At 48.7% G+C, this 485,700-nt stretch overlaps 7 protein-coding genes and 1 long non-coding RNA gene across 14 annotated transcripts in view; 4 read left to right on the forward strand and 4 right to left on the reverse strand.

Moving 5' to 3' along the window:
• Positions 1-25,538: 25,538 nt before the first annotated feature.
• Positions 25,539-28,259, reverse strand: LOC137445890 (uncharacterized). The gene is made up of 3 exons (XR_010988526.1): positions 28,077-28,259; positions 26,817-26,966; positions 25,539-25,912 (listed from the first exon to the last, which is right to left on the reverse strand). It is a non-coding gene; the product is annotated as an uncharacterized lncRNA (long non-coding RNA).
• Positions 28,260-28,494: 235 nt separating this feature from the next.
• Positions 28,495-104,735, forward strand: UBTD2 (ubiquitin domain containing 2). Its single transcript, XM_068160130.1, has 3 exons — positions 28,495-28,591; positions 68,265-68,501; positions 104,248-104,735. The coding sequence occupies exons 1-3, from the start codon at positions 28,522-28,524 to the stop codon at positions 104,643-104,645; spliced, it is 705 nt and encodes a 234-aa protein (XP_068016231.1). The 5' UTR covers positions 28,495-28,521; the 3' UTR covers positions 104,646-104,735.
• An 11,485-nt stretch (positions 104,736-116,220) lies between these two features.
• Positions 116,221-119,566, reverse strand: EFCAB9 (EF-hand calcium binding domain 9). Its single transcript, XM_068148504.1, is given in 4 exon segments — positions 116,221-116,418; positions 116,511-116,651; positions 117,339-117,520; positions 119,431-119,566. Coding segments are annotated over 4 exon segments (657 nt in total).
• A 4,804-nt stretch (positions 119,567-124,370) lies between these two features.
• On the forward strand, positions 124,371-178,929 carry STK10 (serine/threonine kinase 10). Of its 2 annotated transcripts, XM_068160144.1 has the most exons (19): positions 124,371-124,585; positions 137,392-137,556; positions 155,291-155,339; positions 157,683-157,832; positions 159,172-159,244; positions 159,977-160,171; positions 161,252-161,333; positions 162,412-162,546; positions 163,331-163,873; positions 166,736-166,866; positions 168,793-168,916; positions 171,923-172,102; positions 172,914-173,006; positions 173,160-173,289; positions 173,671-173,795; positions 174,389-174,577; positions 175,465-175,590; positions 175,857-175,970; positions 176,080-178,929. In XM_068160144.1, exons 1-19 carry the CDS (start codon positions 124,430-124,432, stop codon positions 176,215-176,217), a joined length of 2,898 nt encoding a protein of 965 aa, XP_068016245.1. In that variant the 5' UTR covers positions 124,371-124,429; the 3' UTR covers positions 176,218-178,929. The 2 variants fall into 2 exon arrangements, with proteins under 2 accessions (XP_068016245.1, XP_068016247.1); XM_068160146.1 differs by lacking the exons at positions 175,857-175,970; positions 176,080-178,929 and having other exon boundaries at positions 173,671-173,802; positions 175,465-175,552.
• Positions 178,930-185,020: 6,091 nt separating this feature from the next.
• SH3PXD2B (SH3 and PX domains 2B) lies at positions 185,021-266,337 on the forward strand. 2 transcript variants are annotated; one of them, XM_068160155.1, is made up of 14 exons: positions 185,021-185,153; positions 199,308-199,388; positions 222,976-223,051; positions 233,491-233,567; positions 237,672-237,763; positions 247,788-247,813; positions 248,168-248,203; positions 254,275-254,409; positions 255,887-255,991; positions 258,019-258,136; positions 259,372-259,598; positions 260,172-260,221; positions 260,695-260,820; positions 261,710-266,337. In XM_068160155.1, exons 1-14 carry the CDS (start codon positions 185,082-185,084, stop codon positions 263,204-263,206), a joined length of 2,718 nt encoding a protein of 905 aa, XP_068016256.1. In that variant the 5' UTR covers positions 185,021-185,081; the 3' UTR covers positions 263,207-266,337. The 2 variants fall into 2 exon arrangements, with proteins under 2 accessions (XP_068016256.1, XP_068016267.1); XM_068160166.1 differs by lacking the exon at positions 248,168-248,203.
• A 3,324-nt stretch (positions 266,338-269,661) lies between these two features.
• On the reverse strand, positions 269,662-306,510 carry NEURL1B (neuralized E3 ubiquitin protein ligase 1B). 2 transcript variants are annotated; one of them, XM_068160189.1, is made up of 5 exons: positions 306,429-306,510; positions 278,967-279,527; positions 275,967-276,674; positions 274,511-274,636; positions 269,662-273,578 (listed from the first exon to the last, which is right to left on the reverse strand). In XM_068160189.1, exons 1-5 carry the CDS (start codon positions 306,457-306,459, stop codon positions 273,334-273,336), a joined length of 1,671 nt encoding a protein of 556 aa, XP_068016290.1. In that variant the 5' UTR covers positions 306,460-306,510; the 3' UTR covers positions 269,662-273,333. The 2 variants fall into 2 exon arrangements, with proteins under 2 accessions (XP_068016290.1, XP_068016281.1); XM_068160180.1 differs by lacking the exon at positions 306,429-306,510 and adding an exon at positions 303,406-303,523.
• DUSP1 (dual specificity phosphatase 1) lies at positions 295,284-451,984 on the reverse strand. 3 transcript variants are annotated; one of them, XR_010989961.1, is made up of 4 exons: positions 451,213-451,984; positions 450,837-451,056; positions 449,449-450,321; positions 295,284-295,293 (listed from the first exon to the last, which is right to left on the reverse strand). XR_010989961.1 is itself a non-coding variant. In XM_068160217.1 (4 exons), the coding sequence occupies exons 1-4, from the start codon at positions 451,879-451,881 to the stop codon at positions 449,951-449,953; spliced, it is 1,110 nt and encodes a 369-aa protein (XP_068016318.1). In that variant the 5' UTR covers positions 451,882-451,984; the 3' UTR covers positions 449,307-449,950. The 3 variants fall into 3 exon arrangements, 2 of the variants coding, with proteins under 2 accessions (XP_068016318.1, XP_068016305.1); XM_068160217.1 differs by lacking the exon at positions 295,284-295,293 and having other exon boundaries at positions 449,307-450,321; positions 451,213-451,361; positions 451,512-451,984; XM_068160204.1 differs by lacking the exon at positions 295,284-295,293 and having other exon boundaries at positions 449,307-450,321.
• A 30,628-nt stretch (positions 451,985-482,612) lies between these two features.
• The window catches only part of ERGIC1 (endoplasmic reticulum-golgi intermediate compartment 1), a 64,311-nt gene continuing 61,223 nt past the window's right edge, over positions 482,613-485,700 (forward strand). The window contains exon 1 of one of the 2 annotated variants that reach the window (XM_068160231.1): positions 482,613-482,714. In XM_068160231.1, coding sequence (XP_068016332.1) covers positions 482,695-482,714 — 20 coding nt within the window. In that variant the 5' untranslated portion in view covers positions 482,613-482,694. Of the gene's footprint in view, positions 482,715-483,851; positions 483,927-485,700 lie in introns of those variants that run through there. The other variant, XM_068160241.1, reaches the window with a different exon arrangement.

Consider the following 485,700-nt stretch of genomic DNA (forward strand, 5'->3'; position numbering starts at 1 on the left):
TCATGCAGCCCTTTTGGGGGTATTTCATTTTCTGTCTTGCTTTACTTACCTAAATTTTCACAAATCCTCATCTTCCTGGGGTTTATTCTTTTGGCATCTAAGGCAAATACTAGGCCACAGGTCTGAAGTACCAGGGCAGCCTGATGTAGTTGGAGGCGTCCCTAATGGCTGCCAGGGGGGTTGGGTTCCTTCCAACTTGATGCAGTCTGTGGGTCTGAGTAAAGGAAAATTGTGAGGCTGCTGAGGCAAACCAGAACACAGCAAGATAACAGAGCTATTCCCCAGCTGAAAAGGTTTGTCTGTGAGAGAATCACAGAATGGTTTAGATTGGAAAATACCTTTAGGATCATCAAGTCAAACCATAAACCTAGCACTGCCATGTCCTCCGCTAAACCATGCCCTGCAGTACCAGGTCTACATGTCTTTTAAAGAGATGGTGACTCTACCACTTCCCAGGGCAGCCTGTTCCAGGGATGACAACCCTTTCAATGAAGAACTTTTTCCTAATGTCCAACATAAACCTCCCCTGGTGCAACTTGAGGCCATTTCCTCTTGAGGTGAAGAGACTTTGGTGAAGAGACCAACCCTCACCACATTACCACTTCCCTTCAGGTAGTTGTAGAGCGCCATAAGGTCTCCCCTGAAAGCAAGGAGGGAAGGCACTATTCCTCTTCAGATTTAATCTCCTGTGCCTCACCAAAACCTGAGAGAGTGAGCAAATGAGCCTTCTCCCTTCTACCAAGGCACTTGGTCAGCATATACCTGCACATACACACAGGCACTGACATCCACATGTGTACGCTCACAGATGTACTCATGGTGGTCCCAAGGTGTCCTGGGCTCTGGGGTTCCTGGCTGCAGTCCTGTATTTCACTGGACACCATCCCTAGGTGGGGTTTGGCCAACACTACCTCCATGATACTTTGCAGCTTCAACAACAGGACACCAAGCATGTGAGCCAGCACGTACAGAAGATGGCCAATTGCCCTGCAGCCTTCAGGGTGCTGCACACACACAGAGCACTCCTCTGCATCTTTGTCTTGGCTTCCTTGTCTTGAAGGAGCTGCTGAACCTCCGCTTGACTCTAAAGGACTGCCTGGCTGAAGTCATTCTTGCAGCTCTCCAAAGGCTAGGTGGAGAGCTGAGTTATTTCCTTCTCATCTGCAGTGTCCAACACCTGAAAAGCTAACACCCATGTGGTGTGCTCCTCAGTGTCCCCCCCTGCTCCCTCAGAAGAACCTCTGAGCTGCAGTGCATGGGGAAGGTGCAGCAGAAAGCCCACTCTCTGCCCTGTGATACTTGTGCCCATTCATCCTAAGCAACCCAAAACTTTCCCCAGGATGGTACCCAAAGGACAGTGCAGCACTATCAGGAGTGGCAGCTGCATTTATACAGCGCTACCCTGCGTGTCTGTCACAGAGCCTGGTGCTCCAGGACAGCAGTAATGACTCCAGACTGCTTGATTTCAGTGAGAGGTGCAGAGGAGGCTGTGGGATCCCCCTCATCAGAGCCTGGCAGCCAGTGTGTACCAGGAGAGCAGCCACACAGCTGCACGTACCTGCAGTCACCTCCCGGCTTTGGCTGGGAAAGAGGGAACACAGCAGGCCAGAGAGGCAAGGAGGCTGTGGCTGCCAGGCACGCACACCTCATCTTGCTCCACTGGGAGGACTACAGTGTACAAACAGTGCAATGTGGAGCCAGAGAAAGCTATCTCCATCTTGGTCTGTGGGGGGAATGACTATTCTGCAGCTGGTGAGAGAATAAACTTTTCCTGCCAACCCCCTGCCGGGTGACCAGATGCGTGGTGACGCGTGGGGGAGCAAGGGATGCAAGGCTGCAGCCCTCCACTCAGGGATTTTATGTTCTGTTCATTTCAGGCTGCTCCTGCCAGGCCCTAAACACTTGCAAAGACAGACCACTTTGTCCAGGCATCATCTCAGTGAGTCTGGGACCACTGCAGAAACTCCTTGGAGGCTTCTGGGGAAAGTAATAGAATGAGCCAGTTGACTCTCAGATGTTTCTGCATTCAGATAAAAGAAAAGGTGAATTCTTTTCAAATGCTTGATATTACCTTCCTGGGATCATAAGGATGGGGCTGGGCTGTTTCCAGTGGTGGTCAGTGATAGGACAAGGGGTCATGGGCACAAACTAGAACACAGAAGGTTTCACTTGAACTTAAGGAGAAACATTTTCACTTTGAGGGTGAGGGAACACTGGAACAGGGTGCCCAGTGCTCGTGGAGCTTCCTTCTCTGGAGGCTTTCAAAACCTGCCTGGATGTGATCCTGTGCAACCTGATCTAGGTGAACCTGCATTAGAAGGAGGGTTGGACTAGATGATCTCCAGAGGTCACTTCCAACCCCTACTGTTTTATGATTCTTTACTGAGAGAGTTGTTAGCCGTTGGAATGTGCTGCCCAGGGAGGTGGTGGAGTCAACATGCCTGGAGGTGTTCAAGAGGGGATTGGACATGGCACTTGGTGCCATGGTCTAGTCATGAGGTCTGTGGTGATAGACTGGGATTGATGATCTTTGAGGTCTCTTCCAACCATGGTGATTCTGTGATTCTGTGAAATGAGAAGCAGTCCTCTGGTGCAGGACCAGCCTGCCCAGCCGCAGGGGTTAGGAGAGCTTTTATCTTCTTGATGTTTCAGAGCTTACAAAGGAAGCTACAAAGTTTGCAAACATCCCCACTTGGCAGCCTTTTTATGTTTGCTTTCACTGTGATTTAAAAAGCGACTTGCAAACTCCCTTTCCAGGAGGAGCTCTTTGCTGTGTTTGTAAGCAGGTGCCTGGGGATCAGCTGTGGATACAGAGCTCACAGCTTAACACTCCTGTTGGTCTTCTTTGCCACCCTGGGCTGGAGTGGACCCCTGTGAGCAATAAATAGAGCTTGCTCACTGGGGTACACAAGCTGGGCTTCCTGGAGAGATGTGTTCACTATGGCCAGTGTACACAAGTCATGAGGATCACCATCTCCAGTGATGAGGAGCACTCAGAGAGGACTCAGGGTCCCACCCTGGTCAGGGACCTGAATGCACATCTTTCCCTATCCTCCTCACACCCTTTCCCCCCCACCCCCCTTTCCCCAAACCCACTGTATAGGCACCAGGGCAGCAATCTCCTCTTTTTGGGGGCTGGGGAGGTTTTGCAATTGCTTTCACTGGCCAGTAGACAAGATAAGGGAAATGCTCTGCATCCAGGGCTTCCTCATGCAGCAGAGAGACAAAGCCACTCCCTCCTGCTTTTAAACAGAATGTCTCCAGCTAATAATCAGGAAGAAACCTTTTCTGGTCAGCAGAGCCCTTCCCCAGTGAATGTCTCCCCTGGACCTGCTCTGTTAAGCCCTCGAGGGCTTGGAAACACTTCAGGTGTAAAAATAGTGCCTGCAAAGTCAGCAGCCAGGCCCTGCTCCTGGACAGGCTGGGTGGCTGGAGGGTTTCTTATATGCTTTATTTGATTTCCCAAACCAGTTCCAAACTCTGTGGGAGGAAGCTGGGACACTCCCTGCTCATCTCAGTGTATGGAATAGTGAAGAATATTCCACCTGAGCCTGACCTTCTGCTGCAGGGAGGAACCAGCAAAAATGTTTGCCTGGTGAATTGAGTTTTGCCTGGTGAATTGAGTTTTGCCTGGTGAATTGAGCTCTCCTCCACATTGCTAAAATGTCTCAAACAGCAGAGCTGCTGAGGAAGCACCCAGGCCTCAGCAAGGCTCCTGCTCTCAAAGCCAGCCCCAGGGTCTTCCCAGAAGCCCCTTCCCATCCCTACTTTGCCCAGGAGGCTCCTTGGTGACCACATTTTCTGTGCTGTTTTCAGGTGTCTGTTTCCAGAAATAGAGGTGTGAGGAAATTGTTTCCATTAGGGAAAGCTCTTCCAGGCTTCCCAGTGATCATTTTTGGTGTCACAACACTGCAGGAAAGGAGGAAACTGGTGTGCAGCAGGTCACTTGCTGGGGAAAGCTACAATCCATAAATGCCTACCTGGGATTTGCAATCAGCAAATGCCTTAGAGGACTCTCTCACAGCATTCCCAGCACAAAACATGAGGTTTAGCAATGCCTCTAGTATCCCCTTCAGAAACATTCCCACAAAAGATTCCCATCTGAGTAAATTGGCATCTTCTGGCTAATAAAAAGCTGAAGAAGAATTTCAGGACATTCTCTGTTGTCTACGTCACTAATAGCCAGCACAAGTGGAATGCCCTGAGGACATCTTACTCTGTTACGTTCCTGGCATCCCTTGCACATTGTTTGCCCACCAAAGCCTTGAACAGATCAGGGGCAGTTTTGGCTACTGCAGCAGAGGAAAACAATGGCAGAGTGTGTCCTCTCCTGCTGCTTTAGAATTGTTTAATCAGAAAGAATAGAATAGAATAGAATAGAATAGAATAGAATAGAATAGAATAGAATAGAATAGAATAGAGTAGAGTAGAGTAGAATAGAATAGAATAGAGTAGAATAGAATAGAATAGAATAGAATAGAATAGAATAGAATAGAATAGAATAGAATAGAGTAGAATAGAATAGAATAGAGTAGAATAGAATAGAATAGAATAGAATAGAATAGAATAGAATAGAATAGAATAGACCAGACCAGGTTGGAAGAGACCTTCAAGATCATCGTGTCCAACCTATCATCCAACACCACCTAATCAACCTCCCTTAAGGTAGTTGTAGAGAGCAATAATGTCACCTCTGAGTCTCCTCTTCTCCAGGCTAAGGAAAGATGTTGAGTTGCTGGAACGTGTCCAGAGAAGGGCAACGAGGCTGGGGAGAGGTCTCAAGCACAAGCCCTATGAGGAGAGGCTGAGGGAGCTGGGATTGTTTAGCCTGGAGAAGAGGAGGCTCAGGGGTGACCTTATTGCTCTCTACAACTACCTGAAGGGAGGCTGTAGCCAGGTGGAGGTTGGTCTCTTCTCCCAGGCAACCAGAACAAGAGGACACAGTCTCAAGCTGTGCCAGAGGGGGTTTAGGCTGGATGTCAGGAAGAAGTTCTTCATAGAGAGAGTGATTGGCCATTGGAATGGGCTGCCCAGGGAGGTGGGGGAGTCACCATCACTGGAAGTGTTTAAGGAGATACTGGATGGGGCACTTAGTGCCATGGTTTCATTGATTAGATAGTGTTGGGTGATAGGTTGGACTTGATGATCTCAAAGGTCTTTTCCAACCTGGCTAATTGTAGTCTATTCTAAAATAAAGAACAGACAATTGTTTTTCTTTGGCTATGCAGTGTCAGTTATTGGCAACTAAATAAGCCCAAAGGCCAAAGGCTGAAATATTTATTGATTTTTCTTTCCCCCCCCAGTGTTTATTTCTGAGTTAATTTGCAACCCACATAAAGAGAGAAGGAAATCTGAAGAGAAAACACAGGGTTTCTGTTGTATGTATTGTGGGAAAGGTTTCAGGCAAGGATGATTGCATGGGTGGTCAGTGGTGGCATGGGTTGAGTTGAACCTGCTGCTGCTCTTCACATCATGCTGCAGTCATGCCAGCTTCAAAAAAAACAAGAAAGTGCTGACTGGAGCAAAGTATTATGGGGCTTGAAGTCTGGTTCCTGGTTCTGGGCTCTTGGGTGTTAGCTCTTCTCTGCAGGCATGGTGGTGGAAAGGGTGGGAGTCAGGTAGCTGCTGGGTTTGCCTTTTTGTTTTGTGCTGGGCATTTTCCCCCTGTGTTTCTTTTTCGTGTGTGTGTTTGGTTTCTGTTGTTTTGTTGTTGCTGTCTGGGGGTTTGGTTGGTTGGTTGGTTGGTTGGTTGGTTTTTGTGGGGTTTTTGTAGGGTTTGGGGTGGTTTGGGGGGCTTTTTGGGTTTTTTCCCACTGTGCTTCTGCATATAGGCTAAGCTAAAGTAATCATGCATTGCATTATTAGATTAATGATATTATTAGCCAATTTCATAGTAACATAGAATCAGTCAGGGTTTGAAAGGACCACAAGGATCATCTAGTTCCAACCCCCCTGCCATGGGCAGGAACACCCCACACTAGATCAGGCTGGCCATTCTCCTTATGACATCTTATGTTACATTAAACTCTTCCATCCTGAGTTGTGTGTGTTACTCTTTCCCTCACTTCTGTGCTGGGGGAGCAGGCAGGGCAGCCCCTGTGCCTGAACCATTACAAGTGGGTTTGGTTGGTTTCACTTCTGACAATGTCATTTGATCAAACCTTAGCAGTTGTGAGGCAGACCCACATGAAATTATAACTTGATTTAAAGCCCACAGATGGCATTTTGAGAAGCTAAAATTAAGGAGATGGAGAGATGTAATAAATTAATTAACTCAACTCTCTCTGAGACTACCTCAGAGTCCCTTTTATCTGTGTCTGGATGTCTGGATGGGTTTCCTGTAGGTACAGCAAGCTCACAATGCCATCTCCTTCTCAGCTTTTCAGACTTAATACAGGAGACTGCTACGCTCTGACAGCTCCATCCAACTGCACCATCTGCCAGAGGTCCTCAGCTAATTAACTATTGATCTCAGCTTTTGGGTGTTTTATTAGAATCTCGTAGGTGCCACATTATTGTTGATAGGGAAGCAGAGAGAGGACTGGCTGTGGAGATGAAATGGTGAAGATGAAGTGTCAAAGAGGATAATTCCTCAAGGAGCACGACCGTGCTTGCAAGGCAGGCAGTGAGTGTGGATGTGCTACTGCAGTGTGTGTTTGCAGTAAGCAGTGCCTGGTGCTGTGGCTCCACAGGATGCCCAAGATTCCTGGTGCTACAGTTTTTGGACACAGTAGGTTTTAAGACCTTTTATAGCCTCCAAGCTAGCCAGCAGCTCGCTTGATGCATCCCATGAGTATCATAGTATAGTATCATAGTACCAGTCAGGGTTGGAAGGGACCACAAGGATCATCTAGTTCCAACCCCCCTGCCATGGGCAGGGACACCTCACACTAGATCAGGCTGGCCAGAGCCTCGTCCAGCCTGGTCTTAAACACCTCCAGGGACGGCGCCCCAACCACCTCCCTGGACAACCCATTCCAGGGCTTCACCACTCTCATGGTGAAGAACTTCCTCCTCACATCCAGCCTGAATCTCCCCACCTCCAGCTTCATTCCATTCCCCCTAGTCCTACAACCATTGCAAAGCAGCACAGAGGAGTTGGGGGGAGCAACAGGCTGGGCCTTCTGTAGCATACACAGAGGTTCAGCAGAAGAGCTCAGCAAGCATCTACCCTGCTGAAGCTGCTTGTGCCAGCCACTGCTCTTCTCTGGCACATAGCAGGAATACAAAAGGGGAAAAGAGACACCAAGCATCTGATCACCAAGGGGAACAGACTGGCACCAGCACAAGCCATTTTGAGCAGTTCCTTCAGCCCATTTGCCAGCCTGAATAATTAAAGTGCCCTGCTGATTTAAAAGAAGGAACATGCTGTATGCTGAGCTACTGTTCCCATGTCAACAACCCAACAGCATCAGGCAGGATGCTTCCTCTCCTGTCCAGGTCACATTGCTTAACACTTCTTTGCTAAGTGCTGTTGGCAGTGGTGAAGGCATAGAGCTGTGTGCTCCTGCTGAAGAGAAATCAGCCAGCACTTCTGAAGCAGAGTCCAAGTGAGAGATGCTGGAATGTATTAAATAAATACAGAAAGATAGGTTTAAACAAGCACAGATAAGTGGCACTGTCCATCTAGCTTCCTGTCAGGGCCTTATCTGAGTTAGCAGTTCTATTATTGTTTCTTTCTTGGCATGTGTTTTCTTTGTGTTGTACCTTTTGGCAGTGGTTCCTTAGCTCAACCCCAGCTCCCTTTCTAAAGGTGTCACCCAGAGATGACACCCCTCATTGCTGCAGCCTGAGTGGTTCCCAGCAATGAGTCTTCTCTAGAGCCAAGAATAACACACTGTGGGGATGAAATTCACAGCCCTGGGCACTGGGCACTGCCTGCAGAGAGACAGTGGGGAGTTTTGTTGCCTTAGTTCTACTCTGACACAAGGGCTGGAACAGAGAATTAGACATGGTCTGTCCTTACAGGAGCCTTCCAAAGAGCCCTGTGAAGCTTTTCTGCGCTACCATGCTGCTGTTCTGAGTCCGAGGCTGCTGTAAAGCTTCCTGATCTTTCTGCAACAACAGGGGAAAAAAGGACATTATGTGAAGAGCTGTGGGCCAGAATGAAGGGAACTATATTCAGTCTCTGCACTTTTTGTGCTGCTTCTCTCCTGGTGGTGCTCTGTCCTGGCTGCCCACACTCTGTCTGGCAGCAGGGCCAGGTTTACACTGCGTCAGCATAGTGTCCTCCCAGGGGAGTCCTGGCCTCACGAGGGCTTCTTGCCGATGTAGTCACAACAAGAGCGACAGCTGGTTTTGTTACCCTGCTATCTTAGTATACACAGTGTGCTGCAGAAGTTCATAGCCCAGCAATGCCATTAAAACTCAAATCAGTCTGATCGCAGTGTTAATGCTGAGCTGAAGCAGCACGTCCTCTACGTCACACAGAGAAATGCTGCCAGACTCTGGAACTCCTGTGGTGCTCTGGGTATGGAGAGGCCATTTACATCCAGGTAGGCAGGAGGCTGCTTTATGAAATTTTATGCCTTCTTTTCACCCAAGCATGACAGCTAAACCCCAGCATGTATCACTGTCTTGATTGCCACAGTGAGACCAGGGAGAATAGTAAATAGAAGGCGCCAGCAAAGACTTAAAAGTTAAGGTTTTTAATGGTGAGCCTCTTGATCCTGAAGGGTTGGAGGAATGGATTTAGTTCAGAGGTGTAAAACTGTGATATTCCAGGTCTTGGAGATGGTGATAACCAGCAGTTCACTCTGAGATCATTTCATGGTCTGAGCACAGGACAAGTGCACAGTACCCTAAGCTTCAAATCCCATCCCTGCACAGCTCAGTGCAGCCCCACCACACATGCTCTGAGGAGGGGATGCCAGCATTTAATTAGCTGTTTGACATTGGAAAACTTAAATGCATGTGGTGCTCGGGTCCTGTGCGAGGAAGAACATGGAGCACCCCATCAGACAGGAGCCCAGCCTCTTCCTAGCCCAGCAGCTCTGACCTTGAGTACCACTTGTGAGGTACTGCAAAACAGATGAAATCTGCAGGGCCCTCTCCCAGTGGGGAATGAGGCTTGCCAGAGCAGAGCTATTGAGCAGCTTTCTCTGGGAGCTCCATGAAGAGCCACCCAGGAATGCCAACAGTCAGTTTGTGGCTTTCTTGCCTTCTGCCTTTAGGGATCATGCTCTGATCAAAGCCCATCTTCCCATCCTCACAGTAGGACAATGGGTTAGAGAGTTGCTAGCAGCTGTGTTGGTTTTCTCCCTCTCTGTGCTGGCCTTGTTGACTCAGTTGCAGTCATTGTTTGTTTGCTGCATGTGGCTGGAAGGATGCTGTTGGCCTTGGCACACTTGCAGCATGTCTCACTTTGGCAGTGCCTTGTGCTTGTTTCCTGCTCTGCAGCAGGGAAACAGTGGAAACTCGTTGTGGCTTATCGCACATATTGCAGCAAACATAGCAGAATCCTTTGTCCAGACTGTCCCCAGAAAATCCCCTTCCACTTTAGCCCTGTTCTTTAGGCCAAAAAGGAGTGTGTGGATTATGTTAGAAGTGGTAAGTGCTAGAGTTATCTTCATTACCTGCAAGGAGCACCCCCAAAGCCACACTCATGCCCAAGCTGTTCTAGCCAGAGAGGTCCTTCTCCAGCAGCAGACGAGAAGTGGCGAAGGTGGCAGGGGCATGGGAGAAATCACAGTATCACAGTATCACTTAGGTTGGAAAGGACCTCGAGGATCATCGAGTCCAACCTATCAACACAGACCCCATGACTAGACCATGGCACCAAGTGCCACGTCCAATCTCCCCTTGAATGCCTCCAGGGTTGATGACTCAACCACCTCCCTGGGCAACCCGTTCCAATGACGAATGACTCGCTCGGTGAAGAACTTCCTCCTCACCTCGAGTCTAAACCTCCCCTGGCACAGCTTGAGACTGTGTCCTCTTGTTCTGGTGCTGGTTGCCTGGGAGAAGAGGCCAACCCCTTCCTGGCTACAACCACCTTTCAGGTAGTTGTAGAGGGCAATGAGGTCACCCCTGAGCCTCCTCTTCTCCAGGCTAAACAATCCCAGCTCCCTCAGCCTCTCCTCACAGGGCTTGTGCTCAAGGCCTCTCACCAGCCTTGTTGCCCTTCTCTGGACATGTTCAAGTGTTTCGATGTCCTTCTTAAACTGAGGGGCCCAGAACTGGACACAGTACTCAAGGTGTGGCCTAACCAAAGCAGAGTACAGGGGCACTATGACCTCCCTGCTCCTGCTGGTCACACTATTCCTAATGCAGGCCAGAATCACATCACACTTCAGGCCACTCAGCAAACCCTACTGTTGAAGTGGGATGAACACAATTAGTGGGCTAAAGCAGTATTTTTCTGGGGGTGAATCAATGAAGACAACTGCCTGGCTGAAGCCACATTGTGAGCTGCATCACCACCTCTGAGAGCTAGCGTATATACAGACACCAGGAGTGGAGCTCTCCAGTCTGTGTTCATTGTTCCTGTTTCAAACAACGTGGTTTACCATAGCAACTACCAAAGGAGGAACCAACAGTTTTTGAGCAAACAAACACTTAGTAAAACACCCTTCTGAAATATTTATGCTTTGTTCCCTAAAGCCCTCTAAGTGCAGTGGCAGAGCAGTGCAGCACGGTGCTGCATGGCACCAGGAGCGTCAGAAGAGCTTTTACTCTGCTGCCTGGCAAAGTGGAAAAAACATTCTTCATCAGTCTGTTTATCAGCCCAGGAGTGTAACCATCTCTGCACAATGTGACTGAGAGGTTGGGAAATGGAAGGGACTCCATCAGAGATCAGGATAGCCTCAGTACCTCCTTCAGTCTCAGGCCATCCTTGAAGAATGGATCAAAATTCTATAGATATTTATATATTTCATTTCATTTCATTTTCATTTTCATTTTCAGCTCCCCTAAAGAATTCACTCCAAAATCCAATGGACCAGTTTTTGTCAAATTATATCTATGCTGATGTTTATAATGCATTGGAGGAGAGAACAAACACAAGAAGAACTTGTGGGGTAGGAACTGGAAGGTGTTCAAGAAGTGAAGCAGAAACCCACACAGAAAAAGCAGGGAAAAGAGACCTAAGGACATGAAAGATGTCAGGTCATAACCACTCCCTTCAGCAGAGAAGGCAGCTATGAAAGTAGAATAGAATAGAATAGAATAGAATAGAATAGAATAGAATAGAATAGAATAGAGTAGAGTAGAATAGAATAGAATGGAATAGAATAGGATAGGATAAGATAGGATAGGATAGGATAGGATAGGATAGGATAGGATAGGATAGGATAGGATAGGATAGGATAGGATAGGATAGGATAGAGCAGGTTGGAAGAGACCTTCAAGATCATTGTGTCCAACCTATCATCCAACACCACCTAATCAACTAAACCATGCAACCAAGCACCCCATCAAGTCTCCTCCTAAACACCTCCAATGATGGTGACTCCACCATCTCCCTGGGCAGCACATCCCAATGGCAAATCACTCTCCCTAGGAAGAATTTCCTCCTAACATCCAGTCTAAACCTCCCCTGGCACAGCCTGAGACTGTGTCCTCTTGTTCTGGTGCTGGTTGCCTGGGAGAAGAGACCAACCCCCAACTGTCTACAACCTCCCTTCAGGTAGGTGTAGAGAGCAATAAGGTCTCCCCCGAGCCTCCTCTTCTCCAGGCTAAGCAAGCCCAGCTCCCTCAGCCTCTCCTCACAGGGCTTGTGCTCCAAACCCCTCACCAACTTTGTTGCCCTTGTACTTGTCCACCTCTTGCCTTGACCCACTTTGCTGGCATCTCAGTATGGCAGATGGAACACAGAGGCTGTTCTGAGAGCACTGAATGCATCTGGGATGGACAGCACCTTCCTGCAAAGAGGGTCAAGGAAAGGGGATGGGGAGCATGGGAGGATGGAAAGACCTTTCAAATGGATTTTGCTGCTGTGTAATAGCAAGCTGCGAGAAGTGCACTACCAAGGGTCATTTTTGTCTTTCATCATTCATAGTTCATCACCCAGGACCTGCAGAATGGCCCTGTGGTCTCTTGTTGCCCAAGAAAGCTAAACACTGATGGATTTTACAGGCCTCTGCTCTTCTGGCATGTGTTTCCCTCCCTCAGGAAGCAAATCAAAGAGCTGCTTTTGCAAACAGGCTCCCCCCCACAAAGCTCACTGTTGTAGGTGTGTGCCGGTATTTAGCATGTCTTACACCAAGTGGCGTTTCCTTGACAGTGATGGAGCTGTTCAAAGGCAGGGTCATAAACCAGAATGAAAAAGCTCTAGCTGAAGAAAAGTTGTTTATGATCATGTTTTCCTGCAGCTGTCAGCCAGCACTTACAAGTAAATATTATTTTACAAGTGAAAAACTGGCATGGGTCTGCCGCTATTGCTGGGTTGTTTTCGTTCCTGGGGTGAGTTTTGTGCATAAATCAAGCTGGCAAGAAAATTGTGTACCACTAGGCTGACAGGAAGGTTTAAAACACTTGAGGTGTTCAAACTAAACTGTGAGTCTTGCCGGAAACACCAAAGGCTGTGACAAGAGGACACAGTCTCAAGCTGCACCAGGGGAGGTTTAGGCTGGGGGTGAGGAGAAAGTTACTCACTGAGAGAGTTGTTAGCTGTAGGAATGTGCTGCCCAGGGAGGTGGTGGAGTCACCATCCCTGGAGGTGGTCAAGAGGGGATTGGACGTGGCACTTGGTGCCACAGTTTAGTAGTCATGAGGTGTTGGGTGACAGGTTGGACTCGATGATCTTTGAGGTCTCTTACAACCTTGGTGATTCTGTGATTCTGTGAAGAACACTCTGCTGAGTATCTGTTTATCCATTTGCAGCTTCCAGAACCACCACAAGCTGGACGGGGAGAAGGCCATTGCAGGCCACCTCCAGCTTCATTCCATTCCCCCTAGTCCTATCACTACCTGGGGAGGGACTTCTCAGGATCTCAGGTAGTGATAGGACTAGGGGGAATGGAATGAAGCTGGAGGTGGGGAGATTCAGGCTAGATGTGAGGAGGAGGTTCTTCACCATGAGAGTGGTGAAGCCCTGGAATGGGTTGTCCAGGGAGGTGGTCGAGGCCCCGTCCCTGGGGGTGTTTAAGACCAGGCTGGATGAGGCTCTGGCCAGCCTGATCTAATGTGGGGTGTCCCTGCCCATGGCAGGGGGGTTGGAACTAGATGATCCTTGTGGTCCCTTCCAACCCTGAATGAAACTATGAAACTATAAGATTAGTGCACCTTTGTACTTTATCTCATTTGGTAGCTGGTGGATCTGGGTATGGAGGAAAATGTGTTCATTTCCCCAGATATTTTGCTTTGATAAGATGCAACACAAACTGTTAAGAAGGAGAAGGGGCTGCTGAAAGCAGCAGTGGGCATTGTTCACAAATGCAGTGAGGGAATGGGTGCAATGGACCAAGCAAACATCTTGGAGGATGTCAGCCTGGCTGGTGGGATCTGCATCAGTCTAGGCAGTCAGATTGGAAGGATGCAGAGAACATGACTGTACCCCCTGTGCAAAGCTGATGTTCACATAGTCAAGGTATGTCAAATATCCTCTACAGCAGGAAGCAAAGGAACATGAAGTAACATAAGCAAATGAATCAAAATCAGGTCCTGTTTTGATACACATTTAGATTGGCACTGCCATCAGCATTCTTCATCCTGGATTCATTTGCTTGTAGGTACCCTCCACACACTCTGCAGGCAGGGATGTCCATCTACCCATGGAAAGAACTGCAGTGAGCTCTCCCTAAGCAGAGGTTAAGCAGTCAGTCAATCCAGATGGCTGTTTACCTTTCCTTCATGCTGGGTTCCCTGGGCTGATTCACAGACACAGAGCAGAGGTGGTGGCACAGTGGCTGCAGTGAATGGCTGGGTTGAGGGGAGGCAGCCACTGCTGTCCACAGCTGCAGTGCCAGTTTAAACACAAAGCCAACACAAAGAGCTCCTTTTGCTCCCAGGGCACATCTCTCCTCCACAGGCCCTTTGCTGTGTGTAGATACATGAGCAGTTCTGGGCCCCTCACTTTAGGAAGGACATTGAGACACTTGAATATGTCCAGAGAAGGGCAACGAGGCTGGGGAGAGGCCTTGAGCACAGCCCTATGAGGAGAGGCTGAGGGAGCTGGGATTGTTTAGCCTGGAGAAGAGGAGGCTCAGGGGTGACCTCATTGCCCTCTACAACTACCTGAAAGGTGGTTGTAGCCAGGAAGGGGTTGGTCTCTTCTCCCAGGCAACCAGCACCAGAACAAGAGGACACAGTCTCAAGCTGCACCAGGGGAAGTTTAGGCTGGAGGTGAGGAGAAAGTTCTTCATGGAGAGAGTCATTCATCATCGGAATGGGCTGCCCAGGGAGGTGGTGGAGTCGCTGTCCCTGGAGGTGTTCAAGTGGGGATTGGACATGGCACTTAGTGCCATGGTCTAGTCATGAGGTCTGTGGTGACAGGTTGGAGACAATGATCTTTGAGGTCTCTTCCAATCTTGGTGATACTGTGAGCAGGATGTATCTTCTGAGCAGGATTCACAGGATATATGAGTTAACTCTGGCCATAGAAATGCAGCCTTTTGCACAAGCAAATTTCTTCAGAATGAGTTTGCTAATCTCCATCCTACATTTCAGTGTGCTTTGAAGATGCAGGCAGCACAGATGGAAGATGTGGATTCCTTTAAGATTTTCAATGTGATGGAGGGTCTCTGTCCTTTCAATCCCCACTGTCACAAAAGAGCAGAAAAGAGTTTGGAATCTCAACTCCTTTAATGGTTTGAAATCTCTCATTATGCAAACCTAAAGGCTCTACAGTTCAGCTATCAATTGGATGCTTACAGAGCAGGAGATGAGTCAAGCTGAGAGAATGTGCTGCAGCACACAGCCCACCAAGAACCTGCCTAAACCACAGGCTCCCAGTGCCATTTCTCACTGGAACCAGGGCCAGCCCATGCATGGACAGGAGTCTCCAAGCTGCTTGGCTAAGGCAAAGCAGAGATTTTTGAGTCGAGCTTCAGGGGGAAAAAAAGGCAATCACTGCACCAGTTGAGCCACCCAGGGTCTACACAAAACCCACATTAACAAGGACATGCCACTGCCAGGGGTGATCTCCAAGAGGTGAAGTACTGTCCCACAGTGTCCATGGGCTCGACCTGCTCTGAGATAATAGACCACATTTCTTGCAGTTTGTTCAGGGCAGTAAAGCCTCCTAAAGGGCTATTCAGTGACTGACAGCAATGAATGCAGAGGATAAATAATGGCAAACTGCAGCTTTGATTTCTAGTGCTGGAAGAACATGAAGAAAGAGTGAGTGTGAGTGTCTCACCTTAATGATGCCCAGCTGACTGTGTTAGCCTGCAGAGCCCTGTTTGTTTATCCAGTGATGCCAGACACAAGAATTTGGCAGGCTTCTCTCTAACTAAGAAGAAAAGAAGTTTTTCCTTAAATCAGAGAGCCCCACTGTCCTTTTCAGTGTTCCCTGTTGCAAGCAACCATAGATTTTCTCCAGTGAAGGTTGTTACAAATCACCTAGATTTCCTCCCAGCATGAAAAAAACCCAAGAAGGAGGGGGCACTGGTTTACTTCATGTATTTTTATGGCTTTCTATTTGTTGCTGACACTTTTTCTTATGAAATCAGGCAGGCAGGTGTCTAAGGAGGAGTAACTGCCTTGCAACAGCACCAAGGCTCCAACGTTCATCACCACAGTAAGCCACACATGCATGCTGGGTCACATAACAGGGGAGAGCCCAAGGAGCGCACACACACACCACACACAGGTACCACATCACACAATGTAGAGGCCAGGAGGTGTCCAAGGCAAGGAACATCTGTCTCTCCTTTACAGACACATGCAGCCCACAAGGCTCTTTGCGGCAGCTGAAAGGGGCAGGGAGGAATTGTGGCCCTGCAGAGCAGCTGAGATTGTAAAGGCAGCAGTGCCACCATTCATGCTTTCTCTCCACTTGTCCTGCTGATTAAGTTAAATTTACAGCCACTGATCTCAGCCTCTATACAGCATTCTTTGCTCTTCCTCTTTGCCGAGGCGATGGGCATGAGCTCTAATCACACATTCTGACTCGTTTTGAATCTCATGATCTGAGATGTCACCTCCATTCCACGCTACATCACTGCTGGCATTGGCTATAGTCTGGCTCACCCTAGTGGTCTGAAGCTTAATGAGATGTATGTAATGCTCTGTAATTGCTCTGGGGTGATTTAAGTATTAATGAAAAGTCATCCAGTCACTTCTGAGCAGTGAAATTAAAAGCAAACTGGATTTTGCTAACTATGGTATGTCTCCAGGTGATAAATGCTTTTTAACAAATCTCACAAACCCTTCCCTCTCTGCTGCACTGAATGCAGAGGGACCTCGACAGGCTGGAGAGATGGGCAGAGTCCAACGGCAGGAGATTGAACACATCCAAGTGCCGGGTTCTGCACATTGGCCACAGCAACCCCATGCAGTGCTACAGGCTGGGGTCAGAGTGGCTGGAGAGCAGCCAGGTAGAGAGGGACCTGGGGGTACTGGTCGATGGCAGGCTGAACATGAGCCTGCAGTGTGCCCAGGCAGCCAAGAGGGCCAATGGCATCCTGGCCTGCATCAAGAACAGTGTGGCCAGCAGGAGCAGGGAGGTCATTCTGCCCCTGTACACTGCACTGGTTAGGCCACACCTTGAGTCCTGTGTCCAGTTCTGGGCCCCTCAGTTTAGGAAGGATGTTGACTTGCTGGAATGAGTCCAGAGAAGGGCAATGAAGTTGGTGAGGGGTTTGGAACACAAGCCCTATGAGGAGAGGCTGAGGGAGCTGGGGCTGCTTAGCCTGGAGAAGAGGAGACTCAGGGGTGACCTTTTTGCTCTCTACAACTACCTGAAGGGAGGTTGTAGACAGGCAGATGTTGGTCTCTTCTCCCAGGCAGCCAGCACCAGAACAAGAGGACACAGTCTCAGGCTGCACCAGGGGAGGTTTAGGCTGGATGTTAGGAAGAAGTTCTATGCAGAGAGAGTGATTGCCCATTGGAATGGGCTGCCCGGGGAGGTGGTGGAGTCACCATCATTGGAGGTGTTCAGGAGGAGACTTGATGGGGTGCTTGGTGCCATGGTTTAGTTGTTTAGGTGGGTTGGATTGGTTGATAGGTTGGACACGATGATCTTGAAGGTCTCTTCCAACCTGGTCTATTCTATTCTATTCTATTCTATTCTATTCTATTCTATTCTATTCTATTCTATTCTATTCTATTGGGGGTGGGGATGGGGGTGGTTTATGATTCTTTTTCATAGTTCCTCAAATAATTTCATCAGCCTGAAGTCTTCTCCTGGATGGAAATTTAACAAAAAGCTGAATTGCTGTGACAGGTAGGAGCATGAGCTAACCTTTCCCAACTCCTATTCCCAGATCTTGTAAATGTATTCCTAACAGCCTGAGAGTCAATAATTAGCAAATGAAATAAATCACTTGGAGATTTCAAGCTTACACTGTGCTCTCCTCACCTGCCTGGACAATGGTAATTGAACACTTTAGAGTTTAAGCCAGATGTCTCAAAGCCTCTGTGGTCCAGTGTAACCAACTGCACTACCCAGATAAAGACATGGAGTGTCCCACACATTCTTCCCTTCGTGACTGTGCCTGCACCTTGGGCACCAGTGGTGTCTCTCATGTTTGCAAAGCTGCACTAATGAGAGTTTGCTGGGTACAAACCTGGGCAAAAAAAATCACCCAAATAAAGACACAGAAAATGCCTGATCCTTCTTTCAGGTCATGACAAGGCAGAACAACAGCCCAAGGACAGCAGCTATCATCTGGACCACGACTGAATCAAAGATAAGATAAGAGTACCAAAGTCCCCAGTGGCAGTGATCTGTGTGCTGATGCTCCAGTTTCTTTACAAAGCCACAGCTGCAAGTTCAAAACCTGCCAGAACTCCCTGAATGCACCTACATCCTTCTCTGGGTCACAGATGTCCTCACAGACCAGTTTGGGTGTATAACCAACATTTTAGAGAGTTTGATAAGCCACTTTATAATTCAGTAGCCTTACAATAGTGTTCTCCAGCTCAGATGAGCAAGCACACCATCAGGAAATAATCCCTGTTTGGTGGCATGACTTTTAGGGACAACTGCTCCAAAAGCACAGGGTTACTTTTTCTCTGCAGAGCTGCATGAAAGGCAACATTCATTGAAATAAACGGGAGTGGGTAAAGCAGCTCAGAGGTTGATTACAATCAGCCAGACCATGTCTGTGCTGTGGAGACCCAGACTTCCCATCTCCCTGCCTGGACACTTGCCTGTCTGTGCCTGGGCTCCCTGTCAGAGAGAGGCTGCTCTGCTCCATCTCGTTGTCTTCCCTCACACAAGGCATCACCTGGTGCGTGGGCTAGAAGGGAGACGTACGTGCAGGCTAGAACAAGGGAGGAGCAGGTTTGGAAGTGTGTGGATGTCCTTAAGTCAGCAGAGCTAATGGAATTAATCCTGGAGCACTTGAGAACCAGCCAAGAAAATTTCTAAAGCATTAGTAAATATGTCTGAGAAGCGATGGTGGCAAGTCCCAGGGGACAGAAGAAACAAACAGTGTCCTGGCTTTAGAAAGGAGAAAAGGAGGCCCCAGGAGTTATCCACCAGCCTGCCTAACTCTATTTCTTGGAAAGATACTGGAACAAATTATGAAATAATCAATATAAACACCTAGAAGATAATAAAATGACAAGAAAAAGCCAGCATGGATTTCTCAAGAACAAATCACATCGAATCAATCTAATTTCCTCCTCTGACAGAATAACAGGCCTGGTGGACAAGGAAGAAGCAGATGTGATATATCCTGACTGTAAAAAGGCTGTGTACTCAGTACTACATGACGGTCTCATGAGTAAATGAAGGGGATGTGAGCAAAATAGGAACATAAACAAAATCACCGTAACGCGTGTGCATAAACAGGAGGGAAAAAACACTTCCCAGGCAGACCACTTTAAGTGGGAGCAGAGGAGCCTGGTTTGCTCATCGTGTCCATTAATAACTGATCTGTGTGATAGCAAAGATAACACAGTTTTATAAGCTGGGAGGCATTGTAAACAATACAGAGGAGGGGATCTGAATTCAAATTGGCCTAGATAATGGGATGAAATCCGTCAGCTGAAACCCAACGAGAACAAATGCAAAAGCACTCTGCTCAGTATGCAAAAGATGGAATGTGCAGATGTAAAGTGAGAAACAAATAACAAACATCATCAAAAGGATGATGACAGCAATTGCTTTATCACTTCTGCCTGTGTGCAGTATGTCTTTCCTGCTAGAATTGCTGTGTGCCAATCCTTTCGACATTGACGGAGATGGTGAAAGTTTAAGTCTTCTTTATTTGGGGGGGGAAGTATTGGTTTGAATGTTTGCTCAATAAAAATTAACTTCTAGGAGGTGAGCTTAAGTGGAGAAAAGAAAAAAGCTGATGTTCATAGTATCATAGTATCAGTCAGGGTTGGAAGGGACCACAAGGATCATCTAGTTCCAACCCCCCTGCCATGGGCAGGGACACCCCACACTAGATCAGGCTGGCCAGAGCCTCATCCAGCCTGGGCTTAAACACCCCCAGGGACAGCGCCCCAACCACCTCTCTGGACAACCCATTCCAGGGCTTCATCACTCTCATGGTGAAGAACTTCCTCCTCACATCCAGCCTGAATCTCCCCACCTCCAGCTTCATTCCATTCCTCCTAGTCCTATCACTACCTGATATCCTGAGAAGTCCCTCCCCTGCCTTCCTGTAGGCCCCCTTCTAATGTTGCACATTAGAAGTGATCCTCTTCTCATTTAAGGCAAGAGTTTTACAGCAGCAGTGTGTGCAGTGTGCCATCAAGTGTCCATGAGCCTTCTGAGAGTTGGGCTGTCCACCTCATCACGTACCCATGGGCACTCTGAGCCCTGGGATGTCCACCCGTGAAGGATGGAGTTTGCTGTACTCATCCAACAAAGGCCCTGTACCTAGTACTGCACACTGGTCAAGCCCAAAGAAAGAGGGAACCTCAAAAATGGTCACTTATCAGCTACCATTCCCAGAAAGCTTTTTCCTGATAGATCCAGCAGCAAGGGTCGTGAAGCAGAAGTTTATGAGCTCCTTCATGTTTCCACACCCAGTAAGTATGATGTTCTCATTCACTAACAGAAATATTTAAACCATTTTCTCATCTCCTCAGGGTTCTCCTATCACAGTTATCTTTGGTCAGGAGATTGCAGGGGTGACATGAGGTGACACGAATCCAGGCCACAGTGTTGACCATGACAAGGGAGGAGGTTTCCCGTAAGAAATGCTGGAGATCACTCCTTAACACCACTTCTGCTGGACTGGCTTCCTTTGAGGTTTCCAGCCCTGCCAGATTTACTCTAATCCCTTCAGTTTAAATTGCTGGAAATGGTTCACAGAAGATTGAAGAGTGCTGAAGTGGAAATTGAAGCAACACTTATCTGAATGAATGGATTTCTAAACTTGGCTCTCGGTTCCTTGCATGCACTGGAGGCCACGTTCTCCACCAGGACAGGCCAAGGAGGGTCTCTTACACCGTGCTGCATCTCACACAGGCATGTTATTTTCCATGATTCATACAAAGACTATCTAATAAGGCAGGAGGAGAAACTGCTCTTTGTTTATTGGAAATAGAACAATAGGAGCCTATTCTAAATCCCAAAGCAGTATACAGCATGGAGGACAAATAATGGTTGGAATGAGACAAAATCTCTTCTTGTTTGTTTTTGTTGTTTTGGCTTTTTATAATATCATCATCAAAAGTTCAAACCAGATTTTCAGCTGAGTTTGTCATCCCTGATGCAATTCCACACACTCAATAGAGTTACAGTACACATGAAATAAGCTCCTCCTCAGAGACAATAGTGATAAGCAGAGACAAGCTTTTGACATGCATCCAGGCAAAGCCATACAACAATTCAGTGTGAATACATTTGGCCATGCTGAGGATCTTGTTCAGATTTTTTTCTCTTACTCTCACCATGTAAAGCTCAGTCATAGAACAGAGAACAAAAATATTTCACCTTTGGATACTACATGTCACTGTTAGGAACCAGGAGCTGGCAAGAACCTGGGAGTAGACAAGTTGCATCATTCCTCTTCTTGATAGCAGCTGGCCAGCTATAGCTATTGCTATCATTGTCACTGCTGTTAGTTCTGGTTTTCTCCACCTAGAAATTAAGAGGTTTGGGGATTATGCTCATTCACCCCTCACTCTTGTCCCATCCCTCCCCTCTGCTGCCACAGGGATGATGCAGGAGCTCCCATTTCCTGTGGTCCTTTGGATGTCCTGCAAACATGGACAGCTGGCAGTGCAGGGAGCCCTTGCCCCTTTCCCTCTCTCCATTTCCCTTCTGGGTAAGCACCTGTCCAGACACACACACTCTTGTGCCATGCTCCCAGCGCTGAGCGGAGAAAGCAAAGGAACAGCTCAGCCAGATGTTTCCTGCTGCTGAGGAGAGCAGAGGAGGAGCGAGTATCTCACCAGAGCACTACTGTAGCCCAAATGAACGCTTCCCGGGCGTGTGCATCTTCCAGCCCCACAGCCCATGACAATGCTCAAGATGCAAATTTCAAATATTTGGAATATTAACATCCATCAGTTTCTCACATTCCTTACAGTAACATATTTCTTGCATGACTGATCCTGCCATATGGTAACATTAGCCTGTACCGTAACCATCTGCCTCAGTTTTAATTTTATCAGAAGCATTCTGACAGGAGGTAGCATCTTTCCTTTTCCACCCAGCCCTCTCCTCCCGCCAAAACTTGTACAATTTCTCCTCAAATGAACCCAGATTCTGGCCCTGCAGGAGGAGATTGTCTCTATATTCTCTCTAGGAAATAGCTCTTTAAATGTTTTGCCTTTGGAAAGCAGAGCCAAAGCCCAGGAACAAGGGAACTTTCAAACTTCTTTCCGGAAGGAATTTTTGGTATCTTGGCCAAAGCCAAGACAGAAGCAGTGGATCCTTGGTGTCAATTATATGCTCCACTAAAAAATTGTCCCTTGATCAGCCCTGGCTTACCCTGTTACCATTGTCAGTGTGTGCCTTCATTCTTGCACAGCAAAAAGTCTGGAGAAGAGAAGGCTCCGAGGTGACCTAATTGTGGCCTTCCAGTATCTGAAGGAGGCCTACAGGAAGGCTGGGGAAGGACTTCTCAGGATCTCAGGTAGTGATAGGACTAGGGGGAATGGAATGAAGCTGGAGGTGGGGAGATTCAGGCTGGATGTGAGGAGGAAGTTCTTCACCATGAGAGTGGTGAAGCCCTGGAATGGGTTGTCCAGGGAGGTGGTTGAGGCCCCGTCCGTGGAGGTGTTTAAGACCAAGCTGGACAAGGCTCTGAGCAACCTGATCTAGTGTCCCTGCCCATGGCAGGGGGGTTGGAACTAGATGATCCTTGTGGTCCCTTCCAACCCTGACTGATGATACTATGGTACTAAAAACAGATGTAAAAAGGAAATCCAAATCTCTTGCCCTGTTTCTTCTCACTTATTCATGACCTCAGGTGTGTTTATCATGTCCCCTGCTACATTCCTTTTCTAAAGCAAACCACAGCCTACATACCCATGTCTTCCTTTTGAAACTTCAGTGTCCTTTCAGGTAGAGATATGGGATCCTGGGTGAGCTAATACAATATTGATAAGAGCAGCAAATGAAGAAATGGCAATAACATAACCCATTGTGTGGCCCGTCCTTTTGTGCTGGCACAGTGACCCAGCAGCCTCTCAGACAGCTCCTGCAGTTTGCAGGTAGGCTCAGGCTCCTCATCCACACTTGCTCTCTTTGTCCCACTGCTGCTAATCCTCTTCATTATTTAGCACAGCGATACACAACCCTCCTGCACCCACCCAGGCAGAGAATCAATTCAAATGCAGCTGAAAGAGGAGAAGTTGTCCACAAACAGCAGGTCGTAATGAGATAAGGTTCTCACAGCTTCTACCGCAGCCGATTAGCAAAAGCTGGCACTTGGTATGCGCCGGCAGCAGCCTCCGGCTTTGCAAACTCAACTCCAGCGCTGCAGCAATAACAGCGGGACGTGAATGACTGCTGGCCTGCAGCTTAGCAAGAAAGCAACGCTCCTCAAATGGCATCAGAATGGTAATCCTGAAAGAAAATCACTTAAAATGTGCAATTTAGTCTGCCTGTCGGTGTGCAACCAGGAAGGTCACCACAGGAGGGAAGCAGTGTTTCACTTTTGTTTCTTCGGCGGGCAAGGCTCGTTTTGTTTTGGTTTGGCTTCTTTTTTCCTCTTAATTCCATTTTTAATGTGTTTGGACCATTAGAAAAACCTCCCTGGTGTGACAAAACAATAAGGATCTCTTGTTCAGAGAATCTAAGTTGACAGGAGCTGGTTAAAAGCTGGTGGGTTGCAAACGTCTGCTTTCAGAACAGCCTGCAGAAGTCAGACTTTATCAAAAATGAGAAGCATGTTTAAAAGGCAGAAGCAGCAATAAAGCTGTCATGAAACAGAGGATGGAAGAGGACAGCTCACTTGCCATCTGCATTTATGTGTGCCTCGTCATGACAGTACCTGCTGACTGGAGAGGAGGAGACTCAGGGGTGACCTTATTGCTCTCTACAACTACCTGAAGAAAGGTTGTAGACAGGCAGATGTTGGCCTCTTCTCCCAGGCAACCAGTACCAGAACAAGAGGACACAGTCTCAGGCTGCACCAGGGGAGGTTTAGGCTGGAGGTGAGGAAGAAGTTCTATACAGAGAGAGTGATTGCCCTTTGGAATGGGCTGCCTGGGGAGGTGGTGGAGTCACCATCATTGGAGGTGTTCAGGAGGAGACTTGATGGGGTGCTTGGTGCCATGGGTTAGTTGTTTAGGTGGGTTGGATTGGTTGATGGGTTGGACACGATGATCTTGAAGGTCTCTTCCAACCTGGTTTATTCTGTGTATTCTATGTATTCTAACAGTTAATACTGTAAGATACATGGTCCCTCTGCTCGATTAAAACATTGATTCATTAAATTGCTGATTTCCAGTGCTGCCAACAAGAAATGGAACTCGTGGTGGAATTACTTCTACAGCCTGAAGTCAGAACAACTCTTTTCCTGCAGAAAAGACAAACCATGAGCTCCCAAAGTTTTAAAGTCGTGAATGAAGAGAGGAATATCTGATTCAACTCCAGGCTGATTCATTTATCCATCTCTGAGGTTTTCAGGCTAAAAGGCACCATACTCCCGTGGTTCCTGTAGAACAATATTGGTGCCAAAAAAGCTCAATGAAAAACGAGCCTTTCCTCAGCAAACAGGCTGGGAGCAAAGGGTAGTGCCACTGGTGTATTCTGGGCAAAGCAAAACTGCCAGCAAGGAATACCTGCAGGGAATTTTATGGGTTTCTACAGCAGAATCAACCTTACTCCTGGAGCTTCTACAATCATCTCTGATGCTGCACTTTAAATAGCAATTTTTAGCCTTTCCAGTGAACCCTTTCTACAGCAGTTGAGAAGAGAAACCATAAAGCCTTGCAGAAATGTTAAAAAGAAAGCTGAAATGTCACCATTCCTTCTATTATTAAGAGAAGACACAAAGAGCCTGCAAAAGCAGTCCATAGGAGAGACCAAGAGAGAAATGTAACATGGTCTTCACAGTGATATACTCTTCACTTGATGGAAGTTCCCTCAGAAGCTCAAACTTCCCATCCCAGCGTTTCCTGCAGCAGAGGTGTGTGCTGAGACATTGGGAGTAGGGTGGGTGTGCTCCTGGGGATATGCTGGAGGCACAGGCAGGACTAGACAGACATTCACTCTCTCTGTTCAGTCAGCCAGCTCTGAACGTCCTGCTGTCTGATGGGGTTCCTCAACCACACAGACCTCTGTGCAGCAGATTTTTTTTTCTCTTGGTCATTCCAGGAAAACAAACTTTGCCCAGTTTGACATTGCTTTGACACAGCTTTGTGGTCTCTATCTAGGTGGTGGAGACCGATGCCAGTTTCTTTGGTATGGCTTTTTAAGGGATAGATTGTATTAGCTTGGAGGCAGCTTAAAAATCACTGGTGGGAGTTGTGGAAGAGGAGCTGGCATTCCTCAAAACCACATCTAAATGTGAGTGCTGTGCATCATACGGGGGCAGGGAAATCTCCAACATCTCGCTACAGCCTCATTAGCTTTCAGGAAGAGAGCCATGTGGAAGCAAATCTGAAAATGGCAACTTGCTACATTTCATCAGACTCTTTGAGGGGGAAGAAGGGCTCAGCATCACACAGCGGTTGGACTTCACGGTTCTTTCCCGCTTCAGCTTCCTGTGGGACCTTTGGTGAATAATTTCATCTCTCATCTCCATTTCCCATCTATCAAAGGAGAATGAAAGAGATCTGAATAGACTTTCACTGACAGTGACAAGACTTTGATACTACAGTCCTGGGTAGCAATGATAAAAATCAAAATGTTGATGCCTCAGACAATTTGTCAGCATCTCATACTCGTTCCCACGCAAAGATGAATCATCAGAGAATGGGAATTCATCACACTGTACCATCGTGTGATGGCAAAACCCACCACCATTGACTGCAAGGAAACAGTGAGATCCCAGCCAGAGAGCAAAACTCCACCAAATATTTTAATGCAGAGGAATATAGAGCAAATATATAGGAAATATATAGGAAATAACCCCCATGATGCAAATGCAAATCCACTTAGGGCTTCTCTACATGCTGCATTCCTTGGGCCACCAAACTCATTGCTCTGGCCTCCTTGGTACAACACACAGTCCAGTAACACCTTGGGCCACCAAACTCATTGCTCTGGCCTCCTTGGTACAACACACAGTCCAGTAACACCTTGTGCCACCAAACTCATTGCTCTGGCCTCCTTGGTACAACACACAGTCCCGTAGCACCTTGTGCCAGAAGAGAACTCTCTAGCTGTGAGCACTGTAGGGTTTAGGACCCACAGAGAGTCATTTCCAGCCATGCAGGACAGCCGTACCTGTATGGAATAGTCAATTCATTACACCACTTAATTTGTGAAATGACACTTCTCATCTTCAAAGTGTTTTACATCCTACACATTTCAGGCAGTTAACAAGCAATAAAGAGTAAGAATTAATTAATCCTCACCATGCCCCCAAGAGATATGCAGACAAACATTAATCTGCTGATAGAAATAGAGCAACAGAGTCTATGTCCTGGGCCACACGGTGGGCATCCAGGGCAGAGCCAGGACTAAAATGCAGAAACTCTGATTGCAAAACCCAGTCCTTGCCTCTCCTGAAGTTTATTTTTGAGAAGGAACACAATTTTCAAAACAGATAATCCATGCAGAAAAAGTCTTGGTTTGTCTTTTGTAAGTGCATTGCAAGTGCATCCTGATACAGGGCTCAGGCAGCAAATACTGACTTTGGCCCATCCTGGGTGTTTATATACACACAAATACACATACATGGGTTATAGAGAGCGTGTGTGAGAGAGGAACAAAGCATCTAGCTGAAGAGGTTCATACCAAAACTGCAGAATAACAAGCATGGATGTGCTGTCGCAGTGCTCCCCAGGCAGACTGCTGGCTCACTGTGGACATACTTTCCCACGCCAGCTCCCAGCCCTGCAACCACCCCAGCACGGAGCAGTCACACTGTGTGTAAGCCCCTGCAGCCTCGCTGCTGGGCATTGTGGGGATGTCACCGGGCAAAGATGACATCCAGCGGCGGAATTGCCTGTCCCAAGTGCCTCACCACAACCTATGCTTTCTCTGCAGAACTACCACACTGTTGGGGATGAAACATCCACACTGACACCTACTCTCACAATAACTGGCAGATATTCTTAACTTTCTTCTGTGCTGTCATAATTTTGAACAAATTAAGTTCAAGCCAAAATAAAAATACCAGGCATACCTTTGATTCTGAGCAACCTGATCTGGCAGGAGGATGTCCCTGCAGGGGGGCAGAGCTAGATGACCTTTGGAGGTGCCTTCCAACCCAAACCATTCTATGATTCTGCCTGTGTATGTTCAGGCAAACCCCTGTGTGGCTCCCAGACACAACCTGAAAAGAGAACAAGTAACAGCTGACCTCTGTGTTTCCTCTGTCTGGCTTCACCTTCTGCACAGACAAGGAATTTTGCTTGCCTTGTAATTAGTGTGTGGACTCTAATAATTTTTCCTTAAGCTTTTCTTACCAGTCTTGACCTTCCTATTTGGCCCCATAAAGCAGACTGGCTCTGTCTTTCTGCTCTCACATGATAAAGTGCTTGGCATTTTGCACTTAGCTTATCTCATACAGTCGAGATTTTAATTATCGACACAAGTGCCTCCCCAAATGCTGGTTGGTCCTTCACTATGAAGAGTAGTTAGGCAAATTAATGGTAGGAAAATGGATTTGTCCATCTGTTCCTTTCAGTGTGGTGACTATGAGCTCTACAAACAGCTAGGCTATGTTAATTCTGAAAAATACATTTGCCATGTCATCTTTAAGGAGGCAAAATATGCTCAGCTTGAGTTTTGTTTTCTGCGATTTTGTGTATCAGAACATGAAGCTGCCACGTATAGCAGAGCATGTGGGGAACCCAGAGCACAGTCTGTTACCAGGCTTTATTTTCTGCACTGTTTCCATTTTCCTGTGTTCTGACTTACTGCTGATTGTTTCAAAAAGCTACAGTGCATCTGACAGAGTATGAACCATAACTCCCCAAACCCAGGCCGAGACTGCTGCTGAAATGACATCACCCCTCTAGGCATTAAGCACACAACAGCCCAGCTTTTCTTCTCGGGACTGAACTCGGGTGCTGAGTGGCCAGGAAGCGCTGAACTTTAGCTCAGTGTTACTCTAAGGGTCAGTCTGTCCACACCGAGCTGCTTAGACCATGAGCGGGATACGGTCTCACCTCGGAGAGCGTACTTTATGTTCGTGTGCAGGCATCAATAACGCTGGAAAGCCCCAGACTGCGCGGCCAGAAAACATTAAATACATCTGGCCACCTCAGTGCGGCGACCCATCAGGCGCAGCCAGGCTGGCCCCACTCACCCGGCCCCGCACCCTGCGCCTGGGAGCCGCCTGGCAGCCGCTTGGGAGCCGCCCGGGGCCGCCGCAGCGCTACCCGCAACCGGGGGAGGGAGTCAGCCCCGCATTCCCTAGACAAAGCCCGCGGCCATCGACCTCCTCTCAAGGTTCACGCTGCGCCGGAGGCCGATCACGGCGCCTCAGGGCTGTCTGCCAACTTCCACTGGGGCTTCGTCCTGGCCCGTGGGGTCGCTGCCCGCCGTCACAGCCGCCGCCACCCGGGGAGCGAGAGGCGGCCTCGGTCTCGCCAGTGCCGAGCCGCGTCCAGCCCTATCCCGGCCGGCCAGCAGCTGCGGCTCAAGGCCCCGCGGGGCTGCCAGCCCACTCGGCCCGAAGCTGGGTCCGAGGCGAGTGCGGGTCCGGGGCGGGCCGGGGGCGGAGCCGGGCGGCGGGCGGAGGCCGCGCCTCGGGGGCGGTGTTGCAGAGCGAGGAGGCGGCTCCAGTGCCATCGCGCCTGCCCGGCTGGCGGCGGAGCTCGGCTACAGGGGGAGGGGGGTGGGGGGGGCGGCTCGGCGGCGGGTCTGCGGGCCGGGCGGGCCCCATGGGCGGGTGTGTGGGCTCCCACCACGACTCCTCGGGCAGCCTCAACGAGAACTCGGACGGCACTGGAGGTGAGCGTCGGGTCCCGGGGCTGGGTTGGAAGGGGGCGAACGGGCGGGCGGGCCGCCCCCGACGCCTCCGGGGGGACCCCCGGGCGGGCGCTGCGGGCCGGGGCCTGCGGCAGGGCCGGGCGCGGGGCCGGCGCCGGGCGAAGGGAACCGCGCTGCCCTCACCGGCCTCGGGGCGCCGCACCGGGCTTCGCTCCCCCGCGCCCGGCCCCGGCGCCGCCGCCCGGGCCCCAACTTTCCCGGGGCGGCGGAGGTGTGCGGGGGATCGCCTGCGGGACGCCCCCGGCCCCTGTACGGCGCCCGGGGGCTCGGCGGGGTGCCCCGGCGGGCGCAGCCGCTGCGGGCAGAGCCCCCCGAGCCCCGCAGCCGCGGCCCCGGCGTGGCGGAGGGTTCGGCGGCACGGCCCCTTCGCCAGCCCGGGGCCGGCGGCTGATGAAATAAAGACAAGCTGGGGAAAGGGCCTGCCTGGGGCTCCCAAACTTTGTTTTCCTTGGGCTCAGCTCCTTGTGGTGTGCGGAAAAATAATTCTTCAGATAACTTAGATGCTGGCACTGCTGCGGGTTGGGGTTTTATTTTCCATTTTATTCTCTCCAAAAAGATGGATGCTTTCCCCCAGCCTAAATCACCCGTGCTAAATAATCAATTTCCAGCGACTTAAGATGCTGGAGCAGCGTGTTCTGATTCGTGTGCAAGTGTACACCTACTCGGAGAGCCCAGCTTATATGGAAACACTGCTGCAGTGTAAGCGGCCTTTATTTAGCCCTTGGGTTTTTCTACCTAAATATCTGAACGATTGCTTTTTCAGTGTTCTTAGGTTTGTGGACCCCTGATGTTCTCCAGCTGAGCGCTGTATGCTTTATAGTCATTTAAAGTCAGTCTACCAACAGGACGCTTGACTTATAAGTAGTTCTCACACATGCAAGGTCCACAGATTTCAGGTTGAAAATTGCTGACCTAGGGCTGCATTTTCCCCCAGTGCTCTATGGAATATTATTTATCAATCTGGTTTTATTTTGGATGCCCTCGCTGCTGAGTGTTCTTTTGTAGCAGTGACTTTGCTGTCATTCCAGAGTGTAAAAAAAACAAACCGTGCAGCACTTGCAGTTATATCTGAAGCAGTCACCTGCTGATTAATGCCAGATACATACAAATACCAGAAAGTCCAGCTGCTGAGAACTGTGTAGGATCTAATCACATCATTGTCATTAAAAGGAACTTTAAGCTTTATCTAGGGTAAGTTTTCTTTGTTCTTCTCCATTATTACCAAGGGGAAGAATTGAGTTAGCTGAAACACAGCTGTGCTAAGTAGACTTAACCAGTTGGTAAAAAAATGCAAGAATGTCAGTACAGAAAGGACCAGAGCATAGGAGAATTCAAAGAGAAAAGAAGGGTAGGAATCATCACATACACAAAAAAATCTTGGCAAAAAATAGCATTAAAAGCTCTCCTGACAATTTGTTCTCAGACCTGCTTCAGTAAGTAGGTGTTACAAGGTGAGATCATGTCACAGAAATAGCCTCAGTTCAATTGCCGTGCTCTTGCATTACCTGTGATGTCAAATGAGTGAGATAGGGGGAGAAAAAAATTATCAGAGCTTGTCTGATATTGTAAAATAGTCTCATTACATGCCCAGCAGCTGCGTGTGAGATGAGTGGTGTCCATCCACGTTGTCTACAGAGTGCTGTTCTGGATGGAGTTGCTGGCAGCGTGTTTCCTGCTCGATTCATACATGGCGTGAGACAGTGCTGCTTTGGGGCTTAGACAACCTATTGTGCTTGGTGCATCAGAACAGCAGCTGGGCTTTTCGAGATGTAAGGGATGTGAAACGCGTGTCAGCTGGCTTGTGTTGATTCATGCTCTAAGGGTAATGTTCCTTAAGGTTGTTTCACTGGAGAGAGGTGTGATGAAATTCCAGTTGAATTATGGGCTGCTTAGCACTGTCTTAAACAGTCAGCTGCAGTGTGCAGGAGCCTGTTTTGTAATGCTCCCTATCTGTTCATGCCTCCCAACGAGAAAAAAGGGAGCGCAGGTGAAGCTGAAAGAGCCTCAGAATGTATTTCACAAATCTAACTCCCAAGATGCCCAAGTCCAGCCTGCATGAATTCTTAGCTTCACAAATTCTGCAAACATACCCATGCCAAGTATGAAATCTGACTTGATCTCTCGAGGGAGCTGATGTCTTGAGGCATCAGCAAGCAAACCAGCTGAAGCACAAGGAAGCACGATTTGCAGACTAGACCTGTGCAGAAAGACGACTTAGTCCTGTCTCCTGTGTAAGGCTCATTTCCTCCAGCTCCTGGGCTGTGACCTTGTCTGGCGTATTCGCTTTCAGAGTGCTGTCAATGAGCAGGGCCAGATGCTTTTATACATCTCAAGGAGGTTGTTTTGTAAACAGGCATCTCACTTTCAACTGGAGTAGTGTTGATGAGGGACTTACTTTAAGGAAGCTTTGTCTCTGCTTCAGAATGGAAAAGTTTCTTGGAGAATTACAAGTGTCCATGAGATTGATGAGACTAGTAATAGTAACCCTGGATGCTGCATAAAAGTAGGAGCTGGATCTCAACTCCAATACACACCAGCCTCAATCTATAGCAGTGCTGTGTGGAGCTGGTGGAGTCTTGCTCAATTGTATCACCGGACTTTAGATGAAGATTTGTCACATCCCTGTATTCTACTCAGTCCTTTTGTCAGGCTCTGGCACTTCCTGTTGCTTCTCCGCTGCTCAGCAAAGCAGACAGCCTGTCCTGACTGCATTGCACTTCTTTTGTCTTTCACCATTGTTTTTTTCTCCAGGTTGAGATGCTTGTTTGTATCTGGAGAGCTGCTTCATACACTTGGGTGTGTAAGTTTGAATTAATCAAAAATATCAGCTCTCCTATCTGTGTGTACCAGCTTGTGTCATGTTTCTGTTCACACTGACTGAAGCAGGAATAGTTTGTTCCTTAACAAGAATTAAACAGATGCTGCTCTGCCCATCCTACTGGAAATGAAGTGGTCTTTGTAGATTGGTACCAGCTGTTTTGTTATCACTGCTCTTCTGAGCAAGTTTTCATTTCAACAGGACGTTGTTTGTTGTATTTGGGGGAGAAGTTCCTGTCTCAATGCCTAGTCCAGCAGAGCTGCATCATGGTGGGTGGATGACCTGGATGGCAAGATGGATTTCCTGGTGACTCTTTAAAAGAGGTGCAAAGAAGAATAAATGATGGTCATTACGTGATTTACAGACACATCCCTTTAGCTCAGCTGTCTCCTGTCAGATATTCCAAGGTTTCAGGAGCTGAGCACAGCATCCTTTCCATCCTTTCTTGCTGTGCCTTGTCAAATGTGGCAGAGATCCTGCAGGACATTGTGACGGGGGAAGAAATGGCTGTTCCCTGGCCTCATAAAGGTTATGTGACTTAGCTCTGTGTTCGAAGAACATTGGATTTGGATTTAACTGCTGGGAAGCTCTTCCCTTGTGCCTGTACGTAAGGTTTAACGGTTTATCAGGTATGTTTGGTTTAGCACCAGCAGGAGAGCTTGCATTGCCAACTTGCCATCCCCTCAGCAAGTCCTTTCTGCAGGAGCCTTAGGTTGTGGGGTTTCTTTCCTGTTTTTTGGAGGAGGGCAGTGGGAAGGAAAAGGAGAAACAGCAACCCATTCATTTTCTTTTGGCAAACTGCTGCCCGTGCTAGAAGCTGTATATTACTTTGTCTTACTTGGTGAAGTTCAGTAAGAGTTATTTGTGTGGAGTAACGAAAGGGCAGGAAATCCAATGTCTAGGAGTACAGGCATGACAAGTCATTACAGATTAAGCTTTTGGCTGCAGCTGTCTGGTTGCTGCTGCACTCTCCTTGACATGATGTTCGCCGGCCTGCTGGAGTTCTTATCGCCTTTCTTTGTTATAAAAGGCGGCGATTCTGTTTGGAATTTGTCTTCTTTACTGCCGCCCCTATCACCCAGCAGTGATAATGGGGACAAGTGGAAATAGGGCTGCACATTTGACTGACACACAAGAATGAGAGGTTATTCAAATTATAGATTCCTCCTGCAAGTGTTTGAGGCAATGCTAGAGCTTCATGGACTTCGAGAAAGCCAAACCTTGTGTTCAGCTTCTGCTTTTGATAACTGGACAACAGTTTCTTAATCATTTTCTTCAGAGGGCTGCATATCACATATCTAATTGGAAGTTACAATAACTGCTTTCCTGGTACTTCTATGGAAGACTGACCAAGGGAATTTACATAGTAAGCAGTCAGACTTTTGCTCACAATTGGACTAATACAGGAGGTAGCTCTAGGCTTCAGGTTGTTCCTGCTGTTTCGTAACACAACCCTGAAATACGGTGCTGGATGTGCTTTTGCAAAAGCAATACTAGGTCAGAGCTGACCTAGCAGGTCTTTAGGTCTTTCTGTGGCTTCTTTTTTGCCTCTTTTTTGGGTTTTTTTAAATGGAAGAAATAATTTTATAAGCTTAGCATGGCTCTTGCAGCTGGGTCTGAATCTCTCCTGATATCCACAAGAGACAGCGTGATTTTCATCAGGGCTTCGAATAGAAGTAGAATGGAATGACTTGGTTTCCTGATATGAAGGGCCAGTTGGATGAGCCAGGGAATTATAGGCCTGTCAGCCTGACCTCAGTGCCAGGCAAGATCATGGAACAGGTCATCTTGAGTGCATTCACACAGCACTCACAGGATGGCCAAGGCATCAGGCCCAACCAGCATGGATTTAGGAAGGGCAGGTCCTGCCTGACCAACCTGAGCTCCTTCTATGATCAGATGACCCGCCTGGTGGATGTGGGGAGGCCTGTGGATGTGGTCTACCTGGACCTCAGCAAGGCTTTTGACACCATCCCCCACAGCAAACTCCTGGCCAAGCTGTCAGCCCCTGGCTTGGACAGGAGCACACTGCGATGGGTTAGGAACTGGCTGGATGGCCAAGCCCAGAGAGTGGTGGTGAATGGTGCCACAGCCAGCTGGCAGCCAGTCACTAGTGGTGTGCCCAAAGGATCAGTGCTGGGCCCTGTCCTCTTTAACATCTTCATTGATGATCTGGATGAGGGCATTGAGTCCATCATCAGTAAATTTGCTGACGACACCAAGCTGGGGGCAGGAGTTGATCTGCTGGAGGGTAGAGAGGCTCTGCAGAGGGACCTCGACAGGCTGGACAGATGGGCAGAGTCCAATGGCATGAGATTGAACACATCCAAGTGCAGAGCTGCAGGCTAGGGTCAGAGTGGCTGGAGAGCAGCCAGGCAGAGAGGGACCTGGGGGTGCTGGTTGGTGGTAGGCTGAACATGAGCCTGCAGTGTGCCCAGGCAGCCAGGAGGGCCAATGGCATCCTGGCCTGCATCGGGAACAGTGTGGCCAGCAGGAGCAGGGAGGTCATTCTGCCCCTGTACACTGCACTGGTTAGGCCACACCTCAAGTACTGTGTCCAGTTCTGGGCCCCTCAGTTTAGGAAGGAGGTTGACTTGCTGGAACGAGTCCAGAGAAGGGTGATGACGTTGGTGAGGGGTTTGGAACACAAGCCCTATAAGGAGAGGCTGAGGGAGCTGGGGTTGCTTAGCCTGGAGAAGAGGAGACTCAGGGGATGACCTTCTTGCTCTCTACAACTACCTGAAGGGAGGTTGTAGCCAGGCGGATGTTGGTCTCTTCTCCCAGGCAGCCAGTACCAGAACAAGAGGACACAGTCTCAGGTTGCATCAGGGGAGGTTTAGGCTGGATATTAGGAAGAAGTTCTATACAGAGAGAGTGATTGCCCATTGGAATGGGCTGCCCAGGGAGGTGGTGGAGTCACCATCATTGGAGGTGTTCAGGAGGAGACTTGATGGGGTGCTTGGTGCCATGGGTTAGTTGTTTAGGTGGGTTGGATTGGTTGATGGGTTGGACACAATGATCTTGAAGGTCTCTTCCAACCTGGTCTGGTCTATTCAATTCTGTATTTCCTCTCGTGCTGAGAACAGCAGATAATTCAGCCCAAGTATTTTTCTGCTGGAATTTCACTTAGGTGGTGTGGCACTTTCCATTTGTAAACTAATGGATTTTGGTTTGTTTTTTTCAGGTGATAAACAACTAACTCTTAGGAAATGCAAGAGTGTTCTTTTACTGTTAATAAGGGCAGATGAATGCAGCTGTTCAGTTCCCTTTCTGGTGATGTTTTTTTCCATGTGGCTGTTAATTTGGTTTCTAGATGGGAGTGATTTGTTTTAATTTCTCTGTTTGGCATTTCAGTGTTGTAAGCATCAATGCCCTCCTTTGCTGAGCATTAAATATTACCAAATGGAACATTAATTGTGCTTTGGAGGGTTCTGATAAGTGGAAAATATTAGTTGCCTGTTTGAATAAACCCTAAAAAGCAGGGATCCACTCTTGTTGCAGCAGGTAATGTGAGAGCTATTATTGTTCATGTGAATGTTGAATAATATCATTAATGAGTCACAAGTTGTAATGCAGTTGAAGGCAGGAATAAAGTTTTTTTTTCCTGACAGTTAAGTCTTGCCAATTCCTGCAAGTCTTTCTGAAGGTACAAAGGAGGATCAAGTTGGCCACAGGTGGTCAGGCTGCCCAGCTTCCGGGAAAGAAAGAATAAAATCAATATCTGCAAAACTTCTGCCCAGAAGTTGAGACATGAACACATCTCTTCTTTTGCTGGTTTCTAAGAAGAAAAGCTGAAGGGGGCCTACAGGAAGGCTGAGGAAGGACTTCTCAGGATCTCAGGTAGTGATAGGACTAGGGGGAATGGAATGAAGCTGGAGGTGGGGAGATTCAGGCTAGATGTGAGGAGGAGGTTCTTCACCATGAGAGTGGTGAAACCCTGGAATGGGTTGTCCAGGGAGGTGGTTGGGGCCCCGTCCCTGGGGGTGTTTAAGAGCAGGCTGGATGAGGCTCTGGCCAGCCTGATCTAGTGTGGGGTGTCCCTGCCCATGGCAGGGGGGTTGGAACTAGATGATCCTTGTGGTCCCTTCCAACCCTGAATGATACTATGACTGTGGTATTTTTAGGGCTTGATATGAAAAGCACCTTCCCCCTGTCTTGTAGATGAATGCTGTGCATAACTCAGGTGAGATTTTTTTAGGCAGTTGTTTCCAATTTGCTGCTTCTGCTTCACTCCTTTAAAATTCAGACTCCCTTGGTACAAATACTTCAGGGTTTTTTTCCCCCCCCAAGTCCTCCTTTTTCCTTTCAAATTGCTTATACCTCCTGCAGGGAAGTACACTGTGCTGGCCCATAGGTGCTTCATGATCCTCCTAGTTCTTTCTCATCAGATTAAAACTTGCTTTCTCAATGTAACTGGTGCAGTATGTCCATCTCCTCCTGCAGAGAAGCCAGATCCCTGTGTGTCTGCAGCTGTGCACCATGGCTTTCCCATGTGCTGCTCTGAAAGAAAATGCAGGAACAGCTCCGTTTCCCTTTCCGTGGAGTGCTTCCTGAGAAGTGCAGCTGGCAGTGCAGCCAAACATTCCCTTCACAGACTTGGTGGCATCCCTCTCTTGGGAAAGGAAGAGTATTTCTATGTGGAGTTCTGCCACACTGCAGCCAGGATGAAGCAGGGAAGTTCAAATGTGGCATCACTATGTGGGTGCATAGCACCTGGGCAGCAGCTTAAAGGCAGAAGCTTTCATTTCTCCTACATGCAGGTTCTTCAGATGAAGTTTGTAGAGGTTTGTGAGTTTCATTTTTCTTCCATCTGGAAGCTCTCTAGCACTCTTCCTTCTTTTGCAAAAGTCACATTATGAGATTGAGCCTTTCTGAATCTTCCCAATTCTAGTTTTAAAAGTTGCTCCATTTAGACAGCTGTAGTCATCATAACTGTGGTAAAAATAAAGTAAGCAGGCAGATGAGGCGGTCCTCAGGGACATCTGACCAGTTTGGGATGCTCAGTTTCAACATGTGGAAAGGTGCTGACCTCAGATGGTGATGCAGTGTTGCATGTATATGGTGGGGCTTTCAGAGGCACCTGCCTGCTCTGTTTACTGACAGCCTCCAGCCTCTGTTTGCACACAGTGATGCTAAGCCTTGGGCATTTGTAGTGCAACGTAGCAGGGCTGGTGAATCCATGTGTTGGGACTGAGCACATAGAGTACATCAGACTCACTTGCTGGGGAAGTGTCTTGCTTGCTTGTGCCATGGCTGCTGGGCCTGCTGGTGGGAGCCTGGTGCCTGATTTTGCTTGACATGGGAGTGTGACGAGAACGACAAGGCTCAGTTCCCTGAAATCAGGCTATGAAGTGACCCTTTCTTGTGAAGCAGGTGGAGTACAAGGAAGAATAAAACAGCTGAAGTCATCAACCTGCTTTCTGGCTGTTAAATGAAACACTTCACTTGCAGTCTGAGGTTGTCAGGTGCAGCTTAATCATCTGCCTGTACGTTGTGTGGCAGAAATCTAAGATTTGGAATCTTGTCCCACTTGGGAAGCAAAAGAAGTTTAAGTTGGGTTTGTTGGTTTGACTTTTCAAGAAAAATAAAGCCTTTCCTTCACCTGATGATGTTTCAGTGTGAGAAGTGCAGAATCTCAATCACTGTTTTATACCAGAGGAAGAGTGACACAAGCAAAAGCAGCACGAGTGCTCATTGCACTGCTGGTACAGTCGATGAAAACACCTATAGCATGTAGTACGCAGCTGGATGTTTTACTGTCTTGACCTGTGCTCAGTAAAATATGCAGGATGCATGCAGTGTGCCCAGGCAGCCAAGAGGGCCAATGGCATCCTGGCCTGCATCAAGATCAGTGTGGCCAGCAGGAGTAGGGAGGTCATTCTGCCCCTGTACACTGCACTGGTTAGGCCACACCTCGAGTACTGTGTCCAGTTCTGGGCCCCTCAGTTTAGGAAGGAGGTTGACTTGCTGGAGCGTGTCCAGAGAAGGGCAACAAAGTTAGTGAGGGATTTGGAACACAAGCCCTATGAGGAGAGGCTGAGGGAGCTGGGGTTGCTTAGCCTGGAGAAGAGGAGACTCAGGGGTGACCTTATTGCTCTCTACAACTACCTGAAGGGAGGTTGTAGACAGGCGGATGTTGGTCTCTTCTCCCAGTCATCCAGTACAAGAGGACACAGTCTCAGGCTGTGCCAGGGGAGGTTTAGGCTGGATGTTAGGAAGAAGCTCTATACAGAGACAGTGATTGCCCATTGGAATGGGCTGCCTGGGGAGGTGGTGGAGTCACCATCATTGGAGTTGTTCAGGAGGAGACTTGATGGGGTGCTTGGTGCCATGGTTTAGTTGTTGAGGTGGGTTGGATTGGTTGATAGGTTGGACGTGATGATCTTGAAGGTCTCTTCCAACCTGGTTTATTCTATGTATTCTATATGGTCTACTTCAGGTTCAGATGGAACCTGAATTGTGCATTTGCTGCCTTCTGCTGACCCTGGGTTTGTCTCACAGCTATAAGCCATGTAGTAGCTTTCTCTCCTGGCACACTTGCATTAGGTATGTGCAAATGAGAGCTGGACAAAAGATGAGGCAGCACAAAATGCATAAAGGGGTTTTATTCCATTTCTCATTAAAAACCATGTCTTAAATGCTGAATGGAGCTGGAGTTTCTTAGACTACCTGAAATATTTAATGACGTATGTAGCCTGCTATCCCAAGACTGTATGGGGAGATGCAGGGGCACTGCAGGTTCTGCAGGTAGTAAATGCATGAGCAATTAATGCATGCTATCATAGAATCAATAAGGTGGAAGAGACCTCAAAGATCACCAAGTCCAACCTGTCACCCAAGACCTCATGACTACTAAACCGTGGCCCTAAGTGCCACATCGAATGCCTTCTTGATGAACACCTCCAGGGATGGTGACTCCACCACCTCCCTGGGCAGCACATTCCAATGGCTAACAACTCTCGCTGTGAAGAACTTTCTCCTCACCTCCCGCCTAAACTTCTCCTGATGCAGCTTGAGACTGTGTCCTCTTGTTCTGGTGCTGGTTGCCTGGGAGAAGAGACCAACCCCCTCCTGGCTACAACCTCCCTTCAGGTAGTTGTAGAGAGCAATAAGGTCTTCCCTGAGCCTCCTCTTCTCCAGGCTAAACAACCCCAGCTCCCTCAGCCTCTCCTCACAGGGCTGTGCTCAAGGCCTCTCCCCAGCCTCGTTGCCTTTCTCTGGACACATTCAAGAGTCTCAATGTCTTTCTTAAATTGAGGGACCCGGAACTGGACACAGTACTGTGTCCAGTGGCCTCTATCAATTTGCAGGATCTGTTCTACATCCAGTTGACCTATTGGGCCCTACTGCAAAGCATTTGAAAATGGTGCTTTGTGCAGCAGCAGTACTGGTGGGGATGGGAATTCTTGCTGCTGTGCTTGCATCTTACCGCTTCAGCAGCTCCTCCCTTTATCCTTTTCTCCCTGTCCTTTTCTATTCCCATCTCACCCCCTCCTTAGCGAACAGGATTTAAAAGGGAAAACTCAAAGCCCAGCTTGAAAGGCATTTGTGGGAGGAGATGGGCACAGTTCTGAAGAAACGATTCTTCACTTCTATAGAAACTCAGATGTGCTGAAGGATTTTTGTCTGTATGCATACATATCTCTAAAGGCATCCTTGTGCTGTAGATTAGGGCTAAGGGAGGGAGCTGGGGGAGTTTCTGCTCTATCCTGACTCTTTTTTTTTTTTTCCCCTCCCCACATCCTCAAACATGAAAGAAAAGGCACTTTACAAATGGAAGTGAAGAGTGCTTCAGTAGTTTTCAGAGAGAACAGGTGCTGCCTGGGGGGAAAAGATTAGAGACTCGAATGTGAAAACGCTGTAGATTGCATGTTATCTTTGCACGCATTTAATAGGGAAAGGTTACCTTCAAAGAGAGATTCAGCCTGCTGTTGTGGACACTTTACATAACTACTCTGTTTCTCATGAAATGAAATTGCAAACATTTTATGGTTTATAGTGATTTTGTAACAAATGTAACACCTGCAAATTATTCTCTTGGTTCAGACAACAGACTGTGGAGGAAGACGTTTTCACGTTCTCCCGGTGTGAGAGCACTCCTAGGGCCCGAGCTGGCAGTGGGAGCAGAGCACAGTAGCTTGTGGCTGGATGCTTGTTAGCTTTGAGTCTTTAAAATTCAGTTACAGAGCTCGATTTCTGCTCTCACGCTGTGATCAAGGGCACTCTGGATTCATGAGAAGGATCTTTCATGGCATTTACTTTGTCACTTTGCTGTTCTGCCACGGAGCTATCATCTCCTGTGATTTCTTGCCTGTATGGGTAAACACAGTCTTTTTGTAAAAGAGTACCTTCAAAATAGCAGATAGTGTCTGCAGCTGACAAATGCCAGTTTTTCCTGCCAGTTTTTTTCTTGGTGACGTGCTGCTGCTCGAGCACCTGAACCTGCTGTGGAGCACCAGCAGCCACAGGGCAATGGCTGGCTGGTGACAAGGTAAATAGAACAGAATAGAATAGAATTAACCAGGCTGGAAGAGACCTTCGAGATCATCGAGTCCAAGTGATCATCCAACACTGTCTAATCAATGAAACCTGCTAAACCATGGCACCAAGCACCCCATCCAGTCTCTTCCTAAACACCTCCAGTGATGGTGACTCCACCACCTCCCTGGGCAGCACATTCCAATGGCCAATCACTCTTTCTATGAAGAACTTCTTCCTAACATCTAGTCTAAACCTCCCCTGGCACAGCTTGAGAGTGTGTCCTCTTGTTCTGGTGCTGGTTGCCTGGGAGAAGTGACCAACCCCCACCTGTCTACAACCTCCCTTCAGGTAGTTGTAAAGAGCAATAAGGTCTCCCCTGAGCCTCTTCTTCTCCAGGCTAAACAACCCCAGCTCCCTCATCCTCTCCTCACAGGGCTGTGCTCTGGTGAATATTGCTGATTCTCTCCTTTCCTCTCTCCTGCACAGTATAGGGAAATATTGCATTTATCACACATGCTGAACTTCTTGATGCCTGCAGAGTGGTTGCAGATGCACTTGCTGCAGCTCTGGTGCAAGGGAAAGCTGCGTGCATCAGAGTAATCTCTTTAATGCAGAATGCTTAGCTTGCAGTTGGGCTCTCAACCAAGGATCACTTCTGAGCCTCTCTTGTGTGAGTTACTGCAGTGCATGTATGTACCTCATGGAGGTCAGGAAGGATCCCCACATACACACAGGGCCATGGTGGAAGTGGGGATGGAACATTCAATGTCTCTGAACACGGAAACATGTTCAAATGTTCTTTTTTGGTGCAGGTGAAATTCTAGCTCTACTAATGACAGGCATTGTTTGCTCTAAGCTTGTTAACACAGACTGAAGGGAGGGTGAGGAGGCATAGGCATGAAGCAGTTTGGAAATGTTAATGGGAAGCAGAGAGTAGCATATGTGTGAAATAGTTTGGAAACCATAAACGCTATCTGAAGGTTGGGCTAACAATTTCACCAACTCTCGCTGGATGTATTCACAAGGCAGCTATATTTGGTGGCAGCGGTAGTTAAACATACGTTCAGCTGCAGCTCAGCACTCCAGTCCTTCACACCTCTAAGTAGCAGCTTCCGTCGCTGTTCCTGAATTTGCTCTGGTTCCCTGTTGGGGATGTGATGCGGATGCCCTGCTTGCTGAGGGCCAGTGACCCCCTGCCTCTGCCTGAGCATTGCACACACCCAGTGCACATAATGCGCAAACCTGCTGAGTCCAACGGGATGGCATTCAACAAGTCCAAGTGCCGGGTGCTGCACTGTGGCCACAACAACCCCATGCAGAGCTACAGGCTGGGGTCAGAGTGGCTGGAGAGCTCCCAAACAGAAAGGGACCTGGGGGTGCTGATTGACAGCTGCCTAAACATGAGCCAGCAGTGTGCCCAGGTGGCCAAGAGGGCCAATGGCATCCTGGCCTGCATGAGGAATAGTGTGGCCAGCAGGAGCAGGGAAGTTTTTGTGTCCCTGTACTCTCCATTGGTTAGGCTGCACCTTGAGTACTGTGTCCAGTTCTGGGCCCCTCAGTTTAAGAAGGACATGGAGACACTTGAATGTGTCCAGAGAAGGGCAACGAGGCTGGGGAGAGGCCTTGAGCACAGCCCTGTGAGGAGAGGCTGAGGGAGCTGGGATTGTTTAGCCTGGAAAAGAGGAGGCTCAGGGGTGACCTTATTGCTCTCTACAACTACCTGAAAGGTGGTTGTAGCCAGGAAGGGATTGGTCTCTTCTCCCAGGCAACCAGCACCAGAACAAGGGGACACAGTCTCAAACTGCGCCAGGGGAAGTTTAGGCTTGAGGTGAGGAGAAAGTTCTTCACTGAGAGAGTCATTGGAATGTGCTGCCCAGGGAGGTGGTGGAGTTGCCGCCCCTGGAAGTGTTCAAGTGGGGATTGGATGTGGCACTTGGTGCCATGGTCTAGTCATGAGGTCTGTGGCGACAGGTTAGACTTGATGATCTTTGAGGCCTCTTCCAGCCTTACTGGTACTGTGATACGGGTGGCACATCACAGGTCCCAGCGGAGGATGAGCGCTCTGGGAGGTGAAGGAGGGGAAAGCTGTCGAATTCTCTATTGAAATTCTCTGATTTTAAAGAGTTGGAACTGGATGGTGAATTTCATATTGACGACTTGGCTCAGCAAAACACTTAACAGACTGATACTTAGGGTTTTTTTTATTGGTTGGGTTGTTGTCATTGAGATATTTTTGGTGTTTGTTGTTTTAGGGTTGTTTGGGGTTTTTTTTTTGCTATGTGCCTACAGAAGTACATTACAAGCACATGGGTTGCTATAAATACATGCAATTACAGAATATGTTCTGTAAAGAACTTTTCAGTGTCTGATGTGATTCTAAGATAGGTTTAAATGTTCATTGGGGACAAAGTTCTTACTCATTTCTGTTTAAGTCCTCTTACTCATTTGTGTGTAGGTTTTTTCACATCTGTAGATCTCCCATTGTAGCTTTATCCAACTCTAACACTGATTCCGGTGCCAAACCAGCTTGATTTGCAGCAGAAACCCACATGAGTATTGAGATCACGTTGCTGGATGGAGGTCACATGCTTTAAATCAGTCACGTCTTGTATAGCCTCACACTGATGTTACTTAACGCAGTGTCCCATTGCTGCCTTAATGCAACCAGAATGAGCGCATTCGTCACACGTACCCAGGACGCTCCAACTGCTGTGCTGGTATTACAGCACAAAAATAGCTCCTCAAATACTACAGGCTGGGGGTTTGGCTCTAAGTGATACTCCTTTGGAAGGAAACAAGAGGGAATACACAGTTTTAGTCTCTCCTCTGGGAGAATGAAGAAGCGGCAGCAGTGTCAGAACAAGTGAGCACGGATATTGTGATACGGTATGGCAAAGCAATGCTCCATTGAGAGTCTTTTAGGTGTAGATAATCTCCTAGTTCTTGAACTCTGGCTCAAGATAGAGATTTTCTAATCCAGTGTGCTCTTAAAATGAGGGGGGGAAAAAAACCCCAATTCAGCATAGAGAAAGATTCCTGTAAACCTCTACAAACAGTTTGGTTGTATTTGGAGTATCATTTTTCTTCTGAGTGAACCCTTAGAATGCACACCAAGATCTTCTCAACTGTGACTGATCTGCCTTGGAGAGGTCGTGATGTGAATAATGCCATGTGTCCAGATGCAGGCTTCCAAAAGCTTTTTACCTTTTGTTTCTTACAGAGAGAAAGACTACCAAAATATGCTTCATTGTAGAGCTGAAGGAAAGCGCAGCATTTGGTGGCCATATGTATCGCTCATGGACTCTGTCCTGCAGGCCTCTTCTTAAAATCATGTTTCTTTGGGGCAGACAGGCTTACAGCTGGAGATGTGCTGTTCCTGAGTTGTAGTCTGTGTCTCTGTTGAAGTAGCTCCTGAATACTGAATAAATTGCACCAAAGCAACGATAGTGGTCCCGAAGAGTTTGCAGTCTGATGACTGGCCCTTACAGGTTTGGTGAAAGCAACTTCTTCATGTTCATGTTTGTATTCCTGTGGGTTTTTTTGGTTGAGTAAGCTTGAGCAGAAGGGAGTTCTTGACTCCTAGCCATGTCATCTTGCTGCTGTTTTTACCTTGCCTGTTGAGCAGTAATTAATACTCCAAAGTACCCATGGTTTATCTGACTTCTGCATTGTTTGGCTTCGCAGTCGTTCACCCACCAAAGTCCAGCTAGGTGTTAGTAGATGTGAATCTTGAGACTTGTGTGTGCTTTGTCTCCCTGGGGATTTTTCACACCTTTTCTAGCAGAATGACTGCTCTGTTTTGCACTTCATTCCTCTTAGTACTATTCTTCTAGGATCTAGGCTTAAGTTGGGGAGGAAGAGAAGTCATGGCTGATGAGTCTGGACTTTTAGGGAGCTCGAAAAACCAATTATTCCACTGCTTTATGGACAGACAGAGAATCATAGAATCCATAAGGCTGGAAGAGACCTCAAAGATCATCAAGTCCAACCTGTCACCCAAGACCTCATGACTGCTAGACCATGGCTTTAAGTGCCATGTCCAGTCCCCTCTTGATCCCCTCCAGGGATGGTGACTCCACCACCTCCCTGGGCAGCACATTCCAATGGCTAACAACTCTCTCTGTGAAGAACTTTCTCCTCACCTCCAGCCTAAACTTCCCCTGGCGCAGCTTGAGACTGTGTCCTCTTGTTCTGGTGCTGGTTGCCTGGGAGAAGAGACCAACCTCCTCCTGGCTACAACCTCCCTTCAGGTAGTTGTAGAGAGCAATAAGGTCTCCCCTGAGCCTCCTTTTCTCCAGGCTAAACAATGCCAGCTCCCTCAGCCTCTCCTCATAGGGCTTGTGCTCGAGACCTCTCCCCAGCCTCGTTGCCCTTCTCTGGACATATTCAAGTGTCTCAATGTCCTTCTTAAACTGAGGGGCCCAGAACTGGACACAATACTCAAGGTGTGGCCTAACCAGTGCAGATTACAGGGGCAGAATGACTTCCCTGCTTCTGCTGGCCACACTATTCTTGATGCAGGCCAGGATGCCACTGGCCTTCTTGGCCACCTGGGCACACTGCAGGCTCATGTTCAGCCGGCTGTCAATCAGTACCCCCAGGTCCCTTTCTGTTTGGCTGCTCTCCAGCCACTCTGACCCCAGTCACTGCCCAGCAGTGGAGAAAAAGTAACTCAGTTTGAAAAAGGGAATTTGTGTTCTTTATTTATCTTTACCATAGTTGGTGTTATTTAGTGCTGCTGGTGGAGATTTCTAAGTGTTTTTTGGCATAAGTCAACTGCTTAGCAAACCAGCTGGGAGTAGAAATTCAGGGGTGCAGTAGTTGAAACACCCTCTGTATCCATCCCCTTGATGGGGTTTGGCTAACAGCCTTACCTTGGAGTAGTAGTTATGCATGCAGAATGGGTGAACTCTTTAACACCCCTCATTCCCAGCCTTTGTCTGTCTCAGGATGTGATCAGTCATCATCAGGTCCTAGGGAGCAGCTTTTCCCCAGTAATTGCTAAGTAAACATATTCAAAGCAATGCTTACCACAGCTTCCTTGAAATACTGCCTTGAAAAGTAAACAAGTATTTCTTTTGCACTCTATATAATTGTTAACTTGCAGAATTAACTTCTTTTTTTCCCCCCTGGCTCTATCCATCCCCAAGAAGACATGTGGTTTATCTTTTTGTTTTATTCCAACTATGTTCTTTCTGATGATGATATGTCAGGAAAATGATACGCCACAGGACCATGGAAGAAAGGACATTAGCATTTTATCTGTTTTGTGCTGGGAAACTTATTACCAAGAGTTAATAATTTGCACAGAGTTCCACAGTAGTTAGGAAAATATTATAGATACTTGGGGGGGGGGGGGGGGAGGAAGCATTTCAGTTCCTGCCAGTGTCCTACTTTTACATCTCTTGGCAGGCTCCATCCAGAGTTGATGAGAACACTGCTGTCTGATCATCAAGCCTGTTAAAAAAAACCCTGGTTTATTAAGCAGTGACAATCCAGCTTCAAACAAGGTTGTGCAAAGTCCAAGGTGGCAGTGAGAGTAAAGGCTTCTGCATTTCCTAGTTCAGTGCTGTGTCAAACAGAAGATTCTGTCTTAGAAATTCTGCTAGCTGATCTAATCTGCTCTTAAAACTCTTTGCAGGTTTGCCTACTCAAGTATGCTGTCGCTATCTGATTGCTCTGCCTGCCAACTTTCCAAGCTGAATTCATCTCCCATTGATAAAGTGCATTTCTAGCTGCTCAGTGCAATCACCCTGCCTTCTTTCACATGTCTCATTTCATTACTATAAATTAATAGGAGACTCTCTTTTTTTCCCAGCTGAAGGACCTCTTGCCATGCAGTTCAGATTTGGGTATTTGCACCATTTGTTTTCTTGTTCTTACTTTGGAACTTTCTAACTTCCAGGTATTTATGTCAAAGTAACCCTTTTTCTCACAAAACAGATATTCTTCTGTCAAGGTATTGCAGGTTATCATGGAATATAACAATATATGGAAGAGAAGAATCCAGGGGGACTTTATTGCGGCCTTCCAATAACTGAAGGGATAGAATAGAATAGAATAAACCAGGTTGGAAGAGACCTTCAAGATCATCGCGTCCAACCCATCAACCAACACCACCCAACCAACTAAACCATGCAACCAAGCACCCTGTCAAGTCTCCTCCTGAACACCTCCAGTGATGGTGACTCCACCACCTCCCCAGGCAGCCCATTCCAATGGGCAATCACTCTCTCTGTGTAAAACTTCCTCCTGACCTCCAGCCTGAACCTCCCCTGGCGCAGCCTGAGACTGTGTCCACTTGTTCTGGTACTGGCTGCCTGGGAGAAGAGACCAACCTCTGCCTGTCTACAACCTCCCTTCAGGTAGTTGTAGAGAGCAATAAGGTCACCCTGAGTCTCCTCCAGGCTAAGCAACCCCAGCTCCCTCAGTCTTTCCTCACAGGGTTTGTGTTCCAAACCCCTCACCAACTTTGTTGCCCTTCTCTGAACATGCTCCAGCAAGTCAGCCTCCTTCCTAAACTGAGGGACCCAGAACTGGACACAGTACTTGAGGTGTGGCCTAACCAGTGCAGTGTACAGGGGCAGAATGATCTCCCTGCTCCTGCTGGCCACACTGTTCCTGATGCAGGCCAGGATGCCATTGGCCCTCCTGGCTGCCTGGGCACAGTGCAGGCTCATGTTCAGCCTACCATCAACCAGCACCCCCAGGTCCCTCTCTACCTGGCTGCTCTCCAGCCACTCTGACCCCAGCCTGTAGCACTGCATGGGGTTGCTGTGGGCAATGTGCAGAACCCGGCACTTGGATGTGTTCAATCTCCTGCCCTTGGACTCTGCCCATCTGTCCAGCCTGTTGAGGTCTCTTTGCAGAGCCTCTCTACCCTCCAGCAGCTCAACTCCTGCCCCCAGCTTGGTGTCGTCTGCAAATTTACTGATGATGGACTCAATGCCCTCATCCAGATCATCAATGAAGATATTAAAGAGCACAGGGCTCAGCACTTATCCCTGGGGCACTCCACTACTGACTGGCCTGATCCTGCAGGAAGGCTGAAGCAGAATTCTTCATAAGGGTATCTAACAATAGGACAAGAGGGAATAGTTTTAAGTTGAGATAGTGTAGGTTTAGACTGGATTTTAGGAAGCAGCTCTTCAGTATGAGGGTGGTGAGACTCAGGAATAGGCTGCTGAGGATGCGATGGATGCCTCCTCCCTAGGGGTGTTCAAGGCCAGGCTGGATGAAGCCTTGAGCAGCCAAGTCTAGTTGAGAGGCATCCATGCCCATGACAGAGAGGTTGGATGAGATGATCCTGAAGGTCCCTTCAAACCTAAGCCATTCTGTATGTTAAAGTCAATTTTGATGTTAAATAATGAGTCTTTAAATTGAGCTCTTTTCAGCCGGGGGAGTTGGGTTGAGTGCTACTTGGATGTGAACATTTTCTGGTGAGGTTTTTTAACACTCATCCTTAAATTTGAAGCTAGGCTTATTTTCCCTTCAAGCAAGAGAAGACAGGGTGAAAAGAGGATCTGTCTAACACCAAAAGTTCTGTGTGAACTCAGAACAAAAGATGTTTCCCACAGAAATGTTAGCTGTCACATCCAGAAACAACATACACTTGCTTTAATCTGCTATTACAGCACTCATGTCTTAAATTCTGTGGAAAAGTAGGAAAAGGGCATCTGTCCTGACAAATAATACTACTTTTGCTAATGAGTAGATGATGACACTGGAGAAATGAGCCCACTCCAGTGCTGAGTGCCTGTTGAGAAAAGACTTGTGTAGGCCATGGCCAAGACCTGCTTCAGCTGTTCCTGGGTACCTGATGGCTGATGCCATTGGCAGCATAATTCTTGCACTGCCAGTTTTGAGCTTGCTCCCAGCTGCTGAGAGTTAAATGCATTTGCAAGCAAATGATGTTCTGTAGTGATCCCTTCATTTGAAAGGAAGAGAGGTTACTTAAGGGATGTGCTGTTGTGTCTGTTGGAAACCTTGCCCTTTGGTACAGAGCAAGCATCGCTCAATCCATTAATAGAGCTAAAGACTTATGTGCTCAGGGACTTTTCAGAGACATCAAATGAATTTGCTGAAGGTGGAAAGGCTCTGGCTGCTTTAATCTGTTTTCATTTGAGCAATTTAAATAGAGGGCAGTTTTCCTGTGCCTACTCCAAAGTCCTTCCACCTCACAGAGAGCAGCAGGCTCCTGCAGAAGGAGGTTCACAGCGGAAGCTGATGTCCATGTCCGGTGCTGGTCAGAGGAGGCTGTGCCAGGGGAGGTTTAGACTGGATGTTAGGAAGAAATTCTTCATAGAGTGAGTGATTGCCCATTGGAATGTGCTGCCCTGGGAGGTGGTGGAGTCACCATCACTGGAGGTGTTTAGGAGGAGACTTGATGGGGTGCTTGGCTGCAGGGTTTAGTTGTTTAGATGGTGTTGGATGATGGGTTGGACACGATCTTGAAGGTCTCTTCCAACCTGGTTTATTCTATTCTATTCATGTTCCTAATTCCAGCACCTTTGGTTAAATGCTTAAAGTTGGGTTGCACCAGTGATCCTTAGCCACACACTATAATAGCTATGTATTTTTTTCCCCTTAGTACATCCACAGGGGGTTAAAATGGCCTTGAAAGGATGTAGTTTTAAAGCTGCTCTGTTCAAGTGCTTCCATTTAACAGCTGAGTGTTATTTTTGCCTGGATGTATGAGACATACAGGTTGCAACAAGGGCTTGCAGATCTCATTGCATATAGTTCATTGGAGGTTAGAGTGATGGATGGTAGCTTTCTAACTATTTAAGCAATGCACTAGTGTCATTATGTATTATTATTTGATTCTAACTCTGGGATAAATGTGTTTTGTTAACAAAAAGTGTACTTGAAAGGCAGGAGTTATATATGGCTAAGAGGCTGGTGTGTAGAAAACAGCTGGATGTCTTCTTCTAAAGGCAGCTTGGTTTTCTGAAATTGCCTGGCCATTATTAGTAGATAGTCCTTAAAATACTGTGGAAACATAGAATTGTTTAGGTTAAAGTCCTTTAAGATCCTCAAGTCCAACCATTAATTGCCAAGTCCACTACTAAATCATGTCCTGCCTTTAAAAATATCTCCAGGGATGGTGACCCCACTTCCCTGGGCAGCCTGTTCCAGGCCCTGACAGCATTTTCTATGAAGAATTTTTTCCTTATGTCCAACCTAAACCTCTAGCATAACTTGAGGCTATTTCTCTTGTCCTATTGCTTGTTCCTTGGGCACAGAGACTGACTCCCATCTCTCTACAATCTCCCTTCAGGTAGTTGTAGAGAGCAATAAGGTCACCCCTGAGCCTCCTGTTCCCCAGGATAAATAAGCCCAGTTCCCTTAGCCATGTCTTATAAGACATATTCTAGACCCTTTACCAGATTCATTGCCCTTTTCTGGACACACTCCAGCACCACATTGTCCCTCTTGTAGTGAGGGGCCCAAAACTGAATGTAAGATGTGGCCTCAGCAACACCAAGCATAGGGAAACAGTCACTGCCCTAGTCCTGCCAGCCACACTGTTGGTGATAACAAGCCAGGGAGCTGTTGCAAGAGGGGCACACAGGGTTTAGTGGTGGGCTTGGCAGTGCTGGGTTAACAGTTGGACTCAGTGATCACAAAGGTCTTTTCCAACCTAAGTGAGTCTGTTATTCTGTGTCTCTGTGATGTCACCATGTCTCTGGAGAGTAGCAATCAGCAGAAGAGATGTTGCCTCTTGTGTGATGGGAGCAGAGGAGGAGACCTGTAGGTGAGGCTTGGAGTGGGATGCATGGATGGGTGGCAGGGGAGTTATCTAGCTTGCTTTTACTCAGAAGATGGTTTTTATCCTTTTTCTGTGCTGTCAGGTGATCCTAATATGGGAGCTCCTCTCTTTACAGACACCTTTCAGGGCTTAGTTTTTGTTTTCCTCCTGTGCTTTACAATCTTCTACATCTTTAGCTGGAGAGCAGAGCTGTCTATTAATTAGCTAAGCAGAGAACTACTGCTTGAAAATTATCTTCAGTTATTCTTTACCATATGTTCTAACTTTTGTTGGGAATGTGAGGAGCAATAGACTTTCTCAGTATCCCAAAACAACTGCTGGTGGCTCCACATCCCTCTTGTCTGAGAAGCTCAAGTGTTAAACCTTTGAGCCACTGATGCTGCTTGTCTTTACACCCTTTTGTAGACCTTCCAGCTGCTGAGCTTTCTCCAGCCTTAGTTGCTGGAGTTTCTTGGAGAATTATTGCCCAGAAGAAGAGATAGGAGTTTAGTACCAAAATTGCCTATTTGAAAATCTAAATTGCATCATCATTTTTTCCTTAGCTGTTTCCTTCCTTGCTTGTTTTGGGTAACATGGTGTTGACCAGGAGGCTGGAGTTTGCCTAGGCTGTGAGCATATGTGCTTCCATGAACATATTTTCTAGTTTATTAACTGGATTGTGGATCCAGAAAGTGTTGACTGTAGAAGTAAATGAATGGTTTGGGTTTTCACTGGAGCATTAAGCCACTGGTCTCTCAGACATCTGCCCTGCAGAAGTCAGTGTGCACAGTCAAACGTGGAAACATTCCAAGGAACCTAGTTCTTTGGTAAGCTCACTGCTAGGGAGCACCTGGAGGCTCAGTGATGTGATCATTTAGCTTCTGTGGTCTTAGTGATTTGTTAATGTAATGACCTGCTTTTTACTGATGGGGAAACAAGGGGCATTAGGGGAGGACAGTCAGTCCTGCTAGTTGAAGTATTGTAGCATGTAGAATCCTCCTCTCTGGATGAAGAGCCTTTTATGCTAAGGGCATCTGGACTGTGGGGGGGATTTTGTTAGACTGAGGCTTAGGGATGATTTTTAATCAACTTCCTGCAGAAATGAAGTTTCACCCTTGCAAGCCCTTGGGTTTTGTAATTTTGGGGTTTTTTGTTTGTTTGTTTTCATCCTGTGTCTGTAAACTTGCCAGAAAGGACAAATGTTCCAAAAAGATGGGCTTAGTGGAAAACCAGGCCCACATTCTGGGGGAGTCTTGTGCCGTGCCGTGGAGCCGTGGCTTGTGCTGTGGTGTCTGGCCAGCCTGATCTAGTGTGGGGTGTCCCTGCCCATGGCAGGGGAGTTGGAACTAGATGATCCTTGTGGACCCTTCCAACCCTGAATGATACTGTGACTTGTGCTGTGTGACCTTAGAGGATAAATAGCAGCAAGTGGGGTACTCGATTTTCTACTCATAAATCATGGGTGTGCTGGTGCTGTGTATGGCAGGACTGACTTGACAGCTATTAAAGAAGACTTCACCACCTACTGTGAAGAGCTGGTTGAGGGATTACTTTGCAGAAGGAAGCTCTGTGCTATCTGAGGAGCATAGAGAATGCATTATCCCACCGTTACACGCCTATCTGCAGGTGCTTGGCATGGCTGCGTGCCCGCAGGTCTGCCTTGTTCAGCTTGTCCTGGCAGCTGCACTCAGAAATTACCAGGGCAGAGTCCCTGGGAAAGCGAGTGGGTGGGCTTCAGTTAGGCAGTAATAAGACAGAACACTTTTTAAATGGGGATCACGTTGGAAGTACATAAAAAAATGATACAAAAGCAATTTGTGATGAGTGTGAAACGGCAATTTCGTCGGGAAAAGCTGCCTCTTAAAATAGAGCTTAGGAGAGCAGCAAGTAGCATTCTAAGAAATACAGTTTCCTGGGTTAAATCTTCAAATGTTTGCTTCTGCATCTTTCACCTGCTCCTTCAACTTGGGAGCTGCCTACCAGTTTTCCCAGTGGCACCTGTGGAATGTAGTGTGGAGCTGTAAAATGGAATCATTAAGAAGTTAATACGTGGTTGGCATGTGTGTCAGGTAAGATTTCTATTTTCAGCTTATGCTGAGCTCTTAATTAACTGATGAGCTTAAGTAGCTGAGATACAGTAATAGTGCATTCAGTTAATTGGCTAATGTGAAACTTTATCCCTGCCAATAACTGTGACACTGGAATAAATTCAAGACGTGGTGTTAGATCTTGTAGCTAAGCTCATTTAATCATTGGTCATTGTAAAAGCAGTTACCCACTCGGAGACTTTTTAGTTCAGCCCCTTCTGGAATTTGAGACTGCTGTGCATGGCAGAAGGGACATGGCAAGCAATGCCATGTTCACCTAAGTGTTCCTTAGGAACGTAATATTGGCCACCAATCCTGTGCATTATACCCCTTATTATACAGAGTGGGTGAAAGCAATGAAGTTGGTGAGGGGTTTGGAACACAAGCCCTATGAGGAGAGGCTGAGGGAGCTGGGGTTGCTTAGCCTGGAGAAGAGGAGACTCAGGGGTGACCTTATTGCTCTCTACAACTACCTGAAGGGAGGTTGTAGACAGGCAGAGGTTGGTCTCTTCTCCCAGGCAACCAGCACCAGAACAAGAGGACACAGTCTCAGGCTGCACCAGGGGAGGTTTAGGCTGGAGGTTAGGAAGAAGTTCTATACAGAGAGAGTGATTGCCCATTGGAATGGGCTGCCTGGGGAGGTGGTGGAGTCCCCATCATTGGAGGTGTTCAGGAGGAGACTTGATGGGGTGCTTGGTGCCATGGTTTAGTTGATTAGGTGGGTTGGATTGGTTGATGGGTTGGATGCGATGATCTTGAAGGTCTATTCCCACTCTGGTCTATTCCCACTCTGGTCTATTCCCACTCTGGTCTATTCCCACTCTGGTCTATTCCCACTCTGGTCTATTCCCACTCTGGTCTATTCCCACTCTGGTCTATTCCCACTCTGGTCTATTCCCACTCTGGTCTATTCCCACTCTGGTCTATTCCCACTCTGGTCTATTCCCACTCTGGTCTATTCCCACTCTGGTCTATTCCCACTCTGGTCTATTCCCACTCTGGTCTATTCCCACTCTGGTCTACCTCAGATTTTGGTGTAAGGGTTTAATGCAACATAGCCTGATGCAGATTAACACTGGTGAGATGGGATCTGAGAATTGGTTGACTTCTGCAGCTCCTAGTAGCAATTTTACATTAGGGGATGCCTGTGGGTTTTCTAAGATCTCTGCTTTCAAATTTTGAGCCATAATGGTGACCTAAAAGGGTTTCAATGATGTTGAAACTAGTTCTGAATCTCTGTAGCGCTGCCTAAGCTTGTTTCCGTTGGGACGCTGAAGTGCCCCAGCTGTCCTTCCTCCTGGTGCAGTGAATGGGCTAAGAGCTGCAGTAGTCTGGGTTACTTAATGTAGTAAGATGAATTCACTGGTGGCATCCTTCAGTCTTCAGTGTGTACACAGACTGCACGTGGGTCTGCTGCGGAGGGTGTGCCGGCTGCTTGCAGCACGGTTGCACCTGAGGTGGAGCCAGCTTCATTCCTTAAAGGACATTACCAGCTTAATGTTTTGTGTCGTTCTGGCAGGATGAAAGATAAGGCTGTCTTTTTTTTTTTTCCCCCTTTTATTTTTTTAATGAAAATTGTGCTGGTGTTGAATGTACTGGTGGTGCATTGAACAGACCAGGTGTACAACAGATGTCCCAGTCTGTCACTTACTGAACGCAGAGCATTTGTGATAACCTTGCGGCGTCAGTCTGGCAGTGGCTGCTGCTGGTCGTGCTGCTCCCATGGATTAGGCCAAAATAAAAGCACAAAAGCTTTGGTTTGACCTCTGCTGAGCCAGACCCTGGTTTGTGCCTTGCTCAAAGCACGAAGAACTTGGCTGTTAGCATGTGGGGAAGCACTTGCAGCATTTCCAGTTCTGTTTTTTTTGGCAGGAGGGATATCAGCCTCCAGTAAACATCTAAACCTCTCCTTAGCATCTCATATGGATGCTGGTAGTGGGCATAGGGAGAACATGATCAAGGGATCTTCTGTGCCAGGACAGTGTCCATATTCAGCAGGGAATGCTAGATCTTTCCTTGTGTGAAATCCACGCTAGCAGATGAGACAGGTCTGTGCTGCTGGTGTGGGGCAGCAGGCAGGTTCCCGCACCACAGCCAGCATGGAGCTGACCATCAGAGGAACTCGGCGCTGTACAGTTCTAGCTGATGTGTCTGAAGTTTCCTTATTAACTGACTCAAGGGGAAGACACAAAAAAGGGTTAGTACTCTAAAAGTGTAGTTGCTGAGTTGCATTCTTCCTCATGGAGCACTGGGCTTTACTTTAGGTAAGCTCTGTGCAGCTTCCCACTGCATTCCCACAACTGCTTCCAGCTCCGCTGTGCTGTGCGCTGCGCTTGTTTTGTTTTGCATGTAAGAGGCTGCGTTGATGCCAGCTAAGACTGGATTTTAACTCAGCTATGCTTTGCAGAAGTCAAAAGAACCACGTGCTTCATGCAGCCTGTCTCAAACACAATTTTGTTCCTTTCCTGGCAGCTCACTTAATGGTTCTTGTCACAGTTTCCAAAAGGTAGCCTACTTGTGTACTGAGGGTGGTACAGGTAAAGGTTTTGGTGCTTGCATGCTGTGATTTGGGAATGGGTAAATCTTTATCCTGTTCTGCATCCAGTTGAAAGCATGCAGCTACCAGAGATAGGAGCAGTATAAATTCTAGAGTAAACAGCACTGACAGGTAATTGCATTGATAATGTCTGTCCCTCGAAGTTGTTCCACTTTAGTGCTGCTAGAACCTTGCTGTGAGGCTGAAGCTAATGCTGAGCAGCCAATATAGCTGCTGCCATTCTTCCTGTTGGTGTGGAAGCAGGCTTGTTTGCTCTAAAGTTTCTTCTGACGTTGTCAGGTAGAGACAGATGAGCATCCTCTGGCCTTTGCCCTGCCAGTCATGTTCTTGCTTCATTTGTCACCACCCCTTGACCAAGGCACTAAGAATTTGAGGTGGTGACTCTAAAGGTGTTTACTCCTTAGGTATTTTATCTGTTGGGAGAAGTGGTGATGCATCATGAGCTTAATCCAGATGATCAAGAAACACTCTGCTTGTGCTTCCAGCTGGACGCTGGGTGGGGAGGCAGGGCTCAGGAGTAACCACCAAGCTTTTGTGAGCTAGTAATAAAGCCACAGAATTAATGCTAGGAAATAGTGCTGAGCTTTTGAGGAGAGACTAGTGCAAACAATTTCCTTTGAAAAATGTCATTGGAAATGTTGAGGCAAATGAGAGCAGAGAACTTCACAGTGGCTTTGTTTGCATTATTGCTCTGACACCGCTTATCCAGGGCATCTGTAACTGCCACGGTTTGCCGTCCTGCTCTCGCATCTCTGGCAGCAGTGGAATTGTCCTCACAAAACCTGCACGAACAGAGAGGAGGCTGAAGTTCACCTCTTGCCAGCTGGCTCTCAGCTGCGAATTTCACCTCACCTGAGACAAAATATGACACATGGGATGCACTGATACAGGCTCAGTGCCCGTGAAAGGCAGCCTAGATTATCGCAGTGTATCCCAGCGTGGTAATCCGAATAGATCCTCTGTGTGTTGGGGTGAGGTGGGATGTTTGGATCTGGCATAGCATCAGGGAGCAAATCTCAATAGTCAGAAGCATTTATTTCTTGATGCAGTACTGCTGGCTGCTTTGAAATGTGATGAGCTGCCCGGAAATACCAAGCTTGCTTGATTTCTTCTGCAGTTCCTGTTGAATTATGGAAGAAATGGAAAATACAGTGGTAATAGCTGGTAATTAGAGTCAATTTTTCTTTGTCCAGCACATTCACATGCCCTCATCCTCTCATCAGTTTTCTATCTCATGCTGTGAAGTCTCTGGATTGACTCTGCAAAGATTTAGTGTCTTGTTCATGCTGGGAGGCAGGGAAACTGTGCACATACGAGTGTCCAACGCTGCCTGTAATTACGGGTGTAACTTGCATCTTATTCACTACAGCCTCTTCTGTGCAATTAGCTCCTTTGGAGGAAGATGTTGTGTTAAGAGATGAGAAGACACCTGCACAGGCAGGGAAGGCACATTCCCTGCTCCCTCTTTGAGCAGTGCTTTGCAGCATCCCTAGTGCCAGCACAGGTGACCAGCTTCTAGGGGACACAGCAGTGTTTGGCTGGCTGGCATTGAGCATCGAGGTGGCACAAGTGATTGATGGCAGCCCTTTCCCCAGAGGGACCCCATACATCATTTAGCACCAGCACATGTTGTGTCTGGCAGGCAGCTCTTGGAGAAGAATGATGGTGATCAGTCTGCTGTTCCCCACTGGTTCTTTCCTATCTCCATCTGATGTTTGTTTGCTTGTTTGTTTTTTTTTTTCCTTCTATCCTTCATAGTTTCATAGTTTCATTCAGGGTTGGAAGGGACCACAAGGATCATCTAGTTCCAACCCCCCTGCCATGGGCAGGGACACCACACACTAGATCAGACTGGCCAGAGCCTCATCCAGCCTGGGCTTCAACACCTCCAGGGACGGGGCCTCGACCACCTCCCTGGACAACCCATTCCAGGGTTTCACCACTCTCATGGTGAAGAACCTCTTCGTCACATCTAGCCTGAATCTCCCCACCTCTAGCTTCATTCCATTCCCCCTAGTCCTATCACTACCTGAGATCCTGAGAAGTCCTTCCCCAGCCTTCCTGTAGGCCCCCTTCAGATACTGGAAGGCCACAATTAGGTCACCTCAGAGCCTTCTCTTCTGCAGACTGAACAGCCCCAACTCCTTCAGTCTGTCCCCATAGGAGAGGTGCTCCAGCCCTCTGATCATCCTTGTTGGCCCTTCATCCTCTTTAGAAGAAAAGGGAAATAACTGGGGCTGGTTGATGGGTTTACTGCTTGTGTGCAGATGCATCTTTGCTGGGTTTGCTGCTGTAAGAAGTTTCAGGCCCCAAGTTCTTGTCTGGCTCAAAATTAGCTGGTTTGCCTACACCTTTATAATGTGGATTTGAGTCTGTAGCCTGGTGTTTTATTGCATATCAGTTTAAAGACACAACTTGGATTTTTTTTCCCAGGAAATACAGTTGTTCTTTTAGTGTTTGTTTCACTCTCCCAAGTTCCCCCTCATGAAAAAAAGCTTAAAACTTAACTTATGTTCAAGCATTGTCTGTGTCCAGTTCTGGGCCCCTCAATTTAAGAAGGACATTGAGATACTTGAACAGAGAAGGGCAATGAGGCTGGTGAGAGGCCTTGAGCACAAGCCCTATGAGGAGAAGCTGAGGGAGCTGGGATTGTTTAGCCTGGAGAAGAGGAGTCTCAGGGGAGACCTCATTGCTCTCTACAACTATGTGAAAGGAGGTTGTAGCCAGGAGGGGGTTGGTCTCTTCTCTCAGGCAACCAGCACCAGAGCAGGACAACACAGTCTCAAGTTATGCCAGGGGAGGTTTAGGCTGGAGGTGAGGAGAAAGTTCTTCACAGAGAGAGTTGTTAGCCATTGAAATGTGCTGCCCAGGGAGGTGGTGGTGTCACCATCCCTGGAGGTGTTCAAGAGGGGATTGGACGTGACACTTGGTGGCATGGTCTAGTAGTCATGAGGTGTTGGGTGACAGGTTGGACTTGCTGATCTTTGAGGTCTTTTCCAACCTTGTTGATTCTGTTTATCTGCACAAAGCATTTGGAAAGCTCATGTCTTTTTCAATGCCACAGGATCCCCAGGAATGTTACACTGCTCTGGACACTCTCAGGACCATATTAATAGGTATTTCCTGTAGTTTTAATTTGGAATCTCAGTGCTCCTTCATTTCCTTGTGAGGAAAGGTTAATTGTTCAGCAAAATGTTTCATTTGTAAGGCTGAAAATTTTTACTACTCTCTGGAAGCCCTTCCTTTCCAAAACACTGTTCTTGCCTTGCAGAAATGTCACCCTCTGAAGCAATAGAAACGCTGAATACCAGGCAATAAGCAGACAAGATTCTGCCATTTTTTTGTTGTTGTGTAAGCCTGGGCTGCTTAATGTAATTTAAATTGTGTAAGTGCATGCTGCTTAATGTTATCCAAATTGTCTACTTTGTGGGTGCAATACACTCCCCTCCTGCCCCCTCCTCAGCTTTGTCTGCTCCTCTCCTTTCTACTGCCTTTTCCTGCAAACACTTCTGAAGGGATTACACTAGAGAACAATGCTAAGGTAATGATTAGGATGAACTGTGTCTAGCTATTGATACCAAATTACAAGATAGCTTATGAGGAAATTGGAGCAAAACAGATTTAAAATGAGCTTCCTTTGATAGAATACTGCTCACTGGTTGTGGGAAGGGGAACCCTTGGGACTATTACTAAAAGAAAATGTATGGGTAATAAACTCTTACTTTGCGTTTCATTTGTCTTGGAAACATACTTTGTTAGCAAGTGATCCTCAACAGGGAAGCAATTTTGGAAGGGAAATATTTTTTTATCATTAATTCAATTTATGTAATATTTATTAGCTTCTCCTGACTGTCTTCAAATAATTACCCATTGCTGTTTCTCAAAGTGCACAGCCCTGGGAGGATATTGCTTCTCCTGTGGAACTTCTGCGTGGCTGCACACTCAGGAAACCAACCAGTACCTGTGTGCTGTGGGCTCAGGGCCTCAGCCTCTGCAAGGCTGGGTCTGTGGTGTTTCTTTGACAGCTTATAATTTCTCTTCTCTTCCTTTGGAGCCTGACAGTCATCAAATTTCCTTTTTTTTTCTATTGAGAATAGCTTCTGAGAACCTGTCTCATCCAGCCCCTTCAGACAGACTGCTCTGGTGATTTTTCTGTCCTTCCTTCAGCACTTCTCTTGGGCACTCCTGCTCCTTTCCTCACAGTTCATCCAAAGTCTTACTGGTCTCTCAACACTTTAAGCAGTTGTCTCCATCTCTTACATGTTTTCCTACCAAAACAAAAGGAGGAAAATACTACCAGAGCTTGCCAGATTCTCCTGTTACCAAGTGTCATCTCAGTGTCATCCTAACACTTGGATTTTGTGGCACTTGCCTTTAGCTGCTCTTACGTCCTGCTTCACCGGCTGAGGCTGTCTTTCCATGACAGCCTTTCTCAGTGTTTGTTCCTTACTGTGTGTTGGTCTTCACACACATCAGCAAACATGTGAAAGCACAGAAAGGTCTCCTGTTTGCACAGCTGTTGGTAGATGCATGCAGATCAACGGCTTTGGGTCTCCACTCCTGAAAGGGAATAAGTCCTGTTCAAGCATCTTCTCTTAGGAACTGCACCGCCAGGTTCTCTTCTCTCCATCCTCTGGGTTGGTTGTGTGTGCACAGCGACTTCTCCAGCATGTTTTGGCCAAACTGGGAGAGTTTCTCCTGCCTCTTACAGCAGCAGCAAAAGACTAATGCTACAAGCAACATATGCTTCTGTTTCGAAAGAAAAGGAAGGAATTTGCTGTGGAGCACTTGCTTGAATTTCAAATGCCAAATTTCATTCCTAACATTATTTTAAGAAATAGGTGAAAGATACTTGAAAGAAAGGAGGTGGGAAGGAAAAGCTCATGTAAGGCTGACTGACAGCTAAGGACACATTTCCCCAAATGCTTAAGTTTTTAGCTTGCTTGCCAGAGGTAACTCTCAGCTGCAGTAGGAGACCATATCCTGTGGCCTCTCTTTACAGGGTTACCTACATGGTCAGTAACTGGAAAGGAAGAAATTCTAATTCACAATTGGAAGCAGAGGTCCGCCTGTCCTTCTCCAGAGCCTGTGAGCTGTCTGATGCCTCATTCAGCTGTTGCATATATGTTATTTGCTTTGACAGTGAGCCCTGTGGGGCAGAAACACTTTCCCATTTGATTATCAAGTGCTGCAGTTCCTGGGTGTATAAACTGGGAGTTATGAGTGCTTTAGCTGGATATTGGCTTTTAGTATGAGGCTTTGCCATTACCAGCTGCTCCTCCTCATCTGGTCTGTTTTGGAGGAGGCAGCAGTGCTGTGATCCACAGTGACAGGGACATAACAAATACAGTAGCTGTTAAAAAAAGTTCTGCAGAGAGGTTTTTTGACATTCTGTTCAGAAACTGCTTTAAATATCTGGATTTATCTGTGTAAGCTGGCTGAAAAGAAACATAGATAACCTTCTGATTCCATTGCTCTGATGGGAAGCTGTGGGAAGGGTTATAAAATAGACTTATTTTCCAAATCCTTGCAGAGTTTCCTTCAGAAAAAGAAGACTTTGTAGTTTGCCAGGAGGTATGAGTAGTGGGTCAGACAGTGGCAGCTACCTCTAGAATCCCAGGGTTAATAATAATAATAATAAACCAGGTTGGAAGAGACCTTCAAGATCATCGCGTCCAACCCATCAACCAATCCAACCCACCTCAACAACTACACCATGGCACCAAGCACCCCATCAAGTCTCCTCCTGAACGCCTCCAATGATGGTGACTCCACCACCTCCCCAGGCAGCCCATTCCAATGGGCAATCACTCTCTCTGTATAGAACTTCTTCCTAACATCCAGCCTAAACCTCCCCTGGCACAGCCTGAGACTGTGTCCTGTTGTTCTGGTACTGGCTGCCTGGGAGAAGAGACCAACCTCTGCCTGTCTACAACCTCCCTTCAGGTAGTTGTAGAGAGCAATAAGGTCACCCCTGAGTCTCCTCCTCTGCCTGTGAAGGGGAAACTGATGGGGCAGAAACAGCCTGCTGCTTGTTTGACACTGGGTTTGGGTCATTTTGAGGTATTAAACACTTTAATAAGGGATGCTTGACTAGGGAGGGGGGCTCAAGCAGTGCTTGGATGTTGCATGTATGGGGACACCTGCATGGCAGACATGCTGGATGGGTGGATACTGAGTTCAGATGAGATCAGCCTCTTCTTCACTGCTTCTCCATGTTGCTGCACACCACTGCAATCCTGTCTCCTGCATCAGTTCCCAGTGTATCCCAGAGTGCCCAGCTAGTTGGATTTGGGTTAGGGTTTCTTCTCCTGTCCATGCTGAACCCTCGGAAATTGATTCTGCAGCTAGTAGTTATTGGGATTTCTTACCTGCTTAGCTATTGCTTCTGCCATTAACTGGAATGGACCTTAGCAGTTCCTAAAAATGCTATTTGATGTTAGTGCTGTGTACCCTGGAACCACCGAGGAGGTGGTGGAGTTGCCATCACTGGAGGTGTTCAGGAGAAGACTTGATGGGGTGCTTGGTTGCATGGTTTAGTTGATTAGGTGGCGTTGGATGATAGGTTGGACACGATCTTGAGGGTCTCTTCCAACCTGGTCTGGTCTAGTCTAGTCTGTTCTATTCTTTCTATTCTATGTAGAGGTGGAATTCAGACTGGCAGGGAACAGTGCAAGAGGCATCTTTAACGCAACTCTCTGGCTAGAACAGGACTGATACCCAGGAGGACAGAGAACATCTGCAGTCACTTTGCAGTAACCCCTCTGGTCCTTTGTAAGGCTGTGTGGCTCTCCTTTCTGAGAGGCTACTCTTAAGTAAGTTCCTGTTGGTCTCTTCTCTCTACCAACCAGCATCAGAACAAGGGGACACAGTCTCAAGCTGTGCCAGGGGAAGTTTAGGCTCGAGGTGAGGAGAAAGTTTTTCACCGGGAGAGTCATTCACCATTGGAATGTGCTGCCCAGGGAGGTGGTGGAGTCACCATCCCTGGAGGTGTTCAAGAGGGGATTGGTCATGGCACTTGGTGCCATGGTCTAGTCATGAGGTCTGTGGTGACAGGTTGGACTCTATGATCCTCGAGGTCTCTTCCAACCTTGGTGATACTGTGATACTGCAGCTCGTCAGCAGTATCTTACCCCTCTTTAGGATGCACAGCACTACCTGAATATCTGTGAGCTATTAGAGCAGGAATAACCAGTCACTAATGTGCTGAATTTTTTTTTCCTTTTTGAAAACTAGGCTGTTAATGGTCTTCAGATTCCCTCCTAAATAAATCTCTTGCCAAAAATGTCAACCCTTGGCATCTCTTGTGATGGGCAACTTGCAGCATCGCTTCAGAGCAAACATGCCTTCCTGGCATTTATGAAACTGTTCATCATTTCAAGGAGGATATTAATAATTCCTTCTTTATGTTGAAGTGATATAAGATGAAAAATTAATGCAGATGTTCCTTTCTCTTCCACGTCTTGCAAACTGCTTGTGCCTCTGATGTGCGTGGTCTTAAACGAAGGCAGCGTTTGCTTTTGAGCTGTGGTTCACTTACTAAGCAAGGAATCAGAAAGTGACACCATAAATACCTGACAACATGTTTCAGATTGCTGCTGTGTTTCATTGCCTATTCTGACTAGTTGTTACACAAAAGGGGAAGCCCTTTGATGTGGTCCCAAACCTTGATTTTTAGAAAGTCACGTATTGCTGTTTCACAGTATCACTAAGGTTGGAAGAGACCTCAAAGATCATTGAGTCCAACCTGTCACCACAGACCTCATGACTAGAGGTCTGGACTAGAGGCACCAAGTGCCACGTCCAATCCCCTCTTGAACACCTCCAGGGATGGTGACTCCACCACCTCCCTGGGCAGCACATTCCAATGGTGAATGACTCTCTCGGTGAAGAACTTTCTCCTCACCTCCAGCCTAAACTTCCCCTGGTGCAGCTTGAGACTGTGTCCCCTTGTTCTGGTGCTGGTTGCCTGGGAGAAGAGACCAAGCCCTTCCTGGCTACAACCACCTTTCAGGTAGTTGTAGAGAGCAATAAGGTCACCCCTGAGCCTCCTCTTCTCCAGGCTAAAACATCCCAGCTCACTCAGCCTCTCCTCACAGGGCTGTGCTCAAGGCCTCTCCCCAGCCTCGTTGCCCTTCTCTGGACTCGTTCAAGTGTCTCAATGTCCTTCTTAAACTGAGGGGCCCAGAACTGGACACAGTACTCAAGGTGCAGCCTAACCAATGCAGAGTACAGGGACACAAAGACTTCCCTGCTCCTGCTGGCCACACTATTCCTCATGCAGGCCAGGATGCCATTGACCCTCTTGGCCACCTGGGCACACTGCTGGCTCATGTTTAGGCAGCTGTCAATCAGCACCCCCAGGTCCCTTTCTGTTTGGGAGCTCTCCAGCCACTCTGACCCCAGCCTGTAGCTCTGCATGGGGTTGTTGTGGCCAAAGTGCAGCACCTGGCACTTGGACTTGTTGAATGCCATCCCTTTGGACTCTGCCCATCTGTCCAGTCGGTCGAGGTCCCTCTGCAGAGCCTTTCTGCCCTCTAACTGACCAACATCTGCTCCTAACTTGATGTCATCTGCAACTGCTGATGACTAACTCAATCCCCTCATCCAGATCATCAATGAAGATGTTAAAGAGCACAGGGCCCAGCACTGATCCCTGGGGGACGCCACTGGTGACTGGCCACCAGCTGGATGTGCCACCATTCACCACCACTCTCTGGGCTCGGCCCTCCAGCCAGTTCCTAACCCAGCACAGAGTGTTGCAGTCCAAGCCACGAGCTGACAACTTAGACAGCAGTTTGCTGTGAGGGACACTGTCAAAGGCCTTGCTGAAGTCCAGGTAGACCACATCCACAGGCTCCCCACGTCCACCAGCCGGGTCACCTGATCATAGAAGGAGATCAGTGACTAAATCATGAGATGGGAAGTGAAAGATTTGGGCTGTTCTACACATGAGGGTTTTCACATGTCTGAAGTTTCTTGCATCTCTGCTGCTCCATCTATCCACACAGCTACAGAGACAGGGGATATTTCTTCAGGGGTGGCATAAAGCTTTTAGGAGGGGATTTTTTTTGCAGCACTTCTAACACTTGGTAATCACTCTAAAGATCTTTTCAAATACTGACTCAGGAAGCCAAGTTGTGTTGAAAAGCTTAGTACTGGGATGGATGGCTTGTTGGGATGGATTTGGCTTTAGAGGCATTTGTAGAGTCACTTTCTTCTGCCATCCTTCTCCCCAGCTTAAAAAAAAAGAAAGAAAAGATGATTTTATCTCCAGGTTTATCATCACTGCTGTCTGAGTGGGAAGGATTGTATCTCCAGGGAGAAGTTATTTGAGACTGCTAGGTTCTCTGTCTCTTTAGTCTCTATTCTTGTCCAGTGAAGAGCAATCTATTTGGATGCTGTCTTGGGCAGAGGAGGAAGCAGGAGAGAGAAATGGCCTGTTGCAGTTTGTGTGGTGGTGCTGGATAAGGGGCAGGCAGAGCTGTCTGCAGGAAATGCTGCCGTGCTTGGGGACTGTGGGAAGTGCCTTTAACCCACTTTCATAATTAATGTTTGGGGAGAAGGAGAGGGCCCTGTGGGGTAAATTAGTATTCATTGAATGTACATGCAAACAGATGTTAGCTGAAGTAGATTGGAAGAAAAGATGCCCAGTGACCCAAATTTTTTACATTGCCCTGTTTGTCTGTCTGAAATGTTCTGACTGATAAGCATTAATAAGGAAACAACTCCTTAAGTGTTTTACTACATAGGTTATTCACAATACACTGTTTAATGCATGCAGTCCATCTTCTCTGGGCTGCCTCCTTCACCGTTGTTCCAGCCTGGACCATCATCAGCTCCCAGCTTGTGTGTGCTCAGCAAAGACTTGGCCTATTAATGGCTGAGCTTTGCCAGGAAACTTGGTGTTTTGTAAACTCTTGGGTCTGCTGTTCTGAAATCTGTTAAATGGTCAGCACTTCTTTGAACAGCAAATGGAAGCAATTCCATGGAGGCAAAAAGCCATAAATGTTTGTGGTCACAGGGAAGGTCTCAGAAGTTTATTATTGTTAGTTTCTGCATGGGATACAAAATAACAGCTGGAGACACTGTTGGTGTGCCAGGCTGTTGTAATTTGCTACTTCTAATTATCATCTGACTTTGTTTCCATGCAAAAATATCCTCTAATATATATATATGTTCTTTCATTTTCTTTTTGAAATCTTAACAGAAGGTTCATGCCTTCAAATAGTTGGCAATGTCACCTTTCCAGCAGGAATTCTTTCAAGCATCCTATTTTTTTTTTCAGTCACTTATGTCTCTGCTTCTTCAACGTGAATGGCATTTGGAATTCCAAACTCAGGTATTCCTTTGGTAATATAAAGTTAGATTGGTAAAAGGTGTGAGGAGTGACCTTGTGTATTTCCTTTGGTCTCCTTCAAGCCTGTGTGAAGTTGAAATGCCTGCTGGAACAGGTCATCTTGAGTGCAATCACACAGCACTTACAGGATGGCCAAGGGATCAGGCCCAACCAGCATGGATTTAGGAAGGGCAGGTCCTGCCTGACCAACCTGATCTCCTTCTGTGATCAAGTGACCTCCTGGTGGATGTGGGGAGGCCTGTGGATGTGGTCTACCTGGACTTCAGCAAGGCCTTTGACACCGTCCCCCACAGCAAACTCCTGGCCAAGCTGTCAGCCCATGGCTTGGATGGGAGCACACTGCAATGGGTTAGGAACTGGCTGGAGGCTGAGCCCAGAGAGTGGTGGTGAATGGTGCCACAGCCAGCTGGCGGCCAGTCACCAGTGGTGTGCCCAAAGGATCAGTGCTGGGCCCCATGCTCTTTAACATCTTCATTGATGATCTGGATGAGGGCATTGAGTCCATCATCAGTAAATTTGCTGACGACACCAAGCTGGGGGCAGGAGTTGATCTGCTGGAGGGTAGAGAGGCTCTGCAGAGGGACCTCGACAGGCTGGACAGATGGGCAGAGTCCAACGGCATGAGATTGAACACATCCAAGTGCTAGGTTCTGCACATTGGCCACAACAACCCCATGAAGTGCTACAGGCTGGGGTCAGAGTGGCTGGAGAGCAGCCAGGCAGAGAGGGACCTGGGGGTGCTGGTTGATGGTAGGCTGAACATGAGCCTGCAGTGTGCCCAGGCAGCCAAGAGGGCCAATGGCATCCTGGCCTGCATCAGGAACAGTGTGGCCAGCAGGAGCAGTGAGGTCATTCTGCCCCTGTGCACTGCACTGGTTAGGCCACACCTTGAGGACTGTGTCCAGTTGTGGGCCCCTCAGTTTTGGAAGGATGTTTAGTTGCTGGAACGAGTCCAGAGAAGGGCAACAAAGGTGGTGAGGCGTTTGGAACACAAGCCCTATGAGGAGAGGCTGAGGGAGCTGGGGTTGCTTAGCCTGGAGAAGAGGAGACTCAGGGGTGACCTTATTGCTCTCTACAACTACCTGAAGGGGGGTTGTAGACAGGCATCCAACAGACAGGCCTGTTGGTCTCTTCTCCCAGGCAACCAGCACCAGAACAAGAGGACACAGTCTCAGGCTGTGCCAGGGGAGGTTTAGGCTGGATGTTAGGAAGTAGTTCTATACAGAGAGAGTGATTGCCCATTGGAATGGGCTGCCCAGGGAGGTGGTGGAGTCACCATCACTGGAGGTGTTCAGGAGGAGACTTGATGGGGTGCTTGGTGCCATGGTTTAGTTGTTTAGGTGGGTTGGGTTGGTTGATGGGTTGGACGCGATGATGCTCCATGTCAAGTGCCCTTCTGAAACCAGCTGAGTGCATCTGTGGCAGGAAAAAAAAAGTAGTCAAGGAAGGAGGTGGAATATTTGAATTAAATCCTGGTTTTGCAAAACATTAGAGTTTACCTGAAGTGAGTATTTCTGATACATTGACACTTATTCTTCTCAGTCATGTTCCTCACCCCCACACACTCTGCCACATGTAGTTAGCTGTGGAGATGCAATCTAACTCTAGAGTGAGAACTAAGAAGAATATTTAGACATTGCTGTATTGTTCCAGTGAAAGCAGAATGCTGGAGTAAGATGGAGGTGAAATGCAAGGGGCTTTTTTGTCTTTTTTGTCAGCTATTGTCAACTTTCTGCCAGAAAAATGAAGAGGATTTAGAGAAAGGGAATCTCTAAGGATGCACAGAGGATACAGAATGCTAAATAGTCCTTGTGCTTGTCCTGGTGCTCTCCCATCCTTGCAGACTAGCCAGGAGCACCTGATAAGCAGCAGCTTTACTTTGCCGGCTTTGATACTGTAGCAGCTGTGGTGTCTCATTCTTTAAAGAGATATTTTATCCTTGGTAATGTGGATGTGGGGTGCCAAACTTCATCCCTTCATGCTTCCCTGGCCTGACAGCAGCTGGAGTTCCTCTGTTCTCTTGGGACAGCAAGGGCCTCCCCAGCATCATATGTGGTGGGATCCTTGGTTGAGTTCAGTGCTGTGTAGCCGACTTGCCTTTCAATAGCCTTCAGTACTCATCACCCAATTTCTATGACCTGTCCTATGGAGGGCCTGCTTATTTTCAGCTGGAAGCACACTTAAATTTCATTTAACTGTTAAAGGTCACTTTATTCCCTGTGGATACATCTGAACTATTCAGAGTTTTGTGGTATTGAGCTGTGGTGAGAAGTGTTTTTGTGGTTTGTGAATGCACTCTTCCTTGACTGTCCTTGTAGGTCATCAACCTTCTCACTGCCAGGAGGGGGTTGAAGGAAATGGGATTTTACCTCTTGCAGGGAGAAATTCAGGGCACACTGAAGAAGTTTACTCCCTTGTTTTTCCTTTTTCTTTCAACAGAGGATGAAAGAACCCCTTACTCCCACAAATGGAAGTGAAGGGTTTACCACAGTCTTAGCCAAGCAGTTGAGCAGGTAGCTTTAATCCACCAACATCATCCATATGTGCTTATCTTAACTGACTATTACACAAAAATAGCTGGAGCTAAAGCAAAACAAATGCTTCTGTGTTTATTGTGAATGAGAGAACCACTTTTGAAAGCTTGATGGCTTCCTGGATTATTCTTTAGGGATTCCTGTCTCTGACAATTCTAGCCTTTGTGTATCCTATTTGCCTTTCTATATATACTTCCACTAAACCAAATCTGTTTAAAAGGAGATGATACAAATAAATTCTTGTATTAATAAAGGACCAGGGTTGTTGAGCAGGGAGTGTGGCTACCAGTGTGCAGATGCAGTAAAGTTTCACCATCTTGGCTGCTTGTATTAATAAAGGACCAGGGTTGTTGAGCAGAGAGAGTGTGTCTAGCAGTGTGCAGATGCAGTGCAGTTTCACCATCTTGGCTTCTTGTATTAATAAAGGACCAGGGTTGTTGAGCAGAGAGAGTGTGTCTAGAAGTGTGCAGATGCAGTGCAGTTTCACCATCTAACTGTTCTGCTGCCACAGCCTTTGGAAGATGTCTGTGCTATGTGTGAGTCTGCCAGTCAGGCATGCACAGCCCAGGCAGAGGGGTGCTCAGTTTTTGGGGAGCCTGGGGAGAAGTTGTAGGGTGCTCAGGGGCGCAGGTGAAATCATAGTATCAGTCAGGGTTGGAAGGGACCACAAGGATCATCTAGTTCCACCCCCGCTGCCATGGGCAGGAACACCCCACACTAGATCAGGCTGGCCAGAGCCTCATCCAGCCTGGGCTTCAACACCTCCAGGGACGGGGCCTCAACCACTGCCCTGGACAACCCATTCCAGGGCTTCACCACTCTCATGGTGAAGAACTTCCTCCTCATGTCTAGAATCATCAGGAAGATAGCCTTGGAGCCCAGGGTAAGGGAGGTGATACCTCAGAAGACATGGAAAAAGGGATCAGGAGTGACCCCAAACAAACTTTAGCTCCGTAGATCCTGAACAGAATAACCAAAGGGCATTTCAATGATATTTTTTGTACTGTGGCCTTGTTTTAATTTCCCTTCCTCTTTCTCCTCCACAGTTGCTCTTGGTCGGAACCAGCCCTTGAAAAAGGAGAAGCCGAAATGGAAAAGCGATTACCCCATGACAGACGGCCAGCTGCGCAGTAAGAGGGATGAGTTCTGGGACACCGCGCCGGCTTTCGAAGGCCGCAAGGAGATTTGGGACGCCCTCAAGGCTGCTGCTCATGCCTTCGAGAGCAACGATCACGAACTGGCACAAGCAATCGTTGATGGTGCAAACATAACACTACCACATGGTAGGTTCACCTGAGGTGGATGTGGCCACCTGAAAGGTGGTTGTAGCCAGGAAGGGGTTGGTCTCTTCTCCCAGGCAACCAGCACCAGAGCAAGGGGACACAGTCTCAAGCTGCGCCAGGGGAAGTTTAGGCTCGAGGTGAGGAGAAAGTTCTTCACCGAGAGAGTCATTCGCCATTGGAATGTGCTGCCCAGGGAGGTGGTGGAATCACCATCCCTGGAGGTGTTCAAGAGGAGATTGGATGTGGCACTTGGTGCCATGGCCTAGTCATGAGGTGACAGGTTGGACTCCATCTTTGAGGTCTCTTCCAACCTTAGTGATACTGTGTGTGGCCTGGGAGAAGTGTTAACAGTTGTTTAAAGCAAATCAATTGAGACATCTCTGCGGTGGCATAAAATACCTCTGTCTCAGTAGGCACATCTTCCTATTTGCTGTTTCAAACCAAAAATCACATTAGTGTGATTTTAGTACCTTTCTCTACTTACCTACATTTGAATCTTTAATGGAATGAAGCTGGAGGTGGGGAGATTCAGGCTGGAGGTGAGGAGGAAGTTCTTCACCATGAGAGTGGTGAAGCCCTGGAATGGGTTGTCCAGGGAGGTGGTTGAGGCCCCGTTCTTGGAGGTGTTTAAGCCCAGGCTGGATGAGGCTCTGGCCAGCGTGATCTAATGTGAGGTGTCCCTGCCCATGGCAGGGGGGTTGGAACTAGATGATCCTTGTGGTCCCTTCCAACCCTGACTGATACTATGATACTATGATCTGGTGCATGGAGTAATGCAGAGTTTCTCTGATCTCTATAGGCAACACCTGTGACTTTCTGTAATCTCTTGCAACACCTGGATGCTTGAAAGCACTTTTTCTTTTTTCCAGCCTCCCTTAGTGAGTAGGTTTGTATGTTTCCCCACCACCACCCTCTTCCCCAGATCTTAAAGGTTTCTTTGGCACACTAATTGTGGTTTTAAAGTATCTTTTCTGAAGAGTATGGAAAAACTTGCCCAAATACCTGATGTTGGCAAACTGCTCTAAGATCTTGTGTGAGATTAACAGTCAGTGTTATTTTGGGTGCTTTCCCCTTTGCACAGTTGTTCTGAATTCTGTTGTGGGTTTTTTTCTTCCCAAGCTCTGTTCTCCCTCATTTCACCCTTCTGCAATTCATCACTTCCCTTTATTCCCAGGAGAAATGCTGCTCAAATTCTGTATTGAAAAATGTTAAATTACAGAACTGAATGGATTTGTAGCCTAGGTAACCCTCAGTTCAGGAAGGATGTTGACTTGCTGGAATGAGTCCAGAGAAGGGCAACGAAGTTGGTGAGGGGTTTGGAACACAAGCCTTATGAGGAGAGGCTGAGGGAGCTGGGGTTGCTTAGCCTGGAGAGGAGGAGATTCAGGGGTGACCTTATTGCTCTCTACAACTACCTGAAGGGAGGTTGTAGACAGGTGGATGTTGGTCTCTTCTCCCAGGCAGCCAGCACCAGAACAAGAGGACACAGTCTCAGGCTGCACCAGGGGAGGTTTAGGTTGGATGTTAGGAAGAAGTTCTATACAGAGAGAGTGATTGCCCATTGAAATGGGCTGCCTGGGGAGGTGGTGGAGTCCCCATCATTGGAGTTGTTCAGGTGGAGACTTGATGGGGTGCTTGGTGCCATGGGTTAGTTGTTTAGGTGGGTTGGATTGGTAGATGGGTTGGACGTGATGATCTTGAAGGTCTCTTCCAACCTGGTCTGGTCTATTCTATTCTATTAACATGAAATAATTAGGATGGAATTAAAATCAAGGGAAAAAAAAATCCCAAAACCCTAACCCACACCAAAAACTAATTAATAAAAAAAAATGACCTGTAACAAAATGCACAGAACTGAGCCAAGCATGTGTTTTGGTTAGGCCCTGCTTGGTGTCCTCTCCTCCAGAAGAGGCATGAAGAGACTTGCTTCAAACAATGAACTTGTTCCTGATGTGTATAAAAGACGTAAGTGTGCTGACTAGGGTCTCCTGGGAAGAGAAAAAGGATGCTTTAAAAGATCATGTACCTGGCTTTCTGGGGTAACTAATCTTCATGAGACCCAACTGCTCATATTGCCTTTTTTCCCCCTTCTTCTTTTCCTGGCACTGTTTAGAGCCTCACTTTGCTGAGGAAGGCACCATTGGTCGTGTATTTAGCTTGGAAGGGGTAGATTTGGGGAGCTCTCTCTTTTCCCATACTAAAGGGTGAAACATTTCTAATACTTGTGGTTTAAGGTGTTGTTTTTCCCCACTTCTGTTGAGCAGTCAGGATCTCTGAAGCATCACTGAGAGGTGGAAACTTCCAGGGCTGCAATACAACCTGGCTTTTCCATAATTCATGGGCAGTCTATTGTGGTCCTCCAGATCATTGTTTGTTTTCAGGGAGGTTTGTGTTTTGCTGGCTTGACTGATAATGAGGGAGGTTTTGTCAAGGGCAGTTGCACATAAGGAAATGGTTTCTGTAGTAGCTGTGGTTTTAAAGAGGATTTTGTCAATTATTTCCAGAATGGAAGTCTCAGGTTTGTCTTTGACGGACCTGTTGGAGGTCTGTGTATGTACTAGGCCCAACCCATGAGAGAGAAATGATTTCCCTGCTCTCAGCTAATGTGGCTTTCAAAAGAGAGAGGAAGGAATCAAGTTATGTAGTGTTGAACTAGCATCAGAAGACCTCTTTCTGTGTTTATCATGTTTCCTTGCTCATAAAGCTGGTCAAAATCTGGAAATCCTAAACAACCTGCTTGATTTTACCTATCTGTGCTGTATTTTAAACAGTGCATTTTATTTAATCTGTGTCCAGAAAGCAACAGAAAATTGTCCTCCTAAATTGATCATCTTGTGGATTTTTGTCCTTCAAGAACCATCTGCCTTGCTGAAAATGTCCCAGAAGAAGCTGGATGCTTAGGCAGCTTGTGAGCTGGAGGGAATTGGAGGGGGGGAGAGGAGTGTCTGGCAAAGTGGATGACTGAGGTTGCTGATAATTTGAAGTCACCATTCAGAAAAGATAATTAATATCTCAGAGGCTGAGTGTTTGCAGACCTAAAGTAGTCACTTTATTGTTTTGCTTAGTTGCTGAAATAAAAATAGTAGAGGTCAGGAAAACTCAGAGTTATATATGGGGAAAGGTTACCAAAATACAAATTGCCTTCTGCTGTGGTCTTTCACTGCTTAAGTGATTTGCTTTCCAGATCAGACTTCATCTTAGCCTGGAGAATTGTCTCTTGGTATGTGAATGTTCCCTCTCCTCAGGGATGGTCTGAGCCTGTACTCTGCGTCGGTTAGGCCGCACCTTGAGTACTGTGACCAGTTCTGGGCCCCTCAGTTTAAGTAGGACATCGAGACACTTGAACGTGTGCAGAGAAGGGCAACAAGGCTGGGGAGAGGCCTTGAACACAAGCCCTATGAGGAGAGGCTGAGGGAGCTGGCATTGTTTAGCCTGAAGAAGAGGATGCTCAGGGGTGACCTCATTGCCCTCTACAACTACCTGAGGGGTGGTTGTGGCCAGGAAGGGGTTGGTCTCTTCTCCCAGGCAACCAGCACCAGAACAAGGGGACACAGTCTCAAGCTGTGCCAGGGGAGGTTTAGACTGGAGGTCAGGAGGAAGTTTTACACAGAGTGATTGATTGCCCATTGGAATGGGCTGCCCGGGGAGGCGGTGGAGTCACCATCACTGGAGGTGTTCAGGAGGAGACTTGATAGGGTGCTTGGTTGCATGGGTTAGTTGATTAGGTGGTGTTGGATGATAGGTTGGACGCGATGGTCTTGAAGGTCTCTTCCAACCTGGTTTATTCTATTCGAACAAAGGGACACAGTCTCAAGCTGCGCCAGGGGAAGTTTAGGCCTGAGGTGAGGCAAAGTTCTTCACCAAGAGAGTCATTTGTCATTGGAATGTGCTGCCCAGGGAGGTGGTGGAGTCCCCATCCCTGGAGGTGTTCAAGAGGAGATTGGACGTGGCACTTGGTGCCATGGTCTAGTCATGAGGTCTGTGGTGACAGGTTGGACTCGATGATCTTTGAGGTCTCTTCCAACTTAGTGATACTGTGAAGGAAAACTGATAGCAATTTAATTCTTCTAGCAAAGGGAGATTTGGAACATGAACACGTTTCTGCAGCGAGGGCAATATTGTTTGTATCATGTGGCTTGTGGAACTTGACGAGACCCCAGTAATGAGCTATTTTGACAGCATTAGATTATGTATTCAGTTTAAATGTTGCACAAGTGTACATGTGAACAGCACTTCCAAGGGAAACATTGAATTTATGGCATCAAAGCATAGAAAGGAAGCATAACAACTTGTAATTGCGGGGGAGGATTTTGTACAAGTGGGAAAGTTTAAGCTGTTTAAGCCTGTCTGGGAGATTAAGTCTGTCTTTGGGTTCTGAGATGAAGTCACTTGTGGGTCCCTGTTCCTTCCTTATGAGAAGACAGGATGTGTGATGTTTAGTTTCAACACTCCCAAATTTGCAAAGAGTGTTTCTTAATTTGTGTGATGTATGACTGCTTGTTAAGCTCAGACTTCATAACCGTGTTTCAGGCTTTTTAAGTCCCTGCAGTTTCTGGTTGCAAGCAAGAAGCTGAAACTGGGCAAATAACTCGGATTCTCTTTGAGCAGCCTGAGGAATGTGTGATGGATGCTGTGCCCTGGAAGTTATTCTTCTAATGTCATTGAATGCAATACTTAAGGGGGAAGAAGTATGTGAACTCTCAAATCTGGCTTTTGAGCAGACAACTTGCTTGGGCTCCTGCCTACTACTGGCAGACCGTGGAGTGCTTTCTGAGGCCCACCTACAGAATATTCTGAATGTTTCATAAGTAAGTCAGAAATCAAACTTGTACCACAGGCTCCCTTGCCCAAGCCAGGCCTGACTTGAAGATAGATTACAAATACAGAGGGTGTGTTGAGTGTTTATCCAGGATCTCAAGTTTAGTGGTGATTTTTTGTACCTGCACAATTGCTTCAATTGCTTTTCATTCAACGTTCCGCAGGTGACACTTCCTTGTGCCTCAGCTGCTTCTGTGGTTCTTTGTGCAGTGTGACCTTTCCACTACAGAGAATGCTGCTTCTGTCAGAAATTCAAGCATTTCTCAGCCCTCAGTATTGTTACTGCAGCATACAAATAGATTATGAATAAAAGCTTTCCATTTATGGGCTCAGTAATGCCTGTTCTCAGGAAACTGAGCTCATCTTCAGGCAGGTAGGACAAACAAACTCTACTTGTTCCAAATGACACCCAAATCCTCCTTGGTTTTGTTTACCAAAAACCCCTCACTTTGCAAAATGTAAAATGAGGGGATAATGGATTTTTAAGAGATCCAGCTGCTGCATATGCATTTACTACACAGTCCTGTGCTTATCTGGCTTACATTTCCACCTAGATCTACCTAGGTAACTGCAGAGCAGTGCAGGATCCTGCACAGGGTGGTCTGTTCTCCCACTCTGCCCTGGGCCTCTGTGTGGGTACCTGGAGCACAGCAGGAGACCTGTGTCACATCTCAAATTAATCTTTTATACCCTTTTTATTGTCTGTAGCTATTCTTCTGGCTGGGCAGCACATACACATCCAATTCAGGCCATGCCTTCTGCAGCAAAGGTAGGAGGGCATTTAAAGTGCGTGCAGAGCTTCCTGGAATAGACCTAAATGTTGACGTGCAATTTTTGGCTCCTGGTCTGCCAGAAACCCTAGAAGAAATTGCTTGGGTGTGGCAGAGTTTCTTCATGGAATTGAGGCTGTATTTCTTCAAATGGGAGGGGAAAAAGGAAAATGTTCTGCTCAGGCTGTAAATGCAAACACTCTGTAGTTCCCCAAGGAAGGCAACTGTTGAGGAAGATGACATGCAGAAGTCAAGATTATTTGGGAGGGCCTTTTGTTGTTTGTTTGGGGGGGGATTTTCTTCTTGAGTATCGTAGTATCAGTCAGGGTTGGAAGGGACCACAAGGATCATCTAGTTCCAACTCCCCTGCCATGGGCAGGGACACCCCACACTAGATCAGGCTGGCCAGAGCCTCGTCCAGCCTGGTCTTAAACACCTCCAGGGATGGCACCCCAACCACCTCCCTGGACAACCCATTCCAGGGCTTCACCACTCTCATGGTGAAGAACTTCCTCCTCACCTCCAGCCTGAATCTCCCTACCTCCAGCTTCATTCCATTCCCCCTAGTCCTATCAATAGTATCATAGCCTGACATTTTTGTGTGTGAAAGCTTGTATTTATGATGGGGCAGGCAAGGATGGGACATTCCCATTCTCACCACAGAAAGCCAGCATCAGCTGAGAGAAATTCCTTTAACTCCATTGGAAAAAAAATGGCAAATTTTAAATTGAATTTCCCCCCCCCCCCCTCTCCCAAAGGAAGAAGTCTTCCCAGAAGTGATGCAATACTAGGAGGCTATTGCATTTCTTCTCATTTATTTTCTGTGAGCACAACAGAGGCTTGGAAAAGGCAAATCAAAGCCATACATCTCCATCTTAACTGCCCTTGCGTGCCAGGCATGTTGTGGACGCTGTCGCCCCGTGCGTTACGTACAGAATTAAACCTTGTGGGAAGAGGGGGGGTGGGGAGCAAGGGCTGACAGAGGCTTGCAGCTCCAGATTCTGGATTAGCTGATGCTGCAAAACTAAAATTGCTTTTTGATTCCAGAGACCTGTAGGAAAAGGGAGGAAGCAACACCTCTCCTCTTAGCGCTGCCTCCAGCCAGCTCCCTCTCTTCTCTGACCCGTGTGAGGAGGACTCTTACCGACGTAATTTTTCTAATGGATGCTTGTTGTTTTTTTTGCTGTCTTCTGCAGTTAAAAATAGCACATAAGAAGTATTAAATAAATAAATAAGCTTGTGGGCTGGGCTTAGCACTTCTCATCTATCTTGGGTGCCTCTGTGGGATGTATTTAAAAATAGAAATAATGTTATCACCGATTTATCCTCTCTTATTTTTTTCCCCCCCCCTCCCCTTCTTTCTTTTCCTGATGTCTCAAAGTAGCACATCCTCAATATTTTATTAATAAGCCCATTTAAATTTAATGGAGATCAGTTTTACATACTTCTCAGCTATCAAAAAGGAAAGGTTGGAGTGTGTAGTATTTTTTTTTTTCACTAGGGTCTGAACCAAATGTTTTAGCGTTGAGCTGATCTGGCCCTGAAATTAGTTTAATGTTAATTAGAACCTGTCTGGGGTTAAGTGGAGTTTTTGAGTTTCAGGATGGACACTTAATTTGCTCTAGCACAATTACTGGTGTATTAGATTTAACTCCTTTTAATGCTGTCTGAATGGTAAGAAGGGGCTTCTCTGTTAAACAGTACCTTTGGGCTTGGGAGCAGTCAACTTCTCTGTGCTTTAAAATACAGCTCCTGTAGCTCTCAGCATGCTCTCACAGTGAGCAGTCTTGCAGCAGTGGCTCTTTGTGCGTGAGAAGACCTGTCACATGTACTGGAGATCATGAAAAGTGGGCATGTGAGTGTTTAACTGAAATGCTGATGAAAAGTAGGTGAAATTACTGAAATGTTCTTGCTGTGAGTATAGCATTTTCTACCCCTTTGGGTGAAATACTCAGCAGAAAGCCAGCAGTAGTGGTGTAAAGGAAAGCGTGCTTCACCTCTGCTGTTTACCCCTCTCCAGTCCAAACACAAATTCCTAGTGCCAGCAAAACTCTTTATCCTACTGAGCTGTAGCTATGCATCCTAATGTGGTATTTGCTGCCTTTGGGCTTGATGTTTCCCTGCACTAAAGAGCAGCTTTTAGTGGCTGTGCCCGCAGTCCTCCATCCCTCTGTGTGCTGCCTCCCCTTTGTGTGCTCTGGGGTTACAGAGGCTGTTGCTGTCTGAAAGGACACATTACATCACATCATGTACCTGCTGTCCTATAATGCTTGGCTGCACCTCACTGCAGCACTGTGGTTCAGTAGACCATTGGGATGCATGTTAGAATAGAATAGAATAAACCAGGTTGGAAGAGACCTTCAAGATCATCGCATCCAACCCATCAACCAATCCAACCCACCTAAACAGCTAAACCATGGCGCCAAGCACCCCATCAAGTCTCCTCCTGAACACCTCCAGTGATGGTGACTCCACCACCCACCACCTCCCTGGGCATCCCATTCCAATGGGCAATCACTCTCTGTGTAGAATTTCCTCCTAACATCCAGTCTGAACCTCCCCTGGTGCAGCTTGAGACTGTGTCCTCTTGTTCTGGTGCTGGTTGCCTGGGAGAAGAGACCAACCCGCACCTGTCTGCAACCTCCCTTCAGGTAGTTGTGGAGAGCAATAAGATCTCCTCAGAGCTTCCTCTTCTCCAGGCTAAGCAACCCCAGCTCCCTCAACCTCTCCTTGCTGATCAGGTTTGAGGGGTTTTTGGTATCTTATTTTTTTAGCACTTAACCCAGCACAATGTGAGCATGCACTGTTGTCAACCTGTACTCCACAGTCACCTCCTCCTGTGCTGAAAACTCTGGGTTTGTATGTAAATGAAAGACTTCACACTGTTCCTTAAGACCTTGGGGGAGTGCAAGGTGAAGGGCAGAGAGGATGATAGCTAAGGCTTAATGGAACAGGGTGATTTGGGGTGAACAGGAGAGCAGCCCATGGCACAAGTGTGGTTGGCAAGATGTCAGCGCTGCTTTTAATGTTGCTCGCGTTCATTGTGTGAGAAGTTCCAAGGAGGTTTTTATGCTGCTCAAGTAAATTCACTGGGAGTGCTGGAAAAGTTCTGCTGCTGCTGGCCTTTCACCTTCTTCTTGAAGGATTTTGCCTTGCTTTAACTTTTCTGTAGTGGTTTTATGAAAAGTGTCTATACCAAGATTCTGCTGGTATGAGAAATACAGGATTTGCCCCAAACAGTTGTCCCCAGTGACTGAGACTGAATGAAGAAACAAAGCATAAGCAAAATACCATTCTCCTCTCCTATGCAGGACAGAGGAACACAGTGGTGATGGGAAATCTGAGCAGTACATGCCATCAATGTATGTTAGTCATCCCAACCAGCCTCATCATTGCTTATAAGGAAAGGGGAAGGTGTGCAGACCCTCCTTTGCAGGATAAAACATCCAAGGTTGTGTGCGGTTTGGAGTGAGGGAAGGGATGGCAATAGCTTGTTTTTGTAGAAGCAGGAACTAAGGAAGAAAGTAGCACTCAATGCTTTTATTGAAAAGAAACCAGACTGTTCTCTGTCCAGGAGAAGGGAAACTTAGCACCCAAGTGCCAGCAGTCCTTTTAAGGCTGTATCAGCCATTAGTGCCTGTGCCACGTGGTATTAATGTAGTGAAAGGTACTATATATCATAGACATGTAATTTCTTTGTGTGAAAGCCAGTTCCTGTATCAGAAGTGAACTCAGACTTAATTCTAAGTCAAGTTGTAGAAAATTCATCTGCTGTGCTAATTTTACCTATTAAATAGGGTCTCTTTAGCTTGGAGAACAGGAGACTTGAGAGGTGTTCTCTTTAATGTTTATAAATATGTGAAGGGCAGTGTCAGGAGGATGGAGCCAGGCTCTTCTCAGAGATGCCCAGTGATAGGACAAGGGGCAGTGGGTGCAAGCTGGAGCATAGAAGGTTCCATGCAAACAGAAGGAAAATCTTTTTCACTGTGAGGGTGACAGAACCCTGGAACAGGCTGCCCAGAGAGGTGGTGGAATATCCTACTCTGGACACATACAAAACCTGCCTGGATATGTTCTTGTGTCACCTTCTCTAGGTGATCCTGTCCTGGCAGGGGTGTTGGACTAGGTGATCTTTTTGAGGTACCTTCCAGCCCCTAATGTTCTGTGATTCTCTGAAGCAGGAGTACCTGCTAAACCCTGCTTCTTTGTGAGTGTTAAGGCTTGATCACATGCATGGCCTTCATTAACAGCCAAGAAGTGCTGTGACTGTAAGTGCCAGAGGTGGGATGCTACTGTAAATAAGCTTTCTGCAGGGACCTAGTGTATCTGTCTCAGATACTGATTTTCCAAGTTCCCAACACAGTGATTGCTAAAAGTGAGTGGCCAGACATAGATGGGAGTGGGAGCAGTGGAAACAAAACTACATCACAGCTCTCTCACACTGACCATTTAATGTACAGCTCCCATAAAACAAGTAACCCCAGAAGTGTGACTCTTAATTTTTGCAGTGCTTTTTGTGGGTGGCTTTATTGGACTTAAGTGTTGTCTTGATGAAGCTGTGGTTGAGAGAATCTGCACAGTCAATATCGCTGTGACATCTTTGGGGTTTAATTCCAATCTGCTGCTGTAAACTGCTGCCCATTAAGCCACAAGATCCTTGCGGTTTTTCCTCCTACCCTTCCCTGCAAGCTGCTGTACCCATCCTTTGCCCTTTGCTAGCAGGTTAAGGCTGTACAAATTGCTTTCTCAGCAGCTCATTTGTCTGAGGAGACTTTTAATTTTCATTGATAAAATATTTTCTCTGTCGCGTATGACATTGCTCTCCACGCACGAACAATGGCTTTGTGTGTGTGGCTACAGAATGCTCAGCCAGGCTTCTCTAATGTCTCTCTGAAAGGGTAGTGAAAGGTATTTTGGTGTCTGTGGCTGTCTAATTTTAGACTTCAGCAGTTATGAAAGCTTTGGGAGGTCTGACTACGAAAGTGTTATCTGTCAGTGTGATCAGCAGCAGTACTGAGATGAGCAGGCAGGCCCTGAAAGTGAAGGAAATTAACATCTTCCTGTAGTGAATATCATAACATTTCCACTTGAGGCTACTAGAGTTTGGCTTTTTGCTTTTGATTGTTTTGGGATATTGGATTTCCCCCCTCAGACTCTGCTCAACAGAAAGCAGGTTTTTATTGTATAGAACAGAATGGAATAAACCAGGTTGGAAGAGACCTTCAAGATCATCATGTCCAACCTATCATCCAACACCATCTAATCAAGTAAACCATGGCACCAAGCACCCCATCAAGTCTCCTCCTAAACACCTCCAATGATGGTGACTCCACCACCTCCCCAGGCAGCCCATTCCAATAGGCTATCACTCTCTGTGTAGAATTTCCTCCTAACATCCAGTCCGAACCTCCCCTGGCACAGCTTGAGACTGTGTCCTCTTGTTCTGGTGCTGGCTGCCTGGGAGAAGAGACCAACCCCCACCTGGCTGCAACCTCCCTTCAGGTAGTTGTAGAGAGCAATAAGATCTCCTCTGAGCTTCCTCTTCTCCAGGCTAAGCAACCCCAGCTCCCTCAGCTCTCCTCACAGGGTTTGTGCTCCAAACCTCTCCCCAGCTTTGTTGCCCTTCTCTGGATATGTTCCAGCAAGTCAACCTCCTTCCTAAACTGAGGGGCCCAGACCTGGACACAGGACTCAAGGTGTGGCCTAACCAGTGCAGTGTACAGGGGCAGAATGACCATTTTGGTTGGTTGGTTTTGATGTGGGTTTTTGGGGTTTTTTTGTTTGGTTGGGTTTTTTGGGGGTTGGGCTATTTTTTGGGGGGTTTGTTTTGGGTTGTGGTGTGATGTTGGGTTTTTTTTTTAAGGGGAGGGACTTTTTTTCCTGTTTTGTTTTTACTTCAGTTTAAAAAAAACAAAAGACCAAAAGGAAGGGATTAAAACCCCAAAATGGTGGTGTCTTGCAAGAAGCCAGAATAGCTGCTGTGAGTGCTGAGCACATGAATGTGCATTAGGAGGATGCTTGTACGTGGGGATTTCTTCTACTCATTAGTGTCTATTTTTGAATGTTGTTGACATCAAGTTCCCTCTTTAGATGTATCTTGGCTGAAATAGTGAGTACATTGAGTCTGGCTTTTAACAAGACTGCATCAAAACTGGGTTTGTGTCCTGCTGCCTGTGTGTGTGCATAGCACCAGTAGATACTCTGGAAAAGGGTTGCTCACCCAGGTGAGAGCTCTGATCCCAGTTTTGGTGGTGCCTCTCTCAAGCCTTGACTGTCGCAGTTGTAGTCTCCTCACTATGTTGCTTCTGAAGTGTGAACATGGCATAAGAACACAAGAAGTGCAGAAAGAAATGCTGCCTTCCATATGCTGGGTGGGCACCTGCTCTGGTGAGAGAGGTGAGGGAGACAAACTCATCTTCAAATCCATTTCATATAAGAACTTTGGGCATGCTCCTTCTGTCTTCTCTGTCCTCAGGATGTACCTCCTGCTGATGAGAAATGTCTGAAATGCTCTGGCTGTTTCACTTCTGCTCAGGCACAATAATTGCTTTTTTGTTAGAAAGCTTCATCTAGGTTAGGGATCTTCAATCAACAGCCTCCAGGCTGTGTGCCCCTTGCTTGGACGCTAAATTCAGCCTGATCCAGCCTACTTCCTGGTGGCTGCTCAGAGGCAGCTGGCAGGGTGGCAGCTCCTCGTCCTCTGCTGTCTCTCACCTCTGTGATGCTCAGCATTTTCTGTGTCCATTGCTGAGCTGGCATGCCTGGGAAGGTGGTTTCATTGCCCTTGAAAAATACCTTGTTCCAGGGAGGTCCATGTGCACACAGTGCTAGGCAAAGGCAGCTGCACTGCTGCCCTGCTGCATGAGCAAAACACTTACAGATGTTACACTCTAGTCAAGAGAGGTCCCTTTGCACTTGAAAACTGGCCCAGGGCTTAGAAGGTGTAGCAAGCTGCCTGATAAAAGGAAGCAAACTCTTTCATTTTTGGTTTTGATGTGAAATTTAGAAAGCCAAAAGTCAATTATTCAAACTTTTACTGTCCCTTGGAAAAGGAACTGCAGACTCAGAATGTAGATGCAAGCTGCCCAAGGTTCAGAGCTTTTGTTAAAGCCTTGTTTCTCATTCTTTTGCCTCTTTCTGTTGTCGTTTGGTTTAGCAGTGCTGTCAAGTCCGAGCAGCCTCATCACACAATGGCACAATTGGCAGCTTTGGCTGCATTTTTCTTACTAAACCAGAACTTCAAGGAGGAGATACTCATTGTATAAATGAGAGTGAGAAAAGAGCTCTTCCTGGCTGGAAATACAGCACGTTACTTCAATTCCTGGATGCTTAAAGCAATCCATTTGTTTACCTTCGCACTGAAAAAAGGGCAAGTTAGCAGCATTAACATACAGACTGTAACGCAGCAGAAACACCTTGTTTTGTACCAGCCACTTCACAGCTGGGAGTTGAAAGCTTTGGAGAAGCTTTTGATTTGATTTTTATGTTTAAGTGGAGTTGTGAATGCTTATGCTGGAGTACTTTCCCCACTTACCCTTTGAAAGCCTTCTAGGGGGGTGAGGCAGAGGCTAATGTGAATAACCCCATCCTGCACTGACCTGGAGCGTCACAGCCCATTGGTTTTGCTCTCCAGCTGTGTTTTGTCTGTCTTTGCTCCAGCTTTTCCTCTTAACAGGATCCATGGAAAGCATAGTGTTGCTGTTGGGGGTGCCTGTAAAGCACAAAATAAACCAAGGAAGAGAAACCCTTGGTTTATGTGAAGCGGTGTAAAAGTTTTCCTAATTATCAAGTGCAGTTGTTGCTGTTGCTTGGATTGTTTTCACTTGAGTCAGAGGAGGGATATGAAGAAGCAGGGGGATGGTGCTGTACAGCAGGGTGGGGCTCTTGCTTTGCCAAGTCCCTTCTTTAGAGCACTTTGGAGGGGAGAGTGTGCATCCTAGCAGCTGATGTCCTGAGAGCTAGCGACTCTGGAGTGTGGGGATGTGCTCAGTGTTTCTTTCAGGTATGAGGCACAGTGTGGAAGAAAGCAGAATGTGTATTGTCAGTTTGGCACAGTGGAGCTGGCTTCCCACAAACAGGGCTGTGGACCCTGAGTGTTTTAAGCAATGGAGCAAGATGAGCAAGCTGCCTGCTTCATTTTACACAGCCTCCAGTTGCTACCTCTCCAAATCTCTTTGCAGGGCCACAGAGCGAAGCAGGGTCAGTGAACATCTCTGAGTTTGAAATGTCCTTTGCCATAATGTTTGATAGCTTTTGACATTCATCATCTTCCCTGTCCAGTTTGTGAGATAGCTGCAAGCACCTGTAGCAGGGTCACTCAGCTGCTGCTACAGCAGCAGGAACAAGCAGATGCTGGGATCAGGCAGCTGTGAGGATGGCCTTGCTGCTGAGAAAATTGCCTCAGAAGTGGTTGAGAGGGACCATTTATGTCAGGCCTCTGCTGTCACAACCAGTGACTTGCATGCATTTCAGAAAGAGAAGGTTCTAAAGCAGCAGTGAGGTTGTGGGGTTTTTAAGATGCAGTGCACTGCAGAGGAAGCCTCATCTGCCATGTGATGAAGTGATTCTTAACAGCACCACCAAATGGGTTTTTCCATTTCCATGAACCCAGCGCATGGCTGAGGACAGAGGAAGCAGCTCGAGGAGCTCAGCACAGGGAGCTTGCTTCCAGTACCTGAAGGGGGCCTGCAGGAAGACTGGGGAGGGACTTCTCAGGATATCAGGTAGTGATAGGACTAGGGGGAATGGAATGAAGCTGGAGGTGGGGAGATTCAGGCTGGACATGAGGGGGAAGTTCTTCACCATGAGAGTGGTGAAGCCCTGGAATGGGCTGTCCAGGGAGGTGGTTGAGGCCCTGTCCCTGAAGGTGTTTAAGAGCAGGCTGGCTGAGACTCTGGCCAGCCTGATCTAGTGTGGGGTGTCCCTGCCCATGGCAGGGGGGTTGGAACTAGCTGATCCTTGTGGTCCCTTCCAACCCTGACTGATACTATGATAGTATGATACTATTTCCATCCCCTGAGCAGGGTGTGACTCCAGGGTGTTTTAAGAGCACTGGGGTGTAGCCCCTGTGTCTTGGGAGGACTGTGCTCCACCGGGATGTGGTTAGATGTGGAGATGCCTGAGGAGATGCTTGGAGTGATTCAGTGACCATCCCTCAGTAGGCTGACAGCATGCACCTCGTGGCTGGATGGAAGCCATGTGGCCTGTACGGTGTTTTTTGTTAGCGAAATGCTTCTTGTAAAAGTGAGCTCTTCAGGAGATCCCCTGACTGAAAATTAGTGGAAAACCAATACAGGCTTTTGTAATTGGTGAATTCCATGTGTGAAGCTGGGTCTGCAGTGCTGCACAGGGCTGGTGTGCCTCTTGCTCCTAAGGGAGCAAATAACAGCCAGGCTAAGGCTTGGCCGCTATTCCTGTTCTCTCTGCGGTGCAACCGCTGTGCACAGCGTCTGGTGGCAAGCTGAGCACAGTGATTTGTGAGCAGAGAGTGAGGGGAAATGACAATAGCTAATCAATGAGGCAATTCAAGATAATTGTTGTAACAGGGTTTATGTGGGGCTGCTGGAGGAGCTTTTATTCTAATGGTGCACCCCTTTCTGTTACTTGAATGCTTGTTTTCCATCCTCCTGAAAATTCCACATCGCTCCGCTGGGATCTCTTACTCTTTCCTCCTGTTCACTTAAACCTAGCATGCTTGGGCCAGTGCTCAGACCCTGAGAGAAGTGCATGTGTTCACAGTGTCAAGTGGACCTGTTGCTTCAAAGCTTGAGTCCTGTGTCCAGTTCTGGGCCCCTCAGTGCAGGAAAGATGTTGAGTTGCTGGAACGTGTCCAGAGAAGGGCAACAAAGCTGGGGAGGGGTTGGGAGCACAGCCCTGTGAGGAGAGGCTGAGGGAGCTGGGGTTGCTTAGCCTGGAGAAGAGGAGGCTCAGGGGAGACCTTACTGCTCTCTGCAACTACCCAAAGGGAGGTTGTAGCCAGGTGGATGGTGGTCTTTTCTCCCAGGCAGCCAGCACCAGAACAAGAGGACACAGTCTCAAGCTGTGCCAGGGGAGGTTTAGGCTGGATGTTGGGTAGAAGTTCTATACAGAGAGAGTGATTGCCCATTGGAATGGGCTGCCTGGGGAGGTGGTGGAGTCACCATCACTGGAGGTGTTTAAGAGGAGACTGGATGGAATGCTTGGTGCCATGGTTTAGTTGATTAGGTGGTGTTGGATGATAGGTTGGACTCGATGATCTCAAAGGTCTTTTCCAACCTGGTTAATTCTATTCTATTCTACCAGGGAAGATGGTGAGGAGACCCACCCATATTTGGGGATTTCCTTACTCCCCATATAGCCTTGGTTAACAGTTGCAGCACTGGGACATGTGATTCTGTGGCTGCTGGCTCAAGTGTTGGGTGTTTTCTGTAGGAGTTGTACAAGCTTTCTGCTGTCCCAGCAGCCCCATGTTGGGACTGGTGAGGGACGTGTCACAGGATATCACAAGGTCACAGGATGTCAGGGGTTGGAAGGGACCCAAAGAGAGTCCCACTCCCCTGCCAGAGCAGGACTGTATAATCTAGTTCAGGTCACAGAGGAATGCATCCAGACAGGCCTTGAAAGTCTTCAGAGAAGGAGACTCCACAACCTCTCTGGGGAGCCTGTTCCAGTGCTCTGTGACCCTTACATGGTTTAGTTGATTAGGTGGTGTTGGATGATAGGTTGGACACGATGATCTTGAAGGTCTCTTCCAACCTGGTCTGGTCTGGTCTATTCTATTCTATTCTATTCGTTCCCCCTTGTGTTGAGGTGGAACCTCCTGTGCTGCAGCTTACATCCATTGCTCCTTGCTCAATACTGTGCTTCACCAGGCTCCTCCTAACCTTGCAGCAGTCCCTTTCTTAAAGGCACAGCCTCAAACGGTCACGGTCTGTTTTCTCTAAAGCCTCTTCATTCCACAGCCACAATTAAGATGATGCTTGCTGTCACTTCTGCTGTGATTAATACTTCTTTTTAAACAATGCCCAGCATCCTTTCTGGGGCCTGCTGGATTTCCATCTTCCCTTCAAATGGAGCTTTGAATCACATCATCAGGATGTCAAGCAGTTGTGGCTGGCTGAAATATTTACATATCTAAGTGCAGGTGGGGAAACAATCAACCCTTCAAATGAAAACCTGCTTATAGCTACATCCTACAGTTGTTTTCCTTGAATGTCTGTAACTTCTGCTCTGCTTTTTTTTCTTGAAAGGTATTTTTAGGAGCTTTGTCAACATAATTGCTTGGACTCTTCTCAAGTCTCTTACCCTGGTAGCATATGCCTGTCTGTTTTCTGTCTTTGGCTCCAATTTGCCTTTTCTGGTGTATTGTGGGCAACTGTACAGTGCTGTCTTCAGATCTGTTTGGTGGGTTTGGGTGCTTTTTGTTTGTTTGTTTTTAAGCCATTAGAGTGGAACCAGGAAACTGAAGCAAGCTCTTAAGGGAAATTAAAATAAACACCACCCAAACAAGACTGAGTCTGTGTGATAGCTGTGAAATGCTCCACATAAAGCCAGGCTCATGACAAAGAACATCTCAAATTCTTCAGATAAGGAACTGCAGACTGGTGGTTAATCTGTGTGTTGAAGATCTTCCAGACAAGGAGTATGTCTATTTAAAGTGAAAAATACTCCTCTAGGGTCTGATGGTGGTCAGGATAGTTGGTCTGACCAACCTGATCTCCTTCTATGATCAGGTGACCTGCCTGGTGGATGTGGGGAGGCCTGTGGATGTAGTCTACCTGGACTTCAGCAAGGTCTTTGACACTGTCCCCCACAGCAAACTCCTGGCCAAGCTGTCAGCCCCTGGCTTGGACAGGAGCACACTGCGATGGGTTAGGAACTGGCTGGATGGCCGAGCCCAGAGAGTGGTGGTGAATGGTGCCACATCCAGCTGGCAGCCAGTCACCAGTGGTGTGCCCCAAGGATCAGTGCTGGGCCCTGTGCTCTTTAACATCTTCATTGATGATCTGGATGAGGGCATTAAGTCCATCATCAGTAAATTTGCTGATGACACCAAGCTGGGGACAGGAGTTGATCTGCTGGAGGGCAGAGAGGCTCTGCAGAGGGACCTCAACAGGCTGGACAGATGGGCAGAGTCCAACGGCATGAGATTTAACACATCCAAGTGCCGGGTTCTGCACATTGGCCACAACAACCCCATGCAGAGCTACAGGCTGGGGTCAGAGTGGCTGGAGAGCAGCCAGGCAGAGAGGGACCTGGGGGTGCTGGTCGATGGTAGGCTGAACATGAGCCTGCAGTGTGCCCAGGCAGCCAGAAGGGCCAATGGCATCCTGGCCTGCATCAGGAACAGTGTGGCCAGCAGGAACAGGGAGGTCATTCTGCCCCTGTACACTGCACTGGTTAGGCCACACCTCGAGTACTGTGTCCAGTTCTGGGCCCCTCAGTTTAGGAAAGATGTTGACTTGCTGGAATGAGTCCAGAGAAGGGCAACAAAGTTGGTGAGGGGTTTGGAACACAAGCCCTATGAGGAGAGGCTGAGGGAGCTGGGATTGTTTAGCCTGGAGAAGAGGAGGCTCGGGGGAGACCTTATTGCTCTCTACAACTCCCTGAAGGGAGGTTGTAGCCAGGTGGATGTTGGTCTCTTCTCCCAGGCAACCAGCACCAGAAAATGTGGACACAGTCTCAAGCTGTGCCAGGGGAGGTTTAGGTTGGATGTTAGGAAGAAGTTCTATACAGAGAGAGCAATTGCCCATTGGAATGGGCTGCCCAGGGAGGTGGTGGAGTCGCCATCACTGGAGGTGTTCAGGAGGAGACTTGATGGGGTGCTTGGTGCCATGGGTTATTTGTTTAGGTGGGTTGGATTGGTTGATGGGTTGGACACGATGATCTTGAAGGTCTCTTCCAACCTGGTTTATTCCATTCTGTTCTCACTGTGAACTGCTTGGATAGGACAATAATATAGGAATCTATTAGAAGACTTCTGCCTAGCACAGTGTTTTGGGAAAGTCCTACCTGGGGTATGTTACAGACAACCTAGGCAGTACTCTCCTGCCTGGTGGTGAGCCAAAAGGAGATACTCAGTGCTTCTAAATCTTCCATCACCTCTTTTAAGAAATACCTTTGGGATAGTAGCTCCTAGTCATGACTGTGCTTCAGTGAGTGCATTACAGAACAAAGAAAACTCCTGAATAGCCTCAGAAATTAGCAGGCCGAGAAGGGTGCATTGAAAGATGTAGTAGACACCTTTATTGGGTGAAATCCAGGTTTGCCAGCAAGGGGAAAACACTGATTTCTAAGAAAGGCAGTTTTTACCTTAGACCTAATGTGTAGCTTGAAAAGACTAAAACAATAGGGGCACTTCTAAATCATAACTGGAAAGAGACCAAGCTTGATCAGTAGTTGCTTTTGCTGACAGTTAGGACTAGGAAGCTGAGTGGGCTTTCCTTTTTTGCTGATGCACATCTGAGCCTTACACACAGCCTAGTGTGGAGTAAGCTGTGTGTGTTTGTAGGGGGCTGTGTGGAGTAAGCTGTGTGTGTTTGTAGGGGGCTGTGGGGAGTAAGCTGTGTGTGTGTTTGTAGGGGGCTGTGTGGGGTAAGCTGTGTGTGTTTGTAGGGGGCTGTGTGGGGTAAGCTGTGTGTGTTTGTAGGGTGCTGTGTGGAGTAAGCTGTGTGTGTTTGTAGGGTGCTGTGTGGAGTAAGCTGTGTGTGTTTGTAGGGGGCTGTGTGGAGTAAGCTGTGTGTGCTTGTAGGGGGCTGTGTGGAGTAAGCTGTGTGTGTTTGTAGGGGGCTGTGTGGAGTAAGCTGTGTGTGCTTGTAGGGGGCTGTGTGGAGTAAGCTGTGTGTGTTTGTAGGGGGCTGTGGGGAACAAGCTGTGTGTGTGTTTGTAGGGGGCTGTGTGGAGTAAGCTGTGTGTGTTTGTAGGGGGCTGTGGGGAACAAGCTGTGTGTGTGTTTGTAGGGGGCTGTGTGGAGTAAGCTGTGTGTGCTTGTAGGGGGCTGTGTGGAGTAAGCTGTGTGTGTTTGTAGGGGGCTGTGTGGAGTAAGCTGTGTGTGTTTGTAGGGGGCTGTGTGGAGTAAGCTGTGTGTGTTTGTAGGGGGCTGTGGGGAACAAGCTGTGTGTGTGTTTGTAGGGGGCTGTGGGGAGGAAGCAGTGTGTGTGTTTGTAGGGGGCTGTGTGGAGTAAGCTGTGTGTGTTTGTAGGGGGCTGTGGGGAACAAGCTGTGTGTGTGTTTGTAGGGGGCTGTGGGGAACAAGCTGTGTGTGTTTGTAGGGGGCTGTGGGGAGTAAGCTGTGTGTGTTTGTAGGGGGCTGTGGGGAGTAAGCTGTGTGTGTTTGTAGGGTGCTGTGTGGAGTAAGCTGTGTGTGTTTGTAGGGGGCTGTGTGGAGTAAGCTGTGTGTGTTTGTAGGGGGCTGTGGGGAGTAAGCTGTGTGTGTTTGTAGGGTGCTGTGTGGAGTAAGCTGTGTGTGTTTGTAGGGGGCTGTGGGGAACAAGCTGTGTGTGTGTTTGTAGGGGGCTGTGGGGAACAAGCTGTGTGTGTTTGTAGGGGGCTGTGGGGAGGAAGCAGTGTGTGTGTTTGTAGGGGGCTGTGGGGAGCAAGCTGTGTGTGTGTTTGTAGGGGGCTGTAAGTTATTGCACAGGAAACTTGCAACAAAATGCAGTGTATGTTTCTGTACATGTTTTGACTCTCAGTCATTGTAGAGAGGGAATGAAATCTTAGACCTGCCTTTTCTCTGTAGGGATCAAGCAGGGTGTTTTTTTGTAGGTCATAGCTGCAGCAAGGCCTTGAGTTTTTAACCTCTTTAGGCTCTCGCTGTCTGTGCAGATCCCCAGATCTCTGCTAGGGGCACAGCCAGGGCATGATGCAGTTCTGTCTAACATGCAGTATTCTACACTTAATCAATAGGGGTTTTTTTGTCTCCTTTTTTTTCTTATAAAATAGGTAGCTCTGAAGGAGCAGCATCTTGGAGGTGAAGAGCAGATTAGATGGGATAAAGCACTGCTGCAGCCTTCTGCTGCTTCAAATCTTTCCTGTAACCTTCCCTAATCCCCTCCGCCTCCACCTTTTTAAACAGCTTTGTGGTGTTTTATTTTAGGATGTAGGTACTAATGTGGGATCATGTCAGTTTGCCTGACCTGCCTGGAGCCTTTGACATTTCTGCTGGATACACTTGGAGACTGAGCATGTGAATTAATGAGTTCCATGCTCATTAACAGGTCTTTGAATGTCAGCACAGGGATATAGGCAAGTTTGGGAGCAGTAAGAGAAAAATGGTACAGGGCGTGCTTCTGTCTAGATCGTTCTGTGCCTTCTTTTTATTCTCTGTTGCATATAGGAAGGTCCTGGGGACAGTTGTTTAGTCCTAGAAAGTATTTTCCACATTCTTTTCTCATTGCAGACTGATGTGGGGCTTCTCTATACTCCATAACAGCCAACCTTAGCTTCTGTGTTCTATCCAAGGCGTGGTTTCTGCTGCTCTGTTAGCTGGAGCAGTAATAAATGTTACCTCAAGTCGAATCACTGCCCTTAGCTGCTTTGGACTCAGATTAAACCAAGTCTCAAATATCATTCTGCTGCCCAGAGTGGGCCTTGTGGTGGGCATGGGATTGTTCAAAGGTTAAGCACACTAGCACTGTGCATGCAACAGAGTTGGTGCAGCTCGAGCTGCTGCAGTCACTGAGTTGGTAACTGAACCTCTATGTAAAATAGAATAGAATAAACCAGGTTGGAAGAGACCTTCAAGATCATCGTGTCCAACTCATCATCCAACACCACCTAATCAACTAAACCATGCAACCAAGCACCCTGTAAAGTCTCCTCCTAAGCACCTCCAATGATGGTGACTCCACCACCTCCCCAGGCAGCCCATTCCAATGAGCAATCACTCTCTCTGTAGAATTTCCTCCTAACATCCAGCCTAAACGTCCCCTGGCACAGCTTGAGACTGTGTCCTCTTGTTCTGGTGCTAGCTGCCTGGGAGAAGAGACCAACCTCCTCCTGGCTACAACCACCCTTCAGGTAGTTGTAGACAGCAATAAGGTCTCCCCTGAGCCTCCTCTTCTCTAGGCTAAGAAACTCCACTCCCTCAGCCTCTCCTCATAGGGCTTGTGTTCCAAGCCCCTCACCAACTTCGTTGCCCTTCTCTGGACTCGTTCCAGCAACTCAACCTCCTTCCTAAACTGAGGGGCCCAGAACTGGACACAGGACTCAAGGTGTGGCCTAACCAGTGCAGTGTACAGGGGCAGAATGACCTCCCTGCTCAGTGTGGTCAGACTATGCCTTCTGCACCTGGGAAGTAAACGGACCTGCTTTTTCTTGAGGTGGCTACAAGAGTCAGTCCAAGGTAGAACAAGCAGTTAAGGACAATTGGATTGCAGCTAATGAGATCAGTCTCTAGCAAGGTGAAGTTTTCCTTTTGTCTTGATCGGAAAGGAGCGCAGCAGCCTGTGGCATATTTGTTGGGTGATGATGCAGTCCACAGCACTAAAAGAAAATCCTCTTAAAGTCAAATGCAGATTGTATAGCAGTTACTTTGTCTTCCAGACTTAACTGGAAACAGCAAAGTAGTCTGTCACGTTAGGAAAGTGAGGCGGAAGAGCTACATTTGGTAAGTGATTATTAAGCAGAACATCCTAATGTGATGGACAAAGGCTTTCTTCTTCTCCAAAAGTAGTGCTCTCAAAACATGTTGCTTTCCATAGGATGGTGGAGCCTTCTAAACATTAGGGTTAACAGAACTTGTGCAGTCCAAATGCCATCTTCTGCTGTTTTGTGTAAGAGTGAAGTCTTTGTACCTCCAGAGCCAGCACGCGACGTTTTCTGGTAGCCTTTCTGCAACATCGTAGTCAAACATCCCTGACTTCAAGCAGACTTCTACAAGTCTGTTTTAGGGGAGCAGAGCAAAAGCTTTGTAGGCCTGCAAAGAAAGGCAAAAAAACCTGCTGAAGTCTTTGTGGTTGGCAAGCAAAAGGAAAATCTGTCTCAGCTGCACAAAACAGTGCTGTTAACCTCCCATTTGAGTCTCTGTTTTACTGTGCTAGTGGTGAGATTTGGTGTGCTGGGTGTTAGGTATTCACTCCTGGTTTATGGAAACAGCAAACTAGTTACAAATTCAGTGGTGACAGGCAGTAACAACTTCTGTGCATCTGAGTTCAGCTTCTGTGCATCTTCACACTGAACAGATAACCTGGTCACTGGAACCACTGCCAAGTCAGCTGTCCATGGAGCAATATGATGTGGGCTCGGATGGTTGTGATACTGTGCTTGCTTTTTACTTCCAAATCCCCTCACCCCTTTTAAGAAGACAGATAAGGGAGAACAGCAAATGTAAATGAAGAGGGTGTGCAGAGAGAGTCTTTTATTTTTTATCTATTTATTTTTTATCTCAGAAGCCTGCCTAGACAGGCATTTACTTTAATGGCATGCAAAGCAGAATGATGCATGAATACTTCATTAGTCAAAAAACAAACTTGTCAGCTTTGAACCCTGATGTAATGTTTCTTGGAAGCTGTTACCTTCTTACAATGTTGGATCCAAGATTTACAGAGTGGCACAAGTGGCAGTACATATGGTGCTGCTAACACAACAACTAGCAAGCATTAATGCACAACTGACTCTGTCAAACCTGATTTGGGTAAAGAATGTCTCACCTATGAATTGGGCTGTTCTGGAGTTCATGTTGTGGCCAAAGCCTGCAAGGAAGGGGATGGGATAGAACGGAATAGAATAGAATAGAATAAGCCAGATTGGAAGAGACCTTCAAGATCATCATGTCCAACTCATCATCCAACACCATCTAATCAACTAAACCATGGCACCAAGCACCCCATCAAGTCTCCTTCTAAACACCTCCAATGATGGTGACTCCACCACCTCCCCGAGCAGCCCATTCCAATGGCAAATTATTCTCTCTATGAAGAATTTCTTCCTAACATCCAGCCTAAACCTCCCCTGGCACAGCCTGAGACTGTGTCCTCTTGTTCTGGTGCTGGTTGCCTGGGAGAAGAGACCAGCCCCCACCTGTCTACAACCTCCCTTCAGGTAGTTGTAGAGAGCAATAAAGTCTCCCCTGAGCCTCCTCTTCTCAAGGCTAAGCAACCCCACTCCCTCAGCCTCTCCTCATAGGGCTTGTGCTCCCAACCCCTCCCCAGCTTTGTTGCCCTTCTCTGGACTCGTTCCAGCAAGTCAACCTCCTTCCTAAACTGAGGGGCCCAGAACTGGACACAGTCCTCAAGGTGTGGCCTAACCAGTGCAGTGTACAGTGGCAGAATGACCTCCCTGCTCCTGCTGGCCACACTGTTCCTGAGCCAGGATGCCATTGGCCCTCCTGGCTGCCTGGGCACACTGCAGGCCCATGTTCAGCCTAATGTCAACTAGTACCCTCAGGTCTCTGCTTGGCTGCTCTCCAGCCACTCTGACCCCAGCCTGTAGCACTGCATGAGGTTGTTGTGACCAATGTGCAGAACCCAGCACTGGATGTGATGAGGAGACTTAAAAGGATGCCATGAGTGGGTGAGTGGTTAAGCAGCCTCTGAACCCATGGCTGTGGTTAAAATTCACCATCTTCTTGCACTGTTTAGTTTATAGTTGTTGTTCATAGTCCTGGTCTAGTAACTGGCAGTCTTTAGCCACATTGTGTATTGCAGGTGAGTTCCAGCCCAGTGAGTGTCCTAGTTGTCTTCCATAACCACAGCAGATGAAAAGCCAAGGAGCTGTGTAGAGTGTAAATATTTGTTCTCCAGTAAAACTGTATTGAGAAAGAATTAGCTCTGTTCTGTGAGTTGCACTTCTGTCAGTTTTTGAGCTTTCTGCTATAGGTTTCCCTCTTGCCTGGCTGCTTCTTTGTCTCTGGCAGATGAGCACAGGGAGGCTGCACATCCCAGATCATCTGACAAGGTTGCTGCTGCTCTCATTGGCATTAGCAAGGATTTTAACGAGGACTTTTGAGGCAGTTTGTTCATGGGCCTGACCTCCTCTTTCCCACAGGCATTCTCCTTCCCAAATTGGTTTCCATCCCTACCCACCTCTCCTCCCATGGCAGCTTCTCTCCTTGCCCTCCAGCACAGCAGAGGATGCACACCTACTAACTGTGTCTAAAATGTGAGGGAAAGTGGCTTGCTTCCCTAGTGCAGGAATTCCTATCTTGCAGAAGACTCTTAATTACCTTTCACCTTCAGCCTAGTTAATTAGTGCTAACGAATAAACTGATGCTGATGCTCTGCTAAGATAAAGGGAGCAGATCAGCATGCCCAGCAGATCTGCACCAGCCCTTTTGCAAAGTAAACACCCACTGCTCTTTCCCTGCCCCCTCACCCCCCCAAAATCCAACACAAAACTAAAGGCTTTAGACAAGCAATGGCATAGAGGCAGCCTGGCTTTCAGTTACAACACACAGACGAGACACACCTCAGGCTGGGTGGTGATAGCACATCCCTCTTAGCCAGCCAGTGCAGAAGGAGCTGCACAAACACCTTGTCTCACTTGGTTGTCCAGATGCACCTCGGTTTCTTTGGCAGGTGAGTGCAGGCAGTGCAGTGCTGCTGCCCTCTGCTTTCATTAGAATCATAGAACCATAGCTTTCTTTTGATTGGAAAAGGTCTCTAAGAACTTCTGTAGGTACTGTAGGTACCCCTGTACTCTGCACCTTGAGGACTGTGTCCAGTTCTGGGCCCCTCAGTTTAAGAAGGACATTGAGAGACTTGAATGTGTCCAGAGAAGGGCAACAAGGCTGGGGAGAGGCCTCAAGCACAAGCCCTATGAGGAGAGGCTGAGGGAGCTGGGATTGTTTAGCCTGGAGAAGAGGAGGCTCAGGGGAGACCTTATTGCTCTCTACAACTACCTGAAGGGGGATTGTAGCCAGGAGAGAGTTGGTCTCTTCTCTCAGGCAACCAGCACCAGAACAAGAGGACACAGTCTCAAGCTGCACCAGGGGAAGTTTAGGCTCAAGGTGAGGAGAAAGTTCTTCACAGACAGAGTTGTTTGCTATTGGAATGTGCTGCCCAGGGAGGTGGTGGAGTCACCATCCCTGGAAGGGTTCAAGGGGGGATTGGACATGGCACTTGGTGCCATGGTCTGCTCATGAGGTCTGTGGTGACAGGTTGGACTCGATGATCTTTGAGGTCTCTTCCAACCTTGGTGATACTGGACACCGCTGATTCAGCAATAGCAGTTTGGGTTTTCCTCCCATGTGCCAACGTGCAGGCATGAGTTGAAAAACTGGTTTGAAGAATGGTTTGCTGATGAGATCTTGGTTCACAAAGCTATCCCACAGCAGGGTGAACTGTGCTGAGGTCGAAGTGTGATGACTTAGATACATGTGGGGGGGGAAATCTTTGGTTAGATACTGAGACTGAGATCTGCTCTTGAAAATTTTATTGTAGCAAAAGCAGCTAGTTAGGATCCCTTCAGGCTGGAAGAAACCTCAAGAGTCTGTGTAGTCCAGCCCTCAGTTGCAAGCATGTCCTGGGTTGCTGCCTCACAGAGCCTTTTCAGACAGCTGAATATACACTGTTTTACCAGTGCTCCTGGAGCTGGGGTGAGCTGGCTTTTGTAAAGAACATCCAAGTGTGGAGAGGAACATGAACTGTGCTGATTCAGTGAACCAGCTGTGAGGTAGTTCTCCTGCCAGAGAACAGGGTGGGAGGATTACAAAGGCAGTAGCAAAGTATCTTAGTTTTCTTCTCTTTTCCCTTGTTGTAATGCACTAAGCACAGTTCCACTCTGTCTTGCACCAGTAACAGTAAGCTCACCAAGGATCTCCTGCTGGCTCTGGGAGTTGTTCTCCTCTGTGGAATCGAGCCAGACCAATAATGACCCCATAATGGAAGAGCTGTTTTTCCACTGCATTTGAAATGACAAATATTAAATGCTTACCAATTCTTATCTACAGAACCCATTCTTTCAGGAGCTGGACTAAGACCTTTATTATAGAAGGAGGCTGAAGAGGAGAGCGGAGCTGGGTTGTGTAAGCAATTGTGCTGTGGCTTGTCAGACAAGCCTGTAGCTTTATGGTAGCTGAAATTTGCATAGCCCATGGAAGTTTAGTGTGGAGGAAGCATGGGAGGGGGGGCTTATATGTGTGGTTTGCTATCAAGTGCTTCATCCACACCATTAACAATTATAGCTGCATTATTGTTCTCTGCACGTGGTACGAGGCACAGGCTGGCACGGGTGTGCCTACACATTGCCCTCCAGAAACCGGGAGAGCTCCAGTTGCTAGCTGCAGCATTCAACCATTTCAGTCACTATTAAGCTATGCAGGGATTCATGTGAAAGAGTAAGGGGTTTCTTTTCTATTAACTCCTCCCAGTTTGTCATGGTTGTAGGTGTGCTGGCACAAACCACTGCGTGCATTCACTTGATTTGTCTCAATGCAGTTCACACGCTGAGCAGTTGCCCTTCACCACTCTCACAGACTCTTGGAGTCAGCACATTTGTTTTTCCCTTTATAAGATTTTTTACTTCCCAGCTGTTACCTCAAGTCAGCAACCAATAAAGATTCAAGAGATAGTTCAACATTCCTGGCTCAGTCATTGCTCTCTAGGAATCATTGTACTGTAGGACCCAGCAGACGACCCACTTGTTTTCTGCTGCTTATGATGAGTTTCAGGCATTAATGACCTATGTTGGATTCAAACCAATAGCCTACAGGTGAAAACTCTACTATTGCAAATTTATTCAGCAATCCAGGCTCAGCTTGGGTTTGGAATGGAGCTTTCCATTAAGAGAAAAACAAATGAACCAGCTGTTCCTCAGGCAAACATGCTATACACAGGCACTTAAGCTACTTAAAATTAGCCAGTCTCATTGCAGTGCTAGATTCTGGGTTGTCTCATCTTAATTTCTGCTCCTGCAGCAAGTCTGTCTGGAGGAAGAGAAGGAAATCTGCTCAGTTCTGAAGTTTTTGGCATTTCTGAGCAGTTCTTCTCAGAGCTGCTCAAAATCTTGAAGTAATAGAAGTATATCAAACAGAAAACAAATTTCCTGCTTTTTCTGGAGAGAGTGGTGTGCAGCTTTCAAGACATGCCAGAATGTCAGTGAAGTGCACTACAATCTCCTATTGCTCTCAGATGAGTGTGGTCATATTCCCCATTTCAGTAACTCTTGCAAAAGTTTACTTCCATGTCATTTAGGTCTCTTTGAGTTTGCCAGTTCTTACGTATTTTAGGACGAGTCCAAACTCTGAACTGCTTAGGGGTGGACGCAGTATCTCAGCCACTCCTTTTTGTAGTGTTTTCCCCATAGCAATTCAGAGAAATCTCTCCAGCCTAATAATTAAAAAATGTGTTGGATTTTTTGGGGGGGTTGTGGCCTGCAAGGCAATTAATTTCAAAATGTTCCAATTCCACTTGCTTGATGATCACATCTGCTTATTTTCCACCCGAAACTCTCAAGCTGTCTCCTACCTGGCTAACGACCAACAAGAAGCTCTGCCTGGCAGCTCACTCCAGAATTCCTCAGTCTCTGAGCTGATAATACTTTTGAAATATTAAAACAATCCCATCTGCTGTGGTTGTAGCATTGTGTCTTCTGTTCTGTCTGATGTAATCAAGCCTGGAAAGTTTATGTCCTAACTGTGTTGCAGCACTGGTAATGAATGTCTCTGGAGCCAGCTTGATGGAGTAAGTCTTTAACTGGCGACTTTTCAGAGCAATTAATTGGTCTGTGAGAGCCTCAGAGTACTCAGACTGGGTGTTAGGAAGAAATTCTACACAGAGAGAGTGATTGCCTGTTGGAATGGGCTGCCCTGGGAGGTGGTGGATGCACCATCATTGGGGGAGACTTGATAGGGTGCTTGGTCGCGTGGCTTAGTTGATTAGGTGGTGTTGGATGATAGGTTGGACACAATGATCTTGAAGGTCTCTTCCAACCTGGTTTATTTTATTCTATTCTACTCCTTAGATCACATGCCATGGCACCTGAGTTCTGAGTGATAGAGAGTTGGATTAGTCTTTTCCAACCTGGTCTGGTCTATTCTATTCTACTCCTTAGATCACATGCCATGGCAGCTGAGTTCTGAGTGATAGAGAGTTGGATTAGTCTTTTCCAACCTGGTCTATTCTATTCTATTCCTTAGATCACATGCCATGGCAGCTGAGTTCTGAGTGATAGAGAGTTGGATTAGTCTTTTCCAACCTGGTCTATTCTATTCCTTAGATCACATGCCATGGCAGCTGAGTTCTGAGTGATAGAGAGTTGGATTAGTCTTTTCCAACCTGGTTAATTCTATTCTATTAGGTGCCTAGGTTGGTTGGTTTGTAGGTTGGTTGGTTGGTTTGTTGGTTGGTTCGGTCACTGGCTTTCCTCAAAGGCTCTTTGTCATGTTGCTTCCAGGATGTTGGTGTCCAGGTTTATTAAAGTCATGTCAGCATCTAAAGGAATATTCAAATACTTGAAGAATACTCAAGTATATGAAGAGATGAACTTAATTTGTGCTTTCCTCAATATTATTGTAAGATCTTTGTATAACTTCCTGATCTTTCATGTCCAGTACAGAATCCTTCACCTCGAGTGCATGCCTGCCACCCACCCTCTCTGCTGTGCTTGCTTCCTGAAACCTGCCTCTTCTATGTTGTTTCCTTGTATGATCCAGCAGCGAAAATTCAAACTACCAACTCAGTTTCTAGGCTTTGGTGTCAGAACTTGGTTAGGTTGCCTGATGCAGCATCCATCTACAGTACCTGGGGAAAGAAGGAGGGAAGCAGGAAAGGTGAAACCTCTGTAAGTGGCAGAGCACAGTGCTGGCAGGGCTGGGCTGCAGCACAGGGCTGTGGCTGCGCTGCGAGACCTCTGCTTGCGTTGCATTTTCCTTCTCTGCTTTAAGGGAGGCTGCATCTTTTCTATGCTCTAGCTGGCTGGTGAGGGCCCTGGTTGCCTAGGTAACAAGGAAACCTAAAAAAAAAATTAAATACCATTTTTGTTGCTTTTTCTCTGTATTCTCTGATAAAAGCTTGACATTCTCTTAGTGCTCTTTCCTGCTGAATAACTTGTGTGGTCCAAGCTGAGCGGTCTTGCAGGAAGGATCAGAAACACGGTTTTCAATTATACCAGCAAAATTACAAAGGGTTTTGTAGTTTGGCTGTTTGATTTCCTGTGAGCTTTGCACTGGGTAAGGGACGCTGCAGTGAATGCCTCGGTGAAGAGCTGCCATCTGGCTGGTGAGACTGGCCTTGCCGTGGTGGCTGTGGCTAATTTAACCACCTTCTCTCTTCCTCTCCAATAAATTGGGTTTGCCTGCATCACTTAAAATAGCTCCACATTCACCATGCCTTCTGTTTAACACACTCAGCCTTAGCTTTGCTTTGGAACTCCAACCAGCGTGACATCCCGGAACGCTCTGCAGTTGAGTTCGTTGACATTTACATCTTGAAGGCTGTAGCAGAGTCTGACCCTCTCCAAAGATCCCTTAACAGAAAGCCTTATAAAGACCAACAGGAATTATCTGGCTGCATGTACCTAGCTCCCTGTCTCTTTGAAGGTGAGCACCAACACCTCCTCATCTCCTTTAGAGGTCTGGCTTGGCCTTCAGCAGGTGGTGGTGTGCTAGTAAGGAGGTGGTGCCACTGTGAAGTATCTTTGTCTCACGGTGGTTATCTTCAACAAAGCCAGTCTTGAAAGGTAATAAGACTTGAGAATAGTATAGAGCAGTATGAGTGAAGTTGGTGAGGGGTTTGGAACACAAGCCATATGAGGAAAGACTGAGGGAGCTGGGATTGCTTAGCCTGGAGAAGAGGAGACTCAGGGGTGACCTTATCACTCTCTACAACTACCTGAAGGGAGGCTGTAGACAGGCGGATGTTGGTCTCTTCTCCCAGGCAGACAGTGCCAGAACAAGAGGCGACAGTCTCAGACTGTGTCAGGGGAGGTTTAGGCTGGATGTTAGGAAGAAGTTCTATACAGAGAGAGTGATTGCCCATTGGAATGGGCTGCCTGGGGAGGTGGTGGAGTCACCATCATTGGAGGTGTTTAGGAGGAGACTTGATGGGGTGCTTGGTGCCATGGGTTAGTTGTTTAGGTGGGTTGGATTGGTTGATAGGTTGGACACGATGATCTTGAAGGTCTCTTCCAACCTGGTCTGGTTTATTCTAAATAAAGAGTGGAAGAATGGGATTACTGGTGAGATTTATGGTAGCTTGTTGTTGCATTAACAATTTGTTATGAACCATTTCTTAGACAGGGATGGGACTGTGCAGTTTTTATTGGCAACAGGTTTCCTCTACTGTGGCTGTTTTCTTTCTTTTAGTGTTTTTGCTTGTGAAAAGGCAGACCTCCAACTTAGCTGCTGTTTCAGAGGATCTTTTTTTTTTCATATTGCTTATCTGATTATGATTAAGCAATCCAGTGTTTATAGCATATGCTTTGACCTTGATGTTGGTTCAGCTGTGCAAGGATATAAATGATGAAGAAATTCCTTTAGCAAGCTTATCCCATGATATTTAAAGTTAACTCTTTGTGATGCTGTTCTAAAGTGGGATCCATGTGAAAAGCTTCAGGCCCCAAGTTCTTGTCTGGCTCAAAATTAGCTGGTTTGCCTACACCTTTATAATGCAGATTTGAGTCTGGAGCCTGTGTGTTTTATTACATATCAGTTTAAAGACATAACTTGGATTTTTTTTTTCCCAGGGAATGTACTTGTTCTTTTAGTGTTTGTTTCACCCTCCCAAGTTCCCCCTCATGAAAAAAAAGCTTAAAACTTAACATAGACTAGACTAGACTAGGTTAGAACAGACCTTCAAGATCATCGTATCCAACCCACCTAAACAGCTAACCCATGGCACCAAGCACCCCATCAAGTCTCCTCCTGAACACCTCCAATGATGGTGACTCCACCACCTCCCCAGGCAGCCCATTCCAATGGGCAATCACTCTCTCTGTATAGAACTTCTTCCTAACCTCCAGCCTAAACCTCCCCTGGCGCAGCCTGAGACTGTGTCCTCTTGTTCTGGTACTGGCTGCCTGAGAGAAGAGACCAACATCTGCCTGTCTACAACTTCCCTTCAGGTAGTTGTAGAGAGCAATAAGGTCACCCCTGAGTCTCCTCTTCTCCAGGCTAAGCAACCCCAGTTCCCTCAGCCTCTCCTCGTATGGCTTGTGTTCCAAACCCCTCACCAATACTTTCAAGCATTGTCTGTGTCTCTCTCTGGGCCCCTCAATTTAAGAAGGACGTTGAGATACTGTAATAGTATCTGTAATACTACTACTGTAATAGGGCAACGAGGCTGGGGAGAGGCCTTGAGCACAAGCCCTATGAGGAGAGGCTGAGGGAGCTGGGGTTGCTTAGCCTGGAGAAGAGGAGGCTCAGGGGAGACCTTATTGTTCTCTATAATTACCTGAGGGGTGATTGTAGCCAGGAGGGGGTTGGTCTCTTCTCCAAGGCAAACAGCACCAGAACAAGAGGACACAGTCTCAAGCTGTGCCAGGGGAGGTTTAGGCTTGAGGTGAGGAGAAGGTTCTTCACAAAGAGAGTTGTTAGCCATTGGAATGTGCTGCCCAGGGAGGTGGTGGAGTCACTATCCCTGGAGGTGTTCAAGGGGGGATTGGATGTGGCACTTGGTGCCATGGTCTAGTAGTCATGAGGTGTTGGGTGACAGGTTGGACTTGATGATCTTTGAGGTCTTTTCCAACCTTGTTGATTCTATGATTCTATTTTTTTTAAGATACATGGTTGTTAAAGCTGCTGTGGCTACATCTAAAGGCTGTTGAGGTTAGGATTTGCGGTTGGTGGGGTTTTTTTTTAGCAGCAAACAATCTGCTTGTTTCTGTGAACTGTGATCCTGTGACATTTATGAACTAGATCAGGCCTACAGAATGAAATGAATGTGGCCAGACAAAAGTGAAGCATGGGAACTTAGGGCTTTAGTCTCTAATCCACAAAGTCCCATGAAAGGTGTGGAGTCAATGCAGTTCTGATAAAAGGTGCTTTGCTCTGAGGTTCATATGTGATACAGGCCTGAAATGAGTGCTGTCACTTTTCCCTGGGTTTGCTGCTTTGGTTTTGCTTTCACAGTGCACCTCGGGGCACAGCTGCCTTGGTGTGCTACCTGTGCACACAGCAGAGCCTCCAAAAGCAGCTGCACCTAAAACATGGCATCATAGAATTGTTAAGATTGGAAGGGACCTCAAGGATCATCTAGTTCCAACCCCCCTGCCATGAGCAGGGACACTTCCCACTAGATCAGGTTGCTCAGAGCCACATCCAGCCTGGAGCATCGATCTTGCAGCCAAAGACTTTGTCTGTGTGTTTTAGACAACACAAAACAACCTTTAAAAGAGCAGGGCTTCTGTCTGAAAGAAAGCTGCACCAGGAGAGGTTTAGACTGGATGTTAGGAAGAAGTTCTATACAGAGAGAGTGATTGCCCATTGGAATGGGCTGCCTGGGGAGGTGGTGGAGTCGCCATCATTGGAGGTGTTCAGGAGGAGACTTGATGGGGTGCTTGGTGCCATGGGTTAGTTGTTTAGGTGGGTTGGATTGGTTGATGGGTTGGACACAATGATCTTGAAGGTCTCTTCCAACCTGGTCTGGTCTATTCTATTCTATTTCCAGCACAAGAAGCTGCTGTCACAGTGTGCTGAGTGACACAGTGTGTCCCCAACTTACAGTTTTATGTTGGGATAATTTTGCTGATCAAACAGCAAAGTCAAAGGCAGCTCACTGTCAGCACGACAAAACTTCCAACTGAGAAACCACCCTTAGTTTCCAGCAAGGAGCAGTTGGGTGTTGTGTGGTGGGAGCTGTTAAAATACTCTGTAGCTCAAGGACTTCCTCCCCTTCACAGCCTCCTGGCTGCAGGAGGATGGGTCATCTCGCAAGGGAATGTGCCCCCTCTAGGGGCAAGGCTGTGGAAACTTGTGAGGGCATGTAGATTGAAAATGAGAGAAGTGTGTGTTTGGAGTGTTGGCTCTTGCTTGGGGTTTCTTTAAGCACCGTGAGAAGAGATTTCTGCTGTGATTTAGGATGCAGGACTTCCTGAGCAGCTCTGGCTTGCTACAAGAGCTGAGGTGTGCTGTGTGCAGCAGGGCTCTGCTTTCAGCCTGCTCTAACTCCTCAGGCATTTTTTAAGATGTGCTGCTGGTTTTCTCAGGTAGTTCTGTGAAATATCTTCATAAAGTGTGCCTCACAGTGTGGAAAAGTCAACTTGTCTTTGTTCCTTCAGTCAGCATTACAAGTCTTGAGCCATTCTGAGCACGTTGTACCATGCTGGTAGGAAGGAGTGCTGGGTGCAGGGCAGCACACCACTGCCCAGTGCTCCTTAAGACAAACACCCAGATGATCCCAAGGAACCTCTCAGGAGTCTGGGGAAATCACTCCTGAAACTTAAGGTCTTTGAACATGAGAGTTGCAGATGCCATGCAAATAGAGTATTATAGTAGTATTATAGTATCAGTCAGGGTTGGAAGGGACCACAAGGATCATCTAGTTCCAAGCCCCCTGCCATGGGCAGGGACACCCCACACTAGATCAGGCTGGACAGAGCCTCGTCCAGCCTGGGCTTAAACGCCTCCAGGGACAGGGCCCCAGCCACCTCCCTGGACAACCCATTCCAGGGCTTCACCACTCTCATGGGGAAGAACTTCTTCCTCACATCCAGTCTGAATCTCCCCACCTCCAGCTTCATTCCATTCCCCCTAGTCCTAGTCCCCCTAGGCCCCCTTCAGATCCTGGAAGGCCACAATTAGGTCACCTTGGAGCCTTCTCTTCTCCAGACTGAACAGCCCCAACTCCCTCAGTCTGTCCTCATAGGAGAGGTGCTCCAGCCCTCTGATCATCCCCGTGGCCCTTCTCTGGACACCTTCCAGCATGTCCATATCCCTCTTGTCATATCAGAAGCATGGGCTGAGTGTCACTGCTCCGGTGGTGACACCATGCTCTGGCCGGAGCCGCAGAGTTGTCTGGCTTGGGTGGTCACATTTGTTTGTTCTGGCAGTGCTCACTGAGATGTGAGTCCTGTATGAAACCATTTCAGCAGCCTTTGAGTGTTTGAGAAGTTACAAAGTCTTTCTTTCACAGTGACCTTTGGTCTCTGCCACTTTGCAGGTTGAGGATTGTGTCGTTCACCCAAGCAGTATTTTCTTCTTGCACATGTGCCCGGAAGGGAGGATGTGCTGCTGGAGAAATAGTCCTCTTGTACATGGCACATGGGGAGAACAGCATTCTGCCTTGCCTCTTCCTGTGGGCTGCTTTTGAAGTTTATCCTGGTTTCTCTGGGGGCAGGGATGTGTTTGGCTTTTAGGAGGTGCTTTTAAATCACCCACAAGTTTTGATACGAAACCAAGATGAAAACTTGAGATTTTTGTATCCATTTCTAAAGCCTGAATTCAGACCTTGTCATTTGGATGGTTCTGCACATTGGCCACAGCAGCAACCCCATGCAGTGCTACAGGCTGGGGTCAGAGTGGCTGGAGAGCAGCCAGGCAGAGAGGGACCTGGGGGTACTGGTCGATGGTAGGCTGAACATAAGCCTGCAGTGTGCCCAGCCAGCCAAGAGGGCCAATGGCATCCTGGCCTGCATCAAGAACAGTGTGGCCAGCAGGAGCAGGGAGGTCATTCTGCCCCTGTACACTGCACTGGTTAGGCCACACCTCGAGTCCTGTGTCCAGTTCTGGGCCCCTCAGTTTAGGAAGGAGGTTGACTTGCTGGACTGAGTCCAGAGAAGGGCAGTGAAGTTGGTGAGGGGTTTGGAACACAATTCTTATGAGGAGAGGCTGAGGGAGCTGGGGTTGCTTAGCCTGGAGAAGAGGAGGCTCAGGGGAGACCTTATTGCTCTCTACAACTACCTGAAGGGGTTGTAGACAGGCGGATGTTGGTCTCTTCTCCCAGGCAGCCAGCACCAGAACAAGAGGACACAGTCTCAGGCTGTGCCAGGGGAGGTTCAGACTGGATGTTAGGAGGAAATTCTACACAGAGAGAGTGATTGCCCATTTGAATGGGCTGCCTGGGGAGGTGGTGGAGTCACCATCATTGGAGGTGTTTAGGAGGAGACTTGATGGGGTGCTTGGTGCCATGGTTTAGTTGATTAGGTGGTGTTGGATTAGTTGATAGGTTGGCCACGATCTTGAAGGTCTCTTCCAACCTAGTTCATTCTATCCTATCTGTAGGGTAAATGCTTCTGAGTGTGACCACTTCAATGTTGAGTGTCAAAAGCTTTCATACTCATTGATTCTCCTCTCCTCTCTCCTAAAGGTGCTCTTACGGAGTGTTACGATGAACTGGGCAACCGCTACCAGCTTCCAGTCTACTGCCTTGCCCCACCTATCAACATGATAGAGGAGAAGGGCGACCTGGAGACTCTGGATATTCCTGATCCCCCACCCAATTCAGGGCACGAATGCCAGCTTCGCTTGCGCCTGTCCACAGGCAAAGACCTCAAACTGATGGTCCGCAGCATGGACACGGTCTACCACATGAAGAGGAGGCTGCACGCGGTGGAGGGAGTGGAGCCAGGCAGCCAGCGCTGGTTCTTCTCAGGCAGGCCCCTGGCAGACAAAATGAAACTGGAAGAGCTGAAAATCCCAAAGGACTACGTGGTGCAAGTCATCGTGAGCCAGCCCTTAGCCAATCCCACCCCGGTGGAAAACTGATTTCTGCTTGCTCATTGATTCTTTCCTCCGTCTCTGTCATGGGGTTTGTTTCCACTGCCCTCTCTTCTTTTGGTTTGTCCTGCTAACGGATTGGCTCCAAGAAATGACCAGCAAAAATTCCATCTGTGATGGAGATCTGCAAAAACAAAACATAAAAATGTAAACTGGCCTTCAGGGTTTGCCTGATCTTGTATTTAACACAACTGCGAGCAGCACAGGGCAAGGGCAAAGGAAGGAGCGGGGAGAGACGGGAGGTACAAACAGGGAGGGAAGTGTGGTTCGCTCAAACAGTACAAACACATCAAGATTCTTACAGCTGTAGGTGGTGCCCTGGTCCAGGGAGCCAGAGCAACAGAGAGCACTTTTATTTAAAAAGAAAAACAACAAAGAGAACCTAATCAATGTCTGAAAGTCATGTCAGCCCCACAGACAGTTGATGCAGGAATCTCAGCTGCTGTGGGTGGGCCCTGCGCTGCCTGCTTGCAGGGAGCCTCTCTGGTTTGACCCAACTTGAGTGCTTTGCTCAGGCACTGCTGGGGTGCAGCCAGCCCCAGGCAGCTGAGCTGGGCTGGGGGCTTGGTCTCTGTCCCACGTGGATGGCTCCTGGTGATGCTCAGACCAAGCAATTGTACATTCCAAGATGGCAATGCAGTCCTGTGCCATTGCTGGCTCCCAAGCTGGGCATGCAGCCCGCTGGAGCCTTAGGCAATAACTTAGTCAATGTATACTCTCATGTACTGTACTGTAAATTTACTTACTGCAAGACTGACTTGGCCTGAAGTTTACAGGCTGCTGGGCACCTCAGTTGGTGTCTGCTGAATTGCTGTGCATCACTCAGATCATTAAGGCAAGCTTTGATCAGGCTAGCTACCCTGAGTGGTGTGCTGGAGTGTGCTCAAGCCTTGGGTGCATCGCCTCTGTCCCATGGCACCAGTGCAGTTACACCCATGTGCAGTGGGTTACAACTCACTCTGCTCAGTTCCTAGAGGGCACAAAGCATGGAAGATGCAAGGAAGGACATGACAGCACACAGTTTTCAGCTTTTTGTGTGAGTGCCATTTGAAGCAGCAGCCAGCCCTCTAGCTCTGGTGGCTCTCCAGCTGAGACAACTGGAGGTATCCTCACCGACACACTCACAGCCCAAAGCACGATGCTGTTTCCCAGCCAGAGTGTAAGAGCAGCCCTTTCAGCACAAGACAAATCCTTTTATAGTCTTACAAATCTGAATTGAAGCATTTTTTTGGGGGGGGAGATGTGAAACCTAATTGCTTATTCCCTCAGTTGGACCTGCTCTCTGTGTTCCTTTGGCTGCTCTTCATCCCTGTCTGGTAATGCCTCTGGCCGAGATCAAATGCCCTGTTCCTTTTTAAAGGTGATTTCTAGTTTGCTTGGTTTTTTCAGCCATCATTTGAATTGACTTCCCTTCTTCCAAGTCCAATGTGCTATTCAGGTATGAATAGTGAGGGGTTTTTGGGGTTTCTGTCTTCCCTCTCTGATCAATGGTCTAAAGCAGCAGTCGTCCCAGCGCTTCTCGCCTGCTAGTGAAACTGGTGGGTTTCACTGACAATTTTAAACTTGTTGCTTTTGCTCATTCATTAATTCCCTAGAACTCAGTTTCTCAGACTGAAAGGGAGCTCTTGATTCACAAGCATCAGCACAGAGAACAAGCAGAGGTCACTTGTTCATCGTGAGCCTTTCCCAGCAGATGGAAGCAGGCGCAGAATTTACAGCAAGGGTTAGGGAACAGATTCACATTTTCTTTGTATCCCCCACCCTACCCCAAAGAAACACAACTTGCTTTCTGGTCCCCAGGTTGTATTAAGCCTGTGGTTTTCTGACAGCTCCTTTAGCCCTGAGTTGATACAGGCTGTCTGAAGTGCAGTGGCAGAGCTGTGTGAAGAAAAATGAGTTCCCTGTTCTCATGAGCACCAAAGTGACCTGGGTTTACTTTTTGCTTTTCTTTCCTTCCTTTGTTTTTCTTTTTACAGATGAACTTAAAGCTGATAAATACTAATCTATAACAAATGTTTTCTATTGTGGAGCGTTTTCAGAGACAAATATGATTTGCTAGACTGGGGTTTTTGCCAACAGATCTTTTGCATTCCGGGGGGGGGGGGGAAGCATTTGATGTATAAACAGCTCAAAAATCCCTTGGATTTTCACTGGGCAAAGGATGGGTTCGTGCCAGAGGCACTGCTTTTCTCATGAGCTATAGCTTACACCTCTGGAGGAATCTTTTTATGATGCAATTTCCTTTCAGTTCCTTCTGGCAGGGGTGGGAAACATCATGATAATGGAGAAGCCAACCAGGGGGACAATTCTGTAACTGTGAGCACTAAAACACTACTTTTGGGGTTGGTTTGGGGGTTTTGGGTGGGTTTTTTTGTTTCTTTGCCTGCACAAAAAGATTGTCACCACGTACTGGTTTTTGAGATGGCAGCATGTAGGGTCTGGGGGAGCTGCTGCTTTTACTCTTTCCCCACCCTGTTAGGTGGAAAACATTCATGGTGGATGACCATAGTTCATATTACTTTGTTTTTATGTTGGGGAGCAAGGTGGTTATCTGAAGGCCCTATCAGGAGGGGGCTTTGTGCATAACAGAGAGCGGGTCAATGGAAATACTCTGTTCTCTAACAGCCTTCCCTCCTCCCCTGTCCCTTAAGTACATATCTAAAACTGAAGTGGCAGAATGTGAAAGGGAAGACTTTTCAGCCTCTTCTGTGTGAATGACAGATGTACTAAGCACATACTCTGCTGGGGGGTAAAAAAAGAACCACCACCAAAACTTTGCAAGATTTGTGTTAGGAAAGGATTTGAAGTTTCAAACAAATACCTATATTAAAAAGCTATTGATAACAAAGGCATACAGTGTGTTGACTCACATATCCCATGTGTATAACTGGGGGCTGCAATATGTATTCAGAGGAGAGTCACTTCTGTCTCTGAAGTGCCATGCCTGCGTCCCACGAGGTGGGCTTCGGTGCAGACGCCAGTGCAGGGGACGGGGCTGGAGCTGCTGGGGCAGAGCAGGGCTCCCTGCATAGCTGGAGGCAGTAGGGAAGGCAGAGTGGGCATGACTGAAGTGAGACTTACTCAGTACTAAACAACTGTTTAGCTGGCAGCCCTGGTGAGAAGGACTGATGCAGGTCTGCATGATGGACACCAGTGGCTGCCCATGGGGAGGATGAAGCACGCTGGTGTGTGCATCTTGATTCTGCAGTGTGAGTGTGTGCTGAGCTTGCAGCTCAACCCTGCTGGTGGCATGGGCTGGGCTGGGTTGTGACATGCCACTGCACTATGTGGTTCTTGGGTATGATTGAAGCAGTGCAACAGGTTTTTTAACACACCCAGCCATGAACTGCAATGCTAGGTACAGGCAAGTGAGGAGTAATAGGAGTTTTTGTTTGTTAGATCCATCAGCCCCTTGTGTCATTCCTGATTAGCTTTGGCTATGAACTCACCCAGTAGGTCCTGTCTTTGGCTGTTACTGACAGGTCTGTTTGATGTGATGCAGATTTTTATACTCCTTTATTTTGCTTCTGCCTCACCCAGAAGTAATAACCTGGTGAAAATCTGCACTCCTGAACAGCTTGAAGGGCAGAGGAGCATGCACACATGTAGTCTGTTGGGGCAAGGGAGCTGCAGGAAGTGCATTTCTCCGTGTCCTACAGAAGGATGCCCAGGGTCGTCTTCCACACCCGAGTCACCGCTTGCTCCTTCAGAGCGTCCAGCTCCCAAAAGTTTTGCTGACTACCTTGGCTCTTTGCACATCACAGTTTCCTGGTGTCCTCAGCAGAAAACACAGCTTGGAATAGCTGCACTGTGAGAACATTTTAATAGTTTTCTCAAAGCCTTTGCTTCTCGGAAATGGGGAAGTGTTTGGGAAAACCAAAGGATCCAAGTCAGCAGTGTAATAAGCTGGGGGGGCTGGGGTTTTTTAAGACAGCCCAATGCTACAAGCAGTAGTAACAACACAACCTCAGCCGGGGAGCAACCCAGCTCCACTTTGCCTTTCACAGCAAGTCCCTAAGTTGTTTTGGGAGGAGAGGAAAGAGGCTCATTGGGGCAATGAGACAACACACGGCACCCTGCATTACCTTTGGATAAAATACAGTATGAGATGCTTCTGCATAGGTATCCAGTGCTAGGAAATGAGGTGAAAAAAAAAAACCCCAGCTTTTTAAAAACTAGATTAAAAAGTCTTTGTTCCAGGGGTGGGATGCTTTCAGCTGTGGGGCTCTGAAAGCATTCTCACTGTGTTAAGTGTTGGCAAAACGAATGCTGCGCGTTGCTCCGTCCCTGCGCGCTCCTGAAGTGTCGGCAGTAGCTACGCTGCTGACTCTTGAGCTGTATCCTCCCAGCTCGTTTCTGTGTCGCTGTACATATACAAGACCCTGCACCTTATGCAGAGAATGTTTACATTTTTGTAAAGAGAGAGGAGAAAGGAGAAAAAAAAAAAAAAGGGTTGTGTTGGCTTTTTCACTGCGCTGCTCAGACCCTCTGGTGTTGAAATGAAAGTAGTCTCTGTTTGGGGAAAAGGGAGGGTTTGACTTTGCGCTCCGCCACGTCCCCCATAAATCTTAACTCCCTCCTGGATGATGGCTGGCAGCTCTTGGACAGCTTGAACTCTCCTGGAGGAGGATACAGAGGTATTTGAGAAAGGCATGCTTGAAACTCGCTTTGGGGGGGGTGGGGGAAGAGCTTCATGTGCTTTGCTGCTTCCTTGGAGGGGGGCAAAAAAAGAAAGCAAGCTGCTTCAAGGCCGCTAGATGTTGGTGGTCTGCCTTGCAAGGCGACTGATCTTAGGAAGGCTTGGAGTTAAACTTGCCAGCAGCCATGCTTCTGTCTCCTCCCAAAGAAGATGAATGTCCTGCTATTGTATCTGCAGCTCCAAACCCTTCTGTTGGTTAATGACTGTATATACAAGTCTGCCTGCTTCAAGGCTTTCCTTGCCATAAAGTGTTTTTGAGTGCTCTGTTCCGCAAACGGCTCTCCTCTTCCATATCTCATCTGCTTAGATACTCTGTAGCTGCGTGTGTGTTGCTCTTGTTCATAGGAGATGGAGCTATAGCTCCCCTTCCAAGGGAGATACATGCCACTGAGCCTACAAAAGTTAAATAGTGGGAAATGTTTTAACCAGCAGGCTTCTTACCATGGACTTTGAGACTTTCAACCAATGTGTCCACTGGACTCTCCTTGCATAAGTACGTTCCTGCCCTCTCTGCAGGACCACGTACTTGTTGGGTATTTCTCCAGTAGAACTCTGTATTTGTGTATTTTACAGATGAAGACCATTTGATCAGAGCCATGGGGCAAATAGAGAACTTAAAATCCTGACTCCTGCCTTAAAACATTTTAGTTCATCTTGAGCTCCAGACAAAATTCTGCACCTGCTCATTCCCCAGTCCCTCTTGCTGTTGGTTTTCTTTTTCTTGCCTTGGGGAAGTTTAAATCCAGTCAAAAGGCTGGAGACAATTTAAGGAAATTTAAAACAAATTTTAGCTGATGGCTTTATTAAAATAACTAACTGGTCTTGTATGAATAATAAAAAGAAAAATCCTATTTGTGCCTCTCTTTAAGTCCAGGGAATGTTTAAAAAGTAGAGAGGTGGCTTTTGAGCAATGATTGACATGACTGCATTAGCTGGTGATTTGTAAGACACTTGCTTTCATGTGCTCTGAGCAAGAGCCTTCGGTTTGTGTCCTCTCTGCCTCATGGTAATGGCTTTCAAAGATGGCTGGTACCATCAAATTTGTACTTCTTGAATAAATATCTTCATTTTTATGGTAAAAGGTTTTGGATGCAGTTTGTTTGCGTGTGCAGACGGTCACCTTCCCTAGGCCGCGGTGCTGGGGTTGGTACCAACACGGGAAACACACAGCTCCAGCACGCAGGAACGAGAGGGAGGGATCCCAGTGATGTGTGAGACCCTTTTCTCCTCCCTGTAACTTCTATAAAGTCTTCTGGAATCAAATCCAGCAGCTGTGTGAAATGTGCTGTTTAACTCTTGTCCCCTCTCTGGCTCCTGCACCCAATGAAGAACCCCAGGACAAGGTAAAGGTGCTGTGGACAGCAGGTAATCTTTGAAATCATAGAATCATCGAATCAGTAAGGTTGGAAAAGACCTCAGAGATCATCAAGTCCAACCTGTCACCCAACACCTCATGACTAACTAAGCCATGGCTTCCAGTGCCACGTCCACTCCCCTCTTGAACACCTCCAGGGATGGTGACTCCACCACCTCCCTGGGCAGCACATTCCAATGACAAATAACTCTGTGAAGAACTTTCTCCTCCCCTCCAGCCTAAACTTCCCCTGGTGCAGCTTGAGGCTGTGTCCCCTTGTTCTAGTGCTGGTTTCCTGGGAGAAGAGACCAACCCCCACCTAGCTTCAACCTCCCTTCAGGTAGTTGTAGAGAGCAATAAGATCTCCCCTGAGCCTCCTCTTCTCCAGGCATAACAACCCCAGCTCCCTCAGCCTCTCCTCATAGGGCTTGTGCTCCAGACCTCTCAAAAATGCAGTATGCATTTTTGTGGTGACATAGCACATACCTTGACTCAACTGCAGAGCACAAGCAGGTTGTCTTTAGACCTGAATTATGTGATTTGGGGGGTTTAACCTAGGGAAGATCTTTTACCACTGAGAGCAAACCATCATGATGGGCTTCTGTTGGAAACAATGTACAAAATTTCCTGTACTTAAGACCCAGGAGCCAGAGTAACTCTTCTGCCCCTGCACTTCAGAAATAAAATGGATGCTGGAAAGGCCACACCTGGAGAAGGAAACTCAGTGTGGGTTTTCTTTTTTCATTTCATCAGCAGGGCTTTTAGTTCTGAGCTGGAGCCCTGCAACTTCTTCATTACCTGTCTGACACCCCAGAGAGACATTTTGGTACTAGCTGTGGGGTGTGATAACATTTTTATCTTGCAAATAAGGTGTGCAGCCCGTGGAGAATGCAGAGCCTGGAGATGCACTCAGGCATCCAGCCTGCACCTCCTGCGAGCCCAGCTCCTGCTGTCTGCAGCTGTGCTCCAGGCTCCTTGGTGAGCAGTGCAGAATAATGGATCTGTGTAATTGTCCTGTAATTACATTAGCTGGTGTCTTGTCTCAATTCAGGTCACCACTCTCATACTCTTGATTAACTACCTAAGGTATTCAAGGAGGAGGAATCACTTTTCTTTTGTAGGCCACTTCAGTCTAATGCTATCACAGCTAAATGTTTCAATAGCTGTGTTTTGATTGATTTTTTTTATCTTAGGATCATTTCACAGCAGAATTTGCAAACCAGCATGCCATTTTCCTGGAGCTTCCCCCCCACCCCCTTTTATAGCTTTTTATGTGCTTTTTATTCCTTTCATATGTATGGATGTTTGTTAGGAAGAAATTCTTCATAGAGAGAGTGATTGCCCATTGGAATGGGCTGCCCTGGGAGGTGGTGGAGTCACCATCACTGGAGGTGTTTAAGAAGAGACTTGATGGGGTGCTTGGTGCCATGGTTTAGTTGCTTAGATAGTGTTGGATGATAGGTTGGACTTGATGATCTCGAAGGTCTCTTCCAACCTGGTTTATTCTATTCTGTTCTGTTCCATTCATTCTATGTGTGTGTGTGTGCATAAATATAATCTCTTTATACTCCCTTCTTAAATATATATATGTGTGTAAACAAGTTGAATGGCTTGTTTGTAGACATTCCTTCTGACCCATGAGACCATCTTGCTCCCATCTGCCACAGTATGGACAGAGAAGTTCTCAGAGCTGGTGTCCTCAAACACCAGGACTTGGGGCGCCGTCCCTGGAGGTGTTTAAGACCAGGCTGGATGAGGCTCTGGCCAGCCTGATCTAGTGTGGGGTGTCCCTGCCCATGGCAGGGGGGTTGGAACTAGATGATCCTTGTGGTCCCTTCCAACCCTGACTGATACTATGATACTACTATGATACTATGATTAGAAAACTATTGTTTGATCTTCCTTTATCCATCTCCTAGCTGAGCAAAGGGTGGTTGCTTGTCAAGCAGTAAGCGTGATGTCCATCCTCCCTTCACTGAGGGCGGTAGAACACTGGAACAGGCTGCCCAGGAGGGTGATAGTTTCCTTCCCTGGAGATACTCAGAACACTCCTGGATGCATTCCTGTGTGATCTGCTCTAGGTGATCCTGCTCTGGAAGGGGAAGGGGGTTGGACTAGATGATCTTTTGAGGTCCCTTCCAACCCCTAACATTCTGTGATTGTGTGATCTCACGTTGTCACACGTGTACATACCCACACCACACTGTCCTTCACACTTCAGTGTGTGAAGTGGGCTGGGAATGCTGGGCTGGCTGTTGACTGAAGCAAAACACCACAAGGATGTGGGTTCTAGATCTGAAGTGCAGAAGAGCTGACATTTTCTCAGTCACTGCAAGCAGTGAAATCAAGGACAGCTTCACACCCTACAGCATACAAGCTTAGGGGAGAAGGCTCTGTATGATTTACAGAGCTATATTCTGCAGATTGTGGTGTGTTTCTGTTCCTCATTAACATAATTAATGTTTGGTTTGTGCCTGTATTCATATTGGCTTGACCTGTATCTGGCTGTATGACAGCACATAATGTGCTATGAGCAGCGTGGGGTCTCTGCTCCATGGTGAATGTTGCACCTTCACTCCTGGCCCTGGGCCAAACTCTGATTCCTTTCTGCTGGCTGAAGCTGCATCCTCATTTGGCTGATGCACCACCCATCCTGCTTGCACCATGGACCTGATTTTGCTGCTGCTTGTACTGAGGCAACCGCCCTGGTGGTGAGAGCAGAATCCCAAAGTCCATCTGGAGCCCATAAGGAGCAGCTAGCTGCAAGCTTGCAGTGACTGGTCCCTTCCTCCAGTTAGCAAGGTAACTTGTGGGAAAGACACTGAGCTCTCAGCTCTGGAAAGAGTGGCCTACTGTGTTCTCCCTTTCTCTGAAGAATCCCAGAAAGTTGGGATTTCAGCCATGTAGTTTATTTTCTCTGGCCTAGGAGCAGTTGCAAAGGTCTGAGAGGTGGGATGCTGCCTTACAGCCGTGCCAAACCCTCACTTCATGGGAGGTCTTGGAGACTGGAATTTTCTTTTCTAATTAGTGCCTTATGCTGCAGCCATGCTGCTTCATTAGGGACACTCAGCAATGGCAGACAATGGCTGAATGATGTGATGCCCTGTAAGGTGAGAGGGGGGAAATAAATCTGCTGGGCTGCTGTGCCCAAAGGGTAAACAGTCAATGTCTAGCAAGAGAAGTTCTGCTGCCTCTCTTGCTGTCTCTCCATATGGACTTAATTAGGTGGTTTTGTTAAGAAACCAAACAGCGTTTCCTCTCTTGGGCTGTTCCTCACAAGCATGGCAGTGTGGATGGAGGGAGCTGCCCAAGCCTGGAGCACACAGGCACAGGAGGCAGAAAGTGAAGTATGGGAGCAGGAGGCTGTCAGTGTGACTAGCTCCACCTCTGGAGGCCAGTCTGCCCTATTTCAAACCAGCCTTCCTCTGTCTGCATCTGAATGCAGCAAAACAGCAGCACTGGGGCAGAAGGCTCTTGCTAAACCAAGGTGCAACACAGGGGGCAGGAAAAGGTTGTCTTTAAAATACCAAGGTGGCACACCTCTTGCACTGCATGGGGGACAATAAGGCTGACATCAGACTTAGTCCTGGGGAATGGTGAAACATGAAGCTGAAGTTCAAATTGCATCAGCCTTTTATTTCTCCTTGGACCGCCTTGGCAGAGCAGCAGTGCTGTGCAATGGAGAAAACACAACAGACTGCTGCTTTGAGTTGTTCACTTTCTACAAGTTTGATCAATCTATCTGGTAGCTGTAAGCTGAGAGCAGAGGATTGGAGGAGTGAGGCTGGGTCGTTCTCAGCTGGGTAACGAGTTCTTGTTAGCCTGTTAGAAGTGCACTGCTCTTGCTGGGTGGCTGTTCAGGATCATCTTCCTCTTCTTGTTGTTGCTTGTCAATGCAGAAGACTGCAAACACCTTCAATTATCTGCAGATCAGCTGGAGAAGAGAGAGCTCTGTAGTTTAGCAAGGCAGCCCTGCACATTATCAACAGTTATTTCAGAGGAGGGCCTCAAGTCCAGGCTCTTGTCCCCTTCTCCAACTGGCTCTAGTTTCCCAACAGACTCCAGAGTAATTGGTTTCAACTGCTTGCCTCCGGCTCATCCCGAACGTGTTAAAGGCTCATGGGGCACCTCCCTGGCACATGGCTGTTTCACTGCCATTTGTAATGACTTGCAGATGTTGGAGTGATTCATAACAGCTGGGGTTAGGATGTGGAAGGGAGAGCAGAGAGCAAGGTGCCTTTATGGCTGTGTCACAGCCATGCTGCTCCTGCTTGAAGTAGCCTTTTAATCAGGCCCCGTTCAGATGAAAGGACAGAGCAGTGCAGCTTGGGTCTGAAACAGCCTGCTCTGGGGAAATGGGGGCATTTAGAGGGTTGTCTGCAGGCCCCAAGCAGGACAGAGGTTTGATACCTCGCTGTGCTGTTAAACCACACAGGAAGCGGGCTGCAGGGCTTACAGGAGGCATGCAGCAACTGCCTGTAACAAATAATTGAAGAGGATACTGATGGTGGAACACAGAGGAGGAGAATTGCCAATAAAATCAGTAACCCAGGAACACAGCAGTAGAAATAAGGAGAAGAGAAAGGATCTCCCTCAGTTACTCATGGCTGTCTTGCTAAAGGTACTCCTGGAGCATCCTGGATTGCTGAAGTCCTGAGGCCAAAGTGAAGCAGTGACAGAGATAAGAGATGTCTACAGTTTATTAATGACTTAACTCCCTGCCAGTGTAGCTGCAGGTGGTCATTAATCAGAGAGTACTTCAAAGCAGAGAGAAGTCTGAAAGAGCACCAGTGACCACAGAGGGAGAAAGGTGAGCTGGTGGCAAAAGCAAATTGGCAAGGAATGTGTGCACACACCTCTGTAATGAGGACTGTGTCAAGGCAGGGCTGGACAGGAGGTGCTGTTACCAGCTTTGTGCTCTTCTGGTTGCAAGGAGCTGCTCCCCTTCATGAGGTAGGGATGGAAAACATCCCTACAGCTTCTCACTGAAACCTGGAACTGATTTAAGGTCGAAATGACAGATCTACCAGAGAAAACAATGAGCTTCCCCTGGGCTCTTATCTAGCATTGATGTCTCCATGGCACATGTCTGTGCCAAGGTACCACACTTGTAATGTTTCTAGAAGGAGTTTCAAGTCTGAGTGTACTGCACCAAGGCACCCCTGCAGCCATATGCTCTGAGAATGAGCAGCAGAGAGCTTGGGAAATAATGAGAAGCTACAAGTGAACTCAGAAGAAATTGGCTTAAATAAAGGCACTGCTGCCAGTCCTGCCTACCTCCTCTCATTAGTCCTTCCTCAGACAGAGGAATATTCCTGGTTTAACTCCCCCAAAATATTCCTTCCTGTTACTCTCTTGCAGTTAAACCATTTTCCATTCACGCTGTGCATGCAGTAAGTCACCAAAAGCCCACTCCTGAAGTCACCAGGAAGAGAATTCAGGCTTGAGTGAGAAGTGGCTGCACACAGCAGTGCAAAATGAATCCCCAGGATTCAAATTCAGGGGCACGTTCAAGGCTTGTATTTTGACTGTAATTTCTCTGATTTTACCTCATCTCCAGAAATATCAAGGTCCTTGACCACGTTCTTAAGCTCTTTCTGGAGGCTGAAGAGAAACCCTGTGGCTTCAAACTCATTAAAATCAATCATATTAACCCCATCTACGTCCGGCAGTCGAAGGGCAGGTCCCAGGTGCCAGTGGATGAACGCCTTTCAAGATGGCTCTGTTTCAGAGCAGAAGAGCTTAGAAACAGATGATCAGCCCTGATTTCCTGCTTGGAAAGAATACCTGGAATACCAACTGATGCTCCCATCCAGAGAGTGAAGGCGACCTCCTGCTCGCTGTGCTTGCAGGAAATACCAAAATCCTGCTGCTTCCTGCTGCGGAGCCGCACGGGAGCATGCGGCTGCTGCCGGCTGGCGTTGGGCTCTGCTGGGGAGAGCTACTGACAGCCAGCCAAGCTCCAAGGCTGCTTTGTGAGGTCCTTTCCCATCCCTCCCATGTGCTAAATGACTTGCAGGGCTATGGTCCTGCAGTTGGCTCCTCACCTTCCTCCCTGAGTTCCACAGGCAGCAGCCCCAAGCCCCGGCCCTTAGCCAGGTGCCTGGTCCGGAGCAGAGCTGCAGGACATGCCCAACAGTAAGGCTGAGCTCTAGGAGTAACCCTGGCTTTACCACCTGACTCTCACCACAGCCTGCTGGCCTTGCTGCTTCTCCCTGAAAAGGCTCTGGCCTCTCCCCAGCCTGGCAGCAGGCATTGCCAGGGGGCTGAAGAAGGGCAACAGCATGTGCAGCACCAACAAGCCAGCAAGAACTGATGGATGAAAACAGCTGCTGTGCTCTACTCCCCACAGCTAGACACAGCTGGGCTCTGTGGGGTTTTTTTGAGAAGATGGACAGCCTGAGCTGGGAAGAGTGCTTAGGTGGTTCCTACCTAGCACAAGATTCAGCTGTGGATTTATCCTAGAGAAGCAAGGTAGGTATTAACACAAGGACTGGTGATTCTGTGTGTGTGACTGCTCACTTCCCTGAGGATTTAGGGACCCCCTCCATCCCTTGTGTGCCATGAGCAAAGATCAGCTCCAGTGGGCTGATTTCCTTTACAGAGTTGTTGGATGGCGTCAATGTACCTGTATCGACTCCAGGACCCACAGCGTACACAGCTCATGGGACAGGAGGATGTGTACCCCCATGTGGAACTCATTAAAGCAAGCCCTCCCCATGGTGTTCCAGTCCAGCAAGTTGAACAGCAGCATGATCTGGTCCTTATTCAGGTTGCTCACACAGCAGAGAAAGCAATAAAAATGCAGATCTGGAAAACAGGGAGCTCTCAGGCACAGTCTGCACAAAGCTGTGAGCAATAATTAGCAGGATTTATTTGATTTTAAATGCCCACTGATCCCAGACAGCTTCCACAGGCAATTAAGACCCAGTAGCAGGCAAGAGATACTGTCCAGAATTAATAGACAGTATTAATAAGATGGCCTGATATATGAAAGGGGCATGTGTGATTGCTGGATAGGATAGGGTAGGATAGGATAGGATAGGATAGGATAGGATAGGATAGGATAGGATAGGATAGGATAGGATAGGATAGGATAGGATAGGATAGACCAGGTTGGAAGAGACCTTCAAGATCATTGCATCCAACCTATCATCCAACACCACCTAATCAACTAAACCATGGCACCAAGCACCCCATCAAGTCTCCTCCTAAACACCTCCAGTGATGGTGACTCCACCACCTCCCAGAGCAGCACATTCCAATGGCCAATCACTCTCTCTATGAAGAATTTCTTCCTAATCTCCAGCCTCAACCTCCCCTGCCACAGCTTGAGACTGTGTTCTCTTGTTCTGGTGCTGGCTGCTGGGAGAAAAGACCAACCCCCACCTGGTTACAACCTCCCTTCAGGTAGTTGTAGAGAGCAATAAGGTCTTCCCTGAGCCTCCTCTTCTCCAGGCTAAGCAACCCCAGGCACTGTTAAAGTGCTCACAATATTCTGCCTTTTTACTCTTCCACCCCCCACCCCTGAAGGAAAGAAGGAGTTTTCCAGCCAACCAGAAACATTGGCAGAAGAACCCATTTTTCTTTTGGAGATGTCATTTTTAACTCATGATGCACTAACAATTACTTTCACTCCTGTTTAGTCTCTTCCAGTGCAGAGGAAGAGCCAAACCTCCAGATCCAGCCTTTCTCTCAAAACTTCCCTAAGTGCTAACACAGAGGACAAACAGCCTTCTGCTAAAAAAAACCCCAAACCCTCAACTGCAGGCTGATCTGATTCTGCTGCCCTTAAATCTCTGCTAGTGGGGTGAATCCATGGGAAGAGGCACCATTTGAGCTGGAGCACCATGGAGGTTTGCAGACCATGGCAAATAGACTCCATAACTGCAGGTGGGAGGTAGGGAAGCTGTGAGCCAGCAGACAGGGCTTTGCAAACAGCCTCAAGTGGAGGACACTGCTGGCAAGAACCCCACCTGCTTGCTGACCCAGAGCACGATCAGTTTATGGAAAGGATTACATTGGGAGGTTGCTACGGTGCTAAGGAATTAGCTATATTGAGCCAGAAATCCCCTCTTGTCCTCTGCTCCTGGCATCTCACTTGCACAGCTGTGAAGATCTCCTTTAGGGCTGGGGTTTTCCTATGCCAATTATCTGCAGGTTGTGCCAGGACCTGGTTATCACGTTTGCACAGTACTAGCAAGCCTGACCTGTGGGGTGGGATCCAGAGGATAGTAAGAGTAGAAAATCAGACAGTTTTTATAGGCTCTTGGACCTTCTTCTGTCTCACAAATAAGGAGGGAGGCAATGGAAGGGGAAGGGGAAAGGAGCATGTTCAGTAAGAGCTGAAAACGCAGCTCAATGGCTCTGCGCAGTCCCCTGAGCCATACCTACTGCAGAAGCTGATACAGGAGTATCCAGGCCTTGTAACCTTCCAGAGCAGCTAGGGCATGCTAGAACAGAGAGGACACGGCGATACATACTGTATCTGAAAGGTTTTTGGGGTACTGCCAAGCACTTGTATTAACCACACCGGTGGTTCATTAGTCTTACAGAGGGCTGCATTTGTTGGAACATCTGAAGCGCAGTATTTGTGATGTCTGTGATCTCTGGTTTAAATCCTAAGGGATGTAGCATTCTGTTTATCTCTTTTCAGTAACATTGCACAGGACCTGTAATTTCAGAGCACTAAAGCTAATCTCATTTTCTGAAGTACTTACTCTTCAGGTAAATCTTTCAATGAACATCCAGGAGCTGGAAAGACTCTGCCAGGGCCACAGCATTTCTTACTGACAACAGGCAGTAGGCTGCATCTAAATGCAGATGTTGCAGAAAACACCCAGATTTCAGCTGCATCTCAGTTGGCTGTGGCAGATCAGAGGAAGAGAATTAGCACCATGGCAATGACCCTCACAGAAGGAAAAGTCTGCCTTAGTACCAGACACGACCTCAGTCACACAGCTTCAATGTTCTCCTACGGTTTCAAGAGTTCCCCTCAGATGTGGAGGCAAAGGCTCCCCTTCCAGCTGGCATTAAAGGATAATGCACACTAAAATCAAGGGACAGAAATTATTCTTACAATGCTCAAGAGCATAAAATCCAATTAAAATGTGAAAGACAGCACAGTCTTAAGGATTTGGTTTAGACTGTAATGCAAATCTCACCTTCAGACAAGTGGTACCTCAGGATCTGTTGGTCCGTGCAGAGAAGGTCCTTCGTAACAGTCACTGCAGGGCTTTGTTCATCCTCTTGGTCAGGGCCTCGCTGTTTCTGACTTCCAGTACCTGAGAGCTCAGAGATGGAGGCTTTTGAATGCTCCATTTCATGTTGAAATTAGCTGTTAGGAAGCTGAACTGGTCTTGGATTTATAGAAAGTGTTCATCACCCATTTCTCTTCTAACCCAGACCAAGTCCAGTCCAGCACAGCAATAACCATTCAAAGTGCCCTTTATTCCCTAACCTATACCAGGAACAATACTAATAAAATCAAACACCACTGGCTTATTTGGGCTGACAGCCCCTGTGAAACCTGACATTTAAAGCAGGGAGCTCCATGGATCCTTGCAGTGAGGGCAGAACTTTCTTCTCACTGGGTCATGAAGCTGAGGGAGAGCTCAGCTCTGCTAACACGTGCTGCCAAGAAGTGCTGGCTGCTCCCAGTGGTTGTGGTTAATGCACTGGCAGTGCTCTGTCTGTCCATGGGATGAGCTGTGCTCTCATGAGCCTGGGGCAGGTTTGCAAAGCTCTGTGGCTTTTTTTTTGGAGGTTTTATTTTCTCATTTATCACTTGAGAAACAATAAGAACGAGTAATCCACAGACAGATAATTAACCTGTTTCCTGACTTGGCTTGACACCTGTGAGCTCTTTGCAAGAAAGGAGTGGAAAGGATCCAAATGGCTTATTTCCTTTGGCTGTGGAGCCACAAGATAGCAAATCTGCTTATAGGGTATCAAGTGCTGAATGAAACATGCCAGAGCCCTCAAAACACTGTGCTGAATCAGAGCTGCCCAGAAACTTTCTAAGGGGTAACTTGAGTTTGCAGACTGTGTCAGCAGACTAACCATCCCTCTGAGCCTCAATCTGAACTGCCTACCCTCAGATAGTCTACAGGACATCTGCAAGCCCTTGAGCACAGGGTTTATCCTGGAATCATGGATTACATATATTTCCAGCACCTGGTAAGGACAGATATCCCCAGTACCCTTGTAGGGGTAACAGATGACGAAGTCAAACACTTCTCAGGGAGGCAGATGACAGAACAATGGGCAATGACCACAGGTTGCAGAATAGGAGGTCCAGGGGGACATTCCTCCCCCAGGATGGTGATGCACCTTGGAGCAGGTAACCCCAAGAGGCCAGGGCTCCATCCTGTGAGGTTTTTGAAGACACAGCTGGACAGACTGCTGTCTGACCTAGCCTGGTGCTGCTGACAGAGAAGGTGTCCAGAGAAGGGCAACGAGGCTGGGGAGAGGCCTCGAGCACAAGCCCTGCAAGGAGAGGCTGAGGGAGCTGGGGTTGTTTAGCCTGGAGAAGAGGAGGCTCAGGGGAGACCTTATTGCTCTCTACAACTACCTGAAGGGTGGTTGTAGCTGGGGGGGGTGTTGGTCTCTTCTCCCAGGCAACCAGCACCAGAACAGGAGAACACAGTCTCAAGCTGCACTAGGGGAGGTTTAGGCTCGAGGTGAGGAGAAAGTTCTTCACAGAGAGAGTTGTTAGCCATTGGAATGTGCTGCCCAGGGAGGTGGTGGAGTCACCATCCCTGGAGGTGTTCAAGAGGGGATTATATGTGGCACTTGGTGCCATGGTTTAGTCATGAGGTCTGTGGTGACAGGTTGGACTTGATGATCTTTGAGGTCTCTTCCAACCTTGGTGGTTCTGTGATTCTGTGACACTCCTGCTCCAAGGAGTAAGTTAGCCTAGATGGTCTCTGGGGGGGTCCCAGGGTCCCACCCAAGCAATGTTTCTGTGCTTGTGCACAATGCCCAGGTCCCCTAGTATAATAAAGTAAAAACTCTGCTTTTAATAAGAATGATAACTTAAAACTAATATACATATCTATTTTAAATAGCTAAACCACTGGAAAATTCTAGATTAAAAGAGATGAAATGTTGGGATTAGTTGCTCTGTTCATGTCCCATTCTATTCTTATCCCAGTGGTGCCAAATCCACACATTGTATCAGGTAGATCCAAACCCCATGAGTTAGGTTAAAGAAAAAGGAGGAGGGGGAAAAAGGTGCTTCACTATTGTCAGCTTCTTTCTGTTTCAGGGGTTCACTTGGGTTGCATTTTCAGTTCTTTTTTTTTCTGACAGCTCAGTTGGGGGAAGGGCAGAATTAGGGGAACATGAAACCTTCTTCAAAAAAGGGCTTCTGAAATTCTTGTGCAACCACAAATTTCCAGGAACTGGAGATGTAAAAAGTATTTCAAACATCAGAGTGGGGAAATTCCTGAAAGAAATGTTGAGGGTTGATCATCCCCAGGATAACCCCCTTTTTTTTCTTAACAGCAAAGGCAAGGGGAGGAGACAATCGACCCCCATGCTTTGGGGTACAATATATCAGGGAACTGATGAGAAATCACCAAGGCCAGATGTTCTCAAAGCCAGATGATGAGTTTTGCCTGCATTACTCATTGGGATGGAGTCTGCAGAGGCACACAAACACACACACCCCTGCCTCTGCTCTCATCTGGTCAACAGGACACATGTGGAGCAAAACATACACACTGGTGTGAGCAGTGCTGGGACCACTGAGGTTTGCCTGGACACCTTGAGGACTGTGTCCAGTTCTGGGCACCTCAGTGTAGGAAAGATGTTGAGTTGCTGGAACGGGTCCAGAGAGAGACAACAAAGCTGGGGAGGGGTTTGGAGCACAAGCCCTATGAGGAGAGGCTGAGGGAGCTGGGGTTGTTTAGCCTGCAGAAGAGGAGGCTCAGGGGAGACCTTATTACTGTCTACAACTACCTGAAGGGAGGTTGTAGACAGGTGGGGGTTGGCCTCTTCTCCCAGGTGGCCAGCACCAGAACAAGAGGACACAGTCTCAAGCTGCCCCAGGGGAGGTTTAGGCTGGATGTTAGGAAGAAGTTCATCACCGAAAGAGTGATTGCCCATTGGAATGTGCTGCCCAGGGAGGTGGTGGAGTCACCATCACTGGAGGTGTTTAAGAGGAGACTGGATGGAATGCTTGGTGCCATGGTTTAGTTGATTAGGTGGTGTTGGATGATAGGTTGGACTCGATGATCTCAAAGGTCTTTTCCAACCTGGTTTATTCTATTCTATTCTATTCTATTCTATTCTATTCTATTCTATTCTATTCTATTCTATTCTATTCTATTCTATTCTGTTCTGTTCTGTTCTGTTCTGTTCTGTTCTGTTCTGTTCTGTTCTGTCATTCACCACTGAGCCCTCGGTTAAAACCAGAGATGTTAGGAAGCATGGCTGCACCGTCGGGTGTTTCCCCTAGGTGTCCCCATTTAATACTTGATTTCAAGTCAGCTTTTCTTGGGATTTGAAGTTTTGCCAGGGAAAAGACACAAACCTTCACACTTGACACCAGTTGGGTCACATCTCTAAAACAAATTCATGGTGGGTGCCCGCAGTGCTGATGCGCTGGAATTCCCGCTACTGAGAGTTTTAACAAATATTTGTGTTTGGCTGTTTTCACATTAGATGAACCCAGGGAAGAGGGAAATGCCTCCCTGTTGCCAAAGCATCTTAGGATTATGTTTCTGCTCTCAGATGTGTCTCTTTGCTCAGGATCCAGCAGCACAGCCAGCCGAGCGTGAACCAATGTGTGCCCAAGTGATCAAGAAGGCCAACAGCATCCTGGTCTGTGTCAGAAATCCTGTGGCCAACAGGACCAGGGCAGGGATTGTCCCCCTGTACAAAGCACTGGTGAGGCTATACCTTGGATGCTGGGTACAGTTTTGTACACACTCACTGCAAGAAGGACATTGAGGTGCTGGAGGATGTCCAAAGAAGGGCAACAAAGCTGGTGAAGGGTCTAAAGCCCAGGTCTTAAGAAGAACGACTGAGAGAACTGGGGTTGTTTAGCCCGGATAAAAGAGGTTTGGGGGAGACCTTCTGCAAAAGGAGGTTGTAGTCAGATGGGGGTTGGTCTCTTCTCCCAAGGAACAAGTGAGAGGACAAGAGGAAATGGTCTCAAGTAGTATACGAGCAAAAATGTCATCACAGAAAGGGTCGTCAAACCCTGTATCAGGCTCCCCAAGGCAGTGGTGGAGTCCCCTGGAGGAACTGAAAAGCCGTGTGGATGAGGTGCTGAGGGACATGGTTTAGTGGTGACCGGGCAGTGCCAGGTTAACCGTCGTACTCAATCGTCTTAAAGGTCTCCTCCAAACAAAACGGCTCTGTAGCTCCCTGGCTCGTTCAGGGGCACGGCTTGCCGATGGGGCCGAACTGAGCCGGGCTGTGCCACACTGGACGGTGCCCTAGGCTGAGCGGAGCCAAGCCCTACCGCACCGCGCAGTGCCGTGCCGAGCCGAGCCGAGCCGAGCCGGGCAGGGCGGGGCGCGGCGGCGGGACCAGCAGGTGGAGCGGCGGCGGCTGTTCCTGCGTCGTGCGCGGCTGGGGGCGGCTCCGCGCCCGCGCCCGCTCCTGCCTGGCCGCTCCCCCGGGCGCGCAGCGGCTCCGGCCTCCCCGTGGGGCAGGGCGCGGGAGGCGGCTGGCGGCAGCTCCCCGGCAGCCCCGCTCCACTCCGCCATGGCTTTCGCCAATTTCCGCCGCATCCTGCGACTCTCCACCTTCGAGAAACGGCGCTCCAAGGAGTACGAGCACGTCCGCCGTGACCTGGACCCCGGCGAGGTGTGGGAGGTAGTGGGGGAGCTGGGCGACGGAGCCTTCGGCAAGGTCTACAAGGTGGGTCCGCGACGAGGGGGATCCCGGATGCGGGGCTCAGCACCTGCGGCCCCGCTGGGTGCCAGCGCCTGCTCTCGCAACTCGGGCTCGTTTGTAGCTCCCCGTCTGCGGGAGAAACTCCGCGGGGCTCGGAGCCGGCTCCGCGCATCCCGTTAGCTGCTGCCGCGGGAAGGGAGAGGGACGGGGGGCAGTGACAGCGGGTCAGCGGGATGGGGAGTAAGGGGGGTCGAGGAGTGCCTGGGGCAGGGCAAAGGAAGGAGAGAAGAATTCCCCCCGTTTTTCTCGTAAAACGTCTGCTTTCAGAGCGATGCCTTTGTAAAGCGACGAGGTGTTCCTTTGCCAAGGCTGTCGGTGCAATGAATGGAGGGAGATTTCTTGGAAGTCAGCGGGCTTGGGGCCGCCTCCAAGTTTTGCGAGGCTCCGGGGGTGACATTATTTGTATTCCTGTGGTCCTCGCCGGCAAGAAACTCGGAGCGAGAAGAGGAGCTCAGGTCCTTGAGAGTGAGGATGTGCCCAGTACTATGGACGTTTAACCTTTGTGTTGAAGGATGGGGATTTTAAAGGCCAAATACTGTCTGTACTTTGCACTCCAAAGCGACATTGTGCTTGCTGTGACCAGCTCTTGAAATACACTGGTTTCAGTTGAGAGAGGAGGCTGAAGCTGGCTGGAGGAGCAGGTTGGGGATCCATCCCCCCCCCGGAGACCTAGGTTACACACATCGTTTGGAGCTGGGGTTGTGAATTAGCTGTTGGGCAGCTGGTTTCTGATGGTGTTATTAGATCATTTCCCTTTCCATAACTGAGAAATAAGTAGTGGCTGAAGAGAAGCCCAGGAACTTGCTTGTTGTCTCCAGCGTGGTCTGATAGAAGCTCTAAAAGTACCTAAGTGCCAAGTATCCATTGAGTAGAAATCCTTGGTGAAGGCTCCTATCTCCTGAGAAAATATGACTCCTGAAAATGGTATTTAAATCCCCAATACACTGACCCATACCAAACCCCAGCAGCAGTAGTGTTCAGTGCCCCTGTTACCAGTTGACTTCAGCGCTGTGCATTGAAAACTCATTTGTATATTTCATTCAATGATAGGAGCAATGTAAACATTGCAAAATTAGTTAACAGGCTTCTGAGTCACTGAGAATCTAGAAAATAAAATAACTAATTCCAATCCTTTCTCTTTTTAAACATGTCTAACAGAGGCACTTGGTACCATGGTCTGGTTGATTAGATAGGGCTGGGTGATCAGTTGGACTTGATGGTCTTAGAGGTCTCTTCCAACCTGATTGATTCTGTGATTGCTTGCTTGCTGGAAGGAGCATATCCAAATTAGAGCACTTTCAGAATAAGGCAACTTTATAAGTGGCTGGCTTGATTTTTAAGTCCTGTGTCATACCTGAATGTCTCTGCTAGTAACTCCAGCCTCACGCCTCATAGAAAATTATCAGAGTAACCTTATGTACTGTAGGTTAAGAATGTCAGCCTGCCACACCTTGAGTACTGTGTCCGCTTCTGGGCTCCTCAGTTTGGGAGGGATGTTGACTTGCTGGAGCGTGTCCAGAGAAGGGCAATAAAGTTGGTGAGGGGTTTGGAACACAGCCTTATGAGGAGAGACTGAGGGAGCTGGGACTGCTTAGCCTGGAGAAGAGAAGACTCAGGGGAGACCTTATTCCTCTCTACAACTACCTGAAGGGGGGTTGGAGATAGGGAGAGGTTGGTCTCTTCACCCAAGCAACCAGTACCAGAAAAAGAGGACACAGTCTCAAGCTGTGCCAGGGGAGGTTTAGGCTGGAGGTTAGGAGGAAGTTTTATACAGAGAGAGTGATTGGCCATTGCAATGGGCTGCCCGGGGAGGTGGTGGAGTCACCATCACTGGAGGTGTTCAGGAGGAGACTTGATGGGGTGCTTGGTTGCATGGTTTAGTTGGTTGGGTGGTGTTGGATGATGGTTTGGATGCAATGATCTTGAAGGTCTCTTCCAACCTGGTCTGGTCTATTCTATTCTATTCTATCTCCTTTGATCCCCATTTTGACCCAAATGAGAACATGGATTAGAGTAAACAACACAGTGAAGGGCACATGTTAATAACCAGGAGTTCACACTGCCCATAACTAGTGCAGCTGTCTGCTTTTGTGATGCTTTAACATGATTGGTTGGGGGGTGGGGATTAATGTGCCAGAAATGAAAGGGCTCTTTAATTCTTCTTGGTAAAGGTTTAATTTTCCATCTTCTTTGATCTCTGCCTGTTCTCCATCCTGATTGGTGAATGGACATGGGTTTTGAGGCGTTCTCGTGCAAGATCTGGTTTGTTTGTTCAAGGATCCAAGGTTATTTGGGTGCCACGCACTGTACAGGCTCATGTTAGATCATAGCCAGTGGTGTTACTGCAGAGGTGGTGTTTCCTGCCATGCTAAGATTAAACCTGCGTGCTGTCTTCCTTTGTCTTTCTAAATCTGAACTGATGCACACAGGATGGAGGTGTGAAAGAAGAGGCTTGGCCTCTTGTTCTGCTCAGCTGCCAAAGCCACCCAAACCAAACAAATTAATCCTCTGGTGTGCAAGGAGAACGTAGGTGGCCGAGATGCATGAACAGTTTTAATCTTTCTCCTGGAGTCACTCTAAAGTCAGTTTGCTCTTCACACAAAAATGGGCAGTTAGAGCAAGGCTGAGTGTTGAGTTTCAGGATGTTTGAATGAAGTTCCTGCCTGTCTTCCGCCCCTTTTCCACACACGGAAGCGTGGGGAGGTGATATAATCTGCCTGTGCCTGCATCCTGCCTCACATACCATCTGTTGTACTTGCTGGAAGAGCCTGTTGTCCCTGAGCAGTGCAAAAGGGTGGAATTTGTACATGAGGAGTCAGACCTGGGAGAAATTTGGATGTGCTAGAAGAAAACCAAAAAGTGCTCCTTTCAGGAGGTTTTGTTTTCACAGGATCAAAGTTTGAGCAGAGGAAGGATGGTTTAGCTGGCTGGGGGTTTTACTGGGGAGCATTACAGCCCTGCTGAACACCGTCAGGGAGGTGTGTCTTGGACTCCCCATGCACTCAGCTGAGCAAACTTGAGCTGGTTTGACACAGCAGTTACAAAAGTAGGACGGGCTTGCTTTAATTAATTAATTAAAACTAATAATAATATCTAGTGGAGCCTGAAATGTGTACAGCAGACCCTAAGAAGCCTGCAGCCAGTGGAAGCTAGTGCAGTTTCCCTAGTTTCATACATAGACTTGGTTTCACAGTGAAGGAGGACCTGTTTGTATGAAGAAACAGTGTGGTTGCAGAGGGTAATGAAGCTGAAAAATAGGAAGGGGGTAGGGAGAAACTGTTTCTTTCCAGTTCTCATTCTATTAATGTCTCAGGTTTGGTAAATCCAGCAGATATGATAAGGAAGCATCTGGTAGCAGCCCACAGACATCAACACACTGCATGGCAAACACACTTTGTTATCCACTTCATCCAGAGCTCATCACATTGAGGGTCTTAAATCAGGCAGCAGTCAGGAGCGTGGGAGCCTGGGAAGTCCACAGCACCTCAAGGGTTGTGGGCTCATAAAGTTCCTAACTCAAGCCCTTTCTAAACAGTCTTCAAGAAACAGTTATTTTTCTTCAAAAAGACCTAAGATTCAGTTCCTAAGAGAGTGGCTGTGGCTTTTCTGGTTCAAAGCTGACATCTGTTTGCGTGAGCAGGGTGGGAGAAGCAGTAGTGGTATCCCCTGAGCTGCTCTGCTGAAGCAGAGCTGTGCTGATCTCAGGGCTGTGCAGATGCTCAGAGCAAAGCCAGCGCTGCTGGCTGCCGTGAGCTGGGGGCTTGCAGCTGCTGAACCACATTTCAGTCCTGCAAAACCCATTAGCTGGTGCAGAATTTACTGCTGCAGGTAGTTGCATTAATGTCAGCAGGAGCAGATACAGAAGGAGTCTTCTGGGCATTGGGAATGGCAAGCTAGGAGGGGATGGCCTGGAGCTTACAGAAACGAGGGCTCTGCTGGAAGAAGCCCTGGAACTCGTGGCCTTTCTCGTGGGGGCATTGCTTTGCTGTGTTCAAAAGCGCTGTGAAACACTATCTCCCCTTCCCAGCATGAGCTGATGGGGACACTGGCTCCCTGATAAGGCTTTCTTCTCACAGGGTGGGGACAGGCTGTGAGAGTATGGGCTGCCTGCAGCCCCCAGTGTGGCCAAAAAGGGGTTGTTCACTTGAACACTCCTCCAAACAGCTCTCCACGATGGCTTCCAGAGAGATAATGCCCAACCCTGTGCCACAGCAACTCATAAACACGCAATTCATGCTGTTTTCCTGTCTTCATAAGATACAGCTTTAAAAGCTGAGTTTGGATTATCTGGTCTGCTGTGGTGATATTAATGCTGTACGTCCTACGGACTGCAAGTGCTCTGTTTTGAAATTTGGATGATAAAAGACTAATTGTTAGATGCTGTGCAGCTGCCTTACAAGCCTGGCTTTTAGAGCCACGGGCCCATTCAAAGGCATGAGACTGGCCCTGCCACTTGCAGACCTCTCCCTGCTCACCAGCCAAACCTGCACCGCTCTGGTTTTGCACGCGTTGGCTCAAGTGACTTGGGTTCAGCTCTTGTCAGTTTGATTCATGAGGGATTTAATGTGTAATTCCTGGAAAGGGTGTCACAGAGAGATGCTAATCTGCTGGGTTAGTTTGAAAAGGGGAAGGGGGCAAAAAAAAAACGGCAAGAGGGAAGCTTAAGATGATTGTAACTATGGCCACCAAAAAAAAAAGCTAAACAATGGTAAGGCCAAATCATGGCCTTGTCCCTTAGAGTAGCTGAAGGGTTTCCTTAAAATGTTTCAGCTGGGGAGAGCAGAGGAATGGGGAGACATCACTCCTTCACTTACAGAGCAGTGGCCCAACAATATTATACCTGGTTGAACTTTAAACTGGATGTTCACTTTAAACTCGCTGGAATGCGTGATGCTCCATCCCTGCTGAAGTCCAAGTGAAACTTGCCCTGCACTCTGTGGAGCCTCAGCCCTGTCCGTGTGGCAGGGGAGAGGGATAGCCTCTCCATGGCCTAAATATTTTGATAATGACTTCAGTGTCATGGCCCAGAGCTTGGCAATGCTGCTGGCAGTGGGAGCTATGGGCAGCTGCATGGGAGAGAAAGCTTAGATGAAGGCTTTGAGCCTTTCACCTTCACGCACATGGCAATCGTTGCCCCGTAGAAAAGCCCCTGCCCAGAACATACCAGGATTTTTTTTTCCCTTTTTGAATGTGCAGTTTCAGTGGCAGGGAGGAGGTTCTTTTTCTTATCCTACAGTCTGTAAATGTGGGGTTCTCCCAGTGCTTGTGTCTTCTGACATCGTTGCACTGCTGCCTGGCCTGCGTTTCTCTCTCCGAGCAGTGGGCAAGCACGGGTCTGCTGCTGGGGTGTGCTCCCTGGGCAGGCTCATGCTGTAGAGACAGCAAAAGTCTCACGTGTTTTGTATTCTTCTATCAGGGCCTTGCTTATCTGATGCTTTTCTGTCACAGTGTGAGAGGGCTGATAGCATGCTACCACTGCCTCTCTAAGCCCTGTTTCCTGCCTCTCTGTGCTGGGTTAATGCTTGGACTTGAGGATCTTAAAGGTCTTTTCCAACCTAAGTGGTTTGATGACTCTCTCAGGCATAGCAGCCATTCTCACCACTGTTCAGACCCCAGCTCTCTATGCACCAAATTTGTTGCAGAAGTTGCTAGGAAACTCAGAAGTGGTTGTTTGGCTTTATCTCCTCCTCTTGTTAGTGTTTTTCTGGGGGAGGGTGGGGTTGTTTGTTTTTTGTTTTCTTCCAGTGTTGTGGCATTGACTGAATGAAGATGGGGCTGGAATGTTTCCCTTGGAGCATTGCACTCTGCCAGGGGCCCAGCGGTCTTCCAGTGATTTGAAGGATGTTTCAGCCTTCCAGTGTAGGCTGAAAATGCTGGATCCATGTGGATCTTTCCTGTCTTCCAACCTTGCATGGGTATTTGTTCACTTCACACTTGCATTAGGAACTTGAGGTCTGCTCAGTTTCTGTAGGTGGGCTATAGTGAGCTGTACCAGCAAAGAAGCCTCTTCTTCTGGCCTCTGCTGCTGTGCTTGGGTGCAAGGTCTGGAGCATTGCATGGAGCATTTAGAGGACACAGTCTCAGGCTGCACCAGGGGAGGTTTAGGCTGGATGTTAGGGAGAAGTTCTTCATAGAAAGAGTGATTGCCCATTGGAATGGGCTGCCTGGGGCGGTGGTGGAGTCACCATCACTGGAGGTGTTTAGGAAGAGACTGGATGGGGCACTTGGTGCCATGGTTTAGGTGATTAGATGGTGTTGGATGATAGGTTGGACTTGATGATCTCAAAGGTCTTTTCCAACCTGGTTAATTCTATTCTATTCTATTTCTGCCCCTTGACTAAGGTATTGCTGCTGGGGCTTGTTATCTCTGTCCCCCTTCTGCTGGGCTGTTGCTGAGCTTCTAAGGCAAGAAAAGTTACATGTGCCATGCTTTGGTCACACTTACTTTGTTTGTTTGTTTTCCCCCACATCTCTACAAAGAAAACAAGTCTTTAGCTTGAGCTCGCTGGTGGTGTTACTTTCCTTTGCAGGAGACCAGAGGAAGGCGTTTCTGGGCTATTTTCTGTTTGTTTGCTTTTCTCCAAGTAACACTTCTTAGTTTGTTTCACAAGCCACTTCCACTTCCCCCTAGCCCTTGCAGAAGCATTGCCACAACTGCCAGAGCAGCAGCATGGGTTCAGCCCAGTGCAGTTGCAGCCCTGCCCAGCCCAATGCCTATGGCATGGACCTCTGTGAGGGGCTGCTGTGCCAGAGCTGTGCCAGCCTCACTGCTGTGCCTGTGCCCACTTGTCACTACAGGTGGGTGGCACCAAGGGCTTCATTTATGGTGATGCAGTGAAGTGGTTCCAGGAAGCATGTTGGGCATGGAACTTGCTTCAGCCCCCACTGATTATCTGACAATAGTATGAGCACTGACTCAAGCCTTCTGCATCTTTGTTTATTGATGCAGAAAGCTGAGGCAAAGTTCATCAGAAGGCAACAAATCATTACATAATCCCTCAGAAATATGTAAGGGAGCAGTTGCTGGTGTACAAAGACACAGGGCAGGAATAGGTTGTGTGGGTGGCACAGCAGACTCGGAGCTACCAGCCCCCAAGTGCAGCACCCAGAGAGAGCACCAGGCTTTGTACTCTTGGGTCTTTAGCTCAAGCTCTCTGGGCAGAGAGAGAAGGCTTACAAGGATGGGAAGAGTAGGACTGGTGTGTTGTCGGTGCTAGCTGTCTTCGCTTAGGAGAGTTCATGCAGGATTTTCCCCTCCTCACCTAGCAACTGGCCGTCCCTTTGGCAGTCCCACTTGAGGAAGGACTGAACAATCCAATCTTCCTGTAATGTGTACTTTAAAGGCTTAAAATAGTTCCTGGGCTTGGCACAATCTATTTCACAATAGCTTGGAGGGTGAGTCACAGGCAAAGGTCAAACAGCCTCTTCTGTCACCTGAGCAGGCACCTCTCAGCCCTTAAACCCATAAGCTGAGCAGTAGTTTCTTTATGCTTTTGCCTTCCAGGAGTAATCCTACTCATCCCTTCCTCCCTGGTATTTGGCAATGGCATGTCCAGCACCCATCTCTGGCAAGATCCTTTGCTTTGTATCCTGCTTGGCTCCTGGTGTGGCTTTCTGGAAGTGGTTTACTGGATGAGTTTGATTTGATCTGTTTTCTTTCGTGGAACCAGTTGCGTTCCGTTCCTCTGTCTGCACAGACCCGTGTGGTGTCTTTGCACAGAGGCCAGCGGTGGCCATAAGGGCTTTGCAGGTTTTAAATGCCAAGACTGTAATGAATCTGACTGTAGTTCAGCAGCACATCCTGGGCACTATGCTGGCAGATGTCTGCTCTGGTTTTCTTATGGTGCTAATTAGTGCTCCAGGGACAAATTATCAGTGGCATTAAAATGCCTGGGACTGGAGGAGAGAAAGCCTGGAATTGGATGTGTTCTTTTGACTGACCAGCCATAGGTAATACAATGGCATCAAACAGCTTCTGTTCTTGGGATCATACTATCTGGGTGGTTCTTTCACTTCTGTCCATAAATTTCACTAGGGGGAAAAAAGGGAAAAGCTGTGAATCCTCAAAGGCTGCATGTTTGGGGCTGCTTTACCTGGAAGCAGAAGCATTCTCCCCTTCTCTGCATGGGCTTTTGCTGCATTGGGAACCTTGTGATTAGTCTAGGGTTTGTAGATGATTTTTTTGATGTGGAGTTCGCTCCATGTGTTTTGGAGGATTTGGTGTCAAGCGGTGTGGCAGGCTGACAAACTCGGAGCTGGTGAGCCATCCTGAAGGGCTTTCTTCTTGGGTTTCTGCTGTCTTCCATATCATTGTCTCTGACTTGAAATCCCAAAGAAGGGAAAACAAAACACCTTATCGTGAGAGGAGTTTTCATTTCCATTGCTGCAAGATGAGGACATGGCCCCCAGTGAAGCTCAGGATAGAGATGCAGCTGTAGGGAGGCTGGCAGTAACCCTTTTCTGCCATCCCACAGCTCTTGGAGGGCAAGTGGAGAAGAGGAGGCTCAGGGGTGACCTCATTGCCCTCTACAACTACCTGAAAGCTGGTTGTAGGTGGGAAGGGGTTGGTCTCTTCTCCCAGGCAACCAGCACCAGAACAAGGGGACACAGTCTCAAGCTGCGCCAGGGGAGGTTTAGACTCAAGGTGAGGAGAAAGTTCTTCACCGAGCGAGTCATTAGTCATTGGAATGTGCTGCCCAGGGAGGTGGTTGAGTCACCATCCCTGGAGGTGTTCAAGAGGAGATTGGACGTGGCACTTGGTGCCATGGTCTAGTCATGAGGTCTGTGGTGACAGGTTGGACTCCATGATCCTCGAGGTCTCTTCCAACCTTAGTGATACTGTGATACTGTGAAGTGGCAAATGCTGCCTCTTCTCAGCCTGGTGGTGTGTGTCCCCTTACCATGAGGGCTGTTGCTCAGGCCTGCAGGTTACAGGCTTGGAGGTGCTGGCTCCTTCTGCCTAATTGCTAGCTTAGCTTTTTGAGGTCAGAGTAAGCTGTGCTTTGCTCTGTGCTAATGTCTCAGGGCAGATTCTGATCTGTTGCACAGAGATACGCAGATAGCAGGAAAGGGCTTTAAACCCTGAAGCATCATCTCATGCCTGGGATAGCTGAAAACAGCTCCCAGGGCTGGCAGTGGATGGTTTTTGCCTGGTTGGGATCCAAACAAACCTTCCTGGAAGAATATCTCTGTTTTAATACATTGTGTGCAGGAAAATACCAGCAGAACAGCTGAAGGAAATAGCCAGACATGAGTTACAGAAACTACCCAGTGTGCTTGGCCAAAGTCTGAGGCTGCCTGTGTGAATCGGGGTTGTGTGAGCAGCTTTTGGAGCTGGCTGGCTGCAGCAAGGGGCTGGTGCAGCTGGTTGCCTGATGGCAGGCAGCTGCCAATCCCAGGGAGGCTGCCTGGAGCATGGCTGTAGCCTGGTATCAGGACTGGAGGACAAGCAGATGGAGAAAAAGAGAAGGTGGAAAAACGGGCAGAAGATCCTTGGATTTCCAAAGCTCTTGTGATGACAAATGTGAGTTGCTGAGCTCAGTTCAGGAATGCTCACAGCAACTGGTGTGCATCTCCCTCTCTCTGGTGTGGTAGAAACACTAGAAGCTGGGTTTTGGCTCAGTGGAGCCACAGACAACTCCAGAGAGGATCAGCTGTGCAGCCTGTATGAGTGTTGGTGCTCTCAAAGGCAGCTGTGTGGGGCAAGCAGTCCCATCTCCACCCTGCAGTGAGCCATGCTGGAGACAGTTCGTTTTCCAGAATCTCCTGCTGACCTCATGGCCTCAGGTTCCCTTTCCACTTCAGCTGTCTCACAGGCCTGTGGGGCATTTTAATCCCTTCTGGGAAGTGCCATGAGTGCATTCACTTGTAGCGGTGACATTGTCACAGGGCCCTGGAGAGTGCAGGGTTCATGCCCACACCATCCTCCTGGCTTCCCCACCCACAGCAATGTGCTGTTTCAAAAGCTCCAGTTCTTGCATCATGAGTTCATGGTGTCCTAAGCTGACTTCTTCTTGGGGGTAGTGGTCTCACTTCTGCTGGTGTGCCCAAGCACTGTGACCTCCCAGTGCTGGCTGGCCTGGCAGTGCAAGTATGTAGGACAGCAGAGCTAGACCTCTCCCTTTGGGGTGGAAGCCCAGCTTGTGCATGGTATCCCCTCCTTCCCCAAGCTGTGTTCCCTGCTAGAATGGATGAGGAGATGGAGATGGCTGGGCAAGCACTCCTTTGGGACAGTCCAAAGTGGCAGAGAAAGGCAGCAGCTAGTTGTTATGGACATCTCTACAGGCTGGAGGCTAGTTAGGAAGCCATCTCTGGGGGTTGTTTACCCAGTCACAGAAGTAGTGATGAGGGAGGTCAGGCTGCCAGCGTGAACACATGGGCTGTGCTTGTTCCTCTGCCCACAGCTTGCAGCCTGGTTTGTAAAACCACGTCCTCCAGCTTATCACCCAGCACTCCTGCATGCCTTAGCAAGCCCAGGTGGGGTTGAGAGGTGGCATTGTGGCTGCCAGGGTGGCTCCCCCAAGGCTTCAGGGTGAGGGCAGCTTGGTTCAGAGCTCCCAGCGTGAGCTGATGCTGTGGGGGAGCTGGGGCACGCTCTGCTCCTGGGCTTTTTCAGATGCCTGCAGGGCCCCAGCATCCTGGAAGGGCTGAGCTGGCCGGGACCCTGCCGGTGGGAAGTGTGCGGTGGCTGACCTCCAAGGGAAGCCCCACCTCTTCTCACAATATTTACTTCCCCTCCTTGGACCTCTCCCAACACCGTAAGTGCAGAGCAAACACAGTGGGGCACCTCTTGCTCTGATTTGGAAGCACTGTGCTTTTGCCTTGCTGCTCCTGCTCTGCATCTCCCCCTGCCCTGCCCTTCATCTGCTCCTCGGGGCACCTGGTGGCAACTCGGTAAGAAACAAACCAACCCGAGAGAAAAAGCCCCACATCCCCCTGCTTTCTTCTACAACCAGCAGGAGCTGCTGCCCTGCATTTGGGCCAAGAGCCCAGGTGGGGATGGGTTTTCCCCCTGTGGTAGGGGCACAGCTGCCCATGCCAGCCTGTGCAAACGCAGCAAGTCTTCAAAACCAAACAGAGATTCAGGGATCCCATATTGCCCTCCCTCTGCAGCACCATTTTTGCCTTACTCCTTCCCCAGCCTGTCCCTTGGTACAGAGTTTACTGTCACCTAAGCTGTATACAACTGTTCAGCAGGGCTTGTGTGTTTATACTGGAAATTAATCCTCCTGTAAGCTCCCACGAAGGTTTTCCAAACACAAATATGTAAACAATGCAGCGAGAAAGGTCACAACTAGAGCTTGCTCAGCTCCTCTGGTTCTAACGTCCATGGTGACACTTTTTGCCCTGGGGTAGAGACAGCCCAGTGTGGGAGCAATGGAAGGAAAGTGGGTAATGAACTGGAATGGCACCCTGGAGGCTCCCCTGTGTCGGTGGGGAGCAGAAGGGGTGAGCTTTAGGGATTTGTCCTGTCCCTTGGTCTGCTGATTCAGTGCCCTTCTGGGAATGGTGGGGAGCTCCTGAGTCAACAGCTCCCATCTCGCCTCCTCTCCGGGCGTGTGGCACAGCTCACAGTGAAGCCCTGTGTGCACACAGTCTCTCCAATGCCCTTTTGGCATTCTGTTGCAAATTCTTGCAACAGTCTGTGCAAATTGCAGAGTGAGGCCTTGCACTGGCAGTTCTGGAGGAAGCCAATGGATGGTGCTGGGTGGGTGATGCTCCCATGTGGTCCTCTGTGGGAGCAGCTCGGAGGCTCACCCTGCACTGCCTGCTCACAGAAGTTGCTTTTAGCCAGGCCTTTAATCAGCTGCCTTTTTCTCTGTGCAGGATGGGGCACAAGAGGAGGGACATAAGAAACCTGTCTGCAAATGCTTCCAGTCCAGCATTAATAGCGTTTTGCTGGTGTGGGGCACCTGCAAGCAGAGCAGTCCCCCTGCAGCTATTGCCAAACCCTTCCCAGGCAGTGAGAGCTTCTTGGGGAAGAGTGTTTGCAGGGCAGGAGGTCAGTGAGCTGCTAACCCAAGGGTACATTCCTGTGCTGTTGTGAGGAACTGGGTTGGGGGGGGAAGGCAGCAAAAGTTTTCCAACCACTGTGACAAAGAGGCCATGATGGTTTCCTAATTATTTGGTGAATAAGCAGGTTAAAGGGACTGTGTGAAATGGAGAGGGCAGCTGGAAGAGCACATGTGGGGTTTTCCTTGCTGATCTGAAGTGCTTACTAATCTGCAGCACCAGAAATCAAAATGCAGCCTGCTTCTTGGCTTACCTGCCGAGGAGATGATCCTTGTGTTTCCCCTGTGTCTTACAGACAAGCACCTCGATGAGAGCCCTGGTGAGGAAGGGCAATGTAGGGATGTGCAGGGTTCACAGCTGTACTGTGAATTTGGTTGGATTGCCTGGGTACTCAGAACTTCTGTTAAACAGAGCTCTAACCTCTGGTATTAGCAGAGTGCCTGTACACCGAGGTTTGCTTGCTACAAACAGTAGGATGCAACTCCTTTTTCTAAAAGCCTTTCTCTGTGATGGGAACTGGTGTGGGCATTAGGGCCTGGAGGGAGGGAGGAAGGAGGATGCTTTGGTCCTTACACAGCCATTCATCCTTCCTGCAAAGCTATGGACAGGCTTAGGAAGCAGAAATGCACCTGCAAATTTCCATGCCTGTGTTGTGGCTGCTACCAGCCGAGCTGAATATGAATTGGAGGGGCAGGATTTGTGCAGGTTGTGCTTCTGGCTCTCCTGATCTTTGTGCTCATGCTGGTTTTGTCTTGCAGGCAAAGAACAAGGAAACCGGCGCGTTAGCGGCTGCCAAAGTCATTGAGACCAAGAGCGAAGATGAGCTGGAGGATTACATGGTGGAGATTGAAATACTGGCGACCTGCAATCACCCACACATTGTCAAGCTGCTGGGAGCATTTTATTGGGATGGCAAGCTCTGGGTAAGAGGCTCTTGCTCTGTGTGTGACCTGTGCAGCTCTGTGTTGCTCACTCTGCAGTGTAAGGCAAAGCAAAACCTCTGAAGCATCCTGAGGCACCGGTGTGAGTTAGAAATGAGCCACAAGCTGTGCTATGCTCGCTGCAGGAACAGTGCCTGGAGTTTCCCCATTCTCTTTGATGGGCAAACTAAAGCTGCTTGTAAACTGCCCAAAGAAGATCAAGAGACCTTCACTATTAAGTGAAAAGTGGAGGTGGTTGGGGTTTATTTTTTCACCTTTTGGAGTTTGTAAAGTTAGCAAATCCAGCACCAATAAAGACCACATCTTCCCCATTCAGCCCAAATGGAAGGATAACCCTGGTTTTCTGATCTGTGCCTTATTTCTGGCTCAGCATCTGTACAGCAGAGGCAGCTGGTAGCAAGAGCTCCGTTTCAACAAGAGAGAATGGCCTGAGATTGAACACCCAAGTGCCGGGTTCTGCACATTGGCCACAACAACCCCATGCAGAGTTACAGGCTGGGGTCAGAGTGGCTGGAGAGCAGCCAGGCAGAGAGGGACCTAGGGGTACTGGTTGATGGTAGGCTGAACATGAGCCTGCAGTGTGCCCAGGCAGCCAGGAGAGCCAATGGCATCCTGGCCTGCATCAGGAACAGTGTGGCCAGCAGGAGCAGGGAGGTCATTCTGCCCCTGTACACTGCACTGGTTAGGCCACACCTCGAGTACTGTGTCCAGTTCTGGGCCCCTCAGTTTAGGAAGGAGGTTGACTTGCTGGAACAAGTCCAGAGCAGGGTGATGACGTTGGTGAGGGGTTTGGAACACAAGCCCTATGAGGAGAGGCTGAGGGAGCTGGGGTTGCTTAGCCTGGAGAAGAGGAGACTCAGGGGTGACCTTATTGCTCTCTCCAACTACCTTAAGGGGGGTTGTAGACAGGCAGATGTTGGTCTCTTCTCCCAGGCAGACAGCACCAGAACAAGAGGACACAGTCTCAGGCTGTGCCAGGAGGGAGGTTTAGGCTGGAGGTTAGGAAGAAGTTTTACACAGAGAGAGTGATTGCCCATTGGAACAGGCTGCTCGGGGAGGTGGTGGAGTCACCATCATTGGAGGTGTTCAGGAGGAGACTTGATGGGGAGCTTGGTTGCATGGTTTAGTTGCTTAGGTAGTGTTGGATGATAGGTTGGACACGATGATCTTGAAGGTCTCTTCCTACCTGGTTTATTCTATTCTATTCCCATGTCTGTGGAGGCACAGGGACATAAAATGAATGCAATCTGGTGAGTTAGTGCAACAGTTGGTTGTGCTGCAGCTGGAACAGCGCATTCCTGGATCTCTTTCCCCTAGCCAAGCTGGTGGGGGTGTGTATCTCTCTATTACCTTTTTCCCCCCTCCTTGCCTGCTGTTTAGAGTCCCTGGCAGCAGGGGAAGGTGAGTGTGAAAGGCACCTTCCTGCTTGCTGCCACAGGGCAAGCCTAGGGGGGTGGAGAGGGTAAGGGTATGCACCTTTGTGTACTTGCCCCATGCCAGACTCAAATAGTTGTATGCATGTGTCAAAAGAGTGGAAATCAGGTGAATAGGAGGATTTGCAAACTCACCTTCTTGGACAGTTCATCTGCACCTTACAATTACTGGCAAGTCATAAGTGTCAAAGGGGGCATTCAGCTGCTCTTTTTTTGTTGGTTTTTCTTCCTCCTTTTAATGTTTGAGATAGCTTCGTGGCCTCCCAGGGTAATCTTAGTGGAGTTAAAAAGAAACTAAAAATAGAAAAGAGGTCTTGGCTTTTGAGACTTGCACTTGTGTGAGCTGAGCTGTCAGAGCTTTAGGTCCCTGCTTGTTGTGCTGAGGGCTGAGCCCGGGGCCCGTTGCTGGGATAACACAACCCACGTCTAGCTCCTTCCCCGGTTAAGCAATGCAGGAGAAGTAGTTTTATTGGGCAATGTGTGCTTATTCAGCAGCACCCTGTCATGCTGACACAATGGCAGCATGTGTTGGTGCCCTTTCTGAGTTAAAAAAATCCATCGATAAAGCCCCAAACCTCTCTGAGAGCCCCTGCTGACAGGGCTGCGGTACCCAGCCCTGAGCATCTTCTTGCTTCAAGGGGGCTGGGCTGCTGGTTGTCCAGAGACTTGGTGTTTGGATGGCTGCTAATCATGATGCTGAATCCTGGGTACATTAAAGAACAAAGTAAATATGTACCCTGCTAAGGAAGTGAAAGGCAAACGTCTCTCCTAGGAGGGGGACTCGGGATTTGGTCAGATTGCAGCTACAGCAGAACTAATCTCTGCAAAATTAAAAAGGCAAACATACACCGAGCCTGGGTGGGGCTGCTTGCTAGCCCACCTCTGCTGCTTTTTCCTCCCTGCTCGGTGCCTTGTCTCCTTGAATTTTATACGTTGCCCTTGCTCGTTCTCTCTAAAATGTCAGCCCCCTCCCCTTTCCCCTATCACCTCCTCCCTGCAATAGGAAGCTTTGCCTTCCTTCCTGCAGCGAAGTGGATCGCAATGCTCCTCGCCTCTGCTTTTGTCTAAGAAGCGCTTTGTAATGTCGTACTTGCCGACCTCCTGAAATTAAACAGCTCCCGAGGAGCTCCTGGAACAAGAGCCTGCTGTATGCGGCTGTCCCGTGAGGGCAGACATTAGAGCCCCGGCCATTGTTTCGGGAGGAGGATCGTTCTCTTGATTTAATTGCTTAAGTGGCATTTGCATTTCACGGCTCCGGCTCTTCTCGTTAGCGCTCCAGCGTTTGACTGCCTTTGAGGCAAGTCGATAAGCCAGGCTGTTGTTCTTCTGGAAGGTTTCTAGTCACTACCAGCGTTTCCCTAAACTCAAAGGCACTGCTGGGCAAAAAAAATGTGCATCCCAATGTAAACAACAGCTTTCATTGTCTCGACCGTACCCCATCCCCACTGCTGGCTGTGCCACTGTTTTGGCCGGCATTTTACGGGCTGAACCAGCCCTTGCATGAGGGGGGCACGGAGGCTACTGTGGTTTTGCCTTCAAGCAGCCCAGTCCTTGGGTAAAACTGCTGTGGGTGTATGTCTGGTCAGTGGTCTGCTGTGGTTTCCTTGTCCTCACAGCCCAGCGTGGAAAGACCATGTTCAAAGTGAGAAAGGGGCAGCAGTGGAAGCACACAGATGTGCTGGCAAGGGGTCCAGACGTGCCCATCCTCCTGGATGGCATCTCTTTGGCTCTGAATAATTTATGGCTTGGGCTGTGCCACAAGCAGTCACAGCCAAGGGCACTGAGAGGGGCTCAGTGCTGGGAAGGGTTCTTGCTAAATCAGTCTGTTGACTGTTCTCAGTTTCTTGAACTAACAAGGAAAATATGTGAGGGAACCTGGCCTTCAGTGGTGGCTGCTGCTGCTGCAGAAGCTTCCTTGTCCTCCTGAGCTGCATGAAGTCCCCATGACTCCTTTCTGCCAGGGTTTGGCTTTGTACTTCAGTAACCAGAAGGTGACATGCAATATTTATGGAGAAAAACCCCTTTCTGTGCCAAGGGAAGTGGCTTACCCTACAGCAGCCGCTTTGAAATCTACAGCGCTGAAATGGATAAGCATAAACCAGCAACTTCCTCTTGCTTTTGTACCTGACTGGCATCGAGCTGAAGGAGAGCCCCAGTTCTTGTGTGTGACGGAGCAGAACCCCACTGTGAGCCACAGGAAGGGGCCCCCAGTGGATCCCCAGGAATATAATTGGTGAGGTGACAGAATCCAGCTTCCTTGGCCTATGAATACACTGCAGAGATGCCGTGCCCCCAGCAGCAGTTGCTATCTCATTCTGTTGTCCCTCCATCTTCTTTTCTGTGCTCAGGCAGTCTTGTGCTGGTTGAAAGCAGCCCAGGGAGGCTTGCTAAACTGCAGTGGTGGGAGCTTTCATGATTTTATTTTACTTTTATTGTAAGCCCTGTGGCATTTGATGTTCTTTTGCATAAATCCCAGCTGCTGGGACTGGGGGCACCAAATGAAAGCTGAGAATCTCAAGCTATTAAAAAAAACCAGAAGTCTGGTTTGAGTCCTTGTGGCTGGGCCACATTTTAAAGCCTTTTTTTCCAGGACTTGGAAACACAAAGGCAAAACCCTCCTGATGTTAAAGCTGTTTTGTGACTGAGGGATGGGACTAAGGTGCAGGTTTTGAATGCTTGAAGTCAGTGGTGCTGAACTTGTGCTGATAATTGTTAGGATGTGGGAAAGAAAGAACAGACCTTGTGTGTTGCGTCCCTCTTGAGGGCTGTGTGGGTTTGGTTCTTTTTCTCCTTCCAAAACAACACAAAAAGTCTGAAATCTCAAAGGAAGGGAGGGACTTTTGATCTCCTGCTTTTGAATAGCTCTGCTACTTCCGAGTGTCTCCTGGCACAGACAGAGGAGTGATAAGATGACCAGGGAGGAGAGTCTTGTTTGGGGTGATGAGCTCAGGTTTTCCTGTGGGAGATGTCTGCTCCCAGGGGACAGCGGGCATCACCACCAGGCAACCCAACCCACTGTGGCAGCTGATGTGTGGAGTGGGGCAAGAGAGCTGGGATCCCTCCTGCTGAGATGCTCCAGCACTGAGTCTGCAGGGTTTGCTGGAAATGCAGTCAAAATGTCACTTGGCCCCAGGTGTTTAACCACAGGGCTCTGTCAGTGGTGGTACTTTTCTAGTGAAGCACTGGGGAAATTCTCTGCCCCCACGCTTCTTCCTCCTCTTCTATAAACTGTGGTTGCTATAGCAAACAGGCTTTTGAATAAACAGACATTTCCTGGAGATCAAAGCCATAGTCAGTGTACCATGCAGGTAACCCTGCCTTCTCAGAGCAGTTTGGGGATAGTTAATTTAATCAGCTTAGAGTTTCTTCTCTCTGGCCCGCTGTGTGGGTATGGAACTCGTACAGCTCGCAGAGAGGCACCAGCCTTGTAGCTGCTCTTTGTACTTCCCTTTACAAAAATGGTTTGCATTTTCCATGGGCAGGCCCTGACCTGTTTAGCCAGAGCCTTTTTGGATTGCTACCCCTTTGATATGGATGTTGACTGGAGACTTGGGCATTCTTGAAAATCCTGTATCATGAAGAAATGTTCATTATCCCATGCACTCGACTGCTGGGCTATGTAAAGCATCTGCAGCTTTTGATTCCCCTCAGTTCAAAATACCTTTTCTTTAAAACAAACAAAAAAGGAAGCTGATAACAGTATCAGGTTCCCTAAGGCCGCAGGGAGGTTATTGCAGCTTGCAGGGATGTCTCCCAGGGTGAGCAGCCTGAGCTGTGGCTGGATGCCCGTGGAGAATCTTTTAGCACCAAACCAGCCTGGAGAGGCTTCTCAGCCATCTGTCCCCAAGGAATCTGAGGGCTCTTTGTGTCCCTTTAAATTTACACTTGGCAGGAAGAGTTGCAGTCTAAACTGGCCTTTCCTACTTAGCCTCCTGCTCCTGAAGCTTTGTACCAAACTTCCCCCCCAAAGTGCCTGAACAGTTGGCAGCTCCTGAGTGTCGAACTGTGCATAGAGCTTGAGCACAGCAGAGGAAAGACCAAGAAGGACAGAGTGATTCCTAACCCATGAACTTTGTTAAACAGCTAGACAATGTCCTGAAGGAACAACCCTTTCCTTCCTTTTCCTCCTTTGCACAAACTGCAGAAACTCAAATCCATGCCAGATTTGGCTGCACCCAGAGCGCACACAGTGCTGTGCTGCCAGCTGGGCTGTGCTCTGGTACCTGTGAGCTGCTGTGGGATGAACCCTGCTGGGCAAACCAACGTGGGGGTGGTGTTTGTTGGACTGGTTTCTAAATTCCTGCCAGTCCAGAATTTGGACAGAACTGCAAAACAACCTGGGTAACTTCTGCAGAGTGAGTAAATGAGGAGCAGATAGGGGCAGACATCTGCACACATCAGGGTGTTGCTTGCCCCAGGAGGCTGGGAGTATGGCAGGGATATTGCTGTGACCCCTCTCTGTCCTTAGAGTCAGCTGGGTGCACATCATCTTGGCTGAGGCTGGGAACTGGAAAAAAGCAATGTAGCTTTGTGATTCTTCTGACACTTCCCTGGGTTTCCAGGTTTCAAGCAATGTGCTGTTCAGAGCAGCACAACTGACCTGAGTGGGTGATCACTTCTGCTCCAGCCTTGGGACTGTGTCTTCCCCAGCTGTGATGCTGCAAAGCAGGTATCTGGGTGGCATCCTCCCTCTGCTCCCTGCCACCCTCTGCCTGCAAAGCAGTAAAGCTTCTTTCTGCCTCACCCTTATGGAGGTTGTTTACTGCCTTTCCCAAAGGCATGGAGGTCTAAATCTTCTTCTGCCCTCCTCTCTGCTGTAAAGCTGGGCAGCAGGTTGCATGGGACCAGCACGTCTGCTCTCATTTGTGAATGTGAGCCTCAGCATTCAGACTCCTGGCAAGTCACTGGAAATGCTATTCTGGGTAAAACTGGGGCTTTCCCTTAAAGCTGGGATGGAAATGGAGTGATTTTGATCAACCACCAAGAACTACTTATGCAGCAGGTAAAACACCACAGCCCAGCCAAGTTCAGGAGCGCTTCTACAGGTAGCAACATGACAACACAGACTAGAATAGAAGCCTTTGCCATTCTTTATCCAGGACAACACTGCAAGAAAAGGTTGTTGAGGCAATAATAATGCCTTGTGATTTCATACCCTTGTCGTCTATACACCATGGAACGCTGTGTGAAAGAGACCTGGTGTCATTATCCCAGTTATTAGAAGGGGAAGCAGAGGCACAGACAAGAATTTGCCTGAAGTTTACCCAGCAGGGTAAATGGTACTTGAGAGTAAGTCCTATGTGCTGAATCTCAGTCACAGGTTCTAAGCATAAGGCCTTAGTTTCATGAAAAGGAAGGAGCAGACAAGAAGCCTACAGGCAAATCAGCTTTCAAAGCACTTTCAAACTTTGTTTAGAAATGAATTGCAATAAGCCACGTTCCCACTTGGCTGGCTTTCCAAGGGAAATGCTGAGGAACAGTGTTTGCATGTAAATGAATATTGATGTTCTGTATATAGGAAACAATGCCTTGAAACCTAGCATCTGCCTGTGCCCTGCAATGAGTGCTAGATTGCTGGTTTAGACTTCTTCATTTCATTTCAGTTACAGCCCTGAAGTTTCCATTTGGGAGGGAAGGGGAATGGCCTTTTGCAGACCTTATGGCTTGGGGAGGTTTCCATTGACTTCAAAGCCCTCACTCAAACAGTTAAATAGCAATGCTCTCGTCGTGTGTGATGGATCCAGGCACCTTGTGTTGTGAATCTGGGGAGGTTCAGAACAAGTAATTGTTTCTAGGAAGATGCTGGGCAGGAGTGGAAAATGTAAAGGTTTTTCTGCTACCCCTTCAACAAGTTGTCCTCCTGGCTGGGACAGGCTTTGAGGTTGTGCTGGAGCTGCTGGCTCTTAATAAAAGACATCAGGAAACTTGTCCTGGGTCAAACTCCAGCTTTCATGGTGAGCTCTGCCCTTCTGAAATGCATCATCTGTTCTAGGCAACGGTACAAACTTCACACACTTGAGCTTGGTGAATCTTCCCACAGAAGCAGCAACTTGTTCATTTTAGCTATTTATATGTGTAAGAATTTTCTGCATTTTGTTGCCTGTCCAGTAACAAATGCTCTGGTGAACTGAGTGGCCTCTAAATGCTGATTAACTTGGTGAGAGAAGGGGGATCTTACTCACAGCCCTCCAAGCAGCAAAGGCTTTGCCCTGTGCCCGGGCAGAGAGCCATTGCCTGGGTGTTTTTCTGGTTTCTATAGCAAATGAGCCCTGGCCTTCCTCCCACCATCCCTGCTCCACAGAGCGTGACTCTGGGAGCCTGAGCACTTGGAACTGGTCTTGGTCTGGTGCTGCAAGGCAGAGCTCGTGAAGGAGCCTGTATGTGTGGCACTTAACCCTTCCTGCAGCGTTTGGCAACCCAGGTACCGCTGTCTGGCTGTAGCTGTGCCGACCCTCTCTATTCTGCATCTTGTAGCTGTTGGCTTCCACTGGCCAGGGGTGTTCTGGGGTCCTCATCCTGCTGGGATGCTGGTTAACAAGTTGGGAGGGTGAATTCAGACAGGGCTGGATATCAGTCCTTGTCAAAAGAAGCTAAATGCCCCCATGACTCTAAGGAGGGGAAAGGATGCTTTTTGCAACCTTCAACCCATTTTGTTTCATTAAACTAAAAGGAGTTTTGATTGTTTATGCCAAAATATCAGCAGGAATGGGAATTTTTCTTCCAACCTGTGGGGCAGTAGTTGAAGGAAATATTTTGTCATCTCAGAATGATTTATATGTGAAGAACTCGTGCCTAGACACCTATGACAAGCAGGGAGCTCTGTGTTTCAAGAAGAGTATGCAGTATTACATGACTTTGTCCTCAAAGAAGCTTTCCTGCTCTGAAGCTTTCTAAGCCTTGGGTTTCCTCACTTGCTGCCCTGAATCTTCTTTCCCCTGCTTGTTACAGGGACAGACCTTGTTTTATTTCAAACACTTTTCTCTGTAGGTTATTTTGTTCAGAAAAGGCAGGGGGAGAAAGAGTTTATTATATTTAAAGTCTCTGAATAGTGTTCTTGTCTGTAAGGGAAAACTGGCAAGCTTGGAGCACCCTTTTACAGAGAGCTAATTATTTCACTTCCACCTACAGCATACTTGCCATGTCAGACAAGCTGTTGACATTTGTGCTGTGGCAGCAGAGGCTTCTCATGGCTTATGTATTGTTTCATGGCCTCTCCAGCATGCACTGAGGGGCAGTGGCAGCCAGAGGGGAGCTTGGAGCTGGTGACTTTTGCAGATGCCAGTGGTTCTCAGATTTTTGTCCCCTTTTGTGGTGGTACACTGGCCTTGTGGAGTTCTAGAAATGAGGTCAGGGAGGGCAGCCCATGTCCTTGGTGCATAGCATGCTGCTGTAGTGTCTCGCCCTGTCTTCAGTCCCTAGCAAATAGCCAGGGCAGCTCAGCCCATCTGGTTCATGAGCAGTGCTGGGCTGGCATAATTTGTTCCCTGTTTACCTCCAGCTCACTGGCATGTGTTGGGTGAAAAGCATTAGGCAGGAGAGTGATGGGGAAAGTGCCAAGTTACATGGGTGTGGGAATGTGATCCACCTCCTCCCTCCACTCCATAATGTAAACTTAATCCTTGGACTTCAGTCGGAGCAGGACCGGCTGGCTGAGATAACAGGGAGCCTCTGCATGCTTGCAAACAAAACATGGCCCCAGACTTTAAAGGAGAGAGTAGATCTGGCCAAATTCTATTTAAAAACCAAACTGGTGCTCCTCAAATGCAACCCCTGTGGTCCTGCATGCCCCTTTACTGTGGGGGAAAGAGTGGAGTTGCTCCCGGCTGGGCTGGCCCAGCATTGCTTGTCTTGCCTCCTCTTGCAGCCAGCAGGACAGCATAGCTTAACTATTACCCTCCAGAACTTGGGTTCAGATGTCAAGAAGATGGAGTAAAGGACCTGCCCCTTGACCATGACTAAATGCAGTTTCTGTGCCTAAATATATCGCTGCGTTCTTTCCACCAGCGAGGAGCAGCTCTGTCCTCTGGGGCTGTGTTGCTCAGAAGCTGAAGCCCCTTTCTCAGTCCTGGGAGGTAGAAATGTGTCCAAAGTTTTTGCTGGCACCATGAGGATGAGCTCAGCCAGTCAGCCCAGGGGACATGACAGGGTGGGAGGGACAAGGGATGGAGCTCTTCACCCTGTGCTTGAGTGTTTGGAGGCATTGGGTGCAGGTAGAAGCTCTGACTGATAAGCAGGGTGAGGTGCAAATTGTTCATGGGGAGACTGCCTGGCCTCCCCACGTGTCTGGGCCATAGCCAGGCTGCAGAGGCAGTGCTGGCATCTCAAGGTGCATGTGGAGGTTGTCATCTGCTCTGCATGTGGAACTGGGCCTCTGGCACAGAGTGGTTTCAGGATGGAACTTGAGGTCTGGATCCATCATTTATCTGGGTGGCTTTTGGGCAACTGGCCATCGATGTTCCTTGTGCTACACTTTGTGTTTGCTGCAGTGAGTGTTGCTAGACCAGGGTCATCCCCTTCAGGGGTTTTGTGCAGATGCTCTATGACCTTGTCTGAGTCCTCTCAGTGTTACTACAGTAACACACAGAGTTTGAGAACAGTGCTAGCTGTTGCCCCTGTCCTTTGTTTTCCATGGCATGTGTATCACAGGGCTCAAAAGGAGTGTGGGTTGGCCACTGTAAGCTGCTGGGTGACTCTCATTCTGAAGGACTTCAATGGGAAAGACCATGTTCAGTAGCTACTGAGCAACTGTGGTGGGCAAGAGGGCAGGAAATTTTCTGCTCCTCTAGAACCAGGACTGAGGGCTGTAGGAAGATGGTCTCCTGGACTTGGTCTCTCTTCTCTGCCTCTGAGTCATCACCAAATCCTCTAGGAGCGTCTGGGCCCTTTGCTTCCCACGGCTTCTTCAGGGCTTCAGAAAGGAGGCTGTTTTGCCTCTGCCAGGGTGAGAGACCTGCCTGGCCATGACTCCTCCATACCGTGTCACAGGTGAAGTCTAGCCTGTTTCCTCCCACCCTTCCTGCCTTCCTCTTGCAGCCTGTGATGATGCATCCTGAGGTGATGCCTCCTCAGAGTGCTGCCTCAGCTGCCTTCTTTCCTCCCAGCTACCAGTTCTGCCATGGTGGGAGGAGGATCCAGACTTCCCCTTTTGGGCAATCCCCTTGCAGAAAAGCAGGGTCTGCTCTCTTGCTGTATTCTGAAAAGCAGCTTTGAAAACTCACTGTAAGGGGCTTTCTTCCCTCACCACTGCACAAGTGGGGTCTTATCACATTTCTGCACTGGAACTTGTGGGGCTGAGCAACCTGCTGGCTCTGGAAGTACTGTTCATTGCCTGGATGTGCTGGGAGGAAGCATGGGCTTTGGCTTTCAGCATCACTGACCCTGTGGGCAGGGTGACTGCAGTGACAGGCAGTGAGGGGAATGCAGACACAGAGCCTTGGGGCAGCCAGGGAAGTCCCTGCTAACAGTTCTGCACCATCCTCCCTTCACCTCTCACTGCAGCACCGGGAGAGGCCAGAGGCAGCCAGGACTTCTCTTCCCTGTGTTCCAGTCGTGCTGAGTGTGAAGGATTGCCGCCCCCAGGCCCCGTGCTGCCCGGGGGCTGTGCCGGCAGCAGCGGGGGCTGCCTGCGGCGCTGCTTCCGCTGCTCCGCTACGCGGCTGGGCGATGCCCGCAAAGCTCTCCTCTCCCTGCTGCCATACCCACGGGCACCCACATCTGCCCCTGACTCCTTCCTCCGGCCTCTCCCTCCCGGGTTGCCGTCTGGAGGGGCAGCCCAGGAATCCGCCACCCTCCTCCCGCATAGAGAAGGTCCAAAACCTCTGACAGTGAGCATGGCTGAGGCCAGCTGTGGCACACCCTGCCCCTTCCCTGTGCCTTTCTCGAACTTGGAGAGCACTGAGATGGAAGTGACTGCTGCTAATGGCAGCGTTCCCCCAGGAGCTTTGTGCCGACTCAGCATCCTGGAGAGAGGGGAAGTGGGAAAGGTGCAATAGATGGCAACCTGGAGAGCTTTCCCTTCACCAGCTTGGTCTACAAATGGAACACAGTTTACTTTACCACATTTGCTTTTCTTATCTCCCCAGTCTCTCTGTGCCCATACTAGGTGGGAGAGCCAGTGGCTGTGCTGGAGGGTGCCTTCTGCTGTGGGTGATGAGGACTACTCTGTGTTGCCCCACAGACATGGTAGAACCACAAGGCTGTGCATGGGCGAGGGAGGCTGCCGCAGCAGCAGGATGCTGTGGTTTGCCTTTGCCCCAGCAGCAGGCAGCTGCTTAAACATAATGAAACCCTCTGCTGCAGATTAGGAGAGGAAATTGCTGAGGTACTTCAGTTTTGAAGCAGTTTCTGGGCCAGGCAGGGTGGATCTGGGGGTAGATGGATCTTGGGGACGCAGGCAACTTCCAAGCCTGCTGATGCTCAGGTCTCAGTGCAAAGGAGGATGGCTGGGTGGTTACAGTGCTGAGCATGGTGTGAGCCACTGTAATGGCCTGGGTGCCCTAGAGCACCCTTGTGACTCCAAAGCAATTGGTCTATTCAAAGTAGCAGAGCAAAGTCACAGGAAAAGCCTGCAGGCACCCACCACCTCCAGTGACGTGGGAGCAACTGGGCTGCCAGCCAAGGGCTCCTGCATCCTAAGGGGACCTGGTGGCCTCCCTGTGCAGCTTGCTGCACTTGAGGAAAATGCCTGGCTGCCTAGGGCCAGCACCACCGAAAGGAGCTGCCCTCAGCTTTCCCAGCTGATGGGGTGTTTTTTCCTCCCCATCTCCCTTTCTGACTGGAAAAGGCATTGCTCCAGCACTGTTGCAGAGGGAACAGTTCATGGGCCTCTGCCTTCTGACATGCCAATCGAGTGAGTAAGAGCTGGGCTGAGGGTGTGCCTTTGCCTCTTAATTGATTTTCAATTGCAAACCTCAGTTCAGGGACATCAGCTGTTCCACCCTTGGTGACTGTGCAGTGTTTGGCAAAAGTACCTTTTAAGATAAGCTGCTTTTTATTATTATTTATTACACATTTTTTTAGCTGTAGAAAGTTCTAGGAGCTCAGACACAGCCAGGAGGCAGGACCGGTCCTGCCCAGAGTGGGAGGAGCGAGCGGGCTCTCAGCCATACCTGAGAGGACTGCCTGGGCAGAGGATGCTGCTCCTGCTTTGTCAGATACAGACACTTCACTGGGCTCTAATCCATCCCAGATTTGTTTTCTGGCTTAGTGCCTCTCTGAGCCTCTCCTGGTGTTTGGTACCAAAGGGATTCTTCAGGCACAGGCTCCCATCTGCTGTCTTGAGCTGCAAAAGTCATATCATGCTTTTCAATAACATATGGTGCCCTCTGGCTCAGGTACTACTGGAGTCTGTGTCTGCTCCGTGTCTTTCAGAGCACTTAACTTAGGCTATAGCTATTTCATACATATGTATGTATATTCATTCTCCTGGGCACCCCCAGGCTCACTGGACCCTGCTTCCTTTCCTCCCAGGCAGCCACTTATTACTTGAGCCGCCCGGAAAAGGGCCCCAGGCACCTCTGTGTGCCCCGCTCCCACTTGGGCTACAAAATGCTTCCAGGTCCTGCAGTGTCTAAAGGCAGGATTAGGGTGAGGTGTGGGGGAAAAATCAAGTTCATCAGCGAAGCTCTTCAACTTGGAGTGGGATGTGCTGCCCAGGGAGGTGGTGGAGTCACCATCCCTGGAGGTGTTCAAAAAGGGACTGGATGTGGCCCTTGAAGCCATGGTTTAGTAGTCATGAGGTGTTGGGTGACAGGTTGGACTTGATGATCTCTGAGGTCTTTTCCAACCTCACTGATTCTATGATTCTGCCTTCAAATGAATGTTCAGTGTAGTTTTGCCTATGCAGAGGTTTCTTGAAAGCAAAATGTTACATCACTTCTGCGTAGTGACCTCTTCATTCTTGCTGCTCCTCTGAAGGCACAGGAGAAAAGGAACCATTTTTATGTTGTGTTTTGGTTTTCTTTTAAAGAGCAGTGCTCAAAGTGTGGTACAAAGGTTTTGAGAGGTAGTGAGAGCAGGTTCCTTTCTCTCTGTAAACCAGGTGCCCACTTCTGTTCTCTGAGTGCACTTCCTGCATCACTGTCGAGCTGCAAATGAGCCCAGGGTGGTGGCTGGGTTTCTTGACCATGGTGTTGGATCTGAGACTGGGGATCTCTGGCTGTGCTGGAAGGCAGCCAGTAGTCAGTTGTGTAGCTCATGGCTCGTTGAGGGGAGCTATCAGTGAATTCTGCATGTGCCTGTGAGGTGCTAGTGACTGAGCTAACATGCCAATAGTGCACAATCCCTGGGGTTTAGAACAGCTTTTGGGTGGCAGTAGGAGGGAGAGCTCCTGTTGCTGCTGCCTGTCTCCCCCAGCAGCTCAGCACAGCAGAGGGGCTGGGCAGCCTGCAGCGAGGAAGTCCCTGGATTTCTTGTACAGAGGAAGTCATTATAAACAGGATGTTTGCTCTAGCCCCATTCCATTGCTTGCTGGACCCCAAGCAGGAGGAGGAGGAGGTGGTGTGGATGCTTGCCCCAGCTCTAATTAATGTGAAGGAGCTGCTTTCAGGATGTCCCCACTGGGACAGATACCAGCATGGATCTCATCTCTCCAGTTCACAAAACTGCAGGAGGATTTTTGGGACCAGGTGAAACTTCGAGTTTGTGGTGCTGTTGTAGCTCTGTGCTGGGTCCCAAGTCGTGCAGGTCCCAGGGGAATTGCTGGGCAAGGCCAAGAACAGAGCAGGCAGCAGCACAGCACTGAGATTGGCGCTGTCACTGGAGCAGTTGCTGCTCCAGCTGTGGCTTGGGGACACCTCACTAAAGGAGTAGTCAGATGATATATCACAGCACATGGAAACAGTTGTAAGAGCCAGACTGCAGGCCTGGGGTAAATCATCAGCCTCCTGTCTGTACAGATGCACAGCTCTCTTCTGGGATCCTCAACTTGTCCTTCATTGTGGCAGGAATGGCAGACTGCCCATCCCAGAGAGTCAGCAACCACCCCACTGCAGCTAAGAGGAGTGTGCCTGCACGGCTTCCACTCTCCATGAGTATCCTGCATCCCCCAGCTCACACATAGAGACATCTCTGGGCTGCTGCCACTGGGCTGCCTTCCTACCTGCTTCAGAGGTAAAGCCCTTTAGAGGCTGGCCCTGCTCCTGGCAGGCAGTGTGCATTGTGCAAGCCGTGGTACTGCCAGCCACGTTTGCTTAACTCAGGGTTTCTGGGCTGAAAGGAGCCTGTCAGGGTTTTGGATGTTCACTCTGGTTACACCCATGATTATGCTTTGGCACCTCTGTCCTTGTTGAAAATGTGTATTTCTAAGTTTTCCATATTTATTTCCCACATTCCCAGTGCCTGGCTTGCAGCCTGCTGTGCCTGCATGGACAGACACGGTCACGCTGGCTCAGGGGGACCGATTTCCCTGCTTTTCTCACTGCTATGCTGCAAACCTGAATGAAACTTTGTGAGATGAAGCACATCCCACATGGATGCAGAGTAGGGTGTGTTGTGCTTGGCCCTTCCCCATCTAAAAGCTCTGTATGTCTCAGCAGAGCACCCTTGAGCTGTGCTGGCTGAACCCCTGATGGGAAACCTCAGCTCAGCGTCTGCCTGACAGGGGAGACATCATGGGGCTGCTGGGGGCTCTGCTGACTGGGGCAGCTGTGGCTGTGACCCAGCTGGCTTCCCACGGTGTGTCTCACCCCTCAAATTTAGAATTGCATTTCTCAGTCTGGAGGCTCTGCAAAGGGGAGCTGTGTGAGGTGCCAGGGGACTTGGTTTAGTTGGGACACACAAAGAGGCAGAAGCTGTAAAGCTGCTTGCTGAGCATTAGTAGTGAAAGCACCGAGTCAGCTGGATGGCAAAGGCCATGTTAGCAGCTGATTCAGGCTGCATTGTTTGACGTTTTGGGACTGTTTAGATTCAAGAGCTGAGCCTGGTAGCCTAGATAAGCATCTTGTCAGGCTCTCCCTACTGACTGAATGTAAGCAAGGCTGTTGCTTGAACCTGGAGACCACCCTCTTTGAGCAGGGGAGTTCCCAAGGTGCCTGGATCAGCAGGAGCAGGAAAGGATTGCTCATGTGAGATGACCAAAACCTTGGGCTGTGATTCAGTGATGAGGCAGGATCATTTCTAGGGGCAGGTCTGCCAGCCAGAGCAGAGCAAAGCTGTCATACTCAGGTGGGATTTGGTCTGCACTGTCTGTCTGTACCCACTGCATCCCTGCACTGTGGGCTTGGGTCACACAGGTCATTTGCTCTTGGCTGGTCTGGGCTAGTGCAAGGTTGGATGGTCTTGCAAAGGGCATGTTCCATGGGCTGCATCATGGTATCACTGCATGGAGGTACCATCACCAGGCTGGCTGTGCCAGCAGAGCCCCACATTTCCCCTCAGCTTACCAGAGCAAGGGAAAGCCATTGCTCTCCCAGCTGGCAGGTTGGCATTGATATGGGGCTTGTTTGGGATTTGCTTCTGGCACTTTGGATTCTGAGGAGCCTAGGAGGGGCTGGCATCCACTGGTGGTGTTAGTCTGCTCTGATGAATGCGATGAGGAACATTGTAAAACAACTGCTTGAAATGACTCTCCCAGAACTGTTAGGGCAGTGATGGGGCACAGGGTTCCCAGTGGGGAACTCTGTGCCTGGGAAGACCACTGCAGGAGGCAGTTCTTGCCTTTCCATTTGCTGGTGAAGCTGCTGGTGCTCTGGTTCAAGGTATAAACTTCAGCAACAAAGCCACGTTGGCATGGCTCACTTGTGCAAGGGCTCTGCTGGCCTGCCAGGCTCCTGCTCAGTTCAGAGTCAGCACAGATTTGTTCTCCTGGTTTGCAGATGATTGGAATGTCTTCCCAGTTGCTTCTCTCCATCTGTCTGCTTCAAATGCTTCCCCATTCCTGGCCTCTGGTTATTCCTCTCTGCTTCCTCTGACAGTGCCTGTGTCATGCTGCCCAACCTGCCTGGGTTTCTTTTCTCAGCATTGTCTCCCCTCTGACTCTTGGACCTGGGCCAGTTCTCACCAAGCAGTTCAAGGTTTGCTGCCTCCCAGCACCTGATCCTGCTTCTCCAAAACAAAGTAATTGTGTCTTCCACTGCAGTCTGGGTTGATAATAATGTTTCCCTTGTCCACATGTACAAACTGAAGGACAAAAGAGTGGGATGTGACTTGCCTGGAGCTGCAGGATTAGACCATGGGAAAGAGGGAATTTGAACCTTCTCCCCTCAGCTCCTGCTCCAGTGCTTAGAGCCACATTGAATAACATGACCTCCACTTGAAGGTCTTCGAGAGCTGTACTGGTAAACACTGCCTTCAGTCATTGTCCTCAGAATAACCTCTGGCATTTCACCTCTCCGGTATGTTGCCCTGTGTTACCTCGACAAGAAGAGCTTGTTGGGGAGGTGAAGCATCTCTTGTCCTTCATAACCCCTGGCTGTGATCTGTTTTTCTGAGCAGCCTCCTCTGCCCCCATGTGGAGTGGGGATGGGCACCAAATCCCACCCCAGGAGCAACTCTGGCTGAGTTAGTGTGGCGGTGAGGGGAAAGAGGACCTGCATCCCCCAGGTGCTGGGAAAGGGCTCACCAAGAGTGTGCTGCCCCTCCTGTGGTGGGGGACAGCAGGGGCCAGGCTGGCAGGGATGAAGGCACTCTGTACATGTCCCTGGCAGAAAAAGATCTGGTGAATGTATTTGGCCTCTTTATTGACATAGTTTCCCCTCAAGTTGCTCAAAATCGAGAGAGCAATGAACTAGTGAGCAATGGAGGGGGGAGAAATAGCGATCATTTGAACAATAAAAGAGGGAGATGGCAGCCCTCCCCAGCTCTCATTTGGCAAAGAAATCCTGCCTGATTTCTCTGGGCCACGTCAACTCCCAGCTATTGCAGCTATCTCATCTTGTTGGCCAGGCTGCTCTCTGGAGCAGCCCTCCTTCCAAAATGCATTGGGAAGAGATGTAAGCGGAGAGGCAGCTGGAGCCGAGGCTGGCTGCGCGGGTGGGCGTCCAGGTACGGGGCCAGGCGTGACTGCAGGGGGTGTCACAGCGATGGGGACAGTCCTTCTGAGATGGCTGTGGTGGGTGATGTACTGTACTGGCTCTGGCCTCCAGGCTTGGCTGACTATTCCTGCTGGGGCTGCCTGGGGATGTGCCTTGGGGAGCACCAAAGGGTCTTCATCCCTGTGCTGGGGTTAAGAGGCAGCTTTGCCATGCTGGGAAGCAAAAACACAATGCTTTTGTCTCCTCTCCCCTACCTGGTAGACTCAGTGAGACATGGCTTTGACTTTGATTCCTCTCTCTTTGTCTCCCCAGATCATGATTGAATTCTGCCCAGGCGGGGCAGTGGATGCCACCATGCTGGGTGAGTGCAGTGCGTGGTGCCAGGCTCTTCTCTGTGCTCGGGGTAGTGCTTGCAAGGTGTTTGCAGCCTTCTGGCATGCTTTCAGGGGCAACCTTTGGACAGGTGGCAGACATGAATGCCCCAGCTTCTTCAGCTACCACTTCTTCTCCCATGAGTTTGCCTATTTTCATACCTGGAGCAGAAGGTGTGGCAGCTCTGGGGCATTTCTTGAGCTACTTTGATGTCCTTTTGTGATTTAAATGCTGCTGGGATCAGCAGATCACAGGGCAGGGGGAGAAGGGTGAGTCTGGCTGCAGGAAAAAGATGGCTTTAAATATTTATCTGCTGGAGGCACCAAGTGCTTGGGATCTTGTTCTCACAGCTTCCCTGGCAGGGCAGCGAGGCCGAGGTGTTGAATCTGGGTGCCTGTCACCATGAGCCTCCCTGGATCTTCTTGCTGAGCTCTCTGTATGGTTTTGGTCGTCTGGTGAAGCAGCAGAGTGTCTGAATAAACTGCAGTTTGCAGTAATTCCAGGAATCTTCCCATTTTTAACTCCTCCCTTCCACATAATGCCTCTGAGACTGGGAGTGTGTGGGTGTTCCCCAAAACAGCCCTGGCTGGTGCCACAACTACTCCATGCCAGAGCTGTACAGACCCCGAGGAGGGTGACACCAGCTCTGGACATGAATGTGGCTCCCTCAGGTCCTTTTGCCCGGAGCCCCTGGGACACAGATGTGTCTCCCTGGGGATTACTCCTTTTTAGCTCTGGAATTTCCAAAGACCTCACTTTCTTTTTATTTTCAGAAGTGTGGACCCAAATTTGTCATCTTTCAGTCAGCCCCCCCTAAAACTTGTGCCTCCTTTAGGGATCTCCTTTGAAGCAGGTCCAAATCACTGCTTGAAGAAGTACCTTTTCTGAATTGCTGGAGGAAATGATGCCTTCCCCCTGCAAAGCCTCAAAAAGGGGTCTCTGTCTCTTGGGATATGGAAACCCCCTTGAGGATTTGTGGGGCCATGTCCAGGGCAGTCAATCTCTGGAGGACCTGGGAAGGGGGAGCATGGAAAACTGTGAGCAAGTGGCCTGGCTGTTGTGCTGTCACCTCCCAAATGAGGGGCAGGAGGAGCTGTGAGTCTGAGCTCAGCAGTGCTCCCAGCATGAGTAAACTCAGAGCTGCCACATGCTGCCTGTTCTACCTCCCTATTGCCACCAGCAGCTGAGGTTTGACTTGGACACCATCTGTACAAAACTGTGTCCCACTGCACCTTGCTTTTGCCAGATGCTCCAGGAGTGGTGAAAATAATCAGCTTCCCCCAGAGCAAGGGAGATCTTGGTGGGAAAGAGGAGGAGCCAAGTAGCTGACCCAGCATCCCCCAGCCTGTGGTTAAGATGCGCTCTCTGAACAATAAATCTGTCCCAGTTGCTGAGGTCTGTCTGTCAGCCCCCATCCTGGCCATGCAGTTTGGTCAGTTGGAGCTGTTCAAGGCTTGGTCGGCTCCACTGCATGCTCAGCTATGCTGGAGGAGGGCTTTGCACTGCAAGGGCCTGTCAGAGAGAGGAAAGGAGGGAAGCTCAATGATGGTAACCATCTGGAAGCTTGATGGTTTGCAGAGCTTGTCTTGGAAAGTGGTGAAGGTGGCCAAGCAGAGCTCAACAGGGAGGTCACACCAGTGGCTGCATGCCCCACAAGCTTCACAAACAGGGGCAGACAGCAGGGTATGATTTGGTGTGCTGGCATCAGATGCTACTTGAAAAACACAGCTCAGAGCAGTGGGCTGGGATAACTCTGGTGAACAGTTTATTGCTTGTTGTTTTAGGAACTGGTGAGGCCCTGATGATGTTCAGGGGGTTACACTGCATCTCCCTGTCAGGAGTAGCTCCCTGGGGGATGAGAACACAGTTGCAAATGGAGCTGCCATGCGTTCACACCTGTGTTTGACCCTGCTGCCTCTGGCGGCTGAGTTCAGCTCCCTCCTCTCTGCAGCATCATCCTCACCCTGGGTGAGACCTGCCTGCAGGGACCTGTTTCACGAATCAGCAGGGAATTTGCAGTTCAGTCCCCATCTTGGGAGTGCCTGGCCACCCTGCCTCATCCCCCTCATCTGCTGTCCTTGGGCCAGGTGCCTCAGCCCTGCCTTCCTGGAGGGGGCTATGAACCAGCAGCTCCAGACAGGCCAGCACTGCGCTGAGTGCTGGCTTAAGGAATAAATTACCCCAACAGGCTGATATGCATCGGTGTCCCACTGCTTTGACACATGGACAGCAGTTTCCAGGTGGTCTGCTGGGTAGTCTGTGCCTTCCTGCTGGAAGCAGGCATGGCTCAAATCCCTGTCCTGGTTAACAGCTCCCTCTTCCCTCCCTGCAGAGCTGGACCGGGGCCTGACCGAACCTCAGATTCAAGTCATTTGCCGCCAGATGCTGGAGGCTCTCCACTACCTGCACAGCAAAAAGATCATCCACCGTGACCTGAAGGCAGGCAACGTGCTCCTCACTCAGGATGGGGACATCAAGCTCGGTGAGCCAGCCGTGTGTCAGGTGTTTGCTTGGCTGAGCTTGATGGGAGAGCTGCCAAGGGCGATGGTGCTGCTTAGGACCATTTCTCACCGCACTAATGACAGTGGGAGCTGGATTGCAGTGTTAGGCTGTGACTGAGTGTAGGGGATTGAGGGATGCTCTCTGGCTTCTCTCCTGCCTATGGGACATCAGCTGCTTGTCTGCTGGCTGGTGAGCTCAGGCAGGAGAAGGTGGGGGTAAACTTCATATTGTTCCATGGGAGCCCAAATCTATGACCGAGCTGTGTGCTGTGCTTAGCTCCCAGCTAGGCAGCAAGACTCCTCAAGCCACAGCCATGCTCAGGCCCTTGACTGACTTTCATGAATTTGCTTAATCCCCCTTTGAACTTGATTTTTATGCTTTTTGGCCTGTTGAGCATCCTGTGCAGGGTGCCAGGTGGCAGAGCTGGGAGCTGGAAGAATTTGTCTTATCTCCGGAGCAGGTCTGGTGGTGACAGGAAAAGTTCTGCCAAAGAATTGCTTTGCCAACTTGGGTTAAATTGGCATCCAGCTACCTGCTGGGGGGTGAGAAGGTAGCTTTTTCTGTAGGGATGGGTCAGAAAGGTACAGATCTCCTTCTGGACTCTGACAAGGGGTGCCAGCAGCTGTGAGGTGTTCTTGGGATTTGTCTGTGGGTGCTGGTGGAGACCAGCCAGCTTGGGAAGATAGAAACCTTCCTGTGACCATGGGTTGTACTCCAGGGTAAAAACACTCTGCTGCTGAATAACAGCTCCTCCAGTGGTCATCAGGGCCAGCTTGGAGAGCAGACTGACCTGGAGTGGGCTCAGCACTCTCTGCAGGTCTTACCAAATTAACTTGGGTTGGGTGGATTTCAGCAGCGCTTTATAGGAGGGACAAAGCCCAGGGAGAGGTAGAATGCAGTAGCTGCTGTGCATGGGGCTGAAGGGAAGAGGTGGAATGTAACAGCACTTTGGGTTTTCTGGTGTAAAATGTGGCATCCTACTATGAAAGAGCAGTCCCAAAAGTGGTCTGCTCCTGATCTGCTTTTGTTTGCTTGTGGGAAAGGTTTTGGCTTCTCTCTAGATGTGTAGGGTTTGGATTACAGTAGGGGTGGCTTTGTTATTCCCTTGTCTTACAGAACATGAGAGGGGAAGGTCTCTGGTGGTTATATACCCCAAAGTATATTTATTTTCTGGTGCTCAGTTCAGAGTAAACAGCAAATTTCATCTTCTCCTTGCATTAGATGTGTATTTGCTTTTAACCCTGCATTTCAGCCACGTGTGCTAATTCAGGAGGGTCTTTCAGTTTTCCTATGGCATCTAATGTTACTGCTCTTTGCAGCTGACTTTGGAGTGTCTGCCAAAAACATGAAAACCTTGCAGAAACGAGACTCCTTCATTGGGACCCCATACTGGTGTGTAACCTGCTTGCTAAGAAATCTCAGGTTCATGAGGAGCTTCACCCTTCTGAAAATCAGGCTCCCTCAGGAATGGGGAGCTGACAGCCTTTGGGATGTGCTGGACCCACAGTGCCTTACCTAGCATGGGTGGGAGGACTTCAACAAGGAGTCATGGCCAGTGCCCCATGTGCAAGGGTTTCCCTTGCTTGAAGGGAGCTCTGGGGAGGCTCAGTGGTGCAGGAGCATCGCCTTGTGTCAGGGTGCCCTGAGCCCATGGAGGGGTCACCATGCTCCCAGCTTGGAGGAGCGGGGGACACGTGTGCTTGCGTGTGTGCACTCCCCATTCCCCCCACCCTGGGGGGTAGAGTGGGCTTTGAAGCAACTCCAAGCACATGGGAACAACTCCTCACTCCAGAAACACAATCTGTAAATCACTCAACTTGCTGAAGGAACGGGATCGGCAAGGATTAATTTATTGTCTGAGCCACATCCGTGCCAGATGTCAATGGCCTGGGGGTTTCCACAGCCTGCCTGGGCTGTCTTGGCTGGTCTGTGGAAGAGGGAGGGAGGGGGTTGGACCCCTTAGAGAAGATGCTGCTGCTTCTGAAACCCGGAGCTAGGAGGAAAGGATGGGTTTTATTCAATGCTGTGGACTATTTAAAGCATTTGATTGCTGCTGCGTGGGTCACGCTGTGTGGCAGTGGTGTCATCCCTCCCCGTCCCTGCTCCTTGCTCTGCCCCTTGCAGGATGGCCCCGGAGGTGGTGATGTGTGAGACCATGAAGGACACTCCGTATGACTACAAGGCAGACATCTGGTCCCTGGGAATCACTCTGATTGAAATGGCCCAGATCGAGCCCCCCCATCATGAGCTCAACCCCATGAGGGTCCTGCTGAAGATCGCCAAGTCTGACCCCCCCACTCTCAGCTGCCCTTCCAAATGGTGAGCAGTTTGGGGCAGCAAAGGAAGCGTTTCCCAGCTTACACTGTTCAAGAGAGACAAAACCCCCAGTCTTTTCTAGCAGTATTGTTTAGTTGGAGAACCCAGGACAGGATTCCAGCTGTGTTCGAGGTCCAGGTGTGTGCTGGAGGCCCCAAGAGCACTACTGGCTGAGGGCAGGTTGCTCGGCTCTTCTGTGCTGTGACCATGCTGATAGCCTGCAGGCAGCGCAGGGTGGTGGTGGTGGTGGTGGGACCTTGTGCCCACCCACAGCCCTCTTGAAGTCTGGGCAATCCCCTGGCTGTTCTTTAAAACATCCTGATTTGTATAAAAGGCAAATTTTCCTCTAAACCTGGAGCCAAGAGCTCCAGAATTTCTTTCCTGGAGTCTGGAAAGCCTCTTCTGCATTTGAGGAAGTCCAATCAGTTGATTTATTATTTTTTCCAGTTATTATTTTTTCTACATCATGATAAAACCTGCTGCACAATAGCCAGTAGCAAGTTGCTAGCAGAGTCCTGGAGCCACAAGCATTGCTAAAGTTGTTCAGGTAGCAGCCCAGAGTCTGCTGCTCAAACCCAGCAGGCAGGATGGGAGCGCTTTCCCTGGAGCAGCTCAGAAGCCAGAAGTGGATCAGGGACCTGCTCTCTATCTGAGCTGCACTTTGCAGGCTGAGGCTGCCCTCCTATGGGGTTCCTGGTCCTTCACAGCCATCCTTTCACACTGTGACTGTGGGGGTGGGTCCTGGAGAATCCTTGCCCCAAGAGCAGTTCCACCCATGGACTCCATCTGGAGGGTAACTGCTGTTGTCCTCTCCTACCTCTGCACCTTGGCCCTGGGTTCCAATGGCTGGTGTTCAGTCTGTTGCCATCACAGGTAAGGCAAAATCTAGTGTCTCACTTGGTCATGCTGCTGATCCTCCTACACATAAACAGAACTGAGCACTGGGATTCTCCTGCTGGGAGTGGAACAGTGATCACGGCCACTTGCAAGCTGGGATGCAACCTGCCAAGGGATCAATCAGACTTCTGTGGCACCTGAGGCCTTTTCCTCTTCTGGGCCTCTCACCAATGACTGTTTTTTAAGGTCCCTGGAGTTCAGAGATTTCCTGAAAACAGCGCTGGACAAGAACCCAGAGACCCGTCCCAGCGCTGCCCAGCTGCTGGAGGTAGGGATCAGCCCCAGCTCGGGTCTGGGTCTGCAGCTGGTGGCAGTGTCTGCCTGGCTCTGTGTCTGTACCACCGTGTCTGTACAGCCTGATTCTCCTCCAGTGAGGGGTGGAGAGGAAGTATCGATGGCTCCTAGGCTGGTTTTGGATGCGCTTTGTCTTGTTCAGGAAGTTCATAGTACTCTTCAGCCACTAAAGTGCTCCAGAAAGGAACAGCAATGCTCTTCCCCTTGGAGCAAACCACAGAGCCCCTATGGATACCATCTGGAATAGAAATCACTCCTGTTGCCTAAGAATGTCCACGTGGCAGTCAGCTTGGATTATACCTGGTTATCCCAGATTTAAATTCAGCTCCTTTCCTCCTGTCCCCTTCCAAATCAGTAGCAAAAGCCTGGAAGATGCTTTTCCCCAGTGAGTGCAGACACTGGCAGGCTGGCTGTGTGCTGGCTGCATGCTTCCTGTCCTGTGCTGGAGCCAGCAGCAGGAAGCTCTGAAAGTCTCTGCAACCCCAGGGACTTCCTAGCCTTCGGCTGAAGCTCAGCACAAACACTCCTCTGTGTGTACTCAGTGAGAGATTCAAGCCCAATGCCAATTAAACCTTTCCCCAGGGGCTGCTGGCACCCAGGGATCCTGCAGACTGGCTCTTGCCCTGCTCCTGGTGGCATTCAGCTGGCTCAGACCTGCACCCTGGAGCTCAGCCTGCCAGTGGTGAGAAGGGACATCTCTGCAGCAGGAGTGCCTTGTTCAGATGCAGCTGGTGCTTTAGTTTGGGAGATTCTGAGATAGAGCAGCCATGCAGAGCACCATGCTTCAAGCATCTGTGTGCAGAGTTGTCTCTGAGCCTCAGTGTCATGTTCTCTGTTGCTCTCCCTCATACATGCAGCACATGTGTAAATTCATCTGGGGCCTTAAGCCTGGTGACACTGCCAAGAACTGTGTCCTGAGGTCTTTGTGGGTGTTTTAGAGCAAGAAGTCCTTGCCATAGCCATCCTTGTGCACTTGCTCAGCAGCAAGCTCACAAGATCCACTTTTTTTCTGTTGTCCACCTCATGCATGTCCATTGTGCTTGGCTTTTCAGCATCCCTTTGTCAGCAAGGTGACCAGCAACCGGGCCCTGCGTGAGCTGGTGGCCGAGGCCAAGGCTGAGGTGATGGAGGAGATCGAGGACAGTCGGGAGGAAGCAGAAGAAGATGACTCGTCAGAGTCTGCCTCAGTGAGTGCTTCTGGCCCTGTGCTGGCAAGTTTGTGCAGCTAAGGTGGAGAAAGAGCCCAGCAACTTTTCTAAGCTCCAAAAAAGCTGGTCCCCAGCTCTTCTGGGCCCCCTCAGGTGGAGGGGGAAGCAGTTGCTTGACCAGGGAGTAGCCATTTTTCAGTGGCTGCCAACAGCATAGAGAAACAACAGTGCTGGCAGGTGGCCCAGCTGCCCACTTGTGGGAGAAGCTTGCAAAAAAAGTGTTCAAAAAAACAAAGAGGAGGGAAAGTAGGCCCTGATACAGGAGAAGCTGGAGTGGAAACAACACCAGCAGTACGTGCTGAGGCACCATCAGCCCTACAAGGGAGCTTGGCAAATCTGCTGCTGAGCTGGGCTCTTTGAAGGGGAAGTTTCAAGGCTGTGTGGGCAACTTTGCTGGGGAAAGCTGGGGAACGTGCCTTGACCTCCCTCATCTGTAGCAAAGGACAATGATTAATCCATGGTGGAGTTAGCCAAGTGAAAAGGTGTTTGATACACAAGCTCCTAGGCTGCCTTCTAAGAATGTGCAAGTTCTGGAGCTTTCCCACGGGAGCTTTCCCTCCAGTATCTGTAATTCTTGGGACCGCAAACCTGGAAAAAGAAGTATGTGAAGTACCCCAGGGCAGGTGTCCTAAAAGGGAAGATTTCCTTCTAGTGCCTTCCATCTGTGGGTGACTTTGCTCTGAATCATAAGGACTTGCAGCTCTTGCAGTTGTTAAAGCAATGGTGCAACACTCAACACCTACCTTCCTTTCACTCTTTCCAGCCCCCTGGTAAGCACAAGCGGGACCCCTCTGAGGCCAGTCAGCTGAGTTTTGATGGGGAGAAGCCTCTGGATTCTTCCTTGCCCAAGGCAGTGAATGGGTCTGTGGGGACTGGCAAGGAGACTGCGGCTGGACAGAGCAATAAAGTCCCAGATGATGCGGTAAACGGTGACAATGACAAACTGGAGAGCAAGCACTCCACAAAAACCTGTCCCAGCTCAGCCACCTCAGCCACCCAGGGCAAGCCTGACCTCATCTCACAGCCTGGACAGCTGGGTGAGTCAACAGAAGGGGACAAGCAGCCCAGGCCAGGCAGCAAAGAGCGGAAGAGCATTGGGGAGCGACCAGAGAGCAGCCACCTGGAAAACTTCACAGAGGAGAAGCTTGCCAATGGGAGCTTGGAGCCCTCCGCTTCATTCCCTGGCAGCCAGTCCAAAGAGGGCTCAGATTCTGGCAGCACCTCAGCCTCTGAAAGCATGGATCTCACCATCTCCCTGTCTGCTGACTTGTCCCTCAACAGAGAGAGTGGCTCCATCTCCCTGAAGGTGAGAGGGGTGTGCAGAGGGTGTGGAGAGAGAAGGGCAGCAGCTCCCTGTTAACAAGCACTGAGGCTTGTTTCCCTTTTTAGCCAAGTCCCTGAAATTCAGTCCCCTTCCTTGGGAAGCTGTGCATGTGCACACTTCAGCCCTAGGCCCTTACACTTGTTCCTGAGAAAACAGCATGCTAGGCTTTAGATGGACTTGATCCTTATGGGAGGAGAAAAGGAGTTGTTCCTAGTCTGCTGAAGACCACCCAGGTGCCCCCTCCCCCAGTGCTATTTGGTGAGATAACTGAAAAGGCTGAGTGCACCATTTGCAATGTGGGCATCCAGGCTTGGAGACCTACAAATAAACACAGGACCAGCAAGGCAGGAAGAAGGCCATTGGTAGGCAAAGCCTTTGATGGTTTGTTTTCCCCATCTCTGGGACTCCTGCCCTAGAGCTGTGCCATGGGCACATGGCATGTCCTCAAGGGAAGGAGAAGCTCTTGGGGGAGCTGCTGCAGGTACATGTCTCTTCTGTCCCAGCACACTGAAATCTACTGGAGGTGTGATGTTTTGTAGCTCTTTTTGGATTCCTGGGAAGCATGAAGTAACCATGCCACTCCTCTGACTTGTGCAGTCATACACAGTCAGGGCAAGGACCAAGTATGAAACCCAAAATGTGATTTCCTGAACTTTATCCATTGCCCATCACTCTGCTGCTCTTTCCTAGAAAACTAGCCCCAGGAGGAAGCTTATTTGAGTTGGTGCCTCTCTCAGTTTTTTCCAACCTGCCATAGATCTAGCCTGGTTTGTGTCAGCAGTGACACACACAGAGACCTCCCAGGCTCCTTGGCTTTTACTAAAGCCTGCTGGAGGCTGGAAATGCTTGTGAGCCAGAGTTGGCCAGGTCAGCATGGCTCAGAGGAGGAGGCAAAATAACTGGAATAATATTTGCTGAGTTTCAGAAGAAGAAATATGTGTGACTTGAGGGGGCAGAGTAATGTGTTGCACAAGATCTTTATCCAGTTGCCTGCATGAGTGATAGCTTCCCTGCACAGAAACGTGCCCAAAAACCATTCTCAGCAAAAATTTTCCTCCTCTTCTGTCTCCTGCTGTGAGCATGAGCCAACATTCCCCACAGGAGCCCCCAGTCAGAGTGGATCTCTAATGAGAGAGTGTGATGTTCTTGCATTGCAATTCCCCCCTCCTCACTGCCTTTCCCATGGCACCTGGTCTCTCTGAGGCCAGCCAAAGGTGGATACGATGCCACATGTGTAATTGTTCTCTCTAGCTGGTCCCCTGGAAGGAGAAAGGAGTTGTTTGGGTTTTAGAGGACTAGGTCTTAAGGAGATGGTCATGTTAGATCTCAGCTTGAATTTCCCCCACTAGAGAGAATGCTCAGAACAAACCAAATGGTATCTCTCTGAGCAAGGTGTTCAAGCAGAGCTCCAGGAGTGAGGCAGCTGGAGGGCCCTGAGCAAGATGCCTGTGGTTTGCACGATGAGCTGTGTGCATGGGCATAGGGTACCAGGCAGCACTTCTCTCTCCTCACCCAGGCTTCCTGTCCAGCCTTAGCTTCGTGGGATTAAACTCCCCTGTTCTGCCCTTGCTCATGTTCCTGGTGCTGCTGGGTTTTGTGTGCTGCTGGGTTTTGTGTGCTGCCTGCCAGGCAGGTTGCAGCAAGAGGAGGAGCAGCAAAGAGTTAAACCATTTCCGGCTGTAAACATTAATTATTATGTGCTTTTTATCACAGGCTAAACTGCAGAGTTATGGTAACTCTTTCATTACCAGACCATTTCCAGTTGCTTATCTTTTTGGTGTTGATGGGCACTGCTGCTGGCACAGACACCTGAATGGTGGCATTTTCTCATTTGGAAAAGGCAGCAGTTTTAGCCAGCTGTTTTCATTCAGTTTAGGGCAGGAAGAGCCTTTCTGACCTGAGCTCTCCAGGAGCTTGCTTTGGGCCTTGGCAGGTTTGCATGAAGCTCTTCTGGCATTTTCTGTGTCTGTAATGGTCATCACTGTGAGAGCAAGAGGACTTCAGTGGGACCATTTGCTCCTTCCACCACTATGCTTCCCCCTAGGGCTGCATGGCTCAAGTTGTTCATTTACTTATTTTTTCTTCTCTTTGCCAAAGAAGTAGAGTCCCTGAATGCAGTCCTTCAGCCAGGCTTAGGCTGCTGACCCTGCTAGGGGGATGCTGACCTGCTGTGGCACTACTGGAAGAGGACACAGTGCTGCTGGCACTTTGTCCCTACCTGTGCTAATGAAAGTGAGCCTGGTCTGTGCTTTGTGGAGGTCGCTGTAAGGGCCTCAAAGCTGGCTGTGATTAGTGCAGTATCATAATGAGGGCCAGAGGGAAATAAGTGCTGAGCCTTTGAGCCTTTGGGCAGGGCCAGATTGTTTCCCTGTGGCTCCATCTGCAGCCCCAGCCTGATGCAGGGCCCTTGCCTTCCTTGCACCAGCAGGGATGTGTGTGGGGGGATACCTGTTTGGCAGATGGCTCAGGAGCCTTAAATAGGTCCATTCCAAGCTGCTTCTTGTGTGGATTCTTCAGACATTCCAGGGGGTCCTAGCATCCCCCATCAGACTTTGCTTTAGTTGGACATAGTGAGGAAGGGTCTTCAGGTGGTGGGCTGGCTCTTCTCCAAGTCAGGTTTTTGCAGGGGGGCAATGCCACTGTGCTGTGGCCTGGCAGCAAGGCTGCAGGGCTGGAATGGCCCAAATCTGCTGATGATTTTTGCTCGGTCTGGTTACCTTGCTTATGTTCTTCATTGACAACAACAACATCAAAACTGCTCTGAAGCTTCCAGCTGTAGCACCCCATGCAACAAGCCAGGGAGCTGCTTCATGGCCTCCTCCTTTCTTCCCCTGCCAAACTCAGGATTCCCAGATGCACAAGAAGACGCTGAAGCGCACCCGCAAGTTTGTGGTGGATGGAGTAGAGGTCAGCGTCACCACCTCCAAGATCATCAGTGAGGATGAGAAGAAGGATGAAGAGATGAGATTTCTCAGGCAAGTGGCTTGCTGGGATGGACAGAGGGCAGGTTGCCAAGCCAGGGCAGGGCTTTTGTCTCCACAAGCAAATCCAGAGGGGACCTAAAGTCTTCTCATTGTCTGTCTTGGTCCCACTTGGACAGGACAGCTATCCAGTGTGCACACCACTTCCTTCAGCCTTTCCTTGGCTGGCAGAGGGCTTGCTGTATCCATGCAAGCTGAGCTCTGTTTGCATGCAGGGAGTGAGGCACGCATCTTGGGGATAAGATGCAGCAAGGCTGTGATGAGGGGAGCTTGTGCTGGAGCCAGCTCCGTCCTCTGGGATGACTGAATGTGTCTCCAGGGCTGTAGATGTGCTGGCTCAATGAAAATAAGCACAGAAATTTGCCTTTTGTTCTTGTATCTCCTCAGACTTCATTAACAGAAAGGCCAAGGGAACTGTAAAGTCCTTGAGTATCACTTAATATTCATGGGTGTACCCTGCCTGCTTAAGCCTTTATGACTCTTTTGCAGACCTTACAGCTTTCAGATCTCCCTGACCCATTCTCAGGAAGAGAAAATGCTGTTTCTAGCTCCCTTACTATCAGTAGCAGCACTGGAATGAAAAGACCCTTAAAATAATTAAAATACAAATTGTTTTTCTTGATGTCTGGGCTCATTTGTGCTGCTCTGAGGAGCCCACTGAGAATATAATATCCCAAATACTGTGTGTCCCTGCAGCATCCTCCTAAGCCCTAATATCAGATACATGCAGAAGCTCATTAGCTACTCATTTTTTTTTGTGAGAGAAGTGTATATAACCCAAATAAAACCTGGGGTGCTTGATACTAATGTACAGGGAATTTCCAGACACAATTTCTTTTTCCCTGGTCCACCCTCAGCTGTGGTGGCTCCTTTTTAATTTTCAAACAGTGCCTGCTCCATCTGCAAGGTGGGGGAAGAGGAACAGGGGCTTGGGTTGGAGAGCTTCAAGTCCCTGAACGCCTCTTGGGAGAACTGGTTAGTTCTCTGAGGCTATGCTCTCCTGGCATCTGGATTTGCACTTAAGGGGCTTGTTCCTGGCTTTTTTGGAACATGCCCTGGTATTGATCTGAAGGCAAGATCAGAAGAGAGCACATCATATTGCAGCAGCTGATTTAATGGGGCTTGAGTTTGTTGTGGAAGAAGAAATCATTCTGAAGCACTTTTCCCAGGAGAGCCCCCAAAGAGGGCTGTGCTTGATGTGTGAGGCCAGTGCACAGCAGGCAAGGTCATGGTGGGATCCTGCGTGGGGAAGTTTCTGCTGCTCTTCCCCTTGCATGGTATATCAGTGATTGCCAGCTCCATCAGCCATGAAGATGGCAAGCAGGCTCAAATGCAACCATCTGAGCAGTCTGCCTTTTACTGGATGTGCAGCTGGTTGAGGGGAGTGATGCAGTGCCAGGGTAGATAGATCAGAATTTGGGAAAATTGCCCTTTCTGCCACCCAGGCATGGGCAAGAACTCAGGCAGGGCACAGGGGCCAGGCCAGAGCAGCACCAGCTTGGCCTGAGCTGTGTTGTGAAGACCAGTGTGCAGTGACCCAGGTGGCAGAATGGGTATTGTGGGTGCTGGCTTGGGGAGCAGTCCCTACAGAATCCCCATAGGGGCTTTGACAGGGCTTGCCTGAGAAGCTGTGGATGCCAACAGACCTTACCTGTGAAAAATGGTGGGTTTCCAACTGTTATCATAATTAATATCCTGCTTCCTTGCAGCGCTCTGGTGTCAGAGCCCAGGAGCACGTCAGTCAGTTGGCATTTACCTCCTGCCTGTGCTCACAGCAAGTGGCAGGGCTGTGGGGCTCTGCAGCTCTGATTCCCTGCTGAAGTGCTCTGGTTATTGATTCTGCCATCTCTGCTCAGGCACCTGCCTCTGAACTCGTCTCACTCTGTACTTTTCTCCCCCCTCCATTTTAACCCTCTGCAGGCGCCAGGAGCTGCGGGAGCTGCGTCTCCTTCAGAAGGAGGAGCACCGAAACCAGGCCCAGCTCAACAGCAAACACCAGCTGCAGCTGGAGCAGATGCTGCGGCGCTTCGAGCAAGAAATGGCAGTACGTGGGGAGGGCAAGCTCCTGGGCAGCAGCTGGTTTGGCTTCTCCTCTCTGGATGCCCTGCAAACCCTCCTGCGGGCTGATGCTCTCTGGGTTGCAGGAGTGCTGGGGGAACTGGGCTGCCAAGCACCCCCTTTGGGATTGGAAGCATGGGAGGGCTACAAGGATGATTAAGGGAGTCTAACATCTGTCCTGTGAGGAAAGGCTGAGAGAAGACTGTCTCAGAAGGCTGAGACAGGATCTTATTCATGTTTACAATTATCTTCAGTGTGGGTGTCAAGAAGAAGGGGCCGGTCTCTTTCCAGTGGTGCTTTGTGATAGGATGAAGGGCACCCAACACAAACTGGAACACAAGAAGCTGTGTCTTGACGTGAGGGAAGAATTCTTTCCTGTGAGCTTGCTGGAGCCCTGGTGCAGGCTTCCCAGAGAGGTTGTGGAGTCTCCTTCTCTGGAGGCTTTCAAAACCTGCCTAGAAATGTTCTTGTGTGGCCTGCCTTAGGTGATCCTGCTTTGGCAGGGGGGACGGACCCAATGATCTCTGGAGGTCACTTCCAACCTCTACCATTCTATGATGTGTTTGTGGGGGACAGAGGCTTTTGTGGGCGACTAAGCAGGCTGCAGCCTGCAGCTTGGGAAGCACTGGCTGCCACTGCCCAGTAGGCTGTAGCAGAGGAAGGGTTTTTCTGGGCTTTCCCTCTTCAGTCATCTTTTGTTGCATGTTTATTCACAGCTGCTGTGAGAAACAGTTCACAGTGCTGTTGTACTTCACAAAAAATTCCTTCAAATAGGAAAGCAATGTGGCCACTGTGTGACAGCAGGAAATCTGGCAAGTCTTTGAGTGCAAACTGAATATAAAGATAAACTGGGCTTACATGCTTAGTCCCTCCATGGGCAGCTTCTGTTGAAGTAAAGTAATTTTGTAGATAAACCCCTTTAAAGCTTTCATGAGCCATCTTTTAAATACTGCTTTATTAATACACCTAGCATCTGTGCCTGACAGCCCCATCCCCTTCCTTGCAGCAGGCAGGGAGCCATCACTCCTTCCTGGGTTCTGTTGTGTTTCTGCAGTCTTGATGTACCATGCCTGTCAGTTTCTGTCTTCACAAGTCACTTCTCATTTATGAGACCTGTTCATTGTGGAGTGTGATGTGCAGAAGCCTGGAACCTTCTTCCTTTGCCCTTTCCGTATGCTCATGCTACTGAACTCAGTAGGACCATGTTTGCCTGGGGCTCCATGTAAAGTCAATGGCATCAGGAGCACTTCCAGGAAAACTGATATACCACACCCCTGAAATTAGCAAGTGGACATTGTACTTCACAATGTTTAGGAGCTGCTTGGACCCTGCTCTCAAAAGCATAGTTTCTAAAACACTGTATGAGGGCTTTTTTTCAAATACACAAAAGTGTGTGTTCTTACAATCCAAAATAGTATTTTCTTAGGCCACACCTTGAGTACTGTGTCCAGTTCTGGGCCCCTCAATTTAAGAAGGATATTGAGACACCTGAACGTGTCCAGAGAAGGGCAACGAGGCTGGGGAGAGGCCTCAAGCACAAGCCCTATGAGGAGAGGCTGAGGGAACTGGGATTGTTTAGCCTGGAGAAGAGGAGGCTCAGGGGAGACCTTATTGCTGTCTACAACTACCTAAAGGGTGGTTGTAGCCAGGAGGGGGTTGGCCTCTTCTCCCAGGCAACCAGCACCAGAATGAGAGGACACAGTCTCAAGCTGTGCCAGGGGACGTTTAGGCTCGAGGCGAGGAGAAAGTTCTTCACAGAGAGAGTTGTTAGCCATCAGAATGGGCTGCCCAGGGAGGTGGAGTTCACAGTATCACAGTATCACTTAGGTTGGAAAGGACCTTGAAGATCATCGAGTCCAACCTATCAACATAGACCCCATGACTAGACCATGACACCAAGTGCCACGTCCAATCTCCCCTTGAACGCCTCCAGGGTCGATGACTCAACCACCTCCCTGGGCAACCTGTTCCAATGACGAATGACTCGCTCGGTGAAGAACTTCCTCCTCACCTCGAGTCTAAACCTCCCCTGGCGCAGCTTGAGACTGTGTCCCCTTGTTCTGGTGCTGGTTGCCTGGGAGAAGAGGCCAACCCCTTCCTGGCTACAACCACCTTTCCAGTAGTTGTAGAGGGCAATGAGGTCACCCCTGAGCCTTCTCTTCTCCAGGCTAAACAATCCCAGCTCCCTCAGCCTCTCCTCATAGGGCTTGTGTTCAAGGCCTCTCCCCAGCCTTGTTGCCCTTCTGTGGACACGCTCAAGTGTTTTGATGTCCTTCTTAAACTGAGGGGCCCAGAACTGGACACAGTACTCAAGGTGTGGCCTAACCAAAGCAGAGTACAGGGGCACTATGACCTCCCTGCTCCTGCTGGCCACACTATTCCTAATGCAGGCCAGGAGTTGCCATCCCTGGAGGTGTTCAAGAGGGTACTGAACGTGGCACTTGGTGCCATGGTCTAGTAGTCATGAGGTCTTGGGTGACAGGTTGGACTTGATGATCTTTGAGGTCTTTTCCAACCTTACTGATTCTGTGATTCCCCGGAGCAGTCTGCAACCAACTTTGCTTGACACCTGGGTGCTCCATCCCAGCAGCTCACAAGGAGGGGGAGGTTTGCCACAAGGGCTGTGTGTCTGTGGAGCTTTATCCCGTGCTTGAGCTTTACTGCCTGCTAACACTTGCCCTGCACTATGGGTTCCAGGGGGAATATGCAGATCAGATTGTAAGGGGAGAAAAGCTTGAACTGCATTGAAGTTCAAAAAAATGCCTGTTGCTCATGCTAGAGCTGACTCTGTGCTGTGTGCCTTGTCTGTTTCTTGGAAATTTCTCTCCTCTGTGTGTTTCAAAGAGGCTCAATCCGTGCAGGGACAGCCTTATGTGTCATACCTTTTTCTTTTAGTTTTCTTTTTTAATCTTTCTCTCCTCTTTTAAAAACTTTTGGAGGGAAATGAAGCAGAGCAGAGGCTGAGGTTGAACTCTCTTCCCTTTCTGTACAGGCGAAGAAGAAGTTCTATGACACTGAACTGGAAAACCTGGAACGGCAGCAGAAGCAGCAGATTGAGAAGATGGAACAAGACCATGCCCTGCGCCGGCGGGAGGAGGCCAAGCGCATCCGGCTGGAGCAGGAGCGGGACCACGTCAAATTCCTGGAGCAGCTGAAGCAGATGAAGAAGGAGGTGAAAATGGGGACAGGATGGAGGAAAACTGGTTCTCTGCATCTGTTTCTTCCTGGGGAGTTTCAGCATTTCTCCATAGCAGAAATTGAGAGAGAAGAGAAGGGCAGCAAGGCTGGCGGGAGGTCTTAAGCACAAGCCCTACGAGGAGAGGCTGAGGGAGCTGGGGTTGTTTAGCCTGGAGAAGAGGAGGCTCAGGGGAGACCTTATTGCTCTCTACAACTACCTGAAGGGAGGTTGTAGCCAGGAGGGGGTTGGTCTCTTCTCCCAGGCAACCAGTACCAGAACAAGAGGACACAGTCTCAAGCTGCACCAGGGGAATTTTAGGCTGGAGGTGAGGAGAAAGTTCTTCACAGCAAGAGTGATTTGCCATTGCAATGGGCTGCCCAGGGAGGTGATGGAGGTGTTCAAAAAAGGATTGGATGTGGCACTTGGAGCCATGGTTTAGTTGGGTGTTAGGTATTAGGTAATCACAGAATCACCAAGGTTGGAAGAGACCTCAAAGATCATCAAGTCCAACCACAGACCCCATGACTAAACCATGGCACAAAGTGCCACGTCCAATCCTCTCTTGAACACCTCCAGGGATGGGGACTCCGCCACCTCCCTGGGCAGCACATTCCAATAGCAAATGACTCTCTCAGTTGGATTTGAGGTCTTTTCCAACCTGGTTGATTCTATGTTTTATCAGGAAGCTCTTACTTTTGTTTGTTGTATTTGGGTGCTTCCCGGGGTGCAGCTCTGTAGCAGCATTTCATGGGGTTGTTCTCGGCCTGAAGTTGCCTGCTGATCAGTCTCATTTCGCTTCCGAAAGGTCAAGAATGAAGTCGAGAAGCTGCCACGGCAGCAGCGCAAAGGCAACATGAAGGCAAAGATGGATGACTTTGCCCAGAAAAAGCAAACCATGGTAAGGCTGAGAGAAGACTGCCACAGCTCCCAGTGTGTAGTAGGCAAAAGCATCCTTCCTCTTTGAAGGACTGGTAGCTCCTCAAACACCACCAGATGCTTTTCAGGGTGAAGCCGAAGGAGGGCTCATGGTGGTGTCGCTGTTTCCTTCCAGGAACAGGAGTTTTTGGCCAAGCAGAAGGAGGACCTGGAGCTGGCCATGAAGAATATAACTGCCCAGAACAAAAGAGAGATCTGTGACAAGGAACGCGAGTGCCTGAACAAAAAACAGCAGCTCATGAGAGGTGGGTGGCAAAGGCTACAAAGGAGGGAAGCAAATGCTGCGGCAAAGGGTTTATCCAGCGCTGGCTCTTCCCACACAACAGATGCTGTGGCAGAGTTGCAAGCTGGCAGGATAGGATGTAGAAAAAACCAGCCTTGCTAGATCCTGTCTAAATGTTTAGCTATAATAATACTTAGCACTTTCATCTGCAAAGGGCTTGACAAATGCGAACCCATTAGGGTTCGTAAGTGCAAGGCATGATTCTCAAACCTGGTTTGCACCCCATTTCCCTTGGAAAACAGGAGGTGACCGATCACCTCGCACATCTGCTGCACTGCTCCTGCAGTGTGGCCAAGCTAGGGGACCAAGGTGGGTTGTCTCCTGACCCAGCTCTCTTCCTCAGACCGGGAGGCGTGCATCTGGGATCTTGAAGAGCATCAGCAACAGGAGAAACACCAGCTTATCAAGCAGCAGCTGAAGGACCAGTATTTCCTCCAGAGGCATGAGTTGCTCCGGAAGCATGAGAAGGTGAAGGGTTAGCACCTTCCTTAGCTTATCAGCAGGGTGAAGGGATTTTTCCCTTCCAGGCTTTAAGTGGGAAAGAGTGGGTTTGGAGTTAAGGGACTTGGTCATTTGTGGTGAAAAGGGGCCAGAATAATGCTCATGTCAGCCTACTTGCTTGGGGCTTGCATTTGGTGCTGTTTGCATTTGACATACAAGAAGCAGTTGTGAAATTTGGGGACTTTGCTAGAAATCTGTCCCTGTCCGGTACCTGGGATAGTGGATTCCCAGAGCAGTAAGACTGGTCTACCTCACAGTCTTCTCTGCTTCCTTCCAGGATCACAGAATTGTCAGGGTTGGAAGCAACCTCAAAGATCATCTAGTTCCAATCTCCCTGCCATGGGCAGGGATACCTCATGCTAGATCAGGTGGAAAGTGCCCTCTGCTTTCACAGCATGTTCAGTAGCCACTGTCAGCTCTTGTCCCCTCAGAGCTGTCTGTCACCAGCCATCTCCATGCAACTCCTGAATCTGTTCTCCAACTCTTTTGGTCTCCTCAGCATATTCTTGCTGGCCTGAGGTGTCGCTCCTGCTCTGACACCTGTCCCTCTGCCGTTGCAGGAAAGGGAGCAGATGCAGCGGTACAACCAGCGCATGCTGGAGCAGCTGAAGGTGCGGCAGCAGCAGGAGAGAGCTCGGCTGCCCAAGATCCAGCGGAGCGAGGGCAAGACGCGCATGGCCATGTACAAGAAGAGCCTTCACATCCACTCCAGCGGGAGCCCGGCTGAGCAGCGCGAGAAGATAAAGCAGGTCTTGCACCGGGGCTGAGCCTGGGCTTGCTTGAGGGGGAAGTACTTTGCTGGCCTAGACTAGACTAGAATTAACCAGGTTGGAAAAGACCTTTGATCATCAAGTCCAACCTATCACCCAACACCATCTGATCAAATAAACCATGGCACCAAGCACCCCATCCAGCCTCCTCTTAAACATCTCCAGTGATGGTCACTCCACCACCTCCCTGGGCAGCCCATTCCAATGGCAAATCACTCTTGCTGTGAAGAAGTTCTTCCTAACATCCAGCCTAAACCTCCCCTGGGGCAGCTTGAGACTGTGTCCTCTTGTGCTAGGTGCCTGGGAGAAGAGACCCACCCCCACCTGGCTACAACCTCCCTTCACGTAGCTGTAGACAGCAATAAGGTCTCCTCTGAGCCTCTTCTTCTCCAGTCTAAGCAACCCCAGCTCCCTCAGCCTCTCCTCATAGGGCTTGTGCTCCAGACCCCTCCCCAGCTTTGTTGCCCTTCTCTGGACATGTTCCAGCAACTCAATATCTTTCCTAAACTGAGGGGCCCAGAACTGGACACAGTACTCCAGGTATGGCCTAACCACTGCTGGGCACAGGGCAGAATGATTTCCCTGCTCCTGCTGGCCACACTATTCCTGATACAGGCAGGATGCCATTAGCCTGCTGGCAGAAGGGAAGTCAGGAAAAAGCAGCTGTTCCCAAGCTTCTAACCCATCACAGGGAATTGGAGGGTTTTATCTTTTGTGGCATCAGGAGCTGCTTTCGTCAGGACTAGTGTTGGGAAGCATCCTTGGGGCATCTCTTTGTTTCTGTCCTATATAGCAGTGCAAGCTGGTCAGTCTCTTAACCAGCTTCAGAGATGAGAGACACAGGCACCTGCTTTTCTCTTTTCCAGTTTGCACAGCAGGAAGAGAAGAGGCAAAAAGCAGAACGGCTGCACCAGCAGCAGAAGCATGAGACGCAGATGAAGGACATGCAGGCCCAGTGTGAGAGCAACACAAACGAGCTCCAGCAGCTGCAGGTACCCAAGCTTGTGGCTCAGTCTCTCAGAGCTGCCTGTGTGTTGTTTCTGCTCCAGCACAGGGAGCATGTTTGTAAGAAGTGGCTGCAGAGGATTGTCAGTGAACTAGACCTGATGTCCCTTTGCTCTGCCTTGAGAGGTTTCTATGGCCACGTCTAAACATGCCTTGGAGCTTAGGCTCCATCAGCTGATGCAAGTCCTATTTGACCACTGGATTTACAGTTCCAGCTGCTTAATGAGTGTCCTGCTTTGTGATTTGTGTTTAGAATGAAAAGTGTCACCTCTTGATTGAGCATGAGACCCAGAAGCTTAAGTCTTTGGATGAGAATCACAACCAGCACATGAAGGAGTGGCGAGACAAGCTGAGGCCACGGAAGAAGGTAGTGCCTCCTTGGTGTGAGCAGGGTGTCTTGCTTGGCTGGTTGGAGGGCAATCTGGCTTGAGTACAATCTCAAATACAACTCCTGTGTGTCTTTCCTTCTACTTAAGGCCCTGGAAGACGAGCTGCACCAGAAGAAGCGTGAGCAGGAGATGTTCTTCAAGCTGAGTGAGGAGGCAGATGGACCTCCAGCATCCCCCACCAAACACGCCAAGTTTGTCCCGTTCAGCTCTGCAGAGAGTTTGTAACACCCTGCAGCTGGCAGGCCACCAGCTGGTACATGCTGTGTCTTCCTGGGCTGCAAGTGGGTGACATGGACTTGGAAGATCCTCCTGGCAGCCTCTTACAACAGCATCCTTCTGTCCCCTCGCTCTGTCTGGGATAAGCAGGACCTCTGTCCTGCACTGGGGAATGCTGGTCAGAAGTTTTGGTGGCTTTTCCAGGAGCTGGTCTGCTCAGCACAGCTCCAGGCTGGGAAGCCAGGCAGGACCCCTTCTGCCTTAGTACTTGCACTGTTAGCTGACCACATCGCCTCTCATGTGAGCCTGGTGCCCGCTGGGCTTTTCAACTCAGACTGAAGCAATAACCTCTCTGAGCAGGAGAAACAGGTGGTGGCTCCTGCCCTCTGTGTAGGGGTTTTCAGCCTCTCTCTCCACTGTGGCTGCTCCTCCTCCTGGTCCTCTGTAAGGACTAGGCTGGGGAAGAGCAGCTTTGGCATTGTTTTGGGCTAAACTGTGCCCCCCAACACTTACCTTAATTTTATTTCTGTCTACTGTGGCCCTACTTTGCTCAAGGGAGAGACAGTGATCTGGATGTTCCCTGCCTTTGAGGAGGGAGGATTGAGGTTTCCCTTTTCTCTTCCTCCCTGCACAGACTATGCAGAAAGGGGACTGGCTGCATGTCCTTCCAAAGATGCTTCTTCATTTGCCATGATTGCTGTCATCACAGTCCCCCTGGCACCTAACTAAGATTATCTTATCATAGGCAGGACTGTGGCATAATTAAACTGTTCATCTGGCTGCATGCAAGCTTTTGTCTCTTGGAGAAGCAGATGTGCAGAGGGGGAGGTTGAGGTTTGTAATGGTGCACAGTGCTGTGGTGACACAGTGAAGTGTCAGCCACAGTCATGTGCCTTCTGGTAGGGATGAGTGGGGGCTGAAGTTGTTATTGCCAGAGCTCTCATGATCACACATGTGCTTGAGATGTAGGGTTTTTTTAAGTGATATATGTGTGGGCCATGTGGGTCAGCCAGCTTGGCCACTGCAGTCAGGGTTGTGGGCTGCAAAGCATCATTTGGAAGGAATGAAGAAGCCTTGAAACAGCAATGCAAGGAAAGAAGAGATGCAAAGGCATTGCTTTCTTCACTGATGTCTTATCTCCTTGAAATATGCCAAAGTTTCTGGCTTTAAGCTGGGAGTCACACTGCAGAGCAGCAGAGCCACAGCAGGTTCAGCCCCTCTGTCCTTTCTTCTCCATGGTGGTGTCTCAGCTGGGCTGCCCTCCTCCTGCATTAAGGCAGTGGCTGACCTGCTGGGTAGGACCCAGAACACAGACCTGAGTAGGAACACGCCCCCAATGGGCAGCACCTTCTTTACACAACCAAAAGGTGTAAGGTAGCACTTAAGTATTTTTTCCTCTCTTTTAATCTCTGGACAACATTGTTTGGTTTAATCCTGCTTCCCTAGCAAGAAAAAATATTTCTGCTTTAAAAGAAAGAAAAAAAACCCTCAAGGTTGTTATTTTCAAGTCTCATATGTTGATTTAGAGACATGCTGGCGCTTCAGGAAAAGGTGGTATGCCATGTGCTACACTTTCAGGTACCTAGCTGAAGGAGTCAAATCTCCCCTCCGCCCCCCCAGATAACCTCTTTATCTGAGAAGTGCATTTATTTTACCCACTTAGAGTTGATAATGTTTATAAGCTTCCTGCAAACTCCTAAGACTACATCCCTTTGGGCCATTCCATTTTTTTTCCTGAATCCACACCGTTAATGTCTCTATTAATAACATAGCCTAGATGGACATCTGAAGGCTGGGACCCTCTGCAAGCAGACTGCATTGCAGCTTTTCAGTACCTAGCCTGTCCTCTTAGGAAGACTGCCTGTCCCATCTCCCAAAGCACTGACTGTGCCTCTCAGCCTAGGGTAGTGCCAAGTTAGGAGCTGGTGTCGAGTTAATGAATGCAGAGGGTTGCTCCTAGCCCAGGAGTCTGCTGGTTTGAGCCTTTCAGTTGCATAAGCACTGTGTCACAGCAGCCCCTGTGATTTTGTTCTTGATCCCATCGGGGTCAGGCTGGAGCTGTTCTGTGAAGTGGTTGCCACAGAAATCGGTACCCAGTGCCTGTCTTCCATGTGCTACATGCGACGTGCAGAAGGATGTCCTACAGCACACTGCTCACAACATGTGTCCTCCAGCTCAAGGACGTTACTGCCTCCAACTGCCACCTCCATCAGTCCAGGGAGTGTCACTTCTCTCTGGGTATTGTCCAGCCACGAGTAAGGGTAAGGGCTTTTAAAGAGCTGATGTGATGCCCCCATGGTAAGTGGGTTGCCCCACTCTCCAGTAGAGCTTATTTGCAGCCAGGAGCTAGCTAGCAACACAGTTTTGCTTTTGCTAGCAGAGGGTGGGAATGGGTTTGGTGCCTGCCCTTTCTCTGTCATGTTCCCACTCTGGGGCTCTGGAAGAGGGCAGGGGGAGCACATCTTCTGATTGTCATGTTTACAGGATGATTTTATGTGTGTGTATATATATTCTTTACCCTGTCAAAAGAGAATTATTTGGGTCGTTTCCTGTTGAGAAGGAACCAGGAATAAACCCAGCCTGGTTTTGAGGGGCAGTGGGATGCCATTTTTTAAAATGTGGCCTTGAATGCAAATGATTTTTATAGTATTTTGTAAACTGCCTTCAGCGGGGCCATGACTATGATGTAAAGACTCTTCTAATAAAGTAACAGAGTGAGAAGCATGGGCATGTGTCTGACTTCCTGCCTGATCACCGGCCACGCTCTCCAATCAGGTTGGCGTCTAGCCTGAGTTTTGCTGATTTACAGAAACCCTCAGCGCCAGTTCTGGCATGTGAGCCTTGCAAGGCCGAGCTTCCAGTTCTTTAGACGAGCTCTAACTGCTTCAGAAACGCTTCTGCTGCGGTTCGGAGGTAATCACGTCTTCGCTGCGAAGGGGAAGCTGGTAGCGCTGAATTGAAGCAGCCGCTCCCTCGGTGTTCGTTGTGGGTTACGGCAGTGCTCGACTGACCCTGCTTGGCGGAGAGCAGTATTGCAGCCTGCCGGCTGAGGTGTCCGAGCCGCTGTCTGGGGCGTTTTCTTCCCTTTCAATTAGAATCATAGAATCAAACATGTTGGAAAAGACCTCAGAGATCATCAAGGCCAACCTATTACCTAACACCTCATGACTAACTAAACCATGGCTTCAAGTGCCACGTCCAATACTTTCTTGAACATCTCCAGGGACGGTGACTCCCTACTGGCTTTAACAAATCTCAGGCAAATGCCTCAGGTCCCATGCTTTGGTGGACAAGCTGGTCCTAGGAATGCCGTCCCGTCTCCCCTCCTGCTCTTACTGGCTGAGAAGTGCTTAGATCCTAGGGATGCATTAAGGGGGCCATGGTACAAACTGTGTCTTCAAGCCCTATCAGGACCTCTGCTTGCTTCCTCGGGTTGCTCAGAAAAGCTCCCACCAGCCCTCTAACCAACCACACAAAGTGTGTGTGGTCTCTTTTTGTTGTTGGTTTTGGGTTGGGTTGGGATTTTTTTCCTGCTCAAATATTTTTATCTTTTGGTTGCTCTGGAGCCTGCCAATTTCTACCTTGGGTTTCATGCTGGAAATGACCTTGCTTTCACTGTCCACCCTGGTTAGGCAACACTGCAGGCTGTGAGCCGCATGTGGTGCTGAAAGGGAGGGGGAATTGGTACTGTCAATTGCAGGAGGGCAGCACTGTGGACAGAGGACAAGAGCAAAGCATCTCTCCTCCCTCCAGGAGATAGCAAGTATTGAAGTAGTTGAAGCAGACATCTTTGTTGTTTACATGTACCAGGTCTGCACTCTCTCCTGGGACACACAGGTGAAGAATTATTTCACTCAATGCATCCCAGTGAAGCACAGAGTTTCATGGGAGTATTTAACTTCATCTGCATGTCCTTGGCAGTGCCTGAGGGAAGCTCCAACCATGAAGACCCTTACATTTATAATTGTGTGTCAAAAGTATTCCAGAAATAACTATCTGCTCTTCTGCCCTGGTGAAGTGTTGAAAACTGAGCAAAGGTAAAAATCTTCTCTTAATTTTTAAAAACAGAGATGACAGCTCTGAAAAGTTGCTGGTGCTGCAGCAGCTGAAGCAGTCTCAGCTCTCCTCGTTACCTCTCTTCACTTGTATCCTGTCACATCTGGGCTCCAGGCTCCCCTGAGCTGTCCAAAGGATTTTGCAGTGTCCCTGATAGAGATGATGAAACTCTCTGGGGGAAATAAAAGCAGGGCAGGTAGGGAGAGTTATGGAGTTGGGGCTTGTGCCTAACTGCCTTCCTCATATGGCTGCATCTGCTCTCCCTCCCTCGCTGCAGGAGGACAGCTGAAGGTGAGAGCACTGCTGAAAGCACATCCTTCAAAAGTCATCTGCATTCTGTTAAGGCAAATGCTGTTGTGTGTTCTCCAGCTTGCACTGGCCACTGGTTTAGTTTTCCAAGCACTGAACTACCCAGGGCTTGAGAAAGCCAAGCTTCTCCAGAAGCTGGTGACTGTGCCTTGCTTATAGGGCTTGTTGTCGCTTCTCTCCTGGGTGGAATGGGGCTGGGTGGAATGGGGCTGGGTGGCAGGGAGACGTTGCCCTAGCACGCCACCTGCCTTCATAAGCATGCACTGGGACTCCCCTGGGCCTGGTTTCCAGGCTTGCAGAGGATGCAGGGCGATGTTTGCTCTTCGTTCTCTCGTTCACTAGGTGGCATGCAGACTGAGGCAGTGGCCCCGGCCTCCGGAGCCCAGCTGCTGCCTGCAGAAGCGCGGAGCCAGAGCTAAGCTGTCCTGTTCCACTGAAATGTTTGCTCCCTCTTTTTCCTGGATTCATCCTGGGACACCAGATCTCTGCTTCTCGTCAGTGCTTCAGGACTTTGTCTCCTGCTCCAGCAATGTCCTCAGGATTTTCCAGGGTTCCTCTGCTCACTGGCACTTGTGTGCCAGAACAGCCTCCCCCGACCTGAGGGTTGACCATGCCCTCCATGTGATCTGCTCCTCCCTGCTGCTGTACCTCTCTGCTGCCAGGCTGACTGATGGGTGGCATCCACATCATACAGCTAAAACCTGCAACACTGGAGTTAATCAGTGGGAAATTGTTTCCAGTGGCAGCTAAGGATCAGTGCAATCCAGCCCTGGTTATACAGTGGGTAATCAGTGTTCTGCTGGGCTTCAGCTGCCAAGACTTGCCTTCTGTTGTGGTAGTAGCATTGTTTTTGACTAATCTTTGTGAGAGAGCTCCAGGAAGAGGGATGCATTTGTTCTGTGCACAGGGGAGGACCAGGAACATTCAGCCACCTGTCACATATATAATTCTCCAATTAAGAAGCATCAGCAACAGTGGAGTCTCTGTGCCAGAATGACTGCAGATAGTGTTTCCTCTGCAGGTCTGGGCTGATAGTGGATCACTTCCTCATTCCATTCCTGACACCTGACAGATCTCAGGGAGAGCCCAGCTGTGCCCAAACAGCTGAAACCTGTGTACAACCAAACTGAAACCCATTTGTATATCTGAGCTGAGGCTGGCTTTTCAGAAGTTATTTTTGCCTTCTTGCTTTAAATTGTCCAGCTGATCCTGACAGAAAGGAGAGTGCACATGGGTTGAGGAGATCATAACTCTTGAGTAGGTGGTGAGCTCTCCTGTGCAGTTATTTTATTTGGCATATCAATACTTCAGCCTTTGGTTAGGGCAGCAGGAGATGCCGTGTTTATTCCAAAATTCCCCTCAGATGCACCACCTAGCTTCATCATGGGACATGCTACTGCCAGATCTCTGCTGCTCCTGCAGCCACAACACCAGAGGTGTGGGCCAGGCAGGGGACTTTCAAACACAAATCCTTTGTTTGGGCTCCCTTAGCAAATTTTTTGGCAGTTTCCCTGATAAATTACAGAGGTGCAGAAGCACCCAAGCTAGGCTGTATGTCTCCAAAGCCAGCTTCCTGGCACACTTCCCTCAGGAGGTGACCAGGTCAGCATGCAAAACTGCATTCCACTTGTCTCAACAGCTCTCATCAGGCTTGTTAATTAAACACAGGAGCTATTTTGCAGCGTTAGGTGCCATTGTTTCCAACCTCTGCTTGTTCCTGGGCGCTCATAAGCTGTCAACCAGTGGCTGATGGTGTCAGGGCCCAGAGGCAACGGAGTCACTTCAGCAGGTGATGGTGCTGGGGAAGTGATGCTGATGCTTAAGTACTTCAAGTTGATTTTGTGCAGTTGCTTGGCTCTCTGCCAGCTTTCTTAGACCTAGAGTGGGTTTATGCTAGAAGGCATGAATAAAAACCCCCACTGTATGTGATGAGCTGGCTGTCTGGTACACATGATTTACACCAAGTCTGAAGGAATGGCCTGACAGCCCAGCAGCATGTGGCAGTCATGGGGCTACATCCAGAGCACTAGATAGAAAAGAGCTGGAAGGGTGAAGTCAGGAGATCAGGGTCTGGTCCTTGGAGCAGATAGGTCCAGGATGCTTTGAAACTCATTCATGCATTCTCCTTTTTCTTTCCACGTCACACATCTCCATATGGAGACTTTGGCACCAGAAAATGGATTTATCAGCAAGGGAATGCCCAAAGGTTTTGTGCATCTCTGAGAAGGGGCAGCTGGTAGCAGCTGGGACTCCAGCTGTTTATTGGCCACTTGTCCAGCATTCCCACTGTCCTACACCATGCCTCTGTGCTGCAGCTAAACCTAGACCCAACAAATCTGGCGAGAAAACGCAGTTCAGCTTCTTCACAGATGCTGCACTTACAGGTCAAAATGCTTGTGGAACTGTGTTCTTGATTTGCTCTTCCCAGATGGGTTTTTTAATTCATTTTTTCCCCCCTGCAGCCTGCTCCTAGGGTTCATGGGTAATGACTCTAAGGTGTCTTGATGGTGGACATTGTGTTAATGTACTGATGCACCAGGCAGCAGGATAATCAATCTCCTTATGTTGTTTTCAGTGCATGAGGGCTGTAGGGTCAGTCTGTGCACTTCTGTAAAACCAAATTACCAGACTGCATCAGATCAGCTTTGCATACACACAGCCAGTGTACAGAGCACTCAGCCTCTCCTGGGATGCCTGGCAATCCCCCAGCTGCTGCTAACTAGAGCAAACCAGCACCCAAAGCAAGTGGTACAGCTGCAGCCATAGCGTTCATAGTTCAGTTGCATCACTTAATTGCCTTCACCTTGCAATTTATCATCTATTACTGAATTTGATTAGTGTGTTTCTGTGCTGCTTTTTGTGCTTCACATATCCAATTACCTGCTTCTGTTACCCCTGTGATCCCCTTGCCTGGACTTTCCATCCTCAGCTCTTCGGGTTACATCCTTCTCTGCATTGCTCAGTTGCAGTGTCCTCAGCAGCTCTGTACCTTAGTTTCTCCTTTCAGAATGTGAACACCAGAAATAGTTTCATTCCTCCCTTTATCAGCTCTCTCCAGTGTTCCATATCTCCTCAATATACACTTCCTTTCTCACCAACATGATGCACAGCTGCTTTGTCTGTTTTCCTCATCATCCTTTGGAGGATTCATGAATCTTTTTAGGACTTTAAAAATCAGTAAAGCTCAAACCCCACAGTTCTGCTGCTTTCTCAGGCTTCAACTTCGAGGTCCATCCCCAGCATCCCTCATGAATGTCAGGACTTTCCTAACAGGAGAAGGAAGGGCCTCTTCAGGGCCTCTACATGCCTCCTGCCAAGGCAGAGAAGAGAGCAACCTCCACAAGCAAACCAGGACAGCACTGGCATACCAGCAGGTATCAGGGAAGCCACCAGTGGCATGATGTACCCTTCAGCTAGCATCCTTCCTGCAGCCATCTCTGAGGGGGCACCATGGTTTTGGGCTCATCTGAGTAGAAGGATGAAGATAAGCCCTTTGGGAGGGTAAGGGGGGCAGGGGGTGGGGTTGGCAATAAAATCCTGGCAACATGCCTGTGCCTCCATTAATTCTCTGGGGTGATTGCAGCAAAGTCAACAGTCTAAAAAGGAGCCACATTTAAGGAACTGCAAAGGAATGAGAAGAGTTCTTTATGATTAAATTAAATTCATACAATGGCTAATGACCTGCCAGTGTAAGCCTTGAGTAACTGTGTAACGTAATTAAAAGCCCAACGGGGAAGAGGGCTGTGGTTATGCCTTCTTTGTGGTTACGTGTCTGGTCATCACTTTGTCTCTTCCACTGCCCCAAGGGCAGAGCTGGGCACAGAGTGAGCTGCTGGGGAAGGGGTGTGGGGTGTGGTGGCTCAGCTCCTAGCTTCCAAGGGCATGTGGGTTGTCCTGGGTAAGGCAGCTCTGCTGATCTGTCCAAGAAAGTCACCTTTTCCTGCTCAATTCACTTCTAGGAACCTTTCAGGATCCAGTTGTTCATGATCAAGGTAGCACTGCTGTGGACTGGTATGAACAGAGGAACAGTTAGGGAGCCGAGGCACAGACCCACCAGCACCGGGCAAGCCGGGCGAGCCTGGACTCTTTTCAGCCCTCGGAGCCCCCCTCCCCATGAAGCATTAACTGCCAGCTGCACCTTCTCAGAACTCTGCCCTCAGACAGAGCCGAGTCACCCCCCGTGCACCACCTCGGGGTTGGGGGAACCGTGGGACCATGATCCAACCACCCCACGCACCCCCGCCAGCGAACGCGCGTGGGACGGACACGCGTGGGGCTGGCGGCGCCGGTAGCCCCTTTAAGCAGGCGGCGAAGGGGCCGCCCCGCCGACCGGGATAGGCCGGGGCTGGCCGGGGCCGCCTCCCGCCTTCGGCAGCGGGCGGGCGGGCGGCTCGCCTGGGCTCGGCTGCGGCGCTGCAGGCTCGGGTCCCGGCTGCGTGCGCCAGTACCTCCCCCAGCGCCGCCGCCGCTCCCCGCTTCGCCGCCGGCGCCGGGGTAGAGGCAGCGGCATGCCCAGGCGCATCATCGCGGAGGTGAAGGTGCTGGACGTGCAGAAGCGGCGCATCCCCAACAAGCACTATGTGAGTGGCTCGGCTCGGGGCGCCCCGCTCCGCCGCGCCCGGCCCTGGGCAAACAAAGGCCGGGCGCTGCCGGACGGCGGGCGGCCCCGCTGCCCTACGGCCGCCCCACGGCTGGCCGGGCTCCGGGGCAGAAGGGAGCAAGCAGGCAGGGCAGCTGGCTCTACCGTGGGGGCCACTTGGCGCCCTCCCTGCCAGTGGGGGGATGCGCTGCCGTTTCACCCCCCGGACCCCTACTGCCGGTTAGGCGGGCAGGGACATTGCCGCGCTGGGAGAGCAGCTCCGGTGGTGACCCTGTGCGGGACCCCGTGGGGGAAAGCTGCGGGAAGTGCCCGTGAATAGCTGCAGATCTGGGCAGACTTTTTGCGAAGGGTCTCATAGGGCGGTGCGCAGCCGGGCGGAGCAGGCGGTGGCTCCCGGGCAGCACCGGGAAGTAACCCTGCTCCAGGGAGGGAGCCGCGGTTAGCTGGGGTGCTCTGAAACCTGTTGGCTGCACAGTCCCTGGGCAAGGAACCACCCGTATTCCTTCTTCGGCGCCTGGGGCAGTGTCACCATCCCTGTGAGGTGCTCCTCTGGTCCCCTACACCCCTTCACTGTGAGCTGCCCGAGGAGCGCGTTCCTGCACGCTCGAGGGCATCTTCCGAGGTGTTGTGGGTTGGGCTGCTTTTGAAGGGGTTGTTTTCTTTCCGTCTTTCTTTTAAAATTAGTATTATTTAAACTTTGGAGTGCTTCCAGGCATCCGTGTTGAACTTGTGGGTGAATCCAGGCAACAGCCGTAAAACAAAGACCAAAATGTTCTCCCTGCTCTGTTTGCCTCAGAGCGGGGTGACCCAGTGACACACTGTTCGCCGTGTGTTCTCTGTGGCTGGAGTGCGTCGTGTCAGCACAGCCAGGCTCCCTGATACCTTGGGAGATCCAGGGCTTCTCTGGGTCACGCTGGCTGGTTTGTGGCAGCGAGCAGCAGCTGGAGGAAAGCAGAGAGCATGTCAGCTCTAGCCATGATGGAGGGGATTGTAAAGGGGGCTTGCATCCAAGGATGTGGCGTGGCTGCTGCTGCTGAACTCCTTATCACGCCTTGTTCCTCTCCTGTCCTGCTTGCAGCTTTATCAGCCCAGGCTGAGCCTGGCCCCAGCTCCAGACGTGGCCCCCTTCCTGCCATGTCCATCTCAGACTTACTCATCATAGCTATGCAAGGGATCTGGAGGAGCGTGTACGTGAGGTGGTTTGCTGAGCTGCGTACGCTTCTGTTTGTCTTGGCGGGTCTGTTACACCACCCTGTCCCGTAACAGGGCTTGGACAGGGTTGTCTGTTGCTGTGCCTCCACTCTCCCTTTGGGCCTTCTCATTCCCTTTCTGGGGGTTCTGCATACCCCTTGGTCCCTGTTTCCTCACATCTGGAACTTGCACCCCAAGTGCTGGACACCATCTGTTTTGAGCATTGCCCCTGCTCACCCTCCACCTACAGAGGCAAGATGGGTGGAGTTGGGCATACCACATATAATCCCTGTGAGGCTGGAAAACTGGGGCAGAGGTGGTTTCTAGAACAAGACACGGGGCAGCTGGATGGGGGCTCCTGGGGTGGTTGCAGAAGGTGGCTGCTCATAGCTCATGACGGGCAGCTATGCAGCCTGGTCTCTGTGTCCCCTGCTCCCTCCTCAACTAGCAGCTCAAGTCCTCTGCCTCTAACCTTTCCCTGTACTTGTTTTTGGACTGAAACCTGGCAGCGTGAGCCAGCGCAGCTCACGGCAGGGCTGAGCCCAGGGAGGGGCAGTGCGGGAGTGAATGGGAGCGCTCGCCTTGTCTGAGGGAATCAATAGGAGCTGGGCAGATTCTCAAAGACAGTTAATTATAGGGAATCAAAACCTCTTTTTTTTTTGTGTGGTGGTTGTCCTTTCTTCCTCCTCCTGCAAAGAAAGGGAGAGGAGGGGCAACAAATCACATCCTAGTCTTCTGATTTTAGACCATATCTGCTAGCACGCTGCAAATCCAAGTCAGCCACAGAGTTCCTGTTAAACCTCTGCTCTCTGGCTTCTCGCTGCTAAGCAGAAATGTGCTCCCCTCCATCCCCTGGGGCAGCTGCTTGCTGTCCCTGGGAAGGCTGCAGGAGCAGACTGGCTTTTCCTCCCACTGCCTCTGTGCTGGCCTGACCAGCAAGTGACCCCCGTAGTGATCAGGCTCTGCATCGAAGAAGGCTTTTCTTTGCTGGACAAAGGTGCAGTTGTGTTGTCTGCAGTGAGGCCACAGCAGAAAGTCACGAATTCCAGTTCCCCAAAAAAGTGAAATCAAACCAGTGTTTCAGGGTCCTTATTGACACCCATGGTGGGAATGGGCTGTAGGAAAGTCCAGCTCTGTTCAGGCTACTATTGAATACTTTGGTATTCAACACAAAAGAAGCTGTGTTGCCCAAGACAAAAACTTGTACTGCTGTGGATCTCTGTTTTAAAGCAAGAGGCACAAATTTCCCTCAACCTCTGGGGCTTGAGCTGGGGCTGGGTGAGGACCCAGCAAGGTGCTCCAATGGGTTTGGGTACGATCTCAAATGTGTGCTGAGCAGAGTGTTGGGGTTTAGCTGGGGATCCAAATGCAGCCCCATGCCCTCTAGTGCATTTGTGCCTGTGAACAGCACTGGCTCAGATCCTGCTGCTAGCGAGCATCCGTCTGGTGTGCTGCTGCCTCACTGCTTCTCATAGCGTGTCCAATGCCTGTACTGATACACCAGGACAACACTGCACTTGTCTCGCCTCCTGTCTGACTTCCTTGCTTTGGGTACACTTCAGTACACGATCTGAGGATGGGAGGAGCTGGGTGGATTATTCAAAGGAAGCCCAGGTGTGTTTAGGGACATTTGAGGGATGGGGGAAGTGGGAATAGTCTCTTGATTGTTCTCCTCCTTGCTGAAGTGTTAAACCCTTTGGTGGGTACTGCGGTGAGCACCACTGGCATGGCCAGGCTGAGTGCTCTCAACAGGGGTGCTCTCCCCTTGTGTGCTTTTCTCCTCACAGTCAGCCTTGTGCTCCTGGAAGCCTGTTGCTGCTGTGGTGTTGGTATGGTGTGAGGCTAACACATTCTCTCCTATGCTTGTGAGACCAGCTCTGCTCTCAGGTGTGGAAGGGCTGAGAGGGGAAGGATAACTGAGCTGCTTGCTGTGAGTGATAGGAGCCTGGAATTTGCGCTGTGTGAAACCAAATCACACTGTATTGCAGCAGCATCTGTCCTAGGCTGCTGACACCAGCTGCTTCAGCTGCACTTGTGCTGCTTGTGTCCCCAGGCTTTTCTCATGGGCACGACCTGAAAGGGACAGTGAGGCATGACGCTTTTGCGGTGTTTGTTGCAGGATGCACAGCTTTGATCCTATTGAGAGAAGAGCCCAGCTCTGGATCTTATCAGCCCACCATTCAAGCAGAGAAGGGAACTCACTCCCATCCTTCAGGCAGCGGCCAGGGGGTGACCCTGCAGTGACATTTTCCATACAATCCACTGTTAAGTGATGATCGCTCATGCCCCTCTGGGGTGCTGCTGGCGAGGGCTCTGGGGCTGCACAGGAAATGTGAAAAGGCAAAGTCCAAGAGCAAAGTTTAAAAATAATCATTCTGGGCATCAAAGCAGCAGAAGCAGATTGTCATTTCTATAGTCTGGCCAAGCCTCACATTCTGATAAACCAATGTTTATTCAGAAAGGACCCAAAACAAAGCGATAGTTGCAACAGACTCAATTTTCCTTTAAAGGGCTTCACGCAGGATCTTTTTATAGTTTTGTTACTCTGTAGTAGAATCTCCTTAAAAATCTCTTCCCTACTAAATCCAGATTTTGTTTTTTGGCCCTTAGGCAAGCTTTAGGACTTTTTGTTTTACTAGAGCTGCAGTCTGTTCTGTGTGTTAGAATAGAATAGAATAAACCAGGTTGGAAGAGACCTTTGAGATCATCGAGCCCAACCTATCATCCAACACCATCTAATCAACAAAACCATGGCACCAAGCACCCCATCCAGTCTTCTCCTAAACACCCCCAACGATGGTGACACTCCACCACCTCCCTGGGCAGCACATTCCAATGGGCAATCACTCTCTGTAGAATTTCTTCCTAACATCCAGCCTAAACCTCCCCTGGGGCAGCTTGAGACTGTGTCCTCTTGTTCTGGTGCTGGTTGCCTGGGAGAAGAGACCAACCCCTGCTGGTCTACAACCTCCCTTCACATAGCTGTAGAGAGCAATAAGGTCACCCCTGAGTCTCCTCTTCTCCAGGCTAAGCAACCCCAGCTCTCTCAGTCTCTCCTCATAGGGCTTGTGTTCCAAGCCCCTCACCAACTTTGTTGACCTTCTCTGGACTCATTCCAGCAAGTCACCCTCCTTCCTAAACTGAGGGGCCCAGAACTGGACACAGGACTTGAGATGTGGCCTAACTAGTGCAGTGTACAGGGGCAGAATGACCTTCTTGCTCCTGCTGGCCACACTGTTCCTGATGCAGGCCAGGATGCCATTGGCCCTCTTGGCTGCCTGGGCACACTGCAGGCTCATGTTCAGCCTGCCATCAACCAGTACCCCCAGGTCCCTCTCTGCCTGGCTTCTCTCCAGCCACTCTGACCCCAGCCTGCAGCACTGCATGGGGTTGTTGTGGCCAGTGTGTAGAACCCGTCCTTGAATGGCATCGTCATTCCTACAGCCCATCCACCGAGAACATCTCCATAGCTCAGACAGTTTGAAATGGTTGCTTTAGAGCACAATCCAAAATTATATATGTGTTTGTGTCTGACAGGAAAGAGAGAGCAGCAGGCTGGTTGGTTGTGTTAGTTTATTGGGAAACCTGGACTAGGCTTTTGCTGGACTTCCTTTCCCAGCCTCTGTGCACACACATCTCACTTTGAAAAAGGGAAATGTAAACAGAGTGTACAGCATACACTTGTTTTGCAAGCTCAGTTAACAAGACTGCAAACGTTAAACCCATGCATATTGAACCTCCTCATTTGTGGCAGCTGCCTTGTGAAAATAATTAACAGTGGGTGTTGGAATCTGGTGCCTGGTTGATAACATCTATGGATGTTTAGAAACAAGTTGGATGAAAACCACACTCAAAAAGTAAATGTGTGATATTCTTGCTGTGTGACACTCTGGTAGGTGTCTTCTCTGCTCCTGTTCCTTGTAGTGGTGTGGTTGTTCATGGTCTCGTTTGTTGTCCAGCCCAAACCCACGGTCAATCTGTAACTGTGAAGCATTCAGAGATGAGTGCTTGAATGGCAGGAGGGTGAGAGCTGCTCCCAGATTCAGTGATTCTTCATTGCCTTAGATGTATAAAACAAAGGATGTCCCCTGAAGAACATGTGCCCCGTGAACCTGTGTGTCATGGTGCTCTGGTCCTGCCTTGCCCAGCCAGAGCAGAGCTCTGTGGGGACCTGGCACAATGTCACCTCCCACGGCTGCATCATTTCTGCCGTTGTGAATCATACCGGTTGCTTGGCTTAAAAAGGGCCTTAGGGGATGACTCCCCCTGTGCTGCACTCCCTGGGGAGGGTGACCATGCTCCTGGTATGGTGGGAATGTCCTGTGGAGAACCAAAGGAGCTGGGGGACGTTTAGATTGAGGAAGCAGGAGAATAAAATGAATACTATGACATCTCTGCAGGGGCCCTTAGCTGAACTAGAAATGGAAGACTGAAGAAAAAGCAAAATCAGAATGTATCACAGAATCCCCAAGGTTAGAAGAGACCTCAAAGATCATCAAGTCCAACCTGTCACCACAGACCTCATGACTAAACCATGGCACCAAGTGCCACGTCCAATCCCCTCTTGAACACCTCCAGGGATGGGGACTCCACCACCTCCCTGGGCAGCACATTCCAATGACGAATGACTCTCTCAGTGAAGAACTTTCTCCTCACCTCCAGCCTAAACTTCCCCTGCTGCAGCTTCAGACTGTGTTCTCTTGTTCTGGTCCTGGTTGCTTGAGAGAAGAGACCAACTCCCTCCTGGCTAGGCTGAACCCTGGAAGCTGAAGGCTGTGCCACAGCAAGGAGTTTCTGAATACTGGTAGCCTCAAGAGGTTCAAGGGCTTTCTCAGCATCCTCAGTGGTGTTTTGCTGCTGCATCCTGTGGTTTTGCTGTATCTCATCCCATTTCCTGTCAGCTGGCTGACTCTCTCCTGCTGGAGGCAGGCCACAGGCAGGGTGTTTGGAACCTGTAGCCAGTAGAAATGTTGTGCCCATCCTTGTGCCTGACCCTGCTCTGCCACACGGCATTACAGAGCCAACCAATCCTTCCTTCCCCATAACCTCTCAAGAGGGTTGGGGCTTCAGGGAATGCTGTTAGCTGTGTGGATGAAAACCAACGTTGAAATGCAAACTGCTTTGTTTTTCTTCCCCAGTCATGTTAGTCAAAGCTGTTGGGAAAAACCTGAATGTTGCAGTTCAGTGGAAGGGCCAAATCCTGCCTGGCACACAGCCACTGAGGTGGATGCAGCTCTGTGTGGAACCTGGTGTTCATACACAATTCCAGCAGTGAACTGCAGCACTGGGACCATCCATTGCCTCTGCCTGCCCAGAGGTCTGGTGACCTTGGTCCCTCACAGCTTTGCTTTGGAGGGTATCTCTGTCTTCCGGCCGTTTCATCTAGCAGTGGGAAACAGCAAACAAACGAATCCATATGTTTGACCTTGGGTGTGACTCAGAGCAAACAAGCTGGTGTATCTGCTGGGGGGATGAGGGGTCTGTGCAGTGGCTCAGTGGGTTGTCCTTGGAGTCCCTGCACTTAGGGTAACCCCATGTGTGTGCAGCAGCTTCGGCTGTGTGCTCAGGCAGTGCTGTGCCCTGGTGAGCTGTACAGCAGCGGAGGGGGGAAAGCTGTCACTCGCTGGGGTTTCAGGGAGGGTCTGGTTGAAGGGATGAATCAGAGCTAGGGGAGCTGGCTGCTTATTGTAGCCCTGGATGCAAGGGCAGGTTGGCTTGACTTACTTGCTGTGATGAGGATGTGCCTGTCCTCATGCTGGCTGCATCCCTGTTACCCAGCTCCTCCCCGCAGCTCTGACTTGTTGCTTCTGTTTCTCTCCTCATGTAGAGCAGAGGGACCACGGCAGCATCCCCAATGCCCCACAGTTACCACTGGGATTCCTTCTCATGCTGTCCCTTTCCCACTCCAAGCTTTGGTGCCCTGCAGCACAGGAGCCCCCCAGACTTCCCTTCCCAGCCCTCGCATCCCTGGGGTGGCAAAGCCTGATGGAGAGGGGCCAACTGCAGCAGTTCACTGCCGAGAGCTTTCTTTGTTTCCAGCCACATCCCTCCTTTTTTTTTTCTTTTCCTTTTACAATTGCCCACTCCCTTTTCTGTATTAAACATCCTCTGGTTTGGCTCAGTCCCTCAGCTGAATTATTTCTTTACCCCATTGAATTTCTTGGTGCTTCTTTCTTGTGGCAGCAGCTGAAGCTGAGGTGTGAGGCTCTCATGTGGCTTCCCTGTGTGTCAGGGTGGGGTAGGATAAACACTGATGCCTTTTTCCCCTTCCCTGGTGAAAGATGCTTTAAATATGCAGAGTTTTCCACAGAGAGGTTTATTGTACGTAGTCTCTCTGGACCCGAGACCACACAGGCTCAAACCCATTGGAAACAGCTCTGCAGACAGCTCTGCCTCTGCTGGAGGCTGTTATGTCTGGCTTCGCTGTAGGAGCTCTGCTGAGTGGTTGGGGACCTGTGCTGATGCCCTCCAGTGATGGCTGGGCAGAGATGTCTGTCCCTGCGGCCCCATGGAGATGCCTAAGCGATTGTGGCGTCGTGTTCCACCCTGCCGTGGTTCATGCGCCTCTGGTGTGGCTGGCATGGAAACAGGAGGGCCTCAGTGTGTGGCAGCTCTAGGCACAGGGATTGCTGCAGTGTCACCCTGGGAGGGCTGTGCTGTGCCAAGGAGCACTGCTGGCAGATTGTTGGCTTGCAGGGCTGTTGGGATGGGTGTGCTGCTCCTGGGCTTGAGCTGGCAGAGCTGCATGGCGCTGAGCTCGGGCTGGACTTGCTGCCTTGTTCAGCTGTTCTACCAGGCAGAGAGCTCACAGGCTGGCCAGCAGCTGCCTTCTCCTCAAAGCCTTGCTTGTGGGCTTCCTCTCTGTGTGTGTGTCCCCAGTCTGGATGCCTTGCAAGTCTCCTTGTAACAAGAGCTTGGGAAAAAATCTTCCTGTGGGAGGAGAGAGGCTGAACTGTAAGTTCTCCTGTGTCTCATCTACCTTTTCCCTACTCAAATGTGAGCAGTCCAGGCTGCTTCCCAAGCTGTGTTTTGTGCATGTTTCTGGTGTGCTTAGGCAAGGAATCCAGAAGTGATTCTTCTAGGTCACATGGCCTTGTGTTTCAAGAACAGGAAACTGGGTTTGGTTATTCTTTCTTTTTTTGTTTTAGTATCTGTTCTTAATTCCACTGCCTGGAGTCAGCCACTTGAATCATCTGCTCTCTCTAGCCATGTTGTGTTATGGGCAATGTGCCTCTTGGGGAAGAGGCAAGACTTGTGAAGCACTCCAGAGCCCTCTGTCCCTCTGAGCAGTGAAAGTCACCAGGAGTCATTGTTATCTGCAGCATGGAGGTTCTTTATCAGTCCCTGGAAAAGTACTTTTGGGCATCTGACAGCTCCCAGGGCTTTATGCTTGCTATTTTGTTTCTTCAAGAGGAAAAATAGAAGGAAAAAAAAATCTCTGGCTACCCTTTCAGATAGAAAGTTTGCACTGGCTTCTTGTCCCCTCTGTTCTTGTGCCCCAATCCTTGTGACTCTGCTTTGGATGTATCGAGGTATCACAGTATCGCTAAGGTTGGAAGAGACCTCGAGGATCATCGAGTCCAACCTGTCACCACAGACCTCATGGCTAGACCATGGCACCAAGTGCCATGTCCAGTCTCCTCTTTAACAACCTCCAGGGATGGTGACTCCACCACCTCCCTGGGCAGCACATTCCAATGGCGAATGACTCTCTTGGTGAAGAACTTTCTCCTCACCTTGAGCCTAAACTTCCCCTGGCACAGCCTGAGACTGTGTCCCCCTGTGCCTCTGAGCTGCAGCTCCTTCAGCCTCCCTGCTCTTTTGATGATGGCCAGCACTTGAGCTTCCTCCCTACCTGGGGTCCCATCCTGCCCACGAGGAATGTCCTGGATCTCCCTCCAGCATTTCCCTGCTGCAAGTTGCCAACATGTTTCCCCTGGGGCTGCAGAGCCCTCGTTGCCATGTGAGCTGACTGGCAGCTCTTGTTGACAGCTCTGTTATGGTTGGCCAGGTGCCATTTGCATTTCTTTTAGCAACCTGTCATTTTTTTGACAGTTCCCTTATGAAGGTTTTCAGTCCCACTTTCCCCTGGCCCTTTCTCCCTCTGAGCTGCCTCTCCAGAGACGTTGGGGTGGGGAGAGCAGTGGCAGACATGGGGTTAGGCTGGAGGGTTGCCACAGAGACCAAGCTTGTCATGCCCAGCTGTGTGGGCTGCAAGATCTCCTGGGCCTTATTTTCATCTTTATATTTCTGTTTAAGGCACTTGGTTTCTGGTGTGACCAGGGAGGATTTTGGACAGTTGTGCTCCTGATGCTAAACTTATCAGTTGGTAATTTTAAGTGGTTGGTATGTGATGCAGGGAGTTTGAGCAGCCCAGGGTGTTTGAGAGCCCAATCCCTGTGGTTTCTGTTGGAGTTCAGCCTTTCACATCTGCAGGTTTCTATTTTCTGTGAAGGATCTGATCTTCAGCCCTCCAAGGGACAGGAGCATGGAGAGTGCTTGGCTTTAGCATGAACTGCTGCTCTCCTCTGGCATTAAACAAGCTCCACCTGCACCTCCAAAACTGTTCACATGGACTCTGTACTCCCTGGGAGTGGAGGGCAGGTCTTGTTTTCTGGCTTTGTTTTTTGCTGAGCCTCTGGCAAAGCTGTCACACCAGGAACAACTCCTTTCATAACAAGGAACTAGTGCAGCATGGGACTGTGGTCTCATGGCACTGGGGCCAGGAAGCTGTGGTGGCTGGGAGACAAGCAGTGGGGGGCTGAGGTTGCGTTTGCAGAGCTCTGAATCCTGAGAGCAGGATTTTGAGTGAATTTGAGTGACCCTGAAAGCTCTGTACTCTCCTCTTGCCTTGCTCTGGTAGGACCAATGCTTTGAGCTGTGTCTCAAGGATTTTGGAAACATGACTCTGAATTTCAGCTCTGCTCCCCTGTCCCATGGCTGAAGTGAAGCTACAGAGGCTTCAGCCCTGGTGATTCCTGCCTCTTCCAGATCTCAGCTTGGCCCCTTGCCTTCAGCCATCAGCCCTAGCTGCAGGTTTGATGTGACGTGTGTGCAGAAACATAGGCTGGAGCAGAGCAAGGGATGAAGGCTCTCGGGGTTGGGAGCTGGGCAGAGTAAGGCATACTTGCAGAAGGGGAGGGAGCTACCAGTTCCCAGGTTTCACCAAGTCAGCTAGTTCCCCTCTGTGGTGCAGAAACCACTGGCCTGGGAAGGGCTGTAAATATTTAGATAGCTCTGCCTGTTGGTTTTGGCCAGGGGCCCAGCCCACGTGATGGGATTACAGATCTCCCTCCTGGATCTGGCTGCTTGCTGCCTCCCTGCCATCTGCTTGGCTCTTCCCACTCCTCAAGGAAATGATGGAGTGGGGTCTGAGTGACAGCTCCCCTGTTCCCAGCAGAGCTGCCTGTGGGTGCATGTCCCCGAGATAGCACCAGCTGCAGCCTTGGGAGATCCCCTCACTCCTTCCATGGAAGAGATCTGCCGGTGGTTTCTCTGTGTTACTTCTTTGAAGGAGCTGGAGAAGACCCATGAAATAACTATTTCCACATGCCCTCACCCACACAGCCAGGCTGGGAAAAGGCCTATGCATGGAGCAGCCTCTGCAGGACCACGGGTTGTGAGACCAAGTGATGGAAAGGCTCCTACTGGGACAAAATTTGGCTGTTTGGGCTACTACTCGTGATGGCTGCTTCTGTCAGGACCTGTTGCAGTGTGTGATAGTTCAGGCCAGGAGGGGAAACTTCAGACCAAGTGCAGTGTTTTCTAAACTGTTGTGATCATTGACAGTGTCTCCCAAAAAGCACCTGAGAAAAGGATGGGCGAGTGCCTGTGAGGGCTTGGTGCCTCATCATCTTCAGTCCCTGTGAACACCATCATTGGCTGGCTAATTGCACTGTTCATGCCTTGCAAAATCTGCACTTCTGTTAGTTGAGGAGAGCTTGAGTTGAATTGTATTTTGTGGTGTCTCTTTTAACCCTAAGACAGCAGGGGCTGGATTAGATATCAGCAGAGACCGAGATCTGTGATGGCTTTGGCCAATGAAATGCTTCAATAGAATGGGGCTGTCAGAGCGAAGGACAAAGAGATAGTCACAGGGAGAGAAGCAGCCAGCTTCACTGAGAGAGGAGCTCCCATTTCTCTGGGCTTCTCCTCTTTTCTTTCAACAAGTAGGTGAGGAGATACCCCTGGAGATCTTTCTGCTGTTCAAATGGGGTGTGCAAGAACTGTTACCCAGACTCCTGGAAGATGCATGTTTCAGCAAAAGAGGAGGGAGCTCAGTGGCTGGGAGAAATGATCCTTCCCTCAGTTGGAAAGGGTATAATAAAGCGTGGTGTGCCCTCAAATCTCATGGCTTTATTACCCTTAAGAGCTTTGAATTCATTTTGGCTTGAACAAATCCACATCCTGATTAAAATCCCAGTCTAATAAGCTGTTGACTCCAAATAAAGGCAGGATAGGAATAAACAATGAAGAAAAGTTTGGCTTTTCCTCCTGCCCCAGTGGAAGGCTTTCTCTAGGCAGGCAGCCAGTGGTGATATAACCCTGTAAAGTGCTGTGGACTGGTAAGAAAGCTGGGATATCAGCTGAGCTTCCAAGTAAAATGAGCTCATGCTGGCCTGCCAGCAAGTCCTGGGGTGAGGGTAAAGGCAGCTTGGATGCTTACTTAGAGCCAAGTTAACGCTTAGGTTGCTGATGGTATGGTGGTGACTGGGTGGATGCTGTCAGATACTTCAGAGGCTATGTCATGCAACTTTTCTGGTTTTCACTGCAAACTGTGGTCAGCCAAGTTGGCCCTGACCTGTTGAGGTCTAGAAGCATGTTCTTCCATGGGCATTGTGCCTTTTTCAATGCCAGGCTTGGTGATAAGTAAGGGCAGTGTCGGGGCTTCCCTTGCAGCAAATCCATGTCTCCAGAGCTCCTACAGATGCTGTCTTGCAGGAGCCCTCTGTCTTGGTTGTGTTAATATGCAGAAATCACAGGTCCTTCTGCTCCAAAAAAAGAATTTCTGAATGAAAGGAGAGTATTGTGGTTAGCTGAATAAGGCCTGTGAGGCAGTGCTGAGTGATTTGGATTCTGTCTGGAAAGGGTGGCGGTGCCTGTGACACCAGGCCAGCTCACTGCAAGTCAGCAAAGCAGTTGCAGCTGTGTTTGGGCTGATCATCTGGTTTAAGAAAAGTGGTCATTGACCTGCTGCATTGAAAGTACTGAAGGTCTTTATTTCAGCAGTAAGAACTCAACTGCCTCTTTTTTTTTTTTTCCATCTAATTTGGAAATTATTCTGCTGCAAAGAGTTTGTGGTTCCTCAGGAGTCTCCTCACCTTGGTAAGGTCATGCTCCATCAGCCCTCTAAGCAGCAGGGTGACCTTTTGATTAGAGTTTTAGTACAGCACTGGGGTGGGTTTGGTGAGCACAAATGATTCAGCATCGTGATACCCATTTGAGTCTCCTGGTGTTTGAGTTTCAGTGTTGGGCTGGGATGTTGGTCACACTCCAGCATCTGGAAAAATGTCTCTCTCTGCAGGAAACTTTGTGAAACTCTTTAAGAGATTTCTGTTTTAAGTACCGAAACATCAGCTTCCTACCAGCCTTCACGCTTCTTGATGTTAACTGGAGCTCTAGCAGATCCATTCACCTGAACTTTTGCATGCTTTAGCTCCTGCTTCAGTGACCTGATACTTGCATTTGTGGTAGAAGTAAGCAGGACATGAGAGTTAGAAGAAGAAATGAACATGCCCTTGTTCTGCTCAGTCAATCTGTTATCAATTAGCAGAGGCTGAAGTTTGCATTGTTTGAGTGTTAGCTGGCATCTCATCAAGGGTCATTTTTGGTCTCTGTAAGCAAAAAGCAAGAACATTGGATAAGTAATTGCCTAATTATTTTATTTGCTTGCTGTCTTTCACAGAAGGAGGGGGGGAATGGGTTGGGTCTTTTCATTCATCACCAGTAAAAAACCTGGTTCATGTGGTCTGTGAGGAGCCTGCAGTTACTAGGACTGACTGACTAGAGCATTTTAAGGAAGAGGAGGGTAATTTGCACGTTTAAGTAAGCAAAGCCTCAGAGTTGCTTGTGGAAGAACAGGCTGGGTTTTGAACCTTGTGGGTTAGGATTCTTGCAAGCTTCAGCCCCAGGCCCCAGGCTGGTGGTGGTGTCAGGTGAATTACACTCCAGTTTTGAGACCTCAGCATTTGGGACTTAGTGCCATGTGTCAAGGCATAGTTACTAACCTGTAATGTGTCTGTCTGGAAAGACTTCAGCTGTGTTTTACATAGAATTTCTCCTTCTCATTTGATGTATGCCCCCATCTAGAGATAAGGAGTTGCCTTAGTTTCAGCACCAGAACAAGGGGACACATTCTCAAGCTGCGCCAGGGGAGGTTTAGACTCGAGGTGAGGAGAAAGTTCTTCACTGAGAGAGTCATTAGTCATTGGAATGTGCTGCCCAGGGAGGTGGTGGAGTCACCGTCCCTGGAGGTGTTCAAGAGGGGATTGGATGTGGCACTTGGTGCCATGGTTTAGTCATGAGGTCTGTGGTGACAGGTTGGACTCGATGATCCTCGAGGTCTCTTCCAACCTTAGTTATACTGTGATACTGTGACAGTTCACCACTAGCAGTAAGCATTTAATGGACAGTTAAGTTGCAGTAGTGGAGCTTAAATTAATCCTACTTATTTTATAGTATTGCTGAAGTGACTTTAAGTGATCCCATGAACTCCCCTGGTTGGCACTCAGCTGTGGAGGCTGTGCTGGCAGCTTTAGCTTCAACCCTGGGCCCCAGGCTGGTGCTGGTGTCTGGTGAAGCACACTCCGGTTCTGGGACCTTAGCATTTGGGACTTAATGCTGCAGCCATATGTTGAGGCATAGTTGCTAACCCATAATGTGCCTGTCTGGTTGTGGTGCAGGTTGTTGGGCCACTCCTGATTTCTTCCTCTGTTCCTTGCAGGTGTACATTATCAAGGTCACCTGGTCCAATGGATCCACGGAAGTCATATACCGACGGTACAGCAAGTTCTTCGACCTGCAGGTGAGCATTCTGCCAGTGCTTGGGGCTTGGAGTTTGGAAAGTTCAAAGCTGTGGTCAGCTGAGAAGTGTGGTTTCTGCCTTACATTAAGCATGCCTCTTGGAGTCTCCCAGAAACTGTTTTTTATCTGAGCAAACTTAAACATAAACCCTTGGGAAAAAAATCAAGAGCCAGCAACCTCAAAGGTTCGACTCTTCGATCCAGTGCCACTTGTGTGTTGGTGGAGACACCCTGGGGCCTTTGCATGTCCCAGTGTTAAAGTTCTGCTGTCCCTCCCTGCACTAAATGCACACAGGGCTGTGTAGGTCTGTTTGAATTCCTGTGATGGAAATCTGCAAGTGGTAAGGATTTTGGGGGGGTTTATTGATTGCTTTGTGGGGGTGATTTTGTTAAAGCCGAGTCCTAATCCTGCAGAGCTGATACCATGCCTTTCCCAGCTGCTATCACAGCAAAACAGGACTGCTGCTGCAAAGAACAGATTCCCTGTATCCGTGTCCCTCTTCCTGGCATTTTGGGGAGCAGGCACTGGGAAAGTGCTTCATGCCCAGAGGGCAGCAGCCAGCAGCTGCTTTAGCAATCACCTCCTAGTGCAGCAGGGAGCCTGGAAGAAAACGGAGCTGGGAGGGAGCAGGGAGACTGGAAAGGCAATTGGGACAGGCCAGGTTGCAGAAAACCAAAGCTGGTGTTCTGGACACTCAAGCAAAGGGTGTTTTCCACCCCCTCATTGGTGGAGATGAGCCAAGGGGTCTGGCTGAGCTTTATGAGCCAAAACAAAAACTGAGCTGCTGGAACAGGCTCTGTGTGGATGAGAAAGGAAAATGCATGAAGTGATCTATGGACCAGCAGGAGCTGCCAGAAAAGTCACTGGCACATCCCTGCTGGCCTGTGCCTGGGACTAGAGTGGAGCTGGGCACCCTCTGCCTCTAGCAACTCACTCATGTGAGGTTGGTCCTAGCTTTTTTGCTTTGTTTGAAAGGGTGCTGTGATTCCCCAGAATGAAGATTCCTTTACTGAAATTGTTTCATCCAGCCACAACTACAGTGCTACAATTACAGCACATGTAGGCTTGCCCAGTGAAGCAAGCCCATGGGAATCCAGATGGCTTTCCCAGGTTCTGCTGGCTTCAGAACTGCCTTCAAGGCCTGGGATTGTGTGAGACAGTTGCTCATGCTGATGGTGCCCTGTTCCCTGCCCAACAAGGCACCTTCTGCAAATGTGGCCATGAGGGTGACTGTGTCAACTAAGCCCTGGCCAGCCAGCCAGAGCCTGGCCTTGGCAAGACTGTGGATATCCTTAGCCTGCCCTGTGCTGCTGTCCCACAGCATCGTGCCAGGCAAGGTAAGGTAAGGTGAGGTGGCACAGGTGGCTGTGGGTGCAGGCAGGGTTAAGCAGTGTGCAGCTGCTTGTGTAACCAAGGAAATATTAAAGTAAATAGAGAACAGCTGTTGGGCAGCAGCCAGGGCTGGAAGGAAATGGAGCTCAGTGCTTCTTTCTCCACAGCATCTCGTGTTTGCTGGTGCTGCAGGGTGGTAGCCAAGCTCATGCTGCCATTTGCTGCAAACAAGGCACAGTCTTGTGGGGTTTGTATGTGATGAAGTGGTAGCATCAGCTGTGCTGTTTCTCTGGGCTGCCTTGCTCCTTGTGGAGAAGTTCATGCTGGGAAGTAGTGGCTGTCCTTCCTCTGTTCCTCCCCTTTCATCCTGGGCTGAAGCTGTGCCTCGGTGGAAAGAGCATTGCCATTGGAAGCTGCATGGAGCCAGACTCAAACTGTCGCTGCAAAACACCCTGGGGCACCTTTAGAGGCAGAGGTGCTTTATACATAGCATGGTGCAGATGAGAAAATTTAGAGCAAATATCTTCCCCCTTCCTTGCAACTTTTTCTTCAAGGAAAAAAGAGAGAGAGAGAGAAAAGTAGCCACTCCTTGTTGGCTCTGTTGAAAGAATGAATGAAACTGTGGGTTTTTCTTCCCTTCCTTCCCCCTTATCACACATGCTTCCTGCTGTCCTTATTTTAAACTTGTGGTGCAGTACAGTGGAAATTGGATTGAAAGGCGAGGACTGAAAGAGATCCTCTTAGCCCAGTGGAAAAACAAATGCTCTAGGTAGGCTTGGTAGCAGTGACTGTTACCGTTGCTGGAGGCCTTTATTATATGACTGTTGGATGATTCTATGCCAATTTTAGCTCTTTAGGCAGCAAGTTTCCATACTGGAAATTATTCATGCCTCCAGTTGTTATAAAAAGCCCACAAAAAAAAAAAAGCCCCAACAAACTGATGGGCTGAAAATGTTCAGCTGCTTCTGCACACATAGTAGGAGGGGAAAATATTTCTCCCGTGCTGATGGTCTTTTAGATACGTTGGAGGAAGAATTGGAAACTTGAGTCGCAGGTGATCCTTGTGTCAAGAATCTGTCTTTCATGTTAGCCACTGAAAGTCCATCCAAGTTTGTTCACATTTATGGCCTTGAGCAGGCACAGTACATGCATGTTTGGGTAGAGATATTTGTTAATTTAGTATCTATCTTCCTAGTGTTTCCAGCTGTACTTTCCATGCTCCGGCCGGTGGCTGAGCAGGTTTTGTTTTTGCAGTGGCAGTGCCGGCCGCGTTTGGGCGACGGTTGGTGCACCTTCCTTTGCTGCACGTGAGCTCCCTGCTAAGCTCAGGCAGGAGGACAAGGAAGCCATTTGGTCCAAGTAGGAGAGGAGAACTTCTCGGGGCAGGAGTGAGAGGCTGGTGGGGGCTGACCCCTGGACTGACCCTTGAGCAATTCAGAGCAGCCCGGGCAGAGCTGTGAGCGGTGGGGGATTTTCTCCTGCTACTCCCTGTGGGGCCACAGCTGAATCACTTGTCACCTTCCATTGTGGCCAAACAATTATTTTAGGAGTAGGGCCAAGTAAAACACATGCACGCTTACTACTGACAACCTCGCTGGCTAGCCTGCTCCCACAGCAACCAGAGGGCAAAGTGTCCTTCCCTCCCCTCCCAGGCAGGAGTGATGCTCAGAACACAAACTGCCAGCTCAGCCGAAACCGGGGTGAAGTCTGGAGGTGTCCCAGTGCTGGTCTCTGCCTCCATCTGCATGCAGAGACATCAGGCCAGCTGTGTTCCCAGTACTGGAATGGGGAACATGGAAAGCCACCTTACTGGTTGCAGTAATGTCTCGGGCTGTGCTGTTATCAGCTGAGAGCATTCAAGGTTTTGAGTGAATACTGTGACCTTCCAGAGCTCTTCCTATGGCTGTCCTGAGACTGGCCCTCTTCTGGAAAAGTTCTGGTTTAGAGCTGCTTGCTGTAGCTGCCTTTCCAAGCACCACCCTGCTTTTCTCTTCCAAGGGTAACACTCGCTTCCTCTTTCTGCCTAATTACCTGTTTCATCTTGTTGTCCACACCCTGGGTCATCTGCTGTCAGGCAGGAGACTGCCACCTCCTCTTTAAGGGCTAGTGACCGATGCTCGTTCCACTTGTATGTCCCGGCAACAAGGCTGCTTCCTCCTGGTTCCAGTCCAGCATTTTGAGCAGATGAAGTGGTGGCCCCTATCCCCTGGGAAGCATGCAGGACATACTCTTTCCTCCTCTGGGATTGTCACGGGAAGGCTGAGTGTGCCATGTCATGTACCATGTCAGGCAGTGATGTTGGGAATGCTTCCACCTCCTGTACTCCAGTCATGCACTCACCTGGGTAGTGCTCAGGAGCTGTTTTTCACAGAATCACCAAGGTTGGAAGAGACCTCAAAGATTATCAAGTCCAACCTGTCACCACAGACCTCATGACTAAACCATGGCACCAAGTGCCACATCCAATCCCCTCTTGAACACCTCCAGGGATGGTGGCTCCACCACCTCCCTGGGCAGCACATTCCAATGATGAATGACTCTCTCTTTGAAGAACTTTCTCCTCACCTCCAGCCTAAACCTCCCCTGGTGCAGCTTGAGACTGTGTCCTCTTGTTCTGGTGCTGGTTGCCTGGGAGAAGAGACCAACCCCCCCGGCTATAACCTCCCTTCAGGTAGTTGTAGACAGCAAGAAGGTCTCCCCTGAGCCTCCTCTTCTCCAGGCTAAACAATCCCAGCTCCTTCAGCCTCTCCTCACAGGGCTTGTGCTCAAGGCCTCTCCCCAGCCTCGTTGCCCTTCTCTGGACACGTTCAAGAGTCCTTCAAGATATCCTTCTTAAACTGAGGGGCCCAGAACTGGACACAGTACTCAAGGTGTGGCCTAACCAGTGCTGAGTACAGGGGCACAATGACCTCCCTGCTCCTGCTGGCCACACTATTCTTGATTCATGCCAGGATGCCTCTGGCCTTCTTGGCCACCTGGGCACACAGCTGGCTCATGTTTTTGCTGTGTAGACCCTCTGTGCTCTGGTTTCTACCATCTCTTCTCCTCCTTTTCTCCATAAATGTTTTCTGTCACACAGTGATTTACATAAGAGCCAACTTTTTAAGGATTAAAAAGCAAACCCTAGAAGAAATTGTGATTTTAAAGTTTGAAACCTTGGGTAACTGCATAGTTTGTAGTAAATTCATGACTACAAATACTAAATTGAGTTCTCTATTAAATTCATCTCTTGGCTGGAGGAATAATTTCTTCCAAATAGGATTGAGACTCTCAATATGCCAGATGTGAACTATTAGAAGCAGATGGATGCTGTTCCTGAGAAATAGAAGCAGTAAGATTGATGCTTGCAAGGATGCCAGTTGTATTCTGGACACTAATTTGGGCTGGCAGGAGCACTGGAAATGCTGGCTGGCATGGAAGCTGGTAATCAGAGCCCTGTGTCAGGTGGGCAGAGATAGGGGATGGGGGTCTTGTGTACCTGAGGTGCTTCCAGCTCTGCCCCCAGGGCAAGAGTCGTGCAGTGACTGCAGGGCTCCATTGGAGCCCATCTGATTCATCACTTGTGAGAAGGTTACCAAGTCCCTTGGAAGAATTCTCTTGAAACCTTTGGCTGCAAGGAACAATGTTGGTTAAAGAACAGATACTGGTTTGTATTTAGTGGTTGGGTTTTTTTATGGAAACCCCCAAAAAGAAACATTTTTCCCCCTCCCACTCTGTAATGATGAGCTCATCAGTCACAATGGCAGTCATTTCAGGTCTGCATGTGGCCAACAGCCACTGTTGTCTTTTTACCCTCCTAAAATGTCCTTACACCCAAACCTGACACTCTTACACTTCCCTGCTAATACCAGCTCCCTGTGGTTTCCCTGGGCAGGAGCCCCACTCTATGTCCTCATCTTCCTCTGCCTTTCAGCTGCAGCCACCATCTCCTTGACTATGAGCCTGGCTCTTTTCAGTCTTGGTTGGTGCCCTGGACAGCAAGGCTTGTGTCTCTGCAGCTTGGGGTGGATCTGATTGGTCACAAAGTAAGCTGCTTGCAGGCTGTGATGAAGCTGGGTCTCAAACCTCCCCCTTGGAACAAGCTTTGCCATTCATGCTGTCTCCTGCATTCTCACCACTGAAGCAGTAGCTTCTCCTGTGGTGGGCAGCTGCAAACCCTTAAAATCAAATTGCCCTTCAGGAGTGCCCTCTCTGGGGACAGGTTACTCTGTGGCCTTTCTTCTTGCAGTGAGAAACCTTTCCTTCAGCCCTTGTCACAGCTGAGGGTTATGGGAGAGGGTGATGCTGTGTGGCTGCTCCTCTGCACAGAGGTTTAGATTTGGAGCCCAGGGATGGAGATGTGATGTAGGCTAGAATAACTCTGCTTGTTGCACGAGAAAGAGACAGAAAGATTGAGAGTTTTAAGCAAGTTTTAAGATGTCTTTGGCTCTCTCCCATACTCTTTTCTGCATGTTTATTGAGTGTGTTTCCCAGCCCTCCTATTTGTCCATATGTTTAACAAATCCTTCAGGTTCTTAGCTGGAAACTTTTAGTTTTGACCCACCTGGACCGATGTCATCTTGGAGAGAATCCTGCAGCCCTCAGGCCAACAGCTTTGTGTGTAGGACAAGGGAAAAAATAGACTGTTGAAGTGGTGCCTACTTTTATGAGAAAACTGGCAAAAGGCTACAGTCTGTGCATGTTGTCTCGCTGTGGAAGACAGCTTGGCCCTTCTGGAGAGGGTTCTTCAACTGTTACGTGTTTGCAACCACTAGGCAAAGACAGGGAAGGAGGAAAAGCCAGGATCTTACTCATTCAACAACCTTAGGCTGTTTTAAAATAAGCCACTGCATTAAAATGGGCTCATGAGACACTAGCTGGTACACAGAAGAATTGTTCTCATCAGCTTCACTCAGGCAAATGGATTCTTTGAAAATGAAAATGAGTCTTGGGTCTGGAGGTGGTGGAGTCACCGACCCTGGGGAGGTGTTCAAAAAGGGACTGGATGTGGCACTTGAAGCCATGGTTTAGCTGTCAGGAGGTATTAGGTGTTAGGTAATAGGCTGGACTTGATGATCTCTGAGGTCTTTTCCAACCTGGTAGGTTCTATGATTCCAGTACTGTGAGCTCCTTGCTCACCTTCCTCCACCTGCATTCACAGAATCACCAAGGTTGGAAGAGACCTCAAAGATCATCAGGTCCAACCTGTCACCACAGACCTCATGACTAAACCATGACATCAAGTGCCACATCCAATCCCCTCTTGAATACCTCCAGGGATGGTGACTCCACCACCTCTCTGGGCAGCACATTCCAATGGCTAACAACTCTCTCTCTGAAGAACTTTCTCCTCCCCTCCAGCCTAAACTTCCCCTGGCGCAGCTTGAGACTGTGTCCTCTTGTTCTGCTTGCCTGGGAGAAGACACCAACCTCTTCCTGTCTACAACCTCCCTTAAGGTAGTTGTAGACATTAATAAGGTCTCCCCTGAGCCTCCTCTTCTCCAGGCTAAACAATCCCAGCTCCCTCAGCCTCTCCTCACAGGGCTTGTGCTTGAGGCCTCTCCCCAGCCTCGTTGCCCTTCTCTGGACACGTTCAAGAGTCCTTCAAGATATCCTTCTTAAACTGAGGGGCCCAGAACTGGACACAGTACTCAAGGTGTGGCCTAACCAGTGCTGAGTACAGGGGCACAATGACTTCCCTGCTCCTGCTGGCCACACTATTCCTCCTCCTCCACACTTTAAGCTGTGCTCCTGGCAGAAAACAAGGTTCATAAAGGTGAAGTAAGTGTTATCTTAACTCTTCAGATGTGAAAAGCAAGGAGCGGGCATGTTGAGTACTGTGTCCCAAACAGCACAAGGCTCCTTCAGGTGGGAACATGAGCTGGGGCACTGCTTCAATCTCAGCTCTCTTCTGCGTCTCGCCTGGTCCTAGTGGCCCCTTTGATGAAAGGGCCCTGAACCAGTGAGGCTGTGCTGCCGGCAGGGGAGATGGATGTCTTGTTGAGTCCAGGGACTGTAAACAGGGCTCCTTCGATAGCTATTTCATAACAGGAATCCTATTTCAACACTTTGGGGATTTCTTCTTTTGCTTTTTTTCCTCCAGGGTTTATGGAGTTCAGCAAAATCCTGCACTGTTTCGTGTGCAGTGCTCTTCGTGGTTTCACCCCACCACAACAATAAATCACCAGGATCTTGCTCTTAGACAGCTGGATTGTGAAAGACAGGCCCTTGCGTGACTAAGGATAAGAAAAACCCCACAGCTTCCTACCATGAAGTTCCTGCTACAAAGCACCAGCAACTATTTTTGCCTCTGTGCCCAGGCTGCACTGAGAGCTGTGAGCCCAAATGTTATATGCAGAAGAACAGAAACAGTGCCTTGCTGTAAGCAAAGTCTCCATTAAATAAGGACTACCTCTGTCTGTAGAAGGAGCACCTGGTGTTTATCCAGCAGTGCATCAAAGATCTTCATCGTTCTTTCCCTCCACAAGGAACATGTACAGTCCAGTGCACTTCAGCCTAGTTAAAAGTTGGCTCCTTGATTTTCTCTCTCTCCAAATGTCTCCCATTTATAGCTTCCCAGCGTTTGGCAGCCGGGCGCCGGCGCATACCCGTGCGTGCTCGTGCCAAGGCAGGTCAGTGGAGTTATACTTGGCTCTAGCTGGCACCCTGACTAGCTGCTGCATTCTGTGCCTGGCAGCTGAGCAGGGCTGTGAGCTGCTGAGAGCTGTGCCTGCCCCTGGGAAACGGCAGCCTGTCCTCCCTGGCAGTGGGTGTTGGATGGAGGTTCCCGGTGCCAGCATACACCTGGGGCAAGCACGGCGGCACTGGGCAGTGCGTGGCTGCAGTGGAAATAGTTTTCAGTTCTCAGAGTTAAGCTTTTCTTGAGCAGCACGTGATAATTTTTGGTTTATTCCAAGCTGGTGGCAAGCTCTTGCCCTTTCTCTCTGTTCCAGATGTGCAGCTCTGCAGGCTGTGTCTGCACCCTTGCCAGCTTTCTGCAATCCTCCCTATTTCCTCAGGAGCAATTTTGCTTCTTGCTGATTTGCTGTGAGCCCTGAGGGCTCCCTCTCATCTCCTAGCTCTCATCTCCACTTGCCATCCCATCAGATGGTCCCTTGTGTTCCTGGCTCTGATGTGGTGGCCCTATGGCAAAGGAGCACCAGCTCCTGAGAACTGTCCATGCTTTGTTCATTCATCCCTGTTGGCACTCCCATGTCTCCTTCTCTCTGGAAACTTGGCAGAGCAGCCAAAGGAGACAGCATTCACAGCCACTGCTTCCCAGCCCTGGGGGAGCTATGTCCCACATGAAGCATTGCTTGGTGGGTGCAATCTGGAGGGGAGCCTATGCTGAGTGTAACCTCTGGATGGGGAAGGCAGAAAGATGGGCAGGTTAAAAGTTTTACCTCCTTGGGGATGAACTTGAATCTCCTTTGTCAATCTGGTGTGGTTTTATTTGGTGAGGCTTCCAGCAACGTGTTTAACTTTGTTCTGTAACATGAGGCAAGGGATTACATCCCTCTGCCTGTCTCAGGGTGAGTTAATGCCCTTCCACTCCCCAGCTGCTTAATCAAAAAGCCACAGAAATTCAGCTGCCCCATTCCTGGGATGGCTGAGCAGGATCCCCAGGAAAGCAGGAGCTCGCTGTTGGCCCTTCTTCTGTCTGCTGCCTATGGAGTAAGTCCCTGGGGAGGTGCCCAGGGCCCTGCTACACATGCCTGCCTGGAGCTGGTTGTGGCCAGTGGGTTTGATGAGGTCTGTGTGGGTTTGGGCTCATGTGAGCTCCAGTGTCTCCACCATGCCTTAATCGATGTAACACAGCTTGGCTTTCTTGTGGAAGGACCTGCAGTTTATATTGTGTGGCAGCAGCCCTGCATCTGAATTGAGCCAGTTTCAAGCTAAGCTGACTGGTGCTGCCTGCAGAGGAGCTGAGGATGTGTAGCAGCACATCACTGCAAAGGAGGCTGTATCCCAGAGCACTGAACTTCTAGTAGAGGGGCCAGGACCCATTTATATTGCTAACTCCATAGGAAGTAGTGTGGACTGTAGCAGGCACCACGTGCATGTCATGGGCCTCTAAGATGTGGAAGCATCTGTGCAGTGTTACGGTGAGTGGGATAAGGAAATGAGAGCTGAAAGAGAGACAGGGGGAGATGATGGTTCTGTGCTTGTCCTGTCCTTGCTGAGGGAGGTGATAAAGCTGCAGGGACATGTTTTTTTGTGATCTTGATTTCTCACCTCTGTGCCTTTCCCTTGGTTACATCAGGCTCTCACAGGTCTGCCACGATGCTGTAGAGGTCCAGTCCCGTGCTGGCTGTGGAAAGTGCTTTCGGTGAAGGACATCTTGCAGTCCTGAAGTCCCCTTGCAAAGCAAGGTGTGGACCTCTGCAATGATCTCCTTGGAGTCCCAGTGCAACTGGGGACAAGTGAAGAATTTTACTGCCTGCTTTCCCTTCCCAGCGCTCTGTTCCACCCAAGAAGCAATGCTCCTTTCCTCTTACTTTCCTTGCATGGGTTTTTTCCTCTCTCTTATATGCTTTCTGCCCTGGGGCTTGCCTTGCTCCTTGTTCCCATTTGTGGGATCCAGCACAGTCTTTTCCTGGGTATGTGGTGTACATCCTGCAGGAGTGATAGCAAGGCAAGTCTGTACCATTTGCAGCAAGGGAACTCCATCGAGCAGGCTAGGGGAGACTTCATGGGGAGAGAAGGATGGGTGTGCAGGATCTGCCCTTCCCCTCTGATTCATGCCTTCCAGATGACCAGCAGCAGGGAGGGAGACTTTATTAACCAGAGAACAGAGAGGGGAAAACGTGATGTGGTGCCAGTGGGTGGATGCTCTAGGGCTCCAGCAGCTGGCCTGTGCCCTTCATGGTGCCATGGTGACTCTGTCGTTTTCCTGCTCTGCTTCTCTACTGCTGCAGAAATGCTGCAGTGCTGCTGGATGCGTGGCATCCCTTCTGCTCACCTGGCCATCACCTCCTGGCTGCCACACATCCCCAGGCTATGGAGTGCTGCTCTACACCCTGTTTTGTAGTAACTTTTGTATTCTGATGTTATATAGGAATGCAGTATGGAAAATTAGCTCCTTGTGGCATGGCAGCATGAGGAGAGCCATCATGTTCCATGTCTTAATTCCATCTCCCTGAGCCTTTCTGCCTTACTGGTGCCATGTCTTGAGGCCTTTGTAGTATGGGTGAGTCATTGAATGGTAAATTATAAATGATATTTATAGCTCTCTTTACCTGGCAGCTTGGAAATTAGATCTTGGAGATTAAGCTTGGGAGGTAATTAAGGTTGGTGAATTTATTGTTTTAATACTGCCTTAGAATATTTAGAGTTTGGACAAGAGAAAGTTTTCATTTGAATGTCCTTTTTCAGTGCTGAAATCATATTAAATTAGCCAGATCAGGTGGGTTTTAGTACTGGAACGTGTCCAGAGAAGGGCAACAAAGCTGGGGAGGGGTTTGGAGCACAAGCCTTATGAGGAGAGGCTGAGGGAGCTGGGCTTGCTTAGCCTGGAGAAGAGGAGGCTCAGGGGAGACCTTATTGCTGTCTACAATTACCTGAAGGGAGGTTGTAGCCAGGTGGGGGTTGGTCTCTTCTCCCAGGCAACCAGCACCAGAACAAGAGGACACAGTCTCAAGCTGTGCCAGGGGAAGTTTAGACTGGATGTTAGGAAGAAATTCTTCATAGAGAGAGTGATTGCCCACTGGAATGTGCTGCCCAGGGAGGTGGTGGAGTCACTATCACTGGAGGTGTTTAAGAGGAGGCTGGATGTGGCACTTGGTGCCATGGTTTAGTTGATTAGGTAGTGTTGGATGATAGGTTGGACTCGATGATCTCAAAGGTCTTTTCCAACCTGGTCTGGTCTGGTCTATTCTATTCCTATTCTATTCCTATTCTATTCGATTCTATTCTATTCTGCAGCTTACCTGAGAATCCTCATGCTCCCATTTTCCCTTGCACACATTCACCTTGCTGATTATTTACCATCAATTATGGCCTGGTGCTTGAGCTTTCCAGAGAGGGAGAAGATATTTAGTGTTAGCAGGCTTTCATAAATGCCTCCCTCAGCGAGTAGTTTGGGTGCAAAAAGGTTGTGGGACCCCTCTAGGGCTGATTTTTCCCTCCTCAATTTGGCAACAAACCATCCCTAGGAACTTGAAGTTTCTCCAGGAGGGTGGGAAATGAGGAGGAATAGGGTGGAGATGAGTCTTCTCCCTGTCTTGTACTGAAAACAAAAGTTGAATTGCTTCAACTATATTATGCAACTGCACTCTGAGGTGGGTAGACAGCTTGCTTCAGGTATGGCAAAGGCTGACAATGGCTGTCAGTGGGAGCTGACTGAGATCTTCAGCCTTGCAGAGTCCAGCTGCCATTTTTTTTTTCCTTTTTTAATTAAAAATTACTCTTTAGAAATGGAAGAAACATTAGCTTTTATGAAGCTTAACTTTTTGGACCTCCTGTCTGTGGAGCAGCTGGCTGGCAGCCCGCGTTGCTCATCGCCAGCCCAGGGAGCGCTGGGGTGTGGAAACTACCCACAGTTTGAGTAGGGACCCAAATTTCTTGAGTCCTCACCCAGTCTCTGTCAGCAGAAAGCTGCAATCCCATATTTTTTTTAACCAGGTGTGTATAGGCTGAAAATGGCTGATGAAATGGCCACTGAAGGAGGCTTTGTGCTCAGCCCCGCAGAGTGCCGAGCCAGCTGGGAAGCTGCACGGCTCTTGAAAATGGTCAGGATTCCTCCTCTGAAGTTTGGGGGAAAGTTGGAGTTTAAATTCTAGCCAACAAAGAAACAGTTCAGTGTGTGTAAAACATTCTCTTGGGGTGTTTTTTTTTTGCTCTTAATTTCTCTTTTAAAAAGCTTTTCCCTCGATAAGTCACTTACACCAGTACAATATCCTTTGGATTTTAACAGGTTTTGCCATTTGCATTAAGATGTTAATTAAAATGGATACTTGTCTGCTGATCTTTCTTCTTGGCAAATCAGCATTTTCCAGTTCCCCTCCTCTCCCCCTTCCATCCCTCCACCCACCGCCAGGAAATAAAGGAGTCTCAGTGGAAAGTTCCAGTGAGGCTCTGAGGTTTCAGTCTGGGGGGGCAGCTGCTTTCCACCTGCCTACAGGTGCCTGCTCTAAGATCCCAAACCCTGGATTTTTTCATCAGTTAGTGAATTTTGCCACAGGTATTTCAGATTTTCTGCTTGTGTTTTCTCTGTGGTGAGATTACACTTAGAGAAGAGCTCTGAGATTAGAGCAGTGAAGGTTTGTGCTCCTTAGTTTAGTTATGCTGGAAAACTTTGCAGTATTCTCCCCCTGTCCTGGTTGGGTCCTAAAGAAGCAGGTGCAGTTCAAGGGAGGTGATGTGGGCTGGATTTTGTGTGAAATCTGCATTCTTGTGTTTAAATGCATAGAAAGCAGCAGGGTTGCTGCACTTTGCCTGCTGCTGGGGCTTCTCTGTCATGCCTCTGTGTTTGGTGTCTCCAGGCCCTGGCAAGGAGTGAATATCCCGGGTTGGGATGGCATTCCCTCTGGAGCTGCATTGCAGCTTGCAAAAGGATTGCCACAGGGCTCTCCATACCCCAGCTCAGAGCTTGCTCAACCCTTCCCCATGAAGTGCCTAAGTGCACTCCTGTATAACCTGTGGGGCCACTCTCCTCCATCAGACATCACTTAATAGTAACCTTCTGGTTATGCCATCAGTGGAGCTTCTTGGCAAGCTCCAGCCCTCTGCCAAGGACTGCCCAAACTCTGCTCTGAGGCCTTTCCTGCCACTCTGTGGGTCATGGCTGTGCAGGGCTCATCACCTCCCCCACCTCTTCCTGGCAGCGGCTGTGTCTATGAGCTGTGCACAGAGGCCTCCTGCTCAGCTTGAGCTGTTGGACACTGCTGAACCTGGCTTCTTTAAATCCCACCTTTTCTATGAATGGAGGAATACAAGGGCAGTGTGCTGCGTGGTGTAGCAGGAGCTGGGGTAGGGACACTGGTGGGTACATGCAGGAGATGGGTTGGTTCATGCTGTCAGATCGGGGCTCCAGAGTTGCATCGCTTTTTGGCTCTGCTAGACGGAATTTTATTGTTTGATGGCACATGGTCATGCTAAAACTCAGGTGGGGAGACCCTGGTTTGGGCAGTTAAACCTCAGGGATTTGCAGTGTCTCGTTTTCCACCTGGCTGCCATGGAGCTGCTCTTGACAGACACCACTGTGAACCCAAGCAGAATGAAATCCTCCCTCGCGTGGCCACAAAGCTCTCTCCACATCAGCCTTTCTGCTGACTGTGCTGACTTGGAAGATGAGGTTTGTGTTTAGGGAGGGAACAACAGGAAGAACAGGCAGTTAGCAAGAAGTCTGATGCAAGAGGAGGGTCATGAGGTGGGTGTTTCTGACCAGCAGTGTTTTCCCAGGTGATAGGAGTGCAGCTTTTGCAGCCCTGCCTGTAGCTCAGATGCCTCCTGCTTTGTCTCGTCATGTTTGGGCCTGCCACAGATTTAAAGCTTTGCATTAATTTCAGGGAAGGAATGTCCATTGGTCTGCTTCTCCTCATGTGAAGTGGGGAAGATTTTTAGGAAAGGAGGGGCTGAAGAGAAATCAGATCATGAGGTATGTTGGGGTAGAGCTAGGGACAAGCCGTCCCCAGGTGTTGGCAAGCGTGCAGCTCTGCGTGGGGCGGCACAGACACAGAGTCTGTGACCTGTCACTGGCATGCTTGACCCAAGAGTGCCTCTTGTGTGGAGCACCCTGTTAGATGTGAAACTGGATCTGGCTGGAGGGTTTGAGCACATCCCTCCTCTCGCTGTGCCTCTGCTGCTCAACGCACAAAACAGGGCAGAGGTGCTGGTATTTCTCCTCTGTTATTTCCATTTCCACACCAGAAGTGAAATATCAGGACTTTGCAGTCCTCCCAGCATGCCTGCTTCGGGATGCAGGCTTCCCTGTGGCTGTTCCAGCCATGGTTGTGGTGGTGGTTCTCTGGTCTGTCTTTGGCACCAAGCTGCAGTAGGTGACACAGCTCTTCCCTGCTTCCTTGCTGAGGCTCCTTCCAGGGGTACATCCTTGTGTGACACAGTCCCAGCTGTGCTGGAGGGACCTTCCCACGGATGGGATGGGGAAGAGGAAGTGGTGCAGACCAGTGTCACCCCCCAGGTGTTTCTGCTCTGTTTCCAAGCACATCTACCAACAAGAGTCACTTCCCCTGGTTGTGTTGCCGTGGTGAATTACGGATGCCATACTGGGTTTTTGGTGGTGTTAATGCCGTGCTCCTGGTGCCTGCATGGAGTGCTGCAGCTTTCAGTGCTCATCTGTGCCATCTGGGACCTGCCTATCCAGCATAATGCCATCTAGAGACTGCAATTACCAGAAATTAAGGGAAAATGGATTAGTAAAATACTGTAAAGAGAATGATGACTTCCAGGATTCAGCACCAATGAATCAAACACAAAAAGCAATGCATAATAATTACCCAAGAGCAGGCAGAAGGTTCCACAGCTCCTAGAGGAGGCTGTATAAATGGAGATTGCTTGGTGCTCTTCTCCAGAGCTGAAGTGTTCTTTCCCTTTTTTTGAAATACTAAACTCTCTCCTTTAGTCTCTACCAAATATATTCTGGACAGGCTTACAAAGGAGACAAAGCAAAGAGTGCTTTTCAGCAGTTGTTTGGGCCCATCCAAGGATGGGTGGTAGTTTTGGATCCTGGTGTCTCTTACTGGAGTTGGGTTTTGGGAGGGTGCAGTTTTGTCTGTCCTCGCATTCCCTTCTTAGTGCCTACAAGTAGGTCCCCAGAGCTACTTGTTGCTTTGGAAAACATGCAGACTTAGTATCATAGTATCAGTCAGGGTTGGAAGGGACCACAAGGATCATCTAGTTCCAACCCCCCTGCCATGGGCAGGGACACCCCACACTAGATCAGGCTGGCCAGAGCCTCATCCAGCCTGGTCTTAAACACCTCCAGGGACGGCACCCCAACCACCTCCCTGGACAACCCATTCCAGGGCTTCACCACTCTCATGGTGAAGAACCTCCTCCTCACATCTAGCCTGAATCTCCCCACCTCCAGCTTCATTCCATTCCCCCTAGTCCTATCACTACCTGAGATCCTGAGAAGTCCCTCCCCAGCCTTCCTGTAGGTCCCCTTCAGAAATTGGAAGGTCACAATTAGGTCACCTCAGAGCCTTCTCTTCTGCAGACTGAACAGCCCCAACTCCTTCAGTCTGTCCTCATAGGAGAGGTGCTCCAGCCCTCTGATCATCCTTGTGGCTCTTCTCTGGACACCTTCCAGCACCTCCACATCCCTCTTGTAATAGGGGTTCCAGAACTGGACACAGTACTCCAGGTGGGGTCTCACCAGAGCTGAGTAGAGGGGGAGGATCACCTCCCTCGACCTGCTGGCCACACTTCTCCTGATGCAGCCCAGGATCTGATTGGCTTTGCGGGCTGCAAGTGCACACTGAGAGCTCATGTTGAGCTTTTTGTCCACCAGCACCCCCAAGTCTCTCTCCTCAGGGCTGCTTTCCAGCCAGTCACTGCCCAGCCTGTATTTGTGCCTGGGATTGCCTCGACCCAGATGCAGGACCCTGCACTTGGTCTTGTTGAACCTCATGAGGTTGGCTTGTGCCCACCTCTCCAGCCTGTCAAGGTCCCTCTGGATGGCTTCCCTTCCCTCCAGCGTGTCTGCTGCACCACACAGCTTGGTGTCATCAGCAAATTTGCTGAGGGTGCACTCAGTGCCACTGTCCATGTCACCCACATGACTCTTTTGTCTTTTAATGCTCTTGGAAATGTACTTTGTAGATGAGAATAGAAAAGACAAAAATCACTGTGGGAGTAGTGTTTGGCTTTACCAGACAGAGAGAGACCTGTCTGGAGAAAAGGATATATCTGTTTCTCCTTCCATGACTCTCTTTCACCTTTCTGCTGCAAGTAGCACATTGTGTTGGTTGTGATGGTGATAGAAGCAACTAGAATCTTCCATTCTCTCATCACTGATCAACAAATATGACAATCTTTTAGTGATTTCTGGGAGGTGGTTTAAGTTTCAGGGCTGGATGATAAAACAGGAGGCTTCTCATATTGAGGAGCTTGTAGGGGTTAGACACTTAGGGCTGAGTGGCTCCTTCACTGGGAATCCTAGAATTCTAGAAGAGTTTGGGTTGGAAAGGGCCTTTAAAGGTCATCTAGTTCAATGCTCCTGCACTAAGCAGGGACATCTTTAACTAGATCAGGTTGCTCAGAGCCTTGTCCAAGCTGACCTTAAACATTTCCAGGGACAGAACATCCACATCTCTGGGCAACCTGTTCCAGTTCCTTACCACCCTCACCATACAACATTGCTTTCTTATGTCCAATCTGAGCAAGCAATGCCTGTCATGGCCTTCATTGCTTATACTGGAGATGAGCATAGCTGAGGTTTCTGCTCAGAGAATGAGTGGGGGCTTGGGCTGGAAACATCTCCTGGCCCTGCACTGTGGAAGCTTTCTGCCCAGTTGCTTTTGGAGGACCATTGCCCTCAAACCAAACCTGTGGATATGAAGCTGCTTTGTCCCTCTCAGTCCCTGCATGCTGGCAGATCCTGTTGGCTCCCCAGGTTTGGTCTGTGTGGTTTATGAGCAGGCACCCAGGGTAGAACAGACTAGGCTGTGCCTTGCTCCTGGGGCTGGATGTGACAGTGCCAGGCAGAGGGATGTGTCATGCCAGCCCTCTACCCACTGCCCTCTCCATAGGAGTGAGCTATTCACAGGCTCCAGTGTCTCCCTCTCTAATGCTTCCTGTGATTTCATAGGAAATGTCTTTTGCAGTGGCAGCTGCTGCCCATTTTTGTAGCCCTTTTTTTCTCTGATCTCATTTAATTACTTTATTTTCTTTTTTTGTCTATTGCTGAGCAATGCTTCAAGTTTTCCATCAAGTTTGCACAATCCAGCCTCTGTGATGCCATTTCCTAGCCTTGAGGAAGTCAGGATTGCCTCTGCCTCCTGATGTGTAGAATGCACTTGTACCAGAAGGCCAGGCCTGGGGAGAAGCTGGGCTGTCAAGAATCTGCTCAGTTGTGCTGCCCTTCAGCTCCCATTACTGTCTTTGAAGATCCAAGCATTACATGGTGCCATACTAGTGGAGTCCTTCCCCAGGCTTGACCTCCTGAGCTCGGCATCATCACCCTTGGGATCTGATCTTGCTCTGCCTTGGTGCTTCTGTTTTCACCCTGTTTCTTCATGAGCAGTCCAAGGAGATGCAGGGAAGGTGCCTCCTGTAGGACTGCAAAGAGACTAAACATCAATAGCTTGTGAGCTGATGCCAGATGTTGTTCTCTTTCCCAGATTATCTGTGTGGCAGATGTTCCCTGAACCAGCTGACTCCAGGGCACAGGGGTGCTTTGATCTGCAAGAGCACATTTGCAATGTCTCTGGTTTCTCTGGTTCTCAGCGTGCAGCCATGTCCCTCATCACCTCCCCATGAGGCTGAGGTGCTGCCGTGACAGAAGGTGGTTGCTGGACCTGTGTCCCTTCCCCCCTGCATTTGACAATCGTTGGGATGCTGTTGCTCGGTGGATCACGTTTGGGAAAGGATTCTTCTTCCCATACAGGAGGCTTGACTGATGCTCTCTGAGCACACGGGAGTCTGAGTGAGCAGTGCATGTGAATGTCCCCATCTGGAGTTCACTGCTGTGGTGACAGCAGCATGCCTGGCTGCCTGCAGCATTCCCCCTCTCAGGAGGGATGGGGCTGACGGGAGTTTGGGAGTGTGGAATGAGAGCAGGCTTGGCTTGGCTTGGGCCCATCTTTCCCCCATGGCAGGCCGCTGCCTTCTCTCAGCGGGGTGGCTGTTGCTCTCACAAAGAGTCTGCTGTGATTCTGCCTCCGCTCACTCAGCCCAGCTCTGAAGCCTTTTGTTGAACCGTTTTTTTCCCTTCTTTTTGGCTTTTTTTTTTTTTTTTCTTTTTTTCCCTTCCCCTCAAGTAGTGTCAAAAGCTGACTGCTCTGCTCTGGACAATGGACATGTCTGGTGTAGATGTGGATTAGGTCAGCTCTTGATTGCTACACCAGGAAGGAGGAATGTGGTTTCGCACCAAAGCTCCACCACACAAGCAAAGCAAATGCTCTCGATAAGAGAGGGGGAAACGTCCCTTGCCCCATGCCTGCAATTCCAGCTCATGGCCTAGCTCCTGATCTTGTGCAAGAGCAGAAGAGTTTGCTCTCCTTGCCTGGGTGTTTGATCACCCTCTAGCCTGTGTTGATCTATCTTGCTGTTCGGTGACGTGAACCACTCCAGAAGTTGGCAAAGCTTCATTTTGTCTTTGCAGCCATGCAAGCCCTGACACTCAGTAACAGACAGCCTGGGCTTCAGAGCCACTTGGCAAAAGCAAATCCCACAGTCCCCCAGCTGCAGAGGACTTGCTGCAAGAGTAATCCTGTGCCCTTCTGCTTCACTGTTATTGGGGAATGCAGGCATCTTGTGTTTACCATTTCACCCTGATGTTTTTCTTCCCACCAGATCAGATTTAAATGAACAAATAATGGATTTTTGCTTAGGTTGTGTTTGGTTTGTGTTGCTTTCTTGGTTTTGTCCTCATCTTTCCAATTTAGAGGACAAAGCTTTTCCACTTTCTTGAGGAGAGCAGAAGAGAAGCAGCGAAGTGGTGAACACACCTTATTACCCTCTGCCACTTGGCTTGAGGGTTGTTTGGCTCTTTTTTTGCAGAGAGTCACAGACATTTAGGCTTGTGGCCTTGCTGCTCCATCAGAGACATCCTTCTGGAGTTGTGCTATCCGCATGGTGTATCCCTCTGGCATGACACCATCAGCTCTTAGAATAGAATAGAATAGAATAGAATAGACCAGGTTGGAAGAGACCTTCAAGATCATGGTGTCCATCCCATCATCCAACACCACCTAATCAACTAAACCATGCAACCAACCACCATATCAAGTCTCCTCCTAAACACCCCCAATGATGGCACCTCTACCACCTCCCCAGGCAGCCCATTCCAATGGGCAATCACTCTCTCTATGAAGAATTTCTACTATTTGGGCAAAGCCCTTCCTGAATGCTCTGCTTCCCAGGAATACTGCTGAGCACACACGCTCCCCTCCCCCTAGGATCCCCTGCAGCCCCACAGCAGCACTTTTAATTGATTCAATTAGGATATTATCTTACGAGTTTCCTGTTAACGAAGGAGCTGTCTGCCAAGGTGTTAGCTGTTGGTACAAAGCTGCCTTTGAAAGGCTCCCTCACCCTGGGTGGCCCCACTGGCATTATCCCTGGCCTGGTTACTGGACAGCTTGGCCACGGGGACAGTGTCCTCCCATGCTGTGCACAGGCCTCCAGCCGTGGCCAGCTCCAGACTCACTGCCCAAATGTTTCTGGGTTAATAAGAAAAAACACCTAATTGATAAGATAAGATAGGGTAGGGCACATTTATCTCCACCACCTAATGTGCTGTTGTGGGGAGCCTGCTTGGGATTGGATAAAGGTGCTGGGGGAGCCAGAGCATGGCAGTGATGGGATCACCCCCCACTGCTGCCATGGAATCCATGGAAAGTGTGATCCAACAGCTTCCACAGGATAAAAACACATCAAAATGCTCCCAACTGCATCCACTCCAATAGTTTTCTCTTTTTCATTCTGTTGTATTTTAAGATTCTGTCACAGATGCTTTAAAATAATCTTGGAAAGGGAGAAACAATAGAGTTATTGTTCCTCTTTCCTTCATTTTTCTTCCTGACCTGGCTGAGCACATTGCTGAGAGCGAGACTTGGCCTCTCTGCGTTCTCCCGTGCTCCAAAGGGCTGTGTGTCTGTCTGCCCTCTCTCCCCCTCCCCCTGGGATCTTGGATGGCCAGACAATCACCCCTTCTGGGAGTGTGATGTGAGCAGTCCTGCTTGGAGCTTGGATGGAAACCCTCACTGCTGGGATGTATTTGTGGGAGTCTTCCTATGCCAGCTGCCTCCACTCTGCTGTTCCTTGTCTGCTAGGGAGCACATTTCCCTGCCATGGCCGGGGAGAAAGGTCAGGAAACCTGCCCTGCCTTGCCTTGTCACTGGGTGCCTTGGTTTCTGCAGACCATCATCTGATGCCTGTCTGTGTGTGCCTCCCCCAGGGCTTGTGGCCCTGCTGCACTTTTACCCTTTTCCCATCCCTTCTCCACAGTTGTGCCTGCTTTCCTTTGCTTTCCTGGGCAAGAGCAGTGTAACAACCTGTGCAGCAGTCCCCATTCTGCAAAATCCATGGAAGCAAGACGGGCTGCAAGGGGTACAGGGAGCCTCAAAACCTGGAGACCTTCCAGCTGGCTTCCTCCAGGTCTCTAATGGCCTCTCTCATGTCTGCAGCTGACCTTCTCCCATCAGTTTTGTGCTTTTTTTGTGATGTAGTGGTATGGAAGAATCATCAGTCAGTGACCCACAGCCTGGATTTCTGCAGATGTAGGCTCTACAATCTTGCTAAGGGAAACTGCCTGCCACAGTTACAGCCAGCACTGGGGTTGTTTTCTTTGGAGTGGGTTTTCCAGCTGTTCTTCAACCACAGGCTTATGCCTAGTAAAACTGATGAACTGGTATTTGCTGCTGCTTTCTCTGGAGCTGCATGATGTGGCAGCCAGACTGGATGGGATCTGTGGAATTGACCCCCTCTGCCTTGCTCCTTCTCCCCCTTCTCCCCTTCCTGTGCGTGCCTGAGGGTGCTTCAGGCACCTCACAACCTTTTTTTCTTCCTCCAGCAAGAGAAGAGAGAGCAGCTTGTGTGAGTGCACAGGCATAACGATACCAGCCCACAGCAGCTTATGGGCTGGCTGAGGTGGTACTGGTGACTCTGGGCTGGAGCAGAGCAGGATGGCTGCAGAAAGGGAGTCCTCAGGCTGCTGCAAGAGGCACTTTGGGTCAAGCAAAAGGAAAGGGAGAACTTCTGGACTGAAGTTCTGGCGGAGTTTGGTGGGATCACATGGTTGGGAGCAGGTCTGGCCAGAGGCACGGCCCAGGCACGTGCCTGTGGGAGAAAACAGCTTGCACCAGTTGTGCCTTGGAGGCTCAGGGTGCTCCCAGGAGCGAGGCATCCTCAGCTCAGAGCTGAGAGGAGAGGAAAGCTTCCAGTGACTCAAGCGTGGCGTTGCTTAACAGCAATCAGATGTGCGGCGTTTGGGACTTGTTTTGCTCTCCCTTCCCCAGTCACAAGTTTTCCTGAGCTATTCCCCGTAGGAAGAGCAGGGCCAGAGGCATTTCTCTGCTGTAGTGCAGCCCGGGTGTTTTACAGGGTAACGGGGATGTGGTGTCTGTCATCCTTCGTTTTCGTGGACTGAGGGCAGAGCCAGGAAGCTGCGGTGCGCTCGGGGAGGAGCGGTGCTGCCCTGGGAGCCTGCAGTGCCTCAGGAAGGTGAGCCCTCTGTCAGCCACGCTTGGGCTTGCTTTGTGGCTGCAGGGAACAGCACTGCCATCCCCTGTCGTTGCCAAGGCTGAAGTTACAAACTCTTTCAAACTTATTTTCAGAAGAGGCTGTAAACACGGTTTGTTTGTACTCGGTGTCGTCCCCTAGTTCTCAGTTGTCTTCTTTTCCTTTTGAAGAGAATACTTGGTAGCTTCTTTTGGGTTTCCTGTTGTCTTTGGGAGTATTAGGAAAGTGTTTTATTCCTTCTCGAAATGTAGGAAAAATACCTCCTGCTTTCTGTCTTCCCTCTCCACCAAACCTCAAGAATTTTATCCCAGTGCATTTGAGATCCAAGAAAAAAAAGAAAAGAAAAGGGGAAAAAAAATGTAGCCTGTGCAGGGGTGTGGGGAGCTCTGATGACAGAAAGAACTTGGCTGTAGCATTAGCATTACAGCACTTTAAACAAGCTTGCACTTAGCAATAGAGGAGTCCTCAAATCATCAAATGGTTTGGATTAGAAGGACTTTTAAAGGTCATCCAGACCTCCATCTCCATGCACTACTCAGGGACATCTTTAACAAGAACAGTTTGCTCAGAGCCTCGTTCAACCTGACCTTGGAGTCTGCAGCCTTTAGATAGGAACCTCCTGTAGAAAGCACGTGGAAAAATAGATGCTAAAGAAGAAGAACCATGAAAAGCAAGGAGCCAGGTGGGACATGTCATCAGGGGGTGTCTGGGCTCCAAAGTTGCAGTGGTGAAGGGTCTCCTGATGTTTCATGGTAGAGCAGCAGACAGGAGGGAGCATGTCTTTTTGTGTCTTGCTACTCAGTGGTGTCCACCCTCCTGCCAGGCTGGGTGAGGGCTGCCTGCTTCTCCAGGGATGGATGGCTCAGACTCATTGGTTGATAGTTTCCTCTTTGTATTAAATACTTAAAATCTTAGTTGGGCCAATGGAGAAGGTCTGCTTAGACTTTGTAGGTGCTCATAGACACTTCCTGGACAGGTTGTCTCCAGGGCTTCCATAAGTGCTTGCTTATTTATGCAGAACGAGATAGCAAGGAGACGGCAAGACCCATTTCACGTACCCGAGGGGCCAGTGAGCTCTGCAAGTGATGTGAGACAGAGCTCAGATCCATGCTTCAGAAAAACACAGGGCAGAATTTGCATCTCCCTCTTCCTTCCACAGGAGGGAATGTCTGAGTGGGTGGTGGATGACTGGGTGTGCTCTTTCTCCTCTTCTGCTATTAAGCACTGCAGCAGCTCCACGGAAGCTTTGTGCACGTGCTGAAGCATCAGTGCAGGCACTCAGCAAGAGCAGGAGCTGGTTATCATCTCTCTCTGCTGACTAGACCTACTCAGTGCTGTTGCATCCATCAGGAAATTATTTGTAATGGTGAAGATCTCATACAGCATTCTTCCCTCAAAGCACAAAGCATTCTCCAAACTTGACATAACTTTATGGCCTTTTGCAGGCAAACATGAGTTAGTGCTGAGAGTCCAAGTCAGCTGTAGTCCAGGAGTTTTGGGAGTGCTGTGCTGTGCTTGAGCTAATAAGCTTAAAATGCAACATGTTTTTGGAGCAGCTTCTGACATCTAGTGACCAATGTCCATCAGGATGAAACTTAATAGTTGCAGAATAGCGAGTTACATAAATCACCCACGCTTAGCAGAGTGATAGTGATGAGCAGCATCAGAGGCAGGAAATGTCTTTGAAATAGTGGATGTGGCACTGAGGTCTTGTGCTTCTGGCGCTGCTTTGGCTGTGCTGCTTCCCTCGGTGCTGTAGGCCACTGCACTCTGGCTTACAGTGCTGAGTAGGATGTTTCAGGATGCTGCTGGTTAGGGGAACAGGCTTCACCTCCTCCTGGAGAGAGTGGCTTTGTGTCATGCAAGTTAGCCAATGACTCGAATCACCTCTCTTGCATTTCCTTTTCTAGATGCAAATGCTGGACAAGTTTCCGATGGAAGGAGGGCAGAAGGACCCCAAGCAAAGGATCATCCCCTTTCTGCCAGGTAGGCAAGCGGGCTCCCACAAGAACCACGATGGGTTTGGCATGGCAGGAACTTTTTCCCAGTCTGTATGGGCATATTTGTGCTTTGCCTCTTATCTACTGAACCAGCTGAGCAATAGCAAGTCCTTGGCCTGCACCGTGTCCATGAATACATCGGTGTCTGGTATCAGTGTTCCCAGCAGGTGTTAAACCCCTCTGTTATTCTCCCTCCAGAGTTCATTAGTGGAGGACTTCAACTAAGGAACCCACTTAGAATCACGGAATCAAGAAGGTTGGAAAAGACCTCAAAGATCATCAAGTCCAACCTGTCACCCAAGACCTCATGACCACTAAACCATGGCACCAAGTGCCACATCCAGTCCCTTTTTGAACACCTCCAGGGACGGTGACTCCACCACCTCCCTGGGCAGCACATTCCAATGGCCAACAGCTCTTTCTGTGAAGGACTTTCTTCTCACCTGAAGCCTAAACTTGCGCAGCTTCTGCCAGGAGCTCCTCCCACAGCAGCTTGCTCGTTTTCAGAAGTGGCCTGGCAAGCACAGCACAGGGCTGAGGACGATGTGGGGCTCCCCAGGAACTGCTCATACACTCTTTTTCTCCGGTCCCATGCAACTCAAAGGGCCATCTGGAGACAAATAACAACTGAGTTCCAAACATTCAGTCAAGCTGATTGACAGCTTTGGCTTCCTCCTGGGGTGTCCAGGACTGGTTGCTCAAAGATAGGATTTCTGTGGCATGATGTGTGCCCTGTCAGCCCAATGTGCAGCTGAGTGCATGCCCAAAGAACAGATGTAATGGTCCATTGCAGACCTTGTGGTGCAGGGGATTGCTTGGAGCTGTCCTTTGGTGCTGCTGCTACAGAAAGTGTGTGTGTGGGGGAAATAACCTTAATATGCCTTGCAAAAATAACCAGCCTGAGGGAGCCCTGGGAGTCTTTCATGCCCCCATGGCTAATGGCTTTGACCACAGAGTTGACTTTCCTCCCACCCCCAAGTAGCTAATGGGCACATTTGGAAATGTCACGGTACCATAATCACTTCCAGTGACTGTCAGGTCTGTTTAGTGCAGCCCTTTGTGCTGTGCTCTGCCTCCTGACTTTTCTAGAGAGATAAAGGCATTTAGTGGGCTTTGCTTTTCTCTGACTGGCATCAAGAAAACCTTTTACATCTCCTTTCTGAGCAGGAGAATCTTGCCTAGGTTTCCTGCAGAGGCAATTCTGGTTCTGGCTTGTCCTTGCATTGTAACACCAGCAAAAGCAAGGCACACCTGACAGTAACACAGCAGAGAAGCCCTTGCTGTACAAGTTCTCCTGCAGGAAAAAAAAGGAGTGAGGAGGAAAAGTGGAAGCCAAAGTGGCAAAGGAGATAACTTGGAAAAATGGGATGTACAGCTTGGCCACGCTGCTCTTGCAGAAAATTCCCACCAAAATGCTGCTGGTTTTGGAAGGGAGTGGTGGGGCTCGGGAAGCCTGGTCGGAGCACTGCTTCTCACACCACGCTCATTAAGGTTTGTTTCTTCTTCTTGGTGCTGAAATAGTTTCCCTTAGCTAAGAAGTGTGTCACTGGGATTTCCTTTGGAGGAAAGAGAGTGTTGAAATTGCTGGAAAATAAAGCCTGGCTCTTGTGTAAGAAAGCAGATTTGGGGAGTTAGGATGACTGTCCTCTGGAGGAGCTTGTGCATTTGTCTGTGTCCTCTGCAGAGACGTTAGTCTGCTCTGGTCTCCTTACCACAGGATTAAACAACACTGTTTTCAGAGTTCACTACATGTTGACTTGGAAAACTGCTTGTCCATGCTTCTCTCACAATTTTTCCTTGACATTTCATATTTGCAGTGGCTTGTGATTGCAAAGAACAGACAGACTACTGATGCCTAAGAGCTGGCACCTGCAGCTTTACCACTTGTGACAGCAAAGGGCAAGGGGTGGGGTGGTGAGCAGATGCTAGCATGGGATGGTGTCCTACCTCCAAGCAGGAGATAGCCACTGGAAAGACTGACAATCTTGACTCTGCCTGTCCTCATGGGGCAGCCTCAGAAATCCTCTTGCTTCAGGGAAGTGGTGTTACTAAGAAATGGGGATTGTGTTGCCTTTGTATTCCTCCTTTTGCTGCACATCACAGAGCAGTCAGGAGCTGGTGGCTTTCTCAGGAGCTATAACCTCTCTAGTGAAATGGCTTGTAAACAGTGTCTGCTTCTGAAAGAGAACTTCACTTGGAGGTAAGAGAAGGCTCTTTTAATAGCTGCTGGCAGTGCTAGAGGATGGTTTCTTTCTAGAGCAGTTCTTTACCTTCCCAGTTTGGCATGGCAATGAGTTTTGTTACTTAGAGCTGAACCCAGACTTTGTCTCTCTGTTCCTGGGGTGCCCCCCTAGGTGAGCTTGAGGCAGCCACCCTGGGTGCCTGCAAGAGGTGGCTCTAGCATGCTTAGCCTTGCTAGGGATTTGGTGATGTGCAGCTTCTGGGAGTGCTGTAGTTTGCTCTCGATCCCATTTTGAGCCACAGCTTTAGCATCTGAATTTCATTACCAGTGGAGATTTGGCTCCAGTGGCTTACTGAAAGTATGCTGCTTTCTGGGAAGCCCGTTGCAGAGTAACATTAGATGCTGTGGCCACTGCAGTTCTCAAAAATGTCTCCTGCAACCCTGTGCCTCCTGCAGCTCTGGCTTTCTTAGCAAACCCCTAAGTGTCCCAAACTCAAGGTCACCACCACCACGACCTGAGAAGGTGCCATTTGGGTTTGTCTGTCAAGCTGGCTTCCTGGAATGGGAAGAGAGTTCCCTGATTAAACCAATGTTACAACATTCAGCCCACAGGAGTTGTGTTTGCTTTGTGTTCCTTTGGTTTGTTAAGGTTTGCTTTGAGGGGGGATTTGATTTCTGGGAAATTTCTGGAGACTTTGGGCCCCTTGAAGTAGGTCTGTGATTGTATCAGAGGAGGCACTTCTAAGTGCAAGTTCTTCAGCCCACTTAGCTCTTCTGAAGTGGAGTCATAAAGCTGGGTCCTCTGAAGCAGAGCAGAGCAATTGCACTTGAGGTTTTGACCCAGGGGTGGTCCTTTCCCTGGTACTGGCACCACATTCATCCCATAGCATGCTGTGGTGAGGTCAGATTTTGCCTGGCAGGACACTGCAGGGCTTCTGCACCATGGCTGAAAAACCTCTACCACCATATAGGGGAATCTGAGGTGGACTCTTGGCTAGTTTTGCTGGCTTTAAGCCACCAGCACAGCCTCCTCAGCTTTATGTGGTGCTGAGGCTGGTCCCTCAAAACAGCTCTGGAGCCCTGGCAGCACCCAGCCCATGCATGGCATTGCCTGTGGTCCCTGGAGCAGAGTCAAGAGCAGCTGGCAAGAGAGGAGAGATCTGTCACTGCCTGGCCTGAGGGACGCCCTTCTGGGCAGCTCTGTCCTTGCCTGCAGGAGTCCACAGTAAGGGTTACACCCATGCTGGCTGGGAGATGATGGTGTGGAGACCCCAGGAAAAAATGAACTAAGAAAACAAATGAGCTCAGTTGGTCCCACTGTGTAAGGGCTGTGCCAGATCTTTCAGGAAACAGCTTTTATAAGGAGAGTGGAGCCTTCCAAACTTTGTGCAGCTCAAGTGGCCTGGAGCAGATCCTGGCCAGTCTGCTTTGCTGGAAACGTGAGCCTCAGCAAGGAGGGGTTGCCCGAAGCTGAGCTAACTTTGGCTGTAAATTTGCTTTTTAGGAAGCTTTAGCTACAGACAATAGCAAACTCCCAAGAAGGGAGGAGGAGGAGAAGGAGAGGTTGGTGTGGTCATTTTAAAACACAGAATTATGGCTCCTTTCTACTCCCCTCCCAGCCTGTTAACCTGCCCAGCATCAGTGCTACCCAAAATATGTTGGGCTTTTCGTCCAGAACAATTGTGAGGCTGCTAACAGCTCCCCACAAGGGCCCAGTTGAAGGAGATGGAGAAGCATTTTCCATTTCCCAGCTAAAGTACCTGACTTCCCTCAGTCTCATCACACCTTCATCAGAGCTGGAGATCAGGCAAGGGTTCTAACTACCATTTTCTGCTCTAGGAGGAAGGGCATGTCTGCTGTAGCACCCTTGGGTGGACAGTCCCATGCTGACTTGCTGCCCATTATCAGTGTGGTTGCCTTTTCTTCTGGGTTTCGGCTCACCCTCATGATGTGCAAACAGTATTACCCCAGGCAGACTGCTGGGATGGAGCAGTAGCTCTGCTTCTGACCCAAAGGTGACCCAAAGCTGTCCTTAAACAAAATACCTTACATCTTTCTCCATTACATGGCACTGTGGGCTGTGGAAGCAACAGCCTTGGGAGCGTTTTGCTGCTACTCCAGCAGATCTCCAGCCATGAGAATGTAAGGGGCTGTCTTGATAGGGATACTCTGTAGGTCAGCTTCACTTCACAGCTGTCTGGGTCTTCATGATTATGCTATAGCCAGGACCATCCCAGAGGCCCTTGGCTGGTTCTCCTCCTCTTTGCTAGGATATGTGCAGGACTTTGCCAGACAGCTGCTAAGTGCAGGGCACCTGGAAACTCTGTCTCCCACACCCACTTCCCCATCCTAGGAATAGCCCACGTAGCTGGCTGCTCCATGGGCTGGGATTCATTGTGTGTACATTTGGAGCTGCCTTTATTTTTTTGCAGTGAGTTTGGAACCCGTGCCAGGGAAAATCTGGATGTGATTTGAAAGGTGCAGAGCAGTGAATTCTTTCCGAGGCAGTGGGGTGGGGGGAGTCCTTGAGGGTAAAGCACGAGGCACAGCTGGTTTTTCACTCTAGAAATACCTGGCTTGGTTTGCAGCCTGGATCAGCAGGGTGATGTGTTTTGGTTCTCTGCCCCTCCAGCTTGCTGGAGATCCAGTTAACAGCCTTTGGCTCAAGAGGAGCCTCAACCGTTTCACTAGCAGAAATCCCTCAGCCTTGATTTTTTTCAGGAGCTTGCTCCCCAGTATAACTTAGCTCTGCCTAGAGAATTCCCACAAGAAGGAATAATTTGCAGAACCCTCTTTCCCCATGTGTTTCTTTGGAGAGATAAACCACTGCTGCCTGCCTGCTCTATTTCATGCTGCTGGAGACCCAAATTCCTTATCAGCTCTTTCCCCAAGCTCTCCTCTAATACTTTTCAGTCCTTGGTTGATGGCTGAGGCAGGAAGGGCCATGCTGCACTGGTGGGGATGGCACTGTTTGGGATGGCACTGTTTACAGGAAAATGCTCCCTGGGTGAGGCACAGTGTAGGATAGGTGGGACAAGAGCTGCTGTGGGACAGTGCTGGCTGGCCTGAGGTTCACAGGAACATGCTGGGTGGGTTTGTTGCCTAATCATCATGTTGGATGGACTCCTGCTGATCTGTGTAGGGCCTCTGGCCATGGTGGATGGAAGTAAGTAGCAGTGATGGAGAGAGAGGAGTGGTGGAAGAAGGAAGGCATGCATTGTTGGGACATAGAGCTTTGGAACTGCAGGACTTCACATCCCAGGAGATTGTGAGCTCTGTCCTCTGACTGGTAGTTTCCAAACAGCATCAAGGTGCTCTGCTGGTTTTTTTTCCAAGTTTATTGCAGCAGGGTGAAGATCACCAGCTGCCTGCCATCAGTCCCGAGCTCATGGCTCAGTGAAAGAGAGTAAAGAGAAGGACTAGAATAACTTGAACAACTTGAGCACCAGAGCTGAGCAGGTGGTGCCAGGTGGGTCAAAAAGAGAGTGAAGGAAGGAGCTGGACAGGGGAAGTGAAAAGCAGATATGAGTGCCCACAGCTCTCCATCCAGTCTGCTTGCTGAGTCTCCCCATGTCTGCCTTGCCAATGCCCAGCTGGGGAGACAGAATGCTTGCTGTCTACTCAGAAATCTTTCAGATATGGTCAGATGTTGGCAACAGAATAGAATAGAATAGAATAGAATAGAGCAGGGTGGAAGAGACCTTTGAGATCATCGAGTCCAACCTATCATCCAACACCATCTAATCAACTAAACCATGGCACCAAGTGCCACATCCAGTCTCTTCCTAAACACCTCCAGTGATGGTGACTCCACCACCTCCCTGGGCAGCCCATTCCAATGGCCAATCACTCTCTCTATGAAGAATGTCTTCCTAACATCCAGCCTAAACCTCACCTGGCACAGCTTGAGACTGTGTCCTCTTGTTCTGGTGCTGGTTGCCTGGGAGAAGAAACCAACCCCCACCTGGCTATAACCCCCCTTCAGGTAGCTGTAGAGAGCAATAAGGTCTCCCCTGAGCCTCCTCTTCTCCAGGCTAAACCTTTGTGGCAGGTTGAGATCTTTCTGTTAGGTTTCCCCCATTCACAGTCCCCATCTGAGGACCAGATGGTGGTCCCAGTGCTGAAATGCATGTACTGGTGTTTGCTTGGCTGTAAAAACAAACCAAGGTCAACAAGGAGATAAAAGGAGTAAATGAATGCTGGAGTTGGCTAAGGGAGCTGGAGGTATGGATTTTTCTGCTTTGCTGCTCTTGAGGCTTTTACCTCCCTGCTTGTGCCCTACCCTTTTCCCTGAGTGTTTGTGGGGACAGGGGTGGCTGGGTTGTATATTCTACAGGAGAAAGAACACTTTCTAAGGAGCAACTTTTTCCTTGTGGGTATTACTGGGTTTTCAAGATCCAGAAAAACAAGGCAGCATATCCTGGAGCCTGGGTGTTCCTTGCACAGGAAGAGGTGCCAGGTCAGCCATTCTGTAGTAGTGCCTTATCTCTCTCTTCCTTTTCCAAAACCAACTTCCTTGACACATTCCCAGGTGATAAATGTCCAGTCTACTGATAGCTTTGTTTGTGTCTATGAAGGACAGTGTATTTACTGCCTGCAGTCTGCAGTGCCTTTCTTGTGTGAGCAGGGAGAGAGATTCCTTGCTCTGATTGCTCATGCATAGCATTGTCCTGCATGTACATAAGCAAATCTAATAATTTCTGAGTGCTTGAGTTGTGGCAAAAGTGAGAACCTGGTGAAGTGAAGCCTGAAGCAGCACTGACCTTACTAGCTGGTGGAAAACCCCACTGATCAGCAGGATGTGCAAAATCGCATTCCTTTGTATAGCTTGGTATTCCTCGTGCTGGCATTGAGGCTGAGGGCAGGAGCACTGCTCTGAGACTGTTGGGAGTAAAGTTAGTCCTGCCTGAGGATGTTCTTTAAGAAGAAGTAGAGCTGGTAGTTGTTTTTCTTGCATTGGACGAAATTTTGCTGAGTTTGCAGGCATCCAAGAGTCAAGGAGCCAAACTGTATCAAGGCTGTCCTTGCTCTTGCTCAAGACACTGTGAAGTCAGCTGAGATTGCTCCCTTTGCTGTCACTCTTCATCTCTCATGCTGCAGATTTACTGAGTGAAGAGTTCAGCCATCTGGGAAATTTCCCTGTGGAAAACCAAACCCCAGAGACCTTCCCCTCTTTTCTGCTGGCATCTCTCTGTGCAGACATTTCTCCTCACTGTTCTGCATGGCTTGCCTTTGCCTGGAGCTAGGTTACACTGTGCCAAAGCTGGGCCAGTGATCAAGCCCTTCTCTGCACACTATGTATGAGAGGTTGCTCATTGGAAGGGGCCAGGATGGCAATTGTCTAGCACAGTTGTTAGACTTCACTTCTATTTTTCCTTGGCCATCTCTCCATTTCGTCACCATCCATTTCCTTTTAGGATCTAGAGGAGCTAATCTTTGCTCTTCTCCTTCCTGTTAGCATAAAGGAACATCTGCTTTGGGCAGGAGGAAGAGAGTCCACCTGGTCAGTTAGCAGGACAGTAACCTGGTACCAGGCTGAGAGTCATTACAGGCTCCTGCAGGCAGCCAGAAAAAATGGGAAGCAGAGAGACAGGAACGAAGTGTGGGTGAGGGGCACCACCACCTTTGCTGTGTCCCCTGGAGCTGCAGCAGTGAGGGGTGCAGATCTGAGATGAACAATGCCATTTGTTTCTCTTGCATTATGTGGTCTTTGGCCATGTGAAAAGCGCCAGCAGACAGCACTGTGACTGCCACTTTGCAGAGATGGTCTAAGGAAAAGGCATCCAGAAAAGCCTTGCGTCTCAATGACCCAGCAAGTTGCCCTCTTTCCCTTCCTGGAGGGAAGTGGTTTCCTGCACTCTCTTGATTTTCAGCCCAAGGATCTGTATCTGGCAGCACTGAAGGGGCTGCAACTGCGTTAATTAGGCATTTTGATTAAAACCCAGCTTATTTTTTGGTGAGAAAATAAACCTCCTTGTTGAAGAGTACTAGATCTAGAGCAAATCAAGCAGGGAGCTGGATGGCCTGCTGGTTCATCTGCTCTCTGGCTGGGCTGATTTAAGATCCCTTCAGTTGCTTTGATGTATTTATTCCCCCAAACTATATTCTTTCTATTATTATTATTATTCACTAGCATCTGTTTGCTGGAGGCTTCAATGTTCCCTCCCCCCGAGCTGATCATTTCAGGCATTTCTAACATACCCACCCATCAGCGATTTCATTTTGGCAGGCAGGAACCCAAACCAGCTATTCCTTACTATTGCCAGCAAAACTCTTGTGATCTGTTCATCTCCTTTTAAAAATCATCATTCCCCTAGAAGCCTCTCCAGTGCAGACACCATGAGGAGGGGAAAAACTGTTGATAATTTGTTTGTCTGATGGAAAATAATTGCTACAGGCAGCGCAAGGAACTCCGACCTGATTGTTGCTCTCAGTCATTCCAGACAATTTCTGTGTTCCCAGACTACTCACCCTCAAAATCTAAAAGACAGATTGAATAGAGGGGGGTTGGATTTTTTTTTCACTGTATCACAAAGCCAGACTTGGCTCTGGCAGCCTGTGAGAAGGAATGCATTTCAGAGCAGACCATTTCCCACCATGAATGTCTCAGCCACTTGCTGTCAGCAGGATATAAATGAGAAGCAGTCCTTCTGGTATGAGCTGGTCTGACCCTCTGCATTTGACTGGGGGGGCAAGTATAGAACTAGTACTGAGTATAGTTGCTGTGTGCTCCCAGTCTGGTTTTGAAGGCATTCTGCATTAACTGAGCCAGCAGGAGGTTTGGCTCCTCCATTAAGTTCTGATTCATACCCTTCACAAGCTGAAGTTGGGTTGTCTTAGATCATCTCTGCTTAAAACATGCATTGGCAGGCTGCACAAGTCATGCATGTTCCAGATCCTGGAGAAGTCATGGGGAAGTGGGGGAGTGCCCCAAGCCTGGTCTTAAAATTGTGTAAGTGTGTGGCTATTTCACCATGCCCTGTTCTTGAGCAGCTTGGTGCCATCCAGCCCCTGGTTCCAGCAGTGCTGCAGCTCCTGCAGAGGCTTCCTTTAGAGGCTGAAGCTAGCTGTGAAGCTAGTGAAGGGTTGTGTGACTCCAGAGTGCTTTTCCCTGTTCTCTTGTTGCTTGCAGAGGTGTGTTGGTATTTGGTTGTGAGGGGAGTTTGGCTCCTGGGTCACTCCATGGTGACCTCTTTGATAAGCGAAGGGACTGCATGGACAGACACTTCAGGTTATCTTCCTAGGTTTGTTGTGGGGATTGGAAACCCAAGTGGAAACAAAAGGAGATGAGATCTCTGTGCACTATGGAGATGTGAGCAGGAAATGGAGGAAACTTCATTACCCCACCCCCAAAGCATGATACTCCATTTGGAATTCCATAAACCATGACTTCATTGCAAAGCACTGCCAATTCCTGGTGCTTTGGGAAGTGCAGGTCTGAAATCCTACCACAGTCCAGTCCCTACCATTCCTTTTGATCACTGAGTCTCTGTGTGGATCTCTCACTGTCTGCTAATGGCTTTTGTCTAGTTAAAGGCCAGAGAAGCTGTTCTCTGTGAAAGCAGCTTGAAGCATTTAGGACTCATTAGACTTCAAAGGAAAGAGGCCTGTACCACAAGGCAGAGGGAAGGAAATGGAGTGGCAAGAGGATCCCATTAATGGAGAACAAAAATAAACCCCAGACAGGAAGGAAAATCCTATAGGTCTGACTCAGAGCTGCAGTCCTGACACTGTGGCCTCAGGGACCAGTTCAACACAGGAGCTCCACAGAGAGAAGCCCTCTGGCTTGGCTTCTGCTCAGAGTAGACCCAGATGCACTGAGGAGGGCTGGAGCCTGCAGGAAGGGTCCCACCTGCAGCAGCAATCACAGGGGTGTCTGCCTCTCTTGGCAAGCACTGGTGTTTGCCACTGGACTTGTACACCTGGGACTTGCATGCCGGCAGGCTGTAAGGTACCAGGCATGTGCTTTGATAGGAGCCACTCCTCCATCATCACCACATTGGTGAGAGAAGATGGGGATGCAATTTACTGGTAATTGTTTCCTCTTCTGTCTCCTTGCACGTGCTTACCATTTGAAATGGACTTTATGCTGTTCTAATAAGGCAGGCAAGGTGCTTCTCCCTAGGTACAGTGGTCTTGGTGAGAACTGAATGCACAGGGAAGAGGTCCTGACAGAGTGGTTCAAGAGGCAGTGTTCCTGGGCGTTTTGCTGACCTACTCTTCTCCCTCTCTCTCCTGTTCAGGGAAGATCCTCTTCCGCCGGAGTCACATCCGTGACGTCGCAGTCAAGCGCCTGATACCTATTGATGAATACTGCAAGGTAAGGGGAGCTGTCAACCACAGATGAGCCTGACTCATAGCATACAATGCTGTGGCAGTGCTGGGAAGATAGCATTGTGGGCTATCTCCCACTATCAAACCCTTTCTGTGATGAAAACCCAGCCACTGATTTGCTTTTCACTCCCTCACTCCTCCTGAGGGCTTTGAGGGCTGAGATGCAGGTGGCCCAGCTCCACATCATCTTCTGTCCTCCTGCTATGCTTTCCCTTTCTATTCTCTTTTCTCAAGCTACAAACCAGAACCAGCTTTCCAAGCAGGCTGGAAAGGACCTGACTGCCTGTCTGTGTCCTGTCTGGTAGGCAATTTGGAGTGAAATGGTTGTGTGCAGGACTGGGCTTGAAGGACTTGGTTCCTCAGGGAGTGTCGTAGAGGGACAGCCTCAAACGGTCACAGTGAGCTTTTCCATTCCCAGACCTGCTGCGTTGTATAAAGGCAGAACTTTCTGGGTGGCTTGGTCCCAGACTGGGACATAAACTCCTGTTACTGACTAGCAAACCAGTTACTTGCACAGGGGTAAGAGATGCTGTGTACATGAAGAAAATTACTGGAAGCCAACAGAGATCATTACATCATAGCGCCAAACCACAGTTGATTCTCTGTGTCCTTTGCTTGTGTGAGGCTGAGAGAATTTGCCCCATAGTCCTGAAGAATGTCATACTGTACTGAAGTATGAGGCAGATGTTGGTGTCAGGCATTGTTTTTTTCTGGGAAAAGCAAAGTGCTTAAGTCCACCCAAAGCTATTTTCACAGAAATAAAGCACAGTACATTTCGTTATGTTGAAGTGCACTTGTACTTGCAGCAGCCATGAGATAGTCTGGAGGCAGGTCAACTACTTCCAAAATCCTGTCTGAATGCCGTTGGAAACCTATCCAAAGACTGCAAAGCCCATGGGAGAGGACATGGAAATGGTGAAAGGTCCATCACATTCCTTGGGTGTGGGGAATGTAGCAGTGACTGTGGCCTGAGACTTTGCGTAGTGGTGGAGACTGGACTTTGGGACTCGGACAGACTTATGGAAGGGATGTCATTGGAATAACAAGTACAAGGATAAAGGTGAATTAATAAATATGCCTAGACAGCTCTGCAGATGGGCTATAGGTGATAACCACTGTGGGCCAAGACAGCAGACAAGAGCAGAGTGACGGAGAGGCAGAGCAAGGCATACTTGGACCTATATGCTTCCAAGCTGACGGTGCAAGTAACTGCTCCAGCCAGGAGAAGCTCCTTGCCTTCTGAGTCACTGAAATGTGCCAGCTAGGTCCAGACACATACAGCCATAGATTTAATTTTTGGGAAGAAAAGAGTCCCTAAGTGATAAGATGCTGCATCCATCTCTTTCAGAATGATGCCATTAATGGAATAAAATATAATGAACCCATTTGACTTAACAACTGGAACGTAATGGCTGATGTTATATGACCCACTTAGCTGCTCTCTCCTCCTCCTCTTAATGCATTGCCAAGTAATAACATGCACACTGTGCCTGGCCTGCCAGTTGCTGCTGCTTAACTGTAAAGCTGCTGAGCTGAGGGTGGGTGTGGGACCAAAGGCTGCAGAGATACGGAGTGAGCAAGGAGTCAGCAGGAGCAGAGAGATGTCCCTCCTGGGCATGTCATGCTGCAAGATTGTGGCCGTGGGGTCTTAGCACATCCTTACTGCTGTGTTTATTGTTAGAGGTGGGCATTGCTTGGAGGTTGATGGTGCAGAACACAAATGCAAAATGTCTCCTCCAGCTCAGACCTTCAGAGTGAGAGTAGAGGGTTAGGTGACCCTGTTGTGAACATGTTACCATGGAAAACCATGGAAGGAAGCCTTTGCCTTCTTGTCATCTCCCGCAAGAGAAGTGCGGGAGAGCCCTAGAGGAAAGATTGGTGAGATTTGGGGTGGAAGTAAGCAACAGAAGCAAGGGAAGGAACCACTGCTTTTATGAAGCAGTGCCTTTGCTGAAGGGCTCTGTTCCAGGTCCTGCTGTACTGAAAAATGTGGCAATTAAGGTGAGGTGCAAGAAAAGCAGCCGAAGAGTCAGAGCAACTGGTAAGAGCAACTAGTCCCCAAATGAGACTTCAAACAGCCTTAGGAATGAAACAGAGGGGGAGCAGAGGCCTGAAATTTTGTCCTATTTCTCCAGTTTCTTCTCTTTGTGTTCTGTATCTCTTGGCCTTTTCCCCTGGTGTGGGAACTGCTGTCCTCCTGTCTAAGGGATTTTGAGAAGCTGTTAGAGGGTTGATGAAGGAGTTCCAAGAGTTACAATGCTGTGATGCTCTACCCCAGTGACACTGGGTGGACCTCTAGCAGCAGCATTTTTAGAGAATAATCCTCTCTTACTCCCTGAAAAAATGGCTTTCAGTGCTATAAGATTCCTCTGTCTTTGGCAGATGACCTTTGTCTTCAGGCTTGCAGGCAGTGAGGTGAATGAGGTGATTTGCTGTGGCTGTGTGCTCCCAGCCCTCCCCAGTTCACTCCTTTGGGTGACAGAGGCAGAGGTAGGATAGACTATGTGGGACAGTGGCTATTTGTGCTACTGGTTTTGATTTGGTGGCCATAGCTGCTATAGACCATACCCAGACAGACTTCAGAGCATCATGCTTGACTTGGCTACTGCTGTGCCAGCTGAGTCAGCTCTCTAGGTGGGCTTCCATTAAGACTTCCTGAGAAATGAGCTGTTGCTCTTGCCTTTTGTCCTCCTGGCACAGGGATTCTGTCATCATCCCCTGCTATTGGAGGACGTAGAGTCTCCTCCAGGCCACAAAATTAGAGTGATTTTGGCAGCAGGGAAATCACGTAGATCATGGGATTCTTGGAATTGGGGAATGATACCCACATGGGAATGGCATCCATGCAAAACCTGGCTTTTGAATAGTCCTTCTCTGGACCCAAAAGCAAGGAGTGAGTAGCTTCCTCTCCCGTCTCTCACATGCTCTTGATTGCTGCTGGCCTGTCATTAGTGGTCTGACTGCTCTGCTGGCAGTGAATGACTGCGTGCTGAATGGCTGGAAGGGCTTTTGGGGGCCACCAATTGGGTCAGTGTGGAGCCACATCTGATCTGTGTGGTAACCCTAGGGCTTTGCAGATGTGGCTTTGTCTCTGGTGGAAAAACAAATGGAGGTTTGGTTTGCCCACACTGCTGTCACGAGACTGCTGTGACAGCAAATGGAGGGAAGAAAGGAATTACACAGAAAACTGATCAAACATCTGCTCTGGGTTAGGCTGCAGCACTGCTCCCTGATTTCATATTGTCCCTTCCTCATTTGCATGTCTTTTTGACTTTTTGCAGTTGCCATCACCCATGGCCCTGTTCCCTCCCATGAGCAGAGAGCAGGGCAGGGCTCTCTGCCAGGCAGTTGCCTGACTTCCTTGCCCAGCCCCTGCTGCAGCCCATGTTGGAAAGCATCTACAAGAGCTCTGACCAAAGGCAAATACTGCTGGCCCAGACTCTGCCCCCAGCTGCCACAGACATGTACACTCTCACCCTGCAAGTCCCACCCTTGAAGCCTGTCTTTTTGCAAGGAGCTTCCTTGAAGGGAAAGGAGAAAGGCAGAGGCAGCTTCTAGCTCCTGCTGTTGGACAGTGCACGTAGGAGCCTTCCAGCCCTTGCCCTGATGATCTCGTGTCCATGGTTTTTCCTCCAGCTACTGATGTCCCTGTCTCTTCCCAAGCTGCTGTTGCCCAGTGGAGCATTGTTGGGATGTGCTGCTCAGGGCTGTAAATCCACAGCCTTTCCCAGGGACCATGGTTCCACGGCTGCAGCACAGCTGGGAAACTGAGCCCTGCTATGCCTGAGAGGCTGGATGCTGGGATGGAGATCCCTGTTGCTCTCAGCAATGCTTACTCTCCTTTAGTCCTCAGTTGCAGCTGGAGTGGTATGGTGGGTGTAAGTGGGGGCTCTCTGGGTCTTGCTCCACTCTGGTGTGTGTTTGCTATAGCTCTTCTCTGCCTGGCTCTGCACCCCTGTGTGCCAGGGACTGTCTGGGTGCCAGTCTTAGCTCTGTGACCCAGTTCCCTGTGCTCTGAAGGTCTGTCCTCACTCAAATCCTTGCAGAGTCTTGATGCTTCCCATCACTGGTGTCTCTGTTTCATCCACAGGCCCTGATCCAACTGCCTCCCTACATCTCCCAGTGTGAGGAGGTTCTCCAGTTCTTTGAGACACGACCTGATGACTTGATGCCCCCCAAAGAGTAAGTTGGTTGGGTGACTGTCTCTGCTGAGGTGGCAGTGGAACATAAACTGCCTTGGACTTGCTGGTATCTGTAACAGTTGACATTCATCAGCTGTTCACTCAGTGAGTGAGTCACTGATCTGAGATTTGGAGGCTTTCATGGAGAGGAATCCAGGGCTGTGCAGCTCAAAGTGGACACCTCTGCCCAGTCAGCCAACTCCTGGTGTGGCCTTCTCCAGTGCAGAAGTGGAAACACCACTCTGGGACTCCATGGAGTGTTGAGCGTCTCCTAAACCACTTCCTACTTGCCAGTGCTGGTTTCAGAGATGTGGTCAGTCTGAAAACCTCATTCACATAGCCACTAATGACCTCTGCCTCATTCAGAAGGCACTTTCCCATAGCCATGTCTGTGAGCCTCATCCATAACAGCGCTCCGGAGTCTTTCCATGCAAAACAAGGAATGTTTGCAAGGAATCTTGTGTGCCTTACACAACTCTGGTTGTGAGTCTTGTGACTATGAGCTGCTTTGGCCAGGAGCCACCCATCTCCTACTAATCACAAGCAGCATAAATCTGAGCAGCTGCCTCCAGCTCATGCTATGCTGCTCTCCCTTTTTATGCTGCATGTGACATGATGTGCAACTCTACTGAAGGTTGAGCAATGGAGGCAGCTTGATTAATTGTGAGAGGCAAAGCAGTAAATTGATTTGACTTCATTCTGGACTGAAAGGGTGTGGAGGTAGACAAAGGGATTTTGTTTTTCTCCTCTAAGCAGCGGTGCTGAGCCTCTCAGGTCTCCAGCTAAGTATTGTGTTGGAGTGGACTACATCTCCCTGGCTTTTCAATTTTTCTCATTCCTTTTAATAATTCTCCCTTCCCCCCGCCCCCAGCCCTGCTTTCCTCCTTTGGCTCTGGTTTCTATACACTTGACCTATCATCATTCCTCCCAAAGCTCTCAGTCACTTGATGAGATTGGTCTGAGGGCCTCACAGCCCATTAACTAATTGCTTGCTGTCGGCTGGTGCACTCATCTGGCCTGCCCAGCTATTGCTCACCACTTAACCTGCCACCCCATCAGTCATCCCTCAGCAAGGGCAGCAGCTCAGCAGCAGGCAGGAGACCTAAGGAAAAGATGAACCTGCAAGGACATTGCTGGGGGAAGGGGGTTATTGTGAGAGTTAACAGCTCCTGGGGCTGTTTTGGGCTGTAGGAGGCTGCCTGTGCATAAGTCCTTGAGCCCTGCATGAGAGGGCGGTGAGCTGATTTCCAAAAGGAGCTGACTGTTGAGCCTGCCTCTGCCTGACTGTTGAACTGGGACGTATGTGGTGGACTGAAGGGCAACTCCAGTCTTGCACCCAGTTTCCTCACCTTCATTTTTTCTTGCAGAGTGAGCCAGAAAGCAGGCAGGTGAGCACTGTGGTCAGAACAAGGAGCACGTTCAGATGTGAGATTTTTGGGTGCTGAGCGTCAGCCCCAGAGCGCTGCGGCTCTGCACTCTGCTTTGTCTGAAGCTGTGGCTCCTGGCCATCCAGCCAAGCAGCCGTCAGTGCCCTGTCCCTCTTAGTCACTCTGTTTGGGTCCAAGAGAAGAGCAGAGGGCATCAACTTAAAATCCAATCCCATGCATGTGGTTGTGTTGTGAGGTCCATCCTCAGGAGCATGCTGCAGTGTCCTCCAGGACTGCTGAGCATCATCTGGGTACAAAATTGGCCTCACTGCAACATTGCCATGTGTTTATGACTGGCCATTGCTGTGGTGGATGGGCAAGGAGGTAATGCACCAGGGAATCTGCTGGTGGTTGTGCTCCTCCCCACGGCCTGCTCCAATCTGTGATGGAGAGGCGAGCTCGCAGCACGCAGAAGGACTTAGCGGGTGACTCTTGTCCATTTGCCTCCAGCAGCAAAACACTACAGCATCTCAAGGACATCTCTGCTGTGTTTCCTAGCCCAGCCTGAATGCCAGGGGGTGTCTATTAGCTACAAAGCAAAATGTTAATTAATAAAAGTCCTTGACTCTCTCCTCTGGAGAGATTGGTGGGAGCCCTTTGCCGAGCCCCAAGTGCTGGCGCGCCGCCAGCGTACCAATAACGAGATGAGAGCTGTGATAGACGGCTGGGCTGGATCAGACGTGATGGCGGGTCTGGGGTTTGGCCGGATGTCATCATTCATCCAGCAGATAAATACTTTCCTTGGGAGTTTGAGAGGGAGCCAGGACATGAACAGAGTGGGGGGGTGGGGGGTGGGTAGAGAAAAAAAAGGCAACTTTTAATGCTGGGTGGCTGAAAGGCAGGAATGAGGGAGGGAAAGAAGACTGGGCAACGTGCTCAGTGCCAAGCCAAGCAGCCTCTCTTGCAGCACGGTGGCTGGGAGCCTCTCTGCTCTCCGTCCCTTGCCTCAGCTTCTCTGGCAGACAGCTCACAGCATGCCCATGGGAGTGGCAACTGGTGGCAGTGCCATCCAATGTGCCTTTGAGTGCCGTTGGATCCACCCTCTGCTCGCTCTTGTCTGGGGTGCAACACCCCTGGAAGTCAAACCTCTTTCAGGAGCCACAGCTGACTGTGGTGTCTGAACCTCTGCTCTGACTGCAAAGGGTGAATTTACTATCTGGCAGTGTTTGGGACTGGAAAGAGGAGGTTGGACAGCCCAGGTATTTATCTCTGGACCCCTGTGGTGTCTGCTTTCCCCAGCTCTGGAGCTCTTCCTGGGCCGAGCCAGCGTTCTCCTCCTGCTTTCCTGCAGTGCAGCTCCCTTCGGTATCCTTTTGCCCATGTTGGGAACAAAACCAGATTGCTGCTGGCTAACAGCCCCGCAAATGGAGTTCTTCAGCCCTTTTCTTTCCTGCTTTACAAGCCCTAGCCCTGCTGCTGCCAGTGCAAAGGCAGATTGAATGGACAGGGACTGAGTGGAGAGGGAAGGAGTCAAATGCTGACTTTCAATGCCCTTTTTCTCCCATCATTTCCATTTGAGCAGTAGACCAGAGCCAAAAGCAGAGCTGAGACAGGAATCTCCAACAATTAAGAGATACAAGAGGGAAGTGAAGCCCTTACTCCATCCCCTCTGCACACATCTGCCAACTTTTCAGTCTCCTCCTGCCTGGAGGGACAACTACAAACAGGGGAGCAAACTGAGGTTTTGGTGTTTCCACTGGCAGTTACAATCAGTGGCTTTTGTGACGTGGATCCCAGTCCAGCAAGCCCTGGACTTGGATAACTCAACTGCTTCTGCCTTGGAGAGCTTCCCAGTGGTGGGTCGGAGTGGGACTGTAATCCAGAGGGATTGGTTACATTTGGGAAGAGGTGACTCCATAGAGTAGCTGAAGGGAATGTAAGGAGAGGAGAAATGGTTATGGAAAGAGAAATCCTCTGGTAAGACAGGAGTCTGTGGGGATGTGGGATTTTTCTCCCTGGTGTGATCTCCCCGGATGAAAGCTCTACAAAGCCATAGCTTCAAAGAAGAAAACCCATCGAATTCCTGCTCCCTGCTTATCTCAGCAGGTCTGACCAACAGCAGGATACTTGGCTGTTGAGGTGGGAAGCTGCTCTGTGTAGCTCCCTTGCCTCTCATATATCCTTTTTCAATTTGAAGCTGGTTTTAGCTGCAGCAGAGAGTTTCTGGAATAAGCCTGGGGAAGTCTGAGTGGCTGGGCACAAAGCCACTGCTGAGTCAAGGCATTCAGCTGCTAACTCTCCTCACCAGCTGAATTTTGGCTCTGCAACATGCAGAAGCTCAGGTTAACTCCATAGTGAAGCAGGGATCCTCAGTGGTTACTTAATAATTGTGCCCAGGGTAGGAGTGGAGCATGCTGGGGATGGATCCATCATTGTGCTGCTTCCCAGAGGCTGTGGAGCTGCTGTCCTCTCTGGGGAGAGCCCTGGCTGTGGGAAGTCTCTTCTTCCTTCTAAAAGCATCTTCCATTGCTTTTGTTTTGGTAGCCTATGAAGTACAAGACACATAAAGCTGTTGTCTTGACCTTTTACTGTATGAACCCTGTGCTTCGCTTCTGCCTGCTGGGAAGCTTGAGCAGTGCCAGGGTCCCTCTGTGATGGCCTGGAGCCCACCTGATATTTGCCACCACATGGCAGAAGCTCTCAGCAAAAGTTTACTACAGTTTCCATAACCCCACTCCTCCCCTTCTTCTCCCACTGGACAATGGCTCCTCTTCTCCTTGCTCCTCAAACCTGGCCTGCCAGAGCTCTCTCTTACCCTGGGACACCAGCAAAATATCCCTGTCACTTTGGCGGCTGCATGCAGGCAGCATTGCAGCTCCCCAGGGCAAACACACCCAGGACATAACCCACTCACAGCAGGGTTGCTGATGGCAGACAAAGCCTGGAACAGCTTTTAGAATTTTTCTTCCTTCCTTTATATGTGAGGCCACCCTCTGAGCTCCCATCCCCTGCTTGCCTTCCTGATACTTCTCCCTAGCAGCCCTTGGCTAAAGGGTGAGCATTTGGGGTATTCCAAAAGCACTTCAGCTCTGCTCCTGTGGATGTTTGCTGGGGTACAAGACCCAGTGCAGAGGAAGTAACCCTGGTGTGTGCCAGGGCAAGAGTTTCTGGAAGAAGGAGGACAAGCAGGACCTGAGCCCCAAGCTGAATCCTACTGCCGGTGGATCAGCAAAGGGCTGTTACTGCTGGGGGCTGTCTGTGCCGTCCAGGCTGGAAGGTGTGTGATAATGAGCTGGGACCTGAGCAAATGAGGAGCTCCTGTGCTGCTAGCAGCACTGTGCCTGCAGCCACTCCAGCAGCCCCTCATTATTCTATTAATACTGAAGCCCTGCTTAGGTGGGGGTGGCACTGACAGGCACAGTAATGGATTGCTTCCTGCATGCAGACTGACAGGGACTCCAGCCAGGCACCAGCCTCAATAAATCACAGAAAGGGGAAATGGGCTAAAATGAGACAGGGTCCTGGCATGACCTGACTGTGCCAGCTTGTCTCCCAGGGGCCTGACTGAAAGGTCCTGCTTAGGGCCAAGGTGCTGGCAGCCATCAGTGAGTAAAAGTTTTGTGTTTGGTCCAAAGCACCAGGAGAGGATCCTGATCAGAAGCATGTTTCCATCCTTGCAACAGGGAGTAAATCTGATGCTTCCATAATTGGGAGGTGCAAACTTGTAGCCAGTGTCTTTTCTCTTTCTGCTTCCCCATAGTTATTTGTGTGCTTACCTTTCCTTGTAGTTGAGCTGTGCCAGGAGCAGGTTTTTCACCCTTTTGTGGTGATTGGAGGGTAAAAGGGGCATGAACTCCTGGACAGGGAGTTAATAGAAAAAGGGGAGACTCAGGTCCCTGCACCAAGATGGAGTGGCTGCCCCCTCTAGGAAACCATTCCAGGAGCTTTTGCTGGTAAACCAGAGATCCCTGAGCTGATGGATGTTGGTTTGGATAAGGATGCTTACTGGCTTTTGAGCTGTGTCCTGCTTCCCAGACAAATTACAGCTTGTAATAATGAGTAGTTTGTTTTGCAGTTCTGCTGATGCCTGTGTGCAGATTCACCAGGAGCTTAGGCTACATCTCAACTCCAAAATAGGGCTCTCCTTCACTCTCTGCTGAGAACTGTCTTCCCTAGATGACAGTGAACAGAAGTATCAGAGGGATTGCATTCACTCTGCAGAAATGCTCTTTGTGCCAGTGCAAGCTCCTTGCATGGACAGAGTCCTTGATTTTCTGTGCTCACAGGGCAGCTTTGAGCTCAGAGGTCCAGCTTGGCCGGCTCTCCAGTGGTTAAACACAGGGGTGGCACTGCCACTGCAGCCTGGGGAACAGGGACTGCATTCAGTGCTTGGTGGAGCATTTGCTAAACATCACTCTTCCAAACAAGAGCCCTGCTGTACCCCATTTCTCAGCCTCTCTTGCCTGCATCAATTTTGCTAACTTCTCCAAGCTTGCTGAATAGTTACAGAATGAGCTGCCTCCTGACAGCTATTTTGATGATGTAAGTGTACTACAGAAGGATTTCAAAGGAGCTAGATGTTCTTCTGTGGGAGATGTCTTGGAATGGTGATCTCAGATCAGTCTCACCTTGTTTGCAGACCCCGGCTTCTGAATGGTTGGTTTTGCAGCAGCTGAAGTTGCCTCCTTTTTGTTGGCATTCCACTACCCCTCTCCTGCTCCCAGAGCTCACTGGGGCTGTGGGGCGTAAAGGGTAATGCTGAGCTCCCTGAGCCATGTGTTGGGGCATCTTCCACCCATGAGTACACTGCAAGGTGGGCTATTCTGAGTGGCAGCCTCAGAGCTACCTCCTCTGCAGCACACAGCAGCCTAGCCTAGCCTGCGACCCACCAAACGTGAGCGGCTTAGGAAACAGTTTCGAGTCAAGCAAGCCTGTAACACATTTCCCTTACACACTCTTCTAGCCTTTAGGGGTTTCCTGCTTTTACAATTAATGGCTTTAGATTAACGTTTCTTGCCTGAATTATGACCCTGTAAGCCTGTGAAGACTTCCAGTGTCCACAGCATGCTGCAGTGAGAAGTTTAACAAGTCACCTACATCTTGGTGAGGAACAACCTGTTTGCCTTTGTTCTCGACATACCTCTCAAGCTGTTAGCTTTGCCTCACGCCCTCACCACAGCCTTGTGCTTCCCATCTTGCTCCTTCCCTCTGGATCTAGAGGAATGCTGTCTGATAAACTAGAGAAGATGCTTGAGAAACCTGACTCTTTTTCCTCAGGGGGAAAAAAAACAGGTTTATTAATTTGTGCTAAGAGTTTGCCACATGGAAAAGTTTTTGTTTTCAGGATTATTAGGTTCCTGAAAGATGCTGAACTGAGCCCACTGCATCCTGAGACTGGCTTGTTGTCTCAGTGCTTTAAGTGAAACACAAACCCTGGCCCTCAGTGTTCTCAACAAGGAGCTGGAAAAGTCCTGGGAAGCAGGTGGAGGATCCACCCTGGGTTTTAACCACCTGGAATGCTTTGTGGGGTTGGTTGGGTGGCACATAATCATAGCTGTGTATCAGTGCCTTGTGACTGCCTGGTTCATCTGCACAGCCTGGCTGCTGTGGGAGTGAGTGAGCTAAATGAGTTTCACAGTGGAAGGCTGAGAAGCCTTTCCTTCTTCTGGAGCCACCAGTTTCCAGGAAGGCGTGCATGCAAGCTCTGCTGCATGCCTTTCTCCGGTCCACAGGGGATGGAGGAGGAGATGCTGCTGAGATTTTATTGCTGTTTCCTGTCTTTTCTGAGCTCTTGTTCCCTCTGAGGTGGTGGGCTGGGACTGCTGGTCTTCAGACCTACAGCTCTTTGTACTCATGCCAGGAACAACCCAGCAGCAAAGTGAAATTGCAGCTCCTTCTTTGCCCCCTCACTCAGACAGAGCAGCTGGTGAAAGGAAACAGGGGGATGAGTTACAGTAATAGGTTTAGCAGATGGCATGGGAAAAACAACAGTTATTTCCATCAGCACCCTCCTGTCAGCACGTGGGTGTCATGCCCACCTGCTGATCTTCAGTGTGCTTATCTGCCCTCGCTTTGCTTCCCTCTTCTGCCATACTGCTGAGCTGGGGCAAATCTAATGGGGCTTATTGAGAAACTCTGATCTAGCTCCACAGTGCCATCTCTGTTTAAAAATGGCTTTGGGATGTGTGAGTGCCAAGAGGATGGAGCCAATGACAGGACAAGGGGCAACGGGTAGAAGCTGAGGCATAGGAAGTTCCATGGAAACAGGAGGAAGAATTCTTTCACTGTGAGGGTGACAGAACACTGGAGCAGGCTGCTATGGGGGGTTGTGGAGTCTCCCTCTCTGGAGATATTTAAGACCTGCCTGGATGTGTTCCTGTGTGATCTGGTGATCCTGCTTTGGCAGGGCAGTTGGACAGGATGAGCTCTTGAGGTCCCTTCCAGCCCCTAACATTCTGTGATTCTGTGATGCTCTGTCCAGGAGATTCCTCCACTGATCTCTACGGCTGGGACATAGAGATCAGGTTTTTTGCACAGCCTGTGGTCTCTGAACTGAACAGATAGTCTCTGGTTTCTAGATAGCAATGTCCCATTTGTTTCTAGCCCATCTTTGTTGCATTTAATTTAGTTTAATTGATGGCTCCATGGATGAGTACTACAAGTTTAATGTGCAAAGGGGAGGGGAGACTGGGCGGGTAAGGCACTGCAAGCAGAAGGCATTGCCAGGATGGGTGGGCGGTCTTTGAAGGCAGCCAAGTCCTTGCATTACCCTGTGGCTCTCAGGGAATAAAGTGTCTACAGAAATAATTGACTGAAAATGCAGATAAGCTTGAAAGAGAACAAAGCCCAGCCCAGCTCTGGCTGACTTTTTTACTGAGCACAGAGGGATTTCTCTGCTTTGCCTGAAAACAAAGGGAAGAGAGGGAGAAAGGTTGTTTTGCTGGTGGACTTGATAAGCACACAAAGGGGCTCCTGGGGTTCTTCTGGGCTGGTCCAGCCATCTTTCTAGGCAGTGGTCAGGCAGCTTAAAGCCTCAGGAGGGTTCCCTTACCACCAGGTGAATGCTTCTTCCTTGGAAGCTCCAGTGCCTGCTCTGTGCTTGTTACTCTTCCTGGACGTAACAATGATCAGTGCGTGTCTCCTGGTACCAGAGTGTTTCATCTTGGCCAAATGGTCTTGATCTGTCATGCATCTGAGTCTGAGGAGCAGGGAAAACACCCAAAATGAGCAGGGGAATAGAATAGAATAGAATAGAATAGAATAGAATAGAATAGAATAGAATAGAATAGAATAGAATAGAATAGAATAAGAAATAGAATAGACCAGGTTGGAAAAGACCTTTGAGATCATCAAGTCCAACCTATCATCCAACACTATCTAATCAACTAAACCATGGCACCAAGCACCCCATCCAGTCTCCTCCTGAACACCTCCAGTGATGGTGACTCCACCACCTCCCTGGGAAGCCCATTCCAATGGCAAATCACTCTTTCTGTGAAGAACTTCCTAACATCCAGCCTGAACCTCCCCTGGCACAGCTTGAGACTCTGTCCTCTTGTTCTGGTGCTGGCTGCCTGGGAGAAGAGACCAACCCCCACCTGGCTACAACCTCCCTTCAGGTAGTTATAAACAGCAATAAGGTCTCCTCAGAGCCTCCTCTTCTCCATCACCCCACAATAAAGCAGCATTTCAAGGCCATGGTGGCAAGTCACATGAAAGTGGTGAGAGGCCTGCTGTAGAAACATGCACCACAGTGGTTGGGTTGGGGAAGGGTCTGGTGCATGTGTTTGGTTTCAGGCTGGTTGGGTTTCTTGGTTTGTTACCCATGATTTTTTTGAGACTTTTCTGGGCCCATGTATTCCTTGATTTGATGTTTGGGTCTTAATCATGAAATGTTCCAGATTTCCTTGTGCTTGTGCCCTGAGTTTGAGACTGTTCAGCAACCATGTTTCTTGGCAGCATTCAAGTAAGAGAAAGGACCTAGGACTTGTGGTTTCTCAACCAGCAGTGGCCTGGCCAGCGCTGGCCATGGCTAAAGGACTTGGGCTGAAACTGCCTTCTCATAACCACCAGTAGATCCTGCTTGCTGTATCCTGGAGGCACTTCTGCTGCACAGCCCTGGTGTTCATCCATTCTGCAACATTTTACTGTCTTGTGCTGTTTGGGGATTTAAATATTTGTCCCTTCCCTGACTGTTCTCCATCCTTGTCCCTGAGAGGTGTAGGACATGGAGAAACTAAAGTAATTCTCTCTCTGTCTGTCTTCATAGCAGTGCCCACTTCTGTGGGAGCTGTGGTCTGTGCTGGGTGCACTGTTTGGGCTTCCCCAGCTCCTGACTGCTGCCAGATTGCCCCAGTCAATCTGCCTTCACCAAGAGACATGGTGGGAGTTGTGGCTGTCAGACCAAGACACCAAGGAGGCCAGGCCAGCAACTGAGCTGGGAGAGATGAAGGCACTCAATCACTAAATGAAGAGAGGGATGGGCTGTTTGCAGGGTCAGTGATGTCCCATGTCACCCATGGAGACATTAGCTGGTTGAAGGAGGTCAGCAGCCCCACCAGGGCTATCACTGCTGTGCTTTTTCAGGTGGGTTTGCCATTTGGCCAGCAACCCAACTTCCCTGTCCCTCTGACTGACACTCTTCCTTCTCTTTTTCAGGGAACCCATTGGAAAGAAGAGATCTGGTAAGGACTCATTTCCTCCCCACTGGTTTTACCACCTCCTTCTTTCACTCACAGCTGTGGTCTCCTGGAGCAAGGCAAGGGTCAAAGCCCTGCTGTGTTCCCTCATGGGGCTCCCTGACACAGTGTGCCCTCTCCATCTGTCTGGGATTTCCCTGCAGCCTCCAAGTCCCAGTCCCATGTCCCCGCTGGCTCCCCTGGCACTCCCAAAGGTGTAATGGACATTGGCAGCTGTCCATGCTGCACTGGCCTTCCTGTTCCCTCATTCATTGAATTGTTGCCCCATTGCTGCCCCCCCTGAGTTCATTTCCCTCCCCACCTCATGCCTTGTCTCCCATCCTTTTGTTCCTTCATCAGGGTTTATCCAGAGAACGGCCTCTTTCCTGCAGCGAGGTAGTAACAGCCGCTTGCTACCTGACCCTTGCTCTTGCTTTGCCTTTCGCAGGAGGACACTTGCTCAGGTTGGGGGGCAAGAAGCTGTCACGTCCCCTGTAGCTTTCTGTGGGGGCTGATGGACATGGGGCAGTAGTGAAGAGGAGGTATGGCAGATTGGGACTGGTAGTTGGCTGCCGGTACAGCTCCGCGTGCAGAGGCAGTGTCACAGATCCTGGGTGAGGGGCAGGGCTTTGGTCTGCAGCCAGGGTGATGGGGATGCAAAATTTCCAAAGCTGCATGGTGGTCAGCAGTACATTCTGGTTCATGACTGCACCAGCTAGACCTTTAGGTGGTTGGCTGGGTCTACCCCTGCCCCTCAAGAGAGGGGAACATCTCTGAAAGCCCCCCTAGTTTATGTGCTTTAGCAGTTATCTGAGCCTCCTAGAAAGAGAAGAACAAGAGAGGAGGGGAAAAGCCTTCAATCCAGGGAGGGCATCTTTCAGTTTCTGGAGCTGCAGAAGGTATAAAAGTAGCTCAAGGGTCTTTGGGATGGAAGGTCTGAGCCTTGGCCTGATGGATATTCTGCTGAAATAGGTTATGGAAAGGTTTTTGGCCAGAGTTGGCACTGCCATAAGCTGCATAAGCAAATTCACTTGTAGATGAGTGAATTCATCTTGGAGGAGAGAGAAAAGGTATAAAAGCAGACTAAAAGGCTTGATTCCACTTGATACCCCACTCAAGAACTGTTGGTGTCCCAGCATCTTAACTGAGACTGGTTGTAGGATGCATGTGAAAAGCTCAGATGCTGTCTGCCTGAAGAGTGGCTTTGTGTTTTGGTCTGTTCTCATGGGCAGTTCATAGCTGGGTTCTGCCCTGATTGACTCAAAGAGTTTACTAGTATGGGAACGTTTTCTCCTCAAACTCTGATTGCTGCAAGGTGTGTCTGTCAAAGCTGGACCTTGGGATGGTCATTCTATATCTCTGGTGAGCCATCTGCAGGCCCAGACTTCAGCTTTTGTGTTGTCTTTCTTGTGCTGAAGCGGTGGGTCTCCAGCTAGCTTTGGAGGCAGAGGCTGGACACAGCTGGAGACAAAAACAGGCTGCAATGTTTTTTCCTTCTCCTCTCTTTTAATAAAACAGAGATAAAACAAAGATACAGTCTTCCTCATCAGGAAAGCTTCTCTTGTGTGCTGGCTCAGCCAGAATATTTGGTGGGTAAGAGAAGGGTGTTAGATTTCCCTCTGAGATCACTGTGTGTTTAGATGACTTTGAACCCCATCATTTCTGTGAGGCAAAAGAAAAGAAGGCACTTCAGGGCTGAGAAGAAAAGGAAGACAATTTCTGCTGTGTAACTCAGTTCTTTGAGAGCAGAATTGAATTTAAGGCTGCTGACTATTAGAGGAGAAGGACTTTTCTCCTGCCTGTGTACACAGCCCATCTTGCCAGTAGGACACTGTAGGTTTATGGGCAGCTTCACTCTGCTCACCACTGGCATGGTGGGCTTGCAAGTGACACAGGGATGTTGCTGAAGTCAAAGAGAAGATGCTTTTTGGGATGCCTTTTGTTTGGCACTGTTGAGAGGGAGATAACAGGGAGATACTGGACTTGGTAACGTCCAAGCTGGAGCCTGCTCTGGCAGGACAGGATGTGGTGTTTTGCCCATGGCACCTGGTATATGTGCAGTAGCCATCAGAGAAAGGTATTTGCATGCAGAATCATTACAAAGGGCTGATGCCTTGTGCCAGATACATTCAGGGATTTCTCTTACTGTTTTACATATACTGGCAGCAAACCAGAGTGTGGTTCTGCTGCTGACATCTTGGCTCCTCTCTTACACCCTGAGGAGGTCCCTGGTGGTTCATCCATTCCTCCAGCCAGCCTGCTTCAGAGTAGCAAATATGCTGCAAGGCACAAAAAAGGCTTGTTCAATACAGGATCTCCCTCAAGAGGGAGCATCCAATAGCTGCTAACAAACAAAAATCAGGGCAATTTCCCAATAAGTAGTTTCCCAATTGCTTATTTCTCCCAGCACTGCCAGAGTGGAGGTGAACTGCTCTTCAGAAGAGCTCCTGAGGTCCTGGCAGCAGCAAGCCCTGTTTTGAAATGGGATTTGTCAAACACTGAGATGCAAAGTGGATTAAAATGCTGCCTGCTCTCAGCTCCTGTGGTGACCAAGAGGCTCAAGTGTTGCAAGGAGGGCCTGGTGTAAGTGAGCACTGGAAATAAAACCTGCTTCCTCTGCTTCGTTTTTTTTGCCAGTACTTGTGATCCCACATCTGAGAGCCTTAGGCATGGGCTCAGGCTCCTTGCAGCCTGCAGCTTGTAGGGAGGTGGATTATTGCCCACACCTTGGGACTCTGAAGACTGACTTGGCCACTGATTTAGGTACATCTAAAAGCAGTCATCGTATCAGTCCCCAAGGCTGTGTTTGAGCGTTGCTATTCTCTCCTCCTCTCACAGTTCAACAGAAAGCACAGATGGAGAGTCATGGGTTCATTGCAGCACTGCCTTACTGCAGGAGAACCTGAAACTGTCTCCAGAGTTTATATTTGGGTGGAGCTGCCCAAGGAGGCTGGCAGAAAGCTCCAATATCCCCCAGCCAGTTTTATTTTAGACGCTTCCTCGTGTGGCCATATGCCTTTTGCTGTGCTGTGTAATGTGCCTGCAGTGCCACAGGGACACCCAAACCACAGCATTCAGTCTAAACACCATGAAATCACCGCTCTCATATCCTACAGCAGCCACAGGGAGACCTTTCCATACCTCTACAGGTGAATGGTGTTTCCATGTGATTATTTTCCATTAGGGGAAAAATCCCTGGAGAGCTGAGAAGGCTTGCAAAGAGTACAGCACAGCTCCTAGTGCCCAGTTCACTTGACAGCAGGAAGGAGGTTACTTTTGCAGTCCTGATCTTCACACACTTATCAGGTATGGGAGAAGAGTTTTGGAAGATGCTTTAGGCAAGGGCTAGAGGGCACAGCAAAGACAGACTTCACAAACAGATACCTATGCCTCCTCATTTCAGTCCTGAGCTCTTTTTTACCCTCTGCAGGCACCAGTGTCCAAGCCCCAGAAGTCCTCACTTTTGGCAGTGATACTGCAAAGCCAAACACAAGCAACCCCATATCTGTGAGATTTCCTACTGGTTTTGTGCATCTCAACACTCTGGGTGAATGGCCAAGCTCCTGGTTAAACAATACCTGCAAAGAGTTATGGGCTGACCCACATCTAACATGGCTTCAGAGCAAGGTCACTGTGCTGAGCAGTCCTTGGTTGGTAGCTAGGATGTGCACTGCCTGGAGCCAGCTTCTGCCTGGCCCAGCCTGCAGAGCTGAGTGCATCCTCCCAATGGCTCTCCTCCAAGCATCAGTTCTGCAAGTCCAGTCCAAGGACCTCAGTGGTCTCTTGACTCAGTGCACATCCCTTTTCCTGGCCATGTTCCTGCCAGTCTCACAGATGATGGGTGTTCAGAATACACAATCTGTGCTCCTGCCTGCAGCTGTCTGCAAATCTCCCTCTGCTGGGTTCTGGACTGTACTAATGCTTCATCCCCAGCTGCAGAGCTTTGCTCCTGCCTCTCATTTTAGATGGTAAGATTTACACCAATGCTATTTTGGAGAGACCCAAGTCTGCCCACCTACAGGATGTTTTGATGTTGGCTTGTGTATTTTGTGGCTGAGGATGATTATGCTAGGTGAAGATGCTCCTGAAATTAACTCCTACATCTTCCTCCACGCTCAGTTTACCACTTCTGTTGCTAGTTTAATAGGTACATTGGAGGATCCAGAATTGCCTGCTGAAACTGCAAATAGCCTCAGAGCAAGGGGTGTAATTACAGTGAGGGAGGCCGAAAGGAAAGTACTGCTTTCTTCTTCCTTTAGCTGTGTTTTTTTTTCTCTCAGGGGCTGGGTAGATCCTCTGATCATTTTGAGCACAAACCTTTAATTGAACTAGTAGAACAAATAGTCCTAGCATCCACCATTCACTTTAGAGGGCTAATTTTAAGTCTGCTTGGTGCCCCACCTCTGGATCTTGGTATGGAGGAAGCTTTCATTAGTGGTAACAGGTCCTCTGCACTTGGCCAGCTCACCTGGAGCTCTGCAGAGTGCTGTTTATAGCAAAACAACAAGGGCAGTTTTCCTCTCCTTCCTTTAAATAAAACTGTCCTGAAGATAATGGTTCAGTTAAATCTTTATTGTGGTCTTTCTCTCTCAGAGCCAGTTTGAGAGGTTGTGACCATGTGCACAGGAGACCTTCTCTGTCAGGAAGCAGAGCACCCTAAGATGGCTGAACACCTGCTAGATATTGTCCATTTCTGCTCATACCTTTTAGGGGATAAGTATGTCACCCTAGGTTTCCAGTGGGAAATCCTTTTGCCAGGCTGAGACTCTCCTGTGGTGGGGGAGCCCTGGGGGGTTCTCTTGCAGCATGGGGTGCACTCGCCCATAGAAGCGTGTTCCTGATAATGTAGTCTGAATTTCTTTCCTGGATTTCACCTAACTGTCCCAAGGGATCACCACTTTCTCTGTAATTTCACACCTTCAGGGACTGGGAGGTAATTGTCCCATTTATCTGCCATGCCATAGCAGCTAGATGTGATTTCTGCCCCAACCCAGAGCCTGAGGCTCCCTGCTCAGAGTACATGCACAGCTCCCATAAATTCAACTTAACACCCGTTATCAGGTGTCTGATCGTTTTGTGTCCTTTGGGCTGGAGCAATTAGCACTCTCCTGTTTCCAAAGCACTTGGCAAATATTAATTAAATCTTATTTCACTTGGGGAGAAGAGAATCCTGTGGTAGTGTCCTCATCTGACAGGTGGCAAAGCCACAAGGCAAAGTGTTGGAGGCCAGAACCAGGGCTTGGGTTGGAGGGGAGTCATGGGCAAGAGCTTCTGACACCTCTTTGCTTCGTGGAGGCTTCTGGAGGCAGTTGAGGCAAGTGCTGCTTGTGCTGTGGGCAGCCAAACACTTGGTGGCTGGTGTGGTGGAAGGCTGAGCACAGCTTGGTGGGGCTGCGTCGACTGGACCGGGCACTGGGCACAGGCAGCATCTGCTCACGTGAGCTGCAAAGCTTGGTGGCCTCTGCACACAGCAAACCTCTGCACAGCTGGGGAAGGAGCAGCTCTGTTCGATGATGTGTTAGGGACAAACTTGGGACTGTGTTCCTGAAGTGGTGGTGGGTGCAGGCGGAGACCCTTGTTGCAGTGCTACCGGGGCATGCAGTGCCCAGGCAAGCAGCTGCAGCCAGAGCCCTCTCCTAGATGAGAAAGTGCTCGCAAAGCACAGGCGCAGGCTGCCGGTCCCCGGGCAGCGGGTGGCGGTGCTCCGGGTGTCCCTGCCTGAGCCCGCAGTGCCACCTGCAGCCTGCCCGGGCTCCGCGCAGCCAGCGGCCGTCTCTCCGCTGCCTGCCAGGCCGCCTCCTGGCCATGGCAGAGCTTTGCTCCGGCTGGCTCTTGCCCGTTCGCTCCTCCCTGGGGTGTTTCTTTGCTGATGTGATATGAGATGGAGATCTCCAGCAGGAGGAGCTGAGCAGAGATAGCGATGCAAATAGCGGAGAGCAGAGCTGCTGGTGGGAAAGTGGCTGAAATACAGCGGCAGCGATGGCAGGGTGCTGCTGCTCTGGCCTGCAGACATCCCTCCACCTGCATGTCCAGGCTCTTCAGCCAGGACCAGCAAAACTCACTGAAGGTTGTGTGGATTGAGCTGAGGTCTGAGCTGATCCATGCATTGGGGCAGCTGATGCCAATGCACAGGAGCCAATCCCAAGCCTCCTCAGTCTGTGACAGCAGGGACTGGGCTGCAGTGTGCATCTGTGGTGGTGGCGGCGTTGCTTGGACAGCTCGGTCTGTGAGCAGGAGTGGTGGATAGCAAGTGAAAGGTCTCACCTGGCTGTGCCCATCTCACCTGGCTGCTGGTTTGGTCTCCTGCTCACTCTACTCAAGTCTCCAGCTCATATTTCTCACGCTGGGGTCCCCAGGGTGTCCTGGAGCTGTTTGCAGGCCAGCAGGTGCTCGGGGGTGGTGGCTCTTGCTTGCAGGAACTGGTGCTGACCCTGGCACACGGGTTGGTTCTTGTCCCCCCTGTGCAGGAGCTGACTCTGCATCGGTCGACCCCTTGGTGCTGGAGCAGTATGTCGTGGTGGCAAACTACCAGAAGCAGGAGAGCTCCGAGATCAGCTTGTGCGTGGGCCAGTTGGTGGATATCATTGAGAAGAATGAATCAGGTACAGAGAGTTTGGCTTGGCAGAGGGATTTGGGTCTACTCTGCATCACAGAGTAGGGGCAGGAATAACAGTCCTATATTGTCAGTAGTTTCCTAAAAGGGCCTTAAGAAAAACAGTCTCTAGACTCCATGCAGGGATGTCCTTGGATGGTCAGCTCAGGTGGGATGTGAAGGAAGCATCTTCTGTCTGCAGGCTGTCTGAACATGAACAAGACTTCAGGACCTTCTCTAAAGGAAGGGTCTGTTGTCTGTGCGCTGAGCGCCCAGCACTGTCCCTCTTTTACACTCTGCTTTATGCTTCTCCATGCTGAAGAGCTTGCTCGATGAGTCCTGAGGACAAAAGCCTTTCCTGGAGTTGGCAAGCTTGTTTGACTGCCAGAGGAGGACTTCCTCATGGTGGCCATGAAAGCCCCCATTGTGCATTATCTGTTCCTGCCTCCAGACACAATGAAGTACTTGGCCATGGCGTGGGGCAGGCAGCCAAGCTCTTCACTTGCTTCAGAACTTAAATTTGCTCTTCAGCTCTGCAAGGGATTGAGTCATGTGGTGGACCCGGCTTCTGGAGTTTATTCCCTGAGAGGAGTTTAAAGAGAAATCATGAAAATAGATTTTAAAATTCTGGAGAGCTGGGCCCCAGAGGGTTGGTTGTACCAGCAGCTGCCACTGAGAGTGAGGACAACAAAAGCAACCCTGAAGCAACTGGACCCTATTAGCACAACCAGTTCAAAAGCGATGGCTAAATCATTTATTTCTCAAATGTCAGCCCTGGTTTTCCCTTCCCATGCAGGTAGCTGCTGATTCCCTTCCCCAGCAATCTAGTTGTCTTTCTTAAATGACTCACTGGTGAGATTCTGAGCATAATGCTTGGTCTTTATTTTGTTCCCCCCTAAAGACACAAATAGCTTGTGCTTTTAATAACAGAGGAGCACGTGTTTGCTTTGATTGGACACCCAGGGTGGCCCAGAATTGCTTGTGGCCGCTATGGAGCTGGCTCAAGGTCTGCTGGGAAAGCTCATGTTTTAATCCTGCATTTGCTCTTTGCTTTTGAATTTTGCTGTTTCCACCAATGTAAAGAAGGCAAGAGCACAGCAGGAGCCAGCCATCGATTTGCAGGCACTGTATTCATCTTTGCTAATTAGCCTGGGCTTGCTGACCCAGACTGAGGGAAAATGACCCATGAAGGGGGGGAGAAAACAAAAAAGAAGCAGAGAGGATGGCTGGAGCCATTCAGTTCTCAGAGCCTCTCCTGATTTCCATGGGGAAGGATCTGTACATGTATGTATCGTTCAGCTGTGATCTCTGGTGCTGCTGTCTGTGCTCCCATTTGAGTAACGCTTGGCTTTGTTGCTTTGGGGTCACCTCAGCTTCCCAAGTAGGCAGCAAGGAGGGGTCAAAGCCACCCAGGTTTGTGGTTTGGAGGGAGGGGGGATTTGGCTGGTGAGAGCCCTTGGCTGAGCCACTTGCTGTTTTGTTCTCAGGCTGGTGGTTTGTTAGCACATCAGAGGAGCAAGGCTGGGTACCAGCGACCTGCCTGGAGGCCCAGGATGGTGTCCAGGATGAGTTCTCAATGCAGCCTGATGAAGGTAAGAAACTGCTGGAGACTCCTGCTTCAGTTTCTCCCTGCTTAACTGCCTCCTTTAGGTCCCAGGGAGCTGTTTTCCCTGTGCTGTAGGAGGAGCAAAGCTCAGGTCCTAGGACAATTCACATGTCTTCCAAACCCACATGGAACAAAGAGCATGCATGAGCTCGCATGAGAACAGCAAGGTCACAACCTTTGCTTAGAGCAAATCTGGAATGCCCCTGAAAAACACATCCCTTCCACTGACCACTGTGTGCTCAAAGCAGTGCTGTAGCTGGCATAGTCCCTTGCTGGGGAGATGGAAGTGGGAGGGGGGCTCAGACTAAGAAGGGCTTCTAGAGGGTTCCAGGTAAGTACAGTCTCTGTGCCACCCTCTGGTGTCAGCCCTATCTCCTCTTGAACCTGAAGTGCTGCCTCCTTACATCCTCTCTTGTCCTTCTCCTGCTTCCCCAACATGGTCTTCCCAGTCCCATGGAGATACTGGTCTCTGCCCAGGCACATTGGCCGCCGCCGGACTCTTGGGGACTTGTACAACAGTGGATGGGGTCAAGGTGGAATTCATGGAGACTTGTTCAGCTGCCCATGTTGTGTGCATGGAGCCTTGTTGTCTGCATGTTTGTTGCCTTGGCATGTGATGAACCCTGCTTGTGTCAGTCCTCAGTGAGTGCCACACATGCTCTTCAGCCTTCTATTAGGCCCACTCATGTCCATCTCTCTTTCTGCTATCATTCCCTCTCACTTTTTGAGGCCTGTTTTGAATACAGAGGCTGGAGTTTCTGCTCTCCCTCAACACATGTATGCAGACTTCTTGCAGTTGCTGCCCTAGTTCCTGTAAGAGTAACTCCTCTTGCTGTGGCCCTGGGGTTGGTGGCTCAGCTGGGATCAGGAGGGAGTGGGAAATTAGGTCATTCACAAGGACTGTGCTCCGAGAAGACAAATCCAGGAAACCTCTATTGTAGGGATTTATGAACGTGCAAAGGTATGAATTTTGGAGGTAGATGTGTCCCAAAATGACCTTCACCCTCCTGTAGCACTACTGAAGCACAGACCATTGCTTTCCTGGGTTTCTCCCAGAGAGGACAGGACAAAATGGAGGAGAGGAGGGGATGGATGGACCTGTTTGTCTGACATGTTGTTCACATGGCTGTCAGGGTTTTTCCCCTTCCCCTTGAATGGAAAAGCATCCCTGTTCCTGCTTGCCATCATTTGGTCTGGTAGACTCTTCAGCCTCTTCTCTAGGCTCACTACATGGCTTTGACCAATGTCTTGGGGAACCCAGCTATTGAACAAGGACGTTCATGTGAGCACACATGGAGAGTGGTGTGAGAGCACGTCTGCATGTGTGGGGTTACTTCCTGATGCCCGTGGGATTTCTTTCCCTGGGTAGAGGAGAGTCCTCCTTTAAAGGCTCTGAGAAAGAAAGAAATTCAAACTGAAATGGATGCATGGAAGGGCTTCTGTAAAGAGCAGGTGACCTATCACAGTATCACTAAGGTTGGAAGAGACCTCGAGGATCATCGAGTCCAACCTGTCACCACAGACCCATGACTAGACCATGGCACCAAGTGCCACATCCAATCTCCTCTTGAACACCTCCAGGGATGGAGACTCCACCACCTCCCTGGGCAGCACATTCCAATGACTAATGACTCTCTCTGTGAAGAACTTTCTCCTTACCTCCAGCCTAAACTTCCCCTGGCGCAGCTTGAGACTGTGTCCCCTTGTTCTGGTGCTGGTTGCCTGGGAGAAGAGATAAGAGATATAAGACAGTTCCTCCTCTCCCTTAGGACTGAAGACTGTTTTAGACAACTTCTCCTTGGGCAGAGGAGCTCACCAAAGCTTACATTTCAGAATGCAGCTGGGTTTGTTTTGACATACATTTCACTGGCATTTCTTTCATGAATGGTTGTGCATCTCTGTGTGTTTGCACCTGTGTTACAACAGAATTTATCATTATATAAATCACTGAACTGTTCTCCAGCTGAGTCTATAAACTTCCCTCTCTGTGAAACTGCCCTTTCTTTCCAACAGAGGAGAAGTACACCGTTATTTACCCATATACCGCAAGAGACCAGGACGAAATGAACCTGGACAAAGGGGCTGTGGTGGTGGTGATCCAGAAGAACCTGGAGGGCTGGTGGAAAATCAGGTACTGTTCCTACCTCTTCCTCTTCTGTGGTACTGCAGCTGTGGCTGTGCAAAGCAGAGACCTGATTGCATGGGGTGTACAGTCCAAGCGTGAGTCTAGGGGGTCGTGAAGAGCAGCACATCAGAACTCGTTCCTCTCTATCCCTACAAACTAAGGCTGCCTGTTGTTCAGGCCCTTGCCAAGCACAGCTGTGGTTAAACATCTTTCATTTCCCCCAGTTTCCTGTGCTGGGAGGTAGACTATGTCACAGCATCCCATGCCCCAGCATTGCAGGGGACCTGGTGTGAGAGCATTAGTGTGATGTCTTGTGCTGCTGATGGGAAAACCAGCAAGTGTCCTGGCTGGATCCTCTGACTTTGTCAGGAGGCTTCTGCAGAGAATTGCTGTTGTTTGGGCCAGGGCTGCTGCGTGCAGGGTGAGCTGAGGCCAAAGGCTCCAGATCGTCCTGAGATGATGCTTGTTTTCTCCTGCAAGCTCATTTTCTCTTGTCTAGCAGATGGCTGGACTTGAGCAGGATGGGAGCACATGCTGCAATTTTCTTAACCTTACATTGAACCTTTGGTCTTGGCAGCAGCAAACCTCAGAAGAATGTCCATTGACTTTTTAAGCAGAGAGCTGCCACACAAGCTCTAAAGACAATTACAAGCTCAGTATCTGGTGCCATCTGAGCGTAATGTCTGCAGCCCAGTCAGCAGAGAGAATGTTTGGTGCTGGCACAGGACCCTCCATCACGGCAGGGAGGCTGTGGATGTGGTTTCTCAGTCAGATCATGGGGCTGGTTTGTCTCCTAAACAGTGCAGATTTAGAGCAGGGAAGGGATCCAGGCTGCTGGCATGCAGGCAGAGGGCTTGTGCTTTGTCCCAAACCCAGGTGCATCAATCCCAGCAGCAGTGCTCTGGTTTGTGCCTTTGTTTCCCCTGCCAGTGTGCTTCATTCCTGAACTGGAGCACAGGAAACTGGGCTTCACACTGTTCCCAGCCCTTGGTCCACTGGCTGTGGCTGGCTTGCATGGGAGCATTAGTCCTGTCTGGAGCTCTCCAGGTGCCTGTGTGCCATGAAGCATGACACCAGGCAAGCTCATTTTGCCCAGATCACATGGTACCTTTGCTCAGCATGTGTCTGGGGATGTCTGATGGCCAAACACCATTCAGTGGATCCCTCCTCCAGGTAGGGCTGACTGCCCCAGTGCAGCACAGGGGCTCTGTGCAGTGACACTCTCATTGTTACCACCACAGGTACCAGGGTCAAGAAGGCTGGGCCCCTGCCTCCTACCTCAAAAAGGGGAATGGAGAGATGTTCTCACAGAAGCTGGGTTTGGGCCCGTCCACTCATTCCTGTGCCTTGGATCTGGATGGCATCTCCCGGCAGCAGGGTGTGGGGAGCCGGGAGAAGGAGGCACTTGCTGGCCCGAGGGACGGGAGGCTGGACAGCCGGCCCCTGCCCGGCGCCGACAGCCGACGCAGTGAGTAGCCAGGCAGGAGGGGGCTGGTGGTGGCTGGGTGTCAGCACAGCCTTTCCTCAGGACTGTTGGGTGATGGCATGGGGTGCAAGGGTGGCAGCAGGCTTGTGGGCACCGTGAGCCTTGCAGGGAGGTTGCATTGCACAGGCAGAAGTGGCACAGGCACAGTGCTGCTGGGGATCAGCAAGAGGAACGGGAATAAGAGTGTCCCTGTCTCAGGCTGAAGATGCTTTCCTCTCAGAAGCTGGAGCATTTTAACCCCTCTGCAGGCCAGATCATCTGGGTCAGGCCTACAATGAAAAGGTGGTTTCCTGTGGTGACCTCAGCTGCATTTCTCAGCACCACCTGATGGTGCAAAGTTGGTTCCTCTTCCAGTGGGATGCCTTCAAAACCTGGGTGACCTGTGTGACCCTGTGCCACCCAGGGTACTGGCTAGAGAGGTTCTTCCTTTGGGTTCTTTGCCCATCTGGAAGGCTTGGCCCTTGCTTTTCTGTTCTCTCTTTTACTTGTCTTTTGTGAGCACACATATGACCAGAAGCCAGAAACTCAATAGCATCTGGAATTCTTCCTCCACAGAGTCACCAAAGATGAGGCAGAGGCCCCCTCCTCGCCGAGATCTCACCATAGTAAGTACCAGCTGATGCAGGAAAGCAGCAATGGCAAAGGGGGTCAGAAAGGAGCACTGGAAGGAGCTCTGGTCACTGGTTATTCTTTGCCTGGGATCTTACCTCCATACCATGGGCTCTGCTCTTGTCAAGGCTGGAGTGTGTATGCCATCACCTTGGTGTCCTGAGAACCCTCTTTCTTCATGTGGTCTTTTAATGAACTTTTTGGCCAGACTGTCCCACAAGGCTGGGTTGCCAGTGGGAGGCTGCAGACTGGCTCCCTCCCTCTGGGACGAGTGAGTGCTGTCAGCAAGAGCTCTGGCACTGAGCAATTTTCTGCTCAGCCTGGAAATAACTTGCTGGTTTATGTTGGTGAAGGTGCTGCCCAGCTGTCTCCCTGGCCTGGCTCTGCTGGCTGCTGTCCCTGCAGGCTGGTGGGCTGTGTGGATGTTGTGTAGAAACACACTGACAAGTTTCCTTTTTTCTTGTCATAGCCACGTGGCTTGAACTTGCCTAAGCCCCCTGTCCCTCCTCAAGTGGAAGAGGAATATTACACCATTGCTGACTTCCAGACCACCATCCCTGATGGCATCAGCTTCCAGGCAGGAATGAAAGTAGAGGTGAGACTGTCATCTTCACTGCTCACATCGGCATGTTGGTGCAGCACTGCTGACTCCCATGGCCCTTTCCAGGCAGGGAAGATCTGCTCACCACAGCACTCAGGATAGAAACTGGGCACCATGGTGCATGTGATTCCCTCTGTGGACTGTTAACATCCCAGGGCGCTCCTAGAACAGGAGAGAAACCCATATGGGCTCATGAGACTTTGGATTCCCTACTGATCTTGGTGGCTTTCTGTCCCTGAAGTGAGTGAATACTGTGCTGTTTGAGCTAGTGTAAATCAAAGCCACATCACAAACAGGGTCAGAGAGAGTTCTGTTTTCTTTCTGCCAAGTGTAAAGTTAAAACCCCTTCCAAAACTGTTTTCCTAGCACACCCACTTTTGCTGCAGTGTCTCTCTTGCAGCTGTGAGTTTGCTTTTTGAGCAGTACGCTGTGCCTTTCTCTGAGGGGGTTTTGTCTTTATGGCTGCCCCATTTAGCTCCTCCCAGATCGCAGCTCACTTCTGGACCTCGCCGCTTGCCACGGCGGATGCTGGCTGAGCTGTGCTGCATCTCTTGATCGCTCTCACAGTGCCGCGCAGTGGCCACTGCCGGTACCCAGCATCCAGCTCCTGACTCCGGGCCGGGATGGTGGCAGCTCAGCCGCGTCTCCTTACCGTGGCTGCGTCATTCCTCGGTCTTAAGCCATGCAGGTCCCTTCCCTGGCAGAGGTCCTTCGTAGGTTCTCCTCCTGTTACACAGTCCTGTGACTGTATGACTTTTGGTTACCAGGAGAGGGAGGCACCAAGGCCATGTGCCACCCTGCCATAATTTCAGACACCCAACATCCCCTGTTGTGTAGAGAGGACTCCCGTGTGGATGGCTGAAATTCCCTTTCCCCTCGACAGGTCATTGAGAAGAACCTGAGTGGCTGGTGGTACATTCAGATCGAGGAGAAGGAAGGTTGGGCCCCTGCCACATTCATTGATAAGTACAAGAAAACCAGCAATGCATCCAGGCCAAATTTCCTGGCTCCACTACCCAACGAGATGGCTCAGCTCCGGCTTGGTGATCCTGTGCCTGACAGCAGCAGTGGTGAGGAAGTGACAGGACCGTGTCGTCCTCTGCCAGAGGCTCCTCCTAATGGTATGGACTGTGGTGGAAAGTGGGCCAAAGACTGGAAGGGGAAGGAGGCTCCTGAGAGTGGGGACCTAGCCTTTGCCAGTGGGTACGAGGAGATCTCAGACCACGACACAGAGGAGAAGCCCAGCCTGCCACCCAGGAAGGAGTCCATCATTAAATCGGAAGGTGAGTTGCTGGAGAGGCAGAGGCCTCCTCCCAAGCCCCCAGGCATGATTCTGCCCATGATCCCACCCAAGCAGTTTGCAGCCCCAAAGGACAGCAAGAAGCCTGAGCTGAAACCGGAGAAGGGCAAACTCTTCCAGCTGAAAAATGAAATGGGACTGGAATGTGGACACAAGGTGTCAGCCAAGGAAGTGAAGAAGCCAAACCTCCGGCCCATTGTCAAGCCAACCAAGCCAAAAGCTGAGCCCGTGGAGGAGAAGCCTGAGCCCATCACCCAGAATCCATTCTTGAAGTCAAGACCTCAGATCAGGCCAAAACCTGCTGCAGCCGTCCGGACTGACCCTCCTCCAGCTAACGACAAACTGGACATTTGCAACCTGCGCAGCAAGCTTAGGCCTGCAAAGTGCCCAGAGAGACCCTGCGAGCAGGACACCGCTGCCAGCGACAGCTCCTTCACTAACACCGCGCTCTCTTCAGAGGCTTCCGGAAGGTATCAGGAGCGACCCAGCATGGAGAGCAAACCCCTGCCCAAGCTGGACAGCCACGCTGCGAAAGAAGCAATGCCCAAACCTCCTCCGGGCCCAGCAAACACCCCAGGGGCCAGGGAACCCCCAGCGCAGCGCCCTGTTGTGCCACCCCGCAGGCCACCCCCTCCCAAGAAAACAGGGGGTCCTGCCTGCAGCCCCGCAGTGGAGCTCAGGGCCCCAGCACAGGAAGCACCTGAGATCAGGCCAGCTCCAGTTCCAGGGAGGCCCATGCTGGTTCCTCCGAAAGCCAAACCGTTCCTCGCCGCATCTGTCCAGGACGAAGCCAAAGCGAAAAGCAGTGTAAGCCAAAAGGTTATATCCAAGCCAGTAGAAAGAGGAGAAGCCAGAGAGAGGACCTCAGGCCTTTTCTCCAGTCCAGACATCTCCAAGGAAGCTCTGTATGTGGCAGTGGCAGATTTTGAAGGTGATGAGGAGACCAACAGCTTTAAAGAAGGGACTTTGTTTGAAGTTCGCGAGAAGAACAGCAGCGGCTGGTGGTTTTGCAAGGTCCTAACTGGGGGCCCGTGCTGGGAGGGCTGGATCCCTTCCAATTACCTACGGAAGAAGCCATAGCTGCTCCTCTGCTTGCACAGCTGGAGGTTCTCCGGTGTCTCACCTGAGTATTTAATTAGCAGATTAATTTATAGTTTGTGTGAGGCTGGCTTTAAAACAAAAGATAACAACTGAGATCCCACGCTTCCCAGCTGGTGCCCATTGGTGGCAGCATGGGAGAAGCAACTTGGCCTCCCCTCCCTACCCCCTCCCACATGCCCTCTTCCCTTTATCTTCCCTGAGCACTGTGCTCAAGGGCCTCGATGGTAGCCCAGTCACGCAGCCAGGGCTGCTCTGGCCAAGCTTTGTGGCACATGATGGCTACCATGGTTCTCCATACTGGGGAGGTGGACCTTGATAGACATTTTTGCCACTTGTTTGGGGAATTAGAAGTATAGCAGTAGCCAGGGAGGGAAGTGAAACGTAGCAGAGTACCAGCAAAGGAAATCTGGACACTCAAAAGGATTTACCTTTTCCTGAGGCTCAGAGTCACAGCCAAATGTTGTAGGTCACATTGCTTATTCCAGGTGTGCAGCAACATGACAGAGAACATGGTAAAAAGGAGGAATGGTTGCTGAGAATGAGGTCCCTGTAGCTCTCTGAGCATGTGCAGGTACAGGCATTGTCCTCTGATTAAAGGCTAGGCCTTGCTCCCTGCCCCACCTGTGCCACAGGACCATCCCTTCGTCCTTCTGTGCTCTACAATGACAAGCATTAGCTTCAGCATCCTTCTGGTAGGAAAACCAATGCAGAGGCATACACACAGGCACACACAGGTGGAACAGCTCCTCTCTGTGCTGGCCCTGGATGCTACACTTCTCCCCTGCAGTATGCAGCCAAACAACAAGAGGTGCTTTGCTTTGGTAGCTGAAGAATACGATGCAAGGCACAGAGGGCTGAAACGACCCCAAAAGCCATGGAAATGGATGCTCTGCTTTCCTTCCCATGCAGACTGCCCTGCCTCTTGGACTATTAGGGGACCACCCCTTCCCGTGACCCACAGAGCTTCCCCGGGCTGGCGGGCAGCAGCCAGGAAGTGGGTCCTTCAGTAGGTGCTGATATTATCAAGTGCAATCCAGAATGTGGGAGTTGAGCTCCTCATCACAACCAGTTGCAAGGCATGTCTGGTGCTCAGGGGCTTCCTGCCTTTTTTTGTCACCCCATCGGCCTGTCTTCCGGGTACTTCCATTTCATCCTGCATGGCAGGCTGTTTGGGGGCCTTCAGATCAAGTTCTTCCATGCTGACATTCCTGCCTGCCAAACCTAATCTTGCCCTCAGTGTCGCTTACCCAGCAGGAGGATGAGCATGGAAGAGCTGTCATTCCCCAGTGCTGCTTTCTTCTGTTCTATACTTGGCTACTTACAGATTCAGGACCACATCTCTCACCATAGGAGCTTTAAACCTGATGCTTCTGTGGGTTTCTTGTTGACCAAATCCTGTTGCCCTTTCTAGTTTAACTGCAAGTGAAAGCATTTCAGCTGCAGCTCCATGGCCACACTTCTTTGCTGCTGAAAACAATTACAGTTTTCCCTCTAATTTGAGGCTGGTGGAATTGAAGGAGTGTTCTCCACTTCCCAGATGCTCACTTCTTTCTCCATCCCCTATTTTTCACCTTGGAAATGTGGTGTTGAAGATACCTCCCTCTGTGTACAGAATGAAAGTGGTGGTGCCTTGGGCCAGGGTCGTGCCAGGAGGGTGATGGGGCAGTTTATCCCAGCCCTAATTTTATCTGCTAGAGAAGCCCTGACCTTTCCAGTCCAGCCTCACACCCAGAAGGCCCAAGGTTCATTTTAAGGCGTGGGAATTCATGCACCCCAGTCTCCAGCTGATTCTTTTCTCTCCCACCTACAGTTTTACTCTGGTGGCACATCAGCCTGTGATCAGGCTGACTCACCTGAGCTGGCAACAAGCAATACATCTGCAACCCCATCCAATAACAACGTTCCTTGCATGGCACATTGCGAGGTGTTGATGTGCTCCCAGGAGAGCTGCAGGGTGGGTTGGGGGAACAACACTGGCTTGTCTCAGTGCCTCTCTTGTTCCACCACATCCCTTTTGCTTTGGAAAGGAATGGGGACAGGATGAGTCAAGCTAGAGTGGCCCTGCAGCCAAGTCCAGCTCCCATTATATCTGGGGAGGGGGCTGGCCCAGTGTCCCACATCTGCTGTGACAGTTTCACACGGGCTGGAAGGGCTGTGTGCCCTTTCCCTGTGGCACTGTGTCTTTGCTCTCTCTTTGCTGAATGGCCTTTTAATCTCAGAACTGTCTCTCCTTTCTCTGTCTCAGAGGCCTCACTGCCCTCGGCTTTCCTCAGAGGGGACAATGCTCTTTCTGTGGTCTCTGTACTCAGTGAGGGCCATTTCTGCTTTCCTCCCAGACTGAACCTCAGAACTGGTAGTGCTTCGTTTTGCTGACATAAGTACTGTATTTGGCTCATTGAGCGCGTGACAGGATCTCCCCTTGGTCCCTAAGAGCTTCCAAGAAGGCAGGGCGAGCACCCTGTCGAGTCCTCCCTCAGCAGGGTGCTGACACCTGCAGCCTTACCCCTTCCTACTGCTCTTCCATCTGCAAAGGTCCGCAGGCTGACAACAGCTCCTGTTGGGAAGGCGCTGAGAGCTGCTGGGCTGGCAGGGCTTTGCCCCCCGCGTCTGATGTGCCTCCACTGTGGCAGCCCTGTGTGCCCTTTCCTAGGCTGTGCCTCTCTGCCTTGCACATCAAACACAGCTGAGCTCCCCAGCTACTTCTTGTGGAGGAGAAGGGCTCTTGTGGAGGAGGCTCAGTACCCTGAGCTTGGCCACAAGGTTCATCACCCTGTCAAGCAAGGACCACCCTCCCTCCTTGCCCACCACCAGTGCAGCCCTGAGGCAAGGGCTGGCGGCAAGGCTGGGCATCAAAATGTCTTGGGGCAGAAGAGGTGGGCGTCAGGGAGGTTCCATGTCTCAGCACATCCCTGGCAGGCTGGAGGCCCTCACTGTGTCCTGCTCCTCCTTGCAGGCCCCTGGAGCCCCTCTGTCTGTCCGTGTCTCGCTATCCTATGTAAGCGCGTATAGATCTACGGGATGTGGGCGGGAGGGGGGCAGCAGAAGGTAGATGTAGCTGTGTCAATGCCCAGTATACTTTCACCTTTAGGGGATTGATGGGGTTTTTTATTTAGTGGGGGGGTGGGGGTGGGGTTTGGGTAGTGGTGTTTGGGGTTTTTTTGGGGGGTGGGGTTTTGTTTGCTTGTTTTTTTAAGAAATAAAGAGAAACTGCTTGACTGGTTTCAAGCACCCTTGTGAACCCCTGGCTGGCTGGTGTGTGTCTGGGGTGCTGCGTGGCAGCTGTCCTGGGAGGTGTGCTGCTGTCCTGCCCAGAGTGCTGGCAGCTCTGCCCAGGGAGTTTGTTTGGGAGCTGGCACATCCCACTTGCCGCTGCAACAATGGCGCCAGCAAGGAGCCCCGAGTCACGGAGCTGCACTCCCTCTTGCTGCGGGGCAGCCATCCCCAGGTGAAGCATTCTTCTATTACCAGCAGATGAACGGGGTCATTTGGCTTCAAGGAGACTTGCAGCGAGGGCTTTGGGCTGTGGCATCCTTTATAATGGTTCTGGGACAGGTCACAATGTTCAGACATTTGCCTTAACAGTTCCTGGCCATGAATAGCCCAACTCATCCATTGCTGCTGAGCCCCAGGTTACCTCTTGGGAGTCCCACAGCTGGCATGCTGCAGGACCATGGGTCAGGTATGGGTATGTGTATAGTGTCTGCTCACTGCTCTGGCGCAGAAAGGGGGGATATTTTTCCTCTGCAGCTGTGGCTGTATCAACATACCCTATATGAGACATAGCCTGGTCCTTAGTTTGTGCTTTGTGTACCCCAGTGCTCAAGAGAAGGAGAAATGTGATTGCTGAGTTAGTTATACAGTGTTCAGCAGAGCTTTGCTTTTTCTTCCCATCTCTGTGATCCAGAAGACAGAGGAGTGTTGTACAACTGACTCTCCCAGGCCTGCATCTGTGGGATGTGCCATCTGTCCATCCATCCTAGCAGCCATGGTTGTGTTCATGTGCACACAGTACTGCCTGGGAGTGGTGAGAGTCATGGGACACACACCACACACCCCCCACAATATCTTCTTGGGTTTTGCCTTGAGTCCAAGCCCAGATGGATGTCTCTGTAAGTGGGGCAGTGGAAGTGTGACAGTTGTGTTACTCTGAGCTCAAGCCAGCAGATTAAGTTTGGTAATTCTGGGGAACTGCAGAGAGAGAGAGAGAGAGAGACTGCCTGACCTGAGGAGCTCTAGGGGCTCGGTCAGGCTAGCCAGGGAATGGGGCTGCATTAATTGAACAAGCTCAGGCAAAGTAAAAATTGGACTTAAGAGCCCAAGTGCCTTCTGTCAGTGGACTGTGGTATTGCATACATGTAGAGATTGGTTAGAGCATCTTCCACTAGCCCAGTTCATTACCTGACAGCCTGGGACATGCAAACCCTCTCTATGCTTACCCCTAGTTTCCCGATGGTCATAACCCAGCCCAGACAAGCACAGGGCTTCAAGAACCGTAGGTGGAGCTGTGCATGCTGCCAGTAACAGCCCAGTGCCTACTGTGTTACACACCATTGGGCTCAGCTTGCTCCCTCTGACAGCTCATGTTCATTCACCTGCCTGCAGCATGTGCCCTGTGCCAGAAGCAGCTGCCTGTGTTCCATATAGAAGTGCCACAAGAGCAGCCTAGAATACAGCACCCACCCTGATGCTGCCCTTTGGCACCCAGCAGCAGCTGAGTGAGCTGGGCAGAAGTCTGGGTCCTGTGTCATAACTTGGAGTAGTGCACCAGCATGACTAAACAGGGCCCATCCCTCCTCAGGCAGTTCCCTGCTGCCAGCAGGGTGCCACACCATGTCCCTGTGGGTACACAGCACCTGGCATTGAGTGACACCAGCTGCTGCCACAGCTCCAGTGCTCCTGTGGCTGTGCTACAAGCAGAGCTGGCAGAGCCTTAACGAGAGTTAGGCTTTGTCCCTGGAAGGCTCAGAGTGGGCAGGTATATGTGCCATGGCATCCAGGCTGGCAGAGGGGAGGGGGGCTGTGGGTGCAGGTGATGGAAGCAGGCACTGGTCCTCCATGGTCTCCCTGGGGTTCAGGCCGGCAGCGGCTGGAGCAAGTCAGCATGCTAATGCCAAGTATGGTGCAAAGTCGCTCCATGGCCTGAGACCAGTGGCATTAGTCTCTTGGCAGCTCACAAGGGTCAGCTCTCTGCATACAGCCAGGCAGCAGAGCTTATAAAAAGGCATTTCTGGCATACACAGGCACTGCCAGGCTCCTTCCCCACCTGCAGCTCATGATGGGTTTTGTGCAAGTGCTCAACTGTGGCTGTGTTCTTGCCAGGGAAGAGTTATGAATGAATTCTTCCACTCCACTTTAAACCACATTGGAGGCTGCTTGACTGGTGTCTGGCTTCAGCAGGCCACATTTCAGGATATAAACAGTTTACAGAGGAGCCTTTTGTTGGCCTCTGCTTGTGAAATGAAGAGCCAGGCATTGCTACAAAACAAAACAAAAACGTTGGGGGCATGGGGAGGAAAAAAAAGAAAAAGCAACAGCCCTCCTGTCCCTGTCTGTGTCACCCCCTGCCCATGTCTGCATTACCCCTCCCTAAGCCAGCTGGGGTAGTTCCTAGACTGCCACAGCCCCAGCATGGGCACAGGAGTGAGGTCAGCCTGGCAACTGTCTTGCTTGAGACGATGCAGGTTGGATGAGGAAAGTTGTGGCACCTAACAAGGTCATCTGCCACAGGACTCTTCCCACCTCTGTAGCCCTGAAACACATCTTGCTTTTAGTGCAGTGGCTGGCCAAACTTTTGAAGGGTTTGCAGGGAGCTGGGATTGTTGAGCCTGGAGAAGAGGAGGCTCAGGGGTGACCTCATTGCCCTCCACAACTACCTGAAAGGTGGTTGTAGCTGGGAAGGGGTTGGTCTCTTCTCCCAGGCAACCAGCACCAGAACAAGAGGACACAGTCTCAGGCTGCGCCAGGGGAGGTTTAGGCTGGAGATTAGGAGGAAGTTTTACACAGAGAGAGTGATTGCCCATTGGAATGGGCTGCCCAGGGAGGTGGTGGAGTCATCATCCCTGGAGGTGTTCAAGAGGGGACTGGACGTGGCACTTGGTGCCATGGTCTAGTCATGAGGTCTGTGGTGACAGGTTGGACTCAATGATCCTCGAGGTCTCTTCCAGCCTTAGTGATACTGTGATACTGTTAAGTGACCCAAGAACAAAACCGCCCTGCCCATGCAGTGACTGGGCACCCACAGTGCACAGCCTCCCAGGAGCAATGCAAAGCTGATGCAAGGTACTTCAAGTGCCTAATGTGTTCTTTTTTTGAGGCAGAGGTGCCCTGGCTCTATGCATTTCCATTGCCCCACTCTGAAATAAAGGATTTATTCACCCACACCCACACACACACATCCCTGCAGGGCAAACGCTTTTAAACATCCAGGAGCGCTCTTTACAAGCCAAAGTTTTATTGTCTCATAAACAAGTCAAATTATATTAATGTAAAACAGGTAAATGGACAAAAGTAAAACACACAGCACTAAACACAAGGCTATAGAGCACTGACATGTACAAGTGCAGTTCCCTCCCTCGTGCGATGCCCTCCCCACCCCCGGCCCCCCAAATGATTTGAAAAGCCTAATGCAGAGGTCCAAAATCTGATTCAGCTTAAACATGATGTACAGGTGGTCACAGTATTGAATCATAAAGGTAAGGAGAAGAGAGTATAACTATCATTTTGGAAAGGGGGAAGGTAAAAGAGCTTCCCCCCCTCCCCCCCTCTCTTCTTTTTACTTTCTTTCTTTCGTCCTTTTTCTTTTTTCCCCCCTCCAATTTTTAAACAAATAGGTTGGGGGAGGGGGAGGGGGGGGGAGGAATCCATGGAAATAAACACTTTTTTCACTCCAATATATATATATAATATATATTAAAAAAGCAGGATTCTCAGTGAACACAAAAGTCTATAAAACTACCATTGATCTGTGTTTTGCTCTTCCCCCCACCCCCCCACCCCCCCTTTCTTCTTGGTTGGGTTTTTTTTTTTTGTCTTTTTAAAAGTTGCTTTAAAAAGGCTAAAAAGTGCACAGACACCCTTATAAGGCACAAACAGATCTTCTGTACAAATCATAGATCCAATCAGACTGTTTAAAAAAAATAGCAAGTACAAGTACTGACAATTAAATCTGTAAGAGGCTACCTTTTCCTGGAAAACTTTGTTTTACAGAGGCCTGTTCTGGAATATTCCTGTGGCTCTCAGGTAGGCAGGGTGGCAGGTCTGCTGCTCTCACCGCTGCGCTCTGCACCCGGACTGAGCTGCCTCCCTTGCTCACCCCGCTGGATGCTGCCCTTCTGGAAAGAGGTCTGGGCTGCTACAGCAAAAATTCCACCTGTGCAACGCGTCCTGAACAGCTCGGGCACAGCCTGGGGTGGATGTGGTATTTCTCCTTGTTGGCTTAGAAAGAGAGCTACACCAAAACAATAAGCCCACCCCAGGCACGCAACTCACCCTGCTCACTGAGGACCTGAGGAGTTAGCCAAGCAACCGGGCTCTGCTCTGCTCGGGCACACAGCTGTGGGCAGCCACCCAAAGGGACTGGCTGCGGGACAGCAGCCCCAGGGACAGCCACTGGCATTTGCTAGACCAGAGCTGATCCAAGCTAGCCTCGCTTGCAGTGGAATCAGGCAGCTTTCCTTGAATTCTTCATCAGGCAAAGGCTGCAGCCCATTCAGCAGGCAGGCACTAACCCCTGGCCTTCCAGCCCATGCTCACATAGTTTGCCATCATCATGCTCTTAGTGCCACGGCCGCAGGCTGCAGCTGGACCCTGATCTGCCAGCGCAGGGCCAGGGAGGTCTCTGCCAAGGCAACGTCTGTGATCGCAGGCCATGTGGCAGCCAGGAGGTCTGGGCAAGGCTCCAGCTGCCAAAAAGCTGACAAAAGCTGCCCTTGCTGCCTCCTTTTGCAAAGGTGTAAGTGAACTGGCAGTTCACAGTGGCTCTGCTGAGGGCTGAGCACACTTGGCAATGGCACGGTCAGTGCAGAGCCGAGTGTCCTAAAAGGGCTCTACGAAGCTGGCAGGCTCTGCTGTGATGCCACAATGGAATGGGTGAGAGATCTCACTCTACAGCAGCCTCACTTAATTAAAATGTTAATGAGCTCTTCAAGGGAAAAACAACTTCTCCCTGCCCGTGAGCAGCTGAGGGAGGAGGATGAGCACTCCTCGATGGCAGAGTGGGGCTGGGATGGAGCTGAGTACTGGTCAGTGACCGAGGGCAGCAGCATCAAACCACCACCCAGGCAGTGGTGCAGCAAGAGGCAGCTACCTATACACCCATGGCCTTGGGAAAGTGAAGGGTGAGGTGATGTGACAGACTCCAACAATCTCAGGCAACCCCTCTAAGGGTTGGTCTTTCTTTCTTTCCTCTTTTGGGGCTGAAAGATGGTAATTGCACCTTTCTGAAGAAAGCTGTTCTTACCCACTTGGTGGCACATGCTCACTGAGCTAGATGAACACCAGCCTCTCACTCATCCTCCCATTTGTATCCTGTCTCTTCCCCTCTTTACAAACCTGGACCAGCTGGAAACCAGCCAGGCTCAAGCTGAAGGAGTGGAAAGGAACTATGCGTGTGGGCAGAGGGTGGAGAATAGAAAGTGGAGGGCAGCTCCTGTGGGAGCAGGAGGGAGGAGGACACTGAGCTACTCACGCCAGCCTCAATGCTGCATGTTTAGATGCTGCCCAGCCCATCTATGTTGCTGCTGCTTGTAGCTGTCTAATGTTACAGCTGAAACCTAGTTACCTTTAGGTCCAAACATCTCACACTAGCAGCACTTTCTTTCCTGCTCCCAGGTAAAGCCAAGTGAGACAGATCCCTGGTCATCTCAGCAAGTTCTCATCTACTATTGGGATCTAGTGTCTGGGCAGCTGGAAGCTGTGCTAGGAAACCTGGAAAGGTAGCAGAAAGAGCAGATAAAATCAGGACATACAGTCCCCAGCATAAGGTAAGCCTGCTGGGTCTGGTTCAGACATTAATTTCTCACCACAGGCTCCAAAAAGTCCCTGTGTTGGGACAGGAGAAAGGCTGAGCCCTGCCACAGTGCTGGCTGCAGGTAAGGGGCTAGGATAGGCTGAGCCAGGGGGGACTGGGCAAGACGGCAGCTACACTGCCTTCAAAGAGCAGCAGAGCAGAACCTGCATGTGGCTGCCTGCAGGTGACAAACACCATCACTGCAGACAGCAGTAGCTCCATGCTTTTCCTAAGCCAGGGCTGCAGTGTGCCCATCCAAACCTCTCCCCCATCCACAGGCTGCAATTTATGGCTTCAGCAGCTGGCCAGACTGGCAGCACCTGAAGGGCCTCACTGCTGCTGCTCCATCACTGCTGCAGCAGCAGCTGGGCTTGGCTGGGGCTCTCAGCGGGCTCATGCTCCGCTCTGTTACCCCATGGCTGCTGCCTGGGTCTCAGCCTCCACGGCCAAAAGGCCCTGCTCTGTCACAAAAAGCAAAAGCTGCTTTATCTAACTCCAGACCAGCTTCTCCATACGCCCCAGAAGCCTGTTCAGGGCTGGCAAAACACAAACAAGTGAGAATCTGGCTGTGCTACTTTTTGGCCTTAGCTAGCTCCCCTTGCATGGATTAACATGACATTTCCAGATCATTTTTGTCCATTTTGAACCCTCCCACTGGGCCTTGTCCTAATTTCGTTCCAGCAGGGTGCAAGCATCCAGCAGCAGCCCAGAGCTGTTGGGGTTTCAGGGCTGGGGAAGCCCAGTGGCACCTGGCATTGACCAAGTGGCAACCTCCCCTTCCTGATCCACGCCACAGCGAGCCCCTTCCTCTAGAGGAAGGGGGGAAAGAGCCTTTGCACGGGAAGTGTCTCATTTGCAGCTGGGTCAGGCCCAGAGCGCGACTCCCGAATTCCCCCGTGGGCAGGCGGCGGCCGTGCCGTTGGGCCCCTTGTGATCCTCAGCTCAGTTTGATCCCTGAATTGTGCCCTCCCCAGTCAAATAAGGAAACACAGATAACGAGCCACTGGATAACGACTGACCAGCACGATAACCCATAAGCAGGGACGGAAAGGCAAGGTTACTGCTAGCGGCGTTCCCCCTCCCGCGGCGCTGGGGGGCGCTAGGGGCGGTATATTTTAATAACATCTTTGATGACCCGGCGGCAGATCGGGCAGCAGGCGTTGAGCTGCTTCTTCAGCTTAAGACCACAGGTGTTGCAGAGGCACATGTGTCCGCAGGTGTAGATCACCGTGTCCACCTCGCTGTCGAAGCACACGGTGCATTCCCCGTTCTTGCTGCTTGACGGCTCCGGAGGCGGGAAGACAGGAGAGATAGGAGGGCTCAGGGGGGAGCTGGGAGCAGTCACTGAAAAGGAGGAGAAAGGAACAGGGGCATTCAGTCACCAAGTTGGTGCAGGCCTGTCCCTTCCAACCCTGACTGATACTCTGATACTGTGATACTATGACACACGCTCTATTTCTTAAGGCTTTTCCTTAGTCACTGCCTGGCTCATTTGGCCCCCAGCACAGCTACAGATCCAGGCACACCTTCCCATTCCTTTTCTACAGAGGAGGCAAGCATGGCTCACCTGGGCTTCCCCATGCAGGGTGGTGATTTTGCACAGCCGTTTTGTGGTGTGGGTGTGCAGGGCCCTGCTCCCTCCAAAGGAGCTGTGCTAAACCCAAGGTGCTCCTGCATCTCATCAGCCATGTGAGGCAGCTGTGGCACAGCACAACAGTGGCATGTGCCATGGATAGTACTGGGCAGGGCACCCAGGACTGTATGCATGAGACCCAAACACTAGTATGAGTGTTTACATGGGCATCCCTCCAGCACAGAGCCCTGGCAGTGCAAAATGAAGCATGCTGGGTGGTACAAGACAAGAAACCAGAGCCCCAGACACAGTATGGCAACCCTTGCTAATGTAGCATGGCTGCTGAAGCAAGGACAGTCCTGCAGGCATCACCTTCATCAGACAGACTGACCAAGAGGGAAGCAACATGCAGCCCTTCTTCAGGCTGTGAAAAGCTTCTCACTGCTTTGTGTTCTCATAGAATCATAGAATGGTTGAGGTTGAAGGGGACCTTAGAGATTATCTAGTCACAGCTCCCTTGCCAGTAGACCAGGCTGCTGGTTGAACCTGGCCTTTCTTCCAATTATTTCTGCTGGCCTTGCAGGAGATATAACAGCTTCCCCCTAACTTTGCCCTGCTGTCTGGCATAGCATCCTCTATCAGCCCAGATTCCTGTCTTGGTGTAGCTGGCACAGCCAGGCACCAAGGGCTAGGCTCTCCTTACCAAGCGATGACTCTGAAGCAGACGATGACCTGTTGACGCTGAAGGCCATGTCCGAGTCACTGTCATACTGCGAGCCACCAGGGGATCCTGAGGGAGAGACGGTCACTGGGCTGGACTGCACAGTGCCTGCAAAGATAGGAGAGAGCTGAGCATGCTGCAGGGCCGGCAGGCACCCAGACCTCAGCTAAACGCCTCAGCCCAGAGTGTGGCTCCCACCCCATCAGTGCAGGGAGCTTTAGGAGGAAGTCTAGCTGCTGAGTGACGTGCTGCCCCTTAGTAACCATACAGGTGCATGACTGTGGGTGTGACCTTCGCTATGCCACTGTACTATTTCTGGTCAATGCTTCAGTGGTGTGAGTACTAGGTTATGTGACAGCCATCATTTGGGGTGTAAAGTCACTTCCCCATGGTCCTGACCCCTCCAGCAGTACTTGCCTAAAGCTATCACTGTCTCATTGTCAGGCCTGGGGCAGCTGGGAAAGGACATTGCTTTAAATGGGAAAAGGCTGCTTCACAAAGCCACCAGTATCTGCTTGTCTGACAGATTCCTAACCAAGGGGAAAGGAGAAGTGCTGTAACTGGTCACCAGCAATAAATCAACAGCAACATCTGATACCTGATCTGTGGCAGCACTTGGGGAGTGATTACTACCCAACAGCAACACATGTGCCTAAACCAGAGCTGTACCCACAACAGTTACCACCTTTACCAAGGCAGGAGTTCAATAGCTCCTAGCTGGAAGAGTGGTTGCAGAGGGTTTTAAAACCAGACACCCTGGAGAGGCTGAGGGAGCTGGGATTGTTTAGCCTGGAGAAGAGGAGGCTCAGGGGTGACCTTATTGCCCTCTACAACTACCTGAAGGGTGGTTGTAGCCAGGAGGGAGTTGGCCTCTTCTCCCAGGCAACCAGCACCAGAACAAGGGGACACAGTCTCAAGCTGCGCCAGGGGAGGTTCAGACTCGAGGTGAGGAGGAAGTTCTTCACCGAGCGAGTCATTCGGCATTGGAATGGGTTACCCAGGGAGGTGGTTGAGTCATCGACCCTGGAGGCGTTCAAGGGGAGATTGGACGTGGCACTTGGTGCCATGGTCTAGTCATGGGGTCTGCGGTGTCAGGTTGGACTCGATGATCCTCGAGGTCCTTTCCAACCTGGGTGATACTGTGATACTGTGATACTGTGTGACAACGTGCAGACAGCCACACCTGCCTTCCTATCTGCTGCTTTTATCCCACAGGTCTCGGGGGTGAAATACACAGGCTGCATACATTTGTGTGACAGCTACCATGTCTCCCTCGCTCTTGTTTGCAAACACAAGCTGAGACCAGGAGCTGCTCACTCACATTGGTGACCACCTGCTAAAGACAACGCTGCAGATGCAAACCTGCAGCTCCTGCTCTGGCCCAGGAAGTGTCCCCAGCCACACGCTGCCCCTCCTCATCTCTTTGGGCTGCACTTACCCAATATTTTGAGCTGGTTGATTACACCATGGATTGTAAAAAACACCCAGAGAGACTGCGAGGTGTCCACACACATCAGCATCCCTCGGCTGGCTCCGTTCACCCCGTGGTGCACCTCTCCATTCGGCAAGACCATGAAACTGAGAATGTCGCCGCTGCTGAGGACGGGGAACGCTCGGTACACCACCCAGTACTCCTTGCGGTCCAGCAGGAAGTCTGGGTCTGCCGGCAGCTCGTTCGTCCGTAAAGTACTCGGATCACAAGAAGTGATGCCAAAAGAAAGAGCCCCATAGTATGGCAACCCAAGATGTCCTACTTCCACAAACAGGCTTTCACCGATGTGCAAAGGCCGGTCAGAAAACACCAAAGTCCTATTGCTCTCCTGCCAGTTGGTGCACGCAACCATTCGGTCCTGAGAAAAGGTGATGTCGGGCCCACGGGTGGGGTGGAATCGCAGGTCTGTGTCCAGGAAGGCTGGGACCCCCTGGGCACGCTGCCGCCGGTTTGGGCAGCAGGGGATGATGTGGTTGTCTGTCGCGAGTCCTGGTACCCGACTCAGGTTTAGGTTTGCGATTTTGGCCACCACTTGGTTATTCTCCAGTTCGTTGTTGTTGAAGTTGGCCGAGTCGTGGTTGCTCTGCGGAAGGCAAGTGCTGAGACGGGCAGTGCTGAGACGGGCAGTGGTCATGGTCTCTGCAAACATGCTATCTGTGAGACAAACCCAGTGTTAAGGGACCTTAGAGTCAAGATACAACTGCCCGCTTCAGCGGTTACAACTGTTGCTTTTTTTCAGCCTACAAACTATCTGAACCCTGTTCCTCTGAATGGAAAAGCAAAGAAAAAATTAGCCAGAGGTCAGCCACTAATGAACAGCTAGTGGTGGAGAGTCATATGTGGAGCAGGCAGCAGGCAGAGAAAATCTTGGCACTAGCTGAGGAAAAACAAGTGGTACAAAGTACCCATGTAACCCGGGAGCTCCTCACACTGGTGCACTGGGAAAAGCTGTAAACCAGTGTGGTCCTAAAAGCTTTCACAGTAGAGGCATCTAATAGCTTTGAGGTTGCTCTGTAAAAGAAGCAAACACCTCAGTATCATCTTGTCCAAATGTCTTGTGCAAGCCATACCCACAACACAGTGATGAGTGAAGGAGCACAAGCTTGAGTAGTTATTCTTTTCACACCCCTTGCCATTGCCTTACAGCTGTGAGGTGTCTAGGCAGTATGTGTCCAAGAGATGTCATTTTACAGGAGGATTTCAAGTCTCACATTTCAGGAGTGTTCACACCACTGCAGAGATTTTGAATTAAGAGCTTCTCACAAAAGCTACTTGCTGTAGGTGTTACAAAAAAGATTTTTACAGTAGTTATTTTCCCCTTTCACAGCAAAGGGTAAATCAAGATGCTGACTCTTAGTTCATTTCCCAGTTTATCACCTACTCTGTGCCAGACTGAGGAAGGGATTTTAAGACATGGGGAGGTTTGGGAGTACCTTTCCTTCTACCTCCAGCACTGCCTGGGGTGGCTTAGACACTTGACTTTGAAGGTAAGCCATTAACCAGCTGAAAGAATTCATCTGACGCCCATGGAAGTTATGAGTGCATGAATAAAGTATATTACTGGTCTTCCAAAAGATGGAGAGGGGAGAAGCATCCCAGCACTGACACTGCCCACGTTTTGGAGGAGAAAATCACCAGGCCTTTCAAATCCACCCAGCAAAGCAGGGGCTGCCTTCACTCAGAATCCCATGCAGGAGAGGCCAATGGTGTAGGCTAATGGCTGGACCAGCTGCTTCTAGCAAACACAGGGTAGCTGGCATGAAACACTCCTATAGAGTGTTTCCAAGATTCATGATGCTGAAAGATGCACTTTGTGCATCTGTATTTGAGACAGATTTCATAGCTTTCTTGACTGGCAAAACGTTGGGAGAAACAGACAGAGAAACAACTGTGCCTGCTCTAACACCACCACATCTGTAGTGTCCCAGATGGCTGAGCATCACCCTGATTCCTAGGGCACTTTGTGGGGCTTGGAACTTTGATCCAAAAAAAAAGGAAAATGAATCAGAGTACAAGTACCCTCAGACTGAATCTTTCACTCTGCACACTCAGATGCTGCAGGCAGGAGTGGAGGCTGGGGACTGAAATAAGCTTCTAACTGTAATCTAATGAGGAGGAAGAACTCCTCTGGTCAAGGAGCTCCACTGGCCAATACAGCACATGCTCCTTTACCTCTGCAATGAGCACCAGATAAGCTACTGGTAAATCTTAATTATGCATCTGAAGAAGAGCAGGAAAAGTTTGTATATGTGTGGCCTACAGAGTAATTTGAACCAGTTGAAAGAATATGTGATGAAGCTGCTTGTTCAATGCACTAACATTTCACAGCTTATCACTGGTGTCTGCTTGGTGTGGGGATGGAGGCACCACCCCCTTGAGCAGGTGCAGCTTGGTTTGGTTGTTTAAACTAAATCAGCTCCTAGGAGCCTCCAGGAAAAGGCAACACTCTTGTATTTTTAATGGATTCCCTGTGGTGCAGACCAGTTCAAAACACTCCATCTGACACTGAATTTGAAATTCCAGTGCTGCAGAAGTCACAAAAGGAAAGTCACTCTATGGCAATCGGCTCGCTTTGCTACTGGGAACAAATTTATCCCCTCTTGCAGCCCTCCCCAAGGGTGATGTTTTGAGAACTAACCAAGCCACTGCAGCATATCTAGCTCAGAAAAAGCTGGGTAAAGTTACACATAAAGAATTCCATTTAATGATACACATGGCTGCTACGAGGTGCAGCTTTAGGGCTTTTCCAGCACTGACACCTCTCAAATCCATTGCTTTTTGTGGAAGAAGAAAGGTTCATCTGAGGTACAAAACAGAGAGTTAATTAGCTCTCTTAAGTGTCCCATAGATATGATCAACCATATAGATCATGCACCTTTTCTATGAGCATGCCTCTGTGGAAAGAGCAAGCAGGAGAGCGAGCCATTGGCCGGAGCAGACACTTACCTAGTATTTGCACTTCGTGGGTAATTCCATAGACGTCTATGAGCGCCCAGAGAGGACCGGTGACTTTAATACCACAGTGAAACAATATCGGCTCCTCATCGTTAATACTGTAGAAAACTCTCCCGTGACGGTCAACCCAGAAGGCCAAGATATTGTCTCTCACAGCAAACCTCTCTGGCAAAGCTTTGGCCCAGTATCCAGGTCGGGTGACTAGGTCCGGACAGGCGTACTTTGGTATCTCGTCAGAACTCATCTGTGATGGGTCATGAATGGTGAAGCCAAAGCGTAGAGCCCCGCTCCAGCCGTGGTGCACAGCCACCAGCTTCAGCCTGACCTTCTCGTAGAGGTGGATGGGCCGGTTGGTGAAGGTGACCCCGTTGCAGAAACTGTTTCTCCGCGTGGCCTTGCGGGAGTGAGCGTCCAGACGCACGTTCTTGCCTTTGGCTTGGGAGTGGAACCGCGGCGGCTCCGTGATAGCGAGGACCGAGCGTCTCTCATGGCTGCTGTTGGGCAAACTGTAGTAGGGGCGGCTGGAGACGGAGCGAGTCTGGTGGCTTGTGTCTGCAAAAGAGGAAGCAGAGGCTCCGTTAGAAACGCCTGACCTGAGCCATGTGTTGGCTCGGCCTGAGCAGCTGCCACCGGCCCGCCACGTGCGCTTTGCATTACTCACTGCAAAGTGCACTGCTGAATCTTACAGTGTTGTGCTTGGCCACCATCTGCTCTTTGTTGCACCAATTTGGCTTTATGCAAATATGAGGCAAATGTGGCTCTGGGGCCAAAGGTTAGCAGCTTCCTTTCTACGCCCTGCAAAGCTGGATGAAAACAAACATCCTTTTGTTCCCCCATCACATGCATCCTATTGCACTCGGAAAGGCCGAGCACTTGTGACTGGGGCTCTGAGTTTCCTGTTCACCGTGGATGTGCTGCTAAGTCACCAGCTGGTGGCCAGAGTCACACCATCTCTGAGAAATGTGGCTGGCAGGATCAGAATTGCTCACGATGAACATGGATGTAGGATACTGATTTTTGCAGGACATGCAGCCACCAGCTTCTCCATCCCTTGACTTTGTAATGATCAGCTGGAGCTGCTGAACACCACAAAGAAGCCAAGACATTTAGCAGCTGGAGGACTACCTCTGCATCACCAAACCACTCTTCCAAAACTTTCAACCCAGACACTTACTCAGATATGAGATGCTACTGGCACATGCAGGAACATTTCATCCCACAAAGCCTTGCCTTTACACAGAACCTCCCATTTGAGCTTGAAGCACTTTATAAATGATAATTGTTTTCAGCTTCACAGCACCACAGATGGCACAGAAATCCTGCCATCCTCGTTTTGCAGACAGGAGAAGAATTTATGGGTGAGATCTTGCAGCATTTAAAGTCAATAGCAATTTTGAGACCAATTTCAAGAAAAGCAGATTTGAGGCCTTCACACAAGAATGAAGCAGAAATGGAAAAAGCTCAGCTTTCAATCTTAAGGCTTAGCTCTATGTTCCCTGAGGTGGAGACAATCTTTTTTTGCACATCCCTGAGTACATGGGGTCTTGCTCCAGGACCAGAGCTCCCACAGCCACCACCATGGTGTTACAGGCACTTCAATCTCCCCAGTTCCCACCCACTCCATCTCTCCTCCTCTTCATAACCGGCTTTGTAGACTTCTCAAGCAAAAACGGAAGGCATCCTGGGTGCTCAAAGTCATCCTGTTAAATATAAACCTGCATCACATGCCCACTTTTATTTTGAAATATTTTGCCACGTTTGAAGCTTCAGAAGCTGCCTCCCTGGACCCTTCCCCTTCCTTCAAGCTGCTTCCTCCCTCTGTGTGTAACCCCAGGCTATGCTTTGCGACAAAGGAAGGAATTGCTGATGCTTTCCTCTCTTGGAAAGGAACACCAGAAGATGCTGGGAGCTCAGCTGGGAAAGCTGCAGTTGTGACACTTTTTGCAAGCAAATCCATAGCCAGGTAGAGCAGCGAGAGGCTGGGACTTGCATTCGTGTCTGAACTAACAGAGGCTCTAAGCAACTGCTGCCTTTGAGAATGCAAGAGAAGATGAGGCTGCTGGCAAGATCTGAACACAGGATTAGCTCTTGGAATCAGGCAGCTGCCACAGGAATCAAAGAGCTACCAAAAAGCTCCTGTTTGCATCAAGACAAAATTGGCAAGCAAATGCAGAGGCTAAATAAAAGATCTTTTGTATCTCTTCATTCATACTGCACAGGGAAATCACTGAGTAGCACAGGGTAATGGTTATTCCTGTCCTACACTAATGTAAATAAATGGTATGCATAATATACTTGTGTAATATAAACAAATACTTGCTCTTAGACCAGTGGGGGATTTGCCATTTCAATGGGTTCCCTGGATCTGCAGGGTCAGTCTTGGCCAGCCCAGCAATAAGCATGTGTATTTCTCTTGAGTATTCCCAGGAGAAATCTCAATTTTTTGCCTCCTGAAGAGCTAAAATGCAGAGGATGGCTGCTCTCAGCAGAGAGCCACCCGTGGCTCCTGTGGGTGCTGCTCCATGTGTCTGCCTGCAAGCGTTCCCCACACATAATCCTTAGCAGTGAGAAGCATGGTGGCATGAGGCCAGCACTGGGCAAGTGACCCTGAGTGGCAAGGGGTGACTCCTCTCCTGGCCAAACTTTCCCAGTCTGGCTCCAGATTTTTTCAGATGGATGTAGAGAGCTTTGTGGCATTTAGTTGGGATCTGGGTTACACAAAGCCGCAGAAAGGTGCCACCAGGACAGCCTGAGGGGATCCTACAGTACCTCGTGGGCTCAGAACTGCTCTTTCACATCACACCTCACCTTCCTGGGCAACATCCTCCCCTTGCAGAGAAGCCTTCTCCTCTGAAAGTGAGTGCCGTGGCCTTGATGGCCCTGTGTTAGTCAGAAGGAGGATAGAGGGAAGAGAGCCTCTGTCCTCCTCTCTGCTGTTAGAAGAATCCCCTGCTTTCCACCCTCTGTGGAACACCAGCCTTCCTCCCACATCGACTTGCTGGAGCACAGACACTCTACAGACCGAGAGCAGCAGGACAGGATGTCCTCCAGCACGGCTCCAGGGCAGGTACTTCTCACACCACTTTTGGAAAGCACAGAGGACCGAGGTGGGAACGACGGTGACAGCAGCATGATGGACGGAACAGCACTGACATAGGCAACCACTTCAAACACAGCTTTGGGTCCACCCTGCCAGAGAGGAACTTGGGGCCAGGGTTTGGCTTTTTCTTGTTTTGTTTTTTTCAAAACAGGAAAGCATATTGTGGCTGAACAATAGGAAAGTCTCCAGAAGGAAATGAATGGATAATTTATTTATAATGCCGTTCCCCCCTTGCATGAACACCTGCCACCAGGAATAAAGCCTGACATAACCCAAGGCAGGGGAGGCAGAGCTTTCCCACTGAAACACGCCTGAAGCTAAACCTGGGCATGTGCTTGCCTCATTACATACTGGCGGGGACTAGGCAAGCTCAACAGGATGTTTGTGCCTTTGAATTGCCCTAATTTGCAGCTTGGCTTCCATGGTTTGGATCACGTTTCAGTCCCTCTGCTATTTCTTCAGACCCTCTCCTCTTCTGTCTGTGCTTTCCTACCCAAAAGACCAACAGTGGAATAACGATAGTCAAGCTCATGGCAGAAATGTCACCAAACCCGAGGGTGCCTGATGCTGTGACAGGCAGCTAAGAGCTATGCCAACTCTTTTTTCAGCTATGGGATTCATACAATGCCTTGAGTAAGTAATTTCTTCTCTTTATGCCTAAGTTACCTGCCTAAGAGACAGCAATAGAATTCCTCCACCTCTCAGGAAGCTGAAAGGATCAAAAAAGGTAAGATGCTCAAACACTTCAATCCCTGAGCTCTGTAAACATGTCTGCAGGCTGACTAGATCATCAAATGGGACATGAACCCACAGGGTCTCCTGGGGTGATGTCTTGAGGTCACATCCAGCATTTTGCTTCTTTTCATTCCAGAGTTTTCCATTTGTCAGCCCTACTCTCACCAACAGCAAATATGATGCTCAGAGCATGAGTCCCTCAAAGGCACAAGCAGGGCTTCAGCAAATGTGAAGTGAGCCAGGAAAATGGGAGAAACAAATGAAGTGAAGGACTAAGAATGGTGTGGGACTCCTCACTGAAGCCTGCAAAAGAAACCTTGCCTGGAAGGCAGCACTGCCATCCAGACGGGCTGCACTGAAATAGATCTGGGTTATGGGCACCCATGATCTCAGCTGCAAGCAGCTATGGCACAACTGAAACTCCACCTGCTTTCCGCAGGGCCAGCACATTCATTCCTTAAGGTTGCACTGACCTTTGGAGAGAGGCTTTTTCACAAACATACACTTTGCATTTCAAGAAGGTACAGCAGGCAGACTGGACAAATTCCACATATTTATCACAGTTTCAGTTCTAAAAATAAACATTCCCAGGTTTGCTGTGGCATTTTAATCCCACCAACAGCAGCAGACAAAATTCAGGACAAGAGCCCTCTCCATGGCTACTGTTGTCTGAGCAGTGGGGTAGAGGAGGCTGCCCAACTGGGGAGTTGACCTTAAGCCAGACCAATCTTGTCTTCACTTGTCCTGACAAGCCAGGACAGGAGTGACGCCACAAAAAGCCCTAGAATGAGGGTGAAGAGAATAGCATTCAAAGAGACCACAGCTACAGCAGAGAGGTATGGCAAAGGCAGCCTGCAGCCAAAGAAAGATAAAGAGAGTGCTGCCTTCTCGATGTTCCATGGGTAAATGTACAACCTGCATTACCTCTACTCTGCTGCACCAAAAGGCAGTCCCTGGCTCCCACAGCCTTTCCTGAAGACCTCTCTCAAGTAAATTCAGGACAAAAGATGTGCAAGACAGATATGGGGCAGCCTGGTGCCAAATGAAGGTGCATACTGGATCAAGCAAGGATGTCAAAGGAACAGACATTCCTGAGACCATTACCCCATGAGTCAACAGCTCAAGGAGACACAGCTGTCCAGCAGGCATCTGGAGCAGAGTCTCCTTGTGTTGTTCAAGGGCTGAAAGGTAGCAGTGTTCAGCCTGAAATCTATCTGCTAGCACCCACTGCATGGGCAAAAGGGAATCCACCTAACACACCTCTGTCTTATCTTTATGGCCACTGCTTTATCTGTGACATAAGAACTTTTTCCTATTACAGTAGACACCAGGTCACTGCTGCTGCAACAACCCTGTTGAACATTAAACAAGACATCTGGAGAGAAGAGGCGGCCAGCTTTTGCTCTGGAATGGGAAAACCCCAACAGGTGGGGACAACAAGGTCAAGTTTACTGCATGATTGCAAGGCTCTAGAAACAGCCCTCACGGATCGAAAGCCAGTCACAGCATGCTCCAGTGAAAGCAGGGTCCTCACCATGCTTATCCCACCGCATCTGTAATGATGGAGACGATGCAACTGGCCCTGGGTGTGTGGGCTGGAGCCTTGCTGGAGGCTGGAAGGAGCAGGCTAGGCTGTTGCTGCAGATAACGACCCTTAACAGCAACACGAAACAGGATTCTGCTCTGACGCGATCTTAGCTTCTGAGAAAAAGAGATAAAAATCTGTTCACATACAAATTTGGTGCACTGCCTAGACATTTGTGGAGCTTTAAATACAGAAAATGTGTCGGGGATCTCTGCAGGAAGCACTGGTGACGCCTTGTTCCACGCTCACCAGCATGAATTTCTGAGGTGAGACTATGAAATCCACTCTGAGGCTGCTACGAAAAACTGGCCTCATTTCCAAGGGTCCTGCTGGCTCAAACATTGGCAAATTCAACTTGACAATTAATGCATCTCCCACATTTAAATTCCTGTGGTTTGCATGACCTGTCCAGAGCCCTGCTTTGATGTAAAGGTCTCTCTGCCTGGTCCTCTAACAGGAGATAAATTTCCAGGCGAGTTAAAGCATCCTACATGGTTCACCTGCATGAGAGTGATACAGAAATTGAGGCTGTAAGTGGGGACTGAAGAGCCTGTAATGAATTGCAGACAATGTAACATTTTTGAAGAGACTCATTTGGGAAGAAGGGAGGAGGAAAGACAGAAGTTGTGGGTTTTTTTCATGAAAAGAAGGTGTGTTGTAGCACTGAGGTGACTCTTGTTGCACATATCTAATGGACATGTAACACTTGTCATTGGAAAGCTGTCAGGGAAAATCCATGTCAAAAAACATAGATTGACTTTAGCTCAAAATAAAAGCAAGTTGTGCACGTCTCCACAAGGATTTGTGAGTGAGGAAAGCCTCTTTGCTTCTGTGGCTAAAGCTTGAGACCAAATATTTTATGGGTGATCTTGAAAGAAGAAATGCTAAACTGCATTTGTCTAGGCAGAGGCTAATGACACAGTTATCCTTGTCTGCTAGGTGTTCCTCCATAAAAGCAGAGCAGTATTTGCCAACAACATTAGGCAAAATCCCTTTGCTCTGATCTCTTTTCTCAAACCAGCAAACACAGGCAATTCCAGAAGGGCTCGGCAGCATTTTCAAGGCTGTTTCATTCTCTGTCTCCCATCACGCCCTCAAGGAATTAGATGAACTCCTGCATTGCTGCTCCTTTCAAACCGAGCCCCGCCCTCGCAGTGGCGAACACAAAGTTCAGCCACATCATTTAGAAGAACAGTTGCCTTGACATGAAAGCTAGCACCGGGTCTTGGCTCTCCTGGTTAAACCAACGTCACATCATGACACCAGCATCGGAGCCAAAAGACAGAGTGTGCAGCTGAAACACCAACGTCTCTCTCCAAGATCCACCAGCTGGCTCGAAGCAGAAAATAAACCATGACAGAAGGTCTGCTCCATGGATGAAAAGTGCTGATGGCAAATCTTCCATGACCTAGAAGCGATCACAGAGCCCCACAGCCTAGGGAGAGTCAGTGCTCTCCCAGATGAGGCAGGAATACTCTCCCAGCCCACTTTCAGACCTTCTGCTTTTTGGTGGTGAAGGAAATCAAACTTGACACAAAGAAAGCCGGCACATGACTTTGATGGTGTGGCATTTTCAGAGCAAAGTGAGGAACCCTGAGCTAAACCAATACAGTGTTGTGGATCAGGCTGCAGAAGCAGGGCCTGCTATCAAAAAACCTTCTGCTGGGTCTGTGAGTATAGGTAAGTCCACCTACGCTCACCTCCATTTTGCTCTTCCCCCATCTCTCTCTCTCTCTCTCTCTCTCCTGTTGTGCCTCTCACTTTGTGCAGTCATGAATTTCACTGCAAAGCTAGCCCCATCTTTATTACAGGCTTTTAGTTCTGCATATAAATAGCACTAAGAATACACAAAAGCCAGCGATTAAGCACAGGGAGGGGGGAAAAATCTCCTCTCCCCCGTATTATTAGTGAATCTGGGTCAATGAGTCTGCAACTCTAGTCACAAATTCTTAGACTTGGTTAATGAGAGACAGAGTGAGAGTGAGCAGGAGCAGGCTGGTAGAAAGGCAGGGTTCATGCCATAATCCCTGCTTAAGTCTTCTGGTGCGAGCGATGAAAGGAGCTGCATGATAGATGAGGAGCCTTGGAAATGGCGCAGCTTATTGTAATCCCTTACACAGGCCTGACACCCTGGTCCACTGGCTCATGTCAGTCAGAAAGCCCAGCTCATGAGCCAAGGAGCTTTGAATGATGTCAGGGATTTGAAAGTCCTAAAATATGGGATGCAAAACTAGATGGAACTTTTGGCTACTGGCTGAAGACAAAAGCATCCTGTCAGAAATAATCAGTCAGCCACTCTTACTACAGCTTTTATCGGGAATTCCTGGACTGTGTTCTCACTAACGTGCTGCATGTGCAACATGTTCAATTTTGTGCCCCAGGAGAGCAAACCTGTGCCTCTTACTTGATGTATTATGGTTTTACAAAATTGTTACCTTCTTTAGAAGGCTAAGTGCAACTTGGGGAGAGCAGATTGCTGCTCAGCTCACTTTATCTTCCAGTCCTAAACTCAGAGTCCATAGCATAGCTTTGGGACGTGATCATAAGCAGTAAGAAGCAAGCGGTTGACATCTGTTTAAGCAACTCCACAAATGGTTTCTGAGGGCTGCTAGGTTGGGAAATGAAATGTTTTCCACATCTAAATGCTCAGCTTGTCAGTCAACAATAAAAATATGCACTATGTGATTTATTGTTTTAATTGTTTTCTAGAAACAGACAATAAAGAACACCGTAAACCAAAGAGCACTAAAAGATGTAACACGCTGGGGTGGATTGATCTGTAATGAACTCAGCCGGGGCCCCAAAGATGGGAGGAGAGGACCAGAGATATAGATGAAAACCTTCACGTCCTCTAGGGTGATTGGGTTCTGCTTTGATTAACTAAACATAGAGAATCAGAGAACCAGAGAATGGTAGGGGTTGGAAGGGGCTGCTGGAGGTCATCTACTCCAACACCCCTGCTAAGACAGGTACACCTATATCAGGTTGTATAAGAACACATCTAGGCAGATTCTAGAAATCTCCAAACCCACTGGAAACCCATTTCTGTATGAAATGAGATCCAGTTTCCATGGATTTACAATACCAACCTATTTTGTTCCACTGGCTGTTGCTTTGGGCAGGTCTGAAGCCCATTGCCATTTCTAATGCATCATTTTTTTTCAATCAAGTGTGTTGTGCTCAAGGCAAGTTAAACCTAGCTTAGAAGACCAAGGATATAATTTCAACAGTAGCTTTGCTACACCAGTTTCCTTGCACATTTCCTTCTTCTGCAGCCTGACTCACAGACAGTCCCACAGTACATGCATCAGGTGCTTTTTTCCTAATGATCCTATAGTCAATAGAAGAACACTCTGCCTTCCGTGGCTTCAGTGCTCTGCAGCATGGCTCAAACGTAGATTTTCATGGAAGCAAGACAGATACAGAGATATTCTTCATTTTATAGGATGTTATGCCACTGAAGTCTGTCTCAGAGATCCTTTGCCCTTCCTCCCTGCTCCAAGCCTACTCCAGGCCAGCAGCAGAGACTGCAGATGCACTTAGGAGCAACCCAAGAGACCCAAAACCCTGCTGTATCAGAGAGTGCTGCTTGGTCCTTCCAGGCTTGAGGCCACCATGTTACTCTTGCTTTACAGGTGGGGAGTGACTCCATTGTTGTGCCTGCAGGACACCCACTGCATGTTCCTGACTCATCATATCCCAGTAAGAATATTTTTCACAGATTAAAGAGTTAATCTGGGTTTGTCTCCTTGTCCCCAATTCCTCTCCATTCATTAATTCTTCGCTTCCAAAACAACTTTTCGCCTACAGACAGCATAAACAGCTCAGAACTGGTTTTCACAGCAATGCTTTATGGTATGTTTTCCTCTTCCAACCCTGACTGTGATTTGTTGAAGAGTTACAAGAACATGTGAGTGGCGTAATCACTGACATTGAAATGGTCCATGCCCTCGCCCTCCTCCCTCGCTGCCAGGGGAGCACGTAAGGACCATTAATGCAAATAAGGCTCCCTGTTTCTGACCAGCTGTACCAAGTCATCTGCACTGGGGATTTATAAATAGTGACCATGTCATTCCAATGTTAATGGCTTTAAATAAAATTGGAGATTGAAATGCATTCCCTTTTATTACCCTCAGAGCAGCAATTCTATTCCATCCTATGGTTTCAATACAGGGCTCACGGAAAGAGTGCTGGAGCTTGGCACACCTTTCCTTGGCCCGCCAATGTGTTGCTTCCAGCACAGACAGGAACAAAAAGAGGGAAAGAATTTTGTTGTCTCTCTGATGCAGGAAACCCACCCATCCCCTACAGACCAGGAGCATCATAGCACTGCACCAGTGAGAGAAAAAGGATTGGAAAAGCAGCAGTGGTAACTTCACTTTCCACGCGTTGTTCTCTGAACACACATGAATACTGAATACAAGACAGTATTTGCCTTATCTTCAGCCTTCTGAATTCAGACTGTATACCATTTTTACCTGCACCCTTCACACCTCCAAAAAGCACATCTGGAAAAGGCCAGCACTTGAGATGTGCTGTCTGACAGCTGGCTGTGTACCCCCTGTACCATGCTACCGCTGAGCTGCGGTGTGTGATGCTGGAGCCCAGAAGCATGAGGAGCTGAGCATGTTTTCCACACTCAGTAAAAACACAAGAAAACCTTCCCTTAAGCACAGAAATTGTCCAGCACCAGGACTACAAAGGAAGAGAAGCTGCAGGTGAAATGAGAGATCGAAGACTCAATGTCTCCTGGGCTGCATCACAACAGCAGGTCAAGAGAGGTGATTCTGCCACTCTAACTCTGCCCTTGTGAGACCCCACCTGAAGTACTGCACCCAGCTCTGGAGCCTGCAAAACAAGGACATGGATCTGTTGAAGAGGCTCCAGAGGAGGGCCATAAAGATGATCAGAGTGCTGGAGCACCTCTCCTATGAAGACAGGATGAGGGAGTTGGCTCTGTTCAGCCTGAAGAAGAGAAGGCTCTGGGAAGGCAACATAGCTGCATTGACACTCCTGAAGGGGGCCTACAGGAAAGCTGGAGAGGGATGCATGCAAGGACAAGGGGCAACGATTTTAAATTAGAGCAGGGTAGATTGAGAGTAGATATTAGGAGGAAGTTCTTTACTATGAGAGTGGTGAGACACTGGAATGGGTTACCCAGAGAAGTTGTGGGTGCCTCATCCCTGGACATGTTTAAGACCAGGCTGGATGAGGCTTTGAGCAGCCTGGTCTAGTGGAAGGTGTCTCTGCCAATGGCAGGGAACTAGATGATCTTTAAAGCCCCTTCCAGCTCAAGCCATTCTATGATTCTGTGCTCAGCACTCAGAGTGATGCTGCAGAAGCAGAACAGAGAGCTGTTCAACTTTCTTCCAGGAAAACCTTACGATAAAAGTCAAAAAACCTGCTGTTTTTCTTTGCTTCAGATTTGGTACAGAGGCCTCTTTCGTCCCTATCTCCTCTCTTCAGAGTGGTCCTAAGGTCTCTCTTTTATTTTCTCTCCTAATTATGATTTCTCTGCACTCAAAAGACAGGAAAGAATTCAGCTGAAAAGGGAAAAATGGTGGAGCTATTTCAGTCCAAACAGGGGTGGATAACCGGAGAGCCATTAGACTTAATGGTGGCACCCATACAGGGCTTTCATCCGTCCTAAGGGTCCTGCAAAGCCACGGGAAAAGAGGGGAAAAGGCCTCTAGGAAGATGTTCTTTCCAGCAAGCCCTGCTCCCAACATGGCATAGCGTCGTTAAACGCTGTCCACAATTCCTTTTATATTTACACACAGTTTAAACAGTGATCTGGCAGCAAGAGGGGAAAATGCTTTGGGAGGAATGCATGGCTGAGGAAGCTAAATAAAGACATGGCCAGGTCTTCAATCATCCTATATTTTATATATACAAAGGCTGCGACTCCACTAAGCTTTTCTCAAACAATATGTAAAGAATCCAGAACAGGGCAACGAGATGGGAATAACTGGTTATAATTAAATCAGGGGCTGGGGGGAGGCACAGCTCTCTCATTCTGCCAGGCTAGTTTCCCTGGAGGCATCACAAAACACAAAGGATCTGTGGTGGCAAGATCTTTAATGGGTTATAGGTAACTGCACCGGGCTGAGTCCAGCCTGGCCTGGGTGGGCTGATGCCTGAGGCAAACACTCTCCCAGCAGGAAGAGTTTAAATAAATTGACTGGCCAGTCTCTTTCCAAGTCATCTGAAGGGCTGGTGACTCCACTTATGTACAGTCCAGACTGTACAGCAGTATCACCTATTTCGTTCACTGTTTTAGTTAGTGTTCAGACAAAGCTATAGGGGTGTGTGTGTGTGTTAATTACAGTACATCTTCAGAAATAGAGCACAAAATCTTTCAAAGAAAGAAAGAAACCAGGGGGGGAGGAATTAAAATCATCATTCTTTGCTGGCCCAGAAACAGAGGAAAGTGTTATACTGAAAAAAAGGGATGCATCCCTTTTTCCTTAGTTGAAATTTTCTTTCTAAATGCATAGTTTTCTGCTGTGCTATGAAGCCAGTCCGAGAGGCAGGTGGTTGTGCAACACTTGGCTGCTGTATGGCTTAGCTGCGAGATCCTTCTCCATGGCATTTACAGGAATTAACAAGAGGAAACAAGAGCCACTTCGAGACATTAAACTGTCCAAACAAAAGAAAATACAGTCATACCAACACTGGACACACAGTGACCTCAGCCCCTTTCTTCATCTCAACTGTCTTCAATTGTTTCAACACAAAAAGGATTTAAGCAACCAGGACGACAAGAGAGGTTTATTTTTAAGCCTCAGCGTCAATCTTCTTAACACCAGTGGGATTCGATCTGCGCGCACCTAAGTCAACATCAACGCTCTTCTCCATTTACATTCCCTTTGTGGTACCACAGCCAAGAGATGATAAAGGCAGGTGAACCAAAGGAATCTAGAGATGAGAGACAATTCCTTGCATGGTTGAAGATAAATGCCAGCTTTTTTTTTTGGCAAGAAAAAGGCCAAAGCCTTTTTTTTCCTTTTCAATCCCTCCTCCAGACTCATGAATCGCTCCCAAGAGATGTGTGAACTACACGGCAAGCAAAGAGCTCTGCAACCTAGCAGTGATCACCCATGGACATCTGCCTGCCAGAGGAGGTCCAGGCAAAATAAAGTAGTGGTTTTCATCACGTTTTCTCGCCTTTTTTAAGGTGGAGCTTAAGTGGTAAACTTCAAGTGAAGGCAACTTCAAAACAGTTCACTGCAGAGCTGTTGGCTGTTGCTATTTTTTTATGGCTGTGTTATTGCTTTGAATTCTTCATGAGGCATTTCCACCTATAAAAACCCCACTGTATAGTCAAACAGCACATTCCTTAGTAACTCTGGAATTGGAAATCTCAGAAATCCCACATGAAACAACACAAACATCTGCCTGAAACCTCCCATTCCCACCCAGATGGCGCTTGTTTCAATTAGCCAAATCAAACTTTAATTCGGTCACTCGCTGGCCTTGTTTGGATTTACTTGGAAGAACACACCTATAAATCACACATGAAAAACTGTGGAGAGAAACAATTTGTTTCTCTCTGGGTGGTTCTTCTGGCTCTTTCTTCTTTTTTTGTCTTTTTGTTTTTTTATCTTTTGGCAGAACAAAATTTTATTACCAGGCAAAAAATTAGACAATTAGCTGTTGACAACTTAGAGCCTCTGTTGCTTCTGGCCACAGCAAAACACAGGCAGCAGCATGGCTACTTGTTGTCCCTTTGCCTCTTTGGAATAGATGCACTGAGTGTCTCACATGCTACTGATCCCACTTGCATCATCTCCCAGGGACTTCTGAGCTGGAAATACACCGAAAAGAGGATGTACAAAAATCCTGAAGTCATCAAAATGGAGCCACACATGGGCTTCCTCCTGGCCGCCACTCCACTGGGCACTGCAGCTGCCACTGCTCACAGAGCTCCTTCCTGAAATACCAAACCTGAGCAGTCACTAGAAGAGAGTCAGGAATGCCCTCTTCTAAGCAACTCAATCACTGCAGTGATCTGTGCTGGCAGAAGGTGAGAGGCTCAGCTTCCTCTAAACCTCCCTGCATCCCACGTTCACGCAGAGTGGGCATACTCCCATCCACCCAACCCCTTGTCTGCCAGCATGTCCAGAACCTGGCTTCACATGAAGTGAACTCTGCTCAAGATATCTAAAAATAACGCTGAAAATCACTGGTGGTGGCCAGTGCCCACTCTGGCACAGATCTGTCAGCTCAGGCCCATGGAGGACTTCCAGCACCGATGTGCTGTGTGTGCCACAGCAAGGTGTGCGTGAGCCTTGGTACATCTGAGCTCTTCCTGACAGACAGACCAGAGCACCCACCAAAGTCAAACTCCTCACCCTTTGTTGGCAAAATCAGCTTGCTGCTTTCAAGAGCTGCTTGTGGCAGATACTAGGAGAGAAAAGGGCCAGGAACTGGCACAGCCTGTCTTCAGCATCACCCTGGGATGTTCACCATATCCTAATTGCCAGCCCGTCAAGCCTTCCTTACTCCTCCCATTTACCATGTTTCAGTGCCTGCTGAGATATGCTTGAAGCCACTGGTTACCAATGAGACAGCCCCTTCATTAGCACCACACCAGAATTATTTCAGACAGAACCTGGGATGTGGGGCCAGCAAACCTTCTGACCATCAACAGCTCAGGGCGGAGTACGTGCCTGCCTGACCACAGCAAATTCAGGGATGCTTTCCAGCTCAGCTTCCTACACACGCAGAGCTCAGGAAGACAGCATCATGCCCTCCTCTGTCCCTTTTTCTAGGCCACTCTGGTCAAGTAGGATCAATATCAGAAACATTTCATGCCGTTGCTAAACCAACAGGAGCCCTCACCCGCACACAGGCAGTGCCATATGGTCATGTATTAATGGCATATAAAAGCTGTCTGACTGCAAGTCTTCCTTTGCCTGGAGAACACAAGGTGCTGCAAAACAGCATCTTGTTAGCTTGAGGTGGTGCCTAACAAGGAGGAGCTGCTGGTGAGGCAATACCAGCAGATCTCCCACCCCCCCAGGGCAGACCCAGAGAAGCCCTGAACCTTTCCAAGACAGAGAGGCAAAAGTGGGAGCCTCCCCCAACATGGGAACAGTACTCCTTGAGTATTGCACAAGGCACAGGCCTGTACCTAAAGCCCTTTCCTTCCATCTCTGCCACCTGCCTCACACTGATGCCTCATTTTTTATAGCACTAACTGATGAATTTGGATTTTGTTTCTGCAGTTCCCCATCCTGTGATGGCAGGGCAGGAGCACAATGTTTTGGATGGGAATATTTCCTCCTTTGACAGACCTACATGTCCACACTGGACAAAGCTCCAGTGCAGTGTGTGCACATGGGGCCACCAGCAGGATGGAGCTCAGCAGGCATGTCTGTCTCCATCATTCACAACCACCACAGTCCTGGGGTTGCTCTCCAGAGTGGATCCCAGGCACTGCTGTGCCTACATCCCCTCTGCCACCAACTGTGACCTGCCCAAACACCTCTCTGGGGAAATGGTCCCTTCCCTGGACAAAGAGCACTTCATGGTCCCAAACCTACAACCCTCCAAGGCAACACAATGGTGATCTATAAGGCAGCATCACTCCTTTCAGCTGCTCTGTCATTGCCACAGAGACAGACAAGTCACAACTACTGCTCCCAGCACTGCTGTTAGCCCCAGGGATAAAGATGATGAAAAAGACAGGAAGAGCTTTGGGAAAGTGTTGAGTTGGTAGGGCAGAGACCTGAGCTGATGAGTCTGTGGTGGTGAAGGACGGCTGCAGATGCACAGCAGCAACCATTTAAAGTGATGCCCTGGCTCAGAACGGGAACATAGGCCCAGAAAGGGAAAACATAGCAATATAACCACAGAAAGGTGCTCAGCACGGACCTAACATTTCTGCCCATCACTGTAAGTCCATTGGAAAGGAGGGGGAAATGACTACCCAGTGCAGGGCTGGGTTCAAGAGACATGAGGCAGGGAGCAAACTGGGGAGGGGAAAATACAGTCGAGATCCAGAGGCACACAAGGAGCACTTTTCCCTCTTTCTGGGACTGTCTTATGGGGGAAATCTGAGCACCTAGCTGAGGGCTGCTTGGTGAGGTTTGGTGACTGAGCCTACAGGCGTGCCCATAGACTTCAGTATTTACAGGAGTGCAGGTTTCCTGCATGGGTGTATAAACATTTACTAAATAGGAATGCATACAAAAAGGAGGTTTGAAAAGAGTTTGTTTTAAATTGAGAAGCAGTTTTGACCTCTCTGGGAGGAATGTGCCTTTGCCCTCTGCTTAGAGATGGTCAGCTAAATGCTTGAGGAGGGTGGGAGAAATAGTAAACATGTTCATGGAGCTGGGAAGCAATATCTTTGTTTTGCTCCTAAAACTGGCTTTAAATATTTCTAAGAGCAAGAACCACTTCCAAAGAAACACAAACCCTCAAAAGTCCATTTTGAATGGGGGGCTAGTTTTTCATACAAATACATCTTAAGGGAGAAAAATGTGACTGCTTCTAATCAGTGATAAACTCCAGCTGTTCCACATGGGCCTGGTATTTCAGGGGAAAAGGGCTTCACAAAATATTTTGGGAACAAAGCCTCACAGTGTCCTCATGAGGCAGAGGAGCCAGCAGTTGATCTGGGAGCTTCAGGTCATGGGGGACCCCCACCCTGAGCTCCCCACCCTGGCAGCCACAGAAGGGGAAATAATCTGCACTGCTATTAGGAATCATAGAATCGATAAGGTTGGAAAAGACCTCAAAGATCATCAAGTTCCAATCTGTCACCCAAGACCTGACAGCGACCTGAAGTGCTGGAAACCATCACATTGCTTGTTTGAGGAAGCTAAGGATTGTTTTGACCAATTCATTGATGATGAAATATTAACCAAATGAAGTTTTGTAGCTGGCAACAACTCAAACTTCCATTATTTTTCTGCTTGGTAAAATCAGACTCTCCAGACAGCATCTGTCAATCTGATTATTATGTAGTTAAATGAGGGAGGGGGGAGAAAAATGTTCTCTCTCACCTGCAAAAAGCTCTCTGTTCCTTGTAATTATTTGCCTGGATAAATTTAATTTACTCCAGTTTTCCCTTATAGATTTGGCTGGTCAACTTAAACCATAAAGATTATGCACAGAAAAGCAGCCACAGCTGGTTACTAGGATACAACAAATCACTTAGTACGTTCCTCCAATGAATAATCCCAGCAGAACACAAACAAATCCAATAAATTATGAATTTCTCCTTCTCCCTTACATAAGCATTGGGGTTGCAGAGGCAGTTCTTGGAACCCTCTAAAATAAATTAGGATCTTAATTACTATGCAATAGCAAAACAAACAGAGCGGGCAGCCGAGCCTTGCAGGTGAGCTGCATCCTTTGTCTAGACATGAAAGTTATTTTGGAGCAAGGCAGGGTGCAAATGGACAGCAGATTCAATATTGCCAGCATCTATGTGCAGGCACTGGTGTCTGGCACGCTCACATGCCTTTTTAGAGGGGGGTAATGCAAGCAATAGGCTAAATTAATTTGGAAGAAGGCATTCTTATTTCAGAGAAAAAATAATAATAAATAAATCTCACTTCCTGCACCATTCCATGAATACAAAAGGTCTTACATAAAACCACTTAGTGCCAAATCTCTGAACTACAAGGTGAGGAGAGACGTGAGCTCTCCTGTGTTGGGAGGCGGCTGCCAAGTCCATCCATCGGAGGCCGGAATCCACGGAGCAGCAGAACTGATGCTGCTGATGGGCATAACAAACTGCAATCAGACCAAGCCTGCCCCAAGCCACTCAGACGTTTTTGGAAAGAGCACCCAAACTCAGAAGATTGATTTTAGACATTTAACAGCACTTGGTCTTGTGTCTGCGTGTGGTTGTCTCTCGCTCTGTCTTTTGCTAGCCCTCGTAATATCCCCTGGTAACAGCAATCCCCGGGCATGACTCAGTGCAGACTGCCGTTGGAGGCTGTGGTATTTAAAGCCCCCTATAGGGTCTGTCGGGTAAGATCAGTTTTTATCAACTAACTGAGATGGATTTCCTTGAAATTGTGACTTGCTAAGCTTCCATCCTTCTCACCTTCTCCCTTTGATCACATCAGCAGCACAAGCAGTGCTGTTCTGCTGCTGACAAATCACCCAGTAATTGCTATTTAAGACTCACAAATCAGATGCCTGAGTGAAGATCTGCCTCCAGCTCTTCAGAGGACATCTTTCCAGGAGAGATCCACCAAAATTCCTGGCATACTGAAATATCCATGCAAGTGCAAGGAAGCTCCACTGGGATCAAGCTGTCCCTCCCTGCACACATGGTCTCAATGTTCAACCTTTATTTTTCAGCCCTCTCTACTAAGGCTCTTGTACAGACTTGTCCCCAGCCTGTCTTGCACAGGGCTACATTCACCAGCCAGCCATGGACTCCCAAGGGGCACTGTGCTCCAGGGCAAATCCAGTGCTGATAGTCAGATAAAGTTAAACCACCTGAACAGTCTTTCCATTGTATAGTTTGTGCCCAGGAGCTGTCATATGAAAGTTACCTCCACACAATATACCTGTCAATGCTCTTTCTCACTAACAGTGAAGCAACAGCCAGCTAGTAAATTGTTTCAGCTGTCATGCTTAGAAACCCTTTCACCTGTAGGGCAAAGTATTCAAGAGTTTTAGACCAACCCCCAGAAGAGATATTTCTTGGGGGCACACTTCTTCGGCAGGAGCCTGCAGGGATTATCCAGCCCACCTTTACTTTCTGATGGGACCAGAGCTACTAATGCCACTACCAGCTGATGAATAACAGACTTGTTCTTTAAGACCTCCAGGAATAGAACAGAATAGAATAGAATAGAATAGAATAGAATAGAATAGAATAGAATAGAATAGAATAGAATAGAATAGAATAGAATAGAATAGAATAGACCAGACCAGGCTGGAAGAGACCTTCAAGATCATCGTGTCCAGCCTATCATCCAACACCACCTAATCAACTAACCCATGCAACCAAGCACCCTGTCAAGTCTCCTCCTGAATGCCTCCAGTGATGGTGACCCAACCACCTCCCCAGGCAGCCCATTCTAATGGGCAATCACTCTCTCTGTGTAAAACTTCCTCCTAACATCCAGCCTAAACCTCCCCTGGTGCAACCTGAGACTGTGTCCTCTTGTTTTGGTACTGGTTGCCTGGGAGAAGAGACCAACCTCTGCCTGTCTACAACCCCCCTTAAGGTAGTTGTAGACAGCAATAAGGTTACCCCTGAGTCTCCTCTTCTCCAGGCTAAGCAACCCCAGCTCCCTCAGCCTCTCCTCATAGGGCTTGTGTTCCAAGCCCCTCACCAACTTTGTTGCCCTTCTCTGGACACACTCCAGAAAGTCAACATCCTTCCTAAACTGAGGAGCCCAGAACATATACAGACATTGCAATCTACTGTATTCCACCAAGGCTTTGCATCAGTCCAACCTGTCCAGCTGCCTTCTGGAGAGCACGTATTCAAAGGTCCTGATCCTGTCTCCTCCTAAAAAAATCTAATTCACCACAGCCACGCAGCTGCTCCTCTTAGTAACATTTTTGGCTACCACTAGGACACTGGACCAGAGAGATCTGAAGCACCAAGTGTTTGCTGTTAGCAAGAAAAAAAAACCACACCAAAAAACCTCTATTCAACTGTGTCAAGTTCAAGACCCCAAGAAATAGCAATTTCCCCTCATTAGGAATTATGCTTTCAACCTCAGCATTACACCGAGCTGATAACTTTTGAACTCCACTCCATAAATTACAGAACACATTAAGCTGAGAAGCTGGTGTCCCAATGAGACCAAAACAGATAACAGGCTGAGAAAAGCTGTTGCCACAGTGCTAGTCACCGCCGAGGAAAGCGAGATAAACCTGAATGAAATTACTTCCTCTCTGCTGCCAAATGGGATATTCTATCTTTTACCTTCGGCTTGTCAAGGCAGAGCCAGGCAGATTTAACATTCGAGTTATGGAGGAAGGCAAAAATTAAACAACTTTTTTTCCCTTGGCATTTGGAAACCTGGTGGCAAACTTTTGCTCAGGGAAATTCTCTCCTGACCGACTGAAAAACAGAGCTTTGGAGGGCTTTTTGTGTTCCGCCTATTTCTCCCGCATAGCCTTAAGACTTCATGCCATCATTGCAAGAAACCTGAAGTCACAGACAAATGGATGGTTAAAATAGGACATTTCCCAAGTATAAAAGTCTCACTGTTATGTGGCATCAAGCTTTCCCTCCCTGCACACACGGTCTGAAAGTTGAACTTCTCTTTTTCAGCCCTCTCTACCAAGGTTCCACGGGGAAACAAGAAAACGGAATCTGTTCCACCAACTATGGAGCCAACAACTCTGCAGGCACAGCTCTATCCATTCTTCTCCCTTCAAAGCATCAATAGTTCTTTAAAAAACATCCTAAATGTGATTTCCTTGCTGCACAAAAAAAAAAGTTTTGAAATGCAGTTAAATGTTTTCTTCATTAAAGAATACTTCTGTGTAATTTCAGTAGCAAACAAGAAGTCATTTCGTATCCTCTGATTTGGTTTCTTTGTACCAGTTCTATTGGTGTAGAAAGGAAAAAATCACACGGTTTTGCTGGAGCAGGGAAAGGGTCTGATCCTCTCAGTAGTAGATCTCTGAGCTGCTCCACTGCCAGAGGTCTGAAAGAAGTGACAGAGAAAAAAAACTCCTGCGTGGAAAACAAGCCCAGCTTACACAAAGCAGAGGAAGATATCTCCCTGGACACAGAGGGGAAAAACAAATTAACAAGTAAGAAATCACTTTCTCCTCCCTTTCTCCTCCCCAAAGCCCCACTTCGACTGTTCAGACACCAGGAATGTAATGTTCCAGCACTCAGTAATTGAGACAACAGGGCACCCAGGTCTGAAGGGAAAAGCTAGCTCAGGTATGCTGAGATAAAGCTTTCAACCAGACGTCTGGTGCCAGTGATTCATGTCTTTTAACATATAGAAGTGAAAAAATACAATCATCATCAAGACATGGAATAATCTGGAGTAAACAGCATCTCCTTCCCACCAAGCATGTCCTCCCATGGATATACAACGACTTATTTAAGCAACCACCAGAAAGAGACTGCCTCAGTTAATGCTGTGGGGCAATCTTCATGTATTTGCAGCACAAAAAGAGATGGAATGTGGAGGTCTTCAGAGAAGTGGGAGGACTTCACCACCTAATGGCACTGGGGCCATCAAATACAGTAATATGGGCTGTTGACATAGCATCAGGCCCTTCCAGGACACAGCAGATTAGTGATGCCAAGGGCAAGGGAGCAGAAGCTAAGTGACAAGACAGAACAACAAATGGAAATGCTCCCATCATAAAATTTCCACCAGCACAGAAAAGCCTCCCCAAGATGTGACAAGAAGCCAGGTCCCTTCCAACACCTCTTTTTGTGTTGGCTGGTAAGTGAGTATGCATCTGCTCTCTGGGTAGAGTTTGGAGAATGCTTCACTGGCCAAGCTGCAATTTTTTGATGCCAGGGCACCCCAAATGAGCGTGTGGCTGAGGAGCTCATTAGGAGCAGGGAAAGTGCACGTCGTGAGTCAGCCCTGTGGTTTGGCTACCGTGACAGGAGCAGGGACGCCAAACTGCTCCGGGCACAAGAAAGGAGACAAACAAAGGAGATAAGACAGATGGAAATAAAAAGAGAAAAGATGGAAGAGATAGCACACACCTTCTCCATAAGGAAGCCCAGATGAGATCTGACACGTGTTTCAGGGAATCACACCTGGCCTCATCTCATCTTGCAGCTCTTGAAGCTACCCCAGCAAGTGAGCCCCGGCTCCTGGGTTCTTGCTAGCTCCACCCCTGCTTGGTTTAGCAGTTTGCTTCCCTTCTTCTCTCCTGAACCCACCAAATCCATCACAGTGACACGCACACCCCACCTTAGGGAAAGCCTACTCTTATTTTAGCTGCCAGCCCTCAGCGACAGGCTCTGTAAACAGCGCGATGCTGATGAGAAGGAAACTGTTTCCTTTCAAGGCAAGCAGTGCAGCGGGACACTGCCTGTCCAGAAGTGGGACTCCAAAACTCAATGAGCTGGAAGGCTAAACCCACTGGAGGTAAGGAAGACCTCTGCATTCCTGACTGAAAAGCCATCGAATGTGATATGCAAGGAGGATCTGTACTAGAATGAGAAGCACAGCATAAGCTGGAAGGTGACTCATCCTTTTCATGTCAAGTAAACATTAGTGCCCGCACATTCAAATTTGACTGCCTAAAGTTAAACACCTTAAACATACTTAAGCACCTCCATAGATTGTCAAATTATAACGTGTCAGGAAGTAGCAATTTCCTTTGCCTGGAGTGAGGGCTCACTAAGAGTTTTGCCTACACACAGAGACTTAGGGGTGTGATTTTAAGCATCTACAGCCGGGCCAGATGGTGACACACAGGTCCTTCTAACCTGCAGCAATTAGCTAGAGAAACAAAAGGGGAAAGGATCTGTTTGACAGATATCCTACCTCTTAGTAAAGCAATTCCCCTCCAGAGCATAAACAGTAGAACAGAAGTGAGGGCACCTGCCCAGCACTATCCAGTGTGAGAGTGGAGAGCAACAAAAAGCTCTTGCTTTAATGGCACACTTGGCAATGCAGACTGGCCATGGGGCATGACACACCACTCCACTTAGCACCGTCGTGATAGGTGATGCCTTCCTGCTCTCTGGTGCAATTGTTTCTCCAGTCTCAACAGCTGAGATGCCTGTGGCAGTGCTGAATTAATCATGCCAGTTGGCTGCAGCACATTTTTGGGTATGTACTGTGCAAGGCTGGTTAAAGATAGTCCTCAGTATACGATCAACCTGTTCCAGCTCTAAATCACATTGAAGGCTGAGCAGTTTCACAGGTTTCCCTTCAAAAAGTGGAAAAGCAGAAAGCTACAAAAGAAGCAGTGAATTAATTTCTCTCTCTCTCTTTTCTTTTTTTTTTTTTTTTTTCAGTTCTGTGACCTTCTTCCTGGAGATGCTTCATGCCTGCATGTTAATTAATTAACTCTCATATGCCCATGTGAACCAAACTGTTTCCTATCTCCCTTACACACAAAGAGAGACTATGAAAAAGCCACTTGCTCAAAGGTCATGCAGGGAGTCAGAAGCAAAATCAATGACAGGCTCTAGAAACCTTGTAACTCAGACTAAAAGAGGCAGAAAACCAGGCAAAATAGAGCTGTTATTGAGGCAGGATGAACACCTGTAATCAGTGTTCCTGAGAGTTGAACCAAACCCAAACCAAAAACTGGTCTGAACAGGTACATTTTTTCACTCAAACCAGAACAACCTGATGTGTTATTTTGTAGTTTTGTTCAAGTCAGACTGGAACCAAACCAAACAATTTATTGAACTAATTCTCTACTCACTGAGAACTCCTCCCTGCATTGGATCACTAGCAACTAAAGGGGCAGGAGGGGCCAGAGGATGAATCTAAACAAAAATGCCCTTTGAAGCTGAGAATTTAGCTCCTGGAAAAGGCAGGGACGCATCTTTGCGCCAGGGGAGGTTCAGGTTGGATGTTAGGAAGAAGTTCTATACAGAAAGAGTGATTGCCCATTGGAATGGGCTGCCCAAGGAGGTGGTGGAGTCGCCGTCATTGGAGGTGTTCAGGAGGAGACTTGATGGGGTGCTTGGTGCCATGGGTTAGTTGTTAGGTGGGTTGGATTGGTTGATGGGTTGGACGCGGTGATCTTGAAGGTCTCTTCCAACCTGGTTTGGTTTATTCTATTCTAAAGAAATCTTTCCACTACACAATCTGTGCTACTCTGTTCTTACACTGCAGCTCTACTGTAACTGGGACCCTACAACCATCACCACTTTGTGAAAGAATGGCAGATGGGAGCATCAACCTGGTGAGGGTCCAGAGTTAGTATTTCTGAACTGCTGAGGGAGGGTTAATTATGTAAAGCATTTTTTCTTAAGAATACAAAATAATTTCTTGAAAATAAGAAATTGAAGTAATTTCTGCCAGAATAAGCCCCCATTCTCCCTTGTGTTTACCAGACACAAATACCACTCATACTTGGTATTCCTTGCAGTTGTGAGGAAGGCTGTGGGAGAAGCACGGCGATCAGATCCCAGCCAGATTCTTAAAAGGGAAATTGGCTCCTTGGTTAAATACCAGTGACCCTATTTGGGCCAGGATCAACAACTGGATCGCAACTGGAAAGGCCTTTACTTGTGCTTCAGCCAGTGAGTGCCTCCTTCCTGCCCTGCCCATCGGCAGCTGTCCACGCTCGCTCCGCCACGACAAGCTGCCATGCACTGCAGGGACACTTGCTGCTTGCCCAGCTGTCTTAGATGTTGTCTCTTGCTTTTTCCTTCATCTTGCAGCTCCATGTAAGGACTTAGCTGAGTAGGGGGAGGTTTTACCTCTCCCAGTCTGCCAGTCCTTAAGTACCACTGGGCTCTTGGCCTCCCCTCTTCAAGGGAGGCTTCATGCCCCCCATATGGCTACTAACCATTTTTTTTGGCCCTCTTCAAAGTGTCTGCCACAGAAAGCAATTAGCATGGAGAAATCAGCACCAACCACAATATCAGAGTGCAGACACGTGCTGCTTGGGGTCTCATTCACCTCTGAGTTAACACAAGAGAGCAGCTCCCCTGTGGAGCACTGTAGGTGCCACAAAACCATAAAGCCAGTATGCTACCTATCCACCACCACCATCCACAGAGCCTCCCAGTCCACTCTGCAGGTCAGGACACATTCCACCCATTGGCGGCAATGCTGCACGCCTAGTTTATCACCTGTAGGAGACACAGAAGCAGGGTGCCTCAGTAATGAAGAATTCACTCTTGCCTAACCTCCTGCCCACAAATTGTCTCAAACAAAGGGCAGTGGTAAGGGGAAGGAGACAAGAAAACACCTGTGACCAGGTGTAAATTCCCACCCTGTGCTGGACACAATGCAGTAGGAGCTTCCCCCACTGGAGAGGAAGGAAGGATTGGCAATGGGCTAGTGGCTGGCGGCAGGAGCCAGCACCACGGAGAAGCCTGAAGGCAAGGAGGTCCTCCTCACCCCCATCGAGGTCAGGCCAGCCACAGGAGGCAACCATCCTGCTGAAGGAATGTGTCATGTATCATTGAGCTGTCATCTAGATAAGAGTGATTTCCTCCACCACCTCAGGACCGTTGTTAAGTGTATCTGACACATCTCCGCACTTTTCCATTCAAATGCCTCCTCAAGCGGTTCAAATATAGAAGCTGCCTTTCATTAGCCCTAGCCTATTACTCATTTCAATACCACTCTGGTTAGAAACCTCGCTGTTAATTTGACAAAGCCTTCATCCATTGTGTGCTAACCATCAGACACTTGGCAAGCCCAAGTTTCCCAAGCTCCCGATACAGGTTTCTCGGGCACCGACAGCATGTGCTCTTGTCTCACTACATGGAAATGTGCATGGGTTTAAAAATGCAGCAAGCACAGGAAATACATCTGAACAAACTTCAGTATAAAACTGAGCTGAACCACATTCGACAGGATTGTAAATTGAATTCCACTATTTGAGGAGGCTATTTCCATTTCTATATATAAAACCTGAAGTGTTGATTGTTCGGCTTTTCCAGGAGCCAGATGATGAAGGTTCCTCCGCATTTCCTCTACATTTGGATCAGAATGGAAAGACATTTTCCACCTTGAGCTACTCACAGTGAACAAAACAACAGAAGTGGAACAACATCTGTAGGCTTCTACAGTCGATCAATTTAACACAACAGGCAGGCAAATTTGAGTTTGGGGGTTTGTTTGTAACAAATTACTTCACTCCATGAGACAGGGGAGGGCAACTCCTCTGTGAGTTAAAATGAGAGTGAAAGTGCACTGCTCGGTCTTGCCAGGGTGAAGAAAGAGATGGATTTTGGACAGAGAAGAGGAAAGACTTAATTCTGATTGATTATCTTTGAGTAACTCTAAACAGTCGCAGCATTTATAAATAGGATCTCATCCAACAAGTCGGTCTTCCAGAAAAATCTTATAATTTTCAAGAGGACTGTTCCAAGAACAGCTCTGAACCTGCTTCCTTCTGTAATACCATCTGGATAATGAAAGACAAACAACACATCCGAGCACACCGATATGAAAAACTGCCGCACGGTGTCCAACTCAACAAAACACATTCGTAAACTTCCACGCTGCCAGCATCCAAAACCTCTTCTGCAGCCACAGGTTCGCGGCTTACGTTGACTGTAATTACTGCACCCAGCTGAATTTGGGGGATGGAGACGTTTCAGCATCTCCCAGAACGTTAGCAGACGGCGCTCAAGCGTCCTGCGTGCTCTCGCCTTGCGCAACTTGACAAATGTTTGCGAATGGACTATCCCCAGCAAAGCAATCCTTACAGACAGTCTCCACCTGGCAGGACAGGATGGAGATTTTTCTAGGCCACCAGAACAATGTTTGAGTTGGGAGGTCCGCATAAATCAAGTCTTTAGTTTTTTTTTTTCCCCCAAATGACTTTTCCTCTTTCTTAACAACTTCATTTGAAAGCACCGCTAGGAACTCTTTAATCACACAACTGCGGTGCAGCTGATGTCATCCCTTTTTTTAACTTCACGTGTGTGAGGCTGTGCCTACGAAGGCTGCTCAGGAGAGACTGTTCTAGCAATAGGCAGAATGGCTGATACAATTCTCAGCCTTCTGGAACAGCGCTCACAGCCAGATCCCACAGCCCAGCAGGTACACATATTTTTTTTCTCTTTGGGAAGTTCTTGCCTTACTGAAGTAACCTCCCCTTGACCCAAGGCTATTTCCCTGCCTCTTGCAGATATTTTTTTTTGCATGTGCCCCTTGGTATCGCCTCTAGCTGAGAAGTCAACCCACAAAATGAGGCGGTGCACTCCTCACAATGCCTCTATTTGCCAGTTGGTGAGGTATTTAGAAAAATTAAAACTTCCTTATTGTGAAAGGAGCTAATTTCCCATTTAAATGTAATAGAGGATAAGAGGAGATGCAAGTAGAAATCTAATCACAGGTTCATAGCCAAACCACAAGCATAGTAGCTTTCTTTTGTGCCTTGAAGGTCCCATGCACCCTCTCTTTGCAAAGACAATAAATGGCACATCCAAATGCAAATCTATTCCTCTCTTTATTTCTATATTCAGCTCCCTGGCTGATTACAGGGAGGCATGTGTGTACGTTCAATAGGTCCTCCTGCTCCTTTAAATAAGTTTAATAATACCCTTTTTATTTAGGGGATTGCAAAGCACAAAGGGTACAATGCAGGAGCCCTGCAAAATCAGAAAATAAAAGCAAACTAGCTGAAAATAAAAGCAAACTAGCTGAAGACAGAGACTGGCAAGGGCTCAGTAATTCAATCCTGCTGATTCTATAGAGACTAACTGCTTTTATTATACATCGGTTCTCTGAGGAGGAAAAAGCCCCACAGTTCTGAACTTGCAAAGGAAAAGAATCTGTACATCTCTTGTATAAGAGCAGAATTCACTGAAAAGGCAGTTTAAACCATGGCAGTCTACCAAACATTTCAGACTTGCTTTCAAATAGTTTTCTTCTGGTGGCTCTGAACAACGAACCACATTACAAAGTTGTGCTTTTTCACACACACACACACAGACACACACACACACACAGACACACACAGAGACACACACACACGCATTTTTTTCTTTAAAAAAAAAAACAAACTGAGGAGGACGGAGGCGAAAGCAAGCTGCTAACAAGATTCAGTGAGAGGCTGGGGATCCCTCCTTCACCTGCGAGAACAGCTCCACTTCACCCGCTTTTGTCGCTCTCACATGGGCGAAGCTGCGCCCCCCTTCAGCATCCCCGCCTCGGTGCCCGCCGCGGGGGGACCGGTACCAATCACACTAACAACAATTATTTCTTAAAAATATTCGGCTTGCCTAGAGCCGCTCCGCAGGTTCGCGGGGCTGGGACCCGGGGTCCCGGCTCGCCTTTCCCCGGGTCGCTCCCTCCGCCGCGCCCAGCTCGCCCACAGCATCTCCTTGGACGGGACGCGCCCCGCAGCCCCCTCCCCTCGCCGAGGGGCAGCGCAGCCCCCCGCGTCCCGCGTCCCTCGCCAGTACCTGCCAGGGTCTTGTGCACCGTGTTGCCCATCGCTCCGCTCGGCGGCGCGGCGGAGCCCGGGGCGGCCCGGCGCTCCGCAGGGCCATGGACAGCGCCCGCCTCCCACCGCCTCTCGCCGCCGCCCCACCTCCCGCCCCGCCCCGCCGCCCGCCCCACCGCCCGCCCCGCCGGAGCCGCCGCCGAGCCTCACACGCTGCTGCCCGCGGACCCCGGCCCCCCAGCCTTTCCCGAGTGCCTTTCTGGGACGTCCCCCGGCACGGGCCGCCGGGCTGTAACGAGAGTGAGAAAGCGCAGCGGGTACCGGCATCTGTTGCAGCAGCTGCCGGCCGGAGCGTTGGGTAAACACGGGACCGGCTGTTTCCGAGAGGGTCCGCAGGACCCCTGGAAACGGCCTTTGGCCTTACTTAATAAACAACCAAACCAAACCACAAAAGCAAAATTATTCTTCCTCCCTTAGGAAGAAAGCGGTTTGGAGAGCAGGAGGGCAATTCCAGCTTTACCCTTAGAACAGATCTTTCTGTCAGCAAAACCTTCCCAATGGGTACAAACTGCACTGGGAGTCCACAAACCCCAGCTCTTCTCCCGTCCGTGCCCTGTACTTACGGCGTGACCTCGGATCAGCCACTTTGCATCTCAGTGACACGGCTTCCCCGTCTGGGAATTGAGGGAATTAGCAAGAGCCATGTGTTGGCAAATTTGTTAATAGTTTGAAGCACACCAGTGCCATGGTGATGAAGGACACCTCAGCCGACAGCCTGAAGAGCAGCATTGACAAGATTTGCCACACTATTTCTCTCTCTTCCCATCTCAGACGTAAAAGCTCGTTTATAGCCCCATTAGGGAAGAGCAAGGGCTTCCTTTTCTTCACACTTGTGCTGCTGAGGGGTGGTGCTGCCAAGCCTTTCTCCTCTGAGGCAGTTTTCATAGTTTTTAAGAATGGAGAAGTGGGAGCATTGGAGATACAAAACATGCTGCAACCAACACACTCGTGGTGGCACAGGGCGATTGGAGAAATCCACTGTAGCCCTTAGCAGGAGTCACATCAGTGGACTGTCACATGTCCTGGGACACAAAAAAAGAGGTGGAAGGAAGGGGAGAGCCAAGCACCGGTAGCTCGATGGTGTGGCAGAGCTCTGTTGTAGGGAAGCTGAAATAACAAGCCTTTAATCCCTAGATCATATTGAACAGGTCAAGTATGGCTCAGGAAATGACTGGGGATAAAAAAAAACCCTAATTTTCAGTATTTTTTGCCATCATATGGATTTGTTAAAAATGGGATTATCGAATGAGACACCAGCAGCTGTTCTTAAAAACGCTTGCACCCATCTGCTGTCTCCTTAGATTAGCATGTCTCCCACTGTCTTTCGTGCCCTGAGCTGTGAGCCAGCCGCAGGAGCTGACAGAGGGCAGGAGCGAGTGGCTGCAGCACCGCCGCTGCCCTTCGGGGAGAAAGGGAGGGGTGCAATGTCATTCCGTTTACAGAGGGGAAAGTCCTCGTTTCACTAGGCAGCAGGAATGGGAGGCTTTGGCTAATCCCGGCCGGTTTCCCTCAGCAGGGAGTGGTAGTTGTTGTTTTAGGGCTTAAATGAGCCTTCAAAAGCCAGAGGCAACAGAGGGGTTCTCTGCAGCCGGGCCTTTGCGGCTGCCTACGAGCTGCCAGGGCAGCTCATGTGTGTGCCATGTGTGGGCTGTGTGCCACTTCCCCGGGGGCTGCCGCATCCCTCCATCCACACCCCGACCACACCAGCCCGGAGACAGTCACTGCCCGTCCCAAGGGTGTTCCAGCCCTTCCACCTCCCCAAAACCGAAGCAAAAATAGAAGACAATAAAATGGAAATGCACATCCTTAGGACGTGGAGGCAGCCTCCAAGAATGCAATCAACGCTCCTGCTTCTTGGCATTGTAAAAATGTAGAGTTTGTTAAAATTACCCGCTTCACACAGTGTAAAACAATAAGCATGAGAAATAGTTGAGCAAGGATGACTTCACCCTCCCCAGAAACCACACTCAGAAAGTACAAGAAAACCAGAAACCAACAGTGAGTGAGGACTGAAAGGCAATGCAAAGTCACTGCCCAGCCTGGAGAAATACAGGAAGGAAATCAACTGTCCCAACCAAGGCACCACAAATGAAAGCTCATTAGCATCTTAAAATTCTTTCTGCTCCAGTAAGTTTTGATAACTGTTGATAACACACTTCAGTAATTTCTTCTGTAAGCCTGGCAGATGGCTTCTCCTCTGAAGAAACTCCCTTTCCTCTCTCACCCTCATTTTGATCAAGGGACAGGGTGACCTGCATGTGCCTGTTATTTGCTTCACTATCTGCCTTCTCACAGATATAAAATAGTAATATCACCAGGCTCCTTCCTAGTGTTTTTATTGCTAGATCTTAAACCATTTTGCAGGCGAGGTGAGTGACATTTATTTGTGATGAAACCAAGGTACAAGGAACCCAGAAGACATGTACAAGGTCACGTCATTGGCCATGGGCAGACTTGGGAGCAGAGGAGCCACAAAACAGCTCTCAGGACTGGCCCTTCCAGCTGTACATACTGTACTGCGGCTTCTCCCTCTGCTTCTTCTATGGCACTCCCTAACAAATTCATCTTAGTGGGATCAGTGGAGAATGATCAGGGTAATACCATGCAAGGGAAAAAGTCTCTGGGAGGCTTTCTGTGCTACAGTGATGTCAGACATCTGCTTCTCAGCTCACTTTAATCACCTCTAAATCTTACTGTGCACGGATGTGTATCCAGGCTTTTAAAATACGGCACAAAAACCCCAAAAGAGAGACAAATTTCTTTCTGGATCAGAAATGTGGTGAATTCCATCCCAGGTTTGTCACAGAGAGGGATATGATGCAAGCTCTCCTATACCCGTGTAGAAAGGTCAGACCTCTCAGGAGAAGGCCTGGGCTGTACTGCCTGTTAGCAGTCACTTAAACACACAAAGACATAAACGCAGCGATTCTGGGGATGCAAATAGCTTACAAACAGCTACATTTCCACTGATTGATACCAGCCTGAGGTGATACTCTTCTTCTGACATCAGACTTATTGCATTGTTCTCGTAAATCCCTTGGGAGCTTGGATTTTGGGGGATGAAAAGACATTGCAAGATGTAAGGTATCACCATCAGCAGCTGCCATTCTTGTCTATCTAACAGATGGCAGTAAATAATGATAGACTCATCTCATTCAGCAACAGTGAGATAAAACACTGAACAATCTGTCCATCTTTCCCTTCAGGGCAGCAAGCCCTCCTGCCCTGGAGCAGAGCAATCTCCTCCAGTCCTGCCTCCAGCTTCACCCCAGGGTGCACTCGCCCTGACCCACAGAGCACAGCTGCAGTCACTGCTGGCAGCCTCCCAGCACGCACCAGTTTTACTCCTCCACTCTCAAACTGGCCAGTTCTGTCATTCTGTATTCCTCACAGCTGACTTCCACTGAAACCCTGCAGGCTCCCCTTACTCCCTGCCTTTTACCAAAGAGCAGATTCCTGCTTGCAGGCATTTCCCTCCAGAGATGCACATACCCCTGCTCCACATCCTGGGGTTCACACCCCTGCACCTTCAATTCTCTGTTTTATTTTTCTCCTCTGTGACTCTAAATCTGAGTAGATGCTTGGAGCCCTATCTGTCCAGAGCTCTGAGACTGTCCAAACCACTTCCACTTCCATCACATCTCACCTTGAAACATCTCCCTCCCCTACTTAGCAGGAGCTCCCTGGGAATTCTGAGAGACTGCAGACAAAAGATACCCTGTAGAAGTACGTGAATGGACTGCCTGAGCTCTTCCAATACCACCATGTCTAAAGGAGCACAGTTACTCTGACATGCACATCATACAATACATCTTCTTCAACTAGTACATTTCCATCACAGATGCATCAAGCAGTATCATGGAAATTATTCCTTCCTACTGACACATGAACAGCAAAAATCTGTGCTGAATGGTGGTGGTGTGTTTCCTCCTATAGAAGTCATGATCCTGCCAGCACCCTGTCTTTCCTTCTTCATCCTATTTGTTAAACTGACTGTCCAAGAGAGAGTAGATTTGCCCTGGTGAGGCCTCATCTGGAGTACTGCGTGCAGTTCTGGGCTCCCCAGTTCAAGAAGGACAGGGGGAGTGCTTGAGAGTGCTATGAAGATGATTAGGGACTAGAACATCTGCCTTATGAAAGAAGACTGAGGAACTTGGGGCTTTTTAGCCTAGAAAAGAGAAGTCTGAGGGGGGGGTGTTAATCAATGCTTATAAATACTTAAAGAGCAGGTGTCAGGAAGATGAGGCCAGTTTCCCTTCAGTGCTGTCCAGTGACAGGACAAGAGGCAACAGGCACAAACTTGAACTCAGAAAGTTCCATCTAAACATGAGAAGGAATTTCTTTATTTCATAGTGGCAGAGCCCTGGAACAGGCTGCCCAGAGAGGCAGTGGAGTCTCCTCCTCTGGAGTCATTCAAAACCTGCCTGGACACCACCCTGTACAAATTCCTCGAGATGAACCTACTCTGAGGGTGGGGTTGGCCTAGATGCTCTCCAGTAGTCCCTTCAACCCCTGTCATGCTGTGATAAAGGCAAGTGTTCCTCATATCACAGCTTCCCAGCCTCCACACCTCACCTATGGAAGGAGAGTACTAATAGGCTTTGCTTCTACTTAGAGTCAGGGAAATAAAAAAGAGGGGGAAAACCCCCCCAACAGTGTCCCCTGAATTCCCATAACACCCATGTCAAGAGGTATTTGTTTAGGAGGGATGGATGTACGGAGCGTCCTCCGGCACTGCGCAAAGCCATCCTGCCACCCACGCCTTCCAACTGCTGAAAGCAATTACTTCCCTCCCCTGCTCTCAGCACTAGCACAGGATGCACAGGGTCTCCACAGGTCATGAACAGAAAGTGGGTTTTACTTTTTTTTTTCCTCTAAGAAATCAAGGGAAGCAGGAGCTTCCAGCACAACAGTAGGAAAATCTTCCAAAGATCTTCTTGAACTGGCCTTGACTATGCAGCAATCGAAGCTGCTTCCTGATCCAAGTCTTTATAGCCTGCTGGAGATTTGGCTGCCTTGAGGCTTATTTACCCAAAGCTGGGGAGTTTAAACCACGTTTTCTGGGAGATGGGGCGGAATAGTCTTGGGCCAGAAGTGACCCATGGGATCTGACACAAATAGGGAAGCGCAGCCCACAGAGATGGATCGGTCCTATGGCCAAACAAGCCCTTCAGGGCTTCAAAAGAAGCAAGGACCATCTGCCCTGACCACACTTCTAGGTTCAAACTGCAGCAAGTGGCTGTAACGTGCACTAGCCGTGCAGGGTATGGAAAAGTAATCTCTGAGGAGATGCCAGAGTGACTCTCAGCCAGAGAATGTGTGGGCACTGCTGGCAAAGAGGACTCTGCAATGGATTCCTCAGCTGCAGGAATTACAGACCAGGCAGAAAGAGGAAAAGGAAATGGTGAAACCACAGTGTGGAAAACTACAGTTCAGTGGCACTTGCACAAGCCACATCCCAAACGGCTTTGGTAAGCATAACAACACAGTCCCCAAATGGCAGCAGTCACAAAAGGCTGAAGCCAGGATGGCAGTGAGGACAGTAAGGTGGCAGGGGAGGACAAGGAGAGCAGAGCCAGCAGAGAGGAGGTATCAATGAGGAGACCTGGTGAAAGAAAACATCTTTTCCTGAGCAGTGTACATTGGAGCTGACTTCTCTGCTGTGTTACAAATTGCTCTAGATAAATGGTTTTTTCTCTCCAGAGAGCCCAAAAGCATCACCATGGGTCAGTCCTCAGCCATTCCATAGCTCCTGGGGAGAAGAGTGGCTTCTGGCAATGACCAAACACAGCTCCAGCCCTGCAGCCCTCGAGGCACCAGCACTGCTGGGAGATGCTCCATCTGCGAGGCCCAGACAAATGCCCTTTCCTTCAGCGAGGGCGGCGGGTGGGTTGGGCCCATGTAAGGAAGAATTTCCAATTTAGAAACAAACAGAGGCAGTTCCTATTATTGTTAGTGAAATGTCAGCATCTCTGGTCCCAAGCACCACCGTCAACAAACAGGCTCACAAATGCTCCTTCAGCATCAGCCAAAATACAATCCATGAGAGCAGCTATAACTCAGCATTCACCACACACATAACAAGCTGTCCTTTTTCTCTTCAAACCCAGCCTTGTCCACGTAATTTTAACATAAAGGAACTAGTTGTGGGCTGTGTTATCAAGTGAGTCATCATTTTATGTGCCAGTGTAATATGATGCAGAAGAATCTTTGCCACACCAGTATGGATTATGCATTCTAATCTCTTAATTTGGACTGTTAGTGCTGTGGTGGCTGTGACTGGAGCAGGAAAGAAAGAGCAGGTTGTCCTAGCCTCTCTCCTGCTTTGCTGTGTGAGCTTCACAAATTAGTTACTCTTCTGCCTTACTTCATCTGCACAGCAGAAACACACCTGTGTCCTACAGCAGGGCTAGCTAATGTTCACACAGCAGATCTGAAGAACATGACATAAATGCAAATTATTGTTTTTAATAAGGGAAGAAAAGCAGGAGGACTTGGCTTTGGCTGCAACAAGCTGATCTTGAGAAGTACTATCAAGAACTGAAAGGAAGGAGTCTCTGAGTGCTGTACACTAGTCACAAGCTAATTTGAGAGGATGATTTTCAGAAGTGTGAGGAATAGGAAGTGCTAACAAGGAAACAGATTTGCAAGCGGGGACTTTTCAGAAAATGAGCATGATTTCTGATAAACAGTGATAGGTAGAAGATCAATAAGAGCCCCTGGGAGAACTCCTCTCCCATCTCCCAAACACCACATGGTAATGACTTCTTGAAAAGTGACATTGGTTCAGTAGCCCTGGGAATGAGATCAGCTATCACTTGATGGTGGGGAAGCCCGGGCAGAGGCAGCTGAGGGAGGACCTGCCATCTCCAGGGGCAGAGGCTGTGCTTGGCAGGTAGGATGATGAGCAATTGGGATGATGGAAGTGTGTGTGAGAAGCTGGGGGACACTTGTGCACTACAGGCTGGACTAAAAGTACTGGAGTCCATTTACTGAGGTCCACTCATCAGAGCAGAAAAGTCTGGGATCAGAGTGTGCTTGGGAGATCCAAACAAACAAATCCAGAGGCCAACATCTGCTACTGTTGCTCCTGACTCCCTATGGTTTCCATCCCCTCTGCTGGTAAATAAAAAGAGGCCCATATTTAGCAAAGGTCACTAGGCAGGGAGGAGACTGGGTACCCACTTCCAAAGCTATCCTGATCCCTTTGGCTCTCTGCCTTCTCAGTCCATTAAATCTGGGCTTTGTTTCCACCATCCATGCAGTCCTTGGTCTGGTGTTAGCAGGGAGCAGTCTTTCCACAGGCAAGGAGGATGCAAGTTATGAGACACAAATCATAGAATACCACATGAAGAATTGTGGGAGTCTGAGAAATCCTCCCCAGAGAGAAAAAGAAACGCACCCAGAAGATATTTTAACAGCACAATCTACATTTGCTAGCAGGAGGGTTTCTTCTGAACCCTTTGAGAAGCAGCATGCTGCTGCCAAGGCAAATCTGTCAGAACTGGGATGCTTCTGGGGTAGGTAAGTGCCCTTTCCGGGGGCTGACTAAAGATCAACGTTTTCCTAGTAAAGGAAGCAAGGTCACTGTGGAAGATAAAGCAGGCAGACAAAGCAGGCAGACAGCAATGGGTGACCTCAGGGAGCTCTCTGGGGAAGGGATGACAAGCGAGAAACACAAGCATAGGATGTCTGCCCATGCTTTGAGCTCTCTCACCTGTTACTCATTTCCCCAGACAGGGCAATGACTGAAAGGTCTCTTTCAAATGCAGTAGCTGATAAAATTTTACCTCTTAGGAACTCGTGGGAAAAAAATCCAAACCAAACCCCACATATGCCACCTCTGACACCTAAGTATGGGACCAACTTAAGTGTCTACATGGGAGTTATTCTCCTGAAATGAAGTAAGAAGAGGGAGCAGAGGGATGCTGGATAGTGCAGAAAATTATCAAAGGAATAAAACATCTCCCACTTCTTGCTCAGCCTTCCCAATCTTTTCACACACACTGTAGCAGAAGGGAGTTGATCCCTGATGGCTCACCGTTGAGCAGAAAGCTCTGTGCCTGAGGGATGCCCATGATGCCATGCCAGCTATGCCACCACAAAGCTATTGCCTGATGGGCTGGCAGAGAACTCTGCAAGGCCTGGAGGCAGAGCACAGCCCACCAAAGCCCTGCACCTCTGCTTGAGTGGACCTGCTGTGCCAGGGCCACGCAGAGGATTGCACGTGGCTGTCCACCAGCATGTCACTTCACAGGGAAAACACAGGCAGGGGGCAGCAGGGCAGGTAGAGCATCCATGTAGAAATGAGCAAAGCCTTTTGTTCTGCACACCTCCTGTGCTTCACTCAGAACACCCAGCACAAGCCAGGCGAGAGATGAGTCAAAGCTCTCACACCAGATGTGCCTCGCCAGGGTCTCAGCCGCGGTGCTCCTGGTGACAGTGAGATCGGTGCCTGCCTCACCACCTCAGCTCTGTGTTGTGCCAAGCGTAGGAACCCACATCCCACCACCTGTACCTCCTTCACCTGGAGCAGCTGCGGAGATAAAGCCAGCACAACGTCTGTCTGGGATCACAGAGCTGCCCATGGCATTTTATAGAGAGAATCTAAACCAGTGCAAGAGCAGGCTCAGGAAGTGCCACAGACACAGAGCTGCTCCTGGCCTGGGGTTGAGATTCACGCAAACAGGCACCACAGGGATTTCTGTGTAGACCAACAACTCTTCTCTGGGGGCTTTTCTGGAAAAGATGATCCCTAGACACAGCTTCAGCTAGAAGAAAGCATGCCTTTGGGCAAGGGATTCAGATATGCCCCTCCTATGGTGTTCCTTGTCTGGGTCATCCCAAGGAGGGGGCCATACAGAGCATCACTTCACTGATACTCCAGTGCTTCATGAAGGCTGCTGCCTTGGGCAGCGGGAAAGCTTTCTGGGTGACAAATGTGGTAGATCTTCAGGCAGCTGGCTACTGAACCCTGCCATCCCTGCTCAGAGCACCTCCCAGAGGACTCCTGCTCACAGTATAGGCACTTTGCAAGGCCCTCCCCAACACCTATCTCAGCTCTGAGGTTGGTGCAAACTCCTAGCATCAACACCCCTCCTCCAAAACCTGCCAGTGCCAAAGCGGGGAAAAGCCTGTTGAAAAGTCCAGCCAAGTCAGCACACACACAGCAGAGCATTTCTGAGCAGAAGGGCAGGAAGAGACAGCAATGGGCATGGAGGAGCAAACAGTAGCAGCTTAAAGCAGCATTTCCACCAAACCCCCATGGTTTCAGACCAGAATCAGTGCATCCCTTGTATAAAAAAAGCCCAAATGAAAGAAACTCACCAGACTTTCTCTTAACTGGGAACACATCAGAGCAGCGTGAATGTTGTTGATCCCTTTGTGGGCTCTGTCTCTGGCACTCACAATAAATGTTATCTCCTGTTTTCCACAGATTGTCCTTCTGGAGCTGCAGCATCAACCCCTGACCCCATGTGCACAACACTGCTGCCTTTATCGCTCGCCCCGAGACCACGAAAATCAAACGACAAAGAATCCAATCTCAGCTGCCCTCTTTGGGGCAGAACAAGACATGACTTATGGGTTTATATACACACATGCCCATCTATTCATCCTCTTAGCAAACAGTTCATGAAGTGTGCCTTAAGCCTTACTGAATCGGGCAATTCTCTTCTTAGACAATCAATCCCTAACGGAGAGCCTGCAGGGAAAGACATCATGTTGCAGGAATGCTGCAGAAGCTGTTGCATATACTGTTCCCTTTGTTGAGAATAGCATCTTTGCCTTGGATATATATATATATATATTGTTGGGGTTTTTTTTTCATCCATAACCATTTAATTTCATGAAACAGGGCCCAGCTCCAGCAGGCAAGAAGAACATAACTAGATTTTCCTTTCTCCTTTCCTTAAAGGCTGAGAAACCAGATTTAAAAAAATATGTGCTCAGTGGGCGTTTGGTGGGATGAATTCTCTCCCATAGTTTGGCATTTTTGAGACACAGGGAGAGAGAGCAATAGTTACACTGCATATGGTGCCTGGGTTTTCGTCTGGAGCAGGTAGCTTAGAGAGTTGCCACTTCCCCTGCCATTGGAAAAAAAAAAATGCAACTGATGGTAGCTGGTTTTTTAATTAAAAGAAATTCTGGAGGAGGCTTTGGGTGAAACCTTTTGGCAAAAAAAAAGAAAGGCTTGATGAAGAAATATGTGGGAATTTATCCAGGGCCTGTGTGGAATGAAAAGCAGATTGTACTTTGACAGGAACCTAAAGGGCAGGGAGCACTCCGGAGCATGGTCTGTCTTATTCTCTACAGTCCAGCTCCAAACACAGCAGAGATTCCCAGTACCTGGCTGGGACTATTGCATGTTGGCTTAAATATAGTAACAATAATAACCCTTAATAACCCAATAATAACCACCTGATTCATCTCTCACAAGGACTTTCAAACCAGATGTAGCTCCCTTGAACAGAATGTGGATGACAGGACTGAAGTTTCTCCTCACACTTGAGTCAATGGCATCAGTCAGCATTCCTGTCCTTGCAGACCTGGCAGAAAGGACAAATGGGCAACAGGACAAGTTTCAATCACACCCTCTCCAACGGCTGTGATGGCACCAGCAAGTGTCCAGCCAAAACTTTCCTCTGCATCCCCATTGTGGGGAAAAGGTGTTGAAGCCTGGCTGCAGAGCCCATAAAATCCAAGGGTGATTCCACTGCAACCAGTGATCTTAAACCCCAGCAGAATGCCCAGGGTGAAGACCTGTCTGACTCACCACACTGGGCATTCACACACTCATTTTGCAGGAGCACAGTTAGGTGGAAGATCTCCATGTGCCCCTGAGAAAGGGCTGGAATACCACATATGAAACAGACCAAAGGAACAAAGCAGAGAGATTCCTCATGAATGTTGTTCCCATTTCCATGCATTCTTATTAGTGAAATTAAAAGGGGAGGAACCAATTGCCAAGATGGGCTACATCTGCAGAAATGCCTCCAAATTAAATGCACCTCTATGTTGTATGAAATATCAGTCCTTCTTAAGATCTATTAATTTGCTTTTGAGCTGCCAATTTCAGAGACTTCCCAGGAGATAGAATAGAGCAGAGCAGAGCAGAGCAGAGCAGAGCAGAGCAGAGCAGAATAGAATAGAATAGAATAGAATAGAATAGAATAGAATAGAATAGAATAGAATAGAATAGAATAGAATAGAATAGAATAGAATAGAATAGAATAGAATAGACCAGACCAGACCAGACCAGACCAGACCAGGTTGGAAGAGACCAAGACATACTGGTCTAAACCTGCTATCTCAGTTACTAAATAAAGAGACAGGATATGTTTATTTAGAAACAAACCAAACCAACCAACCAACCAAACTACACATGCACAAAAACAAACCAACCAACCCAGACAACAAAACCCAAATCACAACATCCCCATGAGACTCAACAACTCATACTGAAGGTAACACTGTAGCCAAGAAATGTGGTTTTAAAGAGACTCCAGTAAGGCTTCGGTTACTAAATCTCACCTCAGTGTTTTATATGCTAGGCAAACTCTTCCTTTTTGGTTCACAGGGAAGCTCCTTTCTACCATCCAGCTGCAGACATCCATCCTTTTGTACCTTGAGTACTGTGTCCAGTTCTTGCCCTCTCAGTTTAAGAAAGATGTTGAATTGTTGGAACATGTCCAGAGAAGGACAACAAAGCTGGGGAGGGGTGTGGAGCACAAGCACTATGAGGAGAGGCTGAGGGAGCTGGGGTTGCTTAGCCTGGAGAAGAGGAGGCTCAGGGGAGACCTTATTGCTGTCTACAACTACTTGAAGGGAGGCTGTAGCCAGGTGGGAGTTGGTCTCTTCTCCCAGGCAACCAGCACCAGAACAAGAGGACACAGTCTCAAGCTGTGCCAGGGGAGGTTTAGGCTGGATGTTAAGAAGTAGTTCTTCACAGAAAGAGTGATTTGCCATTGGAATGTACTGCCCAGGGAGGTGGTGGAGTCACCATCACTGGGAGTGTTCAGGAAGACTGGATGGGGTGCTTGATGCCATGGTTTAGTTGATTAGGTAGTGTTGGATGATAGGTTGGACTTGATTATCTCAAAGGTCTCTTCCAACCTGGTCTATTCTATTCTATTCTATTCTATTCTATTCTATTCTATTCTATTCTATTCTATTCTATTCTATTCTATTCTATTCTATTCTATTCTATTCTATTCTATTCTATTCTATTCTGCAGCACACACCTCCACATCATCCAACTTCCTGCTCTACTTCCATGTGGGTCACTGTAGCTCCTGGCACAAGGCATCAGCAGCACAGAAAGTGGGTGCAGCATCCCAGCTCAGCTCATAGCACAGACATCAGTGAAAAGCAGTGCCAGCGCTCCTGAGGGGCAGCCATAATGCTGGGGGAGCTGTACAATAAGCCTAGCAATTGGTTTCTCCCTGATTTATGGCTATTAAGCTGCATTTTCATTTTTAATTATTTCTGGTAATTAATCCCAAGACTAACTGCATGAGCAGGGAAGTTCCCCAGAGCCAGTTTCTGATGGCAGTGCATTTATGTGCACGTGGGAGCGTGCTGAAAGAGATCTGCCTGCCAGTTGGGGTTTCTCATGGGTACCTTCAGGAGGCTGCACTTCACCCAAAGGGCTGTGCTGCAGTGGGCACTCAAGACAGTGGGCTTGCACCAGTTAAGACCCTACAACTGCATGTGGTCAGTTTTTCTCTCATATACAAGGTTGAGTGCTGTCTTGATGCCTTTTTCTCTGTGACCTGGAGCAGAATAGAGGATTTCTCTCTTTCTTTGAGAGGCACTTTGAGATAGGCATCTGAAAGGCAACTACTGCAGCACCATGTGGATTTGGGAATGTTTACAAAGCTGCAGAAATCAGAGCTGTCTAATAGAGGGGGAAGGCTGCATTCATTACACCCCCAGACTGGGTTTTGGGCTCAAAGAAATTTCATATGACCAAACTTAACAGGACATTAAAGCCTTTCTTTTGTGGTGCCAGAGAACCAGCCTTTTGCTTCTACATTCAACTCCCCCCTTAGGAATGGCTGAGCCCCGTGCCAGGCTTTGCACACTCACAAAGGAGGACCACATGGGCATGGCACAGAACATCCACACCTTGTGAGGCACACACCAAAGATAGCATGAGAGCAAGAGGTAAGGCAATGGCCAGGCTTTTCTAAAGCAGCCAACACCAACACATGCCCAAGCTGACCTGCAGTATTGGCAGCTGCCCTTGCCAGAAGAAGGGCTCAGCAATGTCTGGAAAACAGCAATTCCCAAAGCATCACACAGAGACATGAGAAAAACCAGGTCTGCCCAAGTAGCAATATCTAAGAAACTGTTCTGTAAGATTTTTTTGGATAGGTTTGCTCATTTCAGTGCCCAGGCAGCACATCCAGATCAGTGAGGTGAACAACAGCTCCTGGGAGAGACTGGTGACATTGGCCAGAGAAGGACTTGGACTCAGTGCACAGGTGCTTGGGCTGACCCAGTGATACTGCAATACCTCAGCACATGAGCTAGGATGGATCCAGGGAAGCTGCTGTTGCCCCTACATGTGCTAAGGGGTGGGGATGTGCATTCAAGTGAACTGAACCACACACTGGTACAGGGTTGTATGGGGCTGTCTGGGCCATCTTGGCCACCTCCAAGATTTCAGAAGTTGTGGTAGAAGCCCTGCAGCTACTAACTTCAGCAGCTTCTCATGGCAGATAGCTTTCTTCATCATGCACTGATTCTAGCTCATCTCACAGGTAGGGGATCCTTTGGCTTGGACTGGGTTTGCTTAAGGTATGAACCACACTGAGTTTTGAGATTAAATCAACAGAAATTTGAGCAACCAGAAATTTGAGCAGCCAGACAGAAAGAAACCTGGGGGTACTGGTTAACAGCCAGCTGAACATGAGCCAGCAGTGTGCCCAGGTGGCCAAGAAGGCCAATGGCATCCTGGCCTGCATCAGAAATAGTGTGGCCAACAGGAGCAGGGAAGTCATTGTGCCCCTGTACTCAGCACTGGTTAGGCCACACCTTGAATACTGTGTCCAGTTCTGGGACCCTCAGTTTAAGAAGGACATTGAGACACTTGAACATGTCCAGAGAAGGGCAGCGAGGCTGGGGAGAGGCCTTGAGCACAAGCCCTATGAGGAGAGGCTGAGGGAGCTGGGATTGTTTAGCCTGGAGAAGAGGAGGCTCAGGAGAGACCTCATTGCTCTCTACAACTACCTGAAGGGAGGTAGTAGCCAGGTGGGGGTTGGTCTCTTCTCCCAGGCAACCAGCACCAGAACAAGAGGACACAGTCTCAAGCTGTGCCAGAGGAAATTTAGGCTGGAGGTGAGGAGAAAGTTCTTCACAGAGAGAGTTGTTAGCCATTGGAATGTGCTGCCCAGGGAGGTGGTGGAGTCACCATCCCTGGAGGTGTTCAAGAGGGGATTGGATGTGGCACTTGAAGCCATGGCTGAGTTAGTCATGAGGTGTTGGGTGACAGGTTGGACTTGATGATCTCTGAGGTCTTTTCCAACCTTATTGATTCTATGAAATTCTGTCACTGATCTTCCTGTGGCCATGAAATCACTTTGTATTTCAAGCCCACATCTGCTCTGGCCAGGAGGACCCATCTTTGCATGGCACTTAGAAACTAAAGGGGTTTTATTTAAAGAGGAAGCAACATCTCTGTGCAGTGAAAAGGAGGTCATGTCTCACAACGCTTGTGGTACCTCGAGGTACTAAAGACAACAGTTTGCAAGACATCGTCTCCACTGCCTGGCAAGGACTGAGCCTGCTGCCTTCACTGTGCTCTTGGCTTACAGTGGCCCATCCATCACCTGCCTTTTTAACTGGCAATGATGAGGAAATTATGCATGCAAGCAGCCATGTGCACCACAGGGCATAATTCCTAACCTCCCATAGCAAACATTTTTCCTGGTGCTAGCAGGTGTTTCAATCCTTCATCTGGACTTTTATGAACAGTGCTGCTGGGTATCTCCTTCCAGCTGCTGCCACTACCTAGCTGTCAGATGTATGCCAGCTGAAGGGGGGGTGGAGGGACAAAGAGGGAAGATCTCTGGGCCATCTGGAGCAGCTAGGTGGGCACTGCCATCACCCTGCAGCTTGCCCTTAAAAGGCTGGTAGAAGAAGGCAGCATGAGGGTAGTTAACTCGACTAGCTGCTGGCTCCTCATATTCCCTCAGACTCAGTGGGTTGTATTTGTGCTGCAGCAGCCAGCATAGCACAGAGCAACTCATCACAGCCAGGCCTGGGCCACAAAGCCACAGGGAGGAGCAGAGAAGGTCTGGACAAGTGGGTCAGGACAAGTGGGTCAGGACAAGTGGGTCACTCAGCTACTGTCCCCCCAGGTTCCTTTTGGTCTGAGCTCAGACAGCAAGAGAGTTGTCCTCCCTTTTTCTGGCTTCCAAGCAAAGGTACACACAACAGGCAAGGACATACCCAAGGCATGTGCCTGCAGTGCAAAGAAGCAGCAGTCACAAGCACTCAGGCTCTGCCTTCTCAGGAGGGGTTTTCACAACACATTTTTCTCACGCATCTCAGTGCTTCATCAAGGACAAACAAGCCCCAAGCACTCCCAGGAGCCAGTGGCTCCTGTATTGCATTTCTGCACCGAGAAACCAAGGCAGGGAGATGTCACAGAGCTGGTCACAGCCTACTGAAGTCACTGCAGAAGTCTGCTGTTTCAGTGGGAATGTGGGTTGGGGCCGCTAACCTTCCCCATGCAGGGAAAGCCCCTGGCACAGATCAGCAAAGGTTGCTGTTGCACAACAAGAGGAATGGCACCCTGCTGAGCAGCTCTCCTGGAGCCAGAGGACTCCAGGTAAGGAAGGAACAGGACCGGAGCTAGCTCCTTACAGCAGCGCCACTTCACACAACATGCATTCTACATCACAACAGGAGAGGGCTGGCCACGTCCTTTCCATTCACCATCTGCACCCAGCCTAGTAGAAGTAGCTGTTCTGAGAATCTGCAAGGTTTTATCAGAGCCTGACCTACAGCATCTCCCTGCATATTTCTGGCCCACAGACAGCCCTGCTTAGCCTGGAGCCTCAGCACTGCATTGCCCTGCTGCTGGAAAGGACTCGAGATTGCCCTGCTGCTGGAAAGGACTCGAGGTTGCACTGCAGACAGAAAGGGCTCTGAGCTGCCAACAAGCTTCATCTTGAGCTCCAGAACAGCTCTCATCTCTGAGCTGTGTCAGTCCCAGCAGCCAGCTTCCCCAAAACCCAAAAGGTCAGACCACATAGCACATTCAGCAAGACTCATCACAACAGTCTGTAGTGGATAGTATTCCTGAGTGTACAGCCATTTACAGTCCCCAGCAATTAGAGAGGCAGAGTCCCGAGTGTGCCTCTGAAAGGAGGCAAAGCGCTGATTAACAAGAAATAGAATGAGGCCAAACAGGACATGGGTTTACTTTCCTTAGTTCTTTTGCTGTAATTGTTCCAGATCTGTCCAAGGAAAGCATCCCTCAGGGCTTATCAGAGCAGCCACCACAAAGGGGAACAAAGGAAACACCAATCATTTCCAGTAAATCAAAAAAAATGACAAGCTTTAACCTTCAGAAGGGAGCAGATTCCTGCAAAGGGTTTGGCTGCTCTGTCTTGGAGCTTCCTTTTCCCCAGTCCCAGTTTCCTAGCAAAAGCTTCCTCAAACAATAGAGATTGGCATCAAAAGAAGAAAAAAATATATATATAAATCAGCCCTCCTTTCACAAATAGGCTTAAAATGGAACAAGAGGTTTGTCAGCTGGGAGCAATGGGCTACTCTCTGCAGAGCGGCAACACTGAGGACTCGGGTCAAGCACTGCAGCCCTGGCTGTGGCAGAGCTGTACTGGTCACAGAGGGCAAAAAGATGCTCCCTCACCCTCCATTTCTACGAGTAGGAGACATGTCAGGGGACTGAAAAGTGGCTGCTCATATTTCAGAGCTGCTGAGAAGCTCAACAGGAGCTCTCAATGTGCACTTGCAGCCCGCAAAGCCAATCAGATCCTGGGCTGCATCAGGAGAAGTGTGGCCAGCAGGTCGAGGGAGGTGATCCTCCCCCTCTACTCAGCCCTGGTGAGACCCCACCTGGAGTACTGTGTCCAGTTCTGGAGCCCCTATTACAAGAGGGATGTGGAGGTGCTGGAAGGTGTCCAGAGAAGGGCCACAAGGATGATCAGAGGGCTGGAGCACCTCTCCTATGAGGACAGACTGAAGGAGTTGGGGCTGTTCAGTCTGCAGAAAAGAAGGCTCCGAGGTGACCTAATTGTGACCTTCCAGTATCTGAAGGGGGCCTACAGGAAGGCTGGGGAAGGACTTCTCAGGATCTCAGGTAGTGATAGGACTAGGGGGAATGGAATGAAGCTGGAGGTGGGGAGATTCAGGCTGGATGTGAGGAGGAAGTTCTTCACCATGAGAGTGGTGAAGCCCTGGAATGGGTTGTCCAAGGAGCTGGTGGGGGCGCCATCCCTGGAGGTGTTTAAGAGCAGGCTGGACGAGGCTCTGGCCAGCCTGATCTAGTGTGGGGTGTCCCTGCCCATGGCAGGGGGATTGGAACTAGATGATCCTTGTGGTCCCTTCCAACCTTGACTGATACTATGACTGCACATGGCAGCAGCCAAGCACAAGGCTGGTGTGCCACCAGCAGAGTCCAGGAAGAGTCAGAGTGCAGCCCAAGCATCATATACCAGGTGCTCAGGGGAGGGTACAGCCTTCCTCAGGTGCATACTGCAGCCAGGCACAAGCTTAGAGAAGCTGGGGTAGGGGAAGTCTATGGACAGCTCTGGGAGCAGGACACAACCTAAGCCTGCTCCTCTCTGGCACTAATTCACTCTGCAGTTTTTCCCAGCTCATGGGAATTTGTGTGCTCAGGTATAAAATAGACTTAGAGTGTCCAAAATAGCTAAAAGTGAGGATTCTGTGAAGGATTGGCTCAGACACTGTGCTGACCCTCCCCTCATTTCAAAAAACCCCCGTGTGATGCTGAGCAGGATACTCTTCTTATCCAGTGCAAGTCAATGGGAATTCAGTCTAACCTGAGGATGCACTGATTTGAAAGAGAGGATCATCTAAATCAGGAGTAGTGAGTAAACCACACATCTGCACACAGACTTGTGACTATGAGAAAAGAAAACATGTGAGGAGAAGCAACCAAGAGAGTTCTTGAGAGCTGCAGATGTTAGATGCAGCTGTACAATTGCTTGGGCTGCTGTAAAATCTAAGCCCAAGGCTCTCTTTTTCATGGAGGATGCTATTCAAAACCCCACAGGCGACAAAGAAATCCTTCCTATTTTACCTGAACATCGTTCCTCAGCTAAGAAAACAAGGATCTCAAAACCTTTATTGTCTGGAGAATAACATGAGTGACATCCATGGAGAGTGCAGGTGTGTGATAGGTTGGTCTCATGGATGACTGTGGCTCCTGGCACATTCAGTCCTGACTAAGCACAGAGGGGCTGCATGCAGAACAGCCCCTTCCTGCACCATGGTCCCTGCCCTGCAGAGTAAATTGGCTCAGGCCTATTGGCGATGTCTAAGCACCTGCCAGAAGCAAGCTTAGTCCCAGAGGACATGGCAGACAACCACAGAGGCTGATGAAGACTATGAACTATGGCCCTCAATGCTGGAGTCTGCGTGCACTCACCCAGACCTGCTCAGCTGCAGCAACTGCCTTTACCTTCAGCTCCTGCCATCAGAGCTTGCCTGCTTTCCTCCACAGTCACCATCACGGCTGGGGTGAGCCCTTGACATGCTCATACCATGCATATGTCTCTGCTTTCCTCTTGTCCCAACTCAGACTCCAGTGGTTTACCTTCTTTTAACCTACCTGGGCAGGTACCCATAGGAAAAATTTGTTATTGAGACTTATTGGGGAAAATGCTGCAGCAGACTGCAGCTGAAGCCAGGGCTATAAAAGGGTAAGTCAGTGCTGCTAGGAATGTGCACCAACCTGAATAACAGGCTGTGCAGAAGCCTCTGCTCAGACCTTTGCTGGAGTCAGATTTGAGCAGCAGGGACAGCCTGGGCACCGCACAGGCGGAGGCTCGCTGGCACATGGGATGGGCAGATCCAGGTCAGTGCAGAAACCCACGGGCCTCAGACAGGGGACAGTTTCTCACTCTTAAAGAGATAAAAATCAAAGTGGTCATAGCAAAGTGGAACTTCTGGTATTTTTCCCAGTCACCAGAAAACTTAATTGAAGGGTTTATTTAAGCAGAAGGGAGAACTGGTTTGCTGAAGTGGAAGCAGGTCATCAAAAGGGAAGAGAAAGCCATCAAGCAAACACGCCGACCACAAATGCTTCTGCTGAACTGCATTGCTACCAGGGCAAACAAGGCGAGGACATCGAAGGCTCATCTCCTCCAGTGAGGCCATGGCCACATCCCAAGAGTGGCTGTGGGTTTCCAAGCAAAACACAACTTCGCTAATCTTGTCTTATAAATCACCAGGTGTCTGCCTGCCTCCAGCCAGCCAGCTCTCGGAGTTGCGAGCTCCTGGGCACTGCGGAGGCCTCGTGCAGCCTGTTTTGCCAGCCCTGTGTTTGAGAAGTGACTCACCAGCAGCCTATCAGCTCATGGTGGCTGCAGCCACCACGCCTGCCAAGCACTGAGGGGGTGAAAAGTCTTCCCTGCTGCTCTGGCATAAGCCCTTCCATGCTTGTGGAAGTGTTTACAAAACACTATTTCCTTTAAGAGAGGAGAAGATGATGGGTTCATGGCTGTGCCATGCTCACTGCAGCCATGGAGCTGATTGGGATAAGGAGGAAAAAGCGCTAGTCAAGTTATGTGGGAGCACCTCCTTCTCCCCCCACATCTCCATGAGGAAAGGATTCAAGGACAGAGTGATTAGCCATTGGAATGGGCTGCCCAGGTTGGTGGTGGAGTCACCATCTCTGGAAGTGTTTAAAGAGACTGGATGAGGCACTTGGTGCCATGGTTTAGTTGATTAGATGGTGTTGGGTGATAGGTTGGACTTGATGACCTCAGAGGTCTTTTCCAACGTGGTTAATTCTGTATTCTGTACCCAGCATCCAAAATCACTTGGCTTTCCCTGACCAATTTGCTACCTGTACTGCTAGTTGACTCCTAGGTTTATACTGCTAGAGGGTAATTTCTGTGCTGTGGAGCTTGGTCATTATCAGCAATCCACCCTACTGACTTCCCCATAGAGGAGAGACAGTGACCTTTTCATTAATGCCAGGTCTCCAGGTGGTCCAACAGTTTCAGAAATGTTACAGGAGCTGCAACTGGTTACAGGTTGTCTGCACAAAAAACCAAGAATGGACCTTGGACTTCCTAGAAGTAATTGACCTGAACAGAGCCTCTCTGATTACAGCCTCCTCGGGGCCCTCTTGAAGCCCAGCTGGAGGAAGAAAATGTCATGCAGAGGAACCAAGCTCACATGCTTTGCTTTTTGTACTTTCCCAGTACCAAATTGCAACTGCCCATCCTACAAACTCCATTACCCTAAAAATCTACCACACACCCAACATCTGCTGCTCAAAGGCTCTGGACCCACAGCCCTGAACCCTTAAAGTCTCAGCTGGATGACATTGCTTACTCGAATCCATGCTAGTCACCGAGCAAAGGCTGCAGCAGTTCTGCACACATCTCATCCAAGCAAAGTCCTCAGCAGAGTTGGTGCCTGGGCTTGGTGTGGAATTAAACTTCCTGATGTGAATCAAAAGCTGAGGAATAGCTCTGGCTTATACAGAGATAATTTGTTAAAGCACTAAACCAGAGGCGCTTGCTCACTACGCACTTGGGTTTCTCTCTCTCAGCAGTCGTGCTGGCGTTAGCCATGCTCCTCTACCCAGCCCTGTTTCTCTGCTTCAGTGAGTTCTCACTGAGAAAATGCTGAATTTTCCCCTGCCAAACAATTTATGAAAATGAGGTGAATGCTCTACCAATGCTCAACTACAAGGAAAAAAACCATCCCACAACAACAATAAAGCTTCTGTTCAAAATCTCAGCTCCATCATGGGAAGGAAGGAAAGGCTTTTCTTCAGCATTTTACATGCTCTAATATCAACTTCTCTGCCATAAAATCAGTTCTGTTTTGAAAATGGTCAACTGGCTGATGTTTCAGTTGACTCAGGGCAGAGTCAATTATGCTAATGAGACACTGGGGTACACAGAGAAGTTTTTTCATCAGGTCCACGTTGAAAATCTGTGTAGCTTTGAGCTTTTTACACTAGGGGCTTGCCCTGCTATTCCATCACCTGTTTAATTAATTAGGACAACTTCAAAAGAACCACAAAGAGAGAACAACATGAACCCCTTTGATTACAGAGCCTCCAGGTATGTGCATGGCTTGGCTAACACTCCTTAGAGCCCTGCTCTGAACACCACCATTGACCTAAGGTCTCACAGGCTGCAGCTCTCACAAATGTTCCTAGTTGGTCTAACCCAACGACACTGGTGAAGCAAATTCATTGCTCCTTTAATCTCACCGTTCTTTCCCTCCAGGTTAGCTGTAACCCAGGTCACTTATCTAATCAGTTCACACACTTATACACATGGGAGGAGCCAGTGTGAGGGCAAGATGATCTTATCTTCCCCTGGAAGTGGTGGTTTTTGCCCCTCAAAGTGCAGGTACAACTCTGTCCTTAGTTGTTCTCTGTGCAAGCAAAGGCTTCTAGTGCAAGAGTGAAAAGTAACCAATTCCATCCCACTGCTTTTTCTCTGTGTGGATCACACCCTGCACAGTTTGGGATGGTGTGAAATAAATAGTAATTTTTTTTTCTAATTAACCAATATTTATTATTTTTTATCTCCAAACAGGAGAAATTCCTAGTGACTGTGCTCAAGTAGGTCCAAAGTGATGCCCCTGAAGTGGCTGCACCCCGTGTTTCTTTGCCTCTGGAAGTGTGTGGCCAGGCTCAAGACTATGGCTGTATGCTTTCTCCAGGTTTCCAGTACCATAAGTCAGAGCAGGATACTGCCTGCATCAGCCCCAGCCCCCCCTACCTTAGAATAGAATAGAATAGAATAGACCAGACCAGACCAGACCACACCAGGTTGGAAGAGACCTTCAAGATCATCGCATCCAACCCATCAACCAATCCAGCCCACCTAAACAACTAACCCATGGCACCAAGCACCCCATCAAGTCTCCTCCTGAACACCTCCAATGATGGTGACTCCACCACCTCCCTGGGCAGCCCATTCCAATGGGCAATCACTCTCTCTGTGTAAAACTTCCTCCTGACCTCCAGCCTGAACTTCCCCTGGCGCAGCTTGAGACTGTGTCCTCTTGTCCTGGTGCTGGCTGCCTGGGAGAAGAGACCAACATCCACCTGTCTACAACCTCCCTTCAGGTAGTGCAGGTACCCTCCAGGTACCTGCAGTGCTGCAAAACCTACTTTTGCAAGACAGCAGCTGTCCACCTTGCAGCAGCCATCACTAGCACAGGGCACGAGGGGCTGAGTCTCAAATGTGGGCTCCTGGTGGGAGCTCAGAGGGCTGCACTCCTGACAGTGGCCAAAGCACCAAGGATCAGTCTGTTTTCCTGCCCAGGCTTCAACACACCCTGCACAGCTGTAAGAATTGAAATACCCCACCCCATTCAACTTATGTTCCTTAAAGGCCCAAGAGGAACCTTTGGAGACCAGCCTGCCTGTGTTTGAGCCATCACCCAAGGCTTTGCTCAGTGTCTTGGACTCCCTTCCCCCTGCCTGTTAGCCTCTGGATACAGAGGATGTGAGATGTGGAGGTTAGTCACTACTCTAGCAGCCATTGTCTCAATCTTTAAAAGGGCTGCCCTGGAGAGAGGATGCCTGTTAAGGAAATGCTCATGGGGGTTAACCAAAAAGAGTTTCATTAAAATTATAAACAAGAAAGCAGAAAGAGAGCACACACAGCTGTCATTTTATATAGATGGAGCTCTGGGCTGCAGGAGTCTTTGAAATCCCATCTACAGAACTATTAGTTCTGCAGCCTAATTTCTCTTATCCATATTATTCACATGTTAATGTTGCTCCCTGTCATTTATCCTAGCCTGATTTCATTTTTTAACTACTCCCTTTTAAAGATGCAAGGTTTTGGGCAGCCCCCAGATCATGAGGGTGTACTAAAAAGTGACTGAGTAGCAAAAGCAGAAGCTGTGAGTGGAAACCTGTGTCTCCAACAGAGAGCAGACCCCCAAGGAGCCCTTGTTGACTCCTTTATGTCCATGAGAATTCTAGGTAGAGTCATGTCCAAGGAGAGAGAGCTAAGGCAGCTGCCAGGCTTATGAGTTCTAGGATGAGGAATGTCTCCAAGAATAGTCTCCTTGCCCTCCAAAGACTGTCTGATGAAGTCACAAGAGGAGAAACAAAACAACACACAGAATATTTATATGTATTTAAAGGCCCCAAAAGATGTGCTCAAGCCCCTGCTCATGACTCCAGGGAAGGGCAGAAAGTTTGATATCTGGTTATTTGTCTTGTGCCTACCGTGCTCTTCAGGCTGAAAACTGCCTGGAATTAATGGGCTGAGGGTCACCCCTCAGAGACATCAAAGGGCTCTCCTAATGGGGAAGCAGAAAGCTGCAGTTTAACCTGCTCCCTCTCTCCCAGCCTAGGGCTTTCTGCCTCTCTGCTCACCTTGCCATTTGAAGGAAAACTAAAATGGCATTTAACGCACACTGCTAATTAGGATGCCTTTAATTACAAGGTGGAGTCCTTACGTGCTTGTCTCCTCCCAGGATAAGGAAAAGTTGGAGAGAGTTAAAACATCTTGTGTGGGAGAGGTTTCCCATTTTCCCTGAGCCATACTCGCTGCAACACACAATCTTTGTTCCATGTTAGTTCTCCTGTTCACAGACAAGAGAAGTTTCTGTCACCTTCTAACAAACCCCAGCATACCTTCTCCAAGGCATACTAAAAGCTAATCTTTGATTGTACCCTTTCCATACAGCATCAACCAGCAAACAAAACTGAACCATCTCTGCCCTTTTGGAGAAGCAGCAGGTTAAGAAGGACGCATAGCTGTGAGAGAGCAAGTGCACAGAGATCACTCAGCTTCAGCCATAGAGAGGATCTGTTGGAAGTCACATCCATCAGTCCATAAACTCCACCAAGGTTCACAATTCTTTGCACAATGGCAAGAAATGGCTATGTGATACTGAACTGGTGTGACTGTCTGGGTTTTGCACAGGAAATCTGTACTGGGACCTGAGAGGAGGATTCCTTAACCTTCACTCTTGGAAAAACTGTTGGCAATCCCACTGCATGGCTATCAGCACCCTGGGCCACATCCTCTTTATGCTCTTGGACTTTTGAGCAGGTAACAAAGCACATGCACAAACTAACTAAAGAAGCAGAGCCTTTGTTTTCTGCTTCTTACAGCTTTTATATCCAGCAGCTGGTATGTGACACCTCAGGAGCTGGTGCATATCTGTCTGTGATCTAAGATGAAGGAAATGTTCATCAAATAATCCAGGGGGATGGATTGGGTTGGAGCAGCCCATTGACAGGGCTGTTCCAACACATGAAGAAACAAAATCAATTGCAGAGTCCCAGATTCATGGGCAGTAGTTCTCAGGAAAGCTGTTAGGAAAGCATGCTGATCTCTTCCGGCTGCAAGTATTTCATACCTGAGATGGCATCACCTGGAATTTGTAATCTGATTTTGCAAGAGGACAAACTCCATGACCAAGCTCCATAAGCCTTTTCAATCTTTAATTATGATAGCATATTTAATCCTGTAATATTATTTCATAGGAGGCAACTGGCTAAAACAAAGTTGCCTTTGTTATTTATTAACCAGTTAAGAATCTGTCAAGGCCTTCTTAACTATTAACAAACAATTGTGGAGATCAGGACAGGATCCCAGCCCAAACTATGCAATTTAATGACATGAGCTTCTGAAATACATTGCTCACTTTGTGTAAACATTGATCTGCAGCTGCACACAGCCACTTACTCCCCAGATCTCCAAGAGGAGGTCAGACCTTGTGGTCCTGCTCTCTACAAACTCTGCTGCAGGAGCTATTTCCAACACATGAAGTGACACAGGAATGAAAAGCTCATAGAAACTGAAGGCAGAAGAACACCTAACCAGGATGACCTTCCCATACACTCCATACTGGGGAAGCCATCTGACTGAGATAGGCATATGCTGTTGCCCATTTTAATATAGAAACCATACCACTCACCTAGCAGGAAGCCACCAGAAATTGCATGCATGGCAGAACAAGTGCTAGAAGAAACAGTGACCAGGAAATCAAACCTCCTAGCTTTAAACAGTCACAAATGCTCCCACCAAATGACTACAACTGAGAGCAGTGACCCTCCCATGCCAGGTGTGCACACCTGTCCACCACTGGCAAGATCCTAAAGCACCCCACTGTAATGATGCCTGAACAGACTGCTTTATGCAAGGGTTGGAACAGGGAAGAGGGAGTAAAGACTGCCCATGAAGCTGCATTTGCTCATGAATGACACCAGCCCATTTATACCACAGCTTGCTGCCTCTGTGGAATGATGGATATGCACTGGGGAAAAAAAACAGCACCTCCCTGCTGCTCACTCTCCATCACATCCTCCCACACCTGGAAGAGTGTCTCCCTGCCAGCCTGCCAAGACATCTGCCACCACTCCAGCCTCTTCCCCAGCCCTCCTGACATCTCTTCCCTTCTTTGCCAAAGATTACTGCAGACTATTCTGTGTCTTAGTGCATCCTTCCCTAGAAGGAGTTTGCAAACAAAGCTTAACTCCACTTCTAGGTGAGACTTTGGATCCATTTAAGGAGTTATATGGATGAAGCCCTATGAGAAGAGGCTAAGGGAGCTGGGGTTGTTTAGCCTGGAGAAGAGGAGGCTCAGGGGTGACCTTATTGCTATCTACAACTACCTGAAAGGAGGTTGTAGTCAGGTGGGGGTTGGTCTCTTCTCCCAGGCAATCAGCACCAGAACAAGAAGACACAGTCTCAAGCTGTGCCAGGGGAAATTTAGGCTGGAGGTGAGGAGAAAGTTCTTCACAGAAAGAGTAATTTGCCATTGGAATGTGCTGCCCAGGAAGGTGGTGAAGTCACCATCTCTGAAGGGTTTCAAAAAGGGATTGGATGTGGCACTTGAAGCCATGGTTTAGTTAGTCATGAAGTGTTGGGTGGTAGGTTGGACTTGATGATCTCTGAGGTCTTTTCCAACCTTATTGATGCTATGATTCTGTTTTGTGATAATCTTTGTAGCCACCTGGAACTCTTTATGCAAAGGTTTCAGAGATGGTGGGGATTAAAACCCCCTACTGAAGCCTGGTGTTAATACTTCTCAGGAGCTGCCCAGCTGTGCTCTGGGGAACATCCCTGTAGGCAGCATCTGCAGACATGGCAAAAATCTGAGAACCTGAAAATGCAACCACTTGGTGCAGTTTCATTATGTGTACCATACTGATTGCAGGAATAGAAAGAAAAACCAAGTGCAACTAATTTGTTTGTCAACAGATAAAAGTCTCTGTAAAATAAAGGCACCTGAAAAATGCAACCAATTGGTGCAGTTTCATGATGTGTACAACAGCTGATTGCATGAATGGGAAGAAAAACTATGTGCAGTTAGTTTGGTTATCAACAGATATAAGTCTCTGTAAAATAAAGGCACCTGAAAATGCAACCAATTGGATGTGTCATCAATTCATGATGTGTCCAACAACTGATTGCAGGAATGGAAAGAGAAATTATGTGCAATTAGTTTGGTTACCAACAGATATAAGTCTCTATAAAATAAAGGCACCTGAAAATGGAACCAATTGGATGTGTCATCAATTCACGATGTGTCCAACAACTGATTGCAGGAATGGAAAGGGAAACTATGTAAAATTAGTCTGGTTATCAACAGATAAAAGTCTCTCTGAAATAAAGGCACCTGAAAATGCAACCAATTGGATGTGTCATCAATTCACGATGTGTCCAACAACTGATTGCAGGAATGGAAAGGGAAACTATGTAAAATGAATCTGGTTATCAACAGATAAAAGTCTCTCTGAAATAAAGGCACCTGAAAGTGCAACCAATTGGAGCACTTTCATGATGTGTCCAACCACTGATTGCATGAATGGAAAGAAAAACTAAGTGCAAATAATTTGGTTATCAACAGATGTAAGTCTCTACAAAATAAAGGGACTAAGTTCAGTATGAATTGCTGCTTTGGGCAAGGACATGGCATTTAGGGTTATGGCTGTGGGCACAAAGCACATGCCTGATGTACCATAAAAATAAAGATGTTCTCTTAAGCGTTATCTACAAAATGCAAAAGCCTCAGCATCGCTGGAAAGCTGTGTTTTGACATTTCCTTCCCCCTGCCTCTCTCAGGGGAATCCTTTGGGCTGGTCCCAAATTAAATTTGAAAAACATTCTCTGCTTCTTTTTTTTTTTTCCTCTTTTCAACCTCCTCTTAGCATTTAGAAGCTTCTGTCCTCCCTGTGGGGCATAAATGATCTTTGACAGGCACACCCTCTTCAAAGCCTGCACAATGGCAAGGCTGGCTATCATGCTGGCTGGTAGAAATCTGGTTTGTGCTGGTTTGTCCCTGGAAACTTAAAGCAAATGCTATTATTCTGGTCACTGAGTATGCCTATAGCAGAGAGCTGAATTTTCACACAGGACCAGCTGTATCTGAAATCTAATGACAACACTCTGGAAGGAAACCTCACTGCGAGAGTCACTGGAGGGATCTTAGGCAAACTGAATCTTTCACCACAATAAAACCTGAGCCAGCTCCCAGCTGCAGGTGAGGATCAGATAAGGGGAAAAAAACCACCCCATATTGTGAATAGAAAAAGCCTTGACATCATTGTGATTTTTTTTGGCATGGTTATCTTGGGTTTCATCTCCAAGTGGACATAATCAATTACGTCTACTTGGAGGATACTTCAGCTGAAAAATGCCCAGGCACGCTCCTCTCGGCAAATGGGTTTTCCTCCCCACCATCTGGAACATGCTCTTCTGAACTAGGAACAATTACTCTTTTCCCCACTGATTTTGTCCCTTTCCACTTGAAAAATACCAGCTTGTGTGACTTCCTCCCTTTCTTAGGGGCCACGAGCCAGAACAGCTCTGCCCTGTTCATCTCCTCGTCCAAGAGCAGCCTCAAAATACTTCCATCCACACTAACAGTACCCTGCAAACACGGCTTCTGAATTAGCAAGGCTTGTTCTGCTCTGCTCACAGGGAAAAGCATGAGTCCCACGGGGTCCCAGCAAAACCTTCTTGGTTTGCCATGAGGGTCAGGAGACAGAGCACCAGGGCAGGAAGCTCTCCTTGCCTGCTCTAATTATAAACTGCTGAAATCACCTCGTTGAATTTTCCCTTCATCCTGGATTGTCCCTGGAATAGAGGGACTTAGCTATTGTGGAGACAAAGTGATGAGATCCAGCTGATGATTTTTTTGTTAGCTGGGTAAGCACATGCAATGTATCAACCCAGAAGAAAGAAGAGGAGTTCCTGAGTATCAAAGCAGTCATTTTCACATTCATTTTCTTAACAGTTGCCACATCTTCCATGTGCAGTTTCCTCCAGGCTCTTTATTACACTGCTCTAAGTGATTGTCACTCCCTGGTTGCTGCCATCTTTCACAGAAATAGCCACCTGAGAATAGTTTGCTACCTTAACTTCTCCTTCCTTCAGAAATGCCTTCAAAAAACAAATGTCTTTTTCACTCACATTTTGCTTATGTGTAGTCATCAGAGATGTTTATCTTATGTTCCTGCTTCCCAGCAGCCACAGTCACGCCTGGGGCAGCTGGGTGGATTTTGCACTCAGGTTTGTCCAGTGTCTCTCACTCCCCTGGTCCTACATACTCCTTACAGGTGAGGCAGCACGGCCCCATGCCAGCCACTTTGGAGAGCAAAAAGGTATTTGGGGTGTACCTGCTTGAGAAAAGGGAACAGAGAGCAAGATCTCATTAGGAGGGAAGCAGTTTCTTCACCACCTTCCCACCTACTTAACTGTTTGGTGTCCTCACCCCACCTTAGGGGAGACAGCAGTTACCACCATCTCACTTTGAGATGCTTAATGACCTCAAACAGCAGTTTTTTGGAGAGGTATTTTAGCTACCATAATTGCAGCGATGCTCTTGGGACAAAATCTGACCTCAGCTACATCTGTGCAGCTCTGGAGCTGGTAGCACAGTGCAGATGTGCAAACCATGAAATCTTAATTTCTGGAATATATTTCAGGAACAGTTACCTTCCTAACTTTTACCTCAGCTTCCCCAGTTACATTCATGTTCTTTGTGTATGAGAAGTACCTGTCCCTGGGGCTCCAGATGACCTTCTCTAGGGTAGATCAGCCATCCTTTTCTGGGGTGCTTCTTCAGCTATTTAATTCAAGTTTTGCAGGATAATTCTCAGTTATGTTTCTTTAGCTTAAAATGCATTTTCTTAGCCATTGCCTTCCATACACTGCATCTGGACAAGCAAAAGGCACATGACTCCAAGGCATACTCCTAGCCAGCAACTTGTATGGCTCTTCTCCTTCACTATGCCTTATGGCCATAAGTGTTAAAAACTTCCTCTGCATAAGGACTTTGAGAGATGCAGGATGCTAATGGAAGACAGAAAAGCCAAAGCTTCAACTGCCAAAATCTCACAGCTCTTGATGACTGAGTCTAAAAACAGTTGGAGCCCATGTCCTGCTCTCATTCCATCAGGACTAACACTGAGAACCATCAGAAATTGATTCATGGATGAGAATTTGAAGAACACCAGATCAATCACAGAAGGCATCAGCAGGGTGGGAATGGAAGGGAAGGTTTAGCTTACAAAGCTTACTGCCTCTGGGACCTGACCTCCCATTTGGATATCTGCTAGCTCCTGTGGAGAGTAGGGTCTGGGCCTTTCCTTGGTCTGATAGCACAGTAAGTACTAAGGCAAAGAAAGCTCATAGCTGTTGTGACTGAGAAAGAAGAATCTGGAAAAGTGAGATATCTTCCCCACACACCCTCATCCAAAAGGACTTTGAACTCATTAAGTCAGATTTTGCTGACAATTTCCACTAGTATGGGGTTACCTGGGGGGCACCAGGCAGAGATACTAATCACCTCCCTGCCTTAATCACATCTGACAGCACTTACAAACCAGAGGATTTTACAATGCAAGGAGAACTCATGCTAGATGATCTCAGACCACTCCTGATTCCTCCACTAAGGCAAATCTTTTTGTGGCATTACTGATAGCCCTGACTCATGCCCCTGTACAGGATGTTTGAATGTCTGTGCAGCCCTGGGGATCAGGCTGCTTTCTCTTTCCATGAGCCTTGGGCACTTTCTTGTACCACAAAAATGTTGATGGGTCTATACAATTGTGCAAAGCAGTCAGGAAGGTTTGCTTAAAACCATGTCATTATATCATCCACCTTTCATTACCATCCTCCAAGCACCTTTATGTCAAGTTGTAACCCTCCTCCTCCTGTTGTTGTTGCACAGAAATATTTTCTGTTATGTGAGGGTGGATCTCCATCTCAGTGATCCTGATCTTTGTATACCGCCCTGCCTGGTACACCAGGAACTTATATGGCCCTGTACAAACCTGGCTGTCTGCAGCTCACAGTGTTAGCCTGTTGTTGAGAACTTCCCCACATCACTGCACTCCAGCCTGCTCCATATTTGATTTTGCCCTTTGAGTGGAATGGAATGGAATGGAATGGAATGGAATGGAATGGAATGGAATGGAATGGACCTTCAAGATCATCGTGTCCAACCTATCACCCAACACCACCTAATCAACTAACCCATGCAACCAAGCACCCCATCAAGTCTCCTCCTGAACACCTCCAGTGATGGTGATTCTACCACCTCCCCGGGCAGCCCATCCCAATGGGCAATCACTCTCTCTGTGTAAAACTTCCTCCTGACCTCCAGCCTGAACTTCCCCTGGCCCTGCAGCTTTCAAGGTGTTCAAGCCAAGTTCAGGTTGGAAACCACCAGACAAGAAGTTGTAGTCAGGAAACCCACTTCAAATCAGTGATGACATGTAAAGAAAACTATTCACTCTGAAAAGCAAACTAATAGTAATGAAACCACCAAAACCTATGAACACACTTAACTTGTACTTAACAGGTGCCTACCTTTGCCAGAATCACACAGCCATGCTAAGCTGACAGACCTCTAGTGAGGGTATAAAAACCCCAGAGAGCAGTTTTTAGATTGCAGACTACCCTCTGTGTTGTTTCTATTTGCTGTCTAGTAAGAGAGATCTTCATCCATCAAAAGAAACCCCATTTCTACACATACTTCTTCCTAATCCCTTTCTTCAGAAGGCATTGCTCTGGAGACCAGCAAATGGTCATGAGCTCCATGATGGCAGAAAGAAAAGGACTAAGGTCATACTGGCCACCACTCTGGCTGCCATGCCAGTGCAGGGTGCAAAGAGCTGCCTGTTGGGGAGGAGGTTCTGGGCTGATAGGTGGTATTTGGGAGCAAGCAGCAAGGACAGCTGCCCCTGCTGCAGCTGGGCAGAAAGAGTTGCTCTCAGACAGCCCTACCAGGTGCCCAGGGCTCATAGTGGGTTAAAATTTTGCACAGCTGCAGACCAGAGGTCTGAGCTAACACCCCTTGAAGTTAATGCTGGAGTTTAGAGGTTCACTTTGGCTTCACTGTGCTTTGAATGAGAGCAAAAGGCAGATCTTCTTCACTCCAGTGCTTTGAATTACCAGACTTTGTCTGAGGGGAAGAAGAAACCAGATTAAATTCTCTGTCAGGAAGGAGACCAAAGGAAACATGGGTTCTGAAACCCCCTCAGTCTTTTGAGTGAAGGTGCATGGTTTTCAGATCTGGAAAAGGAAAGAGGGGGGGGGGGGGGAAAGAGATCTTTTAAAGTTTCATTTCAAATCAAGACCCATGATCTTGTTACCAAGGTATTTAGAATGTTGAAAAAGATAGACTTCTGTGGGTGGAAATGAGCAAAAAGATCAATTGAGACTCCAGTTCCATGTAGCTGTCTTCAGCAGAGTATAACATGAGAGGGGAAAAAACCCTTTCCATGCAAGAAATACATAAGATGAAAGCAAGCTGGCTAGGATGAGAATGACCCTGACACTAGAAGATCATCTGCTCCTTAACAGTAGGCTGAAGGCTGTACAACTTCTTTTTAGGAATTGCCATAGCCTGGGAAGTATCTCAACTGACCTAAAAAGATCTCTCAGTATATATGCACAGACACAGATATATGCATAACGAGAGGCTATATATAAGGACAGATCCCTTCAGCCTTTGAGGCTTAGAGCCAATTCACTTCCTGCTGTGCTCAGTCATCGAAGCTCCCCAGCACTCAGGACTGCAGACTTGCTAAGTTTGGGTACCTCCAGATCAACACTTTAACTAAATCCTATTTTCTGAAGAAGCAGAATGCATCTGGGACCTCAGCTGAAGAGCCGCCTCTTCTCTTGGCACACAAGAATAGCTCATGGGAACCATGGGCTCCATCTTGGATGTTCCTAGATAAAGGATGCACTCTACAAAATGTGATCTGTTGCTTAGGGGAAACTCAATTTCACATGAAAAGCAGAGGCAGCTGTCTTCTGCTCTGTATCATAAAAGAAATCTGTGAGACCCCTGCGAGCTAGATAACGCAGCCCTGTCTGATGGGGGTTTGAGGCATTGCCAGCTGAGTTGTGGACATGGAAGGACTGGGGCAGCATAGCTGCCAGGCTGCAGCCTGAGGCAGCTGCCAAAGGCCAAAACACTGACAGCTGAAAACACCCCCCAGTCACAGATTCATTTTCAGTAATAGACCTGCTGGTTTATTGGTCATTGCAAACCCCAGCTCCTTGAAGTCCAGACTGCTGTGATGGAGCCCAAACGGTGCTATTCACAAGCCCAGTGGAAGAGTGTATCTTCCAGGTTCTTTCATGGCTTCCACCAGGTCCAAACAAAGGCTACTGAGGACACTTAGTCCAGCAACACAATATTCAGTGACACAACAGTGCCTTTCTGGCTCCTTGTGAGAGTGCTACTGGCAACAGCAAGGGCAGGCAGAATAGTAGAGGAAGGAGACTTGCCCTGAGACATTTCTTTTATCAGCTTTGCCCTTCAGAAACGTTGGTCCTTTCTTCTCCAACACAATCCTATCCCACCCAACTCTATTCCACCGTGAGCACCATGGGCTCTTTCTCCTTTACCTATCTCTAAGCTTCCTGTGTGGCCTTTCTTTCTCTACATTTATCACTCAGGTGAAACTGCTCCAGACACACATAGATTCTGTTGCCTGTGTGAGCCACTGTGGTTCCTCTCTTTCTGACAGCAGAAATCATGGAGCTGAGAGGGAATCCCTCTAAGTAAGCCAACACGTCCACCCCCATGAGTAACTTCCTCAGCTAATCCAGGCAGGTGCATCCCCATGTGCCTCTCTACTGAAGGGCAGCACTTTTGCAGTGCACAGCCCCATCACTGCTCTCCACAGACCACAAATGCCATCTTTTTTATCTCCACAGGACATCCCCTCCTCGCCCCCTGGAAAATGCCACAAGAAAGAGCAAGGACAGGAGAAGGCACGTGGAGGGAGATGACAGCCTCCCTGATTTTCAACCTGCAGAGGCTGCATTCCCCAGGTCTGACAGGAAGGAGAGTCTTCTCTGTTCCCTTAGCTCCCAGACTGACCACAACACCAACATTTTTTCACCCATATATGTAGCAGCCACTTTATCTGGCAGTAGCACATACTGTCAGGAGTAGCTCTGTTAGATGACAGAACAGGGGGTAGGTCAGGTTCTCCTCTGTTTGTTTTTCTTTCTTCCCTGCTCCCCAGAACACTCACACAATTTCTTGCAAAATAATCTTGTCTCCCCCCCAGGGCAATGCTGTCAGCTGTCATCCAGCATCACGTGCTTCTGCCTTCGCTGCGTCACTTACACACCCCACACCACTTTCCCCAGGTCTGTCACAGTTATTAAAACCTCATAACAAGCTGCTTTGAATTTAATCCCATCTGTCATCAGATCCTGTTTAAACACCAAGAATTACCATTTTAATGCAGCTACTTCCCAAGAAGTGACAGCTTTCTTCCAGTGATCTCAAAGCATTCCGTGCGAGAAGCCAAGTATCCCTGAGCCCCTTTCTCTGTGTGTGGATTCTCAGTGAAATAGAATAGAATAGACCAGACCAGGTTGGAAGAGACCTTCGAGATCATTGTGTCCAACCTATCAACTAATCCAATCCACCTAATCAACTAACCCATGGCACCAAGCACCCCATCAAAGTCTCCTCCTGAACACCTCCAATGATGGTGACTCCACCACCTCCCCAGGCAGCCCATTCCAATGGGCAATCACTCTCTCTGTGTAGAACTTCTTCCTAACATCCAACCTAAACCTCCCCTGTTGCAGCCTGAGACTGTGAAATAGGGCAGCCTGAGGGAAACAACAACCCAATGCTAGGATGCACAAGCTGAGGTATTCCAGCCTTGATTTGTAACTATTACTATTGAGCTGTCTACTGTACACAGGTTCACCTGTCTCCATACTGTAGGATGCAGGCAGCATAACAGCTCATGCAATCTGGACACAGCATAGGGCAAACCTCAATGCATGCACCAGTGAGAAGATCACAGCCTTTCCATGTCCACAGAGAAGTGATGTTAGCCCACACAAGCACTCTCATGCTGCTGGATAGTCAGTCTGAAACCTGCTCACAGGACGTTGGGGGTTAGAAGGGATCTCCAAAAATCAGAGTCCAACTCCCCTGCCCCACAGGCCGCATTGGCTGAGCCCATTCCGGAGCCCTGTCCCTGGGGCTGTGTGCAGGGCAGGCTGCAGCACCTTCTTTTGCAAGGGAGGCTTAAATAGAATAAATAAATTGGGAAACTGCCTTTGTTATCATTAATTAAATGTACTGGAGCTGCCTTATGTGCTAAATGTTCTTACCCCGATGATCTTACCAGCTAATTAAAGAAGACTGATGAAGTACGTATGATATGTTAGGACATCCAAGCTACAAATGGAAAATTGAGGCAAAGGGAGCACACACACTCATTACCTACATCTTCTGTAGAAAAGCCAGCCCAGTTCCTTCACATCAAACCACTCCTTCCTCTTAAACTCTGTGCTAGAATGACACATTAGAGATGTCCTCCTTGCCAAAATAATTACCTGTGCTGTAATGCAGGCCAACAGATCTGAGGAGCTCAGAATTACTTACTGATCAGTGGAACTGGTAACTGGTACCTGGTACCTGCCAGAGCAGGGAAAGTTTTGCCAGAAACAAATTAAAAAGTAGAATAGAGTACAGTAGAGTAGGAGTAGAGTAGGAGTGGAGTAGAGTGGAGTAGAATAGAATGGAGTGGAATGGAATGGAATGGAATGGAATAGACCAGACTAGGTTGGAAGAGACCTTCAAGATCATCCCAACAGAAATTCTGGCCTGAGGCCACTTTTGGAATTGAACTTGAATCCCTTCTAGAAGGGCTTCTTTATACCTATATGGAATGACTAGGATACCATGAGAGAGCTGCTTCCCATGGAGTTTTCCATCTCACACTTAGGATGTTCAATGTCCAATGGTCCAAAGTCCTTTGAAGGGAATCCAACTCTGTCCCTTTTAGGTTTTTCCTCAAGCAATCAGCAGGAGAAATGAGGAGCCTTCACATAACAAATCCAGCTTCCAATAGTCCATCAAGATGAAAACATCCCAGAGTGAATCAGAACCTGTACATCATCATTTCAGCCAAGGAAAGGAGTTCAGATTCACGCTTGGCTGTTTAGTCCCTACCCTACTTACATTTGTGTATTAATTACTACAGATACTCAAAATGCTAGGCATGTTAGGTGTTAGATACCACTGCAGTGAAATCCCTGGCATCTGTACCACTGGTCATAAGTCTTGTGAACAAATTTCTTGTGATTTAGCTCCCACTTTCATTCAGACTAGAGTTCCCACAGGACAGTGCCTGACAGGAGCTTGACATCAGATATTGCAGACAGCTGTGAAAATGGAAACAAAGAAAATCCAACCTAGGTTTGTGAGGTTTAGGTGTGGTTGGGTGGGATTTTTGTTTTTTGATTCAGAGTTCTTAAGAGATTCAGGCTGAGGTTGATTCATAGGTCTGGGCTAGGTCCTGCTTTATCCAACTCTGCTTGCCCTACACATGGCAAAAGGCCTGAATCCTACTTTCACTGACTTCAAAAGGCAGAAGATCAAGCCAAACAGTCATATTAAAAGCCACAAAACATGTTAGGTCTTTGGATTCTGGTTCACCAAGCCTCTTCCAAAATGAGACTCCATCCAGCTGCAAGGATGTTTGGACAAGCCAAATCACAGTTTGATATTTAACCAAACTATTTGATGGTTCAACAGTAACGCTCCTCTCACTGCAAGCACCCCCAAGTTGCCAAGTTTTAAACAAAAGAATGCTGTGTGCAACCCATCTAGCATGGAGATGGGACAGGACACAACCTGGTCCTCATTGTGCAGCCTTTTCTAATGCAACATCAAGCTCACAGGATCGTTCCTGCAGTGGGAACGACCCTTTCCTCTGCCGAAAGGCAGGGAACACAAAGTGGCACCAAGCCAGGAACAGGATCTGGAGGAGCGGCTGTGGGGCAGGTTTGACCAGCTTGATGCTGAAAGATAGACAGAAAGACAACCAGCTGGCAAGTGTGTGTAGGAGGGGAGAGTCATGTTGTCCATGTTTGCCAAAGGGGCAGAGAATAACACATGTTCCTGTGTCTCAGTGGAAGGGGAAGTTCCCAGAAGCTTGCCTCATCTCTTTCTATTCTTAACCCTTCTCTGGTACCCTCACAAGTCTGGCTAGTGGTAGAGGAGCTGCTTTGCAGAAAAACAATCCAGAAAAAGCAGCCCTCCCCAGCCTGACAGTGAGCAGACTGGTTTTATCTCTCTGGCAACAGAAGGGCAATAGCTGAAATGTGGATGGGCCCCAAAAGCTTTGTTATAGAGAAATGGGCTACAGATGGAAGTGCCTTCAGGGCAGGGTCACAGCTAGGGGAACCTCTTTTCCCTTCATCACCCAACTGATGCTCCTGTTGCTGGTGCCAAGCTCAGTGAGCTATCTCACACATTGCAAAGACCAGTACAGTGTTTCAGAGAGTGGAAAGCCTCAGATCATTATTTACAAAGTCAAAGGAAGGTGCATTGGCTCCATGCAGCATTGTTAAATGGAAGATGCTGAACTGCCCAGCAGTGTAGGAAACCTTCTGAAGGTTTCTGAAGGTGAAGGTATATCCATCCCCTGGTCACAACTACTATCTGTAGATACCTAAAGGTCTTACTAAATGTGTCCATGTCTGAAAAGTCATTCTGGCAGCATGGATCCCATTTTCTCATCACACTTCATCCTCTGCCCCCTGTGCTGGGGAAGCTTTTTTCCCAACAAACACAGGTCTTGCTGACCTGGCTTTGAGCAGAGGTAAGTCTCTAAAAGTCTGCCAAACCTGGTGATCCTCTGCTGCTGTGAATCACCTCCAGGTACTGACTTGCACTGGTGCCAGAAGAAAGCAAACCCTCAAGTCTGAGGCTGAAAGTCCCCAAACCCATTTAAAATTCTCAGGGCAAGAAAGAAGCTTTCAAAGCAACAGACTTGAAAATGGATTTTAAAAGGAGATTCATTTTTGTCTGGGAAACAAAAATTCTTCCCTCTTTCTCTGCTTTCCTTTGCATCATTCCCAGGTCAGCCCTGTGAGATACTGCCATGACAGTGAATTTGCCCATGAGGGCTGGCACAGTCCAGGCTCTACTCCACCTCATGTTTGGGACAAGCTGTAAATCTCAAGCAAAGACAAGAGGTCTTCACTCCTTCCTAAATACCCTTCCTTAATACCCAAGAACAGTGATCAATGAAGCTAAGCAGCAGCCATGGCAGGACTGAGAGGAAAACTTTACCTTGGCTTGGAGGGTAATTTGTACAGGAGCCAGCCTGGCCTCCAGGGGGTCTGATCTTTCAGCCACTGGGTTAATCCCAGATTCTTTTTCCAAAATTGAATTAAAGTTTCCAGCATTTGTCTTTCCAGCTCAGAAAATGTAAACTGATCTCTTGGTTGGTTTCTTCTCAAAAAGCTTGGGAGGCTCCAGCTTCCTGCAAATTAGCTACCAAAGGTGGGAGGGACAGGAAGATGGGGATGGCAGATTGGGGCACCGTCAAAAAGTTAACAAATACCAAAGTCCTTTTCATCTCTACACCCAAAGGAAGTTTACAACTGATTCTCTTCCTCCACTACAGATGGAAAACAAGGGGAACCTGGCAGTCCATCGAGGAGGGTGCTGGGAAGTCTGAGAAGGGGACCCATTCCTCTCACTCCTTATATAAATAGACAGACAGGTTGGTAGGTAGGTAGATAGCACAACCAAAAAAAAAAGCCCCAAAAATCTGTGGCAACCCAGTAAGGCTGTGCAGAGGAGCAGGCAAGGTCTGGTGTGCCTGTGCTCATCCTGCATGGGGGTGAGCATGGCTGAGGGGAAGAGAAAAACAAGGTACTGAGGAGGGTACAATTCTCTCCAGGTTCACACATAGCAACAGTGCAAGTTTCTATAGCAACACCAGGATTATTTTTAGCATTAGTCATATTTTAACAGTAGCAACCCAACATGGAGCTGGGGTGGAGGGCTGCATTTCACCCTCTCCACTGCTTTTTCCTTTTCTCCCAGCGAGGCAGAAGCACACCCTGACAACTGTTTCAGTCCATGTAAACAAACCAACCATGCCTACAAATTAAGCCTAAAGTGTAGGGTGTCAGGTGGAAAAGCCATTTGTTTTCCTTGTGGGGCTCCTTTGCTGAGGTGCTTCAGGGTGGGCTCAAAGCCCTGGTGAGCTGCAGTCCCCAGTGACAGTGGGGTCAGACACCCAGTCCACAGAGGAAATTTTCAGGGTGTTCTTACAGCTCCTTTTAGCCTTGATGCATTCTAGAAACATGCAGGAGAGAAGAGAAGCACCATGTGTCTTTGCTGCTGCAGCATGCCATGGCAGCAGCACAGGGGCTGAGTGGGGGCTGTCATGGATGGACTGTGTTCACAGGGGTGCTCCTCCATCACATTGGCTGCAGTCATTAGTGACAGCAGGGGGTGATGGCAGACCTGAGGGACAGGAGGGTGCAGAGTGAAACAGAAGGTGCAAAGCATCTTCCCCGGCTCTGGGGCCATGGGGAGAAAATACCCACACCACTGAAGTGTCCAGGTGCACTGCCTTGCAGAGGAGGAGCAATGGCATCAAGTACAACCTGCAGCTAACATCTTTGATACCACAGATAGACGTAAGGCCAAAGAGATGCAGCCTTTCAGCTCTATAAATGAGCAAACAGCTTCCATGATGCCAGTCCCTGTGGTTAGCACCAGGTAACCAACACCTTAGGCAAGTTTGGGAATTCTCTTTCCACTTCTACTAAGCCCAGCACAGCACAAACCCAGCCTTGCCTAACTGACAAACGGAGAAGATCCATGACAGTCTTGGCCAAAAGCAGGAATACAAATTAGAACATCTCCTAAGTATCTGTTATCCACCCACACACCCACAGACAGTTCTTATTGCCACTCAGAACAACCCAAACCACTAGCAATAAAAATGTGTGCAGTGCTAATTAACAATTTCCCTTGCATGCAGTTTCTTTCATGCAAAGAAAAGCCATTGGTACTTCACAGTTCCTACTGCCATTGAACTGCAAGCAGCTTTACATGGGGTTTAGACCCTCCCCTTCTAGCCATATGTGCATATCCACAGGAACCAGAGCAAATGGCTCAATGTCCAGCTATGGATCACAGATCACAGGATGTTAGGGGTTGGAAGGGACCTCCAGAGAGCACCGAGTCCAGTGCCCCTGCCAGAGCAGGACCATAGAGTGAGTATGGAGTAGAAGCAGTCCTGCTGGGAAGTGACCAGTAGGAGAACTTAAGCCTCAGTTTCCTGACTTGTGGGATCATCCCCCAAGCAGGGTGGCAATAAAAAGTGATGGGAGAAAAGGCTGTGCAAAGGAGCAGGCAAGGTCTGGTGTGCCTGTGCTCATCCTGCATGGGGGTGAGCATGGCTGAGGGGAAGAGAAAAACATAAATAAAATGTTTGCTTACATCACTTCATTCAAATGAGCACCTTGCTAGCTAGCAAGATGGGACTGCCACTCATGGTCCCCAACACCACTAAACAAAGGGCAACAAAGTGATGGGAGAAAAGGCAAGTAGGTTGACAAAGTGATTTAATCCATGTCAGGGACCACAAGAATTAGCCCACAAGCTAATTCCCACCATGCTGCTGAGACACTGCTAGCAATACCAGGAGGGGTGGGTGTCTGCACATGCCCCAGATTGGGATCACTTCAAGACACCTACTTGTCCCAAGACCTCCAGGCAGAACCCGGTTCAGCTGCCCATGAGAGTACAAGGCAGTGGCTGACATCTGTGGCACTGTCCTTTCTTGGGGGTGTGCTGTGCTCACTGGGCATCTGCCTGTGCTCAGACCAAACAAAGGGAATGGAATCTTACCCTTTCTATGAGTCTTGACATAGGTTATCACCTAAATATTTTATTAGGCTGTCACTTCCAAGAGGAGGCCAGTCTGGACCACCCTCTGGGCTGGAGGCAGGTAGGATGGCTCCCACACTGCCTTTTAGCAGCATAAGAAGCTGCTGGTGCATCGGGCATCCTACCTCCCTAGCTGCCTGCCTGCCTCCTTGTACTGCCAGCCAGTGACTTCTTTTGTGTGACCCATGCATGGATCCTCACCTATCCACAGAATGAAAAGAGAAAATCACCTACAGCAGCACAGCAGGAGCCACTAAATTGAATACCTCAACCAGCAATGTTAAAGAATGCACAAACTGAACTAGGTTTTAAACCCCCATCAAGTGATTCTGATCACTCCATGGAAAGCAACCTCTCTTTGCTGTCATCTGAAGAAGACTCAGCCCTGATCACTCCTGAGCCTATACCAAATGAAGCTGAGCATGGCGTCCTTGGATGAGCAGGGAACCACTCCTGGAAGTGGCCACATGAGCCAGCTGGGGCAGAAACCAACTTTTCTACCTTTATGTTCCTTGCTGAATAAAATGTTTGCTTACATCACTGCATTCAAATGAGCACCTTGCTAGCTAGCAAGATGGGACTGCCACTCATGGTCCCCAACACCACTAAACAAAGGGCAACAAAGCTGGTGAGGGGTTTGGAGCACAAGCCCTAGGAGGAGAGGCTGAGGGAGCTGGGGTTGTTTAGCCTGGAGAAGAGGAGGCTCAGGGGAGACCTTATTGCCATCTGCAACTACCTGAAGGGAGGTTGTAGCCAGGTGGGGGTTGGTCTCTTCTCCCAGGCAACCAGCACCAGAACAAGAGGACACAGTCTCAAGCTGTGCCAGGGGAGGTTTAGGCTGGATGTTAGGAAGACATTCTTCACAAAAAGACTGACTGGCCATTGGAATGGGCTGCCCAGGGAGGTGGTGGAGTCACCATCACTGAAGGTGTTTAGGAAGAGACTGGATGGGGCACTTGGTGCCATGGTTTAGTTGATCAGATGGTGTTGGGTGATAGGTTGGACTCGATGATCTCAAAGGTCTTTTCCAACCTGGTCTGGTCTATTCTATTCTATTCTATTCTATTCTATTCTAAACAACCTGGAATTTCCTCCAGAGGAGCACAGTGCCTAGAAGGACCAGAGAACTCAATCCATTTTTGCCCACTGGATCCCCCTCATGTTCTGGAACAGGCAGCAAGTACAGATGCCCTTGGGGAAAGGCCAAGATTGTGTCGCAAGTTAATTGAGCGTATCCACGGCACCCAAAGAAACACAGAAACTCCTTAGAGACAAGCCTGCTGCCTTCTGAAATTATGCAGCTTTTACCACTTTTAGTAAGAACTCGGTGTGTGTCCCCAAAAGGGGGAGGTTGATTAAAACAATTTGCTCCTCAGCCTTCGTCCATCTGCTAAAGCACGCTGATCTTTCCCCAAGAACACTTCAGCACAAGCCAAGAGGAGCAGAGAAGACGGGGAAAGCTTGGATAATTGGGCTGTCACAGCCATAAGGGAGCTGTATGAGCTGGGAGAGGGAAGGAAAAGAGACTTTGTGGCTGCCTGCCAGGAGGGCTGTCATACCGGCAGGTGAGCTAATATTAGACTGGGAATGGAGTCAGAACAGGCAGTTTGGGCTGCTCCTACACTGCCTTCCACACGGCTCTCAACGCCGGCTCGCAGTGCTCAGCCCTGCGCAGCGCTTTGTGTTGTGAGTGCCTTATCCAAGAGCTATTTTCAGCCTGTGACAATGAAAAGCAGAAAGACCTGTGATGCCCCAGCTGAGTGGCAGCCAGCGGAGCTGCTGTCGTCACCGTTTGAAATCCTCAGCACCTGCCACCTCTGGAGCTGGCATCTCTGCCCCGGGCTCCCTACCGGGATGATAATATCTGCTTTTCTGACTGCATTTCAACATCTACCTGATACTGAGTTATGTAACACCCCAAGACAAAGAAAACTTCAGCAGTGACCCAGAGAACTTAAGGATGCTCTTGCTCTGGAAGACAGGGATCACTACCTTTGAGCCCCTGCCTTTGGGTGTCACTCCTCATCATGGCTCTGGCTGCTACTTTCCAGTCTCAGAGTAGCAGGAGGCAGACCAGACTTCATCCATGTTTGGGAAGTTCTGTGAGCTCACTGACTGGAAACCACTGGAGGAAGACCAGGTGTCCTGGAATTTATCTTTGCCTCTCCTGGTCAGGGTCCTGGTCCCCAGGTCTCCAAGGGTGGAAGGGCTGTGCTTAATAAGAAACTTGCATTTTCTCCCTGCTAGCCTGGGACAGGTAGGGGCTTCTGGAGGAAGCTGCAAATGTACAAGGCTGCAATGATGTTACACTAGCACCCCACATATTTTAATTGGTGGAGGCCACTTGAAAAGTATTTCATTTTCAGGCTTAGACAAAGCTTTACAGGTATTCCTAGAAGCCATGCTTAATAGGAATTAGACTGGAATAAGGATTAAAAAGTAGTTCTCACTTTCAGCCTGGCAGCTGAGACAGAGATATGTCCCTGGCATGCCTGGGATTTCCAGGTAAGAAGAAATCCCCTGGCTGAGGAGTGTGACAGAGCATTACCCCCACAATCTGATGGAAAGCAAGAGCTTGTTTTAGCAACCAGTGTGCTCAGGTCCTGCAGCAACTGTCCCAACATCCAGCTCTTGCTCCTGGAGCACTGCAGAGCCTGAGCTGCTACTCGTGGGAAGGATCTCAAAGTACCATAGTGACTGGTGTTTGGTTTGTTTACTCTAGGGCTCACCTACTATGTTAACCAAGGAAATTAATTTGTATTGCTCTTTGTTCAGCCCTCAACTTTTTCCCCACACCCTTAGCATGAGGAGCTTTCTCAGGAGCCTGACAGAAGAAAAGCTGTTCTCTAAAATGAAAATCTGCCTCTTGCTCAAACCAAGGGAAGGAGATCCCGTGGGCTGCAAGGTGTCTGACTGCAACCCAGCTACTGCCCACATTTAGCACAAGCTCCCCAGTCTCCTGTCCTGCCCCAGAGAACAGAGGGCAAAAAATAGCGAGGAACAGCCTGCACCTCCAGAGCTCTGCTCTCCCACGTTGCATTTCCATGGGGATGCCATGCTGGGCTGATGAAGCACAGCATGCCTGGCCTGCCCTCTGTTACAGTACGTTTCGCTCTTCCCCAAGGAAACACAGAATTTTTCTAATTAAGCATTAAAACGATTCAATTATGAGGAATGCTCTCTTGTTGGGTTAAACTCAATCCCAGGCAAGAACACAGCAAGGTTTAGACCATCCTGGAGAGGTTTTGCTGGCTGTTAGGTCAAGAAACACTGCATCTCAGAAATGGGATTCTTTTTTTCCCCCCTTATGAAAAGCACTAAATCCTGCTCTCTGCAAGTGTGAAAGACAGTGGGAAACCAAGGGGAAATTATACAGGCACAAAAAGGGAGAGAGACACAGGCAGGTTTCCTCAGCTGCAGAAGGGGGTGGGGGGGGGAAATCAAGCAAAAGCATACACCCAAGTAATTCTGGCTGCTGGGGCTGTTAGTGGGGATGCTGCCCCAGTACCTTTCAAGCTCTCATGGACAGGAGGAGGTTACTAAACAGGATTGGGTTTGTCAACAGGAGTCCTCACAACTAATCTCAAACCCCTTGATGAAACTTGCTAATTGGCACATCAAGATACTATGACTGACAGCTGTCAAGCCAACACAGCCCAGTGTCAGCTCTGTGAGGCAGCTGCAGTGGAAACATTCCACATCCCATGAAAGGTGCCTCATTATTTTCGTCTTGAAAACAAACAGTCCCCCACCCGCTGGGCTGCTGTCTCTGACACCTACCAGCTCCATAGTGGCTGCAGCCCTGCCTGGCCTTGGTGCTCAGATCAGCCCCAAGAGGGGCTGCTGGTCCTGGCCAGGCCAGGCTGCAAGGGGATACTCCAGATCCCAGAGTACAGGGGGTTCTTCTCTCAGGTACCTGGCAGAATTCAGCAGCCACCCCTGAAAGACACAGGCTGGATTTAGATGACATATTCCTGCATGACAGAACCAGGAAAGCCTCCAAAGAAAGGTCAGACACCAAGGAGGAGAGAGATAAAAGGTGTGAAAGAACTTTGTTTCCACAGCTGAACCACGAGCAACTGCGTATAATAAACCAAAATACAGCCACTCTCTAGACAAACCTTCCAGGTCTCCTCTGCCATCTACTCCATTTGCCTTCACACACTGCAGCTGGCTCATCCACCATCCCCTCCTTGTCCACTGCTCTGTGCTAATGATGTCCCTGTTCAAGTGTTTGGGGACCTCTTTCCAAGCCAGCACACAGGGCACTCGCAGGGGCAGCTGCAGAGCAGTCAACCAGCGGCACAACTGCAGTTCATGGAGTCATGTCTGGAGCTAGCTTTACACTGGCTGGAGGAAGCATTGATGAGCTGTGGCAGGTTGGAGCTCAGTCCAAATTCTGGCCAAGAAACAGCACAAATATTCATGCAGGCAGCATGCCACAAGCCGTCTGCTGCTGCTATACTGCTAGCAGCTTGGCCATATAGTGCAAGGTGGACAAGACCCTACAACATCTCTGGACCCACATCAGACCCTGGCTCTGAGCAACACAAAGTTTCATTTAACCCATGGAGCCACAGTGGTTTGAGCTTCCTAATGGAGCTGAAGGCTGGGTGAGAGCGGAGGAACACAAATCAGTGAGCATCTAGGGTGAGCTCTGGGACAAGGGAGATCATTGCTGACAACCAGAGGTTTGACTCAATGCCACTTCCATGTAAGTATCCACCTGAAGGGCTAATGTAATCTCTCACTGCTGAGCAGTGATGAATGCTACAGCAACCAGAAGATGCATTCAACAGAAGAGATTCATGAACCCTTTCTTGACTTAAGCATCCAGTGATCAAGGAATATATATGGACTCACTCTTCCATGCAGCCAGCAAACTCCCCTTGGTACTTAAAGGACACTTGTAACAATGATGAGGACAAACTTTTGAACAAGACCTGTTGTGACAGGACAAGGGGGGATAGCTTTCAACTAAAAGAGCAGAGATTTAGCCTAGCTATAAGGAAAAAAAACCTACAAAGGTAGTCAAACACTGGCACAGGATGCCCAGACAGGTGATTGGTACCTGATCCCTGGAACCACTCAAGGTCAGGTTGGATGGAGCTCTGAGAAACCTGATCTAATTGAAGATGTCCCTGCTTGTTGCAGGCAGTGTGGACTAGGTGACCTTTAAAGGTCCCTTGCAGTCCAATCTGTTCTATGATTATTGAAACAGCTTGGTCTTCTCAGCAGACATAGCAAGCTCAAACCAAGAGGCAGTACCACAACAGATGCCCTTCCCAAACTCTTCCTCCACTGACTACTTTTTATTAAGCTTCACTGAAGCAACTTTGGTTTTACTTTGCCAAACTATTTTGGGGAAATGGGTTTATGTCCTGGGTGGTGAGGTGACACAGCATGTCCTATGTTCCCACAGCTTCAGGGCACCAGCTCGGACAGAAGCAGAGCACAGAGCGCTGTGAAACAAGCCTATAGCAGTAGGTGACCTTCCATGACCCAGGTAATTTGTGCCCTACTTTACTTAATCCCTGGAAATCCTGGACCATAACCTCAGGACCTGCCTGCAGCACACTGTGCTAAATTTAAACCAAACTTTTTCCAATGAGGTTTGCAGACCTCAGGCAAGTAGTTTTCTCCTCAGAAGCTTTGCAATTTAACCGTTTCCAGCCCAGAAAGGTGAGCTGTGGATGGATTTGGCCAAGTGTACAAGAACCACCACTCTGGAAGCAGAGGTCTGTGGCAGCATCAGTACTACCCTTTTGATCTGTAAGAGTTGAAGACCTCAGTTTTGGCACCTGCAATTGCAGATGATGATCCCCATCTTCACAAAGCATCTGATGGACCTCAAACAAAAGTGTGAGGAAATGTCTAAGGGTGATTTTTCTGAAGTATAGTTACCATTGAGGGCAGAAAAGACTCTGAGACTGTAACTTGGGAAGAGGGATCACTGCTGATACACCATCCCACCTAATCTCTGTGTGCTCACACACATCTCTTGGCCTGCTACTCACTGTTTGTATCTCTGTGTCCCCTAGGCCATGACAGAGACCATTTTTTCATCCAGCTGGAGAAAATCTGCTGAGCAGGAAGCGCCTGTTCTCTTCCCTCCACCAGGAAGCAGATGCCACATTCTCAGGCAGGAAGATGCATCCTCAAGCAGATGAACTGTATCAAATAGTTAGACACCCTTTGGCCCACGTTCAGCTGACCTAAATTCTGCCTCATTTCCCAGCCTAGTGTGGTCCGTGAGAAGACCCACAGCTTTCAGCAGCATCTGCCAACATCAGACAGGGACAAAGATGGAAATTAGGGCATCTGAATCTGGGCCAGTGCTCTTCGGTCCTGGGATCCCATCCTTCATTGTGGTCCTGTCCCTGCTGCTGGGCTGGGAGGCCAGCAGCCCAAGTCACCATCCCAGGGACTCGGGCTGGCTATTGCTTTGCTTCTAATGCTGGACTGACAGTAAAATGACACCAAAAAAACTTGGTTTAAGAGAAGGGGAAAGACTGAAACCTCCTTCACCCACAACCTCCTACTATGCACACCAGGTACCGGTCCCAGATGCAAAGCTGCTCACATTCATAGCTGCTACAGTTATGCAAGTGCACCACCAGTGCATGTGCAAACGTGCAGCAAAAGGTACAGTGAGGAGAGGTGAGCAATCAGCCAGCAGGACATGTGCAGCACTAACATTGCCTGTGCACAGCCTTCATGGCTGTGTTTATCTCCTCTTACTGTGCCTTACCAAGGCAGGCCAGCATGTGATGGAGACCTGGAACTTCAGCTGAATACAGGGAGGCTACAATTCACAAACCAATTATTCCCCTATTCATTTTTCACCCATTTCAAACAGTGCATGCTATTTCTCCTGTCACTTGGCCACATTTCAATCATTTGCAGTAACACAAAAATCAATCATTGACAAGACTTACTATTTGGTTCAACCTACACACAGCTGAAAAAGACAAGGGCTCTCCTTGAATGAGGACAGCACGTTACTTGAATGAGGCTGACAAGAACAGGATCTTCTTGGCGCATCTCCTGCCACTCACTGACAGCAATTTAGAAAGGTCTGTTTGACAGATTTCCTCTTTGCATTCTTATCCTGCCTCACTGTAAAGCTACCAGAGCAGAAACAAAGCCGTTCAGGAGACGACAATCCAGCACTCGACTCAGGTGCCTCTCTATTTACCATCTGCGATTCTGAATAACTCTTGAGTAAAAGCAGGGAAGACCACAGGCTCCGTGGCACACTTGCAAAACAGATCATGCCTTTTGGGCGCCCTCCCCCTCTTCCCAGGGATGCTCTGGCTTCTACACACACTGCATGGCTGTGATGGCTCTCCTGCAGCACCACAAAGCCACAGGGATGGTTTGTGGAGTTTATTCTGGGGCATGGTCCACAGTTATAGGGCCAGCTGCTCAGGGCGCGTTCAGCCCTGGGCTTGGTTACATGTTGGGGGCTGACTTTTGGGGACTGACTTTTGGAGCCTGACACATTTCACAGATGCATCTTCTTGCTACAGAGTCTGATACTTTATTATGCTTGAGATCTCAACTCTTGCAGTCATTCACCCAGGCACTAAGCCACTCTGCTGCTGAGCTGCCAGAGGATTTATACATGTCTTCTCCTTGGAACAGCTTCAAAATCCACATCAGTCACCATCACACTCAAATTCCACATCAGGCAGCTTTCCTCACCTGCTTGGAGATGTTATTATTCCAGCCTGCTGCCACAAAGAGACAGATTGGTATCAATTTTACATCAAGCTATTTTAAATGTCCTGTCCTTCTGTTGAAATCTAACTGCAGGTCACAAACACTCTAAAGATGTCTGAGCTGCTGGTGCACAGTCCTCACATCCTCCACAGGTTACACCTACAGAAACAAAGGATGTATGCAAAAATTTAGCTCTCCAGTGGCAATGTTTCAACAAGAAGAATTACCACAGAGGACAGAGATGGCTGAGATGACTACAGAATCACAGAAACAGTCAGGTTGGCAAACACCCTCAGGATCACCAAGTCCAATCAATAATCCTACCCTACAAAGTTCACCCCTAAACTGTATCCCCAAGCACCACATCCTTTAAACACATCCTTTAAACACATCCAGGGTTGGTGACTCAACCACCTCCCTGGGCAGCAACATTCCAATCCCTGACCACTCTTTCTGTGACTTTTTTTTTCCTCTAATGTCCAGTCTAAACCTGCCCAAAAAGCATGGAACAATCAAGGGTCAGAGAGGCTGAGGGAGCTGGGATTGTTTAGCCTGGAGAAGAGGAGGCTCAGGGGTGACCTCATTGCTCTCTACAACTACCTGAAAGGTGGTTGTAGCCAGGAAGGGGTTGGCCTCTTCTCCCAGGCAACCAGCACCAGAACAAGGGGACACAGTCTCAAGCTGCGCCAGGGGAGGTTTAGACTCGAGGTGAGGAGGAAGTTCTTCACCGAGTGAGTCATTCGTCATTGGAACGGGTTGCCCAGGGAGGTGGTGGAGTCGTCGACCCTGGAGGCTTTCAAGGGGAGATTGGACGTGGCACTTGGTGCCATGGTCTAGTCATGGGGTCTGTGTTGATAGGTTGGACTCGATGATCCTTGAGGTCCTTTCCAACCTAAGTGATACTGTGAAGCCTCACCAGAGATTGGCTAGCTAACAGATGTGCTACCTAAGGAGTGCAGGCACTGTTTGAATGCAGAGAAGATGAAGTATGGACATAAGAAAGCCAGTCTGTTCTGACACAGATGAGCTAAAACAAGCAAGAAATCCTTTCCTAGTATGCAAGAAGCTGTCCTCATCACAGTTCTGCCTGTGCCTGTATAGCCCAGCACATACTTCATTACTTACATATACTAAAGAACACATGCTCCCCCCTGGGGGGAGAGAGTCCTTCAACAAAGCCATCAGGACACCAGAGCCTTTACTGCATCTTTTATGATCCACTTGGGGGTGAAAATCCCTCTCCTCTGCCTACGCCCCACAATAAGCAGCTTTATCAGACATCTATCTATAGCTGCAGAGGTTGTCAGATTAATCTTAGCCCTTTTCAAAAATCCACCCACTCTGTTTTCCCCTTGGAGCCTGGCGTGTCTGCAAAGCTGCTGCGTGGCTGGGAGTTCACCTCCCCGAGACGCACGCTGCACAGGGGAGAGGCGTCACGGGCCTGAGCTCACCGCCGACACCACGGTACCTATGGTGTGTGTCAGCACGAGGGAGAGGTCAGGGACCTTTCCTTTGGCTGTCAGATTTCATCTCCTCAGAGTTGCCAGAAAAATTTATTGGAGGTCCCAAAAGAATCAGCAGGGAGGAGATGAACAACAGGAGACTCAGCAATGAGGAGGAGAAAGAACCCTCAAAGCACACACATGCAGGCACAGAAAGAAGATGAAAGAGAGGAAGGGATGCTTTCCTCACTTGCTTAACTTCAAGTCAGGCTAAAGAGATTTCATATTCAAGATTTTTCTTTGCCCTTTGCAATGAAAGCATTCTGGGTTCCTTCTGACATTCTCCCTGCCAGAAGGCAAGAGAACCAGGAGCACGGTGGTACCAGTTTGTCTTTCCTACTCAGGAACACAAACAGGGGAAAAAGCCTTAACATATATGCACATTTTCAGACTTCCTTTATACAGTGCAAAGAAGGGCACAAGGGTCAGCACCTCTACTCTTCCCCCAGGTACCTTCAAGACAAAGCATGCAGCATGCTGTAGGGTTCAAACCCAACTCTTGCTTTCACTGGAGGAAGACAGCTGATTTATGGGGCTGTAGCGTTGCTCCTAGGCCAAACACAACTAGAGCCTCAGCACTGAAGTGCCTCATAAAGCATTAAGCTTGGCTTTCTTTCTGCTGGCCTTCTGTTTATGCAGGCAGAAGGCACTTCCTCTTGCTTTGCTGTGCTTGGCAGCATCTTGGGAGTGCTAAGTCAGGCAGATTGCCTTTCAGGCATGGGAAGATCTCAGCCGAAACCTCAAATAGATTGTGCATCTTCATCCGCTGCTTACACTGAGCTTACCAGCACAAACAAAATGAGAGAAAGCCCTGAAGAAGCTCCTCTGCAGGACCTGCACAAGCCTGCATAAGACCTGGACTGCCCAGCTGCTTCCACCAAGGAAGGCACAGTACAAGCTGTGCAAACCACAGGCTGTAGGATCCAGTGAGGAAGGACCAATCTCTCCAAGCCCAGCACAACTGTATCCACTAGTGTGTGGTTAACTGTTCTAAGGTCAGTGCTGCTGGGACCTGAGAAATGTGACACACTTGAAGCATCTACTTTCCTTGTCAATATGGGAAGCCTGAAGAGAGCCAAAAGCATTCATGCATATGGGTACTGTTTCTAGAGGCACTTAGTATCCTCAGATCCAGGCATGAAGACAAGGTTATTTTTCACTCCTTAAGTAACAAAGGATTACCCATGTCGCCCTCTCTGCTGACAGCTCATCCTAATTTTCCTGCATACATGGTATATGGTATATCACCCATCTCCCCTGGCATCTTCTGAAGCCCAGTTGAGCTAGTAGGATCCCACAGCTCACTGCTAGCCAAGCACGTACCCATTTCTCTGCTGCACTTCTCTGCTTCTCTTGAGCTTTTAAAACTTAAGAGATTATTAAGGGCTGCTATGAGGAGCTTCATGGTGAGAGGGACCAATAGGTTTTCCCAAGAGTGATGGTGAAGAGGAGGTGGCAGATGAATAGAATACAGAGAACAGATAGAGGCTGGCTGCTGTGAAGCAGGCAAGACAAGGAGTCACCAAAGGCAGCAAATTCTCTTCCTAGAAGTGTTTTTCACTTTTCTGCTTCTTTCCCTGGCCTCATCCACTAGCTTCCTTGCCTCCCAGGCCATGATTCTCAATCCCTTCCCTGGCACTGCAAGTTGTTCCTCCAACTTGTCCCAGCTCTTTCCCCAAAACATTCCTCATAAACATCCATTTCCCCTTCAGAAGGCATTAGGAAAACATGAGAGAAAGCAGAGAACCCAACTCTAAACACAAACCAGGGCACTGCAGGCTGAGCTTGAGATCACTGACACTTTGCCATTAGTCTCTTCAGCCTCCACCCTTTCAGCAGAATGCTTCCAGTCCAGCTGTAAACTCTTTGGGGTAACAACCTCTTTATTCTGACCCTGACACTCTCTTTGGCAAGTGATTACAACCTGAAGTGGGAAGAAATCGATTTTTGGGAGTACACAAAAGCCCAACATCTCCTTTCATACTCCATAGGCCATGCTGTGAATGGTTGCATATGAAATGCCAGGAGCAAGATCTTGAGCTGAGCAACTGGCTAACTCAGGTCATGGCAGCTCACACACACCATCTGGAGCAAATCATAACAGTTTGGAGCTGGGAAGTGCCAACTGGCACAAGCTCAGACCCAGCCCCAAAAGCCACGAGCACAGCTTTGTCAGTGAAGACCAGGCAGTTGGGAGAACTCCCTTGGCTTGAGGTAGATACTCTTGGAAAATGGATCTGGTGAAAGAGGGAGCCAGTGGGGCTGTCACATGCTCCACTCCAAACCCCAGCAAAGTTGTTCAGCTCAAAGGTTCCAGTAAACATTGTTGTTTCACCTTCTGTCAAGGAACCATACCCCCCCCCCTCTTTGGCTGAGCAGATGTTTGAGAGCAAGCATGAGATGCCAAGGCTCCTCTGTCTGTGGTGGGTAAAAGACTTTCGGGTTGTCTCATGGAAGCTCCTCTTCATGCCCTAGAGGCACACGCACAAGAAACTCACAAGCCTGTCCTTAATCGTAAGCAGTCCCAGTGTCATGACATCAGTGGGCTGAAGGGGCAGAAGGGTAGAAACACAGCATAGACTGCATGTGGTGGAGGGGAAGCAGCCAAGGTTTGAAACAGCTAAAGACAAGAGACTTGATAGCAGATCAGATCTGCCTGCAGATAGAGCTGTGAGCCCTGCCCAGAGCACAATAGTGCTGGACAAGCTGTAGTCAGCCCTGGGTCTGATCCACAGTTGGAACCTCCTCTGTGGCTTCTTCTGTTCTCCCAACCACCCCAGCCTCCAATTGTCTCCTTCTTTCCACCTCTTTGCCTTTCCTCTTGCAGTGTGTGTCTCAGTGCTCACACACACACCACAGACACAGAGCAGCCCCATGCAGACCAGCTCCCACCTCTCCTTTCCTCTCCAGCTGATATAAAACCCAGCACAACCCCAGGAATCTCACTGTAAACACAAAACATTTTATGGGCAGACCTGTGAGTGACAGGCACTGGCATACAGATGTGTGTGCCCCTGTGCACTCCTCCACAGCCTGACACACGATTCCTAGATAACCCAGGAACCATGGAACCTCAGAAGGGGCAGCACTAGGAGTCTCTGCCCTGGGAAGGACATTTTCAGCCTGATGATGAAATCCCAGGGCTAGCACTGCTGAGATTCTAACACTAAACAAACCAGAGCACAAGGAGGGTTTGTGGCTGCAGCCAAGCATGAGCTCCCCTGAAGGCATATGAATGCCCTCTGTAGGGGTGCTTGCTTCTTACAGATTGTTTGTGGAAGGTCAGCTATGTGCCACAGCAAATGAAAGTGGCTAAAAAGAGTTAATAAATGTTTTACTGCTGTCAGTGAAGATCCATCCAAGATATACAAATCTGTTCTTTACTGACAAGCATCATTCCCAGCTCACACATGACCAGTACTAAACTGCAGCAGCTCCATCAGTCTGTCCTAGCCCCTTGTGGACTCCCACAAAGGCCCAGCAAAACCCTCTCATGTGTGACTTCTGTTATCAACATTTTCTGCTCCAAGAACAGCCCCAGTTTTGTGTTCCACTTGACTTTGTATAGTTGTTGCATTGTAAACCAGCCCTGTATGTCTCTGTCTTTTCTGTAAACTCCAGCAAAACAGTGTTGTCACTCAGGGAGCAACCCATCTCCCTTCCCACACTGGGCAAACCAAGCCCTGGACCCACTGATGTGCAACCACAACACCACTACAGTGTTGTCCTTACTCTGTTACTTTGACCAGTTAGTTCTCTCCCTCCATATCCCCACTAGGCTCTTTCTGAACTGAAATACCAGCTGCCCATCCTCTTACCCACAATCCTGCAGCAGCTCTCACATTTCAGTTCTAACCTGCAACATTCTCTGCCCTCACTTTTTCCCTGTTCCTTTCTCCTGGCACTTGGACTTGCAACATTTATTGGTTTATCCCTTCCTAGGAGGACTACCAGTCGTATCACACTGACCCACACCATGCAGCTATTTCTGTCAGGCAGAAAAATCCTTTTCAAGAAAGAAAAGCTATTTTCCCCTGCAATTTCACAACTAATGGGACCCCAGGTTCTTCCTACCAACCTCATGAGTTACTTACAGAACTTCTGTGGCATGTCAGATGGGGAGAAAAAAAAACCCAACCAAACAACCAACCAAACACACAGAAGAGAGAAAAATCTACTATTTGAGTAGCAAATAAATGCCCAGTCCACAGTAAAGACACTCTGGTCACTGTCAGACTGTCCCAGCTCAGCCTTCTGTGCTACAAGGGATGACAAAGCACCAGCAAGTGCAACATGGACCTGTTCCAGATCCCAGCATGACAAATTATACCCTTAACAAGGGGACCAGAAGACAATAGGGAGCTCATGACATGCCAGATCCTAACCAACTTTGACAGGACAATAGAAAAAATCATAAATAGAAAAGCAGAGTGGCTAAACTGCTTTCAGTTTGTGAGAAAGTGACAGAAGATTTTGAGTGACCTGACCACACCCCACCCCCCAAAAAAAAGGAGAAGAGGAGAGGGGAAGGGAGAAGGAGAGGGGAAGGGAGAAGGAGAGGGGAAGGGAGAAGGAGAGGGGAAGGGAGAAGGAGAGGGGAAGGGAGAAGGAGAGGGGAAGGGAGAAGGAGAGGGGAAGGGAGAAGGAGAGGGGAAGGGAGAAGGAGAGGGGAAGGGAGAAGGAGAGGGGAAGGGAGAAGGAGAGGGGAAGGGAGAAGGAGAGGGGAAGGGAGAAGGAGAGGGGAAGGGAGAAGGAGAGGGGAAGGGAGAAGGAGAGGGGAAGGGAGAAGGAGAGGGGAAGGGAGAAGGAGAGGGGAAGGGAGAAGGAGAGGGGAAGGGAGAAGGAGAGGGGAAGGGAGAAGGAGAGGGGAAGGGAGAAGGAGAGGGGAAGGGAGAAGGAGAGGGGAAGGGAGAAGGAGAGGGGAAGGGAGAAGGAGAGGGGAAGGGAGAAGGAGAGGGGAAGGGAGAAGGAGAGGGGAAGGGAGAAGGAGAGGGGAAGGGAGAAGGAGAGGGGAAGGGAGAAGGAGAGGGGAAGGGAGAAGGAGAGGGGAAGGGAGAAGGAGAGGGGAAGGGAGAAGGAGAGGGGAAGGGAGAAGGAGAGGGGAAGGGAGAAGGAGAGGGGAAGGGAGAAGGAGAGGGGAAGGGAGAAGGAGAGGGGAAGGGAGAAGGAGAGGGGAAGGGAGAAGGAGAGAAGCCATGGGCTTACGATACAGGCTCCTGCCTACATCAAGGCTGGAAAAGACATAGCTTGTGTGGAGCATCTGCCTGAAGTGCTTTGTAATGAGCAGCCACCACTTTGCATGAGCAGCCAACACTTTGGTGGAAAGGATGGCTGAGAACACCATTTCAGGTACAAGGTGGCATCAGAAGATTGTTTCATTGGTTTGCTTTTTTAACACTCAGAAACAGGGAAACTACACCAAAGCCCTCATCCTGAAGAAGAGAATATATCCATCCTCATTCCCCTGCAAGCACTCCTGCAGGATCTTACTTTTCCCAAAGCAGCTACATGCTTGGTGCAGCTGTTTGCATCCTTTTGTCTGTAAAGCTAAGATGATCAAGAAGCACTTGGGTTCAGATCTGTTAGAGAGAAAATACAACACCCCAAATTCAGAAACTTCTATAAAAACCCATAACAAAATGAACCTCAGACAGAGGATTTCTTCAAGATTCAACTTGTAGCACTCAGAGCCATGCCTAGTTAACAAGGAGAGGTTCCCAGGTGAAAATAAAGCACCCAACTTGATTCCAAAAAACACCCCAAACCCAACAACAAAACCAAACACTAATGCAAAACCATCACACAACACCACCAAAACAAAAAACCCAATCCCCCCCCTCAAAAAAACCAAACCAAACCACCACACAAACACCAAACCAAACCAAAACCCAGAAACAAAAACCCCAATTTATCCTACACATTTTTCCTATCTCTTTAAACTGACACTCAGGAAAACCTCAACCATCCAAACCCAAGTGCATTGAAGTATTTATCCCTGCCATGGCAACAAAGAAAAAGCTGTGAAACACCTACAGTCTGAGGCACACCCACCAGCTGGAACCAAGCACCAGGACTGTGATGAATTCAGTCATTCTGAGTAAGTGAATTTAATGTGCTATGGATGTCATAGTGAGGCGGTCTAAATTTGGAGAGGTAAATACACACTGCGATACAGCTTGTGTTCACCTCCACATTGAATTAGAAGCCAATAGATCTTGATCCCTGGCCTTGTATTCAATTTGCTCAGTTAATTTGGTAGCTTAAAAGGCTATTGAATACCTTGAAGAAGGAAAACTACACAGACAAGCATAATCTCATCAGATCTTCTGCCCGCTGGCTGCAACAGAAGCATTAGCGCAGCCAGTTCAGCTGCTCCCACTCTGAAGTAAGCTCTGAGTGGGTTAAGCAAGCAAACACTGTTGTCTATAATCCCCCCACCCCTCTCCAGTAAAAGCTAAAAACCTTAGCTCTTTCTTCACATCTACCTCCCCCTTTTGTCAAGCAGCATCCTCTTAAGGGAGGTTCTGAAACACCTGCTGCAGAGAGACACAACCATAAAATCCCACACCTAGATTGCTGTGTGTTGGGGCATCACTAAGCTGTGACACCATAAAGCTGCTCAGGATGAACAGCCTCCAGTGCAGACATCTGGCGCAGAGGTTTCCATGACAAGCTCATGTCTCCAATATCCTGGGCACAGCTGGCAGCTCCCAGCCACGGTACAGTGGACCAGTGCCAGCAATTCCAGCGAGGAGCTGGGCACCTACACCGTAGCAAACCCAGACCCACACCACTTCCCCAAGGTCATCCAAAGTCTCCTGCACAGCAGGAAAGTACCCCCAAGCTCTTGTGAGTCCCTGTGAATGCTTTACTTAGCAGGCCACCATTTTCTGTTTAGGAAACATTAGACATATTTCCCAACTAAGTAAACTTGAACCTCTAGCACAAGGGAAAGAAAAAGAGGCAGCTCCCACCGGGCTTGGGGTGCATTCTTGGCAGCGGTTGTGTTTCTCATTGCCAACGCAGCCACAGCTAATGTTTCCTTTAGCGAGTTATCTTTACAGCCAGGAAGTGGGTCTTTCCATCTGGACAGTGTCAGTCTCTTGGCTTATTCTGCCTAAATGTTAACAAATCCCTGCTGCTGCCTTTATTTCCCCTCCTCAGGGATACTTGGAATTTTTATTTTTCTTCATAACCCCTGCAGAATACATATTTCACAGAGCCCCCTGATCTTGCAAAAGGAGGAACACAGAAAGAAAGTCACACTGGGTCTCGAGGTTATCTGCTTAGCCTGAAAAACAACAAATGTGAAAAGGCATAATGCAAAAAATTTTGCAGGGGCCCTGGGGGATGAAAGGCTCATTCCCCAAATGGGTTTCACAGAGAAACCTCACAAGGGAAAAGGGACATGACTGGATGTAAACATATTTGCACAAGGTGAAGGTTCTGTCATGAATGGATATTTATACAGCTTGCAGAAAGTGAGATGGAGAGGGACTCATGGGCAATAATAAGAGCTATGGCTGAGCTGCCTTGAGAGAGTTAAAACCAGAGCAAAACCCCTAGGGACTTCAGTTTCATCAAAAGTGTGTAAAGCAATGGGGAGCAGCCAACACCTTCCTTAGACCAAGCACTTTAGATGTCCTGGGGCAAGTTTCTCCTGTTTTACCTCAGTGCAGTTCCCAGCAGCCATTCTTTTCTGCTCAGTACGGGTAATGGATCCAGAGAAGCGAGGATGGAAGTCCATGGTGTTCCCATGGGGCAACAGGAGGGGACCACTGTAGCACCACAGCTCCTTTAGGTTTAGGAGGGGACGCAGCTATGCTTGAAAGCTCCAAGCGATCACACTAATTAGGGATGTGGGAACTGCCTTTGCTGTCAGCCACAACTCAACTCCTCCAGAGCAGGGGGTGAGTTATTTACACCCACTGCCCATCGCTGCAGCTATTTCTTCCCCACCCTGGAGGACCTGGGGTGCTAACTTAAGAGGTCACACTATGGCAGAAGAGCCAAAGTGGTTTTTTAAAGTTGAGAAAAACTGCTCTGTTGTAACTCACATCAGGTGCTAGCCTTTGCCATGAGCATCTGTGAGAAGTTTTCATCTCCTTCACACTAGCTGTCATTCAGCCAAATGATTCTCATCAGCCTGCTCTTAGTTCTTTCATCCCTGCAAACTCTTTCCACTGGTGTCCCTCAGTACTCAGAGGACAGCCTCCACCTCCCAATTCTCCTACGCCATGTGGAAACAGCAAGTCTCCAAGAGGAGATGTAACAGGGCTGGCAAAGTACCTTCAGGTTACAAGGCATGTGAAGAACACAAAGCCTCTTTTTCCTTGCTCCTTCCCACTCTGACCATGTGTTTTAAAACAGGGCTGTGCAAATCAGTAGTGCTTTGTTCTGGCTCCTGCAAACAGGGCCAGGAAGAGAACCAATTTTTAAGTGGTGTGATTTCACAGTGACTCAAAAGTAGGTTTTTTTCCCCCTCCTAGTTGGACTGAAAAACGTGAACTGTTAATCTGGCTCAGACAGAATGTTTTGTTTGTCCCTGAGCAAAATGCTTGGGGAACTTTGGCAAAGGCAAGAAAAGAATTAGACTCCAAAAGATCAGGCTCCATCAAGAACAGCTGGAGGAGAGATTTCTCTTTTATCTCCCAAGCCAGCAGTTAAAGACCTCACCTGAGAGATGGTCCCATACAAATGCATACATGTCTCACACCAGGTGGAACTCTTCACAGGATCCCCCACTATGGGTTACACTCCCACGGGATCCCTGCCAAAGCAGCTTTTACTCTAGGGAGCAGGGGAGCACCCTTTGGGCAGAAGAGTAAACTGCAAAAGTGCATTGTCATAGAATCATAGAATAAGTAAGGTTGGAAAAGACCTCAGAGATCATCAAGTCCAACCTATCACCCAACACCTCATGACTACTAAACCATGGCACCAAGTGCTATGTCCAATCCCGTTTTGAACACCTCCACCACCTCCCTGGGCAGCACATTGCAATGGCTAACAAGTCTCTCAGTGAAGAACTTTCTCCTCACCTCCAGCCTAAACTTCCCCTGGCACAGCTTGAGACTGTGTCCTCTTGTTCTGGTGCTGGTTGCCTGGCAGAAGAGATCAGCCCCCACCTGGCTACAACCTCCCTTCAGGTAGTTGTAGAGAGCAATAAGGTCTCTCCTGAGCCTCCTCTTCTCCAGGCTAGACAATCCCAGCTCCCTCAGCCTCTCCTCATAGGGCTTGTGCTTGAGGCCTCTCCCCAGCCTTGTTGCCCTTCTCTGGACACATTCAAGTGTCTCAATGTCCTTCTTAAACTGAGGGGCCCAGAACTGGACACGGTACTCAAGGTGTGGCCTAACCACCATGCCATGGGCAAGTCCTCAGCCCCCTAGATGAGAGGAGAACATCACTCAGTCCAACCCTTAGTTTTAGTCCCACTGCCCCATTTTTTATTCTTTTTTAAATAATTAAAATTAGATAGGTCAAGAACTCTCCATTGTCAGATCAAATTCATGACAAGTTTAGTCATACTCCAACTCCACGTTTTTCCCAGTGGAGAAATGATTCAATAGGGTCAAAAAAAAATCTATTTTTAAGTCAAGTTAATCTTTTCCACTAAAAAAAAAAAAAGGAAATAAAAAATATTTGGTTCAAGACAGAACCTAAGAGGGCAGGTAGTTGCTATGCAACTCCTGGCACAGGATGGCAAGTCTGAAGGGTGCTTTCACACAATTAAGATCTTTATACTGTCGAGCCAATCTCACAAAGAGCTGTAGAGCTATTTTCACTATTTCATGTTCTGTTTAATCATTAGAAAAACCTGGCAAATAAACCCAAATAATGAAGGGAGAATGTTTGTGGGAGCAGATGAGCCAGGATGTTTAACTAGGGAAGTTCTGTCTTTATGGAGAAATCACACAGAATCACCAAGGCTGGAAGAGACCTCAAAGCTCACCAAGTCCAACCTGTCACCACAGACCTCATGACTAAATCGTGGCACCAAGTGCCACGTCCAGTCCCCTCTTGAACACCTCCAGGGATGGTGACTCCATCACCTCCCTGGGCAGCCATCTCTCTTTTCACAAGAAAAGAACTGTGCTTTTCTAAGGGAAAAAAATACTAGATGGCCAAGGGGGTTTTCTATCCAAGTTAGTGTACTGTGCAAACCCACTCCAAGCACTGGGTGGTCACCACCACTCACTCTCCATCAGCCAGTGCATCCATGGTTGCATAAGCCAAAACCACTTTCTCATTGCACTAAAAGCACCCTGGGTTGCTCTTGTGAGTGGAAGCTGCTCTCCCAGGCAGACTTGACCATCAAGGAACATAACACACTGAGAGACAGTTCAGCAGCAAGAGAGTGTTTGGTCCTGGCATGCCTTTAAATCTTAATGGGTTTGCTTAGTGAAGGAGCTGCTGTCTAGGGTGGGATGCTCACCTCTGCCTGCATAGAGCACCATGAAGTTTTTCCACACAGCATAATCAGGAATCCTAGAACTGTTGAATTTGGAAGAGGCCTTTTAGATCTTCAAATCCAACTGCAGATCACTCTCACTTCAAGGTCAAAACTGTATTTACTCATTCCTGGGCATTTCTGTGGTATCTCTATGCCAAGTCCAAGCCCTTAATTTTAATCTCTTTTCTTATTGCTTTCCATGAATCACAGATATCTCCTCTCTGTCATTTCAGCAGTCAGGCATGACATGGCAGCTGTAGACATGACAGTTGCTAGAAGGAATTCAGACTGATTTTGGGACAAGCTGACCCATATTATTCATATCCTGAGGCAACATAACCCCCCTCAGGAAACGCTCTCAGGGAAGGATAAAATCATGTCAGCTACAGCTTTTTAGCTCCCCAAGAAGCATACCTACATTGATCCTAATGACAGTCTGAGAGTAGATCAGTAATTAGTGGGCAGTGAGAAAGCTATTAATGGGAGGCAAAATGGCTCAAAATATGCAGAAACTTTTGGTATTACCACTTCAGAGAATCATAGAATGGTTTGGGTTGGAAGCAATCTTAAAGATCATCTGCTTCCAGCCTCCTTGCCATGGGGTGAGACATCTTCCACTAGATCAAGTTGCTCAAAGTCCCCTCCAACCTGGCCTTGAATGCATCCAGAGATGGAGCATCCACAGCTTGCTTCTCTGGGAAACACGTTCCAGTGCCTCACCACTCTCACAGTGAAAAACTTCTTCCTTACATCTAATATAAATCTACCCTCTTTAAAGAAACTACCCCTTGTCCTGTCACTACAAGCCCTTGGAAAAAGTCCCTCCCCATCATTCATGTTGGTCCCCTTTAAGTACAGAAAGGCCAAAATAAGGCCTCCCCAGAGCTTTCTCTTCTCCATGCTGAACAATTCCAACCCTCTTATCCTGTTCTTATAGGAGAGATGTTCCAGCCCCTTAATCATCTTAGTGGCCTCCTCTGGACCCACTGTAACAGGTTCACATCTTTCTTATGTTGGGGGCTGCAGAGCTGAAGTGTCATAGGACACTGTCACACCTGTAGCAGGCAGGTCCTTTCAGCCAGGTAAGAGAAAAGTTGCTCATCTGATGCAGAGATGCCCAACAGAGATGCCCAAACAGCCTGTGTCAGGAAAGGAGATGTTTGCTGCGCTCTGATCATCTTCCAAGGCAGACTAATTCCTATCAGCCCATCATGATGGAGCAAGTCAAAAGCCCCAGCCAGGTCCCACCCAAGCCAGAAGTTGTTGTTCTCCAACTCTGAACAATTCAAGTCCTTTGCCAGCTTCCTTCTCCAACACAAAGAGAAGCAAGAAGGTCCCAGTGTAAGCACCCCTGGAACCAGCCACGCTGTCTGGCCAGTGGCAGACAAACCCCGCTCGGCTGCAGCGGCCACGGTACAATTGGGAGCCTTATCAGGGGTTTTCCCCACAACTCCAATTCACGGAGACACCAGCCAAAAATAGCAGCTGTGGTTTAAGGGCAATACCCACGTCATCCTGGAGGTGCACACCACAAGCAGCAAGGGAGAACAAGTCTGAACTCCAAGTGCCAGTTTGAAGACACAAAGCACTTTCCAAGGGAAAACACAAAGGCACCTCCCAGTCCAGCCCACCAGGGATCTCTGGGCTTTACTGGGATCTTTATTTACTTGTTTGACCCTAGTCCCTGAACAATGAGATCTCTTTTTATTTGCTTGATGGTGACTGTAACCTTTTGTGCCAGACATTGAAGACACACCCTCTGCTCCAAATGCTGCCATAAACAAGCACTTGGTCCAAGAATGCAGTTTTTGCCTTCTCTCCATCTTGGGGGGGGGAAAAATTGGCTAGGAGCGGGAGCATGGAGACATGATTCTTTTCTTTCATCCAGTGTTTTCCCCCAGAAGTTCCCAGCAGAAATAGCAACTGAGTCCCAGGTCAGCTCAGCATCACCACAAGCCTCTTGCCCTTTACTGCTGTCTCTGGGAGAAGGCGAAGTGTTTTGAGAAGCTGAGGATAGGAGAGCGCTCCATGCAAAGTACGAAAGAAGCCAACCCATCAACATCAATATTTTACAGCAACAACGAAAGCCACCACAGGCAATTATGGCAGATAATCTTATTTTCAAGTTTGAAATAATTTGTCCTGGGATGGAAGATGGGAACCACAACCACGTACCCAGCAAGCCACATATGGCATGGAACAGCTGTGGTGAGGGAAGGGAGGCTGCAATAATTGTATCTCTATTCAGCAAACCCTACCATTTACAGACTAATATTCCCACAGATTTCAGGATGTCAGTGCAGGGGAGCTGCATGGTTTTCTTTCCCCTGCAAGGCTCTCAGAGGAGAAAAATAGAGGAAAGGAAGAAGCCTCAGCCCGGCCTGAAATACAACTCTGATAGCTCCTCCCAGATGGGTTCCCAAACCTCCCCACAGGACACTGTTGTGCATTATCAGCAAGGCACAACTTTCCATGTACATTAATGAGAAACACTGCTGTGCTACCAATTTGTCTGCCTTGGTCTTGGCAGTATTTCTAGGTTGGAAATCTCATAGTTCACATAACTGGTCTATTCACCCCGCTGCTTAATCTGTCTTCACTTGAGGAGATGAACTCCACGTATAAACATGCAGTGCTGTATATAAACAGCCCCCCAGGCCCACGGATGGCAAGAATTAAGCATTGCTCCACCAGCATATGTGTATGTGTGTGCCTGGGAAAGAGGCTGCTATTTGCTTGTTTGTTATAGTACCCTAAATTGTAAATGCAGAGTTATCCAAACCTCAGCCCAGGCTCCAACCTCAGAGATAAGCCCCGACCAGAGAAGGGCTGACAAGGGTAGACACACAGGCGACAGGATACTTCACTGTTTGTTGTGGTTGGCAGGTTAGTAGAGATTTTGCTCTTTCTAAAACAAAATTAGGGAGAAAACAGCTAAAACCATCCTGATTTCTGGAATAGAAGATTAAGAGGCACTTGGATCACGGGAGTCTGCGTCGGCTGGTGGGGCAGGGGATGAACCAGCATGGCATGAGGGTGAGACCTAGCCTGTTTCCAGGGTCCTATCTGCCTTGGATCCAGGGAGCTCAGAGAATAGAATAGAATAGAATAGAATAGAATAGAATAGAATAGAATAGAATAGAATAGAATAGAATAGAATAGAATAGAATAGAATAGAATAGAATAGAATAGAATAGAATAGACCAGGTTGGAAGAGACCTTCAAGATCATCACGTCCAACCTATCATCCACCACCACCCAACCAACTAAACCATGCAGCCAAGCACCCTGTCAAGTCTCCTCCTGAACACCTCCAGTGATGGTGACTCCACCACCTCCCTGGGCAGCCCATTCCAAAGGGCAATCACTCTCTCTGTGTAAAACTTCCTCCTGACTTCGAGCCTGAACCTTCCCTGGCACAGCCTGAGACTGTGTCCTCTTGTTCTGGTACTGGCTGCCTGGGAGAAGAGACCAACCTCTGACTGTCTACAACCTCCCTTCAGGTAGTTGTAGACAGCAATAAGGTCTCCCCTGAGTCTCCTCTTCTCCAGGCTAAGCAGCCCCAGCTCCCTCAGCCTCTCCTCATAGGGCTTGTGTTCCAAACCCCTCACCAACTTTGTTGCCCTTCTCTGGACTCGCTCCAGCAAGTCAACATCCTTCCTAAACTGGGGGGCATCTTGGTGCTGAGGCCCCTGTGAAAATACACATCCACACACCCCCCCCCCACATGGCATGCCCCTGCTCACAGGGCCCAGGCTGTTTCTTGTAAAGAAATTACAAGGAACAAGGATCATGTTTTCCTGCTCATTCCTTACAGAATTTGCTAACTCGGATGACAAGAGGTCTCCTCCGATTCCTTGAGATTTTTTAATGCTTTTTGGTTGGTGGTTTATTTCTTCTCACCTTGTTAACACAGCCTTCTCTCAAAAATGTCAGAAACTGTCAATAAAGGGGCAAAAGCCAACCAAACCAGAAAATCCCTGCCATAAAAACTTCAAAGGGGAGAGGGAATTCTTACACACATCGCCTGAGTTGTGGGGGAAATAGAGGTGGCTGGCCAGGTGGTCCCGCTGGCTGAGGGACAGCATGTGTACCAGCAGCAGACAGAACACGTTGAGTGCCTGTGACACACACAGGCACTGGGAACACTTCCACCTCCAAGGTGGAAAGGTCAGGCCCCTGAAATAAGAAACTATCCAGGCAAGGCTGTGATTTGAGGCCCAAGCAGCTGATGCTCTGCACAGCTCCCGCCACTTTTCCTTTGGCTCGATTCAACTCAAGGCAGAGGTTTCCCGGGCAGTGCCCTTTGAGACTCACGTACAGCTCACTTATTTTTATTTCCTGAATAAAGAATGAGAGGAGAAATGAAAAGAATGAGAAGCTCCAAATGTGGTTATTTTAAATACTCCCTCTTTTGGAGGAGGGCTTGTCACAGGCAGCATCCACTATACCAACACAACTCCCCCAAGAAAAGCAGTGGGCAGAAAACTCTGATCTCCAGTTGACTACTATTCTGAGGACCAAAAACAACCCCCCCAGAAAAGAGAAAAATAGGAAAGAAAGGAAAAAAAAACCATGATGCCTGGGTGGGCAAGCAAAGCTTTTACATTCACAGCCTATCCCATATCACTGCATGTTGCATGTCACTGGGCTCAGCTGCTGCTGGCTTCAACCAGATAACAAATACACCAAAGAAGAAATACATTTAGCTGGAGATATTATGTTTATCCTGCATCTAAGTTAATCACACCAAGTGCACGGTGTGTACTGTGCTCTTACTGATTTGTTCCCAAGTGTCTCCAAATAGCCTTCAACAAAACAAGAAAGGGAATAAAGAGAACCCAGGGAGATGACAGAATGAATAAATTACACACACGTGGCTTCCTGTATTCATCACCCTGTTTTGCCCTGAAAGGAACAGGAGCTGTGTGTTACCTAAGCCCAAACCCACAACAAGGAGGCGTATGGTTGGAGCAGGTGCTGCAGGCTTTGGGCGTGCTGTGGGAGGTGCACAGTGAGAAGAGTGCCTTGAACCTCTCTCCGACGTGCAGACAGCTGGCCTGCCTCCGAGTGTAGCAGGGCAGAGCTACAAGAGCTGCTTTTGGAAGCATGCAGTCTGAAGCCCAGGTGCCAGCTCTGCATATGTGCACACCACAAACCCTTGAGACATGGAAGGAGCTCTATCCTCAGCCTGGGCTTTGCCACAGGATGCCCAACATCTTTACAGCCTCTGTGCCCTCAGCCTGGGCTTTGCCACAAGATGCCCAACGTCTTTACAGTCTCTGTGCCCTCAGCCTGGGCTTTGCCACAAGATACCCAACATCTCTACAGTCTCTGCACCCTCAGCCTGGGCTTTGCCACAGGATGCCCAACATCTTTACAGCCTCTGTGCCCTCAGCCTGGAATTTGCCACAAGATGCCCAACATCTCTATGGTCTCTCTGCCCTCAGCCTGGGCTTTGCCACAGGATACCCAACATCTCTACAGTCTCTGCACCCTCAGCCTGGGCTTTGCCACAGGATGCCCAACATCTCTATGGTCTCTGCGTCCTCAGCCTGGGCTTTGCCACAAGATGCCCAACGTCTTTACAGCCTCTGTGCCCTCAGCCTGGGCTTTGCCACAAGATGCCCAATGTCTCTACAGTCTCTGTGCCTTCAGCCTTGGCTTTGCCACAAGATGCCCAACGTCTTTACAGCCTCTGTGCCCTCAGCCTGGGCTTTGCCACAAGATGCCCAATGTCTCTACAGTCTCTGTGCCTTCAGCCTTGGCTTTGCCACAAGATGCCCAACGTCTTTACAGCCTCTGTGCCCTCAGCCTGGGCTTTGCCACAAGATGCCCAACGTCTTTACAGCCTCTGTGCCCTCAGCCTGGGCTTTGCCACAAGATGCCCAACGTCTTTACAGCCTCTGTGCCCTCAGCCTGGGCTTTGCCACAAGATGCCCAACGTCTTTACAGCCTCTGTGCCTTCAGCCTGGGCTTTGCCACAGGATGCCCAACATCTCTATGGTCTCTCTGCCCTCAGCCTGGGCTTTGCCACAAGATGCCAAACATCTCTACAGCCTCTGTGCCCTCAGCCTGGGCTTTGCTACAAGATGCCCAACATCTCTACGTTCTCTGTGCCTTCTCCTGCTGCCACTACAGTGGAAACCATTGCTGGCTACAGAAAATTCTGTAAGAATTAATTCTGGGAAACAACATCCTTGGGCAGGTGCTCAAAAAATAAGGACTTCTGCTGCCAAAGAGATTTGCTGTATCTACGCTACTCTTGAAAAGCAACCAAGGTGAAGAGAGCTTTTAGAAAGGAGGAGGTCACCAGTCTTGCAGTCAGAAGGAAATTCCTGCAAATGAGAGTTGTGCATATGGAAATGGGTGCAAGAAATCATGATGAAGGACAGACTTCTGCTGGTGATTCAGGGCTGATGGATGCAGCTTTTTTATTCTTCAGAATGTGAGCTTAAACAGAGCTTACTGTCCCAGATTTGAAAGGGATTTCTCTTATGCTTTTCTGCTGGAGCCTACAAAGGAGTTCCAGAAAGGACACATTCACTGTCACAGCTGTGCACGTGGCTCCTCTTGATTGAGGAACAGTGGGGAGTGAAAGTTCAGCTGTTTTGAGTCCCATATGAAGGGCCCAGAGGGCAGAGAATTTCAGAAACTGCATGTGTCTATCTCCTTTTACACTGCACATGACAAGGCACTAGACCAATGCTTGTTTGTCACTTTGGGAATTGTTATGTCTTAACACAAAATTCAATACAAGCCATGAAGATCAAGTGCCCTATCATATGAGCCATGGCCCTGCTGTGTTGTCTTCAAGTGTCCTGCCATGCCCACCACCTGGAAGCCAGGAAGGCTGTTCTGCAGCAGGATGCTCATTGAGAAGGAGGGATATGAGAATTGCTGAAATCAATTGTAATCAATTACTTGCAAATGTCTCCAAACAGCCTTCAACAAAGCACAGATGGAGCAGGTGGCAGAAAAAGTGAGACATGAGTGGCCTCCTGCATTTATCCCCCTGCTCTGTCCCCAGGGATGGGGTAGTTGCACCGCCAGCCACGCACACCCACTTCCCAAGTGATGCATGGTTAGAGCAGGCGCCTGCAGGCTTGGGATACATTCTAGGTAATACACAGCAAAACCAGAGGGTCCTGAACTTCTCAGAAGTTTAAGTACCTGCTCTGACCAGGACATACTACAGCAAAATTCTCTTGGTCCTAGTAAACATGGAGTAACTGGCACCTTGCAAAGATAAGCTTACTAAGACAAGATCTAAGAATCAGCAATTTCCTTGCAGGAGCCCAGAACATGCTGGAGAAATTGAAGAGCAAGTAGGCCACAATCTGACACAATATACCTCATTTGCTAGGAAGCAGACTTGTTTTAAGAAGCTGACCCTGGTCTGATTGTTCTGTACCTTCTTTTCCAGGGATTCCATGTATTCCCAACCCAACAGATAACCACTGTGCCAAACACCTGGATGTGTTCATCACAGAATTTTCAGACAGATTTGGCATTCTTACCTTGTAAGCTGCTGTACTTCCCCCTCCTCACTTCATTCCTCAGAGACATTGTGCCATACATGACTAGAAACCTTCCCCAGGTGCTTATCACCAGAGGGTTGATTCCATCACAGAAGCTAAGAAATGCCCTGGCGCACTCAAACCCTTTCCCCAAGGACTGGTTCAGATCCTGGCAGCAGGTCCTGGCTCTGGGTTCAGCTCTTGGACACTGAACCACCTCCCTAAGAGTTGAGCAGGCAGCACTCCTTCCTTCCCCTCTCAGCTTCTTGCAGAGAAACCCAACACCAGGAGCAAGAACAGGATCAAATTCCCAGCGGAGAGCTGTGGCACTTGCCTGCCGTCTGGCCGGGGAGGGATTCATTACAGCTGCACCAGGTGAGGGAGTATTCATAACCCGAGCCAGGGCACTAGCAAGTGGATTTCTGCACTGGGGGGATCATCAATTATGCAAAGAAGTACATAGTTAGCGTAGCTTGACCCACCCATGGGGTTATTAATTCTCCATCTCATTAACTCCAGTTGAAGGTCTGCTGACAGCTAATTCATATCCCTGGAGATCCATCCTCTGAGCTCCTTTTCATCTGTTTATCTGAAAACATTTGGCAAGTACTACAAGAGTTAAGGAAACAGAAGTTCCATTTTATGAGTGGAGAAATGGAGGCATCTTGTTTTCCACCAACAACTCCCAATAATTCAGCAAAAGAACCACAGAAGCCAGGATGTAAGGCAAGCACCATCAGCCTCCATGACCATGCTCTGCTGTTTGGATGACATGGGCTTTGGTACATGTTAGTAGGCAGGAATAGAGAAGTGAGTTGTGAACCATGCAGCAGTTCTGGAGTGAATCAGCTTTAAACCATCACCACAGGAGAGATTTCATCCCCATACTGTGTCAGCTGAATGTCTCTAATAATTAATATGGAACAGTAGGTCTTAGAATCCTAGACTGGACCTTAAAGATCACCTAATCCAACACTCCTGCAACGGGCAGGGACATCTTTCGCTACATCTCCTTGTGCAAAGCTCCATGCAAACTCATTTTTAACACTTCCATTAATGGGGCATCCACAAGTTATCTGAGCAATCTGTTCCAGTATCTCACCATCATCAAAAATCAGAAATAAATTCTTCCTCATATCTACTCTGAACCTGCCCTCTTTCAGTGTGCAAGTGTTGCCCCTTAGCCTACTGCTAGAGACCTTGTTAAAAAGTCTGCCCCCATCTTTCTCACAGCCTCCTGTGCCACCCTGTACAAGCACTGAAAGGCAACAACAAGACTTCCCTGAACCAGTCTCTTCTCTCGGCTGAGCAGCCCCAACTTTCTCAGCCTGTCATCACAGAAGAGAGGTTCCAGCCCTCAGGTGATTTTTGTGGTCCATTCTGGACCCACTCCATCAGCTGTTTTCTTTCCTGTGCTGAGGACTCCAGAGCTGGACCCAGCATAGCAGGTGCTGCCCACGCTGCTGTGGATGTAGCCCACAGCACAGCTGGCTTCTGGGTTGTAAGCACTCATTGCCAGCTCCAGTCCTGCTTTTCCCCCACCAGTACACCCAAGTCCTTCTCCACCTGGCTACTCTCCATCCCTTCAGTCCCCAGCCTCTGGCAATATTGGGGCTGCCCCAACCCATGTGCAGGACCACCAGTGCTAAGTCCAGCTCAGGTTCACCCGTCCATCAGCTCCATCATTCCTGCTCAAGCTCTCTATTCTGTCATGGCTTAAAGCTCTCTGCTCCCTGAGCATCTACTGAGTGCACCAAGTCTGTTAGGGCAGGAGCACATCAGCTCCACAGGGCAGAAGCACTTGATCCATTGTAATATTGATTTTCAGTTATGTGACCCTGTAGATTTGACTTGATGTCAGAGAGGGCCTTGTGCTATTGAGATACCCCCTGGGGCACCCTGCACTTTCTACCAAAGCAACACATACAGATGTATTGCAGTGCTAGAGAATGTCTGACCCAGAGGTTGTTAAGACCAGGATGAATGTGACTCTGAGCAAGCTGAGCTAGTGTGAAGTGTCCCTGCCATGGGGATGGTCCTTGGGGTCCCTTCCAACTCTAACAATTCTATGATTCTAAATGAAGGTTTCCTCATTTAGTGTTTTTCCTCCTGAGGCTATAAGCACCTCAGAATTTCATATTGACAGCATCCAAACTAGGGTTTCACTTCATGTCCTGTGTTATTTTGTTGAGGGCATCAGCCAGGTGCTTTTGCTGGCCTTTGACCAAGAAAGAGTATAGGCATTTCACACAGGCAGCACTGCAGTTACCCAGTGGGGTTTCAGCTGAGGTTACCCAAGTCTCATTGGAGCTGTCTAGAAGTAAGAAGCTCCAATTTAGTTTCCCAGTGCAAATACACATCCACCACAGAGGAGAGGTTTGCAGTAACCATTAGAGGATTTCAGCTGTAAGAATTCCATGCAGCCTTTCCATCAGTCCATTAAGAAACTTCTTATTCTTAACACTGGACAAGTAGATGCTGTTTCTGCAGTGGCTGTGCAATCAATAGCTTGAAAATAAAATATAATACCATTTAAAAATAAATACATAAAAACTTTCCAGATGTACCTAGAGACATTCTTCAGGAGCCTGACTTCACACTGCCTCAGGAAGACTGGGTCCAGCCTCAGCTCCCTCTGACCTGAGGCAGTTCGCCTAACCTGCTGCTGCTGCTCACACTGGACCTTCACAGGTCTGAGTGGTTCTGTGAAGGTTAATTAATGAGGCCATAGGAGTTTGGGAAGACTACATGTCAGCTGTTAAGCACAAGAAGATTGTTTAGACATCAGCTTTTAAGAACAGATTTCGATGTTACTGTCATGTCAGTGAAGAATATTCTGAGGAAATGTGCCTTTTGAAACAATCTTAACTGAGATATTTAAAAGCATAACCCAGTTTTCTCTAAGTCACATGGACATGCTGATAAGGCAGGCAAGCAACACCACAAAGAAACTCGAAAGGAAAAGCAAGAGGCACACAGAGAATAAGGCAAACGTCAAAAAAGCCAAAACAAAAGCCCCAACTCATCCAGAGGTGGCTGCGTTGTTCCGGAAGCATTGTGAGTGTCTGCCTCATGTCAAGCTCCAGGAGCAATGGCCTTGCTGCTGCTTCCTTGCAGCCTCTGTTCAGAGAGGTGGTGGGAGTATTGCTATGGGTTTTAGTGGGTTAGGGTAGTCCTACAGGCTGGCAACTGTTTGCTAGTCAGGTCATGTACTTTGATAAATGAACATCCTGCAGAAATAAGTCTGTGCGGGCTCACTCAGCTCCAAGTGGGTAAAAGCCTCTATGTGCCCAAAAAGTAGCCCCTTAATTAATAACTCTATTACTTGGGCTGCAACTTTGTTGCAGCTTTTTCTTCTCAGGACAGCACTTCAAACTGAAAGAAATGGCTTTGCTTTTCTGTATGCATGTGGCACTCCAGCACCTCCATGAAACCTATGCTACAGCGAACCACGACAGGCCACTGTCCAGGACAGTCACACTACACTGCTTAATCCACTAATGAGAACTAGAGAGATGTCACAGCTGAAATGTGATCTGTCTACCAAATTAAGGGAAAGAAAATACATGTGCATTTCTGCTCTAATCCATTTCACACAGCTGTACAGCCAAGGCAAGAGCTGGGCTCCTGCCTGACTGCTCCTGGTCTCAGGGCACAATTGCACACAGTCATGTCCTAAGCCGTGTCCTACAACAGGAGCCAGCATCATTCCTCAGGCTAGGTATTGCTAACAAATACTCATCTCCTCTCTTCTCCTCCCCTGTCCCTCCACCCTGCCCAACTAATCACCAGCAAGGCATTTCATCCTCATTCAATTTTCTGGTTGGCTTCATACCACCCTGTCAGTTTTGTGCTTGTCCCCTGTGTGGGACTGAGGCAGGAATCCAGGCCAGAATCTTGCAGCAATATGTAATTAATTGCAACTACTCTCACAGAGGCTGCAATTTGGGCTGTTCAGCCAGACACATACACTCTGCAAATAATGGTTCCAAATCACTACTCCTGTTTAGCAAGCTGTCAAGATCCTGGCTGTTCCTTAGCACATTAAAGCTGAGGGTGTAGTGTGGTTTTTAAGTCAGTCTATGAAGCATACTATGGGTTTGTACAGCATGTAATACTTTATCTAAAGCAACACAACCCAGAAGGGCTTTTCACTTTAGAAGTGTACACCACTATTGCCTGAGCAGGAGAATTAAATCCATTAGAGCTGACTCAGAGGCAGGTCCTTATCCAGAATGCCAGCCGCCCACTGGTAAAGACACAATCCCTATACACTCCACATATGTAGGTAGAACAGGGAGCGTGGCTGGCTCTGAGGCTGATCATGGTGCCTTCTCCTGCTACTACACAGTACACAACTTAATTAAAATGATACCCAAAGGAAAAAAAATTATTTCAACAATTTCAGTACTTATTTCCAAGGTATATTTAGAGTCACAGGATGTTAGAGGTTGGAAGGGACCTCTAGAGATTATCAAGTCCAACCCCCCTGCCAGAGTAGGATCATAGAATGTAGCACAGGTCACACAGGAATACATCCAGATGGGTCATGAAAGCCTCTAGAGAAGGAGACTCCACAACCTCTCTGGGGAGCCTGTCCCAGTGCTCCATGACCCTCACAGTGAAGAAGTGCCTCCTCTTGTTGAGGTGGAACCTCCTGTGCTGTAATTGATATCCATTGCCCCTTGTCCTATCACAGGGTGCAACTGAGCAGAACCTGTCCCCTCTCTCTTGACACCCAGCCCTCAGGTATTTATAAACACTAAGACACTTCTGAGAGCAATATTCTGGATCCTCTAAACATTTAGCTACCAGTTAAAGAAACACCTAAAAGCCATGTCACAAACAGATTTTCAATACCTAGAGCTCCAAGGCCAGCGAATGATCCAAGAGAAGACATTTGTTTGATCTGTTTCATGGGTTTGGATTAAAACTTCATCCCAATAACATCAACACCAAGACAGAATGATACTTTAATCCTTTAAGCCAATATCCAGACCAACAGATGCAGAACCTACAGAATTCCACTGAGGCTGGTTAACAGGTTATTTGTATTTTTCAGCTCACACAATTCATAAGTGGTCCACAGAAGCTGGTAAGAGCTACCAGAATCAGTATGCTGTGGAAGAAATTCTGCTGCAAGGGCTAGATGACTTGCCCAGGTTCACACACTTAAGCAGCTAGCAGATCTAGATTGTAAACTAAAAAACAATAATAAATGAAAGAGGCCAAGTAAAAGCATTCATCCTTCTTAGGTCTGCTAGACAATCTCACCAGTAAACCCTTGAGATGAAATGGATCCAGCTGCTAATAATTTATCACTACTCAGAAAAACTTCTCTTAAGAGACATCACATGCCTCATGCTCGTGTGCAAGAAATGGAGAAAAATGCCCAAATGCCACATCCTTAGGAGAATTCATTTTTTAAGAGGCACAGCTGCCCAAGGCCCTTGCTGGCTGATGACTCAGCTGGCCAAACCACGCTGTCGCTGTCCCACTTCAAGAATCAGTTTCTCAACAATTAGTTATTTTCAAGTAGGAGAAGTATTTTGTTGAAAGAGGAAGCAGAAGAGTTGTTCTCAGTGGGGGCGAGTGACTCTCTTTCACTGCATATTTTAGAGGCAGTTTTCTTTTCTAAATGTTAAGGATCAGCCTTGGAAGAGACATCTCAGGAATGAAAGGGTCCGTGTCTCATGTAGGCAGGTAAGAGGCTGGAGTCAGTGCGGCAGCTTCCCCCAGTAAGAAAGCAATGGAAAGAACAAGGCAGCACCAAAGAGGTTAGGAGTTCCTGGGAAAGAGATAGCAAGGAGAGCTGGAGCTTCCCCTTGGTTTTGCACCACCACTATTACTAGAACAGTGATAACATCGTGCATTGAACAATTAGAGACTTCCAACCATGCATTCCCAGCACCAGCTCAGTATCAACCAACCCGAGGGCCTGAAGTGGGCAGCTGATAAACTCCACTTGGGATGTAGACTGGGTGAGCTCACTGCCTCATACAGCAGCTGGGAGGGAGCAAAGGTCTAACTCATGCCTCAGGGATCTAAGGTTTTGCCTAGAAAAGGCAGATCTCATTGAGGTAGAGCACCAGTGCTTAGCACAACCCTTTGGCTGCCCATCTGGAGACCTCCGTTTCTATCTGCTCAGGTCAGAGGCAAAATGAGTTCAGCAGCCTCATTCCTCCCAAAAGCAGCCAGTACAACATGACACTATTAAGTGTGATGTATCGTTGTCCTGGGCCAAAGCCCAGAGCTGAGAGCAGACAGAGTGCAGGTGATGATCACAACATACTTGAGGAGCTGGTGGAAAGCCCGTGGCCAGAGCAGATATGCTGGCTGAGCTCAGCTTTTCCTTTTGAATTAAGGGAGCTGAGATTTCTGGAAGAAAATCAAATCCTCCCCAGGCTTTGGGGGTGCTCTGAGCTGAGGGTCTGGGATTTTTTTCTTCAAAGATACAGCTGCATCCAAGGGTATGAACACCATCCAACTGCCTACAACACATCTTTCCAACAAGTGCTTTTCCTATCACTGATCAGAGGGAATGGAACAGCCACAGGTTGTATAGCTGTGCAGTAAGGTTTTGGGGAGTCACTGCTAAGAGCTGTGGGAAACATAGCAGAAGACATGGAGATACTAAAAGAAGGTAACTTGAAACTAGGCAGCTGGAAGAGTTGCACTTTCTGCCCTGAACAGCAAAAAAAGCCCACCAAAACAACCAGGAAAACCAAGAAGTGGCTGTGCAAGGGCAGTTCCATTCCCCATTTTACCTCTTCCTTGTGAGCTGTTATGTCTGTGCCTCTCATTAAATAAGTTTTGGTCTTCCCTGCATTTGTAAGTGAACTCCATCTCATGCTTAAGCTTATTATTGCTGGATTATTCTGGGATAGCCACTTGCTAACACCACTCTCATCTGATGACACTGATAAAGAAGATAAAGCTGAGGCCACCAGTGTGTGTCCCTTGAGATATGCAGGCGATGGTATGTGCCACTTCAAGCCACACGGTCTTTGGCCTAGTGGGGTCACTCCTAGGGTTGCAGAAGGTCATCAGCAGTTCAAAACAAGTTGGTGCAGTAAGTCTCAACAGCAGTTGTAGCACAGATATTTTACAGGTAGGAAAAACAGGACATGGGTGCTCGGCTGTGTGCTCCTGCTGCCCATTTAATCAAGGGCAAATGCCTGTCAGCTCTGACAGGAGCAGGTTCTACATCAAAGAGCACATGGTACACCAATAACAGAGGCAATCAGTGCAGGGCTGACCACTGCTCACCCCACCCATGGACAGCAGCCGCTGTTTCTCTCCTGCACCTATTCACAGTCTGGAGACAAAAAGGAATGTGCTTTACTGTTCTGTCTTAGGAAATTATATGTATGGAAAAGCTATCCCTGCTGCACTGGAGTCCCTTTTGATAGGAGATCTGGGGGTGCCATATGTCCAGACATCCAAAAGAACTGAACAAGTGAGCAATTTTGAGGAACATAAAGGCATTAACACCCATTTTACAAATGGAGAGAACAGAACAGAACAGAACAGAATAGAATAGAATAGAATAGAACTAACCAGGTTGGAATAGACCTTTGAGATCATCAAGTCCAACCTATCACCCAACACTATCCAATCAACTAAACCATGACACCAAGTGCCTCATCCAGTCTCCTCTTAAACACCTCCAGGGATGGTGACTCCACCACCTCCCCAGGCAGCCCATTCCAATGGGCAATCACTCTTTCTGTGAAGAACTTCTTCCTAACATCCAGCCTAAACCTCCCCTGTCACAGCTTGAGACTGTGTCCTCTTGTTCTGTTGGTGGTTGCCTGGGAGAAGAGACCACCCCACCCTGGGAGAAGAGAACACCCCAAGATCAAGCTGCATCAGCACCTGCATTTCTGTTTCCATCCAGAGCACCTCAGCTGCTCAGCATGCTCTGATCTCCTCTCATGAACCCTAAGGCAGAGACTCAGGTGTCTTCACCCTGGGCTAGGGAATGTGAAACCTGCAGGGTAAGGCTCTACTTCCCCAAATACTCAAAGCTGGCACACAGTGCATTTATCCACAGACCAGGTTCAACCTTGATGCAAAACTCATCAGTAGAGCATCATCAGGAAACAAGCCTGCCCCTCCTCTTCTACTCCCTCCCACTGCCAGAGAGAGGAGATAGCTGAGCATTTGCATCCTTACTCACTACACACCAATGCTGAAGTGGCTGGAGCAGGCATGGGGTTTTTAAACAGAGGAGATCTTTCTGAACTCCCCTCCTTGCCTCCCCCCCCAGAAAAGGAGATAGGAGGAAGAAAAGCAGTCAAAGGCAAAAGGAACGGAGGTGGAGAAGGGCTGAAAGGAAACATCCATTTGACAGAGCTCACGTCAGAGCATAAAGCTGAGCTGCAAAGAGGACAAAAAGCAGATATGAAAAATCATCAAAGCCTATTCATGAGAATGACCATCTCTCTCTGGGTCTCTTCCTCAGTCTGCCCCCAGCTTTCCCTAGGGAATGCAAGAACACATCCCAGCCTGCACAGCAATTGCACTATAGGGCTTTGGGGTTATTTTTAAGATCGAGTCATTATGGCTCTTGTGACTCACTGGCTTGTAATGACAGAAGTATGTTGTTTGATCTGCACAGACACAGGCATCCAAATAAAATATTTTTTTCAAGTGATCCTGAGGGGAGGGGGGGGAAAGTATTCCACAGAAAATAGCAAGGCAAAAGGAAGATGGTTCAAGTGGGGCAGGGTCTCAAGTTGACCCACAAGCACAGTGCCAGTTTTACCTTTTGTTTTAACCTCACATTTTTAACAGCTCCTCACCCCTTAATATCTTTGGCTTCCTAGGGCCCATTTCAGGTTTGGTCCAGGTAGTTACCAGACAGCAGTGCACCAGAGGATGCACAGGCATTGGGATGGATTGGAAGAGTTTAAAATAGAAATTAAAACAGACTGAAATCAATCTCCAAAAGACATTTCCTTCCTCACCTCCTGCAACCCCTCCCCAGCTCTCTTTCCTTGAGGGCCTTTTGTGAACCCACTTTCTCCTGGTTCTCCTTCACAGCTCTGTTTCCATGGCTGGTCTTGGGCTGGTTTTCCTGGACAGAAATGGTAATGGGAGACAGCTGGCAAGAAGGATACCCAAAGTAAGCTCCCAGGCTGCTGCTGAGTGTGCAAATGCCAATGCTCGATCAAAGTAGTGCTTATCTGATGACCTCCAAGTGATATTCCTAAATTAGAAGATGCATTTCAGCCACAGCATGACTCAAGGGCTGATTTTCTAACATAGGCATGAAGAAGCCATGCTGGTGACCTGCAGACCACAACAGTGCCTTTTCTCTGATGCTACAGAAGCATCTAGAGCTATGCCTAGCATGCAGATTTTCACTGGGCTTTCACTCTGCTTCACTTACATAAAGCAGCGAAGCAGAGCTGCCCTGGTTTCTGCTCCATATAAATCATATGGCTGGGGAGTGAGGATCATTTTGACAATGAACTAATATTTCTGGGCTGCTATTTCTGTTCCTTTGTTTGCCCAGACACAAAGAAGCAGACCTTTGTAGTTCCCAGATCACAACATCTATGTTGTATGAGATCATGTTTGTGTTTTTGGACACATCTTTTTTTAACAGTGCCTATTCAATTTCCTCAGCTCAGCACTTTCCTTCCTCTTGCTCTCAATTGATCAAACAATATCAAAATGATCCCAGGAGCTATGCATATACATATTCCCTGTGTTTTTAATGAGGCTGGAGAAGATGGTTTGCTCCATGCCACAACTTTTTGGTAGGTGAAGTGAAGGCAAGAAGAAGAACGTGACAAATCAGAGGCAGCTGGAGCAGAGGTGGCCACAGCAGGAGCTGCTGAACGCAGCAGCAGGAGCAGAACAAATTAGAAAGAGGTGACAGCAATCACAGGGACAAGTGAAGCTAAGACTTCATCTAGGCAAAGACAATTAAACCCTCACTTTGTACATCACAATCTCTCCAAAGACAACACCAGACAAGGACTAATGTCACCAGGATGGGAATACAGAGCAGAAGAAGCTCAAACTTTTAAAGATAAATAATTTGCTTCCAGATAACTTTGGAAGAAGGGCATAGGATGCTGGGAGCACATGGGCAGTACTGTGTGCCCTTGCTGCTCAGGACACTGACTCTGGTACCCATGGGGTCTGAAGAGGACATCCCAGCCTGGAGGGACCCCTCACATCCTTTTGAAACCATCTGAACACATCAGAGACTCCAGACAGACTTGGAGACTGCCAGCTGTTTGGGGTGGCCTCTTATGGAGGCTCTCCCAGGGCTGACACTGCAGAGGTGCAAGACAGCAAGGAAAAATAATACTTAGGGTGCAGAAAAAGTTATAGAGAAACAGATTTTAGAGAGACAGATGCTAATTCACTCAGTCAGAAACAAATCTCCAATTTCCTGGTCTCCCCACAGCTGGGGCTTTAAAGAGGAAGGAGGATCATAAAGTTCTGAAGGAACAGAAACCTTCTTTCTCCATGCCAGCTCACATCCTCTCCATAGGACCATAAATACCATATCCCCCAAACACGCTGTATGCAAACAGGAAAACATTAAATCATGAGAGCTAATTAGCAGCCTCTATCCAGTGTGTTCTTTACAAAGAGCAACTCCCTCAAGTTCTCTTCTCTCATCAGGATCTCTTCCCTTTGTAAGAAGCAGGGGAGGCAGGAGCCGCCCAATATGATGGTCCCAGCAGAGGGAAAAGCCCTGCTCAGGGTCTACCACCAGCTGCTTGGGCACATGGGTCCGGCTCAGCTGTCCCACAGCAGCAGGGACTGTCTATAAAAAGTGCTGACAAGATTTTAAACAACTGCTACCAATAACCTTGCCTCACTCCAGATTTTCCACTGTCAGACATCTTCAGTTTGTTTTCATTTCTTTAATTGATATCTTATTAAATTCCCTATAAATAGAGCTAGGGAGCAAACAGCATCGCACAGGCGGGACCTAAGACTACCGCTAGCAGCAAAATGCCCGAAGGGAGGAGAGACAGGAACTCACTAATTCATGGGGAAAATGAGTCATCTTCAACATTCCACTGAGACCAGGCATGGTTAAGACCTTCTTACCCTACATTTGTGCCCATGCCATCAGTTCAGCCCCAGCCCCTATTTGCTATAAAAGCCAGGCTACCGTCTTTCAGAGTGCGCGCACGAGTCCCACAGCGCTCATCTGTAGGAGGATTTTGGCCCCATCCACACACACGTCACTCATGTTGGCAGAACCCCAACTGACCTCCACGGATGAGAGACACAAAACATCTGCACCCAGCACACCACTTTCCAGCAAATGTTTTCTTCTTAAGAAAAAAAAAAAGGCAAGGCTAGGTTGCCCTGTGTTCCCATGCTGCTCACAGGGCTGCGGTGAGGACATAGCCCTCACCAAAACAGTCACTCCAACCTGTTCATAACACTCATCCTACCTTGCTCTTCGCCACATGACCCTCCCAAGAACCTTGTCACATCAGCTTCATGCTCTGGACAGGTCACTGGGGAGCAGGTTGGACGAAGGGTTAGAGAGCAGAGACTTCATTTCATGCACACCTTCTCTTTGTCCAAGACATGCCTACAGGGCTCATCTTTGCATTTAAGTGTATAAAGCTGGCAATTGCTTTACCCTCTTTTTGGGGATGGGAAATCAAAGCAGAGTGGGAATAAGTGATCCACCTAAGCTTACACTGGAAGCAGGGGGCAGAAAAGGGGCAGCCCCTTAACAGGGCAAGCCTCATTCCTCTGCCTCTGCAAAATGGCTGGCAAGCAAATTTGAGGCTTGACCCCCAAGCAGTGTGCCAGGTGTGCAGCTTTCCAAACCAGTTCAAAACTGCAAGAACAACACAAGGGATGCATCCAAAGTGCTGAGCAGGTATCAACAGCCCTGCCTGAAAACCTGCCCAGATCTTTGTTTGGTGCTTACGTGTTTAGCTCTGGTTCTTGCAGTGCTGGGCACATACTCCCACAAGACACTTCAAGAGCTTCCCATCCTCAGCAGGAGGATGTTAAGAAAAATAAGACATAAATAAATAACAAGACATTTGTCTTTGTATTTTGCAAGTGCAACTTCTATGATGCTGATGCCCAGCCCCACAAGCAGAGCCAGTGAAGGCTGCAGGGCACAACCCCTCAGGCAGTGTTAAACATGTCTCAACAGCGACCTTCTCCCAGTGACTAATCACAAAGTTTATGATACTGCTCATAAGCCAGTCAGAAAGCTACCCATAATAAATAATCACATGGAACATTAACTGATTGCAAATCACTTTCGTTCTCACTAACCACCGTTACGACCTCTGTTAGTTTAGATCTAGTACAAGGCCTGGGCTTTTCACAGCCACCATCTGATAACCCCGTGGAAAACTCAAGAGCATTTTCACAAATAATACTCTGTGCAGCACTCACTGTAAATTAAAAATTCCATTAAAGTTGCCCTGCAAATTAAATCTGCAAAATAAATGAACACTGTGCCAATCTGAGGCGGAGGACTGCAACAGGGCGGGAAGCCAAGCGACCTGAGCACAGACACACAGCCAATCAGTCGCAGCGCAAAGCAGGCAGCAAGCCTGCTCTTGGCTCAACTGCACAAAGCTAAGCAGTGCCTCTATTAACAAAATGCCCAATGATAGACCATCCAGGCCCCAGAGCATTATGGACAAAGTGGGCTCCTCTTGTGCCATCCCTACCATTGGCACCCCACCCCACCCCCCCAGTGCAATGCTGTGCTGAGCCCACTGAGCAATCGACCTTGCAGCACAGACAGCTACTGTCGCTCCATCAAAGAATGAAGCTACAAGAGACAGGGATCAATTGCTGCCCCAAAAATCACGTTAGGAATCTCTCTCAAAGCCAAAGACAACAAGTGGAGCCCTCTATGCTGTGCTCAGACAATCCCCTGACCTCCTCCTGCTGCTGTTTCTATATGATAAATTCCATCATTTTGCGGTTTGTTATTCTTTTAGGCATGAAAATAATCCTTGCACAGATACACAGGGATCACAACTCGGTCTCCAAACAAACACCCTGCTCGCTGGCAAGCAGCTCTGTTAACACAGCTATATGTGCTGAATTATGCACACTGTTTGCCTGAACACATGTTGAAGTTACAGAGATTGCCTGGAGCCCTTGATCCATTTTTAACCCCAGCTCTCCGAGGGCTGCATTCAATCCATCCCTCTCAGTAGTGCTGGCTGGTGGAAGGGGCACCACTACCAAGGGCACAAGCAGCAGGGCCCCTTTGCTCCAGGAGCCAGGCTCCTCTGCTCCCTGCCAGGCAGCACATGCAAGGGGGTCTGCATCTGGCAGAGTGCAGGCAGACCCCTTGGACTGCCCTGGTATAGTTGGTCTTGGAGCTTTGGTCAAAGGATTTTCTTCCTCATCCAACCTACAGTCCTAATGGTCCCTGAATTGTTCTGCATCTATGCAAAAATTCCTTGTGCTAAATCTAGCTCCTAAGCTATGGCTCCATCTTACACCAGAGCACAGAGAGGAATCAGAGACCTGTCTGTGGACAAAGAGTTTAGGTTATCTCTGACCTTTTTATCTCCATCCACACCCAGTGCAATTCTTACCTCCTGCGTGGAGAGAGGTAAACTATGTTGATTTGCTTATCTGCCAATTTTCATTTTCAATCATATGTCTTCACAGTATCACAGTATCACAGTATAACTTAGGTTGGAAGGGACCTCGGGGATCATCGAGTTCAACCTATCAACACAGACCCCATGACTAGACCATGGCACCAAGTGCCATGTCCAATCTCCTCTTGAGTGCCTCCAGGGTCGATGACTCAACCACCTCCCTGGGCAACCCGTTCCAATGACGAATGACTCGCTCGGTGAAGAACTTCCTCCTCACCTCGAGTCTAAACCTCCCCTGGCGCAGCTTGAGACTGTGTCCTCTTGTTCTGGTGCTGGTGGCCTGGGAGAAGAGACCAACCCCTTCCTGGCTACAACCACCTTTCAGGTAGTTGTAGAGGGCAATGAGGTCACCCCTGAGCCTCCTCTTCTCCAGGCTAAACAATCCCAGCTCCCTCAGCCTCTCCTCACAGGGCTGTGCTCAAGGCCTCTCACCAGCCTTGTTGCCCTTCTCTGGACATGTTCAAGTGTCTCGATGTCCTTCTTAAACTGGACACAGTATTCAAGGTGCGGCCTAACCAAAGCAGAGTACAGGGGCACAATGACCTCCCTGCTCCTGCTGGCCACACTATTTCTAATGCAGGCCAGGATGCCATTGGCCCTCCTGGCCACCTGGGCACACTGCTGGCTCATATTCAGGTGGCTGTCAATCAGCACCCCCAGGTCCCTCTCTGTTTGGGAGCATTCCCAAATGCTCCAGCATTGGGAATGTCTTCCAGCATTCCCAAACTGTTTTCCTGTGTTTCTTTGCCCAGCATGCTGTAAAAATAACCCAGACCGCAAAGCTTACTTGATGTTTGTAGGACACCATGGAAATTTACAGCTCAAGATAATTAACTTTAAATAAAATGTTAATCTATAGTAAATACAGAAGAGAGGACAGTTTGGGGAAATGCTCTGAAATCCACTGGTGGAAGCCAGTGCACTGTAGGTACAAATCAGCAACGTTTATTAATGGGAGAACCTTGGTGGATTAGGCAAGCTAACAAAAGTAATAATAATTAACGACATTAGTCCCATAAAACATAATTGACTTCCAATTGCTTCTCATGTTATTTTTCTAATGAAGTTGCTGGAAGCTAATCAGAGCTGGCTGGAGAGCTTATCAGGGGACAGCCACAGTCAGCAGGATTAGCTGCTTAGCACTGGAGCGTGATTCACCCTGAGGAAGAACTGATCGTCCTTCCCAGCATCGGGCAAGAAATTCGCAGCATTTGACTCTCTGCTGCTCTTTCATCCCCTTCCCAGGCACCAGCAGCTCAGCCCAGGGCAGGGCAGGACACTTGAAGGACCCATGAATAGAATAGAATAGAATAGAATAGAATAGAATAGAATAGAATAGAATAGAATAGAATAGAATAGAATAGAATAGAATAGAATAGAATAGAATAGAATAGAATAGAATAGAATAGAATAGAATAGAATAGAATAGAATAGAATAGAATAGAATAGAAAAGAACAGACCAGACCACGTTGGAAGAGACCTTCAAGATCATTGCGTCCAACTCATCATCCAACACCATCTAACCAAGTAAACCATGGCACCAAGCACCCCATCAAGTCTCCTAAACGCTTCCAGTGATGGCAATTCCACCACCTCCCTGGGCAGCCCATTCCAATGGGCAATCACTCTCTCTCTGAAGAATTTCTTCCTAACATCCAGTCTAAACCTCCCCTGGTGCAGCTTGAGACTGTGTCCTCTTGTTCTGGTGCTGGTTGCCTGGGAGAAGAGACCGGCCCCCACCTGCCTACAACCTCCCTTCAGGTAGTTGTAGACAGCAATAAGGTCTCCTGTGAGCCTCCTCTTCTCCAGGCTAAGCAACCCCAGCTCCCTCAGCCTCTCCTCATAGGGCTTGTGCTCCAAACCCCTCACCAACTTTGTTGCCCTTCTCAAAGCTGCCTACCAGGAACCAGTTGTCTTTTTATAGCTCCACATTGGTTTGCTTGTAGTCATGGGCAAGGGCCTTACTTCTGTTTTGTTTCTTTTTCTGTCTTGAAGTGGTGCTTACCTTTGATGTCTACAAAGAAAAGCTTACCCTTGCCACCCTTACACATGAAGCTGGCCATGCTGTCCACTGGAAGCTGACTGCTGTGGAAACCAGAGCTCTTCCTCTGGGCTAAGTGTCTTTTCCACAAAACCTTTCTGCAAATAGCAACTTATTTCACAATTTGCAAGATAATTTGTCAAACTCTGAATACAGCCCTAATATTGCAACCTCTCTTCAGCACCAGCCATGCTCCTTGCTGGGAAGAGAGGGTCCCACAGAAACAGCCTCCTTCTGTCCAGCAAAGATAAGTCACAAACAGAAAGTGAAAAGGAACTTCTGCACAAAGAGAACTTCACTTCTGCAGCCATCTTTGAACACACCACTGTCCCACCAGCTTCCTGGCTTCTGTTACTCCCCAGTACATCTGTCTCTGCTGACACATCCAAAACACATCCACTGGTGTCCACAACTTCTTAGCCCCCAGGGATCCCGCTCACCCACTTACTAGAACATTCCTTTCCCCAGTGGAGTGCTAGGACCATCCCTTGCAATCCCTCCATTCCTAGATGCTGTCTGAAAAACCACACCAACTCACACCACCCTGAACATGCTCTTCTCAGCCCAAAATGAGACAAAACAGACATGGTCAACTTGCACACAGTCTGGCAGCAGAGGTTGCTTGGCCATGCCCAGGCTGCTCCAGACTTGCCCAACACATCAGGCGAGGTCAGCACAGGGCTGTCACCACCACAAGACCAGCCAGGAGCCACTCTCACTGGATCCTGTACCATTGTTACCAGTGACAGCACCAATGGGGTCTGTTGTTGGTGACCACTGGGGGACTGGGAAGTGAAATAACAAGGATGATTTAAATCACCTGTCCCTCCCTGAGGAGCAATAAAGCTTTTCAGCAATAACAGTTCATTGAGAATTAATATCCTCAATGTGACATAGTGTCACAACATCACACATCCCGTCCTCCTGTCTGGTTGATGGTGCTCGTCATTTATTCCCCGCTCATCAGCACTCAATCAGCTATAACAGCAGCAGTCCTCATCAACTCCTCCCAAGAGAATATGGGGAGGACATTCCCACCCACTCATGCCTCTCTGCAAACTGCCCCTCATCATCCTCAGGGACTGGAAGGCTTGGACTTTCCAGTCATTGCAAAAATCCCATTCATGCTGACTCGGAGAGCCTCCAGGGCAGCAGACAAGTTTGTTATGGAGAATCCAGATCACATTTTTCCACCCTGAACACCATCTTGTTTGCTCCCTCTCCACCTGCCGCTCCCTTCCTCGCTCCCAGACAAGCTGTCGGGAAGCACCACGGGGTTTTTCCCACCCCCACCCGCCGACCAGATGTTTCATCTGCTTTTGTTGCTACAAGGTGCACCGGTCAAGTTCTGGCAACGCACAGCAAATCCTGAGCTGCATGGCTAACAAGAAGATTAATCAAAGAGGTGGCAAAAGGCACATCCAGCAAGAAAGCAAAACCCCCCCATGGCTGATTGTTCCAGGCTAGCAGCAAAACACTCCTTTCCCAGGATTTCCGAGAGGCGGAAGAGGTGAGGGGATTGCTCAGCACCTCCTGTTTTCTGGGCCAAAAGGGGAGCGGGGTTAACAGAGAATTTTCTTGTTCCATGCCAAAGCATGACATTCTGGAAGAGATCCAGACAGATCCTTTGTCCTCAAGAACAAAAGGGACAGCTCCCCGTGTTCAGGGAAGCTCTGCACACTGCAGCACGACCTGCGATGGCAGAATGGCTGCACGGTGATGTGACGCTTCCCAAGCACTCCCTCACAGGTTGTGGAGCTTCTGCCACTTGTTGCACCCCTCCACCACTCCCTTGTCTTTGTGGCTGTGCCCTGGACCATGGGCCATGCTCCCTTCAAGCCTGTCTTCTCCATAATCAGTACTGCCCCTGCACTGTTCCAGCTGCTGTCCCTCGTCCCGTGGCAGCCCTCCCGATGCCGTCATTTTGCATCTCCGAGCAGCCTTGGCAGTTTTGAGAGGCAGCCAACATACCTCCAAGCAGCCCACGCTGCTCTGAAGTCTGTGAGCCACCAGAAGGAACTGAAGCCAGCCTGTCTCATCCGGGCTCTGCAACTTCCTGGTGTGGATCTCCAGTGACAACAAAATCTCAGAAAAAGCCTGCTCAGCTGCCTGCAGAGACAGCAAAGATGGCAACCAAGCCCATGCACTTCTTGTCCAGTCCTCATCCACCTGCAACCTGTCCTGTGTCTGGAGACCCATGAACAGAGCTAAGGATCCTTTGGGCTTTCCACTCCCCACCTTCCCAGGCAGCCCTAGAGTAGAATCTCATGCCATTTGGGGGATAACACTCAAAACTTGCCCCACGCAGGCAGAAGGGAAAACCATCTTAAAGAGATCACAGCCAGCTGGCTCCCATGAGAGACCCATTCCCAAAGGCAACATCTGGAGCCTTAACAGTAGCTGGCCTGCTCCCTCCTGGTGCCCTGAAATCTGGAAATATTTAATACAAAACATTCAGGTGTCATCTACCCTGCCCTTTGGCTTCACGGTCTCTGTGGACAACAGGGAATTTAGCACAAGGATATTTGAAGCAGTAAGTCCCCAGCAGCTGCTGACAGTTGCTAACTCTCTGCTTCACTTTTTACACTCATGTAAGCTCTCATTTTACACTCATGTCCCTTTTGTCTCCCTCGTGGAGGGGAAATGATCTGTTAAGGTGCTGAAGGCAGAGAAAGTCCCTGCTGGGCAGCTCTTCTTAGGAGGCTGCAATAAAACCTACCTCATACAACATACTTCATGTGCAACATTACAAAAGCAAATGGGGGGGGGGGGGGGGTTAGAAAACACACAACACCCCTCCTCCTCCCCAACTTCAAAAACTGGTAATTTCAGGTTTCATGACACAGCAGCAGGCACAAGTTACCCCACAAGTCACCTTTAGGCTACAGCCATGTATTCTTAATGACAAAGCTCAAATAATCTACTGGTGCCAGTTGTCTTAGTGTAACCAGCAGTTTATGAAGCCCCCCCTGGAAATTAAGAGGCAACAGGGAGAGGGAGGAGATCCCAGCTACCAAGGATAACAAGTCTCTGGTACAGCTATAAGGTGCCCCTGTTGGGTGTGCCTTACAACTCTCCCCTGGACACTGGGGATACCCACGGGGCTCCCAAATTCACAGGAATGGCTTTTCATGACACCAGCATCCAGCCCAGCTCCTGCTAATCACACAGGATTAGCTTTACTTCCCTGCCTCTGCAGGACAATTCCATTTGTGAACATCTACAGCATCAAGCATGGAAAGTTCATTATACCTGCACTGAGCAGGGAGAGGAGACCCCTGCCAAAAATGATTGCCTATCTGGGCTGTCTTCCTTCCTGCCATGGTAGTCCATGGCCAGTTCACATGTTTCCCAGGATGGAGGCTCCCACACGGACGTGCTCTCACCTCATGGCCCCACCAGGGACCTCCAGCTCCCCTAGACACTCTCCTGTGCTCCTGCCTGAGCCACACACATTGGTGGGTGCTCCCAGGGCCACGCACAGGGCTGTCGGCTCTGATGTCTATTAGGGAGATGTCTGCTTCCTGCCTCTTGATTTTCCTTATTTACAGCCACTAGAAAATTCTCTTCTTCATGGAGCTGGGCCAAAACCAGCAAACTACTGCGCCTTCCCCTCCTAAGAGCACAGCACACAGAGAAGGCATTGCAACTATGTAACCTGGGGTCACATTTCACCCTGGACTCAATTAGCAAGGGTTAAAAATGGAACAAGTCTTTACTTTCCCATAGGAAAGTTGTTCTCCCTTGCCCACTGCCTCCAGTGGCCTTCTGACACTTCTACAGAACACAGCAGCATCCTCCACTCTGGCTCATAGGGATTCTCCCCAGAGTGCCTTCTGCGCTTGCAGCTCTCCCCTAGACAGACCTTCTCCAAGCCACCACATCCTGCTCCTGCAGAGCATCACTGGGTGACTGGTCCTACTGTGTCAGCTTTCATACAATAGCAGCAAATAGAGCAAACTCATCACAGCCCTCAACCCCTTCTCATACAAACAGGTCTGATATGGAGGATGGAGGTGATTTCTGATGGGAAAGGGGATTCAGGAAGAATGCCTATAGGAGGGCATCCCTGAGGCAGTTTGGGCACTGCAGCCACATCAAAACCCCTCTGCTGAGGGCCTCTAGTGTCTTGTGTCACATTTTGGCTCCTCCCTGTCCCACCAAGACTCATCTGTCAGAGCAAAGGATGAAAAATAACACCAGAAACCACTGCACATCTGCTGATGGGGAGGTCCTAGTCCCAGAACCTACTCATGGGACCATGGGACCTATGACTCAGCAAGGTCACAACTGGAAATGCACAGGGAATCTAAGACCACCCATGGGCCACAGCAGCTCTGCCATTAACTATCTATATTGGCCCAAATCTCTTTCTTGTCCCCTTTCCATCCTTACTCCAGGACAGACTTTAATGCAACTTGACTATGGTTGGTGCTTCCTGCAATTACCCCCTTGTCACTTGGTCGATTACACCACTTGTCTCCCCTGCTGGCCTGGGACAGAATAGAATAGAATAGAATAGAATAGAATAGAATAGAATAGAATAGAATAGAATAGAATAGAATAGAATAGAATAGAATAGAATAGAATAGAATAGAATAGAATAGAATAGAATAGACCAGACCAGGTTGGAAGAGACCTTTAAGACCATCGCGTCCAGCCTATCATCCAACACCACCCAACCAACTAAACCATGCAACCAAGCACCCTGTCAAGTCTCCTCAAACTTTACAACATGCTCAGGCTGAAAACCTGCCCAAGCCATGCCAAGCAGGTGTAAATGTCCTAGAGGAAGCCCTGCCTGAAAATCAGGAGCCCTAGCAATAACTCCTGCCTTGCACAGACTCAGCTCAGCAAGGCCACCCAGACCCTCAGCATTAGCTACTTGAGGAGCCAGGGTGGTGCCACATCCACACCAAGACACTGAAGCACGAGTGCACTGGGATTTCTGTGCACGTACTCATTTACCCCCTGCCACTGCTCTTTCTGCACCAGCCAGGTCTCCCCTTAAAAACTTCAAGCAACGTGACGTGCATCGGAAGAAAACCGAGAGAAACACAGCCGTAGGAAGCAGAGTGAGAAAATGCAGCAGCCCTCAGACTGGAAAGGCTGCACCACAGTTTGGGAGGTTTCCCAGCTGAGCTGGGGGACTCTGGAGACGCTTGTGCATGATGCCTGGGCAGAAAGGATTATCTGTGATTGGGCAAGAAGACCTCAATCCACAGAGTCCTGCTCAGAGATTCTTCTGCCATCTTTTCAGTCCCCATTAGCTCACACAGCCACGTGGAGCTGAGAGAGCCCCCCTTGTGCCTCTCACAGCCCACCCATGGACTGCAGAGCAACTTTGCTCCATGCCCACCCACCCCATCTCTCCCTCATCTTGCCCTGTGGCAGAGCCCTTTTAAGGAGTCAGGCAGTCCTGCTCACCAGGGCTGGGACAGTCCCTCATTACAGAGGTACTCAGACACCCTCAGGCAACACAGAGAAGGGGCAGCATGGGGCTACAGCATTGGGGGTGGGGTGTGGTGGAATTTCCAACCCACCACACCCAGGCAGGAAGCATGGGGTTCCCTCTACTCACATGGGCAGGACAGGGGCCAGGTCCACAAATGGGTCATGCTCACCATGGGGGTCAGGTTTCCAAGAGCTCTCACTGGGACACATTTTCAAAGAGAACCACAATATCACAGAATTGAGCAGATTGGAAAAGACCTTTGAGATCATCAAGTCCAACTATCACCCAACACCATCTAATCAACTAAACCATGGGACCAAGTACCTCATCCAGTCTCTTTATAAACACTTCCATTGATGGTGACTCTACCACCTCCCTGGGCAGCACATTCCAATGGCAAATCACTCTTTCTGTGACGAACTTCCTTCTAACATCCAGCCCAAACTTCCCCTGGTGCAATTTGGGACTGTGTCATCTTGTTTTGGTGCTGGGAGAAGAGACCAACTCCCTCCTGGCTACAATCCCCCTTCAGGTAGTTGCAGATGGCAATAAGGTCTCCCCTGAGCCTCCTCTTCTCCAGGTTAAACAACCCCAGCTCCCTCAGCGTCTCCTCACAGGGCTGTGCTCCAGACCCTTCCCCAGCCTCATTGCCCTTCTCTGGACACATTTGAGCAACTGAATATGCGACATGTGCGAGCTCAGCACGCACCCAGCACAGGAGGGGTTAGAGAAACCCTGGCCCCCAGGGTGCAAACACCACGATCCAGAACGTTTCAGAAAAATACACACAGCAACATATATTCTCTCTCCCCCACACACTGCAGCATATATAATTTCCACCACAGCAAGGGGAGAGATACACATCAATGATCCTCTTTCATTTTTCTTGCTGAAAGCTGCTGGCTGCAGAATTTGGCAGCCGGGGAGCTGGTGGCACAGCTCACATAGCTGCTCCGAAGGGGAAGCATCGGCTCCACATGTGGTCCCATCGCCTGGCCTCTGCCCTGTAGCAGGCCAGCCTCATTCCTAGAGCTCATTAGAGAGAGATAAAAGCAGCCTTTAAAGGCTGCTTTCATGTGAAACAAGTCTAACACCAAACAATGACTGGGCAAAGAGTGAATTGGATCTTTACAAGCCATGCATTTTGTTAGGAATCTTATTTCTTTCCTTCTTCTTTTTTTTTTCCCCTCCCCTACTTCTTCTTTGGAGCCTGATGGTGGATTATTTTTCCTTGACACAATCCCGCCTCCACTGTGATAGATGACGGCACATTTAGCAGTGTTCAGCCAAAACTTTTTATCTCCATATGGAAGATGGATGGATGAGGACTCTGAAGCCTGCATCAATCCCTTCAAGAGCAAACAAGGATCCAGCCCAGACCCTCCCAGGTTTGTTTAAAGCACACAGAGCACAGGGCAGAGGATGTGATCCTATAAAGCCCCATCTGGCACCATTTGCAGTGTTTATGAAGCAAAATGAGCACTGCCCCAAACCTCCAGCACCTCACTGGGAAGCACAAAGGACAGCTGTAGCTTGTATGGCTTTGTGCTGGGGGCTCCCAGACTGCCTGTACCTTCTCGTGTTGGACATGCTACGTCAAGCACTGCTGTGTGCAGCAGGGTGGGAGGCCTGAGGAGGCATTCACAGCTATCTGAGCAAGGATCAGCTCCTTGAGGGCAGAGCCTGGAAGAGCCAGAGAAGAAGCCTACCTGAAGGGGGGTTGTAGACAGGCAGAGGTTGGTCTCTTCTCCCAGGCAGCCAGTACCAGAACAAGAGGACATAGTCTCAGGCTGCACCAGGGGAGGTTTAGGCTGGAGGTTAGGAGGAAGTTTTACACAGAGAGAGTGATTGCCCATTGGAATGGGCTGCCCAAGGAGGTGGTGGAGTCACCATCACTGGAGGTGTTCAGGAGGAGACTTGACAGGGTGCTTGGTTGCATGGTTTAGTTGGTTGGGTGGTGTTGGATGATAGGTTGGACGTGATGATCTTGAAGGTCTCTTCCAACCTGGTTTATTCTAGTCTATTCTTTCTATTCTATTCAAATGGCTCTTGTTAAAAATAACAGGCACTGCATCTCTGCAGCAGTCCTCACTAGGAGTGGACAATGCAGAAGAGTCATCCTGGATAAGCAAAGCAGAAAAGGAGATGATGAGACCCAGTAGTATCACTGGTACTTGAAGGCTGCTTACCAACATGGGCAACTTCCTTGCATCAGCCCAGGCCAGACATCATTTGCTGGGGCAAGGAGCAAGCAGGTGGTGTTCAGGATTCCAAGTCAGTCAAGAGAAACATAGGAAACCCATTGGCATCACAGCCACAAGAGATGAGGGCACAAGCCTTCAAGGAGCTCCTCTGAATGCAGCTCTGGAGTGCGACATCCCACAAGACCAGTTCCCAGCTCCCTCTCTGCTCTCATACTGCCCATTCCCACCGACACCAAGAAGTACAAAGTGCAGAGGTTACAAGTAAACTTCCCTCCCTGCAAGCTGTTAGTAAAAAGCCAGAGAAAACTTGCTGGGGGAGTGCTCCCCACAGGGGAGCAGTATCACAGTACATCAGAGGTTGGAAGGGACCTCAAGAGATCATTGGGTCCAACCCCCCTGCCAAAGCAGGATCACCCAGGGTAGTCTGCACAGGAATGCATCCAGGTGGGTTTGGAAAGGCTCCAGACTCATCTGGGCAGACTCTTCTGGACTCCACAACCTCTCTGTGCAGTAACCCTGATGCAGGTAGGGTAGAAATGACAGCACAGAATGGACACGAGACAAAGGGGGCTGAGAGGTGTATGCCTGTAGGCAAATGTTATGGCTGCATCCTCGCATGGGGCGCAGCAGCAGCAGCCGTTACATGAGACAGCACATGCACCACGGCACACACACACCTCATTAATAACATCTAGAGCTCCCAGCACAGCGTGCCAGAGAAGTTACCTAACCAGCAATAAAAACTTCTTTGGCCCTGTCTCAGGTACAAAAGCCAACACTCTTCATCTCATAAAATGCAAAAAGCCCCCAGATGTTTATAAAACTCCATCGGGCAGATCAGTGCAAATGTTGTTTATCATCAAAGCAGTGGGAATCAGAACCAACCATCCAGCTGACAGGAGCTTTGTAGCTGCTTTCTGATGCTTTCCAGCTTCCCTCAGCAGCACTGTGCCCTCAAGCCCACCACCTCCTGTCACTCGTACCCATGAAACTTGTTTGCTATCAGTGCAATGCCAACAGGTGCTGTCCAGCCAGGGCAGCAGGCAGGAGCTGCATACACACAGGCACATATGGACATACCTAGACACAAGGAAGCAGAAGATGCTGCCCACATGCAGCACATCCACATGGACATGGGAATTCAAGATCTCAGCTTCCTGCATCCACATGGCTCCTGCTGTTTCCAGGGGAGAATGGAGTACAGAGGGGTGCCCTGCAGCCCACACCTGCAGGACAGTGCACAAAGGCTGCCTGGCACTGATCTGTGCCATGGTCAGTCAGGTAAGGTAGCCAGGGCAGCATGTGATGAGGCACTACATGGAGGAGCTCCACAAGGATCCCCCAAACACCATCCCAACTCACTGGCCAAGACCAGGCCAAGCAAACAAAGGCTATTTCTGCTCCTAGGAAATGCTTTTATTTCCCCACCCCCTTTTCCCTGTTCAAGGTAGCAGCAGCGAGCTACGAAACACTCCCTCCATGTGGTGCTGTTAACCATGGGAAGCGAATGCACTAGCATGGACAGATCATTATCCCTTCATGCACCGGGCTGAGGAAGGGGGGTGGCAGTCAATAACGACGCTAATTAAGTCCTTAAGTGCCTCGGTAAAAAGCAGGTAAGACTTCAGCACAAGGCAGAATATTCCATTAGGGCAGGCTTCACCATAGACACAATGCTGCATAATGGGATCCTGTAATTATGCCTGCACTGCAGAGACTTTGTAAAAAAAGGAACCCTGTTTTACATTCTCTAAGGCAAACAGCATGAAAGTGATGTTGCTTAGGAACCTTTACACTCCTACAGTGTGTGCAAAAAAAAAAAAAACACACCCAAAAACCAACCAAAAAAAAGTGATTCCAGACAGCTGTATTTAAGATGAAATTTAAAAACAATCCTGCCGCACACACTCACAGGGCTCTCGGCTTCACGGGGAGTGATGAAGTCTATGAAATGTCAGAGGAAATTTACATGATTACCAAAAAAAATTAAATATATATATATATATATATATAATGTAAATGACACATGCATTTGAAAACTTCAGCAGCTCGGTAAAGTCATTTCAGGTTATGGCTGGTACCACCCCTCAGCGCAGGGCCCCGGCTCCGGGGAGCGGTGGTGCAGTTCGTACAGTTATACTGTGATACTGTCCATGAGGAGAGGCTGAGGGAGCTGGGGTTGTTTAGCCTGGAGAAGAGGAGGCTCAGGGGTGACCTCATTGCCCTCTACAACTACCTGAAAGGTGGTTGTAGCCAGGAAGGGGTTGGCCTCTTCTCCCAGGCAACCAGCACCAGAACAAGGGGACACAGTCTCAAGCTGCGCCAGGGGAGGTTTAGACTCGAGGCGAGGAGGAAGTTCTTCACCGAGCGAGTCGTTCGGCATTGGAACGGGTTGCCCAGGGAGGCGGTCGAGTCATCGTCCCTGGAGGTGCTCAAGAGGAGATTGCACGTGGCACTTGGTGCCATGGTCTAGTCATGGGGTCTGTGTTGATAGGTTGGACTCGATGATCCTCGAGGTCCTTTCCAACCTAAGTTATACTGTGATACTGTGATACAGTCTGAAGGTAAAGGCTCATAATAGTTTCCCCACTTAGTGCTGACCTCACACACCTGGAAAAGATTTTCTTGTCCAGAGATGCCACCCCCAGGTTTTCACTCCAGGATCAGCGCAAGCAGAGCAGCGCAGAGTCCAGGTCTCGGAGTTAGAGCAAAACCTGCTAGGACGCCTTCACGCCTGAGCCACGGCGCAGGGCCCAAGACCCAAGCCCCACTGCTAGTGTCCACTGCTCCATGGCTCACATCAGGCTGAGCAGGGGGAGGGAGGCTGTAGTGCCCTGAAATTTCCTACACCAAAGGCAATACAGTCAGATCTGCAGCAGCCCATAAATAGCATTTCGCCAAGCACCATCCTGATACTTCCTCCTGTCATTCATGCATCGCATCCCACAGAGAAGGCCCCACCAGGGAAAGCTTCCTCCTGATCCAAGCAGTCAGGCGGGAATGGGGCTCTCTGCACCCACAAAACCAAGCAAAGCGGGGAGGGACTGGCAAAAAAAACCCCAGCCCTGACCCAAACCCCCTGCGCTGCACACCCCAGAAGCCCCATCCAGGGCTGCCACTGCCTCCCACCCACCCATCGCTCTCCCCACCATCTCCTCCTCCTCTCTGAAAAGGTCACCCCTCTTTGCCTGGCAACGGAGTGGAGTGTTCGGCAGCAGGCATGGCTGATCGATGCGTCACAGCTGCCACCACCACGCTGTCACGCTGCCAGCCAAAGGCCAGCACTTACTACAACAGCAGTGGCTGGAGATGTGACAGACCTCAGGTGCAGGGATGCATCCCAGCCAGCTGTGCTAAACACAGAGCTGATGCATTGTCCCATTGGCCCCTCCAAACCCCCCCGCAGCTTACAGGTCTGCAGTTTCTGGGTTGTCACTCCCTGCTAAGAGAAGAGATGGAGCCTGTGTGCCTTCAACCACAGAGAAATGTGAATATCCTGAGTTATGGACAGAGGTGGAAGCTCAGCTTTGCTGCATAAGGAAAATCATCTCGACTTTGTTAACGAGAACCCTACACATGGCAACTGGTACCCACTCTATCAATACTGTCCTAAAACTCCCTATACCCTCAAGACTATAGTGGCCAGAAGTCATTTGGCTCAAAATCTTCCCTCAGAAATGCCATTTCTCCCTCTGTCTACCACAAAGAACCTCCTCACAAGAACATGTTAACTGCTGCAGCATTTTAAACAGCAGAGAAAGCGGTTTTTCTGTGCATGCTTTCCTGCTGATACCTGGAAAGGTCCTCAGGCAGCAACATGGGTGAGCTCCTGCAGGTGTTTCAGCCTCCTGCCAGGGACCTCTTACTGGGGATACAGGTATCAACAAGCATGCCTCTTGCTTCTTACAAGCTGCTTCACCCACAGATGGTGAGGATCCAAACCTGAAGCCTCACTCTTCCTGTCCCCAGGGCTTTGCAAACTCATTTCCATCACTCTGAGGCAGGAACCACTGCCTCTTTGATCAGCAGCCCTTCACACCCCATGAGGGTTACCTTAACTGGTTATTGCAAGCAGTGAAGAGCCAGACCATGGGCAAAGGAACACAACAGAAGTGTTCAACTTTTTGTTTTTCAGCTGCTGCTACAACCCTTGATGCAATCACAAGGTGTGCAGATGGATCTGGAGGCCACAAAGCACTAAGTCATAAGTCTTCACCTCTCAAGCTTGTCCCCAGGAAGTAGCTTTGCCTTCATCACCACTGACTATCACAAAATTTCCACCACCAGTAAGGCTGAAGAATCAGCATCTGCCCTGAGGAATCAGCTCCATGCAAGACAGCCCAAGGTTGGTCAGAGAAGAGAGAAGGTGGCAGGAGGGAAAGCCTTACAGAGGAAGTGCACAGTTGATCTGTGACCCCATACAAAGGGCTGTGTCCTGGGCAGGTGAGAGTTCTCAGATGAGACAGCACCAGGAACATCAGGAGCTCATGGAAGGGTCAGAAAGGAGCACCCAACAAAAGTACAGAGATAGCCACCATCCACAGACCCTCTGGGCAGTCCACAACTGCCCTCTATGCCTCTCATACCCCTCCCTGGCACACAGCGAGCAACAAAGTGCTCTCACCTGGATGTAACAAAGTCAGATGGAGGACAAAGATTCTTTCAAACCTTCTAGTAAAACAGACAGGAAAATTCTTATCAAGTTGTGAGAATTTTTGCATCATCCAGAAGACAGATGTTGGCCAGCTGCTGAAGACAGGGCTGGCAAATTCCCCACCACACACACACGGCTATTCTCCAACTGGAACAGACTGCAGAAAACACATCCTTCCTGGGGAACATGCACAGAGCAAGAGACCTGGGCAGCTCTCCTCCTGCTGGCTGCTCTCCTGCCACCGAGACAGGAGACAACCGCCGCACAGGCACATTCTTATCTTTGATTGCTGCTAAAAATAACTGATGCAAGCTACGTGGCTCAGGCTGTTCTCACCATTGTTTGTTGTGGGGTGAAGTCCAGATCAGATCGAACGGAGCTCCATCTGCACTGTGGCTGGCTCCCATAGGGCTCACACTGTGTGGGAGTGTGGTCAGTATCTGCCCTTTCCATCGGAGACAAGCAGTGCTAATGTCCATGAGCGTGCAGGCCGGTACGATGCACCACCAGCAACTGGGAGATGAGAGGTCACACATAGAAATGGAAAATGGGACATAGGGAGCTTTATCTGCTCATGTACATGAGAGCAAGAAGCTAGAAACCATGTGATCTTTGCAACACTAATCACAGGATGGTTTAGGTTAGAAGGGACCTTAAAGATCATCTAGTTCCTCTTCCCCCACCATCAGTCATCTCCACTCTGGTATCTGTGCAGCCACCTGAAAACCCAGTGTGCTCTCCCAGAATCTCCTGCTGATTATCAAAGCTCAAGCATAAACCAGAGCACATACACAATTACTTTCTTTTCCTAATACTGGCATGGTGAAACCAAGCAGCTGAAGAACAAACCCAAAGCCTGAAAGAATGGAATGGAATGGAATGGAATGGAATGGAATGGAATGGAATGGAATGGAATGGAATGGAATGGCCAGTGAGTGTCCCATGTTCCTACATGTGGAACTTTGGCTTTGGCTCTATTAATAAATGCAATTTAATTAGTTACAGTTTATTAGGGATAGAACAAGAGGGAATGGCCTCAAGCTGCCACTGGGGAGGTTTAGACTGGACAGGAGGAAAAAATTTGTTCCCATCAAGAGCGGTCAGGGATTGGAATGTGCTGCCCAGGGAGGTGGTGGAGTCACCAGCCCTGGCTGTGTTTAAAGATGGTTTGGATGTGGTGCTTTGGGCTCTGGTTTAGGGGTGAACCTTGTAGAGTAGGGCTCTGGGTTGGACTTGGTGATCCTGAGGGTCTTTTCCAACCTGAATGTTTGTGTGATTCTGTGGAATGGAATGGAATGGAATGGAATGGAATGGAATGGAATGGAATGGAATGGAATGGAATGGAATGGAATGGAATAACAGACCAGACCAGGTTGGAAGAGACCCTCGATATCATCGTGTCCAACCTATCATCCAACACTCTCCAATCAACTAAACCATGGCACCAAGCACCCCATCAAGTCTCCTCCTAAACACCTCCAGTGATGGTGTCTCCACCATCTCCTAGGGCAGCCCATTCCAATGGGCAATCACTCTCTCTACTACAAAACACAACATACAGGCAGCTTTGCACGTGCTCCAGAATAAACCTCGGAACAGCAAGGCCATCCCATTCCTTTGTGCACTCCCACTTTGAAGGGGCCCAGAGGGCAGCTATAGCTGAGTTCTTATGAATAATGAAGCAAAGTACAGGTTTCACCTGGCTGTCCTCTGCATGAATAATAAGTGTTTTGCCAGGGGTGAGTGAATGACCAGGAGGAATAAAGTGAAAGTCTGAAATTCCTAGTAGAGATCGGAAGCTGGATTAGCAGCACCTGCAGAGCCCAAGGGATCTCCACCTCCTGCGCCAGGAAATCAAGACTGTAACACCACTTCAGGCTACTTCTGCTGCACCATATCTAAAAGCCAGTTCAAAAGGCTTGATTCAATGCCCACAGCAACATAAAACATTCACCAGCCAGCGCCCAGCAAAGAGTTAAACACATACAACCTGTTGAGCAATTTGCAGGCAAAAAGCTGCACTAATAAAGCCCTGGGGGCCTTAATCAAGCTGTTTGTTGGATGCCAGACCAAAGCAGGAAGATGGGCAGAGCTGTCAAGATGGATTAGCGTTTGCCCACTGGCAACATTTCTCCTGAATGAAATAAAGTGGCACGAGAAACACTCAGGCACACACATAAATGGAGCCGCAGAGGCCAGAGGGGAAGGGATGCACCTGGTGCTAGTGGGTAGCAGGTTGCAAGGCTGGGTGGCTGCAGGAGCTCAGCAGCCTGTGCAGGAGAGCAAATCACGGAAGATTTTCCCTCTTGGCTTTTACATTCACCTCCATTGTTTGCAATTACTTCTGTAATTACTTCTTCCTTTTTGTATTTAACAAGCTCCCATCCTTTTCCGTTTGATAAACTCTCCTGGCCCCCATTCTCCTCCTGTTCCATGGGGAGTTGAATGGAATAAAGTTTATTATAATTGACCCCCTTTCAAATGGTTTCAGTGACACGCATTGGGGTGAGGATGCTTTGCAAATTCACCTTAAGTTCAGAAGGAATCAGTTCTTTTCATTATGACAACAAGATTTGACTTGGGTGATGTTCTCTTCCTGCAGCATTTCCTGTTCTGACACAGCACCATCAGACTAAGGCAGCAGAATGCAAACAAATCCTCTGCCTTCCCATCCTTTAACCAAGTGCAAGGAGCCCAAGTGGAATCAGTGCCAGAACAAGAATTACAGATCTGAACTCTGTTTCTGGTTATATGCAGGGATATTTTTTCATCTTTTAAAGAGGTAAACTTTATTTAGCCTAGCAATCCTTGCCATCAGAAGTATGGCCCATATGAATAGAAAGAATAGAATAGAATAGAATAGAATAGAATAGAATAGAATAGAATAGAATAGAATAGAATAGAATAGAATAGAATAGAATAGAATCACAGTATCACCAAGGTTGGAAGAGACCTCAAAGATCATCGAGTCAATCAGTGCAAGTCTGACCACTGCTCACTCCACCCATGGACAGCAGCTGCTGTTTCTCTCCTGCACCTATTCACAGTCTGGAGATAAAAAGGAATGTGCTTTACTGTTCTGTCTTAGGAAATTATATGTATGGAAAAGCTATCCCTGCTGCACTGGAATCCCTTTCATTAGGAGATCTGGGGGTGCCATATGTCCAAACATCCAAAAGCACTAAACAAATGAGCAATTTTGAGGAACAGAAAGGCATTAATACCCATTTTACAAATGGAGAGAACAGAACAGAACAGAACAGAACAGAATAGAATAGAATAGAACAGAATAGAACAGAACAGAACAGAACTAACCAGGTTGGAATAGACCCTTGAGATCATCAAGTCCAACCTATCACCCAACACTATCCAATCAACTAAACCATGACACCAAGTGCCTCATCCAGTCTCCTCTTAAACACCTCCAGGGATGGTGACTCCACCACCTCCCCAGGCAGCCCATTCCAATGGCAAATCACTCTCTCTCTGTTGAACTTCTTCCTAACCTCCAGCCTAAACCTCCCCCAGTGCAGCTTGAGACTGTGTCCTCTTGTTCTGGTGCTGGTTGCCTGGGAGGCAATGCTGCAATCTGTTTCAGGTTACCAGTTTAACCAGTCCAAGTGGATTGACAGACCTTATAAAACACCTCACTTTTTATGGGAATAAGTATAGAGGTCCCAAAAGATTTCTCCTTTTGCTAAGCCTTACAGACCAACCCAGAGAAGCAGAGAATAACTCAGCTGTGTGTCTTATGTCAGGTATGTCTGAATAAGGCCATTTCCTTCAGCAAGCAGGAATGAAGTGCTTTGTGGGCATTTCCATAGCTGGTGTAAGCTGCTATAGATTCACTCATATCAGCACAGCTTTGATAATTTACACCAGCCAGAGATCATCCTCTCCTATGTTTACAGCTCCACTGGGCATCACAAGAGGTGCAAGCAGGATGTTGACACCTCATGACGTATACCTATGGATGAAGGGAATGGTGAACACTAAGCAAATGCAGCTCAGGATTAGCAAAAGCAATTATGAAAAAAACAAGTAGTGGAAAGAATGATTCATCAGGAATTGAATCAGATGTTGAGCCCAGTCCTGCACTCAGTGGATTTGGTGATGGCAGTGAGGATGCTACCCCTGCAGAGATGATTTTGAAAGCTATTAAAATGTGAAAAAAAAAAAATGCCCAGTGCTAGTTTTACACCACCACCTCTTTGTCTACCATATCTTTCTGACAGCTTGGGACCTTGGAAAAGGTCTCTGTCACCCTTCTCACCCCACAGATAACCTCTATCCTACCAAAAGTTTGAGTCAGGAATAAATGCTGCATAATGTAGAAGCCAGAGAGGAAAAGCTGCGTGAAACTAAGGCTTGCATCAAGCCAGAGGCCAGACTGAGTGCTATCAGTCCCCATGAAATATTATTTCCCAGCAGATCTCAGAGCACTTTCAATGTGCTTTATGAAGCACTGGCAATGTCATTGGCATCCCTGTTAATATCTGGAAAATGTGGAGACACCGAAATGCAGGTGATGTTGTGCAGAGTCACGCACTCCAGTGAGGTCAGTGGATGCACCCAGCCACTGCCTCCTCTACCTGGAGGAAACACAGCAGCCAGAATGCCAAGCACAACCTCAGCAGCCAAATCACATGTCAGTTTTAGCCAGTGTTGGAAAGACGTGCTCTTCCGGGAGAGAAGACCAACAGCAAGCATGCTCTGTACTTTGATCTAGAGAGAACCCATAAGCCAGAAACACCCTTTTATGAGACAATATTTCCATTGCTTTCACTGGGAAGAGGATCAGAGCTGAGGCTGGGGAAAAGCTAGCACAAGAAACTGACAAGGACTAAGGGACTACCAAACCCTGGGTTAGATCTCTTCACACCAGTTGAGCAAAATGGCCTTGTTCCATTAGATCAGCTCTCCATCTGCAAAGTTTCATGGTAAAATATCGCAAGTAAAGAATAAAGTCAAGTGTCAAGTGAGTCACTATCATAAAGATGAAATAAGAAGGCTCTACTTGAATCCCCCCACCCTGCTCCAGGGTCAGCAGCCAAGACATTCCCCATCAGCTGCGAAGTTCCTGCATTGCCAACGAAATCACAAGCAAAAAGCCGATATAGCTTTTTTGCCTCTCCCCTCCAATGTTTAAAGCACATGCAGCAGTTTGATTCCCACAGGCTGTAAATTCACCACCCCTTAGATAAGACAAACCTCTGCCAGAAATACGTTAACGCCACATAGACACACTGCATCTGCCTGGCTGCTTCAGCTCTGCCAAGACCCCTTGCTTATGTACTGGGAATAATTCATGTTACTCACTTTTTGGACTCTGTTTTTTTGCCTACCAACAGGTCAGGTGAGGGAGGGTGAGCCTCTCTGAGGGAGAAACATAAGCCCAAATACAACAAGGGAGGGGTTTCTGGCATAAGTTCTGGACTGGTGAGGTTATACCGATGAGCAAACTACATGGGATCACCAGAAAATGGGCTCCCTGGAGTCCCTCACCTCCTTATATTTCCTTTGAGGGACCTAAGTGTCTAACCAAGGTGTTTGCCAGGACCTAATCCTTGTTTGCATCCCCTGGGAGCAAAGGTGCCTAGGAGAACCTCTGGAAAGAACAACAAATATCCTTCAGGCTATTCAGGCCCTTATGAAAAGGAGCTGGTACCATGCCAGAGAAATATGGACCATCCAGCAGGCTTGGTGCCAGAGTCAACAGCAAAGTGACCAGTGGCAGGGGGCATCCACACTCCTGGTGCAACCAGTGCGGTAGGGTTCACATCATGACCACAGAGGTGGTGATCACCAATGGAGACCAAGCTTTGTTCGTAGGCCACCTCAGCCCTGAGCTTTGCTGCTCATTCCCCTCTTGTTAAATTATTTGTTAGTCGCCAAGGCACAGTGTCCCCAAAGCTATGGACAGGCTATGAGACAGAGCTAACTGTTCCTGTTGCAGCTCCATTCCCATTTAATAGTCCTGAGAGTCACAGTAATTCTGGAACAAAACTCCAGGCAATGCTCTGCCATCAAAGAGGAGAAACAGCTCAGCTAACCAAGAGTAAATCAATGGCAACAACTGAAATACAATCTCCCAGCAAAAAGCTAGAATATAAAGATAGCAGAAGCAGTCCATCATAAGATAAATAAAGATGATTCAGAAGACAAAATTGGTAGGGAAAGGGATGGGGGGAAAAAAATCCAATATTCAGAGCTTAGATCACACAGAAAAGTAAATAGACAAAACACATTTTTTTTTCCCCCTTCATATAGTGTAGCAGAAAAATGAAATATAAAATACAGAACATAATCTTACTGAAGCTAGTGGAGCATGACCATAAACCATAGCTGAGTAATAGCTGAAAACAAAGTCAAACCAGAATATCATTTGCAGGACAATTTCAGATGACTCTGTGGGTCACCTCAATCTCCAGCAGTTAAGGAAGAAAAGGAGAGTACAGAGGAACTCAATTCTTTATGTCAATCAAGCTTATCTGTCCACAGGGCTATACTTGTCCTGCATAGAACATTTCTGGGATTAACGATCAGGCACTGTCTGCAACTGGGCATAAGGAAAAAGGAAGTGATTTGGGTATCTGGGGGGGGGGGGGAAGGATGCATCACCCAGCTCAGCAAACACTGCATTTCTGAGGAATCTCTTCTAAGCCAATAAAAAAGATACATTTTGTGATAACTACAAAAAAAAAAAATATGAAGCACTAGAGGATAGCAAGAACAAAAGTTCTGTGGAAAAGTGCATCCAGGAATGACAAGTCAGTTAGCACGGTGCCAACTCCTGATAAACTAATTGAGATGCTAATTAAAAGCAGAGCACTTTTCCATCTGGGGTTCCAAGCAGAGACAGGCTATAGCCTGAACAGATCTCACCAGGGAAAGGGAATGGGTGACTAAAGGAGGCAATGCAGGAGCACTGATTGCCTACCCGGGTAGGTTTCCCTGCTGTCTTTGATGAGACCCTTCACAGGAGGCTGTCACAGAAATTGTGCAGTCAGGGAAAATGGCAAAGAGGCAAATGAGCTAGGGAGGGGATAAGGAGGAGAAATAAGCAAGGCCATTCCCTCACCGTAAAAGGCCAAGTTCCCATGCTGATTGCTGGTTTACCAGCCTATAAAACAGGCTGAGTGAAGAGGGGTTAAAATCCCTCCCCGCTCTCTCTCACAAACTACTCCCAAAGGAAAGCTGAGAAAACTTCAGAGGAGCAAGACAACAGCAGCTGTCGGGTAGCAGGAAAAAAATAACATTTGATCACCCACAAGCACAGTCAGCACCCACACATGAAGGGGTCTGGGCCAAAAAATGGCTGAGAGCAGCCTGCAAATAAAACAGTTCAGTGATGTGCCCTGTGTGGAACAAGGCGTTGGAGCCCGTTCTATCCCCATAGAGAACAGCCTGAATGAGATGAAAGGAAAGGATTCATCTTAGAAAGGCAGAGCAAGCAGGTCATAGCTCACCCTTTCATGTCTCCAAGAAAGTCACTGATTAAAAAGTACGCTAAGGCTGTGGAATGAAGGATGCAAAAGTCAATAATTTTTGAAGTTTATGCTGGAAAGCTTAATTCAGCCTTCCTGGATGCTCCTCCTGTCCAGGGAATCACAGTATCACAGTATCACCAAGGCTGGAAGAGACCTCGAGGATCATCGAGTCCAACCTGTCACCACAGACCTCATGGCTAGACCATGGCACCAAGTGCCACGTCCAATCCCCTCTTGAACACCTCCAGGGATGGTGACTCCACCACCTCCCTGGGCAGCACACTCCAATGACCAATGACTCGGTGAAGAACTTTGTCCTCACCTACAGCCTAAACTTCCCCTGGCACAGCTTGAGACTGTGTCCCCTTGTTCTGGTGCTGGTTGCCTGGGAGAAGAGACCAACCCCTTCCTGGCTACAACCACCTTTCAGGTAGTTGTAGAGAGCAATGAGGTCTCCCCTGAACCTCCTCTTCTCCAGGCTAAACAATCCCAGCTCCCTCAGCCTCTCCTCACAGGGCTGTGCTCAAGGCCTCTCCCCAGCCTTGTTGCCCTTCTCTGGACACATTCAAGTGTCTCAATGTCCTTCTTAAACTGAGGGGCCCAGAACTGGACACAGTACTCAAGGTGTGGCCTAACCAATGCAGAGTACAGGGACACAATGACTTCCCTGCTCCTGCTGGCCACACTATTCCTAATGCAGGCCAGGATGCCATTGGCCCTCCTGGCCACCTGGGCACACTGCTGGCTCATGTTCAGGCAGCTGTCAATCAGTACCCCCAGGTCCCTCTCTGTTTGGCAGCTCTCCAGCCACTCTGACCCCAGCCTGTAGCTCTGCATGGGGCTGCCGTGGCCAAAGTGCAGCACCTGGCACTTGGACTTGTTGAATGCCATCCCATTGGACTCTGCCCATCTGTCCAGTTGGTCAAGGTCCCTCTGCAGAGCCCTTCTGCCCTCTAACTGACCAACATCTGCTCCTAACTTGGTGTCATCTGCAAACTTGCTGATGACTGACTCAACCCCCTCATCCAGATCATCAATGAAGATATTAAAGAGCACAGGGCCCAGCACTAATCCCTGGGGGACACCACTGGTGACTGGCTGCCAGCTGGATGTGGCACCATTCACCACCACTCTCTCACCATCAAGCAGGTGTCTGTAAGGAGAGAGAGAAAGGCTGCATTTAAGGGTACCCTTTGTGTGTTTATCTTTGCAGCTTTTCAAAACGTTGGGTGTTGTGTGGGGGTTTTTTTTGTTTGGGTGTGGACAGACTCATTAGAGGAAATGATTTAAAAGACACCATGTAATTGCACAAAAGCACATTGTGTTTCATTCCAGTAATCCTCCCATGAAATACATCACTCAGTGCTCCATCGCCACAGGGCTCCCACAAAAAAAACCCTTCAGTGGTAACCACAAAGTCTCAGCCCAGCCTGAGCAGTCCTCCCAGTTCTGCCTTTCACCTCTCTCATGATAGCACTGAGGGACACTGGGCTTGGCATGGGTCCCATGTAACCAGTTCACCCCCAGTGACAGGAAAGCTTGCTCAGCTCATGAGCTGCAGCAGCTGTGGTCTGTCTTCTTCACAAGGGTAGGCAGAGCTAAACATGCATTAGCTGACAGTGGGAAAGAGACGCCAGCCCAGAAAAAGGTCTTCAAGAAGAAGAGGCAAGAGCAGTTGAGGTGGGTAAAGGCTATTTTGGATGGCTCTTCTCTCCCCTTTCTAAGGTTGATGAGCCACACAGCACCCCAGGAACTGAGCTATGAGGGCCATCAGCTTCAAACGGGGCAGGAGAGACACCCAGGGACCATCTGTTTTCATTAGCAGCCCAGGTGCAACAGGTCCTTCAGCACACCCGAAGAGCCAAACACAGCTGATAACACAGTACCATTCCCCATGGCCAGCAGTCAGTGAGGCAAGCTCAAAGGGAACAGGCTGCACAATTATCTAAAAAGCATGAAGATCTGGCACTATAAAAGATGCTGATAATGAGATTTTCATAAGTGCTTCTAGGGCATCTTCCTACTGACCCTAAGACAGTCTCAAAAGGATACCAGCCACACTTTGAGAGTCAGGGGTGTGCTGTTCCACTGGGAATTTTAACAGGGTCCTGTTCACCTTGCCCTGAAGCATCTGAGGCTGGGAACATTTTGGAGAGAGCTGTACTGACCCATGAGAAAGGACCCTTGCAGCAGTCCAACAGTGCCTGTAAAAAACTCCCTCCCAGTAAACTACTATGCTGTGAAAAAGGTGGGTGGAGGGGGAAGGCAAAGGGCCATTTTTGGTTTCCAGTGGCACCAATTATGCTTCTGGCACGTTTATAGAAAGGTCTTTTTCCATAATCAAGATAACAAGGGCAGACTTTTGCCCTTTTCTCCCCCCCCCCCCCCCTTTTTTTTTTTTTAATAAACAAAAGCCTATAATGGGCAGATTGTGTTATGCCATATCTGGAGCCTCCAGCTTATCAGAGCCATCACAGGACACAGAAGTTTTGTTCATTTAATTGGGGGGGAGAGGGGAAGTCACTGAAGCCCACAAACCCAGCCTGCAGGGGTGGAGGGGAGGTCCCACTTATCTCCAGCAGATACTGGATTTAGCGTGGCAGCACTGACTGGAGGTGACAAGGGGGCAGAGACACAGCAGTTAGCCACCAAACAGCCTCTGCTGCCATCCCAAGCTCTGTTGGGAGACACAGGCACCGACTAGCAATTAAAAATGCAGAGGGAAGCCAGCAATACCCATCCCCAGCTGCACATTTCTAGTCCTGAGAAAGTACTTTCCCCAGACACAGCCCAGGGGACTTCCCTTAGTGTCCCTCTCTTGCTCTTTCAAGTCCTTGGCCAGCCTAATGTTCAGCCTGGGACTCCCTAGAGCCAATCTGATGTTTTCCACCACTGGATCTGATGACCACCCAGCCTGAGGCATCCAGCAATGAGCTGGCTCAAGGCCCACACAGTCCTCTCCCCTCAGAGAGGCAAGGACCAGGGAGGGATGCAGTAGGGTCTATGGCAGAGGAGGGCACCCAGAACCTTTCAGGGCTTGCCCCTCCTAGCCTCACCCTCCCCATTTGTACATTACTGAGGGAGTGAAGCTATTTGACACCTACAAAAGAGCAGATAATTCTGCCTGCCGTGGCTGTGTTTACACAAAAGCCACTGGTTTATGAGGAACAGCTTAGTCAAAGCACACAAACACCCTGCAATGTTTTTTGAAGAGGGTTTTTTTTTATTGCTTTGAGAATCAAAAGGTTAGCTACAGAAATAGGGAGAACAAGGCAGCTTAACTAAACAACTTCATCTTGTTTCTCTTCTTCTACATCTTTTCTCTCCTCTCGCAAATCCTGATCACCCCCAGCTCCCACCCCAGGTGCTCTCCATACCTAGCACCCAGGGATCTTCCCACTCCTCCTCAATGCTGCCAGCATGACAGACCCAGTGTTCAGAGCCTGCAAAAAACATGCAGCTGGGGAAGAAGAAAAGCCCTGCAGGGCACTCAGTACACCATGGCCCACCAGCACGGCCAGGACAGCTTGGGTTGAATTAGTTTCTTTACATCAGTGTGAGGGGAAGAAGAGAAGTGAGAGACCCCTCCTCCTTGCACTCCTCAACCTTCTCCATGATCCAGGCTGCTTCCTCTGCCCATTTTCCTCTTGCCACCTGCAAACTTAACCAGCTTCAGCAGCTGCATGGCACAAGTCTTGGCCTGATCCTGACACATTTATGGCACATTTATGGTCACTTGTGGTGGTGGTTTTCCTCTATCTTTCTATAGGCACAGGCAGGTATGGATATGAAGTAAACCTGGAGCTTGCATCCCTGGCATCATCACAAGCCCTGAGGCATCATAAAATCCCTGTTGAATGCACTGTTCATAATGAAGAGAGTAGAATAGAATAGAATAATAGAATAGAATAAACCAAACCAGGTTGGAAGAGACCTTCAAGATCATCATGTCCAACCCATCAACCAATCCAACCCACCCAAACAGCTGACCCATGGCACCAAGCACCCCATCAAGTCTCCTCCTGAACACCTTCAATGATGGTGACTCCACCACCTCCCCAGGCAGCCCATTCCATAGTGCAATCACTCTTTCTGCATAGAACTTCTTCCTAACATTCAACCTGAACCTCCCCTGGCGCAGCCTGAGACTGTGTCCTCTTGTTCTGGTACTGGCTGCCTGGGAGAAGAGACCAACATCCGCCTGTCTACAACCTCCCTTCAGGTAGTTGTAGAGAGTGATAAGGTCACCCCTGAGTCTCCTCTTCTCCAGGCTAAGCAACCCCAGCTCCCTCAGTCTTTCCTCATAGGGCTTGTAACAGCATCCAGCTATCTAATCCTCAGAATGAAAGTCTAGTTTATCCCTGATGAGTTGTGCTGTGTATCCCTTCCCCAGTACCTTCCAAACCCGTGGGGCTCAGCCCAAAGCTGTGAGGAAGCCAGGGGTAGCTGTGACAATCCAAGCCACTCCCAAGGGACAGGGATCAGGCAACATCCCAGGTCACAGGCCACATCAGGAAATACTCAGGTTACTGTTACTGTATTGCCCTCAAGGAAGTTATTTGTCTCAGCCCCATTAGCATTTGGAAATTCACAGAAAAACAAAAAACAAGACCAACCAAAAAAGTTTATAAAGAGCAGCAGTTCACAGGCTCTGAGCAACCTGATTTACCAGTTTGCACTACTCACTCATTTCCCAAGAGACAAACCACATTATCTCAGCTCCTGTCCCTACAGCATTCAACTGCATTCAGCTCCCCTCTGCAAGGCATGGGTGGACAGGAGAGGGAAGGGCAGGCTCCATATCTGCATGAAGAGAAGTGGTTTTTTCCTGCCCAAATGGAAGGTGTTGAGGCCATTCCTCTCCTCACTCTTTGTCAAGACCATGTATGGCTCAACTGAGGAACCACACCGCTCTGAGCTGGGGTCCAGAGCCACCCCTGCTGGGTGCATCTGGGACACAGAGGGCTGCCTTTCTTCAGAGGGTTTTGGAGGCTGAAGGTTGAGATTTATTGGCATGGGAGTGCTGCACGCAGGAGAAAAAGATGCACACACATTTCTGGGAGTTGGATTCTCCCACTCCTAGAGCTTAAGTGAAAAACAAAACAGGTTTGACAGAGAACAAATTAATTCAGCATGAAGAATTTCTTGTTGAAAAAAAAGAAAAAAAAAATCTCTTTGACACATGAAAAATAGATAAATTCTTGCAGAAGATTACTTTAACAAGGCCAAAAATCCATCACAATGCTGAAGGAGGTACAGATAAGGTTTGAAAATGTATGTGATGTTTTTATACCCCTAGGCACTGGGAAAGCAGCTCAGGTCAGAGATGACAGCAGGGATCCTAGCCAGGACTCCTGAACTCTCCCAGGCTTTGGGGGACTGTTGCAACCAGGTAAATAGAAACCTTCCAACCACAACAGGTCCTAGAAACTGCTACAGATGAGTTGTATCATCTCATGCCTTAATTTCCCCTTCACATAATCGAGACAGTAGGACAATCTCACAACTGTAGGTTTCCTTAAGATTTCATCATGCTGTGCAACATAATCCTTGATTGAGTGCTTGAAATGAGTCTTGTGCCCTCAAAATGCAATGTTTGAAGCAGCCACAATGATCTGGGGTGTAGTGGACATGAGGAGGTGGTTGGGTCACCATCACTGGAGGTGTTCAGGAGGAGACTTGATAGGGTGCTTGGTTGCCATGGTGTAGTTGATTAGGTGGTGTTGGATGATAGGTTGGACACGATGATCTTGAAGGTCTCTTTAACCTGGTCTGGTCTATTCTATTCTATTCTATTCTATTCTATTCTCACCCCCAGCTTTCCTGAGCTTGTGGGTTTTTAGATCCTCTCTAGCATCCCTCCTTACTGGGAATACAGCCCCATGGCCCTACATGCAAGCACCATGGAATTCTCCCCAGCAGCTTAAGCAACCCTCATTTGTCCACATTTTGCCTCTTGCCTTTACTAGTCTAGAGTTTCATCCTTCAGGGACATGTAAGAGCTACTTTTCATAGCATTGGGGCTTTCTTGTGACTTCTTAAATACACACACACACACTTTGCTCTTAGAAAAGCACAGGGGCACATGTACCTGTACCTGAAACCCCAAAACAACTCCACCCCAAACCATCAACAGTAAAAAATATTCTGCCCCAGCTCATCAGCAAAATTCTTCAGATTATTTTTCATGGACTCCTTCAGGATTCTCAAATCAATTTCCAGGCTGTTGCTCCACCTTGCAACAGGCTCTCTTCTGTCTTGTGCAGGTCCAAAAGGGCCAATGGCATCCTGGCCTGCATCAGGAACAGTGTGGCCAGCAGGAGCAGGGAGGTCATTCTGCCCCTGTACACTGCACTGGTTAGGCCACACCTCGAGTCCTGTGTCCTCAGTTTAGGAAGGATGTTGACTTGCTGGAATGTGTCCAGAGAAGGGCAGCGAAGTTGGTGAGGGGTTTGGAGCACAGCCCTGTGAGGAGAGGCTGAGGGAGCTGGGGCTGCTTAGCCTGGAGAAGAGGAGGCTCAGGGGAGACCTCATTGCTCTCTACAACTCCCTGAAGGGAGGTTGTAGACAGGTGGGTGCTGGTCTCTTCTCCCAGGCAACCAGCACCAGAACAACAGGACACAGTCTCAAGCTGCACCAGGGGAAGTTTAGACTGGATGTTAGGAAGAAATTCTTCATAGAGAGAGTGATTGGCCATTGGAATGGGCTGCCCAGGTAGGTGGTGGAGTTGCCATCATTGGAGGTGTTTAGGAGGAGACTTGATGGGGTGCTTGGTGCCATGGTTTTAGGTGGGTTGGATTGGTTGATAGGTTGGACGCGATGATCCTGAAGGTCTCTTCCAACCTGGTTAATTCTATTCCATTCCATTCCAGTATTCAGACAGGTTCTTCCCCTCCTAACAACGCAGCACAACCCTGGACAGCTGTAACCTCCAACACATCCCTCTGTGCTCTCCTTTCCTCCTGGGGAATTTCCAGCCTCCCTCCAATGACCTGCCCTCCCATACAACCTGCAACCACCAGTTTGTTCCTTCCAGCAGAGCCTCTAGCAAGTCCTTTTTATTGTATTCACCCCACTGCCAGAACAAAGGCACTCCAGGTTAGCAGCCTCTGTGATAGTTTTGCGTCTGCTTTCAAGCAGGGCACATGTTGTGACACCTTGCATTTGTATTTATGGATCTCTAAACATTTTACGTATCTACTCCCAGCCTCATTATACAACCAAGGACACTGAAGGGCACTGCCAGTGCAAGAGATTCATCCAAGTTTCAAGCAGCAAGACAGAGCAATGAGTGGAACAAACCACCTCAGCTTCAGACCAAAAAAGAAAGCACCCAGTAGCAGCTCTGTTCCTCAGGCTGCATCTCTTGTGTAAACTGCATCCAAGTGCTCTTGCACTGACTATTTGCAATATTCCTCCTAGCATTACACAAATCCACGCTGACTTGCACCAGCCCAAAGCCTCAGGCTCCTCAAAACCAAGTGTGCATCACATCTGACCTTTGCATGTGTTCTAAATTTGTACTCAGAAGTGCACATTGTATTTTGCTAGCCTCTTGTATGTGTTTTCCACAGACACAATGACACAAAAGAAGTTGAGCCTGTGAGCCAAGCCCTGGGAAGAAGGTAGCTTTAAATAGCCTCTTTGTCTTGCTTTTCCTTGCTGAAATATCACACATTATTTAGAATTTAGTTTAGTCTTATCAGAGACCCAGAAATAGAGACAATAGAGGGCTGACTGAATTTTAGCATCATTTTAGGTCCTAAAGCTTCTCATTCTTTTCAGCCCTCACTTCATCTTGCTCTCCATTGCAGGATTTGTATCTGCATCCCAGTTACCACCAGTACATACTTCCTGATGGGCTCTCAGACCCATAGCAGTTGTCTTGCCAGGAGGCTTAGTACACACAGATGGTGGTATGCTTGTGAGAAACTTTACCTCTGCAAACTGAGGGCAGGACTGTAAAACCAGAGCTTCTGTCCTTGCTGGGGGAAAAAAGTCTGCAGCTTTAACAGACTTCAGACTGGTACCCAGATGCAGTCAGAAATGAAAGGGTTTCTCAGCACTAGATTAATGGGAAAACTGTCAAGAGAGTAACAGAAGTTATAAACATTTATGTTCCAGTTCAAGGCAGGAGCAGGCATTTATAACTGTCCTATTTGAATGCCAAACTCTGAAAACGAGTCCTTTCTAGTCAGGGTGTATGGATGCTCCTTTTTAGGCATGTGTAGCAGCCTGCAGAGAAGATAAGATGCTTGACCCCAGTGAAGAGCCCCAAATAGGGGTGTAACAGGCTGACATAATGGGAACACAACCATGAGGGCATTCTCATCTCCCTTCAGGGCTACAGTCACTTCATGTGGGTCCTTACACATTTGTCCACATTTTGAGCAGTGCATACATTTCCAGGTTCTTTTCACTCTGTATTTTATGAAAAACACTAGCTGCAGGAGAAGTCTGAGCAATTTGTGGAAGGGAGAATTGTGCAGGTATTTAACCCAAGGATACAGCTTACAGTGATGGGTTTGAAGGCAGAGCAATGCTAGGAAGAGAAAGGCTGTTACAAAGGCCAAGCCACATTACAGGGTGCAAGGAGAGAAAAAGCAAGGAAAAGGGAAAAGCTGTTGAATAAATCCTGTAGCCTGCATTTCAGAGCCAGGCAGAAGTAGCAAGTGCATCAGTCCAAGTTTTTCCACTCTAGAGAGAAAAACCTTTCATCTTTGGTCATCAAGATGCTAAGCCACAGCTTGAGCTCCAGCAAGGAGCCACTGTGTTGTGTGTCCCACTCACGGTGGTCTCCTGCCCAGTGAAGGTCTGTTACTGAGTGAACCACCCCAGAGGGCACCTTGTGTTTGTCCCAGAGCAATGCAAAGGCACCTGCCAGCAAATACCTGAACCACAATTAATCCAGGTCTGTAAAAAGGCATCACTTCTAAGCATCAGCTTCCCCTGAGCCCCACAGCTCAGTACAGCCACAGGAGACAAAGCTGCAGGGAATACCACCTGCCCAAACCTCTGGGCTGATTTGAAGCAGCACTGTGCGTAGAAGAGAAAACACAACACATTCTCCATCATTCCATCATTACCTTTGTGATACAGCCACATAAATGTTGTTCATTTATCAGTAAATCCCCCTAAGGCCATCACATACAGAACAGTCCCAGGGTACTAAACATGGCATAGTCAACAGCACTTTGTGGAGCGCTAAAGTGCAGTCCTGCAGAAGAGTTGTTAATGAGAAAGCAGACCCCACGGTGCAAAATCCAAGTGCCTGTGAGTAAGCCATGCTTGCCACGAAGAGAATGGTCTGCTCTCCCCGCAGCTCACTGAGCCCGCCTAGAGCCGCATGCGTGCAGGCTGCCTGGGAGCTGTACCCGCCGTTCAGCCACGCATGGCAGGCAGTGCCAGCGCACACCATGTACGTGGGAATTCACTGTGCCACTGCATATTTTGGCAGCTGGGTACAGGGACTTGGAGTAGGAAGCGCAGCAGTAAGGACAGTACACGGGTGGGTAAGCTCCGAGCGGCGTGAATCGCAGGATACCAGCCAAACGATACACCGAAATCCACTGCACGGCCAGCTCCGCCTCTACTTGCCACCGGCATCAGCCCCAGAGGTCAGCGAGGAACGGGCTGAGCCCAGACCTGCTGCTCCCCAGGCTGAGAGGTCAGCAGCAGGCAAAGGGCCAAGCCTAGGGCCCCGCAGGAGTAGCCCCGGAGGCAGCGCAAAGCCCCGGTCCTCGGTAGGGTACCAGCCCCAGGCAGCTCAAAGCCTAGGTCCCCGGTAGGGCAACAGCCCAAGGCGCAGCTCAGAGCAGCCCCGGAGGTGCGTTCCTGAGGGTTTAGCGCCACCTAAGCTTGGAAAGGGTCTGGTTCATCACTCCTGCTCCATTTCAGAGCAAGGAGAGAACGAAACCTTCCGATAACAAAATCCTCTTGCTTCTACAGCACTGGGTCTTTCAGGGGAACCTCCTGCAGAAATCTGGGAGCTACAGCCAAAAGAAGGCCAGGAAAGTGCAGGGTTTGGCCAAGATAAGTTTCTTCATAGTAACTGCCACCTGGTGGATTTGTGGTGAAAACAGCATTGATAACCCTGGGATGTTTTAGTTACTCATGAGCAGTGCTTACACAGGGTCAAGGCCTTTTCTACTCCTCACACGACCCCACCAGCAAGTAGGCTGGGGGTGCACAAAAAATTGGGACACAGTCAGGACAGCTGACCCCAACTGACCAAAGGGCTGTTCCATAGCATATGCCATCACACGCAGCATACACTGCTGGGAGGAGGAAGAAGGGAGTGCAACATTCATAGTTACGGTATTTGCCTGCCCAAGTAACAATTACATGTGATGGAGGCCTGCTTGTCTGGGGATGGCTGAATACCTGCCTGCCAGTGGGATGTGGTGAATGAATTCCTTGGTTTGCTTTGCTTGTGTGTGGGGAGGTTGTTGTCCACAGTAAAGTGTCTTTACCTCAACCTATGAATTTTCTCAGTTTTACTCTTCCGATTCTCTCCTCCAGTCCGCTGTGGGAGGAGCCAGAGACTGACTGTATGGGGCTTAGTTGCTGGCTGGGGTTAAACCGTGACACACAAGCACTGAACTAAGGTCACACCCACCACAGAGCTGGGTGATGTCACAAAAGTCATAAGGGCTTTTCCTTTAACTGTCCGGATTCCATGAACTCCCTTGCCACAATTCCGGGAAATCTTGAGTATTTTCTTAGCATTACCCAGTTGAATACTGGGTCCAGGAATGGTTTTCTCAAGTCAAATCAGCTGTCCCAAAGCTTCAAGAAGACCAGCTCAGAATGGGCAACTGGTGCCCCTCGAAGCCCTTGCAAGATGGTTATGGGGCTCAAACACAAACCTCAAAGAGCAGATGAACCACAAGATAAAGGTTCAGAGAGAAATGTGCTTGGTAGTTACTGGCAGACCACACACACACACTGCAGAGGGCAGGACAACACTTTCAAGCTGGATTGACAGCAGCAGGGATACACAAACATGAAAAGCAGAGCAGACTCTTAGTTGAAGGATGGGAAAGGAAGGACTGAACTGCATTCATCATACATGGAAGAGCTGCTGTTCAAGTGGAGAAAGACTAAGCGTGACAAGAGAGACATACACGCCTGCCAACACTTGCAATTATTTGTGTGATCTGCCCATAAATACATGAATACAAGCAATGTGGCCAGCCCAGCTGATGCCTAACTGAAGTTCAGGCCAACAGCCAGAAAAGTAACTCAGCACAGAGGCTTGTGCACTCTGTCCTGACCTGTAATGCTCCCAAGCATTGCAAATTGGTTTTACACTCAAAGACTATTAACAGAGATCAGTCAGGGAATGATTGTCTAATATAGACATAAGTAAACTTTTATTAACACAGAGAAAACATTCAGCAACTTTTGACCTTGTTGAGCTGCACAAGATGCAAATAATTCAAAGTTTTTCCCTCCTTGAGGGACTTCCCACTGTTCAGATGGATGTACATTGCTTCTGGAGGGGACTGCATTTGTCAGTTGTTCTGAAGCAGGGTTTAGACATAGTATCATAGTATCATTCAGGGTTGGAAGGGACCACAAGGATCATCTAGTTCCAACCCCCCTGCCATGGGCAGGGACACCCCACACTAGATCAGGCTGGACAGAGCCTCATCCAGCCTGCTCTTAAACACCTCCAGGGATGGGGCCTCGACCACCTCCCTGGACAACCCATTCCAGGGCTTCACCACTCTCATGGTGAAGAACCTCCTCCTCACATCCAGCCTGAATCTCCCCACCTCCAGCTTCATTCCATTCCCCCTAGTCCTATCACTACCTGAGATCCTGAGAAGTCCTTCCCCAGCCTTCCTGTAGGCCCCCTTCAGATACTGGAAGGCCATATACACACACAAAACAAAACAAACCCAGAAAGGTGACATAGTGGAACCAGAAACTCACTTTGTACTCTCATTGAAAGAAGTCCTTCTTTGGACCAAGAGATAACCACTCCTTGGAGACCTGCCCATCCATTGCAAACTCTTCCAGAAGCTAAAACAGATACTGGGATTTCCAGCTCTCCTCTACAGATCTCAGGCAAGCTCTCAACCAGAGAGTCTCATTTGGCCATCAACCCCCAGCCACAGCCACCTGAAACAATCCCAAGCAAATGTCAGCCCATTTTGATGCCACACTCTGAGAAGAATTAAACATCAGTCCACATATAACTTGTGCTTACAGTTATGAGCACAGCTAAACTGTCACAAGCCATCAGGCTCTGGAACTTGTACCAGGAAAATGGAAAGGGGTACATGCACATGTGGACATTCAAGGAGTATGAACTCATCAATTTAGCCTTGGGTGAGCTTTGTTCTCTTCATTTCAAAATAGTTATGTCAGAGGGATCATTTCATTGGGTGACCCTGAAGAATCTTAAGAAGTGTGAGTTACTGTGAAACTGTCCTTCAAAGTTTGCTGTGAGAAGTGCAGACAATCTCATAATTACAGCACCAGAACAAGAGGACACAGTATCAAGCTGCACCAGGGGAAGTTTAGGCTGGAGGTGAGGAGAAAGTCCTTCAGAGAAAGATCTATTGGCCATTGGAATGTGCTGCCCAGGGAGGTGGTGGAGTCCTCATCCCTGGAGGTGTTCAAGAAGGGATTGGACGTGGCACTTGAAGGCATGGTTTAGTAGTCATGAGGTGTTGTGTGACGGTTGGACTTGATGATCTCTGAGGTCTTTTCCAACCTCGCTGATTCTGATTCTATGGCTCTATGAACTCACCCTCAGCTATGCCCTCCTCAGACATTAGCTATCCTGGAGAGCAGCTCCTGCATGGTTATTTGCACTTCTTTTGACCAGACTCAATCCCTTAAGTAACTCATTTGGCAGCGTCCTTTTCTGGGCATTTATTCAGCTTTTTTGTTTGGTTTGGGTTGTTTTGTCGGGTTTGTTTTTCTTCCTGGTGCAGAGTAGCGGTGCTGACTTTTTAATCCTGGCTGCCCTCTAGTGACGGATGCCCATCCCTGGCGCCTTTCTGCTTCACCCAAGGCTCCCCTGGCCAGGACCAGGGGACCTGGGGACAGCCCTGTCCTGCACAGCTCACTGTAGCACCTGAGCCCAGGCCCCAGCTCTGCTGCTCTGTATAAAAGATGTACTAAGCAATGTTTCTAAATTGAGAACCCCTGTACCTCAAAGACAGCTCCATCTCTTAAGGATTTACTGATTTTATAATCCCATATTGCTGCTTTCTGCCCAAGCACTGATATCTCAGACATAGCTACGAAGAAAAAAGAAGCTCCTGACCCCCTGCTCCAGCAGAACCAGAAATTGACAGCAGTGGGTGGAAGTCAAGTAGTTAAATGTTTCCCAACATTTTCTGTGTTTTATAAATATCCTAGCACCAATCTGGGCTTTAGCTCAGGAGCAAGAATATTTATGTCACAAGCAAAGGGTACAGAGGAACACAGTTCCTAGCCACATGCTATTATTTACTCTCTCTCTCATCCCAGAGCAATTAACCCTTCCAGTGGAGATTACTCTACATTGGAATTGCACCAAATCAGGTATTTCCACCAACCCAAACTCTAAGTTCTACTGCAGACAGGCCACAAATGAGCTGCTGGCCAGAGTATCTCACTGCACACTTTAGCACAGATTGAGAATGGTGCCAGCAGCATGGGACCCCAGCAGAAGGGGTGCTCAGCAGCTTGGACTTGTTCACGTTTGGCGATGTCTGAAATTTCCCTGCCCCTAGCAGAGATCAGGCTGCAGCATGCAGCCCCATGAAAGCTGCACTGCAAGAGGTGGATGGTTTGAGCATGTGAAGGGGCACAAATGAAACTTCAGCAGTAGGGCATTTATAAAAGTCAGGTTGAGGTTTTTTAACTGGAACACAGATAAGGCTACTGGCTTTGGAAAGAGAGTTCTGTGATTTCTGGTGACTATATGGTGCAAATGGGAAAATTACTTCAAACTGAGAGCAGGCTGAGCTGTACAGATGTTCTTTCTTTCCTAGTCCTTGACAATTAATTCCATCTTGCTTCAAATATTTGTACCCAATACTGGAAGTAGCACCAAAACCACTCACTCACCTTCTCAGTTAAGCAAGCAGTAGCACAGCAGTAGCTGCTGACATCATGCTTTGTTGAGGTCTGACTTGCCTGATGGCATATTACCTCTAAAACTGTTATCTCAGGCACTGCACTGTTTTGCACAGCTGACTTTATAATCAAATACTCAGTGTTTGGATTACAAAAGAAAAGACAACATTAGGGAGCACAGTTATGCATCAGTTGAAAATAAATCTCCCATGACACAGCAAACATGTACATCTGATGGTGACTGACTAGCCTAAAACCAAACACAGCAGTAGCAGCTCCCAGGAGAAAGAAGTAGAAGAAACGTGAGAATCCACTACAGCAGAGCATTATCTACACCCAAAGCATTCATCAGGAGCACAATCACCTCTTAATCCACTGAGGCTAGCAGCACCCCACGGAATAGTGGAGTCGCTCCCTTAATGTACATACACTCCTGAAGTCAATATTTCCCTACACACCCGAGAGCAGTAGCCAGCAGGGGAGGAAACAAAAGGATCAAAAGTAATCTGTTTTGCTTTTTTCTCCTGTCTACTGCCTGCATTTAACCATTTCCTGAATGGGAGAAGTATTTACTGCAGATTTAGATGCTCTAGTCATACTTTGCATTGCCCTATACCACTTTTTCTTCTGCAGCAGGTAGCACAGCATCAGTATGAACCTGCTCAACATGTGGCAGTTGGATCTCTGCAGATGCATTGGCCTTTCAGGGGAGAGGAGGGCAATGTGACCTCATGCTCCAAAGGTTCCTGGAACAGCCCCAGAGGGCCCTTTCCCTCCCTTCCATACCACACACACCTGTACAAAGGCTCAGGCAAGAGCACAGAGCAGTGCTGCTTCACAGATTGTCCTGCTTCACATCATGATGCTGAATTTACACACTGAGTCAATGACAGCACTCTATCTCCATAAAATATTTTGAGTTACCCCAAAGGAAGAGAAAATGAGAGTATTTAAAGCTTTTTTAATGAAGTCATTAAATCAGATCAAGCTATAATTGTCTGAAAATGTGATCACATCTCTAACACTACCATAGAGAGTCAGGTGTGAAGGATGACAAGGCTTTATTTACAGCTGCAAGAACTTAACAAGAGACAGGTTCAGGCTTGTTGAAGATCACTACTATATAGTAACACTAGTAAAAATGACGATGTTTCATGTCAGCCTACATGTTACCCAAGACTTTGCTTACTCCTACCCAGGATTATTTGCATTCTGGAGCGCTGGCACCTCGTACTGGTTGGCTGCGTTCAGTTATCAGCTCCCTTCAAATCCAGCCAACCAGGCTGCCGACTGTTGGGACTTCTTGGACACACACAAGACGCAATAAAAGGCAAGGCGAACCTGACACCCGGCTGCGCGGCTAGAGCCAACCCGTTTGTTTTCCCAGGTCTGTTTTCCCAGCGCCTGTGAGCCGGGATTGGCAGGCAATTTCGGAGCGAAGAACTTTGAATTCCAGCGGGTGAATTTGGCAGGGCCACTGCCCGGGCAGCAACTGGTGAAAGTGCACCGGTTGTCAGGGTTCTTGCTTGGCGGGAAAGAGCACACGAACCCGTTCTGGACGACTCCAGAGCTCGGCAACCGACGCACACGAACCCGTTCTGGACGACTCCAGAGCTCGGCAACCGGCGGAGGTGAATGCAGGGGCTCACACCGCCGGGCGCCCGTCCCCTCTGCAGCACCGCCGCAGTTCAGGCGGCCCCAAGCACTGACATTTCACCTGCCACCTCCCTGCGTGTCACCAATGCCACTGTCACATCCTCCCGACCCCGAGGGACACACCAGACCGTCCCCTTTGGGGCTTCTGTCAAGCCCGCAGCGCACAGCTGTGCGCTAACCGCTTGCGGCAGCTCCAGCGCAGGGGGAGCTCCAGAGCTGGAGGGGAGCGGGGTCCGTCCAGATCCCGCAGGGGCGCGGGGGGAAGGGACAGGACGCACCCCCGCACTTACCGGTGCCGACGGCGCTGCGCGGGACGGACTCGGCGTTACCCATGGCCGGACGGAGTGGGGCGCGGAGCAGGACGGCGATCGGCAGCCGGGCAGCACCTCGCTCTCCTTGAAACGTCGATTCGAAGCTGCCGCCCGCCACGCCCAGCGCTGCCACCGCCAACCCGTGTCCGCCTGCAAAGGGTGGTACTTCACCCGTGCCCTCTGGCCAGTCAGGAAAGCCCAGGTGTCTGTGGCCATGCCCCCACGACAGCCTACAAAGGCCGTTAGTTTCATACCTATGCCCACACCAGGCTATGGAGACGAGTTGTCTGCATCTGTGCCCGAGCAGTGGTACTCATCTGCCTTGACATTGTGAATTCACTGTGGGCATAAGGCAACAGGAAGGGCTTCCCCATGGTTGCTGCACAATGCTTCCTTTTCTGAGAAGGCTTAAAATACATACACATATATATAATAATAACAAAGCAAACCCCGACCACAGTACGAGTGCAGACAGGTGTCTACTCACTGCAATCTTCATCAGTGCACAGCTGTGCTCTGAGGCATGGCTGCTTCTAGGAAAGGGCCAAGAGCAGGGAAAGGCCACTGCCACATGACAGGATGAAGATTTCTTCCCCATCTCAGACAGCATGTGGTCCATTTCTGCTGCAAAGCTGGGAGATTTATAATACAGATAAATTCCACTGCCCTTGGGACACTTTGTTCACCATTATCTTTGTTCCCAGGATGTGGACTTTAGAGGAAGTAAAAGAAAAAAACAGAAGTTTTGAGGTTCACTGTCACAGCAGCCCAGCCACCCCTGGGAATAATAGAAGGAATGAAGGAAAGTGACAGAAGGGAGGCCACCATTTGTTTCAGTGCTTATTTCCCCTGCCACAGCTGCATCCAGAGCATCATCACTGGGTGCCAGCAGCTTTGAATTGCTTAGATGCAGATTGAGACACATCCTGCCCTGAAAACCATAGACAAAACAATGGGAACATGATGTGCAGATGTGCCTGTGACATCTTGCTCAAGCCTAGGAACTGGCCAAGCTCAGGAGAATAGCAACAGTGATGCCCTTGCAGAAGTATTGCTGCCTTCCCTCCTCCCCACCACTTCAGTGCCCCTTATCAGACACTATGGTTATGTGCTGAAAGCCCATCTGAGGAAGGGAAGTCTTGCTTGAGTGTGAGCAGGGGAATGACTGTGACATGTGGATAGTCCATATCTAGCTGCTAATGCACTTTTTATCTTCTCCATTAGGTGAGAGCAATATGGCAAGGTCTTTAGTACTTGAGCAACCTTCAAAGTGGCCTCCTGAGCTGATGATACTACCCTCACACACGGCAGGTTATAGTCATCTCATCACCACATTTGAGGTCATTACTGTGCCTTGGGTTTCTAATTATAACCCTTGTAACAACAGTAACCACAGCAGCACAATGCAGAACTGCTGAGTGTTTGCAATAGATCCTGAGCAAGTTTGGGCTGGTGGAAGGACTTGCAGCCCACAGCACCACCAGCTGTTACAGCAAAAGGGCACTGATTTCTCAGACTCTTGAAGCAAAAGGGAGGAGACATCTTGCTCTGTTTGTTCCCAGAAAACACATAGACACATTCTCATTCCTGAGGAGGGCAAGTAAGCACATGGAGCAGCTTCCCCAGACATCTAATAACAGGGAAGTTCCTTCCATCTGAGCAGGTGCAGTGGGAACCTGGCTGCAGAGGCAGCATGTGCTGAATTGCCTGCTGCCAGGGAGGCGAAGGGGCCCTGGAGCCAGGCTGGCACACTCAGCACACTACAGTTCTCTGCAGCTGGGCCAAGGTTCACATCTCCTGCCATCCTGGCAAGAATTGCCCAACTGACAAAAGCAGTCTCCTTTTACCTAAGTTTTCTCCTACTGCTGCTGGAGCAGTTGCTGGGCTGTCTCCAGGAGAAGGAGGAACCTCAGGCAGGTTGCACCATGTCACTCAAGTGGACACTTGCTGGCACTCTGAGGAGGCTGAAGGGAGCCTGACACCTCTGTTCTGAGGGACTGAGATAGAAACCCTGAGAGGAGGAGGGATACAAGAGGGTCAGGTAGTTCCTTCTTATTCAGCTCTCTCTGATCTTTGCCCATCCCTACTGGGACAGAGCTCTTGGAAGCATCACCCTGTCTGCTGGCCATGGCACAGAGTTGAGGCATGGAAGATGATGTTCTGACAGAGGCTGTCTGTTTTCTTGGGCAGCTGTTGTCAAATCACTTTAATCCCTCCATGCAACTTCCTGCAATAAATGAGGGATTGCACTGCTTGGGGTGGGGGTGGTGCTTAAAACTGGCCTGTAGTGTTTGATAGCATCTCGAGCCAGTAAAGAGTTATCTAGCATCACACTGCCCAAAATAGCCCCCAAATAATCCTGGACTGTTCCTGCATCAGTGTTGTGCTCTGGACAGTTGCAATATCAGGAAGAGCATAGAATTCCCTAGCAGATTTGGAGCCAAAACACATTGATTCTGACCTGAAGAAAGGCTTTTTGCTTCTTCAGTAGTTATTCAAGCTATGAATCTTCTATTACCAAGATGCAGTCTGGATAGCAATGCCCATGGTAATGATTCTTTTGAAACATGAACATCTGTCTCTGCTGGGAGCCAGCTCATTTCATGCTGAGACCACCAAGGAGCCATCAGGCAGACCCAACCCTCAGCATGGACTGGAGCCAAAAGCCCTAAGCACAGAAAGCTTAGGTATAAGCTCCATAAACTCTCACACCTCAGCTCTAGGGACACAGCATTTGCACAGCGAGTCGGCCGCCAGCACAGCTGCATGGTGCAGCCCACAGCTTTCCCAGCAAGAACTGAGGAGGAAGGCTCTGCTTTGGAGTTCAGCCCCATGCACACACCCTTAATCATTTCTTCAGGGGAAGATCCAGTTGTGGCCGGGTCAGCCTTGGCTTCACTGCTGCAGAAGTATATCAGAGGATGTCATCCTTAATTCAGAAGCTAAGCACAGGCACTGGAGAGAGGTTACATGAGGCCACATCCCCTCAGCAACAGGACAGTGAATTACTTCATTGAGTAACAAAACATGCCCTTTGCATTTTTGTCCTCTCCCCATAAGCCATTGCTCTGGAAGCACTGGAAGAATAACTCATTACCCCAAACGAATAGAAATGAGAGCAGCCCTTACACAAGCAGGGCACTGGAGCTGCTGCCCAGGGCTCAGCCAGGTCCCCACAGCTGCACACAGTGCAGCTGCATTGCCAGTCCTCAGGGGCCAGTGTACTGGTGGGCACTGGAGAAGCCCACAGGTTTCCTGGTCACCTGGCACAGCAGCTGGGAATGGTGTGGGCACATAAATGCAGAAGAAACCCTGGCTTGCATAGTGTGTAGCAGCAAGCATCAGGTCCTCACTAACACAGTGATATTTCTTGTTCTGTCACAGCCTGATGCCAGGGGGGGTAAAAAGCATTTTCCTTTCTGAAACTCTGATAATTGCAGCAGTAGCAATCATGTTTAGCTGCTTTTGTTAACAATTTTATCATCAGATCTCAGAGCACTCCCAAACCTTGGTCCTCAAACTGCAGAGAAACCTATCTCCAGGGCACTTCAGGAGTAATATCTGCATCATGGTCCCACAGCAGCAGTCCTAGTAAAACCTCCCACATTTCCCAGTAGTCAGACTTGGTTTGTACCCTGCAGCATCAGGGCATGCTGTTGCTCAAAACCTGGACATTTCTGAGTGCCACATGCACACACACATTGAAGAGCAAAGAACTTGCATTTAGTCACTTTGCATTTTTCAGCACACAGCTCTGTTAAGGGCCACTTGCAAAATGACAACATTTCTTTCTGTGAAGAGCCACTGAGCAGTGTGACAGATCAGCACAGCTGATCCAAGCAATGCTCCCTCCAGCATCATGCAGATCCTGACCTCAGATGACTTCATCAGGCAAGGTTCTTACCCTATTTTTTCCAGCATTTTCTTTCTCTGTAAAAAGCAGGTAACAAGAATAGAATAGAATAGAATAGAATAGAATAGAATAGAATAGAATAGAATAGACCAGACCAGACCAGACCAGACCAGACTGGAAGAGACCTTCAAGATCATCATGTCCGACCTATCATCCAACACCACCCAACCAACTAAACCATGCAACCAAGCACCCTGTCAAGTCTCCTCCTGAACACCTCCAGTGATGGTGACTCCACCACCCCCTCGGGCAGCCCATTCCAATGGGCAATCACTCTCTCTGTGTAAAACTTCCTCCTGACCTCCAGCCTGAACCTCCCCTGGCACAGCCTGAGACTGTGTCCTCTTGTTCTGGTACTGGCTGCCTGGGAGAAGAGACCAACCTCTGCCTGTCTACAACCCCCCTTCAGACATACAGACTTGTCAGGGTGCTGTGGCAGTTGCATAGCCATTTATCATAGAATCACGGAATGCTTTGGGATGGAAGGGACCTCTAAAGGTCATCTTGTCCAGCCCCCTGCTGGTCTTTCTCTAGACCAGGCTGATCAGAGCCCTGTCTAACCTGGCCTGGAATATTTCCAGGGATGGGGCTTATACCACTGTGTCAATGTTTCACTGATCCCATTGTAAACATTTCTTCCTTATATCTAGTCTGGGTCTGCCCTCTTTAAGATGGGCCCTGTTGTGCTTGTTCTGCAGAGCCATGCAAGAAGTGCCTCTGCTTTGGATTTTCTCCGGCCCTGCTGTGGCCGGGCTGCGCTCGGTGCCCGGCACTGCTGGGATCTCCCACTAGAGGGGAGCTTTGTCCTGCAAACCACCGCCCAGCTCCGGCGGCAGCCTGAATTTAGCCAAGTCTGAGCTGGGAGGATTTGCAGGGATAGGTCTGCGCTACAAACGCTCCCAGCTCGCACCCTCTCGGTCAAGCAGAAAAGTTTCTCTCTCAGTTTAGCTTGTATCACTTGGGAATGGGCTGCTTGTGTCTGGTGGTGCATACACACATGTCCACAGCTCTGTTCCATGGTTCCCCTCTGAAAGTGAACATCATGCACAGATGCACAAAAATGTTGTCAAGACAGCCAGCAACACCGGAAGGATGACATCCTTCCAGGGAGCTAGGCCAGGGTCCTGCTCAGAGAAAGCTGAACACTTTCATGTTGTTACAGCATTTAGCAAGATGTCAAGAACTGTGGGAAAGGTTTCACTATGGGGTAGCTCTCTGGAGTAATCACAGACCCAGCAGGAAGAAGGGAGGGAGATATCACAGACATCCCTTCACCTTCCACTGCTGCTTTCTCCAGCCTTCCTTATGACAGGAGTGGGTAGGAAGGAATGAGACTTCTCAGCCATCTCAAGCAGGCCATGCATCGACACACACCTAAATGACATCTGATGAAAACTCCACACACCTGCAGGCCACATGAAATGGAGTCACTGGCAGTTCCCCACCTCTGGCTCCAGGGCTTTGTCCCCTAGAGCCCAGCCAAGCCAGAGCCTGCCAGCCACAGGGAGCTATCGCAGGATGGTGCCTCAAAGCCCAGCAGGTGGCAGAATGACACACAGCGATGGAGAGGGACGAGCTATTCATTTCAGACGCGGTTCTCACTTGTAGAGCGGTACCTGATACCTCCCAGCCGTAGCTCCAGCTTTCATTGGGCTGATCAAGACGGGGTGATATTTTCACCCTAGAGATAGTTCAAGGTCAAACATGCCCATTTCTGGCCTGGGGCACAGACATTGTGAGAGAAATGCTTTTTATGTTCAGTGGCCACAGACAAGTGCACATGCACCGTCCAGAGCTCACGGGCTCTCCATGCAGCCTGTCCGTAGTGAGAGCCACTCCTTGGACCCATTTGTCCTATCCCCTAAGACACAGCAAATCTCTCTTTGGCAGCACCCAAGTGTCCACAGTGCTTAGGCAAACACTGTTATGGCCTCACAGTATCCCAGAACCACACGTGAGTGTCCCAGCTCCTTAAATTCCGCCTGGAAAAAGATTTCTGTGTAGGAAAGAAGATCTGTCTAGAGAATGCGATGAGCAAGGCAGCTTTATTTAAACTCCCAGCAGTTAGTTATTTATTCATTTTGCTGTGGCTATTTTAGAGATTGTCATATGAGAGGCAAACCAAAATAAACCAACAAACCTCTTGGCTAATGTGACAGCAAAGCTGGACAAGATGAATCTCTTTGAAGGTGGGACAATGCCCTCTGTGGGTGTGCTGGCTCGTGTCCACCTCTCTGTGATGAGCAGCAGTTTGGCAATGACAGTAGAACTGTACAACAGTCTAAGGTAGGAGACAAAAAAAACCACACAAGCCAAATCACATTTGTTAGTTTCCTCACATACCTTACTACCAGTCTGAAAATCAGAGTATGACATTTTCTCATCACACCTTGAAGACACATTGTTTACTCCTGCTGATACATCTCTGAATGCCATGTAATACTGGGGTAGTCTTGCAGGTTTCAGAGCAACCCTGAGAAGTGTCAGCAACAGTTTGACATGGGGCTGGAAATCCAGATGTGTAACATGTCTGACAGCAACTTCTGCTTTGGCTTAGCATGAGTCACTCCATCACTCCCATAAGTCATGAGATTCAATTGTCTCTCCTTTCAGATGGAAAGAAATGGTGGGAAATGTGCTGAGGAGCATTTCAAAGTGAATGGCAGCTGACAAAAGCACTGGCAGTTGGTGCCTGGGACTTGGCAGCGGTACTCATGAGACCTGAGCCCCCTTTCTCTCTATCTCCTCTTTCCTTCCTTGACGTTTTGGATGATTTTTAACAAGTTACTTCATGACTCAGTCACCTCTTTCTTCTGTGTAAAGGTGATGGAGACTCACCTCCTTGATAAAACACATCAGGTTCTACACCTGATGTGACTACAGTCTGAATAAGAGCTTGAGATCACTGAAACTCGTCATACCGCTGTGGTGGTCACTGTGCTGACGCAATGTCTAGCACAGGCGTAAAGTGCTTACTGATGAACCAGGTACCTCCACTCAGCAGTGCCTTTCTGGGTTGACATCGTTGGGATGAGAACTTGCCTCCCAGAGAGGCCACTCACATGCAGAGTTTTCCTCCCCAGATTGCAGGAGTTTGATCACAGAGCGGCACTTGGGTATTTTATTTCACTAACAGGCACCCAGAGGCCTGATAACGTCCCATCAAGGCTCTGGAGGTGCAGGTCACGGAACCACAATCTGCTTTTCTCCTCCCTAGTTCTCTCTGCAGTCTGGATTCACTTCCAAGTTTTTACTGTGACAGCTGAGGTTACTTTTCCTGGTGTCCTGTCAATACACAGCTTTAAGAACACAGAGCAGAGCTTTCAGTGACACAAGTGACACTGACAAACCTCTGCCAGGGCTGAGAGCACATGCAGGGAGGGGGCCAGCTATAGCCAGCAAATGCCAGTAAAGCCCAGAAAAAAAGATCAAGCAGTGAATAAAATTAACCCTGTGGGCTGCACTTGCCCTGCCAAGAGAGCTTATTTAGTGTGAGAAGGGGAAATGCTGGAGGTAGCATGACCAAGGTATGTGGGAGGAGGCAGAGAAAGAAAGCTGATCCGTCCTACTCCTTTGCACTGCTTCAAAATAGAAGACCCAGCAGTCAGAGGTGGAAGCTATAAATGGCCGGTCAGCTAAGGAGCAATAAAAGGACACACCGTGTCCTGCAGCACTTAGCAAGCCTGAGAATGCATGGCCAGAAGGGTCAGGAGAACAGAATTGTGCAGGCAGAGTTTTAATGTTTTGTTGGGTGGTGTTTTTGGTGGGTTTTGGTTTTTTTGTAACTACTAATAACATTTGAAGTTATGATAGTGTTAACCTCAGCTCCTGCTGTAGGGCTCCAGCTGGTCCAATGGGACTCCCTCTACCTCCCTCCTGGCCCAGCATCATTAGAACTGGCTGCGCTGGACATGTTGTTTTCATCCATGCCAGAGGCAGGACACTGATGTGAGCAGAGTACATGGTTCACCATGAGGGCTGCCTTTCCTGATGTGCCCATCTGTGCTCCCTCTCAGCTCCCAGTTTTCCCTGCCTCCTGAAACATAGAATCATAGAGTGGCCCAGGCTGGAAGGGATCTCCAAAGGCCATCTAGTCCAACCTCCCTGCACTCAGCAGGTCATCCTCCACTAGATCAGGTTGCCCAGCGCCCTGTCAAGCCTTACCTTATCTTCAGGGAAGACACCTCAACCACCTCCCTGGGCAACCTGATCTAGTTGTACAGTGGTACAGACAATGATTGGCTTCCCTGTGCCAAGTCTGCACAGAGGCAGGGGCCTCTCCTGCACATCTGATCCCCGTTACAAGGTTGCCAGTGTACTGCTGTCTCTGGGGTAGCAGGGGCTGGCACGAAATTCAAGGCAGTGTCCTACCTAGAAAGGCTGTGGAGGCTGGGAGGAAGTCATATACTTGCACAAGGACTTGTCTGTCTTAGATGTGGATCTGGAGTCCCCCTTCAGAGCTCCCTGAGTTGATGGTCAGACACAGAAGACTGGTTGGGCTCACTATGGAGATAGAGAGCAGATGTGACACAGACATAGGTTCACATTTCCCTAGAGCTCACTGCAACTCTGTCCCACTCTCCTGAAGTGCATCCCAGGACTCAAGAACATTCTGGAGGTCCAAGCAAGACCTTCTCCTGGGGCCATAACTAACACTCTAACTACTCCCCCTATTCTTCTGTTGGCTTGAGGGGAACTGCCTTGTAAAGGCAGCAACACTGTCACCAGAGGCCTCGAACCCTGCCCAAATGGCAGTGACCGTGAGGTCAGTGCTGAGCAGGCAGAGCAGCAGGCAGAGCAGAACAGGTAGCACTAAGGATCCTGCCCGCTGCCTGCCCCACCCCAGACCTGCCTGGACAGACATTTTTAGGGGACAACAGGGACAGGGAAGTTCCTTGACTGCTAGAACCACAGCAGCACTGCCTAAAACACTCCCTGTTGAAATGGGTGGGAGCTTTCAGAGCATCCCTAATGGTTCCTCTGTGGGCCCGCATCCATTTCCTGGAAGCTTTGCCCTTTTTTCTGTGCTGTGAAGGCCAGGCAGGCCTGAAAAACCGGCTGGGTTTTGTTTCACGTTGACTTTTCATGTGTTTGGTTGGGTTTTTTCTCTTTGCACAGGTGCCAGCGCTGCTGTGCCGTTGCTATGTTTTGTGGTGGTTAAGCACAGCCCGGGTCTCATTTCAGGCGCTGACGTGAAGCCTGCAAATCTGGAACCAGTTAAACCGGCCAGGCAGCACTGTGGGGAGAGCCTCACAGCCCCCTCCTTGCACCCCAGCGCTCCTGCAGAGAGCCTGGAAAAGCACAGCAGCAGCTCCATGCTTTTCAGGGAAGGCTGTGGCCAACAATGGGCCCCAAAGAGCTGGAGCTTGGCTTAAAACCCTCCCAAGAATGGCAAATTTTCAGACACTCCAAGCTGAGTTTGGGATGAGGATGCTGGCAGCACCACAGGCAGACAGTGTTTCCAAGGGAATGCTGACACCCCACGGGCATGTCACCCCAAGCATTCAAGACTGCATTTGCCATTTCATGAGGCAGATGCACAATACAAGCTCACATACTGGTTGGGCCTGATGGAAAGTAGGCTGCTGTGCCATCCCTACCAAACCCTCACCATCCTAATCCCACCTCCGGAGCTCAGCCCATGGTGGGCCAAAGCAGGGCAGGAGGAAGGAACTGGGGTGCATTTCAGCTCTGTCCTCCCCCCAGCAGCTCCCTCTGCCTGAGTAGAAGCAGCAGGCTACTGCTGGGATTGCAAAACCCTCGCCTGTACTGTGTTTGAGGCTGGTTTTCGCCAGCGTTACTAGGGTACAGGAGTGACTAATTCTCTCCGGACTTTCAGTTTCAGCCTCAAGCACTACATTTCAGAGGGATCTGGTGTCTGTTGTGTGGGTAAAGAGCCTTCAGACAGCTCAGTGCTACAGCTATCTAGGGCAGAAACATCCATATACAGAGATTGGCCTCAACACCACCAGTGCTGAGCTGGCAGGACCGAGCCCAGACCCAGAAAGCAGATGGGGCATAGACAAGCACACGCTGCTCTCTCTGTAACTTTTCTGCAGCTGCTGAAGTGCTGCTGGCCAAAAAATCATTTGTGTTCAAGGAAGGCAAGTGAAATAAATGCTGCCAAAAGGAGAAGGTTTGCAAGCAGAAAAGTGGCCAAAAGGCAGTGAGCAAGAGACCTTTTTAAGCAACTTCCATTCTAAAAGCAATCTCTGGAACACTAGTTAGACTTTGATTAGCAAATAAGGAGCAGAAAGATGGGTGAAGAGCACAAGGACATGGATGTTTTCTCTTGAGAGGAACCCAAGTTCAAGCACCAGCCTGTGCATCTGTCCTGTCTGCTTTCCAGGAGTCCTCAAAGAAGCTGCAGGGCTCTCTCCTGCCTGGCAGATGCACACTGGAAAAGTACAGCTGCTGCGAGAAGGCTCTGGATGAAGGCTTCAGGGCAAGGAGTGAGGGTTTGCTTCCACCCTGGTGTGCAAAAAGAAATATGGGGCTGGAAAGGTGCCATGGAAATGGGATTTAAAAACAGCCACTAGAGACTGGCTGTGTGCTGCAGCAAGGAGGGGACCATGGCGCCCGCGAAGCTATGGGAGGAATGTCCCCTCAGGAACCTGCTGTTCCTTCCTGCAACAACCACGTCACCATGCAGTGCAGGAGCCAGGAAGGAAGGCTCACGCAGCCCCCTTGCTCCCAGACTCTTCTGGCACAGATATAGCGTGCTCAGCCCAACACAATCAGCACTTGAGCCCCCCCAGGGGTCATGCAGGGGGGTTCCTGACACAGCCAACATATCCAAGGGTGGGCACAGCTGTGGTGAACAACTGTTCCACTACCATGTAGAAGGAGAATTCCAGCACACTCAGCTGGCCCTTCTCCCACTCTTTGCATCCTCCAAGAAGGGCTGGGTGGCCACTGGCCTGGCATGGCCACTTCCACTATGTGCTCAGCAGGAGAAGACTATTTCCTGCCCTGAAAGTGCATGAAGTTCAGGAGCCACTGCAGACATGACAGCCATGCACAGGGACAACTCAGCAAGGAGTGTGCCAGCAACATGCTTCCATGCAGTGACACTGGCATGGGCACTACACAGGAGGAGCTGTGCTCATCTGGAGAGCTGACCTGACAGCACCCACACACCCCTCACTCTTTGCACAGGCTCTTCACCCCCAGTTCCACAAGACGCACCTGCAGAGTGGTTGGAACACCAGCTGGGCCACCACTTTTTATACCCAGTGAGCTCCAGCACCTCGCCTGAACTTTCAGCACAAGGTCACCAGGCAACAGAGCTAACAGTGCAGGTTATCTGCAAACGTGGCCCAGCACCTTTGGCTGCAACAAGCAGTTGCTCAGCTCACCACCATGCTCCCACAGGCAGCCTCCTCGCAAAGCCATTTCTCATTCCTTTTCTGCCTTTCAGAACCATGCTTCTGGCTTGAGGGGGAGGAGCAGGGTGGGAAAATGGAGATCTATGGCCAGATCCAGGACTGGCAATTTGGTGGGAAGCCAAGGTGTAAGGGAAACAGTCTGGGGCAGCTGGTCCCGCTTCTGATACGGTGATATGTCATGGCAGGAAGGGCAAAACGAGGGAGAATTAGCCCCTTTTCTTTAGGGCTTAAACTGTCTTTCAGAAGGGAAACTGGCTTGTGCAGTAGAAGGGGAAGATGGAGCAACATGCCACACAAAGTTGCAACAGCAGCTATGAGGCTTAGGCAAGCACTGTTGTATGTTTCAGGCTCGTTAGTGCAGCAAGTAGGATGCTGAAATCACCTTCATAAAGCACACAGGGCTGCAGCTTCCCCTGCACTCAACTGCATATTCTTTCTGTGTTTCTGTGCCTCCCCCATGCATAAGGAACAAAAAAGGTCTGGGAGGCTGAAAGTGCTGTGGGATCATGTGCAGCACCTGCCCATGGAGAAGAGAAGCATCCTAGCTAGTGGCAAACGAGGAGAAATCCACCAGTGCCCAGCTTGGTATGGACCAGTTTGTTCTAATTGGAGACCTCCTTGAGAAGCAGCCCTTAGGACAAGAGAGCTCTCTCTTTGAAGAACCCCATCATGATCTGAGTGCTCAGCTCTAAGTGAAAGCACAAGTTCCCCATCTTTCATATCATGACCCTTCCTGTCCTATTTAGAGAAGCTACAATCCTCCTTAGAAACTGAGGAGTCAGGTTGTTTCCCCATCTGTGGGAAGGGGAAACTGGCAGTTCTGTTATCCCCTACAGGGATAACATATCTTTAAACTGTGGGAAAATAGCGTGACTTTCTCCTGTCAGCTCAGAGTCCTCTCTCCCACCCACTGTGAACAGGGTGAAGGGAGCTCAATCCCTTACACCAAATCACTCAGTAACTTCCCAACTATCTGCTCACTCTCATTCCCATCCTTTCTACTTCATTCTCCTTGTCTTCATTACAAATATTTGATTCTTTCATACTTCATTTTCCTCCCTCTCAGAGTTTATGTCCTTTCTCCCACCATGGAGCTCTACCCTATAATCTCTAAGTTTAGCTCACTGACAGCATCCATTTCCTTCTCCACATTGTGTAGAGTCTCTGGCATCAAGGAACTATTTCCTCCACTGCAGATGTGGTCTCTCCTGTATCAGCTCTGCCTTTTTCCTCACCAAATGGTTTGATAGCCTCCAGCATCTGCCTTTTCACCGTCTTGCTTCACAAACCCTTCTTGTTCACCCACCCAAGTCTCCTTTTCTGCTGCCGGCCTCTAAGTCTCTCTCTACCCAGGATCTTAACTCACTGTGCAAGAGAAAACCACTACAAAAATGAAGCAACTTTCCTTCCCCTTCAGTTTGCCTTTGTTTCATCACCAGTAACTCACTTTATCTTCTCTCTTGCCACAAACATAGAAGTCGTTGATTGCCCTTACCCCACCCACACCACATCTCCCCACACATCCCTTGCTCCCACCTGCATCCTCTCCCTACACCTCACCTTTCTTGCTGAGCTCCTTGTGCTTCCTCCTTCAAGACAAACAGATTTCCCTTCTCCTTCACCCTAAAAAACACCATTCCTGACTCCACTCTTCACAGCAGTCACAATTTCCATATACAAGGCTTTCCTGCTCCAGATCCACCCCAGACTGTTCCCTATCCTGCTTCCACCTTTGTGCTAGGCTCGATCTGATCTTGCCAAGGCCACTTCCATGGCAAGATCAGGAGCCACATCCCTGAGCTGGCCAGGCCTTTAGCATAGCCACCTATACCTTCCCTGTAAGTCCATCATCCCAACTCCACTGGGGAGAGAGAACACATTGACATTCAAGCAGTGGTGAGACCTCAGGACCACCGCACTTCAAACATGCTGAGCATACTTCACCAGAAAAAGCCTGATGGGTGCGTGCTTTCCCTGGCGAGCTGCTTCGCTCTGTCACCAGCTGGTGAACAGCCCAGTTGAAGCTGATAGCATCAAGGCATCACAGGCTTCATTCTAGAGAAAAGTAGACTGAGGTTGAGAAACAGGAGGTGGCTTGGTGAGAGCAGCACAGAACCATTCAATGATTTCTGAGACTCATCTGCTCTTTCCATTGAACATTGCCCAGAAATGCTTTTACAAAGTTACACCTCTGTAATTTGAAATAATCTGTCAGGACAGGGTCCTTCTAAAGAATAGGTTTGGGTTTTTTTTCAGTCAGAACTTTGGCTTACATTATGTAGGACTTCAACTTGCATAATCAAAAGAGTCTGTTCTTCCTCAGAAATCAGTTTGTATCTTTATATCTGCTACCCTTGGTAACCAGAGAGAGTTGATGAGAAACATCACCTCAAGCCCAGCCTGCTGGATCTGATTGCCTCTACCTGCAAACAGACTTGGTTCTTATTCTGAATGTCATTACTCACTCCTTTCTTCTGTGTTTTGGTAGTAGGTGGAAGTATTTTGACTCCTGTCCCTGGAAGCCAGCTGTTTTCTTTTTAAATGCAGAGATAGTATTAAGTCAGCCCTGATTACTGGAAATCAGAAAGTGGAAAATTTTCATCCAGCCTCAAGGAAACCTAAATATTCCTCCAAAAGAACAACCTCAAAGGAAAAAGTATCAGTCTTGTGCTGGGCTTTGGAAATAGCAAGTGTTTCCACTTATAATTTATGACTGAGGAAAAGATCTTCCTGGTGAGTGGAGGTGACAGAGCCATAGGTTTCAGAGCACAGGACTTCCAGAAGTGCCATGATTAGTGGTGAGGTCATATCATTTGTTTGTGCTACTTGCAGTTAAGGAGTGGGTCCTTGGAAGGTAGGTGAAAAGTTAAGAATGGCAGATTCTCCTTCAGCTTTGAAGAAAACTCTTTTACAGCTCTCAGAAACCTTTGTGTCATCACCAGCTCACCTGTATGAGAAGATTAAACACTTCAGACCTCCAGTTTCAGACTCAGGCATGAAAGTCGCACTGACAAAACTCACAGCCATGAGGAGTCAGTCCCTGGTCCAGCACATAACTTTCTATCTGTAAAATCTGTTCCCACAGCGAGCAGCCTGGCAGGGCACGGGTGACAGCCTGATCTACCTCCTCCAGCATCCACAGGCAGGAGCAGAGTCCTCTTGCTACCCCATCAAGGTGACAACCCTGCCACAGTGGAGCCTGCACCACCTCCCAGGGTCTTTTGATGTCACTACAAGGAATGTAGCAAGTATCTCCTTTTGGTTAATTCTTTTTAGGAGTTTCTTTAAGCCCTGGTGAACAAATGGTGCTCTGCTGCCTTGAGTCCAGTTGATCTGGAGCGAGAGGCAGATCCAAAATTGGTGAAATCCACCAGCAAGTTTACAGCTCTGCATTTAGTATCCCTGTTCATCCCTTTCAGCCTTGTTAAATGTTTTGGAATCTCAAACTACCCCAGCAGCCTATTTGAAACAAATGCAAAGCCCTCCAGTGTCCTCAGTAAACCCCAGCTGTAAACCAAAGCCAGGCCTAATTGATTCCTGACCCATGAGCAAACCATTGGCAATGGGTGTTCACCATGAGCAGCGAGCACAGAGCTCTCTTGAGCTTCATGACCACCAGCTTATCCTTTCTGTGTGTGTGTGCCTCTCTTCCAGTTGTGCCCAGCTGCTTCTCTCACTGCCTCCAAACCCTTGTGTTTCATATGAAAAATAAATAAATAAATAATCTGTGCATCCCCCACCCAGGAAGATCATTTTGCAGCAGAAATAGATCATGCTATACTTGGGATGCAGCCCAGGCATCTTAAAAATAGCCTGGCGCGTAGCTTGTGGTGCCACATACAACTCTGCCAGCTGCCTGGACAGACAGACAGGGTGCCAGTGGGCAGGCCGGCCCTGCACAAGGCCATAAATGACCATGGTCCTCTCCAGCAAACCAATTGGTGCCTGGCAGGGAGAGCAGGGTGGGCAGCATCGTGCCATGCCCTGATGCAGCACTGCCTGCTGGGCTCCCGCCTGCCCTCCCTGGCCCCCCTCTCCCCCGTGCTGCCCCGGCAGCTCGCCTTGCGGTCCACATTCCTGCTGTTCATGGAAGGCATTAACACCAGATAAAAGTATGATGAGCCCAAATGTAGCACCCTGACGTCAGCCATCCCTGGAGCCTGGAAGGGAAGATGTAAACAGAGGAACAAAAGGCAGTTATAAACGACTGTCTGCCTTGGCGCCTGTGGACAAGTGCTTAAAGAATAAAGAGGAGCAAGGGAAGGTGCTGAAATCTGGGGGTTGCTCAGTGCTGAGATGTCTCCCTCTGGGAGGGAGGAAACAAAGTGAGAGGGAAGAGTGAAAGACGATTGAAAGGATCTTTTTTTTCCCCCCTCCTTGCAAATAGCTTTGTTCCTTTCTGTTCCTCCCAGGCAGTAGGAAAAGGTGGGAACTATTGTTTCACACTGCGCAGTCGGCTGTTCAGCTGGCTCCTCGCACAGCTCCCAGGGCAGCCAGAAATCCTTCAGCTCAAAGCATTCCAGTGACGCAACAGCAGTTCCAGCCAAGCTACAGCAGTGGACAAGATTTCAACATTTGACCAGATTCAACCCTCCTGCTCCACCTGCGCTAATCTCAGCAGATGATGCCATGGTTTATGTTAGTGTGCCCTGAAACACCCCGAGCAGTTGGATTCCTCATACTCAGCTGCCAACAAGACATTTCCAGAGGTCATCTCCTCTCCCAGGGCACCACCTAAGACTTGGGAGTGGGAGAAGCAACCACTACACAGATGAGGTTATAAGATTCTGCCAGGCTGGTATCCAGACCATCAGCTGGAAGCTTTGATCTCACAGCAGCAAAGCCCAGCGACATGGGGGAAATAGGTGTTCAGGAGGGGACTGGGCATGGCACTTGGTGACATGGTCTAGTAGTCATGAGGTCTTGGGTGACAGGTTGGACTTGATGATCTTTGAGGTCTCTTCCAACCTTGTTGATTCTATGAAGTGCCAAGTGTGCCCAGACACAAGTGATGCCACCACAGCAGAGATATGCAGGACTGCTGACTTTAACGAAGGCCAAGGAAATATCCTGTAAATGTAACATTTAAACCAGCACTTCTGTGTCTGACAAGGACCCAGCACAGAGGGTTAGGTAGTTGATGCCACTTGTTTATATGATGTGCCCCTGTTGCCTGGCTAATGGGAACTAGCACTGGGTGCTTTAAACCACTGAAAAGTATCAAAGTTTGCACTGTCCTGGTTTTTGTTTGATGTGTAAGAAGGATTGTGCATGAATACAGGGTTAAAAGAGAGACTTGGGGGTGCTGGTTGGCGAGAAGCTCAACATGAGCTCTCAGTGTGCACTTGCAGCCCACAAAGCCAATCAGATCCTGGGCTGCATCAAGAGAAGTGTGGCCAGCAGGTCAAGGGAGGTGACTCTCCCCCTCTACTCAGCTCTGGTGAGACCCCACCTGGAGTACTGAATCCAGTTCCAGAGTCCCTATTACAAGAGGGATATGGACATGCTGGAACATATCCAGAGAAGGGCCACGAGGATGATCAGAGGGCTGGAGCACCTCTCCTATGAGGACAGACTGAAGGAGTTGGGGCTGTTCAGTCTGCAGAAGAGAAGGCTCCGAGGTGACCTTATTGTGGCCTTCCAGTATCTGAAGGGGGCCTACAAGAAGGCTGGGGAAGGACTTCTCAGGATATCAGGTAGTGATAGGACTAGGGGGAATGGAATGAAGCTGGAGGTGGGGAGATTCAGGCTGGATGTGAGGAGGAAGTTCTTCACCATGAGAGTGGTGAAACCCTGGAATGGGTTGTCCAGGGAGGTGGTCGAGGCCCCGTCCCTGGGGGTGTTTAAGACCAGGCTGGATGAGGCTCTGGCCAGCCTGGACTAGTGTGGGGTGTCCCTGCCCATGGCAGGGGGGTTGGAACTAGATGATCCTTGTGGTCCCTTCCAACCCTGACTGCTTCTATGAAAAACAATTCCATAGACCTAACTTTTTTTTTAATATTCACCCTGTAAAAGCCCCTGAAATATGTACCTGCAATCATCAAGATGGCACTGCAGAAGACAAGGGAGAAAAAACCAAAATCACCAGCTGCTCTGCAAGTATCACAGAGTATCAGGAGAGGCTATTAGAGTTAGGGAACATCTGCATTTTATATCCTCCATAAATTAGAAAAACCTGCCATCAAAACCACACAGTGCTATGACCCAGCTGCCAATTAACAAAGCCATAAGAAGATCTGAAAGAACAAAACACCGATGGGGAAAGAAATTTCCTGCAGATGATATTTTGACGAGAATTTAGGGTAGACACTGAAAAGAAAGCAGCTCTTTCCAGTCCAGAAAAGAACCCCCCAAAAAAAGCCATTTTTCAGACAGCTTCACCACAATTTCTTGGGAACAAACCAAACCAACCCAACCAAACCCTTTCTGTCAGAATTTTAAAGTCTAAAGATGGCAGTGTAGTTTATTAATGTAGCACAGGTGGGACCTACATTTGGCTCTGGGACAAAGGTTATCACTTTTTTAAAGCCCAACTGTGTAGTGAGAACCTGCTGTACTCGGCACTGGTTTGGCCACATCTTGAATACTGTGTCCAGTTCTGGGCCCCTCAGTTTAGGAAGGATGTTGACTTGCTGGAACATGTCCAGAGAAGAGCAACAAAGCTGGGGAGAGGTTTGGAGCACAAGCCCTATGAGGAGAGGCTGAGGGAGCTGGGGTTGCTTAGCCTGGAGAAGAGAAGGCTCAGGGGAGACCTTATTGCTGCCTACAACTACCTGAAGGGAGATTGTAGCCAGGTGGGGGTTGGTCTCTTCTCCCAGGCAGCCAGCACCAGAACAAGAGGACACAGTCTCAAGCTCCAGCAGGGGAGCTGGATGTTAGGAAAAGGTTCTTCCCAGAAAGAGAGATTGGCCATTAGAATGTACTGCCCAGGGAGATGGTGGAGTCACCATCACCGGAGGTGTTCAGGAAGAGACTTGATGGGGTGCTTGGTGCCATGGTTTAGTTGATTAGATGGTGTTGGATGATAGGTTGGACTTGATGATCTCAAAGGTCTTTTCCAACCTGGTTAATTCTATTCTATTCTAATTTGTAGCCAACTGGTTACTGAGTTTGAATGCGACTACATCATATCAGAGTCCTGTGAGAGTTTATTTTTAAGCTTGGCCTATAGTTTAGGAACCAAAAGGTATTGAAATGACAGGGATTGGTGTCACACATAACCTTTTTATGAGAAATGAAGCATTTTCTGTGGCATTCAAGACAGCCCCAACCTGATCTGTACAATATGGATTTTGGAATGAATTGGCACACAGACCTAACTCACCCAGCCTGAATGCCCAACAAGACCTAGGTAAGACATAGTATCATAGTATCATTCAGGGTTGGAAGGGACCACAAGGATCATCTAGTTCCAACCCCCCTGCCATGGGCAGGGACACCCCACACTAGATCAAGCTGGCCAGAGCCTCATCCAGCCTGCTCTTAAACACCCCCAGGGACGGGGCCTCGACCACCTCCCTGGACAACCCATTCCAGGTTACTAATGCCCACTGTTACTAGTTGTGCTTCATCCCCACACACTGTGTATGTTCGCAAGTACCTTCTTTATTTGGGTCTCTGAACCCCTTCCACCCTCCAGAATCCCAGCCAGAAGCACTGCCGAGCACCCATCTGGAGGAGACATCCACCCACCGTCAGCCCTGGTGTCTAGAAGGTGAGCTGCTGTGCCGGGTGTCTCATCTCACCCACTCCCCTGCCTGCCAGCCACATCGCGGAGGGGAAGCCCAGACAGAGTCATTTCTGTGTCTAGCAGGAAACGCACGCAAATGTGAGAGCTTGAGAGCACCGCTCAGGAAACCCCCGGCCCAGCAGCTTCCCAGGGACCTCAGCCAGCCCCTAGCCCCTCAGTTGTGCCACCAGTGCTGCTAAGTCTCCACGCTAAGGGCACACACAGCCTGGCAGCGCAGGTGGGGTGTGCAGTCACACGCAGCAGCTGGAAAACCCTGGAAATGGAAAATCCCAGGGGGAGAAAAATCCCATCCATATCTGGAGAACAGGTCATCCCACACCATGTAAGGGCAAGGAACAAACCTGCCTTTTCCTCTGGTTTTGGCCACTAAGACTGATGATGATGGAATCAGCTTGCTCTATGCCAGACTAATAGCATCATGTCCACGTAGGACCTTGGCACTGCTCTCCAGGTAGGCACAGGTTTGTACAAAGGCACTTCCAAAACGAGAAATAGGTCTCAAAAGTAGGAATCCTTTACCCACCTCAGCAGTAGAGCAACTCAGCTGTTTCCTCTCAGGTACTTGGATTCACCTCTTGGAGACTGCCTTCAGCATTAATAATATCACCATAGCAAGGACAGGACACACAGAGCGGAACCTGACCTTGAGTCATGTTCCCAATAGGGTCAGCTAGTCAGGTTGAAGTCCCAACAGCAAGGCCAATTATATTGGAATACCAGCAGATTGGGCTTCTCCCCAAGTTCTCAGGTGTCTCCTTTCAGGGCTGTTTTCCTCCTTTAATATCTTGGTCTCATTTAACTTTTTAAGCCCTTGATGGTGCTAATAGAACCAACCTGACCAGGCACCTTGGCTGTACCTCTTGGCTGGGCTGCCAGCCCCCCATCAGCTGTGGCCACTGGCCAGGGAAGGTGGTGGCCACAAGTGGGCTTTTAGCTGTTTTCCCAACCTCCCTACAGCCTTGGATTGGAGCAGATTTGGGGAAGCCAAAACCCTGGGTGTAGTCTTATTGGCTACACTGTATGTGGGTGTCCCTAGACAACAGAAAGGCTAAGAAACAGGTTTAGATGAAGTTTGAGGCATAGTGACCTCTAATTATACTAGACAGTCACAAACCATGGCTTTTTTCTCCTTCCCTATTGCACTGTGCCTTGTCTTTGGAGCTGGGCAGCTGGCTTCCTGTGATTGGACTTAAACCCCATTTTCAAATGACAGAGCCTTTTCTGCTGCCCTCTGCTCCAAACAGAGGAAAAACCCCAGGTGGGTAACTGAGCAAACAAGAGTTGCCTATGTCTGATCTGGATGTAATGTTCTTTTTTTCAGAGTAATGGCATAACACATCCTTGTGGCCCTGCTAGTCTGATACTGGGGTGACTAATGCAGGATAGTCCCTAAGCCTGAGTACAGCCAGCACCTTCTGAAGCGCTGATTACAAAAGAAAGGCAAAAGCTTTGAGCCAAGGGGATTACCCAAGACTTGTCTAATCTGGAGCTCTGGCCTGTTCATCACGTGATAACTTGGTATACTGTATCTCCTGAGTATTGCATCTTTGCTGGGGATATTATGTGAGGCTCATGTGCTGTGTCCCTGCATGAGTTGGCTGTGTGCACCCCTCAGCCGTGGGGACCCATCTGTGGATGATGTATAGAGCCCCACATGCTGTGTGGGGTTACACACTGCCATGACTCGCGTCTCCTCTGTACACACTGTAACCTTTGGGGTGTTGGTGACCCATGTTCTGGCATTTGGGGAGCCCAAAGGGCTTGTCCACATCTCCCCATGCCTGCTCTGTGCAGCACACAATGACCATTGTTTGCCTTTGGGGCGGGTGAGCAGCCTCTGGCTTGGGAGGAACAAAGCCTGGAGCCAGTTCCTGCAAACACAAAACATGCCTTTTTATCACTTCATGACAAATTGGTTTGTCAGCACCAGGAAGTGATGTTACTGCTGTCCTCACCGAGGGGAAACTCCTTGTGGTTTCCATGGGGATGCATGCAACTGTAGAGCTACAGGTTTATATAACCTGAAAACCCTACACATGCCTGTGGTGGGACAAGTTTCTAGGGATTGGGCACAAGGGGCAGGATCTTGGCCAACCTCTGCCACTGCTGTGTGGACAGCCAGCTTGTGTGGGAAACAGGAAAATGGGACTTCAAAGTTGTAAAGCAGGGTGGACTGTGTGCCTTGATACCCTAACCAAACAAAACATAAAGGAAGGGAAAATAAAGGAGGGGGGAGGGAAAATGCCTCCCTAACACATCCACAATGAGCAAAGTCGAGTTCAGCTGTCATAAAGGCATCCTCTGGCTCCACCATGCACAGGCTCTGTCACTGACCATCTCAGCCCCTCATGCCTCTTTGCCTGCCTCACACCTCCTCCTCTGCCCCCTACCTCACCAGCTGCCCTGCTTTTTTCCCCTTGCTCCCAGAGAATCCCCCAGCTGAGCCCATCTGTCTCCCCCAAACTGGCACTGAGGTGACTGATGTTTTCACTTTTGTTCTTGCCCCCTTATCACACAGTATCACAGTATAACTTAGGTTGGAAAGGACCTCGAGGATCATCCTCCCTTTGGAACAGAAGCAATGTGAGACCTGAGTGCGATCCTGTCCACAGAGACCTTGCAGCAGGCTAAGGGCTCTCTGAAACTGTCATCATGGGTGACAGCAGAAGGCTCATGATAGAAACTTGGGAAAGGACATCAGATGTCCACAGAGCTGGAAGTATGCGTTGGTGCTGAAGCCCTGCTGCTGCTGGCTGGCTTTTCCACAGCCGGCTTTGTGCTGAAGCAGCTCTCTTTTGCACCCCTGTCAGGTGCCTGCTTAGGTTATAAAAGCTGATCGGCTGCCAGGTAATGAGTTTTATTGTTCCAAGAACACATAAACAAGCTCCCCTGGCTGATGGGGAGCGGATTTCTGTTTGAATTGTGATTAACAGGCAGGATTTTTTTTCATCAGTTGCACGCCCAGGGCTGCCAAGGTTGTATTTTTCCACTGAACAAACCTGGCTTTGCATTGAAAGTAGAAGTTTGTTCCACCGTTAACTGCAGGTGTAAAAAGGCAGAGAGACAGCCTTGAATGCTTTACAGGGAGAGCAGTGGTAGGTGCAGTCCCACAGAGCAACACAACCTGCCAAGGGACTTGCCAGGGACAAAGAGGGTTTGTGCAGGATTTGCAGCATGGCACAGACTTTGGGGAGCAATATTCACTTTGAGGGTCATGCAGACTTTAAGACAACAGGGGTTTCTGACTTTGTTTCTTAATGCCCAAGGATCTCTTCTCCTTTTTGCTGCTTCATTTGTTTTTAATCCCTTGGTGTCAGGTTGAAGCTTGGCAATGGCTGTTGCGTAGTGCTGACGACAGACCTGCGTCGGAGGGGTAGTGCACGTGGAAGAATTTCAGACATAACAGTGCATCATCCCATACTTCAAGGGCACCTTCTCCCAGGAGAAGAGTCCTGGATTCTAGCACCATTAATACTCCAGGCAACTTGCAGGATTTCAGCAGGAGTTTGTGGTTGTTTTACTTGTCTCTGGTAACATGACGAGAGCACAGCTGCTTTGTCTATAAAACCTTAAGCTGTAAGCTCAGGATCATAACTATTAAAATGCTTTGCTTTTACACAGAGCCATAACCTGTTCTAGATGCCCAAGAAAAACCATTTTTGACAGGGAAGAGTAGGATTCAACTCATAGATGCAAGGATTGGTGGCTTCTTTTTGTGGTGGACAAGGACAGCCAATGTCCTCATGCTTCCCCAACATCTGTCTCCCTGTCACCAGTGCTCTAACCCTGCCTAGGAAAGCAAGCTTCCAGCTGCACCTCTTCCCCACAGCATTAACCCTGTAGTGTTTGTTGCCCATCACCCTCACCCCACAGCTCCTATGCACAAATTGCCAGGAGTGCTGCTCTGCGAGACCTCCCCTGCCTGCCTTTTGACATGCTACAGAAAACACTCATTTTGCTGCAACTGAAATGCCAGATTGAAGTCACACTAGTGAGAATCTACAGCAGGAAATAATGTATTTAGCTCTGATTAATAAGTGACTTTTTGGCTACCTGGTCCCTTGTTATTCCCCACTTTGTTTACAAAAGATGGCCCAGCTAGCCAAATACTTCACTCCAGACAGCAGAAGCAGTTTGAGTGGCAAGGAGGAATCAAGGAAGTGGACAGAAAAGCACTTTGGCACAAACTGACAAGGCATTAGAAATCTGTTACCAAGGGGTTAATTTTCAGACTTGACCTTTGAAGCATTACACATGCAATAAGGAAGTTTCTTCTTGCTCCCTAGTAGGAATAGGTGTAATTTAATATAGTCCTGTGCCCATGTATCAGCTGGTTCAAACTGTTACACCTTTGTGGCTATCACTGTAGCCAAAGCCACCTTTTAGCTCAGAGGACAGCCTCAGCTCTGTCATTGCATATAATTACATAGGGACAAAGAAAACATCACAAGCAGCAGTTTCTAGTCAATTACATTGCTCAAACTCATCTTCCTATCTAGTTCAGTCCAGACCTCACATCTGCAGAGCTGGAAACTTAAGATTTCTTACTTCTCTTCACCTGGGAGCTTCAAGTTTGGGGACTGTAGAGTTCAAGACTTTAAAGAACGTATGATCCAGCTCAATAGAAATATCATAATTTATTCTGTTTGTATAAAAAAAAAAAAGAGTTATGTAACAAAACTATGTCTTCCTAAGAAGAAATATATTATTTCACATCATAAATAAATCAAACATACAACCCCTGGCAACAAAAAAAACACAACCCCAAAAAAAGCACTTGCCTGGTGCTTTCACGTCAGTGCTTGGGAAACAAGAAGAGCAGACATATGTACACACAGAGGATTACAGTACCAAAAAATACTGAGGTATTTGGTTTCTCTAGAAATGAAACTAGGTTGTTTGTGAAGGCCAAACCCCCAATGCACTAATGTAAAAATAAATAAATAGGACAGCATCTCAGTGTTGCTCAAAGTGTCCAGGAATGGGAATACTGGTGAGCATGCTACTAAACATGGAGCAGGCCTAGGACAGACAAGGAGGAGCTGCTCAGGCAGAGACAGTGTCTTTTGATCTCTGGGTAGACATCCAGATATTGGCTTGAAAAGTCAGTACACCTAGTGCATCATGTGAACTTCTCTCCATTTATGACATTTGTTCTGGGATGGTTCCCCACAAAAACACAAGTGACTGATGACACTGTCCCTGTAGTTATTGCACTTCTGAGACAGTAAGTCTGAGTTCTGGTAATATTTCACCCACTTTTCAGCAGCTTGGGGAAGTGGTGATGGGGCTCTGAAGATAGCTTAAAGCACTGGATGAGGTGTGAACAGGGATGGAGACTGGAAAGTTAAAGACAGTGGTGGTCGATGCTCCTCTGTCCAGTACTGACATAGCAGGGCTACCAGCTTCTGCTGAGCAGTTGGGGGCAAGAACCTGTGACTCAAACTGAAGCAGCTGCCCCATGAAGCTGAAGTTTGGGGAGATGATGCTCCTTCTTTGTTTCACAAACTCAAAGGCTTCATCCAGTTTGACTCTGTTGGTCCTCATAAGATAAGCAAGGCAGATGGTTGCTGAACGGGAAATGCCAGCCTGGCAGTGCACAAATACCCTTCCTCCATCATTTTTAACAGAGTCTGAAAGAATTAAAATACACAGTTAGCAAACAAGTCCCACTGCTTCCAGAGGTGGAAATGCAAAGGTTGCTGTTTCATATTGCTTTAATCCATCCCCTTCCTTAGCCTAATAGGTACACCCTGTGCTTTTGAGACAAAGGGAGCCTTTGTCCTGAGGGAACCAACGGTCCGACTATTCTCATTCTGGGCTCCAATTCCAATTATACTAATAGCTCCTCCAGGTCACTTGAGCAGTCTTGCAAGATTGCTTTCATACTGATCTGCTTAAATTCACTAGCTCTTTTTTTTGCAAGACCAGTGCCTCTTGATTCAAGACTTCAAACAGCTTTATGAAGCCAAAATTATTCCTCTGAGTGGAATAAAAATTAATGGAAACATCCCCTGAGTGTATCTGCCCTACAGAATTAAATCCCCCAGTTTCAAATGTAGGTTTTGCTGGGGAAAGCACTGTGCAAAGCTCTGGTCCCAGGGTACATTACCCCAGGAAAAGGACAGACTACAAAGAGCTCATTTACCTATGAAATCGATCGCCTCGTTAAACCAGGAGCTGATATCCGCCTTGTGGTTGTCCTCCACGGGAATACTCTTATACTGGTAGTGCCCTTCAAAGTGGTTCGGGCAGTTCGCCGAGACGTTGATTAACGCTGTGATCCCCAAAGCATCCAGCATGTCTTTTCGGGAGGCATGATAAGCGCTGCCCAAATAGAGGAAAGGCAGGATTTCCACCGGGCCACCCTGGAAGAGGAAAGACAGGCAACCGGTTAACTTTGCCCGGCGGCTTTCACACAGCCTCCCCTCCCGACGCCGCACCAAAGCGGCAGACTGCCCGGGCTGAAAGCACCGTCCGGCACCATACACACTCACCCTCCGTCCTAGCCCCTCTCCGCTCACCTGGTCGTAAAGCGGGGTGCCGCAGGAGCTGCACCCTGAGTCGGCGCTGCCGGGAGCGCTGCTGGCGCTTAGGGGCAGGCTGAGCCCAGTGGGAGCAGCTGGCTTGGTGCAGAGCTCGGAGCAAACGGACGAGAAAGCTTCGTAACCTCCTGCAGGGGCAGAGGGAAGAGAGAGGTGCCGGGTGAGCACAGCGCAGCCACGGAGAAGGAGCGGAGCCCCGCGGGCGGCACTGTCAAGCCGGCTGCGGCCCCCTTCCCTTCCCCTCCGGCGGCGGCCAGGGCGGTCCCGGGGCCACTCACCCTTGAGAAAGCAGATGCGGGCGCCGCGGGCCTCCCTACAGAGGGTGCCAAGGGCCAGCAGCAGCGTGCTGTCGCGCTTGGGCAGCTCCAGATCGGCGCTGCGCTCGTCCAGCAGCACCACGGTGTGGACCAGCCCCTGGCGCAAGCGGGCGCGGAGCTCCTCGTTGGGAACGACGTGCTCCAGAGCCAGGGCGCCCTTGGCGCGGCGGCGGACGATGGTGCTGAGGCGGACGTTGCAGGAGCCGCGGATGTGCGCGGCGTTGAAGGAAAAGAAGGAGCGGCAGTCGAGGACGAGGCACTGCGCGGCACGTTCCTGCAGCAGCCCTCGCAGAGCCTCGCACTCCAGCGCGCACACCCGCAGGTTCACCATGGCGGCTCCAGCCAAGGGGAGGAAGGCAGGAGAGAGGATGAGGAGGGCGCGGTAGGTGTCGGAGGTGCTAGTGACCCCTGGAAGTGCAGCACCGCACGACCCAATCCGGCCCCGTACGCCCGCGCCTGCCTTATATAGGCCCGCGCGCCGGGCCGGCGTTTTCTCAATGGGGCCGCGTCACGTGGTCCGCCCGCGAAGACGTCACCTGGCCGCGCGCCAACACGGGCGCGCCCAGCCCGGTTGGCATGACGTCATGTGCGGCGGGAGCGCGCCTGCGCGCTCATGCCGACAGCGGGCCAGCGAGACAAGGAGACCAGAAGGCAACGGGGCAGCGCGACGAGGAGACAACGGGCTGTGGGACAGCGGGCATACACGCCCCGCCCCGGCACAGGCACACAACATCAGCACATGGCTCGGTACTGCACACACAGAGCAGCGCGTATCACATCCATCGGCCGGCGTCCGCACAGCAGTCGCCCCTACATACACGCACACGTATGTTCACATATAAGCACCTACAGATGAGGACATTGCCGCACACACCTGCCTGCACACACGCTTGTACATACATCGCACGTACATCCCCATGTAAATACCTACACGTGTGTGCACATCCATGCACACACGTATACATTCATACATACCCATACACCTTTGTGTGTACACATAGCACAGACGTACACCCACACACAGGCAACACCCCTACAAACATACAGCGCACCCTCACTCACACAGACACATCCACTCCCACACACACCCTCTGCCCACTACCGCTCTAACAGGTGCTGTGGGCTTGGGCCACCTCACTGTTAGCTGTCTTTGTCCCCTGTCCGTGGCTGGGGCACCCTATGTCCATCTGCCCCCCAATACTGTCTGCTCCCCCTTTTCCCACAGGACTCAGTGGGGAGGAAGCTGCTGAGCAGCAGTGTGGGGGGATGTGGAGCCTTGGGTGTGGGCGTGCTTATTCTCCTTAAAGATGTGCCTACGCATACATACATTTGCATTCATGCATAAACATATATAAACATGTACAGGCTTCTACACATAAATATATATGTGTATACTTACATTTGTATATATATATATTTGTAATGTAAACACGTATTTGAGAGCTGTTCCCATCATGTTTTATGTGTAAGGACGAAAATGTAGATCTACACCCCATGCAAAGTTCATTTTCCCCACTGAGAACGCCCCCAGAAGTTGGGGCTGCCCAGTAACTGGCAGTGGAATAGCAGGAGCTCTCTTTTCCACTCCCCCCTCAGTAATGCATCAGCGCTTCCCAAAAGTTTTATTTTCCCCGTGGGTGACCAGCTTCCACCAAGACACTCGGGTGTTTCTTAGTCAGGGCTTCCAGTCAGCGCTGCTTCCACTTCCCCTGCCTTCCCACAATGCCTACCCAGCCCCACCAGCTCCTGACCGCTTGCTGCTCTTGGACAACTCTAGTCCCCCTGCACCTCTTTCCACTTGGGCTCTTTTCCTCCAGCCCTTTCTTGTCAATTCTTCTTCCCCCTCCGCACTGCCAGCCCCAGCTGTGCTGCTCCTTCCTCACCCCTTTCAGCAGTTTTCTGTTTTCACTTCCATTCTTCAGCTGCTCCTTTTAGAGAAGACCTCTTCATCTACCACCTCACACCAGGGCACCTCTCCCACCATCCTACTTCACCAGCCTCATGGGCTGCCAACCATCACTCCCTCTCAAACTTTCCTTCTTCTCCCCATGTTCCCAGTCTTTAACCACCCCAGATCTTCTTCTCAGACCAGCCAGGCTCTGTATTCGGCCAAGATGTCCAGGACTTCAGGCTCCCACGGATACCTGGAAGGAAGGAGAATGGTGAAGGGCACAGGTGGGTGAGTGCCAGCTCTGGCTTAGCCAGTTATTGCAGGATTGGCTCTGCTCTGCTGAGCAGTGGGGGTTTTGCCAGAACTGCAGCCTCAAAGCAAATTTGTTTTTTCAACACATTCTTTTAAAATAAACACAGGATCACAGTTTTTGTTCAATTTATTTATTGTTGTTCTTTTAACAGTGGGTTGGAAACAGATTGCAAGAGAAACACTTACACACTGCAGTGCTGGGAAATGACTCCGCTCCACCACACCATCATCCACTCTCTTACTGGGACCCCACAGATGTCCACAGTGGATCACTGGGTGTGATCACAGAGGCTGTCAGTTGGGTAGGTGACACGTCCCTCCACACTGAAAATGTGTGGGAGGCAAGCAGGGAACATTGGCCACACTGCAGGTGGCAGTGGACCTGCCTGTCCTCCTCTGATGCACTCTGAGCCAACTCCTCATGAGACTTGATTGTCTCTGCGACACCACCGTGCCATGGCCAAGCTCTGGTGACCTTGAAGGTCATCTGTCAAACACTGACCTACGCAGATCTTTCCAAGGAGATGAACAGCAGGAATTGTCAATGGTCAATTGCTTGCCACATTTTTGTAGCAGAAACCAGTATAGCAGATGGCCACAAGACAGGACTTTATCCATCTTCTTTTCCTAGGGGAAAATGTCCTCCTTTTGGTATGAACCTGAGATGTTAACCTTTCTGTAGCTTTATACCCAGACTCACTTCATTTTACTCTTTTGGAGTGAGATGTGGGAGTGATTTAAGGCATCACCAGGCTGGAGCACAGGAGAGGCAAGAACTGTTCAGCCACAGAGAATCTCTGCAGGGTCGGGAGCTGGGAATGTCCTCACAGGGGACTTTATCAGGATGTTGAGCTTCTCCAACCAGCCCAAAGTCTTGTGCATTCCAGGAGCAGGAGCACTGGCTGGGAGGCTTCAAGTGAACACTTTAATAGAAAGCAGTCAGTCCTTTTAATGGTGCTGTGCTGCTGGTACCTTGTCACTGAGAACAGCCAGCCCTGGCTCACAGACGCAACTGTCCCTATGCCTCTGACAGTCTTTTCTCTTGTCCTGAGCTCTCAGTGTCCCACACACAAAACAAAGCCGATAGACAGACTTTATTCCTTCAGTTTGGCAACCTCATTTTTTGCCAGGTATCCAGAGATGGCTGTGTCTGACACCTGCACAGCTAAGGCAGCGTGTGCTCTCAACAAGCTTTTCAGTCACAATGGTAACCAGCAGCATACAGGTATTAAATATGGGCTAGACACCATGGGACAGATCCCTTGGCTGCTCTGAGACGACGCAGGGAAAACATTCAGCTGAGGCCTTTGCACAATGGGGATTTGCCACCACAGCAATAATAATTGCTCCTTGATGGACTTATGTAATTATGAGACTTTTGGGGCTGGTCTTGTTTACACCCAGCGCAAATCAGGAAGAAAAAAATTCATCACATGTGGCAGTGTGTACTCAATCGTTTATAATCCTGGACTAGCTATTTCCTCGGTTTACTTTATTTCTGTTTTCCTCTCTTAAATAAACCTGCCATAAGAATGAAAGAAAGGAAAATACAAAACAGGGCTGAAGTGGCTTTTAGGAACTCACTCTGACCTGAATGGCTTTCTTAAGGGTTAGATTTCCTGGCTTAACAAAAGCCAGGAAATACAAAATTAACCCCTTCCTCCAAAACAATCTGTGTTTGCACTCGGGCCACAATGTCATTGTAAGGGTAATAATAGAAACAAGAACATGAAGTGTGGGGGTGGGAGATGATGCTTTAATTCGAGCAGATGGGACACACTGGCAGCATATGGGTGCCTTTTACCTCTGGGCTTTAACAGTTCCCATGCTGCTCTGCCAAAATATGTATAAATCCATAATGACATGGCCCATGAGTGTGAAGCCTCACTCATGGCATCAGGGATTTCTTGGGAAAATGACTCCATGGCAGTTTCATCATGGCAGCAGGTTGTCTTTGTCTCAGTGGGACTGGCCTTCTGGCTTTCTTCAGCGGCTGCAGGTCCCTCAGTGTCACCTGGTTGACGTTTATCTCGGAGGGTAGCAGAGTGCTGCAGACAGCTTCTGCATTGACTGACACCAACGCCAATTTGTTAGCAACTTGGTAACAAGCATAGATAACCCCTGGCCTGGAACTAGCCCATTGCACAAACAGTTATCCAGTAATACCAGTTATTCAGGCTTTTTAACTAGTCACTCATGGCCAAAATCAGTCCTGAACTTTTCCAGCAAAGCTAGAATTACAGCACCATTGGACCTGACCTGAGCCTGAGTCTCACTGCCCTCAGTGCAAGTTTTGTCTGGTTAGAGATAGGAAGCTTCAAGCCTCAACACTTGAGACACAGATGAAAAATGCATGTGGGAACATTTGGAAACCGTGCTGGATGCATTTCTTCAGCATGTGTAACTTTTTCTCCGAATTCAGTTTCACAACCCAGCATTTCCTTTTGTAAATATTTGGACAGATTTTACAGAGACCCAGATTCACAAGAAACAGAAGAGAAAGGAAAGATGGGAAAGAGTGAGAAAGGAAAACAAAAATAAAACTAAAAGAAGGAAGGAAGGAAGGAAGGAAAGAAACAAAAAGAAATATATGAAGGAAGGAGACAAAGAAAAGAATTCAGTGATGAAAGGTTACAGTACACAGAATACAAACAAGCTAGAATTCCTGGTGACTCATACTACATTGAAAACATTTTGGTTTGAAATCCTGAGATTTAACCCTTTTTGACAGGGTTTAGTTGAGCTCAGTCTGCTTCAGATTCTTCATGTTGGAGTTGATGAGGTGAAGGAATGGGGAGGCAGAAGGCTTAGTCCCGACAGCATGAAAACCAGCCATGGGTTGGGGTCTCACACCTGAAGACACAGACTGGAAAACGTGGTACAGCCTTACTTCTCTGTGTCACATCCAATGCCTAACTATTTCTTCCTGAGTGGAAAATACTCGGTGTAGCAGCTAGGGTATTTCAGCTCAAGACACATTGTGGATACAGATGCACACTGAAGGATCAGGGAAAGTCCTTTCTCCCAGCTCTGCCTAAGAAAATCTCATCTCACTACTTCCCTGCCCTCCCTGGTCTGCTTGCTGCCTCCTGGACCCTGGGCTGTGGGCAGAGGTGGATGTACAGGAGGTGCTAGCAGCACTGAGGGCCTTTCCTGCACCTGCATGGACCATAATGTTCCCTCCCTGGACTCCAGGCTTCTCATCGTGGCCCCTTCTCTGCTGTGCTTTTAATGCAGAGGCATAAACTCTCTGTCACTTCGTGGTGCTGCAGGCAGCATGCCACACTCTGACAGCTCAAAAATGTGACAGCCCCCAGAGCTAGCCCTGTGCTGCAGCTGGGGGCTTGCACTCAGCTCTGCATCTGCAGCTCAGTTACATGACCCGAGGTGCCCGGACAGTGCTCCTGGCACCATATGACCCCATCCATGTATGTATGCCTGTCACAGGGCCTGATGTATGGCATCTCACGGCTGGAAACCCAAGACGCTTTGAGAAGTCTGCAGTGTGGACAGTCATAATTTTGCAAGTGGCTCCACTTCTGCCTGAGCAGCTAATGCAAGTCAGGAGTTTTGCTTTCTCTTGCAGTGACTCACTGAGCTGCCTCAGGCAAGTTGCTTAGTGCTGCGTTTTAACATGATTACAGGCTTTAGACAGCCAGTCTGGGATGGCATGGATTTGATATTCAAAATCATTAAATACCTGCCTCCAAAGGAAAAATCTCTGGGAATTAGTGGCACTGATACAGTTCACAGTGCTGGGATCAGCTTAGAAGGGCAAATGGTTTAGGCAATTTAATCTTACATTTAATTGCCTCTATTAATCTGCTATGAATCATGCCATGCACTAGGCACAAGGGGTATTTATTCAACAAAATCACTGTATTTGTGAAGTTCCCTTATTTCAAGATGAAAGGTGTTAGGCATATAATAAAATAAACTTGTGGGAAATAATTCTTCCTACTGCTTGAAAGAGCATTTTCTCAGTAAGATCCTGTAATGGCTAGCATGGAAAGGCTTCCATGGGAGGAGGGTGAATTTGAATAGAAAACAAATGACGTAGCTCTCACCAAGAAGGAGGGAGAGGCGTGCTCTCCTGTCCAGAAACATGAGAGCTGGATTTATTGCCAGTCATGTGATGTCAGCGTTTTATGGGTGCAGTGACTATGAACTTTGTATTTCCAGAACCATCCGCTCTCGTAAAGATTGAGATAAGAGCTGCTGAGGCACTGCCATTTGCAGGTTGCTCTGCTGTTCTTATCTATGGTATCTTTACAGGGCTAGTAAGGCTTCATAAATGCACATGGCACACAGCAACCAACAGAAAGGCAGAGGGGATGACTTTGAGCATGGGTTTATTTTGACTTGTGCCTATTATGATGGAGCAGAGCTGGGAGGGATACAGCTGGAGTGTGGTGTCCTATTACCTGTTCTGGAGGAAGCACAAACCTGAAAAATGGAATGGATTGAATGGATTGAATTAACCAGGTTGGAAAAGACCTTTGAGATCATCAAGTCCAACCTATCATCCAACACTATCTAATCAACTAAACCATGGCACCAAGTGCCCCATCCAGTCCCTTCTTAAACTTCCCCTGTGAGACTGTGTCCTCTTGTTCTGGTGCTGGTTGCCTGGGAAAAGAGACCAGCCCACACCTGTCTACAGCCTCCCTCCAGTTAGTTGTAGACAGCAATAAGGTCTGCCATGAGCCTCCTCTTCTCCAGGCTCAGCAACCCCAGCTCCCTCAGCCTCTCCTCATAGGGCTTGTGCTCCAAACCCCTCCAAACCTGTTCTCCATTAGCTATAGCTGCATTGCTTCCCACCAACTTGTGGAGGTGAGGGTCCTTACAGACCTTGTTTGGCAGTGTAACCAGCTGCTGTGGGACCCTGTGAGGGAAAGACTTTCATGCTTAGAGTCCCTACAGATGCTAACTCCTTCCACCACAAGAATAACTTCACGTGGATGTAGGCAGCTTGGAATAACTTGGGACTGTCAGGGCCAAAAGCTGCAGAGGTGATGGAAAGGTACTTCTGTCTCTTCATAAAGCTCTGTGCTCAGCACATGAATCAAGGACACAGAAGGTAGGCTCTCCTGATGTATTCACACTAGTTATCTGCACCACTTCTATCATCTGCCAGGTCTAAATTTGTCTCACTGTCTAATAGTATAGAAAGGAGTTATTTTCTGAAGGAAGAGAAGAGGATGTAACAGCAAAAGCAACTGTAAACTGTCTGAAATAATGTGAGGTTTGTTATCAAAAATCACAATTCTCACATTCTCAGACTATAGAGTAACTCAATGTAGAGACACAAGAGTAAGACTTCATAAGAGGATGTGAAAGAAAGAAAGAGAGAGAGAGAAAGAGGGAAAGAGAGAAAGAAAGAGAGAGAGAAAGAGAGAAAGAGAGAAAGAAAGAGAGAAAGAGAAAGAAAGAGAGAAAGAAAGAAAGAAAGAGAGAAAGAAAGAAAGAGAGAAAGAAAGAAAGAGAGAAAGAGAGAAAGAAAGAAAGAAAGAAAGAAAGAAAGAAAGAAAGAAAGAAAGAAAGAAAGAAAGAAAGAAAGAAAGAAAGAAAGAAAGAAAGAAAGAAAGAAAGAAAGAAAGAAAGAAAGAAAGAAAGAAAGAAAGAAAGAAAGAAAGAAAGAAAGGAAGGAAGGAAGGAAGGAAGGAAGAAAGAAAGGAAAGAAAGAAAGAAAGAAAGGAAAGAAAGAAAGAAAGAAAGAAAGAAAGAAAGAAAGAAAGAAAGAAAGAAAGAGAAAGAAAGAAAAAGAAAGAAAGAAAGGAAGGAAAGAAGAAGAAAAGCAGGAAGGAAGAAAAGAAAGAAAGAAAAAGAAAGATGGGAAGCAAAGCAGAAAGAAATTCCAGTGGATATTGCTTCACACATGCTGCATCTGAGTCCTTTTTTTATCCCTCTACCTTCTTCCCTGCTTTCTTAGAATCATAGAATCATAGAATCGATAAGGTTGGATAAGACCTCAGAGATCATCAAGTCCAACCTATCACCCAACACTTCCTGACAACTAAACCATGGCTCCAAGTGCCACCAAGGCTCCAATCCCTTCTTGAACACCTCCAGGGATGGGGACTCCACCACCTTCCTGGGCAGCACATCCCAATGGCCAATTACTCTTTCTGGGAAGAACTTTCTCCTCACCTCCAGCCCAAACCTCCCCTGGCACAGCTTAAGACTCTGTCCTCTTGTTCTGGTGCTGGGTGCCTGGGAGAAGAGACCAACCCCCACCTGGTCTGACCTTCCAAGGTCTTTATAGCCAATCTTAGTATTTAATGTGTTCAAAAATCCCCCCCTACCAGTACCTACAGAACTGCCTGTTCATTTTCTGCTATGTAGTTTGTTAAAATATTTGCAATATGACACGATGCCCTCATGTGATAGAGTGAGGTGATGTTTGTGTGTAATAGCGGTTAGTGAAAACACAGGATTAGTCATAGGAGAGAATAACACTTGACTGTTTTGAATCTGAAAACCTTTAGCCTGTGGAAAAAGCCAAACTTTGGCCCACTGTTTTGTTTTCAGAAGTATATGAGAGCATACAGGGCAGAGTGAGTCACGGTAGAGTGTCCTCTGAGTGTCATCTCGAGTAGGACAGGACATGACATCCAGGAGAAGGATCTAAAGACCCATTTCTTTGTCCATGAAATGCCTTGTCATGGCCACCCCTGGCTTGCCCAGGTTGCTCATGCCCCACTTGATTTGATCAAACAGCGCTGAGCTGATCTCACTGCCTTGCTGTGAAACCTTCAGGTGAGTCTAGCAAGAGTTCGTGCCGTCCTTCTGTGCAGTGTTGGACAAACTGTTTCTTGATGGGGATGAATGAGGAGTGAAGTCATACAGCAGTGTTGGCTCAAATGAATTTGCCCAAACATGGGACGTTTTTCCTGGGGGTGGCCACACACATGGCCAGGCGCCCTGCGGCTCTTGGAGCCCGTTGCAAGCTGTGATTTCACCTCAGCTGCTGCACAAAATGCTGAGCTCTGTTTAGAGAGAGGCCCAGCCAAAGGGATACTCATATGAATACACTTCTTGGAGAGTTTTGTGTTTTTTCACAGCTGCTGTGGTGTAAAAATCTCCCTTCCCAATAAAGGGAGAAGTCATCCCATGAAAGCAGCAGGCTGAAGGGAGCCCTAGAATAGAAGGGGCTGAAAGTTGGGGGACACTGTCCTTCAAGCGTGGCAGCTAGACAGGTCCATGATGGTCACAGCTTCCCGTGGACAGAGAACCTGCTGAGCCCTGACCTGGGCCAGCAGCCAGGGAGCCCTGAGTCTGGTGAGGGGCTGCACTGGCAGTGACAGAGGGAAGGTAGAGATGATCTCTGATTTTAAACCTGCTGCTGAGAAGCAGAATGTCTCAGATGGAGAGTGGGGAGAAGAGTATGTGTGTTTTACCAAGGCCTGCCATAAAGATTTCCTTATGTTCTTGCCTATCTTATGGCCATCTCTGAGAAGAGACAGCTCTTGCATGTGATCAGGAAAATCAATAACTAACCTCTCCCCCCTCAGTTAATTGGTTGAGTCAGTCACAACCATAATAAATAAGAACTGAATAACTAAATAAAATACGGGACTTCTTTTAAGTGAGCAAAAATAACATCATTATACTGGAGCTATATCTGAACACAAGCCCTCACTTGGAATACCCAGAATGTGAAAGGTGACCCAGAGGTTTGAATTCCTCACTTTGGGCTCTGATCAATTTAATAATTCAAGGCATTTTCCCCTCTCTTTTTCTCTCTGTTCAGTTCAGGTTTAGGTCACATGCCAGTCCCACCAGTGGGATGTCACATCAATCAGCCATCACTTTGCTTTTCTCAGCACCTTTTTTGTTGTTTTTTTTGTTTTTCCTTTCTCTTGAAAAAGAGGAACAAGAAGTGAAATTAACTAAAAGAATTGGGCATATTCTCAGATGGTAAATACAAGAGGAGCATGAATCATCCTCTTATAGAAATGACGAGAAAGGATGGAAAAGGTAGCGGTTTGGGAGAAGCAAGTTATGTTCTACATGGCTGATTCAGCTCTCTGGACTGAAAATGAATCATCAGAATATTTAAATCATATTACCAGTATTAAGAGACACAAAAGCCCCAAGCTCAGGAAGCCTTTGTTATGAAACAAATTTGATAGCAGGTAACGAGAACAAAGGGACAGCTTCCTACAAACCCTGTCACCGCTCAGCTCTGCGCCATGTCCCAGCCTGAAGAGCCCCCAGAGAAATGGAGTTTGCTGCAAATGCAATCACAATGCCCTAACCACAGCAGAGGCTCACAAACCCAAAGCCTTCAGAAACCAAAAGACAGACTCTCCTTTACCTTCTAGAACTGTTACAGTGCTTCAGCACTTACAGGCTTCAGAAGCTTTTCAAAACAAAGGAATTATCAAGTGGAGAGTACATACCAAATGGTTCCTTGCTCATGAGTAGGATACTGTTAGCTGAGGATTTCCTTGCTCATGAGTAGGATACTGTCAGCTGAGAATACAGACATTATGCTGGAGACCCAGGTAGGAGGTTTGACACTGGAAGCACAGCTTCTCTGATCTAATTGTACTTCAGCCCAAGTTACAGTATTAATGAAGCTGTTACACAGCAGATTTCAGGCAGGTTCTAGGCAAAAGCATCAGAAAGGTTAAAGGATGGTTTTAAAACCCCCTGTTTTCCTTCCACAGTTCTGACTGGTGGGATAAAATGTCATCCCTGTGTCCAGGGATGTTTTTGTTTGCAGAGGAAAGGCAGCTGGCTGCGGGATACAGCACAGCAGAGGCGGCAAGGCAAACCACTGGGCTTTCCTACGTAATGAGTGCCACAGGTTTTACAGGGAAGTCTCTTGCTGCTGTAAAGTACATCTGAACAGCCCATACAAGTCTGACACATTAAAAACTCTCAATACCAACATAAATGTTGCTCTGTTCAATAGCTGGGATCCCAAGGAAGAACAAAATGAAATAGAAATCCCTCTCCGCCTCCGCTGGTGTGTCTTTTTCTTGTCGTCTAAATCTTCCAGCTTCCTCCTCAAACCTCCAATTTCATTAAAGCTTGCATTCCCCACTAGTGAGCAAGAATCATCATGAAGTTTAACAAAAAGAAGACATCTTTTTGGAGAAAGCATGGGCAGGGAAGGCAGAAAGGGGACGGCGACAGGCAAGGAGACAAACGCTTCTTCGCAAAGACGGCTTTGAAACATCTGGAATGCTGCAGCGAAAGGTTATTTACCAGGAGCGTCAGCCAGGCCCAGTGCAGATGGTTCCCATTAGTGCAAGATCAAGAGAAGAGCAAGGCTAAAAATATGTGTTTGCTTTTTTAGAAACCAAACTTCATTTTCTGTACTTCCAAAATAATCAGCGCTCTTACGCAATTTTTGTAACTCAGAAGTATTTTCTTGGAATATTGTTTGGCATGCTGGCTGGGTTGCAGGCTCTCTGCCACTGCCATTACTCACAATCTTTCCCCCTGAGGAACTGCATGATGTGTCTTTTTTACTTAGAATTAGGAGGATGGCACATTACACTCAAACAGATGACTTTTGTTTATAAAGTGTCCATGACAAACCAGCTGAATTGCTGCCGTGGGCCAATCTCTTGCCTGCTGTCAATGGGTGCAGCTACTCTGGAGTCCCTCAGATTACTGTACAAAGCCATTGTGGGACTGGGGGGACCACAGAGCCACTTCACAGTATCACAGTATCACAGTATCACTAAGGTTGGAAGAGACCTCAAAGATCATTGAGTCCAACCTGTCACCACAGACCTCATGACTAGAGCAGACCAGCACCAGACCAGCAGCATGTGCCACGCCAAACAGTGCACCTGGGGAGGGCTGGGGTGGACTGCTTGTAGTCTTCCTTGTAAATCTGTCTGGGAATAGTGGATGAGAGTCAATGGAAAAAAAGTTGATTTACACCAGGCAGGAATCTGGCTTGGTGAGAAGGTGAGCAGGCAGCTATGGAAACAAATCCTTGCCTCTGTAACTCTAAGTGGAGATGAAAGATTCTGATTTCTGCTGGCATTGCTTACAAGGCACATGGTCATCTGTCCAGAAATACACTGGCCTTGGAGGCATTTGGGTCTTAAATAAAGAAAGCAGATCTGGCATAACCCATCTTAACACATTTTATGTTGAAAGCCCTGATGCTCAGCCAGTGGTCTCCATCTCCATCTGCATCCAGAGCACAGGGAGACAAAAATGTCATTCCACAGGCAAAGGTTCTCATTGACACCTGATGTGTTGCAGCTTTAGCTCAGACTTTGAAACCAAGTCTGTCTTCTCCCTGTTAGGGTACTGGTGGCACCTCTCACCTCTGAATGTAGTGCATGATATGGCAAGAAGCATGGCTCAGTGGTAGATGGCGGAGGCACCACAGGCTATAATAATAACATGACAAGTAGAAGTGGAAAAATATCGCCTTGGCTGCACCTATCTGAAGGTCCTGTACATATTCCTCACTGCTGACTTATCCCTGCTGTTGAGGGGTATGCAGCTTAGTGAAGAAACATGTCCATAGTCCATAAAGCAAGTGGATATGGACTCCAGGTCCACTCCTCACTCTCCTCTCCCCTTCTCACGCCCCTGTGCTGAATGACCCATTAGTATGTGGAAAAGAGGTGTCTGAACCTACAGGCAAAGGAGCTGGAAAAGCCCAGTCAACACTGCAACCCCTAAATTGTGAATAGCAGTAATACATGGTCTGGGGATTGATCACAATCTCTTTTCTCTTTAGAAGCTCAAAGTAGGCTCATCCAGGACAAAGCAGCTGCTAGAAGTTTCTGTTGGTTTCCCCCTGGGGTGGAAATGAAAGGAAAATCTTATCAGTCAACCATGTTATTTCTTTAAGAAAACTTCAGTGTTTACTTTCACAGAGGGAAACCTCTCTGAATAGATGGGTTTGACTTCCTTTTACACACTTTTCTTGTCAATGTACTGCCTTTGCAATGGAAAAATGAGTTTCTGCTTTGCTTTCTCAACACAAGGAAGTAAGGCAGGGAGAGGAAGGGAAAGGAAGGGAAGGGAAGGGAAGGGAAGGGAAGGGAAGGGAAGGGAAGGGAAGGGAAGGGAAGGGAAGGGAAGGGAAGGGAAGGGAAGGGAAGGGAAGGGAAGGGAAGGGAAGGGAAGGGAAGGGAAGGGAAGGGAAGGGAAGGGAAGGGAAGGGAAGGGAAATGTGAACATGGTCTAATGAAAAATTCTTAAGTAAAAGATTGAGTTCAACTATAGAGCTCTCAGCTCAAACTAAAGAAAACTGTTCACATCTTTCCTATGGATCCCTGAGCTGAAAACCAATTTTTGGAAGAATGCATTTGATAAAATGGTTTCCACTTATTAATCTTCCAGTAGTTACCAATTTGAAGCAGAAGAAAGCAACAGGAATGAGTTCATCTTACTGGCATTGTTACTTAAAGATTACATTTTTGATTGAGCCTGAGCATGCAGCACCAGCAGAGCCTGGCCGTCAGCCTTATCCTTGATGGCTGTATTGTGTCCTGTCCATGACTGGCAGGAGACACACAGGGGCTTGGACACCTTGACTGTGACCTGATGGCTCAGAAACCTTCTCCAATAAATCAGCAACCTTCAGAGTCTGCACACTGTGGGCAGCTCACAAAGTACCACCTGCCAATGGCAATTTTGTCTGGGGGTATCACCAGGGACCCACACAAACACAGGGAGGTGGTGGATTCACCATCCCTGAAGGTGTTCAAGAGGGGACTGGATGTGGCACTTGGTGCCATGGTTTAGTAGTCATGAGGTCTTGGGTGACAGGTTGGGCTTGATGATCTTTGAGGTCTCTTCCAACCTTGTGGATTCCATGATTCTATGGTAAGTGGGAAAAACACAGTCATTGCCCCAAAGACCTAAAAGTTTAAGCCAGAGTACAACAAGGTAGTGTGACAATCAGTGAGAAAACTAATCAGATGATTAGATAAGTGCACTCTGTCAATAATTTCCCTTTTTTATTGTGTGGGGTTTTTTTTACAGTCAATACTGACAGGGGGAAAAAAAGTTTCAAAAGGGCAACAAATGATCAGTATTTCTCCCATTGAAACTTTAATGTCTGGAAGACAATTTCTCAGAAAGGCTAGCTGCTACAGGACATGCTGTTCAGATCTTTCCTCCTGGACCAGTGATGTTCAAAAATGAGTTTGTTGGTCTTTATTAGGCTTCTTTTGATCTTCCCCTTCTTTTCTCTTTTTCCTTTTTTCCTTTTGTGCTTTTGTTTGTGTTTTGGTTTTGTTTCTGAGCAGGATAGTAGAAAAAGCACCTGCTTGTGTCTTCGTGTCAGTGAAGAAACTGGGTTCAAGTAGGCAGCAATGGGAGCAGGGAATTCTCTTCTCTCCCTTAGAAAGACAAGGAGCAGCCTTAGCAGGCAGAGCAGGGGATATCTGCCACTGCCCACGCCGAACCTCCTGTGCAGAGAGGGCATTTGAGTGTGCAGGGATGGTTTATGGCACCTATAAACAGCATCAATTTCACCACAGGAAAAGAAGAGAAGCAGGTACAAAAAAAAAAAGGGAAACAAAAAAGACAAAGACCAAGTGAGAGCTAGCAGGAGTGGCACAGAATGAGTAAATGATGCCCCAAAGTATTCAATGACAAATTCCAGGTTCTCTCACACACAGAGCTATTTCTTTTTGAACTCAGCACCAATCATTTCTTGAAATAACATCAGCCTTCCTCCCTCAGCCCCCATCCAGGGCTGTGCACCCTCCAGCAGGGCTGTCAGCTTGGCAAGTGGGCGACCTTCTGTGTAATGTATAATTCAAGTATCCAATACACAAATGATTGCAGCAGTCAGAGAACATGCAAATTATGTCCCACATCCTGCTGTTAGTCATCCTCTTGGGGGAACTCACCCCTACTAAGCCAGTATTCCAGAACACACTGTATGTTTGCTAATCCTCACTTTCTAAATGTTTCAGCAGCAGCAGAAAATCTCACAGCTCATCTCTTGAAAACAACTGTAACTTAAAACTGCTGGAGTAAAATGCTTAGTTCTTTCCCTAAAAATAGGAAATGAGTTATCCTTACTTAGTTTTGCTGCTGCATAACAATTAGAGGTATTCCTTCAGAGTACGATAGCAAATTACATAGAATCTTGCATCAAAGGGGATCAAAGCACTTTGCATATTAATTAAATCTCAAAATAAGACTCTGAGCCAAGTTTTATTACAGGAGATAGTGAGTTCTAGGGATTCATAGGGGCAAGAGGGAATGAGGACACCTGGTGATTTACTGCCTGTGACTTGCTACATACCCTTGCACAAGCCCTTCAGATGCTGTGTGCCTCTGTTTCTCTGCCTGCAGAAGGATAGTTATATTTAACTTTGAAAGGCTGGAAAAAAAAATCCTCTGGCAAAAGTGATGCCTGGTGGCTGAAGTGGCAATTACAGTGCCAGAGCATTATACACAGGTAGATAGAGAGATGAGCTAACAGAGGTATCCAGTGGAGTTCCAAAGCTGCTCTGTCTGCCAAGCATTTCCCACTGTGGGAGAGGGCTACCACTGAGGTGACACTAGAACTCCTTCTTCCTTTCTCTTTCAAATGCTGCTGAAGGCAGGACACAGGCCACCTAAGCAGCACTCCCTGTCACAACTCTGAGGATCTCACAAGCTAGGGAAGCTGCCACTTTCACTGTGACTTTCTAATATATCATCTGCTGCTTCTATTTGACAGTTCAATTCAATCTAAGGATGAGACTGTCAAGATTTTCAGGGGGCTATCAACAGGAATTAGGTCATTTCATTTGAGACAGAGATCTACTGGTCCAGGCTTCATCCATGCAGCCCTGCTAGTGTTCTGTGTGCTCAAGAAACCTTCCCTTCTAGAGGAGACTTGGAGGGGCAAGCTCTGCTTGGTTTTTTAGCGTAGCTAGAACAAAGCAATTTGTGGGGAATGGACCTGGAACCAACCTCTAGCATGAATGTCTAGCATGAAAAGTCACCCCATTTTGCAACACTGATAAAGAGCGGCTCATGAAAAGGTGAATCAATACAAAATGCCTTGACCAAAGGTTATTTGGGGTTGTGCATTATCTAAATAACTCATGTAGAATGATAAATGCACTTATGACTAAACCTAAATAGCTCAATGTCACGGGACCAATGCTAAAACACTATGAAAATCAGCAACAGAAGGTCAGCCTGAGAGCCAGAGAGGATGGGCCAAGCAGTGTTTGGGGCTCTTTTTTGTTCATTAGAGGAATAAACCAAAAGGTTCACTCCAGCCTCAGGTGAGTAGTCATTAGACAGCAGTGAGCAGAATATTCTGGCCTCAAATTAGGGCAAACACCAACTTCTGTTTGCTTTTCAGTAGATAAGAAACATTTTTGAGTGATATCTGAGTGCACTGAGATGTGTTGAATTTTGTTTGCTCTCACACCCCAGCAGTGTAAGTCCATGTGTTGGGAAGGGCCTCCCCCAGTATAGCCAAAGTCTGTTTATCTGGGTTAATGGTTTACTGGAACTTTCTTGCAGCGGTTAAGAAGGTGTTCTTGTAGACATGCCAGTGCACTGAGATGCTTTTTTGCTCTTCTCTTAGAAACTAGAGTGGCCTAGAGTACCCCTGCCCCAAACCCCTGAGAAGAAGGGGAGCACAGCTGGTCCCATTTCACTATGGAGAAATGCAGCCAGTGAAGCTGAGTGACTGGTGGGGAAAGCAGCATTTGGCAGTGAGACCAGCTGTTTTGCAACCAAACCAGTGCTCTCCCACAAGCTTGCCCTTCCTCTTTTCTGTCTGAAGCAGCATGGCATTGCCAGCAACAGGGCCAACAGAAAAGCCAGAGATGTTGCTGCAGCCTTGCTTCATTTATGTTTGGCAATTGGTTGAAAGTCACTTCCCCAGATAATGGTTGTGCACAGTTTGGGACAGGCACTTTCTGCAGTCTTCATGAAGAATCCCTTGGTTATGTGCTCTTGCACTGTCCCAGTCCCTACTGGAAGCAAAGGAGACACAGTCAGTAACTCCATCTTTTACTAGCATGATGTGACAGGGACCTCTCCCCTTCTTGTCTCATCCCCATGCAAACAAGGCACAGCATGATGGGCAAAACTAGAAGCCTCTGGGCTTCTGGGTTGCCACTGCTACCACTGTCAGCATTTGACAGAGCTGCTCTGAGATTTGTCTTGCTAATGTCTGAGAAGTTGAGATGAGAATGATTATGGAAATCAGAGACAGAAGTCTGGGACAAATGCTCCCGGATTGCGTCTCGTGGTGCATGTTCTCATATGCAGTTCTTTGTAAATGCAAAGAATGGTGCCTTGCAGATACCTTGAAGAGGCTAGAGACAGACATATGCAGCTCATCATCAGGAAGTATGTCTTGATAGTCAGCCAAGATCCAAGAGGAGTGTGCATTATTTATGATTATCATCATCGCTGCCACTAACCTCATTTCCCTCGAGATCTGACTCCGGTATAAATGCATGAAGCTGCATCCTAGGGTTGTTACGCTATTTTTGTTAACCAGACTGTCATGCAAGCCCCCCTTGGTCTTCTCTGGGAACTTTCTGCATAAAGAATGTGTCAGGCACTGGCTAAAGTCCTCCAGACACTGCTCTATCTGTTTCATTGTAAGCTGCACTTGAAAGTGGCACCACAGGAAAACAAAAAAACTGGATGTGCTGTGAAATGCCTGCAGGGACTGACTGACTACCTGGCTCCCCACAGACACTGGAGAAAAGCAGAAGAGCAGCAAATCAATAGCAACGAGCCCAGATTGTTTATCTGTGCCAACACTGAATTATGAACCCTGAGCTTTTTGCATATTGCATGTGCAGGGACATGATGTCAACACCATGGTGCTGCAACAGGAAGCAGAAGATAAGACTTGGTGATCTATCAGCTCTTCCTGAGCATCAGCCAGTTACTGTATTTTTGTTTATGTTATGCTTCGTGACACAGAGGTTACCAATACAAATGAGTTGTAGGGTTTGGGGGTTTTGGCAGCTTTAGCCTTTCTTTTATTTCACAAACTGGTTTAAGCTATTGCAAATACTATTCTTTTTTAATTTATTTTCTAAATACTTGCCTGTTGATGTTTGGGTTTTGATATATATATATATATAGATATATATATATATATGAATGCTACATCATCTGTGTTTTGTGAGGCATGGTCACAATGTGAAACTTCTGTTCCTCCACTAGCTGCCAAAGGGAAATGTATCAGTAAATGAAAAATGATGTGCTAGTCAGAATTAGTAGGCATTTCAGAATGTATTTCTGGAGAAGCTCTTTGTCCTAAAGATCTGTTAAGCCTTCTTTATACTTGTCAGATGGCTATGCAAATATTAGCAGCGAGATGACAACAAACGGCACCGCCCCACATATGGAAATGAAGCAAAATCTAAATTGATGAGCTCTTCATTTTCATTATTCATCACAAACACTGGGAAATAGCACTGTAAAATCCACTGAGTGGTTGGTGGGTTTTTTTACCTTCCTTTCTTCTAAACCAAAAAGCAGGGGGCTGTTCCCTTACTCTGACAGAAGACTGCATTTAACGCACACCACTCGTGGTATTGTCTCATCCACGGCAGCTGAACTGAAACGTCTGAATTTCTGGGGCACTGATGCTTGACAGCACTTGTGCCCCATTAGGAGGTCCTGCACTGCTCAGTGAAACGAACAGAAGCCGGCACAATGGAGCCACTGATTAAGAGAACAATCATGGAGGATTTCCTATTATGCCAAGCTTCAGAGGGAAACAGTAAGCAACGTAAAGGAAATGAGTGCATTTGCTCAAAATGAAAAGGTCAGCCAGCCACAAAATTTCAGCTTTGATACCCACATAACATTTTAACTCCCATTTTTATCACAAATTATAGCTTCCCAAGGCCTTCAGGAAGTTGACAGAGAGATTGTAAGGTTATTGGGTGGTGTGAGAACGGAACTGACCACGGTTTACAAACTTGTCCTTGCCTCATATCCACTTCTGTGCAATGAAGAACAAAGCAGCCACCCTAACAGCATCCCTTTTGCATGTTCATCACACAGCTTTAAATAACAGCTCCTGTCAGTATCAGAGGGATTCAGACCTCTCCCCTCAAAATACCCTGCAAAGCTAGTTTAACAGAATACAACATGGATTGGAGGGGTTGGACTCGATGATCTTCAGAAGTCCCTTCCAACCCCTAACATCCTGTGATCCTGTGGGTAGGCAAAAGCTGGTCTCCTCCTGTGAATTGCAGACTGTGTTGCAACTTTAACCAGATTCTGCCAGATGCTCCTTCACATTGGCCTCACTCAAAGTTAAATAGCAGTGGCTGTAAATACAGCAAAATACTTGATACAAAATACTGTTGAACTGAAAATAACCCCCCAACTGTACAGGATTCTTGGGTTCCACCCACACCACTTTCATTGCCTCCCTATCACAACTTAATCTCCCCCCCAACTTTAATGACTTCATTTCTAAAACATAAGGAATAACACAGCTTTCTGTTATGGGCCATTGTGAGCACGAGGGAGCCTTCACTGAGTGTCTGAAAGATCCCCAAATTAGTGCTACCTGAACCAAAGGACTGTTTCTATCAATGGCACAATATCAATGGGATTTGTGTTATTTTAGCTGTCTCAGCATCCTCAGCTTCCACACAGCTCTGAAAAACAACTGTGAACTATTTACATGGTGTGAAAACAGATGCTGAACAAGTCACAATGCAGGTGTAAAGGGAGTTTTGTGGGTTTTTAGCTAGGGAAGCACAAAACACACAGAGAGTGAAACTGTGACACTACTGAAATTAATGGGAATAATCACAGCATACAATACATTTATTGTGTCTCACAGAGCCTCACTGAGAGACAACTAAAATACCAAATCCAAAAGACTTCCAAACACTACCTCAGGACTAAACTGGTAGGACAAAATCTCAGTCTATGGTACTTGAATGCATAATGAAAAATCCATGAGTGACTCACTTCTGCTAAGGATAGAAGGCAGCATACCTTATGAGTCAGCTTTCTACTGAGAAAAAAAAGTCCCACCTTCAATGGACCAGGAGATACAACATTGAAAGGAGCATAATTATCAGCCATTACCTTGTGGGACAGTCTAGAACAGGTGATTAAATGAGGAAGACTTAGCTCATGGAGAACTCTTTAGCATCATAAGATTGATCTTTAAACACAGGGAGAAAGAGGGGTTGAATCAATTCATCACCTGTCTGGGAAGTTTACTGCAGACTTCTCTGGAAGCCAAAGCAGACATTACTTTTGTAGCTGCAACACTAACAAGAACAGGGTTAAAATAGGTAGAGCTGGCTGCCACAGATCTGAATCAATTAGAAAAGGAAAAAATGAGACAGAGGTAAATAAACTAAATGTACTGAGCATTATCAAATTAGGATGACTGCAATGGATGAGAAAAGTTTTGCATAGTGTTTCAGTCAGATAACATCTGCAGATAAAGGAACAGGAAAAAAAAAGAAACATGCTGAATACTAAGAAAAAGTCATATGGGCTCTGAAGCAATTAAAGGGAAATTACATGCATCTGTATGAACAAGGTTACATAGATCAAATAAAGAGAGTTACTCTTCTGCAAGACCTGGGCTAGTAAGGTAGTTGGTTTTTTTCATCTCTCATTTCAGCTCCTGAGTCCTTAATTCAAGTGCAACTCCCACTGGAGTCAATTAAATCTTCCTTCTGATTTTAAATGACATATCTAATACAAGACAAATCCTTCCTAGTCTGCCAACTTTTTCCTATCTTTTTTCTCTCCACAGTCATCTGCAGTAGTCAGACTATGCTATATCTGCTAGCAATAAACACGCACATGAGTCACGGCACCCTAGAAATAAGACAGCTAAAGAGGTCAACACTTTGGAGGTTGCCATTCTTCTCTCTTAGTTTTACATTCATTCCATTGTCTTCAGTAAACCTCAGCATGGTTTTTGTGTGGGTGAGTCAGAGAATTTGGCCCTCCACCTGGAATAACATTATCTATGGCTTTGGGTAGACACAACTCAGCTCCACAGCTTTTTCATGCTTCCACTCCTCCTCATTGCTCTTGCTCAGGACATGCTGCCTACACGAGGCTATTGGGAGAGGGCACACAGTGTCATGCCGTTTAGCAGAACGATTTGTTCTCATGCTTTGGATGAGCTAAATGAGTTTATTATCTATGTCACAGATGACCTATAAATCTTAGTAAAGCTGATTGCTCCCCAGGGAGAGAAAACTTTTGCCTAAATTTGCTACCTTCCCTCCATTAGCTGGCTCCCCCCAGAATTTACAGTCAGTGGTAGGAGGCTCCATCAGTTTTGCAACTGACAGTAAAAGGCAAGAGCAAACTTTCTCCAGGCGCTGCTTCTGGGAAGAAATCTTCATTTTCAGGGGTGACACATTCAGACTCAGTACTGGTTTTGACCGATTGCCCTCTCTTGGGGAACCACAACTCTCTTACCCCATTTTCCTGCCTTGCCTCAACGGCAGGGGGGACATGGGAAAGCGGCGTCACCGCTGCGAACTTCACATGGCCTCACTGGTACAACAGGACGCAACAGAAGACGTTCCTCATTTACATAAAGCTCCAGTCATGACTCATCTCTGTCTTCTAGGGCTCCAGATTGTCACTCAGGATGGCAAGTGAAACGTGCTGTACCGTTCGTCAGTCACATGCTCGCAAACGTCGGCCTCGCTCTTGCAGTCCCTGCAGTGGGGAAAGAGGAGTATGTAAAATGTGCACCTAGAATTTCCCTGCAGTGTGGGGAAGTCGTGTGTCTAGCTTCTCCTGCAGTAGAGGGGATCTATTCATTAATAAGTCATCAATTAGTTAATCCATATGATCACAAGCTGATATCTCAACTATAAGCCTTTGCTAGCTATTGTCCATCGGTTGTCAATCGAATTTCTTATCTTCCTGGGGAAAAGTCTTATACTAATTAACATAATGACTTACATAATTTCCCATGCAGAAAACTAAGGCCAAAGGGCTCCCTGCTCAGAACTGCTTAGAAAATTGGCTGCAGAGCTGGGAAGAGAACCGAGGGATGTTGTCCTGTACCATAAGCCACTGCTCACCCAGGTGAGAACACCTTTCTCCATGTCAGCACAAAAGGCCAACACATCTCCAACAGTGGAACTAGATATATGTCTGCTGTAATTCCCCTGAAGATGAGAATGCATTTCAATCTTTTTAAGCTTTGAAGTTTTAGGCTTAAGGAGTTAATCTCTCTGGTTACCCTATGTTCTCCATGGAATGAGGTTACTGCTCTGGACTGCCTCTGGAGGAAACCTTTCCTTGCACATAGGCTTGAGAGAGAATCTTGGAAAATTAGTTTCATTAAGGCTAGTGTTAGCCTTTGAGAGTGCCCTTGTTATGAGCTATCCATCTTCCTGACGCTGTTCACACTACTGTCTCTAGCAAAACACATCCACTGATATGGAAAAATGGCAGCAGGGAAATTCCATTGAAATGAGTTGAATTGGAAACTTCTCTCTTTTTCTTTCTTTCTTATTTTGTTGGTTTTTTTGCAGAGGGTTGTTCCCATAATGATTTCAGGGAAGAGTGTGTGAGTAAGAAGATGACAAAGGGTCAGGGAAACACCAAGGCCTTTGAGTGCACACCGTCAAAGAGTGGATGAAGTTTGAAAATAGTTACTGTAAAATGGAAACATTTGGAAGAGAGAATGGAAGAAAGTGAAACACAGATGTTGAGAGACTACTCATGTTTCAGCACTGGAAAAATCATGATGAACAAGGCAGTCATCTTTGTTTATATATTTCTTATATCCATGCTATGAAGCCACCAACAGGGAAAGGGATAAATATTGTACCTTTGAACCCAACCTAATATGCCAAGATTTATTACCTTGTGCTCAATACTGTGATAACCAAAAGGTGTTTATACATTTCAGAGTCAGCGTAGGCCAAAGAATTGTCCTGGACATTACCACTTTGGCAACCAATATTGCAAAATGATAAACCAGGAATTTCAAGGGAACAGAATATGGATGTTTTCCAGGCCTTCTTACTCATGGAACCTCATCACCTGCCTGTAGATTGCACGTCGGGTGATCACAGCCTGCCCGTGTCTCTGACCCCTGGCCTTTAGTCGCCTCTAAAGGGAACACCAGAGATGAAAGGGTACAGAAATTTTACTTTACACCATAGGATGCAGTAGAGCCAAATTACATTAACATATGGTAGCTAAGATTAATGCTTGGAAGTAGCCCAGTCTCTGAGTCAGACTGATCCTTTCCGTTCATAAGCTTTAAAGTGCCAGGAAAAAAGTTTTAAAGTCCAATTAAAATAAAGCCCAGCTAGCTCCACTGGAGTTATCATCATGGCATGAGGGGGGCAGGATTTTGCTCTTCCTTCTGTGAGAAGCTTGAATGTAAATCTATGAAGTGGCCTCATAGAAGACAGAGTGAAAAGGGTCTCTCTTTGGTGAGGGTGAAGCCTGGAGGCTGCTGGGCCTGGCTTCCTCTAAAAGCAGAGGGAGCTTTCTGTAAGAGTTTATCTGTTGCTTTGCTCCAGTCACTTTGGTCTAGTGATTTCTAATTGTGCACACTGTCATTTGAAAGGGAGCTTTCACCTGAGCTTCACTTCTGACCAATCAGGTTCCCAGACACATCTCCTCTTAGCTTCTGCCATAGGCTGAAACTTCTGATCCTCACTTCTAAGTTCCTCCATCAGTCTGCCTGCATATCGGCTTTCATGTCTTCCCAGATCCCTTCTGATGGGCATTCATTTCTCAAGCAGTTTTTCTCTTTATTCTTTTGCATCTTTCCATGCTTCTTTGCTTGCTATGTGTATTCACAGCACTTTCTCCATGTCCATGTCCATGTCCATCTCCATCTCATGTGTGCTAGAGACAACACTTTGAGAAAATCACCAATTTAGAGTTGGGTCAAAAAGCAGATCACTGACACCAGCAACATGGATAGATGCTAGATTGGACCACAAGTCCTCTGAAGTTGATAACCCCACTCCAAATCAGAAGATAGATACTGAAAAATCATACCCTAACAGTGAAATAAAACCCTTCAGAAATGAAACCCTTTAGAAATATTGAGTCCACAGGCTCCAGGTGAAACAAACACAAGGCTGGAGACAATGAATCAGAGAATCATAGAACTGTTTCACTTGGAAAAGACCACTAAGACCATTGAGTCCAACCATCGACTTAACACCACCATGGCCATTAAACCATGTGCTGAAGTGCCATGTCTACATGTTTTTTGAACACCTCCAGGGATGGTGACCCCACCATCTCCCTGGGCAGACTATTTCAATGCCTGACCACTCTTTCAGTAAAGAAATTTTTCCTAATACCAAATCTTCCTAATATCCACTGACCATAACAAGGCCATGGCCAAGTGAGAATGATGCAAACACAAGTGTCATCTGCAGAAGAGGTAGCCAGCTAGCAAAACACAGATGAAGCAATTAAAAATCCACATCCTTACTATTAAAAAGATGAACAAAGAGTATGCATCTTGTTTGACGCGTCACACTAGGCTACTTGGCTCCCTGAATGCTACACAATATCTAGAGGAAACCACTGAGAAAGCTGATAAGGCAGCACAGACAAGCATGCCAAAAGCAAGCTGAAGAAGTGCTATTCAACAGTCTCATGCACATGGCTGGTTCCAGTGGGTCAGATGATGGGAAGAGAATAATCTGGTAAACTACAGCAGCATAACTGGTTGCCCACAGAGTGCTGGAGTAGGATTTGGCAAGCCTTCCAGTTCCTTCTTTGAAACCACCTTATCAAGGTTTTGGTTTGGTTAACTTGTTTACTGCCTAAGGACTTTGATGATGACCCAGGGCTACTGAATCCTCACATACTCATTCTGCTGAAAAATGCTGGTTTCCATGTATTGATGGCCAAAGGATAGCATTCCCTCCTGCTAGACTGAGACCCGAGCACATCCTGACCTTGTATTTGCATTCCTAAGCTGGCTTCCACAGTTCATACCTAGGAAGAAGCCATCCATTCTGAAGTCATTCTTGATGCAGTAAGCCAGGCACTTAGCATCCCCAGCCCCTGCTGAGGTTTCACACTGACTCCCCAGTGAGAGCATGCCAGCACAAGGGCTCTGGGAGAGATCCAAAATAGCACTCAGGCACCGAAGTGCAACTTATGCAGACTGCTGGCGCCTGAGCTCATGAGAGCAACCCAGGAAAGCTCTGCCTCCCCTCCTCAGCTACGTCAGATGCTCTAAGTGCCTACAGTTTCTGATGACAGCTTCTTTAGGCGCCAAAGGGTCTGGTGCTTTTTGGTGCCCAGCAGCTCTGGGTAGGGTGAGTTCTGTCAGCTACTTCTTCCCTTAAGTCCATCCAGGAATCAGGTGGGGTTGGTTTTGCCTGTATGGTCTTAAGGATGCAATTTTCTAGGCATACAGTCAGTGAGTAGGACACAAAGTACACAGCAGAAGGGAATTCTCAGAACTGCTTATGTTCTTGTAGGTATTTGACATTACTATGTCATGGACTCCTTCACCAGTATCCCAGTTCCAACATCGTCACTGTTTCCAAGCTAAGAGCCCCAAGTAGGGGCACAAAAATTTTTGTGCTCCTGCTTACACTGTGGCTTAGCTTTCAGAAGCTAGGCAGAACACATTTTTCTCCCTCCTCCGAATGTCCTAGTTTCTCACAGCACTCCCTGTTCAAAGGTCCAGAACAGGCTTCCAGGGCAGTGCCCTTCTGTGCTTGGTATTTAAAGTAGGGGGGGTGGCTCATCTCCTGGCCATATTTTCACAGAAAAGACTGATTCAGGTGTCCGTGCCAAATGTCTTACTTAAATCCATAAGTAAATGTTTTTCAGTCCTGTATCAGACTTCCACAGTAAGATATTTGGGTGTTCTCTTAAGTACTTCCTACTGGCTGATGTAGGCATCTTGCCACTTGGTGTACTAGCTAAGAGCACTCCAAGTCCTCAGGTTCCAAATTACTCCTCTCCAGCGCACAGGGAATGTAGGCATTTAACTTGCTACAGAGGATTCCTGCTTTGAGAATCAAGTGCTATGCTAATCCTCCACCTTTCTTTACTGCTAATCTCAAATTTCTTTGAGATTTGGACCTCTGCCTTAGTGTTCAAAGTCCTCTCTTACAGGAGTATCTAACAGGACTTTGATCTAGTTTACTGTTCACTTACATGACCTTTCCTGTGTTTGCAGTCTCCTGAACTACACTGAACAGCAATCAACATAGGGATGCTGAGAAAGCATAAGGTAAGCCTGTGACAGGAGCTGAAACTTCCTTGTGGAGTTCATTACCACAGCAGGAAAAGAACCCAAACACAAAAATGTCCTGCTTGGTGTGACTTTCGCATCCTAAGTTCCTGGCACCCAAAAGTAAAGCAAACAAACCCTAACTGTATTAAAAACAGGGCGAATTTTCTAGAGACCTTAAGAGCAGTGGATTCCCCATAGCACTGCCCAGTGATGTGCTCACCCACTGTCACAAGACAAGGAAGAGGCCGTGTGGTTGCATAGATCCCCTTCTGCATACTCAAACATACACATGATAGCTCTACCCGGTCTCGTGATCTATCAGATAATCAGTTTATTTCTTCTGCATATTGAGCAGGAAGAAGAGAGGTGGTTGTTTGTTCCATCTCCTAAGGAATAAGCTCAGATACTCAATAAAGAAGGACCTAGCATAGTAAGCCGAGTCGATACTAATTTATTCTTCTATTCATTTCAATCCCAGTCTCTCAATAACAGACGGACAGCATAACATATGTGATAATGATAATCAGATACTACACTGCAACAAGACTTAAAAGCTTACTTTTTTTTTTGTTCCCTGGCATTTGGACACTACTGTCAACATGCAGCTTACTAAAATCCTAAGAGGAAGGGCTGAGCTTTCATTACTGCTTATACTTAGTCCAGCATTTGTATTTGAATTCTTCACCTACATGCGCATCCTGTTCCTTCAAAAAGATTTCCTCACATGCTGTTATTTATATTTTTAAATGCTCTTTAACATTTTCTCTTTATTCTCTAAAATGTTTTTTCCTTTTCCTGAACGGCAGTCGTGTTTAATGCTCCATGCAGTCAGTGACACACCCTGCAGAATACAACACATAATCAAGAAAACACGCCCTGCAAAGCAATGTGCTCACTTCAGTCCCCAACCCACCCCGACACAAGAGCTACAGGCATATCCTGTGAATAAATGCACAAGGGAAAATGCTGTGGTGTGGACCCTGCCACACAACATCTCCAACAAAAAGCTGTGCTTCAGCCAGGAGCAAACCCAGCTCAACAGCAGAAGGGGCGTAAGTGAATAAGCACTGCACCTTCCTTAACAGTCACTGCACATTCCCCATTGATGAACGAAACCTAATTGACCTAACCGATGACTGTGTGTACCCAGCTTTACCTTTAGCAAACAATGCTGCTCATGACCCAGTCACAGGACTTACAGCACAATACATTCCCAGTGCAAGAGCCGTAGCACAAGCCAGAGGCTAACATCAAACTCAGCCGTGTGTAAGCAACCAGGAACAAAACAAGAGAGGAAGTCATACATGAGCGTTACAAGATGTTATATTACCCAAACCCACTCTGGATGGATAAGGATTGAGGTTATGCTTTTTTTTTTTGGGGGGGGGAAAAGGGAAAATGTTGAGCTTATAAAACAGAATCAGCTTTACCAAGGATTAATATAAACTGTACTAATGTGAAGTTGAAAGTAAAGAATAGAACATCATCTAGGATTTAGGAATACCTAGGAAATCTAAAGAAACAGAAATTTAGGCAGTAAATACCCAAGAAGATGATTCAAATAAAGCACTCCCCACCCCCCACCCACCCCTTTTTCTTTCTCTCTCTCTTTTTTTTTTTTTAATAGAAAGGAAGTACAAGTTTTGTTGCTGTGAGGCATTAGGTAGGAATCTAAATAGAGTCATCCATGACCCGATTTATCTACAAGAAAGTGAACTGGAATGAGGAAAACATTGGTTTTTATAAGAATAATTATGAGCACAGAATTAGGAACAAAGGGATTTGTTTGTTAATTTTAGAGCTGAAGCTGATCTTATTCTATAGCTGTAGGTGAGTCAATTCGTGCCTCTGCTTCAGTTTCTTATTGATACAGGAGTTCCAAAAATATTTACATACTGATTTCAGGGTAGCAGTTTGGCTCAGTTAATGTCCCTAACTCCATTTGAAGATAAAAACTAGGTACTTTTAAGGCTACTACTGTCAGGAAAAGGTTAGTTTATCGCTCACATGAGTACAAGAGTTAACTTTTAAATCAGTTTTCAGTATCAGTTTACTCATTTCAGTTCTAATGATGTGACAACCACCTCGAATAAACCTGGGCTTTTAGTTCCCATTCTAATATACATCATGATCTAAGCAGCCGCACCCAGCTGGACTGCGGACAAATTCCTGTTCTTATCTCAGCCTCACTAGAAGCCTTATGTAATTAAACAATATTGTGACGAGGGTCTTATCTTGGGGCATTAACTTTTTCCCTTGGCAAGGATGTAAGTGAGCTGGACCCAACTGCAAAGCTGTTCTGGCATTGCACTGAGTCCAATACTTTCTTCAGTCTGACCTTTTAGTTGCAAATAAAATCTTCCCAATATGAGCTCTTACTGTGTCATGTTCTTGAGCCCTGAGCAAAAGGAACAACTCTTCAAGGCCACCCCAGGATTTGTCCCCTGAACAAGTGAAGTGCTTTTGTAACCACTTCAGCACTCTCTTGGCTCCTGAGAGAGCTCATGCCTCTGCACAACACAGTTCATAACAGTTAATGATATTGGGGCTTGCCAGGAGCCCAGACGAACACTTGGTTGTGTAACTATAACTTGATAGGCACTGTTTTGTTTTGTTTTCCACTACAGATAATGCCCTCTGGCTATGCCTGTGTAATTGGTTTGACCTCATGAGAAATGAGAATTGTCTCATTCATTTCAGTGGGTTGTTCAGTTTTGGAGCACAATGCAAAGTGCAGCAGGATTTCGTGGCTGATCAGTTAGTAATCTGCTGAATAGGCTTGCACAATGCAGTAGGACCATTTGGATGTCTGAGATCAAAAAACCCCAATTAGGTGTTTTTATCAATTCCCTGCAGGCTTTTAAGGGATTGTGCCTTGTTATCTCATCCTTGAAATGCCTCCAGTTTAGTTTTGACTATTCTCAGCATGAAAAATAATTATCTTCCTTTGAAAGCCTATGGCATTGATTAACAGCTCCAACTTTTTTGTAGTGTTTCTCTGCTTGTTTCAATCTGAATTGAGCTTTTTATCCAGATATAGGTCTAGTTTCTGGTGAAAGGATAAAATGGAAAGGGGTGGATCTCTCAGTACAGAGATGCTGACAGCAGGAGTGGAAGAAAGCTGCAGAATCAATTAGAAAAGGCAGTATGTTGCACACAGCGTACTTAGATTGCTGTCATTTCCCTCTCTCGCTTGCCCTGCTTTTAGACTTAAAAGGCAGGAGTAGCTGTATTCTGTAATCTGATGTGTACCTTATGTGAGTCACAGCAAGTGGTCACACTACCCACAGCAAGAAGTCCCCAAATGATGCTATCAGCTGGCAATGTTATGAAGGAAAGCACCCAGAATGCTGTATGGAGGTAGCCCCAGATGGCACCAAGTGCCATGTCCAGTCCCCCCTTGAACACCTCCAGGGATGGTGACTCCACCACCTCCCTGGGCAGCCCATTCCAATGGCTAACAACTATCTCTGTGAAGAACCTTCTCCTCACCTCAAGCCTAAACTTCCCCTGGCACAGCTTGAGACTGTGTCCTCTCGTTCTGGTGCTAGTTGCCTGGGAGAAGAGACCAACCCCCTCCTGGCTACAACCTCCCTTCCGGTGGCTGTAGAGAGCAATAAGGTCTCCCCTGAGCCTCCTCTTCTCCAGGCTAAACAAGCATCACACAAACCCAGCAGGGATGAAGTCAGATAAAAGAATTCATGTAAAATGGCAGGACTGGGGAAATGAATGACTTAAAAAATGGGGAGTTTTTTATTTTAGATCCTTGGCCTCCAAGAAAACGGCAGAAAGATTTTCAAGAGCAAGTGAAAAAGCCATGCTGGCACCAAAGTTCATCCTCTATCAAGATGGGGTATATGGAGGTGCCTATCTCAGTGGTGCATGGAGGGTTCTCCTTCCTTTATAAGCACTTTGAAGTGTTGAGACTTTCTGCAGTCTGTCAGTGTGGGTTGAATGGTCTCCAGGCAGAGAAAAGACCATGCTGCATCCACAGACACAAGCTTTTCCTATTGCGATGCTGAGGACGCCCAACAAAATCTCTATTGCTGAACCTCTGGCTGCTGCCCTGCTCCTCCAGTCCCGTGTCTGCAGGTAGCTCAGATCACCGCAAACTTGCCCGCTGACGCCAGAGCCATGCTAATGGGGGCAGTGCCTGGGGACAAGCAGGGGCACAGGGCTGAGCCTGCTCGGCCACACAGGACCATAGCTGCTAGCCGCGGAGGTCGGGAGTCCTGGGGCTGCGGGGCAGCAGTTGGTGCCAGAGCCCGGACAGGTGCTGAGAAGGGCCATGGGGCATCGAGAGAACTCTGAACTGTTGTAGGCAGCAAGAGGGTCAGCTGAGAGGGCCGCCAGGCAATGGAGTGCTGCCAGGGGCCAAGGGGTGCTGAAGAGACCACCGTAAAGGACTGGCAGGGCACTGCAGGCATCGAGTGGCCCTTCAGAGCTGGGGGGCTGATAGAGCACCGTGAGGAGCTCAGCAGCTCCCGGGGTGCTGCCGAGATAGCAGGCTGGGGTTACGGCGGGGCCCGCGGCACGCCGCCGGGGCTAGCCGCAGCTCCCAACCCCACCGCCCCGGAGACCGCAGCTCCCACCGCTGCCCGTAACCCGGCGGCGGAAGCGGCGGCCGGCTCCAGCCGCCCAATGGGCTGGTGCTGCGCGTCGGCGGGGCCCGTCACTTCCTGGCCCTGTAGCCGGCGGCAGCGAGGCGAGAGCCGGGGCCGGGGGCGGCGGGGCCCGCAGGCTACCCGGCGCCCGCCACCAACATGCCCTTTGATTTCAGGAGGTGAGTGCGGCCGGGCGAACCGCCCACCTCTCCCCGCAGGGCCCGGCCCGGCTTCGCCCGCCTCTCGGCGGGGCCGCCGCTCCCTGCCCGGCCTCCCCCGGCCCTCCGGCCCCGGCCGGGGCAGGCAGCGCTGACGGCGGTGGGCGCCTCCCGCCCGGGAGCACTGAATTATGTGACGCCGAACCGCCATGGCGAGGCGAGGGTTGGGCCCGTGGCTGTCTGCGGGCGAGGTGAAACCCGCAAGAGGAGGATGGATGGATGGATGGATGAATGGTTGGATGGATGAATGGGAGAATAGCAAAAGTAGGTCTGGGCAGGGAAGGGACATGGGAAACTGGGAGGGTCAGCCCAGTGAGTGGCTGTTATTATATAACGCTGTTGTGCAAAGCAAAGAGGAGGTGTGTAGAGTTTCGGACTCCCCCAGGCAGGGCGGGTGAAGTAGTGGGGCCTCGAGGGTGACCACTGTGGCTGTTGCACAGGCCCTGCAGCTGGTGTTGGGTCAGGCTGCTGGGCCCCTTCTCCTCCCACAGATCCCCAGAAGCTTTAGGAGATCACTTGTTACGGTGAGGTTATGTGTGAGAAAAGCTGTATGCCGCGGCTCTGGTGGCTGGGAGACAACGCTGGCACCTCCACCTTTGGTTTCGGCATTTTGAGCAGGTGTGAGTTGTGAAGTTTGGCTGTGGGGTTCCTGCATCCTGTGGGCTGTAGCAGTCAGTTTCAGATGCCAAAGCAGAAGCGAAAAAGACCCTTTTGACTTACATGGACTTGAAATAGCAACCGCGGATACATCTTCTTTTTTGACCTACTCGTGAAACAGATTTGTAACTTTCCAAATTCATAGATGCCATGTGGACTACACACAGTTCAGTTTTCTCATGTAGGTCTTGGTTAGAACATTGACATTACCAAAAAAAAACCCACACATTTTTGGTAACTGAGAGATACAGTTCTTGCTCAATGCTTCTCGTGTAGGACCATCGTGAACCACACATGTGCACTCCTTTGAGCTGACAGGGAAATGGTGATACTGCAGGCTCTTAGTTATGCCCCCCAAAAGCTGTGTGATGTATTTTTGCTGTAACTCTAAATCAGCCTCTCATTTACACAGGCTAACAGGATCTTGCATGTGTTCCGTGGAGCACTGTTGAACATGAAGGCAGTTGCTTCTGAGTGAAAACTTGGTGAAGATGGAAACAGCATCTGCTGGATCATGTGGGATCTGGGGCCCAGAGCCTTGTTTCTGCTTTTCTGTAAAATTCTGATAGGAATTTCTTCTCAGCTTTGGAGACATTCTGCCAGCTGCAAATCCTCTTGCTAGTGATAGGACTAGGGGGAATGGAATGAAGCTGGAGGTGGGGAGATTCAGGCTGGATGTGAGGAGGAGGTTTTTCACCATGAGAGTGGTGAAGCCCTGGAATGGGTTGTCCAGGGAGGTGGTCGAGGCCCCCGTCCCTGGAGGTGTTTAAGCCCAGGCTGGATGAGGCTCTGTCCAGCCTGATCTAGTGTGGGGTATCCCTGCCCATGGCAGGGGGGTTGGAACTAGATGATCCTTGTGGTCCCTTCAACCCTGAATGATACTATGATACATTTATTTTCAGACTCTTACAATACGTGAGCAATAAGGGATCCTGGGTTGTGGCTGTCACTTTGTAATAGCAGACGAAATGTTAGTTCAGATGTCTTTGAAAGTGTAATATTTTGGGGTCTCAGGATGTGCATGTGGAGACATTGGCTCACCAAGAGTAATCATCTTAAGAAAGAGCAGTAGTGCTTCATTCTGGAATGGAACAAAGGCATTAAGTAAAGGGATGGTTGCAGAGTTCGTGTTAACAAGTTACAAAAACATGGAGCCGTGGCTTCAGATCTGTGTTTTAAAGATTTACAGTTGCAAATAACTTCTTTGTCATTCAGTTTGGAGGATTAGAAACAGACACTTCAGAGCACCTTTTCAAATAAAATAAGGTTACTCAAGTTCAGTTCTTCTCCAAAGATGAATTTTCAAAAGACTGTCATTCATAAGAAGAACCTGAAAGGTACTGAGAAACTGTTGTCATGCTCAGCAGACCAGTTTCCTGTTTTCAGAAGCACGAGCAGAGTTCAGGACCAAAGCTTTTGCAAAGGTTAGAGGCTTATCTTTTAGTTGTTGTGGGTTTTGTTCTTTGTAGTCAGTGGAATAAAATTATTGAGGTTGGAAAATTTTACTGTCATAGGTAAGGTATGATGCATACATCCAAAAAAAAAGCAAGCACAGTTACTTCCTGACAACTATAGAATGTGCAGTACAGTGCTGCTGGAGAAATAAGGTTGCCACCTGTAGTAAGTTTATGAAGGAAGAGGTCTAGTCATGAGGTCTGTGGAGACAGGTTGGACTCGACGATCCTCGAGGTCTCTTCCAACCTTAGTGATACTGTGATAATGGTATTTTTGATCACATAAAATGTGAGGTTTCCCTTTCACAGATTTCGACTGGATGTTGTCTTGGGCAGGTGCCAAAGCACTCTGCCTTCAGCACAATCTTTAAAGGGGCTGCTATGCATGTGTATGATTAAAGGGTTGGATTGTTAAGAGCTTTGAGAGCTGCTTCTTCGTGTCTTCTAGAGTCCAAAATTCAGAGGGTCTAAATGGAAAGGCATTATGTTCTTCTGGAGACTCATGGGTGTGTGTTGGTACCACACCTGAAGAAATCACTGCTGTTAGCTCTGTTAGCTGCTTTGCTGCTGCAGTTGGGAAGGCCAGTTCTTTTCTTGGGTTTTTTTTGTATCCTCCTCTCTTAGAGCTGAGCTGTTTGAAGAGTGCTAGGGCATTGATAGTTAACATCAGTTACAGAGTGAACCGTAGCAGACCAGCTAGAAGTTTGGGCTTGAGTTTTGTTTCCACAAAAAAGGTGGAGTCACCATCCCTGGAGGTGTTCAAGAGGAGATTGGACGTGGCACTTGGTGCCATGGTCTAGTCATGGGTCTGTGGTGACAGGTTGGACGCGATGTGC

Source organism: Melanerpes formicivorus, unplaced genomic scaffold (assembly GCF_026170545.1).
Source record: "Melanerpes formicivorus ecotype bairdi unplaced genomic scaffold, bMelFor1.0.p_v2 SCAF_2, whole genome shotgun sequence".
Classification (NCBI taxonomy): Eukaryota; Metazoa; Chordata; class Aves; order Piciformes; family Picidae; genus Melanerpes; species Melanerpes formicivorus.

Bases quoted from the DNA above. Each gene is read 5' to 3' on its own strand.
- SH3PXD2B (XM_068160155.1), top strand. From the start codon at position 185,082: ATGCCCAGGCGCATCATCGCGGAGGTGAAGGTGCTGGACGTGCAGAAG. The intron at 185,154-199,307 runs GTGAGTGGCTCG...TGTTCCTTGCAG, and splicing joins GCATCCCCAACAAGCACTAT to GTGTACATTATCAAGGTCAC. The intron at 237,764-247,787 runs GTAAGTTGGTTG...TCTCTTTTTCAG, and splicing joins GACTTGATGCCCCCCAAAGA to GGAACCCATTGGAAAGAAGA.
- DUSP1 (XM_068160204.1), bottom strand. From the start codon at position 451,881: ATGGTGAACCTGCGGGTGTGCGCGCTGGAGTGCGAGGCTCTGCGAGGG. The intron at 451,057-451,212 runs GTGAGCGGAGAG...TTCCTCTTCCAG, and splicing joins GCACCCCGCTTTACGACCAG to GGTGGCCCGGTGGAAATCCT. The intron at 450,322-450,836 runs GTAAATGAGCTC...TAATTCTTTCAG, and splicing joins CGAGGCGATCGATTTCATAG to ACTCTGTTAAAAATGATGGA.
- NEURL1B (XM_068160180.1), bottom strand. From the start codon at position 303,463: ATGACACATTCCTTCAGCAGGATGGTTGCCTCCTGTGGCTGGCCTGAC. The intron at 279,528-303,405 runs GTGAGGAGGACC...CCTCTTTTGCAG, and splicing joins CTGGCCTGACCTCGATGGGG to ACACAAGCCACCAGACTCGC. The intron at 274,637-275,966 runs GTAAGTGCAGCC...CTATCTTTGCAG, and splicing joins CAACCAGCTCAAAATATTGG to GCACTGTGCAGTCCAGCCCA.
- STK10 (XM_068160144.1), top strand. From the start codon at position 124,430: ATGGCTTTCGCCAATTTCCGCCGCATCCTGCGACTCTCCACCTTCGAG. The intron at 157,833-159,171 runs GTGAGCCAGCCG...TGCTCTTTGCAG, and splicing joins GGATGGGGACATCAAGCTCG to CTGACTTTGGAGTGTCTGCC. The intron at 166,867-168,792 runs GCAAGTGGCTTG...AACCCTCTGCAG, and splicing joins GAAGAGATGAGATTTCTCAG to GCGCCAGGAGCTGCGGGAGC.
- UBTD2 (XM_068160130.1), top strand. From the start codon at position 28,522: ATGGGCGGGTGTGTGGGCTCCCACCACGACTCCTCGGGCAGCCTCAAC. The intron at 28,592-68,264 runs GTGAGCGTCGGG...TCTCCTCCACAG, and splicing joins GAACTCGGACGGCACTGGAG to TTGCTCTTGGTCGGAACCAG. The intron at 68,502-104,247 runs GTAGGTTCACCT...TCTCTCCTAAAG, and splicing joins AAACATAACACTACCACATG to GTGCTCTTACGGAGTGTTAC.